Source organism: Dasypus novemcinctus, chromosome 22 (assembly GCF_030445035.2).
Source record: "Dasypus novemcinctus isolate mDasNov1 chromosome 22, mDasNov1.1.hap2, whole genome shotgun sequence".
Taxonomy (NCBI): Eukaryota; Metazoa; Chordata; class Mammalia; order Cingulata; family Dasypodidae; genus Dasypus; species Dasypus novemcinctus.
The window spans coordinates 36,141,108-36,717,823 of record NC_080694.1 but is presented as its reverse complement, the minus strand read 5'-3'; the positions used below and the strand labels follow the sequence as shown (position 1 = coordinate 36,717,823).

At 42.8% G+C, this 576,716-nt stretch overlaps 2 protein-coding genes and 3 pseudogenes across 6 annotated transcripts; 2 read left to right on the top strand and 3 right to left on the bottom strand.

The window, feature by feature from the left end:
• The first annotated feature begins 8,572 nt into the window (after positions 1-8,572).
• On the top strand, positions 8,573-22,083 carry RPP40 (ribonuclease P/MRP subunit p40). 4 transcript variants are annotated; one of them, XM_058285187.2, is made up of 9 exons: positions 8,630-8,750; positions 9,351-9,434; positions 10,269-10,413; positions 15,980-16,048; positions 16,733-16,828; positions 18,283-18,408; positions 20,320-20,518; positions 20,653-20,787; positions 21,864-22,083. In XM_058285187.2, exons 3-9 carry the CDS (start codon positions 10,326-10,328, stop codon positions 22,060-22,062), a joined length of 912 nt encoding a protein of 303 aa, XP_058141170.1. In that variant the 5' UTR covers positions 8,630-8,750; positions 9,351-9,434; positions 10,269-10,325; the 3' UTR covers positions 22,063-22,083. The 4 variants fall into 4 exon arrangements, with proteins under 4 accessions (XP_004449721.2, XP_058141170.1, XP_071067057.1 ...); XM_071210956.1 differs by lacking the exon at positions 9,351-9,434 and adding an exon at positions 9,131-9,350 and having other exon boundaries at positions 8,688-8,750; XM_071210955.1 differs by having other exon boundaries at positions 8,688-8,750; positions 9,131-9,434.
• Positions 22,084-113,918: 91,835 nt separating this feature from the next.
• On the bottom strand, positions 113,919-384,071 carry CDYL (chromodomain Y like). 2 transcript variants are annotated; one of them, XM_058285185.2, is made up of 9 exons: positions 383,958-384,071; positions 377,066-377,213; positions 363,958-364,047; positions 198,107-198,773; positions 135,881-136,137; positions 134,405-134,577; positions 128,103-128,313; positions 116,851-116,994; positions 113,919-115,559 (listed from the first exon to the last, which is right to left on the bottom strand). In XM_058285185.2, exons 2-9 carry the CDS (start codon positions 377,066-377,068, stop codon positions 115,401-115,403), a joined length of 1,704 nt encoding a protein of 567 aa, XP_058141168.1. In that variant the 5' UTR covers positions 377,069-377,213; positions 383,958-384,071; the 3' UTR covers positions 113,919-115,400. The 2 variants fall into 2 exon arrangements, with proteins under 2 accessions (XP_058141168.1, XP_058141169.1); XM_058285186.2 differs by lacking the exons at positions 363,958-364,047; positions 377,066-377,213; positions 383,958-384,071 and adding an exon at positions 308,132-308,456.
• Positions 333,715-334,201, bottom strand: LOC105747621 (thioredoxin-like protein 4A pseudogene; annotated as a pseudogene).
• A 59,523-nt stretch (positions 384,072-443,594) lies between the features above and the next one.
• LOC101432673 (multifunctional methyltransferase subunit TRM112-like protein pseudogene) lies at positions 443,595-444,172 on the bottom strand (annotated as a pseudogene).
• Positions 444,173-461,182: 17,010 nt separating this feature from the next.
• On the top strand, positions 461,183-465,747 carry LOC139437346 (ferritin light chain pseudogene; annotated as a pseudogene).
• Positions 465,748-576,716: the final 110,969 nt, after the last annotated feature.

Here is a 576,716-nt window from a genome sequence, read left to right as displayed (position 1 = left end):
CCATCGTTTCAGATGAGAAATCAGCACTTAATCTTATGGAGTTTCCCTTGTATGTGATGGTTTTCTTTTCTCTTGCTGCTTTTAGAATTTTTTCTTTGTCCTGAGCATTGGATAATTTGACAAGTATATGTCTTGGGGTGGGCCTGTTGGGGTTTATGACCAGTGGAGTGCGCTGTGCTTCTTGGATATGTACATCTGTCTCTTTCAGTAGATTTGGGAAGTTTTCATTCATTATTTCCTGCAACACTCCTTCTGACCCCTTTCCCTTCTCTTCTCCTTCTGGAATGCCTATAATACGTATGTTTGAGCGTTTTGCGTTATCATTCAGGTCCCTAAGTCCTATCTGGATTTTTTCTACCTTTTTATTGACCACTTCTACTATCTGTTTGATTTCCAATGCACTGTCTTCCACATCACTAATTCTCTGCTCTGCCTCTTCTAGTCTGCTGATATTTGCTGCAAGTGTATTTTTGATTTCTTGAATTGTGGTGTTCATTTCCATCATATCTGTTTTTTTTTTTTTTGCGCATGTCTGCAATTTCCCCTCCAAGTGTTGTCTTCACGCTGTTAACCTCTTTCATTACTTCATCAAATTTGTCGGTGATAAATGTTCTGAGATCTTTCATTGCTTGTGCAAAGTCCTGCCCCCCTTCCTGATTTTCAGTTTGTTGATTGGATTCAGCCATGTTTTCCTGATTACTGGTTTGGTTTTAGATTTTTGTTGCTGTCTTGTCAACATTTTTTCTTGACGGGTTTAATCAGTTCCTTAGCTTCTTTGTCTAGTCTTGGAGATTAATTAGCTGTTGTTTTTGCGTAAGTGTTATATCTTCTCTTTGTCACTTTGTTCTTCTTATTCCAATTTCTTATTGCTAGTTAAGCTCACTTTAAAGGAAAGTATTAGTGCTGGGGAAAGTCAATTGTGTAAGGAAGGAAAAAGTGTGAAGTAGTATTGGTGATATATGTTTACAAAGCAACAATATGAGTTCTGGGAGGATGGAGGTTAGATCATGTAAATTGTGTAGAGTTATAGTAGTAGGAAAGTACCTATAATGAGGTAGACGACTGAATGGGAGGAATGTGGTACGTACTAAGAGGCTATTGTTTTCGTGAGAGAGGGAAAGAGAAAAGAAAGGTAATAGTTTCAGGGACGAATACCAGATGGAAAACTAAACAAAGGTATTAGAAATTAAGAGTTAGACACTTTGTGGATCAAAGAAAGGGAGATGGAATATAGGAGAGATAGCAGATGGTGGAGGATATCAAGTTGTAGGGGAAAGGGGATAGTGTAGATAGGCTAAATCTATTCACAGAGAAATGCGGCAGTGGAGGGTGAGGAAACCCAGCAAATGTGAGGTATTTCCTGTAGGACCTATTGTATTGTTAAGGTAAAATAGTATAAGAAGAATATTGGGGACAAGAAAGAGAGGATTGAAAAAAAAAAAAAAAAGAACAACAAGAACAACAACAACAACAAAAAATAAAAATAAAAAAAAAAAAAAAAACAAAGAACAGAAACCCCGCCGCCAGGCTCGGCTGGGCTCAGCTGGGCTCAGCTGGGCTCCGGTCCCCCGCCCGCCGCCCGCCGAGGCTCGGCTGGGCTCAGCTGGGCTCAGCTGGGCTCGGCCCCCCCGCCCGCCGCGGCTCACCTGGGCTCGGCCGGACTCGGCTTCCCCGCCCACTGCCCGCCGCCGCGGCGCAGCGCGGCTCGGCTCTCCCGCCCGCCGCCCGCCGCGGCACGGCTAGGCTCGGCTGGGCTTGTCTCCTTCGCCCGCCGCCCGCCGCGGCACAGCGCGGCTCGGCTCTCCCGCCCGCCACCCGCCGCAGTGCTAGCTGCCTCAGCTCCGCCTACCCAAGGAGGGAGTCCTCCACACGTAGCTGGGATCTCCGTGTATATTTCACAGATGGATCCTCTCTGTTACCTTCCCTCCAAATCGATGTCCAGACACCTCCGGACCAGGAAAAATCCTGAAACAGCCGGTCCCAAAGAGTCTCCGACGCCTCCCAGCCGATTCCCCCCAGGAGCTAGTAACCGGGAAGTTCACTCAGCCGCCATCTTGCCTCCCCCTCCTGAAAAGTCCCAAATTATATCTTATAGAACAGTCCTTTCCGTTACCTTCCCACCAAATCGATGTCCAGACACTTCCTGCCCTGAAAAAATCCTGAAAAAGCCTGGTCCCGGAGAACCTCCAGCGGTGCCCAGCTGCCTCTTCCCAGGAGAGACGGCAAGGCAAGCTCACTCAGCCACCATCTTGCCAGAAGTCTATCTGGGAATATTTTAATCTCTCCATGAATTTTGGTAAGCAGTTCAGCTAGAGATAGAATTCTTTTGTCTTTTTTTTTCTTTCAGTTTTACCACTTGATTTATGTCATCACATTGCCTTCTTGGTCCATAGTTTCTGATGAGATACTTTTATTGAGAATCACTTGTATGTGATGAGTCATTCCTCTCTTGTAGGTTTCATGATTTTCTCTTTAACTTCGACATTTGACAGTTTGATTATAACGTGTCAGTGTGAATCTCTTTTATTTAATCTCTTTGAAATTCATTGAGTTTCTTGGATGTATATTGTTCATGTCTTTCATCAAAGTTGAGAAGTTTTCAACCATTATTTTTTTCAAATATTCTTTCTGCCTTTTTCTCATTTTTCCTTCTCAGACTCTTTTAATGCATATGTTGGTATGCCTGATGGTGTCCCACAGACACTTTCGTTTCTATTCACTTTTTAAAATTCCCTTTTCTTTCTACTTCTCAGACTGGGTGATTTCAACTGCCCTACTTCTCATTCTCTAATTCTTTTTTGTGTACGTTCAGATCTGCTGTTGAATCTCTCATGATTTTTTCCCCCCAATTATTGTAGTTTTCACATCCAGGTGTTTTGTTCCTGAGCTTGGCTTCTTTTTATAATTTTTATCTCTTTATTGAAATTCTCCTTTTATTCATATATCATTTTTCCTGATACCTTTTAGTTCTTTTTCTATGTTTTCCTTTAGTTCATTGAACATATTTAGGACAGTTGACTTAACATCTTTGATTCATATTCCAATGGGTGAGCTTCAATAGTCATGGTTTCTGTTAGTTTATTTTGTTACTTTAACACAGCCATCTTTTCCTGTTTCTTTATATGTCTTGTGGTTTTATGGTTGAAATCTCGTTACTCAAATATTTTGATTCGTTAACTCTGTTAACTCTGGAGGTCACTTTCTCCTTTCCCAGAATTTGCTTTTTTGTTTTGTCTTTAGGTTTGTGGTTTTTTCCAATGATTTTTTTTCCCCACAAAGACAGTACTCCTTGTTGTATGCAGTCACTGAAATCTGTTTCTTTAGCATGCATTCAGCTCGTGTTACAAGAGAAATTTCCTTGAAAGCCAGGCTCTTAAAAAAAAAAAAGTCAAATCAATCAAGAAATAAATACCTCTTCCAGTCTTTGAAGCCTGGTCCTGTACTGGGGCTCTCTTTCATAGCTTAGCCAGTCTTACTCTGAGCCTGATAATCAGCCCACAATGAAAGCTTAGGGTCTCAGTTCTCTTCTGAGCACAAATCTTTCCCTGCTCTACATTCCCCCTTATATATGGGCTCTCCTAATGCCCTCCTATTCCAAGAAAATCTCCAAAACCTTTCCTCCCAGGGTCCAGGTGTTTTAGCATTTGTCTCAACCTGTAATCTTTCACCCCACAAGGCTACAGTTTGGTTTTTTCCCTTGCAGTGTTTTCGTAGCCATGCCTGCTGCTTTCCACCTAGAGTTGTGGGGTAGCTGAGTCAGAGATGAACTTCCTGAGTCAGTCCTTCAGGTATCCATCATGAGACAAGGTGGAGAAGACACACATACAATCCATTTTGCAAACAAGTTGTGCTCTGTTCCCTCTGGAATCAGGGACCAGGGACCTGCCCTGGGAACACAACTGGGAACACTGCTACTCCAAGCAAGGATGGGATGGGGGAAAGCTAGTAAAAAGGATTGCCTACCATTCTTAAGGTGCCCTTTCCTTGATTCACTCTTTACCTGTTTACTGTAAACCTTTGACTATTTTCCAGAGTTCTGAGAATGTTGATTCTAACAGTTTCTACTTGTTTTTCAATGTTTCTATAGGGGGAGTAGAATTTTGGAGCTTCCTATTCTGCTTACTTGATGGATGAATTTTAAAAAAATCCATTTTATTGTCACATCGAGGTATAGAAATACAGATCAGTTCTATTTTCGCTCTCATGTGCTCATTTCTGACCATTCTCTCTTAGGCTGTTCCTTCTATACTCAATGTTCTAGGTTCTATGATCTAATATCTATCTGTCTGTTAAGACGGTGGCTTTCAGCTCTACATACCAGAAAACGTGACACACAATAGTGTGAATAAGCAAGGGTTTGCTTTAGTCTCATCCAAAAAGGATTCTGGGGATTGATGTTCCAAGGTTTGTGTATTGGGTCAACATTGCCATCAACATACCCAGATCCTTTCAAGTTTCTGCTCCATCATTTGTACCAAAGGGTACACACATACTGTTTCAGGTATTCCAGAAAGGAAGAAAGATGGAGTTGGGAGAAGCAGACTTGACCAACTTCTCCTTTCCTTTCACTGGCCAGAATGGAGTCACCTGACTACCCCTTGCTGCAAGGGAAGCTAGGAAATTGAGTACTTTAGATTTTTTATCCTCAATCATAGGGGAAGACAAAGGGCTTGGTATGAAAGTTTAGTGTGTGAAATTATATTTTTTGCTTCACCATGATTTTTTCATATTTTAATTTACACCATCTCCTCACTTACAATCTTTTCCCTTTTGGCTTTAAATGTATTTCTTACAGATAGGAAGTTTTTTTAAAACCAGAGTTTTAGAATTCTTTTTTAAACCGGCCCTTGGGTATTATTTTTCAGAAAGAAAGCTTGTATCATTTAAATTCAATGTTATAATTACACATTGTGTCATTGACCTGTAAGATTAATTTTCCTCCCATTGTTTTTATATTTGCTCCTAATTTCTATGTAGTACTGTTAACCTAGTGCTCCCTTAAAGTATTCTGTAAAATAGCCTCCTCTAATCTACCCATTTTCCAAAAATGTGTCCCAAGAAAGCAATGAGGAAGCCCCTGACATTTTTATGATCTACTCAGAAGTCATAAAGTGTCACCTATACTATATTCTGTTCATCATGAGAGTCACACAGATCTGCCCAGTTTCACGTGGAGAGAATATAGATCCAACCACTCAATAAGAAAGATATAAAAGGAGCATGTAAGACGGGAGATATCACCACTGCTATCTTTGGAAAAAGCCAATCTACCACAGGCATAGACTTTGTGACATTTATTTTGGCTTTTGGGGGGACTATTTTGCTAGACTTTTTTCTGGATGGGTGGCTCAGCCAAAGAGCGAAAGTCTAAATAAACCAGCTGTTATTATACCATTTATATTATTGTGTCTTTGGGAAAATGCAGTCTTTTTTCCAAATAAAAAAAACGAAACTAAAATATTGGGAATGTGATCTGTTGTAAAAAAGATTTAGAAACATGAGAGAGGACCTTTCTACTGAGCCCTAGCTCTATTCCGCCATACTATGCTATAAACAGATGTTTACCTAGTAATTTTTATGTGCCAGACACTACCTTCCTTTATGAGGAAAAGTCATGGCCCGTGTGAAGCTTACATTCTAATAGGGGGATGGGGGAGATAACAAATGCATAATTAAATAAATACACTCAAATTGTGACAAATTCCCTAAAGGAGCAAATGTGACAGAGCCAGGTGGGACTAATGGTTGAGGAAGTAGAGAGGCTCTCAGAGGAGGTGACCTGGGGGAAAATAAAGGCAAAGACCCTGAGGAAAGAATCAGCTGGTGCCTCTGAGGAATTTGGAGCACTGGAGAAGTAGAATGGAATGATAGATGATGCCACAGAGGTAGGTGGTTGGCCAGGTTATCTGAGCTTTTGTTCTATTACAATGGGAAGTTAGTTGCAGGGTTTAAACAGGGCAGATGGTGTGATAAAAAGTATGTGTGGTGGCTTGGAGCTACAGATCCCAGGGAAAACACGTTCTGAATCTTAATCCATCCCTGTAGATGTGACTCCATGGTAAACAGGACCTTTTGATGGGGTTACTTCAGTTAAAGTGTGGCCCAAATGAATCAGAATGGGCCTTGAACCTATTACAGGGGCTTTATGAGAAGGCCACAGAGAGAAGCCACAGGGAGCAGCTAGAAGCTGGAAGCCGAGAGAACCCGGAAAGAGAGGAGAAGACACCACAACTTGCATTGGCATGTGATAGAAAAACCAAGGAAGCCCAAAGATTGTCGGCCAGCCAGAAGATTCTGACCCCAAGTGGAAACAAGCCTTCCAACTTCTGAAACCCCGAGCCAATAAATCCCTGGTGTTAAGCCAGTCCATTGTATGATATTTGTTCTAGCAGCCAGAAAACGAAAACAGCAAGTTTTCAAAACAGCACTGAGGATGCTGAGTTGGCAGCAAGAAAGCAAGCAGGGAATCAAGTTAGACGCTGCCTTTGAAGTGAGACCACTAAGAGATGAAAGTAGCCGAAATGCAAGGGAAATGGAGATAGGGAGGAGAGGTTGTGACCAAGATGAATTTTGCAGGTAGAGCCAACAGGGCCTGTTTTGTGGATTACACAATGCGGTAGGAAGGAAAGAAGAGTCAAGGGTGAGTTCTGGGTCCTCCCCACCAGGAGAGGGGCCTCAGCATCTTGGGGGAGTTTATCAGCATAAGGATGGCATTCTAAGCTGTGGGATTGTGAGGGGTCACTCTGAGAAAAGAGGTGGAGAGAAAAGAAAAGAGGGCTGAGATAACTGGAAATCTGGTGAAGCAGGAAGGACAAGAGGAAGGAGAGAGGGGGAAGTGGTGGGTGTGCAGGAGAGAGGGGTCACTTGAAAATACAGAGCAAAGTGTTTCAGAAGGAGGAACTGTGACAATTGTATTAGAGACAAGAATGAAAACTTGACCAAGGATTTGGCAAAATGGAGGTCATTGGTGACCTCGATAAAAACCATTTCAGTGAAGTGGCATAGGGGAAAGCTGGAACAGAATCAGTTCAGGAGAGAAAGTGAGAGGTAGCTTTAGTAGAGCAGAGAAAGTATGGTAAATGGAGAGGGATTTGGTGTCAAAGGAGGTCTGCTTCTTTTAATGCGCAACATTCAATGCACACCAATAAGCTGATGGAAAGATCTGGTCTGGTAGGGAGGGAGAAATTATTTTGGAAAGGGATTATTACAGACACAGAACTATAGAATTTAAGAGATATAGCCTGAAAGCAGTCCTCAGCCCAAAGTTTAACACTTTAAAATAAATGGGATTTCCCCTTCTACTTTAGAATACAGGCATAACCCACAGAACATATCCCCAAAATTCCTAGAAGGGTACCTCTTGGTTTTTAGCACTCCAAATGCATGCATTCCAAATACAATTGACAGTACATGTGAATCATGCCAGTCATTTTCCAAAACTTTGGAGTATCAACAAGAAGATGTACATCTCTGATGTTGCTAGTTTAAATGAGACCACTGAGGCCACATACTACACACAAAGCAAGTGCATATTAAAAAACATATTATGAGGTGACCAGGAAGCAATGTTTTAAGCATCTCCCTGTGCACAGTCTGGGCTGCGCATGCTCTGGTTGGAGAAGGGCGTGGAACCTGTACTCAGGTAGAACTTGGAGTTAATCAGAAAAATGAAACAGAGAATGACAGAATTATCAGTGTAATCCTCCACAGTAACAAATTACTGCAAGTGGTTAGGAAGGGTAAGACAAGAATCGTGCAAGAGGGAAATGCAGAAAGGGTGCATTACAATATATAGTTCAAACTAGAGTGGGTGTCCCTAACATTTTTGTAAGGACCAACAGGAACCCTTGATCCTGTTGACCTGTGCTATTATGGCCAAGAGATCCACAATAGGATGACGTGGGAACCTGACTGTGTCAGAAACGTGCCACGAGTGTGGTCACCCAAAGACGTGTGGAGGCCACTCAATTGTGCAGCGTTTCATGCACTGGACAATTAAATTGGACTTTCCATACTTTTTATGGCAGTGGCACCGAGCTGCCCCTCTAAGCAGGCAGACTAGGCTATGGGTTGTTTTGCCAGCCCATTCAGCCTGCAGCCAGCCACACGTCCCGGACACCCAGAGAGATCTGTGCCCAGACACAGCAGCCCGGAGGGATGGAGGGGACAGCGGGAAAGGTGGCTTATAATAGGCAAGTCCCGGTTCCCATGTACCGCCCATTTAAGGCAGTGAATTTACGCTTTCATAAACCCACCAGGCAGATTACACGTGGGTTCTTACGAAACACAAAGGCCTCTGGGAAAGATCCCAGGAGCAGCACGCCCTCGAGACGCACCCACCAGGGGACTCCGGCCGCCACGCGCACCGCGGCACCGCCCAGCGCGGGGCGGCGAGGGGGCGGGGCGGCGAGGGGGCGGGGCGGCGAGGGGGCGGGGCGGCGAGGGGGCGGGGCGGCGAGGGGGCGGGGCGGCGAGGGGGCGGGGCGGCGAGGGGGCGGGGCGGCGAGGGGGCGGGGCGGCGAGGGGGCGGGGCGGCGAGGGGGCGGGGCGGCGAGGGGGCGGGGCGGCGAGGGGGCGGGGCGGCGAGGGGGAGCCTGCACAGTCGGGTTCTCGGCATTGCGGCGAGCATGACCACCCTGCGCAGGATGCGAGAAGTGCCCCGGCACTTGCTAGTCTGCGAAAAATCCCACTTCGGCCACGAAAAGTCGCGCCACCGGCACCTCGTGGAGACGCATTACCACAATTACAGGGTGAGTCGGCCGGCCTGGGCCTGTGGGAGCCCCTGGGGTCCCCGCCGGCATAGAGGCCTGAGGAGAGCCGGGCGGGGCGGGGCGGGCTACTCCTCGTGGGGCATGCTGGGAACTGTAGTTTTCCGCCCTCTCCGAGCCGTGCCTTGCGGGCCTGGGAGGACTACGGCTTCCAGGGCGCACCGCGCGCTGGGGCGGGAGGCGGGTGGCGTGCGCGCCTCGCCCTCCAGCTTGTAGCTCGGGTCCCCACCGGCCCATGTGGAGTTGTGATCCCCGGCGGTGCGAGACCCGGCCCGGGAGTCGCGGTTAGGCGGGTGTGGCGCGTTCCGCGTGCCCTCCCCACCTCCGCGCGCAACTCGCTTCCTTCTCTACCTGAACGTCAGGGGCTCTGTCCAGAACCCTGTGATTAACGCGGGCCCAGGAAGCAGCCTCTTTTCTAAGCCCCTTACGGGAACCGGATTGAGAGCCGAGATCGAGTCTTGCCTGCCGCCCTCTGCTTCCTCCAGCCACGATGCGCGGTTTCGGCAGCCCTGGGGAGACGGGCGCCGTCGTGGCCCCGCGAGCGCCACGAAATGTCATCCTTACCGGGCGCCTTGTCTGCAGGTGTGGAAACTGAGGCATCAGTGAGGTTAATTTTGGCTTACCCAGGATCTGCTGAGAGTAGAGGAGAGCAACCCAAATTTCCAGGCGAGTGTCTGATGGGCCCGTTCCGCCAACCCAGTCGAGTGGACAGACGTCCAAAAAAAACCCTTACAGATGATGACGGTTTAAGGCTTTTGCGCTTCAGATTGATCAGCCCAATCTCACTTGAGGGCCTGGCTGGCTACTGTCGCAGAGACACAAGTGATGACCCTGGTTCTACAGAAACAGACTGGCGTTAGAGCTTTGGGAAGGGGGTTTTCACGTTGTCGAGCTCTTGGATGATACTTAAACCTGTCAGGTTTTAACCTGTTGGAAAGTTCATCAAAAACAGCAGTCACCGGCGTATACTTTAGCAGGTGGGGTCTGACTTGCTGAATTTTTCTATTTGTAGAAAATGGAATTGGGGGACACCGCTGCTTCCATGTAGCTCTTTAATCATTGGCCAGCTCCAAATCTTTATCCCCTAAGGGACATTTTCTTTGATTCCAGGATGGTACCAGGGTAAACAAATCGAGGGATGTTCAGTTGTACTATATTTCCTTGAAAATGAATTAAAATAATAAAAGGAACATGACACAAACCATAGTGCTTATTTGCAAAAGATAAAATGCAAGCCATACCCTTCCATTAAAAAAATTCTCTGCCCATTCTTAATCCTGTACTGTTAGGTCTGAAAATAGAAACAAAAAACCACAAGGGCTAAATGTCTCTTTTTCCCTGAGATTGCTAATTTGAAAGTTTTGTTGCCCGTGTTTATATGTTGGAGTGAAACCTGTGGAGAAATAGCTAGCAGCTTTCATGATGAGATTTTTTCTCATAAGAACCTGAGTGTTAATCTGCATGAAAATAAGACCTTGTTTATATTGCCTGTTCTAACAGGTTTCATTTCTAATTCCTGAATGTGGGGTACTGTCAAAAGAACTGAAAGACCTGGTCATGGAGATTGGACCTTATTACCTTGTGAAGAATTTACCTCTTCATGAATTAATTACACTTGATTTCATCAACACCTTTGTGAAGAAAGGTAAGAAAACCCGGTAATGTCTGAGAGCCTGACAAGATGAGGAACTACAGGCAGAACACCCCACAATACTTGGGTTCTTCTTTTGTTTGAATTCAGGCCCCTGGTGAGAATCTTTGCAGCCAAGGGCAGGCATCACCCCCCACACCCCTGTATTTTCATCCTGTTAGAGAAATTGTGGGTTTACAGAACAACCATGTATAAAATACAGGATTCCCATATACCATTCTGTTATTAACACCTTGTGTTGATGTGGTACATTTGTTACAATTGATGGAAAGCACATTTTATAACTGTACTATTAATTGTGGTCCATGATTTATCTTAGGGTTCACTGTGTAGTGTAGTTTCATTAATTTTTAAAAAATTTTTATTCTAGTACCATTCATAAAATCTAACCATTCTCGCTTTAACCACATTCAAATATGTATTTCAGTGCTGTTAATTATGTTCACGAGTTGTGCTACCATCACCACCATCCATTACCAAAACATTTCCATCATTTCAAATTGGAAGGCTGTACATTTTAAGCCTTAACTACTGTGGGGTTTAGAAGAACAGAAAAGATGTTCTTAAATGCAATCCATTCCTGTGGTTATAAACCCATTGTAAATAGGACCTTTTGATGAGGTTACTTCCAACTCATTGTATGGAATTTGTTCTAGCAGCTGGGAAACTAAATGAGCGTGCCACTGCTGCAGTTCACTCAGTAACCTAAAATCTGCCAAGGATGATGGGAAGGCCAAGCTCCAGCTAGGTCAGTCCCGTCCCCTCCTGTCTGCCCACCCCCACTCCCCGCCTTCAAAGGCCTATATGAGCAAGCTGGCTATCAGCAAGTAGCATATGGACTCAGAAAGGACTGCATATAATTGGGGATGCTGGTTGACAGGCCCAAGGTACAATACCAGGTAAGTGGACACACCTTAGGGGCAGAGTTCTGGGTTGATTCAAAATCCACCAGGAACTTGGGTGCAGTTAAAGCTACTCAACCTCTCCAAGTCTCAGTTTTCTCATCTGCAAAATGAGGATCATAATGCCTACTTCTTTATATATTCTGGGTATTAATCCTATTTCTGGAGCCTTTTATAAGTGGAATGAATTCAGACATGAGAGAGAAAGCAAGAAGCTGAAATCAGCAGAACTCGGAATAGAAGGGAGAAACCAGCAGATGCCACCATGTTTCTTGACATGTGATAAGCTCAGGACCAAAGATGACTGGCAGCCAGCCTCAGAATACCACAGTCTTGAGGCAAAAGCATCTCCTTAATGATGCCTTGATTTTGACATTTTCCTGACCTCACAACTAAACTAATAAATTCCCATTGTTTAAGCTGAACCATTTCATAGTATTTGCTTAAGCAACTTAGAAACTACAACTATTTTCTATTACCACCCCATCCCTGGTAACCTATATTCTAGATTCTGACTCTCTGAGTTTGCCAACTGTAATTATTTCCTATCAGTGAGATCATGTGATATTTGTCCTTTTGTGTCTGGCTTATTTTACTCACCATAATGTCTTGAAGATTCATCCATGTTGTCACATGTATCAGAACTTCATTATTTTTTGTGGCTGAATAATATTACTTTGTATGTGTAGACCACATTTTGTTTATCCATTTATTGGTTGATGGACACTTGGGTTGCTTCCTTCTTTTGGCAAATTGCGAATAATGCTGCTCTGAACATTGGTGTGCAAATATCTGTTCAAGAACCTACTTTTCCTTGTTTCCTTGTGCCTTCTTTAGGTGGTATGGTTTTTTTGTTTTCTTTTAAAATTATTCTTGTCCACAAGCGATGGATGAGGATGTTATAACATGAGGGAATTGGTCATCTTAAAACAAGAACAAGAGTCATTATATATATATTTTTAATGTAACATTAAAAAATAATAGAGAAAAAAATGCAAAAAACCAAAAACAATAAATAAAACAAGAATTAATGGAGAAAGAAAGTGTTGCAATCTCTGTGTTCAGATAGGCTGCTGTTGTGTGTGTGGCTGGAAAAACCACCATGCTTTCCACAGCTCCCTTGACACTGTCTGAGAAGGTTGATCTCCTAGTGCAGGGGTTCTTAACCTATTTTGTTCCATGGACCCTTTTGCCAGTTAGGTGAAAACCATGGGCCCCATACTAAGTCCACATTATTCTGTGTATTATTTAATAAATATATCACACCCACACCAACAATCCCCACAAGAATAATGGTTTTTTAAAAAAATTTGCATTCAAGCTCATGGACCGACCCCTTGTAAGAACCCCTGTCCTAGTGTGACCACAGCTGCTGTTCACAAAGCCAGGTGTTCCTTGTGAGTTGGAGTCTTGTGCTTGCATTTTGTGGCTTTCACCCTCCACTTCTCACACTTTCCTAGTCATATCTGTTCAGTTGGTTGGTTTGCTCTGCTTGTTTCCTAGGAACCCTCGCTCTGCCATTTGTTTGAAAACTATTTCAGGGTGTCTTTTAGAGATTCTGCCCTCACTACATAAAGGATGCCATTTCAGTTCCTGGTACAATAGCCACTTAAGTAAGTCTTGCTGTTAGCCCCCATGTTTGTTCTTTGCAGGGGAGCTGAGATGAACTCTAGTTCTGCGTGGTAGCTGCTCTCCTGCTGATGCTGCTGGTCTCTCAGACATTATTCCTTTCATCTGTTTTGAAGTCTGGTGCTACTTTGTTAGTAATGAGGACGCTTCCCGGATGAGGCACTTTTCTATGTCTTGCTGAATGTAACCTTCCCAACAACTCTATGAAGTAGGCATAGCCTCATTTTGCAGATGAGGAAACTGAGGCTTGGAGAGGCTGAGTAGCTTTACTGCACCCAAGTTCCTGGTGGATTGTGAATCAACCTGGAACTCTGCCCCTAAGGTGTGTCCACTTACCTGGTATTGCACCTTGGGCCTCTCAACCAGTATCCCCAATTATATGCAGTCCTTTCTGAGTCCATATGCTACTTGCTGATAGCCAGCTTGCTCATATAGGCCTTTGAAGGCGGGGAGTGGGTGTGGGGGGCAGACAGGAGGGGACGGGACTGACCTAGCTGGAGCTTGGCCTTCCCATCATCCTTGGCAGATTTTAGGTTACTGAGTGAGCTGCAGCAGTGGCATGCCCATTTAGTTTCCCCGCTGCTAGAACAAATTCCATACAATGAGTTGAGCTCAACTGTGGGAATTTATTGGCTGGCATTTGCGGAGGCTGGAAGGCTCTCTTCTGCCTGGAGTTGCATCTACTGGTGACTAGCAATCTGTGGAGTTCCTTGGCTTTTCCGTCACATTGCAGTGCACATGGCAGTAACTTTTCTTTTCTTTTCTTTTATGCAATCCATTGACTTCCAGCCTCTGGCTGCTCCCTGTGGCTTCTTTTTCGGTGTCCAGTTTCCTTTGCTTATAAGGACTTCAGTCCTATTGGATTTTGTCCCACCCTCCTTCATCTTGGACACACTTCAAACATCTTCAAAGGTCCTGTTTACAAATGCGTGCATACCCACAGGACCAGGGGTTGGGACCAGAAAATGCCATTTGTGGAAAATCAATCCCCAACATTCTGCCCTCTGGACTCCCAAAAAGACATATTTTTCCCACATGCAAAGTACATTTATTCCATCACAACATCCCCAAAGCCTTAAACCATTTTAGAATAATGAAAAGTACAAAGTATCATCAAAATCCATTTTGCAGGGAACAGTTGTAGCTCAGTGGTTGAACACCTGCCTCCCACATATGGGCTCCTGAGTTCAGTCTCCAGGAACTCCTTAAAAAAAAAAATCCATTATGGGAATGGTCCATCTTGGGGCAAAATTTCTTTTCAGGGAACTCAGTGCAATGTAGAAAACAAGCAATCTGCTTCCAATATACAGTGTTGGTACAGGCACAGGATAAACATTCCCTTTCCAGAAAGGAGAAAGTGGAGGGAAAACAGGGATCACAGGTCCCCAGACAAGTCCAAAACCTAGCAAGGCGAATGCCTTTAGTCTCAAGGTCTGAGAGCCATGTGTGACTTGATGCTCTGTCCTCTAGTCCTAATGGAGTGGCAGCCCCAGTCTCTCTAAGCGCTTGCACAGCAGCCATGCTCTCCCCAAACACCATGCCCCACACTCTCAAGTTCCAGAGTGGCAGCACTCTCCCTGAACATTGGGGCACAAGGCCAGCCCCCACAAAGCACGGGTGGACCCGTCCTTTCCACACACTTGCTTGGGCCTGCTCTCTTGGCCCAAGGTGATCTTTAGACCCTTGCTTCCTTTGTTCTGCCCTTGAAGTCATTCTGCCCTTGAACACATTCAGTTCATCCCATCCCTGTGCCTCTCAGTCCAGGCTGGCAGTGGTTCTGCTCATACAGATTTTGCAAAAAATCTTGGAATTTTCATGTGCAATTCCAGGGGTTCCAAACCATGAGGCAGTAGAATTTTCTACATATCCTTTCTGGATAACTGCATTTCCAATTCTGACTTCCTCTGAGATGCCAGACTGGATTCGTGGTGAGGCACAGCTTCTTTAGCAGAGGGCTGTCCACTTAAACCCTCTCACGGAGTCCTGTTCTCTGGGGACTCACTTCCTGAAAGTGCAGGAAGGTCCCTGAGAGAGCTGCTTCTGGCCCTACTCTGAGCACACTCTCTGGGTAGGCTCAGAATTTTCCAAGCCATCAGTTTCGGTTTCTTGGTGCTTAAGAATTTAGTTCCCAGCTAATCCCTTTCCTCTCACCTTTTACTCTTAAGTGTCAAGGAGAAACCAGGCTGTACTTTCTACAGTTAGCTTGGAAATCTCAGCGAAATACCCAAGTTCATCTCTTTCAAGTTCTGTCTTCCACAATTTTGCCAAGTTCTCTGCCACTTTATAACGAGGATTACCTTTCCTCCAGTTTCCAATAACACATTCATCATTTCCTTCTCAGGCCTTCCTGGAAGTTCCTTTCACATCCGTATTTCCACCAAAAGTCTCTTCAGAGCAATCTAGGCTTTTTGTATCAAGCACTTCCCAGTTCTTCCAGCCTTCTACCCATTACCCAGCTCCATTTTTCAGAGAAGTACTCTACTTTCCAATATAAAAAAAATTCTTAGTTGCCAGTTACTGACAACTACCACACAATAAATTGGTGTGAAAACAGGAATTTCTTGGATCACAGTTTCAAAGGCTGGAAGGCTGGCTTCCTTCTGGGATTGGTATCTTCTGACTGGCCAGCGGTGTTTGGGGCTTCTTGGCTTTCCCAGCATGTGGGAGGGCACGTGGCAGCATCTTCTTTCTCTTCCGGGTTCTGTTGACGCAGCTTCTGGGTGCTCCCAGTGGCTGCTGCTTCCATATCCTGTTTCCTTTGCTTATCAGGACTTCAGGCATAATAGATGAAGGCCCCGCTCCTCCAGTCTAGGCACACCGTAATCCATAACATCTTCAAAAGTCCTATTACAAATGGGTTCACACCCTAGGACCAGGGATTGGGATCTACAGGTGCCCCTTTGTGGGGGATGTGATTCATTTTCCAATATACACGTGGACTGTTACCTGAAAGATTTATCATATGAAATGATCTAACTTTTCAGGTATATTTCTTTGTCTTTATTTCTCCTCTGGACTTTGTCTTACAGGCTCATGCTGTGCACTAACATACAATACAAGTATTGATGAAGATAATACCGTTGCTCTACTACCAAATGGTATTGACACTAAGGTTTTCTTCTTTTTCTAATTAAAAGATAAATATGTACTATTAAAAAACTCAAATCATACAGATGTATAGAGTAAAGGGCAAGCCTTCCCTTTACCCCCTTCCCTCCAATCCCACTCCCATTCCTATAAGTAACTGTTGTTAACAGATTGGTGTTTATTCTTCCAGATATTTTCTTATGTGGCTATAATCACAAGTGTTTTGTTTTGTTTTGCTTTAACATGAATGACATCATACCTCATTGTTTTGCAGTTTGCTTTTTTCTGAGGTATATATCATAGACTTAAACTTCCTGATAAAAGAAAGCAAGGCAAATTGAGCAGTTGGATCAGTGCAATAAATTACATACAAGAATCTTCCTGCAGCATACTTATAACAGTGAAATTAGAAATACTCTCAATTTCTATCGAAAGAGGAATAAACATAATATGGTATAGATGTTACTTGTTTGGAATACCTTCTAGCTGTTCAAAACATTCTAGGACTATATGCACTGATATGGAAAGATAAGTCCTGTTTTGGGGGGTTTTGTTTTGTTTTGTTTTTTAATGGAGGTACGGGGGGTTAAACCCGAGATCTCATAAATGCAAAGCAGGTGCTCAACTACTGAGCCATACCTGCTCCACTATCCTGTTTTTTAACCTCTCTTATATGGGCATTATTTGATTTACAGGGAAATTAATTTTATCACTGGATAAAGACACTTATGAGGAAATTGGACTTCAAGGTCATCCATCTCAGTATTCTAGCAGAAAAATCATGAAATTTAGTAAGTATTAGTATATTCCATTAGTTTCTAACAAGTCATTGATCTTCCCACAGCTATTTAAATCGAAATGTTTGAATTGCCTCTACTCTTTTTCAGCCACTGTGTATGACTTTTTCTTGTCTTTAAAACCTCTGATTCAAGGAACTTTGTTTGGGCTTCAGAGAGAAAGTTGTATCTCTTTATTACCAGCTGTAGGCTACATCTTATAAAGATCATTGAATTGGACATGACCTATTATATATTTCTGTATGTTTATGTTTTAGGTCAAAAATTTGAAGACCCCAAGATAAGGGTCCACAACTTGTTTTTTGTTTTAATTATAATGAAGTATATCATTCATACATAAACATACATAAACAATAAGTACATATAGTAAAAGTTGTGAACTTAAAAACAAACATGCATCTCATCATCCAGGGCTCTCATACATCACCCCACCACCAACACTTTATAATATTGCGAAACGTGTTACAAACTATGAAAAAGCGTCCTCAGAATAGTACTACTAATGATAGCCCATATTTTGCATTTTGTATATTTTCCCCCCAACCTACCCAATTAATAATATTCTCTATTAGTATTATATATTTGTTACAGTTCATGAGAAAACTTTCTCATATTTTTTCTGTTAACCACAGTCCATCTTCCACATATACCTTGCTCTTAATAAAGAATTTTCTTTGCTTTCTCCAAGTCTTCATGATTACCAGTAAATGAGGGGAAGAGTGTGTAATATAATGATTTTTCTCTCTGAAAAATCCCATGAGTAAAGGGGTGACAATTGGGGACAGTGTCTGGCTTGAACACCAGTAGTTAAGGCTACCACATTCACAGGTAGATTAGAGGTGACCTCCGAAGGATCACTGTCCTTAGTCTTTGGCCTATGAAAATATGAATTAAAAGCATCTGTTGGGAAACGGACTTTGGCCCAGTGGTTAGGGCGTCCGTCTACCATATGGGAGGTCCGTGGTTCAAACCCCGGGCCTCCTTGACCCGTGTGGAGCTGGCCGTGCGCAGTGCTGATGCGCGCAAGGAGTGCCGTGCCACGCAAGGGTGACCCCCGCGTGGGGGAGCCCCACGCGCAAGGAGTGCGCCCGTGAGGAAAGCCGCCCAGCGTGAAAAGAAAGAGCAGCCTGCCCAGGAATGGCGCCGCCCACACTTCCCGTGCCGCTGACAACAACAGAAGCGGACAAAGAAACAAGACGCAGCAAATAGACACCAAGAACAGACAACCAGGGGAGGGGGGGGAATTAAATAAATAAATAAATCTTTTAAAAAAAAAAAAAAAAAAAAAAAAAGCATCTGTTGTTATTAGTTCTCGATATTAGAAATGCCCATTAAAGGGAGACTTAGATTTAGTAAACCCAAGGTAGTATAGGAAGAGCAAAATATTTAATACTACCTATGAAATTTCAAAAACTTCTGATTTTTTTAATATAACACTTTTTCCACAGTTGTTTCCATTGATTTGATGGATTTATCCTTTCACCCGGATTCCAAGAAGTATCAAAGAATATCTTGGTCTTTCAAAGAAAAGAAGCCATTGAAATTTGATTTTCTTTTGGCTTGGCATCATGCAGGTATGAACAATAAACTATTAAAGGGGAGTAATGGAAGATTAAATCATGATTCATCTGTGTGGTTAAAGGATAACACATATAATACATACAAATATTACTGAGGAAGCCACTTTGGCCCTTTCTGCCATCCCTGAGATCCATTGTTAGGATAATCTAGGCATGCAGGCCAGCTCCCTGAATCTCTTTGGGTTCCATGTAGGTCCAGAGATCTTTAGAGTGATTTCAGTGCAGCCAACTTTGATCTCTTTCCCCTTTTCCTCCAGTTTACTTTATCACAGCCTTGCCTACAATATTTTAAAATAGCACCAAGTATAGTTATTTATACAAACTGCTTATTCATGATTGTGGGATGATAACTCGGATAAATCATTAAATGTCAGATTCAATTTGTTGTATTGTTGAATTGATTATAGCCCTAAATTTAGTTCAGAGTTGGGTGTTCACCAAATATTTTAATCTGCTTATAGTTGCCACGCATTTGCTCTTTTAGAAGTGTGTCTTTGGCCCATCCCAAAATGACGATGAATCACATCATCAAGAATTATGATGGTGCAGTGCTCTCTATTAGAAGATGGGGAAGCACAGAGGGTCCTTTTTGGAAATACAGCCATCTGCCTGTTCCTCATGGGAAGTTTCTGGCCACTTTGTGTCCCAGATTGCTTCCAAAAGTCCTACATCTGTACCTCTGGCTTCTCTCCCTCTACTGATGGTAGAGGTAAAAGAGGCCAAGGAGACATTCCAGTTTTCAGTCTTCTCATTATGTGCCTTGACTAAAAACTACCTCTCATGAATCCCATCCATGCACTGTGTTCTGGATAGCTGTCTGTTCCAAAGACTCCAAATTATTTTAAGGGCTTGTCAAGAACTGTGAAGGGTTTGAAATCTTACCCCACTGGCAAGCTAACCAGTTAGCCTGATGTAGCTCCTTGGGTGCTGGCAGATGACAAGATATTCCTCATCAGAGAAAAAGTGTTTTATTCCTTACAGCAACAGCAGTAGCCAGATGATCAGCACTTTCTTGCATTTGATACCCATGCTCCAAATCCCACAGGGAGATATAAGGAGGGCCAGGTGACAACTGCTCACACAGTTAATTGCATTAGAGGAGAGGACCCAGAGCTTAAGGAGCCTGAATCTTTTATCATTGGCAGTAAGCCTATCTGACCTTTGCCCCGGAAGAGGAAGGAGAGGTTATTTTTATTGTACTGGAGAGCACATAAGCCTCCCTTTTGCTCCAGAGGGGCCACCATTTCTCTTTTCCAAGGCTGTTAGCGCTACACACGTCTTTTGAAAGATAGACTTCTGAGCATCATTGGCTTCTCAAGGCAAGCTGGAATGAGACTATCATTCAGTTCCTCCTCTGTTTCCTTTATAGAGATTGCACAAATATGTTCCTTTCTCCTAGAGTTCACTAATTTTACTTAAATTCAAGGAATGCTTTAGGTTTTATTTAATAAGTTGAAATTTTCCTATTAAAGCAGTTGATGACACTAGTGTGGATCTAAAACTTAGGCTTTTCCCAGGAAAAATGTGAAAGACGATGATTACAGAACTTTGGCACAAGGAGCTGAAAGCAACTTAAATAATTTTAAATCTGAAAAAAGCTTTGTATAACTTCCTTCCCTTTCCATTTTACTTAATCTTACCCTCTCTCCATAACTTTCAAGTGGGAATAGGATCGTTTCAGGGGTTTTCTCAACTTGCTTACAGTATTTTTTTTTTTTTTAATTTTTTAATTTTTTATTGACTTTGTAATAATATTACATTAAAAATATATATGTGAAGTCCCATTCAACCCCACCCCCCCACCCCCCCTCTCCCCCCCCCCCAACAACACTCGTTCCCATCATCATGACATATCCATTGGATTTGCTTACAGTATTTAAATGACCATATATGGTACATTTTAAGGTTCAGAAGACTCAGCGATGATGTCATACTTTTCCAATTACCGAATTCAGGAGCATCAGCCGAAAATAGCACTGAGCACACTGGCAGATCTGCAGTGTCCAGTGCTGCAGAGCGGTCAGCTCCAGGGGATGTCCGAGGTGGCCTGCACTGCCCAGGAACTCTTTGATTGGCTCGGAGCTGTCTACAGTAACGTCGAATTGTGCGTATCTGAGCTCACTGGGATCTTTTATGGGCCTGGCTTTCTCTTTTGAAAAAAAAAAAAATTTGAATTTAATACACAAAGTAATTATGGGGTGGATATGAATGTATTTTCTTTTTATCTTTTTTTGAAAGAAATAATGAACCCACTAATTTCATATCAACATATTGCTGTCCTCAACCAAGTACGGTGGTGGCAAAAGCTTGTTTGTGTACACTCACTGGCTTCATACTCCCAGAGAAGATATGTCTCTTATTGGAACAGCTGTGGTGAGAACGCTTTTTGCCTTTTGTCTTGCTTGTCTGTGCCAGGGGGATGTTTTAATGACAGCACTGGGGTCCTAAATTGCAGGGTCCCCTCCCACACATTTCCTTTTCTTGGCCTCAAAGTGTAGTAACAGGATCATCTTAAACGGTGTTATTCTCTTTGCCGATAGAAAGGTTCCATTCCAAGTACTTGTCCTCATGAAAAGAAGAGAGCAGAGCTTAAAATATGCTTCTTAAAAACAAACTGCTCCTATTTCTTGTTCTCTCCTTTCCCATTTGGGTGCAGTAGAAGTTATTCTGTTGCAAAGGAAACACCAGTACCCTGTGGAACCAGTTATGGTCTATTTTAAATATTGGGGTTCTACAAAATACTTCATTTTGGAAAGGGGTGGCAAAAAAATGAGTTTAACAATCTCTGAATCCAACCATATCTAACATGCCAAGTATTGTATCAAGTAGTATTTTTTTTTTCTTTTTGGGGGAAAGATATAAAATATGTACATTGTATCTAATTTTGAAAAACTCATCCTTTATTGACAAGACTATAAATTAAATTAAATAATCCTATTTAGTATGCATGTGCTCTCAATGTTCAATTTTAAAATGTCTGAGGTTTAAATTTAGAGGGTTTTCCTTTTTACACCCATGATTCTTTTTCATTTACTAGCTTAGCACATTTTCTTCAATAGGAAAGTCAGATTTCTTAAAATCCAGTTAATTCTGCAGTGTTTTAGTTAGGAGAGACTCTGAAAACAGCCACTGTTAAAGGTAGGGGAATTATTCCTACGTTTTATGAGTTTTTTTCTTTATCATAATTTTTTCATTTTTAAATTTTAAATGATCTCCTAGAATAAGGGTGGGACAGCTGAAATTTGTTTTGTGTGTGACCTGTTAGTTAACCTTTACTGGATTTACAATCTAGCATCAGAAATTTAATCCACATCTCCTAATTTTTATAAATTAAAGCTAAGTTTTAAACTTTGTTAGAACATCAGAAATACCACTTATCCTGGATGAATGTAAAAAAGAAATGTGAACATTCCCAACTCTCCCTGTTTGTTGAAATTCATCTTTTTCAGTCGCTACTTTGATGAGCCAAAATTAGCTCCTTGGGTTACCTTGTCTGTTCAAGGCTTTGCAGACAGCCCTGTGTCTTGGAAAGAAAATGAACATGGTTTTCGAAAAGGAGGAGAACATCTATACAACTTTGTGATTTTTAATAATTGGGACTATTGGCTTCAGATGGCCGTTGGGGCAAATGATGACTGTCCACCATAAAAAATAAAAAAATTTTAAATAGTTTGTTTATTTTTATGCTTGTTTCCAGATTTCTTAATGGTGAAAGGGGCTGTATATTCATTCAGTCTTGTGTGATGCTCATTTTGGTATCAGCATTCTGCTCCAGACTTTGGGCCTATTTGGGACTACAGCTGGGCTGGTCATCCAGTGAATAGCTCATAGTTGCTTTTTCTCTGTCAGCGTACGCACAGGGCTATGGGTTACTATGTGATAGACTGGCCAGGATGGCCAGAGGACAAGGTGTTATTGGACTATGGGGCAAGATATATGTTGTTAGAAAATCTTTATATTCTACTCACCAGTACCAGGCTCTGGTTTTGGTTCTGTTTTTTAACTCAATTCATTAATTCATTTAATTTTCACACCAGCTTTATAAGGACACTGAGACACAGAGTGGATAGAAGCTACCCAAGGTCCCTCTGCTAATGGATCAGAGATTTAGTTTTAGGCTAACTGGGTATTTAAATGTGTATGCTCACTCTACTGCCTCTGGATACTGTAAGTTGTTAAAAAAATTTTTTTTAAGCTTTTATTCCATCTATATGGTTAATTAGGTATAAGGGAAAGCTGAAAATAACTGGAAATTCTGGAATACATATCAAGAACTATTTTTCAAATGTATCAGTAAGCTGCAAAATAAGAATTCTGAAAGGGGGAAAAAAAATTTAAGTAATGGTAGTGGAAAGCCCAGAAAAGTAATTAGGGCACAGATGCCACTTTTCAGCCTTAGGACATTTGCCAAATGGGAAATTGAACTTTGCTTTTCATAGCCTGGGGTGGAAGAGGGATATTAGAACAGCAGACAAGGGCCTGCTCAAAGTAAGCAGGCTACTAAAAGACCACATGAATTTGGGATCCTGAAAGGATCAACAATGTATGGGTGAACTATGGAAATTGATTTTAAGGTGAAACCAGGTTTTTAGTGCCTTCTGCCAGGGGACAGGTGGAAGCAAGACGTGTTCTCTTTGAAGAACTTTTAGTTTCAAGGAATATGAGTTCACAGTAAAAAATCACAAGCACATAAAATAGGCACCACAAGCAAAAGCCAAGAGAAGCAATGGACAGAAGAAGCAGACCTCCAAAGATTTAAGATATGAATGTTACCAGACACAATGTAAAGTACGTTTTATATTAGAAATAAAAAGGAACTTTAAAAAGAAAGAGTATAAAAATGATCCAGAAGACTGGAAGAACCAAATAGAAATCTGGGAATGAAAAATCATAATTGAAGTTAAAAGTTCAGTGGATTGGTTTAACAGTGGGTTAGACACTGAAAAGAATTAGTAATAAAGATGAAGAAATTAAGATATTTTATTATCATCAGAAGATGAAAGACTTTATTGCCAGTGATCTGTACTACAATAAAAGTTAAAGGAAATCCTTCAGGCAGAAGGAATGTGATAGCACATGGAAATCTGGATCTATGTAGAGGGAAAAAAGCACTGGAAATGGTAATAACATGGTAAAGATTTATTATTTAAACCTCTTTAAAAGAATTGTTTAGGGAAACGGACTTTGGCCCAGTGGTTAGGGCGTCCGTCTACCACATGGGAGGCCCGCGGTTCAAGCCCCGGGCCTCCTTGACCCGTGTGGAGCTGGCCCATGCGCAGTGCTGATGCGCGCAAGGAGTGCCGTGCCCCACAGGGGTGTCCCCTGCGTGGGACTCCCCCACGCGCAAGGAGTGCACCCATGAGGAGAGCCGCCCAGCGCAAAGGAGGGAGCAGCCTGCCGAGGAATGGCGCCGCCCACACTTCCCGTGCAGCTGACGACAACAGAGGCGGACAAAGAAACAAGACGCAGCAAAAAGACACAGAAAACAGACAGCCGGGGGAGGGGAGGGGAATTAAATAAATAAATAATAAATCTTTTAAAAAAAAAAAAGAATTGTTTAAACAGCAATAGAATAGTTAGGATGAATGACATACATAAAAGTAAAGTGGATGGCAATAATAGCATAAAAGCCAGGAGGGGAGAAATGGAAGAACACTATTGTAAAGTTCTTATACTGTTTGTGAAGTGACATAATTTATATAATATCACTTGAAGGCAGACTGTGGTAAATTGAAGATGTATACTATAAACCTTAAAGCAACCACTAAAATAATCCAAAAAAATTTAGCTAATAATCCAACAAAGGGAAGAGAATGGATTTATAAAGACTTGATTAATCCAAAAGAAGGTAGAAAAAGGGAACCGAGAACAAACTGGATGAGTAGAAAACATGCAGCAAAATGATACTCAAATCTAACCATATCAATAATCACATTAAATGTGAATGATGTAAATACCCAAATACCAAAATACCAAAATTTGTTAGATTGGGTAAATTAAACTACAGCTATTATAGTCTGCCTTCAGAAAAGGTAAAGCAACTAAAAGTGAAAGGATGAAAAAAGATACACCATTCTAATACAGTCAAAAGAATGTTGGAGGGGAAGCAGATAGAGCTCAAGCTATTGGGTTTCCGCCTACCACATGGGAGGTCCCAGGTTCAGTTCCCAGTGCCTTCTGGAGAAGGCAAGCTGGCGTGGCAGTCAGGTGTGGCAAGCTGATATATTAAGATGATGCAACAAACAGACACAAAGAGGAAAGACAGTAAGAGTCAACAAACCAGGGAGCTGAGGTGGCTGAAGCGATTGAGCCACTCTGTTCCACATGAGGGAATCTGGGAAGTCCCAGATTCAGTTCCTGGTGTCTCCTAAAAAGAAATGCAGACAGTGACCACAAACAAATAAATAAAATCTTTAAATTAAACAAAAGGTGCAGTGACTCTGTTACTATCAAAGTAGAGTTCAGAGTAAAGAGTATTACTAGGGAATACAGAAGGTGATTCCATAATGTTAAAGTGGCCAGTTAATGAAAAAGACGTAATAATCCCAAATGTTTTTATTTCAAAATACATGAAGCTAGAACTACAAGGAGAAATAGACAAATTTGCAATTATAAACATTTTAATGTTCCTCAATAATTTATATAGCAAGTAAGCAGAAAATCAGCAAGGATACATAGATTTGAACACCACTAGTAACCAACTTGGCTGATGTGTATAGAATACTCTGCCCTACAACAGCAGACTAAATTTCTTGAAGTGCACATGGAATGTTATGAAATAGAGTACATTATTGCTCACTAAACAAGTCTTGATAAATTCAAGAGTATTCTTGATTCCAAGTATTTTCTCTGATCACGGTGGAATTAAGATAGAAAGCAGTGTTAGAAAGATTGAAAATCCTCAGATATTTGGCAATTAAGTTACACACTTCTAAATAACCCATGGGTCAACAAAGTAATCAAAAGGGAAATTAGAGAGTAATTTGAAATAGTTAGAAAACAAAAAATATCAATTTGTGGATTGCCATAAAGCAGTACTGAGAGGGGAAATTTTAACATTAAATACTTTTTTTTTTTTACTCCAAGTCTTTTTTTTTTTTTTTTTTTTTTAATTTTTTTATTTTTTATTGACTTTGTAATAATATTACATTAAAAATATATATGTGAGGTCCCATTCAACCCCACCCCCCCCACCCCCCCTCTCCCCCCCCCCCCCAACAACACTCGTTCCCATCATCATGACACATCCATTGGATTTGGTAAGTACATCTTTGGGCACCTCTGCACCTCATATACATTGGTTCACATCATGGCCCATACTCTCCTCTATTCCATCATGTAGGCCCTGTGAGGATTTACAATGTCCGGTGATTACCTCTGAAGCACCATCCAGGGCAGCTCCATGTCCCGAAGACGCCTCCACCTCTCATCTCTTCCTGCCTTTCCCCATACCCTTTGTCCATTATGTCCACTTTTCCCAATCCAATGCCACCTCTTCTATGTGGACACTGGATTGGTTGTGTCCATTGCACCTTTATGTCAAGAGGAGGCTCAGATTCCACCTGGATGCTGGATGCAATCCTCCCATTTTCAGTTGTAATCACTCTAGGCTCCATGGTGTGGTGGTTGTCCTTCTTCACCTCCATCTTAGCTGAGTGTGGTAAGTCCAATAAATCAGATTGTAGGTGCTGGAGTCTGTTGAGGCTCAGGATCTGGCTATCACATTGTCAGTCCAGAGATTCAAATCCCCTAAATATATCTTAAACCCCAACATTAACTGCACCTCCAGCACATTAGCATGAAAGTCTTATGAAGGGAGATCCCATCTGAGTCCAGATTCATCACACATAAACACCATTTCCAAAGAGGGGCCATCTGCCCTGGTAGTTAACCCCATCGGCCATGACCATAACTCCCATGGGTCTCTTTAGCCCTCAAAGGAACCAATATCTGGGGGTTGTATCTGCTTTATCTGTCTCTCTGACTCTGCTCAGTTGTGCATGAGGGCAAACCTTCTGCCAGCCTCCAGACTCTTTTTTAGAAACTCGTAGCCATATAAACTCATTTCTCCTTTCCATTTCCCCCTTACTATTAAATACTTTTATTAGAAAAGAAAGGCCTCAAATCAGTGACCTTTCCACCTTAAACGAGAAAAAGAGGAGTAAATTAAATCCAAGGTAAGGAGGAAAAAAAAGAACAGTAAGAGCAAAGTGGAAATCAATGAAATAACAAAATAATCCAAAAACTCTACTTTGGGAAGATCAATAAAATTGATAAACCTCCCGTTGGATTATTCAAGAGAAAAGGGAAGGCTCAAAGTACCAATATTGGGAATAAGAAAAGTCACTTCCCTACAGATCTTACAATAGCAAAACAGTAGTAGAGGAACATTAGGAACACCTTATGCCAATAAATTTGGCAGCATAAAAGAGAGCTCACTCAAGAAGAAAAACTTGAAAAACCATGTCTGTTAAATTGTAGTTAAAAACCTTCCCATGCAGAAAATCCAGTTCCAGATGGTTTCAGTGGTGAATATTACCAAATATTTCAAGAAAAAAAAGAATACAATTCTATACAAATTCTTCTAAAAAATTGAAGATGAGGGAGTACTTCCCAGCTTATTCTATGAGACCAGCATTACCCTGATACCAAAATCAGGGTACAATGTTACAAAGAAAGAAAATTACCAATATTCCTCATCTACATAAATGAAAACATTTTAAACAAAATTTTAACAAACCAAATCCTAATATAATGTGAGGATAATATATAGTGACCAAATAGGGTTTGTCCTAGGAATTGGGGTTGATTTAATTTAATCAAACAATTCACTATATTAAACAAAAAAATTTTTTATGATCATCTCAATTAGTACTGAAAAAACGTTTGACAAACTCCAACAGCCATTTCTGATTTAAAAAGAAACAAACTCTTAAGCAAACTAGGACTAGAAAGGAACTTCCTCATTTGATAAAGGGTATCTACAAAACCCTGTAGTTAATATACTGAATTGTGAAAGAATGAATACTTTCTTCCTAAAATTAGGAACAAACTAGAGATGGCTGCTCTGTTCAACATTGTACTAGCTATTATAGACAGTGAAATCAGGCAAGAAAAAAGCCATCAAATTTGGAAAAATAAGTCTTTTTCATGGATGAAGTCATTGTTTATATGGAAAATCTGAGGGCATCTACAAAAACTAGGAAAAGTGAGTTTATCAAAGTTGAAGGATTGAAATCAATGTACAAAAATCAATTGTGTTCCTATATACTAGCAATGAACGACTGGAAATTGAAATTGTATTAGGGTTTTCTAGGGAAACAGAATCAACAAGAGATGTCTGTCAATAGTACGTGATGTTATGAGTCTCTCATGTGACTGTGGGGATGCACAAGTCCAGGTTCCTTAGGCAGGCTGCAACCAGGGGCTCCGATGAAAGTCCAGTGAAGGTTCTTGATGAGTTCTGGGAGACATTGGCTGTCCAAAGACGAGCTGGGAAATTCTCACTCAGTGCTGGAATCATTTCTCCTCTCAAGGCATTCAACTGATTGGATAAAGCATTACCCATTTGCTGATGGCAATCTCCCTGATTGATGTAATTTTAATCAACTATCTATGGTTTACCACTGCGGTAAAATCAATAGTGACTAAAGTCCATAAATGACCTTGTATTACAGTTAGCCCAGTGCTTGCTTGACCAAAGAACTGGGCACAGTTACCTGGCTGAGCTGACACAATAGCCTAACCATCACAGGAATTAAAAATCAACATCTACAATAGCATAAAAATATGACTTAGGGATAAATCTGATAAAATGTGAAAGACCTGTACACTGAAAACTACAATATTGCTATGTGAAATTATAGAACACCTAAATAAGAGAGATACCTTGTTAATGACCAGAAGACTCACTACTGTTAAGATGTTGATTCTTCCAAAATTGGTCTATAGACTGAGTGCAATCCCAATCAAAATCTCCAAAGACTATTCTGTGGAGATTGACAAGCTGTATCTAAAATTTATGTAGAACTGCAAAGGATCTAGAATAACCAAAAACTACTCTGAAAAAGAACAAAGTTGGAGACTAACATTTCCTGATTTCCAGAATTATTCTAAAGCTATAGTAATCAAGACAGTGTGGTACTGGCATTGCAATAGACCCATCGGTCATTGATAAAGGACTTGTACCCAGAATATATAAAGAACTCTCAAAAGTCATCAATAAGAAAACAATCCAATTAGAAAATGGGAAAAAGATATGAACAGACATTTCATATCTTTAGGGTAAGCTGATTATAGATGACAAGCTAATGAAATGTTCATTATCATTAGCCATTAGAGAAGTGCAAATTAAAACTTCAATGGTATATAACTATACACTTATTAGAACAGCTAAAATAAATTATTAGTGATAACACCAAATTCTGGAAGGATGCCTAGATACGCATTCTTTCATAAATTGCTGTCAGGAATGTGAAATGTTACAGCCACTCTAGAAAATAGTTTAGCAGGGCTTTTTTTGTTTTGTTTAAACAAAACTGAAGATGTGCAAACACAGTAATTTCATTCTTGGGTATTTATCCCAGAGAAATGAATTTATGTTCACACAGAAACCTGTATATGAATGTTCATAGCAACTTTATTTGTAATAGAAAAAACAAAACAAAACTTGGAAATTACCCAAATGGTCTTCAACAGGTGAATGGTTAAAGAAATTGTGGTACATGCATACTGTGGAATACTACTCAGAAATAAAAAGGATTGTTATAGATACACACAATGCATGGATCACAGAGGAATTATGCTGAGTGAAGAAAGCCAGTCCCAAAAGCTTACATATTTATATAACAATTTTGAAATCACACAATTATAGAAATGGAGAACGGATTAGTGGTTGCCAGGAGTTAGGGATTGGGGTGGGGGGATGGAGGGAGGTGATGGACTGTTCTGTATCTTGACTGTAGTGGTGGATAAATGAATCTCTAGATGGTAACAGTCACCTGGAACTAACCACACACACACGCTTGAGGACAAATAAAACTGGAAATCTTAAGATCTGTGGATTGTACTGCTGTCAGTTTCCTGGTTTTGATGTTTTAGTATGTTTACATATATTACCTGGAACTTCTCTGTACTCTTTGCAATTTCCTGTGAATCGATAATTATTACAAAATAAAACAAAAACTTCTAAAACCAAAACATATAAATAAAACTACAATGAGGAAAGAAGGGAAAGATAATCATGAATTTGAGAGAGGCAAGGGGATGGGATGGGGAAGAACCGTAAGGGTAGATGAAAACGACTGTTGTGATTCAAACTTCCTTGTTAAGTAGATAATTCGTAGGAGTTTATTATATTACTCAAATAAAAGGCCAAGCATGGAAATGTGTATCATGATAATTATGGCCATTCCATTTCTGTGCACCTGAGACTGGGAGGAAGAGTTTGTAGGGAGTGTAAAGGAGGGGAGGCCATGGGTGTCATTAATAGACTAGAATTAGTCATGAATTTCCAGAAGGCAGGAAGCAACCAGGAGCATTTTGACAAGCAAAACAGAAAGGCAGCAGTTATAGGCTCAGAATGTGCCCAAGAAAGTCAGCAGCAAGGACTGACCCCGGGGGGCTGGCTGGAGATGCCAAGGCAAGTTCCATCCTTGGGTTCCTTTGCAGCTCTTTGGGTACCCATCCTCTCCTGGGAAAGAAGATGTGGGCCAGTACCTTGTGGTGGGGGGAATGGAGAAGGATGCACAGATGGGGGAGAAGGAGGAGTGGATGAGAATTGCATTGAGCTTCCTAAGAAAGGTCTCCTCCTAGTCATCCTTCCAAGTCTGTTTTATCTCCACCCTCCCCTCCCCCAATAACAGCTCTTATCCCGCTGGAGTTGGAGCATCCTTGCTTAGTGATACTGAGACGTACTTTGCATTTTATTCTTACATTTATTTGTATGTAATTTGACTTCATACTGCCAGCCTGGGTATCTTGTCTGAGCCTGGAAGCTTTCTTTGCAAAGCCCATCTCTGGTAATTACATTCAATGATAACATGGACGGTATCTCTCTGGAAGCACCTGCCACCTTCTCCTCTCCACTAGCCTTTTACTGTCCCACTCAGCCACAACCATCTTTACGGCCAAGTAGTTTGCTATTATATTACTAACAGACTATTTTTTTAGAACAGCTTTAGATTTGCAGAAAAATAACAGATAGTATAGAGAGCCCCCATAACCTCCCCACAAAGTTTCCCCTATTGTTAACATGTTACACTAGTCTGGTACCTTTGTTATACTTAATGAATATTGATACATTATTATCAACAAGTCCATACTGTATTCAGATTTCCTTAGTTTTCTGTTCCAGGATCGCACATTGCATTGGGTCTTCATGTCTCCTTGGGATCCTCTTGGCTGTGACAGTTTCTCAGACTTGAGTTGTTTTTGATGACCTTGACAGTTTTAAAGAAGACTGGTCAGGTATATTGTAGAATGCCCTTCTACTAGAATTTTCCTGAAGTTCTTATGATCAGACTGGAGTTAATGGGTTATTGGGAGGAAAACCCCAGGGTCAAGAGTCTTTCTTAACGCACACAGCTATCAACATGACTGTTGATGTTGACCTTGATCACCTGGCTGAAGCAGTGTTTGTCAGGTTTCTCCACAGCAAAGGTACTCTTCCCCCCTATCCATTATGGACAACTCTTCTCTTTGCAGCCCACACTTACAGAATGGGGAGTTAGGGCCAGGAGGGTGGTGTGTCTACATCATTCATTTGGAATGCTTCTGACTGGGTGATTTGACTCTTCTCCCCCATTTATTAATTTTTTCTATCATTTATTAATTCCAGTAAAGACTCATTGATACTTACTTTATACTTTATTTTGCTCAAATTGTTCCAGCTTTGGCTATTGGGGACTCTTTCAGTTGGCTTCTGTGCCGCAGTGACATCCCCCTATCTGTGAGTGTGTGTGTGTGTGTGTGTGCTTAGGCGTTTTCCTACTTTCTGGCACTACAAGATGCTCCAGGCTCATCTTGAGTATTTCCTGCCCCAGTGCTACTCAGCCATTCCTCAAAGGAGCCCTGATTCCTCTTCCTGGAGAACAGTGTTAGAAATCAAAATCCGGATTCTAGGTGTGCCTAGTGCCCTGAGGTCTGCCAAGTGGTGTCTATTTTGAGATATAATCTGCATGCTACACAGCTCACCCTGCCCCAAGTGGGTTTTTTTGTTTGTTTCAGGAGGTACAGGGGATTGAACCCAGGGCCTTGTACATGGGAAGCAGGTGCTCAACCACTGAACTACATTCTCTCCCCCAAAGTGTTTTTAACACATTATTCTCCAAAATAAACTCCACTCCAAGCAAACTCTTCTTGCTTTTTCTGGCATGTGACCTGGCTCTCCCATCTCTGTCTCCTTCACCTCCAACCCAAGCCCGTCTCTACCTCCCCATTTGTCAGATCCCATGTTGGTTGTCACGGGCATGGTGACCCCAGCCAGCAGTAGCCTCTCTAGTCTCTGCTCTCCCAGAGCCCTTTGCACTCTTTTGCACCTCCCACACATTTGCTTTGACTTTCTGTCCCCTTCTTCACTCTCCGTGGGGCTAGTCTTGAGGGCATGGTCATACCCTTGATGGCTAACTTGCCCAAAGTTCCTAGCATGGTGATGCAGGGATCCATGTTTTGGAACCTGACAATCTTTCACCACCCTGGGGAAACCTATCCCAGGAAAATAAAAAAGCTGTCCAGCAGCTTCATTCCTCATCCTTCAACCTGATGTAACCAGTAGTCCAAGCAGGAAGCCATGAGGTGTGTTTGTTTCAATATGTTTCTCTACAAGACACATGCCAGCTGTGAGGAAATGATGTAGTGAAATAAGGTTTGATTAAGGAGGTGTTAACTCATGAATTAAGATTTATAGCCAGAATTGGCAAGTTTTTAATCAAGCTATCTATATCTGCCAGTTAAAGACTTTCCACTTCAAATTAAAATTGAATTTGGGATACAAGTTACTAGAATAAAAGCTTAAAGAAAACCACAGGACTCTACAAAACAAACAGCGAACTCTACTGTAAATGATGGATTATAGTTAATAGTACTATTATAAAAATCATCTTCCAGGAATTGCACCACACTAATACAGGAATACAGTATAGTAGGGTGGACCATTACTTATAGGATGGTATATAGGAACTCCATATTTTACGCATGATTTTTCTGCAAACGTACAACTCCTCTAATAAAAAAAAATACAGAGATTTTAAAAGGTTCAATTGAGGAATTTATATGAATAGGAAACTAGACTTGTAGATCTGCTAGGAACAAATGTCAAGAGGTTTCAGGAAAAACAAAACAAAACAAAACTACCAAGGCAGTAGCATAGCAACTGGTTCTCAGACCTACATTAGACCAAAAAGCTATGCCAGAAGCTTCCCTTTTAAGGAGTTCAGACTGTGCTCCAATTCTGTCAGCCTTACTTGCTGGGACTTGGCAAGCAGAGGGACCATTGCAAGCATATTCTTCAGAACCTAGACTAGGGAAAAAAGTATCTCCTTTGGGAGCAAAGTTATATTATTAATGAATCTATCAAAACAAAGTGTTTATCAGGAAGCCAAGTGTGGCCCACTCATTTCTGAGGAAATGACCAGAGGTCAAAAATGATTATTTTCATCTCCTATACTGGAGAAATATTTGCCTTGTTTTCCTATTACCCAAAGTTGGGATTTTCCTCATCATTCTGGTGTGTTGCGTCTAAATCCATTTTTAGAATCACTATACATATTGTGATTCTAGCAATGGAAGAACTTTTACCATTGATGTGGAGGCAGTGGCTACTAGAGGTTTTGAGGGAAGGGAGAGGGAAAAATAGTAGTTATATGGGGGCATTTTCAGGACTTGGGAATTGTCCTCAATGACATTGCAATGACAGATACAGGCCATTTTATGTCCTTTTTTTTTTTTAAGATTTATTTTGTTTATTTCTACCCCCTCCTGTTTGCACTGTCTGCTCTTTGTGTCTGTTCATTGTGTGCTTGTCTTCTTTTTAGGAGGCACCAGAAACCAAACCCATTAGCTACCATGTGGAAGGGAGGCACCCACTCGCTTGAGCCACCTCCACTCCCCAATACATATCTGTCATAACTTACAAAATTGTGTGGGAGAGAGTTTAAACTACAATGTAAACTATAATCCACACTTAGTGGCAATGCCCCAGAATGTGTTCATCAATTGTAACAAATGGACCACACTAATGAAGGATGTTGTTAATGTGGGAAAGTGTGGGAGGGTTAGGGAGCGGGGTACATGGGAATCCCCCATATTTTTTTTATGTAATCTAAGTATATTTAAAAAAAATAAAAAGTATATTTAAAAAAAATTTACAAAAGCAGGAAGAAAAAAAAAGACTCTCATGGTTTACTTCAGCCTATTGTCACATTATTGAACATCTGGTTTGTAACTCATACAGTTGCTATGCAGACAGTGAGGCAAAACGAATCCCTGTCAATGATTTTTCCCTTTGAGGAAAAGATGTTTAAGAAGGCCTGCAAGGTGTTAAAAATATGGTGATACATGGAAAAATACAACTAATATTGCTTATAGACTATAGATAACAGTAACATTGTAATATATTTGTAGCAAAGGCAAAGAAGGTAGTATATCAATACTAAAGGTCTAAAAAAGAATATGGGATTTACTTTTATGAGATGTGAATATGCTAACTTTTTTTTCATTTCCTTCATTAACAAGAAGACCTTGGACATGTCATTTAACTAATCTGTGCTCACTTATTCATCTTTTGGAACACTGGAGTTTTATTTTCAGGATTAAATAAGATAAATGTGCCTGGACAGGATTTTTTAAAGTAAGGCTTCCATGCTTTGTTAAGCTGCCTTTTGTTTGTTATTTTATTTTTTGAAGTAGAAGTTTGTTTTGCTTTGGGTTTTTTTGTTTTTGTTTTTGTTTTGCTTTTTTAAAGAAAGGACAGCTATCCCTACACTGACCTCATTAGCTCTTGGCTCTTGCTAAGTGGTGGATGATTTTCAGCCAAAGGAGCTGGAAAGGATGTGGAAAGGATGGGGTCCTAGGTCAGCTGGGAACTTTCCCCTGGGGAGGAAAGTCCCTTAGTAACTTTCTGGACCTGGAGCTACTCCCCCTCCCCCTCCTCTCACTCACCTCTGGACCCCAATATATCAGTTTGGGAAGGCACAGCTCAACAGGACACCAGCTTTCTTTGGTTAGAGCTGGAGTGAGCCATTTTCCTATAATGATGAATGGAAAACTTTTTTTTCAGAATTTGTTACTTGATAGAAAATCATTTTTCTTAAATATAACCCTGTGTACCATTGATGGAGTAGTAGTTAATGCATTGCTTCTATAGGGTGATTTTCCTTATTTTAGTAAAGAGAGAGTCATGGAAAATGTGGTAGGACTGAATTTGTTCTTACTCTTTTTATATATACACATATTTTTTCATTAGAGAAGTTGTGGGTTTATAGAACAGTCATGCATAAAATACAATATTACATATATCAGCAACCACCAAGACATAGCATTGGTGTGGAACATTTGATAATAGCACCTTTTTTCATTGTACTATTTTTTTTGTTTGCTTATTTTTTCTTGAGGTACCAGGCTGGGGATTGAACGCAGAACCTCTTATGTGGGTGGGAAGCCAGCACGCAAACACTGAGCCATATTGGCTCCCCTCATTTTATTTTCTCAATAGTTTTGATGGTTTGTTTTGTATTTAGGAGGCACTGGGAATCAAACCCAGGACCCCCATGTGGGAAGTGGGCACTCAACTGCTTGAGCCACATCTGCTCCCCTCATTGACTATTAATTAAAGTCAATGGTTTTATTTTAGGGTTCACTGTGTAGTTTGAATTTTTTTAAAAAAATTATACTCTTATCCTATACACACTCTAATATTTCTCCTTTTAATCATATTCAGAAATATATTTCAGTGTTGTTAATTTTTTTTTTTTTAAATAAGAATTCAATTGAAGAGCACGCTTCATAGATAGTTTTACATGGTCACATGTTGAAGTTTGCACATTTTTTTTTAAAGATTTATTTTTATTTTTATTTATTTAATTCCCCTCCCCTCCCCTGGTTGTCTGTTTTCTGTGTCTTTTTGCTGTGTCTTGTTTCTTTGTCCGCTTCTGTTGTTGTCAGCGGTGCCAGAAGTGTGGGCGGCGCCATTCCTCAGGCAGGCTGCTCCCTCCTTCGCGCTGGGCGGCTCTCCTTATGGGTGCACTCCTTGCGCGTGGGGCTCCCCTACGCGGGGGACACCCCTGTGTAGCACGGCACTCCTTGCGCGCATCAGCACTGCGCATGGGCCAGCTCCACACGGGTCAAGGAGGCCCGGGGCTTGAACCGCGAACCTCCCATGTGGTAGAGGGACGCCCTAACCACTGGGCCAAAGTCCGTTTCCCAACAGTGCTGTTAATTTCATTCACAATATTGTGCTGCCACCATCACCACCATCACCACCATCATCGAAACATTTCCATTTTTCCAAATAGGAACCCTATACATTTAAAAAAATTTTTAAGTTTTATTGAAGTATATCATTCATACATGAATAGTAAAAGTTGTGATCTTATAAAACAAACATGTATAACATCATACAGGGGTCCCATACATCACCCCACGACCAACACTTTGTATTGTGAGACATTTGTTATGAATTATGAAAGAATATTGTCAAAATCTTACTATTAACTATAGTCCATATCTTTTGGTGTATTTCCCCCCAACCTACCCTATTACTATTTTTAAAAAAATATTTTCATTACAGAACTTGTGCACCTACAACATGATCATGCACATGTGTAGAATTCCCATAGAACACCCCTTCACCAACACACCACACTGTGGTGGAATATTTGTTACAGATTGAGATAATATCACCAGACTAATACCACCAACCATGGTCCATAGCATACATTTGACACACTTCCCAGACTCCCACATTATCAGCACAGTACATCTTTGTCATAGATGCATGAATATTACAATATTGCTGTTAACCACAGTCTGTAGGCCAAACCAATTGTATTCTTTCCATGCTTCTCCATATTCTCACCACTCTGCAGTAGTGATGTACATCTGCTCTAGCTCACAGAAGGACACTCTTGCATCTGTACCATCAAACTACAATTCTCATCTAACTCTGGGTTCACTGTGTTATTCAGTCCCTAGATTATTCTCTAAATTTCTTACAATTGGCATTTACACTCCTAGACTACGCTTTTCAGCCACAATTCCATTTAAAAACAGTTACTACTCACTAGTAATGTACTAGTATCATCTCTAGCCATTTCCACACTTTTACAGTAAAGTTAATTAAAACTTCTACATACATACATTAAGCATCAGCCCTCCTCCTATCTCCTAATAACCTATACTCTAGGTTGCTGCATTCAGCTCACAATAGGTTGGCTCAAAGGAAAGGCAACACAGAAATAAAGGTAGAGACACAAGAGGGGAGACAAACCTGGGAACGGGACTCACAGCTTCTGGAACTGAGAGCCTCTCCCCTATTTTTCCCATCACATTTATTGGGAAACTACCAAGCAGCTGTTTGCTATTAGAACTGCAACATCATTTACAATAACAGGGAATGACTGCAACATCTAACAACTGCTACATTTAACAGATAAGCCAGTTTCCCACAATATTACCCCCTTTTTGTTTTTACAAAGTCTACACAAATGACGTTTTACTGATTAATAAAGCCTTTACAATAAACAATAAGACTTCTAACTAGCAGAATAGACTTTCATTTTTCATAGGCTTAACATTTCCAACCGGCAAGGCTGTATAAGCCAGTACTCGATATTAATACTGGCCACATCCAATTTACAGGCTAAATTAATACAAACTCTTACCCAGCCAAACAGCATTTAATAATTTGATAGAGTAGCAGGGAACTTACAGCTTGTCCCAATTATTTGCCTATTTCAGGCCCTTAAAATACCATTGTCTCTGATGTTTCTTAGTAGGGTCACTGCCACAGGTTTCTTCTATGCAGCCAGATTCATTGCTGTCAGGCCAGGGCAGAAAGCCTTGAAGAACTGCAAGAGTCCATTGTTGACCTTTTCACACAGTTTTTGCACTTTTTGTATTAATTCAGGCCTGTTTTGCTTTTACAAAATATATTAACTCACTGAATGCTACCACAGTACTTTTACAATTGGTATGTGCATACTAGTTCTGTCCCACATATCTCCATATTAACCTTTTTTAAAGATTTTATTTTATTTTTTTCTCCCCCCCACCCCCACCCCACTTGTCTGCTCTCTGTGTCCATTTGCTGTGTGTTCTTCTGTGACTGCTTCTATCCTTATCAGCGGCACCGGGAATCTGTGCCTCTTTTTGTTTCATCATCTTGCTGTGTCAGCTCTCCGTGTGTGCAGCGTCGTTCCTGGGCAGGCTGCACTTTCTTTCGCGCTGGGCGGCTCTCCTTACGGGGTGCCCTCCTTGCACGTGGGGCTCCCCTGCACAGGGGACACCCCTGCGTGGCACGGCACTTCCTGCGTGCATCAGCACTGCACAAGGACCAGCTCCACACAGGTCAAGGAGGCCCAGGGTTTGAACCGCGGGCCTCCCATGTGGTAGGCGGATGCCCTAACCACTGGGCCAAGTCCCCTTTCCATATTAACCATTTTATTTTAGGACAAAATATACCTTCAATTTCAGTTAGCATTCCCAGAAACCATTTACCTTTTTCAATATTCACTGAACTTTTACATTTTTCCTTTTATCCTATGAAGCAATTTAAGCAAGAATTCTATTAATCAAGAAACTTAGATAATGTTAGTACTTATTTAATTTTTTGGCCAATTGAATAGAGCTCTTTTAGATCACATTATATCACTATCCAGCAAAATATCACAAAAGTCATTACAACACACACTGACATTGAACAAATACCTCTCTGGGCACCTGCCCTCCTTGGGGCACCTGCCCTTCTCTTTTTCTCTTTCTTTTTCCTTCTGGGCTTCCGCCCTCTTGGGGTGCCTGCCCCCCCCCCCTTTTTTTTTTGTCCACACACACTAACATTATACAAACACCCTTTTGGGCCTCTTGGGACCCTGGGCTCCCCCGCCTCTTGGGTCACCTGCCCTTTTTTCACACACACGAACATTGAACAACCAGACAAACCCAAAAGCAGTTTCACAAACACCTTTCTAACATTGAACAATCATACAAACACAAAAGCAGTTTTAAATTTACTGATCTAGAATTTCTTCATCGCTTCAACATTTCTTTTCCAGGTCTCCTCCTCTCAATTTCTTTCTTACTCTCTTTCTGTCCCCAAGTCATACTTGCTTTCTGATGCCATGCTTGAACAAGTTCTGTAAAGATACTTTGATGTCTTTGGAATGAGACCCAGCCAGTCAGTTTCCAGCGTGCGTCTCTTCATCTGCATGACCGGAGGTTCTGGGTCCCACAGGAACTTTTGTTGTCTCTTGGCGTTCATGGCGTTCACGGTATGGTTTTATCCGATGAGCTGTACCCACACAGGATGTTGTTTCATTTCTCAGAATAGCTCTGGAAGTCCTTTTCATAGCATCCCTGCGCGGAAACACTCCCGAGCTGTGGCATGCGCACTGGGCGGCCCCCAGCTTCCCCGCCGCCGCTGGTCTGGAAAGATTGTCCCCACAGTCCTGCAGCCACTGCTACCAGCCAGAAAGGTCGATTCCACTCTACGTCTCCTGGGGAAATACAAGAAACCCTCAAGGACTTCGAAGGCTTTCCAAACCACTCAGGGCTCTGCACTTTTACACCAACTTTAGTTTCGCTAGAGGCGATCCTTCTCTTTGTGTCCCTGTTCCAGCACCAGTTGCTGTGAGCCTTCTTTCCTTCAAGCTCCTGTTCGCTTCAAGCCCCTCGTAGGGCACCACTTGCTGTGAGCCTTCTTTCCTTCGTGCCCCATGTAGGGCACCACTTGCTGCATTCAGCTCACAATAGGTCGACTCGAAGGGAAGGCAATGCAGAAATAAAGGTAAAGACACAAGAGGGGAGACAAACCTGGGACCAGGGGGCTCACAGCTTCTGGAACTGAGAGCCTCTCCCCTTGTTTTCCCATCGCATTTATTGGGAAACTACCAAGCAGCTGTTTGCTATTAGAACTGCAACATCATTTACAATAACAGGGAACGACTGCAACATCTAACAACTGCTACATTTAACAGATAAGCCAGTTTCCCACAACACTAGGTTTTAATTTATTCTTTGTATTTAGTTCATATTAATGAGACCATGTGATATTTGTCCTTTTGTGTCTGCCTTATTTTACGTAGCATAATGTATTTAAGATTCTTCCATGTTATCATATGTATCCAAATATCATTTCTTCTTACTGCAGCATTGTATTCTATCATATGTATATACCACATTTTGTTTATCCGTTCAATGGTTGAGGGATGCTTGGGTTGTTTCCATCTTTTGGCAAATGTGAATAATGCTGCTATGAACATCAGTGTGTAGACGTCTATTCATGTCACAGTTTTCAGTTCTTCTGGATATATTCCTAGTACAGGAACTGCTGGATCATATGGCAGTCTATATTTAGCTTCCTGAGGAACTGCCAAACTGTTTTCCACAGAGGCTGCACCATTTTACAATCTCATCAACAGTGAAGGAGTGTTCCTATTTCTCCGCCTCCTTTTGAGCACTTATTGTTGTGTTTTGTTCTTTTTTTAATAATGGTCATTCTATGTGGTGTGAGATGATGATATCTCATTGTTGTTTTGATTTGCATTTCCCTAATTGCTAGTGATATTGAGCATTTTTTCATGTGCTTTTTGGCTATTTGTATTTTCTCTTTGGAAAAATGTCTATTTAAATCTTTTGTCCATTTTTTAATCGGATTGCTTGCTCTTTTATTGTTGAGTTGTATGATCTCTTTATATAGAATGGAATCAAACTCTTAATGGATATGTGTTTTGCAATATTTTCTCCCACTGAGTTTGCTGCCTTTTTACCTTTTTGATGAAGTCCTTTGAATCACAGAAGTGTTTAAGTTTGAGGAGGTCCTGCTTATCCATGTTTTCTTTCATGGCTTGCACTTTTGGTGAAAGGTTTAAGAACCCACTAACCACCATCAGGTCTTGAAGATGTTTTCCTACATTTTCTTCTAATAGCATTATGGTTCTAGCTTTTATATTTTAGTCTTTGATCCATTGTGAGTTAATTTTTGTATAAGGTGTGAGATAAGGGTACTCTTTCTTTCTTTTGGACATGGATATCCAGTTCTCCCAGCACCATTTGTTGAATAGACTGTTCTGCCAAAGCTGGGTGGGTTTGACAGACTTGTCAAAAATCACTTAGCCATAGATGTAAGGGTCTGTTTCTGAACCATCAATTCAGAACCATTAGTCTATGTGTCTGTCTTTATGCCAGCAACATGCTGTCTTTACTCCTGTAGCTAGGTAATATGATTTAAAGTCTGGAAGTGAGAGTCCTCCAATTTCACTTTTCCTTTTTCAGATATTTCTGGCTATTTGGACCCCTTATCCTTCCAAATAAATTTGATAATTGTGTTTTCCATTTGTTTGAAAAATGCTGGGAAATTTTTATTGGGATTGTGTTGAATCTGTATATTAATTTGGGTAGAATTGAAATCTTAATGATATTTTGTCTTCCAATTTATGTGCATGGAATGTTCTTACAATTATTTAGGTCTTTTAAAATTTCTTTTAGCAATGCATTGTAGTTTTCTGAATACAAGTACTTTACATCCTTGGTTAAGTTTATTCCTACATATTTGATTCTTTTATTTGCTATTGTAAATAGAACTTTTTCCTGACTTCCTACTCAGCGCATTACTAGTGTTTAGAAACACCACTGATTTTTGTGTACTGTTCTTATACCCCGCCACTACTGAAATCATTAGCTCTAGCAGCTTTGTGGTTGATTTTTCAGGACTTTCTGGATATAGGATCATATCATATGCAATAGTGAAAGTTTTAATGCCTTTTATTTCTTTTTCTTGCCTAATTGCTCTAGCTAGAATATTTAGCACAATATTGAACAACAGTGGTAACAGTGGGCATCTTTGTCTTGTTCCCAATCTCAACAGGAAAGCTTTCTGTCTTTCATAATTGAGTAAAATGTTAGCTGTGGGTTTTTCATATAGGACCTTTATTGTTTTGAGAAAATTTCCTTCAATTCCTATCTTTTGTAGTATTTTTACTAAGAAAGGATGCTGTATTTTGTCAAACACTTTTTCTTCACCAATCAATAGAATCATGTGCTTTTCTTCTTTAATTTATTAATGTGGTGTATTACACTGATTGATTTTCTTGTGTTGAACCACCCTGGCATGCCTGGTATAAAACCCACTTGATCATGATGAATAATTCTTTTGATGTGTTATTGGATTTGATTAGCAAGCATTTTGTTGAGAATTTTTGCTTCTGTGTTCATTAGGGAAATGGGTCTGTAATTTTCTTTTTTTGTAATATCTTTATCTGGCTTTGTTATTAAGGTGATATTGGCTTTATAGAATGAGTATGGTAGCGTTCCTTCATGTTCAGTTTTTTGGAAGAGCTTGAGTAAGATTGGTATTAAATCTTCTTTGAATGCTTATTAGAACTCGTGAAACCATGTGGTCCTGGGTTTTTCATTTTGGGTGCTGTTTGATTACTGTTTCAATTTCTTTACTTATGATTGGTTTGTTGAGATGTTCAATTTCTTCTAGGGTCAGTGTGGGTTGTTTGTATGTTCCTAGGAATTTTTCCATTTTGTCTACATTGTCTAGTTTTTTCACATAAAGTTGTTCATAGTATATCCTCTTATGAGCTCTCTTATTATTTCTGTGGGTTCAGTAATAATGTTCCCATTTTTATTTATTTTATTTTATTTATTTGCATCTTCTCTCTTTCTTTCTTAGACTAGTTAATAAGGGTTTGTCAATTTTGTTAATCTTCTTGAAGAACCAACTTTTGGTTTTGTTATGTCTCTCTATTGTTTTTTGTTCCCAATTAATTTATTTCTGCTTTGATCTTTGTTATTTCATTCCTTCTACTTGCTTTGGGATTAGTTTGCTGTTCTTTTTCTAGTTCCTCCAGCTATGTAATTAGGTCATTGATTTTAGCTCTTCTTTTTCATCTTAAAAATATTTATTTATTTATTTCTCCCCACTCTCTTGTTGTTTGCACCTACTTTGTCTGTTCGTCTTCCTTTCTTGTTTCTTTAGGAGGCACCAGGAGCCAAACCCAGGACCTCTGATCTGGGATGGAGGTGTCTAATCACCTGAGCTACTTGTTCCCTGCTTTGCTGTTTCTCTTATAATGTTTTCCTCCCTGCATCTCTTGTTGTGTCAGCTTGTTGTGTCAGCTTGCTGTACCTGCCCATCATGCCAACTTGCTGTTTTCTTTAGGAGGCACTGGGATTTGAACCAGTGACTTCCAATGCGGTATGTGGGGACCAGTTGTCTGAGCCACATTCTCTTCCCAGATTCTTTTTTAATGTAAGTATTGAGGGCTATAAATTTCCCTCTCAGCACTGCCTTCACTGCATCTCATACATTCTGATATATTGTATTCTCATTGCCATTCATCTCAAGATATTTATTGATTTTTCTCAAAATTTCTTCTTGATCCACTGAAAAGAGTGTGCTGCTTAATCTCCTTATATTTATGAATTTACTCCCTTTTCTACTTCTTGTTGATTTCTAACTTTATTCCATTTATGATGAGAGAAAGTGCTTTGTATAATTTTGATCTTGTTGAATTTATTGAGCTCTGCTTTGTTACCCAACCTATGGTCTATCTAGGAGAATGATCCATGAGCACTTGAGAAGAATGTATATCCTGCTCTTTTGGGGTGCACTGTAATGACTATGTCTATTAGGTTTAGTCCATTTATCATTTTATTCAAGCACTCTGTTTCTTTATTGATCCTCTGCCCAGATGTTCTATCCAGTATTGAGAGTGGTGTATTGAATTCCTCAACTATTATTGTAGAGATATCTATTTCTCCCTTCAGTTTTGCTAGTGTTTGCCTCATGAATCTTAGGACATCCTGGTTAGGTGCATATACTTTTTTGATTCTTATTTCTTCCTGGTGAATTACCCCTTTTATTAAAATATAATATCTTTCCTTTTCTCTAATAACAGTTTTGCTTTTAAAGACTATTTCACCTGATATAAATATACCTACTCTGGTTGATTTTTGTTTTTGTTTTGTTATAGCATGCATGGAATATCTTTTTCCAACCTTTCATTTTCAATCTATTGTTATCCTTGTGTTTAGGGTGAGTTTCTTGTAGACAGCATATAGTTGGCTCATATTTTCTTATTCATTCCACCAGTCTGTGTCTTTTGATTGGGGAGTTTAATCCATTAACATTCAATGTTATTAATATTACTGTAAAGGCTGTTCTTATTTCACCCATTTTGACCTTTGGGTTTTATCTGTCATATTTTATTTTTTCCACTGTATTGACACTTTTAATTACTTTCATTGATATATTCACTTCTAGATTCCCTTCCAAGCTTCTCTTTCCTGTCTTCTTTTCAGGCTGTGACACTCCCTTTAGTATTTCCTGCAAAGCCAGTCTCTTTGTTGCAAGCTCTTTCAGTTTCTGTTTATCTGTGAATATTCTAAACTCACCCTCATTTTTGAAAGACATTCTTGCCGGATATTAGATTTTTGGCTGGCAACTTTTCTCTTGCAGTATCTTAAATTTATCATACCACTACCTTCTTGCCTCTGTGGTTTCTGATGGGAAATCATCATTTAATTTATTTCGTATACCTTATGGGTTATGCCTCACTTTTTTTTTGCTGCTCTCAGAATTCTCTGTGTCTTTGGCATTTGACATTCTGATTAGTATGTGTCTTGGAGTTGGTGTATTTTGACTTATTTGGACAGGAATAAGTTGTGCTTCTTGGACATGGATATCTGTGTTTCAATAGGGTTGGGAAATTGTCTGCCATTATTTGTTCATATATTTCTTCTGCCCTTTTCCTTTCTCTTTTCTTTCTAGGACTCCCATTACATGTGTGTTTGCATGTCTCTTGCTGTCATTTAGTTCCCTAAAACCCTGTTCAACTTTTTCCATTTTTCATCTGTTCTTTTGTTTGTTCACTTTGGGAAGCCATGTCTTCAAGCTTATCAATCCTTCCCCCTGCCTCCTCAAATATGCTGTTATACACCTCCAGTGTATTTTAAATTTCATTTATTGTGCCTTTCATTCCTATAAGATCTGCTATTTTACTATGTAGGTTTCAAATTCTTCTTTGTGCTCATCCAGTGTCTTCTTAATATCTTAATCTCTTAAACCATCTCATTTAATTTATTAAGATTTGTTTGAACATCTATGATGAGCTTTCTCAACTCCTTTATGTCATTTGGAGCCTTATCTTTTTCCTATGACTGTGCAATATCTTCCTTTTTCTTGATATAGATTGTAATTTTTTGTTGGTGTTTTGGCATCTGGTTTACTTGATCTATTTATTCTGGGTTCAGTTTCTCTCTTTAGTTTAAGGTTTTCTTAAACTTTTTTCCTTGCTGGCTGTGTAGCAGGAGCCAAGGATTTAGTTGGTGCTGTAAGCTGTGGAGGCTGAAGCTGTCTGTATTGCCCTAGGGACCGATGAAGCTTCTCCTACCTTTCTCCTTTGCCAGGGGTAGGGAGAGAGCTCCAGCTGTGTGTAATAATCCACATTGTGCAGGGCAAGACCATCTGTACTTGCCAGACAGACTGGTGAAGCTTCACACTCCTTTCCCCCTTGCCTGGGGTGGAGTTGAAGCTGTAGATGTGGGCAGCAATCTATGCCGTGTGGGTCCAAAATGACCATAGTTGCCCAGGTAGGTTGATGTAGCACCAGCACTCTCCCTGCCAGGGGTGGGGATGGACCCTCTGGAGTGCCCAGCAATCTAATTGGTGTAGGCTGAATGTGCCTGCAGTTGTCCTGAGAGGCTGAGGGTATACTGTCCCTTCTGCCCTTTAGGGGGATGAAATAGAATCCCAAAGCCCAGGGGTTCCGTTAGTGTAGGCTGAAAGTGCTTGCCATTGCCCAGAGAGGCTTAGGAAACACCAGTCCCCCCTATCTTATTAGGGGATGGACCTACAGGCACCCAACAGTCCAGTCTGTGCAGGCCCAAAGTGCCTGCCATTGCCTAGAAAGGTTGAAGACACACAGGTCCCCTCTTATCCTATTGGGAGTTGGGGACAGAGCTACAGGTGCCTGAGTATCTAGTATGTGCAGGCTGAAAGTGCCTGCAGTTTCCCAGACAGGTTGAAGAAACACCAGCCCCTCCTATCCTATAGGGTTAGAGGGGTAGAGATGGAATCAAAGGCACCCAACAAACCAGCTCATATGGGCTAATAATGCCTGCAGTTGCCCAGAGAGGCTGAGGAAACACAGCCCTTCTATCCTATTGGGTTGCAGGGATGGAGCCCCAAGTACCCACCTATTCATTCTGTGCCAGCTGAATAGGCCTGCAGTTACCTGGAGAGGCTGGTGCAGGTCCCACCAACTTCTTCCCTGCCAGAGTGGAGCTGGAGCCTAGCATAGGACTGCAATCCCATCTGGGTATAAAGAAGTCAGTCCCTACCATCATTGTGATTTTCAGTCTGTCCTGCTTCCCTTCATGCCTGGGGTGGAGTTAAAGTGGTGGCAACCTGCCTCTTTCTGACTTGGACAGGTTCAAACTTTAGCTGTTCATAGGATTATACTTTAGCTCACTGAAATTACTCATCGGTAGCTGAAGTTGGTGCCCAGCCATCTCTTCTTCCATTTTTGGGAAATGGAGCTTCCAATTCCAGCCACGGTATAGCTCCTGAGGTGGCTTGTGCCTCCAGTGGAGGATGAGCACTGGCCTCCATGGTGTGGAGTGCTCTACTTACGAATCTTCTCTGCAGATGGGCAGTCTCCTCCTTCCATTCTTTCAAGGATGTTGCAGGGTGCTCTTCTGGTCTTCTGGAGCCCCCAAACACATGTTTTAGATAGCTCTGCATGATTACTAACTGCCCTGTGAGATTAGCTGACTCTAGGAGCTCCTTATTCTGCCACCATCTTGCCCCTCCTATCTTGGAACCCTGTACATTTTAGGCTTACCTTTCCATTCCCTAGCCCCACTCCATCCCCTGATAACCTATATTCTAGTTCCTGATTCCATGAATTTGCTTATTCTAATTGTTTCAAATTAGTTAGATCATACAATATTTGTCATTTTGTGTCTACCTTATTTCATTCAACATGTCTTCAGGTTCATCCATGTTGCATGTGTCAGAACTTCATTCCTTCTTATGGCTGAATAAAAGTGCATGGCATGTATATACCATGTTTTATTTATCCATTCATCTGTTGAAGGACACTTGGGTTGTTTCCATCTTTTGGCAATCATGAATAATGCTGCTATGAATATCAGTGTGCAAATATCTGTTCCAATTCCTGCTTTCTGTTCTTTTGGGTATATACCTAGGAGTAGGTTTGGTGGGTCATATGGTAGTTCTATATTTAGCTTTCTTTAGAAGCACCAAACCATTTTCCATAGCAGCTGCACCATTTTTTCATTGCTACAAGTAATGAATGAGAGTTCCTATTTCTCCATATCCTCTGCAACATTTGTTATTTTCAGTTTTTTAATATCACTCATATGTAATGTATGGTAGCATTGTGGTTTTTATTTGCATTTTCCTGATGTCTAATGATGTTGAGCATCTTTTCATGTCCTTTCTACCCTTTTGTATACCTTCTTGAAGAGATGTCTATTCAAGTCATTTGCTCAATTAAAAAATTTTTTTGTCTTTTTATTGTTAAGTTGAAGGATTTCTTAATATATTTTGGATATTAAACCCTTATTGGATATGTGGTTTCCAAATATTTTCTCCTATTGCACAGATTGTCATTTTACTTTCATGATAAGGTCCTTGGAGGCACAATTTTTAAAAATTTTGAGGAGATCTGATTTATCCATTTTTTTCTTTTCATACTTGTGTTTTGATGTAAAGTCTAAGAAACCATTGCCTAACACAAGGTCCTGGAGATGTTTCCCTACATTTTCTTCTAGGATTTTGATAGTTCTAACTCTTACATATTTTTTTTGCAAATGTAGATCTAATTTTCCTAACACCATTTGTTGAAGAGCCTATTCTTTCTGAATTGAGTAGCCTTTACACCCTTTTCAAAAATCAGTTGGTCTTAAATGTGAGGGTTGATGTCTAAGTTCTCAATTCAATTCCATTAGTGCCAATGCCATGCTGTTTTGACTACTGTGGCTTTGTAATAAGTTTTAAAGATCTGGAAGTATGAGCCCTCCAACTTCATTCTATTTTTACAAAGGAGCTATTTGGGGTTCCTTACCTTTCATATAAATTGGTGTTTGGCTTTTCTATTTCTTCAAAGAAGGTTGTTGTACTTTTTTTTGAGATTACATTGAATCAATAAATTTCTTTGGGTAGGATTAACAATGATAGTTAGTCTTCCAGTCCATGAACACAGAATGTCCTTCCATTTATTTAGGTCTTCTTTGATTTCTTTAGGCAATGCTTTGTAGTTTTCTGTACACAAATCATTTATATCCTTGGCTAGATTTATTCCTAGATATTTGGTTATTTTAGTTGATATTGTGAATGGGAGTTTTATTTTGATTTTTTCTTCTGATTTTTCATTGCTTGTGTATGGAAATACTACTGATTTTTTTTTTTTTTAGATCAAACAATGCTTATGTTGCTTTTGTACCCCACCACTTAGTTGAATTCACCGATTAGCTGAGGAGCTTTCTTGTAGAATTTTCAGGATTTTCTGTATATAAGGTTATATCATCAGCCAATAGGGAAAGTTTCAATTCTTCTTTTCTAATTTGGAGGCCTTTTATTTCTCAGTCTTGCCTGATTTCTCTGGCAAGACCTTCCAGTAAAATGTTGAATAACAGTAATGAAAGTGGGCATCCTTGTCTTCTTCCTGCTCTTATTTAGAGGTAAAGCTTTCAGAAAGTCTTCCACCATTAAGTAGGATGTTAGCTGTGGGTTTTTCATATATGCCCTTTATTATGTTGAGGAAGTTTCCTTCTATTCCTAGTGTTCTAAATGTTTTTGTCAAGAACGGGTGCTGGATTTTGCCAAATGCCTTTTTCTACATTCATTGAGATGATCATATGAATCTTTTAACTCTTCATTCTCTTATGTGGTGCACTATATTAATTGATTTTCTTATATTGAATCACCCTTGCATACCAGGGATAAACCCCACTTGATCATGGTGTACAATTCTTTTAATATGTTGTTGGATTCAGTTTACTGGTATTTTGTTGAGGATTTTTATGTATATATTTGTAAGAGATATAACTTTCATCACTGTTATTCAACATTTTACTGAAGTTCTCTTCTTGTAATATATTTGTCTGGCTTTGGTATGAGGGTGATGTTGGCTTTGTAGAATGAATTAGGGAGTGTACCCTCCTCTTCAAATTTTTGGAAGCGTTTGAGCATAATTGGAATTAAGTTTTCTTGGAATGTGAAGCCATCTGTTCCTGAGCTTTACTTTGTTGTGAAGTTTTTTATTACAGATTCAGAGCTTTGATTACTGATTCAAAGGTTTGCTAAGGTCTTCTATTTCTTCTTGAGTCAGTGTAAGTAATTTGTGTTTCTAGGAATTTGTCCATTTCATATAGGTTATCTAATTTATTGGCATATAAGTGTTCATAATATCCTCTTACCGTCCTTTCCCCTCCCCCGCACTGGGATCATTAGTAATGTCCTCCTTTTCATTTCTGATTTTAGTTATTTTTTTCCCTCTCTTTTTTTTCTGTTTTAGCCTAGTTAATGGTTTGTCGATTTTATTGATCTTTTGCTTGATCCTCCCTATTGTTCTTTTTTTTCCCTATTTCATTCATCTCTGCTTTAATCTTTGTTATTTCCTTCTTTCTGCCCTCTTTGGATTTAGTTTGCTCTTCTTTTTCTAATTCTTCCTGTTTTGAGTTTACGTCTCTGATTTGAAGACTTTCTTCTTTTTAAAAATTACCATGTAGAGCTATAAATTTTCCTCTTAACACTGCCTTTGCTACATCCCTTAACTTTTGGTTGTATTTTCATTTTTATTAGCCTCAAGATATTTCCTAATTTTACTTTTGATTTCTTTTTTAATCCATTGGTTTAATTTCCACATATTTGTAAATTTTCCATTTCTTCCTCTGTTATTGATGTCTAGCTTTATTCTATTGTGGTTGGAGAGTATACAATGTATAATTTCAATATTTTTTATTTATTTTTTGAGACTTGTTATGTGATCCAACATATTGTCTATCCTGGTGAATGGTCCATGTGCACTCAAGAAGAATGTGTTGGTGCACCTCATAATCTCTCCTGCAAAGAAGTAGCTGAGTAGGGTTGGAGTCCTGCTGGACTGGGCTGTTTCGGGTGCTTGCAGGGCCAGAGGTGTCTGGACGTTGATTTAGTGGGACGGTGACAGAGGAGATTCTTGCAGGAGGTAGAATTTTGGGTCTCTTTCATAGAGGTCGGGGTTGTGGGCAGGATCCTTCCCCCTGGGGCTGGTGGCATGGCAGCAGTGATTCCTGAAGGCTTTGCTGTGTGGAGGAGTTCCCAAGCCCTGAGTGGGCTGTTTCAGGGACCTGCAGGGAGGGAGGTGTCTGGAAGTCGATTTGGTGAGACAGTGACAGAGGAGATTCTTGTGAGAGGTGGGATTTTGGGTTTCTGACACGGAGGTCAGAGGTTCTGGCTGGAGCCCCTTCCCCTAGGGCTGGTGGCCAGGCCATGGCGATCCCTGGGATCTTTGTTGTGTGGGGTGTTCTCAAACCCTGAGCGGGCTGTTTCAGGGGCTTGCAAAGCAGGAGGAGTCTGGATGTCAATTTGGTGAGACAGTGACAGAAGAGATTTTTGCAAGAGGTGGAACTTTCAGTTTCTGACACAGAGGTCAGAAGTTCTAGGTGGAACCCCTCCCCCTAGGGCTGGTGGCCCATCCACGGCAGTCCCTGAAATCTTTGTAGTGCAGCGGCACCCCCAGCAGGCTGTTTCAGGGGCTTGCAGGGCAGGAGGTATCTGGATGTCTATTTGGTGAGACAGTAACAGAAGAGACTCTTGTGAGAGTTGGAATTCTGGGTTTCTGATATGGAGGTCAGAGGGTGGGCGGGACACCTCCCCTTAGGGCTGGTGCCCAGCTGTGGGGATCCCTGAAGGCTGTGTTGTGCTATGGTTCTCCCAGGCCCCCTGTTAACTGGATACGTGGTTCCCAGGTCTGAGTCCCCTAAACCCTGGTGGCCCACCCTTCAGAGACTCACACACCTTGAGTTTGCGGTGTCACAGACTTCCCATCCCTGAATCCACCATGCCCTGAGGTCCATCTGAGGTCCTTGATTACCCTAACCTTCAGCATTTGTGGGTTTTTTTTCCTTTTTCCTTTTTTTTTTCTTGTCTTGGTTGCTAATATTGCATTGTCTCCTGGTCTTTTCTCCTATTTTATCCCCCAAGGTCCTTCTTCATTTATTTAGTTTTTTTTTCTCCTTTTCTTTTTCTTGCTTGTTTCCTCCCCTTTTCTTTGCCCACTGCATTTTTCTCTTCTCTTTTTTTTCTTCTTATTTTATTTTCTTTTTATAATAGGTGCTGCAGGGAGCGCTTCACACTTGCTGTGTTTCCTCATCCTCCATTTCCTCTTTTCTGTGTGAATTGATTTTGACCACCTACACTATCCCCTTTCCCTGACATCTTGCCATCATCCATCATCTACTGTTTCTCTTACATTCCACCTCCCTTTCTTTGGTCCCCGAATTGTCTGACTTTTAATTTCTAATACCTTTGTTCTGTTTTCTATCTTTTATCCACTCTTGATATTTGTCTTTCTTTTCTCTTTCTCTCTCTCATGAAAACACTGGCTTTTTAATTCATAATATATTCCTCCCCATATTCAGTTGACTGTCTCATTATAGGTACTCTACTTACTGCTATAACCCTACACAACTTACATGAGCCTAATACTCATTCTCCCAGATCTCACATTGTTGCTCTGTTAACATTTATTACCAATACTACTTTACACATTTGCTTTTCTTACTCATTTCGCTTTCCCTGGCCCTAATATTTTCCTTCAAAGTGAACTTATCCAGCAACAAGAAAATAGAGTAAGAAGAACAAAGTGACAAAGAGAAGACATAACACTTATGCATGAACAACTAATTAATCCCCAAGACTAGACAAAGAAGCTAAGGAACTGATTAAACCTGTCAAGATAAAATGATGACCAGACAGCAACAAAAAACTACAAACCAAACTAATAATCAGGGAAACATGGCTAAATCCAATGAACAAACTAAAAACCAGGAAGGGGAGCAGAACATCGGACAAGTAATTAAAGATCTCAAAATATGTATTAGAGACCAACTTAATGAAGTAAAGGAAGAGATTAACAATATGAAGAAAACAGTTGGAGAGGAAATTGCAGACATACGCAAAAAGATAACAGATATGATGGGGATGAACACCACAGTTCAAGAAATAAAAAATACACTCTCAGCAAATAGCAGATTAGAAGAGGCAGAGGAGAGAATTAGCTACATGGAAGACAGTACATCTGAAATCAAATGGATAGTAGAACTAATCGATAAAAAGATAGAAAAAATCCAGCTGGGACTTAGGGACCTGAATGACAATGCAAAACGCACAAACATACCTATTATAGGCATCCCAGAAGGAGAAGAGAAGGGAAAGGGGACAGAAGGGGTGTTGGAGGAAATAATGGCTGAAAACTTCCCAAATCTACTGAGAGAGATGGATGTACATGTCCAGGAAGCACAATGCACCCCAAACACCATTAATCCCAAAAGGCCCACCCCAAGATATATACTTGTCAAATTACCCAATGCTCAAGACAAAGAGAAAATTCTAAAAGCAGAGAGAAAAGAAAACCATCACATACAAGGGAGGCTCCATAAGATTAAGTGCTGATTTCTCATCTGAAACCATGGAGGCAAGAAGGCAGTGGTATGATATAGTCAAGGTACCAAAAGAAAAGTATTTCCAACCAAAAATACACTACCCAGTTGAACTAGCATTCAAAAATATTCACAGATAAACAGGAATTGAAAGAGTATGCCAACAAGAACCCTGTCCTTCAAGAAATACTAAAGGGAGTTCTGCAGGAAGAAAGAAAAAAACCAGGAGAGGCAGAGTTGGAGAAGAGTGTAAGAGCAACAAAAAGACAAAAAGTGAAGGGAAAAAAACAAAACAAAACAAAAAATGACAAACACAAGTCCAAACAAAATATGGCTAACATAAATAATTTCTTGAAAGTAATAACACTGAATGTCCATGGATTAAACTCACCTGTCAAAAGATTCAGACTGGGAGATTGGATAAGGAAATGTGACCCATCTATATGCTGTCTACAAGAAACACATCTTAGACCCAGGGATTCATGGAGGTTGAAAGTGAATGGCTGGAAAACAATCTTACAAGCAAACAATAACCAAAGAAAGGCAGGAGTAGCTATATTAATATCAGACAAAATAGACTTTAAATGCAAAACAATTGTGAGAGACAAAGAAGGATACTACATATTAGTGAAAGGGACAATCTTTCAAGAAGAATGAACAATCAAATATTTATGCTCCTAACAAGGGCACCTCCAAATACGTGAGGCAAACACTGGAAAAACTAAGTGAAGGAATAGATGCCTCTACAATTACAGTGGGAGACTTTAATACACCTCTATCAACTTTGGACAGAACATCTCAAAAGAGAATCAATAAAGAAACAAAAACTTTGAACAGTATATTAGAGGAGCTGGATCTAATAGACATATACAGATCATTACACCTGAATACAGCAGGATATACATTTTTCTCAAGTGCACATGGATCATTCTCCAAGATAGACCATATGTTAGGTCACAAAGAAAGGCTCAATGAATTCAGAAAGATCAAAATCATACAAAATAATATCTCTGATCACAGTGGAGTGAAGCTGGAAATCTGCAAGGGCCAGAGGCCAAGATTTCACACCAAGATATGGAAATTAAACAGCACACTCTTAGAAAAACAGTGGGTCAAAGAGGAAATCTCAAAAGAAATTAATAACTACCTTGAAACTAATGAAAATGATAACACAACATACCAAAAATTATGGGATGCAGCAAAAGCAGTACTGAGAGGGAAATTTATAACTGTAAATTCATACATCAAAAAAGAAGAAAGAGCAAAAATTGAAGAACTAACTGCACATTTGGAGGAATTAGTAAAAACAACAAAGTAACCCCACAGGAAGAAGAAAGAAAGAACAAAGATAAGAACAGAACTAAATGAAATAGAAAATAAGAAAGCACTTGAAAAGATAAACAAAACCAAGAGCTGGTTCTCTGAGAAGATCAATAAAATTGACAAAGCCTTAGTGAGACTAACAAAGAAAAAAAGAGAGAAGATGCAAATACACAAAAAAAGAAATGAGAAAGGAGATATCACCACTGACCCCACAGAAATAAAGACTATCATAAGAGGATACTTCAAAAAACTATATTCCAACAAAAATGACAATTCAGAGGAAATGGACAAATTCCTAGAAACACATAAGCAGCCTATATTGATGAAAGAAGAAATTAACGATCTCAACAAACCAATCACAAGTAAAGAGATAGAATCAGTCATTAAAAACCTTCCAAATAAAAAGAGCCCAGGGCCAGATGGAGTCACAGGTGAATTCTACAAAACATTCCAGAAAGAACTAACACCAATCCTGCTGAAACTCTTCCAAAAAATTGAAACAGAAGGAAATTACCTAACTCATTCTATGATGTCAACATTACCCTAGTACCAAAGCCAAACAAAGACACCACAAGAAAGGAAAATTACAGACCAATTTCTCTAATGAACCTAGACGCAAAAATCCTCAACAAAATATTTGCTAACCATATTCAACAACACATTAAACAAATTATACATCATGACCAAATGGGATTCATTCTGAGTGCACAGGATGGTTCAACATAAGAAAATCAATGTAATACACCATATAAACAGATTGAAGGGGAAAAAATCACATGATTATATTTATAGATGCAGAAAAAGCATTCGACAAAATACAACACCCTTTCTTGATAAAAACACTGCAAAAGATTGGAATACAAGGAAATTTTCTGAACATGATAAAGAGTATATATGAAAAACCCACAGCCAACATCATTTACAATAGTGAAATCCTAAAATCCTTCCCTCTAAGATCAGGAACAAGACAAGGATGCCCACTCTCACCTCTTCTATTTAACATTGTCTTAGAAGTACTTGCTCGAGCACTGAGGCAAGAACCAGATATAAAAGGCATTCAAAATGGAAAGGAAGAAGTCAAAATTTCATTATTTGTAGATGACATGATCCTATACATAGAAAAACCTGAGAAGTCTACAACAAAGCTTCTAGAACACATAAATGAGTTTAGAAAAGTTGCAGGTATAAGATCAATGTGTAAAAATCAGTAGCATTTCTGTACACCAATAATGAGCAAGCTCAGGAGGAAATCAAGAAACAAATACCATTTACAATAGTCAATAAAAAACTCAAATACCTAGGAATAAATTTAACTAAAGATGTAAAAACCTTATACACAGAGAACTACACAACACTGTTCAAGGAAATCAAAGAAGACCTAAATAAATGGAAGAATATTCCCTGTTCATGGCTAGGAAGACTAAATATTATTAAGATGTCTATCCTTCCAAAACTGATCTACACTTTCAATGCAATCCCAATAAAAGTCAACACAGCATTCCTTAAGGAACTAGAAAAACTAGCTATGAAATTTATTTGGAAAGGAAAGAGGCCCTGAATAGCCAAAGACATATTGAAAAAGAAAAACGAAATTGGAGGAATCATACTACCTGACTTCAAAACATACTACAAAGCTAAAGTAGTGAAAACAGCATGGTATTGGCATAAGGAGAGACACACAGACCAATGGAACCGAATTGAGAGTTCTGATAAAGATCCTCATATAAATAGTCATATAATATTCGATAAAGCCACCAAACCCTCTCAACTGGGAGAGAATGTCCTATTCAACAAATGGTGCCTGGAGAACTGGATATCCATATGTAAAAGAATGAAAGAGGATTACCATCTCACACCTTATACAAAATCAAGATAGATCAAAGACCTAAATATAAGTGCCAAGACCAATTCCACTGCTGGGTATATACCCAGTAGAACTGAAAACAAGGACACAAACCAATATAGGTACACCAATGTTCATAGCAGCATTGTTCACTATTGCCAAAAGTTGGAATCAACCCAAATGCCCATCAACAGATGAATGGATAAATAAAATGTGGTATATACATACAATGGAATACTATTCAGCTTTAAGAACAAATACACTACAAACACACATGATAACATGGATGAACCTTGAGAACCTTATGTTGAGTGAAGCAACCCAGGCATTGAAGGACAAATACTACATGACCTCAATGATATGAAATAAGTAAACCAAGCTGCCTCAGAGAGCTAGTGACTAGATGATAGGCTTACAGGAAATTGGGGGGTAGAGGAAGGATGTAAGCTGATGCCTACATGTGTGAAATCTATGATAAGCTGGAGGTAAGTATTTGTACAAGGAAGGGATAAAATGGGGGCATAGGGTTACCTTTGGGTGGGGCTTTGTGGGTTTGAGGAGGGCTAGGGATGGGAGGATGGGTAATATTGCCCAAGAAATTGGGGGGAGGGTGGGGCAACATATGAACATAGGAGATTGTCAGGTATTTGGTTGAGAGTATAATGCTGAGAAAACTTTTTCAAAAATATAAGAAGAAAGGTTATCTGTTAAGATGCTTAAAGGGGATAATCTGACGCAGGACAGGCTCCTAGGGAATATGTGAATGCTCATTTTGCCAAAGTGAGTTATATCATTGGATAGAGACCCATATAATGAGAGTGAAGGTATACCCACATCCTGGGGAGGACTGATGCCCTCAAATAGAAGGAATTGTATCTCTCGAGAGAAATGGTGGCTCCCAGTGCATTAGGGCAGTTGAGCATGTCAAGCCATTGACACTGTTGCAAGTATCTCTGAACATGGTCCTTCAAGCAATGAAGATTGACTGTCACTGTGGGCCCTAAAGGGAGGGGGAAAGAGGTATTGAGTAGATGGAACCAATGTAACTGTGTGGGTAATAGAAGTGTTCCACAAGAGTACTCAAGGATGGATATAACACATGTAAAATTACACCAAAAATATATACGGGCTGATAGGCTAAAATGTAAATCATAATGTAAAACATAAGATAACTAAAAATTTAGAAAATCGTATAGTATAAAATATAAACCACAATGTAAACGCAAATGTTCCCTTGTTTGAAAGCTATTGTCTCAATATCTGTACCTCAGTTTCAGTAAATATAGTATGAATACGTAAAAAAAATTATTGCTGTGGAAGGGAAAAGGTTTTATGTTGGATATGTGGGAGTACTGTATATTGTGTATATGAACTACTGTGATCTAAAACTCTTGTGAAGATAAGCTTAATAATTAGAAAAAAGAAAAGAAAAAGATAGGACATAGAAACTGAAGAAAAGACGTAAGTATTTGCCTTGCCAATTTGCATACAGGGCAACACTTATTGCAGTGATGGAGGGCAAAACATCAAAAACAAAGCTTTTGCATTTTTAAATTTGTTGATACCCCAATTTATTTTTACCTTAATTTTTCCAAATTAATATGCATTCCATATCTAACCTTTCAACTCATCGCTATATTCCATTTTACTATTAATGGAACCTGGCAATATATTAGGCTTCACTTTTCAGGAAGTTTTGGATCACTGAGAGGTTCAACAATGGCAGGGAAGGAATACTGGTGTGGAATGTTATTGACAGGGGACACATGGTTGGCAGGGAGTTCTACAGGGCATATATCCAGGGTACATAAAAATATTTGGATATTTTCATAGTGGATACAATTAAAAACAACAACTGAGGGGGTGCTGAGTTCCTAGCCAGGGGAGCTCTATCACAGTCCCTAAAGGAACAGCAACAATCCCCCAAGTGCAACAGCAAAGACCAAAAAAGAAGGAAGACCCAACAGTGAGCCCTTGATACTAATGACTATGCTTGTGAGCCTGTGCACCTGAAATAAGAACAAGGCCTAGAGCTGTAGGATGCCTAAGAGTTCCCTCCCGAGAGCCTCCGTATTGCTCAAATGTGGACAGTCTCGAAGCCAAACTCAGCATGTAAATGCGTTGCCTTCCCCCCAGCATGGGACATGACTCCTGGGGATGAGCCTCCCTGGTGCCGAGGGATTACTACCAAGTACCAGCTGATGATGTAACTAGAAAATGACCTTGAATAAAAGGGTCAACTCGGACCAGCAGAATATCTCAATCTACATATAATACCAGGAGTTAAAAATGCTTTTTGACCTGAATCAAGGGGGAAATGGAAAGGACAAATGAGTTTATATGGCTATGAGTCTCCAAAAAGAGCCAGGAGGATATCAGATGGGTTGCCCTTATGCACACCTCAGCAGAGTCCCAGAGACAGATAAAGTATATACAACCCCAGGTATTGTTTCTTCTGAGGGTAACAGAGACCCACAGGTTCTATGGTCATGGCAGATGGAGTTCAGTGCCATGTCAGTTGGCCCTACTTTGAAGTTTGTGTTTTGTGTGATGGAGCTGGACTCAGATGTGATCTTTGTTCACAAACTTCTCCTTTTACTTTTAACGGAACTGTAGTTGGTGCTGGGGTTTAATATATACCCAGGGGATCTGAATCTCTGGACTGACCATGTGATAGCCAGGCCCTGAGCCTCAACAGACTTCAGCTCCTACGCTCTGGTTTATTGGACTTACCCCACCCAGCTAACATGGAGTTGAAGAAGGTCAACCACCACACCAGGGAGCCAACAGTACCTACAACTGAAAGCAGGAGGATTGCATCCAGCATCCATGTGGAATCTAAGCCCCTCTTGTTACAGATGTGGAGTGGACACAACCAATCCAAGGTCCACAGGATGGAGGAATAGAGTATGGATTAGAGTGGACTTACTGATAATCTATTCATGAACTATTGTGATTAGTAATCGAAGAAAATATGGCATTGGTGTGGAGAAAGTGGCCATGGTGGCTGCTGGAGGTAGGGAATGGGAGGAAGAGATGAGATGTGGAGGCGTTTTTGGGACTTGGAGTTGTCCTGGATGATGCTGTAGGGACAGTTACCAGACATTGTATGTCCCATGGCCCACTGGGTGGAACATGGTAGAGTGTGGGCTATGATGTGGACCATTGACCATGAGGTGCAGCAGTGCTCTGAGATGTATTCACCAAATGCAATGAATGTCTCATGATGATGGAGGACATTGTTGTTACAGGGGGAGGAGTGGGGTGAGGGGGGTGGAGGCTATATGGGGACCTCATTTTTTGAATGTAATATAAAAAAAAAATAAAGACAAAAAAAAGAGAAGAATCTATTTTCCATTTTTCTTGGATGAGGTGTTCTAAATGTCTGTTGATCTAGTTTGTGTAGACTGTCATTCAAGCCTTGTACATCCTTACTGACCTTCTGACCAGATGATCTATCCATTATTGAAAGTGGTATATTAAAGTCTCCTACTACTAATGTAGAACCATTAATTTCAACCTTCAAATCTGTCAGTATTAGCTTCATATATCTTGTGGGTTTGGGTTCTGCTGTTAGGTATATGTATTTACAGTTATTACATCTTCCTGTTGAATTGTACCCTTTATCAGTAAATAATGACTTCTTTGCCTCTCATAACTGTTTTTGACTTAAAGTCTATTTTATCCTATATTTATATAGTCACCCAGCTCTTCTTTTGCTTACTTCTTGCCTGGTATATATTTTTTTCCATCCTTTCATCCTTCAGCCTACTTGTATCTTTGAATTTAAGATGAGACTCTTGTCAACAGCATATAGTAGGGTCATGCTTTGTTATCCATTCTGCCAATCTCTATCTTTTGACTGGAAAGTTTAATCCATTTACATTTAAAGTCATTACTGATAATGGAGGACTTTTCTTCTGTCATTGTGCTATTTAGCCTTTGTCAGTCTTACACCTTTTTTGTCCCTCATTTCTGTTAATGTTTACTTTTATTTGATTTTTTGTGTTGTACCAAATTGAGTTCTTCTCATTTCTATTTGGAACTTAACAAAAAACTTAACAAAAGACATGAATATGCACATCCAAGAAGTCCAGAGAACACCAAACAGGATAAAAATGAAGATCAATACACCCCATCATATACTGATCACACTATTGAATGCAAAGCATAAGGAGTTCTGAAAACTGCAAGAGAAAAGCAACATTTTACATTAAGGGAGTCCCATTAAGATTGAGTGCTACCTGACTTCAAAACATACTATAAAGCTACGGTGGTGAAAACAGCATGGTATTGGCATAAGGAAAGACACATAGACCAATGGAATCGAATTGAAAGCTCTGATATAGAACCTCATATATATAGCCACATAATATTTGATAAAGCCACCAAACCCTCTCAATTGGGAGACAGTGGCCTATTCAACAAATGGTGTCTGGAGAACTGGATAGCCATATGTAGAAAAATGAAAGAGGATTACCATCTCACACCTTATACAAAGATCAACTCAAGATGGATCAAAGACCTAAATATAAGAGCCAAGACCATAAAAACCTTAGAAAGCAGTGTAGGGAAACATCTACAGGACCTTGTAATAGGAAATGGATTTATGAATATCTCACCAAAAGCACGAGCAGCAAAAGAACTAATAGATAAATGGGACTTCCTCAAAATTAAAGCCTTCTGCACCTCAAAGGAGTTTGTCAAGAAAGTAAAAAGGGAGCCCACACAGTGGGAGAAAATATTTGGCAATCATATATCTGATAAGAAACTTATAACTTGCATATATAAAGAACTCCTATATCTTGAAAATAAAAAGATAAACAACCCATTTAAAAAATGGGAAAAAGACTTAAACAGACACTTCTCCGAAGAAGAAATACAAATGGCAAGAAAGCACATGAAAAAATGTTCCAAATCTCTAGCTATCAGGGAAATGCAAATCAAAACTACAATGAGATACCATCTTACACCCATAAGATTGGCAGCTATGAAAAAAACAGAAGAATACAAGTGCTGGAGAGGATGTGAAGAAAGGGGAACACTCATCCACTGCTGGTGGGAATGCAGAAGGATCCAACCATTCTGGAGGACAGTATGGCGGTTTCTCAAAAAACTAGCCATAGATTTGCCATATGACCCAGCAATACCACTGCTGGGTATATACCCAGCAGAACTGAAAACAAGGACACAAACCGATATATGTACACCAATGTTCATAGCAGCATTGTTCACTATTGCCAAAAGTTGGAATCAACCCAAATGCCCATCAACAGATGAGTGGATCAATAAAATGTGGTATATACACACAATGGAATACTACTCGGCTGTAAGAACAAACACACTACAAACACATGTGATAACATGGATGAATCTTGAGAACCTTATGTTGAGTGAAGCAACCCAGACATTGAAGGACAAATACTACATGACCTCAATGATATGAAATAAACAAGCTGCCCTAGATAGCAAGAGACTGAACGATAGGCTTACAGGAAATCGGAGGGTGGAGGAAGGATATGAGCCGATGTCTGCAGGGGTGGAACTTAAGACAAGATGGTGGTAAGTATGAACACAAAGAAGAGATAAAATGGGGGCAAGGGGTTGCCTTTGGTTGGGGCTTTACGGGTTTGAGGGTGGCTGGGGAGGGACGGTTGGGTAATGTTGCCCAAAAGTGGGGGGAGGGAGGGGTAGCATACGAACACAGGAGAGGGTTAGGAGGTGGTGGAGAGTAAAATGCCGAGAAAATAATATCAAAATATAATAAAGAGGGTTACCTGTTTAGAATGCTCGGAGGGGAGGGTCTGATGCAGGACGGGCTCCTGGGGAATGTCTAAATGCTCATTCTGCCAGAGTGGGTGACACCATGGGGTAGAATCCCAAGTAGTGAGAGTGGGGGTGGACCCACATCCTGGGGAGGACTAATGCCACCAAATAGAGGGAACTCTATCCCTCGAGAGAAAGGGTGGCTCCCAGGGCATTGGGGCAGATGAGCAAGTTAGGCCCTAAACACTATTCCATCTATCTCTGGAAGTGGCTCCTCAGGAAACGGAGGTTGACTGTCACTGTGGGCACCAAGGTGGAAGGGAAAATGGACGTTAAATGTGTGGAACCAAAGTAAATGGGGGGCAAGGGAGGAGTTTCTTGAGAGTACACAAGGATGGATATAAAACATGTAATATTACACCATAACATATAGGAGACGACAGACTGATAATGTAAACCATAATGTAAAACATAGGAGAACTAAAAATGTAAAGAACTGTGTATCCTAAAGTATGCACCATAATGTAAGCACAGATATTACCATGTTAGAAAGCTAATATCTCAGACTCTGTACATCACCTTAAGTAAATATGATGTGAATAGGGTGTAAGAGTATCGCTGTGGAAGGAAAAAGGTGTTGTGGTGAATGTATGGGAGTGTTGTATATTATATATATGCATTGCTGTGGTCTAGGACTCCTACGAAGAAACGCTGAATAATTGGGGGGGGGGGGGGGGAAAGGATAGGATGTGGAATTTTTTCAAGTCAACATTCTTTATCTAAGTTCTTTATCTAACTTTATCCAAGTTCTTTATCTATCCTTTAAACCCATCGCTATATGCCATTCCCTAGTAAGGGACCATGACATTATATTGGGCTTCAAATTTCGGGGAGTTCTGGATCACAGAGTGTTTCAACAATGGCAATGGAGGGATACTGGTATGGGATACCAATGACAGGTGATATATGGCTGACAGGGAGCTATACAGAACATATGTCCAGGGTGCATGGTAATGATTGGATATACTCATAGTGGCAACAATTAAAAACCCAGCAGGGGGGGTACTGGGTTCCTGGCCAGTGGTGCTCTGTCGTGGTCCCTAGGGGAGCAGCGATAGTCTCCCAGGTACAGCGGCGGGGACCGGGAGGGAGTGAGGGTTCAACAGTGAGCCCCTGATGCTAATGACTATGCTTGTGAGCTGATAAACCTAAAATAAGAACAAGGCCTAGAGCAACATTGTGCCTGGGAATTTCCTCCTGTCAGCCTTCATGTTACTCAAATGTGGCCAGTCTCGAAGCCAAACTCAGCATGTAAATGCAATGCCTTCCCTCCAGCGTGGGACATGACACCCGGGGATGAGCCTCCCTGGCAACGAGGGACCACTATCAAATACCAACTGATGATGCAACTGGAAAAGGACCTTATATGGAAGGTTCAATGCGGATCAGCAGAATATCCATGTCTACATAAAACAACATGACTTTAAAATGCTGTTTGACCTAAAGTAAGGGGGAAATGGAAAGGAGAAATGAGTCTATATGGCTACGAGTTTCTAAAAAAGAGTCTGGAGGCTGGCAGAAGGATTGCCCTCATGCACAACTGAGCAGAGTCAGAGAGACAGATAAAGCAGATACAACCCCCAGATATTGGTTCCTATGAAGGCTAAAGAGACCCATGAGAGTTATGGTCATGGCTGATGGGGTTTACTACCAGGGCAGATGGCCCCTCTCTGGAAATGGTGTTTATGTGTGATGAATCTGGACTCAGATGGGATCTCCCTTCATAAGACTTTCATACTAATCTGCTGGATGTGCAGTTAACGTTGGGGTTTAAGATATAGTTAGGGGATTTGAATCTCTGGACTGATAATGTGATAGCCAGGTCCTGAGCCTCAACAGACTCCAGCACCTACAATCTGATTTATTGGACTTACCACACTCAGCTAAGATGGAGTTGAAGAAGGACAATCACCACACCATGGAGCCTAGAGTGATTACAACTGAAAATGGGAGGATGGCAGCCAGCATCCATGTGGAATCTGAGCCTCCTCTTGACATAGAGGTGCAATGGACACAACCAATCCAATGTCCACATAGAAGAGGTGGCATTGGATTGGGAAAAGTGGACATGGTGGACGATGGGTATGGGGAAGGGCAGGAAGAGATGAGAGGTGGGGGCGTATTTGGGACGTGGAGCTGCCCTGGATGGCGCCTTGGGGGTGATCACCGGACATCGTGGATCCTCACAGGGCCCACTGGATGGAATGGGGGAGAGTATGGGCCATGATGTGGACCATTGTCTATGAGGTGCAGAGGTGCCCAAAGATGTACTTACCAAATCCAATGGATGTGTCATGATGATGGGAACGAGTGTTGTTGGGGGGGGGGGAGAGGGGGGGTGGGGGGGTGGGGTTGAATGGGACCTCACATATATATTTTTAATGTAATATTATTACAAAGTCAATAAAAAATAAAAAAATAAAAAAAATAAAAAAAGATTGAGTGCTGATTTCTCATTAAAAAATCATGGAAGAAGAAGGCAGTGAGTTGAAATGCTTAAGTGCTAAAAGAAAACTGCCAGCCAAGAATTTTATATCCTGCAAGACTTTCTTTCAAAAATGAGGGAGAGATTAAGACATTCTCAGATAAATAAAAGCTGAGGGAATTCATCACCACTAGACCTGAGAATGGAGCATGCAGGACAGAACTTTTCCAAGTCAGTATTTCCCAGTCAAAATAGGGCCAGGGATGCATGAAAGGAGCACAAAACATATTTTTTAAAAAAATGAATAAATAAAATTAAATAAAAAAAAAAAAGAAAAGAGCACAAAACAGTTCCAAAGTGCCCCTGGGAGGGCATCAGGAAGGGCACCAAGAGCTTCTTTGATGACTCCCCAAAGGTGAGCATTCCTGGCCGGCCCAGCAAACGCAGCCCTTCTGCTAACCCCCATAGCCCTGAGGAAGTACAGTATATTTAAGTCTCCACTTCTGGCTGTCCCTGTCTGTGGAGGGTTGAAACAATGGCTGCTGCTGCCTCTGTCCAGTACGGGTTGAAACAATAGCTGCTTTTAGAGCCAAGTCCCCAGTGAGCCAATGCTGCTATCAAAAGCTATGATCAGTGATTGGCCATGCCCACCTGTTTTTATGTTCCTTTCTGTCACCAGCAAGCTAGCCAGGGGATGGACCTTTCTGCTGCCTGCCACAAGAGTGGGGAATGAGCACTGGGAGCCACCACGTGGAGAGAGCAATTTACTTTCCTTTACTGTAATTTATCAACTTTTTCCTCCTGCTCTTCCTTGAATGCTGTACAGTGTTATTCTGGCCTCTGGCATTTCAAAATAGTTGTTTCAGACAGTTCCTGCCTGTTTAATAGTTGTTTTGGTGGTAGGAATGAGTCCAGAAGCTCCCTATGCCACCATCTTTCCACCTTATTGCCTGTTCTTTATCTTTAATATCCATATTAAGTGGGTCGAAGTAGGGTGTGGCAGGAGAAAGCTGAATGTGTAGAGCTGGAGAAATCCAATGCAGTCACTTGAATGCCAAGAGCACAGAAAACCTTTTTGTGCAAGGAGAACATGCAAGCACATTCAAGAACCAGAACTCTGGGTTACCACTCCGTGAGCATCTGTGAGTTCTTCCTTTAAGAGAAAGCAGGCACAAAAATAAGTATATTCCTACAGTCCCTGTTCCCCTCAACTAATGAGAAGAGTTGGAGACCTTTTCTTTCATATACAAAAAGTTCACATCTGGCTCTCATTTCAGACAATAATTGGCAGCCTTGAGGCAGCAAGTTCTGTAAATCTGAGTGATTCTCTTGCTCTTAGACCTGTCTGCCTAATGGAGTCCACTGAGTGAGAAACCCAAGTAAGATCTGAGGAGTTTGAGAATGTAGGGCCTTTCTCGTAGATCTGTGAATAGCTAGAATGTTTTGTTTCTCATAGGCCTTGCTCTCCAGCAGGCCTCAACCTTTTAGCTTCTGAGGGAAAGTTGTGGTCTCTTTTACTCAACTGACAAATGTTCCTTCCTGTTTCATTTTGAGTCTCTTCTAAAATTCTCAGAAAAAGATACCAGCCACTAGATTTGATTTCATAATGGCTATAGATACTGGGCACTTGCCAGATGTTCAGGTGGTAAGCTACACATTTTATTTAAGTTCCATCAGTTAATGCCCACTCAAACCTCTTGAAGCAGGGGTTACTCATACTTTACAGATATGATTGGAGAAATTAAATAATCTTCCCAAGACCACATGACTAAGCAAGTACAGAAACCAGAATTAGAAAGGAAATTTGATTCATAGCTAGAGGTTTTAGAAACATCAAGTTATGCTTACTATTTCTCATAAATTTCCTTATTCATGTTTTAAAATTTGAGATAAAATTCACATAATCTTATACTTACCATATTATCCAATGTGTACAATTCAATGGGATTGATTTTTTACATTGAAATGACATTCATATAACATAAAATTAACCATTTTGAAGTGACTAATTCAGTGGAGTTTAGTATATTCAAACTGTTGTACAACCACTACCTCTCTCGTTCCAAATTTTTATCACCCCAAAAGGAAACTCTGTACCTACTAAGCAGTTGCTTCTCATTCCCCCTTTGCCCCACCCTTTCAACCGCTGGCAGCTACACTCTGCATTCTTTCTACAGATTTCCCTACTCAGGATATTTCATATATATGGAGTCATGCAATATGTGACCTTTTGTGTCTGGCTTATCTCACTTAGCATGTTTTTAAGATTCCTCTATGTTGTAGCATGTATTAGAACTGTGTTCTTTTTTATGGCTGAGTAATATCCCATTATATCCAAAAGCCATGATCAGTGATTAGCCATGCCCATCTCTGTTCTTGGGGAAGAGGATTTTTATGTCCCTTTCTGTCACCTGTGAGCTAGCCAGGGGCTGGACCCCTCTGTGGCCTGTGGGTTTTGCTTATCCCTTTATCAGTTGATGGATATTTGGGTTGTTTCCACTTTTTGGCTATTATGAATAATGTTGCTATGAGCATTTGTATATAAGGTTTGTGTAAGCATGTGTTTGCATTTCTCTTGGATATATACTTACGAGTAGGATTGCTGGGTTTTAGGATAAGTCCATGCTTAATTTTTTTGAGGAACTGCCACATTATTTTCCATAGCAGCTGTACCATTTTATATTCACACCAGCAATGGGTGCTGATACAAAGTACAAAGCAATGGGTGTTGGCTTTTATGAAGGTTATTTATTTGGGGTAAAAGCTTACAGTTACAAGGCCCTAAAGAATCTACCTCAAGGTTGCTTTCTCACCAAAGTCAGTTGCCACATATTGAAGCAAGATGGATGCTGATCTCTGCGAGGGTTCAGCCTTTCCCCCCTGGGCTTCTTTTCTCTCAGCTGCGGCCTGGCACAGAGCTTGTCTCTCACGGCTTCTCTCTCCTGGCATTGGGTTCATTTCCTTCTGGGCTTTTCTCTATCAGTCTTGGCTCTCTTCCCAAGGTCAGCTGTAAGCCATCTGGCTACTGGCTTATCTCTCCCAGGGCCTTAGCTGTTTGAGTCTTCTATCTGTCACATGGCAGATTAAAATGACAAAGTTCTCTCGTCTTTCCAGTGTCTTCTTGCGTGAGTGTCCATTTTATTTTTTTAAAGATTTATTTATTTATTTATTTAATTCCCCCCCTCCCCTGGTTGTCTGTTCTCTGTGTCTATTTGCTGCGTCTTGTTTCTTTGTCCGCTTCTGTTGTTGTCAGCAGCATGGGAAGTGTGGGCGGCACCATTCCTGGGCAGGCTGCACTTTCTTTCGTGCTGGGGGCTCTCCTTATGGGGTGCACTCCTTGTGCGTGGGGGTCCCTTACGCGGGGGACACCCCTGCGTGGCGAGGCACTCCTTGCGCGCATCAGCACTGCGCATGGGCCAGCTTCACACGGGTCAAGGAGGCCCGGGGTTTGAACCGCGGACCTCCCATGTGGTAGACGGACGCCCTAACCACTGGGCCAAGTCCGTTTCCCAGTGTCCATTTATATCAGCCCACCAAGGGGGTGGGGACCCAACCTGAGTCATGCCTTACTGATATAGCCCAATCAGAAGCCCTAAATTGATTTTATCAAGTAAACTTAATCAGGGACCCCCTCACTGAATTTAATATAATCACAGGGTATCTCACCCAGAAGAATAAGTTATTTACAAGCATAATTGCTTCTCTTTTTGGAATTTGCAAAAATAATCTCAAACTGTCACAGGTGCCAATTATTCATGTTGTATTATGAACGTGAGATTGGGAAGATGAAAAGGAATTGTTTCATTTATCCATTGCTGCATAACAAACCACCCCAAAACAGTGGCTTAAAACAACTATTATTTTTCATGATACTACTTGACCAGGTTTCATCTGATGTCAGCTATGGTACTGGGTTGGCTAAAAGTTCAAAACTGGTCTTACTCCCATGGCTGGCAATTGGTGCTGGCTACTGGTTTGGATGTCAACTGGGACTGTCATCTGGGAGTTTCAGTTCTCTTCCACATGGACCTCTCCACATGGCTGCTTGAGCTTCCTCACAGCATGGTGGCTAGGCTCTAAGAAAGAACATCACAAAAAGCCAAGCTCCATTGTGAAAGTGCTTATCTGGCTTCCACTTTAGCTCATGGCATTGGCCAAAGTTAGTCTTATGGCCAAGCCCTGAGTCAGTGTGGGAAACTATACATGGACTTGAATCTTGGGAGGGATGGTTCATTGAGGGCCAACAAAGTAACAGTCTACCATAGTAATTAAGTGATAATATTTTGTTTGGCTGAGAAGCTTCTTTCTTTTCCTTTCAGGCTAATAGCAGAACTGATCAATCAGAATTTCAATTGCATTTATGACCCTTCAAATATAATAGGCTTATACTGACACTTCTATTGGTGGTGTTCAGGCTACTTACCTAATCAATAATTGGCTGATTCATTTATTAATTCACTATTTTCAGTTTTCATGGTCTAGTGAGAGGGATGGATCAGTAAACAGATGGGTACCATACAGTGCAGTTATCCAGGTGAAGGAAGGTGAAGAAAGGTGGCTGTCCAGGAAGCCAGTGTGCCCCACACCATAAGGACAAATGCCTCTGCTAGGTTCACAGGGCTCTAGTGGTCTGGTCTCTACTCACCTCAGCACCTCTTCCTCCTCCCCTATCATAGTATTTTCTCCAGGCAAAAGCAGCTATTTGAAGTTCCTCAAGTGCTAAGCTTTCTTGCTTTGGGCCTTCACACTCACTGCGCTCCTTGATGTTCGCCCTCTGCCTCAGTTCCTGGCGTTGGGCATACACACTTGCCCTGGCTAATCCCTCGGAAGCCAGCTCAGGCTCAGCACTCTGGGATCCCTTCCCGGCGCCCTCCCTTAGGATTTAGGTGCCACATCTCTGGGCTCCATACACCCCGGGCTCTCCTTTATGCAGTTTCCACATGGCATAGAAACGATCGGTTTAGCCCTTACTTCTTCTCTCTGGAGTGTGACTTCGCAAGCAGGCAAGGACTACACCTTGCAAGTCTTCACATTTATTCCCAGGCCTAGCTCAGCCTTCGGCAGGCACTCAAGAAACGTTTCTTGAATGAATGGCTGATCTGTACTAGAAAGGCTGTGGTGGGTCTGAGTGTTGAAGTCACTCAGTTGAGTACAGTTGCCCAGTTACCAACCTGTGACTGCATTAAGGGTGACCCACACTTCCAGATTTTTAATTTTCACAATGAGGAAAATCTACATGATCCCCCTGTCATCAATAGCATAAAAGAAATCAGATCTCAAAAACAAGGCTGAAACAACAAAAGGATATCTGTGAAATTTTTCCTCAGATGCCTGAGCTTGAATTTACCCCTCATTGGAAAACCCAGAGGAAATGGCTCACATCTCCATCTATGACAACTCTTTTTCCATATTTTTACATCCCCAATTTTTCTTATATCCTTGTTTTTAACTACTGTGGCTGGCTGAATCAAAGCAGCTGAACCAGATCCAAGTTCAATGCCATTCCCTTCATGTATTAACTCATCTTTCTGGGCTTGAGATACTGAATACCTGGCCTCATCTGACCCCAGTGGATGTATTTTTCACCTAAGAAATTTCAGATCTCAACCAGAGTCTCACTGTCCTGAAGGACAACATGATGGGGAAGTGAGCAGACACGACCTCATCTTGTTCTTCAAGTCATTTAGGGCTCTCTCAGGGTTTTCACATACCCTGTGTCTTTACTTCGACATAACAGGTTTCATCTGTTTTTTTTAAATATATTTTTTATTGAAGTATATCATTCATACATGAACATTGTAAACAATGAGTGTATAGTAAAGGTTGTGAACTTCAAAATAAACTTGCATAGCATCATACAGGGGTCCCAAATATCACCCCTCCACCAACACCTTGCACTGTTGAAAAACATTTGTTATGAACTATGCAAGAGTATCCTCTAAATATTATTACAAACTATAGCCCTTATCTTAAATTTGGTGTATTTTCCCCCAAACCCATTTTATTTTTTTAGAAATAAACTTACAACACAATCATGCACAGGTGCAGAATTCTCATACAACACCCCTTCACCAACACACCACACAGTGTGGAATATTTGTTACAGATTATGAGATAATATCATCAGACATATTACCACCATCCATGGTTCATATCATACATTTTGCATACTTTTTCCATACCTCTCATTATCAACATAGTACTTCTTTGGTATAGATGCAAGAAAATTGTAGTATTGCTGTTAACCATAGTCCATAGGTCATACCAATTGTATTTTTCCCATGTTTCTCCACATTCCCACCACTCTGCAATAGTGATGTATATCCACTGTAGCTCACAGAATGACACTCTTATATCTGTACCATCAACCACAATTCTCATCCACCTCTGGGTTCGTTGTGTTATTCGGCCCCTAGATTATTCTCTAGCTTTCTTTCAATTGATATTTACTTCCCCAGGCTATCCTTTCCAGCCACAATCCCATTTATAAACCAGCTGCTACTCACTATAAAGTGTTACTATCAACTCTATCCATTTCCACACTTTTACAGTCAAGTTAATTAAAACTTTGACATATATTAACCATCAGTATTTCTTCTCAACCCTCCTCTTAGTTCCTAATAACCTGTACTCTAGGTTTTAACTCCCTGCTTTATTTTCCATATTTAGTTCATATTAATGAGACCATGAAATATTTGTCCTTTCGTGTCTGACTTACTCTGCTTAGCATAATGTCTTCAAGGTTCATCCATGTTATCATAAATGTCCCAATTTCATTCTTCTTACTGCAGCATAGTATTCTATCATATGTATATACCACATTTTGTTTATCTATTCAATAGTTGAGGGGCACTTGGGTTGTTTCCATCTTGTGACAATTGTGAACCACGCCGCTATGAACATCAGTGTGCAGATGTCTGTTCGTGTCATAGTTTTTAGTTCTTCTGGATATATTCCTGGTAGAGGAATTGCTGGATCAAATGGCAGTTCAGTATTTAGCTTCCTGAGGAACCACCAAACTGTCTTCCACAGCGACTTTACCATTTTACAATCCCACCAACAGTGAAGGAGTGTTCCTATTTCTTCACCTCCTCTCCAGCACTTATTGTTGTCTGTTTTTTTAAATAATGGCCATTCTATGTGGTGTTAAATGTTAGCTCATTGTTTTGATTTGCATTTCCCTAATAGCTAGTGATATGAAACATTTTTTTCATGTGCTTTTTGGCCATTTGTATTTTTTCTTTGGAGAAGTATCTAAATCTTTCATGACAGCTGGGCCCTGAATCTCAATGCAGTTGCAACACCTACTCTCCAGTTCATTGGTCTCACCCAGAACAACTAACATGGAGGTGAAGATGGACAACTACCATACCAAGGAACTCAGAGAATATACAACTACAAACAAGAGAGTCCCATCCATTGGCCCTATGAGATCACAGCCCCCTCTCAATAAGAAGTGGAGTGGACATCACCATCCCAGAATCCTCAGGATTGGGGAATGAACTACGGACTAAAGTAGACTTACTGGTATTGTACTATAGATTTATTGTGATTCTAGTAATGGAAGAAATTATATTATTGATGTGGATGCAGTGGCCACTGGAGCTTCTGAGGGCAGGAAGATGGAAAAAGAGGTGTAATATGGGGCATTTTTGGAACTTGGGAATTGTCTTGATGACATTGCAATGACAGATGCAGGCCATTATAAATATTGCCATAACCTACAGAATTGGGTGGGAGAGAGTGTAAACTACAATGTAAACTTTAATCCAAGCTTAGTGGCAATGCTCCAAAGTGTGTTCATCAATTGCAATGAATATACCTCACTAATGAAGGATGTTGTTAATACGCAAAAATGTGGGAGGTTTGGGGAGCCGGGCTTATGGGAATCCCCTATATTTTTTTATGTGACATTTGTATAATCTAAGTATCTTTAAAAATAATAAATAAATATATCTTTTGCCCATTTTTAAATTGGATTGCTTGCTCTTTTATTGTTGAGTTGTATAATCTCTTTATATAGAATGGTAACCAAACCCTTATCGGATATGTGGTTTCTAAATATTTTCTCCCATTGAGTGGACTGCCTTTTCACTGAAGTCCTTTGAATCACAGAAGTGCTTAAGTTTGAGGAGGTCCCATTTATCCATGCTTTCTTCTGTGGGTCATGCTTTTGGTGAAAGGTTTAAGAATCCATCACCTACCACCAGGTCTTGAAGATGTTTCCCTACGTTTTCTTCTAGGAGCTTTATGGTTCTTGCTTTTATATTTAGCTCTTTGATCCATTTTGAGTTAATTTTTGTATAAGGTGTGAGATATGGGTCTTCTTTCTTTCTTTTGGCTATGGATATCCAGTTCTCCCAGCATCATTTGTTGAATAGACTGTTCTGCCCCAGCTGAGTGGGTTTGACAGCCTATCAAAAATCACTTGGCCATAGATGTGAGGGTCTGTGTTTGAACCATCAGTTCAGGCATTGGCTATGTGTCTATCTTTATGCCAGTACCATGCTGGTTTTACTATTGTAGTAAGTAATATGATTTAGAGTCTGGAAGTGAGAATTCTCCAACCTTACTTTTCATTTTTAAGATGTTTCTGGCTATTTGGGGCCTCTTACCCTTCCAGATAAATTTGATAATTTGATTTCCATTTGTTTAAAAAATGCTTTTGGAATTTTTATTGGAATTTCATTGAATCTGTATATCAATTTGGGTAGAATTGACATCTTAATGATATTTAGTCTTCCAATCCATGAGCATGGAATGCTCTTCCAATTATTTTGGTCTTTTTTTCAAATTATTATTTCTTTTAACAATGCATTGCAGTTTTCTGAATGCAAGTGCTTTACATCCTTGGTTAAGTTTATTCCTAAATATTCGATTCTTTTATTTGCTATTGTAAATGGAATTTTTTTCCTGACTTCCTCCTCAGATTGCACATAACAATTGGATAGAAACACCACTGATTTTTGCATATTGATCTTGTATCCTGACACTCTACTGAAGTTATTAGCTCTAGCAACTTTGTTGTAGATTTTTTGGGACTTTCTAGATATAGGATCATATCATCTGCAAATAGTGAAAGTTTTACTTCTTCCTTTCTGATTTGGATGCCTTGTATTTCTTTTTCTGGCCTGATTGCTCTAGCTAGCATGTCTAGCACTATATTGAACAACTGTGGTAAAAGTGGGCATCCTTGTCTTGCCCCTGATCTCACAGGAAAACTTTCAGTCTTTCACTGTTGAGCACAATTTTAGCTGTGGGTTTTTCATATATGGCCTTTGTCATGTTAAGAAAGTTTCCTTCAATTCCTATCTTTGGAAGTATTTTTTATCAAGAAAGGATGCTGTATTTTGTCAAATGCCTTTTTTGCATCAATTGATATGATCATGTGGTTTTTCTTATTTGATTTATTAATGTGGTGTATTTTGCTGATTGATTTTCTTGTGTTGAACCACCCTTGCATGCCTGGTATAAACTCACTTGATCATGATGAATAATTCCTTTAATGTGTGTTGGATTCAATTAGAAGTATTTTATTGAGGATTTTTGCATCCATATTCATTAGAGAAATGGATCTATAATTTTCTTTTTTTGTAGTATCTTTATCTGTCTTTGCAATTAAGGTGATATCGGCCTCATAGAATGAGTGTAGTAGCATTCCTTTTTGTTCAATTTTTCAGAAGAGCTTGACTAAGACTGGTATTAAATCTTTGGATGTTTGGTAGAACTTATCTGTGAAACTGTCTGGTCCTGGGCTTTTTATTTTGGGTAGTTGTTTGATGACTATTTCAGTCTCTTTACTTGTGATTGGTTAGTTGAGGTCTTCAATTTCTTCTAGGGTCAGTGTAGGTTGTTTGTATGTTCCTGGGAATTTTTCCATTTTGTCTACATTGTCTAGTATTTTGGCATAAAGTTGTTCATAGTATCTTCTTTTGATCTCTCTTATTACTGTGGGTTCAGAAGTAATGTTTCCATTTTCATTTTTTATTTCATTTATTTGCATCTTCTCTCTTTCTTTCTTAGACTAACCAAGAGTTTGTCAATTTTGTTAATCTTCTCAAAGAACCAACTTCTGGTTTTGCTAATTGTCTCTATTGTTTTTCTGTCCTGAATTTCACTTATTTTTGCTCTGATCTTTGTTTCTTTATTCCTTCTTCTTGCTTTGGGATTAGTTTGTTGTTCTTTTTCTAGTTCCTCCAGTTGTGTAGTTAGGTCATTGATTTTGTCTTTCTTCTTTTTTAAATGAAAGCACTGAGGGCTTTAAATTTCCCTCTCAACACTGCCTTTGCTGCATCCCATAAGTTCTGATATGTTGTGTTCTCATTGTCATTTTTCTCAAGATATTTATAAATTTCTCTTGAAATTTCCACTTTGACTTACTATTTAACAGTGTATTGTTTAATTTCCATATATGTGTGAATTTTCCATTTTTCTGCCTCTCGTTGATTTCCAACTTTATTCCATTATGGTTCAGAGAAAGTGCTTTGTATAATTTTGATCTTGTTGAATTTACTGAGATCAGCTTAGTGATCCAACATATGGTCTATCCTGGAGAAAGATCCATGAGCACCTGAAAAGAATATATATCCTGCTGTTCTGGGGTGCAATATTCTGTATATGTCTATTAGGTTTAGTCCATTTATCCTATTATTCAAGCTGTTTCTTTATTCATCTTCTGCCCAAATGTTCTATCCAATGATGAGAGTGTTGTATTGAAGTCTCCAATTATTATTTTAGAGATGTCTATTTCTCCCTTCAGTTTTGTCAGTGTTTGCCTCATGTATCTTGGGGCATCCTGGTTAGGTACATATACATTTAGGCTTGTTAGGCTTCCTACTGAATTGCCCTTTTTATTAATACATAGTGTCCTTCTTTGTCTCTGATAACAATTCTGCTTTTTAAAGTTTATTTCATCTAAGTGTAGCTACCCCAGCTTTTTTTTTGTTGTTGTTGTTACTGTATGCATGGAATATTTTTTGTACTTTTCACTTTCCATCTATTGGTATCCTTGGATCTAAGGTGAGTCTCTTGCAGACAGCATATAGATGGCTCATCTTTTCTTATCCATTCCCCCAGTCTGTGTCTTTTGATTGGGGAGCTTAATCCATTAACATTCAATGTTATCACTTTAGATTCCACCTGAATGCTGGATGCAATTTTCCTGCTTTCAGTTGTAGGCACTCTTGGCTCCCTGGTGTGGTGGTTGACCTTCTTCAACTCCATGTTAGCTGAGTGGGGTAAGTCCAATAAACCAGAGTGTAGGAGTTGCAAGTCTGTTGAGGCTCAGGCCTGGCTATCACATGGTCAGTCCAGAGATTCAGGTCCCCTGGGTATACAGTAAACCCCAGCACCAACTACAGTTCTTGTGAAAGTAACAGGAGAGGCTTGTGAACAAAGATCACATCTGAGTCCAGCTCCATCACAAAGAAACACAAACTCCAGAGTAGGGCCAACTGACATGGCACTGAACTCCATCTGCCATGACCATAGAACCTGTGGGTCTCTGTAGCCCTCAGAAGAACCAATACCTGAGGTTGTATATACTTTATCTGTCTCTGGGACTCTGCTGAGGTGTGCATAAGGGCAACCCTTCTGATAACCTCCTGGCTCTTTTTGGAGACTCATAGCCATATAAACTCATTTGTCCTTTTTCATTTCCCCCTTTTATTCAGGTCAAAAAGCATTTTTAACTCCTGGTATTATATGTAGATTGAGATATTCTCCTGGTCTGAGTTGACCCTTTTATTCAAGGTCTTTCTCTAGTTACATCATCAGCTGGTACTTGGTAGTAATCCCTCGGCACCAGGGAGGCTCATCCCTGGGAGTCATGTCCCATGCTGGGGGGAAGGCAAAGCATTTACATGCTGAGTTTGGCTTTGAGACTGGCCACATTTGAGCAACACGGAGGCTCTCAGGAGGGAACTGTTAGACACCCTGCAGCTCTAGGCCTTGTTCTTATTTCAGGTGCACAGGCTCACAAGCATAGTCATTAATATCAAGGGCTCACTGTTGGACCTTCCTTCTTTTTTGGTCTTTGCCGTTGCACTTGGGAGATTGTTGCTGTTCCTTTAGGGACTGTGATAGAGCTCCCATGGCTAGGAACTCAGCACTCCCTCAGTTGTTGTTTTTAATTGTATCCACTATGAAAATATCCAAACATTTTTATGTACCCTGGATATATGCCCTGTAGAACTCCGTGCTAACCATGTGTCCCCTGTCAATAACATCCCACACCATTATTCCTCCCCTGCCATTGTTGAGTTCTTATTTCACCATTTTGACCTTTGAGTTTTATCTGTCATTTTATTTTCACCACACTTTTGACACCTTTAGTTACTGTTACTGATATAGTCATCATTTCTAGACTCTCTTTCTAGCCTCTTTTCTGTCTTTTCTTTTCAGGCTATAATACTCCCTTTAGCATTTCCTGCAAAGCTGGTCTTTTTTGTTACAAACTCTCGGTTTCTGTTTATCCGTGAATATTTTAAATTCGCCCTTGTTTTTGAAAGATAATCTTGCTGGATATAAAATTCTTGGCTGACATTTTTTTCTTGCAGTATCTTAAATATATCCTACCACTGCCCTCTTGCCTACATGGTTTCTGATGAGAAATCAGCACTTAATTTTAGTGGGTATACCTTATATGTTTTGCATTGCGTTTCTCTTGCTAATCCTAGAATTCTTTGTCTTTGGCATTTGACATTCTGATTAGTATGTGTCTTGGAGTTGGTCTATTCAGACTTATTCAGATGGGAGTACAATATTCTTCTTGGACATGATTATCTATGTCCTTCAATAGGGTTAGGAAATTTTCTACCCTTATTTCTTTCATTATTCCTTCTGCCCCTTTTCCCTTCTCTTCTCCTTCTGGGACACCTATGACATGTGTGTTTGCATGTTTCTTGCTGTCATTTAGTTCCCTAAGGCCCTGTTCAATTTTTTCCATTCTTTTCTTCATCCGTTCTTTTGTATGTTCACTTTCAGAGGTCATGTCTTTAAGCTCACTGATTCTTTCTTCTGCTTCCTCAAATCTGCTGCTATATGCCTCCTGCATATATTTAATTTCAATTATTGCACCTTTCATTACCATAAGATCTGTTATTTTATAATGTATGCTTTCAAATTCTTCTTTGTGCTCACCTAGTGTCTTCTTAATAGCCTTAATCTCTTTAGCCATCTCAATGAATGTATTAAGGAAATTTGTTTGAACATCTACGATTAGTTGTCTTAATTCCTTTATGTCATCTAGAGGCTTATCTTTTTCCTTTAACTGGGCCATATCTTCCAGTTTCTTGATATGGATTGTAATTTTTTGTTGGTCTTTTCACATCTGGCTTATTAGATGTATTTATTCTAGGTGCAATTTCTCCCTTTAGTTTAGGGTTTTCTTGTATTTTCTTCCTTGCTGGTTGTAGAGTAGAGCCAAGGATTTAGTTGATGCTGTAAGCTATGGAGGCTGAAGCTGCCCACATTGCCCCAGGAATTGAAGAGGCTTCTCCCACTTTTTTCCTCTGCCAGGGGTAGGAACAGAACTGCAGCCAGGTGTAGTAACCAAAGTTATGCAGGACAACACTGTCTGTAGTTGCCCAGAGAGACTGATGAAGCTTTACAACCCTTTGTCTCCTAACTAGGACAGAAATGGAGCTGCAGTTGTGGGCAGAAATCTATTCCATGTGGCCCAAAATGACCACAGTTGCCCACTTAAGCTGACATAGCACCCACCCCCCTCCCTGTTGAGGGTGTGGATGGACTCTCTGGAGTTACCAACAATCTAATCTGATGTGGAAGGAAAGAATCTAATTGCTTGAGCCACCTCCACTCCCTCACTGTGATTTTCAGTCAATCCCATTTCCCCTCATGCCAGGGGAGGAGCTGAAATGCTGGCTATCAGGCTCTTTCTCATTTGCCCAGGTTTAAACTTTAGCTGTTCTTAGGATTATACTTTAGCCACTGTATTTACTAATCAGTAGCTGAAGTCAGTGCCATACCACCTTTTCTTCTTCCCCTGATTTTGGGAAATAGAGCTTCCAATTCCAGCCACAGAATAGCTCCTGAGGTGGCTTGTACCACGGGCACCAGTCTCCACAGTGTAGAGTGCTCTACACATGAATCCTCTCTGCAGATGGGCAGTCTCCTCCTTCTACACTCTCGAGGATGTTGCAGGATGCTCTTCTCACCTCCTGGGTCCCCCGAACAGATGCTTTATAGTGCTCTGGGTGATTCCTCACTGCCCTGTTGCAGGAGCTGACTCTAGAAGCTCCTTACTCTGCCACTATCTTGCTTCCCTCCCACCTGCTTTTTAAAAAATCTTTCTGCCCCAATTCTCAGACCCATCAGTGAAATCCCAAGTTCTGGTGTTGCTGTCACTACCAAGTTCCCAGGTATGCAGGAATCTCATAATTTTAAAAACACAGCTTACTACCCCTATCCTTTGTGATCACGAAGGAATATTTTCCCACATAGTACATTTGCTGTCATTCAAAAGGCCAGGGTGTGATTTCAAACCTTGACTCAGACCAGGCAGGCTATGGATTTCTGGGAGGGGCCAACTCTAGACACAGCAGTCTCCTGTGACCTCCTGGATATGAGGTAAACAGAGGAGCACCTGTCAGCTTAGGACATATTTGGAATATCCAGACACAGACACTGAAGAGAACACCCTGTGAAGATGGAAGCAGAGATTTCAGTGATGCATCTACAAGCCAATGAACCCCAAAGATTGCCAGCAAATGCAGGAAACTGGAAGAGCCTTTGGAGGGAGTACAGCCCTGGTGCACTTGGTTTGGGACTGCTAGCCTCCAGAACCATGAAAGAATAAATTTCTATTTTTTTGCTTTGTTTTGTTTTGTTTTGCTTCTTGAGGTGCCAGGGCTGGGGATTGAACCCTGGACTTTGTAAGTGGGAAGCTGGCACTTAAGCATTGAGCCACATCAGCTCCTCTGAGTTGGTTTTTTCATTTGTTTGCTTGTCTTTTGTTGTTTTTAGGAAGCAACAGGGACTGAACCCAGGACATCCCATATGGGAAGCAGGTGCTCAAATGCTGGAGCTACATCCACTCCCCCCTATTGTTTTGATGATGATGATGATGATAACAACAACAACAACAATAAGGTGAGGATCCCTGATCAAGCATTGGATGGTGAGAACAACACGGATTAACAGAATATCATAAATGCTCATTTATTTTTCAGCACTTTGTGTAAGACCCTCACCTGCTTCTAAATGCACAAAAAGCAACAGGGATAGACTCAAGGGGAATGAAACTCCCAGTCACACTTGGCATCCTGTGGACTAGTCACAAAACCTGAGAGGCGGGTGTGATTGTCCTTCTCTTACAGCTGAGAAGATGAGGTAACTCACTCGTGTCCTGCAGCTGGTTCTCAGCAGCTCTGGATTCCAGCCGCCAGTTGACTCTAAAGCCATGCTCCTCCTGCCTCCCCAAGCTCCCTCTGGTGCTGAATGCAAATCTGGAAAGCTGAGGAGTAAGCAACATGGGCACGTCAAGGTTTGGAAGGAAGGGTGAAGTCTTTCATTGTTTTTTTAAAGTGAATTGCAATCAAGTAAAGGATGGATTTAGGGGAGCCAATGTAGCTCAGTGGTTGAGCACTGGCTTCCCACATAAGAGGTCCCAGCTTCAATCCCTGACCCTGGTACCTAAAAAAAAAAAAAAAAAGCAAACAAAACAAAAAAACCTGCAGCATCAACTCCTGCCCGAAGTTCTGACTTGCTGATCTGCCCTATAGATTTCAGACTTGCCAGCCCCCCAATCAAGTGAGCCAATTCCTTAAAATAAATCTATATATAGAGAGAGATTTATATAAGATATATATTTAAATATATATCCTATTGGTTCTGTTTCTCTGGAGAACTCTGACTGATACAGTCTTTGGTACTGAGAGGTACTAGAAGAACAGTATCTTAAGATGAGTTTTTCGAGTTTTTCCTGGGATTTCTGGAATTGTTTCTCTAAGCTGGTTAGATTTAAGGACACTAATGACTCTTTTTCCAGTGGTTGAGAGGGCATTGTTAGTCCATGGTATGATGTGGCAACAGAGAAATGCAAAATATCACCACTGAATACCACAACTCAGACCCTTAAAAGAGGCGAGGCTCTGGGTGATTGTGCATTTCATATCTTATAATATTTTTGTCAAATGAATGGGTTTATTTGACAAATATACCTCAGTTGTATCTAACTGCTAGGCAAAGGGCAGAGAAAAGGACGAACACAAAAGTGAACTGAAAGTATCTATGTGTGTCCTGAAAGTAACCCTTATCTTCTGTAGCCACAGAGCTGAGATTTCTGTAAACCAAACTAAGAGTCTCATCCTGAGAGTGGCTGAATTACAACAAAAATTGAATTCTGAATCTCACAGGTTGTCTGCTGTTAAAGTGAGGACATTGATTGGGAAGGAGCGAGATCCTGAAAATTGGAATGATGCTATTTGAGCAGAACTGATGAAGTGGGGGACATTTAACCTCTAAATTCTGCTGAGTCTTGTTTGCCAGTAAAAGAAGTCCCTACACCCCTGTTTTAGGATGTTAACCCTGCTTTGTCTGAGAAAACTGTTATGGCCTTTTCTGAGATAATTGCCTTGTAAGACCCTGCAGATTCTCCTGAGGACCCACCACCACCATCCACCTCTTCTTCTAGACCCATGACCAGTCTCAATTCCCAGGAAGCCCCAAAAGGTGAGGTACAAAATGTGACCTTTGAAGAGGTAATTTTTCCAATTTATACAGACAGAAATCTGGGGAATATTTGTGGGAGTGGACAATAATGGTGAAAGGAACAAAATATGGACCAAGTTGAATTTATTGACAGCTGCTCACTAAGCAGAAATCCTGGCTTCAATGTTATATCCTGAGGAGTTAGACAGAACTCTACCAGCCTGGCTAGTTTGTTGAAATATGGACCAAAGGGGCCTACACTAAGTGCAGCTGAAGCACCACAGAGGCCCTGATATAATGTAGATGGAAGTATCAAAGGCTTAGAGAAGGAGTGGGTGTAGCTCAATGGCTGAGTGCCTGCTTCCCATGTATGAGGTCCCAGGTTCAATCCCCAGTGGCAGGAAGAAGATGTGCCTCAAACTGTTGGGTGCCTGCCTACCACACAGGAGGTCCTAGGTTAAGTTCCTTGTGCCTCCTAAAGAAGATGAGCAAGACAGTGAGCTGATGTGATCAGCTGGTGCAGTGAGCTAATACAACAAGATGACGCGGCGAGATGATGTGGCAAGATGATGCAATGAGGAGACACAGTGAAGAAATACAATGAGAGAAACAACAAGCAGGGAGCAGAGGTGGCTCAAGTGATTGGGTGCCTCCCTCCCACATGGGAGGTCCTGGGATCAGCCTCCTAAAAAGAAGACGAACAAACAGCAGACAGCAAGTGTGATCAATGATGGGGGCTGGGGGCGGGGCAGCAAGAAAGAAATAAATAAAATAAATCTTAAAAAAAAATCCTAGGTACCTCCAAAAAAAAAAAAAAGGCTTGGGGAGATTAGAATGTTAGAGTGAAATTATCATGTAAGAACTGTTCACACACTTTTCATCCTGCTTATGAGAAATAAATCTGTGGAGGGGTACCATCATCCCTGACAAGATCTGTAGTCACTCTTCTCTGTAGATTCACTGTTACTGTGGGAGCTGCTGCCACTGAATGTGTATCCTTAAATGCAGTGGGGATAATTGGCACAGGCAAGCAGCAGCACTTAATCACCAAAGCAAAGTGTGTGTGGTTACTGAATAGCCATAAAAGAAAAAACAGGAATCAGGGTAGTTTGACTCGCAGAGACCTATGGAGTTGGCTAGTTGACCATGGAGAACTTAGAAGTGCAATAGATAGGTGGTCTGCTAAATTCTTACTTGATCTGTTTGAGCAGAAGAGTTCTGGGTCAAGTGATCAGAAATCTAACTTGAATTACCAAAGCAGAAAGTCGTGGCCTCAGTCATTTCCCAGCCTTGAGCCATAGACACAGAAAGAGCCTGTTGCATTGTCCAAAATTTATATTGTTAGTCTTCTTCCCAGCCTTCCCCAAAGAGATCTGGGGCCTTTTACTAGGGTGGCAGTGCATTGGGGTAAAAGAAATGATCAGACATTTTGGAGATTATCAGACACTGACTCTGAACTAACACTAATTCCAGGAGACCCAAAATGTCACTGTGGTCCACCAGTCAGAGTTGGGGCTCTTGGAGGTCAGGTGAGCAATGGAATTTTAGCTCAGGCCTGTCTTACAGTGTGTCCAGTTCTGGAATGCATAATTAGAATGGACATACCCAGCAACTAGAAGAATCCCCACATTGGTTCCTTGACCTGTGGAGTGAGGGCTATTATGGTAGGAAAGGCCAAGTAGAAACCAATAGAATGGTCTCTGCCTAGAAAAATAATAAACCAAAAGCAATATCACATTCTTGGAGGGATTACTGAGTTTAGTGCCCAATAAGGACTTGAAGGATGCAGGGTTGGTGATTCCCACCACAATCTCCATTCCAAATGCCAGTTGACCTGTGCAGAAAACAGTTGTATCTTGGAGGATGATAGTAGATTATAGTAAACTTTACCAGGTAGTAACTGTAAGTGTAGCTGTTGTTCCAGAAGGGGTTTCTTACTTGAGCAAACCAGCTGGTGACTGGTCTGCAGCTGTAGATCTGGCATATACTTTTTTCCCAGGACCTGTTAGTAAAGACCAATAGAGGTTGCTTTCAGCCGGTAATGTCAGCAGTGCACCTTCACTGTCTTACTCCAGGGGTATATCAATTCTCTAGCCCTATGACATAATTTAGTCTACAAGGACCCTTGGTCATCTTTCCCTTCCACAGCACCCTGGTCTGCTATATTGATAACATTATGCTGCGTGGACCTAGTGAGTAATAAGTAACAACTACTCGAGAGTTACTGATAAGACATTTGCATGTCAGAGGGTGGGATATAAATCTGACAAAAATTCAGGGGTCTTCCATCTCAGTAAAAATTCTAGTGGCTAGTGGTGTAAGGCATGTACAGATGTCCCTTCTAAGGTGAAGGATGAGTTGTTGCATATGGCCTATCTTATGACCAAACAAGAGGCACAGTGCCTGGTTAGCTTCTTTGGACTTTGGAGACAACATATTTCTCATTTGGGTATCATACTTTGGCCCATTTCCCAGACTGACCTTAAAACTGCTAGTTTTGAGTGGAACCCAGAACAAGAGAAGGTTCTGCAACAGGTCCAAGCTGCAGTGCAAGCTGTTCTGCCATTTGGCCCACATGCGCCAATAGTGCTTAAAGTGTCTGCAGATAGAGATGCTGTCTGGAGCTATTGGCAGGCCCCTGTAGGAGAATCACAGTGCAGACCCTTAGGGTTTTGGGTCAAAATCCTGCCATCCACTGTGGATAAGTACTCCTTTTGGGAAACAGCTTTTAGCCTGCTACTGGGCCTTAATAGAACTCAAATGCTTAACCAATGGCCACCAAGTTACCATGCGACCTGGGCTGCCCAACATGAATTAGGTATTGTCTGATCCACTAAACCATAAAGTTGGGTGTGCACAGTGCTTCCCCATCAACAGAAAGAACTGGCATATATGAGATCAAGCAGGCCCTGAAGGCATAAGTAAATTAAGCAAGGAAATGGCTCAAATGCCCCTGGCCCCTCTCCTGCCACATTACCTTCTCTCTCCAAACGCACTGCTATGGCATCTTGGAGAGCTCCCTATGATCAATGGACTGAGGAAGAAAAATTCAAGTCTTATTTGTAGATGGTTCTGCATGACATACAGGCACTGTCCAAAAGTAGACAGCTGCAGCACTACAGCCCCTTTCTGGGACATCCCTGAAGGATAGTGGTAAAGTTCTCTCAAGAACTTTTACATAGAAGGAGAGAGGTAAGAATGTATATTGATTCATGGGCTTTGGCCAATGGTTTGGCTGGATGGTCAGGGGCTTGGAAAGAACATGATTGGAAAATTGGTGACAAGGAGGTCTATGGTAGAGGAAAGTAGAGTGACCCTTCTGAAGGGGCAAAAACCTTTAAGATATTTGTGTTCCACATGAATGCTCACCAAAGGAGGGCCTCAGCAGAGGAAGATTTTAATAATCAAGTGCATAAGATGATCCATTCTTTGGATACCAGTAGGCCTCTTTCTCCAGCCACTCCTGTCGTTGCCCAATGGGCTCATTAGCAAAGTGACCACAGTGGACAGTGGTAGGGATGGAAGTTATTCATGGGCTCAGGAACATGGACTTCCACTCACCAAGGCCAACCTGACTACAGTCACTGCTGAGTGTCCCATCTGCCAGCAGCAGAGACCCACACTGAGTTCCTCCTATGGCCCCATTTCCTGAGGTGACCAGCCTGCTACCTGGAGGCAGGTTGATCACACTGGACCACTTCCATCATGGAAAGGGCGGTGCTTTGTTCTTACTGAAGAGACTCAGACTCTGGATACAGATTTGCCTTCTCTGCACCAATGCTTTTGCTAAAATTACCATCTATATATCTGTATCCATATCCATATCCATTTCCAATCTATATCTATGTATCTATATCTGTATATGTATATATCTATACCTTTACATCTGCGTCATCATCATCATCTACATCTACATCTATATTTCTCTCTAGTTAAAGGTTTAAGTTAAAACTTCCTCCATGGGAACTGTGGGTGCACATCAACGCGTTTGCCTCTCTCAAACCAGGAACACTGCACTGAGGAGCCTGACCGAGCTGTGTGCATGGGCTGTACTGAGGCGGGAACCTTTACTGTAGTCATAAGCAAGGTTTTATTCCTTGGCCTGAGAGTTAGTGGATGATCACAAAGCCCTGGATGCACTCCAGGCAGTTTCCACCCAAACAGCAGAACAGAAGTAAATGTGACACTGATGTTATGTATTCCTGGAAATACTTTTATTTTATGCAAAGTGTGAGTGGTCACTGAAACACATGACTCTGCACCCTGCACAGTGGGTGGAAGGATGGAAGGACAAATAAACATGTTGAGAGCAAGGGAACCTGCTATCAGGTAGCTGGCAGGGCTGACAGGCTGGGCCTGGCTGCTGTAGGCAGGGGCTTCTGGCGGCAAAGAGAATAAAGGAGCAGAAGCCACCTGGATGGCTGGACAGAGCCCTGAAAGAAAGTGTCCCCCTACTCTTTCACTGTGGTGCAGTGGGGCTTACCCAGTTTCCTTTGGTTTTGGTGGGAGCTAAGGTCCAAACTCCTGCACTTCTTGGACATATACTGGTGACTGCCACCTGTGTTCACATCGTCAGGGTTATTAGTGCTAGATATTCAGTTGCTTCAGATCTCAGGGCAAGTTTGAAGGGGAAACATGTGAAATATCTAGATTTATCTGAGGTAAATTTATGGGTAAAAATCCCTTTTATGAAATTGCTGGTTGTTGTTTTCTTAAGGAATCATTAGATGGCTGTTTCACAGCACTCTGGGATGTTCATAAACTACTTGCTTTCATTTAGCCCAGGAATCTGAAAAAGAGACTGAACCAAGTGACTTTGCTTTACTTCTTTCCTAAAAGACAATAGACAGCAAGTTGCTGCTTGGCCTAAACCCAAACCTTGTGCAAATAATAAATAGAACCACATGGAGGCAGTGGGCAAATGAATTGGTCCATTAGCAAGTGTTTGTTCAGCCAAGAGGGTTAGCTGAAGTCTCTTAGCCATATAAACTCATCTGTCTTTACCATTTCCTTCTTTTATTCAGGGTCTTTTTCTAGTTGCATCACCAGCTGGTGCTTGGTAGTAATCCCTCTCTGTCAGGGAGGCTCATCTCCAGGAGTCATGTCCCACTCTGGGGGAAGGGTAATGCATTTACATGCTGAGTTTGGCTTAGAGAGTGGCCACATTTGAGCAACATGAAGGCTCTCAGGAGGTAACTCTTAGGCACCCTGCAGCTCTAGGCCTAGTTGAAATTTCAAGCACATAGGCTCATAAGCATAGTCATCAGTATCAAGGGCCCATCATTGGACCATCCTTCTTCGCTGGTCTTTGTCCTTGCACTTGGGGGATTGTTGCTGCTCCACTGGGGAGTGCAACAGAGTTCACTGGAATGGGAACTCAGCACTCAGTTCTTGTGTGACATAGTTTCCCACTATGTCAATACCCAAAGAATATCCGAACATATCTCTATACCTTATATGCATGCCCTGGAGAACTCCCTCTCACCCATGCATCTCCCATCAATGACACCAATCATAAATGCTCCTCCCCTGCCATAGTTGAACCCCTCTGTTATCCAAAACTTCTTCAAAAATGAAGTCTAGTATATTGCCAAATTCAATTAATAGGAAAATGAAATAGTAATGATAGGTTTAAAGATTAGAAATAGAATACATAATAATTTAGAAAAGCTAAAATAAAGTAAAAAATTAATTGGGGTATTAAAAAAGAAAAATATCATAAAATTTTTTTTTGATGTTTTTCCTTTCATCACTGTGATTGGTGTTGCCCTATATGTACAGTGGCAAGGCAACCTTTTCCATTTTTCCTCAGTGTCTACATCTTTTTTTTTTTATGTCTTCAAAAAAGTTTTAGGGGATTCCCATATACCCAACATCATGTGGACTAGAGTGGACTTACTGATGTCCTACTATAGAATTATTGTGAGTCTAGCAATGGAAGAAACGGTATCATTAATGTGGAGACAGTGGCCACGGGAGCTGCTGAAGGCAGGGAGAGGGAAGAAGAGATAGATGGGGGGCATTTTTGGGACTTGGAGTTGTCCTAAATGATATTGCAGGGACAGATGTAGGGCATTATATATCCTGCCATAACCCACCGAATGGACTGGGGGAGAGTGTAAACTACAATGTAAACTATAATCTGTGCTGTGCAGCAGTGCTCCAAAATGCATTCATCAAATACAATGAATGTGCCACAATGATGAAAGAGGTTGTTGATGTGGGAGGAGTGGAAATGGGTGGGGAGTGGGGGTATATGGGAACCTCTTATATTTTTTAATGTAACATTTTGTGTGGTCGATGTATCTTTTTTTTAAAAAAAGAGAGTTAGCTGAGGTGGCCCTCTCCCCTTTTCTTGAGCCTAACTGGTACACTCAGGGTATTCAAATATAGCCACTTTCTGCCCCAGGAATAATCAAAAGGAAGGGGAAAAATGCATATTTAAATGAACCCAAATCTTATGCAAAAACAAATCGACAGGACCAGGCTGGAACAGACCTGCCAAAGAGGAAGATTTAAATATCGGATTTGTATCCAAAAATCCATCCGTCAAAATCTTGGCAGCTCTGACAGTCTGCTGACCCATTTGAGAACTAACATAGGCATTTCTGGTGTGCCTGAGCAGCAGCCTCAGCTCCCCAAGCCTCCCAAGCCCAAAGCCATAACTGGCTCAAAGTATCGGGCATCAGATTACACAGCCTTAGGATAACACACTGTCAAGTCCAACAGAAACCAGAGCCACCCCAGACGGCTGCTTTATATCCTCAGATACAGCCGAGGAGGGCCCAAGCCAGAGAGACCCCGAGGGGCTCAGAAGGGAAGCAGGGGCCAGCCGCGCATGCCAGCCCTTCTCCACCTCTTCTCCTGCTCCTTTTGGATTTTTGAGCTGCAGAGTTTTGAGTGATCCTGCCAAAACCCAAGATAGCCAGGGAGCTAGTGAATAATCAGCTGCAGTTTGCAAAACCACTCTGTTTTGCAAGGGCTGTCTTCATTCAGAATTTTCTGGAATCCAGAGTGGCCAGTCGCGACTAGTTTTGTGTGTGTGTGTGTTTTCTTAAGTCTTCAGACTTGCATTTACTTGGTCCCCTGAGGCAAGGTCATGGGAATGCCTCTAGTCTGCTGCCCGGGATTGGAACCAGACACAAGATATCAAGGGGCCAGAGGGCGAGCAAGCTGGGACATTCCCAGCTTCTCCCCCGCAAGGGCCTGACTGTGTATCAGAGAGCAAGAGGCGCCCCAAATTATAACACCTTCGAACACTCAGCCACCTTTTCGAAGCAGGATATTTTTTGTGAAAAAGCAAATCATGATAAAAATGAAAACAAATCTCCTCCTTCCTTTCCGTGCCTGGGACATAATAGCTGCCCAATGAATGTCAGTTGAATTGAGTTGTTTGTTGAAAAGAACGCCTTCCTGACGCACAAACGCCCTAACTCTCTTTTCGTGGTTTGGAGAGGTCAATTTACTTGTAGACTTAGCTCAAAACAAGTCTCCTACCTGACACTTCTTAAAAAGACACTTTTATAAAAAACAACATTTAGCTCATCAAGAATATTAGAGACATTTTGTCTCAATATTCAGATAAGCATCAAAACCATGGTGCCTTGTCACCATCAAGCCACCAGCAACATCCTTATGAGCAATTACTGCGTCTCCGGCATCTTGGCTGACATGTTGGGTCTCATTTCATCTCCCCAACACCCTGTGAGGTAGGGTCTATCTTTATGCCCAGATGAGGAAATTGAGGCACAGAGAGGCTAAGCAACTTGCCCAGGGTGATAGTCTATTTATAGCACCACCCCCTTGTATTATAAACTCCCGTCTGTACAGCTTTCTGATCTTGAGCAGGGGCGCCATGTCTGATTTATTTCTGCATCTCCAGGGCGTAGCCAAGCTTCTGATAAGGAGGAATTGCCCTGTAGAACTGAGCAGAATTGATGGGAACCTCAGCCTCCTGACTCAAGTCAAAGTGGAGGTTCAGGAAGAGTGGGCACAGATGCTACCAGTTCTGGCTCTCAGGAAGCAACCTTCCAGCACAAAAAATACTTCTCCTCTCTGCTCTACCAAGACGGTAAAGATTCAAAAGTAAACACAGCCAGTCCCCACTTCCACTGCTAGGCATTGCTCAATTTTGGTCACTGTTAAATTTGTTGACTTGCTGACTTTTCTTCTCTGGTTATCTATTTTTTTTTAATTAAAGATTTATTTTTTATTTATTTCTTTCCCCTCCCCCACCCCCCCCCCCAGTTGTCTACTCTCTGTGTCCATTCGCTGTGTGTTCTTCTGTGTCTGCTTGCATTCTTGTCAGCAGCACCGGGAATCTGTGTCTCTTTTTGTTGCGTCATCTTGCTGCGTCAGCTCTACGTGTGTGCGGTGCCACTCCTGGACTCCTGGGCAGGCTGCACTTTCTTTCGCGCTGGGCGTCTCTCCTTATGGGGTGCACTCCTTGCATGTGGGGCTCCCCTACGTGGGGGACACCCCTACGTGGCAGGGCACTCCTTGCGTGCATCAGCACTGCGTGTGAGTCAGCTCACCACATGGGTCAGGAGGCCCAGGGTTTGAACCCTGGACCTCCCATGTGGTAGACATATTCTCTATCCATTGAGCCAAATCCACTTCCCATCTGGTTAGTTATTAATTCCAGAGTCCATAGTGCTCCTTATTTTTGAGAAATATATAGTCACAAAATAGAGCTATTACATAGAAATCAATCTGCTAAAAATTTTCCTGCTTGTTAGTATTTTATATGAGGCATGATGAACAAGTAAGGACGGTAGGAGATTCCTTTTCAATAAAATATAGGGCTTCTTAGTAGGAGTTTTTTAAAAATAACGTTTCTAAAATTGAAGTTTAATATACAAACATAAAAGCCACCAATCCAGGAGTATAGCTTGAAGAATTATCACAAAGTGAACATTTCTGGGACACCAGTTTCCAGATCAAGAAGTAGAATGTCACTGATATTGCAGAGGTTCCCCTCTTTCCCCAGAACCCACCCTCCCAACCACTGAGATCATCACTATTCTGACTTTTAATATCACAGTCTGGTTTTGCCTGTTTTTGAACTTCATACAAAGGGAATCATAAAGTATGCGTTCCTTAGTATCCGGCTTCCTTCACTCAACAGTAGGTTGGTGAGAGTCCTCAACCACACAGAGCAGTTGTTAGTTTTCATTGCTGTAAGAAATCCATAGTATACATAAACTACAATGTATCCATTCTCCTCTTTTTTCTTCTCCCCCCTCCCCTCCACCCTGCTGTTTTTGCTGTCTGTGTCCATGCACTGTGTGATCTCCTGTGTCTATTTCTCTTTTTCTGTCTTCTCTTTTTGTTTTTTCTCCTCTAGGGTTCACTGGGATTCAGTCCTGGGGACCTCCGATGTGGAGAGAGGTTCCCTGTCACTTGCACCATCTCTGTTCCTGGTTTCTGTTGCGTCTCACCTTGACTCTCCCCTTCGTCTCTCTTTTGCATCATCATCTTGCTGCATGGCTTGCTGCATGGGCACTGGCTCGCCACGCGGGCACTGGCTCATCACGTGGGCACTCAGTTCGCCACACAGGCACTCATGTGGGCACTTGGCTCACCGCGTGAGCACTGGCTCGCCACACGGGCACCGGATCACCACGCGGACACTCACATGGGAACTTGCCTCGCTACTTGGGCACGCACGTGGGTACTTGGTTCACCACATGGGCACTCACATGAGCACGTGGCTCACCATGTGGGCACTCGGCTCATCATGTGGGCACCCACATGGGCACTCGGCTGGCCACGTGGGCACTCGGCTCCACGTGTGGGCACTTGGTTCACCATGTGGTCACTGGCTCACTACGCAGGCACTCTTCTTCTTTTTCATCAGGAGGCCCCGGGAATTGAACCTGGGTCCTCCTGTATAGTAGGTGGAGGCCTTATCACTTGAGCCACATCCACTTCCCTCTTGCTTATTTTTTGTTTTTTGTTTTTTTAGGAGGTACTGAGGACCAAACCTGGGACCTCCCATGTGGGAAGCAGGTGCTCAAGTGCTCGAGCCACATCCTCTTCCCATCTGTTTGTTTCTATTGCTATTTTTCTATTAAGTTGTCAACATTTTCCTAATGAAGTAGGAATTCATTATCTGTTTTCAGTATGAATCCTTTGCCTGTTATACAAATTACAAATATACGTGCACATTCTGTTGCTTACCTTTTCATTCTCTTGATGAAACTAATTCATTTTTACTATTGTTCAGTGTACCAATCTTTTCCTTTTGGGTTAGTATATTTTGTGTCCTGTTTAAGAAATCTTTACCTATCTCCTAAGGAGCTTTGAAAATCTACAATTCTACGAAGTCCTGCTCTGGGTTAGCTGCCGTTGGTGGCCACTGATCTGATGCCCATTTGTTGCCAAAAATGAACTAAGCCCTTTCACAGATATTATCTCCTATTTTGTAGGAAAACACTATCTTCATCATTGTCCCCAACCAGGACACATTATGTATGCTGGACCATCTTCACGCCTGCCCAATGTCTTTTTTTTTTTTTTAAAGGAGGTACCAGGAATTGAACCCAGGACCTCACATGGGAAGCAGGTGCTCAACCACCCAGCTACATCCACTCCCCTGCTGCCCAACATCTGACAGCAGCAGGGGCCAGGTGGCTGCCCACACCTCCCGCCCCCACCCCCGGCCCCCATGGCTGTGGGGCTTGGAGAATGGGATGATGTGTGATGTGCTTAGAGCAGATCCAAGTTCAGAGATACAGGCATACCAAGGGCGTGAGGGTACAGAGAGTCATTTCTCTTTACCCAAGCCTCCCAGGGCTGCCCAGAGCTGCAGTGGGGTTAGGAGAGCAGCAGACCAAGGAGGAGCAGAGCAGTGAGGGGTGAAGCAACGGGGAAGGCGAAAGAAGTGCCTTCTGCTTAGCGAGTACTGGGGGCGAAGGGGTGAGGTCGCAGCCGCTGGTTTCCAACATCCTGGCGTGCATTGTTTTCGTGGCAGACGGGCTGAGGGTCCCAGACTGTGTGGAGCCCGCCTGGGAAAGCAATGAGGGTCCTGCAGAGCCAGTAGAGGGGTGGGGCGCTGTTTTCTAGGAGGGGCTCCGGAGTGTAGCTGAGGCCGTGGTCAGGGCCAGGTCCCCAAGAGGCGGCCCCATACCAGTCTTTGCTCTCTCCCTCTCTTTCCCTTGGAATTTGGCATCTGAAACCCTCAACGAAAGGCCCAGCCAACAAAAGGAGAGCATTTGCCTGCTGGGCTCACAAATGGTGTTGTAAGTATTTGCAAATCTTTTTATTTATGCAAACCAGTGATTGCTTTGGGGCGGGGTGTGGCGGGAGAGGGTTCGAGGGAGGGATTTACAAAGAAGCACAGAAAACTTTCGGGGGTGATAGACATGCTCACCATCTTCATAAAGGTTGATGATGGTTTCAGGGGTGTCTTCATTTATGAAAATTTATCAAGTTGCACACTTTATTTTATTTTTAAACTGGGCATATTGCTGTTTATTTTTATTTTTATTTTTCTCCACCTTGCTTTCTTTTATTTCTTTTAAAAATATTTTTTTAATCAAAGTTAATAGATCACAAGGAATGTTACATTAAAAACATAAAAAAACAAAAGACATAAGAGGTTCCCATATAACCCATTCCCCACCCCCACCACATCATTTTTGTAAATTGTATTTTTTTGAAGATGCATACATCACACAAAAAAATGTTACACTAAAAAAAAATAAGAGGCGGTGGACTTGGCCCAGTGGTTAGGGCGTCCGTCTACCACATGGGAGGTCCACGGTTCAAACCCCGGGCCTCCTTGACCCGTGTGGAGCTGGCCCATGTGCAGTGCTGATGTGCGCAAGGAGTGCCCTGCCACGCAGGGGTGTCCCCCGTGTAGGGGAGCCCCACGTGTGCCCCGTAAGGAGAGCCGCCCAGCGCGAAAGAAAGTGCAGCCTGCCCAGGAACAGTGCTGCACACACGGAGAGCTGACACAACAAGATGACGTAACAAAGAGACACAGATTCCCATGCCGCTGACAACAACAGAAGTGGACAAAGAAGACGCAGCAAATAGACACAGAGAACAGACAACTGGGCGGGGGGAGGGGAGAGAAATAAATAAATAAATAAATAAATCTTTAAAAAAAAAAGAGGTTCCCGTATACCCCCCACCCCCCACCCCACTCCTACACCGACAACCTCCCCCATCATCGCGGCACACTCATCGCGCTCGGTGAACACATTTTGGGGCACTGCTGCGCTACACAGATAATAGTTTACCCTGTAGTTCAAGTTGCGCACTTTAAAAAGGCGTTTCGTTGTATGACGGTTACACTTCAATAAAGAAAAAAGTAAAAAAAAAAAAAAAAAAGTACTCCCACCACACACAAGACACACACATACACAAAGTAGTTTGCAGTGAAGCTGTTAAGCTGCGCTCTAATCACTCAAAGGAAACTACGCCTCCAAACCTGCCCGCTGGCTGGAGCCGTGTGCCTTGAACTTGTCCTGGCCGTCAGAGAAGGCTGGGTTTAGATGGCCCAGCTCTGGAGCTTCAAGGTCTCAGGACTCAGGGAGAGGCCCAGCCGGGGACCTTGGCAGGCACACAGGAGCAAGAGCCCGATCCAGCCCCCGCCTAGCCCACAGTCGGCCAGGCGGACAACTTGAACTTCCACGTTGGGAGGCCTGCGGCAGCAGCCCCTCTTTCTCCTGGCAGGCAGCGGGATATTCTCTGCCTCCTCCTTCATGGAAAAGTCGGAAACTGACAGTTGGGAGGAAGAGGGCGTGTCAAACACTACAAGAGGCACATTAGAGAGTCCCAAGATCCAGTTGTTGTAATGATTTGCGGGCAATCATCTTCTTCTCTCCAAACAGCATGCTCTGTAATAGTTTTCTCACTCCGAGTCTCTCTAGTAATAAAGGAAAATCAACAACAGCCACAACAAGCCACGGTAACTGTCACAACGAACAGATGGCTGCGAGCTTTAAAAATTTGCAGCAAGGTGTAACAACCGGCAGCTCATTTTTCCTTTGGTCAGAATGACGCCTGCTGTCAAGGAAGAGGTGCTGTGGGGGGTGGATGGGGATGACTGCTGGCCACGCACGGTGCTGCCTCTTCCTGGAGTTGTGAGCTGGCCCTGGTCCCCTGGAGCTTCCTCTCCCAGTCCTTCTGGTGACCAATGGCTTTGCCAAGGTCTCTGGCAAAGGTACCAGAGGCTGGCAAATGGGTCCCCTCGCCAGGAGCAGTGTCTCCTGAGCCTGGTGCACTATCTGCCTGAAAAGAAGAAATATAGTTGAGCCCCAAAACAACATGCTAAAAAGCACTCTTCTTCCATACCACCCCCCAAAATTCCCAACGATGGACAGCGGGCGACTGAGTGCCAGGAAGAGGGAATTGTTTGTCTCATAGTCAAATCTAAGTGGTTCACGCAGTGCCAGCGCAGGCCTGAGAACTTTAAATGGGAGCGAGGGGGCCAAGGCTGACTTTCATACCTCTGAGGGCATTTCGATTCCCAAATATTTGAGGCAGGTCCCTTCTGGGAATCTGGGCTGTGGTTCGGGAAACAAGAGGCATTCCAGTAACAAGTCCCTTTTATGGAAATTAGTTATGTCAACTTGCTTGCAGAAAATTGAAATATTTCAACCGTTTGCTCCTTCCAAAGTTTCTTATCATCACACCCACTAGAAATAACCAATGAGGGAGTGGATGTGCTCAAGCAGGCGGGTGCCCACCTCCCAGTGGGAGGTCCCAGGTTTCGTCCCGGTGCCTCCTAAAGAAGATGAGCAGACACCAAGCAGACACAGAGAGCAGACAATGATCAGACACAGCGAGCAGACACAGAGAGCAGACAATGATCAGACACAGCGAGCAGACACAGAGAGCAGACAATGATCAGACACAGCGAGCAGACACAGAGAGCAGACAATGATCAGACACAGCGAGCAGACACAGAGAGCAGACAATGATCAGACACAGCGAGCAGACACAGAGAGCAGACACCGAGCAGACACAGCGAGCAGACACAGAGAGCAGACAATGATCAGACACAGCGAGCAGACACAGAGAGCAGACACCGAGCAGACACAGCGAGCAGATAACGAGCAGACAGACAAGGGAGCCACCTTGGGGGGCGGGGGGAGAAATAACCAATGATAGCAGTTTGGTTTCTTTTCTGTGCCCACCTCAATGTCCCTCGCCATCCAAATCCGTTTGGTTCTTGATTATTGATAATCAGAGTCAGAAACCAAGTTTAAATCAGGAGGTAGAGCATATTATCCAAATGAATTTGGCTCCTGAGTTTAAGATAGTGAGTAGCAGGAGTTTATATAGCAAGGGATCTATCTAAAAATCTGAGTTTATTTGATTCCTGAGATAGATAGTGGAAGTTCAGAGAGCAAGGGATAACTATAAAAACACGCAAGTAACAAGTCATACAAATTGCTTCCAACATTCAAGGGGCAATAAACGTCACATTTATTTCTGTTTCTAAACAAAATCAGGTCTAGACCTCAGTTGCTCATTTTCAGAGGATAAAAAGTCAAGAGCTCCTGGTTCCTTCCCTTTGCTGGATTATCTGTATCTGGTCTCAGAGCCCAGGGGACAAGGAAGAACGCTCTTCTTGGGCACGATTTGTTTGCTATCTAGTCCCTGCTCCAACACCTACTTAGCAGGCGACCATTGTAAAGTTATATGACATCTCTAAATCTTGGTTTTCTCATCAGAAAAATGGAGCTGATGATAATAATTGCCATCTAATAGAACGGTAAATGGTCATCATTATCACCACCTTCATCACTGCATTCTTTTTAAGTGTTGCACAGAATTCCATTGTATGTGTATAAAATCATTTATTTATTGACCATTCTGTGTGTATTAGTTATTAGCTGTTGCATAACCAATTACCCCAAAATCTAGTGGCTTAGAATAACAACGTTTATTATCTCAGCTTCTGGGACAATAATCCAAGCACAGCTCAGCTGGGTTCCCCGGGGTAGGGTCTCTCACAGGGCTGCAGTTAAGGCTTCAGTCATCTGAAGGCTCAAATGGGGAAGGAGTCTCTTCCAGGCTCATCCTCATGGGCTCTGGCAGGATTAAGTCCCTTGTGGATTGTTGGACTGAGGGCCTCTGTTCCTCACTGGCTGTTGGCAGGAGACCCCACTCAATTCCTGGCCACATGGGCCCCTCCATAGAGCAGCTTACAACATGGTAGCTGGCTTCCCTGAGTGAGCAAGCAAGAGGCAGAAAGAGATCAAGTGCATGTAAAATGGAAGCCCCAGTCTTTTAAAGCCAGATTTCAGAAGTGACATCACATTACTTTTGCTATTTTAATTTGTTAGTAACAAGTCACTCATTCCAGCATACACTAAAGGAGGGAGGATACCCAACGGTGTGAATGCCAGGAGGCAGAAATCCCTGTGAGCCAATTTAGAAGTTGTCTACTCTCCATATTAGACGCTTACAAAAATAACTCAAACCCTCATCTGTCCTGAAAGTATGAGGGTCAGATTCTATCAATATGTCAAGATCTTCCTTTGTGTTATTATACCTGCCTTTTTCCTCTAATAGATCTGTGCATTTTGTTCTCTATATTTGGAAGGTTAGTTATTAGGTGCAGGCAAATTTGGAATTGTACATCTTTCTCTAGAACCAACCTGTTGTCAGTATGAAGTAATTCTTTTTCACTAGTATGCTTTTGGCTTTAAAAGATACTGCATTTGATATTAGTAGGTCTACCCTAGATTTGTTTGGTTAGTATTTGCACAGTATGTATTTTCTACCCTTGTACTTTCAACTTTCCAGGTTTAGATGTGTGTTTTCATAAACAGATAATATCTATACCTATCTAGAACTGGACCTGTGGCTATATATCATCTATTTATTTTTATTAATTTTTTTTCTACCTAGTTGTCATTGTCTTTTGGTGCATCACTTCGCTGTACTGTGGCCTGTGCCTCACTATGCAGGTATGTGACACATTTTTTCTTTTTTTATCAGGAGGTCCTGGGCATTGAACCCAGGTCTTCTATATGGTAAATGGGAGCTCAATTCTTGAGCCACAGCTGCTTCCCTATTTGTATATATACTTAATGTAGCCTAGCAATCTTTGCCTTTTCACAGGAGCATTTAGTCCATTTTTAGTTAATGTATTTATTGGTATTTGAGCTAAATAATCTGTATCAACTATGTACTTACTATTTTTCTTGTCAATCAATATTCTTTTTTTGCTCCTTTCTTGCCTTATTTTGGATAAGTTCATTCTTATTCCACTCTATTCCTATGTTAGTTTGGAGGATATATGCTTTCATTTTCTTAAAATTGAGATCTAATTCATATACTGTTATGGATTAAATCGTGTCCCTCCAAAAAGACAAGTTCAAGTCCTAACCTCTGGTCTTGTGAATGTGATTCTCTTTGGATACAGGATCTTTGAAGATGCTATTAGTTAAGAAGAGGCCAAACGGGATTAGGGTGGGCCCTAAACCAGTGTAACTGGTGTCTTCACAAGATGAGAAAAATTTGGACACAGAAAAACAGAGACAGGAGACAGCTACAAGGCAGGGGAAGAGATGGAATCATGCTACAAGCCAAAGAAGGCCATAGATTGCTGGCAAAGACCATGGAGCATGGCTCTGCCAACACCTTGATTTGGACTTCTAGCCTACAGATCTGTGGGACAATAAGTTTCTGTTGTTTTAAACCATCCTGGTTTGTGGCATTTTGTTGTAGCAGCTCCAGGAAGCTAAGACAACTACCATAAAATTCACCATTTCAAGTGTACACAATTCACAAGACTGTACAACCATCACAGGAGATTTTCTAACTCCAGGAGATTTTCATCACCCCCAAAAGAAACCACGTACCTGCTAGCTATCACTTAACCTTAACTCCTGGCAACCACTCATCTGTCTCTATGGATTTATCTATCACGGACATTTCATGTAAATGGAATCATACAGTATCTAGGCTTTTGTATCAGGCTTCTTTCACTTGCCATAATGTTTTTTGAGGTTCATCCACATTGCAGAAAATATCTGTATTTCATTTTTATTGCCAAATAATATTACATTATATGACTGCATAACATTTTGTTCATTCATCAGTTTATAAACATTTGAGTTGTTTCCACTTTTTGGCTAATACGAATAATGCTGCAATGAATATGCATGTACAAGTTTTTGTGTGGACACATGTTTTCAATTCTCTTGAATATATTCTCTTGGGTCATATGGTAATCCTATGTAAAACTTTTTGAGGAACTGCCAAACTGTTTTTCACAGTGGCTGCACCAATTTCACATTTCTATGTGAATGTAGGAAGGGTCCAATTTCTCCACATCCTCGTCAACTCTTGTCATTGTCTATCTTTGTTAAATCATAGCTATCAGAGTCTGCGTGACATGGTATTTCATTGTGGTTTTTTTTACTGAGACTTTTATTTTATTTTTTAAAATTTTTATTGTCTTTTTTAAAAAAGGTAAATAGATCACACAAAACGTTACATTAAAAAACATGAGGTCCCCATATGCCCCACTCCCCACCTCCCCACCCCTGCTCCTTCCACATCAACATCCCCTTTCATCAGTGAGGCACATTCATTGCATTTGGTGAACACACCCTGGAGCACTGCCACACTGCATGGACCATAGTTTACATTGTAGTTCACACTCTCCCCCAGTCCATCCAGTGGATTATGGCAAGATATACAATGTTCTTCATCTGTCCCTGCAATATCATTCAGGACAACTCCAAGTCCCAAAAATGCCCCATATCACACCTCTTCCTCCTTCTCCCAGCCCTCAGCAACTCCCATGGCCACTGTCTCCATATCAATGATACGTTTCTTCTATTACTAGAGTCACAACAGTTCTATAGTAGAATACCAGCAAGTCCACTCCAATCCATATTATATTCCTCCATCTTGTGGCCCCTGGGGTGGTGATATCCACTCCATCTCTAAATCGGGAGGGGGCTTAGATCCCACATGGCTGATGGATGCAATTCTTCTGCTTGCAGCTTTAGACACTTTCAATTCACTGGTGTGGTGGTTGACCATTTTCATCTCCCCATCAGCTGACCTGGGTATGTCCAATGAACAGGAGAGTGGGTGTTGCAACTCTGCTGAAGCTCAGGGCCCAGATGGCACATGGACATCCCAGAGATTCAAGTTTCCTGAGCATAGACAAATCTGAGTGCCAATCACAAGTTCAGTAGAAGTGATAGAAGAGGCATGTGTAAAGAGGGCACATCTGAGTCCAACTCCATCACAATCAGGAGCACAAATTCCAAAGTAGGGCACACTGACAGGGCAATGAACTCCAAAGCCATCTGTCATGACCATAGAACCTGTGTGTTTCTGTACCCTCAGGAGCACCAGCACTGGGTTGCATCTACTTTGACTGTCTCTGGGATCCTGCTGAGACGTGCATAAGCATGACCTCTCTGATGACCTCCTGGCTCATTTTGAAGTCTCTTAGCCATATAAACTCATTTGTCTTTATCATTTCCCTCTTTTATTCATGGTCTTTTTCTAGTTGCATCACCAGCTGGTGATGGTAATAATCCCTCGGCACCAGGGAGGCTCACCCCCAGGAGTCATGTCCCACATTGGCAGGAGGGTAATGCATTTACATGCTGAGTTTGGCTTAGAGAGTGGCCACATTTGAGCAACATGGAGGTCTCAGGAGGTAACTCTTAAGCACCCTGCAGCTCTACGCCTAGTTCCTATTTCAGGCACATAGGGTCATAAGCATGGTCATCAGTAGCAAAGGCCCATCCCTGGACCATCCTTTTTCACTGGTCTTTGCCCTTGCACTTGGGGGATTGTTGCTGTTCCTTTGGGGAATGTGACAGAGCTCCCCAGGATGGGAACTCAGCATTCCCTTAGTTGTCATGTGTATGACACTATGACAATACCCAATGAACATCCGAACATATATATATATATACCCTATATGCACGCCTTTGTAAACTCCCTCCCACTTATGCATCTCCCATCAATGACACCCCACACCAGTGCTCCTCCCCTGCCATAGTTGAAGCCCTCTGTAATCCCAAACTTCTTCAAAAACAAAGCCTAATATATTGCCAAATTAAATTAGTAGGAAAATGAAATAGTATTGACAGGTTTAAAAAGATTAGACATAGAATACATAATAATTTTGAAAAACTAAAATAAAGTAAAAAATAAATTGGCATATTAAAAAATGAAAAATTTTATAAAGCTTCGTTTTTGATGTTTTGCCTTTCATCACAGTAATAGGTGTTGCCCTGCATGTACAGTGGCAAGGCGATCTCCTCCATTCCTTCCTCAGTGTCTACATCCTTTTTTTAATTGTTAATTTTGTCTTCTAAAAAGTTTTAGATCACAGTATACAATATAGGGGATTCTCATACACCCATCATCAAACCCTTTTCCCACTTCCCCAGCAATGATCTTTTTACATGTGGATGTTATATTTGCTACAGCTGCTGTACAGATATTGAAACATAGCTACCAACCACGGTTTCATTATGATTTACATCATGGTTTATATTTTAGACTGTACACTTTTTGAAATATTTTGTTACATTATGGTTTACATTTTAGACTATACACTTATATAAATTTTTGGTGAAATTTAACATGGCTTATATCCATCATAGCATGAACTTGTGGAACACTTCCATTGCCCCCCAGTTACCCTCACTTCTATCCATTCTCTTCCTCTCTCCCCCACAGAGAGACAGGGCCCACAGTGACAACCAAGCCTCACTGCTTGAAGGACAAGATTCACAGATACTTAGAACAATGCTGAGGGCTTGACACTCTAGTCTGTCCTCCCCCATTGGGAGCCACCCATGCTCTTAAGAGACACCTTCTTCTTTGTTTGAGAACATCAGTCCACCCCAGGATGGGGTACAACACCTTCCCACTCATTGTATGTGTCTCCACCCACTGATATAACACACTAGGACAAGATGATCACTCACACACTCACACAGCCTGCTCCAGGTGTACCCTGTGCCAGATGCCCCCCCATCAAACACCCCAAAAAGGTAACCCTTCCTTATTATATTTTCTGAAGACTTTTCTCAACATTATAGTTTCAACCACATACCTGACACTCTCCCATGTTCACCCGCTCACCCCAAACCCTCCCCCCTAATCCATGGCCCATCTGACCCAATCCTAGTCACCCTCAAGCCTGCAAAGCCCCACCCAATAGCATCCCTATGTTCCTATCTTATCCCTTCACTGCACAACTACTTACCTCTACTTTATCATAGATTTTGCCTATGTTGGCATCAGCTCACAACCTTCCTTTCTCCGCCCCCCCCCCCCCATTTCCTGTAAGCCCATCGTCCAGTCTCTAGCTCTCTGAGACAGCTTGATTTGCTTAATTCGTATCAGAGAGGTCATGTAGTATTTGTCCTTCAATGCCTGGCTTGCTTCACTCAATATAAGGTTCTCAAGATTCATCCATGTTACCCCATGTGTTAGTACTAAATTCCCTCTTACAGCAAAGTAATATTCCATTGTGTGTATATACCACATTTTGTTTATCCATTTATCTGTTGATGGGCATTTGGGTTGATTCCAACTTTTGGCCATAGTAAATAATGCCGCTATGAACATTGGTGTGCATATATCAGTTCGTGTCCTTGTTTTCAGTTCTTCTGGGTATATACCCAGTTGTGGAATTGCTGGGTCATATGACAAATCCATAGCTAGTTTTTTTAGGAACCGCCAAACTGCCCTCCAGAATGGCTGGATCCTTCTGCATTCCCACCAGCAGTGGATGAAGGTTCCCATTCCTCCGCATCCTCTCCAGCACTTGTAGTCCTCTGTTTTTTTAATAGCCGCCAGTCTAATGGGTGTAAGATGGCATCTCATTGTAGTTTTTAATTTCATTTCCCTAATAGCTAGTGATGTTGAGCATTTTTTTCATGTGCTTTTTAGCCATTTGTTTTTCTTCTTTGGAGAAGCATCTGTTCAAATCTCTTGCTCATTTTTTGAATGGGTTGTTTGTCTTTATTTTAGAGATACAGGATTTCTTTATATATACTGGATATTAGACTCCTATCAGATATATGGTTACCAAATATTTTCTCCCATTGGGTAGGCCGTCTTTTCACTTTCTTGATAAACTCCTTTGAGGTGCAAAAGGCTTTAATTTTGAGGAGGTCCCATTTATCTTTTTTTTTTTTTTTTGCTGCTCGTGCTTTTGGTGTGAAGTTCATGAAGCCATTTCCTATTACAAGGTCCGGTAGATGTTTTCCCACATTGTCTTCCCAATCCTCTCTCATTCTTTTCTTTTTTTAAGATTTATTTATTTATTTATTTCTCTCCCCTCCCCCCCCCACCCCAGTTGTCTGTTCTCTGTGTCTATTTGCTGCGTCTTCTTTGTCCACTTCTGTTGTTGTCAGCGGCATGGGAATCTGTGTTTCTTTTTGTTGCATCATCTTGTTGTGTTGGCTCTCCGTGTGTGTGGCACCATTCCTGGGCAGGCTGCACTTTCTTTCATGCTGGGCGGCTCTCCTTATGGGGCACACTCCTTGCGCATGGGGCTACCCTACACGGGGGACACGCCTGCATGGGACGGCACTCCTTGTGCGCATCAGCACTGCACATGGGCCAGATCCACACGGGTCAAGGAGGCCTGGGGTTTGAATCACGGACCTCCCATGTTGTAGACGGATGCCCTAACCACTGGTCTAAGTCTGCTGCCCTCTCTCATTCTTTTGCATATGGAGATCCAGTTTTCCAAGCACCATCTGTCGAAGAGGCCATTCTTTCCCAGCTGAGAGGGCTTTGTGGCCTTGTGAAATATTAGATGACTGTATATGCGAGGATCTATATCCAAATTCTCAGTTTGGTTCCATTGGTCAGTGTGTCTATCTTTGTGTCAAAACCGTGCTGTTTTGACCACTATAGCTTTGTAGTATGTTTTAAAGTCAGGTACAATGAGTACTCCTACTCCTATTTCATTTTTCTTTTTCAATATATCTTTGGCTATTCAGGGCCACTTTCCCTTCCAAATAAATTTCATGGTAAGTTTTTCCAGATCAGTAAAAAATGCTGTGTTGATTTTTATTGGTATTGCATTAAATCTGTAGATCATTTTAGGAGGGATAGCCATCTTAATGATATTTAGTCTTTTTTTCCATGAACAGGGAATATTATTCCATTTATTTAAGCCTTCTTTGACTTCCTTTAACAGTGTTGTGTAGTTTTCTGTGTATAATTCTTTTACATCTTTAGTTAAATTTATTCCTAGATATTTGATTTTTAAATTTACTATTGTAAATGAAATTCTTTTCTTTTCTTTTTTTAAAAGACTTATTTATTTCTCTCCCCTTCCCTCCTACCCTGGTTGTCTGTTCTCTGTGTCTATTTGCTGCATCTTCTTTGTCCGCTTCTGTTGTTGCCAGTGGCACGGGAATCTGTGTTTCTTTTTGTTGCATCATCTTGTTGTGTCAGCTCTCTGTGTGTGCAGCACCATTCCTGGGCAGGCTGCACTTTCTTTCCCGCTAGGTGGCTCTCCTTATGGGGCGTACTCCTTGCACATGGGGCTCCCCTATGTGGGGGACACCCCTGCGTGGCACAGCACTCCTTGCATGCATCAGCACTGTGCATGGGCCAGTTCCACATGGGTCAAGGAGGCCTGGGGTTTGAACCACGGACCTCCCATGTGGTAGACGTATGCTCTAACCACTGGGCCAAGTCCACTGCTGGCATTCTTTTCTTGATTTCCTCCTTGGATTGCTCATTATTGGTGTGCAGACATGCTACTGATTTTTGTGCATTGATCTTATAATCTGCAACTTTACTGAGCTCATTTATAAGTTCTAGAAGCTTTGTTGTAGATTTCTCAGGGCTTTCTATGTATAGGATCATGTCATCTGCGAATAGTGAAATTTTTACTCCTTCCTTTTTGATTTGGATGTCTTTTATAACTGTTTCTTGCCTCAGTGCTTGAGGAAGTACTTCTAACACAATGTTAAATAGGAGGGGTGATAGTGAGCATCTCCTTATTCCTGACCTTAGAGGGAAGGATCTTAGGATTTCACCATTGCAAATGGGGTTTTTCATATATACAATTGATTATGTTCAGAAAGTTTCCTTCTATTCCTATCTTTTGCATTGCTTTTATCAGGAAAGCATGACATATTTTGTCAAATGCTTTTTCCACATCTGTAGATATGATCATGTGATTTTTTTCTTTCCTTCTGTTTATGTGGTGTATTACATTGATTGGTTTTCTTATGTTAAACCATCCTTGCATACCAGGGTTGAAACCCACTTGGTCATGGTGTATAATTCATCAGATGTGTTGTTGAATATGATTAGCAAGTATTCTGTTGAGGATTTTAGCATCTAGATTCCTTAGAGAGATTGGTCTGTAATTTTCCTTTCTTGTGTTGTCTTTGTTTGGTTTGGTATTACGGTAATGTTGGCATCATAGAGAGAGTTAGGCAATGTTCCTTCTATTTCAATTTTTTGGAAGGGTTTATGCAAGATTGGTGTTTGTTCTTTCCAGAATGCTTTGTGGAATTCATCTGTGACTCTGTCTGGCCTAGGGCTCTTCTTAGTTGGGAGGTTTTTAATGATTGTTTCTATCTCTTTACTTGTGATTGGTTTGTTGAGATCATCAATTTCTTCTTTCATTAATATAGGCTGCTTATGTGTTTCTAGGAATCTGTCCATTTCCTCTAAATTGTCCTTGTTGTTGGCATATAGTTTTTCAAAGTATTCTCTAATGATAGTCTTTATTTCTGTGGGGTCAGTGGTGATATCCTCATTCTCATTTCTTATTTTGTGTATTTATATCTTCTCTCTTTTTTTCTTTATTAGTCTAGCTAAGGGTTTGTCAATTTTATTGATCCTCTCAAGGAACCAGCTCTTTGTTTTGTTTATTTTTTCTAGTGTTTTCTTATTTTCTATTTCATTTAATTCTGCTCTGATCTTTGTTCTTTCTTTCTTTCTTCTTCCTTTGGGGTTATTTTGTTGTTGTTTTTTTTACTAATTCCTCCAAGCATGCAGTTAGATCTTCAATTTTAGCTCTTTCTTCTTTTTTGATGTGTGAATTTATGACTATGAATTTCCCTCTCAGTACAGCTTTTGCTGCATCCCATAAGTTTTGATATGTTGTGTTGTCATTTTCATTAGTTTCAAGGTAGTTACTGATTTCTTTTGAGATTTCCTCCCTGACCCACTGTTTGTCTAAGAGTGTGTTGCTTAACTTCCATATCTTGGTGCCTAATCTGGGTCTCTGGCTCTTACAGATTTCCGGTTTCATTCCACTGTGGTCAGAGAAATTATTTTATATGATTTCAATCTTTCTGAGTCCACTGAGACTTTCTCTGTGGCCTAGCATGTGGTCTGTCTTAGAGAATGATCCATGTGTTCTTGAGAAGAATATGTATCCTGCTGTATTTGGATGTAGTTTTCTGTATATGTCTTTTAGGTCCAGATCCTCTCATATATTATTCAAAGTCTTTGTTTCTTTTTTTTTTAAGATTTATTTATTTTTATTTCTCTCCCCTTCCCCTCCCCACTCTCCATTGTCTCTTCTCTGTGTTCATTCACTGTGTGTTCTTCTCTGTCCGCTTGCATTCTTTTTTTTTTTTTTTTTGAAAATAATGGCAAATTTTATTGGCATAAATCACAGGAGTTGACATGGAAAAAGCCAGGTTAGAAGTTTACAGGGAAAACAAAATCAGAAATCATCAAATAACCACCAGCCCAGAGGCTGGACCCCAGAACCCCCGTCCGTCTTGGGGAGGGTTCCCGGGCGGGTCACTGTAAACAGAGCAGTAAGGCCTATGGGTGCAAGTGGAGACAGCAGGCCTCTGGAGGGGCCCAGCCGACCGCCCAGCCCCACCACGGCGGGGGCCCTTCCCAGACCCCCGCGCAGCAGTTTCTGCTTTTAGGCTGGTGCAGTGTCTGGCTCGCCCTCATTCAGACCCCTTGGGGGCTGCCGCCTCCTCACCAGGACCCCCAGGGCTGCCTGCACCCAGTTCATCCCTGGGAAGAGAGCTCCCTGGGAAGAGAGCTCCGGGGGTTTCCCTTTGCTTCGGTCCAGGACCCTATCCCTCTGCCCCAAATCCCATCAGGCCTTCCCTTGCAACAACCTGGGCCCTTCTCCCCAGACCTCCTGAGTGGCCACCCCCTGTAAAAGTGGAAGAACCGGTACCCAGCCTCCAAGGAGAGCAGGGAATTTAGGATGGAATCAACATGCTCGATGGAATCAACAAGAACCTAAGAGATCTTGATGGTTTCTCGGTCAAAATCTGACACCAGCTTTCCTGAGAAGGCAGGAGAAAGAGCTCCAGGGAAGCAGTGAAGGGCTGAGAATGTTCAGTGGGCTTTCTTTGCTGCCAGACAGTTCAGAGGGGGACAGAAGGCCCTAATGGCTTACCTGGGCAGGAAACAGCACCCTCAAAGTACACTTCCCCGTCTCCTGCCCCCAGGAACGGGGCAGATGGGGTTCTGAATTCTAGGCCCAAAAGGGCAAAACACCCTGCGGCCAGGGTTTCCGCTTGCATTCTTGTCAGGCAGCACCAGAAATCTGTGGCTTTTTTATTGTGTCATTTTGATGTGTCAGCTCTCTGTGTGTGTAGCATCACTCCTGGGTGGGCTGCACTTTTTGTGTGGGGTGGCTCTTCTTGTGGGGTGCACTCCTTGCATGTGGGGTACCCCTACATAGGGGGCACTCTGTGTGTCAGGGCACTCCTTGTGTGTGGCAGCACTGCACATGGGACAGCTCATCACATGGACCAGGAGGCCCTGGGTATTGAACCTCCTATATGGTAGGCAGACAAGGCACCCTTGTCAAAGATCATTTGACCATAAATGTATGGGTCTATTTCTGGACTTTCAGTTTATTCCATTTTTCTTTAGGTCTATCCATATGTCCAGACCCCATTGTCTGGATTCCTGTACTTTTGTAGTAAATTTAGAAATTGGGAAGTGTGAGTGTTCCAACTTCCTTCCTGTCTTTCAGGGTTGTTTTAACTATTCTGGTCCCTTGAATTTCCATATAAATTTTATGATCATTTTGTCCACTGATGTTAATGTTTCTTGAAACATTTGGTAGAATGTTTTCTTGAACATTTGGTAGATGGCCAATGAGGCCATCTGGTTCTGAGCTTTTCTTTATGGCAAGTTTTTAGATTATTTATTCAATATCTTTACTTTTTTTTTGAGGTACTGGGGTATGGGGGTGACACTGGAAATTGAACCCAGGACCTCATATGTGGGAAGCTGGTGCTCAACCACTGAGCCCTATTGGCTTCCCTGCTTTCCTAAGTTGTAGTTTTCATTTGTTTTGCTTGTTGTTTGTTTTTATTTTTGTTTTAGGAGGCATCGGGGACAGAACCTGGGATTTCCCATGTGGGAGGCAGGCATTCAACTGCTTGAGCCACATCCATTCCCAATATCTTTAATTTTTATAGGCCTATTGAGGTTTTCTATTTCTTTCTGAGTTAGTCTTGGTACTTTGTGGTTTCCTGGAAATTTGAACATTTCATCTAGCTTATCCAATTTGTTGACACAGAAGTATTCATAGTATTCCCTTATAATTTTTTTTATTTCTGTAAAATCAGTGGTAATTACCCTTTTTCATTCCTAATTTTAGTAATTCTTCTTTTTTTGTTGTTGTTAATCTTGCTTAAGATCTGTCACTATTTCCAAAGAATCAACTTTTGGTTTTGTGGAATTTCTCTACTTTTCTATTCTCTACTTCATTTATTTCCACTCTAATCTTTATTATTTTCTTCCATCTGCTTTGAGTACAGTTTGGTCTTTTCCTAGTATCTTAAGGTGGAAGATTAGGTAATTGATTTGAGGTCTTTTTTCTTTTTTTAAGGTAGAAACTTACAGTTGTAAATTTGCCTCTGAGCACTGCTTTTGCTATGTCAAATAAGATCTGGTAGGTTGTGCTTTAATTTTCATTCATCTAAAGGAAATCATAATTTCCTTTATGATTTCTTCTTTGCTCCATTGGTTGCTTAAGAGTGTGTTGCTTAATTTCCACTATTTGTGAGTTTTTCACTTTTCTTTCTCTTATTGATTTCTAATTCCATTCCATATTGGTCAGGGAATATATTTTGTATGATTTCAAGGTTTTAAAATTTACTGAAACTTGTTTTGTGTAATAACATATGGTCTATCCTGGAGAATGATCATTTACTTTTGAGAAGAATGCAAATTCTGTTGTTGTGTGCTTAATATAGGTTTTATATATGTCTTTTAGGTTTAGTTGGTTCACAATGTTGTTCAAGTCTTCTACTTCCTTATTACATCTTCTATCTGTGAAATGGTATACTTAAGTCACTGACTAATATTGTAGAACTGGCTATTTCTCCCTTCAATTAAGTCAATGTTTGTTTCATGTATTTTGGGGTTATATTATTAGATGTATATATATTTATATTTTCCTTTAGCTTTTTAGACATAGTTTTCTTTGGCCTTTGAACATATTTAAAATAACCAATTTAAAGTCTCTGTCTAGTAAGCCCAAAGTTTGGCTTTGGAGCCTCAGAGATAGTTTTTATTGACTGTTTCTTTTCCCTGTGTATGAGCCATACTTTCTCTTTTATATGCATGTGAAAACTGGATATCTTACATAATATAATGTGGCAACTCTGAAAATCAGATTCTCCTTTTCCCCCAGAATTTGTTGTTGTTGCTGCTTATTGTGGTCATTGCTGTTTGTTTAGTAACTTTTTTGAAATAATTCTGTAAATTCTGTATTCTTCATCACTGACATATCTATTTGGTTAACTTAGTGGTCAGCTTATGATTGGACAGATATTCCCTTAAGTGGATACAACCAATAAATCACCCAGATATTGCCAAACACTGGCTCACCACATGGGCACTGGCTCACCATGTGGGCACTCATGCAGGCACAGGCTTGCCACACAGGGATGCTTTCTCTTCTTTTTTTTTCACCAGGAGGCCCCAGGGATCAAATCCAGGTCCTCCCATATGGCAGGTGGAAGTTCTATCACTTGAGCCACATCTGCTTCCCTATTGCTGTTCCTTTAAACCCTAATTCTTTTCTCTGGTTACTTTCAAGACTTGTCTTTGGGTTTATGAAATTTCCCCACAATGTGTCAAGTTGTGGATTTGTTTTTTTTATCCTCCTTGGGGTTCATTGGGATTCTTGAATCTGTAAATTGATGTTTTCCATCAGTTTTGGAATATTCTCAGCCTGTAGCCTCTGCCCCATTTTCTCCTCTTCCTCCAAGACTCCAATTAAGTATGTTTTAGGCATTCTCACAATATAGTCTGGTCTCTTACCTCCTCTTTTGTATTTTTGTTTTGAATCTCTTTGCTTCAATCTACTTTTTCTTCTCTATATTCAAATTCACTAATTTTCTCTTCAGCTGTGTCTACATTTGTTGTTAAGCTTATTTAATCAACTTTAAATTTTGGTTATTAACTTTTCATTTCTAAAATCCATATTTGTTTTATTTTCAAATCTGCTCTATTTAATGATTTCTAGCCTCTAAATCAAAAGTTTAAGTTGGATTTAATTCCTTGAATATATAAGCAAAATGATGTAGTCTCTTTTATGTCTGAGCTGTAACAACAGTGACTGTGATCCTGTGGCTCTGTTTCTGATGTTTCCCACTCTGGTTGTTTTGCCTTCTTGTGGGCCTGGTTATTTTTGATTAGGTACTTACCCTGATTTTGAAAAAAAAAAAGTTTATTTTCAGAAACAATTTGAGCCCTAGGATGAAATTATCTCCCTCCAGAGGTGTTTTTTGTTTGTTTTTAAATTTGTTTCAGGCATGTGCCTGAGTGAACTAGCACTCTGAGGTCACCTAATCCAATTTCAGGACAGAAATTTCTGAGTCATTCACATTACTGAAGTGGAGCTGCAGCACCTGCAGCAAGTATGGGGGCTGGTTTATATTTAATTAATTCTTACTTCTACAAGGGTAGGTTTTCAAGGTCCTTTCCCAAAGCATGCAGTGATTTCCCTCAGTCCCCACAGCTGGCAGATTCTGGACTTCAAATTCGTTCCCTTAGCTCTCTGATGCTGTCAAAAGTGCAATGTAACCTCTCAGCTGCCTATTTCTGATTGACACATAACCCCAAAGTAAAAGTGGTCTTGCCTTGAATTGTTCTTCTCTCCTGGACCTTGGCACAGTAATTTTTAAAGCATTTTATTACCTTTTTAATGTTTTAAAGATTTTAAACATTTACTCTATCTTTACTCTACCTTTACTTATCTTCAGTGGGAGGGTTGGTCTCATTGTCTAGTTCATAATTACTACAAACTGAATTCTCTGATAATTGTTTTGTGGTTACAAAAATACCTGATTGTTATGACAGACATAAAGTGGCAGGTCAAAAAAAGATAAAATCTAGATCCATTAAAGTACTTTGGGGGAGATTTGAAGAATATGCTTAATTGATTTGGTGGCCTTTAGTATGGAACAAGATTTAGCAGTAAAATATCTGATGGACGGTAGTGGCTGCAGGTGGTCTAGGAGAGGGCAGCCTGGGACACTGAGCTCAGGAGCCTCAGTTTCACCTGAGTCCCCCAAATCTCACTCTACCCAGCCCATTTGGTGGTCTCTGTTACTGACCTTTCTATCCTCTGGTAACTGCCTGTTGGGTATTGAATTATGTACCCTGTAAAAGACATGTCCTTAGTCTTGGTCCATGTTCCTGTGAGTGTGGACCCATTTGTAAATAGGCCCATTTGAGGATATTAAGGTGAATCAGGGTGGGTTTTAATCTGTATGATTAGAGGCCTTATAGAAATTTGAAGGTAGTTTAGAGAAAGTCACAAGAAGCAGCCAGAAGTCAGTGAAAACCAGAAGAGCAGACACAAGGAAAGGGAGCGCCATATGATGGAAGGCAGATGTGGCAGTTTGAACTTATTTTATGAACCCCCCAAAAAGAGAAATATTATGTTTTAAACAAATCCATTCCTGTGGGTATGAGACCCATTTGACTGGATTACATTAGTGGGTGTGATTCATGTTGAGTCTCTGCCCTCTTGCTGGGTCTGATATAAAGGGAGATACTGAGACTCGGGCAGGTGGAAGAAAAAGGGAGTTGGGATATTCAACTTGGCAATGTGAGAGGGGGGATGGCTTGAGCACGAAGCGCCCAAGAGCTGGGCCCACAGAGCAGCTCAAAAGGAGACCTCCAGCCCTGCTATACGCCTGGCAGCTCACTGCTGAACTTGGGAAGAGAGAGGACAGCCCAGACTGATAGAGGAGGCCTGGAAAGAGACAAGACCTGTGCTTGGTTGCTCAAAGCCTAACTCCACGAGACGGTAGATTCTGGAGGGGAAGGCAGAGACCTCTGCAGAGATTGGCGGCCATCTTGCTTCACCATGTGGCAACAACGCCAGGACCAACAGTAGCTGACTTTTGTGAGAAAGCACCTCTTATGGTGCTTTGAGCTGGATTTTGGAACTGTGAGGTTTTATTTCAAATAACTATCCTTTATAAGGGTCAACACATTTCTGGTACTTTGTCTTGACAGCCCTTTGGCAAACTAAAATTGCAGAGGTGCCAGCCAAGGAACCCCAAGAATTGGCAGCTCCAGAATGGTACAGAATTTGGTGAGAAAGTATGGAATAGCTGATGCCTTTTTATTTCCTAAGAATAGTTCTTCTTTCTTTTATTGTTACTTTTTAAAAGCCCCTTCCCCAGCTCCCACTTTGAAGTGGGGTAGGTTCCAGCCTGATCAGAAGGCCTGAGCACTAGCCTTGGATGCATGCTGCGGGAGAGAGGGGCAGAGTCTCCCCAGGGGCTGATGTGGGGAGAAAGCCCAAGCTGGCCAATGTAGGAGGAAGGGGAGGGAAAGGAAAGAGGCAGAAAATTTGAGCTTCCAGACTCCGAAACTGTGACAGTGAATTCCTGTTAAGTCAAGTGGTATGAAGTGCTTGTCATAGCAGCCTGGGCAAACTAATACACCAGCATTCCCCAGCCCGTGTCCTCCTGAGAGCATGGAGAGGCTTCTGAGACTCTTCTGACACATGAATCCCAGGCTGAAAGGTACTTCATTAGGGTTTTACAAAGTGTCTCCGGAACATGCCAGGGGGGACCCAGATCTTCCAGGGAGAAGTTTGGAGGCAGGTGAGCAGCCACCCCGAGGGCCTCTGTGCCTGGAGGAAAGCCCAGAACCTGAGAGCAGGAGGTGCCTTGACTCATCACAGCCACCTGTTAGATTTCACAGGAGAGGAAACTGAGGCCCTGAGGAGTCAAATGATCTGCCCTTGCGTGGCCTGCATGCAGGAAGAGCTAGTGCTTTTCAACTTTGCAGCTCCGTGCTCCTGCCTTCCTCAACATCTTTACCTGCTAAAATCCATCACACGCGAACTGGCGGAAGGTGGTGGAGAGTTTTATTGCACATTTTGCAGTCCGCTCAAATCACCTATAGAGCTTTTAAAGCTCTCTATGCCCAGGCTGCACATCAGGCCAGTTAAATCCCAAACTCTCAGGAGAGACCGAGGCCCTGGGGTCTCACCTGACTCCTCCCTGCCTGGCCATGGGGAAGGGTAGGAAGGACTTGGAGAGTCCACGGCCGTCGGGCAACCCATGGCCTGTGATCCTGTGACGGGCAGAGGGGCAGGGGGACGGATGGAGGCTGCAGGGTGGCTGGGCACTCAGGGCAGATGACCAGGCACGGCTGGACCTGCCAGAGATTTCTGATGAGCTATGAACCACTTCTGCACGTGAAGGAGCTGGACCCATGCCCCATGCTCTCAGTACGAGCACTTCAGCTCAGGTCCCACCAATTTTAACGTTAATTTCTATTTTCCTAAATCCTACGTTGTCGTATAAAATGGAGGCACAACTCTATGTGTGTACACAAATATTCTATATCATAGGAAAGGCCCTCACAGCTTACGACCAAGAGGCGCGTCACTTCTTGGTGGGTGATGCTTCTCCTTTTGGAGGAGCTGAAACACATAGAAGGTGCCAGCCAAGAAGTTATACCCAACTAGGCTCGAGCCCGTGATGTGGCCAAGCGAGAGGTGAGGGTTGACCGGGGAAGGTGTCCCCCGGCCTCCTGCCTCGCCCGGAGCCTCAGGTCCACCCCACTTACGTTTTGAGCAGCCAAAAGGGGCCCAAGGAGCCGTGCCCACGGCTGCGCGTCCTCCACGCACTTCTCCCCCTTTACAGCCGGGCCGTGGGGTTCCCTGAAAGATCCCCCCCCAGTTCTGGGGCCTCCTGGTTTCTTTGGCCATCACCGGTCTCTGTGCCAGGGGTGGGAGGAACGCAATCAGCCGACCCAAGGATTTTGGAAGCTCTCATTTTATAAATGCAACAACAGGAGATACTCCTCTTTGTGAGACGAGCACCCAGATGAGCTGGTACTCGCGGTGCTGAGCGCAGGCCAGCGTGGGCCGAGGACATGCAGGCCCACAACCACTGGGGAACCTGACTTCACATGCCCTCCTGGACCTTGAAAAGCTTTGGACAGAAGCTGTTCCAGACCTGCTTTTTCCACCTAAGACTTTATCCCATTCTTTTTCAACAGCTGTGTAGCCCACTGGGTGGTCGTTGCCTAAGGACTTATCCAAAGTGCTACTGATGGATGTGCATTGGCGTTTCCAATTTTTCACCTCTAGGAACACCTCTGAGGTGAATCCAACTGCCTATCTTTACCCTTGTATTTCCTATTAGGTTTCATTCCTTAAGATGAATCTTTATAAATGGAGTTAGGGGGTCAAGGTTATTTATTCTTTAGATACCGTGAAACCGTCCTCTCGAGTTGAACGGATTTCGACCCCATCCAAGGGATCGCGTTTCCCTTCACCTGCACAGCGCTGGGCACACAGGGAGCATGTTAAGCCTCCTCCGGGCTTGGGCTTGGTTCTCCTGCCCAGGGCAAGCGGAGCTCAGTGGAAGGGGTACCTCAGTGAAGCGGGGCTCGGGCCTGCTGAGCGAGGGGGCCAGCAGGGTCTGGAGGACGCACGGTCCTGGATGACGGCACTGGAGCTTCTCATGAGGGGAACCTACTCCGTAAGTGCCCGATGTGTACATTCTAGAAGCACACCCACCCAGTGGCTGGGCTGGGGACGTGGCCGCTGAGTGGGCGGGCGACCTGAGTGACGGGCGCTGCGGCTGATGCCTCAGGTTACTCATCTGGAAGGTTTGGGCGGAGAAGGAACAAGACACAACGGTGACACACAAAATCTCAAACCTAACACTGGATTATAGAAACCACAGAAGTTTTTATGTGATGTGAGAAGAAGTTTAAAAACTGGCAAAACTAAAGCATATTTTAGGAATGTCCTCAGTGGCAGTAATAAAATTGACACAACATTCAGGTAATGGACTTGGGCGAGGGGCAAGGTGGACAGGACTTGAGAGGTTGCTGTGATATCCCACTACTCCGTTCTACTTACCTAGGTGACAGCCACACGTGAATGTGTTCCATGGTTTCAACTGTACAGATGTTTTATCCATATATATATATTTGACAGAAAACGAGAGAGAGAGAGAGAGAGAGAGAGAGAGAGAGAGAGAGAGAGAGAGAGAACCTCCTTTGAAAACCCTCAGAAGTAAAGAATTATCAGGGAAACATATCAAATGTGTTAAGAAATATTAGTTTTATTTAACCAGTTTTCACAGCTGAATATTTAATTCTATAAAAACTTTACAGATTGTACAGTTTATATATAGTTCAAACTACTGAACAAAAAAGTAGGTCCCACAGATGCAAAAATACTGTACCAATCGATCCAAGGCAGAGGGAGATTTACACTGTACAGCTCTCCGCGCGGCCGGGGAGGCGGTCAGTTCTAAGTATAAACTTCAAAACTGTACAAAAATAAGGTTTTGATTTTATTTCATTCTTCATACATTCAATATGATTGCAAGCTCAGAAGCCTAACTAAATAATAGGCATCTGGAGTCAGGAATCAGTCACCAGTCCTGAAAGGAATGCAAAATGGCTATTTACACAGGGCACTCTCGGACACTGTTTGTCTCCAGTATATTGTAGACATAAAAGCACGAAGAACATTAGATGTCTAATAGAAGGTAGTTTTTTTCTTTTTTGAAGGGAGTTTCTGCATTTAATAGTGTGCCAAAAGAATTTTAACTTATTAAATAAAATATATTCTAAGTGAACCTAAAAATTACACTTTATAAACATAAAAAATACTTTTTTTGGTGTAATACAATTGTATCTGCAAATAGAAAACCAAAACTGTGTAGAAAGTAGTATTTCTCACCCAGCAACAAGAAGCACTTATGTAGTTATTTTTTCAAAAGGGTCAGAAAAACTATTTATTTAAAACCCCTCTAAGACTATATCATAACTTAGATATTCATACGTAAGCTATTCAGTGATTCACTAATACTGCAAAACAAGCTTTCTTCTAGAGAGACAGTGGTTTCTTCATGTCAACTGGGTAAGAACTGGGCATATGAGAAAAAGAAAGGGTGGAAACAATGGGTTTCTCAGCATGAATCCCAAGCATACATTTTGTCTGGGGGTATGTTTGTTGGTGGATTTTTCATGAGAAATATTTATCCTAAAAGATGTCTTACTTCTGACTTAGAATTTATCTCTGAGGTATCTGTACCTTTTTACAGACAAAGGCAATCTCCTCTCAGATCTTTCTATCAACACTTGGGGCAGAGGAGGTGGAGGCTGGCTAATACCCCTTTAGATTTTGTGTTCCAGAATGAAAAAAACATGAAAAACAAACATTATTCCAGACTTCCCTGCCAACCCTGAAACAGCAAAACACAATTCTTTTCCTTTTTATACAGTACTAGCCAAAGAGAACAAAAATTGGAGCTTCAAAGAGCAGTCTAGAGCTCACCATTATACCTGCAGACTTGTGGGTAAATTAAGTATAAAATAATGATGTTTGGACAAGGGAGCTTGGTAGTTATTTATTTTAAAGTTACAGTACTTAAAAACTCCTTGATAATAAATAGCTTGGATGGTTCCAGTCCTGGTTCCAAGCATGAGCTATGGGAAAACTTGTTTCAGGCTGTGAGGGTGGATTTGGGCAGCAGGAGCCACAGTTCCAGTGTCATCCGGGATGCGGCCTGCCGATCAGAACTCATCGATTTTCCTCTGCAGGTATTTCAGCATGGAGTCCATCCCCTGGGCCGAGCCCCAGATTTTCTTCAGCACCTCGCACTCCCTCTCGTTGGCCTGCTCCAACTCCATCTTCATGTTACAGCGCACGAGGGCTTTGGATTCCTCAAGCACCTGGACCAGAGAGGGGGCCGTTAGCAAGGGCGGCATGTGCAAGCACTGCCTCCATGCCTAGCCCATGTCCAACCCATGCCCAACCATGTCCGACCATGCCCAACCACACCCAACGCATGTCCAACCCATGCCCAACCACGTCCAACCATGCCCAACCACATCCAACCCAAGCCCAACCACACCCAACCACATCCAACCATGCCCAACCACGTCCAACCTACGCCCAAACACGTCCAACCACGCCCAACCCATGCCCAACCACACCCATGGAGGAGCTGTCAGGTACTGATGGAGCAACTGCCAAAGCCGAGGAACCACCTGTTAAAAAAGGTTACTAGAGGGGAGCAGATGGGGCTCAAGGGGTTGAGTGCCTGCTTCCTACACGGAAGTTCCCAGGTTTGGTTCCTGGTGCCTCCTAAAAAAAACCAAAAACAAACGAAAAAACCAACTCAGGGGATCCGATGTGGCTCAGCGGTTTAGCACCATTTTCCCACATGAGGTCCTGGGTTCAATGTCTGGCAGCACCTGGTACCTCAAAAAAAAAAAAAAAAGGATTCCCAGATCTTTTCCCCACACTACGTTCCCAGTTTAATAGAGGCATAAAGTACATTTCAGTTTCAAAATGGCCGTTAAGCTATTTCAAACAAGAGTTGGCGCCGTCGGCAGCCCCGACCTTGAGTGGGAACTGCAGCCCCTGCCCTGGTGCTACTGCTGAGCCCGTGTGGAACCCTGAGCAGATACCAGATCTCCTGAGGGAAACTCCCAGGAGGACTGTTGTGGGGGTTTCCCAACCAAAATTTAATTTAAATACTAGGAGGGTTTTCATGTGTCTGCTAATATTCAACGTTTCACCCTGTAATTTGCTAAATGCAATTCTGTTAGCAGAAGATAACATATTTTATCCAGTCCATTTATTAAACAAAAATGTAGGTCCACTGTGTGTGTGTGTGTGTGTGAATGAAATGTTGAGTATGTGAAAGGGCTTTGAAAACAGGACAGAACTATGTAAAGGTTTGTTTTTGTGGACATCTATAGGACATTTTAAGTTACAGACCGAAATGCCCGATTAATACCCATTCCTTTAGCTCCTGGTTAACTGCAAAGGGAGAACAAGATAAGCAAATGTGATGGAGGGGTTATCAGGTATGGCTTGTACCAGCATTTCCCACCAAGCTGTCTCTGTAGAGAGCAAATGAGAAGTATTTAGGAAGTACTGTCATCTGTGTGTGCTCTCTGGAGGAAAATGCCACGGTAGTCAAAACGAGAATATGTGCAAGAAAACCAGACTCACAACTGGGTTGCACGAGGCGAGTTCCTTAATTCGAACCATGACTTCCTGTGTGAACGTCCCTGGCCAAAACACCTGGGAGACCAGTCCCTTGCCACAGGCCTCCTGCGCGGTCAGCTTCCGTCCGCTGAGCAACATTTCGTTTGCCTGCCGGAAAGAAGAATGCACGTGCTGTGAGACGGGACGGCGAGCAGGGGGAGCCCGGCTGAGAGGCAGCCCTCAGGAGCCCGCACCGGCAACCCACGCGAACAGTCCGGCCGTGGGCCTCGGCTCTGCACCCTCCCGTTGGCTCTGACGTGCTGGTTCTCAAGGCACCCCCTCATCCAAGGTGGCAGTCATGTAAGCAGATGTAAAAATAACCTACCGAGCCAGTGATTTTCAAAAACAGAATGGAAATGGCTTTAGGATTGGACACAGAATCACAAGGACTTAACCAAAAAATCTAAACGAGAGATTTGCTATTAATTTGAAGATTTACACGCATATCCAGCTCCTCCACCTCCCAATGCCAGCCCCTCCCATGCATTAACTCATTAAATGCCCAGACGGCCCTGTAGTTTTAGGGATTTGAACAGAATTGCTACAAGGTATTTTCTGTATCTGAGAGAGGCCACTGATGGTGACTTGTTCTCATCTGGAGATAATGTTCTTGCAGTAGTGGACTGACTCTGATGGGGGCATGCTCTGGACACCACGCTCTGTCACTTATGTGTTAACTAAGAAACTACCCAGGCCTGGAATAGGTCCGGGGACACTTGCAATCTGCTCAAGGTGGTAAGACCACGGTTCCTTCAGGCCACTCCATGGAGAAGGCTGACATCTGTTTCAGTTTTTTAAAAAAAATTAAGTTTGTCCTAGATTCTCGATTACTTTCAACGTCCCAGCATGGTATGGATGGAGTTTACATCATTGAAGTGGTGGGATGAGATGCGGAGAGGAGAGAAGGGGAGACTACACATCTGCCAGCATTCTGACCCGGCAATTTCCCTCCAAACTTGATTGTATTGGCTGAACCTTTCTTGAGTTTTATGCAAACAGAGCCCACAGCTCAACCCGCCCCTCTGAGGAAAGAAACGGCAAGGCCGGCTGCGATCCATCGCCCTCTTGGGCATCAGAAAGACTCGTCTGCCCTAAATCTTGGGCACATGTGGGAGTGCTGAAGTACCTGCAGATGCTCTGCGGAGCCCTAAGGTGAACCGTGGAAAGGAGGCCCATGAACCAACACTGGATTTAGAAACCCGCCCCGTCAAGACAGCTCTTCTGAAGGCAGGAGGTCCCCGGCCATGCAGGAGCAGCTGACAAGAGGCCAGGCCCCAGGGCCCCGGGCACCTTTGCCTCCTGGCTTTGTTTATGGCCCCTCTACACACAGAGAAGACGGCATCCCCGACGACCTGAGTGCAGGGTGAAGTGCGTTCTCCAGCCCGTGTGAACGGCACGTCGAGGGCAGCCCCCCGGCCTGCCCAGGTCCTGCCCCAGCACCACGCCTGCCACGTGCAGGTCAAGGTGAATCTCCCGCCGTCCTTGTCCCTTCCTCCCTCTCGCAGGCCTGGGGCCCACCAGGCCAGGGACTGAGCTCACCGAGAGCCCACAGAACAGGCTCCTCCCCCTGCGGTCCACAACCTGTGTCGTGGTGGCAGCCCGTCCTTTCAGAGCCCGGCCTGCCCCCGGGGCTCCGCCCCTACTTCTGGGATTCTCTCCAGTCCAGGCGGTGGGATGCATGGGACACAGAAGGGCACTTCTGAATTCACCCAGCCTCATGAACGACACAACCAGCTCGAGCCTTTTAATGCTTTTTTACTGCAGCTCAGCCAGTTAAAATGAGACTTTAAACTATAGGCATTGTGCAAAATAAGAAAAACATCCCCCTGGTAAGAATTAGCAGGATTATATGCAGTCACAAATCTGAGCGAGCATATTCTCAGACACTCATGTTTCAGCAGTTTTAAAATGAGGTCTTTGGAAGTGGAGGAGGCTTGAGCAGTTGGGCGCCTGCCTACCACAGGAGGTTCCAGGTTCAGTTTCCAGTGCCTCCTAAAGAAGATGAGCAAGACAGCAAGCTGAACACAATGAGGAAACACAATGAGGGACACAACAAGCAGGGAACAGAGGTGGCTCAAGCAACTGGGTGCCTCCCTCCTGCACAGGAGGTCCCAGATTCGGCTCCCATTACCTCCTAAAAAACGAAGACGAGGAAGTGGACGTTGGCCCAATAGATAGGGCATCCGCCTACCACATGGGAGGTCCACGGTTCAAACCCCGGGTCTCCTTGACCCATGTACAGCTGGCCCATGTGCAGTGCTGATGCACACAAGGAGTGCTGTGCCACGCAGTGGTGTCCTCCACACAGGGGAGCCCCACGCGCAAGGAGTACGCCCGTAAGGAGAGCTGCCCAGCACGAAAGAAAGTGCAGCCTGCCCAGGAATGGTGCTACCCACACGGAGAGCTGACACAGCAAGAAATTTGGAGAGAGAAGTGACTATAGAAAAGAAAATCAGGGAAGCGGACTTGGCCCAGTGGTTAGGGCGTCCGTCTACCACATAGGGGGGTCTGCGGTTCAAACCCCGGGTCTCCTTGACCCGTGTGGAGCTGGCCCATGCACAGTGCTGACGCGCACAAGGAGTGCCCTGCCACGCAGGGGTGTCCCCGCGTAGGGGAGCCCCATGTGCAAGGAGTGTGCCCCGTAAGGAGAGCTGCTCAGCGTGAAAGAAAGTGCAGCCTGCCCAGGAATGGCGCCGCACACACAGAGAACTGACTCAAAAGATGATGCAACAACAAGAAACACAGATTCCCGTGCTGCTAAGGATAGAAGGCGTCACAGAAGAACACACAGCGAATGGACACAGAGAGCAGACAACTGGGGGGGGAAGGGGAGAGAAATAAATTAAAAATAAATCTTAAAAAAAAATAAAAAAACGAAGATAAGCACACAGTGAACAGGCACAATGAGCACAAATTGGGAGGGGTGGGGTGGTGATAAATCAATAAAATAAATCTTAAAAAAAAATTAGGTCTTAAACTCCTACCCACGGAACAGACTGCAAAGCAGCAGTCATTTGAGAAAGTGCTGGTGGCCGTTTTGTTTTGAGACGGCAAGCTGAGCGAAGGACTGGGATATAGACAAGCTGCCATAATACCCCATTCGGGCAAAATGACCTGACCACGTAAACAGTTCCTGTGCGAGAATCTGGACAAACACTGAGGGGCAGAGTGAAATGGAGACCTCTCTGGTTCAGCCAAAACTCTTAGCCCAAGCAATATGGCAGGGAACCACGGCCGGCCTGCGTCGGCGAAGACTGGGGAGTCTCACCCTCAGGGAGGCAGTGGCGGCGACGGCTCAGGCCGCGAGGAGATGCCGGCCGATCGCTGGCCGTCTTCTAGCCTCCTGCCCTGCAGGACTCGGAGGGCGGCAGTGCTCGCCAAGGGGAGGCTCGTTTGTCAGACGGCCGTCCTTCTTGTGCCCCTCCAGCCCACCACGCTCTAAAGCCCTGGAGGGCGGGGAGGGGCCGCGTCTCTGCCGCGCCCAAGGCCCAGCAGAGCGCCTGCCACTCCGCAGGCCCTCGAAAATGTTTACCGAGGGGCTCCAGGGCTGGACAAGGAGCTCCGAACTGCGGACAAAATGCCCTCTAAGCATTACCTTCATTCTGGCATTCTGCCTAAGGTGCCACCTCCAAAATGCCCTTGCCCACATCATGCCTAAATGCCAAGGCTGTGCAAAGTTTCCCCAGATCTGCCGGCCAGCGCGTTTTATCAGCATCCTAGGACGACCGGGATCATGCGACCAGTACCAGCGTTTCCAGCCACAGTGCAGTTATAAATCAAAATGCGCTGAAGATGATGTTTTCTCATCTTTATAAACTGATTTACATTTATATCTGATATAACTCGAGTCATACAATAGGTTACACAATCTATTTAGTTCATAGTAGTGCAATCATACAGTATTTGTCCTTTTATATCTGGCTTGCTTTGCTCAACATAATGTCCTCCAGGTTCATCCATGTTGTCATATGCTTCACAACTTCATTTCTTTTTACTGCTGCATAATATTCCATTGTGCGAATACACCTCAGTTAATTTATCCATTCCTCAGTTGATGGACACCTGGGTTGTTTCCAACTTTTGACAATTGTGAATAATGCCTCTATGAACATCAGTGTGCAGATGTCTATTTGTGTCACTGCTCTCAGTTTTTACGGGTATATACCAAGGAGTGGTATTGCAGGGTCACACAGAAAATCTATATTCACCTTCTTAAGGAACTGCCAAATAGTTCCTTCACAGTGGAACAGTCTACATTCCCACCAACAGTGAAAAAGTGTTCCTATCTCTCCACAACAACTCCAACACTTGTAATTCTATGTCTTTTTAATAGTGACCATTCTAATAGGTGTGAAATGATAGTTCATTGTAGTTTTGATTTGCATTTCCCTAATAGCCAGTGATGTTGAAAGTTTTTTCAAGTATTTCTGCCATTTGTATTTCTTCTTTGGACAAATGTCTAAGTCTTGCCCATTTTTAAATCATGTCATTTGTCTTTTTATTGTTGAGTTGTAACATCTCTATATATCATGGATATTAATCCTTTGTCGGACATGTGATTTCCAAATATTTTCTCCCATTGAGTTGGCTGCCTTTTACAAAGCACTGTGAGGTGCAAAAGTGTTTAATTTTAAGGAGGCCCCGTTTATCTATTTTTCTTTCATTGCATGTGCTTTCGGTGTAAGGATCAAGAAACTACCACCTACCACACAAGGTCTTACATTTTCTTCTAGTAGTTTTATGGTCCTGGCTTTTGTATGTAGGCCTTTGATCCATTTTGAATGGATTCTTGTATGGGGAGTGAGATTAGGGGTTGTCTTTCATTCTTTTGATTATAGATAAACAGTTCTTCCAGCACTGTCGGTTGAAGAGACTGTTTTGTCCCGATAACATGGATTTGGTAGGTTTGTCAAAAAACAGTTGACTGTAGAGGTGAGGGTTTATTTCTGGACTATCAAATTCTATCCCACTGATCAATGTCTGTCCTTATGCCAGTACCATGCTGCTTGACCACTGTAGCTTTGAAATATGATTCAAGGTCAGGAAATGAAATTTCTTCCATGGCGCTCTTCTTTTTTGGAATGCGTTTGGCTATTTGGGTGCAATTTCCCTTCCAAATTAGGTAATTGCCTTTTCTATTTCTGTAAAGTAGGCTGTTGAAATTTTGATTGGTATTGCACTGAATTTCTAAGTTAGTCTGGGAAGAATTGACATCTTCACAATATTTAGTCTTCCAGTCCATGAACACAGAATGTCCTTCATTTCGTTTGGGTTTTCGTTGACTTCTCTTAGCACTGTTTTGTAGTTTTTGGCATATAGCATTGTTTTGTATTTCTTTGGTTTCAAATTGATTCCTAGGTATTTGAGTGTTCTTGTTGCTACTGTAAATGGATTCCCCCATCCCCCCGATTTCCTCCTCAGATTGTTCAATACTAGTGTACACAAACATTGCTGATTTTTGCGTGTTGATCTTGTACCCTGCCACTTTGCTGAACTCATTTATTAGCTCAAGTAGCTTTGTCATAGACATTTCCTAAATATAAGATCATGTCATCTGCAAATTGTGAGAATTTTACTTCCTCTTTTCCTATTTAGATGCCTTTAATTTTTTTCTTGTCTAATTGATCTAGCTATAACTTCTAATACAATGTTGAATAACAATGGAGAGAGTGGTCATCCTTGCCTTGTTCCTGATCTCAGAGGGAAGCTTTCGATCTTTCCGCATTGAGTAAGATGTTGACTGCGTTTCTGTATATGTCTTTTATCAGATTGAGGACTTTTCCTTCTATTCCTATCTTTTGAAGTATCTTTATCAAGAATGAATGCTGGATTCTGTCTAATGCCTTTTTGGCATTGATTGAGATGATCATGTGGATTTTTTTCCCTTTAGTTTTCTAATGTGGTATAGTACATGTTCATTGATATTCTTAGACTGAACAAGTCTTGCATACCAGGAAAAAAATCCCACTTGGTTGTGATGTATAAGCCTTTTGATATGCTGTTGGATTTGACTTAAAAGTATTTTGTTGAAAAATTTTGCATCTATGTTCATTAGAGAGATTGGCCTGTAATTCTCTTCTCTTGTAGTATCTTTATCTGGCTTTTGTATTAGGGTGATGTGACTTCATAAAATGTGTTCGGTAATTTTTCCTCTTCTTCAATTTTTGGAATTGTTGCTAATTCATTTTGAACTGGCCGGTAGAATTTTACCTGTGAAGACATCTGGTCCTGGACTTTTGTTTTTTTGGGTGATTTTTGATGACAGATTTGATCTCTTTCAATGTGATTGGCCTGTTAAATTCTTGTATTTCTTGTAGCATTGGTATAGGTTGCTTGTGCTTTTCTAGGAATTTGTCTATTTCATCTAGGCTGTCTAGTTTATTGGCATACAATTTCTCATAATATCCTCTTGTGATCCTTTTTATTTCTGTGTGTTCTGTTTTAACTTCCCCCCTTTCAATTCTGATTGTATTTATTTGCATCTTCTTTTTGTCTTTTTTAGGCTGGCTAGGGGTTTTGTCAATTATATTGATCTTCTCAGAGAACCTTTGATTTTGTAGATTTTCTCTATTGCTTTTTGTTTTCAATTTCAGTTATTTTTGCTCTAATCTTTATTATTTCTTTCCTACTGCTAGCTTTGGAATTGGTTTGCTATTCTTCTTCTAGTTTCTCCAGTTGTTCAGTTAAATCTTTGAGTTTAGCTCTTTCCCCTTTTTTAATATAAGCATTTAGTGCTATAAATTTCCTTCAAGACTGCTGTATCCCGTAAGTTTTCGTAAGTTGTGTTATCATTTTCATTTGTCTCAACATGTTTATTTATTTCACTTGCAATGTCTTCTTTGACCCAATGCTTGTTTAGGAATGTGTTGTTTACCCTCCACACGTTTGCAAATTTACCTCTTTCCTAGTATTAATTTCCACTTTCATTCCATTATGATCTGAGATGATGCTCTGTATAATTTCAATCTTTTTATATTTATTGAGAGCTGTGTTGTGCCCTAACATGGGGTCTATCATGGAGAAAGATGGGCCTTGAGAACAATGTATAACCCGTGGAGTTTGGGTGTAACTTTCTGTATTTATAAGTCTGTTAGGTCTAACTCGTTTATCATATTGTTTAAGTACTCTGTTTCCTTCATCTTCTGTCTAGTTGTTCTATCTAATGATGTAATCGGTGTGTTGAAACCTCCCACAATTATTGTAAAGATGTCTATTTCTCCCTTCCGTTTTGTCAGAGTTTGTCTCATGTATTTTGGGGCACCCTGGTTAGGTGCACTGATATTTATGACTGTTTTATTCTCTGGTGGATATATATTGCTCTTTTGCATCTCTTAGAAATTTTTTGTACTTAAAATCTGTTTTGTCCAATAGTAATACAGCCATCCCTGCTCTTTTTTGGTTATTATTAACATGGAGTATATTTTTCCAACCTTTCACTTTCAGCCGGTTTATATCCCTGGGTCTAAGGTGAGTCTCTTGTAAGCAGCATATGGATGGCTCATGTATTTTTATCCATTCTGTCAGCCTATGTCTTTTATTGGGAAGTTTAACCCATTCACATTCAATGATATTACTGTAAATGCATTATTTACTTCTACCATTTTATTCTTTGGTTTTCATGTCTTATCATATTTTTGTCTGTATTTTCACTCTTGTGGTTAGCCTTTTTGCTATTCTTTCTTCTATACTCTCCTCCAAGCCCCTCTCTCCTGTCTTCTTCTTTCAGGCTCTAAGGCTTCCTTCCATATTTCGCACAAAAGTGGATTCTTTTTTATGAACTCTCTTAATTTGTTTGTTTGTGAATATTTTGTACTCACCTTCATATCTGAAGGACAATTTTGCTGGATAAAGAATTCTTGGCTTGCAGTTTTTTTCTTTTGGTATCCTTCCTGGATCACACCACTCTCTTCCCACTCCCATGGTTTGCTACTTTCAGAATTTTCTCTTTATCTTTTACATTTGTCATTCTGAGTAGTTGTGTCTTGGAGTTGGTCTATTCAGAGGTATTTTGATTGGGGTACGGTGTACTTCTTGGACATGTAAGTTCATTTCTATTGTGAGAGTAGGGTGATTTCCAGCTATTATTTCCTCAAATACTCTTCCTGCCCTCTTTCCCTTTTCTTCTCCTCCTGGAACTGCCATGACACATATGCTATTGTGCTTTCATTCACCTTCCTCAGCCCCTGTCAATTTTTTCCATTCCTTTCTCTCTTCAATTTCAGCTGTTCTATCTTCGGTATCACTTATTCTTTCTTCTATTATTTCAAATCTGCTGTTGTATGCCTCTAATGTGTTTCTGATCTCACCTATTGTGTCTTTCTTTCCCATGAGCTCTGTTACTTTTCTATTCAGGTTTTCAAATTCTTCTCTGTGCTCAGTCAATGTCTTCTTGATATCATTTATCTCTGTAGTCATCTTGTCTTTCAACTCATTAATTTGTTTTTGGAAATTTGTGTGTATCTCATTAATTAACTCAAATCCTGTGTCTCTTCCGGGACTTTGACATTTCCATTTTCTTAGTATGGCTCATAATTTTTTGCTGATGTCTAGGCAATCTGATTTTACTCAGGATGGTGATTTTACTCAGATGCTCAATTTTCTTCATAGGGATTTCATGGCAGAAGTGTGTATGTTTCTGCTGTTCTCTGATTCTTGGTTCAAGCTGGGTCTTCATTAATTGTCTGTTAGTTGCTCAAAATCAAGGTCCAGACACAGGAATGGGTTGCAGAACCACTCCCTAGGGCTTTGGAGAGGGAGGCTGTAGAGGCTTTAAAAAGTCTCTCTTACTTTTAATTTTCTCACGAGTACTTCCTTGGTCTGCCAGCAGATGGCACTCTTTGGCAACCTTCTCAGTTCAATGCCTGGTTGAAGTGTGTTTGAGTTTTGCTGTTGTGATTCTTTTTCTTTGCTCCTCTCCCTTCTGGGTGGTGTTCAGGTTTTGCCTGGTGTCCTAAACCCCAGAAGATTTTTTCAGGGCTGTTTCAGCCTGTCCTCTAGCGATTTTTCTCTTAAGATGATTTCTCCTCCCGCCCCCACCCCGAGATGGCTCCCTTATCTGTTTGCTCAATGTTTGTGCTCACTGTTTTTGCTCATTTTAAGCTTTTTCTTTGGGAGGCACCAGAAACCGAACCTGGGAGACCTCCCACGTGGGAGGTGGGCACTCAACTGCTTCAGCTACACCCGTTCCCTTCTCGTTTTTGGTTTTGCTCATTGTCTTGTTTTGTTTTTTTAAAGATTTATTTATTTCTCTCCTCTTCCCTCTGTTGTCTGCTCTCTGTGTCCATTTGCTGTGTGTTCTTCTGCATCTGCTTGCATTATCAGGCGGAACTGGGAATCTGTGTCTCTTTTTGTTGCGTTATCTTGCTGTGTCAGTTCTCTGTGTGTGTGGTGCCACTCCTGGGCAGGCTACGCTTTTTTCATGCAGGGTGGCTCTATTTGCGGGGGCATGCTCCTTGCACATGGGGCACCCTATGCGGGGGCACCCGTGTGGCCATGGGGACCAGACCACCAGGGTGGCAGGGGTGGCAGCTGGGTGAGCAGGTCTAGAATGGGGAAGGGAGGGTGAAACCAGTGGGACCCTGTGACCACACGTGCCCTGGGCATCATGGTTTGCCCTCCTAACCATCTTCCTCTTTTACATTTAAAAAAAATCTTTAACATTTTGGTTTTGAATAAATACATACATTTATTACACAAGTAGCAGAGAGAGTTCCCGTATACTCTTCGCCTGGCTTTCCCTAAGATTGTGAACATTTTACAGTGCTCAATGTAGAACATTAACGAGCAAACTACTACTCGTTAACTACAAACTGTAATCAAGTGGCAAGCTTTCCCATGATGTGCCCTGTCTGGTCCAGCCTGTGTGGAGTTGCCAGGTCTGCCTGGCCTCCTCCACCCTGGAGTCTTTCCTTGCCTCTCGTGACCTCGATACTTCTGAAGCACACTCCTCGGGATTTCGTAAAATGATCCATGATGTGGGGCTGCCTGATGCTTTCTCAGTGGTGAGAACAAGGTTGTGCATCTGTCAAGGTCGCCCAGGAGGGAGGCTGTGCCCCTCCGGCATCAGGGAGAATCGGAGGTCCAGCTGCCCTGCTTCTGGCTAACTATGACCACTTGGTAAGGTGGTGTCTGCCAGGTTTCTCCACAATAAAGTGATTACTTTTTTCTTTGTGAGTAATGGAAGATGCAAATACCCATTTTCTCATCATACCTCTGCCCACCAATGCTAACACCCACTGATGGATCTTGCCTGCAACAATGATTTCTCCTCTGAGTTTCCCCAGGAGGAGAGGCCCAGTGGAATCCTAGAAGAACCACCCCAAACATGCACAAAGAGTGAACCCCAAAGGGCCAAGGGGTGGACTGTGGTGAGCAGGGGGACACCAGATCTCAAGGTCAGTCTCAGGGTACAGCCGCAGGGAGTGCCGTCGTGAGAGCCGCCACCTCTTCGGAGGGCACAATGCCCTTCCCGGGCGGCCCACCTCCACCAGATGATGGACAGAGGCCCAGCCCCGAGCCCCCGGGGGTGACTCTGAGTCCTGCATCACATTTGCCATCTCTCTCTGTCCCTTTCCTTGCCCTCCCTCCGCTGACACTTCATAATTTCCCTCTACACCCAGCAATGTCTTAGTATCTGCATCTGGAGGACCCGGCCGTGATGCCACTTGCCCGTTGTCAAGGGCTAAGGAGTGACTATGTGTAACTGCTCGACAATTCTCAAGCTACACCACATACTACTGTTATGGATAGATTCGTTTAAAAGTCACGTGGGATAAACTTCTTATCCTAAGCAACTTTGTGTCCTTACTCCTTTCCCTTTAAAAGTGCAGCTTTTCAGGCTATTAGGTAAAAGACCTTTTGTTTGCAAAACCAGTTGTTTGTCAAGTGGGTATTTATTAATAGCAGAGAACGGTTAACAATGCACAGCTACAGATTCTTCATTGAATGAGGGCCTTCCCTAGGAATGATGAAAAACAGAGCCAGGAAACATTCTACGATCCAAGATACGAAATGCTATGATTTCATGAATCAAGAATATGAATGAATAAACAAGGAAAGAAATGCCAGTGCCCTTGATGGGAAGTTCCCACAGGAGGACACCATGTACATGCTTAGAGAAAGAATAACCAAATGCTCAGAGAAAGAATAACCAAGCTCGACGCCTTCTGGAAGGTTTCCAGAACGGTTTGGCTTTGTTTTTTGTAGAAGGTACTCACAGATGCTCCTCCCATAATCTTGGGGAACATAACCGTAGAACAGCCGTCTGGACTCTGCCCGAAGGTGGTGTATGGTGTCTGAAACCAGGCCTTCTCGTTGGCCCAAACCACGTCGCAAAGAGGCAAGATGGAGGCACCCAGCCCGATTGCGGGGCCATTCACAGCTACGATGATTGGCTTCTTGAACTGAATGAAAGTATTCACGAAGTTTCTAAAATAAAAGGAAACAGAGAATTACTCAAAACCTTGTATATTTGAGCAACAGGAAAGTTCTACCATTATTAATTAATACTTATTATATTATTTATTAATACAGTATTATAAATTATATATATTACATACATAATATATTATATACAAAATTATTATATATATTGATAATAATAATTAATCTGCAGAGATAAAACCTCGTGGAAATCGTTGAAGAGCTGAGGCTCGTTCAGGCCTTCCTCCCAGAAGCTGTGGATGGTGGATTTATCTGCTGTGCACTGTCAGGCTGTCGGGGCAATGTGGTGCCACCCCACAGGTGGGGTGGCCGTCCCTGCAGCACCTACGTGATGGTCATGGCTAAAACCGCTGCGTCTGTGTCTGCAGGCTGGCTCTTGGCTCTCTAACCGATTCGTCCTGCTCTTCAATCTTCCTGCCCTCCACGACATGGGGGCCCAATCAACATTAAGGGCGGACCGAGAAGCTGCCCAAGAGAACACCTGGCCAGGAACATACTAAGGCCGCCTGGCGCTAGGGAAAACCAGGGGATTAGGGGTCAAGGCACAGGGCGTGAGCCTGGACTTGTTATGTCATCTTGGCTAGCGCACTGATTGTTGGGGAACAAGAGACATTTCCCTGGTTTATACCCAACTAAACCACGTAACACGTGGGATGAGGGATGCAGACCCAAGAGGCTCACAGGTTGCTTTGATACACGAGTGCGATAAAGGACAGCGGCAGACATGGGGAGACCTGCGCCCGTCATCTGGTATTCTACGGTATGGAGGGGGCACAGCTGTGCAGGGCCCAGAGCAGAGGGAGGCCAGGGGCAGACGCCTTCACCGAGGATGTGGACGTGTACAAGACAGAGCCGATGCTACTTTTTGGAATGGGTCTTAAGATCAGGCTGGAAAAGTAGGCTGCTTTTCAGTGCAGGGTAGGCTTGGAGCCAAACCGTATTGGGAATGTGTGTTATCTTCTTCCCACTAACAGAGTCTGAAATGTTGGGAGGCTGTTTCTTTTTATGGTTTAACACAACGGAGAAGAGGACCAACATACACCAAAATAAATACCGAGATAATTAAAAATAAACACAATTGCAAGATAATCAGAATGATAAGCTCTTCACAGGCTGGATTCTAAACCCACATCCCCCCATCGTTAGCACTGAAAAGAATAAGGATGCTCTCTACAGTTCAGCAACTTAGAAGCTTGAGTAGTCTGTTCTGAATCCTGACTCGGCATTTTAAAGAGTCTTCCCAAATGACGGCCTGGTGGGTCATGTATGTTTTTGGAGTGGGGTAGGTTGGCGAGACGGGGAGAGGTGTGTGTACGTGTGTGTTTGTGTGTGTGTGTGTGTAACCAACAGGGGAGGGTTGGTGACTATGGCAACTGCACACGAGTTCCAGCTATGGGCACCCCGTGGGACGGGGAGAGGTGTGTGTGTGTGTGTGTGTGTGTGTGTGTGTAGGTAACCAACAGGGGCGGGTTGGTGACTATGGCAATTGCACACGAGTTCCAGCTATGGGCACCCCGTGGGACGGGGAGGTGTGTGTGTGTGTGTGTGTGTGTGTGTAACCAACAGGGGAGGGTTGGTGACTATGGCAACTGCACACGAGTTCCAGCTATGGGCACCCCGTGGCCAGCTCGGCAGACCCTGGCGGGCTCCCCCAAGGTTTGCAGGATCTTTTCACTGAGCAGGAATTAACTCATTCCGTGAATGAGGTGTGGGAAGACTTTCTAAGGGAGAGCACCGGAGGAGGCACTGTTAGAAAGATCACGGGGGATTTCAATGAATCAGAGAAACCAGACAACCCTTTAAACACATTCTTGAAATAAGTGCAGGCAACCTTCACTGAGGTACTTCGGTTCTGCTGCCTTTCAAGGATTCTGGGTCAATGCCACATGGCAACACAGTTCCCGGCTCAGTTACGATTGCTCGTGAAAAGATAACTGCTGAAGCGGCCTCTATGACACAGAGCAGACGTTTTCGGGGGCTCCAGAGAAGCTCTACTTTTATCTGCTTCATATAAACAGGCCACAAACTAGAAATTGCTCCAGTGCCAAAAACATCTGGAAACCGCTGATGGGGTGGAACATTAAAGCGAAAGGCATTCTCAAAACTAGGGTGAGAAGAGTAATGTTAACAGCAAATACTCCAGGTAGCAGTACCCACCCCCCGCCCCACACCCAATGTTACATGTTCCTATGAAAGACAAAACACATGCTTCTACAATAGATATTACAAAATGAAAACCTGGATTTTAACAGGCTGGAAGAGAATTAAAATTAAAGAGATAAATTTTATTTTGCCCAGAGAAGGCTAGGCTGCACATCTACTTCTATTTACTGAATTTGGACTCCCTCCCCCCCCAAAAAAAATTGAATCTGAAACAGGGGGCTACTCTGAGAGGGGCCGGATTAGCCAGCAGCCTATTGCCCCTTCACCCTGGCCACACGGTGGCTACTCATTAAGCTCTGAGATGCCTTCAATGAGAAAGACATTTTCTTTAGGAGGAAAATAAACTTTTTGGGAAATGCTTTTCCATTTAGAAACTTGCCAGAGCTACAAACCAAGCCACGCTGAGGTGGGAACCCTTCTGCTTTCACCGGGCTATGGAAAGCAAGCGTATTTTAAGACGTACACTCAACACGCACGAAAGAAAAGATGAAATGTGCACAATGCCACACTGAATTTAAACGTCCTTGGAATTCTTTGTGAGTTGAGCCAAGGGCTGGCTGGGCTGGGAAAGCCAGGGAGGGAAAGAGATTATTATAGCCACAATGTAGCTAGAAAAGAATTGTGAGTGAACAAAAGCAGAATTCTCTTCCACCCTTTGAAGAGCATTTACTAATGCACAGACATCGTCAGTCATCAAAAAGGAAATCGCACCAGAGCAGCAGCCTGGAATTGCTTGGGAAGGCGAGGCAACAAGCGCCTCAAGCTGGACCAGCAGTCCACTGTCACTTCTCAGCGCTCTCCCTTCTCTGGGAATGTCTAGAACTGACTCCACTAGGACCAAACGGGGACGAGTGCACGCCCCGCTGCACGGCGTCTCCCGCTTTCTGGTCTTTCCCCAGACTCTCTGGCCTGCCTGGGGAGTCCTGGTCCATCCTGCTGGGGAAGGAGGCCCTTCACCCTCCAGGCACAACGTGGCGGGCTGCAGAGGCCCCCGCACCTTCGAGAAGCAGGGTGCTTTCAACTGATGGTCTTTATCACCACTGCCCTGCACTGCGTTATCATCCTCAGCCCGCCAACAGCACCAGCACTCCTGCTAAGGGAGCACCGTAGGAGGTTCCTGAACCCGCACGTTTAACTCCGTCTTCCCAGGGCCCTTTTCTTGGGGAAACTTGCTGCCATCACATTCTTTGCCTCTCTGAGTTTTAAGAAATTTGAAACAAGACTGGGATATGTTGAAACACCATGGAAACAAAAAGCAGGCAACTTTAAAAGCTTTATGTGGGGAAACGGACTTTGGCCCAGTGGTTAGGGCGTCCGTCTACCATATGGGAGGTCCGCGGTTCAAACCCCGGGCTTCCTTGACCTGTGTGGAGCTGGCCATGCGCAGTGCTGATGCGCACAAGGAGTGCCGTGCCACGCAAGGGTGTCCCCCGCGTGGGGGAGCCCCACGCGCAAGGAGTGCGCCCGTGAGGAAAGCCACCCAGCGTGAAAAGAAAGAGCAGCCTGCCCAGGAATGGCGCCGCCCACACTTCCCGTGCCGCTGACGACAACAGAAGCGGACAAAGAAACAAGACGCAGCAAATAGACACCAAGAACAGACAACCAGGGGAGGGGGGGAAATTAAATAAATAAATCTTAAAAAAAAAAAAAAGCTTTATGTGCATTAGCCAATCTTACACATAGAGAAATTAATTTAAATGCAAATGAGCAAGAGTGAAGGTAAAGTGAATCTAGTGTAACTAATTATTTTTCTGATCCTGCTCGAGTATTTTAAAATAAATTTACGACTGACAAAAACATATTCATTTAAAAAAGTGGGCCTCCCTAAAGCATCCTTTGGCTTTTCACTAGAATGCCAATTTGGCCGGTTTTGTTGGGGGGAAGGGGTGTGGGTAAGGGTGGGTGAAGCAGCAGGCATGGAAGCTGAAGAAAACAAACGTTCAAAGCTACCTGAGAGTTTAACAAACGAGCCCTGTTTAAATTCGTCTTGATCTCTCTTTCCTCTGCTTTCTCTAATCCTGACAATACAAGCCGTGTCCACAGCTACTGAGCACTGTGAGAGCGAGCAGGGCTAGGGCTGAGGTGGGGGGACCGAGGAGAGGGGCGTGGGGCAAGGTCTAGAGGGAGAAGCCAGCGGACTCTGCGCATCGGCTGGGAGATGTCATCGCAGCAGAGCACCGAGAATGCGCGTTTAGCGGCATCTTACGGGAATACAGTCACCGCGTGAGGGTGAGGGTTAGGGCATCCCAAGTCGGACAACTGAAAAGTAAATTCACGTCATTCATCCAGGAAGGATGGGGAGAGTTACTCCTAAGGGATATCTACAAGTTGTCTTAGAGACCGTCAGTCCTTCACAAAAGTAGGAATATTGGTTAGCAATTTAGCTTTAAACTAAATGAAAAGATGGAGTCAGAAATTTGAAATTATTTTGGAGACCAGAAAAAAAAAAAAAAGACCCTGATTATAAAGTTTTGCAGGAGAAAAAAGGGGGGCGGTGTGTGTGTATGGCTTAAAAAATGATGATGTTCCATGTGCCCAGGGATCAAAGACTAGAAAACCCCCTAAATGCATGTGTACGTAGTTGGAGAAAATAAGATTAATTTTGCAAATAATAAAGGCCCCGTAAGCCCCAGGTGTGGGGGCAAGGACTCCTCCAGTGGGCTGTTTAGGGTACACCCGGGGAGACCTGCCAAGAGGGGTGCGGGCTCCAGGGCAGAGCTGCCGGTCCTGACGCACGTCTGTCCAGCGGCTCAGCGCCCAGGCGCCCGAGCTTCCGATGCCAGCACTGAGGGGCTCAGCCAGGAGGGCCCATCGACCATCAAAGAGGCTCCACTTCAGCTCCAACGAGCTGGAGGATTTGGGGAAGTCAACCCTTTCTACTGCCATTTTGCAAGTCTGCACCTCTTTGAGTTTTCTTCCTTCTGTAAACACCAAAGGCACCAGGGGTCTCTTGGAGCTTTCTGTTAGGGAGCTGAGTAGGGAGACAGCTCCTGGTTGGTGACTGGGCTTCATTCACTTTAAAATAAAATTCACCTCTGAAAAATGAGACACTTTGAATTGTGCAGGTAGTGGTCAGTGTAAGTGAGGACCTATATAAACAAGGTATGTGTCTGGATATGCTTATAAAGTTAGGGTTAAGCCTTTCTGCACTGGTACGCTACTGCAGTAGAAAATCCAGCAACAGAGAAAATGGAAATATTTCAGGCATACTGCTAAATTAAAAAAGCAAGGTGCAAAACAACACAGTATAATTGCATTATTTGGCTGAACTAAAATAAACCTATTATTGTTTGTATGGAAAATGTTTAGAAAAAGGGTGGGGAAGACACACACATACTAACAGTGGATACCTTTAGATGAGAGTAAGAGAAGGGGAACTTCTACTTTTTACCCCACATTATCTCATTTTCTGTGTAGTTGGAACTTAAGATGAACTTGAACGACAATCTGCATACTTACATTAAAAAAATCTTCTAATACAATGTTATGTGATTAGCTTGTCATGAAGCCTAGTCAATTTATTTCAGAGTCAAGTAATGTTTAAGTTCTTATTTGGGAAAGAATGAATCTTGGTTTCAGGTTGAGACAGAATGAACTCATAGAACAGATGGCAAACCCTGGCTATACATTACAGCACTCTCTTATCACTGTGACATTCTCTCAGCACTCCCTGGGTTTAGGGCAGCCGTGAAATCAGGTATCTGTCCACGGCGAGCCATAATTTATGCCAGCCCACAGAAAAGACAGATGATTTAATTAATTCTGCCACTACTGTCCCCTGGGTGGAAGGCGATGTCCATTGCATTCATGAGACTAGCTTGGGCCTGTTCTACCAGGGATTGGGGCACTTAAAAAAAAAAAAAACCAAACCCCAAACACCCGCGTCGACCTTTCACACACCCTGCCGGCATACCTGATGGCTTCCGCCATTTTAGTGCTCTCTCTTTTTCTGTCATCTGTCAAACGCCGGATAAAATAAATAAAATCGAGCCCGCAGCAGAAGACGCTGCCGACGGCGCTGAGCAGCACCAGCTTGCTGTCGTCTGCCGCCGCCGTGTGCAACGCGCTCTGCACTTCTTTCATCACCTGGAAGGCACCGGAAGGTAAAGTGGCAAAGGATATTTTGCATACAGAATCTCAAAACATTTCTTGCTGCATGATCTGGAGCCATGGGAAACGCGTTTATAGCCTGTTAATGCTCCCTACATTTACCCTGATTTGAAGGTAATTTGCCAATTGCTTATTTCCTGTGTGCAGTGATGGGGAGGGCCTGGGGCAGACTGTAAGTACAATTAAGTTTGTAACTAACCCAAGTAGAAGATCATTAGAAAGAGGTAGAGTTAAGTTACCTCAATATTCCTGCTTTTGAGGCTCTCAGTAGACAAGGGGAGCTACGTACTAGAGTACTTGGTGCTTCTACAGTTTGGACAGCAGGTGGCACATTCAGCCACTTCTAAGAAACCACTTTTCTTCCCTGTTTGTTTCCTTTTTAGCCAGCCTACCACGCTTAGGGGACAGAAGCCCAGACAGTCTTGTGCGTGTAGTGCATGAAGTACAAGCACATCAGCGTGGAGGGTCGGTTTTAGCAGGGCACGAAACCATTTGTAGATGATCTGTATGAAGCTTTTCAAGAAATAACCTGCCAAGCAGGGAAGCAAAGGGATGATGCAGTCTACACCCCCCTGGGTACCAGCCTTCAGCGTGTTTGTTGCACGATGCTGGGAGACGCACATATTCTGTCATCTGGTTTTCTTTTCCGGAAGAAACTTGACTTGCGCGTTGACAAGTGGAAAACAACTACTAGAACGTGAAATTTTGGTAGGGCACAGTCGAACACTCCCGGTTCTAGATCCTTCACGGAACTGGTTTCCAAGCCTTCGGGACCCCCCATCTCCCGTGGCCCCTGCAGCTCCTTGTGCAGGTGCCTCAGCAATCGCTGAGATGCATCCGCCACAGAGGGAACTTCTGCCACAACGCTGAGGAATACCTAATGCCTAAGAATCACGTACGTGTGCGGTGTGGAAGTCCGCGCAAGGGCCCAGGGCGCGTCCCCGCGTTTGAGCGAAGAACCTTCAGGAACCCGAGGGGTGCGGAGGAGAAGCACAGCCCACACACGTTACCACAAATGCAGGGAGCTGGCAGCACAGCGCGCCCGGGAGGTCGAAGACACAGCTACCGCCTGGCAGTTCAGAGCCCCCGGGAGGGAAAACCCCAGCCGCCCCCCGAGAATGGAGGTGGACGCTTAACCCACACATCGGGCAAAACCCACGAGCTTCGCCTCCGTGCCCCCAGCTCTGGGGCGCGCTGTCAGTCAGAAGGTCCAGGAGGAGCCCGAGAAGACGCCCGCTCGGCGCAGCCCCCACGAGCCACCCCGGGGAAGGGGCCTCACCTCTGGGTTCAGGGAGTTGTTCTCCGACGACTTGGTGGATAACAAGATGTGGGTGAAGCCGTCCTGCTTCCTGACGACGATATCCCTGTACCGGTAGGCGCTCTCGGTCTGCCTCACGCTGAAACGCAACCGCTTGTCGAAAGGCTGGTCTCTCCGGTCATCGATGAATTTCCTCTTCCCGGCCGACACTCCGGTAACAGGCGCCTGGATGCTGCTTGTCCCGTTGGCTGTTAGCGCGTCCATAAACGGAGACGTGCCTGTCAAGAGTGGGGAACCACAGGGCCTGTGAGGAGCTGCCCCCGTTCACTCCCCAGGGCCTCCTATGAACTACGGAGGGAGCATCTCTTAAAATCCAGCATTTAATCGTAGCAGGAATGTTAAAAACGAGAACCTTTGAAACCATCTTTAAAGGCATTTGTTTCCTTCAAAGTCTGACTGAGAAACCACCCTCCTGCTTACATCTTGCCAAACAAGATAAAGGTGGAAAGGAACTTACTGAAAAGAAACTACAGAAATTAGAGACGTGTAAAGAATGCAATTAAAAAGAATGGGCCTCAGGCAGAGTACCTATTCTAGGCTGAGAAATTGAAAGAAAAAAGGAAACTGATTCAAGAAAAGACTTCATTTTTAGAGCCAATGCCACCTGCCATCTTGTCAGCATTTCTTTTTCTGACTGTGGGATGGACTTGGGTCAGCGCACCTGAGGAGCCTGTGCTGTGTCTGCTGGCTACAGAGCGCCGGGGGCAGCCACGTCCCACCCCCCGTGGACGTCCTAAACACAGCGGGGCTCTCAACCTTTTCTGTTCCACGGATCCCTCTGCCCGTCAGGTGGAAACCACGGACCCGTCCTCAGAACGTAACAGCAGATAGTTTTATGACACTCAATGTTGGCGTGCCTTTTAAAATTTAGGATTATTCAAAATTACGTGACAACTTTCCCATAATTTCAATACCTGATAACCTAACACGGTTCGACGGTCATTTCTGGCAAACGCTGAGGAACTTGAGGTTTCCCACGGCATCATAAAACCACCTCCTCCAGCCTTACCAACCTTTTTGTGGGCAGTCATCCACTGCACTCAGAACACTACATCAAAATAAAAAGCACACTGAGCCCACACCCTACTGTGTATTATTTAGTAGATACACCACACTCGCACCAACACATCCCTACAAGAATGTGATGTTTTTTTAAAATTTTCAACTCAAGCTCATGGACTCCCTGAAATCCGCGGGCCCACTTAAGAACCCCTGACATAAGGGACCTTCCTGGGTGGCCGGGGCTGTGACTCTTCACAAGACCCCTCCAAGCACCTCGGCCCTAACGCAGCGCTTCTAGCACCTGAAGCCAGCGAGCCTTCCCCACCGCGCGGACCATTCTGCTAACTTTCGCTCCCGTGCCACTGCTCCTCAGTGTCAGCATGGAGGCTGTTTCTAAACCCGTCTTCACTAAGATGCAGACCCCTGCACTCAGTATTTCTTATTAAAGACAAAACAAAACAAGCACTTCATTTAATACTTTCCTGGAGTCACCAAGATATGTCAGGGTAAAAATCCAAGTCTTAAGGCAAGTATTTATCCTCCTGTCCATAAGAACTGTGTATATATCATCTAACCTGGCAAAAACTGTACAGTCATTACATGACAAAAGAAAGGGAAAGAAAAATAAACTAGATGAGACGTTAGCAATACTGTAAGTACTCTGAAGGGAAGAGGAATGAATCAGAAAAATTTTCTGCGAAGTGAAAGAAAATAAGCCAAAGCCAGAAAGGGCTCATGAATGGAAATGTAACCAGATGACAAATCATATCCTTTGTTAAAGAAGCTGGACTGCCATTCAACTGGTAGAAATACTACCATGAATTTTAATCTTTGGAGATTTTAAAATTCATTTTTTGGGAAAAATTTGAAGAGATTATAATGTATGTAGCATGGTTCAAGAATTTAAAACCATAAAATGATACATGGTGAAAAGTTTCCTGGTCCCTTCCCCGAGTGTCCCAGAGTTCCCCTGTCCCCGTCATTCACTGTGGTGGGTTAACTTGTATTCTTCCAGAGTGGATGTATAGTACATCTATACAAGCAAATATGAATATCTATTTCTTCCTCATCATCCCCTTTTAAAATATTTATTTTTTATTAGAGAAGTTGCGAGCTAATGAAACTAACATGCTTAATGTGCCGATTCCCATACATCACCCCTCTACCAACACCTCACATTACTGTGGACCAGTTGTTACAGATCAGGAAAGAACATAATCAAAACATTACCGCTAATTGCAGTGCAGAGCTTACACTTGGTGTATTTTTTCCCCCATAACCCCCCCTACTTTAAACACCATGTATTATTAGCACTGTACACTTGTAGTTCATGAGAGAATGGTCTCATGTTGTACTCTTAACCACAGTCCACCTTCCACCACATGGTTTATATAGTCCTATACCTTGTACAGTTCTTCCAAAGTGGTCACTCAGTGGCTCTCAGTTTCTTCACAGGGTTGTGCTGTCACCACCTCAGTAAATTTTAGAACGTTTTCCTTAGCCCAAAAGAAAAAATCCCATAGCCCCCCCTCCCCGTAGCAGTTTGATAAGGTTATGAATTCCAAAAATGGATACTGGATTATGTTTGCAATCTGGTCTGTATCTGGGCGTGACTGAGTTATGATTAGGGCTTTGACCAGGCGACGTCATTAGGGCATTGAGTCCCCGCCCCTTGGTGGGTAGAGACTCACAGATAAAAGGCATGGCAAAGGACAGAGTTGGGGTTCTTAATGTTGGAGTCTGATGCTGAGGTATTAAGCTGGAGTCCCGAGGAAGGAGACAGAGCCGTTCGCCTGATAGTCTACAGCTGACCTTGTGGAGAAAAGAGAGGAGCTGAGCCCAGAGGAACCCAGGAAGCCTGAACCCCGGCAGATGTCGGCAGCCATCTTGCTCCAACACGTGGAAATAGACTTTGGCGAAGGAAGTAACTTATGGTTTACGGCCTGGTATCTGTAAGTTCCTACCCCAAATAAATACCCTTTATAAAAACCAACCAATTTCTAGTATTTTGCATCAGCACTCCTTTGGTGGACTAACAGCCTCCATTATTGACCCTCAGCATTAATATAGTACCTCCTTTGACACTGATGTGAAGATATTACAGTATTGCTGGTAATTATAGCTCATAAGCTACATAAACTGTATCTTCCCATGCACCACCATATTCTTATCACCTTGTAATAGTGACCTACATTTGTTCTAGTTCATAGAACATTCCTGTATTGTACATATTAACCACAATCCTCATCAACCTGCATGTTCACTGTTATTTTGTCCCTAAATTATTCTCTAGCTTTCTTTCAATTGACATTTATGTACCTAAACTACACTCTTTTAGACACAATCCCATTTATAAATCAGCTGTGTTATACTCACTATATGTTCAACTCAATCCATTTCGGTCAAGCTAATTAAAAATTCTACATACATTAAGCATCAGTACCCCTTCTCGGTCCTCATCCTATCTCCTAGCAACCTACCCTCTAGATTTCAACTCTATGTGTTTATCCTCCATATTTAGTTCTTACTAGAGAAACCACACAATATTTGTTGTTTAGTATCTGGCTTATCTCACTCAGGATAATGTTTTCAAGGTTCATCCACGTTGTCACCTAATTTCATTTCTATTTACAGCAGCAGAGTAGTCCATCATATGTATACACCGCACTTTATTCACTCATCAATTGACACTTGGGTTGTTTCCATCTTTGGACAATTGTGAATAATGCCGCTGTGAACATTGGTGTGCAATATCTGTTTGCATCCCTGACCTGGTATGGGGATTACCAGATCATACTGCAGCTATGTGCTTAGTTTCCTGAGGAACTTCCAAATTGTTCTCCACAACGGCCGTACCATTCTACAATCCCACCCACAGTGAAGGAGTGCTCCTATTTCTCCACATCCTCTCCAGCACTTTGAGTTTTATTTTTTTAATAACTGCCATTCTATGAGGTGTGAAACGTTATCTCACTGTAGTTTTGATTTGCTTTTTCTAATAGCCGTGGAATATGGAACATCTTTTTCATGTGTTTTTTGGCTGTTTGTATTTCCTCTTTGGAGAAATGTCTATTTAAGTCTTTTGCTCATTTTTAAATTGGACTGCTTCCACTTTTACAGTTGAGTTGTATGATCTCTTTATATAGCATGGACGTCAAACCCTTATTGGGTTTGTGGTTTTCAAATGTTTTCCCCCATTGAGTAGGCTGCCTTTTCACCTTCTTAAAGAAGTCCTTTGAAGTGTTCAAGTTTGAGGAGGTCCCATTTATCCATTTCTCCTTTTATTGCTTGCACTTTCAGTGTAAGATTTAAGAAACCATCACCTCCCACCAGTTCTTTAAGATGTTTCCCTACATTTTCTTCTAGGGGTTTTATGGTTCCAGCTTTTATATTTAGGTCTTTGGTCCATTTTGAATTAATTTTTGTAGAAGGTGTGAGATAAGGATCCTCTTTCTTTCTTTTGAATGTGGATATCCAGTTCTCCCAGCATCATCAGTTGAATAGACTCTTCTGCCCCAGCTGGGTGAATTTGACAGCCTTGTCAAAAACCACTTGACCAGAGAGACAGGGCCTGTTTCTGAACCATCAGTTTGGTTCTACTGATCTATCTATCTTTATGCCTGTTCCACACTGACTTTACCACTGTAGCTTGGTAATAATGATTTAAAGTCAGAAAGCAAGAGTCCTCCAACATTGGTCTTTCTTTTAAAGCAGCTTTTGGCTATTTGGGGCTTCTTACCCTTCCAAATAAATCTGATAATTGGGTTTTCCATTTCTTTAAAAGGCTCTTGGAATTTTGTTAGGATTGCACTGAATGTGTAAATCAATTTGGGTAGAATTGACATCTTAATGATATTCAGTCTTCTAATCCATGAACATGGAATGCCCTTCCATTTATTTAGGTCATCTTTTATTCTTTTAGCAATGCAGTGTAGTTTCCTGAATACAGGTCTCTTAAATCCTTGGTTAAGTTTATTTCTAAATATTTGGTTCTTATAGTCGCTATTATAAATGGGTTTTTTCCCCGAATTCCTCCTCAGATCGCTCATTTCTAGTGTATAGAAACACTACAGGTTTTTGTGTATTAACCTTGTAGCCTGCCAACTCTGCTGAACTTGTTTCTTCTGGTAGCTTTGGGTAGGTTTTTCAGGACTTTCTTCCTTTCCACCACCCCCCTTTTAAACACAAACAATAGCATACTATCCATAGTGCTTTATTATATTTTGCTTTCATTCAGTTGTCAGTATCCTGGAATTCTTATTTTGGTCAGGACATAGTTTCTGTATTCATTTTTTGTTTTTAATATTTTATTTTATTTTTAAATTTTTATCTATTTATTTATTTATTTACTCTCCCCTTCCAACCCCCCTCCACCCCGGTTGTCTGTTCTCTGTGTCTATTTGCTGCGTCTTCTTTGCCCACTTCTGTTGTCAGCAGCAAAGGAATCTGTGTTTCTTTTGGTTGCGTCATCTTGTGTCATTTCTCTGTGTGTGTGGTGCTACTCCTGGGCAGGCTGCACCTTCTTTCGCGCTGGGCGGCTCTCCTTGCAAGGTGCACTCCTTGCGCATGGCGCTCCCCTACACGGGGGACACCCCTGTGTGGCACGGCACTCCTTGTGCGCATCAGCACTGCGCATGGGCCAGCTCCACACGGGTCAAGGAGGCCCGGGGTTTGAACCACGGACCTCCCATGTGGTAGACGGACGCCCTAACCACTGGGCCAAGTCCGCCGCCTCTTTATTCATTTTAAAGGTTGCACAGTAGCCCATGGTACAGATGGAGTGTAATTCATTTTTACTGATCTACGTTAGAATAAATGGTAACATTCATTCATCTTTTGTTGCAAAATCTTGATCTAATTCTGACAAATCTACAAATAAATATATCTATACAACATCAATGTACATGATACTGTGGCAGTTTGATATGGTTTATGAATTCCAAAAATAGGTATTGGATTGTGTTTGTAAACTGGTCTGTCTCTCCAAGCATAGTAGATTATATTGGATTCAGAGGTTTCACTTTTACTTGATTAAATAATGATTAAGGCTTTAATTGGGCACGTCAGTAGGATATTGCATCCCTGCCCCCTTGGTGGGTGGGGACTCAGAGAAATCACACCTCAGAGAAGGGAGTTTGGAGTTTTAATGCTGGAGCACGGGAAGTAAGCACACAGAGGAGCAGTGAGAAGGCTCAATTAGGCACGGCAGAGGCCCCAGGAAGAGAGAAGAGTCACTCACCTGATAGTCTACAGCTGGCCTTGTGGAGAGGGCAGAGCAGCTGAGCCGAGAGGGAAGCCCTGGAAAGAGAGGAACCCAGGAAGCCTGAACCCTGGCAGACATTGGCAGCCATCTTGCTCTAACATGTGGCAAAAGACTTCAGTGAGGGAAGTAACTTATACTTTAAGGCCTGGTAACCATAAGCTTCTACCCCAAATAAATACCCTTTATGAAATCCAACAGGTATTTTGCATCAGCACCCCTTTGGTTGACCAGTACAGATAAGTTCCCAGAAACTGATGGAAGATGATACATCTTTGGAAGAAACTGCTGGACTGTCCTCTAAAGGATTTGCAACCTGGAGTATTTAATAGAAAGAACATTTGGTAGGGTGCTACCAGCAAGACAGGGTGTTGCCTAGTCCCACCTTGTGAGGGGCCTAGCAATGAGCCTTCTTCTTTCAACCTGTGACTTTGCTCCTTCTCTACCAGAGCCTTCCCATCTATGTTATAAATAACAACTGGAGAAAAATCTCACCTACCCCCAGCAACACTTTCATTCGCTTCTTGTCTCACCCCCACCATAGCTCACCTGATCTATAGTTTCTGCCTCCATTTTTCCATCAATCCACCATTCTTCCAAATTGGAGATAAAATCTAGCTGGCCTGATAGCTTCTAGAGCATAGAGGAATAGATCACAGGTGATTCTGGGTGATCAAGAGGAAGGGCCAAGCCTAGAGACAAAGGCTTGTGCTGGGAGAGCCACCCGCAGGTCCTACAGGCCAGTCTCAGGCTCCCCCAGAAGGAGAGGATGCTGTGGTGGTGAGTGTGTATCACAGGCTGCAGAGAGGTAAGGGGACCCGGAAAGGGGAATGGAGGGGAGACTGGCGGCCATCCGTAACCCTGGCAAGTACTTCACTAGAAAGCTAAGGGCAGAAGCCAGGCTACAGAACATAATGAAAGAGAAACGAAACATAAATTAAGGGAAAAGAAAAAAAAAACATGTTGAAACCAAGAATTTGTTAAAAACGCTGTTTTTTAAGGAAGGTAGAGAGACCATTGCAGGTGAGAGGACACAGATACTTAGATGATGCCTGACAATAATGATTTTCCACTCTAAAGAGAGGTCAAATAAAAAATAATTCTGTGCAGAAGCAAGTAGGGAGGTCACCTGATGTGCTGTACTTAAAAGGATAGATGTGGGGACAGGTTGGGGGCCTTCTTGGGAGCAGACTGCCCAGCTGCAGAGAAGATTCGTGAGCAGAGCACTCCACGCCACGGGGGCCGCCCTCCACTAGCCACGCAAGCCGCCCCGGGAGATATTCCGTGGCTGGAGCTGGAAACTCCATTTCCCAAAAATGGAAGAGGAGACAGCTGGGCACTGACTTCACCTATTGATGAGTAAACTGGGATGGCTAAAGTATAATCCTAAGAACAGCTCAAGTTTGAACCTGTCCAAGTCGGAAAGAGGCTGGTAGCTGCCACTTTAACTCCACCCCCAGCATGAAGGGAAGTGGGTGGACTGGAAATCACAGAGAAGGTAAGGACCGGCTTCTTTCCACCCAGACTGGACTGCAGCCCTAGCCTAGGCTCCAGCCCCACCTCCTGCAGGAGGAAGCTGGGGGCACCTGCACCAGCCTCTCCAGGTAAGTGCGGGCACTTTCAGCGGGCACAGACTGACTGGGTGGACACCTGGGGCTCCGTCCCTGCATGCTGAAGGACTGTGACGGCTTTAGGCCCACAAGACTCAATAGTCGGACACCTGGAACCCCATTCCTGCTCACAAGCAGGATAGGAGGGGGATGGTGTTTGCTCAGCCTTTCGGGTCAAAGGCAGGCACTTTTGGCCTGCGTGGCCTGGGCTGGTGAGTACCTGTGGGTCCACCCCCCAGGCCCGACTAGGCTAGGAGGGGGCTGTTTTCACAGCCTCTCTGAGTCACCAGGCATGTTGAGCCTACATGGACTAAACTGCTGGCTATCAGTGGTTCCATTCCCACCCCCGAAAGGGCAGAAGGGACAGCACTCCCTCAGCCTCTCAGGGCAACTGCAGGCGTATGCAGCCCACAGGGATGGCGTGTTGGGCACTCTGAGGGTCCTTCCCCACCCCTAGCAGGGGGTGGGGCGGTGCTACGTCGGTCTACCTGGACAACTGCTGTCATTTTGGACCTCCATGGCATAGGATGCTGCCCACACCTGCAGCTCCATCCCTGCCCCAGGGAGAGGGGAAGGGCCATGACATGTCTCTGGGCAACTACATACAGATGGTCTTGACCTGCACAACTTGGATTATTACGCACGACTGCGGCTCTCTCCCTACCACTGGCAGAGCAGAAAGATGGGAGAAGCTTCGTTGGTTGCTGTGGCAATGACAACAGCTTCCGCCTCCACAGCTTACAACACCAACTACATCCTCAACTCCTACTATACAACCAGCAAGGGAGTAAAGGCAAGAAAGCCCAAAACTAAAGCGAGAGACTGCACCAGAATAAATACACCTAGTAAGCCAGATGCCAAGACACCAACAAACAATTAAAATTCATACTGAGAAACAGGAAGATATGGCTCAGTAAAAGGAACAAGATAAGCCTCCAGATGCTATAAAGGAATTGAGACAATTAATCACAGAAGTTCAAACAAATCTCCTTAATAAATTCAATGAGATGGCTAAAGAGATTAAGGATACTGAGAAGACACTGGGTGGGCACAAAGAAGAATTTGAAAGCATACATAGAAAAATAGATCTTATAAGGAATGAAAGGCACAATAAATGAAATAAAAAATACAATGGAGGTATATAACAGCAGATTTGAGGAGACAGAAGAAAAGACTGGTAAGCTTGAAGACTTGGCCTATGAAAGCAAACAGACAGAAGAAAAGAAGAAGAATGGAGAAAAATTGACAGGGTCTCAGGGGATTAAATAATGGCAAGAGACACAGAAACATACGTGTCATGGGAGTCCCAGAAGGAGAAAAGAAGGAAAAGGGCAAAAGGAATATTTGAAGAAATAATGGTAGAAAATTTCCCAACCCTATTGAAGGACATCGATATCCGTGTTCAAAAAGCACAACATACTCCTATCTGAATAAATCCGAATAGACCAATTTCAAGACACATACTAATCAGAATGCCAGAAGCCAAAGATAAAGAGAATTCTGACAGCAGCAAGAGAAGAGGGATGCATAACATATAAGGGATACCCAATAAGATTAAGTGCCAATTTCTCATCAGAAACCATGAAGGCAAGAAGGCAGTGGTAGGACATATTTAAGACACCACAAGATAAAAATGCCAGCCAAGAATCTTACTATCTGGTAAGAGTATCTTTCAAAAATGAGGGTGAATTTAGAAAATGCAAAGATAAACAGAAACTGTGAGAGTTTGTAACCAAGAGACTGGCTTTCCAGGAAATATTAAAGGAAGTGCTACAGCCTGAAAAGACAGGAGATAGAGGCTTGGAAGAGAGTCTAGAAATTAAGATTATAGCAGGAAAAGTAAATAAAGTGTCAAAACAGTGGTAAAAATAAAAATATGACAGATAAAATCCAAAGGTCAAAATGGGTGAAATAAGAACTGCTTCTAAAGCAATAATCTTGAATGTCAATGGATTAAACCCCCCAATCAAAAGACACAGACTGGCAGAATGGATAAGAATATATGAGCTACCTATATGCTGTTTACAAGAGACCACCTTAAAACCAAGGACACCAATAGAATGAAAGTGAAAGATTGGAAAAAGATATTCCATGTATGCAGTAACCAAAAAAAAGCTGGAGTAGCTATACTATTAACAGATTAAACAGACTTTAAAAACAAAACTGTCATCATAGATAAGGAAAGACATTGTAAACTAATAAAAGGGGTAATTCACCAGGAAAAAATAACAATCCTAAATGTACGTGCATCAAACCAGGATGCTCTAAGATACATGAGGCAAACAAGGGCAAACCTGACGGGAGAAACAGATATCTCTGCAATAGCTGGAGACTTCAATATACCACTCTCAGCACTGGAAAGAACATTTGGGGGGAGGATTAATAAAGAAAACAAGAGCTTGAATAATATAGTAACTGGACTAAACCTAACGGACATATACAGCAAGATATACATTCTTCTCAAGTGCTCATAGATCTTTCTCTAGAATACGTCCAATCACAAAGTAGATCTCAATAAATTCACCAAGACTGAAATTATACAAAGCACTGTCTCTGATGATAATGGAATAAAGTTGGAAAACAACAAGAGGTGGAAAAAGGGAAAATTCACAAATATATGGAGACTTTTTTATAATATATTTTTATTTTTAAAAGATACATAGATCATACAAAATGTTACATTAAAAAATATAGAAGGTTCCCATATGCCCCATTCCCCATGCCCTCTACTTTTCCCACATCAACAGCTTTCATTAGTGTGGTTATGTTCACTGCATTTGATGAATACATTTTGGAGCAGTGCTACACAGCATGGATTATAGTTTACATTGTAGTTTACACTCTCCTGGTCCATTCAGTGGGTTATGGCAGAATATATAATGTCCTGAATCTGTCTGTGCAATATCATTCTGGACAATTCTAAGCCTCAAAATAGCCCCATATCACCCCTCCTTTTCCCTCTCCCTGCCTTCAGCAACTCCCATGGCCACTGTCTCCACATCAATGATATAATTTCTTCCATTGTTAGAGTCACAATAATTCTATAGTAGAATACCAGTAAGTCCACTCCAATCCATATTTTATCCCTCCATCCTGACGACAATGGGATGGTGATGCCCACTCCACCTCTCAGTGGAGACGGGGCTTCAATCCCACATGGCTGGTGGATGGGACTCTCGTGCCTGCAGCTGTAGACTCTCAGTTCCTTGGTGTGGTGGTTGTCCATCCTCACCTCCCTGTCAGCTGACCTGGGTAACTCCAATGAATTGGAGAGTAGGTACTCCAACACTGCTAAGGCTCAGGGCCCAGCAGGCACATGGAGAGCCCAGAGTTTCAAATCTCCTGGGCATACACCAACCCCAGCACCAACCACAGGTTTCAATAAAAGGGACACAAGAAGCATGTGTAGAGAGGTCACATCAGAGTCCAACTCCATCACACTCAGGAGCACAAATTCCAAAGTAGGACCCATTGGCAAGGCACTGAACTCCGGAGCCATCTGCCATGACTGTAGGACCTGGGTGTCTCTGTAGCCCTCAGGAGCACCAAGACCTGGTGTTGTATCTACTTTTGTTGTCTTATGAGATCCTGCTGAGATGCGTATAAGCGCAACCCCTCTGATGACCTCCCGACTGATTTTGAAGTCTCTTAGCCATATAAACTCATTTGTCTTTACCATTTCCCCTTTTTATTCAAGGTCTTTTCCCAGTTGCATTACCAGCTGGTGCTTGGAAGAAATCCCTTGGCATGAGGGAGGCTCATTCCCAGGAGTCATGTCCCACGCTGTGGGGACTGTAATGCATCTACATGCTGAGTTTGGCTTAGAGAGTGGCCACTTTTAAGCAAAACGGAGGCTCTCAGGAGGAAACTATTAGGCACCCTGCAGCTCTAGGCCAAGTAGAGACTTCAAGTGCAACAGGCTCATAAGAATAGTCATCAGTATCAAGGGCCCATCGTTGGACCATCCTTCTTCACTGGTCATTGCCCTTGCACTTGGGATTGTTGCTGTTCCACTGGGGAATGCAGCAGAACTCTCCAGGATGGGAACCCAGGATTTCCTCAGTTGTCTTGTGAATCTCTATCCACTGTGTAAATACCCAACAAACACCCATACATATCTATATACCCTATATGCATGCCCAGGCGAACTCCTTCCTATGCATCCCTCATCAATGACACCCCACACCAAAGCTCCTTCCTTGCCATAGTTGAACCTCTGTGATCCAAAACTTCTTAAAAAATGAAGCCCAATATACTGTCAAAATCAATTAATAGGAAAATGAAATAGTAATGATAGGTTTAAACATTAGAAATAAAATACATAATAATTTATAAAAACTAAAAGCAAAACAACTGGCATATTGAAATAATGAAAAATATTTTAAGAAAAAAACTTATTTTGATGTTTTGCCTTTCATCACTATAATGGGTGTTGTCTTGTAGCAGCAAGGTAATCTCTTCCATTTCTTCCTCAGTGTCTTACCTCTTTATATTTTATTATTTTACATTACATTTCCTACAACTGATGTACAAACATTGAAACATAGCTCCTAACCATGGTCAGTAGTTTACATTATGGCTTACATTTTAAACCATACATTTTTATAAGTTTTTGATGAAATTTAACATGGAGATATTTAACACACTCAAATAATCAGTGGTTCAAAGAAGAAAAGGGAAGAAAATCAAATTTCTAAGAGCTCATAAGAGGTTATTATGAATAACTGTACATAAGCATGAAAACTAGACAATGTAGACGAAATGGAAAAAATTGCTACAACGAGAAGACCTAAACAAACCAACTACAAGTCCACAAGTAAAGTGACTGAAACAGTCATCAAACAACTCCCCAAAATGAAAAGCCCAGGACCAGATGGTTTCACAGGTGAGTTCTACTAAGCATTCAAAGATGATTTAATACCAATCTTACTCAAGCTCTTCTAAAAAATTGAACAAGAAGGAATGCTACCAAATTCACTCTATGAAGCCAATACCATACTAATATCAAAGTCAGATAAAGATATGAAAAAATTAGACCCATTTTCCTAATGAACACGGATGCAAAAATCCTCAACAAAATACTTGCTAATTAAGTCCAACAACATATTAAAATAATTATTCATCATGATCAAGTGGGTTTACACCAGGCATGCAACAGTTCAACACAAGAAAATTAATCAGCGTAATACACCACATAAATAAAAAAAGAAAATCCAAGTGATCTTATTGATTGATAGTGAAAAGGCATTTGACAAAATGCAGCATCCTTTCTTGATAAAAATACTACAAAAGATAGGAATTGAAGGAAACTTTTTCAACATGATAAAGGCCATATATGGAAACCTCACAGCAAACATTGACTCAGTGTTAAAAAACGGAAAGTTTTCTTGTTCAGATCAAGAACAAGACAAGGATGCCCACTAATCACTACTGTTGTTCAATATAGTGCTAGAGGTTCTTGTTAGAACAATTAGACAAGAAAAAGAAATAAAAGGCATCCAAACTGAAAAGGAAGAAGTAAAATTTTTGCTATTTGCAGATACAATCCTATATCTAAAAAGTCCTGAAAAACTGACAACAAATCTGCTAGGGCTAATAAGCATTTTCAGTAGAGTGTCAGGATAAAAGATCAATCTGAAAAAATTAGTAGTGTTTCTATACACTAGTAATGTGCAATCTGAGGAAGTTAGGAAAGAATTCCATTTATAGTATCAACTAAAGGAACCAAATATTTAGGAAGATACCTTTCAACCAAGGATGTAAAGCACTTATATTTAGAAAACTAAAATGCACTGCTAAAAGAAATTTTAAAAAGACCAAAATAATCAGAAGGACATACTACAATCTTGGATTGGAAGAGCAAATATCATTAAGATGTTAATTCTACCCAAATTGATATACAGATTCAATGCAATCCCAATAAAAATCCCACCAGCATTTTTTAGATAAATGGAAAATACAAATTTACAAATTGATTTGAAGGAGTAAGGGGCCCTAAATAGTCAGAAACATTTTAAAAAGGAAAAGCAAGGTTGAATGACTCTCACTTTCAGACTTTAAATCATATTACTTAGATACAGTGGTAAAAAGAGCATGGCACTGACGTAACAATAGATGCACAAACCAATGAAACCGAATTGATGGTTCAGAAACAGACATTTATGGCCAAGTGATTTTTTTAACAAGCCTGTCAAACCCACCCAGCTGGGGAAGAACAGTCTATTCAATAAATGGTGCTGGGAGAACTGGATAGCCATATCTGAAAGGAGGAGCACCCCTATATTATACCTTATACAAAAATTAATTTAAAATGGATAAAAGACCTAATATAAAAACAAGAACCATAACTTTCCAAGAAGAAAATGTAAAAAAACATCGACAAGATCTGGTGGTAGGTGATGGTTTCTTAAACCTTTCCTTCAAGGAAAGAAAACATGGGTAAATGGAACTCAACAATAAAAGAGCAAGCAATCCAATTAAAAACTGGGCCAAAGACTTAAAGAGAGATTTCTCCAGAGGAATTAAAAATGGCCAAAAAGCACATGAAAAATTATTCCGTATCATTGGCTATGAGGGAAATGTAAATCAAAACAACGAGCTATCATTTCACACCACATAGAAGAGCCATTATTAAAAAAGAGAAAATAATAAGTGCTGGCGAAGATGTGGAGAAATAAGAACACTCCTTCCCTTTTGGTAGGATTGTAAAATGGTGCAGCCTCTGTGGAAGACAGTTTGGCATTTTCTCAGGAAGCTAAATAGAGAACTGCCCTATCATTCAGTAATTTCTCTACTAGGAATATACCCAGAAGAACTGAAAACTGTGACATGAACAGACATCTGAACCACGATGTTTAGAGTGGCGTTATTCTTAATTGACAAAAGATGGAAATAACCCAAGTACCCATCAACCAATGATTGGATAAACAAAATGTGCTATATACATATGATGGAATACTATGCTGCAGTGAGAAGAAATGAAATTGGGACACAAAGGTTAACATGGATGAGTCCTGAAGACATTATGCTAAGTGAAGTAAGCCAGACACAAAGGACAAGTATGGTATGGGCTCATTAATATGAACTAAATATGAAGAATAAATTCATGGATTTAAGACCTAGAGTATAGGTTATTAGGAGATAAGAGGAGGACTGAGAAGGACTGACGCTTAATGTACTTAGAAGTTTTAATTAACTTGACTGTAAAAGTGTGGAAATGGATAGAGTTGATGGTAACACATAGTGAATAGCAGCTGGTTTACAAATGGGCTTGTGACGGAAAAGGGTAGCGTGGGGATATAAAGGTGAATTGAAAGAAAGCTAGAGGGTATTCTAGGGACTGAGTAATAGTGAACCCAGAGGTGGATGAGAATTGTGGGTGATGGTACAGATGCAAGAGTGTCCTTCTGTGAGCTAGAGCGGATGTATATCGCTATTCCACGGGAATGTGGAGAAGCATGGGAAAATACGATTGGTGTTACCTGTGGACTGTGGTTAACAACAATATTGTAATATTCTTGCATCAATGCCAAACATGTACTGTGTTGATAATGGTGGAGTTTGGAATAAGTGTGCCAAATGTACACTATAGACTATAGCTGGTAGTTATAGGCTGATGATATTATCTCATAATCTGTAACAAATGTTCCACCACAATGTGGTGTGTTGGTGAAGGGATGTTGTATGGGAATTCTACACATGTGCATGATTATTTTCTAAGTTCCCAATTACTATAGTAAACATATATTAAAAAATAATAATGGGGTGGGTAGGGGGAAAATACACCAAATGTGAGATATGAACTATAGTTAGTAGTAATATTTTGATGATATCCTTCCATAATTTGTAACAAATATTTCACAACAATGCAAGGTGTTGGTGGTGGGGTGACGGATGGGATCCCTGTGTGACGTGATACGTGTTTGTTTTGTAAGTTCACAACTTTTACTATACACTTATTATGTATGTTCATGAATGACTACTTCAATAAAATTTAAAATCCCAAAAGCCAAAAAAAGAAAAGGAAAGGAAAAAAATTTTCTAAAAGTGTAGGTCTCCTGAAAGAGAAACATGACTTAAACTTCCAATCGTAAGGGTATTAAGTGTCTGGACTTCTTTGCCTGCCCGATAGCTAGAAAACGGAACAAAATACATGAAACTATTGTTTTCAGACAGTGGCTAGCAGGGGGCAGTGCAGGACTCTGTTCCCAGAGTGAAGGAGACAAGCTGTGTCCCACAGCAGGCCTGGCCTTCCGCCTGGAGGCAACTTTCACAGTGCAGGTGTAGGGAGAAGGGTAAAGGCGGCCCAGCAGAGCTGCTGGGCTGGCAGCACAGGCTGGCCCTGCGGAGGCCCAGCAGGCCATTCTTTTTGGCGCAGGGGTCAGAGAGGAGGGAGCTACAGAAGAGTTCCCAAACTGCGTATGATCGCCTCAGTAGGTAGGCGTGGAGTTCCACAATGCTGGGCTATGAACAACTTTTGAGGAAAGAACAATTACTGGAGACCTATAAACTGAGCAATTCCCAGAGTTTAATTTACATGGGGTCAGGAGGCCAGGGCGAGTGGAGATACTTAACTGAATACATGCGGTATTCATCAGAGACCCCAGAAGAGGCATACAACTCAATTCATTTTATTTTTAATAATTTTTGTCTTTAAGTTCTGTCTCAAGTATTTATTAATTGTCCCCATTCCCTTTATAAGTTGATTGGCAAGGTTTTGGTTTTTTAACTTTTTTTCCTAACACATATAATATGTATTCATTTCAGAATAATTAGAAAAAACAGATAATTAAGAAAAAACTAAAGAAAATAAAATGCACCAACAACTCTATTACATAGAAATAAACACATTCTGGTTTTTATATTATCATAACTTTTTCTATTCCTACATATACTATGAATATGCATACTTTAACGTGAGATTATATTATCTATAGTCTGCTTTTTAAACTGCTTTATTAACTCAACAATATGTAATAAACATCTTCTCATGCAAATTGATAAAACTCCCTTACTGACAGGAAAACCTACAGACCAGTTTGAAAGGAAATCTCAAATCAGAAAAAGACAAAACACAAAAAGATTCACAGTAGAGTGTATGTCAAGAAAACGCAGCTTTGGAAAGCAGCGTGGGTTACAATGATCAATCTTAGAATTCAAGGCATAAGGCAAAACTCATCGTGATGGTCACGGTGAGGGGGGGTTCCCTATAAGGACTCGCAGACTGAACCTCAGCTGCAGCCCCCTCATTTTCCTTCTTAGCTCTCTCGTTTCCTCCATGAACCGCTCCATATCATCTGCATCTCCATCTATCATATCAATGTCATTAGCAAATCTATTGGGCCCATCCCCTCCAAAATCCTGGGCGGTGGGGCTCAACCCCCTCTAGTATTCCTCCAGGTTCTTGGCTGTCACCACCTCTTACAGGGTGGGCTTCCTCTCCACTCTGCACGGGAACCTGCTCTACTCCTTCGTTTTCCTGGGGGACATTTTCCATTTTTTCTTCTTCCTTCGGGGATCAGAAGGAGTATTCCTCTCTTAGCCTTGATACCCTCCATGCCAATGGAGCTAAAGCCCTGCCACGATCAGCAGGGTTAGCCTCTACAACTTCCTCCTTCCCTGTACTACAGGTTTGCCCGCCTTCCCGAAACTCACCTTAGAGTAGAGGATACTCTAGTGCTGAACTATCAGGTTAAAAATAAATGTTGAGGGAAACGGACTTTGGCCCAGTGGTTAGGGCTTCCGTCTACAACATGGGAGGTCCGCGGTTCAAGCCCCGGGCCTCCCTGACCCGTGTGGAGCTGGCCTAAGTGCAGTGCTGATGCGCGCAAGGAGTGCCGTGCCACGCAAGGGTGTCCCCCGCGTAGGGGAGCCCCACGCGCAAGGAGTGCACCCATAAGGAGAGCCGCCCAGCGCGAAGGAGGGAGCAGCCTGCCGAGGAATGGCGCCGCCCACACTTCCCGTGCCGCTGACGACAACAGAAGCGGACAAAGAAACAAGATGCAGCAAAAAGACACAGAAAACAGACAACCGGGGTAGGGGAGGGGAATTAAATAAATAAAAATAAATCTTTAAAAAAAATAAATGTTGAAAGTATCCAACTGAACTGCAATTAACTATTTCCTGCTAGAATAAATCTAACACTCTCAAAGTATACCAAAAAACCCTGCAACCTAAAATGGAGAAAACCAAAAAGGTAGAAAACCAATCAGAAGTACTAGACTTCCAAAGAAGCATGAAAATGGGACACATCAACAAGATAAGGATAAGTTACCAGGAAGGGATACAGAAATGAGATGATGGAATTAGCAGAAGAAGATCCGTTTCAATCAGTTATAAAGCAATGTGCTCAATGATTTAAAGGACAAATTGAGGGAATCGGATGTGGCTCAACTGTTAGAGCGTCCACCTACGACGAGGTCCAAGGTTCAAACTCAGAGCCTCCTGACCCGTGTGTAGCTGGCCCATGCGCAGAGCTGCCACACGCAAGGAGCGCCATATCACGCAGGGGTGTCTCTCATGTAGGAGAGCCACACACGCAAGGAGTGCACCCCACAAGGAGAGCCACCCCACGTGAAAAGCGCAGCCTGCCCAGGAGTGGGGCGCCCACATGGAGAGCTGACGCAGCAAGATGACACAACAAAAAGAAACACAGATTCTTGGTGCCACCTGACAAGAATACAAGTGGACACAGAACACACAGTGGATGGACACAAAGAGCGGACAATGGGAGGCATGGGAAAGAGGAGAGAAATAAAATATCTTTAAAAAAAAAAAAAGACAAGTTGAACAAAATAAATAAGAAGGTGTTAGAAGGAAAATTTTCACTGGTTAGATTTACCAAATTAGATACTAAAGGAAAAAGTCAGAGAATATAAAGACAAAGCAATAGACCCCACCCAAAATGAAGCCTAGAGAGAAATGAGACAGGGAAAAAAAACAAAACAAAAAACAGAGTCTGAATGCCCTGCTAGAGAGCATCAAGTGCACATGTGTAATTTGAATTCCAGAAAGGGACAGGATGCATAAAAGTATTTGTAGGAATAATGGCTGAAAGTTTTCCCAATTTGATGAAAATTATGAGAAACTTGTGACAAATTTTAAGATCCAAGAAACTTAACAATTTCCAATCAGGATAAACACAAAGAACACCAGATTAAGGCCTATGATAGTCTGCTGAAAAGCAGTGATAAACAGAAAATCTTTAAGGCTGGTAGAGGTAAAAAAAAAAAAAAAAAAAAAAGACATTACAAATAGGACAAGAATGACCGTGTACTTCTTTTCAGCACCTATATGCAAGCAAGACAAAAAGACAATAGAATGACATTTTAAAAACTATTATCTATGTAGTGCAGTAGTGCCCCAAAATGTGTTCACTGAGTGTGATGAGTATGCCACAATGATGGGGGAGGTGGTTGGTGTGAGAGAAGGGGGTTGGGGGGGTGGGTATATACAGGGACCTCTTATATTTTTTAATGTAACATTTTTATGTGATGTATATATCTTCAAAAAAATACAATTTACAAAGGGAGTGGGGAGTGGGTTATATGGGAAAAAATAAAGAGAAAAAAACTAAAAAAAAAAAGTTAAAAAAATACAATTTACAAAAATGATGTGGGAGGTGGGGAGTGGGTTATATGGGAAAAAATAAAGAGAAAAAAAAACCTAAAAAAAAAAAAGTTAAATAAAAGTCAACCTATATATATAGCATAAATGTCCTTCAAAATCTGAGGTGATTAAAAACTTTGCCAGAAGCTGACAGAATTTGTCCCCAAGCAGACCTGCCCTACAAGAAACGTTAATGGCATTTCTTTTAACAGAAGGAAAGTGTTATAAGAAATGTGGATCTACAAAGGAATGGAGAGCATCAAACTGGTAAATATATGGGCAAATAATGAAAGAGCACAGACTGCATATTAGTTTAACTAGAAGCAACAAGTAGTAATTGATCAGTCAAACCACAGGAAAACATCTCTTCCCAGTTTCATACCAGCCTAACTACCATGTAATCTCCCTAAATAACTTCCCAAACACATTTAACTAACTGCTTCATTCCAATAGGTAATCAAAAACAGCATGCAAATCAGAAAAAAATTTTTAACAGGACAAAATTCAATGTGTAGGCTAGTCTGGCAGTACAAATTCATTACTACAAATGCTTTCTTTAAATATGAATGAAAATAAACTAAGAATCCTGAATAAAGTCAGGAGAAAAATAAAAATATGCCTAAAGAGTGCAAAGAAGACAGGAATAAAGATAGAAAGTCCAAACACATAAAGTTTTATATACAACTCTGGAATCTAGTTTTTTGAAAACAACAAACTACTGCTATCGCTACCCAGTGAAAAATAAGAGATCTGTGACAATTTCAATAAAGTAAAACTGGAGAATACACAAATGAAACAAACTGGTAGAAATAGAGATGAAGGATTAAAAAGGAATAAAACCAGGGAAGCGGCTGTGGCTCAATCAGCTGGGCTCCCGTCTACCATATGGGAGGCCCTGGGTTCACGTCCCAGGCCTCCCTGTGAAGGCAGGCTTGCCCACAAGTGCCGCGGACTGCTGCCTGTCCCGCAAGCACCGTGGAGAGCCAACTCAGAAAGGTGATGCAGCAAAAAGGGAGGCAAAGGGAAAGCACAGAAGAGCGCACAGCGAATGGACAGAGAGAGCGAACTAGCAAGCTGTAAGCAGGGGAGGGAAATAATAAAAAAATACAGACACAGAAGAACACACAGCGAATGTACAAAGAGCAGACAGCAAGCAAAAAAAAAGCCGCAGGGGGGAGGGAAAGGAATAAAACCTATTTTATATTACACTATGCAAACATACTAGAATATCTTAAAGAAACTGATTACTTTCTGGAAAAATAAAAATTCTAAAGGATGATCTCTGATGTAGCAGGAATGAGAAAATACACAAAGGAAAGATGAAAATTTATTAAAGAATTACTTGTAAAAACTTTTTGGACTAGGCAATTTAAGAACAGCTGACTATAAGAATAACAAAGTTTTAGAGCACTGAGAAAAGAAAGACATCCACTCTATTCATTTCATTAAGATAATTTAACTCTAATGTCATGACTTGACATAGACAACACAAAACAAAACCACACACCAATTTCACTTTTCTGTGGCATCCAAAATCCTATTTTATTAAAATGCTAATAACAATATATTAATAGTCAAATGCCAAGAGCATTTTGAGGAATTATGAGTTATCTCAACGGTCAATGAAAAGTTACTAAAGCTCTTAAAAATATAAAAGTTCAAAGAGCAAGAATCACAAAAACACACAAAACAGTGACTTTCCTACATTCTAGGAATGGAAAGTCTACCTTTCCCAATTTTAACTCTAATAGACTTCTAATCAAAACCCTAGTGGCTCTATGGTTAAGAAAGTGATTCAGATTTACCAGGAGGACACATTAAGAAATTTCCGAAAAGAATAAAGGGTGAAATGTACCCTTTTAGTTATGTATATGAACAATATGGGCCCCGTATAGGAGCAAATGATAGACTAGAATTAACCTGGAAATAGGCCCTGGGATAACATAAATAAGAGGCACTGCAAATTCATACAAACCATTAGAAACCATTCAATAAGTGGTGATGTAAATCTGGGTAGCAATCAAATAAAAACAGGACGGGCTCCTGGGGAATGTCTGAATGCTCATTTTGCCAGAGTGGGTTGTACCATTGGGTAGAGACCCAAGTAGTGAGAGTGGGGGTGGACCCACATCCTGGGGAGGACTAATGCCATCAAATAGAGGGAACTGTATCTCTCGAGAGAAAGGGTGGCTCCCAGGGCATTAGGGCAGTTGAGCAAGTCAGGCCCTGAACACTGTTGCAAGTATCTCTGGACGTGGCTCCTCGGGAAATGGAGATTGGCTGTCGCTGTGGCCCCAAGGGGAGGGGAAAATGGATGCTGAATGGATGGAACCAAGGTAAATGTGGGGGCAAGAGAGGAGTTTCGCGAGAGTACACGAGGATGAATATAAACCGTAATATTACACCAAAAACATATAGGGGACGACAGACTAATAATGTAAACCATAATGTAAAACATAGGATAACTAAAAATTTAGAAAACTGTATATCCTAAAGTATGGACCACAATGTAAGCACAGATGTCACCTTGTTTGAAAGCTATTGTCTCAGAGTCTATACATCAGTTTAAGTAAATATGATATGAATAAGTTATAAGAATATCGCTGTGGAAGGGAAAAGGTTTTATGGTAGATGTGTGGGAGTACTTTATATTGTATATATGAATTACTGTGGTTTAGGGCTCTTGTGAAGAGAAGTTCAATAATTAGGAAAAAAGAAAAGAAAAAGATAGGATGTAGAATTTTTCCAAATCAACACGTATTCTATATCTAACCTTTAAACCCATCGCTATATTCCATTTTACTAGTAAGGGATCCTGACATTATATTGGGCTTTACTTTTCAGGAAGTTTTGGATCACAGAGTGGTTCAACAATGGCAGTGGAGGAATACTGGTATAGGATACTATTGACAGGTGATATATGGCTGACAGGGAGCTATATAGGGCATATGTCCAGGGTGCATGGTAATGTTTGGATATACTCATAGTGGCAACAATTAAAAACTACAGCCGGGGGAGTACTGGTTTCCTGGCCGGGGGTGCTCTGTCATGGTCCCTAGGGGAGCAGCGGCAGTCCCCCAGGTGCAACGGTAAGGACCAGGAAGGAATGAGGGTCCAACAGTGAGACCATGATACTAATGACTATGCTTGTGAGCCTATATGCCTGAAATAAGAACAAGGCCTACAGCAGCACTGTGCCTAGGAATTTCCTCCTGACAGCCTTCATGTTACTCAAATGTGGCCAGTCTCGAAGCCAAACTCAGCATGGGACATGACACCCGGGGATGAGCCTCCCTGGCACCGAGGGATCACTACCAAGTACCAGCTGATGATGCAACTAGATAATGACCTTGAATCAAAGGTTCAATGCGGATCAGCAGAATATCCCTGTCTACATATAATAACATGACTTTAAAATGCTGTTTGACCTAATGTAAGGGGGAAATGGAAAGGAGAAATAAGTTTATATGGCTACGAGTCTCTAAAAAAGAGTCTGGAGGTTGTCAGAAGGATTGCCCTTATGCACAACTGAGCAGAGTCTAAGAGACAGATAAAGTAGATACAACCCCAGGTATTGGTTCCTTTGAGGGCTAAAGAGACCCACGGGTTCTATGGTCATGGCAGATGGGGTTCACTGCCATGTCAGATGGCCCTTCTTTGGAGCTGGTGTTTCTGTGTGATGGAACTGGACTCAGATGGGATCTCTTTTCACAAGACTTTCATGCTACTTTTCTGGAATTGTAGTTGGTGTTGGGGTTTAAGATACAATTTAGGGGATTTGAATCTCTGGACTGACAATAGGATAGCCAGGCCCTGAGCCTCAACAGACTTCAGCTCCTACACTCTGATTTATTGGACTCACCCCACTCAGCTAAGATGGAGTTGAAGAAGGACAACCACCACACCATGGAGCCTAGAGTGCCTACAACTGAAAGTAGGAGGATTGCATCCAGTATCCATGTGGAATCTGAGCCTCCTCTTGACATAGAAGTGCAACGGACACAACCAATCCAAGGTCCACAGAGAAATGGTGGCATTGGTGTGGGAAAAGAGGCCATGGTGGCTGATGGGTATGGGGAATGGGAGGAAGAGATGAGATGTGGAGGCATTTTTGGGACTTGGAGTTGCCCTGGATGGTGCTTCAGGGGCAATCACCAGACATTGTAAACCCTCCCAGGGCCCACTGGATGGAACGTGGGAGAGTATGGGCTATGATGTGGACCACTGACCATGAGGTGCAGAGATGCCCAGAGATGTACTTACCAAATGCAATGGATGTGTCATGATGATGGGAGTGAGTGTTGCTGGGGGGGAGTGGTGGGGTGGGGGTGGTGGGGTTGAATGAGACCTCATATATTTTGAATGTAATATTTTTACAAAATGAATAAAAAACAACCAACAACAACAAAAAAAACACCACAACACACATACGAAAACACACACACACACACAAAAAGAAAAAGGAAAAAGTCTATTTAAATTTTTACTCAGCACCATACATACACCAGAATTAAACTGATAGAAGCTGAATGTTGTTTAATGTAATGTACCATACTAAAGCCAAGTATTAATCATAGGTGGGGTGGGTGTATTTTCTGCAAACCTCTAACCTCTGTAATTAAAAAAAAAAAAAAAAAAAAAGATGTTTTTGAAACAACCGGGAAATGTGATTCTGGACTGTGTTTAGAAGATATTGAGGAGTGGTTGTTAAGTCTGTTAGGTAAGCAATGGAATTGTGAAATGTAAGTAAGTCTTATTAATTAGAAATACAAAAGGAAATATTTTCAGGTGAAACAAGAAAGGTAAATGCTGTTCAATAAAAAGCGTGACAGAACATATAGGAAGATATATATCTGGTTTCCAGATGGGGAAGATCTTAAAAGGCCTAGAAGAAAAATTAAAGAAAATGTCAATTACATACAAATTGAAAACTTCAGGAAATGTGATGAAAAGCTAATACTTTTTAAACATGAAACCATTAATATAAACTGATTCAAAGATAAGGAATAAAACACAGAGTAAAACAGACCTAAACCCACACAAACACACAGGATTGCAAAGAAAATTTGTAAGATGAAATAAAAACACCAAAACACATAACTTATTCAGGGAAGTAAAAACCTTTAAAATAGGGTATGTAAATGGATACATTTCTATGAAGCACCTTTATCAGATGTTGTTTGACCTTCTAATTCTACTTTAAGAATTCAATACCTAAAAAAAGGGAAAAATGATATGAAGACACGCACATGTTTTTAAATACAAAAAACATTCAAACAGCTTTACTTTCAAACTGAAAACTGTAAAAGAGCCCTAAATTTAGTGCCTAATAGTAAGGAAACAGTTGGATTACTTACTGGTGCACATCGACCTGACACAGTATTCTGCAACAATCCTTAGGATGCTTATGCAGGTTTCGAAATACAGGTCAACAAGGCTGGTCAATGTGCACCATTTTACATTCAATGACATCTACCTGAGGGCTTAACAGAAATGTAAATATGCACAAATACTAATAGTGGCTTTCTTGGCAAGAGAGATATGGGTAAAATTTTTTTTCGAATTTTGCAAATTTCTACAATGTATCACTGACATAATTGGGGGAAAAACACTTAAAAAATAGACTACAGCATCCAAAATTCTGATGAAAACATCTGGGGTGTGATTTTTCTTTCTTTCTTTTTTAATTTTTAATTTTTTAAATCCCCGCTTTGCAGCTTTTTACGTGCTGTCTGTTCTATGTCCCTCCGCTGTGCATTCTTCTGTCTGTATTTTTTAAAAATTTATTTCCTCTCCCCTCCTTGCGGCTTGCCCGCTGTCTGCTCTACATCCATTTGCTGCGTGCTCTTCTGCGTTTCTTTTGCTTGTCTCCCTTTTTATTGCGTCACCTTGCTGAGTCGGCTCTCTGTGGTTCTTGAGGGCCGGGCGGCACTTTGCAGCGCTTGCAGGCGAGCCTGCCTGCACAAAGAGGAGCCGGGACGCAAACCAGGGCCTCCCCTATGGTAGACAGGAGCCCAACTGATTGAGCCACAGCCGCTTCCCTGGGATGTGATTTTTAATTAAGATTTACTGGCTTTTCTCTGAGTGCCTTTTAGTTTAGGACTGTTTAATCAAAAGCCAATAAGGTCCGGAAGCAGATGTGGCTCAAGCATTTGGGTGCCCACCTACCACATGGGTGGTCTTGGGTTCGGTTCCAGGTGCCTCCTAAAGACAATGAGCAAGACAGCGACTGACCCCGCAGGCTGGCGCAGTGAGCTGACACAAGATGACGCAATGAGGAGAAACAAAGAGGAAACACAACAAAGCGGGAGCAAAGGTGGCTCAAGCGACCTCCCACGTGGGAGGTCCCAGGTTCAATTCCTGGGGACTCTTAAAGAGAAGACCAGCAGACACAGGGAGCAAATGGCAAACGGACACAGAGGGCAGAGAGTGAGTGTAAACAACAAGGGGAGCAGGCGGGGAATAAATACATTAAGCTTAAAAAAAACAAAGCCAATAAGGGCGATATGTTCTCAAGGCAATATGTGACTCAAGCAAAAAGAAAAGTAAAAGAAAAAAGAAAAAAAAAGTTCTAACCATTTCAGATAGCCATGGCCATTACTGTCTTTAGTCTAATGTTAGAAAGGAAGGACTACAGGATACACAATTACTCATCCTCCTTTAGTCTCCAAGATTCCAAAATAATGCTATTCACACTTGTTGAACCGAATTCTATTTAAACTCTACAAAAGCCTCCGATTTCATTCAGATGATGTAATCTGTAAACGGAATTCATCAAGGGAAAACGTTTCACGTAGGGCATTTAATACCCAAATGAATGTGGAAGTAAAGACAGGCTTTGAACATTAGCTGCCCCTGTTCTCCACAACGTGGTAAGTGAATCCCGTGTAAATTAGCATAAAGCCCCTTTGCAGCGCGCCCCATCTCCTTCAGTTTTAGTTCCCAGTCTGCAGGGGTCTCTGAGTTCTGGCAGCGTTTGCTCATTCGTCATCTTCAACGAAACCAGAGACACAGAGCCAGCTCTGTGGCAGCGATTTGCTTTAACGCCGCCGGTGCACCAGAACCACCTGAGCGGAGCCCGAACGCCCCTGCAGCCTGGCCGGGTGGGGTGGCACGCACGGTCCCACACCGCCCCCACCCACGTGGGGGGCACAGCGTGCTGTCCCATTTCAGGAGCCCTTCCTGCCACCAGCGCACGATGACCCTCAAGCTGCAGCCTTCCGACTCCCACAAGCAAACCTCTGGGTCTTTTCTGCCAAGGTTAAGCGCCTAATTTATTGTAGTACTTAGGTTTCTTTTCTTAATCCTTTTTAACCCGTGTAAATCCATGCTACAGATTTTATGAGATCCCTATCGTTAATCAGTGTTGACGATGAAGTCTTTGGGTGCCATGCCCCTAACCCCATCTCTGTGGGTTCTATGCCCAAATTAATGCCGTCCCGTGATTTTTAGGAAAGCGTTTGCCACATGAGAACATGCCTGCCTCTACGTTTTCTTTCCAATGCTCAGTATCAGAGTTAGTATTTTTGTGCAATTCAAGAAATAATGTATTCACAGCCAAAGTTTAGATCTGGCCTTAAATTTGTTTTTTACTTTATTATTTAAAAAAATTGTTTTCCTTTTACCTCCCCCTCCCTGGATGGTTCTCTCGTCTGTCTGCTCCTTGTTTGCTCGCCTTCTCCAGGAGGCATTGGGAACTGAACCTGGGACCTCCCACGTGGGAGGCGAGTGCCCAACAGCCTGAGCCACATCCTCTCCCCATGGGCTGCAGTGTCTGCAGCAGGTGTGGGCGTCTGCTTATCTTCTTTAGGAGGCACTGGGACCTGAACCCGGGGCCCCTCCCTCCCTCCCTGTGGCAGGCAGGTGCCCAACTGGTTGAGCCCATCCGCTTCCCCCAGCTGCATCTTGAACCTCTCCCTTCCCTGGCTCATGGCCCCCCTGGCGAGGTAGGAGCCGGCCACTGGCCTAGCCCTCTGTCCTCGCTGGGCACAAGACGGGCTGCTCTGCGTGCCAGTCAGGTCTAAAGCTGCCCTCCGCATGCTTCTCCTGATTCACCTAATGCTCATGGTCATTTTCCCACATTTCGGCTCCTCTGGCTGCCCCACAGCTTCTCAGGCTTCCAGTTTTGTCCCTGCACATGGTCACTGGCCAAGTCCCTGCCAAAGGAACTTTCCTCAAACCTTTTAATCAAGTTCTCAGCCCTACAGAAAAAGAACTGCAAAGGAGCTGGGCCTCTTCTCTGTAATTCAGCAAAAGTTCTGGTAAGGAGGAGAGCAGCCCAGAGCTGGGCGAATGGGCCTAGAACATCCCCAGGGCACACAGAATTAGCACTTGGAAAACATCCTGTAAGAGAAAGTCTAAGGACTGAGGCCGCATAAAAGGCATTTCAGTGCTGAAACATACAAATAATGACTTGAAACCATTAAATACCTCAGGGCTACTAGGACTACACTGAAGGCAGATGAACGGAAAACTGTGGAATGAAGTTAAGTTAAAAACCTGAGCGTACCTACAAGGAGGGAGCATTTTGAAGACCAACAGCAAAAATCACGTAAGCTTAGGCTCGTTTTTTTCTTCTTCAATTTAAAGCATTGTGTTTAATAGGAAATTTTTCAGAGAGAACCAATCTAAAAATATTTGGTATGAGAAGCAAGAGGCTTAAAAAGAAAAATATTTTGTATTTGAGACAAAAGTCTCATTTATAGAGACTGTGTAGCTTTAAATCAACTCTAGATAATTAATTATATTTTCCTATCACCTAAGTAAGATCAGCCTGATAAAAGCACAGAATCACCCTTGATATGGCTAGCGCACTCCCTGGTCTCCAGGGCAGAGGTTCTCAGCCCCGACTGCACAACTCAGTTATGGGGGGCTCTTTAAAATGGCCCCATTTTGTCCATTCCCCGCCACCCGAATGAGTTTTGGGGGCACAGCACAGGCACCTGATTCTCTCATTATTTTAAAAAGTCCTTCCTATGATTCTGGTGCCCACAGAGGGTAGAGAAACCCTGTTTTAGTGCAGCTACGCCTTGTATCACTGACGCAGCACACTGTGAACCGAAACAGGCTATTCCGGGCAGCCCAAAACAAAAAGCTTGGGCCAAAAGACTGAGATTAGAGGAAGGATCATTAAAGTCCAAACAATTACATGAGAGAAATAAGGAACTGAGGAAAAACAGAATATGGGGTACTTACAAGAGGTAAAGAACACTGGAAAAATATTAAGTGCTGGAACAAATAAAAAAGCCTATTGGAGATGCTCAGAGATGTTCACCATCGTTATTTCTCGTGAAGAAAGTAAATCAAAGAAGCTGGCGGAAATAAAAGAATGAAACTGGAAGGGAGCACACGGCATCTGGGGGCAGGATCCCACTGCTTTCCTCCTTAAAAACTGTTGTGAGCACATTGCCGTGAACATTTCATAGTTAAATACTCTCAGATTGGAATTAGTTTAACAGTGGGTTCTTATAAGGATCATATTTGCAATTTTTCACAGTTGGGAAAGTTCAAATTTTCACGTTCTGATCAATCGTCTTCCCTCAGAACTCACTACCCATTTCTTGACAAATCTCCCCCAACTTCTTTTCTCATCCTTCACCAAAAGGAATCCTGGCACCTGATCATACTGGGTTTCACTGAGCAAGGCAATCCGAGGCGGTCAGACTCGTCGAGGCTGAGGGGTCCACACTGGCCCCCGTGGTGCCACCGAGGCCGGCAGGTCCTCACTGAACCCCCCTCCTGCACGCTGGGCGGCTGAGGTCTGGCGAGCCGATGGCCTTGCCCAGGTCACCGAGGGCACGTCACACTCAGACCCCACCCAGCACCGCGCAGCACCCACCCCACCACGCACGCTGGCACACGGGTGCTGACATCCGCCGCGGCGCTGTAAGGCTCTACATCACGTGAAAGAGTGAACGACGTGAAACGTGGGTGATGAATGACAGGGAACGTTTGCAGGCGCTTAGGACCATTCTAGGTAACACTGGTTAAACTTCTTAGAGTTGGGATTTTAAGTGGTTCCCGGGGCCTCCGCAAACGGGCAGGGCTCAGTAAATACCTGCTAACATGGTAAGAAAGAGAACGTGCTACCTCGGGCCCTGTGCCCCCAGTAGAGAAATGGAGGTGGAAGTTCAGGGAGCTACGGTGACCCCTGCCATGCAGGGACCAAGATGGAAAGGAACAGGCTGAAGGCGGCCTTTTAAGGGTTTTATACCAAGTTAAAAAGAACCTGGACTTACAGCTGGAGGCAATGGAGAGAAATGCAAGGATCAACAGCTCACCTGCCTGTTAGTCACAACCAAAAATTGAGCCTAGGAGAAGAGCGTAAAATATCTTCCAGAGGCCACAAAATCTGTTCTGAACCATTAAGTATGTATAGATATGAACACATCAAGGGCAATTACAAGTCCCCACGCACAACTAATCGCTTATGGAATTTTAAGGGCTGCAACCAGAGTCCTCGCGTTTCTTCCGGCATCTGCCTGGGTGGCTACCAGCCCTGCGTGCAGTTACCAGGACAGAGAGACGAGTTAGTACTTAGCTGCCTGCACAGGGAAGAAATACAGCAGAAGCACGTGGAAACACTATGTTCTCCTTGCGGTACTCAAAGTGCATTCATTTGTTGCTTGATCCTTAAAGCTGTATTTGGGACTCTCTACTAGCTTTGCCCACAGGCAGGATCGAAGGCTCCCACTTTTCAGATGAACTGCTGCGGTATTACTGTGTCGCTGCTGTTGTTAAGTGCACACACAATTTAAAACAGACGCGCCACCACAATACCACAGTGGCTGACACCCCCTCGGCCACTCCTGCTGACACGACCCCGCCCCCGCTCAGGGGTGCCGGGGGAGTAAGGCTTTTCCTGTTTACCTGCTCACCTGCTCTCGGGGAGTACCTGCGAGGCCTGGGGCAGCCCCCTGTCTTGCTGGGGAAGTGTGTGGTCTCTGTCCTTTTATAAGAGCCCGTAAGGGGAACCCTAGCAGCAGGCCAGTGGCCATAGTGCTGACCTGCCTGTCACAGGAGAGAGAAAACCCCTATTCATGCCCCTGTGCCACGCCGAGACTCCCCCACCAAGCCAAGTTCTATTATCTCAGACCCGGCACAATCTTAATTTAGTTAAACAAGATACTCGCCTAAATTAGGTAGAATAAGCTCAATAATTATAATTGAACTCTTGGTGAAGATCTGCTTAAAGGACTATGAATACTTCCACTTCCCGGCTAAATTTCTCTGGGATGGGCAAGCGGGGAGTCAAGAAGGACAACTCCAGAGGGGGTAAGAGAATCAAAGGTAAACCGCACAAGAAACTGCAGCCTATGCTGGGGCTTTCGTGGTCCAGAGACAAAACCCTCAGGAAATGTGACTGGCTTCTCTTCTGACGACCAGCTTCACAGCTCTAACGTGCAAACGCGGGGCGGCCGCTGCCCGCACTGCCCGCTCCTGGCAGGTCCAGGCCCCCTGGGCTGGGCACGGCCCTCCCGACGGGTCTGACAGCAGGAGAATAAAAAGCACTGGAAGATTCTGTTCTTCAGGGAACAGGAACACGCCAACTAGTGGCGCCACCACGAACTATGCAGACACTCGCAATCTGCAGTACCCGAGACGGGCACCCGTCCTTGCTGGGTCACAGGTCGACACTCAGAATTACGGCGTGCGGGAGAAGGCTCTTGGTTTTAATCTCCATTTTTGAGTTGGCCGAGACCCTTTGAGGGCATTAATCTCTAAGGAGATTTGGATTTCTAAGTCCTTACTTAGCAGACCAAAGGAAATCTAAGGGTCTGTTTTCAGTTAGTCCTTCAAAACACATGGCAATAGAGCAGCACAAAGCTATTGGCTACGGCCAGCATTCAGAGTCGAAGTTAAGGGCCTAAGGAAATTGGCATGCTTAGAAGTGAAGAGCATTATTTGGAGGAGTTACTGGAAAGCTTTTTCAAAGCATGATCAGTCTTTAATTACAGATGCAAAGCTATGAGGTTTAGTAAAACTTATGACAAACAAAAACAAACAAAAACTTACTAGTAATATGAATCCCACCATTCCAACTAAACATACATGATGAGTTCCTGTGGTACATTTGGTGAGACAGTCAATGCTGTTATTTCCTAATTTGTATTTTTGAAAATTAGACAAATACTGGAGAGAAAATTAATGAACTGATCGACAGTCTGTAGGCTACGATGTCACTCCAAAGGACCAAAAACGGAACAAGACAACCAGAACCACCCTCCCTCAGTGCTGAAAGGATTAATGAGAAAAACAAAGACTACCTAGAACATAGGAAAAATGACAATAACTCTCTATGTGGAAAAATTTTGCAGTGGAATCTTTTTACTGATCATACCTACAAAAATTTTACTTCCCGTGAAATGATTCTATCTTATTTGACATAGGATGAATTCTCTCGATACTTTTCTTCCTAATGCTAACACTTTTCTTCATAATACTTAAGTGAACTTTTCATCTTTTTTCAAAAAAGGATTTTAATTATTAAAAATTTAAAAGATTTTGCATATCTATTTCTTTACTAGATAACGATTCAGCCGACTACAATCTAATTCCCCTATTTTGCTAATGGCACGTGGCCCTTAGCTTCAAATCCTATGTATTAAAGGAAGGCATTCTCTTGGTTATTTACGTGTTGAGTTGCTAAAACCAAACTTCTACACCAAAGGAGAAGTCACTATCTGTGTTACTGTAGCTAGTATATTCCAGGCTAAAACCAAACTTCTACCCCAAAGGAGAGGAAGTCACAATCTACATAGCTAGGCTATTCCTGGCGAAAGGGTCAAGGCTACTTGTCCACCATCGTGGCAAAGGCGTGCCCCAGAGGAGGGAGTCCAGGCCGCAAACCCCTCCTGGGAGCACGTCATCGCCACCCAGAGAGAGAGCAGGCTCCAGGCGCTGCCCGTCCCCACAGCAAGCCCCGCCCCAGCCTGTCCACCTGCAGCGTCGATGCCAGCAGGCGAAGAATAGACACCTGCTTGCCTGCACCCTTCACCTCCACCAACGGCTGCCGTTTCTGCCATCAGCACCAACCACAGAGCACTCCAGAGAAGATGCTAGCTTAGAGGGGTGGCCCTCCTCTCTAGCAGCACCTCCCCCTGCGTCCTCACTCCGGGGTGGCCCTCCTCTCTAGCAGCACCTCCCCCTTCATCGTCACCCCGGGGTGGCCCTCCTCTCTAGCAGCACCTCACCCCTGCGCTGTCACCCCAGGGTGGCCCTCCTCTCTAGCAGCACCTCCCCCTGCGTCCTCACTCCGGGGTGGCCCTCCTCTTTAGCAGCACCTCCCCCTTCATCATCACCCCGGGGTGGCCCTCCTCTCTAGCACCACCTCCCCCTGCATCGCCACCCTGGGATGGCCCTTCTCTCTAGCAGCACCTCCCCCTGCGTCCTCACTCCAGGGTGGCCCTCCTCTCTAGCAGCACCTCACCCCTGCGCTGTCACCCCAGGATGGCCCTCCTCTCTAGTAGCACCTCACCCCTGGATCGTCACCCCGGGGTGGCCCTCCTCTCTAGCAGCACCTCCCCCTGCGTTGTCACCCCGGGGTGGCCCTCCTCTCTAGCAGCACCTCCCCCTGTGTCGTCACCCCGGGGTGGCCCTCCTCTCTAGCAGCACCTTCCCCTTCATCGTCACCCCGGGGTGGCCCTCCTCTCTAGCACCACCTCCCCCTGCATCGCCACCCTGGGATGGCCCTCCTCTCTAGCAGCACCTCCCCCTGCGTCCTCACTCCAGGGTGGCCCTCCTCTCTAGCAGCACCTCCCCCTGCGCTGTCACCCCGGGGTGGCCCTCCTCTCTAGCAGCACCTCCCCCTGCGTCGTCACCCCGGGGTGGCCCTCCTCTCTAGCAGCACCTCCCCCTGCGTCCTCACTCCAGGGTGGCCCTCCTCTCTAGCAGCACCTCACCTCTGCGCTTTCACCCCAGGGTGGCCCTCCTCTCTAGCAGCACCTCCCCCTGCGTCGTCACCCCGGGGTGGCCCTCCTCTCTAGCAGCACCTCGCCCCTGCGTCGTCACCCCGGGGTGGCCCTCCTCTCTAGCAGCACCTCCCCCTGTGTCCTCACTCCGGGGAGGCCCTCCTCTCTAGCAGCACCTCACCCCTGCGCTGTCACCCCAGGGTGGCCCTCCTCTCTAGTAGCACCTCCCCCTGCGTCGTCACCCCGGGGTGGCCCTCCTCTCTAGCAGCACCTCCCCCTGCGTTGTCACCCCGGGGTGGCCCTCCTCTCTAGCAGCACCTCCCCCTGCGTTGTCACCCTGGGGTGGCCCTCCTCTCTAGCAGAGCCTCACCCCTGCGTTGACACCCCGGGGGGCCCTCCTCTCTAGCAGCACCTCACCCCTGCGTCGTCACCCCGGGGTGGCCCTCCTCTCTAACAGCCCCTCTCCCCTCTCTTAGGGATGGCTCAAACAGCAGGATGACCCAGTAGCCCTAACGCTGGCCCAGCCGTCCTCCAGTCTAGCGTACTATCCTGTTACCTACAGACCCCAGGCGGCAGAAGGGCCCTCCAGCGCCCCAAAAGGCGGAGGCTGGGAGGGACGGGAGCTCTGGCTGGAGGGAACCACCCAGGAGAGCGCGGGGCAGGCCGAGAAGCCACTCAGCTCTGGGCGTATGGAGCCCAAGAACAAAAAGACAGGAGATAAAAACAAACCTCTCACGCAGGAAGACCACCTGGTACTTCCAAGACCCAGGAGAAATTCCTCTCTGGGAGTATTTACAAAAAAACAAGAAGCCAACACGCTGAGACAGGCTGCAGCCCCAGCCCGGGAGGGACGGAAAGCGAGCTGTGGGCAAGGACCCTGCCGGGCGAGGGACAGCGCACCTGCCACGGGACCCCGAACAGAGAAGCCGAGGCTGCCCTCTGTGCAGAGCTGCTCGTTCCCCCAAAACAAAACTGTTCTCAGAGGGAGTGGGTGCAGCTCGAGTGCCTGAGTACTTGCTTCCCATGGACACGGCCCTGGGTGTCTCCTAAAAACGAGCTAACAAATGGAAAAACCAACTCTCACTGGGGAGCAGATGGAGCTCCGTGGTTGAGCACCTGCTTCCCGTGTACGAGGTCCTGGGTTCAGTCCCTGGTGCCTCCTAAAACTTTAAAAATAAATAAATAAAATAAAATAAACTTTAAAAAATTATAGATGGAGCCTCAAAAACAAACAGGAGCGGAGGTGCTCTGGGGGAAGGAGTGGGCACCTCTTGGTCTCTCCTCCCAACCTGTCAGAGAAGTGACAGAGCGTGCAGGTGGCGGGGAGTGGGTGGGAGCAGGGGCATGGAGAGAGAAGCCCCTGTGGCTCAGGCCTAAGGGACAGCAGAGCACAGCACGCCTGCAGCAACCAAAGACCCTGCCCTGAGACAAAGCACCCCGAGAGGAATCTGAACATCGCGGCTCGCAATACTCCGAGCTGAGAATTTAGGACATATGTACTTTCCTTTATGTGTGTACTATACACTCCTAAGTTTAAAAAACTAAGGGAGGTTTACCATAAAATGATTTTAAACATCCTGTTTATACAGATGAACGACTGCACTAAAAATGCAGAAAGGGCTGTGTGGGGTATTTTCAAGACCCTTAGAGGTGAGTGCTAAGGTCTCTGAGCTCAAATGTTAGTTCCAAAGGTGTAGTCTGTAAGGAACATGGGTAGCTAGCCCAGGGACTGGGAAACTAGCGCCCAGAGGCCAAATCGCCGTTCCTTCTGTTTTGTAAAAGTTTTACTGAGGGGAGTGGTTGAGCGCTTGCTTCCCACATGGGAGGTCCCAGGGTAGATCCCCGGTGCCTCCTAAAAACAAACAACAAGCAAACAAACGAAAAAACCAACTCAGGGGAGCTGATGTGACTCAGCAGTTGAGTTCCGGCTTCCCACCTATGAGGTCCCAAGTTCAACCCCTGGCCCTGGTACCTCAAAAAAGTCGTACTGGAACACAGGTATGCCAAATTGTGGATGCGTTACCTGTGGGTGCTTTCACGCCACAACCACAGAGTAGAGTAGCTATAACAGAGACTGCACGGCCCGGGAAGCTTGAAGTATATATTACCTGGTTCTTTACACAAAGTTTGCTGACCCTGACGGCTATCTGGCGCTCTTATGTCCAGTATCAACAACCCCCCAAGCAAGGAACTGGACAAAGAGAGAGAATTCCCTCGAAGAACGGGAAGAGACAGTTATGAGGACTGCTTTAAAGCCAAGATTTTTTACAAGTCTCAATTTGTTAACTGTGCAACCAGACTCTGTTGTCTTTTAAAAGCAAAAAGTGTGGCGAGGGCATTAGAATCAGCAAAGCCAACAACTTAAGACCGAATCATGGCTCGTGTTTTAATACTCCTCATGTAAAAAGTGATTATAGGACTGGAGGGAAATGCTGATATTTTTTCAAAGCAGAAAATAGGGTATTTCCCATATTCAAAGAAACCACATTCTTGGTCTCTCTACCAAGGCAAGTGAAAGCAGGTTCCAGTGGGTGCTGAGGGCAGTGAGCCAGTGATGTGCTAAGGGCAATGAGCCAGTGGGTGCCGAGGGCAGCGAGCCAGTGGGTGCCGAGGGCGGCGAGCCGTCCAGGTCTAGAGGCTGACCAGCACCTGACACTGTGCTACCTGCACCTGCACCTGCACATGCCCACCTTGGGGGCAGGAGCCAGGCCCTTTGGGAAAAAAGATGCCCGTCTCCTTCACAGCCCAAAGACCAGGCTCCCTCCCAGCTGCACCCTCGTTATTTAAATCTGAAATTTCAAAGTGACTCTCGTGGTATGCTGAGTCTGCCTGCTTTCCACAAACTTAAAGAAAAAAAAAAAAAGCCCGGCTCACAGAGCTAATTTTCACAGCCCCTCCAAACCTGCCAGGACCAGACTCAAAGGAAGTGTTTACAGAGGAGCCGACTTCTCATTCATAAACGAGCATAAACCAGCAGTACAGTCAACCTTTCGTTCCCCAGGGCATCAGGGGTTGGGCATGTTTAAGAGCCTGAAAAAAGGGGAAAGGAAGCTCCTGCCTCACGCTCCTCCTCGTTATCCAGTCACTGGTTTTATTCAGGTGCCAACGCAGGACGGAGCTCGGCAGTGAAAAAACACGCTGCCTCTTGGGGTGCCCCTTTTAAAAAAACTACTGTATTTTGCATGTTTCTGTTTGGCCCGGGGAGGCAGAAACGGGTCCATTGCTTGTGTTTCTCGCACGGGGCCTTCCATTTCAAGGCCTGCCCTGCCAGGACGGCCCTGCGGAGCCCCCGCTTTCTGGCCTCCCCGTCCCACCGCCCCCAGTGAACCTGCTGCTTGGAGGCGGGGTCTCACCCCCAGGGCGGGCTCCCTCTGGAGACCCCCAGGCCCGGCCCCGCTCTCCAGGAGCCTCCTCCCCGCGCTGTGGGCTGGCCCTGGCGTCCACGGCAGGGGCTTCCTCTCTGCCCCTGGACCAGGACCCTCCAGTGTGGGTGTGCGGGGTGGGCTGGGGTGGGGGCAGGCTTTCCCCTTCAAGAGCGTGCACTCTGCTAGGGTGTGGCCGAGAACAGCCTCTGAGGCTGCCGAAGGGCTCCCCGCAGCTCCCCTGGAAGCCAGGGCTCGGGGTGCAGCCTCGCTTGTAGCTCTGCTAAGAAACTAGCCTCTCCCTACAGAGGGGCGCCGTCCAGCACTGCTGGAGCTCCTACGTGCGGGGGAGAGGTGGTGGGTCAAGCCAGCACCCTTACACTCCACTGCTAGGAAGAGGGGCAGGACACCCGGGGTTTTGGGTTCTCCCTGGTAGCTGTCCTGCCTCGTCGGGGGAAGGTTCTCTGTACTGAACCTGCAGGTGGGCTCCGGTGGCCCATCCCGGCACCCCCTGAGCTCTGCGGACCCTGACCCACTGCTGTCCTTCCACCCTCCTGCTTGGAGACTGGCCTTGGGGTCGGAGCCTGCAGTGAGCCCCAGCTCTGCCATTTACTGGCTCTGTGACCTGAGGCAATTTGTGGTACCTTCTCTGTAAACAAAGGACAATGACATTTGCACGGCCTGACTCACTGGGTAACCGTAAGAATTTAAACGACCAAGGATGCAGAAATGACTCTAACCACACAAATGCCAGCTACTACTGCTGGTATTACTGATCTATTTTCTTTAGCAGACTGGGGCAGAGACTTGACTCTTCCACTCCAGACCTCTCTGAGGAGGTGGTCAACTGGTCAGCACCCAACTTCAGTCCAGCAGCCTACCCCGGCCCTGCTGTGCACACACTGTTACATTCCTGGGGCCACAGGTGATTCTCCTCCACGCTTCTTTCTCTGTTCAATGCAAAAACACGATCAATCAAACCACGAACTTAATGCACATACAAATATTACAATGAGCCGAAAGGCATTTATTTAGTACCTCCTCTTTAAGAACAAAAGCAACAACAAAAAGTCAAACAAAACCTGACATCTTGCCAAGCTTTACCTGCGGTTAGTTTCAGAGCCAACTGCTGCATTTCTTTCGCTACTTTGGGAAACTGCTCTGGTCAGGCCTTAAGTGCCTGGTTCTTTCTTACAGACTGAATTTATGTTATCCGTGAAGAAACTAGCTGCAGCTGTTGCTTGGTTTTTCTTTCTTTTTTTCTTCTTTATTTTCTTTTAAATGTTACATTCCAAAAATATGAGGTCCCCATATACCCCCTACCCCCCTCACCCCATTCCTCCCCCCATAACAACAACCTCCTCCATCATCATGAGACATTCATTGCATTTGGTGAATACGTCTCTGAGCACCGCTGCACCTCATGGTCAACGGTCCACATCATAGTCCACACTCTCCCACGTTCTACCCAGTGGGCCATGGGAGGACACACAATGTCCGGTAACTGTCCCCGCAGCACCACCCAGGACAACTCCAAGTCCCGAAAACGCCCCCACACCTCATCTCTTCCTCCCATTCCCTACCTCCAGCAGCCACCATGGCCACTTTCTCCACACCAATGCCACTTTTTCTTCGATCACAACAGTTCATGAATAGAATATCAGTAAGTCCACTCTAATCCTCCATCCTGTGGACCTTGGAATGGTTGTGTCCACTCCACATCTATATCAAGAGGGGCTGAGATTCCACATGGATGCTGGATGCAATTTTTCTGCTTTCAGTTGTAGGCACTCTTGTCTCCCTGGTGTGGTGGTTGACCTTCTTCACCTCCATGTTAGCTGAGTGGGGTAAGTCCAATAAACCAGAGTGTAGGAGCTGAAGTCTGTTGAGGCTCAGGGCCTGGCTATCACATGGTCAGTCCAGAGATTATTTTAAATGTTACATTCCAAAAATATGAGGTCTCCATATACCCCCCACCCCCCTCACCCCACTCGTCCCACATCAACAACCTCTTTCATCATTGTGGCATATTCACTGCATTTGGTGAATACATTCTGGAGCACTGCTGCACCACATGGATAGTGGTTTACATTGCAGTTTACACTCTCCCCCAGTCCACCCAGTGGGCCATGGCAGAACACACAATGTCCAGCATCTGTCCCTGCAGTACCACCCAGGACAACTCCAAGTTCTGAAAATGCCCCACATCATATCTCTTCTTCCCTCACACTATCCTCAGCAGCTACCGTGGCCACTTTCTCCACATCAATGCTACAGTTTCCTCCATTACTAATCACAACAGTTCCCCAGCAGAACACCAGGAAGTCCACTCTAATCCATACTCTATTCCTCCATCCTGCGGACCCTGGGATGGTGATGTCCAGTCCCCCTCTACATCAAGAAGGGGCTTAGATCCCACATGAATGATAGATGCAATTCCTCTGCTTGCAGTTGTAGGCACTCTTGACTCCCTGGTGTGGTGGCTGACCTTCTTCACCTCCCTGTTAGCTGGCCGGGGTTAAGTCCAATAAACCAGAGGGTAGGAGCTGCAAGTCAGCTGTTGCTTGGTTTTTCAAAATGGGTATGAACAAAACAGGACAGGCTGGGCATGGCCTCACTGCCGCCAGCCCGTCCTCCAGCTCCTGGTCAACGCAGTGCCGAGGGCTCCTAGACCCTCCTGGGACAGGCGGGGACAGGTGCTGCCGGTGGTGAAGCCTAGGTCCTGAGCCCATCTGCAGGTGATGCTTCACGTGGTGACTGGCCTGACCTGCTGCCAGAGGCCACTGGAGCCCTCGGCACACCCGTCCTTTAGTCCTTGCCCTCAGGGGTCCCACCTTCGAGAACCCCCACATTTGGACGCACTCACAGAACAGGGGCTGCTCTTCCCAGACAGCAGATGGCCCCCCTTGGGGCTCCTGACGAGACTGGATGTTGAGTGTCTTTTCCCATTGCTTGTATAATAAATACACCATACATCTGTACATCAAGCTGTGAAAATGGGCACTTTTCCAGACAGAAAGCTTTAGAAAGTGGCACTTAAAAACACCTCCCAAATTCATTAAATAAGGAAGAATGTCAATGAAATTAACCACGCTCAGGGAGTTTTCTTTTGTTTACTCAAAGAAATTTTGGGCCACTGGGAACAGAACTCTGACGACGTATAAGCTCTCTGCCAAGTCAGTCTGCTGACGAGGAAACAGGTTTCCTTTCAGGGTGCCCTAACGAGGCGTCTCTGTCTCCCAGCCGCTGCCCTCGAGGGCCGGGCCTGGAGGCGCCTCTGAGCACCTCTGCTCATCGGCTTCCCCTGCGCTCACTCTCGGGGCAGGTGGCGAGCAGAAGCCAAAGCAGAAAGCAGTTCGCCTCCACTGTCCACGGAGGAATCCCACCGCCCCCACAAAGCGGCACCAGCCCACCCGTGCCCGTCGGCGCCCAAACCGACCCTAACCCCTTGGGCCCTTCCTGAGATGAGCAGGGCGATGCTGGAGAAGGCAGCGGGACCCTCCCGGCAGGAAGCGGGTGACGGCGACGGGGGCTGTTCTCCCAAAGGAGCACCGCGCTACCCAGTTACCCACAGAGAGCGGTCACCAAACCTCAAGTGACCGTTGTTACTTATACTCAGGGGAAAATCCCAAAGTCGGAGGTGGGCAGAAAGGATGAGAGTACAGCATTTCAGCGCTGCTCTGTGCTACGCCCTGCTGACCGCGTCCATTACGTGCTGCACCTTCATCCGGCTACTGAGCAGTACTTACAGGATACTGGAACATTCTGTAAGGCAGATGTTGGTTTTAGAAAACTGGGCAGGGCTGTAATGGAACAGTTTTGCTTAGATGCAGATGACACCTGTTTAGAAGATAATATCAAAGTTTAGTTCTACTCTACTGTATGACCCATCGGTGTTGTAACAAGCATTCTCTCAAGGTCTATAGATATTCAGTCTCTTGAATTTTCTTTCAGCCAACTTTATCATCCTTCTGATTCCTCTGATTTAAATAAATCTTTGACATGTATTTTCTGTGTATTTATAGGAGTCATGTTTTTGCTTTTTGACCCAAGTGTCCTGAAACACCTACAGGTTTAAGCTAACACCACCTTAAGTCAGTTTGGAAGGCAGTCAACTCAACTGGGAAGTTTATTACAGTTGAACAGCTTTATAGAGTTAAGGAGAACCGGGGAGACTGCGACCAGAAAACACCAGACTCTCTGTCCCAGAAAAATAGCTGGAGGACAGGCAAAAACGGCTTGAAACAACTTTTTCTAGCATTTACTACACCAGGGTAAAGCTGGACACCGCCCAGAAGAGAGAGGGACAAAGGAAAAGAATCACAATGACAAAGTGTGAGTTGAAAGTGGCAGCTGCTAGTGCCGGAACCCTCCCCCACACTAAAGACACTTTTACTTCTCAGACCCTGGGCCAGCGGCTACAGACAAAGGGGGCCAGGGATCCACCCCCGGGGAAGGGGTGAGAGGGACACAGCCTAAGGATGACTCCAGCTTCTGACCCACAATTTTGGTCTGCTGTGTCCCAGGAGCCCTTCTGGGCTGGGTAGGGCTGTGCCATTGTTTGCCTTGGAGCCCGCAAGGGACTAAAAAAATTCTACCCTCTCAATCTCCCTCTCTCCTGACCAGGACTGGTTGTTGAGGACACAGAGTGGAGTGGAATTATTTCCTACAGGTAAAAGGGAGGAGGCTGCCAACAAAAGTTGGAGAACTGCCTCTGAGAAAGTTTGAATTACAAGGTCCTCAGCCTCCAGGCTAGGACTGAGAGGGCTGCCAAAGCGCACCATCTGTTGGCAGACCAAAGAAGTGCAGGTGAGGAAAGTAAGAGTAAACGAGAGAGGCTTTCTCTAGCCTGCACAGCCTCCCTCCCCAGGCCCCAGGAAGCGTGTCTGAAACCACTACTGGGTCCAGAGCCCAGTTTTGAGCAATGAACAGAGACAATCCTAAAGACCCAGACTGAACCAAGACTCAAAGAACAGCAATAACATACAAGACTCTTACCACTAAATCCCTATAAAAGAGACAGAAATTGAGCATCTGAGTAAACTACCATCCTACTAGGATGCCTAGACATCAGCAAAATTTACAAACCATACTAAGAAAATGGAAGACAGGGCCCAAGAAAGGGAATGGATCAAAGCCCCAAGAAGAGATGCAGGATTTGAGACAACTAAATAACGAGATGCACACAGATTTCCAAAATCAAATTAATGAGCTGAAAAGACAAGCTAAAGAGATAAATGGCATCAAAAAGACATTGAGTGAGCAAGAAGATTAATTAAAAAACCCGAATAGAAAGGTAACAGAGCTCATGGGAATGAAAGATAGGATAGGTGAAACCAGAAACACATTTAGGCATACAACAGGAGACTTGAAATGACAGAAGAAAGTGATACCAAGACAGAACAGTTGAAATCAAAGAGGGAAAACAATGGGGAAGAATGGATAAAACTGAACAGGGGCTTAGGGAGTTGAATGATAACACAAAAGACAATAATGTATACGCCATGGGAATTCTAGAAGAAGAAGAAAAGGGAAAAGGGACAGAAAGAGTATTTGGGGAAATAATAGCTGAAAATTTCCCAACTCTCAGGAAAGAAATGAACTTACATTTCAGGGCACCACAATCAGAATAAATGTGAAAAGATCTACTCCAAGACACATACTACTCAGAATTTCAAATGTCAAAGATAAAGAGAAAATTCTAAGAGCTGCAAGGGAGAAGCAAACCATCACACACAAGGGATGCCCAGTAAGACTTTGTGAAGATTTCTAATCAGAAACCAAAGAGGTGAGAAGACAGTGGTATGATATAATTAGGATACTGAAAGAGAACAAACGCCAGGTGAGAATTCTTTATCCAGTAAAACTATCTTTCACATACGAAGGAGAGTATAAAATATTCACAAACAAACAGAAACTAAGAGAGTTCATAAAAAAGAATCCACTTTGCAGGAAATATTAGAGGAAGCCCAAGAGCGTAAGAGAAAAAGACAGGAGAGAAAGAGTTGCAGGAGAGTATAGAAAAAAGAAGAGCAAAAAGGATAAGCAAAAGAGTAAAAAGACAAAAATAAGATACGACATATGACAATCAAAGAATAAAATTGTGGAAGTAAATAATACATTTACAGTAATATCATAAAAAATCTCCCAGCAAAGAAAAGTCCAGGACTAGGTGGCTTTACAGGTGAATTCTTCCAAGCATGTCGAGAAGAATGAACACCAATCCTGTTTAAACTATTCCCAAACACTGAAGAGGAGGGAAAATTACTCAACTCATTTTATGAAGCCAACATCACCCTAATATCAAAGCTACATAAAGACACTACAAAGAAAAGGAAAATATAGACCAATCTCTTATGAACACAGATACAAAAATTCTCAACAAAATACTTGCAAACTGAATTCAACAGCATATCAAAAGAGTTTTACATCTGACCAAGTGGAATTTATTCCTGGTATGCAAGGCTGGTTCAACATAAGAAAAATCAATGGAATACACCACATTAACAAACTGAAGGGGGAAAAAACCCTCACAATCATCTCAATGGATGAAGAAAAGGGATTCAACAAAATCCAGCATCCTTTCTTGATAAAAATTCTTCAAAAGATAGGAACAGAAGGAAAGATAGGATAAAGGCATATATGAAAGACCCATAGCCAACATTGTGCTCAAACTGGGAAAGGTTGAAAGCTTTCCCTCTAAGATCAGGAACAAGACAAGGATGCCCACACAATACTGTATTAATAGTTTTAGCTAGAGCAATTACACAAGAAAATAAAATTAGAGGCATCCGAATAGGAAAAGGGGAAGTAAAACTGTCACTATGTGCAGATGACATGAACCTGTATTTAGAAAACTCTCACATGTCTACAACAAGGCTACTTAAGCTAATAAATGAGTTGCACAAAGTGGCAGGATAAAAGATCAATACACAAAAATCAGTAATGTTTATGTACGCTAGTACTGAACAATCTGAATTGGAAATCAGGGGGGAAATTCCATTTACAATAGCAACAAAAAGACTCAAATACCTAGGAACCAATTTAACTAAACAAGTACAAGAACTGCATGAAAAAAACTACAAAATAATGACAAATGAAATCAATGAAGACCTAAACAAATAGAAAGACATTCCATGTTTTTAAGTATTGTTTAGATGTCAATCCTAACCAAACTGAATTACAGATTCAATGCAATATCAATCAAAATTCCAAAAGCCTCTTTTACAGAAATAGAAAAGGCAATTGCCAAATTCATCTGAGAGGGAAAGTGCACTCAAATAGTCAAAAGCAGAGCCATGGGAGAAATTTCACTGCCTGACCTTGAAACATATTACAAAGCTACCGTGGTCAAAACAGCATGGTACTGGCCTCAAGATAGACACATCAATCAGTGGAATAGAATTGCTAGTCAAGAAATAAACCCTCACCTCTACAGTCAACTGGTTTTTGACAAACCTACCAAGTCCATGTTATAGGGCCAAGACAGTCTCTTAAACAAATGGTGTTGGGAAAACTAGATAGCCATAACCAAAAGAATGAAAAGGAACTGCTACCTCACCTCAAAATGGATCAAAGACCTACATATAAAAGCCAGGAACATAAAACTACTAGAAGAAAATGTGGGAAAACATCTTAAAGACCATAATGGTAGTTGGTGATGTCTTGGACCTTATACCCAAACCACATGTAAAAAGAGAAAAAATAGAAAATGGGACCCCCTCAAAACTGAACACTTTTGCTCCTCAAAGGACTATCAAAAAGTGAAAAGGCAGCTGACTCAATGGAAGAAAATATTTGGAAATCACATGTCAGATAAGGGTTTAATATCCATGATATATAACAAGACGATACAATTCAACAATAAGAGACAAATAACCCAATTTAAAAAATTAGCGAAAAGACTTGAACAGGTATTTGCCCACAGAAGAAATACAAATAGCAAAAAAACACATGAAAAAATGTCCAACATCACTAATGATCAGGTAATGCAAATCCAACTGCAAGGAGTTATCATTTCACATCTATCAGAACGGCCACTATTAAAAAGATGAAACTACAAGTTCTGGAGAGGATGTGGAGAAACAGGAACACTTATTCACTGTTGGTGGGAATCTAGAATGGTACAGTCACTGTGGAGGACTGTTTGGCAGTTCCTAAAGAAGTTGAAGGTAGACTTGCTACATGATCCTGCAGTACCACTACTGGGTATATACCCAGAAGAGCAGTGACATGAGCAGACATCTGCACACTGAAGTTCACAGAAGCATTATTCACGATTGCCAAAAGGTGGGAACAACCCAGGTGTCCATCAACCAGTGAATGGATAAACAAACTGCGACGTAGTCACACAATGGAATTATTATGCTGCTATAAGAAGAAATGAAGTTGTAAAGCATATGACAACATAGATGAACCTGGAGGATGTTGAGTGAAGCAAGCCGGATACAAAAGGACAAATACTGTATGACTGCGCTACTATGAACTAAATATACTGTGTGACATATTGTAGGATTCCGTTTATATAAAATGCAAATATAAATCCATTTATAAAAATAAAATTAGACTAGTGGCTATGTGGGGCTTGGGAAGACAAGCTAAGGGGTGTACAGTTTTTCTTTTTGGAGTAATGAAATGGTTCTAAATACAGTGATGAATGCAAATCATTGTGATTATACTAAAAGCCAATAATTATGCACTTTGGATAGATCGTATGGTATGTGAATATATCTCAATAAAACTGCTTAATTAAAAAAAAAAAGGGACGGATTCTTTCCTGAAATGTCACTGATGGCTAAGGCGGGTTTTTAGGAACACCATGCTCCCTGACATGGAACTTTTGGGGCCCTGAGCTATCATTTTCCCCTGGAATGGGTATGACAGCAGCCACAAACAAAAAACGAAGGAGGTGTTGGCAGTACATATTGTTCACAAAACCAGGCCAAACCTTCTCGGTGAGGATGCAGGGAGAATCTTTTGTCAGGCTTTACCGCCATGAAGTTGTCTCTTTTCTGAGCAACCACTGAGCGCGCATGTGCACACACGATCCACCTGCTATGGGACAGCAGGAAGTTAAACCTGAGGCCCGCCTGCACTACCCCCATCTCTGCAGCGTATTTTGTTTATTAATCCTACTCTTGGCTTCATTGTATTTAGTTTCCATTTGCCTTGATGGCTTTACTTGGAAAAAACACATCCTGTAGCTGCAAACCGTGACCTGATTTACATTCTTTTCCCAGGAAGGCCTCGTAGGGGATTACATCAGCACTTGCGCTCCGCTCTCCCACTTTGGGCGTCTGCTCTTGCCATTCCACTCAGAACGTCTCTCTTAATACATCGCCTAGCAAAACCCCACGCCCCTTCCAGGCCTGCCGAGACCCTCTTCCCTCCCACGAGGGGTTTGCAGATCCCAACCAGAGTCGCTGGGAGGCAGGCACATGCGGTCCTAGGGCGGCTTCCTGGGTAACTGGCTTCCTGCTGGGTGACCCTGCAGGCTGAGGACATAGAGCCCCTCACTCACGTGTGCCAGCTGACGTCATGACACCTGGCCCAGAGGGGCAGGTGCTTAACTGAGGGGAGAGAGCAGCCAGTACAGAAGGAGCATCTCCTCTAGCCAAGAACTCTGATAGAAAATGGGGGAGCTTGCCCTCAAAGAACTTAGGCTGGCAGGAAGCAAAAGACAAGAAAAGCAGGACAACCCAGTGCATCCAATAACCACATGCCCGGCACTGTTCCAATCTGAATCTATACATAATATTTAACAAATATAAATATATATATATGGGGCCTGACCTCAGGGAGCTTAAGATGAACAAGCAAACACACTAGTCTGCAGCTAGAACTGTGGACCACGAAGCACGGAGACGGTCTACTTCAGCTGGTGGGGGAAGGTCCTGGGAAGGCTTCCTCGATGAAGGTCATCTGAACAGAGACCAAGAAGATGAGGAGTCGCAAGAGCGCACAGAGCCGAGAGGGAGGTCTGGGCGAATTCTGGAAACGGGAGCGAGCCGAGTACACGGGAAGCAGAGCACGCGAGGAAGAGCCGGCTGGGTCTGTGGACCATGGAAAGCTGAGAAGGAGAATTAGGGCAACCACCAGAAAAGGTATACCTATAAAAGGACCCTTCAGGTGGCAAGATGGAAACTGGATTTAAAAAAAGGCAACAAAACAAGATGGTTGTGTGGACCAGGGCGGGGGCAGTGGAGCGAGGTGGGGAAAACAAACGGCCGCAGGGTCCACTCCAAAAGAGGCAGGCGGTGGGCGCGTGCCAGCCAGGTGTTGAGGGTGGCCCTGTGGTTTCTGATGAAATGGGAAAGACCCTCTCCTGTACCCAGGATGGGGGGGGGGGGGTCCATAGTGAATTTGTTTTTAAATTTCTCCCCCCCCCCCAGTTGTCTCTTCTCTGTATCTATTTGCTACATGTTCTTTTTGTCTGCTTCTGTTGTTGTCAGTGGCACGGGAATCTGTGTCTCTTTTTGTTGTGTCATCTTGCTGTGTCAGCTCTCTGTGTAGGCGGCGCCATTCCTGGGCAGGCTGCACTTTCTTTCGCGCTGGACAGCTCTCCTTGTGGGGTGCATTCCTTGTGCGTGGGGCTCCCCTACGCGGGGGACACCCCCGCGTGGCAGGGCACTCCTTGCGCGCATCAGCACTGCGCATGGGCCAGCTGCACACGGGTCAGGGAGGCCCGGGGTTTGAACTGGGGACGTCCCATGTGGTAGATGGACGCCCTAACCACTGGGCCAAGTCGCTTCCCCATAATGAATTTTATCATTGCAATGCTCATTCTGAATGAGTTTACCGAGAACACAAGTAATGACACGCCCAGCACATCCTCTCCCCCCCCACCCAGCACATCCTCTCCCCCCCCACCCAGCACATCCTCTCCCGCCCAGCACACTTGCTCCCCTTGCTTTCTCGATGGCGCCATGTTCTGACGATTGCTCCCATCCTCATGGAGCAAAAATCGTTTTCCAGTGAAACACCGAGGGCTCGGCCTCATGACCTGAGGCCCTGAGGAACTACTTGCGCGTGCATGCCAGAGCTCTCCTGAACACAGGTGTGAAAGTTTTAAAACCCAGGTCTGGCCTGAACACAGAAACCTTGGTGGGTGACTCATGTGAGCAGAACTCCTCAAAGACGGAGCATCCGGACAATCTGGAATGTGACCGTGTCGAGAAAGCTGACCTCGGGTCAGTAAGCGTCAGTGTTAACTCAAGAGGCCCAGAATACCCGTATGTGGGTCTAAAAAGCTGCTGGTTGGGGGACTTACAGTGGGGCCAAATGACAAGGTGTGGGCGGCAGGTGTCCCGAGCAGAAAGTTTCCTAAGGCCGGAGGGGAGCGACCGAGGAAAGACACTGCGACGTTGACAGGCCGGATGTTGCCTTTTAAGCGGTTCTCAAAAGCAACAGAAGGCTTTATGCCTAAGAAAGCCCTGGAGACCCACAACTCCAGGGAGTGCCGCCCCCACAGGGCCCGCCGCGAACCACACCCCACGACGCTGGGCCACACCAGAGGACGTCACCGGAGCTGCTCCGGGACATTCCGCGTCTGCTCTTTCACTAAGCAGCCTGACCTGAAACGGAGCATTTCCTAACGCAAACATGTGAGCAACGACTAGCGTTAGTCTGGGTGAATGTTTTACAAACTAGGGTCCAAGGACACAGCCAGGTGTGCACCAGTCTTTAAGCCTGTGCTTCTACTCTAGTGGCCTGCGATGACTGAAGGGGTCACTCCAGGGTGCAATGGGCTTAGATGGCCTCGTACCCTCCCCAAATGATTTTGCTCCAAGTTATTATTTTTTTCAACTACGCATTTGCTCTTAAAGACAAATGGGTTTGCCAGTCCTTCTCTGCACAGGAAGCTGTGTCTCCCCATCCCCTGCCATTTGGGGAAGATGATACTTTATCATAATCAGGTTGATGGGAACATCTGGTCTACCTCCCGACTTCACCATTTAAGAATTGTTTGTGCTTAAGAGTTTAAAACACATTTTTAAGAGAACATTCTAAGTTCTCACCCCCTTCCTACCCAATTACCTGGATCACAGTCTCTCTGATTTCTCTCTGCAGTTTAAGTTCTTATGTTATACAGGGTAGGGGAAGTGGGGGTATAAGGGAGAGAGCGCATTGCCGTGCTGCCAGGAGGTGAAAATTTAAAATGGTTTCTTAATATTTTATATTCTGCATGTCCAGGTGGATCCTCTGCACTGGAGAGATGGGTGTTTACTGTATTAAGATAATTCCCTTTTTTAGGGCTATTTCCTCTTATGGACGTCACTCTCCTGCACGAGCAGCTGGGAAGAAGGATTAGTTTTACCATCTCCTTGTCAGCGGCCTGGAGCACGGCCCTCGCTCAGAGCTTGCCGCCTGGAGGCCCGGGGCTTGCTCTCCAAGCCCCGGGGTGGCTCGCCCCGGCGTTCGGTCCTTCTGGAGCGCTTCGCCCGACTCCGGCCTGGCGGCGGTTCTTCTCACTGCGCGACTTTCTGTCACCTACACCACCAATCAAGTCAACCTCTGCTCTTCCTCCCACTTCTCTCCTACCCTGGCAGGAGCCGCTAGGAGTCACGGGCTGTGTTTTATTGCTAATTCTCAGCATCTAGCAGAGCCTGGCACACAGGAAATGTCTGATAAATGTACGAGGAAGGGGCCCGCGTGTCCAGAAACTCCCTGGAGAAAAGGCGCTGGGTTGTCAGGGGAAACCTTCAGTCAGAATCAAAGGCAAGGTCTACAAACGGACTCAGCACTGGCTCAGAAACTTAAAAGTCGTGAAAGATAGTCCACCAGGCGTCAACAACTGTGCCTGAAGCCAAAATGAATCAAAACAGGAGATTCCAGACGCAAGGGCCAAAGGTACCAGAAGGGTGAGAAGTAAAGTTAGCCGAGGGCTCTGCTGGTACCAGATCCTCATGAGAAGGAAAAGAGAAACCTTCTCTGCTTAGCACCCTAGCACCCGGAGAACGGCAGGAGTGTCTGCAGTTTACAGTTCAGTAAGTGTTCACTGTAATTTAATTTGAAGTTCAGTGGAAAGTTTTGCCAGATGAAATAGAAAACAGTATTAATTATCTACAAAATAGGAATGATGAAAAGACTTACATTAAAATGAATGATAAAAAGAAGGGAATGCCCTCATCCACTTTTTTAGGAGGTACTAGGGATTGAACCCAGGACCTCGTCCATGGGAAGCAGGCGCTCAAACACTGAGCGACATCCACTCTCTAACGGGAGTTGGTTTTTCCATTTGTCTTTAGGAGGTACCAGGGATGGAACGTGGGACCTCGCCCATGGGAAGCAGGCGCTCAACCACTGAGCTACATGTGCTCCCGCTCTCATACATTCTACCTGCTAGGTGGCAGGCAGGGGGAGCAGGGTGAAACGCTTTGGGTCTTCCCCTCGTACACTGGGGAAACACATGCAAGGGCAGCGCGTGACCCCGGCTTAGGAGAACGGTTTGCAAACCTGGGTCTGTACTCAGGGCGGAGGGCGGGGGCCTGGGGCAGCGGGAGCCCCGAGGGGAGGGCCCCTGGCCCCAGCAGCTGCCCAATGCACGGGACAAACACCCTTCTGTGAGGGGAGCTGCTCCAGGGCCTCAGGGCAACGAGGAGACATGGCCGGAGAGGCAACGGGGACCAGGAGAGGTCAGGGCTCCAGGAACAAGCATTGTAAACATGAGGAGGCGGGGACCGCGGCACTCGGGGGCGAGAGCAGCCTGCTCTGTCGGTGCCATGTGGGGTGAGTGGTCCACGGCCCTGCCGGTATCAGCAGAACAGGAGGAGGGGCTGCCCAGGGCTGACCGCCATGGACTCAACTCTACATGTGTGTGCCTGAGAGGAAAGCCAGGTCCAGCATGGGAGCAGGGCTTTCATTTATTTTTTAAGATTTATTTTATTTATCTCTCTCCCTTTCTGTCCCATTGTCTGCTCTGTGTCCATGTGCTGTGTGTTCTTCTGCGTCCACCTGCATTATCAGGTGGCACCGGGAATCTGTGTTTCTTTTGGTTGAGTCATCTTGCTGTGTTAGCTCTGTGTGTGCATCACCTCGCCTGGGCAGGCTGCGCTTTTTTCACACAGGGCAGCTCTTCTCACGGCACGCACTCCTTGTGCGTGGGGTTCCCCTACATGCCCCTGTGTGGCACAGCACTCCTTGTGCGCAGCAGCACTGCGCGTGGGCCAGCTCCACCCGGGTCAGGAGGCCCTGGGGATTGAACCCTGGACTCTCCATACGGTAGGCGGACGCTCTACCAGTTGAGCCACGTCTGCTTCCCAAAGCAGGGGCTTTTAAAAAGGTAGACACTCGAGGGAGGTAGCGGGAACCCTGGAGGCCGTGGAGGCTGAGGGAGCAGGAGGACTAGCTGACCGAGAGGCAGGGGAGGCCTCCAGAGCCTGGGGCTTGCTGGAGGCGGTGGGGACAGGGGAGGCCGCCAGGGCCTGGGGCTTGCTGGAGGCGGCGGGGACAGGGGAGGCCACCAGAGCCTGGGGCTTGCTGGAGGCGGCGGGGACAGGGGAGGCCACCAGAGCCTGGGGCTTGCTGGAGGTGGCCGGGACAGGGGAGGCCGCCAGAGCCTGGGGCTTGCTGGAGGCAGTGGGGACAGGGGAGGCCGCCAGAGCCTGGGGCTTGCTGGAGGTGGCCAGGACAGGGGAGGCCGCCAGGGCCTGGGGCTTGCTGGAGGTGGCCAGGACAGGGGAGGCCGCCAGGGCCTGAGGCTTGCTGGAGGCGGCGGGGACAGGGGAGGCCGCCAGGGCCTGGGGCTTGCTGGAGGCGGCAGGGACAGGGGAGGCCGCCAGGGCCTGGGGCTTGCTGGAGGCGTGGGGCCTCTGCTTTGTTGTGTGCAGAGGAGGAGGGAGCCATGGAAGGCGCTTGGTCAGAGCTGGCCTGGACGGGGTCTAAACTGAGAGGAGGGTGTGTGGTCCCGACAAGTTCACCAGGGGCCTGGGCTCGCCCTTCCAGGCCCGGCTGCGGCGACGGGTCCCGTCCTGGCCCACGGGGGGTTCTCGGTACCGGCAGCCGCAGCTGACAGCGGGGTTGGAGAGGAGAGCGTCGAGTGGGGATGAGGGCTGTGGTCCCAACGCCCAAGCAGGGAGGAACGCTGCTCCACCACCAGGAGTCCGGTCAGTTAAAGAGCAACGAGGAGGGAGGCAGCCTTCAAGTGGGCGCAAAGAGGACCTGCAAGCAGGCACCCGAAGTCGGGCGCCCTCTGCTCCAAGGAGGCAGGAGGGCAAGGGTGCCCCTTGCCAAGGAGGTCGAGAACTCGGGGGAGTTTGATGAAGACACGGAACCGGACGGGAGGGGGAGGAAACCAGTTCTGCTGGGAAGACGGAGGGCTTCCCAGAGCTGCAGCGGGAGGCGACAATGACGACGTGCTCGAGTCTGGAGACGCCAAGGAGACCGCGGTCTCAAAAGGACCCAGAGCCTGAGCCGCGGGGAGGCTCCCTGCTGGGACCCTGGGATTCTGGGAGGGCATGAATCTGCTGAGGGTTCCTGTGAAGGGGCTTCCTGGGTGTTATCGCAGCAATCTAAGTTATCCATCAGCATTTTTAAAAAAGCTTCTCTACCACAAGTCTACAGGTGTTTCTTCAACTTTTCCCAGCTGAAGAATCTCAGATCGTTCCATATTTACACTCAGGCTTGAAACCTGCCCTGCCTCTCAATTCCTTGGTAATTTCTTCCCTCTACTCCCGTCAATCTTCTCAGTTTCTTTTTCACTTATTTTTTTTTAGAAGATAAACACTAAGGGTGGAAGTACAAGAAACAAAAATTCCTCTGACGAAAGTCAACCACCACACCAGGGAGCCAAGAGTGCCAACAACTGCAAGCGGGAGAATTGCATCCAGCACCCATGTGGGATCTAAGCCCCTCTCGACATAGAGGGGCAGTGGACATAGCCATCCCAGGGTCCACAGGCTGGAGGAACAGAGCATGGATTAGAGTGGGCTTACTGGTGTTCGGCTGGGGAGCTACTGTGATTAGTAATGGGAGAAATTGTAGCATGGATGTGGAGAAAGTATCCACGGTAGCTGCTGAGAGTAGGGAGAGGGAAGAAGAGATATGATGTGGGGGCATTTTCAGGACCTGGGGTTGTCCTGGGTGGTGCTGCAGGGACAGATGCCGGACATTTTATGTCCTGCCATGGCCCACGGGGTGGACTGGGGGAAAGTGTAAACATTATGTAATGTAAACTATAATCCATGTGGTGCAGCAGTGCTCCAAAATGTATTCACCAAATGCAGCGAATGTCCTACGATGATGAAAGAGGTTGCTGACGTGGGAGGAGTGGGGTGAGGGGGGTGGGGGATATATGGGGACCTCATATTTTTTTAATGTAACATTTAAAAAAAAATAAAGAAGGAAAATAAATTCCTCTGACAACCCATTCATCTCATTCATTCCCACACAAATGCCAATGAAGCAGTTACCGTGTACAAACAACTGGACTAGACAGCGTAGGATTCCTGAGCGGAGAAGATTAAACTATTTGCCACCATTCTATTTCCCATCCTACCATCTGAAGCTTTCTTGATCAGACTCTTCCATCAGTTCAGGATCTTCCCCGTTAAACTGTATTCTCCCAGAGACTCCCCTGTGGAATCTCCTCTCGTGCGTCCAATCCAGGCCACCTGCACTAAGACTTCACCCAAGGCCAAGGCCACGAGAACTGGCCGCCTCGGCGTGGGTCAGGAGGTTCCTGTCGTGTTAACTGGTCTTTCTTCATTCGCGATTGGTTTGTATTAATAAAAGGCGACACTGAACTCGGCGGGGACGGATGCAGTGCCTGGACCAGAAGACAGGACTTGGCAAAACAGAAGCGCGCCCACCTGACAGGCGGAAAGAGAAAGGGAGCAGCGAGGCAGGAGTGTGGCACCGCGGGAAGAAGGCGCCCCAAGGCGGGAGTCTGGCTAGCGGCACCCCGTTGTTCCCGCCCTCCGCGGCCGCGTGGCTCCGTGGACCCCCCTCTCTCAGGCTGAGTCTCCTCACCTACCAACAAGGACTCTCTGGAGACCGCAGCAGCATGTCGCTGGAACTTAAGACAAAGGCAGCAGGGAAACCGGCCCGCGCAGGAATGTGTACCCAGCAAGCGCTCGTCCTCAGGGCGCAAGATGGCATTAGAGCACCGACTGGGAAGGCCCGCGCTGGGCTGCAGGTGCCCGCATAGAAACCGGACCTTGGCGGCCAGGCTGTGCTTGTCACGGGGGTGAGGCGGCGCCGAGAGCAAGCCCTAAAGGGAATTTAACCTGAGAATGTGACTCTTCCCCCGTACAGTCAATGTTCAAAGGAGCAGGAACTACCGTGAGGAATATCATTCTTAGGCATCTGGCCTAAGGAATCCAAACTCCCTTTCAGCGACACACTGAGAAACTCTAAATTAATGACATGCACGTTGGTCCACCAAAAACTGAGCAGGATCCAAACAATTAATGCAAATTAATGTGAGGTTTCACCATAAAATTACTGTAAAACTCTACGGCAGAGACCAGCATGCCCATTGGTTTAACCCGGCCAGGGACAGCTTGGTCTCCTGAGCAGCAGCCGGGACGGGGGAGCTGCTGGAGAATTACAAGTCATGACCTTGTTTCAAAATCAGAGGGAACTTCCTTCAGCAGCGGCAAGTTTGAAGCCAAACAACACCGCGGAGCCGACTGCGCCCCGGGCAACGACGCACACGGCCAGAAGGCCTCTCACGGGCTGAAGAGGGCGAGCCCGAGAGAGAAGGCAGGGGCCCACGGAGGGAATTAACAGAAATACAAACGCAAACAGCCAATTAACCCGAGTCAACAGGATTTCCACAAATTAAAATGAAAACGGGATTCCATTTTCCACCTTCCATCTGGTAGAAATTGAAAAGTTGATTAAGATGTTGGTTCAGAGCATTATACTCTTACAGCTTTTTTATTTTTTATTTTTTATTTTTTTTTTAAATTTTTTTATTTTTTATTGACTTTGTAATAATATTACATTAAAAATATATATGTGAGGTCCCATTCAACCCCACCCCCCCACCCCCCCTCTCCCCCCCCCCCAACAACACTCGTTCCCATCATCATGACACATCCATTGGATTTGGTAAGTACATCTTTGGGCACCTCTGCACCTCATATACATTGGTTCACATCATGGCCCATACTCTCCTCTATTCCATCATGTAGGCCCTGTGAGGATTTACAATGTCCGGTGATTACCTCTGAAGCACCATCCAGGGCAGCTCCATGTCCCGAAGACGCCTCCACCTCTCATCTCTTCCTGCCTTTCCCCATACCCTTTGTCCATTATGTCCACTTTTCCCAATCCAATGCCACCTCTTCTATGTGGACACTGGATTGGTTGCCTTACAGCTTTTTTAGAGAGCTACTTGGCAGCACCTATCGAAATCTTACATCGATTCCAGCCAGTGCGCCTAACTGCGGTTTACAACAGCAAAAAGCTCTATCTACCTCAAATGGGTCAGGAAAGAAGCAGACGCCTAAATGTGTGAATGTATACACACGGCGGGGAGGGAGAGAGGAAGAAAAGAGAAAGTAAATGAGGCAAAATGCCAACGACAGGTGAGCCTGGGTAGAGTATGTGGGTATTTCCTACATGGGTCTCGCTACTTCTCCATATGTTTGAAAATCATATTTAAAGAAAAAAAAAATCAAGTTTAAAACTTCAAAGGAAATGAGGGAGAGATTTATGAATCTTACGATAGAAAGTTCTCCAAGACATGACAGTAAGTGGAAAAAAAAGCAAATGCCAGAACAACATAAACAAAGGGAAACAGTATTCAGAGAAGGGGAGGTAAAGACGCTGCGCACATTTTACTCAGTGTAGTTATAAACGACTCGTGTACAAATCCCAAGCGTTTACGCGTGGCTTACGTTTAAAAGTGTTAACACTTCTGCAGTTGTAACAGATTCGGCGTCTGTGGGGCGGGGACGGGCTCAATACCTGCAGCTGAGAGTCTCACCCACGGGTGCGCCCAGAGCTGCAACCCCTGGGGGGCGTGGGATGAGGAGGTGAGGAACCCTGGGGACTCGGCTTTGTCACAGGGCCTGAGACAAGGACTAGCAACTTCCAGGCAGGGGCAGAGATCTAATGTGGGGAAGGGTGGAGCGCCCCCTGCTGAGAAACACGGGTATAGCGCTACCGTGTACTGATGCTGTGCTTAGCAGCAGAAACCACAGGGAACTCTCAGGAGAAGAGAGGAGAGGCACTTGTTTGGCTATGAAAACACACCTGAGGGCTATCATAAAATGAAAGACACAAACTGTAGGGCCACACGACTAGGACGAGCCCACTGAAGTTGTGAAGAGAGTGCATTTTTGTACCATCTCTGGGAGGAAAAAACTGTTGGTGGCTATCTCCGAGTGGATGGAGGCCGTGAGGTGCTGGGGGTTTCTGCTTGTATTCTTTGCAAATAAATGCTTTAATTATTGCAAAATGTTTTACTATCATTTAAATTTTGAATTCATACTTATTAAAAACAAATTATGGAGGAGTGGATCTGGCTCCAGCAGTTGAGCGCCTGTTTCCCACAAGGCAGGTCCTGGGTTCAAACTCTGGTGCTTCCTAAAAACAAAACTAAAAAACAAGCAAGCAAAACAAATGGAAAAACCAACTCAGGGGAGCTGGTATGGCTCAGTGGCTGAGCGCTGGCTTCCCACACACGAGGTCCAATGTTGAATCCCTGGCCCTAGTACCTCAAAACCCACACCCACTCCCACAATAAAGGGAGCAGATGCAGCTCAAGTGGTTGAGCACCTGCCTCCCACATACGAGGTCTCAGGTCTGATCCCCGGTACCTCCTAAAAACAGAACAAACAAACAAAAAGATCCAATTTGGGAGAGCTGATGTAGCTCAGTGCTTGAGCGCCGGCTTCCCACACAGAGGTCCCGGGTTCAATCCCCCATCCCAGGACCTAAAAAAGCCTAAAGATAATTTCAAATCAAGCTAAACAACCTTAACACAGAAAAGGCACTGAATACATGTAACTATAAGACTAAAATATATAAACTATAAACAGAAGAATTTAGGAATATATTTTTGTATTTTGTACTATAAAAAACCAAATTCATAATGAAACCTAGGAAAGGACAGTCGTTCTTAAATTTGGGCATGTATCACCATGCCCTGGTGGCCTTCTTAAATGCAGGTTGCTGGGCTCCAGCCCCGGTTTCTGTTTCAGTGGGGGAAGGGGCACTGAAAATGCGCCTTTCTAACTAGTTCTTGGGTGATGCTGAAGCTGGTTAAAATGACGCGAGAAAACAACTGTCCCATCACGTCCAAGCTGGCTCCTAAGGTGGGAGTACGGCTCTCAAGTTGCCAGGGTCCTAATCATCCTTGAAAATTTCATGGAGTGTGGACACCCCCACTGCAACACGGAGCCCACACGGCACCCGCACCCCCGGGGAGACACGTGCTTGTCCAGAGCTGGCCGGGTTGATTCCCTACACTTCCTCACCAGCTGAGGTGCGGCTCTTGCACTTAATTTGTTTTCATATAAATCATATTTCAGTATGATTCCCAAAGGGGAGCGTATGCCTCAATGAAAGCCACGTGGAAGGCTTTTCCAAAGGCCCTAAGGTTAAAAATAATTGTCCAACCAGGTGTAAACAAGAAAAGGGAGAAAACGGGAAAAAAGCAAAAACAAAACTCAAAAACCCTCTAGAACCAAGTAAGTCCTTGCTCCATTTTAAAGAAACCCAAACCAGAAGTGGCAGGTGCCGCGCTGTGTGCGCACGTCCCACAGAACAGAGCTCGGAGAGGGTGCGGTGCCTCCAACCGGCAGCCAGCGGCCGCGCCCCTTTCCAAGGGCCCTGACACTGCATCAGTGGGTGGCAATAACCGCACATTCCCAGGTTTCGAAATGAAGTGTTCACTGTTTGTATGATATTAAGGATTTCCTTTGGGCTGGATAAGAGCCTCCTTTCCCTCCGCGGGGGTTTGGGGTCCACCTCAAGAAGGAACCAAGGAAAGCATGTGCAGATGCCTGCCCACACCCTGCCTTGAGGATACCCTGCAAATGCTGAAAAGGGGGTGGTGGGATCTAGCACACCTGCTTGCTTCATTCATTCCACCCACCTGGGTTCAATTTCTGGGGCTGACATCTTCACATTACCTACAGAAGGAGCTTTGCTCCCAGGGAGGAACCATTGAGATAACAGATGTGACAGATCCTAGCTCCCGGGGCTTACAGGAGGTGCGCCAAAAAAAGGCGGTTTTGAACTAAATCCCTTTTGATAAAACCTTCACAGCCGCCTCTGGACTATCCGTCTTGGCTTTAAACTTCCTCTCTTCGAGCTGACGTTTCCAGGCGGTCTGCCTTCGCAGCTACTGCCTGCCGCCCAGGCCTCCAGACCGAACTCTCCCTGGGGTTAGTTTCTAATTTCAGCTCCTAAATAACAGATGGCCTGGAGGGCCAGGGGGGCCTTTCTAGAGCGAGCCTGGCGCTCTGGCACTTAACCTTAACCGATAATCACAGAGAAAACGGAGAGGGAGCATCTGTTTTATATTCTTATTGTCGAGGAAATTCCAGGCCAGCTTCTCGGCAATTCCAAGTTTTCCTGAAGGACTTTCTCCCGCGCTTCCTTTGCAGGAATGCTCTCTGGGTGCACGGCCGGTAGCGCCATGTGCTGGTGAAGGCGTTTCCCCAGCCACTTTCTTACTACATCTCTCCAGGAATGGTAAGCTACAACGGAGGATTTTGAGTCCCCTGGCTATTCCTAGAATATCCAGGGGCCATCCCTACATGGTAACATGGAAGAGGTCTGATTTTTTTTTTTTCAGCTTGCTAATGCACTTTCTCAAATGCTGTACGTGTGGAATGGAGATCAACTGTAAATCTGAATTCAGGGAAGAACAAAATAACGACAATCCAGCTTTTAAAAGCACGGGCTCCTTTTATAAGATTCATTTTCATTAGGCAATTTTAAAAGCAAAGGAAAAATCATTAATTTATTGAAAAAGAGGAGTGGAAAGAAGATAGTGGCACTGCCTCATTTTTTTTTTTTAAGTTTCCCACATTTCTGACTGAAGCAATATATATATATAGTCAACTTTTAAACCTGCTTCATAAGTAAAAGAGTTTACATTTAAATACACATGTGGTTATTCTGTAAGAGTATCATGTCTTAAAACACTCCAGAAACATTCACTCTTTTGGTTAACAGATATTTAAAGTCAAGGTGGCAAAAACACCCCTCAATCCCAAATGATCAGTGGCTGCAGTGGGAGATGGTTCATTTCCCAATGGCTCTGGGAGTATCTGCTTCAATTAGTTTTAGGAAAACAAAGCAGTTTTCTCATGTGGCTCTAAAAGTAAAAACAAACAACTGCTTTAAAACTTAGGCGTGTTTGTACCAAGCACCCAGCAGAACACAGATCCTCGTCCTTCCCATAGGGGGTGAACAGTGGCTTTCTGGAATTTGGGTGTTTCCAGCCCACACCCCCCTGTGGTTCTGACCGCATTTCTTCCCTCTCTCCCCACAGCCCAGGCCGGCTCCGGCGCCCACGCTCCTGGAGCACCGCCTCCACGTACTGGCAGAGCACTGGCTGTGCGGCACTGGCGGTCCTGGACTTATTAGCCCCGCAAAGCACCTGACATTCCAGTGCAGGGACAGAGGCCCTCCCTGCAGAGGGAAAGGGTGAGGGGAGCAGAAGGCAGCGCCGTCACTCGATGCCACTGGATGCAAGACGCGGAGGGTGGTCCGGGCGTCTTCCCCGGGCCATCGGGGTCCTTCCAAGAGCCAACTCCACCAGGGGCTCCCGCGGGAGAAAGCACCGCTCTGTTTCCTGTTAACCTGCAGGCCTGCTTTGAAATCACGGCCACCAGGATGTCCTGCACCACGGTCCTAAAGGCTTCCCCGAGTCCTGGCGTCTAAGTGGAAAGTACTAGCAGTGTACGTGTCCAAGGTCAAGGTCAAAGCGAGCAGCCGGTCTGGGAAGGGATGGTTACAAGGGTCTGGGAAATACCCGTATGCCAAGCCACCAGCTTTACAACACAAGATCGAACAATTTAAGGTTCTGTGTGTTCCTTTCCGTTCTAAACAAAGCTACCCTCGTGTACATCAAAAATTTTTAAAACAGGAATAATAAAAAAAGGAAGTCACCAACTCTAAATAGAAGCCATTACCCCCCTTATGTAGAAAATAGAGGAATGAAGGCTTTTGTGGTGAAAGCAGAATGCAGAAATGTATGAGAGGCATGGCGAATTTTGAAAGAACGTCCAGTGAAGAGGAGCTGGACATGGTGGACAATCAAAGCCCGGACTTTCTGGTTCACAGTCAAAGACCATGGTTCTTAACTTTGCGGGGTTGGGAAAGTCTGGGAGTCCAACTTTGGGTTCAGCCCCTCATAAATATATGAATACACAACTTCTGTGGACAATAGAAGAGGGACCATGTATTTCCTGAAGCCTTTTGCTTAGGGAAATTAAAAAAATATATACACACACACACACACATACGCACACCTGTGCATGCACCCCAGGACCACAACTCCCTAGAGCAGGAGTTGGCAAGCTTTTTCTGTAAATTTTCTTGGCTTTGCAGGCTGTCACAATGTCCCCGTAGACAGAAAGCAGTCACAGACAGTGAGTAAATGAATGAGTATGGCTATGTGCCAGCGCCACCTTATTTATGGGCAGTGAAATGTGAATTTCTTATATTTTCAATTCCTCTTGATATTTCCCCCAAACACTATAAATGTGAAAACCGTACTTAGCTGCGAGCCTTACAAAAACGGGGGGTGGGCCCATGCACGGTGGTCTACAACCCCAGTCCCAGAGGCACAGGCGTGGCCGGGTCGTACGTGCGCAGGGCGCGGTCGTGGGCGCAGTGCAGAGCCCAGCCCGGTGCCCGGCCCGAAGGGCTCGATAGAGAGAGACGCGCGCCTGTCTGGCGGAAGCGGCAGGCAGTACCCGCGGTGGGACGGGCTGGGACGGGCACCAACGCACGCGCTCGTGCGCCACCTTGGCCCCCAGGTCTTCGTCCCTCACCCATCCCTGGACCTGACAGCTCGTCTGTAACGCGGGGCCCCGCCACGTGGTCTCCAGGGCCCTGCTGTTCCCGAGCTTCTAAGATCCTTCATTTACCAACAGGCTGCCGAAAACCACACACGAGCAGGGGAACGGCCAACACCACCGGCCGGCAAAGCCTCCAGGGCCGGGAAGAGAAGCAGTGCCAGGTGAGACGTGTGCATCGGAGAACATCAGCTCGGCGGCAGCTCGCTGTCCAGAGGGAAGCCCCAGACGTCAGCGCCTGTTCCCTCTTCATCGCTCCGCGAGTGTCAGCCACGCCTGACTGCGGAGTGCACCAAAGCAAGACGGCTGAAGCACAGGCTTAGGCGGGCAGTTCTCTTTACAGGACAACATCTGCCTGTGCTAACAAAACCCTTACTTTGCTCTTGTTTTTTACCAAGCTTGGGCTGGGGTGACACATGCAGACAGAGACAGGGACGGAGGTGCACTGGAGGGGGTGGCCGTGGCCTGGAAAGAGGACTCGGTCACCCAGCGGAGTAAAGGGAGAGCGGGGTGCTGGAGGAGGGCAGGTGCTGACACAGAGGTGCGGCAGGAGGAGCAGGCCAGCGCTGCCCGACGCGCAGGTGCATCTGTGCGGCACCTGACCCAGGCCCACCACCCTCTACCCATCCAAGAGTGACAGAAAACGGGTGAAACCGTCAAAAGGGACAGGCAGGGAGACCCATTAGAAAGCTATAGCAGGTTGAGACGTTATCAGGGCTTGAGCTCAGCAGGGGCAGAGGGAGGGGATACGAGACATGTAGGTGAATTCTGTAAAACCTGGTGGGCGGCAGTCCCCAGGGGGCCCTGGCTTAGGAGCCGGGGCAGCACAACCAACTGGGATGCAGACCTCTGGGGGAGGAGCAGGTGGGAGTGAAACGGAAGGCACCCCCCCACGTTCAGCAGGCTACTACTCCGAAAGAACAAGCACGGGCTCTGGCCAGCAGCGAGACAAACCCAAACCCTGGCGGCTCTATTAGGTGAACGAAAGGCATTTCTGGTTATTCAAATGGGATGGAGCACAATTTCTAATGCAAAACCTATCACACTTAGAAAACTTTAGTGGATCTTCGGTATCATGTTCAGAGTCTACGAGATAAAGGCATATGGTTTTGGAAGGAAACTTGCTGCAAAAAAACGACCAAGCATGACCTTTTTGGAGCGAGACGTGGTTGTAAAGCAAGGTAAATAGAGGGCAAGGTAAATAGAGGTGGCCGACGGAAAAGCACACGCGCCACAGGCGCAAGGTGAAGCCAGGAGGAGCCGCCGGAATCTCTCGAAGGCTCCGGCAGACGCCTGTGGGTGACGGTCTGCGGAAAGCTCCAGAAGAGCATCAGCAGGGGCCCGCTCTCGAGAGGGCCACCCGTAAGGACTGACACCCACCCCTCGGACATAATCACAATGCGCGCCGCGTATACCCACCACCGCCCGCGGAGGGCGCTCCGTGCTCACCTTTCCCGTTGACGGCCAGTCCCGTGGCCATGGCTGCGGTCACTGGGCCGGCCGCCGGAGACCCCAGCGGGTGGATCCGCGGCCTGCTGCCCATCCTCGCCCGCTCGGCGCCAGGGCCCAGCAGTGCGCCGACCGGCTTCTCCGCGGCCACCTCGGGCGCCACCGTGTCCTCCGGGGCCTGCTCCACGAGCTCGAGCTTCTCGGGGCTCTCGCTGGGAAAGCCGTCGACGGCCGTCCTGCTTTTAATGGGGCTTTTAGGCACGAGGATCTTTATTCCCGACTTGGCGAGGTCCATGTTCTTCCGGCTGGAGAGGGATGGGGCGGCGTTCTTCCGGAACTTGGGGCTGGCGGCCAAGAGCTGGCTGCTTTTCGGTTCGTGGTCTTTGCCCATCACTAGCGACTTAGGGGAGGTCTTAGAGAAGCTGCTGTTGGTGGACCTGGAGATCTGCTTCCGGGCATTGTTGGGCGAGGTCCTGCTTGTCCTGGTGAAGGCAACTTCCTTCTGCTTCTCCGAGTGGCGCCGGTTGAAGTCGTGGATGTACTCCTCGCAGTTCACCAGGTGCTGCTCCGGCTCCCATGTGTCGTCCTCGCTGTCGTAGCCTTTCCACCGGACCAAGTACTCCGTCTTCCCTTTTTTGTTTTTCCTTTTGTCAACAATCTTTTCAACCTGTGTGCAGAGGAAAAGTTTTAGAACTCAAATTCACTAAGTGAAAAAAGTGCAAGCTTAATCACAAAACGTCACAGGTAATAAAAACCACAATAGACAATGAATAGGAACGTTGTGGTGACTCTCCCAATCACCTGGAAATAAAATCACAATCAAGGACTCCTACCACTCAACCACGGAAAGACAAAAGACTTCATTGAAAACTGAGCCAAGGACCTGAACAGACATTTCTCTGAAGAGGACATACAAATGGCCAGTAAGTACCTGCAAAGAGGCTCGACCTCATTAGCTAGTAGGGAAATGCAAATCGAATTGCAATGAGATACCACCTCACACCCATTAGAATGGCTACAGTTAAAAGAAAAAGGCGGGGGGGATATAACAAGTGCTAGAGAGGATGCAGAGAAATAGGAATCCTCATGCACTGCTAGTGGGAATGTAAAATGCTGTAGAAAAGTTTGGTGGTGCCTCAAAAAGTCACACAGGTTTACCACATGACATGGTAATTCCACTTCTAGATATACACCCCCCAAAACTGAAAGCAGGGACTCCGACAGGTATTTGTATACTGATGTTCTTAGCAGCATTTTTCACAATAGTCAAAAGACGGAAACAAGCCAAGTGTCCCTCAGCCGAAGCATGGATAAAGGAACCATGGTGTATCCACTCAATGGAATACTCAGCCCCAAGAAGAAATCAAGTTCTGATGCAGGCGACCAACATGGATGAACCTCGAAGACAAGACGTTAGGTGAAAAACCAGACACAAAAGGCCGATGTTGTATGGCTTTACTTACATGAAACACCCAGAGTAAGCAAGTTTATAGACAGAAAGGGGTCAGAATGTGGGGGTGAGAGGGAGGAGGGGGAGTTCCTGCTTAATGAGGAAGAGTTTCTCTTTGGGGTGACGAAAAAGTTTGGGTAATAGATGGTAGTGATGGTAGCACAATATTGTGAATGTAATTACTGCCAGTGAACATGAAAATGGTTAAAATGGGAAATTTTGTGTTGTATATATATTACCACAATAAAAAAATAAAATACTTGCCATTTTGGCAATTTCCTTAGAATTAAATTAAGCAAAATGCTAACACTTTATATTCAGGAAAGGTGGCCATACACTTGGCAGGCTTGGGGGGGGGGGGGGCGGGGATTTTGAGGGCTATTTTTAACATCTACACTAAACCCTGGACAAATGAACTGGTTTTCACAGTAACAATTGGATCAGTATTCATCACCTGTCACCTTGTGCCAAACTGTCCTTAGACGACCAGCTGCAGGCACCTAAGCAATCACTCGGCGACAAGCTACAAGGGACTGAGAATCTTCTGTTACATGGAACTGGCTCCTTCAGGGCATGTATGTTCCATCTTACAAATATCATTCTGAAACAGTGAAAACTGAAAAGGGTCAAGAGAAAACAACACTGCGTTATAATAAAATGGTCTAGAAAGTCTTCTAGTTGTCTATGCCCAAATCTTAGTTTTAATTAATTTTATTCTAAGCTTTTTCTAGAAGATGCTCTTACTCACTGAATGTGATGAGTAATATGTCCTGTGTCCAATCTGTAATAAATTCACACAGCATTGCTACGTAAGCATATGACGTGACAGATTCTATGTCTGGACCTTCCTAAGCGTCAATGGAAGGGTGTCACCTCTCTGACTTACATGAACGCAAAGTATTTGACGTTCTGTCTCCATGTATTATCGGAGAAATTTCTAGAATCTGCTGTTGCTACATCAGTCTGCTGCTACACTAGACTGTTTCCCTGGTGGCAGCATGCAGCTCTGAACCTCCAGGTGGAGAGGTCTACTACTGCCACATAGCAGCTCCCTAAGGAAGAGAAGTCTAAGCACATCAATTATCAAGAGCACGGGTAAATTTCTGGCAAAGTTACACAGTAGGACAGGTGATGGTTAGATAGTTCTCTAACAACCCAAAATGCAAGACTAAGTGAGCATAATGATAGAAAATTTTGGACAATGAGAGAATATCCCTTTCACCGGACAATTTCCCCAACTTTCCAAAAAAAAATAAAAGTCACCAATGTATCTACCTGGGATATGGAAAATTAATACGCTAAACTATAGAACAAACTAAAACTAAATACACATTACTGCTGCCATGCAAAAAGGATTAAGAGAATAAGGAAAGACCTTGTTAAACCAGAAGGCAGATTTCATGCCTAACAGATCTCCAGAGGTTCAATAATTAATGTCAGATCTGCATATGGGAGTTCACACAGACCATAACATAGAGAAACAATATTTTAAAGTGATTTTTTTCCATGATCCTTCGCCTGTGAGTAGTTATTTGTAAGGGCCTAAGTATTTCCATTTAAGTAAAAGATGTATTTCTAGAAAATTCCATGTAAATCAATTTCATGGCAGGAACAGTTTTAAATGTAAGGGATAAAGAGATTATCTCTCAAGGGAAAACTATGTTTTATACTTCTTTCTAAGCCAATTTCCATTCTAAAAGCATTAAGTAGGCCCTTTTCCTTCCCTCTATTTCCTTAAAGCTGAAGCAAGGGGCTGATGAATAGAGCAGCTATCTTTTAAGAGATCCCTTCTCCTTCCTTTACCTTATCAGTAATTTCCCCCTCTAGGGACAATATCCCACTGGAACCTTACTTTCCAGCATCCCACCAGGCTCAAACTTCTCAATATTTATACAAAAGTCAACTGCATTTCTCTACACTAGAAAAATATAAAAAGTGAAATTAAGAAAAATTCCATTCAATAGCATCAAAGAAAATAAAATATTTAGGGATAAATTTAGCAAAAGTAGTATAAGAGGGATACACTGAAAACTGCAAAGCATCACTGAAAGAATTAAAGAAGACCTAAATAAATGGAAACACATCTATGTTCATGGATTGAAGACAATAGTTATTGCTAAAATCGCAATACTCTCCCAAGTTGATCTAAACAGTCAATGCAATCTCTACTTAAATCCCAGATGATTTCTCTGTAGAAACTGACAAGCTCATCCTAAAATCCATATGAAATGGTAAAGGACCCAGAACATAAGGTTCATCTTGAAAAAGGAGAAGTTGGAGAACTCATGCATCCCAATTTCAAAATTTACAAAATTGTAATAATCAAGACATAAGGTACTATCATATAAGGACAGACATACAGGTCAATGGATGAGAATTGAGAATTCATAAATAAACCCCAACATTTATGGTTAATTGATTTTTGATACGGGTGCCAAGACAATCCACTGGAGGAAAAAACTGCTCAACAAATGCTTTTAGGACAACTGGAGTCCCACATGCAAAACAATGGAGTTGGATCCCTACTCTACATCATGTACAAAAATTTAAAACAGGGCAAAGGTACCCATGCGAGAGCTAAAACTATAAAACTCTCAGAATATATAGTGTAAACCTTTGTGATCTTGGATTAGTCAATAGTTTCATAGACATGACATCAAAAATACAAGCAACCAAAGACCAACTAGATAAACTAGACATCTTCAAAATCACAAACTCTTGTTCCTCATAGGATACCATCAAAAAAGTAAAAAGACAATGTACAGGATGGGAAAAGCATTTCATATCATGTATCTGATAAGGGACTTGCATCCAGAATACAGAGTTATAACTCAGTAATAAAGAGATAAATCACCTAGTTAAAAAATGGGCAAAGGATCCAAATAGGCATTTCTTCAAAAAAAGATATACGAATGGCCAAAAAGCACATGAAAACATGCTCAGTCATTAGGGAAATGCACATTAAAAGACATGAGATCACACTAGGATGGCTATATAACTAAACTATATATATATGACAAATATTATAATAAATGTTGGTGAGGATGTGGTGAAACAAGAATCCTCATATGCTGCTGGTGGGAATGTAAAATGATGTAGCCACATTGGGAAAACACTCTGGCAGTTCCTCTAACGGCTCAACACAGGATCTAGGAATTTCATTCCTAAGCATCTAATCAAGAGAAAGAAAAGACATGCCCAACAAAGCCTGGTACACAAATGTTTATAGCAGCAACATTCATAATAGCCCATGGTAGAAACAACTAAAATGCCCATCGACTGATGAGTGGTAAAAACAAAACAAAGTACATCCATACCATGGAATAGTATCTGACTAAACAAAACAAAAAAACACAAAAAGATAATACATGCTACAGCATGGATAAAACCTGGAAACATCTAGCAAAGCAAAAGGAGCCAGGCACAGAAGACCACATACAGTGTGATTATTTGGATGTAATGACCAGGACAGGCCACTCTAAAGAGCCAATAGAGTAATGGTTGCTTAGAGATGAGCGTGGAGGTTGGGGTGGGATGGAGAGAGCAGGAGAGTGATAACTAAAAGTGATGAAAATGGTCCACATTTGAGTGTGGTGATGGATGCAAAACTCGGTATATACTAAAAGCCACAGAACGGGACTTAAATGGATGAGCTGTATGGTATGCAAATTAATCTCAAGAAAGAGTTTTTTTTTTTTAACAGGTAGAGACAAATAAAGACATTTTCAGATGAATAAAAGTGAAAAAACAAGAACTGAAAGACCTGGGATTTTTACTATTTGCAAGCCACCAAGTAAGCTTCTGACATTTTCCTGGGTGCCAAGAGAGGAAAAACGACTCATCAGAGACAAAGTACTTTATCACCCACATTAATAACAGTTATCAGAGGAAAAGCATGTTTCTTGTACAAGTTACCTGAGCCCCAATTCCCACAGGGTGATACAGAGAGGGCTGGAGGACACCTGCCGGTGAAGCAGGCTGTGTTACAGGTAAGGACCCGTGAGCCGGGGGAAGCCAAGTCTTTTATAACGGGCAGTCAGCCTGCCTCTCTTGTCCCAGGAAGTGAGCAAACCTGTCCTCCGTCTCCAAGGCTGCGTGCTACACCAACGCCACTGAACAGCTGGTCAGCCGAGGCAGTGCCTCTGCTTCCATGGCACGGAGAAATACAAGAGGCACTCAGAGTTGTCTTTCTACACCACGTCGTGCCCTGGAAACTGTCTCCACCCCATCAGCTACTCTGACCAACAGAGGCTGGGCTCAAGCCCATTCACCTGTCCCCGACAACATTTAGCTAAAGCTATCAACAGGACTCCGAGCAGCAGCACCAGGCAACTTGCAAAACCGACCTTAATCTCGCTTCCCGGCGCCCTAAACCGCGAGCCATGCAAATCCCAGAGGCGAGCAGCATTGAGCTCAGAGGGCAAGCGGGTTTCCGGCCTGATGCTTCCCCTCCGCCGGGGGCACGAGCACATGTACTACAGGAAGCAGGGGTGACTGTGGACCCCGTCTTGCCTGGACGACCCTGCCCTCCCGTAATGACCCCAGCCGGTGGGCTGAGGCTGGCGCGACCGTCTTCCAAGCACTGAGGTGATGGAATCGAGCACTTCAGACAAGCCAGGGACACGCTTCCTTCCACCTCTTTTCTAAGGCGCTCAAAGGAGGGAAAACGTTCTGAGAACGTATCTAAACATCCCGCTAGGGAGCTCCGCCTAGCAATCGAGGGTACTTGTTTTGGACAGAAGCCCAGGTTTGGAGAAGGGCTGTGACGTTGGCTTTCCCTCCCAGCTGAAGGTCTCTTGCACTCTAAGGTGGGAAGATGAGGCAGTACTGGGTTTTCATACAAGACACACAATCCGGGTGGTACACGGACTGTGGGTCCTGGAAAGCGTGCTTTACATGACGGGGGCTCCTCGTGGGATGTTCACACGAGGGCACAGGCTACGCCTCCAGTGAGGCTCCCAGCGGGCTGACAGATCTCAGGCCCCGGTTCAGTTCAAATCACTGGGGCATCCTTCTTTTTGGAGGGACTGCCTGGAGGCAGCTCACCCAAGTGTCCTTTTTGTCCACCCAACCAGCCGGATGTCAAAGCCTGTCCCCACGGAATGAGTGACCAGTGGCTATGAAAACGGGGTGGTGAGGACAGCTGGAGGTGTGAACGGTTTTTGTGCGCAGGTGCAGGAGTGCCAGCCATCCCCTGGTGCTTCTGACACATTTCTCAGCATAGTGTCAGACTGCTGTCAGCTGGATGTCCAGGGACTGCAGAGCCAGAAGTTCAATTGACCCTCCTTGAAAAAATCTGGGGGAAGCTACACCACTGCGGCAAAGCTCACGAACACCCCTCCCTCCCCAGGTACCAGAGTCGTCGTTCTCCCTCCACTGTTCCAGTAGCTATTTTCACTGTTTTAACACTCATACCCTACTCTCACCCCGACCTTTGGTGAAGAAGGGTCAGGTGCAAGAGGAGTTAGTGCATTTGTGCAGAGCTTTAGAGACCTATGACGCCCCCCACCTGAGCCCACGGGGCCGCGACAGGGACCCAGTGGACAGTCATATTAAACTAGGTTGGAGTGAACCTTATGCTTGGCACGGTATCAGTCCAACAGAGAGAATCTAGGTGGCTGAAACGGAATTGAGTTTGAATTCCCTATACCCGTTTGGCCAAGCTGCCAGTATTGGTGCTGCTGTTAGGGAAAAAAAAGACGTCCAGGAATGCTAGGGACAGAACGCACAATTTTCAAAATAGGGGTATTTAACCCCCCAGAACTTCTGTCCCAATCATGACCCAGGAAGCAGCTGAAAGGAAATGATCCTTTCTGGGGACAGCTGCATTTTGTGACCCAAATGCCTCACTAATAAGTGTGGACGGGGACGAAGTGAGAGAGGTTGTCAGAAGCCACTGTTAATCTATTTGTGAGGAAGCCCCATAATACCAGGTGCCTGGGGGGGGGGGCGCAGTCAGCTGCGAGAGAGCATCTGGGGAAGGTGGAAGGGGGGTCAGCCTGGCAGGGAGCACCTGGGGGAGGTGGGGGGTCAGCCTGGCAGGGAGCACCTCAGGGAGGTGGGGGGTCAGCCTGGCAGGGAGCACCTGGGGGAGGTGGGGGGTCAGCCTGGCAGGGAGCACCTGGGGAAGGTGGGTGGTCAGCTGCCAGGGAGCACCTGGGGGAGGTGGGGGGGTCAGCCTGGCAGGGAGCACCTGGGGAAGGTGGGGGGTCAGCCTGGCAGGGAGCACCTGGGGGAGGTGGGGGGTCAGCCTGGCAGGGAGCACCTGGGGAAGGTGGGGGGTCAGCCTGGCAGGGAGCACTGGGGGAGGTGGGCGGTCAGCCTGGCAGGGAGCACCTGGGGGAGGTGGGGGGTCAGCTGCCAGGGAGCACCTGGGGGAGGTGGGGGGTCAGCCTGGCAGGGAGCACCTGGGGAAGGTGGGGGGTCAGCCTGGCAGGGAGCACTGGGGGAGGTGGGCGGTCAGCCTGGCAGGGAGCACCTGGGGGAGGTGGGGGGGGGGTCAGCCTGGCAGGGAGCACCTGGGGGAGGTGGGGGGGGGTCAGCCTGGCAGGAAGCACCTGGGGGAGGTGGGGGGTCAGCCTGGCAGGGAGCACCTGGGGGAGGTGGGGGGTCAGCCTGGCAGGAAGCACCTGGGGAAGGTGGGTGGTCAGCTGCCAGGGAGCACCTGGGGGAGGTGGGGGGTCAGCCTGGCAGGGAGCACCTGGGGAAGGTGGGGGGTCAGCCTGGCAGGGAGCACCTGGGGGAGGTGGGGGGTCAGCCTGGCAGGGAGCACCTGGGGGAGGTGGGGGGTCAGCCTGGCAGGGAGCACCTGGGGGAGGTGGGGGGTCAGCTGCCAGGGAGCACCTGGGGGAGGTGGGGGGTCAGCCTGGCAGGGAGCACCTGGGGAAGGTGGGGGGTCAGCCTGGCAGGGAGCACTGGGGGAAGTGGGCGGTCAGCCTGGCAGGAGCAGATGGAGGCAGCACTCCCTGAGATGTGGCCTCCACCTGTCCGTCAGCCAGGTAAGTGTTCAGCGGGAATCACAAGGCCGGCATGGAGTGGGAGGCTGTGCTCTGGAACAACGCCCTTTACTTTGTGCCCATCTTGGTACCACGATGGATCCAGGTGGTTTGCGGGTGGGGCAGGGTGGGAGTGTGCAGACTCAATCGGCAGCTGAGTGCGCTGGTCTCCTGAGCGCCCCTCCTACGGGTACCTAAGCGTCCCAGACAGACCATCAGCGGCCGAGCTTTCCCCAGGTCACAGCCCTGAGGAGGGGTGGTCTTGACTCTACCAGGCTGTAGTTTCCCAAACCCTAGGTGGCGACTCAGGGGCCGGTACAAATGTAACTTTGTTCAGTTACAACTGAAACAGCCCAGAAAAAGATCTTCTAGGGTTCAGGTCACCAGGTGAAGGCTGGACACTGCCCAGAGGAGAGAGGGACAAAGGAGGGGAATTACGACAACAGAACTGTGAGCTGAAACGAGCAGCTGCTGATGCCAGCACCACCCCCCACCCTAAGAAACTGGCCTGTGGCTACAAAGGAGGCTCCAGGGGTCAAAGGGGGGAGAGAGGGACACAGCCTAAGGCTGACTCTGCTACTGACACACACATTTGGTCTGCTGTGTCCTAGGAGCCCTTCCAGGCTAGGTAAGCCTGTGCCATTGTTCACCTTGGAGCCAGCAAAGGGCTAAAGATAGGCAACCCTCCCAATCTCCTCCTCTACTAACAGGGACTGATTGTTGAGGACCCAGAGGGGAGTGGAAATATTAAAAAGGCTGGATAACTGTCTCAGAGAGAGTTTGAATTACAAGGCTCACAGCCTCCAAAGAGGAAGCTCAATCACACTGATCCCATCTGTGTCCAACCAGCCTTTGAACTGAGAGCTGCCAAAGAGCGACACCTGCTGGCAGACCAAGGAAATGCAAGCAAGAAAATGAAAAATAAGAAGAGGCTTTTTCAAGTCTCTAGAGTCTCCCTCCCCAAGGCCCTAGCGCGTGACTCTACAACCAATGACTGAGTCCAGTGCCCTGGTTTTGAGCAACCAGCAGGACAAACTTACAATCTAGGTTGAGCCAAGAATCAAAGAGCAGTGGTAATATACAGCATCCTGCCACTAAATCTCTACAAGGAGAAAGAAAGCGAGCATCGGAGTAAACTACATCCTAATCAGATGCCTAGATAGCAGCAAAAAATCACAACCCATACTAAGAAAACAGAAGACATGGCAAGAAAAGGAATCTATCAAAGCACCGGACGAGATGCAGAATTTGAGAGGGCTAATCAGCTAGAGGAGCACAAATTCCCAAAATCAAATTAATGAATTGAAAGACAATATGGTCTGAGAGAGAAATGACATCAAGAAGATACTGAGTGAGCACAAAGAATATGAAATCTTGAACAGAAAAGTAACAGCTCATGTGAATGAAAGACACAATAGGTGAGATCAAAAACACATTTGAGGCATACAAGAGCAGACTTGAAATGACAGAAGAAAATAATAAGTAATACCAAAGAGAAAAAGGAACAGAGAGAGAAAAGAATGGGAAAAAATTGAGCAGAGGCTCAGAGAGTGGAATGACAAGACAAAAGACAACAATATACGTGTCATGGAAATGCTAGACAGAGAAGAGAAGGAAAAAGAGTCAGAAAGAGTATTTGGGAAAATAGCTGAAAACTCCCCAACTCACATGAAAGAAATGAAATTACATGTTCGAGAAGCATACTGTACCCCAGTCAGAATAAATTCAAATTGACCTAATACCAAGACACATACAACTCAGGATGTCAAATGTCAAAGATAAAGAAAAAATTCTCAGAGCAGCAGGGGAGAAGCAAGTAAGACTTAGTGTACATTTCTCTTCAGAAACCATAGAGGCAAGAAGATGGCAGTATAAAACAATTAGGATACTGAAAGAGAGAAACTGCCAGCCGAGAACTCTTTATCCAGCAAAACTGTCCTTCAAATATGAAGGTGAGTATAAAATATTCAGAAACCAACAGAAACTAAGAGTTTTCAAAAAAGAATCCACCTTTGCAGGAAATATTAAAGGAAAGCTTATAGCCTGAAAGAACATAGGAGAGAGAGGCTTGGAAGAGAGTATAGAAGAAAGAATGGCAGAAAGGGTAACCAAAAGAGTAAAAAGACAGGCAAAAATAAGATATGACACATGAAAACCAAAGAATAAAATGGAAGGAGAAAACAGTGCATTTATAGTAATATCACTGAATGTGAATGGATTAAACTGCCCAATCAAAAGATACAGGCTGACAGAATGGATAAAAAACACGAGCCATCCACACGCTGTTTACAAAAACTCACCTTAGACCCAGGGATATAAACCAGCTGAAAGTGAAAGGCTGAAAAAAGATACTACATGTGAATAGTAATGGCCATTAAATATTAATAAAAGGGACAATCTGCCAGGAAGAAGAACAGTCATAAATATCTATGTACCTAACCAGGGTGCCCCAAAATACATGAGACAAACTCAGGGAAAACTGACAGGAGAAATAGCATCATTACAATAATCATGGCAGACTTCAACACCCCACTCACATAATTAGATAGAACAACTAGACAGAAGATCAACGAGGAAACAGAGAACGTGAACAATATGATAAACAAGTTAGACCTCACAGACATATAGAGAACACTGCATCCAAACTCAGTGGGCTATAACATTCTTCTCAAGTGCCCATGCATCCTTCTCCAGAACAGACATGTTGGGGCACAATGCAGCTCTCGATAAATATAAAAAGATCGAAATTATACAAAGCACCTTTTCAGATCATAATAGAATGAAACTGGAAATCAATAATAGGAAAAAATTAAATTCACAAATGTGTGGAGGATGAACAACACACCCCTAAATAATCCATGGGTCAACAACATTACATATAAAATCAATAAATATATCGAGTCAAATGAAAACCAAAACACAACATATCGAAACTTACGGGATACAGCGAAAGCAGTCTCTAGAGGGAAATTTATAGCCCCAAATGCCTATATTAAATAAAGACGAGCTAAACTCAAAGGTTTAACTTAACTAGAGAAACTAGAAAAAGAATAGCAAACACCATTCCCAAAGCAAGCAGGCAGAAGGAAAGAAATAATAAAGATTAGAGCATAAATATATGAAGCTGAGAACAACAACAAATAATAAAGAGAGAGAAAATTAACAAAACCAAAAGCTGGTTCTTTGAGAAGATAATTAAAATTTCCTAATGAAGGAAAAAAGGGGTAAGTTGCAAATAAATACAATCAGAAATGAAAAGGGGGAAGTTATGACTGGCCCCACAGAAATAAAAAGAATCATAAGAGGATATTACAAGAAACTATATGCCAGCAAACAAGACAACCTAGATGAATTCTACAAATTCCTAGAAATGCACAACCAACCTACACTGATGCTACAAGAAATACAAGAACTTATTAACAAACCAATCACATTGAATCCATCATCAAAAATCTTCCAGCAAAGAAATGTCCAGGACCAGATGGCATCACAAGTGAATTCTATCAAGCATTTCAAAAATAATTAACACCAATCCTGTTCAAACTCTTCCAAAAAATTGAAGAGAAAATTACCCAACACATTTTATGAAGTCAACATCACCCTAATACCAAAGCAGATAAAGAAAAACTACAAGAAGAGAAAATTACAAAACAATCTCTCTAATGAACATAGATACAAAACTTCTCAACAAAATACTTGCAAATTGAATCCCACAGCTTGTCAAAAGACTTAGACACCATGACCAAGTGGGATTTATTCCTGGTATGCAAGGCTGGTTCAACATAAGAAAAGCAACTGATGTAATTTACCACATATTAACAAATTGAAGAAGAAAAAAACACACATGATAATCTCAATTAATGCAGAAAAGGAATTCAACAAAATCCAGAGTCCTTTTTTGATAAAAACACAAAAAAAGATAGGAGTAGAAGGAAACTTCCTCAATCACATAAAAGGCATATATGGAAAAACCCACAGCAACATCGTACTCAATGGGAAAGGTTGAAAGCTTTCCCTCTAAGACCAGGAACAGACAAGGATGCCCACTGTCACCAATATTAATCAATATTGTACTAAAAGTTCTAGCTAGAGCAACTAGACAAGAAAAAAAAATTAAAGGCATCCAAATAGGAAAAGAGGAAGTAAAATCCTCACTGTTTGCAGATGACATGATCCTGTACTTAGAAAATCCTAAAGTATCCATGACAAAGTTACTTGAGCTAATAAATGAGTTCAGCAAAGTGGCAGGATACAAGATCAACATGCAAAAATCAGTAAGGTTTTTGTACACTAGGACTGAACAATCTGAGGAAGAAATCGGGGAAAATTCTATTTTCAGTAGCAACAAAAAGACTCAAATACCTAGGAATTAATTTAACCAAAGAAGTACAGGACCTATATACAGAAAACTATGAAACAACGCTAAAAGAAATTTTAAAAGACCTAAATAAGTGGAAAGACAGTCCATGTTCATGGATAAAAGAATAAATATTGTGAAGATATTGATCTTATGCAAACTGATTTATAGATTCAATGCAATACCAATCAAAATCCCAACAGCTTATTTTACAGAACTAGAAAAGGTAATTACCAAATTCATTTGGAAGGGAAAGCGCACCCAAATAGCCAAAAGCATTCTGAAAAAGAAGAGTGACATATTACAAAGCTACAGTGGTCAAAACAGCATAGTACTGGCATGAAGGTAGACACATCAGTCAGTGGGACAGAACTGAGAAACCAGAAATAAACCCTCACCTATACAGTCAACTGGTTTTTTACAAACCTACCATGCTAATTTTAACGGGACAAAACAGTCTCTTTAACAAACGGTGCTGGGACAACTGGATATCCATAACCAAAAGAATGAAAGAGGATCCCTATCTCACTCCCTATACAAGAACCAACTCAAAATGGATCAAAAACCTAAATATAAAAAGCCAGGACCATAAAACTACTAGAAGAAAATGTAGGGAAACATAAGACTTGTAGTAGGTGGTAGTTTCTTGGACCTTATACTTAAAGCATGCGCAACAAAAGAAAAAACAGATAAATGGAACCTCCTCAAAATTAAACACTTTTCTATCTCACAGGACTATGTCAATAAGATGAAAAGGCAGTCAACTCAATGGGAGAAAATATAAGGAAATCACATATACAATAAGAATTTAATATCTAGGATATATAAAGAAATGTTACAACTCAACAATGAAATGACAAACAACTCAATTAAAAAATGGGCAAAAGACTTGAATAGACATTTGTCCAAAGAAGGAATATAAATGACAAAAAAAAAAAAAAAAAACACATGAAGAAATGCTCGACATCACTAATGATTAGGGAAATGCAAATCAAAACTACAATGAGATATTATTTCACACCTATCAGAATGGCCACTATTAAAAAGACAGAGAACTACAAGCGCTGGAGAGGACTGGAGAGATAGGAACACTTACTGTTGGTGGGAATGTGGAATGGTACAGCCACTGTGGAGGATTGTCTGGCAGTTCCTAAAGAAGGCAGTTCCTAAAGAAGAGTTTCATGTGACCCTGCAGTACCACTACTGGGAACTGAGAGCAGTGACACAAACAGACATCCACACACCGATGTTCACAGCAAACTTATTCATAACTGCCAAAGTTGGAAACAACCCACGTGTCCATCAACAGAGGGATAAACAAATTGGTCTATTCACATGATGGAATACTATGCAGGTGCAAGAAGAAATGAAGTCATAAAGCATAAGACAACATGGGTGAACCTGGAGGACATTATGTTGAGCGAAGCAAGCCAGACACAAAAGGACAAATGTGGTATGATTGCATTACTATGAACCAAATATATTGTCTAACATACTGTATGATTCAAAAAAATTTTTTATATATCCAGTACATTTAATAGAGAAATGTATGTTTTTATTCAACTGTGTTTTTTCGTTTTTAATTGTTTATATTTTCAATTATTAAATGTACAAAATTAAATAAATAAATAAATAAATAAATAAAACAAGCAGAATGCCTGTATGAGGCACAAAATGTCTCAATAACCCAGAGCCCAGTGAGGTGTGGGCCAGGCCTTCTTTCCTGCGGTGGGGTCCAAAGAGACAGAAGTTATTGATGCCGAAGGGTCTGACCAGTGTGAATTTGCCTACGGGGGCATCAAGAGTTCCATGGTAGACAGACCTCTCAGTTTTGCTGGGGTGCATCAACCACCCCTGCTGGTGGAGGTGCAACCACACTGCGGGTAGGACTTTTGGGGCTGCGGCTTCTGACTCGGCAACCAGGAGGGCACTGTAGAGAGTGAAAGCTTTGGACATCAGAGGGCAAATGCACTCAGGGTAAGCCCTAACCCACCTGCCACTGGCAAGAGGTAGGGCAGTTCACAGCCCCCCAAGGAAGTTGCTAGAATTTACAGGTAGCTCTTCCCTATTAGGAGAATCCTCCTTGGCACTTAAGGGGCAGGCAAGTCCAAGCATATAACGTATCAATTCCTACTATATACTCAGATATACAAGCAACAAAAGTGCACTGAACTGACCCAAGAGGTCTTCTCCACAAGTTCACGTCAACTTTGTTCCCCACTGGACAAAAGCCTGGCTAAACCCCATCAGAGGAATTCAGACACTACCTACTACCCACAACACTGGGGAAAGATGGTTGTATCCAACCGAGCGGAAAATGTTTGCCTTCCTTTCTCTCAAGTTCCCTAGCATGTTTGGAAGGCTGTGTTGCCTTCAGTCCCCTTTGGGGACAGTGTGGCCTTGACACAGCACCTAGTCATTCTTTTGAAAAGCTGGTGGGGTTGAAGGATAGGCGGAGAGCAGGACTGGGGGTGTGGAGGGGGGAAGTGGCACCTCACCAGTAAACAAAGCGCATGTATGTTCTTAAGTGGTACAGTGGCTGCTCCCGGCACGGCTCAACCCGACTTCCGAAGTTCTTGGTATCAAGCGGTAAGATCATCAAGAGAGATACCATTGATGTCAGTTTTTCTGAGTGGGCACTCAGATTGGCACATTTTGACTGATTCAGGCTTGCTTTGGACAGAGGCAACTTTGATAAGTCTCAACTTACTTGTGGGCATCTGCTGCCCACGATGTCGTGATGTCCTCTCTTAGGCCACCATCGACTGGAGTGGAGACCCAATCTAGGGAAATAAGAGCCTGAATCAGTGTCTCATCAATGTCTTCCCTCCGGTGTGTATCCAGGGAAATCTCCCCGAGAGAGCCAATCTTCCTTACAGCAGGCAGGTTCGCTGCAAAAATGAGACCCTTCCCCTGTCGCCGCCCACTGGACCTGAGGTTGGCACGGCAGGCTGCTGGAGATGAGCCACAGCAGCCCCACTGCCCTCGTCTCCCAGTAAAGCAGCTGAAGCCCTAAATTTGCCTGTTTTTTGCCCGCAGTGGTCGTGAATATCCCTCATTCCACATTTGGCATAGGTGGGTGCCTCGAACTGTTTGAAAAGGATCAGAATCATCTGCCCACTGGGCTGGTGCGGGTGTTCTCCCACACAGAAAAGGGCTGGCAACAACCAAGGCATTGTTTGGGCAGCTGTGTTTACAAATCCACTTCCCAAGAGTCAGTCTGCAATCATCTCCCAACTTCTCCTAATTAGGCAGCAAAGTGGAGGACCGTTTATCTTCCACGTTGACAATTTGGTCAACATGTTAGCTACCGATTCCCATGGACCTCACTAAAATCCTGACAACTACCCATGAGGTCCCCACCCTTTCCCCTTGGAGAAAACCACATCCTTGTAGCATCCCACCCTCACTGCCAAAACTGTCGAGCAGTGTCACAGGTCTGAGATTTTTAACCTACTTTTAAGTGAACAAATTAGTCGGCTGGCATTTCATGGATGCTGGCAAAAGACATAAAACTCCTAAGTCAGAGATAAAAGGACTTCTACTCACACCAAGAGCAGTAGCCAGAGGAGCGGCAGTTTCTTGCTCCAGTTTCCTGAGCCCCAATTTCCACAGGATGATGCAAAGAGGGCCAGGTGTGGCCTGCCCGTGTGGGGGGCTATGTTAGAAGGGACCTGGGGGTTCAAAGACTGAATCTTTTAGAACAAATGTGCCCACCCTTTGCTCTGGCAGGAGAAACTACCTCTGCCTTCTACATAGTCTTGAAAAGACAGTCCAGAATGAAAGCAGTCAGTAACTCTCATAGCAAAATCTGTAGAAATACAAGAGAGCAAAAGACCAATGGAAAAATTGCTTCTCAGTAATGTATAAAAAATGCTAATGGATATTATTGGGTTAAAGCAAAATGATACCAGATGAAACCTCAAGAGAACCAGAAATGATAAATATGTGAATAAATATAAATAACGAACCCCTTGTGCTTTCTCGTAGGATAAAGTTGCATGCAAAATTTTAAACACAGTATAGTGAAGTTTAACATATACAGATGTAAAATATTTAATAACAAAGAAGAGAGGTCAATTGTACCATTACAAGGTTCTTGCATTTTACACATAGTGATACATCAGATTTTATGATGCATTATAATCATCTGTTTGTGTTAAACCATGGCATGCTGAGCCTCACTGCAGCATTTTAATTATAAAATTAAAATGGAACAGCAAATCTTAAAAATATTAAACTAAAGAAAGCAAGAACAGAAAAAAAAAAAAAAAAACCTGAAGGGACAACTAGAAAAAGAGGAACAAAATACTAGACCTAAACCCAACCTTATCAAGAAGTACATTAAATGTAAATGAACTAAGTATGCCACTTAAAAGGCAGAAATGATCAAACTGGATTTAAAAAACAAGACCCAAGTATATACTACCTACAAGTAATGCATGGTAAATACAAAAAATACAGATAGGTCAAAAGTAAAAGAATGCAAACAATAATTTAAAAGCTGGTGTGGCTCTACCAAAGTAAACTTCAAGAAAAGGAGCACAGACATAAAGAGGGGACATTTCTTTATGATAAAAGGGTCAATTCATCAGAGGTTATAACACTCTGAAATGTATATTCAGCATGTTATATATATTCTATATATATATTCTAAATATATGGAGGGAAACTGACAGAAGAGAGTAATTCACAGTCTCAGTTGGAAATTTTAACAGCCCTCTTTCAGAAATTGACAGAATAATACATTAAAAATTTTAACAACACTGTTAATCACCTGCACCTAACTGGTATTATTTATAGAACATTACACCCACTGACCTTAGAATACACGTTTTAAATGCACTTGGAAAAGTCACCATACAAGTCTCAATAAAATTTTAAAAGATTGAATAGCATATAGACAAAGTAGGGTAATTAAAGTAGAAACCAGTAACAATAACATTTTAAAAGTGTCCAAGTATTTGGAAATTTCTCTTAAGAAACCATGGATCAAAGGAAAAAATCACAAAAGAAATGAGAAAATATGGGTGGAATCCAGCTAAAGCTCTATGTTTAGAGGAAAATGTATGGCTTTAACTGCTTACATTAGAAAAAAGCAAAAACCAATTTTGTGTCCACCTGAAAAAGTAGAAAAGGAACAAATTTAACCCAAAGTAGAAGGAAGGAAATAAGGAACAAAAATAAGTTAGAAAACAAACAATAGAGGAAAGGTCAAAAGAAGGTCCTTTGACAATATTAAAATTGATAAACCCCTAGTTAGAATGAACAATGTAGAGAAAACACATATTAAAATAATAAGTAATTATGAACAAAAATATGCCAATAAGTTCATTAACCTGATGAAACTGACATATGTCCTGAAAAACACAACCTACCAAAACGGACACAAAATGAAATAAAAATATGAATAGTTAAATATCTGTAAAAAATAAATTTCTTAAAAACCTCTACACACACATAATAAATTTCAGGCTCCAAATGGCTTCACTGATGAATTCTATCAAAGTTAAGGAAATTCAAATTTTTTACAAGCTCTTTCAGAAAATGTAGAACACATTCTAATTGGTTTTATGGGGCCAGCATAATCCTGAAAGGAAAATTAGACAAAAACATTAAATTATGGATCAATATCCTTCATGAAATGGATGTTAAATCCATATTAAAATACTAGCAAACTGAGTCTGAAGGCATATAAAATGGATAATATATCATGATGAAATGTGGTTTATCTCAAGAATGCAAGGTTAGTTTAACCTAAGAAAACCTATTAATATAATCCTCTATATTAGAGAATAATGGAAGAAAGCTGTAGGATATTTCAATAGATTCATTAAAACACTACTGAGAGAAATTAAAGAAAACCTAAATGAATGTAGAGATACTCCATGTTCATGAATTAAAAGAGCAAACATTGTTAAAATATAACTTTTCCCAAACACATGTAATGATGGAACACAATTCCAATCATAATCCTAACAGGCTTTTATAAAGAAATTGACAAGATGATTTTGAACATTAATATGGAAAAGCAACAAACCTGAAATACGTCCTTGAATTAAAAGAAATCTTGAGAAAGAAATAACTCGAGGAATCACCCAAACTAACTTCAAGACTGATCTCAAGCAACATATTTAAAGAGTGTGGAATTTGCTTAAGTATCTACAAGTAGAGCAATGGCATGGAAGAAGGGGAGAGAGCCTAGAAGCAGACTGTCATTTATATGGCCATTAAGTTTTTTGTTTTTTTTTTCTGAGTCAAATCCTACTATAATACTGGATATGCATAAGGAAAAAAGTGAAACCACAAACGCTGTCTCACACCACACACAAATTAATTCAAGATGTATCACAGGTCCAAATATAAATGCAAAAACTATGACACTTCTAGAGCAAAACAAAGGACATTATCTTCATCGTGTGGGATTAAGCAAAGGCTTCTTAGGTCCAAAAGGCAATAACCATGAAAAAAAAGACAAACAAAAAAACCATAGAAAGCATCCTAATAACACAAATTTCTTCAAAATGTAAAAAATTTCTCATTAAAAGACAATTTTATAAAAATGTTTAAGACATGGACAATTAACATGTCAATTAATTATTATTAAATGATAATTAATTATTATTAAATGATAATACCCATAAAACATTTATCTCAAAGGACAGGTACCCAAGACATATAAAGAGTTCCTAGAACTCAATAATGAAAAGACCAAAATACAATTTAAAAGTGAGCACAAGATTTGAATATACACTTCAAAAAAGAAGATATAGCGGCCCATAAGCACACTAAAAACAGTTCAACATCATTGTTCATGAAGGCAATGCAAATTGAAAGCACAAGGAAACTAATGCTCTCCGCAAATTTATTTAGTATTTAAAATTTGTGTGTTTTTGTGAACATTTTATATCAGATGAAAAAAGTTATAAACATAGAACTAGCCAATAAAATGCATACTGAATGAAGTATTTAGGGTGATAATGTCTAATACATACTTTAAAATGGGTCAACAAATAAGATGGATTGAAGGATGAACAGCAGGATGGAGAAAGAAGTGAAAAATAAGTACATTAAAATGATCATGAGGGAAGTGGATGTGGCTCAGGTGACTGAGCTCCCACCTACCACACGGAGGTCCGGGGTTTGGTTCCTGATGCCTCCTGGAGAAGACGAGCAAAACAGCAAGCTGGCCCAATAGGCAGGTGCAGCAAGCTGATATTACAAGATGGAGTAACAAAGAGACACAAAGAGGAAACAAAATGAGAGACACAACAAAGCAGGAAGAAGAAGGGGTTCAAGCAACTGAGTGCCTCTCTTCCACACAGGAGGTCCCAGGTTCGGTTCTAGGTGCCTCCTAAAAAGAAGATGAGAACATGGTGAATGGCCAAAGAAAGTGCAAACAAGGTAGGAGGGCATAAATAAAATAAAACTTAAAAGAAAAAATGATAATCAAGGACTTCTGGGAAGATGTGGGCTAGAAAGACATGAGACTCTCTGTTCTTCCAGAAAAACAGCTAGAAGACAAGCTGAAACAGCCTGGAGAAATATCACCTAGGGTTTAGGTCACCAGGGGAAGGATGGACACCGCCCAGAAAAGAGAGAAACAAAGGAAAAGAATCACAGCATCAAAACACTGACTTAAGAGCGGCAGCTGCTACTGCTGGAAACCTCCCCTACAATATAGACACTTTTAAATTCTCAGGGCCTGGGAACTGCAGCTACAAAAGGGGCTCCAGGGATCCAGGCTGTCCCTACACAGCCTAAGGCTGAATCAACAACTGACCCACAAAATGGGTCTGCTGTGTCCCAGGAGGCCTTCTGGGCCTGGTGGGGTTACACACCATCGTTTGCCTTGGAAGCTCGCAAGGGAATAAAGATCTCAGACCCTCTCAATCTCCCTCTCTATACTTATCGGGCCTGGTTGTTGATGATGCAGAGGGGAGCAGGTTTAAATCCTACGTGGGAAAATGGAGGGGGCTGCCAGCAAAGGTTGGAGAACTGCCTCTGAGAAAGTGTGAATTACAAGGCATCACAATGACCTATCCGGGCCACTGCAAACACACTCCGACCAGGCACTGAACTGAGAGGGCTACCAAAGCACGCATCAGACCCAGGAGATGCACGTGAGGAAAGTTTAAGTAAGTAAGAGAAGCTTTCTCTGGCCTGCACAGCCTCCCTCCCCAAGGCCCTAGGAAGCGTGTCTGAAACACATTACTGGGTCCAAAGCCCAATTTTGAGCAACTAACAGAGACAATCCGAAAGACCCAGGCTGAATCAAGAATCAAAGAACAGCAGTAACATACAAGACTCCCACCACTAAATCCCTACAAAAGAGATAGAAATAGAAAATCTGAGTAAACTACCATCCTAACAGAATGCCTAAACATCAGCAAAAAATTACAAACCATACTAAGAAAATGGAAGACATAGCCCAAGAAAAGGAACGTATCAAAGTCCCAGGAGAGATGCAGGATTTGAGACAACTAATTAACGAGGTGCACACAAATTTCCAAAATCAAATTAATGAGTTGAAAGACTCTATGGCTAAAGAGATAAGTGATGTCAAGAAGACACTGCACGAACACAAAGAAGAATTTGAAAATCTGAATAGAAAAGTAACAGAGCTCATGGGAATGAATAACACAATAGGTGAGATCAAAAACACATTAGGCATACAACAGGAGACTTGAAGTGATAGAAAAAAGAATAAGTGATAATGAAGACAGAACAGTTGACATTGAGGAGAGAAAAGAATGAAAAAACTTGAGCAGGGCCTCAAGGAGATTAATGACAAACACAAAAGTGCAACAACATGTGTCATGGGAGTTCCAGAAGAAGAGAAGGGAAAAGGGGCAGAAAGAGTATTTGAGGAAATAATAGCTGAAAATTTCCCAGCTCTCATGAAAGAAATGAACTTACATGTCCAAGAAGCACAGGGAAGCCCAATCATGAATAAACCCAACAGTCCTACTTGAAGACACATACTACTCAATGTAAAACATCAAGGATAAAAAGAAAATTCTGAAAGCATCAAGAGAGAAGCAAACCATCACATACAAGGGAGGCCCAGTAAGACTTAGTGCAGATTTCTCATCAGAAACCATGGAGGCAAGACACTGGTATGATAAAATTAGGATACTGAAAGAGAAAAACTGCTAGCCGAGAATTCTTTATCCAGTGAAACTGCCCTTCAAATATGAAGGTGAATATAAAATATTCAGAAACAAACAGAAACTAAGAGAGTGTGTAAAAAAGAATCCACCTTCGCAGGAAATATTAAAGGGAGACTTAAAGCCTTAAAGAGACAGGAGAGAGAGGCTTACAGAAGAGTACAGAAAAAAAGAATAGCAGAAAGGATGACCCACAAGAGTAAAAAGACAGACAAAAATAATACATATGAAAACCAAAGAATAAAATGTTGGAAGTAAATAATGCATTTACAGGGAAGCGGACTTGGCCCAATGCATAGGGCGTCTGCCTACCACATGGGAGGTCCACGGTTCAAACCCCAGGGCTCCTTGACCCATGTGGAGCTGGCCCATGCGCAGTGCTGATGCGCGCAAGGAGTGCTGTGCCACGCAGGGGCAGCCCATAAGGAGAGCCGCCCAGCGCAAAGAAAGTGCAGCCCCCCAGGAATGGCGCTGCACACACGGAGAGCTGACACAACAAGATGACGCAACAAAAAGAAGCACAGATTCCTGGTGCCACTGATAGGGATAGAAGTGGCCATAGAAGAGCACATGGCGAATGGACACAGAGAACAGACAACTGTGGGGAGGGAAAGGGAGGGAAGGGGAGAGAAATTAATGAAAAAATAAAAAATAAAATGATGCATTTACAGTAATATCACTGAATGTGAATGGAGTAAGCTCTGCAATCAAAAGATATTGGCTGACAGAAGGGGTACAAAAACATGAGCCATCCATATGCTTCCTACAAGAGACTCATCTTAATACCAGCTGAAAGTGAAAGGTCGCTAAAAAGATATTCCATGCAAATAACCAAATAAAAGCAGGAGGAGCTATATAAATATCGGACAAAACAGACTTTAAAAGCAAAAGAGCTGTAAGCTACAGAAGGTCATTTATATCAATAAAAGGGACAATCCACCAGGAAGAAATAATAGTCAAATATCTATACACCTAATCAGGATGCCCCAAAATACATTAGGCAAAGTCTGGCAAAACTGAAGGGAAAAACAAGACACCTCTACAATAATCTCTGGAGACTTCACACCACTCACATCATTAGGCAGAACAAGGAGACAGATCAACAAGGAAAAAAACTTGACTAATATGATAAATGAGCAAGACCTAACAGACATACATAGAATGCTGTACCCAAACTAGGCATGTTATAGATTCTTCTCAAATGCTCATGGATCTTTCTCCAGGATAAATCACTTGTCAGGTCACAAGCCAAGTCTCCAAAAATATAAAGAGATTGAAATTATATAAAGTACTATCCCAGATCACAATGGAATGAACCTGAAAATCAGTAATAGATAGGAAAGAGGTAAATTCGCAAATGTGTGGAGGCTGTACAACACACTCAAATAATCAGTGGGTCAAAGAAGAAATTTAAGTGTAATCAGTAAATATACGAGCTGAATGAAAACAATAACACAACTTATCAAAACTTATGGGATACAGCAAAGGCACTGCTGGCAGGGAAATTTAAAGCTCTAAACACCTACATTAAGAAAGAAAGAACTAAAAGCAAAGATCTAACTGAATGGGGAAACTAAAAAGAGAACAGCAAACCACTCCCAAAGCAAGCAAAAGGAAAGAAATAATAAAGATTAGAGCGAAAATTACTGAAATTGAGGGGAAAAAAAAGATAGAGAATAATCTAGGGACTGAATACAACAGTGAACCCAGAGGTGGATGAGAATTGCGGTTGAAGGTACAGGTGCTAGAGTGTCCTCCTGTGAGCTGGAGTGGGTGTACGTCACTACAGCAGAGTGAAGGGAATGTGGAGAAGCATGAGAAAAAACAATTGGTGTGACCTATGGACTGTGCTTAACAGCAATACTGTAATATTCTTGCATCATTGCCAAAGATATACTGTGTTGATTATGGGGGGCGGGGTATGGAAAAAGTATGCCAAATGTACCCGATGGTCTATGGTTGGTGGTAACAGTCTGATGATATTATCTCATAATGTGTAACAAACATTCCACCAGTGTGGTGTGTTGGTGAAGGGGTGTTGTATGAGAATTCTACACATGTGCATGATTGCTTTGTAAGCTCACAACTTCTGTAATAAAAATATATTTAAAAATAATAATAGGATGGGTTGAGGGGAAAATACACCAAATGTAAGATATGGACTATAGTTAGCAGTAGTATTTTGATGATGCTCTTGCATAGTTTGTAACGAATGTTTCACAACAATGCAAGGTGCTAATGGAAGGGTGATGTAAAGAACCCCTGTACAATGTTTGTTTTGTAAGTTGACAACTTTTACTAAGCTCTTATTGTTTACGTATATGCATACATGAATGGTATACTTCAACTAAAAAATGTTAGAGAGAGAGAGATCTAAAATCAAAGATCTAACTGAACTGAAGAAACTAGAAAAATAGCAAACTACTTCCAAAGTAAGTAGAAGGAAAGAAATAATAAAGATTAGAGCAGAAATAACTGAAACTGAGAACAAAAAAAGACAATCATCAAAACCAAAAGCTGGTTCTCTGACATCAACAAAACTAACAAACCCCTAGCTAGACTAACAAGGGAAAAAATATACAGAAGAGGCAAATAAATAAAATCAGAAATGAAAGGGGTGAAGTTACAATTGGCCCCAGAGAAATACAACCTAGATGAAACAGACACATTCCTAGAAATGCACAGCCTTCACTGAACGCTACAAGAAATACAAAAACTTAACAAACCAATCATACTTAAAGAGATTGACTCTGTCATCAAAAATCTCCCAATGAAGAAAAGTCCAGGACCAGATGGCTTCACAGGTGAATTCTACCAGGCATGTCGAGAAGAATGAGCACCAATCCTATTTAAATTATTTCCAAAAATTGAAGAGGAGGGGAAATTACCCAATAAATTCAATGACGCAAACATCACCCTAATACCAAAGCCAGATAAAGACTCTACAAGAAAAGAAAATTACAGACCAATCTCTCTAATGAATATAGATCCAAAAATTCTAAACAAAATCTTGCAAACCAAATCCAACAACATATCAAAAGACTTCATCACTACTGAGTGGGATTTATTCCTGATATGTAAGGGTGGTTCAACATAAAAAGATCAATTAACATAATACACCATATTAGCAAATTAAAGGGGAAAAAGTACATGGGGGAAACAGATGTGAATGAAGCAGCTGAGCACCTGCTTCCCACACGGGAGGTCGCAGTTTTCAAAAACAAACAAACAAAAAACAACTCTGGGGAGCTGATATGGCTCAGTGGTTGAATCCAGTTTCCCAAATATGAGCTCCCTGGTTCAATCCCCAGCCCTGGCACCTCAAAAACAAACAAACCAATAGAAACCACATGATTATCTTGACAAGTGCTGAAAAGGTATTCGATGAAATCAGCATCCCTTCTTGATAAAAACTTAGAAAGATAGGAATTCAAGGAAAATTCTTCAATATGATAAAAGGCATATGTGAAAATCCCACAGTCGACACTGTACTCAGTGGGGAAATGTTCAAAGCTTTCCCGCTAGAGCAGGAACAAGACATGGAAGCTCACTGTCATGGCTGTTATTCAACATTGTGATAGAAGTTCTAGTTAGAGCAACTGGACAGGAAAAATAAATAAAAGTCATCCAAACAGGAAAAGTAGTAAAACTCTCACCATTTGAGGATGGCATGATCTTACATTTAGAAAATTCTAAAATGTCTCAAACAAAGCTACTTGGGCTAATAAGAGTTCAGCAAAGTGACAGGATACAAGATCAACAAGCAAAAATAAGTAAAGTTTCTGTACACCAGTACTGAATACTCTGAGGAGGAAATCGGGGGGAAAATTCCATTCACAACAGCAACAAAAAGACTCAAATACCTAGGGATCAATTTAACCAAAGTAGTCCAGGACCTATAGGCACAAAAACTATAAAACAATGCTAAAAGCAAGCAATGAAGACCTAAACGAATGAAAAGATATTCCATGTTCATGGACTGGAAGACTAAATATCATTAAGATGTCAATCTTATCCAGAGTTATTTATAGACTCAATACAATATCAATCAAAACTCCAACAGCCTTTACAGAAACAGAAAAGACAATGAACAAATCTATTTGGAAAGGAAAAGGGAACTGAAATAGCCAAAAACATCCTAAAAATGAAGAGCGAGTGCCATGGGAAGAATTTCACTTTCCAACCTTGAAACATATTACAATGCTACTGTGGTCAAAATAGCATGTTATTGGCATAAGGATAGTACATAAATCAGTGGAATATAATTGAGAATCCATAAATAAACCCCTACCTGTAAGGCCAACTGTTTTTTGACAAACCTATCGAGTTCATGTGGACAGGACAAAACAGTCTCTTCAACAAAATGGCGTTGGGAGAACTGGATATCCATAACCAAAAGAATGAAAGAGGACTCCCTATACAAGAGTCAACTCAAAATGGATCAAAGATCTAAATATAAAAGCCAGGACCATAAAACTACTAGACGAAAATGTTGGGAAACATCTTATAGACCTTGTAATAGGTGGTGGTTTCTTGGACCTTAGGCCCAAAGCACTTGAAGCAAAAGAAAAAAATAGATAAATGAGACCTCCTCAAAATTAAGCACTTTTGTACCTCAAAGGACTTTGTCAAAAGGGTAAAAAAAGCAGCCAGCTCAATAGGAGAAAATATTTGGAAATCATATCTCCAATAAGGGTTTAAATATCCATGATATATAGGGAGATACTACAACTCAACAATGAAAAGACAAACGAAAAAGACTTGAATAGACGTTTGTCCAAAGAAGAAACACAAATGGTTAAAAACACATGAAAAAATGTTCAACGTCACCAGCGATTAGGGAAGTGCAAATCAAAACTACAATGAGATATCATTTCACACCTATTAGAATGGCCATTATTAAAAAGACAAAGACTGAGTATTATTAAGTTGCCAATTGTATTAGTCAGCCAAAGAGGTGCTGATGCAAAATACAAGAAATTGGTTGGTTTTTATAAAGGGTATTTATTTGGGGTAGGAGCTTACAGACACCAGGCCATAAAGCGTAAATTACTTCCCTCACCAAAGTCTGTTTGGAGCAAGATGGCTGCCGATGCCTGCCAGGGTTCAGGGCTTCCTGGGTTCCTATGTTCCTGGGGCTTGCTTTTCTCTAGCTTCAAGGTTCCTTCCTTCCTGGGGCTGGCTTCTCTTTCCTCTGCATGCTGACTTCCCAGGGCTCCAGTTTAAGTCTTCAGCATCAAATTCCAAAATCAAAATTCCAACAGTAAAAGCCCCCAACTCTTTTCCTTCACCATGCCTTTTATCTGTGAGTCCCCACCCACCAAGCAGGCAGGGGGGTTGGGGGTGACTAAACACCTTAATCATAACTCAGTCATGCCCAGGTACAGATCAGATTACAAGCATAATTCAATATTTCTTTTTGGAATTCATCAATTATATCAAACTGCTCTACCAATTTTTTCCAAATTGATACACAGGTGCAACACAATATCCATCAAAAATATCCAAGGCTTTTAAAAATAGAAATGGACAAATTAACTCTAAAATTTACACAGCAAAATCAAGAACCTAGAATAGCTGATGCAATCTTGAAAGGGAACCAAGTTGGAGGTCTCACAATTCCTTAATTCAAGGCTATAACGGCTGAAATGAAAAAAGACAACAAAAACACTCATACACTGCAAGACTAATGGAAATGACAAAACCACCTTGAAAAACTTCAGCAGTTTGTCCAAGTTAAACACATGTCTACCCTACGACCCAGCAATTCCACTCCTATGTATTTTACCAAAGAGAAAGGAGACCCTAGGTCCACCAACTGGCCTGTACAAGATGTTTGTAGCATCTTTATTCACACAAGCTTTAAACTGAATCAGCCCTGTAACCACAGGAAGAGTGGAAGTATATGTACACCAGGAATGCTGCTTGGCAATTAAAGAGTACACGGATGATGCTAAAAATCATCATGAGAGCTCTAAAGGAATGAAGCCAGACACAGATGATTCCATTTGCATGAGGCAGAACCAAGCTGTGGGGGAAAAAATCCTAACAGTGGTAGTCTGTGGTGTGGAAGGGAGAGAAGGGGGAACCGGATGGGTGCACAAGGAAGCTTTCAGGGGGGGTGAAGGTGCCCTCTTCCACTACTAAGATGGTAGTTACCCAGACGTGAGCATTTGTCAAAACTCATTTAACTTGAGACTTAAGATGTATGCATTTACTGTATACGTGAAGCATGCTTCCCAACAAACTCATCTGAGATGCCTAGGCCCCTCTTAGACTGAGACGAATCGTGGAATTCTGGTGGATTACATCTAACACGGACCCTGGGCTCCACCAGGGCTCTCCCAGGCTTTCAGAGAGCAGCGGGCTCCTGCTAGGCGGGGCTCCCTGCACCGAGCACAGCACCCATGCTCTTACTGTGGAAGCAGGGGAGAGCGCCTTTAAGCTGAGGATGCCAGGTTTCACCGGAACCATTGAAAATTTGTGGTTATTAAAAAGAAAGAAAGAAAGAAAGAAAGAAAACAGGACCAAAACTGTAAAAATCTGTGTGACATGATATGGAAAAAGTTATTACTCTTTTTGCATAAAATGCTCTTTTCAAATCAGTAGGGTTAAGCAGAGAAGGCAAAGAACTCTGAATAAGCAATTCCTAAAAGAAAACACAAACTTCCAATAAACATAGGAATGATGTTGAACTCACCAAAGTAAGATACCGTTTTGTCTCTAAGGCTTAGGAGGGTGTAAAAAAACCTTTCTTACCTGCTGTGGGTATGGGAGCTGTAGAATTTCATGGGGTGATAATTTAACAATGAACACCAAAACATTTTAAAACACTCTTACTCCATAGGCGAGAATTTAGCTAAGGGAGCAGCCCAAGGAAATGACTGAACAAGTGCTCATAGACAGAGCAATACACACCCTCTAATGGAGAAAGCGCAGGAATAAGCAGGCAGGTGCGGTGACATCAAAGGAGCAGCCCTGAACCCGCTCAGGTGTTTCAAACCAGGCTTCTTAAAGCCTTGTTCTCAGTTAGATATACGGTAGCATAGAGGAAGCTTCATTTTTAAATTCCTTCAGTTATGATAGAACCCTATGCTATTTTATCCTCATTAATTTATTCTTGAGAAAGTTGGTAGAAATAAGGCACAAGGTCCTCCCATGGCCCACTGGGTGGAACGTGGGAGAGTGTGGGCTATGATGTGGACCATTGACCATGAGGTGCAGCAGTGCTCAGAGATGTATTCACCAAGTGCAATGAATGTCTCATGATGATGGGGGAGAGTGTTGCTGTGGGGGGAGTGGGGGATATATGGGGACTCCATATTTTCTGAAAGTAATAAAAAAATTAATTAATTAATTAAAAAAAAAAAAGAAATAAGGCACAGGAATTTTCAATATCCAGAGCTTCCAAATTGTTAAATGGTAAGTCATCTTTATATCCAAAAACAAAGGAGGAATGCTATGACTTCAGTTGTCAACAACTGGGGGTTTCCATCTATTCCCATAAAAAACGCACAGAACAATACCAATATCCCCATTTTCCTTCTCCCATAAGGACAACCAATATTTGATCAATGAAATGCCTCTCTGTATATACATAAGGAATATAGGGACTATATATATTGTTATCCTCTTCCTTTCCAGTATCAGATCAAGAATTCTGTACACCTAAAGATGAAATAGATCCCTTTCTCTAAAAGTCACAATACTCCATCTTATCTAACCAACATTTCTTACATAGCTTACACAAGTGAAAATGGAATAAAAAGTTTTTGTGTTTTTTTTTTTGCGTGTGGGAGGGGTTGCTTTTTTAAGTTAAGTCATTTAAAAATTTTACCAACAAATCGTATTTCTGGTGTTTTGCTCTGAATAAGAGATGGATGGTACTGGTACAAATAAAAACCACTCAGTTCTCAAATACTTAACCAAAGTCACAAACTGAATCAATAATATACATGTGTATGGATAAACAAGGGTGAATCAGATAACTTTCCAGACAGCTGTTACAACTGAAAAAGAAAAACAACCACCATATTTCATAACTGCATTCTTCACATATATTGAAATAGAAAAAAACATTTGTAATTTTTCATTGATAACACAGACCCAAAAGGCTAAATAGAAAGCTTGAAGAAATCATAAAGAAATTCCTGTTCAGAAGCAGAATGCTTGCTGCTCTGCTTTACTGTCTGGCTTTATTAATTGAATACAGACAAAGATGAAATTGTTCAGGAACTAAAAACAGACAAACTAAGATTTCCAATGTTGGACATTTCCTATCTAGTTTTACGTTCACACCACAATAGCAAAGCTAGAAACTAACAGCATTACAGGCAAGGCACCACATATTTTAAATTGTAAAAACCTTCCAAAATTATTCATTTTTAAACCAAAATGTTCCACAAAAAAGCCTAACCCAAACACCACAACATGCCAAAATAAATTTAAGTACAGATTACACCAGGTACCTAGTAGGGACTCATGTAACATTTGTGATGATGGCTGGAAACTGTGCTTATTAAAAGCTGCTTTCCTTAAGCAGCTCTAAAAAATTCAAATACCTTCCCCAGATCCAGCTGAACTGGTTTTCTATTAACCTAAACTTAGTAGTTTCCTCTTTGCTCTTTAGTTCCTAGAAGGATAGTCATCAGAACTTCCCAGTTCTACTTCCAGGAAAATCGGGAATAAGAGAACATCTCAGCAAAATCACAGATTACAGCCCAGGAAAGCAGCAACTTCCCTGAGATAAAAGGCTGTGATGGAGGACATCAGCAGGAGTTCTGCACACAGGAGAGAATACAGGAGACCCTGGAAAAGAATTCCAGAGGCGTGCACACGGCAGGAACGCATCCCACAGCCATCACTTGATCCTCTACTTTATTTCCCCTATAGAAACCCTAGACTCCCTTTCTCACTCTGAACCGGTTTGGAGGAAGATTTCCTCAGTTCCTTGCTTGTGCACTTGCAATAAATCACCTTCTCACTGAGAGTAACCCTTTTCTTTGCAGTGCTGGGATGGGTGGGCCCTTCTATTGGAAATGGCCATGCTTACCGTTAACGGGGTAAGAGCGACAGATTTCACTGATGCAGGTCTGATGGAAACCTTTTTCCTGACTCTAAGCTGACTCATGCAGAGAGCATCCTTGTGGCTAGGTTCCTAAGCTCCCCCAAGCAGGAATGAGCACATCCACCAAGTGCAGCCCACCCTGGGGGATGTGTTGGTCTGAAGGTGTGGACCCCAGAGGAGCATGTGAAAGCTAACCCATTCCTGTGGGTGTGGACCCCAGGCAAGGAAGATCTTCACTGTGACCCACCTCATTCAGAGAGGGCTTAATCCTTTAACTGGAGTCATATAAACTAAAGTCACATGCACAAAAACGCCTGCGAGATGGAGAGGGCTAGGAGGACAGAAGCTGCAATCAGCGAAGCACGGAGGCATGGACAGAGGCACGGGAAGAGGCTTCCGAGGGGTGGGCTTGAGAGGCAGGGCCGGAGGAGGGGGCGACACAAGCACCCGGCGTTCTGCCCTGCCCTGTGCTTGCCGTCAGCAGCACAGCTGGGGAGGAAGCAGCTGCAGCTGCCGTCGCCCACAGCTGCAACAGGTGAGAGCACCTCTGACAGCGCCTCGATGTGGACACAGCCTCAGAACTGGGAGCTTTTACCTAGTACGTTCCCATTCTAAAAGCCAACCCTCTCCCTGGTACATTCGCCAGCTCATACGCGGGAAATGCAGCAAAGCTCCAGGGCACACTGTAAGGATTACCACCACACGTACTCCTACCCACAGCAGACAGACAGAGCTTTCTAAGAACAGAATGTCACTGCCTGGGCCAGGAACCCAAATCTCAACTCCTCTAGAGACCCGCGAAGATGCTCGGGAGCTGCAGCATCTACCATCACCGTGGAGCACACCCTGCAACCCCGGCAGGAAGCCGGCCCGGCACCCAGAACGGCTGGGAGCTTCGCAGCACGTGCAGCAGAGTCGGGGTGGGAGGCAGGTCAGGGGAGCCCCACATCTCCCCCCAACCGTACCCAGGGGAGAATGGCTGAAGGCGGAAGGTCACAGGCCAATTAACTTTTCCATAAAACCCCAACAAGCTAGAGAACCATGGGAGCAAGTATCTGCACTGCGGCTCTAACAGCAGCGCGGGCGACAGAGCTGCGAAGTTCTGGCTGGGGGGGTCCCGCGCTGGGCCTCTGGCTGCACTCAGGCGGCTCGCCCCCGTTCCTGGGCCCCGACCGCCCGGGAGGCCTCTGCTCTGGCTGAGGACTCCGGAGGATGCAGGTAGCACACACCCAGGAGCCTGGTGGCTACCTTCAAGGGAGCAGAGGCAGACTAAATAAACAGTGTGTAGAAGATTAACAGCGTGTCGCTGTAAGGGAGGAAAACACCAGGTTGGAGGGTGGGGTCTCGGTGGAGAGGCTGCTGGGGAGGACAGGGGCCATGGGCACCCAGAGAACAAGCACTCAGGCAGGGGGAACGGCAAGTGCCTGTGCTCCGCACATCTGAGGAACAGCAAGGGGGGCGGTGATGAGCTAGTAAGACAGGGAATCAACAATGGAGCCGGAACCTGGGAGGGAGTCCACGTGGGCATCAGTGACCCCAAGAGGGCTGCTGGAGGACCATCCCCAAGATTCTGACACTCAGAACAAAGACTTTTTCTGGAAGCCAAGAGAAGCCCCGGATATTCCCCAAGGACTTTATCAGTGGGCCCTCCTGGGAGACTGATGGGTGGGGTGATCAATCAAAACAGCAAACAGCTGGAACCCCTCTCCTACCATTAGAAAAGGGTGGAATACTTAATAGTTCAAAGAGCCGGCACACACACAGGGGTGTCCCCTGCGTAGGGGAGCCCCACGTGCAAGGAGTGCGTCCTGTAAGGAGAGCCGCCCAGCGCAAAAGAAAGTGCAGCCTGCCCAGGAATGGCGCTGCACACACGGAGAGCTGACACAGCAAGATGATGCAACAAAAAGACACACAGATTCCCGTGCCACTGAGAATGCAAGCGGACACAGAAGAACACACAGAATGGACACAGAGAGCAGACAACTTGGCTGGGGGGGGGGGGGGAGGGCGGGAAAGGGGAGAGAAATAAATAATTTCTTCTCTCCCAAATAATGATAAAAAAGGATAAAACATTACTCCAGATTTCATTCTGTATGGATTTATCTATTCTGGATATTTCATATAAATGGACTCATACAATGTGACATTTTGTCTTTCATTTAGCATAATGTTTCTGAGGTTCACCCGCACTGGAGCATGTATCAGTCCCGCATTCCTGTTTTATGACGAATAGTCAGTCCATTGTATGGCTATACCATAATTCATGGCATATTTAAGTTGAATGCACCTTTTGGCTATTGTGACTATTGCTGCTATGAACACTGGTGTACAAGGTTTTTGTCTGAGTACCTGCTTTTAGTTTTAGAAGTTACCATGTAACACGGTAACTTTCTGAGGGACTACCAACTGCCCTCCACTGGGGTTGAACCGTTTCATGCTCTTACACCTGCAGGGTATGAAGGTTCTAATTTCTCCATGTCCTCACCAACACTTACTGTTTTCCTTAAAACATTATATCCACCCTTTGTGTTGTATTCAAGATCATGAAAACGACCTGAACTAGACAGAGGCGGTGGTTGTACAACACTGTGAATACACTAAACTCCACTGAATTTTTCACTTTAAAATAGTTAATTTTATGTTACATAAATTCCACATCAATTTTAAAAAGCCCTGAGTAAATAGGGGTATTTAAAAGTCAAAACCACATCTCCTACATAAGGCAAAGTTCTTAAAGGACAAGTTTGCCGATCTCACCTTCATCAAAATAATCTAGTTCCCTGCTAAAATCCATAGCAAAAATATATTTTTTTATGTAACAGTCACATAAAAGGTAACTACCATTAAATAAAGCCTTCTTTGCAAGGAGAACGTAGTATGGTAAAAGGGCAAAAGAGCAAAGCCTTGGGGACAGGCAGGCATCCACCGCCCTGCCCTGTGACCCAGATGACACACAACCCGAACAGAAGCCCTGCAAATAAAGGGCGAGCAGGCGAGAGGCAAGGCCGTCAAGTGAAGCATTTCCACTAAGAGATACACCCGTACAACACACCAGGCAGGAAACCCACGGTGACGTCTGCTGTAGAGACAACAAATGAGGAGCACGTCGCTCACAGGATGGCACTCATTTTTAAATAAAAATCCCCTGCTTTGAGTTGTGATCCAAGGATCGGTTTGTTCTAGAGAACACACCTTTCTACTGTGTGACTCATTTACAATACCACAGAATAGAAATCATGCAGGAAAGCTTAACAAGAGAACTGCCTGGCCACTAAACCAAACAAATAAAAACAAACAAGAAAACCTTACCACAATCAACGGTGAAGAACTTAATGAATCAGTAAAGAGTGTGAGCCATTCGATAGAAATCGACATACTTAATAAAGACAAAGTACGCTAACAAATCAGGCAGCAGCCAAGAATGAACAAAGGACATAATGGTAGTAATTATCATTTACTGAGTGCTTATTTGGCAACCACTCTTTTAAGGTTTTCACGTGTACTGTTAACTCATTTAATCCTAGAACCCTACGAGATGAATAACACCTATCATCCCCATTTTACATGTAAGGAATTGAGGCACTGAGAACCTTTGTCAAGGAAGCAGAAACTGCAAGACCCCAATTTAAACCCATGCAGTCTATTCCAAAGAACGTATTTTGTGCCTTATGCCAACTGCCCGATGTTTTAAGTCAATAGAGAGATAGAATGAAAGATTTCCAACATAGCTTTGTGCTAAAAAGACAGGTTAGGAAAACAACAACAACAAAAAGAAAGAACTACAAAAATAGGCAGATGACAAAAATACGTGTGAAATGTATACACCCGCCGAAAAAGCAGGTGGGGGGTTACACAGGTATTTGAGAGGCACCTGTGGGGCGCAGGCTTGGCGTTCACACCCACGTCCCCTGGTTGTACCTGGGCATGTGACGTACCTGGGCATGTGACGGGGGCTCATAAGCCCCAGTTACCTCATCTGCGTGGGTGAATAATAACAGTCCCTGACCGCAGAGGGTTGTAAAAAGCAACGGATGTCTGTGGGTGTAAAACGTTTCAATGCCTCTACCTAAGACGCTCTGAAATGGTTAGTCATTATTATGTGAGTAAGGAGATAATCTGGAAGAAAGATTAATAAAAAGTGATTTAAGTTCGTTCTGACTCAGATTTTAGGTGAGTTTCCCCATTCTCAATGTAACTTGCTTTACTGCTTGAATTTTCTCGTATGCTTGTTTTTTTTTAACATTTAAAAAAAAAAAGCTATTTTTATTTGAGGGAGGGAGGAAAAGATTCCTCACTGTGGTCAAGAAGTATATTTGGGGATAAAAGGAGTCAGGAAAGTAAGTGAATGTATTATACGAGGTTCCAAGTTTCAAACTCTTGCATTCAAAAATAAGCACACTTTTGATGGGCAAGTAAAATAAGTGAGAGCAGCAAGGCGCCTTGAGTTAGTTAACACATAAGAATAAGCAAATCAGGTGGGACACTCACTGAGGTGGAAAAAGTTTTAGACTGAATGGATATGACCAGACTTTGCAAATCCATGTGACTTTAAGTCATGCTCTTCCAGTGAAGAGGTGGTGTTTCTCCTAACAGGCAGGCGAGAGATAAGAATAAACAAAGGCTGACTTTATTTCTTCAGAAAGAGTTCAAGAGGAAGCAGCAAACATCAAATAATTCCCGGGAAACTTGGGTGAAGTGCTTGGGACAAGTTATATTTCACTTCAGTTCAAGAGAACTTTCTGAGAAGCAAATAGCAAGGAAGAAAAAACTGGAGGGCGAGGACAGATTTTATCCAAATACAAATCAGTGATCAATAAATGGGTGAACCTGTCTTCCCCAGGAGGCCTCGAGGCAGCATTCACACATATCAAACAGGCAACAAAGACTTTCTAAACATCCTACCTCATTTCCAAAGGACCTTCAAAGGTCACCAGTGCCGCAACCAAGGTCTAATGTCTGCTAAAGGGTGAGTTAACCAGAAAAGGTGGAGTTTTTGGTAAAAGTCCACACGCTTCACTTTTGAAGAAGCTTTGGCTAAGTTTAGCCCCAGGTAGAAAAGTCCTCCCCAGAGCAACATGTGTTAAGTTATATATTCATGCTATGTAATGTTCATTGTATATTATGTATGGGATATGAAATATTTCATGTACTCATCATATATATAATATGATATATAATGCCCATGATGAACTTCCATACTTCTGAGATACTTTTGGGAAGAAGGTTGTTTCCTTTCTTTTTTTTTTGAGGTACCCAGGAGCCAGGGAATAAACCTGGGGACCTGGTATGGAGGTAGCCGGCACCTAAGGACTCCGCCTTATCGGCTTCCCTGAGTTGGTTTTATTGTTTGTTTTTGTTTTCTCAGGAGGCACTGGAAATTGAGCCCAGGTCCCCTCCTGTGGTAGGCGGGCACTCAACTGCTTGAGCCACATCTTCTCCCAAACTTCCTTTTTCTAACTGGAAAAGATCAAGCTTTATTACACTGGACCCCCGTGCCTGGTGTGAGGTGGGGCACAGGTGCCTTTCTCTTCGGCTGAATGTTCTCCCTCAACTGAGTACACATCTCCTGGCTGAATAGAAAGAACTTCCGGGAAGGTATCCCACATTAAACTGTATAGGGAAGCCACGGACGAATACATCAGGGCTACACTTGTCAGAAGAGGGCTGGGACTTCTCTTTCAAACTGTGAGGAGGGAATGTCCAAGGGTCCTAACGTCTTCTTTTACTTTTCCACTCTGGGGTGTAAAAGGCATCTCACATTTTTGTGTCCCTCAGACTGGGCTCCTGATGCTCCCCCCAGCCCCCAAACCACCCCACCTGCAGCATCTCAGCCAACTCCTCTTCAGGTGGGCCGGTTACACGTCTCCTTCTCTCACAGGGAGCCACCCTCCTCTACAGCTGCACGCCACCATCCTCATCCTCACCCTCTCACCACCTTCTCCGCATGGAGAGCTTCCTGCTCCTTCCCTGGACACCTTCCAGGTCAGTCCGCAGGGCTCAAGGCTCCTGGGGAGCGTGTGTGGGTCGACCAAGCCCCTCCCCTCACTGACCTCAGCCCCTCGACCCTCCCCCCTACCCCCCCACAGGCAGACCCTCTCCGGGCGAGGCCTTTGCACCCTTGAATTCACTGCTTCTCCATTCTTTCCTCAAATTCCTGCGGGCCAACTCCTCACTTCCTTCAAGTTCTTCCAGAGAGGCTAGCCCCAGCGATCCTAAAGCTTTACCCCTTGCCCCGACACTTCACAGCCCCCTTTGCTGCTGTATGTTTTCTTCTCAGTACTTTCCCATAGTCTGACATTTCGGGTATTTCACTTTTTGTCACGTTTGTTGCCTGTCCCCTCCGCAGCGAATCGTTGGCTCTCTCTCCGGCTCTGGGCCTGTGTTATTGATGCATCTGAGCTTGGAGACACGAAGGTGACACCTGGCCGGGCAGGTGAGGCCTATAACCGACAGGACGGGGTTCATTCTCAGGACTTTTAATCTTCCAGGAATTAAATGGTAGCTCTCTTCTTCTAACTGCCCCAGGTGAGCATTCAGGGGAATCATTCTCCCTCAAAGAGTAAATACTCCTTCACCAAGGCCAACCCATCCTCCCTGACAACAAACGGACAACGAACCCACGAAAGAAGAAGACACGCCAAGGCTGAGCTTGACCAGACTGGGAGGTCCAAAAGCTGGCAGCTTGGGGTGTGTACATTTTCCTAACTACAGACCTACTGGTAGTCATGAGATTATTTTAATCGATGCCTTTTTATAAAACGAACCTACAGAATACCTTGTTTCATACGGTTGGGTTAATGTTCTATGAAACGTGTTTCCATTTTAAATATTTATGTATGCGTTTAGCGGGTTGTGATGTAAAATATTTCTAACTGTGGGTTGCAGGCAAAAGAAGTTTTTTTTAATTGGGTGCATGAATAAGTTTCAGAGGAGTCTGTAACTCCCTTGGCCCTCCAAGAAAAAAGGTCATGCAAAACATTTTGGGGTGTACGTGACCGCTTTTCTAGACTGAGAGCCCATGACTCTTCAGCAAACTCCAGAAGGGAATCATGCACAGCTCAGATAGGTTGAAAACTACTGCTGAGAGGATATGAATGTAGAGAAAAGGGTCGATTCTCTTTCACTTTATTTCAAAAGGTTAAAATGTTGGGCTTCCCCTCGGTTTTCTCTTGAGAATCCTTTATGGGTCTATTAATTTATATAATTGTCCTTCAATCTATCCATCTAACCAATCTCAAAGCCTATGCTTATTATCCCTAAAATAGAATTATTTTCTTCCGTGTTATCCTAAAGCAACTTTGTCTGGACATGGCCCAGGTCTAGAACCCTGCATCTGATAAAGCAGCCCATATTTACCCTATCCACATCCACCAGATGTCATCAAATCCCAATCTTAGCCCTGACTCTCTGGGTTGTGGCTGATGGTTACTGCCTTTCCCTTCATCTCAGGTGCTCTTTCACTGCTGAAGGCCATAACCACAAGAGGATGGGCCAAACGTAAGCAGCATCAGGCTGTTTTGGGCACACCTCCCGCTACGTTCGGAGTGGACAGTCCATCTCCGCAGCACCCTGAGGTTGGAAGCCCCTTGGAACCAAGACATTCTGTGCTGTCACTGATTGATCTAAAGACCTATATTTCTGTTTCTAAAGACTTTATTATTTTTATCCCCACCCTCCCCCAGGTGGTTCTCTCATCTGTCTGTTCACCTTCTCCAGAAAGCGTCAGGAACCGAACCCGGGACCCCCCACGTGGGAGGCGAATGCCCAACGGCCTGAGCCACATCTGCTCCCCGCCAGACTTGTAGCATTTGCTCCTTCAGGCGTCTGCTTGTCTTCTTTGGGAGGCACCAGCTGAAACGGGGGCCTCCCATGTGGTACGTGGGCACCCAATTGGTGGAGCCATATCCGCCTCCCTGAACCTATTTTTAACGTGTGTATATATATATGCTAAATGGGGCATGTTCTCCCCGCTAATCTCGGGTCCCCTTTTCTACTCACACAGATTGATGAGTTCCCTGTTTTACCACCACTTGGGAACATTTACCGTCTTGCCGGCGGTGGGGTAGCTTCTCTCACTCTACACACTACCACAATGAGAACCTACACTTGGGACCCCACGAGAAGGGTCCATGGCGCCTAAACAACTGGAATTGTTCAACTGGAGTGCGCAGCACTGTTCTTTATACTGGGAAGAATCCTCAAAGTGAACTCTGTGACCAGAGGGAGTATGAAATTATATAAATTCACGCAAGCAGGGGAGCCGAAGTGGTTGAGCACCTGCTTCCCATGTACGAGGCCCCGGGTTCAATCCCCAGTGCCTACTGAAAACAAACAAACGGATAAAAAGCAGATGCTATTAAAAAATTTTTTTCACAAAGGATGATCTAGACTGAGGAGGCTGAATGTTTAGGAATATTGGAGTGAAGAGGAAAACGGCTTGAGCACAAGCCCGAGCTGCAGAGTCATGTGACTTGGGTGAAGTAAGAGTCCAGGCAACAGCCCCAGTGAGAAGACCCCGAAAGGAACCTGCCAACTGTGGGTCGTGGCTCCTAAGGGCTGAGCGCCAGAACTGGGCCGCGAAGGCGGGCAGGGCACAGCCTTGCCCCAGCGGCCCGGGGCTCCCCCATGGTCCCTCTAAGCTGGGTGTGGGCTGGGAGGGATGGGGAGGAGCAGTCCCAGGAGAAGAAAAAGGTGTGCCAGGTGAGGGGCGAGCGTGGAGCAGGGGTTCTGAGGCCAGCCAGCCGGTCTCTTGGGCGCGTGTAGACCGCTGAGGCTGAGAGGCCCCTCCAGGGCCAGCGTGCCCCGTGAGAGAGGGCGGGCTTTATCCTGTGAGCGAACATGGTCTATCTGCCTTTAAAGATTAAAAAAAAAAAAAAGATCCTTCTGGCATGAATATGGCTATGGGGAGGGACAAGGCAAGAGGGAGAACCTCACGACAATTGAGAAAGGAATCAGGGCCTGACCTCCGGATTGTGCCTTAAGAGCGATCCCTGGGGAAGTGGACTTGGCCCAGTGGTTGGGGCGTCTGACTACCACACGGGAGGTTCGTGGTTCAAACCCCGGGCCTCCTTGACCCATGTGGAGCTGGCCCATGTGCAGTGCTGATGCACGCAAGGATTGCCGTGCCACGCAGGGGTGTCCCCTGCATAGGGGAGCCCCACGTGCAAGGAGTGCGCCCCGAAAGGGAGCCGCCCAGCATGAAAGAAAACGCAGCCTGCCCAGGAGTGGCGCCGCACACACGGAGAACTGACACAACAAGATGACGCAACGAAAAGAAACACAGATTCCCATGCCACTGGTAAGGATGGAAGCAGTCACGTAAGAGCACACAGCGAATGGACACAGAGAGCAGACAACTGGGTGGGGGTGGGGGGGGAGAGGAATAAATAAAAAATAAATAAACCTTTAAAAAAAAAAGCTATCCCTGCTGCTGGGAATGCACAGGGCTCGAGCCCGTGGCCACCCCCACACTCGGGGTGCTGGGTCAGGGTGGTCCAGGGAAACGCAGCAGATGGGTTGTCAGCCAAAGATGCAGTCACCCTCCCGAGCATGTGAAGACCAAGAAACATCCTCACAGCAACAATCAGGCCAGCGCGCGCCTGATCGAACACTGGACACCGTCGCCCGGCCACGCTGATGTGTGGACTTAACCTTCAGACTGCAGAGACTCCCCTGGCAACTCCAGGGCCCTGCCCACTCTGGGACTCCACAGAGACGAGGGAGAAGGGGGAGAGGGAGAAGAGCCAGCTCCTCACCCCTCCCCAGCCAGTCAGGAAGCACCCCCTCCGCCCCCAGATGGCTCCCTCGTCTGTCTGCTCGTTGTCTGTGCTCGTCGTGTTTTTTTGGGTTTTCTGCTCATTGTCTGTTTGGGTTTTTTTTCTTTAGGAGGCACCGGGAACAGAACCTGGGACCTCCCATGTGGGAGGCAGGTACCCCAACTTCATGAGCCACATCCGCTCCCTGCTCGTTTGCTTTTGCTTGTCGTTTGTTTGCTCAGGTATGCTCGTTGTTTTTGTTCAACGTCTGTTTGTTGTTTGTCTTCTTTAAGCACCAGGAACCAAACCCAGGACCTCCCGTGTGGGAGGCAGGTGCCCGACTGCTTGAGCCACATATGCCCCCACCAACCCACTCTTAATATCTACTGACAAAGACTTTGAGATGGAAGGCCTGGATTCAAATGTGGTCTCTGTCATTTAACAGCTGTATGGACCTGGAGAACCTCCAAACCCCTTCCTAACCTCTGTGCGTTTTGGAGTTTTACAGGGGATAAAGGTGAGGAAGGGCCCACTCAGTTTGTTTTAAGGATTGTAAATAGTAATGCTATTGGTTGTTTTTGTAACTTTTTATTTAGAAAAACTTTCAAACTTATAGGCAAGTTGCAAAAATAATATAAAAACAGCACAGAGAACTCTAAACCCCCTCATACAAAGACACCCAGATTTACCAACTTTTAGCATTTGGTACACCGGTTAGGTCACCCTATCTACCTACCTATACATTTGACAGGAGGGTGCATACATTGTGCTCCTTAAATACTTAATACTTCCATGTATATTTCCTAAGGACAAAGATATTCACTCATAACATTTAGGTATCAAGTTCAAGAAATTTAACATTGATATAAAGCATATACATCTATATTCCAATTTTTTCACTTGTTCCAATAATATCTTTCAGGGCATTTTCTCCTCCATTATTCGATCCAGTACAGGATCATGCATTTCAATTAATTACCAATGACTCTTTGGTCTCTCTTTTTTAATTTTATTAACATATATACAACATAAAATCTCCCATCTCACCCATGCCCAAGCTATTGTGCCATTATTCACACTCACAACATACTATCACACCATCCAGTACCAAAACTTCCCCACCACCCTAAAGAGAAACCTACATCCATCACACACTTACCCCCGGCCCCCCCAACACCCAGTAACTAATCTACTTTTATGTCAGATTTGCATATTCTAGTTATTTCATGTAAGTGGAATCATGCACTGGCTGTTCTTTTCTGTCTGGCATACTTCACTCAACATGAGATCTTCAAGGTTCGTTCACATTGTAGAATACAGCAGATATCAGAATAGCATGTGCTTTTTTTTCTTTAAAACCCCTCCCCCTTGTGACTTTTTGCGTGCTGTCTGCTCTCTGTGTCCACTCGCTGTGCGTTCGTCTGTGTCTGTATTTATTTATTTCCCCTCCCCCCTTGCGGCTTGCTTGCTGTCTGCTGTGTCCATTCGCTGCGGGCTCCACTGTGTTCTCGCTTGTCTCCCTTCTTTTTGTTGCGGCACCTTGCTGAGTCGGCTCTCCGTGGCGTCTGCGGGCCGGTCAGCGCTCCGCAGCATGCAGGCGAGCCTGCCTTCACAAGGAGGCCCCGAGACACGAACCCAGGGCCTCCCAATTGGCAGGCGGGAGCCCAACTGACTGAGCCACAGCCGCTTCCCAGAAAAGCATGTGTTTTAATGGCTGAGTAACATTTTGTTGTATGGGTATATCACATTTAGTTTATCCATTCATCTACTGATGGACATTTAGGTTGCTTTCCCCTTTTGGCTATTGTGAATAATGCTGCTATTTAACACTGGGTGCACAAATAATCTATTTTGAGTCCCTGCTTCCAATTATTTTGAACATATACTCGAGTGAGATTGCAGGGTCAAATGGTAATTCTATATTTAATTTTTTAAGGATCCACAGTGGCTACATCATTTTGCATCCCCACCACCAACACTAGAGTATCTATTTCTCTACATCCTCTCAAACACTTGTTAATTTCCGCATTTTTAATAAGTGCCATCCTTGTGGATATATCATTGTGGTTTCTAGTTCCCTAACAGCTAGTTATGTTGAGTACCTTTTCACATGTTTATTGAGCATGAATTTTTCCTCTTGGAGAAATGTCTAGTTAAGTCCTTTGCTTATTTTTAATTTTTATTATTGCACTGTAAATTTTTTTAATATACTCTGGATATTAAACTCTTATCTGATACATGGTTTCCCTTCTGTAGACTGTCTTTTCACTTTCCTGATAATTTCTTTCAATGCACCAAAGTTTTAAATTTTGATGAAATCAAATGTATCTATTGTTTTTTTTTTTTTAAGTTTATACTTTGGTGTCATTCCTAGAATCCACTGCTGGATCCCAGGTCATGAAGATTTGCTCCTATGTTATCTTCTTAGAATTTTATAGTTTTAGCTCTTATATTTAAGTAATTGGTCCACTTTGAGTTAGTTTTTATATACGGTGTGAGGTAGGGGTACACTTTTATTCTTTTACATGTTGACAGTCAGGTTTTCTAACACCATTTGTTGAAAAGACTATTTTTTTTTTATAATATGCTCTTGTAATTCATTTTATTTCCTAGATTCCATAATAATATCAGCCTTATCATTTCTGATTTTAGTTATCTGTGTCTGCTCCTTCATTTCTTCACTTTTTTTTTATTCATTTAAAAAAAATATTACATTAAAAAAATATGAGGTCCCCATTCACCCCCGCTGCCCCCACCCTACCACTCCCCCCATAGCAACACTCTCCCCCATCATCATGACACATCCATTGCATTTGGTGAGTACATCTCTGGGCATCGCTGCACCTCGTGGTCAATGGTCCACATCATAGCCCATATTCTCCCATGTTCCATACAGCGGGGCCATGGGAGGATCTACAATGTCCGGTAATTGTCCCTGCAGCACCACCCAGGACAACTCCAAGTCCCAAAAATGCCTCCACATCTCATCTCTTCCTCCCATTCCCAGCACCCAGCAGCCACCATGGCCACTTTTTCCACACCAATGCCACTTTTTTTCGATTACTAACCACAATAGTTCATGAATAGAATATCAGTAAGTCCACTCTAATCCTTACTGTATTAGAGTAGATCAGTTGTGTCCATTCCACATCTATGTCAAGAGGGGGCTTAGATTCCAAATGGATACTGGATGCAATCCTTCTGCTTTCAGTTGTAGGCACTCTGGGCTCCATGGTGTGGTGGTTGACATTCTTCAACTCCATGTTAGCTGAGTGGGGTAAGTCCAATAAACCAGAGTGTAGGAGCTGAAGTCTGTTGACGCTCAGGGCCTGGCTATCATATTGTCAGTCCAGAGATTCAGATCCCCTAGATATATCTTAAGCCCCAGCACCAACTACAATTCCAGTAAAGTAACAGGGAAGGCTTGTGAAAAGAGATCACATCTGAGTCCAGCTCCATTACGCAGAAACACCAGCTCCAAAGAAGGGCCAACTGACATGGCAGTGAACTCCATCTGCCATGACCATAAAACCTGTGGGTCTCTGTAGCCCTCAGAAGAACCAATACCTGGGGTTGTATCTACTTTATCTGAAAAGACTATTCTTTCCTCAATGAATGGACTAGGTACCTGTGGCAGTTTGGTATTATTCATAAATTCCAAAAATAGGTATTGGATTGTGTTTGTAAACTGGTCTGTTCCTATGGGCATATTAGATTGTATTAGACTGTATTAGACTCATTATTAGAGGTTTCAATTTTACTTCATTAAATCAAGATTAGGGCTTTTATTTGACTATGTCATTAGGGTGATTCGGTTTTGAGTCCCGGCCTGTAGCTGTGGGCTATATAAATGGAGGCTCAATCAAAGACAGGAAGAACATAGAGAGTTGAGTTTTGACGCTGGAGCCCTGGGGAGAGAGCCAAACTGTTCACCTGGTAGTTTACAGGTGGCCTGTGGACAGAGAAGAACAGCTGAGCCCGGAGAGAGAAGAGACCGGAGATGAGCCTTATGTCAGCCTACAGCTGAGATCAGAAGCTGGGACCACAGAGCCTTAGGAGGAAGAGGGAGCTGAACCCTCGCAGACATCGCCCACCATCTGGCTGATGTCTTCAACACATGGCAAATGACTTGGGGTGAGAAAGCACCTCTCACGGTACCCTGAGTTGGACTCTTTAGGGCCTGGTAACTGTAAACTTCTATCCCAAATAAATACCCTTTATAAAAGCCAACAGAGTGCTGGTACTTCGCATCAGCACCGCTTTGGCTGACTAACAGCACCCGCGTCAAAAATTTTTAAAAAATCAGTTGGCCATAGATGTGTGAATTTATTTCTCTGTTTGATTCTATTGCGCTATATGCCTGCTCTTGTGCCTATACCACACTGCTTTGATTATTCTAGCCCTTGTAATAACTTCTGAAATCAGGCAGTCTGAGTCCTCCGACTTTGTTCTTTTTTTTCAATATGGTTTTGGCTATTTGGGCCCCCTGCTCTTCCATACGAATTTGATTACTGGTTTTTCCATTTCTATTAAGAATGCTCTTGGAATTTTTATTAGGACTGAATTGAATATGTAAATCACTTTGGGCAGTACTGACAATGTTCTTTGGGTAGTTAAGCTTATGTTCAAAAGTATTGAAATGAGAAAAGAAAATAAGAACCTTATTCAAATGACTTCCCCAAATAAACTGGTAACATACCTGTATTGGTCAGCCAAAGGGGTGCTGATGCAAAATACCAGAAACAGGTTGGTTTCTATAAAGGGCATTTATTTGGGGTAGGAGCTTACAGACACAAGGCCAGAAAGCATGAGTTACTTCCCTCACCAAAGTGTATTTCCACGTGTTGGAGCAAGATGGCTGCCGACATCTGTGAGGGTTCAGGCTTCCTGGGTTCCTCCCTTCTCAGGTCTTGCTTCTCTCTGGGCTCACCTCCTCTGTTTTCTCCATGAAGTCAACTGTAGACTTTGAGGCTCTCTAGGCTTTGCCTCTCTCCACAAGGTCAGCTGTAGACCATCAGGTGAACTGCTCTGTCTCTCTTCCTGGGGTTTCTGCTCTATCTAAGGAGCCGTCTCTACTCCTCTGTGTTCTTCTGGCTCAGGTCCTCTCTTCCTGGGGCTGGCTTAAGGCTTCAACAACAAACTCCAACATTAAAAAACCCTTCAACTCTGTCCTTTGCCTTTTATCTGTCCCCATGGTGGGGACTCAATGCCCTAATGACGTGGCCCAATTAAATTCTAATCATAAATTAATCACGCCCAGGTACAGACCAGATTACAAACATAATCCAGTATCTAATTTTGGAATTCATAACCATATCAAACTGCTACAATACCATACAGAGAATATTTATCATTAAGAATCTTTGAAAAAGAATATACTACACATAAGTATCATGCTGCTCAGGATAGACACCTTAGGATCCACTGGAAAAAAGTCCATTTAAAAAGGTATTCTAAAACTTCCTGTTTATAGTGTCACTATTCTCAAAAAGCACTTGTACTTGCCAGATAACCACTGGCGTGTACTTCCATAAAGACTCATTTGGACAAAATGTCAGTATTATGTGTTTTAATAACTGGACTATCACTCACTCCACATTTTTAATTGGCTTCAATACCATTACAAAGCCGTATTTTTTCACTTTCTCCCTCTCCATCAAACTGTGCTTTTCACACCTGTTGGTTTTAAGAAACACTAATATTTGGCTTTGGGAATTTAAGATAATTAAAGGAAGAATGTACGAACTAAGACAAAAGGAGTTGAGCCTAGATGCCACAAAATAATACACTGCTCTCAAAACAAGAGCACTCCTCTAAAACTAAAACTAAAATTTGACCAATAAAAAAGTATCCATCCTACGTGACAGTTTAATGACAACTCCTGGCCTAACATTAATATGTTTACCCCTTGCCTCTATCACCTTCAAAAACGGACAAGCTGAACTGCATCTCTCAGCCAGGTGTCCTACACAGGTAACCAACTCAGGTTCAAGGCACCCACCCCACCCCCACCCTAACACTAAGTTTGTCCTGGAAAACAAGGCTGACACCCCCAGGCAGCTATAGCCAGCCATACAACTAGAATCACCCCGTGCACGCTCGAGGAAGAACTTTTCTAACCAAAATGTTTGCTTTCTTGGGGTGTTATATGGGAAATTTACACATCTGTATGATTGTTTTGCAAGTTCACAACCTCTGTAACAAAAATATATATTTTTTAAAAATAATGTGGACTGGGGGAAAAATCCACCAAATGTAACGATAAGGTCTATAGTTGGTAGTCATATTTTGACCATGCTTTTGCATAGTCGGTAACAAATGCTTCACAACAATGCAAAGTGTTGGTGGAGGGGTGATGTATGAGACTCCTGTGTGATGTTATGTATGTTTATTTTGTAAGTTCACAATCTTTACTATACACTTATTGTTTATGCATGTATGCATTATATACTTCAATAAAAATACATTAAAAAAAGATTTACTTCTCATGGGATTGAACCTGGAGGTCAGTGCTGACAAGGCAGATTCCTTCACTCTGTCACTCTAAACAAGAAGCTGTGCATTGTTCTCAGGTGGTTGCTCCTTGAAGCATTTGTCAGAAGAGAACACTTTCCAAATTGTAAAAGGAGGCATAAGATCTGGCTCAAGGAAATAGAAACAGTTTTCAGAATGTTTGGGAGAGGATATATTGGATAATTTTGACTTTTTAAGAAGTCTTCACAAAACTATTTCCTTAAACATTTGTCACAGGAAAAAATTTAAAGCAACAAATGATCAACTTGCTATACTCAAGCTTTACCAAAAAGTCCAATTGTTCATCCAACATGTATTTTTTGAGTTCCCAGTTATGTATCAGTTACTGTTTTAGAGCTTGGGGTATATAATATAGTAGACTGAAAAAAGGAACATCTGTACTTACAGACCTTATATTTTCTGGAAGAAGGAAAAAAGCCTACCAAATATCAAAGAATGGATAATTAAGGTTAAATTTTATTAAACTTCAATATTTATAAGCAAAAGGATAAACAAGAAACAGAATTTTCCAGTTCCAACATTGCTCATTAACCATACTTCTACCAGATCTCAATTCAAAATGTCTACTAACACAAACCCTAAGAAAAGTTTTAGTATATCTTTTATCGAACTAGCCTTATGGCCATCCCAACACACAGAATCCACTAGGGAACCCAGGCTGACAGTTCTCTACTCTTCTGACCAGAGGGCAGAGGCTTCTAGCACCTTCCAGCCATCATTTACTGAGGCCTCTTATGGGTATACAAAGACATGGCTGCTATTATATTTCAGAATAAAGCAGTCACAGCTAATGTTTAGGGGGTGTAGCAGTTTGATAGAGTTATGAATTCCAAAATAGATACTGGATTGTGTTTGTAATCTGATCTATACCTGGGTGTGATTAAATTATGATTAGGGCTTTGATTGGGCCACATCAGTAGGGTGCTAAGTTGTGGGTGGGGACTCACAGATAAAAGGCATGGCAAAGGACAGAGTTAGAGATTTTGATGCTGGAGTTTTGATTTGGAGTTTGATGCTGGAGTCTTGAGCTGGAGCCCTGGGAAGTCAGCACACAGAGGAAAGAGAAGCAAGTCCCGGGAAGAGAGGACCTGAGCCAGGAGAAGAACACAGAGGAATAGAGACTGCTCCTTAGACAGCAGAAACCCCAGGGAGAGAGACAAAGCTGTTTGACTGATTAGTACAGCTGACCTTGCGGAGAAAACAGGGGTGATGAGCCTGGAGAGAAGCAAGACCTGGGAAGAGAGGAACCCAGGAAGCCTGAACCCTGGCAGATGTCGGCAGCCATCTTGCTCCAAAACGTGGAAATAGACTTTGGTGAGGGAAGTAACTTACGCTTTATGGCCTGGTAGCTGTAGGCTCCTACCCCAAATAAATACCCTTTATAAAAGCCAGCAGATTTTTGGTATTTTGCATCAGCACCCCTTTGGCTAATACAGGGGAAATCTTATTACTATTCCAAAGCATAATTTTTAAAGTCAGAAATTAATTATCACCATTCTGATGGATCTTGGAGAAAACTGAGGTTCTCAAGGTAGACCGTGACGTACACAATGAGCTAAATGAAGGAACTACACATTTAGCTATTTAAATTCATTCTTAATTTTTCGTTCATGGCAGGACAAACAATGAAAAGAATGCTGCTCTGGATTTCACAACCGTCTCTAAACAGTCACCGCATATTTCAGGGGTCAGGTTAAGGATGCAGACGTGAGCTGAGGTCTAGATATATCCTTTATCACAAGATGATCTGTCTAGAGAAAAACTGAATCAAAAGCCAGAAGCTGGAAACAACCTGTGTGTTCATCAACCAATGACCAGATAAACAAAGTGTGGAGTCTACACAGGATAGAATATTATGCAGTGGTAAGAAGAAATGAAGTTGTGAAACCGATGACAACATGGATGGAAGCAAGCCAGACACAAGAGGACAAATACTCTATGACTGCCCTATTATGAACTAAGTATATTACGTGAAATACAAACATATTATGTGAAATATGAATATGGGTAGAATTGCACATGTAAGACCATTTTTCTTTGAAGCTGAACGAATGTAAGTTAATACTACAAAATGTTAATATCAGACAAAAAATTATTCTAAGTGAAGGAGACCAGACAAGGTACTAGATTCCATTTATATAAAATGCAAATCTAAATAAATTTACAAAGATGAAATGAGATTAGTGGTTATGTAGGTCGGAGGAAGGAATCCTACGGGGTGTGGAGCCATCTTTGCACTAAAGCCTCTAACTTATTTTGTATACCTCACTTCTGCCGTATCATCTAGTAGACTGAAAGACACAAAGTGAATGGAACAGAGCAGCTCCCTTTACCATGGGATTAAATCTGAAAGCCGACGAGCAACAAGCTGCCTCTTTCCTTGACCTCTTCCAGACCAAGGTAACTAGTACCTCTCTCTCTCAAGTAAGCAGGGCATTCACTGGTGAAACAAAGTATGCACTGCTGCTTGTGCAAGAAGTATGTGGGAAAGAGTTACATGCATAGAGTAGTCTGGCAGCGCTTACTATAGGGATTTTGTCAATTACTAAATGGTGTAAATCCACAATTATTTTATTTTACAATTTTGCTTATCTTTGCATTGCAATAAGCCATTTTAGCAGCAATGAACTACAAAAAATAGAATGCATACCTAATGAAAAAATTTAATGAAAATACTGAATTATCTGTTCTCAAAGTTAATGATGCAGGAGCCATTTGCACCATTGCCCGCATTTTCCACACACTGTGGGGGCCCAATTCCTATCGGTGTACTCAGGAAAACCAGAAGACTTTTGAGGAACACATATCTGCATCTACTTTTTTTTCTTTTTTTTAAGATGACTGTACTGGCAGAGAGCTAATCACCATGCACAGCTAGACTTTACATTTATACAATTACAGCATTTACATTTCTCTGTGAAGCATGACTTTTTCTTTAGATCAAAAGGCTGTTCTGATCTAATTAATTGTGCTCATATTTCTCCCTAAATTTTCTTCTGTACACACAAAAAGTGAAATGATAGCTGTTAAATTTTGGCTGCTTTAGCTGTAGGACTTTATAAGCAATTAGATGATATTATTATTTTCAAAGAGAAAATCAATTAATTCCAATAACAAGATTTTTTTTTTTCCCCATCCAAATTCATAGAACAAAAGTAAGTAAAACTATGACCTGTGTGTGGGCCAAATGTAGCCTGCCTGTTTTGGTATAGCTTGCAAGTTGAGATCGGTTTTTAAAATTTTAAGTGGTTGGAAAAAAATTTTGAAAAGGAATAATATTCTGTGATACATGAAAATTATATGAAATTAGAATTTCAGTGTCCATAAATAAAGCTTTAGTGTACCACAGTCACACTCTTCCATGCACTGAGGTATTGTCTACAGCTGCTTTTGTACTACAGTGGCAGAGTTGAATAGGTGCAATAGAGCCCTCTGGCCCACAAAGCCTAAAATATTTATCTACTCTGACCCTTTACAGTACAGAATCCTGGCTTCAAAAAATTAAACATCTGGGAAGTGGATGTGGCTCAAGTAGCTAGGCACCCGCCTACCCATGGGAGGTCCCAGGTTCTGGTCCCAGTGTCTCCTAAAGAAGGCGAGCAGACACCTGCGCCTGCTGCCACGAGCTAGATGGCTACACAGAGCAGATGCCGCAAGCCAGCAGGTGCCTGTGGCGAGTGGATGTGGCTCAGGCCGCTGGGCCCTCGCCTCCCACGTGGAGGTCCCAGGTTTGGTTTCCAGTGCCTCCTGGAGGAGGCGAGCACACAGTGAGCAGACAGACAAGAGAACCATCGGAGGGTGAGGGGAGATAAATAAATCAATCTAAAAAAAAACTTTAAAAAAATGAAATATCTAATATCACTGTAAATGATAATGTAAAAGTTCAATGTAGAATGCAAAATCATGTTTTTCTGATTTTCATACAAATTCAGATTTTTATACAGGCACAGTAACTGCAGAACAAATTTCAAAGCTGAAATTGAATTTAAAAATCCTTCAGCATGGCAAATATGCATCTATTTTTCCATGCTAGCTCACCTACGCCTTCAAGAACCTGCCTTGTAAATCAACCCAAGTATCACAAAAAGATTTGAACATTTTTTGGTTAAGTCTCCTAAATTTTGGTTGTATTTTGTTCAGAACCAGTTAGAACTTCCAACAAGTGAAATGTTTTAGAAGTCATCTTTTAAAGCTCTCGGAGAACTACTATTATTGAAATCAAAGCTTGCAAGTAGGAAAACAGTGAACTTACTCCCTACATGTGCCAGAGAGGAATTGGGGGGGGGAAACAAGAGCTTAAAAAATGTAAAGGGGCAATTTCAAAATCCAGTCAATGTGCTTTCGAATATCTTAATTTGCGGAAATAATCTCTTGAAAGAGCTTCTATTTTTAATTGGATAAATTTTCTGTAGCACAAAGGAATGAAATTTAAAAGATTTTACAGCATCTCAATTCAGCAAAACATTCAATAAATCGAAGAGGCAACTTATGAGACTTTTATCTTGTAAAAATATGTACTGAAGAAATCTATTCTGAATGGAATTTTTTTGAAAAAGACAGATCTTATAAAATATTTGAGTTGAAATATTTAACATTTCAATTTAAAAAGTGAAAATATTCTCCCTGCTCTGAACTTTAGATACCTTCACACCTAGAGAGAACTTTTTTCAATTAAAAAATAGTATGGTTTACAGAAAAGAATAAATTCAAAATGTCAACAATCTCAAACTTACTAGCTTTTTATAAAGGCAACATTGAAGAAGTTTGCAGGCAATTTTTTGAGAATTTTAGAAATAAGAACATATCGGGGGAAAGTACTCTTCAAAATTATACCATTAAATTGACAACAGAATAGGTAACTGATGAAAGTATGTGGAAAATAAAGAATATTTACTGTTTTGAAATGTTCAGATCATCAAACCGTTTTACTGTAGAGATAACATTTTAACCTGATTTTATTTTAAAAAATAGTTCCTGGGGAGTGGATGTAGTGCAAGTGGTTGAGCACCGCTTCCCACATCCCAGGTCTGGGGTTCCCTCCCCAACACCATACCTCAAAACAAAAAATAGTTCTTTAAAAATGACTGTTTTGTAGGTTCAATACAGTAAAATGTGTTGGTCAAAAGAGAGTTCATAAGATTATATAACAACGATAGCCCCCTTTTGCTCGTTTCCCACTTCAATGATAAATTACACAGTCACTAGTTATAAAATGCTGAGGAGAGTGTGCAGAGTCCAGCTGGGCAAATAAAACCAATTTCTGCCAACTTCTATCCTGAACTGGCGCTGGCTGCCTCCTCGGCTTGTGCCTAAGAACTGCTCATCCACCCCTGCTGGACATTCACGTCCACCCTACATCGGCGTGTCCACTGCACACCGAGCATTGCACAAGAATACCAGGACACAGCGGGGAGCGCAACGGCGCCATCCTCCCTGTCCCAGCAGGTGAGCAGACACAGGTGCCACTGTGCTTGGCTGAGCCCTGTCCCTGAGCAGGCTCCACAGCAAGGACAGGTCCCCGGGGCAGAGGCGTGTCTCTCCTGGGGAGCCAGAAGCAGGGACAGCAAATGTACCACCGCTGGTAAGCAGGATGATTTTTAGGTGGCACAAAGATGAACATTTATTTCAATATATACTGCCTAGGGAAAACGGATGTGGCTCAACCAATTGGGCTCCCGCCTACCATACAGGAAGGTCCAGGGATCGATGCCCAGGGCCTCCTGGTGAGGGCGAGCTGGTCCACACGGTGAGCTGGCCCATGCGGGAATGTAGCCCTGCACAAGAGTCCCCCCCCACGTGGGAATGCCGCCCAGCGCAGGAAAGCCACTCTGCGCAGGAACGCTGGCTGATGAGGACAGCTGGCGCAGCAAGATGACACAAGAGACACAGAGGAGAAAAAATAAGAAGACACAGAAGAACAGGGAGCTGAGGTGGTGCAAGAGAGTAATCGCCTCTCTCCCACTCTGGAAGGTCCCAGATGGGTTCCTGGAGCCGCCTAATGAGAATACAAGCAGACACAGGAGAACATACAGCAAATGGACACAGAGAGCAGAAAACGGGGGGAACACGGGGGAGAAATAAATAAAATAAACCTTTAAAAAATATGTATATATATTGCCTAGCACCAACTGCTTAAAATGAGGCCAAACAGACAGTCCCTTCACGTGGAACCCTTGGGTGTTTCAAATCTCCAGGAACCGTTCACCACAACTGTTCAGAAGTAGAGGCTATGGACAGAATGCCCAAAGGCTAATCAAGATTCCACAACGCCAAATACCCCATACACGAGTGCACACCTACCAGCAATGCCGACAGTCCTCCTAGAAGGGCGGCGTGTTTTAATTCTGTGAGCAAACATACATGATTGGGAAATGAATTTGGGACCATTCCCTGAATACCTGTTCTTTCTGTTAAACCCATCGTAAAGATTAGTGAAGAGGGATTAAAAAAGAGCCTGAAAGGTAGAGATCATCACGGAAATATGAATACTGGGAGGAACCTAAGAAGTCTACTCCCTGTTGTATACACAGAGCAGCAACCTCAAAACATTAAAATGTATTAAGAAAGCTGCTAATCCTCCATTTTCCCCTCTATTTTCTCAAGAAATGGGCAATGACTCCAACTGCTGTCCCATCCTGAAACTCGAAAGTTTTGAGGGCCCCACAGTGTACCTCAGATTGCCAGGCTCCACAGATGCCCTCTTGGGGTGTACACCCATGCGGGCGAGCCTTCGCCAATCGGCATGTTCTGCACAGATATTGGTTCAATTTCACCTTAAAGACTCATATTCCACCTGCAAGATAAAATGAACTCGTGGGCACAAAACAGGAGTGCTGGGGCTACGCGCTGCTAGTAATAAACTGGGTTCTTTTTGTTAACTGCAGTGATCTAGACAGGGATTCCTGTGAAAAATTCACTGAAAACACTTTGCATGTTAAGAGAACTTGAAAGACATGAACTGTCTTTCCACACTGGCTGACAGCACAGGGTGGTTAAGGGACACCCCTTTACGCCTTCTGAATACCACCCAGTCAACTTAACGCACTCAGAATAGATCCTGGAGAATGGTTTCTGGTGGCTCCTTGAAACCAGCTGGTGAAACAAAAGTCACTTTCATCGCCTCTGTTAGGAATTCTTGGAATTCGACCACATCAAAGGAAACGGTTAAGTAGTTTTTGCTCTTTCCAACCGTGTACATGTGAACTGGCTCATAGTTTAGTTAACAAGAAACTATCAATCAACTGATAGTATTACTGATAGGGAATTTCACTCTTGCCTTCACCAAGCCTTCCCTTTATACATAAACGAGTATATAGCCGGGATGGTTACTGCGATGCGCCAAGTCTGCTGGGGTGACGGTATCCAGCTGTTGGGTTGAACACTGGCTGAGGGGTTGCTCTGGGGGTATTTTTTCGATGTGACTAGCAGTTACAGTCAGTTCACTTTATATTACTCGATAATGGGGGTAGGTCTCACCCAACTGGTTGGAGGCCTTAACAGCTAAGAACTAAGGTTTCCCAAAAAAGAAGAAATTCTTCCTCAAGACTTCACCGTCTACACTTCTCTTGAGTTTCTAGCCTCCTGGCCTCCTCTGAGGAATTTCCACTCAACACTGCAGCATCAGCTCTTACGGGAATAGCTAGCCTGCCAGCATGCCCCATGGATTTCAGACTTGCCCTACCCCACAATCACATAAGTCAGTTCCTTGAAAATAAATCTCTTTATATTTACACACATATACATATAGCCTAGAGTTCTGGTTCTGTGGAGAATCCTAAGACAATTCCCATTAACAAAAATTTTCAGGCGTACATTTTTGTAAATCAAATGGCTATACTATTGTATTGTTTTAGTAAATCACTATTATTGCTTTGTTTTGTTTATTCTTCTATACAAGCAAAATGATACCTCCATTTATGGTAGTGATAAAGTTACTTTTAAAATAAAAAGTTAAAAAGATGACTTTGAGAAGAAATTAATATGGCTATGGCTGGAAACAGTTACTGTAAAAATTCAAGAACAATTCAATCTTGAGAGATTATTATCTGGCTGTGATTAGATAAATGTACCATATGGACACATTTTAATTTATATTAATCACCCAAAATTTGCAAACCAGAAATTTGAAGGACATAAGGAAACCAAAAGAACACTTTTATATAAAGCATTCCTGTCTGATAAGTGTTATCCACTTCCCCTCCGAGTTATATTTCGTACATGTGAAGTTTCACTTGGACCAAAGAGGCATTAAAACTCACTAAAATGAAAAGGTGAAAGAGAGATGAATAGCATTAACATAATGAGAATCTACATTACATCATTAGTAAAATTCATACGGTCAAAAGGAGGATTATGAAATCAAAAGACGCTTCCATAGCTGCTAATTGATGCTGAACACCTATTTTGTGCCAAGACCGAGTATAATGGGAAATGGCTTTGACCATGGACTTCACATTCCGTGTGGGGGCCAAGTCTTCTGGATTTTTTACAGATTTCAAGATGCCTCATTACTGCAGTCTTTTCAGACCTGTCTCTGGATCCTGCATCGAGCAGGCTTTCATTTCACAGTGTCTCAGAAGACGCAGTCACAGAAACTAAGTCCTCTTAGGGACATGGCGCCCAATCGCTTGCCGACGCACTCGCCAGGGAATGAATGGTTTCGTTAGATCTTGTTCTCCTTGACACGGCTCCTGAAAAGCTCCCTGTCCACGCAGCCTCTTCTGATGGCGGAGAATCACGTGCACCCTCTTCATGAAAGGACCTCAGAGACGCTCAAATCACCCCCCCAACCACTGTGGACACCCTCCTAAGGCCCAGTACCTGGACCTCTGGACACTGAAAACCTGAGGTTGCCAGAAAAAAAAGAGCAGAGGAGCTCACGTTCATGCCCTGTGACACAGACTGGGTTTAGAACGTCGACTGGCTAACTAAATGCGGACATGGGATGCGCCCCCCAAAACCAAGCTTTGGTAAGTTTGCCTTTAACATCCTTTTTGTTTGACCCCACAAAGAATAAGTTGGGCATTCTGAGAACTCATTTGCAAGTCATGACCCTGAAAAAACAACTCCCCAAACCTGTTCCTATCTACTCACTGGGGGTACCTATGCACTTGTACAGAAAACCTGGGATTCTCTGTGATTTAGTGTGGTTCTAAGAGATGCCTGTACATCTACAGAGCTTTCAGGGATCAACCACCATGGAGAACCTAAAATGGAGGCGAGCTATGGACCAGTCTACAGTCCCACCTCCAGCATCTCGGGCAGTGCCATTTCCCGCAACTCTGTGCCTACTTGGCTTCTTTAATGGCCCTTCCTACTGGAGTTACCACCAAACCTCCGCTAGCCTGGCACTGACAGGCATTTGGGGGATAATCCTTTTACTAGGGCTGGGGGCTATACTGTTTATCACAGCCTAGCTCCACCCCCAGCCTCTACTCAATAGATGCCAGTAGCACCCCGTAGCAGTTTAATATTACTGATGAATTAAAAAAAGAAATACTGAATTATGTTTGTAAACTGATCTTTTTCTCTGGGCATATTAGATTATACTGGATTCATAGGTATTCTTGATTAAGGAAACCTTGCTGGGTGGGGACTCACAGATAAAAGGCATGGCAAAAGACAGAGTTGAGGGCTTTTGATGTTGGAGTTTGATGCTGAAGCCCCAGGAAGAGGCTGGGTTCTCCCTGAACCCAGAAAGAAAGCAAGACCCTGGAAGGAAGGAACCCAGGAAGCCTGAACCCTCGCAGACGTCAGCAGCCATCTTGCTCCAACACAAGAAAATAGACTTTGGTGAGGGAAGTAACTTATGTTTATAGCCTGGCATCTGTAAGCTCCTACCCCCAGTTGATACCCTTTATAAAAACCAACCAATTTCTGGTATTTTGAATTAGCACCCCTTTGGCAGACTAATTCATACCCCCAGTCTTGACACCCAAAAATGTCTGCAGGCATTGCCAAATGTCCCCTGGGGAGCAACTTCACCCCCCACTTTCAAAAACCACAGCCATAAATACTTGACATCTGATTATTAGGCAAGAGATAAAATAAGACACCAAGATCAAGAAAGACACGGAATCAGACATAGTGCCTGGGACACTGAAGTCCTTATCTACAAATGACAGATCACCTGGAAGTTTTAACAGTGTTGTCATAATAGTCTGTGTGATGAGATGGGCTGAGCCTCACAAACAGCAAATTCCCAACTCAGGGTGGTTATTATTGAACCGGAAAGGAAAAGGGCAGAGCCACCGCTACCTGGCAGACAGGTGACTCTGGGGGGTTAGGGGAGGGGGACAGCAGTAGTCTTGGGTCTGACCAGTAAAAAAGACAGCCGTGTGGCTCTGAGAAGAACCTTCCACCTCTTCCATGAGAAGCACACACTGTCCTCCGGCTTGAACACAGAAGTATCTAAGCTGGCACACCTTAACAAAGGACGCCCTAGACCCAGAAATTGATGAGTGCCAATAATAGTTTTATACTTCTATTAATCAACCATAAACAATGCACTCCTGAATCTCAAAATGATTAATTTTAGACTTTATACCAAGAGGATCAGCAAATTAAAAAAAAATAACATGGGACTTCATCAAAATTAAGATCTTTTGTATATGAAAGGACTTCATCATGAAAGTAAAAGAGACAACCTATGGAAGGGGAGAAAACAGATGCAAACCAAATATCTGGATATGGGTGTAATATTCAGAATATAATTAAAAATTCTTGCAACACAACAATAAAAAAGACAAACCAATTTTCAAAAAAGGACAAAAACCTTGAATAGGCAATTCTCCAAAAAAAAGATATATAAATAGCCAAAAAAACATGTGAAAAAGATGCTCAACATTGTTAGCTATTAGGACAATGTAAATCAAAACCATACTGAGATACCATTTCACACCTACTAGAATTGCTGCTATTAAAAAACAAACAAACAGAAGATAACAAACGTTGGAAATAGGAACACTCCTTTATTGTTGGTGCAAATGCAAAATGGTGCAGCCATTGTGCAAGACAATTTGACATTTCCTCAGAAAGTTAAGTATAGAGTATGACCCAGCAATCCCACTTTGAAAACTGAAAGCAGGGACTTGAGCAGTTAGTTATGTGCACATCAATGTTCACAGTGGCATTATTCACAATTGCCAAAAGATGAAGGCAAAACACACTTCCAAACAAACAGATAAACCAACTTTGGTACATCCTTACAATGGAATTTATTCTGCCTTAAAAAGTAATGAAGTCCTGATAATGTGACAATGTGAATGAACCTTGAAGACATCAAGTTGAATGAAATAAGCCAGACACAAAAGCGCAATTATTGCATCATCTCCCTGACATGAAATAATTATAATATTAAAATTTATAGAGTCAGAAACTAGAATACAACTTACCAGGGACCTAGGAGAGGGAAGAGAAGTCAATGTTTAACTGGTACCCGAGTTTCTGTTTGGGGTGACAGAAAAACTGTGGTGATGGATGGTGGTGAAGGTAACACAACACCGTGAATGTAATTAACAGCACTGAATTACATATTTCTACTACCAGAATAAGATTCTTTAAAAAAAAAACAGGACTGGATCACACAGTGAACCCTAATATAAATGACAAGCTACAGTTAATAGTATAATTATACTGTTTCTTCAATTGTGACAAAAGTACCATGCTAATGAAAAGTGTTAATAACGGAAAACCGCGTGGAAGGGGGTGAATAGGGGAACTTTGTATTTTCTGCATGATATTTTTATATTGTCTGTAAACCTACAACATCTCTAGTAAAATAAATAAATGGATGATTTTACTGTAAAACAAATCCATAACATATTCAGAAAAAATTCTGAACTACACACAAAAAACTCTGAAGAACTGTACACAGAAAACCTAAACACATCTAGAAAACCTAGTGCTTCATCATCAGCTGGGGTATATACAGGTTTATGAACACTCAAACTTTTCAAGGCTAATTTTGGGGGTGGGGGGGTGGGGATGCATTCCCGCCTTCCTGGAACCCCCCCTGTAAATGGGCAGGGACCGAGCACTCACAGCACCTGCATTAACTTTTATAACAGACAAGCAGAAGTCAAGAGGGAGGCGAGGGAGCAATCTCTGGGAAAAAGAAAAAAACAGCTAAAAAACTAAATAATCCACAAACCTCTGTCCCCAGTCACCTAAAGAATGGCACGCAAGTTAACAAGATTTTTAAATCCCGAATGCTAAAATGCCTGTGGCTTCAGAGCTGGCTTTTAAATCTTCCTAAGTTAGTGTTTTTGCTAAGGACTACAGCTGGGCTTCCCTCCTCAAGAAGGGAAGCTGATGTGGTGATAAAAGCCCCAGATAAAGGAGGAAAAGCAAAACATGAGTAGGAAAATAGGGCAGCAATAAAAGATCATGAAGACAGATAAATTACGGCTCAAGGTCAATAGACCAACACATCTCCAATTTCAGACTTACACTAGAACACGAAATTCTAACACCCCTGCTGCCAACATAATCAACTCAGGGGAAAGACTACAGCCTAATTCAGCTGTACACGAAAAAAAGACACTATTATATAATATAAACCTGGAGGACAGCTTCAACGTTCCTTCAAAAGGCTTCAAAAACCTTTCCCTCTCCTAGGAACAAATGCTCTCTCGTGGGAAGGTCTATCAATATCCTTTATACCACCCACTCCTTTTCTTAGAGTTTCCTTTTTATTTTAAATTCTGATATTTAACTACTAGCTTGCTCAAGAATATAAAGACTAATAAAATGTAATTTTAGCATTGGCCATAAAATAAAAATTATTGAGACTTAAATGAATATTTTCAATTTGAAAAGGATATTCTCACAAACTTACGGTGCTTCTCTACAAGGAATTTCTTGCCCCAAGAAATGGGATTAGACAGAAAAAATTGTCTAAGTCTGGTTTAGCAAACCAGTCCAATACTGTATAGATGCAATATGCAAAGAATTTAAGCTTGTGATAAATGAGCAAGATGAGTCATAAATAACAGTGGAAACAATGGGTATTTTAGTATGAGATTAAGACCCTCAAGGCACACATAGAGCAAAGTCAAGTCTGGAAAGGCAAAGTATAGTTTTAAAAATTTAGATGATAAAAACACTAACTGTACATTAGGGCACAGACTAAGTTCAAGATATACAGAGAAGAAAGCGGACGTGGCTCAACTGATAGAGCATCTGCCTACTGTATGGAGGGTCCAGGGTTCGAACCCAGGGCCTCCTGACCTGTGTGATGAGCTGGCCCATGAGCAGTGCTGATGCGTGCAAGAAGTGCTGTGCCACCCAGGGTGTCCCCACAAAGGGGAGCCCCACGCACAAGGAGTGCACCCCGCAAAAAGAGTCGCCCCGTGTGAAAAAATTGCAGCTCGCCCAGGAATGGCGCCACACACACGGAGAGCTGACGCAGCAAGATGACACAACAAAACAAGATGCAGTTTCTCAGTGCCGCCTGATAATGCAAGCAGACACAGAAGAACACACAGTGAATGGACACAGAGAGCAGACAGCTGGGGGGGGGGGGGTGAATAAAAACAAATCTTAAAAAAAAAAGATATAAAGAGAAAGACCAATGGACCTGCTTACATTTTAAAGTAAAAGCCATAAATAAAAAGCATAGAAATATAAAGAAAATAGAGGAAATATATTTGCCACCAAGGGTGAATAAAGAGTTAATACACAGAAATGCGTGTTCAAGGCATGCTTTCCTATCCCATACGCTGCTTTTACTTTATTTTTAAGTATCACACACCCAGCAAATGCTGACATGGCCCTCTCAGGTACAGCGAGGCGGCCAGTAAGCAGCTGGACCAACGAAGGTTTAAAATGCGTGGCTGGCACTTGTGATTTCATGGTTTTTGTTTTTCTAAAACCCTCTCTTAAAGTGGAGTGGGAATCAGAGAGCAGGCCGCAGAATTACCTATAACTGTGAGCCTGTGATTAAAGAACCCACAGGGAGCGGGTACTCAGTTCCACGCAGGGCTCCTGGACAGGCTCTGGGGAAGTCAGGCGGTCCCTCCGCGCTCCTGCTTAGCAGTTGTGTGGCATTTAGCAGAGGCGTGTCATACTCTTTGCCATGTATCACAATTAAAAAGAAAAATAGTACGGAGATAAATAAAACGCCTACCGACAGGGCTCAGCAGATTCTGAAAGGCTGAAATGACCAGTGGGTTTAGTACGCTTATTAGTCACAGTTATAAAAACACCTTAATGATGAGGAAAATGCTCACATTTGTGAGAAGCAGGGCACAAATATATCGCCCCAACCATGTTAACTATGTATGTGGACGTGGAGGGAGGGATACTGGAACCCCAGACCATCTCAGTCCACAGACAAACAAGCTACACGGCCTCTACTACAATACACACAGTTGTCATCGGCTTGTTATTACCATTTCCCCATTACGGTCATGCAATCCAGCTTACTTTTTGCTCTCCTATTAACACTTATATTTTTGCAAAGCACTTTTATTTTTGTCTTTATGAAATATAAAATGGAATCCCTTTGCCACTTAAAAACTCCAAAATAAAACTTAACATGAATCTACATATGTAAGAATAGCCCAGAGAATTTGACAAAAAAGAAGGAGGAGAGGTGGAGAAGACCTGCATACTGCATTATCAGAACGGACTGCATAGCACTGATGTGGAGACAGCGGCCACCGCAGTTGCTGAGGGCAGGGAGAAGGAAGAAGAGACGAGATGTGGGGGCATTTTCGGGACTTGGAGTTGTCCTAAATGATATTACAGGGACAGATGCAGGACATTATATAACCTGCCTGAATGTACTGGGGGAGATTGTAAACTACAAGGTCAACTATAATCCATGTGGTGCAGCAGTGCTCCAAAATGTATTCACTAAATGCAATGAATGTGCCACAATGATGAAAGAGGTTGATGATGTGGGAGGAGTGGGGTGGGGTGGGGCACATGGGAACCTCTTATGTTTTTTAGTGTAACATTTTTTGTGATCTATGTATCTTTAAAAAAAAAGGCAATTAAATGTAAAAAAGACAATAAAAATTTATATATATCCAATAAATTGAATTGAGAAACAGGAAGAAAAAAGAACAAATTATATAAAGCTATTGTAATTACAACTCTGTGATACTGTTGCAGAAGAGATCAAATTGATCAATGGAATATAAACTCCACAAACACATGGAATTTTATTATTTGCTAATTGGTGGCATTTTCAAACAGGAAATTTCGGATGGATCATTCATTCCAGTGAAGTGTTGGGACAGCTCAAACAAGTGACTTCTTCAGATGGGAAAACATGTTTAAGTTCAATCTCTATGTCCCCAAACATAAACATTGGTAAATGTTTATTTACCAATAAACAATATTGGTAACAATAATATTCTCCAATAGGATAAGCTAACTAAAACAAAACAGTAAAAACCTGATGAAAAATAGGAGGGCATTTATAACACTAAAATAGGAAAGGGGTTCTTAACAAAGACACAGAAGCCAGTAGTCATATAGAAAAAGACTGAGCGGACTATCAAAATAAAATTATTCTGGGGAAGCAGGTGTAATTCAGTGGTGGAGCACCTGCCTTATATGTATGAGGTCCCAGATTCATTCCCTGATACCACCAAAAAATAAAAATAAAAATGAAAATAAAAAATGAAAACATTCTGTACAACAAAAGAAAAAGGTATATATACAAAAATTTAAGAAAAGCAACACATTAGGGAAAAAACATTGCCCTAGATATAACAAAAGGATGACTAATACTATTTATATAATGGAGAGTCTACTGAGGGAGTGGAAGCGATTAGCCTCCCCTCCCTCCCAGATGGGAGGTCCAGGGTTCAGTTGCCCTAGGCTCCTAAAAAGAAAACCAGCACACAACAAACAGACGACAACGAGGGGGTGGAGAGAAAGAGAGTCTACTGATTAATATGAACATTAACATGACCAAAATACAAAAATATACTTAATCTCACTATGAGGAAAACCATGTACCAATTTTGTCCATCACGTTAGCAAAACTTAAAGGCTGATAATAGCCAGTGTTGTTAATACAGGAAAACACGCACTCAATTTGTGACTGTGAACAGATAAAAACTGTCTGGAAAGCAATCTAGTGATTTACAAAATTTTTTAAATGTGAATACTTTTTGACCTAGCAAGTTTCTTTGAATAAGTGTAAATAACACCTGAATGTTAACACAGAAAATTTTATCCACACTAAGGGCAAAAAACCAGGAGGCCCTTAAAATGTTTATGGCAGCCTGATATGTATTCTTGACTAAGTAACAATACACAAATTATGTAATTGAGTTCTAAAAGGAAAAGCCACACACCTTTGTTTTATGTGAAAAGGCTACTGCATATTTTTAAATTCCTACCTAAGCATCTACATACATACACATGCACATACATCTACACGTGAATATACACATGCACACAAGCCCTGGAAGGTGAGACAGGCGGGCAGGGGGTGCAAGAGATGTTCTCTTTTATTTATTATTGCCAGCAGGTACTACAAAAACTCGAGTTCTTACTGACAGCCAAACCTGACTCTGGGACAGAAGAGAAGGCAAACTGCAAATGAGGAATAGGAAAACCTGGGAATGGGTGTGGCACGAAGGTGGAAAGACAGGCTAGCTCTTCCACTTCTTCAAACCGTCTCTTCCGGAACGCCAATTCCACATGGCACAGCTGCCAACTCTGCTGACAAGATTAAATCCTTACAGTTAATTTAAGCAGAACTTCCTCCAATTAAAAGTAAGTTCCCTGTTTACTTGGGTAACTCTGTATAAACTCAGCTGGACAGCAAAAATCTCCCTTCTGTTTCCCTTTCTAAGAGATTCACGTCAATTATTTAAAGGCTGTTTTATTCCCTCATAATTTCAACTATAATTTACCAACTATTAAAAACAAAACAGCTGTTTACACTAAGCTTAAGAAAACTTACTACTCTAACATTTTCAGGAAGTATGTTCTGCCCCCAAAACTTTTCCTAAGAATTGTTATAACTAAGTGTGGTAAAGAAAATAATTGGAATACTACCTAGCCCCACCAAAAGTTAATGCGCTCATTGCTAAAAGAAATTTTAAAACTTACTTAAATTGCAGCAGCAACAGTTTGGGACAGAAACTTTAGGTAAATTCCAAAAATACTTCAAGAAACAAATAACAACATCCTAAAATAACTGATACCAAGAAAAAAGCAGAACTGAACAAAGGAAAAAAAAAGTATATGACCCAATCTCACTTAAAGCATAGATATAAATTTCCTACATAGATAATAGCAAACCCAATCTATCAGTGGCCAAGAATAAACAGTGACTAAGTAGCGTTTCTTGAGAAATACCAGGATCATCCTGTATGAGGACATCTATAGAGGGGAAAACATAACATTAATGGATGGTGAAAAAGTAGACCATAAAATTAAAACCCATTCGTGATACTAAAAATAAAGACTTTGTATCCAGCAAATCTGGGTAGAAGACTATCTACTACAAGATTATTTTCAAAATACACCACCCTTAAATGTTGAACTATAAGAAGCATTTCCACCAACACACTACTATCCAGTGCTGTCCTGGAAGTCACCAGCCTACACTAGATGAAGCAGACGTACAAAATACTATGGAGAAAGAGCATAGAACCACAATTAATTACAAGTTATAGTCAGAAAATCCTAGAGATCTGTGATAATTAAAACAAATTAGGGGGAAGGGGACTTGGCCCAGTGGTTAGGGCGTCTGCCTACCACATGAGAGGTCTGTAGTTCAAACCCTGGGCCTCCTTGACCCGTGTGGAGCTGGCCCATGCGCAGCGCTGATGCGCGCAAGGAGTGCCGTGCCATGCAGGGGTGTCCCCGCATAGGGGAGCCCCACGCGCAAGGAGTGCACCCCGTAAGGAGAGCCACCCAGCGCGAAAGAAAGTGCAGCCTGCCCAGGAATGGTGCTGCACACACGGAGAGCTGACATAACAAGACGATGCAACAAAAAGAAGCAGAGATTCCCGTGCTGAAGACGCAGCAAATAGACACAGAGAACAGACAACCGGGGTGGGGGTGGGGGGGACGGGGAAGGGGAGACAATTAATTAACTAAATCTTTAAAAAAATAAAAAAATAAAAAAATTTAGGGTTCAGCAAAGGAACCAAGTACAGGACTAACGTGAAGCATACACGCACCCCTAGTGATTGTCCTACATATTGACAATTAATTAGAAATCACTCTTAAAAAAAAAATCCCATTCGTAACAACTGGAAAAACTGCCTAAGAATAAACCTAACAAAAGACAAAACTATTGCACACAACACACACATATATAAACTGCTTATAAACTGCTTATAAAAGTTCACTGAGGGGGAGGCGGATGTGCTCAGGCGACTGGGCTCCCGTCTCCGGGGTTCGGTTCTCGGGACCTCCTGGGGAAGGACAGCTGGCCTGCCGCTGCAGAGAGCTGACTGCCCTCACCACCACCGTAGAGAGCTGAGAGCAAGCGCAAACGACGGGGGCCAGGGAGGAGACGACAAATAAATAAAACAAATAAATCTTCAAAAAAAAAGTTCACTGAAGGACTTACGTCTCAGATCAATTGAGACCAAAACCCACAATATTAGAAGGTTCAAACATATCCTCCCCAAAATTAATCAGAAATTCAAAACGATCTCAATCCCACGAAAACTCTGAATTTTTTACAGAACTTGACAAGCTGATTTTAAATTTCAAATGGAATGTGAATTTTTTTAAATTAAAAAAACTTACATAATATAGACCATGGTTAGTAGCAACAGTTCAATATTTGCTCATCAATTATAAAAAATGTACCACAATAATGAAAGATGTTATTAATAGGAGAAATGTGAGAGGGGGAGGGGGTGCGGTATATGGGACTCCCCTACGTATTTTTTTTCAAGATTTATTTTATTTATTTCTCTCACCACCACCCCCATTGTCTGCTCTCTGTGTCCATTTGCTGTGTGTTTTTCTGTGTCCACTTACATTATCAGGCGGCACTGGAAAACTGCATCCCTTTTTTGTTGAGTCATCTTGCTGCATCTGTTCTCTGTGTGTGCAGCGCCACTCCTGGGTGGGCTGTGCTTTTCTCATGTGGGGCAGCTCTCCTTGCGGGATGCACTCCTTGAGTGTGGGGCGCCCCTACGTGGCAGGGCACTCCTTGAGCGCAGCAGCACTGCGCATGGGCCAGTTTATCACACAGGTCAGGAGGCCCTGGGTTTGAACTCTGGACCCTCCAAATGGTAGGCGGACGCTCTATCAGTTGAGCCACATCCACTTCCCCCTACATATATTTGATGTAACTTTTCTATAATCTAAAACTTTTTAAAAAATAAAGTTAAAAAAAAAAAGCCAATAGAACTCTGAAGAATTATAACAGACATAGGGATACTGGCCAAATAGACATGAACATTATAAAGCTAAAGTAATTAAAAACTATGTGAAAAAGTATGAAGAACATGCAAATTGATCACTGAAAACAGTCTGAGAACACACCCCTTTACATAAAACATATACAAAATTCATATATATTTATATAGTTTATTAATGATATGTAAGAGGAAACATTTCAAATCAATTGGGAGGTAGAGATGCAATAAATGCTATTGGTGCAAGTGGGAATCCATTCGGGGAAAATAAAGTTAGATCCCAAACCTCACACTACTTACAAAAATAAATTCCAGACCGAGTTAAATATCTAAAAATATTAAACAAAACAGCTGTGTTACAAAAACAAACACCAAAAACAAAATCAAAGAAAATGGGAGAACAAAGAAATATTCATACAACATAAGTTAAAGTATTTGTATTCTGACTTATACAAGTCAAATAACCAACAGAAAAATCACCAAGGTTTATGAGTCAATTTAAAGAAGAATAAATATAAATGGCTAACCATCTTCACTCATGTTTAGGGAAATGCAAGTTAAAATAACGAAGACTCACCTTTTTCCCATCAGATGCACACTACTTTTTAAAAGTTAGATATTAACAAGTCTTAACAGAGTTTATAGACAGACAACATACTCCTCCTACCTGACTTTTGGGAGTGCAAATTAGTCACTTCCGAGGGCAATTTAGCCAGATCTTTCAATTAAAATAAGCCCACACCCTTCCACCTAGCTACTTTCCTGGCACATGTGCACAAGACATACCCTGCCGAGCTCCCTGCCACACTGGATGTCTCCTAAAAAAAAAGCAGTGCCAACAACCTTGCAGTGCCCAAGGAAGGCTAGGAAACTGCTATGACCAATGAGCCCAGTTCTCATGCCCCTTTAGAAGTCTCTAGGACAACTTGATGGGAAAAGTATGCACAGTATTATACGGGTGGTATATATTTTTAAATCCATATTGGCGGCACTTTCTATGTTAATGAACACATGCATACAAAAGTACGTGTGTACAAATCATCTAGGAATCTTAAATTAAGATGAGAATCAGAGTGAGGTGAATTTTCTTCTCTGTTTTTAATTATCATTGTTACAGAAATAATAAATATACTCCAATAATAATGATTGAAGTGATGGATGCACAACTATGTGATTATGTCAAATACCATCGATTGTACACTTTGGATGAGCTGTATGCTTTATTAATATAGATCAATAAAATTTATTTATTTTTTTTAAAAACAAGATGAGATTCTGATTCAACAAGTTTGGGGTGGTGCCCAATATTCTGCATTTCTTATTGGCTCCCAAAAATGCAGGTGTTGCTGGTCCATAAACCACAGAGCATCAAGGGCACAGAAAATGGCCAGTGGGTACCCAAGTGGAAAAGAGGATGGAGACAATAGACAAGACGACTTGGAGAAGTCAAAGGGGGCTTCAGCCTTACTTGTAAAGTCTTTATTTTGCAAGTATAAAATATTTGAGTATTTACATAATTAAAAGTTAGTCTTTAAAAACTTTAATAATCTATTAGAATAGATAGTTGCAAATTCTAGAAACTTCACAGGGCTAAGTACACAAGAGTGGGCTAATTACTGTTGGCCAGTTTTGACCCTCAAATAATCATTAGTAACTGGCCGGAAAAGAACAGAAGCACAGGGAAATCGACTTGATAATCTGGTGGGAAAGTCCATCGCTACCGCAGGGGTACTTTCTAAAACAATTTTAAATTGGGTATTCTGTTTTTATTTCAATGTCTGTTTTTTAATGTCCAGAGTGAGATTATTAAAAATAAGCTACTGCATCTATTTGAAGTAATATCCATACAGCCTAATTTGGGTGTTTCACATGGCCTACCAGGCTTTCTCTCCACCTCATTTTCTTGCTGATTTATCTTTCCAGGGGAAATCCATCTTAGCTACCGAAGAACTAAAGAGCTTCCAAAAATGATCCTTCTGCAACACCGCCCAGAGGTGATCTTTCTAAAATGCCACCTTGTGACAAGCGGCCAGGCCTGGCCGGTACAGGTGCGGACGCCCGGAAACCCAAGCTACTCCAGGTAAGCCGACCGCTTGACAGCCAACCTTCCAGGAGGCGAGCGCTGGTCAGCACCTGGAGTAACTGAATGCACACAAACGCCACTCAGGCGCACGCCGGGACTTGTATTTTCTATTTACATACTTGGATTAAAAGGGTTTGGGTGAAAATGGATTGATGAAATCATCATAAATTCATTGGAATAAGAATTAATGTAGGCGGTGGACTTGGCCCAGTGGTTAGGGAGTCCGTCTACCACATGGGAGGTCCGCGGTTCAAACCCCCGGCCTCCTTGACCCGTGAGGAGCTGGCCCACACTGATGCGCACAAGGAGTGTCGTGCCACGCAGGGGTGTCCCCTGCGTAGGGGAGCCCCACGCTCAAGGAGTATGCCCTGTAAGGAGAGCTGCCCAGCACAAAAGAAAGTGCAGCCTGCCCAGGAATGGTGCCGCACACACGGAGAGCTGACACAGCAAGATGACGCAACAAAAAGAAACACAGATTCCTGTGCCGCTGACAACAACAGAAGCGGACAAAGAAGATACAGCAAATAGACACAGAGAACAGACAACGGGGGGGGAGGGGGAGGCGGGGATAAATAAATAAATCTTAAAAAAAAATAAAGATGAAATGTTGGTTCTTTGGGGGGGAATCAATAAAATTGACAAACCTTTAGCTACACTGACAAAAAAATATAAAAGATGAAAATAAAATTGCAAAGAAAAATGGTGATATCATTATTGACCTTTCAGAAATGGATTGAGAGAATGTTATGAACTCTACATGAATCAACTGGGTAATCTAGAAGAAAAGGAGAAATTTGTAGAAATACATCAGTTACTTCAACTGACTCAAAATGAAACCGGAAACATTGATCTTATAATAAGTAAAGAGATTGACTCAATAATCAAAAACCTTCAACCAAAGAAAATTTCAGGACCAGATGGCCTCACTGGTATATTCTACCAAACATTGAAAAAAGGAATTAAACTCTCCCCAAGAATTCAAGAGAAGGGGACACTTCCTAATTCATTCTATGAAACCACCATTACTCTGACAGCAGGTCCTAGTAAAGACATCGCAAGAAAAGAAAATGACAAACCAATTTCCTTTAGGAATACAGATGCAAAAATCTTAAAATACTATCAAAAGAATCCAAGGGCATATTAAAGGATTATACACCATGACCAAGTGGGATTCAGCCCAGTACTGCAAAAGCGATTGAACAAATGAAAGTCAGATGTAATATAATACATACAGAGAATGAAGGGGAAAACGATAGACAAGGATATTCATCAAAATCCAGCAGCACCCCTTTCTGAATAAAAATTTTCAGAAAAACAGAAATAGATGGGAACTTTCTCAACATGCTAAGGGTAATTTATGAAAAACCCACAGGTAACATCACACTCAGCGGTGAAAAACAAAGCTTTCAAGGAAGCCCGCTTTCACCACTGCTACTCAGTAGTGTACCAGAAGTTCGTGCCATACCAATTAGGCAAGGAGGAAAAAAAAAAAAAAAAAAGAACTAAAAGGTATCCGGATTGGAAAGGAAGAAATAAAACTATCTCTAGTTGTAGACCACATGATCCTATACAGAGAGAGCCTAAAGGGATCCACACAAAAAAACTATGAGAGCTAATAAGTGAATTTTGCAAAAGCGTTAAAGGGTACAAGAACAGCACACATAAAAAATTGTGTTCCTATACACTAGCAATGAGCAATCCAAAGAGGAAATTAAGAAAGCAATTCTATTTACAAGAGCATCTAAAAGAATGAAATATCTAGGAATCAATTTAACTAAGGATACAGCGGGTCTGTACACTGAAAACTACAAACACCGGTGAAAGAAATTAAGACTTAAATAAGTGACAAGACATCCCTTATGTTCATGGATTGGAAGAGCTAGCATTTTTAATACATCAGTATTACCCAATGCAATATACATATTAAATGCAATGCCTATTAAAATCCCAACAGCCTTTTTTGCAGAAATAGAAAAAAACAATCCTCAAATTTATAAGGAAGTGCAAGGGGCCCCAAACGGACAAATCGATTTTGAAGAATAAGAACAGGGCTGGAAGACTTGCACTTCCCAATTTCAAACAAAGCAACAAGAATCAAAATAGTATGATACTGGCACAAAAAATATATAGACACTGAAAGTCTAGAAGCAGACCCACACATCTACAGCCAGTTGGTTTGTGACAAGGGTACTAAGTACAGGCAGCGGTGAAGGATCAGTTTCTTCAACAAATGATGCTAGGGAAACCGGATATCCATATGCAGAAGAACGAAGTTAAACTGCTACGCCATACCACACACAAAAATCACATTAAAATGAATCAACAGCCTAAAGAAAAGCACTAAAGCTATAAAACATTTAGAAGATAATCTTCATAACCTGGGATTTGGCAATGGATTCTTAGGTATGTCACTCGAATCACCACCACCCCCAACAACAACAAAAACAATAAACTTGATGGTGTCAAAATTAGAAACTTCTGTGCATCAAAGGAAATTATCAAGAAATTGCAAATGTAACATTTAAAAGAAAATAAGGGAAAAAAAAGTGCAAAGACAACATAGAGAATGTGAGAAAATAGTTGCAAACCACATAAAAGATAATAGTTAACTATCCAGAATATATAAAGAACTTTTACAACACAGCAACAAAAAGACAAACCCTATTTAAAAATGAGCTAGACAGAGCTGAATGAAACAAATGGTCAACAAATACATGGAAAGATGCTCAATATCATTAGCCATTAGGGGATTGAAAATTAAGCACAGTGAGATGCTATTTTACACTCACAAGGATGACCACTGTTTAAAAAAAAAGCATTGGAGAGGATGTGGAAAAATCAGAACTCTAGTGTATTGTTGGCAGAGATGTAAAATGGGGCAGCCATTGGGAAAGCAATATGGTAGTTTCTTAAAAAATTAAATACAGAATTATCACCAAACCCGACAATTTCACTTCTGGGTAAATACCCAAAGAGAGTGAAAACAGGGTCTCAAACAGATACTTGTGCTATGGGGGTAGAGATAGCGTTTGTAAAAATTTTTAAAAAATGAAAACAATTTTTTAAAAAATTCAATCACAGATGCAGTCAATAACAACATTCATCAGGAGACTTGGAGACTGCTGGCCAGATAAGTGTCAAAAGGAGACATTTGGCTAAAATTCCATTATAATATTTTAAAGTAAATACCTTATTGAAATTTCATTTTCACCTGAGACTCTTCTTTTAAAAAGTGTCAACAGGGAAGCGGATTTGGCTCAATGGATAGAGCATCCCCCTACCACACGGGAGGTCCAGGGTTCAAACCCTGGGCCTCCTGACCCGTGTGGCGCTGGCCCACGCACAGTGCTGATGCCTGCAAGGAGTGCCCTGCCACGCAGGGGTGTCCCCTGCGTAGGGGAGCCCCACGCGCAAGGAGTGCGCCCCATAAGGAGAGCTGCCCAGCTTGAAAAAAGTGCAGCCTGCTCAGAAGTGGGCACCGCACACACGGAGAGCTGATGCAGTAAGATGATGCAACAAGAGAGACACAGATTCCTGGCGCCGCTGACAATAATACAAGTGAACACAGAAGAACACAAAGTGAATAGACACAGAGATCAGACAACGGGGGGTGGGGGGGAGGGGGGAAAAGTGTCAACATAAAAGAAGGTCACATATTGTAGGAGATGAAGACCTGACAAATCCAATGCTGGATGTTGGAAAAGATAAAGATTTACAGGAAAAGTGGTGAAATTTCAATCAAGACTGTGTCACAACGTTAATTTCCTGGTTTTGATAACTGCGCTATGTGTTACGTAAGATGTTAACATTCAGGAAGTTGGAGGAAGGGTATAGAACTCTGCACCATTTTTGCAACTTTTCTGTGAGTCTAAAATTATTACAAAGGAAGAAGTTAAAACAAGTTTTGTCTTTTTTTTTTAAATTTTGAGAGCCCCTGAGAGATTTCAGCAGGGAAGGCCAGGATCAGGTTTTAAATGTTAAGGCCATAGTGGGATCAGCATGGAAGAGGTATTCTTTTCCTGCCTCCCAGCTCTACACTTTTTTTTGGTCCTGCCTTTGGAGCAGACACTGCAGAGGACCCTCCGGGGCCAGCTGGAGCTTAACGTCAGGCTTTGCCAATAGAGGGTGCTAGAGGGACACTCAGGGAAGATGCAGCTTTTCCCTCTGCTGTGTGCTCCTTCCCGGGAGGCCAGCAGGTCGGCTCGTGGGTCCAGGGCTCACCTCAGCTCCGCACGATTCAAACGCGGCCTGCGCCCCCCGGCAGGTCTGTCGCTCCTGGCCACTGGCGGGCGAGGCCGTGGCCGTTTGACCCTCCACACCAGGCGGGCTCCCCCTCGCCCTTCTGAGTCCCTTCGTTTCACCTCTTCTAGTTCTTTCTGCAGTCGTCAGGGCTGTGCCCACTCGTCTCCTGTGGCCCCTTCAAGAACTCGACCCCTTGGCCCTCGCTAACAATTCTTTATACCAGATGCCCCCCATTCAGATGACAAGGGTGGTCTGGCTCGGCTCTACTCCCCCTGAAACAACTTCTCACAGCGCTTTCTGGAATGTTTACACTTGATGACATTCGAGTCTCCTGGAATCAATCGCATACTTTTTTTCCTCCTGTGGGAGCATAACAATATATAGATAATGGCCAAGTTACCTCTATATAGACAGCAGACATAAGGCTTGGCTTTAAAGGTTTCTAACAGAGTCGGTGTAGCTCAGTGCTTGAGCGCCTGCTCCGTAGGTACCAGGGCCCCAGGTTCAATCCCCGGTACCTTCTAAAATAAAAAAATTTCTTTAAGTATTTCTAAAACTGGTCATGGGGTGGGAAACATTGCATAAGGGCACAGCAGACTTTTACTTAACAGCAGTTTTCATGCTACTCAGACTTGAGAAACCTTCTATAATCTGGAGATCAAAAGGAGAACTTTTTCACTGTCTGGCTGAGTGGGGAGAGAGGGGTGGGTAAGTTCCACTAAGAATTACAGAAGGGGGAAACATTTTTAATTTTACTAAAATTCTGAGAAAACAAAGCCACTTGGGTCACTGTCTCCTGGTGGTGGAGGAGGAACGGCAGAGCGGGTGCAGAGGGGAGCAAAGCTGGGTTCTCTCTGGCCTCAGACTGCTGGCCCAGAGGCGGGCATGGGGTGACAAAAAGCCACTGCTATGAGGTCTGAACGGCAAACCCGTTTCGACTCTTTTCCTCGGGCTCTAAAAGGGAGTAATTCACACGTGAGTTTTGTTCTTAGACAGAGACTTGCTCTTTTGTCACATAATTCAAAAATTAGTATTTCTCATATTGTCAGTCCCAGTTTCCCCTCCGGGAAAATTGGAGAGAAGACTGTGGGAGCAAGATGGCAGAGCAAGAAGCTCTGAATGCCGGCCCTCCTACAGAAATACCAAAAACCAAGCAGAAAAGTCAAAAGTCAAAAGCAACTTTATCAGAACTCTGGGAAACAAAGGTTGAGAGCCAACCAAACCCATGACCAAGAGAAAGGCCACCTAATGGCAGCGGAAAAGCTGCGCTGCGCCGTCCCCTCCCTCCCCCCAGCTGTGGGGAGCCCCCGATCCCAGGGGCGGGTCCCCGTCCCTGCTCGCCGAGGAAACTTAGCAGAACCCTCAGATTCGCGTGGTGTGTGGCTGGCGACCGAGCGCTGATCTGGGGCGCAGCGGCGGCGCATTCCCGCGGATGGCACTGGGGACCGAACGGCAGCGCCCGGGCGGCAGATGAGGCTTGAGAACGCCCGGGCCGGGCAGGACCCGAAGCTGAGGAGTTTCCCAGGGAAATGAGCGCTTCCTGGCGCCTTCTTTGATTCTGGGGGATTTTTGAAAGCCACGCACACACCCAGAGCAGGGCTCTTGGAAAGACCACAGGTTGTACACCCCAGGCTCCGGGAAAGTTGGGCGAAGCACTGAGGGAAAGCCCCAGCACTGAAAGGCTCCAGGCGTGCAAGGAAATACCTGTCAAAACACCAGGCAACAAGCTAAAGGAACAGAAACTTCAGGGATCACATATGACAAGGAAAACTGCCTGTGCAAAAAAAAAAAAAGTTTGGGAAATTTCTTCAACATACTGTACAATAGCCTTCAACAACAAAAACAAGCAAAAAGCCACCAAACTGGGGGAGAGGGCAGAATCCAATTTCCAGAATTAGCATCTAATATTCAAATGTTCAGATGGCAACAACAAAGTCAAAAGGCATGAAAAGAAACAGGAAAGGACAGTGCATTCAAAGGAAAAGATACAGCAACAGAAGTCACTCTAAGAAAGCCCAGATATTGGAATTACTAATCAAGAGGCATGAAGCCACCGCTCCCAAACGGTATCAATGAGCCAAAGGAAATTATGGAAAAAGAACTAATAGAATCAGGAAAATCATTCATGAACAAAGGGGGAATTTCAATAAGTAGAGAGAAATTGCAAAAAGTAACCATAAAGAAATTGTGCAGATAAAATCTACAATAACTGAAATTAAAATTTCACTACAGCAGCTTAAACAGTGGACTTGAACAGAAAGAAGAAAAAAATCAGTGAATTTAATAATGAGACAATTGAAGACATGCAGTCTGAAGAAAAAATAAAAGACTGAAGAAAAAATAAAAGACTGAAGAAAAATAAAGAGACTAAGGGACCTGTGGGACACCAAGAAGTGGACCAATATATGCATGATATTATGGGTCCCCAAAGAAGAGAAAAGGGCAGCAAGATTCATTTCCCAAATATGACTTAAAAAAACAAACCATGAATATATACATACACCCAAGAAGCTCAACAAACTCTGAATAGGATAAACTTAAAAGAGATAAACACTGAAACAATAGGCAAACAGAATCCTAACAGCAAAGAGGGGCAAATCACCATGCACAAGGGATCCTCAGGAAGATTTAAGTGCCAATTTCTCGTCAGAAATCATGGAGGTCCGGAGGTACTAGATGGCATAAGGTGCTGAAAGGAAAAAACAAAGAAGAAACACTGACAATCAAGAATGCTGTATCTGGCAAAACTGCCCTTTAAAAATGAGGAAGATTGGATAAATAAAGGAGGAGAAAATGCCCCAAAGGACATTTAATTATGAAATACAGATTGAACACTTTATATCAAAGTTAAATTCCCTGAACTTAATAATTGTACTTAATGAGCTCACATAAGTGAGTATCTTCTTCTTAGGAAATACACATATACATGAAAGTACTAAGTGTTCAAAAAGCATGCAGTCTGTTCTCAAATGTTTAGAAGATGAGAGAGACAATGACACAGTGAATAAATGTGACAAAACGTTTAAAGTTGGTAAACCAGGGTATCTGGGCAGGGGGTATCTGGGAGCTCCACTTACTTATTTGTTATTTTTCTAATTGTCATATACAGAAATGATCTCAAAAGTCTTTTAGAGGGAAGTGGATCCTGACAGAGCATCCGCTTACCACACAGGGGGTCCGGGGTTTGATGCCCAGGGCCTCCTGGCCCATGTGATGAGCTGGTTCACGCACAGTGCTGCCACGCAAGGAGTGCCGTGTCACTCAGGGGTGTCCCCTGCATAGGGGAGCCCCCATGCGCAAGGAGTGCGCCCCACAAGGAGAGTCACCCAGCGCAAAAAGCACAGCCCACCCAGGAGTGGCGCCACACACACAGAGAGCTGACACAGCAACATGATGCACAAAAAAAGAGACACAGATTCCCAGTGCCGCCTGACAAGAATACAAGCGAACACAGAAGAACACACAGTGAATGGACACAAGAGAGCAGATGACAGGAGGGAAGGGCAGAGAAATACATAAAAATAAATCTTTAAAAAAAAAAAGTCATTTTAAGAAATGAGGGAGAATTAAGACATTTACAAATAAATAAAAAAAGCTGAGAAAGTCTGTTACCACTACATCTGTACTACAATAATGCCAAAAGGAATACTGCAGGATGAAAGGAAAGAACAGCAGCTTGAAGACATATGAAGAAATAAATATCTAAAATACAGGTAACTCCTTGGATAAGAACAAATGTCAGTATTATTGTATGACTGGTTTGTAACTACACTTTTGATTTTTTACATAATCTAAAATACAAATGGCATTAAAATATTAATAGATCTAGGATGCTAAATGAAACCTCCAGGGTAATCACAAAAAAAAATCTAAAAAATATACAGTAAAGGAAATAGGAAGTGAACCATAATGGCTCAAAAGACCAACTAAACACAAAAGAAGGCACTAATAAAGGAAATGAGGAACAAAAAGGTATAAGACATTCTAAAAACAAATGCCAAAAGTCCTGCCGTACAACTAACTACTTTAAATGTAAATGGCTTAAACAATCCAATCAAAATGCAGATATTGGCAGAATAATTTTAAAAACATGATCCACTGTTTGAAAAACACTCACCTTAGACAGAAAGACGAAACTGGTTGAAAGAAAAAGGATTGGCAAATACATTCCATGCAAACTATAACCAAAAGAGAGCTGAGGTGGTAATACTCATATCAGATAAAAGTCTTAAGTCAGAGACTGTTACAAGGGACAAAGGACTATAAATATTTATATACAAGAGTGAATCCACGAAAAGATAAAACATTCATAAACATATATGCACCTGAGAGTCCCAACGTATATGAAATAAAAATTGGCAGACCTGAAAACAAAAGTAGACAGTTATATAATACTTGGAGACTTCAATACAGCTTCTTCAATAATGGAAAGAACATCCAGACAGTAGCTCAAAAGGATATTGAGCACTTAACAATATAAAGCAACTAGACCTAATGCATATATATAAAACACTCTATCCAACAACAGAATACACATTCTATACAAGTGCACCTGGATCATTCTCCAGGAAAGGCCATAGTATTTGTATGTGTGTGTATAGATGTACATATACACACACGCATAAAAATCCACAGATTTTCAATACATTTTTAAAGACTGAAGTCATATAAAGAATCTTTTCCAACCACTATGGAATGAAACTAGAAATCAATAACTGAAGGGACAGTGGAATATGAAGAAATTACACAACATACATATTTTTAAAGATTTATTTATTTATCACCCACCCCGCCCCACAGCCCCGTAGTTTTGTGCTGTCTGCTCTCTGTGTGTTTTTCTGTATCCACTTGTTTTCTGTTTAGGCAGCACCAGGAACTAATCCTGGAACCTTCCAGAGTGGGAGAGAGGCACTCAATCTCTTGCACCACCTCAGCTCCCTGGTCAGCTGCCTCTCTTATTGGCACACTCCATGCAGGCCAGCCCTCCTGCACAGGTTAGCTTGCCTTTCACCAAGAGGCCCCAGGAATTGAACCCTGGACCTTCTATATGGTAGACGGGAGCCCAGGTGCTTGAGCTACATCCATTTCCCAACACAACATACTCTTAACCAGTGGGCCAAAGGAAAAACATCACAAGGTAAACTTGAAGCTACTCAGGGACCAGTGAAAATGAAAACATTCTACAAAGAAGCTATGGGAAGCAGGGAGTGCAGTGCTCAGAGAGAAATTTACAGCTATAAACAACTACATGAAAAAAGAAAGACCAAGTCAAAAACTTAATTTCACATTTTGAGGAACTAAAGAGATAAGAGCAAAATAACCCATACTAATAGTAGAGATAAACAAAATCAAGAATAGAAAAACAATTGAGAAGATCAACAAAAGCAAGGTTGGGTCTTTGAAAATATCAGTAAGATGAACAAACCTTTAGCTAGACTGACAGAAAAAGACGACACAAGTAACTGAAATCAGAAATGAAAATAGGGACATTATTATGGATCTTACAGAAATAAAAAGGGTAAGAGAATAGTATGAGCAACTGTATGCCAACAATACAATCTGGATGGACAAATTCCTAGAAAAAACACAAATTACCTGAACTGATTCAAGAAGAAATAGAAAACCTCAAAAGCCCTATAACAAGTAAAGAGATTGAATTAGTAATCAAAAACCTCCCAACAACAAAAAAAGACCACAGTACTGGATAGATTCACTGGTGAATTCTGCCAAACATTCAAAGAAGAATTAACAATTTGTCTCAAACTTTTCCAAAAAAATTGAAGAGGGAACATGTCCTAACTCATTCTATTAGGCTGGTATTACCTTGATACTGAAACCAGAAGGACACTGCAAATAAAAGATACTACAAACCAATATCCTCTATAAATATAAATGTAAAAATCTTCAACAAGTAACCCTGCTGTCAAATGCAACAGCCCATTAAAAGGGTAAAGTCATGACCAAGTGAGCTTTATCACAGGAATGTAAGGGGTAGGTCAACATAAGAAAATTAATCAATGTAATATATCACATTAATAGCACAAAAAAAATAAGTCACATGGTCATCTTAATGCAGAAAAGGTACATGACAAAAGCCAAAAAGCTTTCATGATAAAAACACTCAGAAAATTAGAAATACAAGGGAAATCCTCAACATGATAAAGGGCATGAATGAAACACCCATGGCTAATATTATACTCAACAGTGAAAGACTGAAAGCTTTGCCCTAAGATCAGGAAAAAGATCACACTCATGATATGATCCTATATATAGAAAATTCTAAAGAACAAACAAGAAAACTACTAGAGCTAACAAAAAACCAGCGAAATTGTGGGCTAAAAGATCACCACACAAAAATCAGTGGTGTTTCTGTACCACAACAAAGAAGAGTCTGAAGTGAATTAAGAAGATTCCATTAACAACAGCATCTAAAAGAATTAAACATCTAGAAATAAATTTAACCAAGGAGGTGAAAGACTTATACATTGAAAATTACTAAAAACTAATGAAAGAAATTAAAAGAGAAATAAATGGTAAATCATCCTATGCTCAGGGATTGGAAGACAAAATATTGTTTTCAATACTACCCAAATCTACCAACTTCCCAAAGGCTTTCTTGCAGAAATGGAAAATCCAATCCTTAAATTCATACAGCATCACAAAGGGCCCCAAATAGTCAAATCAATACTGAAAAAAAAAAAAAAAAAACAAAGTTGGAGGTCTCACACTTCTTGATTTCAAAACGTTCTACAATGCTACAGTAATCCAAGCAGTGTTGTATTGGCATAGGGACAGACATAGACTAGTGGAAGAGAGTTGAGAATTTCAGAAACAAACCCACATATTTATGGCAAACTGATTTTCAACAAGGGTATCAAGTCCATTCAATAGGCTAAGTACAGTAATTTCAATGAATGGTGCTGGGAAAACTGATGTCCACATGTAAAAACAAAAAGATGGACCTCAACCTCACACCATGCATAAAATTAACTCAAAATGGATCACTGACTCACAAAGACTCTTTAAAGAAAGCACACAGGGGAAGTCGTTATGACTTTGGACTTGGCAATGATTCATGAAAATGTGGCCTACAAAAGAATATTAGTCAGCTAAGGGAATGAAGTTCTGATATGTGCTACACTGTGGATGAACCTACAAGACATTATGCTTAATGAAATAGGTCAGACACAAAAGTTCAAATACTGTATGATCCTACTTACATGGCATATCCAGAATAAACACATTCATGGAAACAGAAAGTAAGATTACAGGCTACCAGAACCCTGTAGAACAGCAGGCAAGAGGATACCTAGGGCAAGGGATTGCTGGATGTAGGACACACGGGCAATGCCTAAGATGGCAAGAAAACTGTTACCTAGGTAAGAGAGGACATTTGGATCATGTAAACTAGGAGATAATGGCAACTAAACGCAGTACATGATACTAGATGGGATCCATGAATGGAGGAGAAAGGATTCAAGGTAACATAGTTCGACATAAGAAAATATTGGAATATAGAATGTAAGCTTTGTAACAGGGAGGTGAAGGTCAACCACCACACCAGGGAGCCAAGAGTGCCTACAAATGCAAACAGGAGAATTGTATCCATCATCCAAGTGGAATCTAAGCCCCCTCTCGATACAGAGAGGGAGTGGACATAACCATCCCAGGGTCCATAGAAGGGAGGAATAGAGTATCGATTAGAGTGGACTTACTGATATTCTATTCTGGAACTACTGTGATTAGTAATGGAAGTAAATGTAGCATTGAGATGGAGAAAGTGGCCATGGTAGCTGCTGAGGGTGGGGAGTGGGAAGAAGAGATGTGATGTGGGGGCATTTTCAGGACTTGGGAGTTGTCCTGGGTAGTACTGCAGGGACAGTTACTGGACATTGTATGTCCTCCCATGGCCCACTGTGTGGACTGGGAGAGAGTGTAAACTATAATGTGGACTATTGACCATGTGGTGCAGCAGTGCTCAGAGACGTATTCACCAAGTGCAATGAAGGTCCCATGATGATGGAGGAGGTTGTAGTTATGGGAGGAGTGGGGGTGAGGGGGGTGGAGGGGTATATGGGGACCTCATATTTTTTTAATGTAACATTAAAAATAAATAAAAACAAAGAAATTTTTAAAAAATAGAATGTAAGATTTGTATCAATGTTAAATTTCTTGAACTTGATAGGTGTACTCTGGTTGATAACACAAGTGCATATTCTTGTTCGTAGGAAACATACGTGGAAGTAATAAGCTTTCCAGAATTATGATGTCTGCAGTCTGCTCTGAAATGCTCAGAAAATAGGAAGAAAGAGAGATAAGAGATAGGTAGCATATGTAGCAAAGTGTTAACAGTGGTGGATAGGGTATGATGGCAGTATACTAGAGTTCTTTCTATGATGGGATTGCTATTATTTTTGTAACTGTTATATAAGTTTGAAATTATTTCCAAAAAAAGTTAAATAAAAGAGGAAGAGTGTGGGTTGTGGATGTTGGGGATAGTAGCAGTACAATAATGGGAATTTAATTAATAACACTGAGCCCTTCACTTGAAAGTGATGAAAATGGGAAGTTCTGAATTGTGTATTTATTACAATAAAACGTTTTTTTTAAAAAATCAAAAATATTTAAGATTGCAAAGAAAACAGGCACAGAATATGAAACAGGTACGTCACGAAAAAGAGACAAGTTTCAAGGAAAAGGATATTTCCATTTTCAGCAACATGGTGCTCTCTAATAAAACAAACACATACACGCACAAAGCTGAGTAAAATATTTTTAAAATACATCACCAAGGAAGCAAGAAAATAGGGGAAATCTTCAGGAATAGAGATGAAAGTTTAAAAAAAACAGGGAAGGTAAGGAACATCTAAAGTTAGGTAATACCCCAAGGGAATCTCTACTGGTGCCATGTTACCTAGAGGTGAGAGGGAAAAAAAAAAAATTAAGTGAGCTGATGGTGGGTGAGCTAGAGATGGGAGGGGGGAGCCATGGGCTTATGGGAGGTGGAGAATCAGAAGACTGGCATATAAAGGCAAATTCTCAAGCTAACGGGTAACTAGAGGACAGAAACAGTGCTAACTGTGCCTATCTTTGACCTTGGTTCCATGCGGAAGTTTATGAGGAAAGTACAAGGAATTCTCATCCACCTTCCAGCCTTTAAAGTAGGATAAAGGCCCTGCTTCACCTCACGACAAGAGGAATAAGGGAGAAGAAGGTCTAGCAAGGGAAGTTTTGAATTTCCCTGATTCCCCTAAAACCAAAAACCTTTAGATAAGAGCCAAAAGAAACCCAAGTACCCCTACAAACCACAAAATAGTATTGAGGAGGGACAAATCATGAACAGCTACAAAACCAACACAGTATCAGGTTCTGTGCAGGAGGAAGCAGAGGGAAGCAACACAGAATTCCAAGCTTATCAAAAGGTACTTATTGGACAACACAGTGACCCAAAGTGAGAAGAGCAGCCAGAAGGGGTTTTTGCATCTTCCAAATCACAGGTGTGTGCCGGGATCAGACCCAGAGGTCTGAAGGGACCACTGCAGTCTTAGCAGTGCAGGATTTATTAGTTCTCACAATTAAGCAGCCAAAGCACCATTATAATAATAGAGAAAACTACCGAGAATGAGTACAGATGGAGTAGGAGAGGGACAAAAGAGGCAGTGGGAAGAAGGTCTAGATAGAAGGAGAAGGGTAGGGATGGGAGATCAGAGATTTCCGGAAGTACCAGGCCTCATTTTTAAATACTTGATGAAAACAAAGGAAGAGGGAGCTCTAGAGCTGTGGTGTTAGAAAAGCTCTCCTGACCCACCTGCCTTCCTAAAGTGCAGAAAAACTAATGTCAAATAAGAATAAACAGAAAAAGGATAGCAGCTGAATCTCATATAAACTGACTACAAAGAGATGTGAACAGCAAATAGAATAACAATCCTGGTAAGAGCATACCAGAAATATATATGCTTGTGAATAGCTAAACTGTACACTAATATTCCAAAACGAACTAAAAGAGTCAACTTTTTGCAATGGCAGGGAGATTGAGCACACACATATACCCACAGATAACATAGATCAAAGCTGAACTAAAAAAAAACTAAATAAAGTATACAAAAAGCCATGAAAGAGTTAAATCCCACAAACTACAACCCAAAGTAGTCAAGTTTCTGGCTTAAAGAGCACTATGCACCCTCATAGCTATGACTGAAGAAATGATGACTGAAAAAAACCACAGCCTTACCAGCTACTAAAGTTCCAGCTATCAGAGTTCAGAGTTGTGCATACAGCTAGAAAGGAAAGGTTCTGACAGCATGAAGAACTTTAGGAGCTGGGCCACTCAAATTCAGAGTTTAAAATGCTGGAAATCTCTGGCTGACAGCTGAACAGCATGCGTGGAGAAACTGCAACTGACAAAGCAAAAAAAGTGGTCAGGAACTGGGAAAAAAAAAAAAAAACATTTATTGAAAGAGTGATGTGGAGCCAAATCTGTGAACATGATGCTTTTTCCCAAATATGATCCACTGGGATGGCAGAAAGACTGAAATGTCTGAGTACAGCACCTAAAGCTGGCAGAGCAGCTAGAAATTAGGGAAATCCACACAGAGGGAAAGCCCCATCTCTGCCAGATCCTTAAACTACTTCCAAATTTTGCAGGCACATGGAAGATCCACAGTTGCCAGACAAAAAAAAAATCATCAGAGGAACGACATAAGAACAAGCAGAGACACAAACAGCTGCAAATCACAGGGTATCAGTTTGTAATGTGACTGCAAGAAATTTGACTATCTACAACAACAAAAACCCAATTCTCAGAAAGAGCACTAAAGAAACTAGTAATTATAACGTATTATATATAATGCCCAACCTTCCAACTACACAAGAAAAAAAATATGTAAGTATGCCTTTTTACATAAAGGTAAAAAGGCAGTCAATGGAAACTGACTCCAAGTGGGCCCAGATATTAGATTTAACAATGATTCCAATGCAGCTAATATAAGTATTTCAAATAATTTGTACAACCTGTTCAAAGAGTTAAAGGAAAATAAAATATCAATGAATGAAAAGATAGGCAATCTCAGAGAAACTGAAACTAGAAAAATGGAAATCTAACATCTGAATATTTACTAAAATAACTTCACCAGATTGATCCTTTCTTCTATTTAATATCGCCTGCAATGAGCTTGAGTATAAACTAATCTAGAGAAAGGAAAATAGGTGAACAAAACAGAAGTAGAACTTCAAACTCATGTAACTACAGGAAGCAGTCCAACATACATTAGTTAAAATACCAGGAGGAGAGAAAGAGGAAGAAAAAATATTGAACACATAATAGCTGAAAAAGAACTTCAAACTTGGTAGCAAATAATAACTTTACAGATCTAAAAGGCTCACAGAACTACAAGCAGAATAAACACAAGGATAACTACTCCTAGATGCATTTCAATCAAACTACTGAAAGGAAAATATAAAGAAAATCTTAAAAGCAGCCAAAGAATAATATGTTTTGTATAGAACAATAACAACAATGGTAAGAACACAAGGGACTTTTAACTAGAAACTATAGCAGCAAGGAGACACTGGGACTACATGCTCAAATTGTCAAAGGGAAGGGGGGAGAATTAACCAAAAATTCTAGTATTCAGCAAGGCTAACCTTCAAAATTCAAAGTGAAATAAAGACATTGTGAAATAAAAACAGAATCCTATATTGGCAGATCACTACAAGAAACAGTAAAAGTTTGAAAGGAAATTACAGAAGATGACAAATTAAAGAGATAGAAATGAAGAAGAAAATGTAAATGTATGGGTAAATATAAAATATAATTTCATAATTCCTAAAAATTTAATTTCTTTAAAAAGATGATAGTCTTAAAGCAAAAATTTTAACACTATATTGATGGGTTGACAAAGTATATAGACACATATGACATTAATTGTAAGCATAGAAGGGGGGAGGAAAATACACAATTGAAAATTTTTGGGTTTTCCCTGAGGTGATTCAATTTTAATGCAAAATAGAAATACATATTGTAACCCAGAAAGCAACTACTTAAAAAAAAAAAAGGCAAAGAGATATAGCTAGAAAAACAACAAAAGGACTACAGTGGACTTATTTAAAAATTAACACAAAAGGCAACATAAGAGGAATAAAAACAAGTAAGATCCCCCCTGTCCAAAATACAACCATATTAGTAATTACTATAAATGTAAATTTACTATTAGGTTGGTGCAAAAGGAAATGTCATTTCGGATAGTGAATTTTAGATCATTACAACTAGGCTCAAACACATCTTTATTAATCAAAACAGGATCCATACAATCAGCACATTTTTGCCAATGAGAAATGTCTATTTATTCCTATAGCATAAAAATCTGTGCTTTGGGATTTGACGAACTCTTGGAAAGCATTTTTTTCATCCTGCTGGTTGTGGAAATGTTTTCCCTGCAAGAAGTTGTCAAGATGCTTAGAGAAGTGTAGACAGTTGGCAAGAGATCAAGTGAATATGGCAGATGAGGCAAAACTTCCTTGTCCAAATCATTCAACTTTTAAAGTGTTGGTTGTGCGACGTGCGGTAGGGTGTTGTCATAGGAAAGACCTGAGCCTTTCTGTTGACCAATGCAGGCTGCAGGCCTTGCAGTTTTCAGCGCAGCTCACTGATTTGCTAAGCACACTTCTCAGATGTAATGGTTTCACTGGGATTCAGAAAGCTGTAATGATCAGACCAGCCGCAGACCACCCAGCAGTGACCACGACCTTTTTTTGGTGTGAGACTGGCTTTGGGAAGTGCTTTGGGCCTCTTCTTGGCCCAACCACTGAGCTAGTCATTGCCGGTTGTCATATCCAATCCACTTTTCATCACATGTCACAATCTGATCGAGAAATGGTTCATTGTTGCTATGTAGGACGATTTTTTTTTTTACTTCTTGTGTAGTTGTAAGAGGATCGGCTTCGATGATTACTCTCAACTAGTCGTTGTCAACTTCCGATGGCCGGCCACTATGCTCCTCATCTTCAAGGCTCTCGTCTCCTTTGCAGAACTTCTTGAACCACCGATGTATTGTCCGTTCATTAGCAGTTCCTGGCCAAATGCGTTCTTGATATTCCAAGTTGTCTCCGCTGTTTTACGATCCATTTTGACCTCAAAATCACTCGAATGTGCTTTTGTCTAACATCATTTCCATAGTCTAAATAGAGAGCAAGCAATAAGTCATTAGCAAAAACCATAAAGGGAGAAATGCACATTAAAATGACGTATAACATAACCACATTTATTTAAGAATTATTTCAATATCAAATGGCAAATTTTAACAATGTAAAATCACAATTACTTTTTCACCAACCTAACATTCATATCAAAAGGCAAAGATTGTCAAATTGGATAAAATATTTTCAAAAGCAAGAACTATAGTTTCAAAAGAAGCACTTTATTTTTTTAAAGATTTATTTTATGTCTTTTTCTCCCCTTCCCTACCCCGTTGTCTGCTCTCATGTCTATCCGCTGTGTGTTCTTCTGTGTCCGCTTGCATTCTCAGCGGCACCGGGAATCTGTGTGTATGTCTCTCTCTGTTGCGTCATTTTGCTGCGTGAGCTCTCCATGTGTGCAGCACTACTCCGGGGGAGGCTGGACTTTTTTCGCACAGGGCAGCTCTCCTCACAGGGCGTACTCCTTGTGCATGGGGCTCCCCTTCACGGGGGACACCCCAGCATGGCACAGCACTCCTTGCATGTAGCAGCACTGCACGTGGGCCAGCTCCACATGGGTCAGGAGGCCCTGGGTTTGACCCCTGAATCTCCTATATGGTAGTGAACACTCTATCAGTTATAAAGCCACATCTGCTTCCCAGAAGCACTTTAAATATAAAGACACAAACTCAATGTAAAAAGCTAAAGATATTGTACAAACATATGCATAAGAAAGCTGCATTGGATATTTTAATATAAAACAAAATACATTTCAAAACTAAGAGTATTCACTAGAGACAAAAAGGGACATTTCATAATGATTAAAAGGTCAACAAAGAAAATATAGCAATTATAAATCTATGTGCATCTAATTAAGCTTCAAAATATATGAAACAAAAACAGAAGGGAGAAATAGACAAATATGAGGACATAGCTGGAGATTCTAACCACTCAGTAAGAGATAAAAGTAGACCCAAAAAAAGTACAGATATAGGAGATCTAAATGACCTTAATTTAACTGATATTTATCAATTACTCCATCAACACCTAGAGTTTTATCTTTTCAAGTGCAAGTATTCACTAAGATCATATAATGAGCTTTAAAATAAGTCAACAGATTTCAAAAGACTTACAGAATATATGCTTTTGGCTACAACAGAATTAAATAAAAAATCAAAATTAAACCATCTAGAAAAACTTCAAATATCAAAAGAATAACCTAGTTCTAAACAACATACGGATCAATGAAGAAAATCAAAAGGGAAATCAGAAATTAACATGAACTAACATGAAAACATATCAAACTTTTCAGAATACACTAAAGTAGGGTTTAGAAGAAATTTATAGAATATAAAAATTGTAAAAAATAATGATCTTGAACATCTACCTAAGAAATTAAATAATAGAGTGCAAAAACAAATACCAATAAGTGCAACACTTTTCGTGAAGTAAATTGCTTCAAAAACATAACTTACACCAAAACTGCTCAAGTAGAACTGTAAAGTATTTCTATTAAACATAGTCAACTCATAATCTAAAAACTTACCACAAAGAAAATTTTAGTCCTAGAAGGTTTCACTTACAAATATCTAGTAAACATTCATGGAAAAATTAAAACCAACGTAAAATGACGACTTTCAGAAAATAATTGGAAGGAATGCTTCCTAATTCCTTTTACGGGGCCAGAATAACTCTGACATGAAACAAGTGAAAATTACACACCCATATATCTCTCCCTTATGACCACAGACATAAATCTTCAAAGCATTAAACATATTAAAGGACCAAAAATCCTCATATCCTTCATACTCAGATTAAAAGCACACCAAATCTACTCTTAAACCCCCTTTAATGAAACTGTAGAACCATCAAAGATAAGAAATCTTAAGTTGCCAGAAGCTCAGATGACCTACAGTGACAGGTTTTTCATCAGCAATTATAGTAACAATGGCAAAAATCGAAAATATTGTCAACCAACATATTTATACCCAAAAAAAGTCATTAAGAATAATAACGAGATCCTTTTTTGATACAAAGGCCAACTTTACTATTCCCAAATCTTCTGAAATAATTATTAAAAGATGTAATTCCATTGATTCAACCCAGATACATACACAAAAGAATTGAAAATATGTCCATGCAAAAACACATACTAGAATGTTCACAGCAACACTATTCATAACAAACAAAGTAGAAACAATCCAAATACCCATCAACTGATGAATAAACAAATGTGGTGAAGCCACACAATAGAATATTATTCAGCCATAAAAACAAATTAAATATTGATACACACTACAATACGGATGAACCTTAAACACATTACGGTAAGAACAGACAAATCCATCCACACACAATAGATTAATGATCTGGGCTAGGGGAAAGGGAGAATGGCTAAGGGGGTCGTCCTGTGGTCACTGAAAATGTATTGGATTTAGCTGGCTGTAATGGTCATAAGATTTTTGTGAATATACTAAAAACCACTGAAATGTATGCTATTTAAAGGGGGAAATTTTCATTGATATGTGGATCAATTTTTAAAACAAGGAAAAGTAAAAAGATGTAATTCAGAAGGCACAGTCAGCCCATACAGAACAGAAGGGGTAAACAACCAGTAAGCACTCAAATGAAATATTTCAAAGTTTAAATAATATATCTGAACTGCCAGTATATTTTCTGATATTAAAATAAAGTTAGACAATAATCTTAACCTAGTGGGAGTAGGGTTGGAGATTTCAAGGAAGAGTGAAAAGTAAGCTAATTTCCTTGCTTTGTTCTCAAGGAAGAAAGTTTTAACTTATTTAAATATTATGCAATAAAAATAAGTGTATATATGTATCGCCTATTTTTGGTATACTGGAAAGAGTGAAAATTCTGGATGAACATAAGAAGGGGGGAGTGGATATATACGAAAGGTTAAGAATGTCGACATCCTTGTCATACTCAAGAAGATAAATTACTGAATAATTTGATTTTTAAAACAATTAAGCAAGATTTAAAGAAATTAATGACGACCAAAAGCGCAGAAACATAATCTATAAGCTTCCAAACCAGCAAAGAATAATAAACCCATATAAAAAAAATTGTCAACTATGAGCTGAAAAGATAAGCAAAGTATGATAAAGAACAGACAATTACCAGGGCAAGTATTTCAGTAATCACAATAAACATAAATATTTTAAGGTCACCAAAGACATCACAATGAATTTCTTACATATGACTGTGCTACTCACAAGAGACACTTCCAAACAAAACCAAACAAGATTTAAAAGGGGGAAGCGGACTCGGCCCAGCGGTTAGGGCATCCGTCTACCACATGGGAGGTCCGCAGTTCAAACCCCGGGCCTCCTTGACCCGTGTGGAGCTGGCCCATGCGCAGTGCTGATGCGTGCAAGGAGTGCCCTGTCACACACAGGGTGTCCCTGGGTAGGGGAGCCCCATGCACAAGGAGTGCACTCCATAAGGAGAGCCGCCCAGCACAAAAGAAAATTCAGCCTGCCCAGGAATGGCACTGCACACACAGAGAGCTGACACAACAAGATGATACAACAAAAAGAGACACAGATTCCTGTGCCCCTGACAACAAAAGAAGCAGGCAAAGAACAACCAGCAAACAGACACAGAGAACAGACAACTGGGGCTGGGGGGGCAGGGGGCAGGGCGGGGCAGGGTGGAGAAGGGGAGAGAAATAAATAAATCTTAAAAAAAAAAAATTTAAAAGGAAGAGGGCATGACTAGTATATACTCCCAAAAACAATACAGCAACAAATAAAAACAAACAAGTTTTAAGTGGGAAAAAAAGGATTAACAGGTACAAGGAAAGACAGTACATATTTAAAAAACTATAATGAATTTGTACACACCTAAAGCCTAGGCTCAAAAAACATGCACTGACAAGACAAATCCATAGTCTTACGAAATTAACTCACCAGTGTCAGTTAATTGAAATATCAGGCAAAATAAAAGTGTGTGAATCTATACATAAAAATGCTTGATAAAGGAAATAAACAAGTTTGATTTAGACGTATATGTTTGAACCCTGAACCCAAATACTGACCAACATAAAACCATATACAAAACCACAAAAAGAAAGCTCCATGAATCTAAGACTCAAAGACCATGCTCCAAATATAATACAATTCAATTAGAAAATTCCTCTGTAGCAATTATATTAACTTTTTATTTTGAACCCACATAGTTACAAGAACACAAACCCTAGAGGACGCCAACACATCCCTGCCACTCTTCAACATCCACCAGTTTTAACTTTTACCATATTTGCCCTATCATTCATTCCATCCATTTTCTGAACACCTGAATCTAAGCTGTATGCATCATGCTCCTTGAAGACTTAATATTGCCATGTGTATTTCCTAAGAACAAAGATGTTCACTTATGTAACCACCTCAAGTGTCGTTATCAAGTTCCGATAATTTAACATCGACATAAAGCTTACAGTCAATATTCCATTTGTCCCGATTGTATCCCTTAGAGCCTGTGATGGTTTGACACCATATGGACCCCATAAAGCTAATCCACTCCTGTGGCTATAAACCTATCGTCAGTAGGGCCCAGGGTAGGTCTTAATCCTTGTACAGGAGTCCTTTATAAGAGACAGTAATTAAGAGAGAAGAGAAAGCCAGGGAAGCCAGAAGCTGAAAGCAACGAAACCCAGAAGAACAGGAAGAGACCAGCAGATGCTGCCATGTGCCTTGCCATGTGACAGGGTCCAGGATCGCTGGCAGGCAGTCTTCAGGCAGGAAGCATCACTTGATGATGCCTTGACTTGGACATTTTCATGGCCTCAGAACTGTAAGTTTGTAGGCTAATAAACCCCTATTGTAAAAGTCTACGCATGTTTTGGTAATATTAGCAAGCTAAAACCGGGCTTTTTCTCCTCCCTTGCTACATCTCATCCAGGATCATGCATTGTATATAATTCTCATAGTCTCTTTAATTGCTTTTTTCCCCTAAGGAGGTACCAGGGATTGAACCCAGGACCTCATACATGGGAAGCAGGCACTCAACCACTAAGCTACATCTGCTCCCCAATGAGGGTTGTTGTTTTTTTTTTATTCATTTATTTTTAGAAAGTACCAGGGATTGAACCTGGTACCGCATACACGGGAAGCAAGGATTCAGGCACTTGAGCTACATCTCTGCTACCCTTTTTTTACTTTTTTGAGGGAACATATATAATATGAACTCTTCCATTTCAACCACTCCCAAACATACTATTCAATGAGATTAATCACATTCACAAAGCTGTGGTAACTTCACCATATTCTGCTACTAAAACTTTCCAGTCTCACTAAACAGGAACCCCGCGTCCATTATGCGTGGACGCCCTACTCCCCTGCCCTCCACCCTTGACAACCTGTACTCTAATTTCTATTTCTATAAGCCTGCATTTTCTACAATATTTTCTGTATAGTTACAATTGGGCTTAAATTTAACATTCTAAAGCTATACCAATCTTATTTGCTGTGATACGAACTGCACTTCAGTAGATACCAGCCAGGCGCCAGGCACTCCTACAGCTTTGGAGAAGGCTTTTTCTTGACTCAGCGCTCACCATGTCACTGCAGTCCTTTTGGAGTTTTCTAGAGCCTTGAGAAAGATGTTTCTGCCAGTTCTTGCTGTTTGCTCAAAGCTTCTCTGGGGAAACAGAGCCCTAATGAGTCTTACTCTTCTGTCTTGATTCACATGCTCATCAGATAATATTTTTAACAGGTGTTAAGAGTTTGTTTTGCCAGTCCCTCCTTTGTGATATTTGCATAAATCTGCGAATCTCCTGGACACTCCTTATGCCGTATGCTCCAGTCAGGGTTGTCCACTGGGACCAATCTCTTCCTGCAGAACATGCAGAGTCCAGTTCTGAGGCTAGGAAGAGTCCAAAATTAAGCTGTCAGCATGGTGATACTTTCACCCCAAGTGTCTGAACATTCTGGTGCTGGCTGCTGGCAATCCTTGGGGTTCCCCGGGATTCTTTCCTCACATCTCATGTCCATCCTTTCCTTTCTCTTCCAGAATCCACTGACTTCCAGCTTCTGTCTCTTTCTCCCATGCTGTTTCTCTCTATAGCAATTTAAATGTACTCAAAACTAGCACACAGAAATACTTTGTGGTTGTCATTCTTTTTATACTTTTTGGTTTTTGAAACACAGGAATAAAGGTCTTAATCAAAAAACGTTTTAAATAAACAGAAAAAGCTAAAGATACTTAGAACTGAAAAATAAAATCAAACTTGCAAGATACAGTTAAAGCTGTATTTATAAGGTGATTTTATAGACTTCATTAAAGAACAAGATGAGCCAAGTGCTCACCCAAAAAGCTATGAAAAGAATCAAATACCTAAAGCAGATAAAAAGAAACAAAGGGGAAAAAAATAACAAAGTAGAGGACAAATATACAATAGAAGGAATCAAAACCAAAACCTGATTCTTTTTAAAAATTCAAATAAGGGAAAGTACCTAAGAAAAAAGGTGCAAAAACTATGAGGCGTGCCAAAGGTAAATAACTGTAGACCCAGTATAGGTTTTTATATATATTAAGAACCTTCTTCTATTCAACAAAACTTCAAGAAGGTACTGTATCACTGCTAAAGATCAATAATGGGGGGGGGGGACATGGGATTTATTTCTTTTAGACTAAGGCAAATATTCAAAAATTTACTGAGCTAATGACTGAATGTACATTTTGGATAGATTCTGCAGGGTATGGGACTGCATGACAGTCAGCCATGTGGCAGAAGATGGGATGAGAGTAACAGTACAAACGTGAGAGTGTTCTCTCATGAACTGTAACAAATGTACCATATTAATATATGGTGTTAGCAGGGGGTGTATGGAAAAAATATACCAAATGTAAACTATGGACCATAGTTAGTGCTAATAGTCTGATGATGATCTTTCACAATCTGTAACAAATATTCCACAACAATGCAAGGTGCTGGAGGAGAGGGGACATGGGAATTCTGCACAGTATGCATGACTGTTTTGTGAGCTCACAACTTCTCTAATTATATATATGTATATATATAAAAATCTTTAAGGCCAAAGCCAACTTAAAAAATAGAAAACATTAATAAATCTGTAAGGTATGTTTATTTACTAGATAATCAAGTATCTCTCCTCTTAACCCCAATGGCAACAGATGCCCAGACTTTACAGTCAAGTAAGACCAATCTTCAAAAAACAGAAAATGCAAAATTTCTAGAAACTGTTTGAGAATAGGAAAAAAAATTAAGTTGGTTAGCTCTCTTTCATGTGGCTATTATGACATGATTATGAAGAAAGATAAAGACAGTATGCCAAAATTACACACCCAACTCACTTATGCATATTCAAGACGAAAACTCGAGCTAAAGTATAGCCTGCTGTATTTATCAATGTACATAAAATAACATATCATGATTAAGCAGGGATTATCCCAGAAATACAAGGATGGCTCAACATCAGAAAATAATATACCACTTTAACAAATTAAAAGGAAAGATGGAATAAAATGACCATCTCTAATAAATGTAGAGAGCCCATTCAATAAAATTCAATAGCCAATTCATGATTAAAATCTTCTCACAAATAGAACTTTAACCAGAGTACCTAGCACATATCTATAGCTTTTACTTAACAGTAAAATTTTATAGAGCCATTCCCTTTGGAATTATAAATAAAATGGGAATGCTTATTGGTATTGCTAACACTCATCTTTGAACTGGATGGGTCTAGCCAATGCAATTAAAAAAACAAACGTGTTTGAAAAGATAACTGCTGGGTATGCACAAAAGATAGGACACAAATCTAAACCAATCTAAAAAGTTTCAAATAATGCAAATGGCACAAAAAAAGTTGCTAGATATGGAAGAGACAATAAATAGCATTTGTATGTACCAATACCAACCATTAGAAAAATATAAGTTTGAAGAGATCCATTTATAAGAGCAACAGCCACAAAAACTATAGTTTCTAAGAGTAGAGCTAAGAAAGGCTTTGCAAAATTTTCAAGTTAATGACAAAATATTACTGAAAGACATTTTTAAAAAAGGACATCTGAGTAAAGGAACTCTTTGCAACGATATCATTCCTGCAATTGTCATCCACACACACGCCCACCACACCCCCGTTGCCTCTTCTCAATCATTAATTTTCCTTTCCATTAGGTCTTTACCACAACATATTAAATAATTCCCTATCCTAAACTCTAGAGCCCACCTCAGTCCCTCCAACTACCTGCTTCCCTTTTCACAAACCTTGTTCCTAAGAGTTGTCTATAATCGGTTCCTCCAATCCCTCTTTGCCCATTCTCCCACCCTCGCCAAGCTCTAGCCCTCATTACACTCTTGCCAAATGGCCTCTACTCCTCCAAATCTAACAGCCAAACTTCAGTCCTCAGCAGCAGCATTTATCACAGTGGAGCATCCCCTCCTCGGACACCATCACCTCCTGGCTCCCCTACTTTCCTGCCACATTCCAGCTCAATCTCCTTTCATGCAGCTTTATCTAACCACCATCCCCAGCCCTAAAAGAGTCACACATCTCTTCTCCACATACACTTACTCCCTAGATGACTTGATTCTCTCATGGCTCCAAAGGCTATGTATTCACACTAAAAAATCCCATAATTATGTCCAGCCTAAATAAATTCCCAAAGCTTTCAGCTTCCATAACCCACTGACACTCAGCATTTCCAACCTGGACGTCTAACGGGCATCTCAAACTTTGGTCCAAAATCCAGCTCCTAATAACCACCCACCCGCTCCCTCCCTCTCTATACAAACCTGCTCCTTAGGCAGTATCCCTCCATCTCAAGGAACGGCAAGTCCATCCATCTAGTTATTCAGGCTGAACACCCTGAGTTCTTTCCATTTCCTCTCATTCTCTCACATTCAACATCCAACTCAGGAGTAAATCCTGTTCAGCTCGACATTCTAAATAGGTGTGAAATGTGGACACTTCTCACTACCTCCGCCGCACTTCCATTCTGGTCCACACTACCCTCACCTTTAACCTAGATTATTCGGCCAGCCTCCTGATCTGGCTCCCTGTTTCCAGCCCATCCTAGTTACCTTACAGTCTATTCTCCGCGGCCAGCGTCGTCTTTTTACATAGACTGAACCGGATCACACCGTTCCTCCAATGTGAAGTCTCTACCACTCACCATCCCGACCTCACTGCCTTTCAGCCATGCTGGCCTTCCTGCTGCCTGCTCAAACTCCCCAAGAGGACGCCAAACTCGGGGAATTCCTCTGCTTTCAAGTCCCAAGCGTCACACAACGAGGCTTTCCCTGATCATTAAACGTAAAAATAGCGCCCTCCCCAAGCCACGAGCACTCCAGATCCTCATTAGACCTCTGCCCCCACTCACTGAGGACACATCCACTGCTCGGTCTCCACCCCGGGCCACAGATTAATCCAGGAACCCACCGCCGTATCCATCACAGTCCCAACACAGTTTCCTGTCTCATTCAACAAGAGGATTCCAACACGTAAAAGAAGAGTCCACCACCAAGAAAGGCTAAGAAACTTTTCAGGAAAAAAAAAAGGACAAGACGATGCTATCCAGTAGGGCACCTTTCCAAGACTTATATAAAGCCATATGCATTACAAATACAAATCAAACAAGGGAAACTGGCTCCCATATAAAGAAAAAGTTCATATATGGCAGAGGTGGCAAATAAGTGGAAGATGGACTATTTTTTAATTTATTTTTATTAAATAGATGGGCTAAATAAAAAGAAATTAGACCCAACTTTATACCATACACAAATATAAACTGCAGGATGATTAAAAAGTCCATCCTGGGAGAGAAAGGCACTCAAGCAGTTGAGCCCCCACCTCACACACGGGAGGTCCTGGGTTTGGTTCCCAGTGCCTCCTGAAAAATAAATATATAAACAACAAAACAAACAAAAAAACTGACTCAGGGAAGCCAATGTGGTTCAGTGCTTGAGTGCTGGCTTCCCACACAAAAAAGGAAATCTCTGGTTCAATCCCTGTCCCTAGAATCTCAAAAAAAAAAAAAAAAAAAAAAGTTCATTCTGTAACAAGCAAAAATCTTAGATGAAGATATACAAGACAATGGTTTTGGCATAAGGAAGGATTTCTTAAGAAACAAAATGAAGATGATAAATCTGACTACATGAAAATGTAAAGTCTCATTAATTTGGGGGAGGGATGAAACGTAACTATTACCAATTTTAAAGATGTTTTAATGAAGAGTAAAGACATACCATAGGTCAAGCGCAAATATATGCACATATTTAGCAAAGATTAGTATCCATTATATAATAAAGAACTCTAACAAATCGATGAGAGAAGGGCAAAAGAAAAATGGACCAATGATATGAAGAAGTTTCTAAATAAAATTCTACAATTCCTTCATATTAACTTCCACTTCTTTAACTTCTGTTAATACTACATATAATTTTATTTTTATGAGAGAACTGTTATCTCATACACTCATTTTTTTACCTGTATTCATGCACAGAGATGTCTGGCATGACAGGGTCCTCTGTGGTTCATGGTAGTTATTCCAAGGTGGTAGAGTATGGGATAATTATTTCTGCTTTGATGTCTAACTTTGTTCAGTAAATATGCTTAGAGCCTTCACATACACGTCATGACTAAGATGATGAGACTATGTAAATTCTGGAAATTCAAAGGGCGTGCCAAGTGAATGTCAGCTGGTTCAAGGAATGACCTTAGAAGGTCAAACTCTTATTTCAAAGAGCTGGTTGACAAACAGTATGCTCAGAACTTTCTCCTCATAGGCTTGCCCTCGGACAGTTTTGAAAATCTTCCATAATCAAATCGGCACTCCCTTAGGGAGAAATAACTAAAAGTTATTCCGAGCTCTACCTTTAAGAGTTAGGTTGATATACTGTAAACCCAAAGTGGTTTCCTACATACAAAATGAAATGTAAGCCTAATAAATCCATCATTAGGCCTCTGGTTTGTTCTATCTGCATCTCACTGATTCTGAAAACTTCCTAATTTCCATACCTAAATCTATTTGACCTTGTGGAATCAGATATACAATGAACAACGCTACCGATGACAAAAAGCATATGCTGATCTATTTGACACTGGTGTTTTCTGGGTTCTTAGGAGGGTTAATGAACCATTTAACATTGGTATGAGACATGTTACTTCTCATTTCTTGAAAGCACTAAACGTCAAATCACCACTGTCTTCAACGTCTTCGTAAACGCTTCCAAATTTTCCTCCAAGGTGAGAATCTGCTTACTTTCAGTTAACTTTTTCAAACAAATTTAAGTTCTCATCTCTTCTGTTTTCAGTGCTTTGTGCTTCATTCTAGACCCGTTTAACTTGAAATCCTTGTTGACAGTCAAAAATCGCTATCTAGGATGATGCTTGAAAAGTTCATTCTCCTTACAAATTTGCTTACGCTGGTATAGAGGTTATTAATTTTCTATGCTAAAAACAGTCACTCATTTTTTAGGTCCCTGCACAAGATTTCCATGCCGTGGTACACAGGAAGCCTACTTAGCTGACTCTGAAACTACAGGTAGTTAGTGGAGCCTTCCTCTTCTGCCTCCACAAGCCACACGAGAACACGTCATTACTTTTGTCACCTCTGCTGTGCTCTGTTTAATGACCCTCAGTAGGGAGACCACGGAACAAAAGGCAGATTTGGATTTGGACACCTATTAGGATCCTGTGGATCTGGCATAACGCAATGACCATCATTTGGTAACTTACTGGAGTTATACCAGAAAGACTTTTAAGAAACCCTGATTAACTCTAGTCCTTGTCTGTCAAGGAAAACAAGCTTTTTTGGGTTCAGGGTGTGAACACGTATCTCTTCTGGAAAAATAACAGCAATACCTCAGAGCGTAATCACAGAGGTACTGTCTTTTCAGTGCCACGAGCTTTCACATTGCACGCAAATGGTCACTGAAGTCGAGTAGTAAGTCATGTTATTGTTAACTGTTCATTAAAAATTTACAAAGCAAAATGATTTTGAAAAAACTTAAGCAATCTTCACATTGAAAAGGTTTTCATCAGTTATCCTATTGTTTATAGACTCTCTGCAAGAAATATTTCAAATACCACTTTTACAAATCATTTAAGAATGTTTTCTGCAAGAGTAAGTAGCTTCTTGCTGACAATTGTCCAAAACAGATGACAAGGGAGAAAAGTAAATCTTTCTATGTTTGTTGCTCTTTTGCATCATTACTGGTGTCTTCCACATAACTGACCATCAAAAACTTAACTTCACAATCTGTCCTAAACTGAAAATTATGTACAGCAAGATGAGAAACCCATTTTCTACTAAGGTTCACACCACTTACAGGTTAAAGGTGGGGGAAGGTGGCAAATTAATAAATAGCACCTTAGTTTAGTCTGAAAGTTGATTTCTTTTAAAAAGATCCTACTTTTCACCTGTTTTTTTTCATTGAGAACAGGGAAACTACTCTAGTTCAATGGTGTATGGTAGGATGAAAGGGTGGGGGCAGGGAAAGGGCTCTAAAATGTAGAGGGTGGATGAAAAGAGAGACAATGGGGGAGAGTAAGTGGGAAAAGGACAGCAACACTGACCTAGAGTCAGAAAAAGCCAAGAAGGCATGAGAATTAGAGAAACCAAAAGAAATCCAAGTAATATGGAAGCAAATCTTAGTTCAAAAATTAATTCTCCTTAGTCTTAGGAAATACATATGGAAGTATGCATTTCTCATATTTCTCAACTGTTTGGGAAAGAGACTAATGACAGTAGAATGACAGAACAAATGTGGCAAAATGTTAAAAGCTGGTAAATCTGGGTATCTGGGTAGGGGGTGTATTGGAATTCTCTGTATTGGTTTTGCAGTATTTTTGCAACTGCTCTTCATGTCCACTGGGATCCCTGGTGGGGGACAGTCTGCCGGCACTATGGATCACAAATAAAGATTATGGCAGGGAAGGACAATTCAGAGCAGAGCCGGGTGTCTGTCCCTGGATCATTCCCTTTACATAGGGGTACTAATAGAGGGAAGTGCAATGGGAAACCAAAAGAGCTTCCCACTTTGCTATTCCTGGGTAAAGTGTATAGAACAAGGAGCAACAAGGCTACATTCCAGAAGCAGAGCAGGATCTCTTCTCCCCACCTTCCCACCCCAGGTCACATTACAGGATTTAGAGATAGGGTGGGGCGGGCAGGGATCCACCCTGCAGAGGGTGGACGGTCAAGCAATGGTGGAGGAGCTCTCCATCTGATCTTTCCTTTCCAAAGGGCCACTCTTCTTTAAGAGGTATCTGCCCCACTAATGAAAAAAGCTAAATGCTCTTTGGAATTGAGCCATTTAAAGCCTCAAGAAAGGACTTTCCTCCGTGGTTATGACTAAGAAAGACTTGGAATTTAGAACAGTTCTTCCCTGCCTCCACGGGTTTTGATGGCTCAGGACGTCCTACTGACAGAGATGAGGGTGGGGGCACTGCTGTAAAGTTGCCCAGCTCATGACCACAATCCTTTCTCAGTTGGTTTTGATCTGGTTCCTAGATAAGCTGAATGTCTCTGATCTTAACACTTAATTCCTCCAGCCAAGGTATCCACATATTCTTCAATAAAATCTCATTTTCATGATCTTCAAAACCTTGTAAGACATAATAAGAGCAACTTCAACATTTTTAAGCAGTCCCAACCTGGTTTGTTTTCCTGAGGGATACACGTTTAGATATGTATCTATCAATTTAACCAAGACATTCTCAAAAAGCTCATTTCTGAGCAGAACCTAGTGGTGTTGAATGGGATCATGTAAAGTAATTCTGGAGGAAATTTTACCCAGATGTATATACTCTCAAGGAACAGCACTGCAACTCATATTCTAGATAGCAGGTCCCAAACATGTAAACAAACACATACACATACATACCTCTTTGCAGCCTTAAAAACAATCATTCACCTCTTGCTTCAAGCTCAAAAAGCTCACTGCATACAAGACAGGGGTGAGGGGTCTGAGGCAGTTCAGGGACCCACTGTGCTGCTCAGAGCTGGCTCAATTCCACCTCAGCTGCCTAAAACCACAGATAGAATCCCTCTCTGGACAGGAGAGGTAACAAAAATGGGCGGTCAGCTTCATCCCCCCAGCCAGTCAGCACAGAAGCCAGGGTCAAGGGTCAGACAAGATGAATGAAGCTTCTGTTCCAAGAGGACCTGGCTGAGGAATGAACATCAAGTTGACAGTACTAGAACAGGAGCAAGAAAATTCAGAACAGAAGGGATGAAGGGTGGATACTCCCTGGAAGAGTTTTCTCTGCGGGCTCTGGTCTTTAGACAGGGAGGAGTTGGGGGGCAGACAGGCCCCCCTCCCAACGGGGACCCTACAAACGCCTGTAGGACTGATTCCACATCACACAACACAACCACTCTTAGACTGTGAACTACGAGGCAACCTGAGATAAAAACAGCTGAGGCACCTCCTCTTGGACACCCAGCAATAAAATGACCTTGAATAGAAAATAGATGTCTTTAAATTTCATTGGCAAAAATTACTGAAACAAAAACCTCGTTTTGCCTTTTTTTGATTATTCAATTCAAATATTCTCACATATATATATATATATATATCACCAAGTCGCCTAATGCTCCCTTCGCTCCAGCATCCTTATGGAAGACAACTTGTAAGTCCACACTTCTTCAACAGGGGGCACATACCCTGGAGTTACCGCAGGAGATCAGGGTTGTACAACTCCATGAGCTCACAGCTCACCTTCCTCAAACATCAACCCCACTCAAAAGATGTACAGAGAGGAGCTCACTGTTAAGTACTTTTAAGACACTTAACATTAAACTCAAACTTCTCTATGGAGTCTATTGTTAACTTCACAAAGGTTTTAAGATAAAAAAAAAAAAGGTTTTACGATAATGTGAGAATTCATAAGAACACTAGGCCATTTGAGACCCCACGCCCACTCCACAGGAGCTGCTCTCTCCTCTGTTCTGAGAACAGTGAAGGAAACTTTGGAAAGCACCATCATAAAAAGTAGTCACTTAGTCATTTACATACCAAAACTTTTTAGAAACAATTTTTGGTAGCTCTTTTCAAAACATGACCTTTCCTTAAACATCCTCTTCAGGGGTCAGGACCTGTCAAGCCTCTACTGCCCCTGCCCGAGATGCCATCACCAGCTACCCTCAACACCTTCAGCTAATTTCCTCGCTACGTTACCTGCCTTTGGCAGGTCCCTTTCCCTTACCAAATTACTGTTTCTAACATGCCAAGGAGAATCAGGGCAAAAAAACAGGTAAACCATCTGCAAGAGAGACCCAAAGCCATTCAATGGCCTGGAGCACCGCACCTTTTTAGAAGTCATTCTTTGTCCTGGTTCTCACATATTCTAAATGGCAACGTTCTCAGGTTAGTTACGTGCGAAAGTAAGAAATGGTTCTGAAAGCAACTCCATGATGCCCTGCAACCCTAAACAATAAACTACTGATGATTAATGAGTATGTTTTATCCAAAGACATTCATGATGTGCAATCAACACTGTTGGGCTTTACAGACAAAACCTAGGAAACTACCAGCCTCTAGAAAACATCACGCAGTAGATTACAAATGGAAATAAGACAAAAGGTAAAGGAGTTTCCTTAATATACTGAGGCCAATTCTCCAACCAAAAAACACTGTGGTTAGACATTCCCCTACACTTTTCACTAACAAGCTAAACACAAATACTATGACAAATGTTCTTTCTCAGTGAATACAAATTTTCCCCAAATTATCTATTGTATCAAACTTAGAAATAACTTTTCAGGGTTTTTTTTTTCCCCAAACAAAACACTAAAAGGTCTGATTTGTTTATACAGCATAATTTCCAACAATATAACTAAAATCATTGCAATGATATTTAGGCTTTAGCTACCCATCAGCAATTTCTCACTGCCCACCACATTCGTGTCTTCAGATCATGTACTGCAGATTACACCAAAAAAGACAGACACACAGACAAGCCCTCCAGAAGAAAATACCTAGGCAATTACTCGACATTAAGAGAAAATAATGTATAAGCAAGGGTAAATCAATTAAATTAATTTTAGTGCAAAACAAAACAAAACAAAAAAGGGCCACACAGAGGTTGAAGAGGAGGCGTCCCTCGGGCACTGAAATTCTGATGCGCTAAGAAGAGGACTGACCCTGAAGCTCTCAAGTTGGGAGACCCAGCACTTAGTGGAGAAATGGCAATGCAGAGGTGTAGAGGAAGGATGGGATGCCCACTGGTGGACAAGGTGAACCAACAGCCATGGTCTCACTAGGTCAGAGCTACTCCCCAGGCCAACCTCAGTGGGGAAAAGGTTGAGAAGATGCGCTTATCTATCAAGTCAGGCTGAGTAAAGGTGTTGCTTAAGAAACAGTTGTTTTGCAACTACTGTATCCATTTCCTGTATTTGCTATAAACAAGATTATCCAAAAGGTAAACCATGCCCTTGAAATCTACCTTATAATTTCTTTGGGCTTACTGTTGCTATTGTTTTTAAATATCATGAGGTGATTCACACCCTCAATTTCTGTTCATGACACTACAAATTCCAAATCAGTAAGGTTTCTTCAGATTCTGGCAATAAAGCAAACAAGGTATCAAAGTGCCCTTCCACCACAAAATGACTAGATCTTCAGTAAAATATAATTTTTAATATTGTAAGGAGCTTGCAGGAATCAAGGAAAAATCTCCAAGCCCCCATTCACTTTCCCCCAAGCCAACCATAGTAACACTCTCTCTGCATCTGGTCCTGTCCAATATGGCAGCCCCTTGCAACATGGGGCCATTAAGCCCTTGCAATGTGGCTAGTATGAATTGGGACATGCTGACCTATAAAATATACATTGGATTCCAAAGATTTAGTATTAAAAAAAAAAAGACATAAGCTATCTCATTAATATTTTTATATTAATCACATGTTGAAATGACATTTTTGCTATAGGGAGTTAAATATGTTACTACAACAATTAGTTTCACCTATTTCTCTATACTTCTTTACTTTGGCTAATAAAAATATCTTAATTGCCTATGTAGCTTGTGTTACATTAGCATCATTGTGTACTATAAAGGGAAAACAATCAGGCCAAGCCTTGAGCAAATAGAAAGGTAGTGGAGCCCAAGGGCCCTGGAAGGGTGGCTAAAGTGGTTTCTACTGAAACCACAACTAATCGAAAATCATCTCTGAAGGAAAGCATTGCTGTATAGGTTCCCAAAATTCCCACAGATTAAGATCAAACAAATATGAATTTACAATCAAAGGTCATGAATAACATAAGGAATTAAGTCATCATGATTAAGTCTCAACAGAAACAAACAGAATCCATCTTGCCCTAAGGTATTCAGATTGAATTTAATCAACAATGTTTGAGGTGATTGCAAAAATAAATCACAAAAGTGGACAAACATTAAAGACCAAAAAAGGGAGCCATGGACTTGGGGGGAAAAAGAGTAAAGTAAAATATGTAGCTCATTAGAGATCCAGAAGATCTGAGGAAATACCCAGAACTGACACAGAAAAAGGAAGCAAAACAAAACAGGAAGATGGAAAAAGAGAGGGTAAGAGATAAGGAGGAGAGAATAAGAAAGTCTAATAAAAGTGTACATTCCAGAAGAAAAGTATAGAGGAGATATAAAAATATATATATCACTTTTCCCCCTTTAGGAGGTACAGGGGATTGAACCCAGGACCTCATACATGGGAAGCAGGCAATCGACCACTGAGCTACATCTGCTTCCTCAATGAGAGTTGGGTTTTTTTCTGTTTGTTTTTGTTTTTGAACCCGGGACATCGTACATGGGAAGCAGGTGCTCGACCACTTGTGCTACATCCACTCCAGGGAGAACAATATTTGAAGAGAAAATAACCAAGAACTTTTTAGAACTGATGAGGCATAAACTCACAAAGGAAGCACAGTATATATTAAGCTTGATAACAAAAAGAAAGCCACATGAGAACACCAAAGTCAAAGAAATAAGCTCAAAAGCAACAGAGACAGAAGACAGATCTAAAAAATAATATAAGATGGATGATCAAAGAAAATTGCAAAAATATAGGTAATTCTAAGTAAGCAATGTATGTATGAAATAATGCTTGTCTAATTTTATGGCAGTTTTTTTCAAGAGCAATAACAAATTGCTTGAAATAACATTTAAGCTGGGGAGGGCAGTGAATCAAGAGTTAAAGGATTTTAAGGTTCATGTATTATCAAATTAGGGTTAAAAGATAAATTTTAGACTTTAAGTATGTATGATACAATTTCAAGAGTAACCACTTAAACACTGGCAATAGAATATAACTTCCAAACCAAATCAGTAAGGTTTTAATAGGATTTTACTGAGTTTGGCAAAAAAATTGATGTTCAAGTTTTCAGCCAAGGACAGTGAAAGTCAAATCTTAGTTCAAGGATCTCTAGAGCAGTGTTAACACTGCTTCGAGTCACAGATCCCTTTGAGAATCCCACAAAGGCTACTGATTCTCTCCCCAAGCAAAATATATGTGCTTCTACACATGTTCATACAATAGTACTGACCCTTCCTGGAATCTCTCAAGAATAAAGGCCAACTACTCCACCCTAGACTCCGTCCAGCTTAAAATCTGAAGAGAGTTAAGAGAAGCAGTAAAACTCGAAGATATTCCCAACCTAGCACTGAAAGCACGTTAGCAGGTGAAGAACTACGTACAGAAGGAACAGCACAGGGGATAATGTTTGGGAGACGGGAATCTAGCATTAAGGGTACACAGTCAAGTGGTCCACTCTTTCATTAAAGGGTAAGTCCACAATTATGCAACTACTGCAATACTCTGAACTACGGAAAACAGTGAAGAGAAAATAAGTCCTGGCTTTAAAGCACTTACAATCTAGTGGACAAAATATCACACAAGGGGGATAGAAAACAGAAACTCCAATACCCTTAGCGAACTATCTAGCATTCTCAATACTCCCTTCTGGAAATGTCTCAGTTAATAACCAGCAAATGTCAAAGAACCTGCAATAAAGGGTCCCTTTAGTCCACCTAGCACTCAAGGCAGATCCCACCCACTCCACCTGTCATTTAAGTGCAATCCGGAGACTCCTAAATCGGCCAGCATTCCAGAAAGAAGCTGTTTGGGAGTTTTCTGTTTGTTTGAACATTATAATCTCATGGTTTAGGACCAAAAATCTGTATTTTAAGAGGACCCCTAATGACCTGGAAGCACACCAAGCTTAAGAGCAACGAGGTACACACAATGAACTATCACTCCTTATTCAGAAAGACTTGACTCCTACTGGGGCTTGGTTTTGTATACAGATATTCAAAACTCTGAACACTGCAAATATAGTGTTTCCTATATACCATAAAAATAGGATCAATGGCTCAAATTACATAGCACAAGGTAGAAAACATTAAGTGATTTTTAGAAATCACAGGAAGAACATAAAAGACATATGCTAGTACACAAGAACTGAAATCAAAATCAAAGGAAAAGCCAATGTCTCAATTCGGTAGTTTAGGCAAATAAATAAATAATCTCAGCAATTCACAAGGTAAAGAGCATATAAGATAGTCTATTAATTTTAAAACCCACACATGTTTGACTCCACTACTCCACCATCAATTCACTTTTCTTTTCCTTAGTTTGGTGAGCTCAGTCTTTTAAGATCCAGCTATACCACATATAACTGAGGTTGGCTTAGTTGATCAACATTCATGGAAAAAGATCTCTAATCTTTACAACATCCCATTTGAACTACACATTCAGATTTTATTTATAACTGCTTCTTTTGCTCAACGTACATAAAAATTCTTGTGGTATATAGGAGAAAGGAACAATCATCTCAAATAAGAAGGCTTCAAAATCCTTATCTTCCTAAATTAACTAACTTTAAACATTTTTAAAATCAGGTACAATTTCATCCATAAAAGTCCACCTCCATCTCTGATTGATTAGAACAGGGAGGGGCCCTTTTGCCAGTCAGGTGAAAACCACAGACCCCTTACTAAGTCCACACTCTACTGTGTACTATTTAATAAATACATCACACCCACACAAAAGGTCCCCACAAGAATAAGGTTTTATTTTTTTAAATTTCAGTTCAAGCTCATGGACCCCTGGCTAAGAACCCCTGGGCTGAAACATGTATGTGTAGGATAAATATTTTCTCAAAAGGGCAAGACAAGATCACGGAGATTTTACTGAAATTTAAATTAACTATTACAGTAATTGTCAAGGGAAAAACCCCACATCCACCACGGAAAAAAGATTAACATCACAAATAAGGAGATGGCTTCTTCTACTTCATTACAGTATAAACTCCTTGTCTGGTGCCATGGGACCAGTCTTTGCAGTGGTTACGTGACCCTGGGCTAAATTAAAGTCCTGTTAATCTTAGTTTTCACTGGTGATGTAATAAATTTACTTAACACTCTGAAATGCCAGATCCTAAAGAATGAAAACAAGTTTGATTTCAAGGTTTGAGAGTTGGGTGGGATGCTTTTTCTTCAATTAGGAATGGAAGATAAGGATGTTTCATAGAATAACATAATTACTTAATATTGTTTTTATATGCTAATGCCCCACTTAAAGACTCAGGATTCTTTAAGGTAATTATCATCCTGCCCGTTTCCCTAATAAAGAGGCAGTTCAGGAGCGATATCTATTTAACAAATCACACAGTTATTAAATGGAAGGGGGAAACGGAAGCCAGAACTTTGAGCTCTAAATCTAGAACCAGGATTAGCATTCGAAGGCTGTTAGGTATTCCCACACATAACCCTAACCTGGTGTAAACCGCAGTTCAGGACGTGATCACCTAAGACGGGATGGAAACCAAATCTGGCCCACAGTCTCTCTCTGAGGCACCTGCAGGCTAATATTTAAATGACTGAAATTTATATTTTTATATATATATATATATATATATATATTTCATGGCACATAAAAAAGAAACAAAATTCCAAGTTTATTGTCCATGGTTTTACTGGAACACAGCCATGCACATTCGTTTGTGTATCATTTATAGTTGCCTCTGTGCTACAACAGCAGAGCTGAGTAGTTACAACCAGGACGGAATTGGCCCACAGATGCCAAAATATTTACTATCTGACACTTTACTTTAAAAGGTTGTCGACCCTCAATCAAAGGTATGCTTGTCCTTTTTACAAACACTCTGACGTTCTTACCTATTCCGAACCAAAATCTGTCTTCCTAACCCTAGCTGCCGGAGCTGCGGGGAAGAAATCTACTCTGTTGAGCAGCTCTTCAAATTTTGGAAGGCTGATGCTCCACCTACTTCATTTTTCAGTCACTAACCAAGTCAATAACCATTGAGACACTCCCTAAGCACCTATTCCCACACACCAGGCACCAGCCTAGGTTGGAGATCTCCTTTCTTTTTAAGTGAGAAAACAAAGGCCTAGCCATTAGGCAACTCTCTGGAGTTCTCCAAGCTCAGGCAGCCGGGTATTCTCCCCGTACCAGGTCCCTTTCAAAGAGGCAAGACTGCACTTCCTCATTTGTCAATACATCCCTCCAGAAATGTGGAGCTTGAGGCAGAACAGGAAAATTCTCTCTTGATTTTCGCATAAACAGACAAAACAAGGGACCTAATGGTGCCTGGATCTGGCCATTCAAACAAAAGCACCTCACGCGGCCTTCCCCTGCCTGATCAAACACAAACATCGTCATGCCCATTTACAAAATGCATGTTTCTTCTGTCTTGACACCATCCATCCCCATGGTAGATGGGGAAATGGCAATGTCCAAGTTTATAGCCCATGGGACAGAGATGGAACACAGTAACTAGGTTGTCTTGACTCCAAATCCAGACCCAACCACTATACCGCACTTTGAAATACCAACTTTTAATTATAATACAGTCATGGTGTTGCTTACAAGAAGTTAAGAGAACTTACCCTGACAGATACTGACCTTTCCATCATTTATTCTTACTGACTATACTTGCATAAGTTTTTCTAAACTAACTAAAACCAAACCCAGAATGAAAAGTTTGGTGGTGCACATGTACTTACTTCTTTGCAAGCCTTCCCTACTGGATGCTCCCTGCAGGTGTGACCCATTCTCATACCTTCCCTTCTCCCTGTGGAGCCTCCATATGGCAGACACTCAAGACACATGCTAATGGAACACAAACTTGGTACAAAAAGGGTTACTGACAAATTTTGCCAGCAAAGTAGTGAGTAGAAAACCTGAAGTTACAGAATATGTCAAGTAAAAACTGGCCTAAAATTTAGTTCCTCATGCACGAGTGGCAAGTGCCCCATCTTCAGATTCACTCTTCTGTATGTGGGGTACAACTTATGTATAAGGTGCTTCTCTCCTCCAAATTCTGATGGGATGTGTCAAATGACCATGTATTTATAATCACAAGACAAACCCAAGAGTGGATACTCAAGACTAAACTATCAAAGAATAATCCAACCTAGCAATGAAAATGCCCCATACCCTCAATGCCATGTACTGTCCCAGCAACACACCTTTGCGCCGAAACACCCGTGCATCCTAGACTCTCTGTCTAGACCTTCCCCATGCATGGCATTTCCCTTCCAAAAAGGAAGGGCCTCGAAAATAGGAATTTTTTTTCTCTCTTAACATCCCCCAGATGACCTAATAAAGTATCCTGAATACAGAAGGGCACAGTTAATGTGTAAAATTGGTTGACCAGAACGGAACGGAACATTTTCAGTGCCAGCTAAGGTACAATGACCACAGACAATGCAAAGGGAGGCAACAACCATTCCACTACTTCTACAGAAGGCAGCATCCTCCTGAGAACTTTTGCAAACTCTTGCTTTTCAAATGCAACAAGGAGTTGCTGGAGGATTGTCATCAGAACTGCACTGGACATCAAATGCAGGAATACACCCGGAAGAGAAAACACCGCAGGAGCCTCAGCTGGTCTCACCAGGGCCACGGGGCTCTATGTGTTATAGACGCTGACTTAGATCCCTAAACACCGAGGTCCCTAAACGCATCATAAAGGTGAGTCTAGAGAGTACCCAGAAGTTTTAAAGCGCTAATGAAGACGTTTGTATAAATACAGGTGGAACAGAAGAACCATTTATCCAAAGAATGCAAAGCCTTCCAAGCTTTAAGCGTCCTGGAGAACTAGACTCCCAGGAAGTCTACTTTGAAATACGTCAAGAACTTAACACGAGGCAGAAAAATATGGCGAGACGATCCAAACTGATTCCTCCCTAACTTGAAGTTGACGCTGGCAAACCCATCGCCCCTAACTGGTAGTTCAGACGGTGCCCTTCCTTCCTTGCAACGCCGCGGCGCAAATGAATGACGGTGTATCAGCGTTAAATTTAAATTTCCTGGCTCTGGCCACAATGCTAACCTAATTAAAGCATGTGGTCAACATTTAGCATTTTCCGTGCGAGGTTTTGCATCGCTTTTGGCTAGAGGCAGAGTCCAGGGACAGTTGCACTCGTCCCCGGGAGCCCCCTCTCCCCACCTCAGCAGCCAGAGCCACGACAAAATACTTTATTAAATGGACAGGAAAGGCACCCCCCCCCCCCCGCCCGCACCGCCCCCAGCCCTCGCCGAGCTTCACACCCATTCCCCACACCCAAGAACACTCGGGGCAGAGTCGGAGCGAGGCACTTGTGTCAGGACTTCCCCGCGGTCCGGAGCCCCCCCTCCCCTCCCCCCAGAGCCAACAACTCCGCGGAGCTCGGGCCCCCGGCCCCCGCCCCCACCGCGCCGGGTCCCCTCGGGGAGCGGGGCTCGGGCCGACCCCGGCGCTCGGCCGTGCCTCCTCACGCACATTTCCGTCCAGCAAAGTGCGGCCGCGAGGCGGGGGGGGGAGGGGAGCCGGCCGTCGGGCGGGCCGGGGGCGCGGGGCCGGGGTAGGGGGCGTACCTCGTACAGCTCCTCGGAGGCCATGGTGGGCGGCCGCGCGGGCGGCCCCGGGCGGGCGGGCGGCGCGCGGGGCGGGCGGGGCGGGGGTGCGGGCGGCGCGGCGGCCGCCGGGCAGCGACACTTTGTTTCAGTTGGGGCTCGGCGTGGCCTGCGCTTCCTGCTCCCACGGCCGCCCCCGGCGCCGGGGGCCGTGCACGGACGAGGCTCCGGCGCTCCGCGGCCAGGGCGGCGGGCGGGCGGCGGCGGCGCGGCCGGGCTGTGCGCACAGCAGCTGCGCAACGCGCCCTGGCGCCCGGTCACTCCCCGGCCGGCCGGCTCGGGCGCATGGCTCCCCGCCGGGGCCGGGCCGGGCTGGGCGGGCGCGGCGGGCGGCGCGGCGGCTCCGCGGCTCCCCTCTCCGGCGTAGTGCAAAAAGCTTCCTACTTGCGACCGAAAGAGCCTGCCCTGGCGACTGAGCATGCCCAGTGCGGCCGCCGGCCGGCGGAGCCGCGGTCCGCGCTCCGGGTTTTCGGGCCGGCCGGCGGGAGGGGCGGGGGCGCGGGGGGCGGGGGCGGCGGGGAGCGGTGGGTCCCGCTCCCGGCCGGGCGGCGGGCGGCGGGGCGGGCCGGGCAGGAAGGGGAGGAGCCGGCGGGAGGGCGGGGCGCCGGGGCCGCGCTCCCCGCCCGCCCCGGGTCCCGCGCGCCGAGCCCCGACCTGGCGGCCGCACCGGCCCCGACGTGCGCGCCCGCCGCTCCGGCCCGGCTGCGGGGCCGTGCGGGAGGGCGGCGGGGTGCGCGAAGTTAGGCGGGAGGCCCGCGCGGCCCGGGCCCGCCGTCTCCGCCGCCGCCTCTCCGCTCGACGGCAGCGGTCCGCCCGCGGGCTCGGGAGCCGGGGCCGTCCCGTGCGGCGCCTCTCCCGGCGCCGTCCCGCGCCCCAGACGGCGGGATCCCGGCCCCGCGGCCGCGGAGCCCAGGGGCCCGCCGAGCGCCCTGTGGCCCGCCGCGCACTGGGCGTGCTCGCTCGAGGGCGGCCCTCTCCCGCGACGCGGGCGCGGGGTGCCCCGGGGGTCCCTCAGCCGCCCGCGCTCCAGGTCCCCCGGCTCCTCCTCTCCGAGCGTCCGCCTCCTCGGAAGGGGAGCCGGGCGGACCGGGGCGGGAATTTGGGCTCCAGGAAGTCCGAGTTAGAATGGAATGAAGCTATCAATGGTGGTTCTCGGGGAGGGCGCGCTGTTGACAACAGCACGAGGTGCGCTCTCGGCCGGAACATCGTGGGCCCCGGCCTTCCAGAAAGAGGGGAGACCGGCAAAGTAGGGCAGGTCCGCACGGCCACACCTGCCGGTGCCCCCGACGTGTCCCCTTCCGTGCGCAGCGGGACAGGGGCTTCGTGGCCCGATTCCCCCAAGCAGCCGGCAACTCCAATCCTGGCCAGGCTGAGCGTCACTTCCCCAGGGTCCGCTGCAGGGACTTGCTTGCCCTTCTCCCTCAGCCCCTGCACCTGGGGACCACTACCGACTGTTAACCTTTCTCCCTATCCACTCCGTCCCTGGTACTCTATCCAGCTCTAGTTCCTAACCGACCTCCCGGCCACCAGGTTCTGCCCGCCAGTTTCTTGCTAAGTAGATTCGATGGTGCCCCGATCTGCATTGCAATAGCCGTCAGTCCTTTCAAGACTCACGCCCCAGGCGCGAGCAAAGCTCGCGACCGTAAGTCACGACCAACTGAGTGCGGGTGCATCCGTACCTGCTATTCCCACGGCCTGGAAAGCCCCTCTTCCAGCCTTAAACTCCCAGTTCCAGCGCCACTTCCAAAGTTTAGCCTTCCTGACTTCCGGGGCAAATTTAGTTACCACCTCTCCAGGTGCTGCGGACGCCCCTGGGCGCGCTCCGTTGCTGCTCCTGGCGCAGTGTATTCTATTTTAATTGTTTCCCCACTACCAGGACCTTCTCCCAGATCTCACCTCTGTCGACTTGACTCTCTGGCCCCAAGCACCATTCTCTGTGTACGAAATAAGTTTTTAATTAAATGATTTGGAACTCTAATGTCCACAATGAAGCCCACACTCAAACCCCATCTATTTGATCCCATTATCAATGTCTTGCCGACAAGAATCTACCTCTTCTACCTGCCACTCTTCAAAGCTGCGGCTCTACCTTTTTACGTGAGGGCCCAGCCCATTATCCGCGCCCTCCCTCCACCAAATAAGAGCACCTCTTTCCTCTCACTTGGTGCTTCCTCCCTTCGCTGCATTTGATTATTATCTCTCAGACACACAAACATCAGCATAAATTAGCAAGCCCCTTGAAGGCAAGGATTCGGACTTGACACATCTTAGAAGTCTCAAAGCAATGAAAGTACCCGACAGCATGGGCTCAAATATTTGCAAAGGATGGTTAAAAAATCACAAAGCATAACAAAACATAGGAAAAAAAGGACCCCTCAATACATAAAACAAACAGGTATCTCAGAGAAGCCTATACCTAACGACAGACCAACGTATGTAAACATTTCTCTTTCCCATGGCTTTCACCCTAATGACTTCCACCCTCAGAAACAGAATGTGTTTAAGCATTCACAAATAGCGCTGACCATGTGCTCCAGGGCATCTTCATGATAAATACATTGTCTCTTACTAAAGAGTCCAGTGCTACCACTCATACCAAGGAGGGGACGTCACCAAAGAATAGATGGCATCCACAACAGCCATATTCAGATATTGAACGAAAACATGAGATAGACAAGGTCATAGGTAGATAACTATTGGGGGAAAGGGAGAATTGCAGCCTTAAAAATCTACCTCCAAAAAGCCCAGTTACACAGAGCTTTAATCCTGACGGCCTGGATTATTTATGATGCTACGGTTAGCAGTTATTGGGGACTGAATCATGTCTCCCACAAAACATCTGAGTGCTAACCCCTGGTCCTGTGGGTGTGAGCTCATTAATAGATGGGCTCTTCAAGTTCAACCCCCCAGGCCCAATGGGTGCCGTGTCGTTTGTAAATAGGATCCTGTTAAAACGAGACCCAATTGAACCAGAGGGAACCTTAATCCCATATGACTGGGGACCTTAAAAGCAGAGGAAATTTGAACACAGTAGTGGAAGCCACAAGAAGGGACCAAGGAGACATCTCGCGGAGGGACGGAGGTGGAGACTGGTTGTCAGCAAGCTTCCACCAAATGCTGCAGACTTCAGAGAAAGCATGGCCTGCCGAAACCTTGGTTTTGGACATCTAGCCTCCCAATTTGTGAGACAATAAATTCCTGTTAGTTAAGTCAACTCGTCATCGTCTGTAGTATCTGCCATCCCACCCCAGATAAGCTAACACAGTAGGCAACGTCAAAAGAGTTAACAACCCTGCAGATACGGCCTCCGTCATAAAGCAGGAATAAGCCGTTCTGAACTCGGCCCCAGCTACTCCTCTCCTCCAACAATGGGTTGGATTCCATCTTAATTAAGAACATCAGCAGAGGGGACAGAGAAGCGGAGCAAGTTTTCAGTTGCCCGTTTTGTCCCTCTTCTTGCCTGATCTCCTTTCCGCCTTCCACCCCAAAAACCCAGAGCTCGCTGGGTTTGTCGAGCCGTTTTGTTTATGTGTATATTTTACCTCAATTTAATCTGTCTTACTTTTAAGCAAATTCTGCTCTTCCCGTGCTTTTTAATGTAAACACTTTATCAGTTCTCATAATAGATGTAAATATGGCCAAGAACATCCGATGGCTTTGATTTACACCATCTTTTATGAAATAGTGAACTTTTTGCAAGTGTTTCCCAGGACCGCGTGTGTAGATGTAGGGAATGTACTTTCTCAGTGAATGGGGAATAAAAGGGAAATCACATTCTCCAAACACTTCAGGAAGATGTCTGCATTGTACCAAAAATACGAGAGCTTGTACCAGCAAATTATATAAATCTTTGAGACTATAGAAGTGGTCAACAAGGGAGATGGCATACACAAGGGACTAAAATATACATCCACCAGCAATAAACTTCATCCCTTACCTGTGTGAGCCGTGGTGATGAACGTAATCCAACGGACTGCTTTGCCAAATAGACCCGGCCAGTTGATAATGGACAATCAATACACCCAATATAAAGTCTCTTGAGTTCAGGAATTAGAACCATTCCCCGCCTCAGGAGAACAATGACTGAATGCTGAAATCAGAAGTCCTCTCCTACTCCCATTTAGCAGCCAAACCCAGTCACTCCTCCCATTCTCCCAAGAATCTGCATTTGAATCCCAAGGCTGGGGTGAGTGAGTGGGGGATGGGACTGGAAAGACAAAAGAAGCGGACCCACTACTCTCTGCGCTGAAGGCAGTTTAAGGCTGGGTGGCTATGAAAAGCCGCTGATTCTCTTGGTTTTACGTCCCCAAAAGCATAACCCTCCAAAACCCAAAACCTACCCGTGGTCTTATTAAAGATGTGATCTAAGTGTGTAGGTTTAAGCACAGAGAAATTAAATGCCATTCCCATAAAAGAGGACCCACTCCATAAAACTTGGTGGAATTCCCATCTCAATCACCTGCTCAAAGAAAGGTAAGAAAAATTCATGGCTGAGAAAAAAACACCCAACCAATCAGAAGCTGAATTCATATGCTTTTTTCCTAGGGCCCTTTTTCTTAACTGGAGCCACTTACTCTCCTTTCCCCCAAAGCTTAAATTGGATTCCAGGGCCCCTTTCTTTTCTTGCCAACCCTTAACGTCTGATTCCTGGTTTCAGCGGCTGCTTCCTTCTCTGACCGAATAGTTGATTTCCCCCTTTAACTGGCAGCCTAGCCTCGACCATCCTCAGCCCCAGGTATCATTTCTCTCTTTCATGTGGAAGCTAATATCTAATCTAGCTGCCACACTGCTGCTTGCTGGCCAAATGCCACCATTTATTTACCAAGTCTCAGGCTCCACAACATGTAACTGCACCAATTTTCTCTAAGGCTGACGGCCCTCCACTACCCAAAGCTCATCAGTTTACTATTAAGGACCATTTTCTTTCTCAACTAGATTTTAGTGTTTAACTCCAGTTCCCTTTATTTATTTAGCTAACTGTGGTTCTACCAAAAGAATCCTCCTAATGATATGTATTTGGTTGAGGTAATTGATCAAGAGTGAGAAAGTCTTTCATTTATAACTTCATACGTACATTACCCTACCCTACTGGAACCAAAAGACATAAAGAGTAAATGGCTGTGAGGTATCCCCATGATACCTCGCAGCCATTTATATCTTTATACCAAGTCACTCACTCATGGGGAACCCAGAAAAAAAAAACAGCTGCCCCTAGAATAAGCGTGATAGATAATTGCGTCTGTTACCAAGTGAGGCCATCCCAGTAGCCTCTTTACATTCTGGCATTTTCTACAGAGAGAGAGCCACTAGGCAGGAGATGATTGAGCTGATAAAGAAAATAGGAACTTCAGGCCTACCCAAAGCAGCAGAAGCCAGAGTTAGCCAGGGACCAGAGCAGGTCGGGGTTGAATATAAAAAGAAGAGTAAATGAGTTTGAAAATGAAACTGGAGCCAGACAAGCATATGGAAACATGGAGTGGAGCTTAATTTTTTTCAGTCACTGGTATTGTCTAGTGCAGAGGTTCTCCAAGTGTGGTGCCCAGACACATAGCAACTGTATCACCTTGGAACAGGTTAGAAGTGCAAAGTCTCTTCTCACCTTCCTACATGCCTGTCTACCTCCTGGGGCCCTGCAAGCTGCCTAATAAATAGTCCAGGTGATGCTGATGCATGCTAAAGTTGGAGAAGCACACTGGTTTTAGAGCAGTTGTGTTTGTTTGTTTGTTTTAATCAAGGCACTGATTTCAAACCATTGGTAGATTACTGGGCCATTTTCTTGGACGATCTTGACGAGTGTCTTTTATACGAGATAGAATGGAATGGACAGAATGGAATGTGCATGGTTTGGACTTGGAGAAAGTGTCAGAGGGCATCACTCCCCTCAAGGTCAATACTGTATAGAGAAATTATATTTCCATTCACCCACACGTTTATGCATAAATACATACACACATATTATTGTACAATATGTCATAATATCAATACATCATGATGAAAATGTATTTCCTACATTTGATTGAAGTTAAAATTTTTGAAAGCCAGTATTCAGGAAGACGGGTAAACAAAAGCCTTGCAAAGTTGGACTGATAATTATGTATGAATGGTATTTCTGAAGTGCTTTAAAATCGTTTTCTAAAATGGTGTAGTACAAATTATTTTCCTATAAATACTACAAAGCAGTCCAGACCAAATTTCTTTCTGAATTATCACATATTCTAGAGTAATATATTTTGACCTAATAAGGCTTTGTAGTATATACTTCAGACCTTTTATTTTCAAAAATATAGAAGAATTTCCAAAGAACATCCCTGACAGAACAAAATGAATAAAGTTTAATTTGGTCAACAGTAAACCTTTTTTTTTTCATTGTTAGTACACGAACAAGAATCACTCGCCCTGTGCCAAGTCCTATTCAAATAGTACAAATAGCCCTTGACAAATATTAACCTATTTAATTCAACAAGCACCTATTAAAAAATCATAACTAATGAGGAAAATGTAAGATAGGGACGATATGTAAAATGTAAGGAAGGGACTACAGTTAGTAGTAGTTAGTAGTAATACTTTAACAATGCTCTTTCATAATTTGTTACAAAGGTTTCACAACAGCACAAGGTATTTGTCGTGAGGTAATATATAGGAGTCCTGTATAGTGTTAGGCGTGTTTGTTTTGAAAGTTCACAACATTTACTATACCCTTGTTTATGTATGTTCCTGTATGAATGATATACTTCAATAAACTGTTTTTACAATGAAAAAAGGAAAGGAAGACTACAATAATGCAGAAAACTTCCTAAAAAGGAACGACTTGAATCTATGTCCTGAGAGAGCCTGTTGTTACTGGGTCAATTGAATATCCATATGAAAAAGAAAAGAAACTCAATTTTGACCTCATACCATGTGCAAAAATTAATTCGGGATGGATCATAGACCTAAATGTGAAAAGAAAAACAAAATAGCTTCCACAAAAAAGAAAAAACAAAAACAAAAAACAACCACCACATGTCTTTGGGATACATAAACTTACTTTTTACACAGGGTACCAAAAAACACTAACCATAAAAGAAAATATTGCTAAATTAAACCCTGTTGAAATTAAGAACTCATCTTTAGTAAGAAACAATATTAAGAGAATAAAAGGCAAGCCAAAAACCTGGGAGAAATATTTGCAATACATGTTCCCAATAAAGGACTTGTATCCAGAGTATATAGTGAAACCCTACAAACCTATGAGTAAAAGACTTGTTCGTAAAAATGAGCAAAATATTTGAATAAGCTTGCTACGAAGTAAGTCAATATAGAAGTGCAAACATGGCCAATAAGCACATTAAAAGGTCCTCAACATTATTAGTCAGCAGGAAAATAATTATTAAAACAACAATAAAATAGCATCATACTCCTGCAAAACTAAAAGGGTTGAAAATACTCATAAGAATATGCAGCAACTAGAGCTCTCAAACATGGCTGTTAACAGTTTAGATCTGAACAACTGCTTTGGATAGCTGTTTGCCAGCATCTACAAAAACTAAATATATGCCAATCCTGTGACCCAACAATTCTACCTTTAGGTATGAGTGCAAGGGAAACGAATACTTACTTCCACTAAAAGACATGCACAAAAATGTTATAGAACCATTGTTTATAATAGCTCAAAACTGAAGACAGTTCCAAATGCCATCAACATTTGTATAAATAAGTTGTGGTATAGCAAACAATGGAACATTATACAGGAACAAAAAGAACCAGCATCTTCCATGTAGAACAATATAGGTGAATGCCAGAGATATAATGTTAAGCAGAAAAGGTCAGACACAAAAGGGTATATAATGTAAAAGTCCATTTATATGAAGCTCAAAAGAGGCAACACTAACCTACGGTGACAGAGGTCAGAATAACAGCTCCTTTTGGAAACCTCTTAGCTATGAGTACCCATTGGGATCCCAGAAATGTTTATGTTCTGATATATAATGAATATATATATTATGTTGTGTGTAGCTTACTATATGTAAGTTATAACTTAATTTAAACAAAATAAAAAATAAAAATAAAAGGACCTGTTAAGTGCCCAATAAAGTAAATGAAAAGAGGCATGTGGACACACACACACACAAATCATAGCTAACATTTATAGAGGACCCTGGGCAACCACATTCATCCAGAGAATGCCTTTCTGAATAGATACTGTTATTGGTCCCATTTCTAGTAAATGGGGAACTAAAATTCACACTCAAGTATAGGTCGCTCCATAGTCTGAGCATTTAACCAGTAAGTTATAGTCATTCATCATTCAACAAATATATATTAGCCATATATTATGTGCCAAGTCCCTTGTTAATCAATGTAAACAAAATCATCCCTGCTCTCAGGCAGCTAACAATTTATTGGGATAGATAGACATCAAATTGTCAGATAAGAAAAAAGTCTCAATTACAAACCAAGGAAAGTGGCAGGAAGCTGTGAGCACATGTGCCCTGCAGATGTCTGATCTGTGGCTTCCCCAAACTGTCCATCATCCCATGTGTGGTAGCTTGAGACTGTATGTAACCCAGAAGTTCATGTCCTTAGAGCTAACCCATTCCTGTGGGTGTGACGCTATTGCATATGGGAACTTTTGATTAAGTTACTTCAAATGATCATGTCCCAGGGTGTGTCGTTTAGTCCTTTTACTAGAGTCCTTTATAAGTGGGATGGATGTGGAAAGACAGGCACAGAGAAAAAGCCACAGAAGCTTAGAGAGAGAACTGCAGAGCCAAGAAGCCAAAAGCAATGAAACCCAGAAGACAAGGGAGAGACCAGCAGACACTGCCATGTGTTTTGCCATGTGACAGAGGAGTCCAGGATTATGGGCTGCCAGTCTTCAGGAAGAAAGCATTGCCTGAGAATGCCTTGCTTTGGACATTTTTCTCAGCCTCAAAACTGAAAGCTTGTGAGATAGTAAATTCCCATTGTAAAAGCCAACTCATTTCTGGTGTATTGCTTTCAGCAGCTTAGCAAACTGAAAACACTGTGGCATGCTGAATATGCACTTGGTTGCCAGCAAAAAGGGTCGTCGAAAATTAATTTTGAAATAATGTGATTTTTCAAAAAAAAATCATGAGAGAAATCAACATTTGTGCTTCTGTGCAATTATTTTACAGTTTAACATTTTAAAAAATATGAAATATTAGATATCTAAAAATGTGTAAAGAAGAATACAATGAAGTTCTGCATATCCTCTGCCAAGGTTAAGAAACATAGTATTTCCATATTCAGGTCAACCTTGGGCAGATTTTGAATAATGCATTGGTATTTGGGTTTATACCATGCTCTGTTTAGTATTTAGGGCTTCCTAGTTGTTTTGTTTTTTAAATAAACTTGATGTTTTTGAACAGTTTTAGATTTACAGAAAACAACAATATAGAGAGTTGCCATATACACCACAACCAGTTTTTCCCATTAAGATCCTTATATTGGCATGGTACATTTGGCACAATTAATGAACAAATATTGAAATGTTATTATCAAGTCAATACTTTATTCAGCTTTCCTTAGTTTTTGCCTAATATCTGTTTCCTCTACCAAGGTCCCACGCACATTACATTTAGTTGACATGTCTCCTAGCTTTCTCTTGGCTGACAATTTCTCAGAATTTCCTAGGTTTTGATGATCTTGCCATTTTTGAAGAGTACTGGTCAGGAATTTTGCAGAAGGTGCCTCAATTGGGATTTGTCTGATGTTTTTCTCATGGTTAGACTGGGGTTATAAGTTTGGGGAAGAAGTCCACAGAGGTAAAGTGCCCTTCTCATCACATCAGCCAAGACTATGTATAATCAACATGACATTGCAGGTGAGGCTAAGTTTGATCACCTGGCTGAGGTGGTGTATGTCAGGTTTCTCTATAAAGTTACCCCCTTCTTCCTCCTTTCCATGCTATGCTCTTTAGAAGGAAGTCACTACGGGGAGCTCACCTTTAAGTAATGGTCGTTTTCTCCACCTCCTTGAGGGTAGAGTATCTACATCATTTGTCTGGAATTCCTCTGCATGGGAGATTTAGCTCTTCTACTCCATGTATTACTTATTCAGTCATTGTTTATGCCAATATGGACTCATGGATATTTACTTTATGTTTTGGGCTATAATCTCATACTACTTTATTTTATTGCTCACTTGTTCCAGCTTTGACCATTGGGAGCTCTTTCAGTTGTCTCTTGTTTCAATCTGACATATACCCTTCATTGTGGGGTGTGTATGTGTGTGTGTGTATGTAGCACTTCTTTACTTTCTGGTACTACAAGTTGCTCCAAGTTCATCTTGTATATTTTCTACCCCACTCCCAGAATCAGCTACTTTCCCAAAGAGCTCCAGTTCCTTTTACTGAAGATTGGTCTGGGTTGTAGGTGTGCTCTTTGCTACTGGGATGTCTTTAGTTTCTGATTAGATCATCCCTAAACCAGGGAACTACGGTCTGCCGACTAGGTTAAGAGGGTGGTAGAGATGGTCCCAGGCTCAAGGAAGAGCTGGTACAAAGGTCTCTGTGTGGGAAGGAGCATGACACTTTGAGGATCTGAAAGAAGCTGGTGAGGCTTCCTGCACAGATCAGGAAGGAGGACATAAGATGAGATAATGAGGTAGGCAAGGTTTGCAGGCCATGACAATGGCCCAGGTCTCCTAAGCAAGGACTTGATGTAATCTGACCATATTTTTAAAAAGCTTGGCGCTATGAAGAACTGATTAGAGAGGGTCAAGAGTGACTTGGGACAGACCAGTTAGGAAATTGTTGCAGTATTGCAATAGATATGATGTTTTCAAGATATGAAATGTGGCAGTTTGATGTTATTTATGAATTCCAAAAAGAGATATAGATTATGTTTGTAAACTGGTTTGTTCCTCTGAATGTGATACCCTTTGATTGTATTAGATTCAGCTGAGATGGCTTTGATTAAATTATGTTAGGATTAGGGCTTTGATTCAACCACATCTTTAGGGCGACTTGGTTAGAGCCACACTGCATTATTTATAGCCCCCCTTTGTGGGCTATATAAACAGATAGTCAATTAAGAATATGGAGAAGTAGGTATACAGAGAAAAACACAGAAGAAGAGAGACAGCTTGATAGACATGGCAGAGGCCCTGGGAAGAGAGATGAGCCTGATAGTTTGCAGCTAAAGAGAACAGAGTAGCTGAGAAGCCCTGAGAAATGAGCCATATCCCAGCCTAGCACTGAGATGGGAAGAAGCTGAGACCATGGAGCCTTAAGAGGAAGAGGAAGGCTGAACCCTTGCAGACATCGCCTACCATCTTGCTTCAACACATGGCAAATGACTTTGGGTGAGAAAGTACATCTTATGGTACCTGGAGTTGGACTCTTTAGGGCCTTGTGACTGTAAGCTCCTACCCCAAATAAATACCCTTTATAAAAGCCAACTGTTGCTGGTACTTTGCATCAGCACTCCTTTGACTGACTAATATATGAAATTACTTCAAACCCGGTGGCCTTGCCTTGCTGATGTCAAGCACATACTCGGTGTGCCCTTGAATCATGGATACTGCTTTTAGGACCTCCAATGTAGCATTAAATAGAAGTAGCAACAGCGGACATCTTGTCTTGATTTTTGTTACAAAGGGAAGGCTTTCACCATTAGGCATGATATTCGCTGAAGGAATTTTAGATATCTTTAATGAAATTAAGCAAGTTCCCTTCAAACCCTAGTTTTCTAAAAGATTTTTTTTTAAAGATTTATTTATTTATTTCTCCCCCCTCCCTCCATTGTCTGCTCTCTGTGTCCATTCACTGTGTGTTCTCCTGTGTCTGCTTGTGTTCTCATTAGGTGGCTCTGGGAACTGATCCTGGGACCTTCCAGAGGGGGAGAGAGGCGATCATTCTCTTGCATCACCTTAGTTCCCTGGTCTGCTGCATCTCTTATTGTCTCTCTTCTGTGTCTCTTTTTATTGTGTCATCTTGCATGTTAGCCTTCCATGTGGGCCAGCACTCTGCGCAGGGGAGCACTCCTTGCATGGGGCAGCGCTCCTGATAGGCCAGCTCACCACATGGGCCAGCTTGCCCTACCAGGAGGCCCTGGGTATCAAACCCTGGACCTCCCATATGGTAGATGGGAGCCCAATTGCTTGGGCCACATCTGCTTCCCCTAAAAGTTTTTATTCAACCATGAATAGGTATGGAATTTTGTCATCTATTGAAATGTTCATATAATTTCACTACTTCATTTTGAAAAAGAATTATAATAATTGTGGGGTATGGTTTTTTTGGTTTATTTATTAATTAATTTTTATTTTAAATGTTACATTCAAAAAATGTAAGAGGTCCCTATATGCCCCACACCCCCTCACCACACTCCTCCCACATCAACAACCTCTTTCATCATCGTGGAACATTCATTGCATTTGGTGAATACATTTTGGAGCACTGCTGTACCACATGGATAATGGAGTACATTGTAGTTTACACTGTCCCCCAGTCCACCCACTGGGCCATGGCAGGACACAATGTCCAGCATCTGTCCCTGCAGTACCACCCAGGTCAACTCCAACTCCTGAAAATGCCCCCACATCATATCTCTTCTTCCCTCTCCCTACCCTCAGCAGCTACCATGGCCACTTTTGCCACATCAATGCTATAATTTCTTCCATTACTAATCATAATATTTCCATAGTAGTATATCAGTAATAATTGTTTTTAATTGTAAACAAATTTTGATTTTATGGAATAAACCAAATTTTATATTAAAGCATTATCCTTTTTATGTATTACTGAATTTTTTTTTTTAAATAAGAGAAGTTGTGGGGAAGCAGACTTGGCCCAATGGATAGGACATCCACCTACCACATGGGAAGTCCAAGGTTCAAACCCCGGGCCTCCTTGGTCCATGTGGAGCTGGCCCATGCGCAGTGCTGATGCATGCAAGGAGTGCCGAGCCATGCAGGGGTGTCCCGCGTGTAGCAGAGCCCCATGTGCAAGGAGTGCGCCGCGTAAGGAAAGTGCCCAGCACAAAAGGAAGTGCAGCTGCCCAAGAATGGCGCTGCCCACACAGAGAGCTGACACAGCAAGATGACACAACCAAAAGAAACACAGATTCCCGGTGCTGTTGATAAGGATAGAAGTGGTCACAGAAGAACACACAATGAATGGACACAAAGAGCTGACAACTGGGGTGAGAGGAGAGAAATAAATAAAAAATAAAATCTTAAAAAAAAAAAAAAAGAGTAGTTGTAGGTGTAGGGAACAATCATCCATAAAATACAAGATTCCTGTATACCACCATATTATTAACACCTTACATTATTAGTGTGATATATTTATTACAACCGATGAAACACATTTTTATAATTGTACTATTAACACTGTAGTTTAGGGTTTCACTGCATTCTGCAGGTTCAGGAATTTTTAAAATAATTTTTATTATAGTAACATATATACAATCTAACTTTTTCTCTTTTAGCCAATTCAAATATACAATGCAGTGCTTTTAATACATTCATAATGTTGTGCTACCATCACTGTTTTAGTTTGCTAAGGATGCTGGGAGCAGTGTACCAGAAATGTGTTGGCTTTTAAAATGGGAATTTATTAGGTTAGAAGCTTATAGTTCCATTGCTGTGAAAATGACCAAATCAAGGCATCCTCAGAAATGCTGGCTCACTGAAGGTTGGGCGGTGGTGATCCTGGGCTCCTCTCTCACATGGCAATGGAGGCATCTGCTTCTCTTTCAGATCTCATTGCTTCAGCTTCTGGCTGCTTTGTCTGTGGCTTCCTTTCTCCTGGGTTCCTTCTCTCCATCTCTGTGGCTTTTTCTCTGGGTGTCTCTGCTTTCAGTCCCTATTTATAAAGGATTCCAGCGAGAGGGCCGTGTCCCAAACTGGGTCATGCCTCACTGAAACAATACAATCCAAAGACCTCCCAACTGAATCCAGTCCAATCAAAGAGTTCCTGTACCCACAGGGAATGGGTTAGCTCCAAGGATATGATCCTTTCTGGGATCCACAAAATGCCCCAAATTGTCACAATCACCATCATCTATTACCAAAACTTTTCCATCATCCCAAATAGAAACTCTGTACCTTTTAAGCCTTAAATCCCTATTGCCCACCTCCACCCCACCCCCTGGTAGCCTGTATTCTAAATTCTGGCTCTATCTATTTGCTTATTCTAAATATTTCTATGAGTGAGGTCATAAAGTATTTGTCCTTTTGTGTCTGGCTTATTTCACTTATCCATATTATTGCATATATCAAAATCTCATTCTTTTTTAAGGATGAATAATATTCCACTGTGTGTATGTAACACGTTTTGTTTATCCATTCATTGCTTGATGGACCCTGCGTTACTTCCATCTTTTGGCGCTTGTAAATAATATCACTGTGAACATTGGTGTGCAAATATCTGTTCAAGTTATTGCTTTCAATACTTTGGGGTATATACCCCAAAGTAGGATAATTCCTTGCAGTAGCTGTGGGGTTAAAATTTAACTTCCTAAGCTATAACAATCACATTTGATTTGATACCAACTTGACTTCAGAGCATACTACTGTACACTGTTCCTATACCATTCTTCCCCCACTATTTTGTACTTGTTACAAGTGATATCTTTGTATATTGTATGTCCAAAGCCATGGATTCATCATTACTTTTTATGTATTTGCATTTTAGCACCTGTAGGAACTAAGTGGAATTATACATAAAAAACAAGATACAATAGTCCTGGCATTTGTAATTACCCAAATGTTTACCTTTATCAGAGATCTTTTTTTTTTTTTTTAAAGATTTATTTATTTATTTAATTTCCCCCCCTCCCCTGGTTGTCTGTTCTTGGTGTCTATTTGCTGCGTCTTGTTTCTTTGTCCGCTTCCGTTGTTGTCAGCGGCACGGGAAGTGTGGGCGGCGCCATTTCTGGGCAGGCTGCTCTTTCTTTTCACGCTGGGCGGGTTTCCTCACGGGCGCACTCCTTGCGCGTGGGGCTCCCCCACGCAGGGGACACCCTTGCGTGGCACGGCACTCCTTGCGCGCATCAGCACTGCGCCTGGCCAGCTCCACACGGGTCAGGGAGGCCCGGGGCTTGAACCGCGGACCTCCCATATGGTAGACGGATGCCCTAACCACTGGGCCAAAGTCCGTTTCCTGAGATCTTTTTTCTTTACATCACTTTGTACCACTGTCTAGTGTTCTTTCCTTTCAGTCTGAAGCACTCCCTTTTAAGCATTGCTTGCAGGGCAGGTCTAATGGTGATAAACTCCCTTAGCTTTTGTTTATCTGGAAATGTCTTAACTGCTCCCTTATTTTTGAAAGAAAGTCTCAATGCTTATAAATTCTTGGTTGGCAATTGTTTTCTTCCATCACTTTTAGTATTTCAACTCACTGCCTTCTTGCCTCTGGGTTTCTGATGAGAAATCAGCATTTAATCTCATGGAACATCCTTGTACATGATATATTGCTTTTCTCTTTCTGCTCTCTGAATTCTCTTCTTTTCCTTTGCATTCTATGTAATACAGTGTATTTTTCTTCAAGTTTATCCTGTTGGTGTTTTCTAGGCTTCTTGGAATTGCATATTCATGTCTTTGGTAACTTTGTGAAGTTCTCTCTCATTAGTTCTTTGAATATTCCTTCTGCTCCTTTTTCTCTTCTCCTTCTTGGACTCACATAATGCATACATTAGTATGCTTGATGGTGTCCTAGAGTTCTCTTAGGCTATTTTTGCTTTTGCATTAGTTAGCCAAAGGGGTGCTGATGCAAAATACCAGAAATCTGTTGGCTTTTGTAAAGGGTATTTATTTGGGGTAGAAGCTTACAGTTAGTTACCATGCCATAAAGTGTTCAACTCAAGGTACCATAAGTACTTTCTCACCCAAAGCCATTGGTCATGTGTTGGAGCAAGATGGTAGGCAATGTCTGCATGGGTTCAGCCTTCCTTCTTCTTCCCAAGGCTTCATGGTCCCAGCTTCTTCCAATCTCAGCTGTAGGCTGGCATAGGGCTCATCTCTCTTCCCAGGGCTGGTCTCTTTCCAGGTTCAGCTCCTCCAGTATCTCCACAAGGCCAGCTGTAAACTACCAGGCAAATAGCTCATCTCTCTTCCCAGGGCCTCTGCTGTGTCTAATGGAGCCTTCTCTCTTTCCTCATGTATCTATTTCTCTGTGTGTTTACTTCCTGGGGCTCCAGCATCAAAAAAACTCCTACTCTGTGCTCTGCCATGTTGTTTTTTTCTCAATGAGTCTGTGCCCACCAAGGGGACATGACCCAATCAAAATCTTAATCATTATTTAATCAAGTAAAAGTAAAACCTATGAAGTTAATACAATCTAATATGCCCAGAGGAACAGACTGGTTTGTAAACATAATCCAATATTATTTTTGGAATTCATAAACAATGCCAAACTGCTACAGCTTTTTATAATTCTTTTTCCTTTTTGCACCTCAGTGTGACTCATTTCAATTGTATTGTCTTCAAGTTTGTGGATTCTTTCTTCTGCCAGCTCCAATCTGCCATTGAAACCCCCCTGAGACTTTTTCATTTCAGTTTTTGTGGCCTTCAAGTCCAGTAGTTTGATTCCTTTTTAAATTTTCTATCTCTCTTTTAAGATCTTCTTATTGTTCAATCATTGTTTTCCTGATATTCTTTAGTACTTTGTCTATATTTTCCTTCATCTCCTTGAGCATACTGAAGAATTTTTAAAAACCTTTGTCCAGTATGTCCACAAGTCTGGTCTTCTTTCTTGATGTTTTCTGGATTTTTATCCTCTTTCTTTGGATGGGCCATCATTTCCAGTTCCTTTGTCTGTCTTGTAAATTTATTGTGCACTGTACATTTTAATATTTAGCAATGTTAACTCTGGCATTTATTCCCTGAGACATCTGTTCCTAAAGATCGTAATGAGTTACTTGATATGACAGAGATTTTCTTGTGTGTCAGCCCTCCTAACAGGAAGGTCCACCCAAAGCAGGTGTGACACACAGGGTCCTCAATGTCTTCTCTGGACCTCTATCTTGTCCTGAGCTTGTACTTGCTAGTGGCCTTATGAGTTCCTGTGTTTATAGGAATTTGAATGCTGCCTCTACTTTCCAGGAGAACTTCTCCCTCTTCCTAGTGTTCCACTCCTGGACTTAAAGCAGGTAAGCCTTTGCCCAGGCCATCTGCCTCCATCATTTCTTACACTGATCTCTTTGTTTCTAGCTGCTTTTGCCTGGAGGGCAGTTCTGGTAGAGGAGGCAAGCCAGAGAGGAGATTCCCAAGTCAGTCATTCCCAGCCTGAATAATCTCCACTCCAAATTGCCCTGGAGAGAGGGTGAGGGCCTGCCCAGCAAACGCAGCCCTTCAACTGTCCTCTGCAGCTCAGAGGAAACATACTGTCCTTTAGTCTCCTCTGCTGCCTTTGTCTGAGGTGGGTTAGAACACAGAGCAAAGCCCTCAGTAATCCAGAGTCACTAATCAGAAGCTGTGATCAGCGATTGACCTGTGCCAACCCCAGATCTTGGTGAAGTGGATTTTTATGTCCCGTTCTGGCACAAGCAAGCTATGCCAGGTGCTGGACACCACAGCTACAAGAGTGAGGGACATGGTGGTAATCACTGCATAGAGAGCAATTTATTGGTATTTACTATAATCTACCAGGCTCTCCTCCTCTTCCCTGGAAGTTGTTCTATTGGACACCAGAGTTTCAAAATAGTTGATTCAGACAGTTCTGTCCACTTAATAGTTGTTCTGATGGAAGGACTGATTCCTGGAGTTTCCTTCTCCTCCACCTTCCTATAATTCTGTGTCTTATATTATTGAATTTGTTATACTAATAATATGTTTAGAATTTTTGCATCTATGTTCAAGAGGAAGCTTGGCCTGAAATTTCCTTTCTTATGTTCTTATTTGGTTTTGATATAGCAGTTTAAGCAGGCCTCATAAAAGGAGTTGGTGTGTTTCTTCTTTTCCAATTCTTAGTTTTTGTATCAATGACTTTTTTTCTTCCTTAAATATTTGAATGCATTTGCTTGTAAAGCCATCTGGTTCTGGAGCATTCTTTTTCAAAATTTTAAATTATGGATTCAAATTCTTCAATAATGATTTTTTTTCTTTCTTTGTCCTTTTCATCTAAAAGTTCATATTTATTGGCATTTTAAAAAACTGTACAAAATTTTTAGTATTTGTAGGATCTGTAGTAATATCCCATTTCTCATTCTTGATATTATGTATGACTTCTTTAACAGTCTTACCAGAGACATATTAAGATATTAGTCTTTTCAAAATACCAATTTTAAACTCTATTGATTTTCTCTATGTGCTATATATGTCTATTATAATTCATTAATTCATTGTCCTATAATTATTCTTTCTTTCTTTGTTTGGGCTTTATTTATTTTTCCCTAATTTTTAAAGATGACTTTATTCACTGACTTTCAGTCTTTCTTTTCATGTGTATGTATTTAAACCTATAAATTCCCCTTTATACATGGTTTTAGCTGCATCCCATGAACCTTGATATTTTGGATTTTCATTATAACTTAGTTCAAAATATATTCTAATTTCCATTGAGGTTTATTCTTTGACCCATGGGTTATTAGAAATGTATTTTTGTAATTTCAAAATATACAGATTTTCTAGTTTTCTTTTTTTGTCATTTATGTTTAGCTTAATGGTGTTATGGTCAGAGAACATAATCTATAGAATTTCAATCCCTTAACATGTATTGAGATTTATTTTGTGGACCAAAATATGTTCAGTTTTTGTAAATATTCCATATGATACTTCAAAAGACTAGTGTACTTTGCAGTTGTTATGTGCAGTATTGTTCAAATCTTCTATCAGTTACTGGTTTCGGTGTGTTCAAATTTCCTAATACAATGGTGAATTTGTCTAGGGGCTTTAGTTCAGTTAGTTTTTCCTCTAAATATTTTGAAGCTATGCTATTAGGTACCAATACATTTTAAAATGTTTTATCTACCAGGCAAAGGAAAGCATTTTCTCATTACAAATACCCTAAAATTGCTTTGAACTTTAAGCCTATTTTGTCTGATATTAAGGTACTGTCAGCTAACTTTCTTTTACTTTGTATTTATATGATGGATCTTTTTGTCATCTTTGTGTTTTTAACCTTATGGGGCCTTATGTTTTAGATATGACTCTTCCACAGTAATTACTTTTTATATCAATCTGATAATCTTTATCTTTTGAGATATTTAGTCCATTTTCATTTAAGGTAACTACTGATATGTGTAGTTTTGATTATAGCATATTACTCAGGATTTTCTGTTTATCCTAATTGTTACATGATTCTTCTCTCCGTCATTGATCTTTTTCAGATTGATTGAGAATTTTTTTTTAAAGAAATTATTCTTTTCCTCATTATTACCTTGGAAGTCATATGTTCTTTTACATTTTTTATAGTGGTAACTTTAAAAATTACAGCATGTGCCTTTCTGTTAATTAAGAGACATATTAATATTCTTATCTTCCTCTTGGACAGCATAAGAAACTTAGAAACCTAACACCATTTATTCCTTGTCTTAATGGCATATATCCTTACCTTGTTAAGGATTTTCATCCTCTATTTTAAAAGCCAAAATTTGTTGTTGTTATTATTATTTAGATTTACCCATATATTTAACTGTTTCTATTGCTCACCATTTTTTACTTTATCTCCAATCTTCCATCTGGAATCATTTCCCTTCTATTTGAAGAACAACTAATATTTTCTTTAGTGCATATTTTCAATGATGAATTCTCTAATTTTGGCTTGTCTAAAAATGTCTTTATTGACCTTTCTATGAAAGGATAGAGTATGTATAGAAATCCAGGCTTTCAATTTTATTATTTTCTCTTGCCACTTTGGTATATTTCACTTATTTTTTGGCTTTCATTGCGAAATTATCTATATTTTTTTACCCTTAAAGGTAATATTTCTTCTCTTGCTATTTTTAAGATTTTTCTCTTTTTCTTTGATTTTCAGCAATTTTACAATGATGGATCTAGGTGTGTGCTTGATCGTTTGTTTTGTTTTGTGTGTTTATTATGCTTGGGGTTCAAAGGACTTATTGAATCTGTGGATTGCTGTCCTTCACCAATTTGGGAAATTTTCTCAGTCATAACTTTTAATATTGCTGCTGCCCTAGTCTCTTCTTCACTTCTGTGACTCCAATAGCATATTTTAGAGCTTTTCACTGTAGTTATCTATGTCTTACTCTCTTTTCTAAGTTTTCTGTTTCTTTTGTTTTTTCATGCTTCATTTTGGATATTTTCTTCTGACCTATCTTTCAATTCAAAACTATCTCTTAAATTGTGTCTAATCTTCTCCTAACCCTTGAAAAAATTATATTCTTTAATTCCAAAATATCTATTTTATTCTTCATTATTTTTTTGTTCTTAGTTAAAATTATCAATTTGGTTTTTTTTCTTTCATCTCCTTGTACCTAATAATATGGTTATTTTGAAGTTAGTGTCTCAAACTCTGACATATGTAGCCTCTATGGGTCTGTTCAATTATTTGTTGTTTCCCTTGTTTTTACTTCATGCTGGTTTACTTATTATGCATCTGCTTATTTTTTATGTGCCAATTATTTTATTTGAAAAATTGTAGAAATATTTGAGGACTGGGATACTGTTATCTTTCCCCAAAGAGGATTTAAGTTTGTGTCTGTCAGTTACCCAGGTGCTCTACCACTCAAAGTTCACCTAAAACCACTTTATAAAAAAATATTTATTTTATTTCTTTATTACCCTCCTTGTTGTTTGCACTTGCTGTCTGCTTCTGTGTCCATTGGCTGCGTGTTCTCTGTGTCTGCTTGTCTTCTATTGAGGAGGCACTGGGAACTGAACCTGGAACCTCCCATGTGGGAGATTGGTGCTCAATCACTTGAGCCACCTCCACTCTGCTTCACTGTGTCTTTCATTATCTTTCCTCTTTGTGTCTCCTTGTTGTGTCATCTTGTCGCATGAGCTTACCATGCTAACCCATCACTCCAGCTCGCTGTCTTGCTCATCTTCTTCAGGAGGTGCTGGGAACTGAACCTGGGACCTCCCATGTGGAAGGTGAGAGCTCAATCACTTGAGCCACATCCACTTCCCTAAAACTACTTTCAGGGATTAAGATAATTTGACCCTGATCTGCAGCCCCTAAAAGTGTTTACTTTTGAAATATACTTTATTCTAGAGGTCCTATGAAGTCTCAGTTCAGTGTGAGAGGAGTTCACAAGGGTTCCTATCCCCTGATGGACCCTGGACTCCAATCCCTGTCACCTTAGTCCTGGAAGGCTTTCAAAACCAAAACTCAAGGTAAGACTTGAACCCACTAGGATAGCTATTAGATTACTATTATATTTTAATGGAAAATAACAATTGTTAGCAAGGATGTGGCAAAACAGAAACTCTCATGTATTGCTAGAGGGAATGTACAATGATACAGCCACTGTGGAAAATAATTTAGCAGTTCATCAAAATGTTAAACTTGGAATTACCGTATGACTTAGTAATTCCATACCTAGGTATCTATCCAAAAGAATTGAAAACAGGGACTCAAATATATACTTTTATGCCAGCATTCATCGCAGCATTATTTGCAATAGCTCAGTGGTAGAAACCAGCCCCAAGTGTCTATCAACAGATGAATAGATAAATGAAATATGGTATATATACCCAATGGAATATTATTCAGCTGTAAAAAGGAACAACATGAATGAACTCTGCAGATCTTGTGTTAAGTGAAATAAACCAAACACAAATGGTCAAGTATTATGATTCCATTTATGTGAGATAACTAGAATAAGCTTATTCAGAGACAAAAGTAGATTAGAAGTTACCAAGGGCTGAGAGAGTGGAGAAATAGGGAGTTATTGCTTAATGAGTATAGAGTTTCAGTTTTGGGTGTTGAAAAAGTTTTGTTAGTGGATGGTGTGATGGTTGCACAATATTGTGAGTGTAATTAATACCACAGTTGTATACATAAAAGTAGTTAAAATGGAAAATTTTGTGTTGTATCTACATTATCACAATTAAAAAAATTTTAAGACTACAAAGGAAAAGAAAAAAATAGCGCAAATACAAATAACTAGCCATTTGAGGGAAATTAGATGTTAAAAAAACAAAACAACTAATGCAGCACTCCCCCCATCCTACCCCCATGCCCACAACTCAGCCTCTTGGCCTCTTTTAGGAGAATAAGGATCTCCAAACTCCAGGTTCACTTTTTCAAGTCTCCATGCTCCACCTTCCTAGTCCAGCATTTCTTCACTATCTTATTAGTGATTTAATATCTTGAAGCAGATACTTAACAAAATTTTTCCTCCAGCTTTTCTAGTCATCCTCAGTTGGAAGTTTAGTCTGACTTATTTAGTCTGCTATTACCAGAAATTTGATGTAATCTTTACACAATTCTGTAAGGTCGGTATTATCCGATTTTATAGAGGGGAAACTGAAGTTGAAAATGACTAAGGAATTAGCCCATGGTCTTAGATTTACTGAAAGGAGGAGACAAACACTGCTTACTCTGCCAGTTAGAGTAGGTGGTCTCTTGGCACTCACATCAAGTCACATAAGTTTTAACAATTATGGGGAAAGTGCACTTACAGCCAAAAATCCCATGGTATTTTATATGCCCGGATTAAATTACTCTTTGAGGTAAAACTTTGAAAGTATCTATTTACCCCAAATGAAATTGTGGCGTGGTCAACCTGACTCTTTATCTGCCACTAAGAGCTTGTCTCAAAGTAGCTATCGGGTTGGGGAAACAGTTTTTATGGCGTTTAAAAAGTGGTCCAGAGCAAGAAACAATTTTGAGCTCTCCTGCTATAATGAGAAGCCACAGTTGATTTGATCATTTCTACAAAAGAGTCTTAGCTTAATATGATAACATGAAGTTGGAAATACAGTCAGAAAGATGGACTAGTTGCTGCAGTTGGATAACACATTATACCAAATTGGGAAAATGTTAATTTTCCATATCAAAGAATGGGGTAAAGCCAATAGACTTTATTTATTGGGGTTGGGATGGGGCTGGGAGTTGGGCTGGCTGACCGATAATGATGCACAGACAAATCATTGAAGACGGGAAGTCTCCCTGACTTCCCTGCTGCTTTTCTGAAAGTTAGGCTTCTCTTGGGGAGCTTTCTCTACAGTAAGCCCAAATTTCTCCCACTTAACTACAAATATTTAGCTCAAGTGTTTTCCTCTCCTGTCGGGCTTCTTCTTGGTCCTTGTATGCTGATTTCCTCATAACTTAGGTACAGGTTTCTCACTCTGCCAAAATGCCCAGTTTCACATATATCTTCCCTGAGTCCAGACATAGGCAGTCTCCTCTCACTTGGCTGTGGCTTTCTTTTCCTTCCTCTATTCATTGCCAACTCCCTGAGTACTTCTCTCACTGAAGCAAGACTTCTTCTGACCAGTCCATAAAGAACCCAGTCAACACTTTCATCCTTTGACAGCAGCATAAACATTTATTTGGGTTTGCATTCTACTTGGATCATCTATTTTTTTAAAGCAGTTTTATTGAGATATACTCACATACCATACAATCTATCCAAAGTGTACAACCAATGGCTTTTAGTATAATCACAGTGTTGTGCGTTCATCATCACAAAAAATTTTAGAACAATTTTATTACTCCAAAAATAAAAACTCCACACCTCTTTAGCAGTCACATCTCAATCCTCTATCCTTCCCCAGCCCTGCATAACCACTAATCTAATTCCATCTTTATAAATTGATTTATATTTAACATTTATATAAATGGAATCATACAAAATGTAGTACTCCGTGTCTGGTTTCTTTCACTTAGCATAAAGGTGGTTTTAATTTTTTTGGCTTGATAAAAATATCTTTTAACACTAATACACACTTGTTCAGTTTCAAAGAAAAACAGTTATATATTCATATTACCCAATTTCATATTTCAAATGAGGTTTTACTATTCTATACAGTCCCATATTACATTTTTAAACTTTGCTTCTCTTAATATACATGACGCTAGACTTTCCATATCAACCACTATCATACCCATATAACAGCACTGCTAGTTATAAATACTAGTTGTACTTTCACATTTTCTATTCATTTCTAAATACTAACAGAAACTTTTTACCAATTCTGCACAGGTTAACCCTTAGCTTTCCATTCTCTAACCTAATTTTATTTTCTGGTTACCCATATTCTTGTTATTAACTCCATGAGATTGCACAATATATTTAGTTCGTAATAGCACATTCATACAGAATTTGATCCTTTATATTGGACTTGTTTCACTCAACATAATGTCCTCCAGGTTTATCCATGTTGTCATTTGCTTTACGACTTCATTTCTTCTTATAATGCATAATATTCCATTGTGTGTATACACTGCAATTTGTTTATCCATTCATCGTTTGACGGACACCTGGGTTGCTTCCATCTTTTGACAATCATGAATAATGTTGCTATGAATATCAGTGTACAGATGTCCGTTTGTGTCACTGCTCTCAGTATATAGGTATATAAGTAGTAACAGTATTGCTGGGCCACATGGCAAGTCTATATTCAGCTTCCTTAGGAACTGCAGAACAGTCCTCTACAGTGACTGTACCATTCAACTTTCCCACGAACAGTGAACAAGCATTCCTACCTCTCCGAAACAGTTTTCTGTCTTGTTAATACTGTCCATTCGAATAGGTGTAAAGAAATATTTCATTGTAGCTTTGATTTGCATTTCCCTAAACCTTAGTCATGGTTAACATTTTTTTCGTGTGTTTTTTAGTCATTTGTATATCTTCTTTCAACAAATGTCTATTTAAGTCTTTTGCCCATTTTTTTAAAGGGGTCATTTGTCTTTTTATTCTTGAGTTGTAGCATCCTATTATATATTATGGATATTGACGCTTTATTAGATATGTGATTTCCAAATATTTTCTCCCATTGAGTCAGCTGCTTTTTCACCCTATTGACAAAGACCTTCAAGGTGAAAAAGTGTTTAATTTTGAGAAGGTCCTATTTATATATTTTTCCTTTTGTTGCGTAATGTTTTGGGTTTCAGATCCAAAGAAATCATACCTAAACAAGATCTTGAAGTGGTTTCCTTACATTTTTGTCTAGTAGTTTTATGGTCCTGGCTTTTATACTTAGGTCTTTGATCCATTTTGAGTTGATTCTTGTATAGGGATGAGATAGGGGTTCTTTTTCATTCTTTTGGTTATGGATATCCAGTTCTCCCAGCACCATTTGTTGAAGAGACTGTTTTGTCCTGGTAATGTGGACTTGGTAGGTTTGTCAAAAACAAGTTGGCTGTAGAGGTGAGGGTCTATTTCTGGACTCTCAGGTCTATTTCACTGATCAATGTATCTATCTTGATAACAATACCATGCTAGGTTTTTTTGATTTTTTGTTTCAGTTAGGTATTTATGGGTATTTGCTCATATAAAAATATGACTCATAGCCAGGCTGAAAATGTAAGGCTATGCAATCCTTATCCCGAAAACATATTCCAACTCCTTGGTCTTCATTACTTTTCTGAACATTAATTTAAAAATTAGTGTTCCATACGTTCCCACATGGTGCATATATATACAAAGGATAACCACAGTTCTCAGCAAGTAACATAGAGTATGTCAGTATCTGTATTTTGCTGAGTAATCCTTTGGCAACACAACCAGGCCGCACCCTTTCCTGGCTCTTCGGTTCACTGTCTCTATGATGTCTATCATCTCCTGCTTGCCTTCCATTTTCCATTTAATCTTGTGGCTGTTATCAGTACCCAAATCGATCATTATGTGCTTGTTCCTGAAGAAAAACATGACAGTACATGGATCGTATAACTCATACATTTTATTGAAGTCAGGTAATTCTGTAATACCCACAAGATACACAACTATAAACTTTTTAACTTTAAAACAGCTGTGATCTCCAAACAGGGCTCATTAAAGATGAGGAAATTCCCCCATTATCTGCCATTTCTTTTTGGCTGTACTGTACAGCACTTCATCCATTTTCATACAGGTCATGTCCAAAGCAGTTGACGACGACTCAATCTTCCTCGGGAAAGATGACCTGATCCACCTACTAGCCATTGTGTAGATGGGGGAGCATGTATGACATCCTGGCTGCTTGGGGTATCTCAAGGCTACACAAGAGCATCCTGTGCAGTTGCCTTGCATCCAGCCCCAGGCCCTGTGGCCTCCAATACCATGCTGTTTTGACCACTGTAGCTTTATACTCTGTTTCAAGTTCAGGCAGTAAAAGTCCTCCCACATTGCTCTTCTTTTTTAGAATGCTTTTGGCTATTCAGGTACACTTGCCCTGCCTTTTTTATTTCTGTAAAGTAGGCAGTTGGACTTTGATTGGTATTGCATTGAATTTATGAATAAGTTTGGGTAGGAGTGACAACTTCATGATATTTAGTCTTATAATCTATGAACATGACACTTGCCCTGCCTTTTTTATTTCTGTAAAGTAGGCAGTTGGACTTTGATTGGTATTGCATTGAATTTATGAATAAGTTTGGGTAGGAGTGACAACTTCATGATATTTAGTCTTATAATCTATGAACATGGAATGTCTCTCCATTTGTTTGGATCTTCTTTGATTTCTTTTAGCATTATTTTGTAGTTTTCTGAATATGGATTCTGTACTTCTTTGGTGAAATTTATTCCTAGGTATTTGAATCTTTTTGTTGCTATTGTAAATGGAATTTTTTCCCGCTTTTTCCTCTTCAGATTGTTCAATACTAGTGTACAGAGACATTACTGATTTTTATGTGTTTATCTCGTGTCCTGACACTTTGTTGAACTCATTTATTAGCCCAAATAGCTTTGTTGTACATTTCAGGCTTTTCTAAATATAGGATCATGTTATCTGTGAACAGTGAGAGTTTTACTTAATCTTTTCCTATTTGGATGCCTTTTGCTTATTTTTTTCTTGTGTAATTGCTCTAGCTAGAACTTCTAGCACAATATTAAATAACAGTGGTGACAGTGGGCATCCTTGATTTTTTCAATAATAATAATAATAATAATAATAATAATAAATAGAAAACAGAGAAACAAACAAATTCTTCACTGCTTAATCTCTTTATGCTTCCCCTGAGTAATTTGCTTTTCTTGTGGTATCCTTACCTGGCTTTTGTATTAGAGTGACATTGGCTTCATAAAATATGTTGGATAATTTTCTCTCCTCTTCAATATTTTGGAAGAGTTTAATCAGGATAGGTGTTAATTCTTCTCCTAATGCTTGGTAGAATTCACCTGTGAAGTCATCTCTTTGTGGACTTTTCTGTTAGGAGATTCCTTCCTCCCTCCTTCCTTCCCTTCCTTCCTTCCTTCCCTCCCTCCCTCCCTCCCTCCCTCCCTCCCTCCCTCCCTCTCTCCTTCCTTCCTTCCTTCCTTCCTTCCTTCCTTCCTTCCTTCTTCCTTCCATCCCTCCCTCCCTCCCTCCTTCCTTCCTTTCTTCCTTCCTTTCACTATTTCTCTCTTTCTCTCTTTCTTTCATAACCAGGGTCAGAGATGGAATGAGGGACCTCGTATATGGGAAGCTGGCAGCCTACACAGGCTCTCCTGAATTTTTTGTTTATTTGCTTGCTTGTTTTTGTCTTGAGTCCTGTGGACCCTGGGATGACTGGGGAGCTCTCTTGCATTGTACCTGGGACTTTTACATGGGAAACAGAAGCTCAACCACTTGAGCTACATCTGCTCCCCAAGTTGAGAGACTTTTTATGACTGATTCAGTCTCTTTAAATGTGATTGACTTGTTAAGTTCTTATATTTCTTATAAAGTCAATGTATTATATTCCTCCATCCTGTGGGTCCTGGGATGGCGATGTCCACTCCACCTCTAAATGGAGAGGGGACTTAGATCCCACATGTATGATGGATGCGATTCTTGTGCTTGCAGTTGTAGACACCCTCAGTTCTCTGGTGTGATGGCTGACTATTCTCACTTCCATGTCAGCTGACCTGGGCAAGTCTAACGAACCAGAGAGTAGGTGTTGCAGCTCTGTTGAGGCTCAGAGCCCAGCTGGCATATGGACAGTCCAGAGATTCAAGTCTCCTGAGCGTACACAAACCTCAGTGCCAACCACAGGTTCAGTAAAAGTGACAGAAGAGGCATGTGTACAGAAGTCACATCTGAGTCCAACTCCATCACATTCAGGAGCACAAATTCCAAAGTAGGGCTCACTGGCAAGGAACTGAACTTCAGAGCCATCTGTAATGACTGTAGAACCTGTGTGTCTCTGTAGCCTTCAGAAGTACCAGTACTTTGGGTTGTATCTACTTTGGCTGTCTCTAGGGTCCTGCTGAAATGTGTGTAAGCACAACCCTTCTGATGACCTCCCAACACATTTTGAAGTCTCTTAGCCATGTAAACTCATTTGTTGTTACCATTTCCCCCTTTTATTCTAGGTCTTTTCCTGATTGCAACACCAGGTGGTGATGGTAGTAATCCCTCAGTGCCAGGGAGGCTCATGCCTAGGAGTCATGTCCTATGGTGGAGGGAAGGTAATGTATTTACATGTTGAGTTTGGCTTAGAGAGTGGCTACATTTGAGCAACATGGAGGCTCTCAGGAAGTAACTATTAGGTGCTCTGCAGCTCTAGGCCTGATTGAAATTACAAGCACACAGGGTCATGAGCATAGTATCAGTATCAAGGGCCCATCATTGGACCATCCTTCTTCACTGGTCTTTGTTCTTGCACTTAGGGGGTTGTTGCTGTTCCATTGGGGAATGCAACAGAGCCTCCCAGCCATCCCAGGGTCCACAGGATAGAGGAATATAATATGGATTGGAGTAGACTTGCTGGTATTCTATCACAGAACTGTTGTGACTCTAGCAATGGAAGTAATTATATCATTAATGTGGAGACAGTGGCCACGGGAGTTGCTGAAGGCTGGGAGAGGGAGGAAGAGATGTAATATGGGGTATTTTTGGGATTTGGAGTTGTCCTGAATGATATCACAGGGACAGATGCAGGAAGTTTTGTGTGATCTATTTATCTTTTAAAAAAAGACAATAATTACAAAATAATAAAGAAATATTTTTAAAAAGAGAAAACAATTTAACAATTAAAAAAAAAGTCAATGTAGGTTGTGCATTCCTAGGAATTTTCCATTTCATCTAGGTTGTCTAGTTTGTTGGCAGACAGTTTTGCATACTATCCTCTTATAATCCTTTTTATTTTTGTAGCTTTCCCCCTTTCATTTCTGATTTTATTTATTTGCATCTTCTCACTTTTTTTCTTTATTAGTCTACCTAGGGTTTGTCAATTTTATTAATCTTCTCAATGAACCAGCTTTTGGATTTGTTGATATTCTATATTTTCACTTTTATTCTCAATTTCATTTCTTCCGCTCTTATCTTTAGTTCTGTCCTTCTGCTTGCTTTGGGAATGGTTTGCTGTTCTTTTTCTAGTTTCTCCAGGTTTGCAGTTAAATCTTTGATTTAGCACTTTCTTCTTTTTTAAAGATTTATTTTATTTATTTTTCTCCCCTTCCCCCCCACCCCAGTTGTCTGCTCTCCGTGTCCTTTGCTGCATGTTCTTGTTTTTTTGTCCGCTTCTGTTGTTGTCAGTGGCATGGGAATCTGTGTTTCTTTTTGTTGTGTCATCTTGTTGTGTCAGCTCTCCGTGTGTGCAGCACCATTCCTGGGCAGGCTGCGCTTTCTTTTGCCCTGGGCGGCTCTCCTGACGGGGTGCACTCCTTGTGCATGGGGCTCCTCTACGTGGGGACACCCCTGCGTGCACGGCACTTCTTGCGCGCATCAGCACTGCGCATGGGCCAGCTCCACACGGGTCAAGGAGGCCCGGGGTTTGAATCGCGGACCTCCCATGTGGTAGACGGACACCCAAACCACTGGGCCAAGTCCGCTTCCCTCTTCTTTTTTAATATAGGCATTTAGGGCTACAAATATCCCTCTCAACACTGTCTTCACTGTATCCCCTAAGTTTTGATGAGTTATATTCTCATTTTCATTTGTCTCAATATATTTACTAATTTCATTTACAATTTCTTCTTTGACCCACTGATTGTTTAGGAGTGTGTTGTTTAGCCTCTCCTCATTTGTGAATTTTCCCCTTTCCTGTCTATTATTGACTTCCAATTTCATTCCATTATGATCAGAGAAGGTCCTTTGTATAATTTCAATCTTTTTATATTTATTGAGACCTGTCTTGTGACCTAACATGTGGTCTGTCTTGGAGAAAGATCCATGAGCACTTGAGAGGAATGTATAACCCGCTGATTGGGGATGCAGCATTCTGTATCTGTCTGTTAGGTCTATCTAGCTTGGTTATCATATTGTTCAAGTTCTCTGTTTCCTTGTTGATCTTTAGTCTAGTTGTTCTATCTAAGTATGTGAGTGGTGTGTTGAAGACTCCAGTGATTATTGTAGAGATGTTTATTTCTCCCTTCAGTTTTGTCAGAGTTTGCCCCTTGTTTTTTTGGGGCACTTGGGTTAGGTGTATAGATATTTATGACTGTTACTTCTTCATGGTGGATCATCCCTTTCATTAATATATAATGGCCTTCTGTAACTTTCGTAATTTTTTGCATTTAAATTCTGTTTTGGCTGATATCAATATAGCTACACCTGTTCTTTTTTGGTTACTGTTCGTGTGGAGTATCTTTTTTCAAGCTTTTCCTTTAGCTGATTTGTATCCCTAGGTCTAAGGTAAGTCTCTTGTAGATAACATATGGATAGCTCATGTTTTTTTATCCATTCTGTCAGCGCATTTCTTTTGATTGGGGTGTTTAATCCATTTACATTCAATGATGTTACTATAAATGCATATTTAATTCCACCATTTTATTCTTTGGTTTTCGTATGTCACATCTTATTTTCATGTGTCTTTTTACTCTTTTGGTTATCCTTTCTGTTATTCTTGCCTTCTACACTCTCCTCCAAACCTCTCTCTCTCATCTTTTTCTTTCAAGCTTTAAGGCTCCCTTTATTGTGTCTTGTAAAGGCAGATTCTTCTTTACAAATTCTCTTAGTTTCTGTTTATTTGTGAATATTTTAAACTCACCTTCATATTTGAAGGAAAATTTTGCTGGATAAAGAATTCTCAACTGGCATTTGTTTTCTTTCAGTATTCTAATTATATCATACCATTATCTTCCCACCTCCATGGTTTCTGATGAGAAATCTGCACTAAGACTTACTGGGCATTCCTTGTTGATGATGGTTTGCTTCTCCCTTACAGCTCTCAGATTTTGCTCTTCATATTTGACTATTGATATTCTGAGTAGTATGTGTCTTAGAGTAGATCTATTTGAGTTATTCTGATTGGGGTAGGCTGCACTTCTTGGACATGTAAATTCATTTCTTTCATGAGAGTTCAGAAATTTTCAGCCTCAAATACTAATTCTGCCCCTTTTCCCTTTTCTTCTCCTCTTCAACTCCCATGGCATGTATGTTGTTGTGCTTTGTGTTATCCTTCAACTTCCTGAGCCCCTGTTCAATTTTTTCCATTTTTTCTCTCTCTTCAATTTCAGTTGTTTTATCTTCTATCTCTTTTTCTTTATTCTGTCACTTCAAGTCTGCTGTTGTACACCTCTAACACGTTTCTGATCTCACCTATAGTGTCTTTCATTCCCATGAGCTGTTACCTTTCTATTCAAATTCTTCTTTGTGCTTGCTCAGTGTCTTCTTGATGTCCTTTATCTCTTTAGCCATATTTTCTTTTTCTTTTCTTTCCTTTCCTTTCCTTTCTTTCTTTCTTTCTTTCTTTTTTTCTTTTCTTTTCTTTTTTTTTTTTTTTTTGAGGTACTAGGGCTGGGATTGAATGCAGGACCTTGTAGGAAGCCAGTGTTCAACCACTGATCCACACTGGCTCCTCATATATCTTTCAACTCATTAATTTGAATTTGTAAATTTGTATGAATCTCATTGATTAATTGTCTCAAGTCCTGTGTCTCTTCTGGGGCTTCGATTTATTCCTTTGCTTGGGCCATTTCTTCTCTTCTCTTAGTATGGCTTGTAATTTTTTGTTGATATCTAGGCATCTGATTATGATGGTGTTTAGTCTGATGCTCAATTTCTCTCTCTTTTGTAGAGATTTAATGGTGGGAGGCTGTGCATTTACTGCCATTCTTTATGTCTTGGTTCATCCTGTCCTAGGTCTGTAGCATTGTCCCTGTTAGTTGCTTGAATCTGGGCCATGGACCCAGTTAATGGGTTGCAGACTCATTCCAAGGCCTTGGGGAGGAGGTTGTAGGGGCCAGAAAAAGACTTTCTTATTTACTTTTAATTTCCTCACATGCACTTCCTTGGGCTGTCAGCCCAAGACTCTCTTCAGCACCCCTCTCAGTTCAAAGCCTGGTTGGAGTGTGTTTGCTGCCACACCAATGGCAACCACGTGGCAGAGGATCCTGCCTGGAGGCTAAGAGCCTTCTAATTCAAACTTTCTCAGTGGGTTTTCTCCAACCTTTGCTGGCAGCGCCCTCCCTTTTAGTGGGCAGGAAATAATTCCACTCCCCTCTGCATCCTGAAAAACAAGTCCCTGTCAGTAAGGATGGTGTTGGTGAGAGATGGATCTCTTTAGCCCTGTGTCGGCTCCCAGGGCAAACAATGGTGCAGCCCTCTGTGGCCTGGGATTGCTCATGGGACACAGCAGACCAAATTGTTGGCCAAGAGCTGAAGTAGCCTTGGGCTGTGTTCCTCTGTCTCCAGTTTCCTGGGGTGGTGATCCCTATAGCCCCCTATCTCTGTACCCACCAGCCCAAGGCCAGAGAATTCAAAATTTTCTGCTCATAGTGTGGGGGAATGGTGATGTGTCTGCAGCTTCTACTCCTGGTTTTGTCTTTGAGATTTTTTTCCCTTATATTCCTCTCTTCTGGTGGTGTCCAGCCTTCCCCTTGTGCCCTAAACCCTAGAACACCTTTTCCCAGGCCTTTTCTGCCTGACCTATAGCTGTTTTTCTGGGAGAAAAGAGAGTCTCGTGTCTTGGTAATCTGCCATCTTCCTGGAAGTCTGTCTCTCTCTCTCTCCCCCACCCCTTTTTTTTGGTCTTTGTATATGTTTGAACTCATCACCACTTTCTGCTTTTGAGTGTTTTCCAAAAAAGCTTAAGACAATAGCACTTTGAACCCATGAGCTTCCAGTACATGGGATTCAAGAATCATGGTGATGTCAAAATACCATCACTTCTTTACGATAAGGGTTTTTGGAGCACTGAGCAGAAGGATGCTTTTACTTGAATGAAAGAGAAGATGTGACTATCTCTAGCTGAGGGGAACATCTAGGGATAAAAAGTCTTTTCAACCCCAGACAACTGATGAGCTCCAGCAGAGCAAACTAGAGGCTTGCTTTGGGGTATAGAAATAAAATTAAGTGAATCTCTTCAAGGAAAGTTACAGCGAAAATCTTACAATTTCTTAAAAAAAAAATCAATGGACTCTTAGTGTAAGAAGTAGGATGTGCAATGTTACTAAAAATGCAAAACTGGAAACTATTTTAATGCTTAATGTATAAGCATGACTAAATAATGATATAGCTCCACAACAGACTATCATGGAGTCCTTACAAATTATGTTTATAAAAAGTTTAAAAAACGTGGGGGAAATGCATGTGTGATATATTAAATGAAAGAACCTAAATACAATGCATAGAATACCCCCAGAAAAACACACATTACAAAAGTTATGTAAAAACTGGAAACACTAATTTTCTTTAGGGAGGTGAACTGGGTAATTGACAGAGAGGTAGAAGGAGACTTTTCACTCTATACTCATTTGTACTTTCTGAGCTTTGAATTATGGGAATTCATCATTTATATTTGTTAAAATTTAAATAAATAACTAAAAGAACCAGGAAACATGAAAGTATATACAATATGACCCCAAGTATGCAAAAAGTGTATATAGAAAAATATCTAGCAGGAAATACACTAAAATACCAATAGCAATTATCTCTGGAATTCAGTTTTTTTACTCCTTCCTCTTGCATTTAGTTATTTTCAAGGGTTTTTACTGTAAGCAAAGATAGTTTTAATGAAAATAAAATTTATTTGAAATTAGTTGGAAAAAATGAAAATGAAAACTAAAAATATACTTTTAATTTTGTTGCTTATCTATTTAATGACTACATAAAACTCTTTAAAGAGTTATAGATTAAAATCGAGTCTCTTCAGTTTAGTGATGAAAGTCATCTTTTGAGAGGATTAATTTATTATTAATGAATAAAATTTATATAGTGCCTTTTCTTCAAAAGTCATATAGAAAATATAGACTTTTCATTTACAGAAAAAATAAGTTTTCATTTAAAGGATGAGGCAAAGTCCACATTGAGAGTTGCAAGTTGAATTCCCACTTTGGGTATGGTGGTTTTAGTTAAGTGTTCTTGGACACATAATTGAATTTCTACAAGTCAAACAATTCTCAACTATAAAACAAAGAGTTTGTGCTAGATTAAGGTTTCCAAGCATTTTGGGTAATATTTAAAGAAATATTTTGGATAGCAACATCAGTTGGCTAACTTTCTGTTTTTTCAAAGAAAGTCATAACAAAAACCACAACCACTAATGGTGATCTGTCATCACTATTTTTGCATAAAACAAAGAAATTTAAACACAAGAAAAATAGGCAAGTCACAACCTCAAAATAAGGTGGAATCTTTTAAATTTTATTTAGTTTAATGAAAAGTCATCATAATTGTGTGGTTTTTTGGAAAGATTTATTTATTCTCCACCTCCCCCTCCCCTTGCCACTTGCCCTTGCTCTCTGCTCTTTGTGTCCATTTGCTGCACGTTCTTCTGTGTCTGCTTATCTTTTCTTGTCTTCTCTTTAGGAGGCACCAGGAACCAATTCTGGGACTTACCGACGTGGGAGAAAGGCACTCAATTGCTTGAAGCACCTCACTTCCCTGGTTTGTTGTGTCTCTCATGGTCTTTTCCCTGTTTCTCTTTTTTGCTGTGTCATCTTATTGCACCAGCTTTCCACGTGGGCCAGTTCTCCACGCAGGCGTGGGCCAGCTTGCCTTCACCAGGAGGCCCTGGGAATCAAATCCTGGACCTCCTGGAAGGCCCACATCCACCTCCCAAAAACTGTGTTTCTGTCATTTTGTTGCAGATTTATAAATTGGGAATCATTGGATTAGATGAGTGCCCTTTCAAACCTAAAAATTCATGAATCTAAGTATAGAAATATGTAGTAAACTTATTTTAAATAGTCTAAACTTTTATTCTATACATTGTCATGTGTCATTCAGTAACTATTTACTGGTATTCTAAAATGGTGCCCCAAAACAATCTCATATGGACTGGAAAAGAGAGTGAGACCTTTCAGTGATCAAATACTCATAACAGTCTTTGTTGCTGAGTATTTATCAGGTTGGGCAAATTGCTTCATACCTCACTGACCATCATAAAAAGCACTGAGTGAGACAAAAGGAACCTCATGTTATTAAAGAAGAAAAAGACTGAATTCACAGAACTGATTGGACTGGAATTCATGGATTCCTAATTCCAAACTCCACGTTCTTTTCATTATACCCTGTTGCCTCTACCAAAGTAATTTGCTTTCTTGAATATCATATTGTTTATAGATTGAATTACAGGATAATTCATTATAAACATTTGAGGGATATAGAAGATATTTGAAATCCACTCTTCCCGTGCAGGAATTTGAAACCGAACAAGAAAGCAAGGTACACCTAGGCACGTACTTGCATACACACACTCAAGAGAATTTCAGTTACAAGGCACTATGTAACTGTGCTGAATGACTAGTACAAGTCATAAAGGTAGTAGGTAAACCACACAACCAACTCAGACTTGAGTCAGACATTTTAAGGGAAAGAGGTGGGAGAAAGATATTTGTTTCAAGAATGGAAAGACCGTGTGAGCAAAAATTTAGAAGGTGAACAAAATGCTTACTCCAGATACAGAGGAGAGAGCAGAAGATTGGGGTGAGGTAGACACGCTGGGCTGGAGTGGCTGATACAAGTGGAAAAGTAAGTTGGGGTCAAATTGTGGAAAGTCTTGACTCAGGCTAAGGAACTTAAGGCATTTGTCAGCTGAGGGTCTCTGATTAACTAAATGCCTGGGCAACTGCTGCCATCTGGAAGTGTGTGCACAGGCCCTACCTAGAGGCAGAAAGAGAGGACACTAGGTTTATTGGAGACATAATAGAGATATGAAGAGTAAAGTGGGCAAAGGAGGAGGAAAGCAAAATTAGGAAGAGGCACGATTACACAACTTGTAGATGGATTTGATATTGGCTATAAGTGGGGGGAGAACCAAAAAAAAAAAAAAAAATCCAAAGTTCCAAGCTGATATATTTAGGAGAAACATGGACATTAGAACAAAGAGTCTGTTTTGCAGAAAATAAAAATGATTTTAGATATATATATTTTGGGAAGTAGCATGATACTTGAATTCAAATTTTGTTTTTGCAATCTACTCACTGTGAAACCAAGGCAAGTTTCATTACCTCTCATGTTCTCAGTTTCCTAATATGTAAAGGGAGTGTGGGAAACACATCGAAGGGATGGCTCAGAGAGATTTTTTTAACACCTTGTGTAACTATAGGATCAATGAAAGGAAGCTATTATTAGTGTTGCTGCTGTTGTCTTAGGATTCTGCTAATAAAGTCGAACATGATTTTTAACAGCTAACAGTGATTTTGAGGGGGCAGAGGAACAACCTAGTATGTAACGTGAGACAAAGGCTTCAATCGAGTGACCCTTCAGGAGGGCCAATCATTTGTTGGGAGGGACTGTTGATGCTTTAAGAAGGATTGGTTACCCCAACAAGTTTGAAGGGAGAAGCCAAGCTGACTGCTGATCTTGGGAAATGCCCCCACTTAGGGCTGTGAGGAGGACGAGGAGACGCTTGACAAGGCAAAAAAGGCTACATCAGAGAGGTAGGAAGTCACAACAGGGAATGCCATATTAAAGAATTCAAGAGGAGGGTGATTTTAAGAAAGGAGCAGTAGATACCATTTCTAAATGTTGCTGAAAACTCAGCATCTCAACATGGACCCTGTATTATTTAAATTTTAGAGCAATTTCTGGAATTTGGAATGATTTTTCTATTAAGGCCATACAAATCAGCCAATGATCTAATGTAGAGAGTATTTTGCAAGGGTACATATTTATTATCTTCAAGGATAGACTATCTTGGAAATTAGAGTAATCAAACACTAATCTAACAAACAAATAAGTGGTTTATAATCAGCATATTAAAGTACCAGCCAAAGCAGTGCTGGATTACAAAGATAATCTAAGGGCATTTTAATATGCAAATAAGAACAAAAGTTGTTGTAGATAGCTCCTTAATATACAAATAGTCCTTCTTACGATTTATACTCTTCATTTGTTTACTACACCCAGAGAGCAAAAAGTAAACTTTACCTATTCATTGTCCAAATTGTCACAAAATCTACATGATATAATTCAATTTACTGAGATTTTATTGTTGCTGAGTCAAAGAACTAAAAAATGTCAGAGACCAAGTGTCTTGGGAAGTGGATTTGGCTCACCTGATAGAGAGTCCACCTACCACATGGGAGGTCCAGAGTTCAAACCCAGGGCCTCCGGACCCATGTGGAGTTGGCCCATGGCAGTGCTGATGCGCGCAAGGAGTGCCCTGCCACGCAGGGGTGTCCCCTGCAAAGGGGAACCCCACATGCAAGGAGTGCACCCTGTAAGGAGAGCCACCCCATGTAAAAAAAGTGCAGCCTGCCCAGGAATGGTGCCTCACACATGGAGAGCTGATGCAGCAAGATGAAGCAACAAAAAAGAGACACAGATTTCCAGTGCCACTGACAAGAATACAAGTGGACACAGAAAAACACACAGCGAATGGACACAGAGAGCAGACAACAGGGCGGGGGGCGGGGGGGGGGGGGAAGGAGGGGGCAGAGAAGGGGAGAGAAATAAATAAATAATTCATCTTAAAAAAAAAAGAGACCAAGTGTCTTATCTATTCCCCCCAATATCTGGCTATACATTTCAGAGATTTTTTTTCTTTATTTTTTTTTAATATTACATTAAAAAAATATATGAGGTCCCCATATACCCCCCACCCCCTTCACCCCACTCCTCCCCCCATAGCAACAATCTCCTCCATCATCTTGAAACATCCATTGCATTTGGTGAATACATCTCTGAGCACCGCTGCACCTCACGGTCAATGGTCCACATCATAGCCCACACTCTCCCACGTTCCACCCAGTGGGCCATGGGAGGACACACAATGTCCAGTAACTGTCCCTGCAGCACCACCCAGGACAACTCCAAGTCCCGAAAACGCCTCCACATCTCATCTCTTCCTCCCACTCCCCACACCCAGCAGCCACCACAGCCACTTTCTCCACACCAATGCCATATTTTCTTCGATTACTAATCACAATAGTTCATGTATTTCAGAGATTTTATGGAACTAAATACATCTTCTGAAATGAGAATCCGTTAACTTCAAGCAGTTGGAAATGTGACTGGTTTACACTAATGACCTACCTCTGAATAGCACCACCAAGGCTGCTATTCCATACGGACTTGACTTTGAAGCTTCACTGGCATAAATGATGTCATGGTCTCAGTTCAGCTCAACTAAAATTTATGAAGTTACTACAATTGAATTTTTAAAAATGAGCTGGAGAGGAGCAGATGTAGCTCAAGTGGTTGAGCGCCTGCTTCCCATGAACGAGGTCCTGGCTTCAATTCCCGGTACCTCCTAAAACAAAGTTGGTTTACAAAATATAAGCAATAGGAAAAGACATTGCCAATGGGCCTCGGAGGAAAAAAGGGGTAAGAAAATTAGAGTTAAGGTTAAGATGATTACAGACCAATGCATTTCATGGGCTGAGCATTCATTTGCTAAACCAGTTTGGTTTCCCAATGACCAGCTAAGAGGAAAGCACTCCCAGAAATGAGGTTAATGCTGTTAAAAGTTGTTTAGTAGAAGCTCAGTTTCTCCTGAAGTTGTGACCCCAGGGAAATGCCCTCCTGTGAGTCCACACAGAAAGGGGTCTGGGGATGGAGCATACTGGGTTACGGGTGTGATAGTAATATGTCTCTCAGAGTGGCAGTGGGTAGCACCCCCTGTAGTTAGCCCAATTCAGTTAAGTCACTTCTGCAAGGTCTAAATGTGCAGTGCTCCAATGGTCAGGTTTGATCCAAAGGTAAATTTCAAGACATGCAGCAGAATGGATAATTTGTAAATCCTTCTAACAATTCTCCACGAACATTATTTCTCAAAAATCAGTATTCTGCCGGGGATTGTCGAGCAGGAATTCATAGCTGCCTTCTCTGCTGAGAAGCTGGAGGGCAGGTATTCTGGGTTACCTGTTGAGGGCAGGCTCACGGGCTGGGGCCACTGACTTTTAGGACAATTCCCTATTCTAGCTCAGGAAGCCGGGGAACTCACCTCTACAGGTGAGTCACCTCTTGATGCCTCTGAGCCTGTTTCCTTAGTTTAAAACAATGGAAATGATCAAAACATTTTGTTTGTTTGTTTGTTTCCAGACATGTAACTCTTGTCCAGTATACTCTCCCATTTTGACTGGTTTGCTCTTTACTATAATGCTTTGAGGCAAGGCAGATATAAGATTAATCCTCATTTTACAGACAACTGGGCTAATGAAGATGAGATCTTAAATCGTCTATAAAATCTCTCGCCCATCTCATGTCTTAGGATAACAGCTTTGATTGTAGAGGCATCCACCTGTCCTTTTCGGAATAGAAAATCCTAAGAGGCAGGATCATAGTTTAGGTTAGTAAGATCCCGTGAGGGGGATTAATCAATATTATCCTGATTTTCGCCTCAGACTGTGTCCTTAAGTCTTCCCTATTCTAATTCTTCTTCCCCCAAAGTTATGATGAAACCTGTTAAACTGCAAGTTGAGAAATGTCAGTTTTTAAAGTGGTCATGCCCAGCAGGGAAAAGAGACTATGACTGAATGGTTTACAGCTTTAAAAAGCCATAAAAGTGGGAGGCGGACGTGGCTCAATTGGTAGAGCGTCCGCCTACCATATATGAGGTCCAGGGTTCAAACCCAGGGCCTCCTGACCCGTGTGGCGAGCTGGCCCACGTACAGTGCTGGCGTGCTCAAGGAGTGCGCCCCGCAAGGAGAGCCAGCCCGCGCGAAAAAGCATAGCCCGCCAGGAGTGGCGCCACACACATGGAGAGCTGACGGAGCAAGATGACGCAACAAAAAGAGACACAGATTCCCGGTGCCGTGGAGGGTACAAGTGGACACAAAAGAACACAGAGCAAATGGACAGAGAGAGCAGACAACTGGGGGGAGGGGGAAAAAAGTCATAAAAGGCCTTTATCCTGAGGCACTCACATGCCCTCCTTGTCCCTGACAACATGAGTCATAGGAAGGAAGGAAACACCTGCCCAGAAGCTGCAGCTGTCTCCATCCCCATGCTGCCCAGGAAGGAATTCTCAGAAGCGCCCCATGCAGGGTGGGCTGTAAATATTGACGTGGAGCAATTCTGCAAGGGAGGCGCAGTGTCCCCGTCCTCATGGCCCCAGAGTCATCACTGGGTCTTTTATTCTTTTTAAAGATTCTCTATTTATTTATTTTACGAAATACCGTGGGCTGCACTTTTTTCATGCAGGGTGGCTCTCCTTACGGGGTACACTCCTTGAGTGTGGGGCTTCCCTACATGGGGGACACCCCTGCGTGGCACAGCACTCCTTGCATGCATCAGCACTGCCATGGGTCAGCTCACCACCTGGGTCAGGAGACCGTGGGTTTGAACCCTGGACCTCTCATGTGGTAGGCGGATGCTCTACCTGTTGAGCCAAATCCCCTCCCCATTACTACTGGGTCTTAATTAAACAGGGGATGCATTGGGTCAGTGATATATGCTGGAGATTGGAGAAGCACTTTAATAACTGCAAAAATAGATGTGCTTTGAGGTCAGGTTACAGCTGTAGCCTTGCCCAGTATTACTAGCTTCATATGGGGCCCAGAGGCAGCCAAGTGGCTTTTGGAAAGATGAACAAGGCACCCATAGTGTGTTACTGTTTCTTCGTCTTTTAACAGATACAGCCTTGTTTTAAGCGTTTATAGTGAATGGGAGTCAAGATTTCCTGGAATAGTTTGCCTTTCCAGGTCTGGTTTCTTCTTCTATTTTTTTTTTCTTTTTCTCCCTTGGGGAGAAGTTTTAAAACCAAAGTGGTTGGGTAAAGTTAAAAGCTGGTCAATATCAGAATGGAGGGAAACGGACTTTGGCCCAGTGGTTAGGGCGTCCGTCTACCACATGGGAGGTCCGCGGTTCAAACACCGGGCCTCCTTGACCCGTGTGGAGCTGGCCCATGCGCAGTGCTGATGTGCGCAAGGAGTGCCACACAGGGGTGTCCCCCGTGTAGGGGAGCCCCACGCGCAAGGAGTGCACCCATAAGGAGAGCCACCCAGCGCGAAGGAGGGAGCAGCCTGCCCAGGAATGGCGCCACCCACACTTCCCGTGCCGCTGACGACAACAGAAGCGGACAAAGAAACAAGACGCAGCAAAAAGACACAGAAAACAGACAACCGGGGGAGGGGAGGGGAATTAAATAAATAAAAATAAATAAAAATCTTTAAAAAAAAAATATCAGAATGGAGCAGCTTATCATCCTTACCCCCTGAATGGAGAGTGCATTTGGGTGATGTATTAGTTAGCCAAAGGGGTGCTGATGCAAAATACCAGAAATTGGTTGGTTTTTATGAAGGGCATTTATTTGGGGTAGGAGCTTACAGTTACCAGGCCGTAAAGCATAACTTACTTCCTTCACCAAAGTCTATTTCCACATGTTGGAGCAAGATGGCTGGCAACCTTTGTGAGGGTTCAGGCTTCCTGGGTTCCTCTGGGCTCAGCTCCTCTGTTTTCTCCACGAGTTCAACTGTAGACTATGAGGCTCTCTAGACTTTGCCTCTCTCCACAAGGTCAGCTGTAGACTATCAGGTGAACGGCTCTGTCTCTCTCCCTGGGGTTTCTGCTGTGTGTAAGGAGCCGTCTCTATTCCTCTGTGTTCTTCTCCTGCCTCAGGTCCTCTCTCCCCGGGCTCCAGCTAAAGTCCTCAGCATCAAACTCCAACATCAAAACTCCATCATCAAAACCCCTCAACTCTGTCCTTTGCCATGCCTTTTATCTGTGAGTCCCCACCCACCAAGGGGTGGGGGCTCAGTGCTCTAATGAGGTGGCCCAATCAAAGTCCTAATCGTAACTTAATCACACCCAGGACAGATCAGATTACAAACATAATCCAATATCTATTTTTGGAATTCATAACCATATCAAACTGCTACAGGCAACTATAGGGTGTTTCACTCCAATTTTACTATTCTCTTTGTAAACAACAGTCCTTATTATCATCATTAAAGTTCTAGACACTTAAATGACTGAAAAGCAAAAGGAAGCATACCTTGCATGTATTTTATAAAAGGGATCAGGAGCAAAGTCAGAAATTAATATTTAAATCTAAAAAAATTATTAGAGAAGTTGTGAATGTACAAAACAATCATGCATGCTCTACAGGATTCCCATACGTCACCCCACCTATATTTAAATGTTTAAATACATTTTCCTCTTTTGGGAGAATTAATGTGGGTGTAGGGTAAGGCCTGAGATTCTGTAGTTTCAATAGGTTCCCAGGTGATGCTGATGCTGGGTAGCAAGAGTAGAAGTCTGCCTTTATTATGCACCATTTCTTTTTTTAATTCTGGACTACCCTCAATAGACCATTAAAAATGGCACTTTATTAAAAACCTGGGGTTAAAAGCCCTGGAAAGTTGTGCCTGAGAAAAACTCATGTCTACAAACTCACAGCAGATATAAAATCTCCCTTTAATTCTTTTCATACTACCCATTTTTTGTACTTCATACTTACTCATTTTAAGAAGACTGAGTAATAGTTACCCAATTAGGAATCAGGAAACAAGTGTTCCAAGTTGAGGGAAAAGCATATGAAAAGGCCCAAAGGCTCCCCCCACTGCCCTGGGAATATTTGCTCTCTCCTATGAACTCTCATTTACCTACTGGGACCATTTGTCCTAGTTGGTCCCAGTCTCAGTTTATTCCTATTGTCCTAGCAAACTTATTAATGGGGTCTCTTTTATTCTCCATGGTGTCCCACTTTGGAAAACAGTTTATAGAATCACCCTACTTATAGCCCATTATGCATTTATAGTCACTTGGCATTTAATACGTTGTTGATCTACATTGGTAATCATTTCCATTTGTGTCTGTATCTTAGATTCCCAATGAAATTATAACTTATTTGAGAGTAGCAAGAATCTCATGCATTTATTAGATCAACAGTTACTGAGAATTCTTTATAACAGCCTGGTTCACTATCCATATGCATATTCAAAAGTCAGAGTCAAATACCTCTTTCTCAAAGTCAGAAAACATTACAAGTCTATAATAAATGTCTGGGCATCAGTGGCAGTCCAGGAAGAAGACTCATGGATCTGTTCACCCATCCACTCCCCCATACACCCCCCAAAAATTATTGAAAACTATTCTGTGCCAGGTCCTATATTAGGTCCTAGAAATACACCACCAATCAAAGCACAGTCCCTGCTTCCAAGGGCTCTTGTTTGTTCATCAACATAGATAACACTGACTCACCAAAAAAAATAAATAATTTTCATTTTCAGAGTTGGTCATCCTTTTGGAGAAATGGGAGCAGGAAATGAATATTGATTGGAATGAACATGGATTTGGAAATTTGGAGACTGTGATTTTGGTTCAGGCTCCAAAATTATCTAAACATGTGCCTAAGTAACTGTCAGCCCCTGGGGCTCAAACTTCTCATCTGTATAGTGGTGAAGAAGCTTGGTGGTCACTAAGAGTCCTTCCAGTTTTAAGATTCTATGATAGGAGTTAAGATACTTCCTTTCCTTCTAGTCAAGCCTTTTAGGAAGAGAAGAATTATTCGAGTGCTTTGAATAGCAAAGGAAATAAGATTGTGAAGGGGCTTTAGTGAAGGGGAGTTGTAAACCAAGAGACTTGGTTCAGGCTTCCCGGGTTCCTCTGGGCTCAGTTCCTCTGTTTTCCCCACAAGATCAGCTGCAGACTGTGACTCTCTCCAGGCTTTGCCATACTCCACAAGGTCAGCTGTAGACTATCAGGTGAATGGCTCTGTCTCTCTTTCCCCAGGGCTCCAGCTTAAGACTTCAGCATCAAACTCCAACATCAAAACTCCAACATTAAGAACCCTCAACTCTGTCCCTTGCCATGCCTTTTATTTGTGAGTCCCCACCCACCAAGGGGCAGGGACTCAATGCCCTAATGAGGTGGCCCAATTAAAACCCTACCCATAACTTAATCATGCCCAGGTTCAGAACAGTTTACAAACATAATCCACTATCTATTTCTGGAATCCATAACTATGTCAAACTGCTACAGGGAGTAAAAAGATGGGTATGATATTTCTCTTTTTTGGAATTTACAATGTAATGGGAAAGAAAAACTTGTAAACAAAAGAATGGCAGTACAGTGTGTCAAATAATCATTGGGAGTCCCTAATGATTACTGTAGGAAAACTTCCCTAGGGTATCAGCATTTGACTTCCAAAACACAGTTGTTTCTCCTCTGCCACCTACAGGTTGGCGCCCTTGCCTTGGTGGGAAATGGGTGCCAAGTTCCAGTTCTGCTTTGTCTACATCAGGCATTACAGTAGCCACAACTTAATTTTCCATTACTGCAGGTAAGTACAGGCTTTCTAACATGAAAAGAATTAAGGTCTTGGAATGGCAATTTATACCAATCCTATCAAAAGATACATCCAAATCCTTGATTTTTGATAAACACACAGCCGAGGGGGCTTGAGAAGGTTGTTCACTTCTGTGTTAACCACTTACCCCCTGAATACCCAAAACTTCTTACCTGATATTTTTATGATTCTCATCAATTAAAATTTAAAAAAGTTGTGGGTAATAAACTATTGAAGCCTATTAATTAAAAATTTTTTTATTGAAGTATATCATTCATACATGAACATACATAAACGATAAGTATATAGTAAAAGTTGTGAACTTACAAAACAAACATGCATAACATCATACAGAGGTCCCATGCCTCACCCCACTACCACCACCTTGCATTATTGCAATATATTTGTTACAAATTATGAAAGAATATCATCAAAATATTACTACTAACTATAGTCCATATCTTACATTTGGTGTATTTTTCTCCCAACCCAACTTACTATTTTTATTTTTAAAATATATTTTTATTACAGAAATTGTGAACTTACAAAACAATCATGCACATGTGTAGAATTCCCATACAACATCCCTTCACCAACACACCACACTGTGGTGGAACATTTGTTACAGATCATAAGATACTATCATCAGACTAATTACCACCAACCATGGTCCATAGCGTACATCTGGCACATTTTTTCATACCCTCCCATTATCAACACAGTACATCTTCGGCATTAATGCAAGAATATTATGGTATTGCTATTAACCCCAGTCCATAGTTCACACTAATAGTATTTTTCCCATGATTCTCTGCATTCCCACCACCCTGCAATAGTGATGTACATCTGCTCTAGCTCACAGAAAGACACTCTTGTGATGCCTATTAATTTTTGAGCATTAAATCATTTATCAGAGTACCTAAGATAGGCCCTGGGAGAAAGGGATGCAGAATTAATAATGGATAAGGGTCAGGACAACTATCCTAAACATAGGGCAAGGCCACAAAGGATAGGGTGGTTCTGGGCTATGACCATGAGAAGATCCCAGTCAACATGTGTGTAACAGGATGGGAGGAATGCCTACAACAGCAGTGGGGAAAGAGGTCTCCCTACTCCTCCTGGAGGATGTCATCCTTTACCAGCTCAACACATTGTCTAGGCCAGATGTCTCCTATGAACTCTAGACTCCTATGATGTGGCAATCAGTCCAGGAGAACATCAAATCCCACCTCTATTTGATCTCAACCTATCCTTGAATCTGCTACTCCTCCCTGTCCTGGTCCTAGGAATGGCCTAGGACCAAATTTCTCAAGCCAGACAGTTCAACAGTGGACTTGACTCCTCTTGCATTCACCATACCTCAGCACACGCCCAGTTCTGAGAGTCTTCCTCCTCGATAGCATTCCAATCTGCCCATTTCTGTCCATTCCTGTTGCTGTGCCTTAGTTCTGGCCATGACCATCTCAAGACTGAATTCCCTAGACTGGTTTCCTCATATGAAGTCTTTTTTAGACCATATTTTGTTAGAGAAGTTGTGAGTTTTCCACATAGAGTCTTTTTGCAAACCATTCTCTGCTCGGCAACTAGAGTGATCTTTCTATTTGATCCGATCTGCTTGTGTTTAACATTCCATTCCCCTCAGAATAAAGCCCCAAATAGTCAGTGTGCCATACAAGGACTTCCATGATTGGAACCCAGCCTTCAGGCTGACTCTTGCCATGGCCCCATCCGTCACCCCAAAATTCCCTGAACAGATGCTTTCTCTACCTCTGGGCTTCTGGAGATCGTCTCTTCTGCCTTGCCTTCCTGCCTGCCTAGGCTTGGCCAATTTCTTTTTATCTTTTTAGGTCTTGGCCTAGCATTATCTCCTAAAGGAAGCCCTTCCTATACCTCTTCCCCTACAAGACTGAGTTTCACATTTCTCTTCGGTGCTTACACAGCACCTGTGCTTACCTCTACCGACACTTAGCACCCCGTTGTATGAGTGCAAGAGCTTTGTCCCCTGTGATATTTCCAGTCAGAAGGGGAGTAGACTCTGTTAAGTATTTGATGGAAAAAGGAGAAAGGAAGAGAAAGGGAATTTTCTGAAAGGAGGATGAAAGTTCTTCAAAACATACTTACCTAGCATTGAATAAGGCATGTATTTTAGTTAGTTTCCAAACTAATCAAGATTGTGTTTTCACAGTTCAGTGTGTTAATTCTGTGTTTTAACATTGTTTTAAGTCAATATCTATACACAGCAGTGAATAAAGCATGCGTTTTAGTTTTGAAACTAATAAGAATATTGTTTTCACAGTTAAAAAAAAATATTCACCTATTCATTCATTTCTACTAAATTCTAACCTCCCCCCTTTTCTCCCCTGCTCATAAAGGCCATAATATGTGGTCAAAAAATAGCAATTAGAAATATATGCTGGAGTGACTTTCCTCAGAATGAAATCAGGCTGATTATGCAGGTGACAAGGGACTGTCTAGTGCTTCAATAATTAATGTGGCTATGGGTCATTCCTTTGAGAAAAAAAAACAAACAAACCAAAAATCCACCATCATAAACCATGTACCTTAGTGATTAAGAGATTAGCTTTGGTTTCTGAGACCATGTCTTGCCTCTGCTATTTGCTATGGCCTTGGATATATTATTTAACCTCTTTAATTCTTAGTTTCCTTATCAGTAAATTGGTGATAATAGTATTTGCCTCATAAACTTTTTTGCTTTTTTTTGTTTTTAAAGATTTATTTAATTTATTTCTCGCTCCTCCCCACCCCCTCCATTGTCTGCTCTCTGTCCATTCACTGTGTGTTCTTCTGTGTCCGCTTGCATTATCTGGTGGCAGTGGGAAACTGCATCTCTTTTTTGTTGTGTCATCTTGCTGCGTCAGCTCTGTGTACTGTGCCACTCCTGGGCGGGCTGTGCTTTTTCCACATGGGGCTCCTCTCCTTGTGGGGCATGGTCCTTGCACGTGGGGCACCCCTACGTGGGGGAGTCCCTGCATGGCAGGGCACTCCTTGCGTGCAGCAGCACAGCGCGTGGGCCAGCTCACCACATGGGTCAGGAGGCCCTGGGGATCGAACCATGGACCCTCCATATGGTAGATGGATGCTCTATCAGTTGAGCCACGTCTGGTTCCCCTCATTAGCTTTTGAAAGATGTGTTTAAGTAAAGAAATCAGTCCATTGTCTGGAACAGTGTCAAAAATGTTGGGTATTATAATCGGTGGCTGCAGAATGACTCTGGACTCCTCTTGATTTCAGCATCTTTCTTTCTCTTTGCTTCTCAAAATGTCACAGCCTAGAATCAGATTCTGGATTGGTGGGCCCCCACCACCCTTCTTTTGTCTCCAAGTCTTCCTTCTTAACTCTCATCTAACCTTGCTTTTCCTGCTCTGCAGCAATTATTTCCCCCACTCTTCCATTGCCAACTTCTGTTGTTTTTTTTTTTTTTTGAGCCAGGAATTATTCTACATTATCAAGAAATCTTTGAAGTTCTCCTTAGGAGAAACATCAACCCAAATCCTGTTCTAGTTTGTGAAAAGGTTTGGGAAAAGTTGCCATTACCACACTCTCTCGTGGATGTTTTATTTAATCATGAACTGTTAGGTACAAATAGTCACTAGGAACTGTTACAATGAATAAATATTTCTTATCCTATTATATACCTCATAGTCACATCTGTGTGTGTTTAGCACCCTGGTCTATGTTTAAACTATGGTTATTTTACATTTTCTTATTTTACGCAGCTTAACATCATCCTAATTAATAAGGAATTTTACGCATGGGAATTGGGTGCTGTAAGTAATAAAATTCAGTTTTAGTGGAGAGGATAAGGTAAGTGGGAGGTGATGAAATCGGTATTGTTGGTTGGTGATCCTTGTTATACAGTAGTAAAACATTTGATCAAAATCTCCTACCTGCTGAATCACATAAAGTAAACAACATGCAAACTATGGCAAAAAGGGAAGCAAATATGAACATTTTGCATTGGCTGCTTCTTGTGCCTTTTAATCATTGTATTATGATTAAGATGTGAACTCAGACTAGAGCTATCCCACTTGCAAGCAGAGATGGAAGAGAGCAGTTTTACTAAGGGATTGTTTCTGCCTGCAATCTGCAATCTAAGTTGACTATGGGTCTTGTAATCGGGAGTCTTGAGGGGCTGAATAGTCCAACTACTTTTCCCAGATGGAAGCACAATTAAGGGACTGCAAGCCAAACCAGCCTTGGCAGAAGATAAGAATGTGGCCCAGGGAGCAGATTTAGCTCAAACATTTGAGCACCTGCCTCCCACAAGGGAGGCCCCAAGTTTGGTTCCTGGTGCCTCCTAAAGAAAAAACAGCGAGCAGACAACAAGCAAAAAAAAAAAAAAAAAAAAAAAAGTGCAAACAAGGAGCAAAAACAATGAGCCATCAGACAAGGGAGCCATCTCTGGGGTGGGGGGAAGGGGTAGAAATGTGGCCCTGACCCCTTTTCAAGATTTTCTGCAAGATGAACAATGAAAACAAGCCCAGCCACAGAGAACAGATTAAGGGTGTTGCTGTACCACCCAGTTTTTCATTTGTTTATTTCAAGTGGTTTCAAGGTAGCCAGTTTGAGAGGGAAGTATTGGGCAGTGTGTAAAGAGCTAGCAAGAAATATCAGACCCTTTAGGCTTAAAAAGTGTTTGTAGATACATAGTTTAAGGCTGTGATGACTCACACTTGGAACTGACTGGAAGCAAATAGGTTGGAAGCTTACTATGTTTTGGCCAGAAACTTCAAGCGTGATCTGCAAAAACCTCTGATTAAGCAACGCTCAAAAGAATCCACGGGTCCCTGAACCTGCACAAGCAAGAAGGTGGTTGTAAAAACTTTGCAGCTCCAAAGATCATATCATCTAATGCCCATGACGTAGATGTACTTGCAGAGGAAAATGGATAAGGAAGAACCTTCTAGAAGGCAAAACCAGCAGTTGTGGGATACAAGGGACAAGGGAGCTCCTACCAAGGCAGCAGCTGCCAGACGGTCCAAACAAGGAATGCAGTCACTCCCAGGGAAGGAGGCTGGCTATTCCTCAGGAGGATTTGTTCGTTGCTATGAACAGAATGCCTCTGCTGTTTTCCTTTCCCTCAGGAGTTTTTACTATTCTACTCCTATTCCATCACTTATATTGCAGATAACTTATTTTTCCCTTTTATAAATTACCAGACCAAGAATGATAGAGATGGACATGATGGAGAAGACTGCACATAAATCCTGGACGTTGAGAAACAATACCTGGATAAAACTTTGGAGTTGTCTCCTTTGCAGATGGAAGTGCAAGGGTCTGTGTATGGAAAGAGTGTGCATGGATATTTGGGAAGCCAAAGAGGAAGACTATAGCAAAAACTGCTAGCTGCTTTCCAAAATCTACAACATCTACTGCTTCTTTAATAAAAGAATCCTAATTTTTAACTACGCACATGGCTGCCCAGCCAAAAATTTGTAGTTCCCTATCTGCTCACTCTTAGGTATGGCCAAGTAATTGCATTCAGACTGATGAGATGAACTTCCTGGAAGTACGATTAAAAAAGAAGGGGTGGGAAGCGGACTTGGCCCAGTGGTTAGGGCGTCCGTCTACCACACGGGAGGTCCACGGTTCAAATCCAGGGCCTCCTTGACCCGTGTGTAGCTGGCCCACACACAGTGCTGATGTGCGTAAGGAGTGCTGTGCCACACGGGTGCCCCGCGTAGTGGAGTCCCATGTGCAAGAAGTGTGCCCTGTAAGGAGAACCGCCCAGCGCTAAAGAAAGTGCAGCCTGCCCAGGAATGGCACCGCACACACGGAGAGCTGCCATAGCAAGATGACACAACAAAAAGAAACACAGATTCCCAGTGCCGCTGACAACAACAGAAGCGGACAAAGAAGAACGCGCAGCAAATGGACACAGAGGACAGACAACTGGGGCGGGGGGGAAGGGGAAAGAAATAAATACATTAAAAAAAAGAAAAGAGTTTCTGGGTGTAAATACAGATGCAACTTCCAGTTTAAAATAAAAAAAAAGGAAGGGGCATGCCTTTCTCCCTCCACCTGCCACGCTGATTTGAACATGCTGGTTGTAATTTGAGTTGCCATCGTGGTTTATGTGATTGAGAGCCATATCGAGCTGAAGGAGCATGGCTCCCTGAGGACGTCACAGAACTAGCAAACCAGTGCTGGATTGCCTCTCTAGATTTAGCTGAGAGAAATAATAATAATAAACGATCTTATTTATGCCACTGTATTTTTTAATTATATGAAGCTGAATCTAATGATTGATAGACTCTTCATGCATGATTTGACCAAATGAACTCTTTTTTTCAAGGTACTGGGGCCAGAGATTGAACCCCGTACCTCGTATGCGGGAAACCAGCCCTCAACCGTTGAGCCACATTGGCTCCTCTGAGTTGGTTTTGTTGTTTGTTTGCTGGTTGTTTGTTTTTACGACGTAGAGCCCGAGCCACATCCACTCCCACCCATTGAGCTTGAAGAATAAGGCGCAGGGCATTTAGGGTTGTGGGTTTGTGGTCAGGTCCTCCCATCGGCTGAACTGTTTCCTATGTTTCCTTGTTGCTTCCTTTAGCATGGAAACGGCCGGGGCTGCTGATGGAGGATGCACGCCTGATTCATTTCTGGAGGACTGGAAAAGTTCCATAGGGTTTGTCCAATTACCGTGATTACAGGGTGTGGGCCCCCTCTGACAAATGACAACTGTGGATACCAGGAAGAACCAGAGGCTGTGATTTGGGCAGGAGTAGCTCTGTTACTCAAGCGCTTTGGTGTAGCCCAGTGTCCAGTGTCACAAAGAAAAGGAAGGAGTGGTCTTACTTGTCAGATAATTTAGGAAAAAAGACTCATCAGAAAAGTAGTCAAATTTAGTATGTTAAATTCAGTTGAACAGATATTTATTTTGCCTTCCATGGACCTACACAGGAATTTCAACCTTGGGACTGTTGACATTTTGTACCAGATAATTATTTGTCTTGTGCACTGTAGGATGTAGAGCAGCACCCCTGACCTCTACCCATTACTTTTCAGAGGCATCCCCCCCTCCCCCAGTAGTGATAACCAAAATGCCTCCAGACAATGCCAAGTGTTCCCTGGGAGTCAAATTTGTCCCCCTTTGAGAATCCTTGGCTTAAGGTGGGGCTAGACCCTAATTTCATTTGTTCCTCATTACACAGAGCCTGCTGTTAGCTCTTCCCAGCTCTGCCTAGTAGGGAGAAAGTACTGATTTGATGTAGTTAGGACACAACGTGGAACGAAGTATATTTAGTTAATTATACTTGAAAATTTAAATAAAACAGGTATAATTTAATAAATGACTAATACAGATCATGCATTCTCCTTTGTACTTTATACTAAGGCTTATATCTCCTTAATACTTCATACGAAAGTTTTTTAAAAGTATAGGAAAGTACAATATCAGTTGTTTCTATGTTTCTATCTCGATTTTCTTCCCTATGAGAAATTTAGTGTGTATCCAGTCAGGTGTTCATACTTTTACTGCACAGATATGCTTCTGTAAACAATATTTGGTGTGGCTTTGGGTATTTGAAAGCATTTATTTGTTGATGTAGTGGTTACTTCAGCGAATCATTCTTCATATTCTTTGTTCATTTTTCTATTGGGTTTTCTTTTAAAAATGCATTTAAAAGATTTTAGTTGTTCCATATACCAATGCTTTGTTTGTTTTATATATACAAATATCTTCTGTCTGTTTTTAATCTGTCTTTTCACTTCTTGTAACCTGTTTATTGTTGTGTTGGAGTTTTTGACTTAGAGTCCAGTATTTAAATATTTTATTGTTTGTCTTTTTTGGGCTTTCTGTTAGAAATCCTTTCCCACTTCAAGGCCATGAAGATATCCTATATTTCTAAATGTTTTAATACTTTATTTTAATATTTATTTCTTTAAGCCCTCCAAGGTCTTTCGTGTACATGGTGTGAGGTAAGGATCTCAGTATTATCTCTCACCCTCACACACAGCAATTCTATGAGATTGGCATTATTACCATTTGACAGATGGATAAACCAAGATTTTGGGAGATAAGCATCTGGCCCAGGTTGCATATATATAATAGTAAAAGGCAGTAGAACCAGTGTTTGAATCCAAGTTTGTTGTGACTCCAAACCCCATGCTTTCCCAGGTAGCATGATGTGCTCTAGGTACATATAATACTTTACCTCTCAGGAATTTTCTTGCACCCTATTGTGAAGTTATTGCTTCTCATTAGGTGTATCCTGGAATGCAGACTCTGAAGATAATTCATTTCCGTTCCAGGGTAGGACTTCAGGTCCACTTTGGCCCAGGTTTCGCTGAGCCAAGTCTGGTTTGAGTCAGTGGTCAGTAACCAAATCTTGAACTGATCTGGGAACACTCACCCATCTTCCTGGACAAAAGAGATGGAGCTGGGCTGAAGGAGGTAGATATGGTGGAATTAGGGCAGAAAGAAGGGTACCAAATTGTCCAGAACAGCTATTTATAGGGTTTTTAAAAATATTATTGATTTATATGATATTTATAATTATGCCACAATGTAAGACTATTAGTGTCTTTTCTGCAATTTTTGTTGCAAATATTTCTCCATCTTGGGCATGAGTTCCAGAACACAGATATAAACAGAATTCACAGCAAGAGGTCATTTAGTGGGACTTTTCTTGTTTTCACTGAGTTGTGGGTCCCAAAGCTGAGGGCCATTGACTTTAATTTCTCCACGTTAATTCCTTTATATATATGTTACTTTTCCACATTAATTCTGAAGGGAGCTGCTAGGCAGTCGTGCGAGCCTCGCCAGGAGGCCACCAAACCGGCTGTGCAGCCACCTCATCTCCACCCCAGCTGGCCTATATAAACAGGACAGAAAGGAACGCTGCGAGGGGGACTTCCTCTAGCAGGCAGCCTTCCGGCCAGGGCGAGATTCTCAATTCACAGATGTAAGGGGGTTGTGCCTAGAATTCAGGGGGGCCCACGAATGTGCATGGGAAAAATAACCCTACCTCATCCCACTCGAGATCACAGGTATTTTCCCATCACGTATGGCCGCTGCAGGTATCTCAAAATAACATTTATACCCATCGAGGCTGAGAAACGACTGATAGGACGTGTTCCATGATGTTCTAATAAATAAGCATTTATTACTAGAGCAACAGGTTTGAAAACGGTGATGATAACAGCATTTCGATGTACTTGGCTTCCTCTGTAAAATCTGGTATTTGTTATTTTGTAATGTTTTTAAAAACATCATTCTGAGCCACAAGCTACTCCTCTGGGGAAGTGAGTGGCCCGGGACCTCAAAACGGAGGGGGGCTGCTGCCCCGCCTTGCCCGGGTGCTCGCTGAGGTGCAGGCACCTGTGCACGGGCCAGGCGCCGCCTCCGAGCCGGGAGAGCCCCCGGGGGTGCTGCCCTTTGTCCCCAGTCCCCGTGTGAGCAGAGACGGCCCCGCTTTTCCTCTGGGGAGTCTGACGGCACGTCCTGGCCGAAGCGCCCAGGCCAGCAGCGGGGAAGGGGAGCGGGGAGCAGGCGCAGGAGCCTTCCCGGCCTCCCCGCTGGGGAGGGAAGGCGCGCTGGAGGAAGCGCCTGGGCCCGGGGTGCGGCCGACGCGGCAGCTTGTGCTGGCCCTGGCCCGCCCTCCGCCCGGGGAGCACCGCCGGGTGGGAGCCCGCGAGCCGGCTCAGACCCGGGGGCCGCCCGCGCCTCCCCTGGGTGGGGCCGTAGTGCCAGGGGGAGACCCCCGCAGGCTCCCCCAGGACCCGCGGAGCAGGGCCCTGGCGGGGAAGGGCGTTCTGCCCGGGGAACGCGGCAGCGGCTGGAAGGAGCAGCACTGGCCCCTGCTCCCTCCAGGTGGTTCCCGCGCGCCCCGCACCCCGGAGGGCCGGGAAGGAGCAGGAGAGGGGGCAAAAAGAAGGGAAGGCAATCCAGGAGCCAAAGAGCGCTCCTGCCCGGAAGGGCGCTGGGGGCCCAAGGGAAAAGGGATGTGGAATTAATTTTTGATTTTTTTGCCCAGCTGGCCTTTGTCATGTCTGAGATGGAATCTTTTTTTTTTTTTAGGTACCAGAGGCACCGAGAACCGAACCCGGACCTCCTGTGTGGGAAGCAGGCGCTCAACTTCTGAGCCACATCTGCTCCCTGAAATGGAATCTTCATGACAAGAAGACAAGAACAAGGCTGTTCTTAAAAAGGATGCCACTTCACACCCACTCCCATGGCTATGATGAAAGACAGAAATAACAAGTGTAGGCCAGACCACAGAGAAATAAGAATCCTTGGGTATGGCTTGTTGGAATCTAAAACCGCGCAGCTCCTGTGGAAAACAGTTGGGTGGTTTCTCAGACAGCTGAACCTGGAATTACCACAGGACCCGGCAATTCCACTTCTTGATTAGATACTTACACGCCAATGTTGATAGCAGCATTATTCAAGAGAGCCCATGGGGTGAGGGGGTGGGGGGTGTCCGGGAACCTCTTATATTTTTTGAATGTAAATTACAAAAAAATAAAGAAAAAAAAAAAGAGAACCCAAAAGTGGCAACTGAAGTGTCCATCAACAGAGGAGTGGATAGACAATATGTGGTATATACACACAATGGACTACTATTCAGCCATAAAAAGGAACCAAGCTCTGATTCATGCGACGACATGGATGAACCTTGAAAACGTTATGCTGTGTGCAAGAAGCTGGCCACAACAGGTCAAATATGATATAAACCCCCTTATATGGAACATCTAGAATAAGCAAATTAGAGGTTACCAGGGGCACGGAGGAAGGGGGAAGGGGAAGTTCTAGCTAAACAGGTACAGAGTTTCTGTTTGGGGTGATGAAAGCATTTTGGCAATGGTGGCACAATATTGTGAATGCAATTAGTACCACCGAATTGTACACTTAAAAACAGGTGAATGGGAAATTTTGTGGTGCATGGTATAGAGAAATGTTACCACAGTAAACAATACACATAAACAAAACCCAACCCAGAGTGAGAAATGAGCGACGTGTTCAACCCCAGGAATCAAGAAAGAATGGGAAAGGGACATTTGAAAGCAAAGAAACAAAGCCAATTTTCATGTTTGTTGACAGCACAATTGAAACTTCTTTGTGCGGTTTTTTTTTTTTTAAACACAACTCACTTTTTCCCACATGTCATCATCACATAGACTGTAGGGTTTAATCCGGCTGGAGTTATTTTGCCCTCCTGCGAGAGGGGAGCCCCTGCAGGCCTACCTGCCAGCTTTGCTTGCAGAGTGCTTGCCCTTCTTCCTCCGGTTTGTAGGGCTGCTCTTGATGGAGTCTCAGGTGACTACTGCTCAGGCCCTGGAGGACGAGAGGAAGGGGCAGCCCGTGAGACCCGTGGGAGACATGGGCGCTTATCTCACCCTATGTCCGGAGCGCGAGGGAATGCCTTGCCGGCTCAGGACGTCAGCCGGTGCCTCCTGGCTTTGGGCCACCCGGGCTGGACCATGGCAGGAAACCGATCCCTTAGCTGGTGAGGCAGATGACCGGGGGTAGCCCAGATTTGCTGACAGCTCCTGGAGGGTCTGACTCGGCTTTTCATTGCCAGCGTTCCTCTCCCCGTGGCTCTGTAGGCCATGGGCTCTCACCATCCACACTGCATCTCTACAACCCCAGCTCCTTCCTAACCAGAGCAATCCCGCCAACCACAGTCTGCCTTCCAACCTTCCTCGTTCTGCCCGTGTCTATTTTCTTCCATTATTATATCGTATACCTTCTCCATCTTAAATCTAATACTTTTTTCCTTCTTTTCCTTTTGCTCATCAAATGCCTTCTCCCATTTTTTTTCTCCATTAACTTTTTTTTTTTAAACTCAGAATTCAAGGGATGCTGAGAATTTCCTTCTCACTTTAAACCAACTCCACAAGTTCATTTTTAATTCAATCTTTTAAATTTTTATCGTGCAGTACTTCATACACAGAGAGCATATAGAATAAAGCAACTTCCCTTGTGTTAGAAACCCGGAAGAAATAGAGCATATCATCTTCCTTCCTGTTCCCCACAGGTTACCAGTGCCTTGAATTTTCCTACATAGTCATTTTTGCAGGAGGTTATATTCCAAGAATATTTTGTGACTCCGTGATGGGAAGAAGCAGCCAGGAGCAAAAGGCCCCTTCCTTTTACTCACAAAGTATGTGCCTTGGACTGAGGCCCAGGACAGTTCCTGAAATTCTTACCATTTGAATCAGATCATGAAGGTCCTTTTTAAAAAGTAATGCTGTTATTGTAATGATGTTCTTTCATCATCTGTAACAAATGTGTCACAACAATGGAGGGTGCCGGTGGTGGGGAGATGCATGGGAATCCTGCATGGTATGCCTGATTTGCTAACTCACAACCTAGCAGAAAAAACAATTATGATGGTTATACAAGTGGCCTAATATATTAGTACCCATTGACATCACAGGAAGGACTTTAATCTTAAGAGATACTCATAAAGAAGAAAATGGGGGGAAGTGGCCCAGTGGATAGGGCATCCACCTACCACATGGGAGGTCCGCGTTCAAACCCTGGGCCTCCTTGACCCGTGTGGAGCTGGCCCATGCACAGTGCTGATGCGCGCAAGGAGTGCCCTGCCACGCAGGGGTGTCCCCCGCATAGGGGAGCCCCACACGCAAAGAGTGCACCCCGTTAGGAGAGCTGCCCAGTGCAAAAGAAAGTGCAGCCTGCCTAAGTATGGCGCTGCACACACGGAGAGTTGATGCAGCAAGATGACGCAACAAAAAGAAACACAGATTCCTGTGCCGTGGAAAACAACAGAAAACAAAGAAGAAGCCGCAGCAAATAGACACAGAGAACAGACAACTGGGGGGGGGGGGGGAGGAGAGAGAAAGAAATAAAATAAATCTTTAAAAAAAAAAAAAGAAAATGGGGTGGGAAATCCCTGATTTGGCAACATTTCATGTACAAAAGAACTGGGTGGGGGTGGGGGGAGTAAGTTAACGACAGGGTTTACAGGAGTCAAAGGTGTTAAGTAACTTTGAAAAAGACGGAGTCATAGAAAGTATTACTAAACGTGGAGTTCCAAACACAGGAAATACCAGCCATGCTGTGTTCACATGAGAGCCAGAATGGTCTCCTCAACTGTAATGAAATGACCAAAGTAATACTTGTTTAAGGCCCAGACTTTGAAAACACACAACAAAGGTGAACATGGCAAGTCATCAGTATCTCATCAGTCCAGATAACCACTTGTAACATTTTTGGGGAAATAGTTCTCGTGTACATTTGCCAAATAGAAGCTAAAAACATTACGAGGAAGAGTACACAGCTGTATAAAGAGGAAGCCACTGAATGGAGCGGGGAGTGAGGGTGTTTAACCTCAACTGTACGGAAGGTTGTCAAGTGAAGAGGAGAGTCCAATTATTTTGTGCACCTTTAGAGGGACTATGAAAACCAGAGATCTACAGAGAAGATGCCAGAAGGGGAGGGGAGGGTCTTAAATTAATTGGATGGTTTTGCCTAGGGCTATTTCCCTAATAGGCCTCCTCACTTTTTATAGGATATTTACTCCGTTCCAATCATATAATATAGTCTCCCGGTGTTCTCCTAAGTCACAGACTGAATTCTATCACTGTCCCCCCCGCTGAAACACAGTCAGAGACCTTGCTCTCTTCTGAGTAAAGATCCCCCTTCTTAGCCTGTCATTCCACAGGCTAAGAGAACACTCAAGTCTCCCATGACCTGGAGTCACATTTCAATCACAGCAGCCGACTCTCCTCTGCTCCGCAGAGCAGGCATGTCACAGCTCACGAACTTTTCTTGCATCAAATTCGGATGCTAACTGCCTCTGGGGAGCCCTCTTTTCTGATCCTGTGGCTCCATGGGTTGCTCTGAGCAGGCTGTCTTGGATAAAGGTAATTGGATTACTGATGCCTCTAGACTTCAAGCTCCTCGAGGTCAGGCACCCCACATATTGCTTTTGAAGCCTCTCACCTCCATCGCAGAATGGACACATTGAAAATAAACGTTGGCTGATTTGACTGCCAGTTACAAGGGCAATGTCTATAGGAAACCCATCATCTGTGTATTTTGTTGACTCTTCCCTTTTCTTCCCTCTTTAGTCAAATCCAGCTTGGCTCAGGAACAAGGCTTTAGAATTATTGACTTACTGAGCAAGACATTGGTGCCCATACTGAAGTCATTTAGGCTTTGTCTCCCAAAGGATTTCCTTCCCTCCCTGGAGAGCGTGGGAATACTTTATTTGACTATAATATCTCAGAAAAACACATAGTCAAGCCTCAGTGGCCAATTCTGTAGTTTACCTTCCTTTCAGCAGATGCTCCTAATTTTCAGACTGGTTTACTGTGCCACCTGGCACTCACCTTTAATTTTCACTACTGGTGGTTGCTGACACTCTCCTCTCAGTGAAAGTTGACTCAGGCCAGGCTTCCAAGAGCACTGAGTAAGAACTGGCCGTAACCTCTTCCATTCTTGAGCTGGGCTGTGTGCCAGCATTCGGGAGAGTTCAGTTTGGGGAATTCCATGGGCAGTAACCAAGGGATGATGCCGAGGTGGGGTTTGTGTAGAGGAGAGGGAATTTTATCCCAATTCTATTGTTGTAGTCATCAGTCTATGTTGCAATGTATGAGTTTACGTGTGTGACTACTAAACTGGATGGACCAGATACACAGAAGACACCAGAAGCAAGTACTTTGAGTTGACTTGCTATTCAGAGGGAGCCTGGGACCATGGAGGAAAGAAGAGCTATGGAGAGGAGCAAACCTGGGACTGTATCTGGAAACGATAACTGAGACCAGATAAAAGCCCGGGCACTTGTGAATTTGGCCTAAATTAAATTGAATAGAATGAAACCATGCAACGAATTTAAGTCGCCTTAGATTGTAGTCCAAGCTTGCTTTGAATTGCAGAAAAAATAGCTCTCTCCACTTTAAATGGCTCCTGACCTCTTCGCGCTGAAGTGGGGAAGATGGAGAGTAGAGCAAGGAGAGGCCTCTGAAGCCACTGGGTCTCTCTGAAGGAGAAGTATTCTCAGATCTTTTTCCAGTTGGAAGCAGCACTCCATCCAAGTAACCCAAGCCATCTGTCCTGGGGCTTCCTAGCAAGACTTCAGCAACATTTTGCTTTCCTTCTCTCTAATGGGCAAGAGCCCAAGACTTTTCAACAGGCATGGAGTGAAAACTATCTTTTCTCAGGCCTTTTTTTTTTTTTAAAGACCTTAACAAAAAATGAGAGAAGTTGTAGGTTTACAGAAAAATCATGCATCAAATAAAGAGCTCCCATATAAACAGAATCTTTCAATCCGCCTCTGCGTGGCTGGCTCCTGTCATCCTTAAAAAATTAAAAAAATAATTAAGTCAATAGCCTATCAATTGCTCAGAACCCTGGTAGCAGAAAGAACTGGAAATGGCCCACAACGGAGTGGGCTCCACGAGGAAGGCAGTGGAGGGAGAGGGAAGTGAGCGGAGGAAGCTGTGGCTTCTCACTCGCAGAGGCGTGGTCAAGGTCAAGGGAGCGTCCTGGGGGCTGGGAAAGGTAAGGTGGCCCCGGGGGGTGGGGGAGGGACTGAGCCTGCGCAGAGCCGACTAAGCGGCAGAGCTCGCGTTGTGGGACGTCAAAGGTGGCTCATTCAAGTCTAATTGTAATGGGCGTGGTCAGAGGTGGGCGTGGCCAGGGAGAGGCGTGGCCGCCGGGTCCTTTCCTGCGTGGGGACTGATAGTACCCCAAGAGAGCCAAATGGTTTAGCTGGTTGAAGTAAGATCCCAGCCCCACCCCATTAAAAAAAAATAGACATAAATTCTGACGCGTGGACTAGCGCTGTATAATCAGTAGTTGCCAGAAGGCTTAACATATCACCCATCGAACCCATACGTGGCTTCTGTCAACAGTACCAAGTTTGGTGCCAAAGCCGTGGAGAGAAGGCAGCAACGGCCTTTAAAACGTGGAAAATGCTGGTGACGCAGGAGAAAGAACAAGCAAGACTGAAACCTGCTAGTCTTAAACCACAAACACCAGAAACCAGTCAGCGTTCCGTTTGTCTCCACTTCACTACTGACTTGTCTAAATAACCCTCATTGACCGTGAGCCCCCCCCCCCCCCCGCCCCGGGGAGGGGACAGAGGCACTTCTCCAGAACACTGTTCTGTATCCCACCCTAGAGGGCAGCTGGAAGCAGTTTGTCAGAGAAAGTGCAAGAAAGAGAACCGTGTCTCCTCCGGCCTTATGTTACATGCAACAGCAGTACTTGGAAAATACAATATTTCTTTTTTGGTGGGGCTAAAGGTCGACTGGAGAGAGACAGAAGGAGAAAAGAAACACTTGATTTTGAAAAAGCAAATGATACTCGGTTAGAATAGTGCAGAGAGATGATGTGATAATTTTTCTCATTTTTTTCTGTACTACCTCATACTGTTTGCAGCAGGTTGACTGAGTTCATAGGAGGATGTTGTGTTTTACAACTGTACCCCACAGATGGACCAGACCTTTTTTCTGAGTCTAAGAAGAACCCTTAAGTTTCCTCTTCATAAATGAGATCCTTACCTTCCTCCCTCATCTGAATGCATGTTACTTGGAAAAACGTCATTACTTATTGATTTGGATGATATCAAAAGAGTTGAAACAAAGAAAACTCCTAATTCTTTGGAAACCCTTTGTTCATTGGAATGCTTAACTTGCCTCTTACTTCATCCTAATTATTTGCACAATGCCACGGAAGTAGCATTTGGAGATCCTATGGCATTTTCCGGAAAATACATTTCTTAAATTAGAAAAATATAAAGCTACTAAACATAAACTCACTAAAACCATGTGTATGGACTAGGTAAGGTGTGTAGAGCATGAAGATGAGAAAGATTAGTAATTTAGAGCCTACCTAGTGTCAGGTATTTTTTGAAATTAGACTCTTTAAAGGGTGGAGTGGAATCTCAGAATAACCTGTTCAGAATCACTCGAGATAATCAGGATGCTTCACAGAAAAGCTGCTGGTCTTTGAATGGGACATTGGTTGCCAAGATGCTGTGGTTGAAGAATTTAAGCCTTTTGCTATCAGGATGAAATCTAATTTTATGATACATTGGAATTTTAACCTCTAAAAATTGGATTCATGTTGGTTGAGGGGTTAATGCTGTAGAATCTTTTGGGGATTATGTTGGTGATAGATTTCCTGTCATGCTTCTTCTGTAAACTCAAGTTGCCACTTTTAGCGAATCCGAAGTTGTAGACAGTACATTAATACAGTTCAGTGCTGCTTGGTAATTTGCTCAATTTGTTTCTGATTTTGACATGAATGGAGGCACTTTGGAAACGCACAGAGACCTTCACCATCAGTAAGGACAGGCTGCTTCTGAGTGACAGCACTGGCAGGGTAAATGCAACCCTACACATATAAACTCCTGCATGCCACATGAAAAGACCCTTAAATCATTTTATTGGAATTATAAAGGGAGTAGGCACAGCGCTCAAATAGGATAACTAAAATAATTCTGTAAGTATCTTTTAAAAAAGATTTTTTAAAATTAATTTTTAAAATTATCCCCCACCCCCACCCTTGTGGCTTTTTATGTGCTGTCTGCTCTGTGTCCATTTGCTGTGCATTCTTCTGTGTCTGTATTTATTTATATTTATTTATTCTCCCCCCCCCTTGCAGCTTGTTTTTGCCGTCTGCTCTCTGTGTCCATTCGTTGCGTGCTCTTCTGTGTTGCTGCTTGTCTCCCTTTTTCCTTGTGTCAGCTTGCTGAGTCGGCTCTCTGTGGTGCCCAAGCCAGCAGCTCTCTGCAGTGTGTGGGCGAGCCTGCCTTCACAAGGAGGCCCCGGGACACGAACCCAGGGCCTCCCATATGGTAGGCGGGAGCCCAACTGATTGAGCCATAGTCACTTCCCCCATAAGTATCTTTTTAACCCCCAGGTTAAGTTGACTGAAACCAGGCCAGTCAAGGAGGCATGGAGAGTGAATAGCTTGATTTCTGTTTACTTCCGCAAGGACTGGTTAGAGCCGAAAACTCAGATTTGGATACTACCAGGTTGTGTCAGGGAAATGATATATATATGCCTAAAACGATGCCTTAGAATTTCCCTAAAAGTCTAAATGGCTAGGAGCTAGGCGTCAGCCTTTCTTCGGGCACCTCTAGACCTGTTCTGTCCTGCTGTAAAACGGGGATGCTGATGGGTAAGGATTCCAGGGACAGGCTTCGTCCCTCTGCTTCTCGGGGGCTACAGCCTGGACTGGCTGTGGGAGGAGAGTGAGGGCTGCTGGCTCCTTCCCTGCGGGTTGCGGTCACTTGGCCACGGATTCCCGCTTAGGGACTCCCCGCTCATCAGCCGCCTTCTGCAGGTTGTGCTGATCCCGGTTCTCTTCCTGGCCTCTTCAGGCGCTAGTGGCTCCCCACTGTTGCCAGCCCGGGGAGACTGCCCTGGATCTTGTCGCTTCCCCTAATTCTAGCCCACACCTCCATAAATCGTCTCTTTATTGAGCGCTCCTCAATTACTCGGTTTGGCTGTGCCATCTGCCTGCCACCTGGACCCTGACGGAGTCGTGCTCAGCCCAGCAGTATTTACATAGTAGGGCATTCATGAAAGGCCCGTTTCGCTCAATTAGATGGCGCGGTCTAGCCGTTCCGCTGTTTTCGTTCCAAGGCGGCTGGTGCTAGGGTGACCAGTTGCTGCAGTTTGCCAGGATCCGAGGGAGGGTCCCAGGACACAGGCCTTTGAGTTTTAAAACTGGCACAGCTCCAGACCAACCACAGGGAGTTGATCATCCTAGAGCTGATCTTTCTTTTGAACTGGTGTTTGAAGAACATCAGCTTACCTTTTATTTTATTTTTAAAGATTCATTTCCTTATCTATTCCCCCTTCGCCCCCAGTGGTTTGCACTTGCTGTGTGCTCTCTGTGTCTGTTCATTGTGTGCTCGTCTTCTTTTTTTTCTGTTATTTTTTTTATTAAAGTTAATAGATCACAAGGAACGTGACATTAAAAAACATAAAGAAAACAAAAAGCATAAGAAGTTCCCATGGAACCCACTTCCCATCCCCCACCTCATCATTTTTGTAAATTGTATTTTTTTGAAGATATATACATCACACAAAAAATGTTACATTAAAAAATATAAGAGGTTCCGGTATAACTTCCACCCTCCCCCCACCCCACTCCTCCCACACCAAGAACTTCCCCCAGCATTGTGGCACGCTCATTGCCCTCGGCGAACACATTTTGGGGCACTGCTGCACCACATAGATAATAGTTTACCCTGTGGTTCACACTCTCCCCCAGTACATTCAGTGGGTTATGGCAGGATATATAAAGTTCAGCATCTGATCCTGAAATATCATTTAGGACAATTCAAAATCTCAAAAATGCCCCCACATCACATCTCTACTTCCCTCTCCCTGCCCTCAACAAATACTATGGCCATTTTCTACACCTTGATGCTCAAATTTCTTCTATTACTGGTCACAATAGTTTTATAGTAGAATATCAGTAAGTCCACTCTAGTCCATATTTTATTCCTCCATTCTGTGGACCCTGGGATGGTGATGTCCTCGCCACCTCTAGATCAAGAGGGGGCTTAGATTCCACACGGATGATGGATGCAGTTCCTCTGCCTGCAGTTGTAGGCACTCTTGATTCCCTGGTGTGGTGGTTTCGTCTTCTTTTTAGAAGGCACCGGGAACTGAACCTGGGACCTCCCATGTGAGAGGGAGGTGCCCATTTGCTTGAACCACCTCTGCTCCTTGCTTGTGGTATCTCTCGTTATGTTTCCTTGTTGTAATGCAGCAAGCTGACACAATGTTAGCTGATCTCTTAAAAGACTTCTATTATATCGAAGCTAGAACTGTTTTCTCAAACTGTAAGTTTTTCCCACCTAAGATCTGTGTCTGATCCTCTTAGGGCAAATGGGTGTCAAGAGAAGAGAGCAGGCATTGCTGTGTCTGTCCAAATCTGTTCACTCTCCAGGGAAAATCACCTGAGGAACAGGTAAGCCGGCAAGGAGGGAAGTACAGGTATCTTTAGGTAGTTTCAAATGAATAACATAGCAAAGTGTGTCACGGGAAACTGGCGCAGCTCGAATATTGCTCTTCATTTAAAAAAACACATTTAGACATTGTAAATGGCCATTTCTTGTTTCCCTGTCCTTCCTATGTGCTAACCCGAGTACCTAAGAAGGTATTTATGTATTATGAAGAGCACATTTTATTGCTTTGTGTTACTTATTCCATTTATTGGTGTATTTTAATTCCTAAGAGACAGATTAGTTGGAAAGGAAAAGTAGTAATCCCAAATAAATCTAACATTTTGAGAAGAAATCTTTACGTTGGGTTAATAGATGGAGTATAGTTTTATTATTTCCATTTTTTTCCATTAGAAATATGGTTAGTAAATGATTATATTAACAGCTATCATACTGCTTTAGTAAATAGGCTATCAGGGAGGAAGAAATTTAATTGGGTTAGAAATCTACAATGATCTGAATGCTTTTCAATTCAAGATAATATTTTCCAGTAGGAGAGCTCTTGACTATTTGCCACAGGAAACCAGGATTTCAAACTTGCATCCCTTTACCCCTGCCATTTGATATCCATTTCTCTTGATCTGTTTCTGCAATGCTCGCTGCCACGCCCTGCAATCATTGTTGCCTTTTTGAGTTTGGACATGTTATCTAAAACATACTAGTAGTGTTGGTTATAGCAATTAAGTTAGAATTTAAGAACCTTATCTCAGGTGCCTCAGGATAACTCCCTTTGGTATTATCTTTACATTCTTCCAGGGCAAAGAAAATGTTTTTCACCAAAATGGCTATCATTAATGTTATTCATAGTATTTTCCAATGATAAAATACTATAAAGGGATATTGACCTAAATGTACTTAATTGAGCTTAATTGAGCTCATTTTAACAAATATTTATTGAATGCCTACTATCTGTAAGAGGATGACAGAAAATAGAAGGACTAATTCAAACATCACAATACTGGAAAGAGAAAACATCAGTAGCCATTCATTTGGTGGGGTTTGAAAAATTACATGACATATTCAGAGATTCTTTTTCAGACTGATTTTCAAGACCGGACTCCCCTTTTGTTATATTTGTGATAATTGTTATAATTTGACTCCATGCTTATACGTGATAAATTTTTGTTTCTTCCAGAGAAATATGAGGACTTGAAATAAGGTCCTAGAGTAGCACAGTACCCTCTCCCTAGGTTTCATGGCCGGCCTCCATACTTTGTAAGCCTAGTTTGTGATGCTTACGGTTGCTAATGCAATAGAGTTTAAGTTTAATGGGCTTATTAATGATCAGGTCATAACCTGGAGTTGCTATAACCGTTGAAATAGATTGCAAAGCGGAGTACAGAGGAGGAAGGATCTGTGACTCTAATTGAACAAAGTGGGGAGAATTTGGCCCAAATCTTAGTTTTTCTTGGGAGAAGAGACACTCTTCTTTTCCTGTAATGGCAATACAAGTTACACTGGGGAAAGCGGCAAGAGAAACAAAATTCTGGTGACCCTTTCAGGAAGAGGTTGTGCTCCTAAAATGATCAAGAGCCGACCCATTGCAGATGGACAGGTCATCTGACCTCGGAGGACCTCATCTTGGGGAACAGTGGCCTACCTGGGGGCATAGCCTCCAACCCCCATCCCCCATAAAGAGTTCTCTTGTCTTTGTTTTCTCCATTATAGGTTTATATCTGTGGCTCCTGAACGAGTTTTAATCTTCATGAAATGAAACATTGCTTTAAAAGCTAGTAAAGTCCAGTATCGTATTGATTAACGCGATTAGTGGCCAGTCCTGGAGTGGGGGTCAAGATAAGTATATTGATGGGAAAGGGGTACCATGAGATGGATGAGAAGTACTTGAGAGGATATCAGATGAAGCCAAAGTAAACTACTTGATGTTAAATTTTCCCTAAGGACAATATGTGTTGATATAGTTAAAATAAATATCTCTTTTGTTCCTGTAATTCTACTACTACACATTTATAGTAAGAAAAAAAAAAAAAAACCAAACTCCCAGATATATGAACAAGAGTGAATGTCTCTATACTTTATTTTTCTGTAAATGTAAATCTAAACCTTCTCTAAAAATAAAGTTTATCATTACAAAAAACATTTAAAAATTATGAGTTTCAGTAAGGCTAAAGAAGGGAACTAACCTTGTACAACTATTCTGTCAGCATTTAAAATTTTTGATTTAGATATCTTTCATTGTTTATTATTTAGTTAACATTGATTGAGTTAATTTATTTCAAAGCTAGTTATAATTCAAGGAACACAGGTTTCAGTTTATTCCTAAATAATGACTTATTTTCTTCACTTTTAAGGGCTTTCATAATTCATTTGGAGGGGTGTGAGAACCTCGCCAATTTGTGGTGAATTGTTATCCCTGTATCTGTTCATATCTGTATCTGTATTTATGTATGCATAAATGTATCTATAAATTTCTTTGCATCTATGTATTTATCATATTACTTGAGTATGAATGATTTCATTCCGTATTATTTCATGAGACTACTTATATCTGCACAAGTTACTGCATTGTAAAATTAGGCATACACATTCACACAGATACCACAAAAGAGTAAAGTACAAGAATGTTATCACAGTATTATCTAAAAATAGCATACATATACATGGATATTTTAAAGAAAGTCATGACATTATTTAGTGAAAAAGAAAACACCATCAAAAGTTCTACATAGGGAGCGGATGAAGCTCAAGCAGTTGAGTACCTGCTTCCCATGTATGAGATTCTGGGCTCAATCCCTGGTACCTCCTAAAAAACAAAAATCTGTATAACATCATCCAATTTTTGTTTAAAAAATAGAATCAATATGCAAATATGCACAGAAAAGTTTGGAACTATAAGCCATATTTTCTCTGGGTAGGAGAGAATATGGATGATTTTTCACCTTTTTTATACTTTTAAGATTGTGTGTGTGTGTAAGCTATGGACAGGTATTATCTTAAAAATCAGAAAAGCAACAAAAGAAACAAAAGGGGAGCATATATGGCTCAACCAGTTGGGTACCTGTCTCCTACATGGGAGGTCCTGGGTTCGGTTCCCAGTGCCTCCTAAAGAAGACGAGCAGATGCAATGAGATGACACAAAGAGCTGACAGAGCGAGTAGATGCAATGAGCAGTCACAATGAGCAGACATCGAACAGACGCAGCAAGCAGACAACATGTGAAAACAATGAGCAGACAAACAAGGGAGCCATCTCAGTGAGAGGAGGAAGAAAATAAAATGAAAAAACTGAGGTAAAACTTTGCCCGCATTTGACCTTGAGCCTAGAGGTCAAACTGCAGCATGTAGCCCCTTTGCTGGGAAATTTAGAGCGCCAGCTGCTCGTGGAATCTGGAACCACAACAAAGAACACAACTGTCTAAATAGGAAAGTCAGAGGAGTGCTTTCAAACAGGACCGTGGGCTCGAGGTGTCTTGGAAAGCCTTTTCCTCCCACCCATTCCTCTCTTCCTGATTTCCTTTCCTTGTACTTGGACTTAAATGCTTTGTTCTGTTTTCCGACTTATTCCCAAAACTGACTTGGGCCTCCACCAAGGCTCCAGATGGGACATAATCCTGCCCTCATTTGATCTTGCATAGCTCTTTGCTCTGCTCTTAGGGTACCTGTCTCGCTTGATCTGTCTGGGGTTGGCTCGGGCACCCGTCCTAGTCCCTGTGTGGAATAAAATCTCCTTGAAGCCTTGTGTTGGGCTTTGTCACTGCCACACATCCTGAAGCACTCGCCCCATGCCCTCCTGGTGGAAGGCATCCACAGCCATGTACAGCTAATGAACAGGTTAAAGTATAAACAAATGACTTCTTTAGTTGCTCGTTGTCATGATATCTGGACTTGCTCATTATTTCTTAGCAATGCAGAAAACCACTTGCACATTCTACCTTGCCCTGCCAATTATTCAGCCAGCGCTCACTGAAGGTAAGGCCGAAAGAATCAGCGCTACCTTTGCGGATTTTTGTAAACAGGGGTAGAAGCTGTGCTATCGTTTGACTTGGAGGACGTGGAAAATGGAATGCAGCCAGCTGCTTAGAAGGTCATTAAAGTTATTAAAGAGCAATCAGTGCCTTGAAAGTAACTGCTGCAATGATGCAGAAGCTCTGGCGATGGAAAAATTAATTTAGAGAAGCCATATGGGAGAATATTTAAGGAGAATGGAAGGAGAGGAGAGCTCACACGAGAGAAGGCATTGGCAGAACGGCTACGGTATTTTAACTATGGAATTCCAGAATGCTTATGTGGAACCATATCTGAATACGTAATGATAGAATCATTATTTTTAAGTAATGGGGTCCGTCTAAGGATTCTGCACTTCTATGTCAGAACCAGATACGCGACAGGAAGGTCTTACCATTGCTTCTTGTCAAAAAGAACTCTCTGGCAGTCCTCTCTGTATTGCCAGTTCTGCGCCCTGCTTTCCCCTGGGCTGGCCTCCGTCCTGCCCGGAATGCCATACAAAGCTTCGGGGGTCTCTGCTCGCTGCGTCCTCCGACTACCACCTGCAATTACAACCCCGACAAGAGGCATTTACTAAAGGAAATGGAAAACTGAGGCCCGTCGATCCGCATTCCTAAGGTCCACATTGAATCTGAGAGCAAGCCAGAATTTTGTGCTTGTGCAGAGGAAGCAATAAATAATCATTAAGCCCTGCGTCAGAAGCACCAGCGCATTCAAAATGATAACGGGTAACAGGCCATGTTTAGAGTTGTCCAACCTGCTCTTCTTGACCACAATGGATGTCGATATCTCGGTTTCCTGCGATTTATAAGGAAGTCTTGCAATTTAGTAAAAAGTAAATAAGCCACGCTGGTTGCTATTTATCACCGAGGTGTGAAGGCGGCGGCCCATGGTCTTGTGAATGTGTCTAGACCACAGCCTAATGGCCATCTTAGCGCCTCCCCTTTTCTTCCCTTCGGTTCTCTGTTGGTCTTCTCTGCTGCAGAAAGTTTAGTAGTCAGGGAAAGGACGACAGCAGGGCAAGAGATGGCTCTTACCTCTGGGAACCTGCAGTCTAGCAGGGAGACAAACATATACTCATAGTCTTAGGCATTAGGGTCTGACAATGAGGAAAAAGCAACAAGGTGTTCACATGGAGACGAAGAAGTGATTAATTCTAGTCAGGAACAAGGCACGCGGCATGAGAAAGCCCTGCTGTGTTTTCACAGCAGCGAGTGGTTGGGCAGGCCCCGAGTGCAGGGTTCCCAGAAGCACGTTTTCCGGGCGGGGGGTGGTGGTGCTGGTGCTGGAAAGTCTCTACCTCGTGGAATTTGTTTTGGATAAATCCGAGAGCTGAGGTCATTCCCCTGGGTTTTACCAAGGTGACAATGGCACTTATCTTTAAATCCATTTTAACTCATGGCTTACATGGCCAAGCAGAGTCCCGATGCAGAGGGAACATCAAGATGGGGAGGTCTTTAAATTCTGTCACCCCAGGTTACTGGAAGAACCGCGGCGTTTCTCTGTAACCAGCCGGAATGCTGATGGAATTCTGTAATAGGAAGCGCGGCCCAGTTACTCCTGCCTGGTACCGAGATGCGGTTGGGGAATGTGTGACGTGACCTTAAAGGACTGATGTCATCACCCAATTTGTCCATGGGCCCTAACTGGGCTTCACACCAATGGCAGCTGGCCTTTTACTTCCTGGTTTAATTTGGGATCGAATGTGCTCTTCTTGGAAACTGACTTCCTGGTTTAAGGCAGGGAAATGTTCCAGGTCATTGGAAAGCTGAAGAAGCTGGTGGCCAGGACAGTGGGACCCCTCGCCCCAGAGCCAAGCAGCTGCCATGCCATGAGCGGGCTCTGCTGGCCTTCGGCCTCGCAAACAACAGTGATCGCATCTTCTATTTAGTGAGCGCTCATTATGTACCAGGCATTAGCTCTAAGTGTTGCACATGTATTCTCTAACTTAAACACCCCAACAACCTGCGAAGAAGCGTCAATACGAATTCCCACTTTACTGACCAACAACTGCAGATCACAGAGGATAAGTAACTTCCCCAGAGTCATGTAGTAAGTGGTGGAGCTGGAATTTGAACCGTGCAATCTGATGTTCTTGCCCTTTTATCCCCCTTCCTCTGTCAAAACCTGATTTCAGAAAAGATATCTGAAACCTAGCGACACCAGGTATAAATATCCCCCAAGACGAGGCAGGGCCTGGTGGCTAGAAACATGACCATGAGTTTGGTTGGAAACATGACCATGAGTTTGAGTTCTGCCTCTGTAACACCGCGTGACCTGACAAACTAACTCTTCCACCTTCACTTTCCTCAGCGGTATGGTGGTGCTGACAGCGGCCGGGACCTCACCGGCGGTTCCAAGCGTGAAATGAAATGATACACACGGAATACCTGGCCCACAGCGAATGCTCACGAACTGTTAGCTAGTTTTGCATTACCCACAGGCTCGTAGGTGTGAATTCTCCACTGCTGGGGTGTTTCTCTTTTACCAACCCTTAGCTGAATGCTGAAAGAAATGACTCTAACGGTACGATGTTCAGCAGTCTCTTCTCAAGTTTTCATTATTGCAATTTGCTTGAATACGTAAGGAAGTGTGACAAGTTCAAAATAACACAGACAAAGGCAAGTCACCTTGTGTCCCCCACATGGTGGACTTGGACTCATTGCTGATTCTTAGGGGGAGCACTTTTAAAGGACCATCTGAAAGTTACACCTGTCTTGAGGGCCAGCCTTTCCTTTAGTCCAGCCTTTCCTTTAGTGCAAGCTTCCTCCTCTTGCTGCTTCTCTAGAAAGCCTGGTTGGGAATGAGGAGCACGTTCAAGGGTGGGAGAGCCCCAGACTCAGGGAGCTGAATTCCCAGCTTGCCTTGGCCGTGAGCTGGCTGTGTGATATTGACTCTTACTTCCATCCGCGGTAAAATGAGGACTTGAAACTAGAGAACCTTCTGGGCCCGTTTCACCTCACCCCCTCGTTTTGATGTGGGGGATGATGAATGAGAAAATTAAGTGACTTTCCCAAGGTCACACACTCCCTAAGTGGCAGAGCTGAGAGCAGAAAGAAACCCATTTCCTCGTCCCTAGTTCTTGCGGCTTGGATCTCTGTAGCAGATGAGCCGTGAATGTTTTTCTTTGCTCTCGCATCCCATTTCATTTAAGTAGAAGCCCTTTTGAGCTCTAAAATTCTCTAACTCTAAAGCTATAAATCTTCTTACTTTTGGGGACCAGCAGTTTTTCCAGGTGTGAAGGATCATATAGTGAAAGAGGACAAAGCCTCTTTGTGCCCCAGTAAGAAGGGCCCCAGGGAGGCAGGGTGCAGAGGTGAGATAGCTCACTGAGAGCAGCTGTCCCCGTCTCAAGAGCAGGGGCCAAGGAAGGAAGCTGTGCCCTTCATCTCTGCCCTGCAGGTGGTTTTGCCTGCTGGTGCCTTACCTTGGCTTAAAGCTGCCAGCCGCTGGGGAGGAGGCAGCAGCCATCTGTGTGGGTCCAAACCCTTCCGTCTTCTTTACTCCCTGTGACAGTTTGAAGCTTTGTGTGGATCCCAGAAAAGATCGTGTCTTTTGAGCTAATCCATTCCTGTGCATGCAGGTGGGAACTCTTGATTAAATTACTTCTGTTAAGGGTCCTTGAATAGATCGAATGACCCAGGGTAGGTCTTAATCCTCTTACTGGAGTCCTTTATAAATGGAGGACTAAGAGCAGCAAGACAGAAAAAAGCTGTGAAGACAGAGAAATCCCAAGAGGCTGAGAGAGGCTGGAGGCCAGAGGCTGGAATTAGTGGAACACAGTGGCATGGAAAGAGGCCTCTGAAAGACTGAAAGAGACAAGGTCCAGAGGACAGGGGCAAGACGGGCCATATGCCTGATTACCCACAGCTAAGCTCTTGGAGAAAGTAAGCCTGGAGGAGAAGGCAGAGACCCAGACTGGCAGAGCTGCCACTGGGTCTTGTCACAGGGCAGGAGTCCAGGACTGCCAGCAGCTGACCTTCAGCGATGCCTTGATTTGGACATTTTCACAGCTTCAGAGCTGCAAGCTTTTGGCCTAATAAATTTCCTTTGTAAAAGCCAACCCATTTCCGGTATATTGCTCCCAGCAGCTTTTAGCAAACGAAAATACTTCCCTTGCCTCTCTCACTATCTCCACCATCATTTGAGACCCTGCCAATGGCTTTTTCCAGGAAGAAAACTCAGGGTCATTTCTGGCATCTCTCCACACCATAGAAATGGAAATCATTTCCTCATCTGCCAGTGACTTGGAATAACAGACCTGTATTGCTAGAGTACAGAAATCTTAATTCTCTCTGCCATCCCTCCTACCTGCCTGGCAAAGGGAGCAGACTTAGCATCTCTATATGAGATGCTCAGTCTTTTCTAATCCTTGAGCTCCATACAAGCATCAGGAGACAGGACTTTTTCAGGCCACTTCTGTATTCAGAATGATTAACAGTTTGCCTAGCAGAGTCTGTTTCTATTTAACTGTTTGATATTTATTTATATTTATTTTCTTTATTACTCTGCCAGTGGCCTTCCCTCCCTGCCACCTGAGTTGAATCCTCTCACTGGCCAATTTAGATATGTAGTTCCTCAGTCAGACCCATTGCTGGGGTCAGTCTTTGGTGTGTATCCAAGGTGACAAATCCAGAAGTGGAAATGTCACCATTAGAGCTATATGTCAGGATCACGTCTGCAGTAGCCTACCCAGAGCCTGGGAGTCTGGTGCTTGAGAAACCAGAGGGGCTGGAGAGTGGGTTGGAGAGTTGGATTTGGAGGGGGCAATGATGAGTCTGGTTTTAGTCAGTGCTTATTTACTCATCAGTAAGCAAACTTTGGTTCAGCCCCTTCTTTGAAGTGAGCCCTGTATTTCAACATGGAGATAGAAGTGTCCTCACTTCGCTGTGTCTCTTAAGGGAGGACACTTGGAAGTCCTTCTGTGGCCTCTCTGCTTGTCCTCTGTCTGACCGAGTGTTGGTGCTGGTAGCAGTAGTTCAGGGAAGGTCAGGGGCTTTCCAGATTGATGTTGGAGCATGGAGCACTCAGCTCCAGTCATCCATTTGGGTGGGGTGGCCCTTAGTGGATGGCTCCTTGGCTTTGACTTTTCCTTTTGGATACTCCCACATGGGACCCACAACCACTACCTGGTCTAGATCTCATTCTTAATATAAAGCTGTAGATTTAGGTTCTGAGTCTTCTCATTTATAACACCAGGAACTGCCAAGCAGAGTAGGAATGAATGTGGAACCATGAAATCATCCAGCTAACAAGACTGAGTAGCTGTAAAAGTGGCCATCAGCAGGGGCTGAGCAGACTTCAGGGCTCCTTTCTCTGATAGTCTGGTTTCTTTGGACCAAATATGCTACCTCCAAGGTTTATAGTGGCTACCCATCATGTCATCACAGGAGGATCTCTGTTGTCAAACCTTGAGAGAAAGAGCAAAATATCCTTGGCTGGTAGGCAAATAATGGGTTCGAAGATCTTTTGTTCTCAATACATCTATATGCCCTTGTTTTCCCCTGACTTTAGACACATGGTCCCATTAAAGTGATGAATGTGAAGATTAAACCAGGCAGGGAGGTCAAAGAGGGTCCCTGAGGAAGAGTATATTGATGTCAGATTGGAAAGAAGAGTAGAGGCTAATTAGGGGAGGGGTGGCAGGGTCAGAGGTTGGAGCTAGCAGGGGGTGTGGAGAGTATTCTACATGAAGGAACAGCAAGGACAAAAGTCCAGAGCATGGGACAAATCAAAATATAGTAGACGTGGTAGAAGATGAGGTTGGAGAGAGAGATGAGGAATGGACTAGCCCCTTAAGTTCATCTTTATCCTATGATCAGTGGGTTGGCAGTGAAAGGCTTTTAAAGCAGGGAGGTGACATTAATCAGACTTTCACTTTGAAAAAATCATTATGGTTGCTGTGTAAAGATAAGATTAGAGAAAGGTCAGAGGATTTTGGGGAGGAGTTCAAGTGAGAGATGATGATAACTTGGTCTATAGTGATGGTACTAGAGACATAAAGAAATGAACCAAATGCAGAGAGAATTAGGAAGCAGACTTGAAAGTCCATGGCAATGGGATAGAGGTGAGGATGTGAATCAATAGAAGTTATAAGGGTTAACTCCTAGGGTTCCAGGTGGGCGAACTGAATGAATGAGAAGTGCCCTTTACTGCCATGGGAAACTTACAAGAGGACCAATTTGATAGGAAGATGATGAGTTCAGTTTCAGACATCCTGAGTTTGAGGAGCCTTTGAGAGTTCTTAAGAGGCGTTAGCAAGTGATAACTGGATAAATGAACCTGATGTTTAGAAAAGAGATCAGGGCTAGACATATACTTTTGTGAGACTATAGACTGCCATTGGTCTATAGATGGGTCTATAGGACATGGACATCGTGTCCTGCTATCAATTCAACTCCATAGATCTAATATGGAACTTCTCATGTTTTCTCCATGTCAATATCTTTCTTACATTAATGACGAATCATTCTTCCAGGCATTCAGTCTACAATCTGGACATAATTGGGACTTCTACCTTTTCTCTATTCCCAAATCTCATTAGTTATGAAGTCCAGATTTTTCTTCTTTTGACATGTCTCTTGCAGAGTTCTCTTTCCTTTTATTCAAATTATATAAAATACCTGACAATTGGTGCCTACATTTTATCTCCCAACACTGATCTCCATCCTGAACACTGTAGCCAAGTTAGTTTTTCTTTTTTTCAGAGGAGTTATTTCCATCATCCATTCCTACTTCATGGACAGCCAAGATTGCACTGTGGGCAGTACCATGTAAGGTGAAGAGCAAGGTCAGGGGAATTCCCTTTTAAATTTGTTTCTGCTATTAAATTGAACAAAGTACAGACAGACATTTTTTTTTTTTAAGTTGAGATATGAATCAGCCAGGGGTTGAACCTAGAATCTTCTGATCCATGGTCAGACATGTTATCCATTGCCCCACTGGCCTCCTAGACTTTCTTAGACAGTGCATTCACTATTCTATTCCTCAACAGCCTTTCAGTAATTCCCCTATGGCCTCCATGGTGAAAATTTAACTCCTTGGTTTAGAAGGCAAGGGCTTCCATAATTTGTCTTCAATCTATTTTTCAGCTTTCTGCTTCCCTATAAGAATAGTTTTAAAACTCATTTAAAGTTATAGAAACTTTTGTTCAAATGGAGTCTTTTTCAAATACACAGCAGCTCCATACATGGAGCCTATGAAAGTAGAGCTTTTGGTTGAAGTAAGGATAGGAGTCTCAGCTTGATTTCCTCTCTCCCCTCCCATTGCCTCCTTCCCTTTCCCACCTGTTTTGTACCCTGAGATGAGTCTCTTTGGAACGTTGTTTGAAATCCATGGCTTTCCAGAAATGGTCTAGGTTAAGAATAGGTGTTCTCCTTAAGGAAAAAGTGGGTCACTAAACTTAAGTTTCCCTCCTCTGTGCCCCTGGGCTGCCTCTTCTCGGGTTGTTCCCTCATGGGGCAGGGGCCCTGCCTCATAAAAGGCCCCCTCTATGATGTAATGCTAATATCCTCAACCATACTCTGGAATGACTACAGCAGCAGATTTAATTGTATTGCTTCTCGTAACATCCTTCAAAAAAGCTAAGGACATAAATCAAAGCACAACCCAGTACAAGCAGTTTTAAAGATGACCACCTCATGTGGTACATTGATAGATTGCTCTCTTGGTCTGATTTGATCTAGAAAATGTGATATTAAAAGTAGTGGTTTCCAAACCTGGTCAATCCTCAGAAACATCTGGGGAACTTTTAAATATAGGTATAGTCAATTCTTATTTGTGGTAATAATGTCAGCAACTATTCAAAAATTGCTCCTAGGGTTAGGTTTCTGTGAACCTTTGGTCACATATTCATAAACTGATCAATACATATATTTTATGTGTATTTCTGTTCAAAGACAACTTATTTAGTATATATTTTTGATTCATCAATATTGAATTTATGTCCAAAAGCATGCCTGAATGAAGCTTATCTAACATACTTTTTTTCCCCCTTAAGGCCAAGCATAGCCTTCTTGCACTTAGGAACACTAGACAATACTTCAGCACAACACTTGGAGGCATTTTAGACAGTGAAGTCACCAATAAAAGTACAAAAATGTGAAAAACATGGGACTAAATATACTGTGAAGAGGACACTTTTTATACTATGAAAACTGAGACAAGAAGGCAGAGTCTCTCCTTGTTCAACCTCAGCTGGGAACGTGTGTTTGGTGACTAAAATTGTTTGTTGCTTTGCACATGCCTATGAATGACCATAAGTATTGACTTTGGAGTTAACATTAAATTTTTGCAAGTAGGCAAATTTGGAAATGCAGAATCTGTAAATAATGAGGATGTTTTTTACTTGGTCCCCTTCTTAACCTTCCGAATAATCTCCAGGGAATGGGGATCTAGAATATGTGCCTATAAAGAGCCCCCTGATTCAGAGTTTAGAACTAATAGACTTAGCCCTGAATCAATAGACAGTTAAGGAAGACAGAGCTTTTTGAGTCCAAGGGTCTTGGGAGCATGGGGATAATCATATTAGTGATAATAACGTACTTGTGCTCTGTTTGTATATCAGATTATAATTTACTATATATGTTCTCGTCTGAGGGAATAGAAGAGATGGAAGTGCAGAAATAAAACGAGGAGGTTTGCAGGGGCCATCGTTCTCCCAGTTTTTAACAGATGGAGCTTAAAACACAAAGGTGCCAACTAGGCACATATTTCCAGCAGGTACTTGGAAAATTGGGTCTTGGACTGAAGAATGCAGTTAAGGCTGGAGCAATGCAAGTTTGAGGGTTATCTGGGTAGAGGAGAGAATTGAGGTTGTGAAAGGGGAGAGAGAGCCTTGTGAAATGCCTACATTTAGTCTACAGAAGGAAGAAGAGAGAATAAGGAGGCCAACGATGTGGCTGGAAGGGTAGGAGTAAAAGCTCAAGTGCACGTTCACTGGGAAGCAAGGGAAGATCTTTCTGGAAGGAAGGGCTGGGGACAGTGGTGGTCATCAGGATAGACATTAGTGATTGCAGAGCCACTGAAGAGAAGTGGTGAAGAGGCCAGTGACTTTGGAATTCAGGATTACCTTGCAATTTTCTTAGGGGTATGTATGCTGGAGATGGGTGGATAATTGGTTTTGATGGGCTTAAGAAATGAATGGGAAATGAGAGTTCTCCTTTTCCCTCCAGAGACTCCACAGGGATAATTTTGATCTGAAAAGCTTCCCACCCACATCCTTACTCTTGCTTTATTAAAGGAAAAAGTTTTTTTGAAAAAGAATTTCAACTCTCCAACCATTTGATTAAACCCAGAACACTGGTTATGATGAGTGATTCTCAAAGTTGAGGATCTGGAAAAGTAAGACTTAACTCCCTTGCCTTCTGCTTTTTAAAAATTTACCTTAAAGAAGAGATTTTTCAACCTTTTAAACCCTTACATGTAATTGAGTTTCAGAACTCTCCATTGCCAAATTCCTGTCAGAAATTTACTTCTGAATCTTTTAATAGATATATTCAAAGTACCATCTCTTTCAATATATGCCTATCCAAGAAGGAAGTTCTGCAGGGAATTGCTACTAACAACTTAGTAAGACTTGAAACAATGGATTCTAACTGAGATGGTTTTGGGTTGGAGTTTTAGTCAGCCAAAGGGGTGCTGATGCAGGAATCTATTGGCTTTCATAAAGGGTATTTATCTGGGGTAGAAGCTTACAGTTACAGGGCCATCAAGTGTAAGTTACTCCCCTCACCAAAGTCTATTGCCACTTGTTGGGGCAAGATGGCTGCCGATGTCTGTAAGGGTTCAGGCTTCCTGGGTTCTTCTCTTCCTGAGGCTTGCCTCTCTCTGTGATCAGCTGCTCTGTTAGCTCTACAAGGCCAGTTGTTGACTATTAGGAAAATGGCTTGTTTTTCTTCCTGGGGCCTTCTCTCTTTCCTCATCACCAAGTTCCTCTGTGTGCTTGCTTTTCCCAGGGCTCCAGCTCAAGATTCCAGCATCAAGACTCCAACATCAAAACTCCAACTCTGTCCTTTGCCATGTCTTTTATCTGTGAATCCCCACCCACCAAGGGGCAGGGACTCAACTCCCTACTGACGGGGCCTAATCAGAACCCTAAGCATAATTTAATCATGCCCAGGTACAGACCAATTTACAAACATAATCCATTATCTATATTTTGGAATTCATGAACCATATCAAACTGCTACAGTTGGTTAGGAGTCAATGTCATTTTCTAACTGTTGATAACCTAGACTTTATTTTTTGCTTTCTTTATTTGATACACATATCTATATTGAGAACTCTCTTTCCAGGAAAAATTCTATTTTCACTTTGAAAATATTATGCATATGTATATGTCAACAAATATTTGTTGAATCAAACATTTGTTGATTTTATTATTTAACACTGCTTTTTGCATTCTCATCCTTTATTTTTTATTTTGAATTTCAAGTCTTATTATTTAAGAAATACATTTCATAAGGTTAAAATGACCATAGATAGGGATTCTTCTGTTGAATCTGGACAAAGTAAATTGAAAACATTCTGGAAAGGATTCACCATTCTAGTGCCATTAAGGACCTTCTTGATTCATGGGAGGAAGTCAAAATATCAACATTCATAGGAGTTTAGAAGAAGTTGAGTCCAACTCTCATGGATGAACTTTGAGGGGTTCAAGACTTCAGTGGAGGAAGTAACTGCAATTGGGTGGAAATAGCAAGAGAACTAGAATTAAAAGTGGAGCCTGAAGATGTGCCTGAATTGCTGCAATCTCATGAGAAAACTTTAACAGATAAGGAGTTGCTTCTTATGGGCAAACCAAGTGGTTTCTTGAGTTGGAATCGACTCCCAGTGAAGATGCTGTGAACATCGTTGAAATGACAACAAAGGATTTAGAATATTTGTTGAAAAAGAAACATCAGGGTTTGAGAAGATTGACTCCAATTTTGAAAGGTGGTCTACTGTGGGTAAAATGCTATCAAACAACATTGTGTGCTACAGAGAAAGCTCTCATGACAGGAAGCATCGATTGTTACGGCAAACTTCATTTTTGTTTTATTTTAAGAAATTGCCACATTCTCCCCAACCTTCAACAACCACCACCCTGATCAGTCAGCAGCCATCAGCAGTGAGATAAGACTCTCCACAAGCAAGAAGATTGCAACTCACTGAAGGTTCACTGATGGTTAGCATTTTCTAGCAATAAAGTATTTTTAAATTAAGGGATGTACATTGATTTTTTAAGACATAAGGTTATTGCACACTTAAAAGGTGATAGTATATATAAACATAACTTTTCTATGCATTGGGATTCCAAAAATTCATGTGACTCACTTTATTGCAATACTTGCTTTTTCTGTGGTGCTCTGAAACCAAATTTACAATATCTCTGTGGTATGCCTGTATATGTTGCTAGGATAAAAATAAAAATAAATAAAAACACCAAAGGACTGCAAAATACTATTAGTGAACCCTGATTAAACTATGGACTATATATAGTACAATTATAAAACTGTTCTTTCATCAAGTGTAACAAACGTATCACACAAATGCAAGGTGCTAGTAATAGGGTGGCATATGGGAACTCTGTATTATATGCATGATTTTTCTATAAACCCACAACTTCTATAATAAAAATAATAAAAATTTTAAATGTTATGAGTTTACATCGACATTTCCATTTCAAAGTTAACATTGAATTATTTTACTTAACCTCTTTGATTTTATCCTTCTATCTCCTTTCTCTCTATGCTGTTATTCTTGGTTCCTAAATGTGAACATAATTACTAACTTGCTTCATCCTCCAATCAGCCTAAATCATTTCAAAATAACATACCAATATTTTTGCCAGCAAGAGACCTGCTGAATGAGGTTTGAGATTTCTCTGCAGAGGTATCTATTAAGGATGTATAGCCAAAAGTACTGGATTCTGAAGTCTCGTGAAGTGCTTCTTTCCTTCATGTGGTTATTTGCAATCTGGCTAGTTTTATTTATTTTAGTGTGTTACCAATTTCAGGGCTTGCTTTATTTTTTTCTTTTGGATTTTAAATTTATTATTTGACTATGTAGAATATTTTTGCATGGTTCCAAAAAATCAAAACTATCTGAAAAATTTGCTTCCAGTCCTTTTCTTTCAGTTCTTTACCTCCTCTGCTCCCTGGGTAACTGTTTTCATTAGTTTTTGATTTATCCTTTAATGTTCCTTTTTTGTAAGCAAAAGCCATTACATGTGAACATATATTCACTCTCTTACACTATAATATTTCCCCTCATTTTTATACAAAAGGCATATTGTCCACTATGAATTTTTCACTGAACACGAACAGGGTTCACATTCTATACACACTACAACTTACTTCATAATGTTGGATGTACCATAGTTTCCAACTTACAGGTATTTTTATAATTTCTAATCTTTTGCTATTTCAAATAAAGCTGCAGTAAAGAAACTGACATTCTGCCATTTCATTTTTGTGATGGTTTATCTTTAGGACAGAATCGAGGACTTCTAGGAACTTCATTTTTTTCCTGCCTTCTCATTATTTTTCTTTAACATTTAAAATTATCAAATAAAGTATATATACCTAAAAGTGTGTGAAGTTGAATTAATACCATCCAGTGTTCCCACCTTCAGAATAGCCCGTTTTCAAGACCTTCTGTGTGTCCCTTTCCAATAACAAACCCCGATCTCTTCCCACCAGGGGTAACTATTATCCTGAATTGTCAACCACTTCCGCAATTTTCTTGACAGTTTTATCGCATGCCTACGTATCCCCAAATGACACATAAATCAAATCAAATCGAACATGCCTACGTATCCCCAAATGACACATAAATCAAATCAAATCGAACATATTATTTTGTGAATGACTTTCACTCAACATTATTTTTGTGACTTATTAAATTTGATTCATGAAGCTATAGGTCATTTATTAGAGTAGTATTCTCTTGTATGACTAGACCACATCCAACTCTTGTCGGACATTGGGTAGTTTCCACCTTTTCATTATTACAAACAATGCCACAGTCAATATCCTTGTACGTATTTGTGGTCTACATGTCCAAGCATTTCTCTAGGCTGTGCATTTGGGAAGGTAATTGCTGGGAGGTATATAGCACGTGCAACTACAACTTTGCGAGGTGTAGCCAACAATGTTCAGTTACCGAGAACAAAAGTCAGCCTAGTTCAGTTAAGCAAAAAGGAATTTATTTTAGGTTATTGGGAACTGACAGAGTGTTTGGGAGAGCTGAAGAAACAGATTCTAGGCTGAGTATGTAGGAATGATTCCCAAAGCTTCACCACGGCACTAGACCACCAAGAAAGCTACCACTCTTCCCTTCATTGGAAAGCTGTGTTTTGAGTCGGAAGGCTGCCAATCCAATTCTGGCTCCCAAGCCACACGGCCTTAGGTACCATTACTAAGCCACTTCAGCTAAATCAGGAGGCCGCTGTTAGACCTGCTGGCTCTGGAACTAGGCTGCCTCTGCTCAGAAACCACCTCTTAAAACTGGGAAGCCGCCATTTTAATCCTTGCTGGCAAAACACATACCCTGAGCCTGGCCTCTCTCCCCACTTAGGTCGGGTCTCGCTGAGTGTATTGGACTGGTCAAACCTAAATCATTTCCTGAACTCTGGCTTCAGGCGTGTCTTGGAAATGGAGCTTTTAGTTTTCTGACCTTTGAACTATAGGATGGCACACGAGAAGGAGGTTGGCATAAAAGTTGAGCAAACTAGTTCCCAGTATCTGCCACATGAATTCATATCAAATTGCTTTCCAGTGTAGTTGAATCAGTCTCGACTGCTGCCAGTGATGTGTGAGAATAAGAGTACGAGAATGCTTGGTTTCCTTGGATTTTTGTTTGTGAAAATCTATTTATTGCCTTTTAAATGTGCAGTTCCATGAGTAATAATGAAGTTGAGCATGTTTTCATATGTAGATTAACCATTCATGTTTGTTTTTCAGAGATATGCCTGTTTAGATCTTTTATACTTTTCCTGTTTTGTTTTCTTATTTGTTAGGATTCTCCATATATTCTGGATAATGGTTCTTTGTTGGTTATATGTTATAAATATCTTCCCAGATTGAGGTTTATCTTTTCACTTTTGCAGTGGTGATTTTACTGAACAAAATATCTTACTAATTGCTTAATCCAACTTTTTTTCCTGTATGGTTTGTGCTGCACTTGCTTGTTTACAAAACCCTGCCCTACCCATAGATCACTGGAATATTCTTTTTATTTTCTCTAAAGCCTCAAAGTTTGCTTTTTCTGTTTTAGTCCCTGATTCACCTGGAATTGATTTTTATGTAGAGTGGGAGACAGGAATTCATTTTCATTTTTTCTATATGGGCAGCTCCTCTGATCTGCAATGTCAGATCCAGCATATACTATTCTTTGATTTGCATGTGGATCAGTTTCTTGGATCTCTTTTTATGCCATTGGTCTGTAAAATTTTCATCCTTGTACTAACACTGCACGATCCTGATAACTGTTGTTTTGTAATACATTTTGATCTTGGTGGATTCCTTTCATTGCCTTACCTAAGCTTGATCCTTGGCCCTTCTCTTTACAGTTTAAAATTAGACTGGTAAGATCCATGAAACATCTTGTTGGGATTTTTATTGGAATTATTTTGCATCTGGAAGATAGTTTGGGGAGAATTGATGTATTTAAGATATTCAGTCCTTCTATCCATGGAGAAATTATTTAGTTCTGTTTATTTCGGTGTTATTTAATATCTTTCTCCAAAGTATTATCACTTTCTCCCTCAAGGTCTTACACATCTTTTGCTAGACTTATATCTTGTTTCTTTATTTTTGTTGTTGTTTCCTTGCTGTTGTGAATGAGAGTTACTTTTTTTTGTTTTATTTTGTTTTATTTTAGGTGCCAAGGTCTGGGGGTTGAACTCTGGACTTTGTATGTGGGAAGTCGGTGCTCAACCACTGAACCACATTGACTTCCCTGTTTTTTCATTTGTTTTGCTTGTTGTTTGCTTTTGGTTTTTCAGGAGGCACTGGGAACCAAACCCAGAACCTCCTATATGGGAGGCAGGTGCTCAACTGTTTAAGTCACATCTGCTCCCGTTTTTTTTTTTTTAAAGATTTATTTCTTTATTTCGCTCCCCTCCTCCCCCCTGGTTGTCTGTTTTTTGTGTCTTTTTGCTGTGTCTTCTGTTGTTGTCAGTGGCACCAGAATCTGTGTTTCTTTTTGTTGCGTCATCTTGTTATGTCAGTTCTCTGTGTGTGCGGCACCATTCCTGGGCAGGCTGCACTTTCTTTCGCGCTGGGTGGCTCTCCTTACAGGGCGCACTCCTTGCGCGTGGGGCTTCCCTATGCGGGGGACACCCCTGCATGGAACGGCACTCCTTGCGCGCATCAGCACTGCGCATGGCCAGCTCCACACGGGTCAAGGAGGCCCCTGGGGTTTGAACCGCGGACCTCCCATGTGGTAGACGGACGCCCTAACCACTGGGCCAAGTCTGCCGCCACCACGTTTTTGTTTTCTTAATTGCACTTTCTAACTACTTTTTTTTGCTGATGTATAGAACTGTAATTGACTCATATATTGATCTTGTGCTTAGCAAATGTGCTAAACTCTCTTATTAATTCTAACAAATAGTAGGTAATAGGTTGTTTTCTATGTGGAACATAATATTATCTGCAAATAATGACAGTTTAAAGTTTGATTTTTTTTTTCTTTTTTGAATACTCATTCCTTTCCTTACTCTTGTCTTAGTGTAAAAGCTGGGATTCCAATACAGTTATGAGTAGAAGTGGGAATGGTGCATAACATTTTATTATTCCTGGTTTTGAAGAACTTGTGCTTAATGTTTCACAACTGAGGATAAGGTCTGAAGTCTTATAATGTTAAAGACATGCCTTTCTCTTTCAGTTTATAAAGGTTTTCTTTCTGTCTCATGAAAGCTTTAAAATTTTGATCAAATGCTTTTCCTATTGATCAATTTGGATCCTAACATAATTTTCCTTCTTTAGTCTACTAATGTGTTTTACTTTTTTAGCTGCTAAAACAAGTAACATGCAGTAGGTTGGCTTAAAACAACAGAGCTTTATTGGCTCACAGTTTTGGGGTTGATGGAAGTCCAAAGCGGAGGCATCTGTAAGGGGATGCTTTCTCCCTGACAGCGGTGGCGCTCTGAGGCTGGTGCGGGAGATCCTCGGTCCTTGGCTTTGCAGTCACATGGCCGTGCACGTGGCAACGTCTTCTCTTTCGCTTCCGGGGTCTGCTGACGTCTGGCTTCTTGCTCTTCCCGTGTCTTTTTCTCCTTCGGTGCCCAGTTTCTAGTTATGGCAGTCGTCTGAGAAGGACTAAAAAGAAAATGCTTAAAAAGTCTTCTCTCAGGAAGAGAATGGGCTGAGCTGGCTAGAGAAAAAGGAAAACGGACTTCTCATTTGTTTCTCTCATACCACTAAAAATTTTATTACCAGGAGGAGGTATTATTTTTATAAACTAAAACACACAGGCAGGGAGAAGATGTAGCTCAAGTGGTTGAGCATCTGCTTCCCATGTAGTCCTGGGTTCGATCCCCAATACCTCCTAAAAACAGAAACAAAAGCAAACAACAACAACAAAAACCAGGCAAAAATGAACATGCAGTTCAAAATTAAGATCACAAATCCCTACGTATGAGTTAAATATCTTTTTTTGCCAACGTTCACCATTGACCTGATGAACTGTAAGACCTGTCCAGCTCTAACCTTCACTGATTGAGTGACCCAGGCCCTCTAAGGCTCTGAAAGAAAGCCTATAGAATTGACTTTAGAAACTGCCAACACCCTCTCTTCCAGAAGTACATTGCCAGTGCTTCTGACCTCAACTTTGTAAGTGGAGGAAGCCCATGAGGGTAGTGCTGCTCTCTTCACCTGATCTACAAGAAGATAGACTATGCTTTGGAAACAATCCATAGGACAGTATTTTCACCACGGACAGCTTTGGAAGAGATTATCTTTCTTATAAGATTTATATTATACTTGTACATAAAGTATCCCATTTGATTTTCACAGTAATGAAACAGCAATGCAGGGAGAGCACTTATCACTAGTCCCATTTAATGGATGGGGAAACAGAGGCCCAGAGATGGAAGTTGCCAGCCCAAGAGCTCTTAACTATTAAATAATAGTGCTCAGACTTCAAACATGTCTACTGACCCCCAGTGCTGGTCTCCCCATGAAACTGGCTGCCTCTCACATCTTAAAAAAAAAACCCAATAATCTAATCTTACACGAATATAGGGAAAAAAAACCACTTCCCCAATTTATTTCATTTTATGACTTATTACAAGCTTGTTATAAAATATCAGGCAAGTATAGTATTACAAAGGAAATTCACAGATCAATCTCGTTTGTGAACATGGATGCAAATGTCCTGAACAAAATATTAGCAAATTTAATCCAGAAGTTTATAAAATAGTTAAAAACATCATGGCCACTTTCAGTTTATTCCAGGAATTAAAGCTTGGTACAATATTAGAACATATATTAAATGCAATTTATCTCATCATGTTGGGTCTTGAATCACATCCCCCACAGCAGGCATGCTCAGGTCCCAACCCTGGTGCTGTGGGTGTGAACTATTTGTAAATAGGAGCTTTGAAGATGTTACTGGCTAAGGTGTGCCCAGACAGAGGGAGGGTGGGCCTTAAACCAATATGGCTGAAGTCTTTAGAAGTATAGGAAGTGGGACACAGAAAGAGAAGCCTTGGGGAGCAGCCAGAGGCTGGAAGTCAGTGGAACTCGGAAGAGAAAGGAGATTGGCATTTGGTAGGAAATGCTAAGGAACCCTAAGGAGGGTCAGAAGATACCGACCCCATAAGGAAGCAAGCCTACTAGTCTCTGAAACCACGAGCCAATAAATTCCCATTGTTAAGGCAAGCCACTGTGTGGCATTTGTCTTGGCAGCCAGGAAACGAAAGCACACCTATCATTCGCACCACTAGATTTTAGTATCTAGGTTTATAATACATATTTTGTTCTAAAACCATATACACCCTTTATGTTTTGCCTATAGGTTGATTCTAAAAACTGAAGATCAATATCCAGAATTTATACTTTTATGATTATATTAATATTTGTTCAATGATGAAAAGTATAAAGTAATACCTAGAGAAGGAAATGAAATCCTGTTATTAGTCCCAGGTACTTGTTGAAGAAGAAAATTCTCAAATTCCACAATGAAGAGCAAGCAGCTTGCAAGAGAAGGGAAGAGGGAAAACCTATTGCAACTACTTACTTTGATAATTTAAGCATCTGTTTTATAACTCAGATTATCCAACTTTTAAATTGTATTATTTCTTGCAGAGAACCTGTTTTCTCTTTGAAAACATTTTTGTTGTTGTTGTCCTAAGCTGTGTGTTCTTCTGTGTCTGCTTGCATTCTTGTTATGCAGCACTGGGAAACTGTTACTTTTTTGTTGCGCGATCTTGCTGCATCTGCTCTCCACTTGTGTGGTGCCCCTCCTGGGCAGGCTGCACTTTTTTCACCACGTGGGGTGGCTCTCCTTGTGGGGCTTATGCTTGCACATGGGGAACCCCTACGGGGGGACACCCCTGCATGGCACGGCACTCCTTGCGCGCATCAGCACTGTGTGTGGGCCAGCTCACCACACAGGTCAGGAGGCCCTGGGGATCAAACCCTGGGCCCTCCATATGGTAGGTGGACGCTCTATCAGTTGAGCCACAACCGCTTCCCTCATATTCTTTTTAGAAGGCACCGAAAACCAAACCCTGAAACTTCCATGTGGGAGGGAGGCAACCAATTGCTTGATTCACATCTGTTCCCTGATGGTTGTGTCTCTCGTTGTGTCCTCTCATTGTATGTCCTTGTGTCATCTCCTTGCAACATCTGTTGTTTCAGGTTGCAGCACTGGCCTTTCATGTCAGCTTGCTGTCTTGCACATCTTCTTTAGGAGGTGTAGGGACCTGAAATTGGGACCTCCCATGTGGTAGGAGGGTGCCCAACTGCTTGAGCCACATCTGCTTCACAGGACTGGATTTACTTATTTTTTCCTTTTTTTAAAAAATTAAAGTTAATAGATTACCAGGAATGTTACATTAAAAAACGTAAAAAAACAAGAGGTTCCCATAATACCCACTCCCTACCCCCACCTCATCATTTTTGTAAATTGCATTTTTTTGAAGATATATACACCACAAAAAAAAAGTTACACTAAAAAATATAAGAGGTCCACTCCCCACCCCACTCCTCCCACAACAACAACCTCCCTCATCATTGCGGCACACTCATCGTGCTCGGTGAACACATTTTGGGGCACTGCTGCACCACATGGGTAATAGTTTACCCTGTAGTTCACACTCTCCCCCAGTACATTCAGTGGGTTATGGCAGGATATATAGAGTCCAGCATCTGATCCTGCAATATCATTTAGGACAACTTCAAGTCCCCCAAAATGCCCCCACATCACATCTCTTCTTCCCTCTCCCTGCCCTCAGCAACTACTGTGTCCACTTTCTCCACCTCAATGCTAAAACTTCTTCTATTACTCATCCCAATAGCTTTATAGTAGAATATCAGTAAGTCCACTCTAGTCCATATTTTATTCCTCCATTCTGTGGACCCTGGGATGGTGATGTCCCCTCCACCTCTAGATCAAGAGGGGCTTAGATTCCACACGGATGAAGGATGCAATTCCTCTGCTTGCAGTTGTAGGCACTCTTGATTCCCTGGTATGGTGGTTGACCATCTTCACCTCCCTGTTAGGTGACCTGGGTAAGACCAAAGAGTAGGAGTCGCCACTCTGCTGAGGCTCAGGACCCAGCCAGCACATGGGCAGTCCAGAGATTCAAGTCTCCTGAGTATACACCATCCCTAGCGCCAACCACAGGTTCAGTAAGAGTGACAGAAGAGGCATGTATAGAAAAGTCCATCACATTCAGGAGCACAAATTCCAAAGTAGGGTCCCTCTGACATGGCACAGAGCTCCAAACCAGGATTGGATTTAAGAACATGTTCTTATGGGTTACGTATAGCTTCAAACCATCACAGTACCCAACCTATTCTTTCTTTCTAGAAATTTTATATTTGTCATTCTAAAATTTCATGATGATGGCTCTAGGGATGTGTGTATGCATCTTAATTCATCCTTCCCATGACTTGATGCCTGGAGACTTGCATCTTTCTTCTGTTCTGGGAAGTTTTTGTCAGTTGCTTATTTAGTGTCTCTTTCTTGCATGTCCTCTTTTCCTTGAACATCTATTAGATGGATATTGAATTTTCTGAATTGTTCCTCATGTCTCAACTTTTTACATATACTTTTTGCTGAATCTCGGCAGTTTTAATTATAATCTGAGAGGTCAATGTTTTTCTTTTAGCCCTCCTGCTGAATTTCTCATTCTTCAATTCTGTTTTAAAATTTTAATAGGTTTTTCCTGTTATCTGATTTATTGTGAGCACCTTGCATTTCTTTTCTTAAATATATAAAATGTTACTTTTCTCTGAGACACTAATGAGAAAATTTTGAAAGTCTCTTCCATTCTTTATATTATATTTCCGGTAAGGTATTTGTTTTTTATTTCTCTCATTCCTTCTCTCTTGGGATATCTCTCCTCTTATTAATTATTAATTGCTTTAGTTCTTACTCTGAGTCAGACAGTGAGCCAGTCAGACAAGGTTCCTAGCCTCATGGAGCTTACACGGAAGTCACAACACGCACGTAAATAAGTGGATAAACAAAATAAGACTTTCAGTTAGTAGGACGTGTCAGGAAGTAAACAAAGTGGGTGGTGTGAGCATGAGCGAGGGGTAGAGGTCCTTGAGAGCAGTGGGCAGGAGGACCTCTTTTAGAATGTGGCATTGGAGTTGACCCCTGCGAGGCCAGGAGAGCCGGCAATGTGACAATGACATCACTGGGCGGTGGGGGAAGGGGACAGCGACCCAGCAGAGGGGTCAGCAAGCAGGGGAGGGTGAGGGGCAGGAGAAGAAGGCCAGTGGAGTGGAAGTGTGGAGCTTTGGGGGAGAACGCCAGAGAGGAAGGCCGGGCAGATTATCCAGCACCTGTGGGTAGGCCCTGCTGTGAGGAGTCTGTCTTTGGCTTTCATTGCAGCAGGAAACCATCAGAGTGGCTTGAGAGGCATGTGATGATCTGATTGGTTTTTAAAGACCAGCTCAAAAACAGCTTGGCAGTTCCTCAAAACATTAAAACATAAACTTACCACATGGCCTGGAAATTCCACTCTTACGTATAGCCCCAAAGAATTGAAAGCAGGAACAGACACTGTGCACCAATGTTCATAGCAGTTTTATTCACGATAGCTAAAAGGTGGAAACACCCCAGATGTCCATTAGCAGATGAATGGACAAACAAAATGCACACCCATGCAACGGGATATTATGCGACTGTAAGAAGGCATGAGGTTCTGATACATGCCTGGCATGGATGAGCCTTGAAACCATTATGCTGAGGGAGATAGGCCAGACACAAAGGAACAAATAGTGCATGATTGCGCTTATATGAAATATCCAGAATCAGCAAATTCAGATCGACAGAAAGTAGATTAGAGGTTACCACAGACTGGGGGAAGGGGAATAAGGAGTTATTACTTAAACGGTAAAGAGTTTCTCTTCTGGGCGATGAAAAGTTTAGTAATGGAAAGGGGTTATGGTAGTACAACCTGTAAAAGTAATTAATGCCACTGCATGATACACTTAAACACTTACACACTTACACATGGTGGAAATGGCAACTTTTATGCTCTATATATGTTACCACAGTTAAAAAATAAGATCGAGTGGAGAATGAACAGAGAGAGTTAAGACTGAAAACAGGAAATCCAGTTAGAAGGCAGCTGCAGTGGTCTTGGCTAGTGAGTTAGGGTGGCTGGTTGTAGCAGAGAGGATGTTATGGGATGGAAACTAGGAGAACCTTGGTCACAAAGCGAGGAAGTGGTCTGAGAAGGAGAGTCTCTCCACTGCTGCTGTTGGGTCACGGAAGATTAAGACAGAGCAGTGAACATCACGCTTGGCGACTTGACAAGAGCAAGCACAGGAGGGTGTGGAAGAGAGAAAACTCAGCTGGAGCCGAGCATTCAGCCTGTGTCTGGACATAGTAACTGCAGGATAAGTGTGATGGTTCATTTCACGTGTCATCTTGGTTAAGTTAGGTTGTACATTTGCTGGCCAAACATTGGACTAGATGGTGTTGCGAAGGTCTTTCTTTAGTTGGGATTAGCATCTAAAATCAGTTGACTTTAAGTAAAGCAGATGAACCTCAGTGACACGGGTGGGCCTCATCCAATCAGTTGGATGTCCTAAGAGAAGGAGAACTGAGGGTTCCAGGGGTCAGAGTGAATTCTGCCTCAAGGCGACACTCCACTTCTCCCTGGGTTTCCAGCCTGCTGGGCCTTTCCTGAAGATTCGGACTCAAAACTTCAATACCACTCTTACCGGAATTTTCAGCCTCTGGCCTGCCCTATGGTATAGGAACTTGCCAGCCCCCACAATCACGTGAGCCAATTCCTTACAATAAATCTCTTTCTATATTCATTGCCTTGTGTCATGGTTAATTTTGTGTGCCAACTTGGCTAGGTTTTGGTATTCAGTTGTTTGGTCAAACACAAACATATATATCCTGTCTATTCTGTTTCTCTGGAGAACCCTAATACAGTAAGTTATTGGGATGGTGGATTTATCACTTTCTGTTGATTACTTGGAAATGAAAATTCCTTGAATATTTATTCCTAACCCAAAACACTTTGCAGAACTGTCCGTATTTCTTCCTAAGCCCTTCTTTTTTTATTTTTCCCTGATGTTATGATCATATCACAAAGCATCTCCAGCTAGGAACAAATGGTATTTAAAATCCCTCCTTGCCTCCCTTTAATATCTGATTATCTACAACCAGAAAGTGCTTTTGAATTCCATTTCAGTAAGGTGGGGATGTGTGGAGATTGGGGCTTCTTCAGATTACTGGTTTTGAAACCAGGAGAGGGTGAGGCTAGAGCAGGAGCGAGGGAATTGCCAGGAGGTGGATGAAGTTATGAAATGCTGCACGGGTGCATGCAGTCTTTGAAACCAAGACATTAAGCCATGAGCCTGGGGATTTTCCTTAAGCTTAAAAAAAATGGGTTTATTTCCAAAAAGTACCTAACAACCACATAGTTGCTTTTCTCAAATTCCAAACTCTTTGAAAACAGGAACCAGACGTAGTTGGTAAAGGAGTAAGACGAGTTATCAAAGTGGCCAACACTCGCGAGCCGATCTAAATGTATTATCGCATTTAGTTCTCATAACAGTGCTGGACAGTGGATTAATTCCTATTTTACAGATGAGGAAATTGAGGCCTAGAAAGTGACTGGCCAAGGTCACTTCTAGTAACCTATCTGAAGTGCAGCACAGTTCTGATTCTAAAGCCCTTGGTCATCCATTCTTTTTTCTTTCATTTTATTTACTTTTTCCAATTTAGCTTTTTTGTTGTTGTTAAAGCTATATATGCATAGAATGCACAGGACAAAATGATTTTATCTGGCTGATTAGAAAACGTAACAGCTCCCTGTCCAACTCAAGAAGTATCTCCTTGCACTTTTCACCTGGTTCTTTCGACATTCACTTCCATACTTGTAGGAAACATGCTTCTTGGTATTTTTTTTTTAAACTTTAACAATAAATACCTGTTTCACATGTGGAACGCAAGGATTTCTTTCTCTTTTACCCACCTGCCTCCCAATATGTAATTCATCTTCTCTATTCTCCCTATACAGTTAAATGGTAACTTGGGTTGGCTCATTACTGGGTGCTCATTATGACTCTACATGCTGAGTCATGCAGTCCACAATGACTACTCTTCCTTTCTGTTACGACTTTTTGTTTTCCCTAGAGCTAATCATTGCCTTGTTTCATTTGATTAGTTTTCTGTATGCTTGTTACTAATTCAATGCCAGCTCGTCCAGGTGGGCTTTTCTCTCCATATATTCAGTTTCATCTTCTTTAAGAAATCTCTTCTGGATCTTATGATCTGCTTCAAACTGGACAGGTTGATTTTTTTTTATCATTGATGCATCTGCCATTCTAGATTCAGCCTTCACCTAGCATCCTGGGCAATTCCTTCACCTCTCTTCTTATAGGTCTGAAAAAGTCTTTATTCTCTCATTTAACTGAGTTGTCATAGTTTGGCTGAGTATAAAATTCTAGGTTTCAAAACATTTTACTTTGGCAATTTAGAGGCTTTGGTCCTTATCTTCTAGTTTCCTCATGAAACTTTCTTGTTGCTCATCTCTCTGGAATATTTATCTTCTATTGGAAGCTATCTTATATTAATTTCTGATAATTATTAACATGTTCTTTTTCCATAGATTTAAAAAAATGCAATGTTTTCCTTTATCTCTTTAAGGAGATAAATAATGGTTTTGGGGGGGATATTTTTTTCATGCTTGACTAGTTTGTTTTTCCTCTCTGCGTTTTCCAGTTCGTTTTGGTCCCAGCTTTTCATATTACCACATTTTAAAAAATTCTAACACCCCTTCATAATGCCAGCACTTTCTTGATCTTACAAAAAGGTGCCCGTGGAAGTTATTTTGCCCAATTGCATCATGACAGCCTCCTGTGATTGACAACAATTTTACAATATCATCAATTTGTAAAGTGTATCTGCATTTCGGAGATGCTCATTTAGAGAAGTTGAATATTTGTATCTCAGAATCAGTGAAACCAGGTAAATACTTTCTTCAGCTATCTGGGGATCTTTACTATTCTGCTCAGAGTTTTAGAGTGATGGACCAAAGATCTGCTTGAAGCCCTCTCTGTGTGGTGGTGGCAATGGGTGGGCAGAGGGCTTTACTAACAGTGGACTTCATGGAAGGTGATTAGGCTTGGTTGTTACATAAGGAAACCCACTGACAATGATTTTCCCTTGGGCTGGTTGGATTCCCCAAGGAAAAATTTTTGAATCTTCTGCCTGAAGAATATAAGCCTGACTCTGGAAATCAAGAGGGGGCAGACGACTGGGGAACCCAATATTTAGTTTGTACACTTTGATGAGGCCCTCTCTTCAGTAGAATACTTCTACCTTCCCTTATGCCCAGTATCCCTGACCCAGAGATGCTTATTTATACACTGCCAGTGTTAGGCCTCAAAGCAGGGCCTTTATGGATAACCAGAGATGGCATGAAGGAAACTTCAACATGAGAGTTAGGCAAACTCACATTTATTACGTCTGCAGACGTAAGGAGCCAAGGCCAGTCCAAAGTGACTCAGACCCGACTCCCTGTGCTGCAGTTTCATTCTTGTTTAAATACCCAAGTTACTACTTAACATTTGCTTTGATTATGCGTTAGTGCTCATCTATATGGATGAACACACGTAGCTGGTTATATAATTGTATGATTAGTATGTTCAGGAAATCACGCTTGCACATACATTGCATGATCAAGAAAGGGGCGGATAACTCCACCCCTGGGTGGGAATTTTACTATGTTAATTAAGCAAGTTGAAGTGAGGACAGCAAGGGGCTGCTTCTGCGCAGGTCCGGCCAACTGGTTGAAGCTGGTTTTCATACTTTATTGCTTCAACAGGATATTCTTGACCACCAAAAGTGGATTTTGGCCCAAAGAGAGGGTTGCATTTCATTACCTTCTGATTTACATACAATTCTTTTCTTCGTATCCTAGCAACAGGGAGAGAAACAGTTACTTTCAGATATTCAGTCATCCTACATCCATCACCAGTAGAAGAGATCCAGGCCTCTGCCCTTTGGAATTAGAAAGGAGAGCTGGGGGGTCTAATTTCATCTTGAACAGACTTTAAACCAGACCTTCTGATTTCAGTCCTATATTTTCCTCCACTTCCAGAGGAACATGGTGATGTATTTTGAAGGTCTGTGATGTGAGTCAGGTTGCCTGTTGATTCAGGTTTGCTAAACCAGTTATTTCTTCTCCTTTACTTTCCTTCTTCCAAAAATGTTCTTTTCCCATTCTCTTTGTTCTTATGGGTTTATGCCTTAAAATCACTCTGCTGTGACTCTAGTTTGGTTTTGGGAGAAAATGGAAGGAAATGTTAATGTTCAATCTGTCATCTTTAACTGGGATTCCTCATTTATATTTTATTTTTTCAGTCTTTAGGGTATATAAGTTCAATTCAGATACTTGGAAAACAATGAAAAGGACAAAGAGGGAAAAATAACCCATAATCCTATCACCAGAGATGGCATAGCTGGCCATAGCGGATATCTTGTATGTATTTAAATACTTCATTGTGATAATCTCAGTTTTGGAAATGGTGAGTAATTTAACAGGCACCTTTTAGAAGCTTTTGATTTAAATTGCCAAGCTGACCTATGGAAGAGTTTTTCCCATAAACAATACTATGAGAAGTATGGAACACCTAAATGTACATACATATTTTATATAGTCATCAACAGTGGGTGGCATTCTTTTTAAGCCTTTGCCACTCTTGTGGGCAAAAAGCTGGTATATTCTTGGTGTTTTTAATTTGCATTTCTTAAGTCTTAGTGACTTTATATCCTATAATACACATAGTTCTCTAAAATCCAGTGTGTACTGTCAATACGTATTTTTTCTTTGTGAATTACCTTTTTCATTTCCTTTGCCTATTTTCAATTAGTGCTTTCATCTTATTGATTCATAAGAACTCCATATGTTAAAGCTATCGATTCAATACTTCAAAATATTTTCCCCCTTTGCCTTTTAACTTTTTAAAGATCTTTTTCATTTTGTGCTGTCAAGTCATCGATCCTTCACTTTATATCTGTGTCTTTTAGTTTGCTAAGCTGCTTAAGCAGATACACTGAAATGGGTTGGCTTTTAAATTTCTAGGCTTATAAGTTTACTATTCTGAAGCCATGAAAGTGTCCAAATCAAGGCATCACCAAGGTGATACCTTCTTCCTGAAGACCAGCTGCCAGTGATCCTGGACTCCTCAGGCACATGGCAAGGCACATGGTGGTGTCTGCTGGGCTCTCCCTTCTCTTCCAGGTTTCCTTGCTTCCATCTTCTTGCTTCCATCGCTTTCTCTCCCTTCATCTGAATTTCATTCTCTTATAAAGGACTCTGCGTAAGAGGATTAAGACCCACCCTGAATTAGGTGGGTGACATCTTAACCTAAGATCCTACTCACCAAAAGATCCTACTTACCATGGGCCCACACCCACAGGAATGGACTAACTTTAAGAACACACTTTTCTGGGGTCCATACAACTTCAAACCATCACATCTTTGTTATTCTGTTCTTATTCCAACAGAAAGACAATTTTTTAGTTTCATCCTTTGAAGTCAGTGTTTTGATCTTTCTTTTATTTATGTGCTATCTGGCCTGAAATAAGGTTATAATTTAACCTTTTTTTCCTATATTATTTCCCATCACCCCAGCAATATTTATTTAAAATATATTTCCACATTGATTGGAAATGCTGCTTTCATCAGATATTAAATTCTTATACCTATTTGGATCTGTTTTAGAGCAAAGAAAAGGAACTTTCCAGTTCTCCATGCTATCCCTGCAGAACAGGTGAGATTATCTCTCTGAGTCTTTATTCCTTCATCTGTAAGCAACGTCAAGGTGCTGTGTTATTCTGGCTATGGTTAAGTTTTGTAGTCACATGTGTCTGACTCGTTAACTTCATCAACAAAGATGGGTCCTCTCCAATGCCTGTGTCTGTGCAAAACCGTGGAAATACAATGGAAAATAAAGCAACCACTATGTGATGGTCAGTTGAGTAAGCCAAAGGCCATTTTGTCTAAAAGTAATTGCACTGAAGCGTTACAGGTCCTTGGACATTTCTCTTCTATGAAGAAGAATAGGATGCTAAACAAAATGTTCACGGTGGTTGTTTCGGAGGGTGCGATTTTAATTGAGTTCTGATTTCTTCTTTATTCCTTCCTGCATTTCTTCTACAAGCATACATATTATCTTTATTTTTATCACTATCATTTTTTAAAAGGACATTGGTTTCACAGAATTGGCTTAATCGTAATCCCTGGTTTGTAACACTCTCTTGGTTCCTATATTGCCTTTATAAAATGAAAAACAGAAGAAGAAATCTATGGAGGTTGGTGTAGACCCAAGAGAAGGAAGTTTCATAAAGAGTGTGACAAGGGGAGTGCCCGGGGTGGGCACATCAGAAAAGCCAAATCTGGCAGCAGGTGGTGTGAGGGTACAAGATTCAGCAGACTAAGCAATGTGAGTAATCCAGCTCATCAGAAGGTGATGTCATAAAAGGGAAGTGATCATACATTGTCTGGGTGTACAAAGGGCACATATGAAATGGAAAATTTTAAGGCTGTGACCATTTACACGCTGAAGGATCTCCTATATCCACTTAAACCAATCCTATGGGTCCTTTTCTCACAAATGGAAGATTGGATAGTTTTCCTGTTCAAAAAGTTTGACTTTATTCGTACCAGAGAAATAAATAATCTGAGCCAAAGAATCCCTGTGTGAAAGAAACTGTTAAAATAAATGCACATTCACCTGGATTATTAACAAAATGAGAATTTTGAACAACTGTTGCTTTTCTGCCCAGCATTACCAATTTCTCCCTCTGTATTACATTGTTCCCAAGGGTTTACTCAAATGTCCTTGACTCTTGCTTGATCTGCCTTCCATTCTAAGACTCCATTTCTCTGTTCTTCCCAGAGAAACTCCTTCCTAGAGTAGAATAGCCCATGCTGTCTGCTCTACTGTCCCACCTTTTCTTCTCTCCAGAACCTTTCTCAATGAGGCGTCAACCCCACTGCACCACTGAAACTGGTCTGCACCAGTTCTGTGAACACCTCCATCTTGCCAAGCCCCATGGTCCCCTGCTAGACTCTCCTTATTGAATCTTTCAGCAGTGTTTGGCACGAATAACCCCTCCTTCCTTCGGAAACTTTTCTCTGGGCTTCTATTCCAAGCCATTCCTCTGGTTTTCCAGTCTCTCACTGGCTGTTCCTTTCCAGGCTCTTCCACCTCTGTCTGACCTCTAACGCTGGAATATTCTAAGACTCAGCTCCAGGTTCCCTTCTCTTTTCCCAAAGCCAGAGATGCCACAGAAGTCTGATTTCCCCCTAGACCTCTAGATTTCTAGATCCATCTGCCCTACATCCATTTCTACTTCTCCACTTAGATGTTAAGCATCTCAAACTGACATGGTCAAAATAGAGCTCTTGATCTGTCTACCCCCTTAGAGCTTCTTCTCTAGTCTTTTCTGTCTCAGGATATGGCAACATCATCTACCCATTTTCTAGTACCCAAAGCACAGGAATCATTTTAGATGTACTGTTAAATTTGTGTGTGTGTGTGGTATCATATGTACAAGATAAAATTCCCCATTTTAACCACATTCAACTATTTAATGGTATTAATTCCAGTCACAATGATTGTGCTACCATCACCACCATCCGTCACCTTAAACAGAAATTCTGTACCTTTGAAACATTAACTCCCTATTCTTTACCCTCACTCTGGCCCTTGGTAACCTGTATTCTAGTTTCTGGCTGTATGAATTTGCTTATTTGAATTATTTCATATCAACAAATCATACAATATTTGTCCTTTTGTGTCTGGCTTATTTCACTCAATGTGATGCCTTCAGAGTTCATCCATGTTGTCGCATGTATCAGAACTTCATTCCTTTTTAGGGCTGAATACTATCCCCATGTCTGTGTAGACCACACTTTGTTTACATTCATTCCCTGATGGACACTTGGGTTGCTGTACTCCTTTCATTTGCGCCTTCCGTTTGCCCAGTAGCAAGTCCCATTGTTTACATTCATTCCCTGATGGACACTTGGGTTGCTGTACTCCTTTCATTTGCGCCTTCCGTTTGCCCAGTAGCAAGTCCCATTGTTTACATTCATTCCCTGATGGACACTTGGGTTGCTGTACTCCTTTCATTTGCGCCTTCCGTTTGCCCAGTAGCAAGTCCCATTGGACTTATTTTGAGAATGTCTTCTGAATCTGACCACTTCTCCCCTCTCCACTGCTCAAATCCTAATCCAAGTCACTGTCTTCTCTCAGTAGGGCTCCTCCGTCTCCTGGCTGCCCCCACAGCTTCACTCCTTACCCACTCCATCATTTCTCTGCTAAGTGGACAGGGTAATCACGATGAAGTATTAATGGGAATTGGAGCAGCACACGCCCTGCCTACCACCCTCTAATGGCTTTGGATTATAGTAAGAAGGGATCCAAACTCCACCCATGGGCCGTTGGAATTCAGCATGCACATCTGTGCATTCTCTGCCCTAGCCATGCAGTCTTTCATTTTCTGCCTTGGCAACACACCAACGCGGGTGCACCGGTGCACCTGGCGTTTGCTGTCCCTTCTGCCTAAAACCCCGTCCCTAAGGACACCTGGTTGGCTCCTCAGCAGTGAGCTCTCAGTTTCATCACCACCGCCTTGAAGAGACCAATGTAGAGAAGCTACCTAGTCCCTCTATTGCAGGGCATTTTGAAAGCTTCTAGGAATGGAACTCACTACTGTCTGATATTTCCTTTTCGGTGTGATGTGTGTTTTCCCAACCAGAATGCAAGCTCCTAGAGCAGGAGCCCTTGTCTGACGTGCTGGTGGCTGCACCTTTGACTCCTGGAGAAGTGCTTGGCACCCGATAAATGTTTGTTAAATTAAAATACGTGATCCTATTACACCTTCATAAGAGCCATGTGATGAAGATAATTGTGTCCTCAGTCTGTAGGTGGGAAAAACAACTTCAAAGAGGCTAATTAGTCTGACCAAGGTCAAAGGGCTCTTAAGTATTGGGATCAGATTTCTGAGCCTTGATTTTTTTGTTTTTTTTTGGTGGCCTTTTTAAACTTTATATTTTGAAAGAATTAGACTCACTTGAAATTGCAAGAGTAGCACAGAGTACTGTCCCCCAGCTCCCCGCCTAAGTGCTAATATAGCAAAGCTTATATATGTCAGCATATATATCAAAACCAGGAAATTGGCATTTGGAGGCTTTGCTTTTGACCCCACCAATCCTGCCTTCAGAACCTCTCCCTCTGGAATTGAGAACTTATTTTACAGGAATGGGGAGGGATTCCAAAAATATTGGTAAGCAAATGAGTTAACTTTCTATACCTGCTGGAAACTGAGTTTACTAAAGGTGTTAAAAAGCTATTTTTAGCAGCAGGGCTGATGGTGTTTAACCAGTTTTTTTTTTTAAACCTATAATTAGCACATGATGTTATTTACCTAAGAACCTGCAGTTTGAACACGGATCCTATTTAGTGCGCGGAACTCTGGAAGTCTCAAAGGCGCACTGTGCCCCATTTAGTTTGCCTCTCTGGGTAGCTCCCCTTAGCTCCTCCTGCTTGAGGACATGTGCGTGACTGATTTTGCACACACAGCCCTCTACACTTTTCAGAGAAAAGCAGTTTTATATTTGGATTTGCAGATAGCTGCGTGGGCCCTTGTTCATCCCCTTGAAAACCCCGAGAGCCCACCCTAAGCATCCCGCAAGATCCTTGGATCGGGTGTCACCCAGAGCCTGCAGCGCCTGTCGCTGGTTCTCCCACCTCTGGCCCCAGGTGGGATGTGGGAGCAGAAAGGGCCGCTTTTCTGAGGAGGAAGGAGCTCCCGCCAGAGCAGCGGTTGCCAGGGCCACCCCTCCCCAGGCTGTGCCTGCAGGGTTGCGCATCCCGGCCCCAGGAGCACGTTCTCTGGATGCCTGGTCTTCTTAGAGAAGGGTGGTCGGGAGGGAGGGTCTCTGCAGCCAAGACGTCAAGAAGCAAGAACACTTTTGTTTCTGTGCTGTGTTTCTCCAGAAAGTCTGTCCTCTACCGAGTTTCAGTTGCCCACATATAAAGATATTTTTTGAGACGATGGGGGAAAATCTAACATGAACTGGGTTTTAGGTGACTCTGGTAGATTGAATTATGCGCCCCAGGTGTAAGGAGGACCTCTTGAAGAATTTTTTTTAAGTCAAGGTGTGGCCTAACTGAATGAGATTGGGTCTTAATTCAGATTATTAGAATCCTTTTCAATAAGAAGAAATTCAGACATAGTGAGAGAAAGCCACAGGAGGAGCTGGAAGTCAGTGGAACTTGAATGAGAAAGGAGAGGACACTGCATGTGACGGGAGGCAGGGATACAAGCCAAGGAACCCATGGATCGCGGGCAACGGCACCAGAATGCTACAGACTTTGGGAGGACTCATCGCCTTGCTGACGCCTCAATTTTGGGCTTCTCCTAGCTGCAAAACCATGAGCTAATATACTCCTGTTGTTCAAGTCAACCGCTTGTGTGGTGTTTGTCACAGCAGCCTGGTAGACTAAGACAGATAGTGTTAGTTTTATCGGGTGGGACAATGGTGCTGCAGATATATTTAAAGTCTTTTTCTGTTAGGCTCTGTGTTAGTCAGGGTTCTCTAGGGAAACAGAATCAACAAGAGATACCTGTCAATAGTGTGTGATTCTATAAGAGTCTCTTACGCAGCTGTAGGAATGCACGAGTCCAAGTTCCACAGGCAACGCTGCAACCAGGGGCTGCAATGACAGTCCAATGAAGGTTCTTGATGAGTTCTGGGAGATGCTGGCTGTCCAAAGAGGAGCTGGGAAATCCTCTCCCAATGCTGGAATTACTTCCCCCTTTTAAGGCATTCAGCTGATTGGGTTAAGCATCACTCATTGCTGATGGCAATCTCCCTGATTGATATGATTATAACCAGCTATCTATGATTTACCACTGCAGTAAAGTCAATGGTGACTGAAGTCCATAAATTCCCTGGTACTACAGTTAGCCCAGGGCTTGCTTGACCAAAGAACTGGGCACAATTAACTGGGCCGAGTTGACACATCAGCTTAACCATCACAGGGACGCTTATGGAAGTATTCACAGGTAAAATGATAGGATGGCTGAGATTTGGTTTAAGCATGAAAAGAAAGTGTGCTATGAGTGTATAAGTTTGTGTGTATTTGTGGAGAGGGATAGATCAAATAAGTAAGGCAGAAAGCTGATGGTGGTTAAAATTGGATGATGGATATAGAGATATTCTTCATGCTAGTCTCTATTTCTGTACATGCTTCAAATTTCCTTAATAAGACTTAAAAAATTTTAAAATCCATCATTAATATTCATGACTTCTGCTGGTTGTCAGGTTTATAAACTACTTATTTAGTTGCTCTATAGAGCTTAGTGCTGCAATGAATGGGTCATTAATGGAGGTTGCCAATCAAGATTCTAGAGGATGTATACTTTTCTGCACAGAGCTCATGATTAAGCACTTAAAAATAAATTTATTCTAATAATAATGAGTTTTTCATGTTAGTAGACTATATGGGATATGCTGAGTCAAGTTCCAACTCTTTGGTGTAAACCTTTCTTAAGTATAACCTGCATTTTGGTGATTTTGAATAGATTCAACTGACCCTACCTGAAGTTGCATTGGATGCCTCATAGTACTGTTGAGCCTTAGGGACTATTTTAGTTTTTTTTTACATCAGAAATGAGTTGGCTTTTAAAATGGGAATTTATTAGGCTGAAAGCTTATGGTTCTGAGGTTGTGGACATTTCCAAATCAAGGTATCATCAGACATGCTTTCTCACTGAGCTGTAGCTGTGCGCAATCAGGCACATGGTGGTGCCTACTCCTCTCTCCCTTTTCCCCTCTCCTCTGGGCCTCATTGTTTTCCATTGCTGGCTAAAGTGGCTTCCTTGGCTCCTGGGACCTTCTCTCTCAGCTTCTGGGTTCCTCTCTGACTTTGCAGCTTTTATTTATGTGTGTCTGAGGCTCTTTATTCCTCCGTTTATAAAGGATGCAGTAAGAGGATTAAGACCCACCCTGGGTCATGCATCGCTGAAGTGTTCTAGTCCAATGGAAGGTCCCTACATTGGGTTTCCAGGCACAGGAATGGATTGGCTCTAAGAACAGGATTTTCTGTGGTCCACAAAAGACTCAAACTGCCACAGGGACCACAGTTGGAATCTTTATGGAGGATAAGAGCTGCAGGGCCAGGGAAGGCCTGAGCCAATGGGAGCTTGTGCCTTGCATGAGCTGGAACTGCATGACTGAATCATGGTGACTGGACATGGAGGGAGCTTACCAGGCACTCAGTGGGGGTCATTTTTTTTTCCTTCTACAACGACAAGGTTGGCACCTGCTTCAAGAAATAGGCAGGATAGAGAGATTAGATTATGATCCTCTGAAGAGAGATGCTTACAGGTGTCTCTTGACAAGCATGGAGCAGGCAGGCCATGTTTTCCTGGGGGTTTTGAGGGGCTTAAAAACTCCTTTGTGTTTGGAGTGGGGAGTCTGTGGGCTGTAAATGGAGGATAGTGAGTCCAGGTCTGTGAGGTGGCAGACCCTGAGCTGGGTTTCTCTTCAGCCCTCGGGGGCTGTAGGGGACCTGCAAGGGGCACTTATGTTAAAGCAGAGTTCCCCAACCTTGGCTCTATTGACATTTGGGACCAGGTAATCCTTTGTGGTGGGGGCTGTCCTGTGAACTGCAGGTTATTTCACAGCATCTTCGGTGTATTAGTCAGCCAAAGGGGTGCTGATGCAAAATTATCAGAAATTGGTTGGTTTTAATAAAGGATATTTGTTTGGGTTAGGAACTTACAGATACCAGGCCATAAAGCATAAGTTACTTCCCTCACTAAAGTCTATTTGGAGCAAGATGGCTGCTGACATCTGCGAGGGTTCAGGCTTCCTGGGTTCCTACATTCCTGGGACTTGCCTTACTCTAGCTTCAAGGTTCCTTCCTTCCTGGGGCTGGCTTCTCTTTCCTCTGTGTGCTGACTTCCTAGGTTCCAGCTTAACTCTTCAGCATCAAACTCCAGTATCAAAACTCCAACATCAGAAAACCCTCAACTCTGTCCTTTGCCATGCCTTTTATCTGTGAGTCCCCATTCACCAAGGGGCGGGGACTCAATGCCCTAATGACGTGGCCCAATTAAAGCCCTAATCATAACTCAATCAGGCCCAGGTACAGATCAGACTACAAACATAACCCAATATCTATTTTTGGAATTCATCAATTATATCAAACTGCTGCACTTGGCCTCTACCCACAGGATGCCAGTACTATACTCTTCTCCAGTTGTGACAATCAAAAATATTTCCATTCTTTGCCAGGTGTCCCCCTGGGGGTAGGGAAGAGGGAGGTCACCCCCAGTTAAGAACCACTGTGTTGGCCCCTCTCTCTCTGAGCTGCAACCTTCTGAGCTCAGGCAGATTAAGGCCTGAAGCCCAGCATGGGGTCAGGTCTTTCCCCAGAGAACCCAAGAACCCCTTCTAGGGGCTCAGGATTTCAGGGTTCATGGTGGAGGTAGTCAAGGTCTCTACCTTCACACCAGCACTTGGGCTAGACTTTCAGAAACAATTTCACCCATGAGGACTGCATCTTACCTCCCTGATCAGCTTCAAGACCTTGTCAGTGATGCTTGAGTCCACTGTGATGCTGAAACCCCCCACGCCCACCTACCCCGTGCTTCTGTGCAGATCCCTGAGGTCCTGAGCACTGCAGTGCTGCAGACCAGGAGCCTGAATTCACCCCTACCACCTGGTGAGGTTGGGAAGCCTTCTGCTCAGTACAGCACCCAAAGAGTCTTTCACGTCCATGGGAGTTGCCCATCCAACCCACCAAGGTCAGGAGCACAATTTCTGGGACAAGACTAAACAGGCTGGATTCTCACTGCTCACCTTACAGTACTTTCTAGATAGTTCCTGGCTGCACAGTGGCAAGGGTGTTGGAGCCTTTGGACTTGGAGGAACCACTGGGCTTCCTGGGTCTTCCCAGAGTTACTAGAAAGTGGGACTTGAGCATTGCACTTTGAGGACAGATGGGAGCCAGCATTTGAAGAACTAGGTAGTGCAATTCCCCAATTACAAAACGCTTAACTAATCAATCTACTCATGGTCAATTTATGTGGGTCTAGGACATACAATAGAAGTCAGGGTTTTCTTTAAAAAGGCCATAAGGAATAAAACACAAACATTAGTGTTTTAGTTTCCTATCTACTAAAACAAACACTATACAATGGGTTGGCTTCAACCAGGGAAATTTATCAGCTTGTGGTTTTGAGGCGAGGAGAAATCCAAAATCTAGGATTCCTCAAGGGGACGCTTTCTCCCCAGAGACTGGCATTCTGGGACTGGCTGCAGACCACCCTTGGTTCTTGGCTTTTTGTCACTTGACAATGGTAGCTACTTCAAGTTCTGTGTTCTTCCTGTTTCTTGCTGCTCCTGTGGCTTCTCTCTCCACCCGACTTTCCCTCTGCCTATAAAGGACTCCGGTAATTGGATTAAAATCCAACCTGCTCCAGTGAGGCCACACCTTTACTGAAGCACCATCTTGAAGAGATCTTATTTACAAGGGGCCCACATCCATGAGAATGCCGACCACGACCAAGAACAGCCCAAACAGGGCTACACAATTGAATACACCGCAATTAGCTTCCCTGGCTGTGATTTGAATCTTTTTAAGGTGAAATGGAGGTGCTGGGAAACTTCAATTAATTAAGGATTCCAGTTAGTTGGGCTGGATTACTACCAGCTCTACTCTGTTTTCATTTGTTTGCTTTGTTTTGTTTTATGGCAAGGTGGAGGTTTCCCTAGAAGTTGTTTCCTCTGGGTTCTAGCTTGGAGGAATTGGAGCTTGGACATCAGGGTCTTCCGTGCTGACTTTCGAACCAGGACAGTTTCCCATCATCAGCTCCTCTGCCTCTCTGCAGCCCTGGTGAGTCCACACAGTTTTGTGCAGAATCTCCCACTTCTGTCTTCTTGCTTCCCACATGCTCTCTTGGCTAAGTCATTTCCGTCATTTCCCACATCAAACACTGTTCCTGTGTGCATTTTTTTTTTACTGTGTGTACTTTTTTTGATGCTTGTCCAAGGTTTACTTGGCCCCAGAGTTGCTTGATCAGGCATGAAGTCTTCAGCATTAGGGAATAACATACAGTAAAGTCAAAGATTTGGATTGTCATTACCCCAGGAAGGCCTGGCCCACTTCGGGGATGTCTGGTAATGTGGTGTTTTTTTAAGAGATTTATTTATCCTCTTCACCCCTGTTTTTGCACTCACTGTTTGCTCTTTGTGTCTGTTTCTTGTGCGCTCATCTTCTTTTTTTTCAGGATGCACTGGGAACCAAAAGTGGGACCTCCTATGTGGAAGGGAGACACCCTATCTCTTGAGCCACATCTGCTCCCTGCTTGCTGTGTCTTTCGTTATATCTCCTCAATGCATCATCTCAGGGCATCATCTTGGTGTGTCAGCTTGCTGCATCAGCCCCTCATGTCAGCTCACTGTCTTGCTCATCTTCCTTAGGAGGCACTGGGAACTGAACTTGGGGCTTCCATGTGGTAGGTGGATGTCCAACTGCTTGAGTCACATCTGCTTCCAATGTGGTGGATTTTAAAGTATTTCCACAGATTTTTTTTTTTTGCATTTCTCCATCAAAAAGTGGACTTGAATTCCCTTCCCTCTGAACATGGACCAGCTCTAGTGACTCCCAACAAATAGAATGTTTCAGAAATAATGTTGTGTGACTTGTGAAAGTAGGTCATAAAAGACTATCTAGCTTCTGTCATCATCTCTCTCTGTCTCTCTCTTGTTTCTTTCTCAAGATACTTGCCCTGGGTTCCAGCCATCCTGGGGAGGCCCACATGGTTATTCTGGTCATAGCTGCAGCTAGCAACCAGCATCAACTCCTCATATGCAAGTGTTTTCAGTCCCTAGCCTTTGAACCATGTGAAGTAAAGTAGAAAGAGCTGTCCTTGCTTAGACTTGTTTAAATTTCAGGTTTGGGAGCAACATAAGTGCCATTGTTGCTTAAAGCCACTATGTTTTGGGGTTGTTTGTTATGCAGCACTGGATAATTGGAATAGCTAGCAATAACATAATAAGATTAACAGCTACCACTTTTTGATCACTTACTATGCACCAAGCCACTGTAGTAGCTATTTTACAAGGTCATCTCATTTAATCCTCTCAGCATACTAACTTCACTTTAAAAATGAAGATGGCATGGCCCAGAGAGGCTGAGGACCCACCCAAGGTCTTGAGGCTGGGAAGCAGAGTCACAACCAAACCTTGCTGGCTATCCCCATAGACTATGTTCTATGGCAACAATATGGAGAAAGGTTCATGCCACAGAGTATTTTGGTCCCCACCAGATGAGATGGAGTCAGGATGGGTCTCCATGGTAACTACTTACTCAGCTGCCTGGTGGCCTCTGCTGCCTTTTAAGCTCCAGAAGCTCCAGCCTGGCCTTGACATTCTTCTGGTCTCTGGTCAGCCCCTCTCACCCTTCCATCTGCATGGCAGTGTTTCCTAAAGCATGGACCCCAGTGTCTTTTACATACTAACTGAATGAGGGGACACCCAGGAACCTGCATTTGTAAGAAGCTCCCCAGACGATCCTTGTGTAGAAGAAATTAGGGGACCCATGGCTTCACAGGCAATATGCAAAACCTAAGGAAATTCACAGAGGGAAGTTGAGGGCCCCAGGCTCTCCTCCATCCCACCATCCATCCTTCTTTGAGAGATGATCATGGATGCCCCGACCACTGGCAGACATTCCCTACACATGAACGCATGGCTCATGCTTGTCTGTTTCTTATGAGAGAGAGAAACAAAAAAATTTGCTAGAGTTCCATTTTCTGAGGGGCTGGCAGATTTGCAAAGTCATCCCCCCATGGAATTTCAGGGGATAAATGCTTCCCAAGTCCTGGTCATTTTTTTCCTTAGCTCTGACACATTTGTCAACTCAGTGTTCTATGGCTGCAATTACATGTCCTTCAATACAGGGCAGGGGGAGGGGATTAGCTTTAATACTACCTCGTCCCACGTAATTTCTACAGCAGAGTCATTGCAGTGTTGAATCAAAGAGTCAGCTCTCAATGGACAGCCTTTGGTGGCCAGACACTCTTTAATGATAAAGCCTGGCTTCCCAGGGGAGGGCACATGATGAAAACACTGCCAGGTGGGATTCCTGGGGTCCAGACTGCAGGTGAGGACCCCACAGCTTCACCCTACCTCTGCAGTGTACTTTTGTCATGTCATAACTATGTAATTCAAAACTTAAGCACGGTGAGATTCAGCCCCCGTGGCCTGGGGGTGTGTGTTGACAACATGCCAGAGATGCAAAGAAGCAATTGCACAGCATCCTCAACTGCTGAACAGCTGAGTGGTGTACAGGATGGAAAAAGGATGCAGGTGATTGTAATCTGGTGGTAGAGGTAGATGGGTACATACAAGCTGACAACCTAAGAGTGCTATGTGAATGAATCATGTGTGGCTGTGAAAAGGCCTTCGGCGGACTGAACGTGGAGGGCAGCTGGGTCCTCGAGGAAGGCTCTGTGAAGGAGGTGGGTCTTGGGGAGGAGCCCTTGAAGGGTGGGATGGACTAAAGGAACCACTCCAAGGGCTAGTAAGGGTGCTGGACGGACCGCTGGGTGCCATACGGGGTGAGGCAAGGGGGTGCTGTTGCAGTTTGCTAAATGCTCCTGGGAGCAGCATACCAGAAATTGGTTGGGCTTTATAATGGGAATTTATTCGCTTAAAAGCTTACAGTTCTGAGGCTGTGAAAGTGTCCAAATCAAGGCATCATGGGGAAACTGCCTGCCGGAGCTCCTGGAGACTTCTCTCACATGGTAGGGCACATAGAAGCTTTCCTTCTGGGTCTCTTGCTTTAGCTTCTGGCTGCTCTGGTTGTGGCTTCCTCTCTCCTGGGTTCCTCTGAGCATCTCTGTTCCTCTTTCTTGGGTTCTTCTCTATCTCTGTGGCTTTTTCTCTGTGTGCCTCTGCAGATTTCTCCCATTTATAAAGGACCCCTGTAAAAGGATTAAGACCCACTCTGGGCCACACAATCTAATCAAAGGCCATTAACATGAGTAATTTAATCAAGAGTTCCCACCTACAATAGGTTTGCCTGCACCGGAATGGATTAGCTCAAAAGACATGATCTTTTCTGGGATCTGCTCAAAAAGCTTCAAGCTCTCACAGGTGCCCCCAGCACAAATGTAAAAAAAATGCTTTCCCTAGCCTCCAGCAGTGGGAAGGAGCCCTCCTAACAGGCTGGCCATGAGTGCCCCTGTAGCAGTTTGATATGGTTCATGAATTCCAAAAAAGATATTGGATTATATTTGAAACAAGTCTGTACCTGGGCATGATTAAATTATGATTAGGGCTTTGATTGGTTCACAAGAGTAGGGTGTTGAGTCCCTGCCTTTTGGTGGGTGGGGACTCACAGATAAAAGACATGGCAAAGGACAGTGTTGAAGTTTTGATGCTGGAGCCTTGAGCTGGAGCCCCGAGAAGTAAGCAACACAGAGGAGCTTGGTTGTGAGGAAAGAAAGAAGGCCCTGGGAAGAGAAACAAGCTTTTCACCTAATGGTATATAGCTGGCTTTGTGAAGCGAGGCAAAGCCTAGAGAACCCCATAGTCTACAACTGACCTTGTGGAGAAAACAGAGGAGCTGAGCCTGGAGAGAAATGAATCCACGAAAAGAGGAATCCAGGAAGCCTGAACCCTGGAAGACGTTGGCAGCCATCTTGCTCCAACACATGACAAAGGACTTTGGTGAGGGAAGTAACTTATGCTTTATGGCCAGGTAACTGCAAGCTTCCACCCCAAATAAATACCCTTTATAAAAACCAACCTATTTTTTGGTATTTTGCATCATCACCCCTTTGGTGGGCTAATACAGCCTCCTTGCCTAGGAACCTGTTGGAACCCCAGGCTCAGGTGGAGGAGTTTGGAGACACATTGGCATGGGTATCTCCCTCCCCAGGAGAGCTGAAGACCCACCTGGCTGTGGAGTAGCTGAGTCTGCACATGCCACAGGAGGAGGCCAGCTTCAGGTGTGCTCATGGGGCCTCATGGATGATGGATCTGTCAGAAGCTATTGGGGATTGAATCACTTCCCTATAAAGACAGGTTCAAGTCTTCACTTCTGGGGAAATGGACTTGGCCCAGTGGTTAGGGCATCTGTCTACCACATGGGAGGTCTGCGGTTCAAACCCCGGGCATCCTTGACCTGTGTGGAGCTGGCTCATGCACAGTGCTGATGTGCACAAGGAGTGCCGTGCCACGCAGGGGTGCCCCCTGCATAGAGGAGCCCCACACGCAAGGAGTGCGCCCCGTAAGGAGAGCCACCCAGCGTGAAAGAAAGTGCAGCCTGCCCAAGAATGGCACTGCACACACGGAGAGTTGACACAGCAAGATGACACAACAAAAAGAGACAAAGATTCCCATGCTGCTGACAACAGAAGCAGACAAAGAAACAAGACACAGCAAACAGACACAGAGAACAGACAACCGGGGTGGGGAGGGGGGGAGGGGAGAGAAATAAATAAATAAATAAATCTTAAAAAAAAAAAGTCTTCACTTCTGGTCCCATGGGTGTGAACCTATTTGCAAATGGGACCTTTGAAGATGCTATTAAGGTGGAGCCAGACTATGCTTGTGAGCTGATATGCCTGAATTAAGAACAAGGCCTAGAACAGCACTGTGCCTAGGAATTTCCTCCTGACAGCCTTCATGTTACTCAAATGTGGCCAGTCTCGAAGCCTAACTCAGCATCTAAGTGCAATGCCTTCCCCCTAGCGTGGGACATGACACCTGGGGATGAGCCTCCCTGGCACCGAGGGATTACTACCAAGTACCAACTGATGATGCAACTAGAAAATGACCTTGAATTAAAGGTTCAATGCGGATCAGCAGAATATCCCTGTCTACATATAATAACATGACTTTAAAATGCTGTTTGACCTAATGTAAGGGGGAAATGGAAAGGAGAAATGAGTTTATATGGCTACAAGTCTCTAAAAAAGAGTCTGGAGGTTGTCAGAAGGATTGCCCTTATGCACAACTGAGCAGAGTCTAAGAGACAGATAAAGTAGATAAAACCCCAGGTATTGGTTCCTTTGAGGGCTAAAGAGACCCATGGGTTCTATGGTCATGGCAGATGGGGTTCACTGCCATGTCAGATGGTCCTTCTTTGGAGCTGGTGTTTCTGCGTGATGGAACTGGACTCAGATGGGATCTCTTTTCACAAGACTTTCATGCTACTTTACTGGAATTGTAGTTGGTGTTGGGGTTTAAGATATATTTAGGGGATTTGAATCTCTGGACTGACAATAGGATAGCCAGGCCCTGAGCCTCAACAGACTTCAGCTCCTACAATCTGATTTATTGGACTTATCCCACTCAGCTAAGATGGAGTTGAAGAAGGACAACCACCACACCATGGAGCCTAGAGTGCCTACAACTGAAAGCAGGAGGATTGCATCCAGTATCCATGTGGAATCTGAGCCTCCTCTTGACATAGAGGTGCAACGGACACAACCAATCCAAGGTCCACAGAGAAAAAGTGGCATTGGTGTGGGAAAAGTGGCCATGGTGGCTGATGGGTATGGGGAATGGGAGGAAGAGATGAGATGTGGAGGCTTTTTTGGGACTTGGAGTTGCCCTGGATGGTGCTTCAGGGACAATCACTGGTCATTGTAAATCCTCCCAGGGCCCACTGGATGGAACGTGGGAGAGTATGGGCTATGATGTGAACCATTGACCATGAGGTGCAGAGATGCCCAGAGATGTACTTACCAAATGCAATGGATGTGTCATGATGAAGGGAGTGAGTGTTGCTGGGGGGGAGTGGTGGGGTGGGGGTGGTGGGGTTGAATGGGACCTCATATTTTTTGAATGTAATATTTTTACAAAATGAATAAAAAAAAAATTAACCACAAAAAAAAATAATAAAAAAAAATAAGGTGGAGCCAAACTGAATGAAGGTGAGCCTTAGTCCAGTAGCCTGGAATCCTTATAAACAGAAGAAATTGGACATGGACGTAGAAGCCAGAGAAGGAGGCAGAGATGGCCATGTGATGAAGGCAAGCCGAGGAAACTCAAGGACAGTTGACAAGCTAACGTCAGAATGCCTCAGACTCTGGGGGAAAGCCCAGCCTGTCGATACCTTGGTTTTGTACTTCTAGCCTCCGAAATGTGGGACAAATTGCTGTTTAAGCCAACCAGAGTGTGGTATTTGTCATAGCAGCCCCAGCACACTAATACAGAGGCCAAACCTCCACCACAGCAGTTGGTGAGAAAATGAAATCTGCTTTTGACTTTGCCTTTTGGAGAAGGGGGCCTTGCTGGACATTTTTTGTCTTTGGAAAGTTTTTGTCCCCTGCCTTGAACGCCATGCCTCTAGCCAAGGTACAGAATGGACAGGTACATACTCTTCTAGAGACTACCATTCCAAGCTACATTCCAGGACTGTGCAGGGTCTGGAAGTTTGGCTTTAGGGAACCAAAGAGCATTTGTTTAGTCATGTGACAGACCAACACTGTGTATCTAGCATGAATTCTTGCAGCTGGTCATGTCAAAGGGGTGACCCATAGGGTACTTAAGTCCTCTGTGCCTCTCTTTACAACCAACAAACCAACAGCTGCTTTTCAGAACTGATGGAGCAGCTGCAACAGGAAACCACCCACAGCACAAACTTAGTCAACTTGTCAGGCGGCCTGAGCATGAGGCTGCACCTCCCATGGGCTGCTAGACCGAGTGTGGTGGGGACACCCAGGCAGGCCAGTTCTAGGAAGTGTGGGACTCCTGTGTTGGCTAACTTTGGTGCAAAGCCTCTTCAAGTTTTTACATTTTTAAAAATTGTGTTAACATATCTACAACTTTCAAGCATACCATTCAGTGGTGTTACTTACATTTGCAATGTTGTGTCGCCATCATGGCCTTCAAAACTTGACATCACTCCAAGCAGATATTCTGTACCCATTAAGCACTGACTTTGTATTTCCACTCATCCTATCCCCACCGCTGGTACCCTGTAACCTTGCTTTCCATCTCTATGCATTTGCATATTCTAAATATTTCATACAAGTGAGGTCACTGAATTTCTGTCCTGAGTCTGACTCATTTTACTCAACGTGATGCCATCAAGATTCATCCATGGTGCAGTACAGCTCTGAGCTTCATTCTCCAGGACTCCCCAACAGTTTGGCCAAGCCTTCTCCACAGTGTTTCCTCTCATAATCTCCTTACATATTTAATTTCATCTTGGCACAACTTGCTTCACCACCTTGCAAATCTGAGAAGGGCTTCAGAGGATCCGGTCAGGGACGAAGGCAGCAATCAGCTCTTTTAAGATGACCAACCATTTGCATGGGAGCACGGGCCTCCTTGGGGCTCTTGCATTGGGACCAGGGATATTTCTGTCATGTAAGATGTTTGGGGGACAGTTGAGCAAAGCTGTGCTGTGCTACACAGAGGTACAGTGGTACCAAGTCACGGCTATTTTCCTTCCCTCCCTCTTTCCCTTCCTACCTTTTAAAAAATTTTGAGGTCCTGGGAACGGGGATTGAAACTGGGACCTTGTATGTGGGAAGCTGGTGCTCAACCCCTGAGCTACACCGGCTCCCTGGGTTGGTTTTCTCATTTGTTTGTGTGTTTTGTTTTTAGGAGGTCCTGGGGATAGAGCCTGGAACCTCATGCAGGGGAAGCAGGTGCTCAACCCCTGGAGCTACATCTGCTCCCCTCCCTTCCCTCTTGCTTCTCTCTCTCTCCTTCCTCCTTCTTCATGATTTCACTTCCTCAGCTCTGCTTTCTCTCACTTTCCTTTCTTGAGAGTTTTCCATCGAGCCAAGACAAGACAGAAAATCTGCCTTGCATTTTCCTTATTGAAATCACAAGAATGGGCTGGTGGCCAAACACGGAACTGGTAGCTGGCCTAGAGGGCTGACCCTCGGAGCGCCTCCCTCTGAGGTTTTGGCTGGACTTTTCTGGGTTAAAAGATGCCTGGCTTCCCTTCTGGCATTGGGCAGAGCTGGAAAGTCCCACTATGTGTGGCTTATTATGGCAACATCTAGCTTACACCTCCGGGGGAAAAGTGTGACTTGCAAGACGCAAGCACTCCCAGTGGGTCTGCATCACCTCGAGTGAACAGAAATGGCTTCTGCATTTAAAGTGTGCCTGGCAGAACAGGGTCAATCATTGACTAGAGACAGGGGGAAAAGCAGTTTTTGCTAATTTGAGACAATTAAAATGCAATCGAGGCATTGTGTTAGAATTCACTGCCAAGGAAATACAAGAACTATATACCCTGGGTACTGCTTTCTTGTCACTGAACCTGGGTCTCTCACATGCTCTTCTCCCTGGAACATTTTTTTTTTAAAGATTTATTTTATTTATTTCTCTCCCCTGTCCCCCCAGTTGTCTGCTCTCTGTGTCCATTTGCTGTGTGTTCTTCTGTATCCATTTGCATTATCCGGCAGCACCGGGAAACTGCTTCTCTTTTTAGTTGCATCATCTCGCTGCATCTCTCTGTGTGTGCGGTGCCACTCCTGGGTGGGCTGTGTATTTTTCATGCGGGGCAGCTCTCCTTGTGGGGTGCACAGGGCACTCCTTGTGCACATCAGCACTATGTATGGGCCAGCTGCACACGGGCCAGGAGGCCCTGGGGCTTGAACCCTGGACCCTCACATATGGTAGACTGATGCTCTATCAGTTGAGCCACGTCCGCTTCCCCTCCCTGAAACATTGTAATAAGCAGCTCTAAGCAGAAGCCCATGTGTGGAGGTAAGAAGGAGGTAAGAAATTGTGCCCTTTGGCACAATTTAAAGTGACAACATCTCTTTGTGGGAAGAGATTGGGATGTGAGTAAAGAAACTGTAAAAAACAACAACAAGAAAAGACCTTTGGAGCCAGGCGGAGTGAAAGAACCAGGAATTCAAAGTGGAAAGTCTGCTCTGATTGTTTACTGTTGATTTTTCCCTGGTTTTTCAACAGACACGTTTTCCCCCATCAATCGAAGGATATTCTTTCTTTTTCGCACTCTCCCCTCCACCCCCAAAGCCTTTGCTCCTCACTGGGTGACTTATTTTCATAAACCGACTGCCCTTAAAACAGACCCTCTATTCTTAAGCTTTGCCATTAGTCACTGACTTGGAAATAAATTTTGGGAGACGATGGTGGAGGGAGGGAAACCGATTGCTCACAGGGCCCTGTATCTGTGCTGTGTTCTTTGCCAGCCCAGTGGCCAGGAGGCCCATTGCTGGATTGGGGTGGGGCAGGGTCCGTTCCAAATGTGCTTTCACTGCGGGAGAATCAGCAGTAGGAAGAGCGCACCACGCAGAGCAGTGGCCCTGTGGCCTCGGCGTGGAGTTCCTCGGGAAGGCAAGGTCCAGGCAGGCACGGCGAAGCACTTGAATCTCCAGCTTGAGTGCCTTTCGTCAGTGAACAAACTCCTTTGGGCCAGATACCTACAAGCACTGGCAGCTCCTTAGGGAGTCACGAAAAGCTCCTGAGGGTGGGAATCTGCAGCCACACACCTGTGTTCTCAAGCTGTGTGACGCTGGACAAGTAACACAACCTCTCTGTGTCTCAGTTTTCACATCAGTAAAATAGAGTACCATTGAATCTGTCACAAGGATTTAACTAGTGGACGCAGGAAAGCTGCTGCGCCCACAGCAAATGTTAGGTTATTAGGATTGTCATTATTTTTTTCTCCAGGCCTCCTTCTGGGCTGTGGAGCTGGGCAGGGTGTGGGCTGGGTCGGAGAGTCCAGAATCACTGGAACTGGCTCGTCCACAGAAAATCACCTGCAGGGCCAGTCACGATGACTCCCTGCTTGAGCCTCTTCTCCGCATCCGTTGGGATTGAATTATGAAACCCCACAAAGGATATGCTCTTACTCTTACTCCACTGCGGCCGTGAGCCCATTGCAAATAGGACCTTTTGAAGATGTTCGCTTTAGTTAAGGCATGTCAGGGTGGGTCTTACTCCCGATGACTGGAGGCCTTTTAAAGAGAAGTCAGAGAAAGCTACAGGGGGGAGACAGAGTCAGAAATCAGCAGAAACCGGAAGAGCAGATGCAAGGATCGAGAGCGTTGGGGGGTGGCTGAGATGCAAGCCAGCCCTGAGGACTGTGGCAAGCTAGCACCCAGACTGCCACAGACATTGGGGAGAAAGCACAGCCTTTAGGTGACACCTTGATTTAGCACTTCTAGGCTCTGAAACTGTGAGATAATAAATGCTTGCTCTTTAAGTCAACCCGTTGCGTGGTCTTTGTCATAGCAGCTCTGGCAAACTAAGACACCAGTCAAGGCAGTGATACTTTACGCGCTTTCTCTGCAGTCCTTTTAGCAACCCTGTATGGCCAACGGGAGCACCCCCATTTCAGAGATAAAGAAACTGAGGCCCAGGGCAGCTAAGAACCTCACCCCAGTCCCCCAGCTTGCCATGCAGCCCCTGGAACTGGAATTCAAAGACCCCTTCCCTCATCTCATAGTCTCTTTCCTAATCAGTAAACCAGCATCATGCTTGGAGGTCTTAGAGGGCCTCAGCTCTGGGGGTAAAGGGTTTTGCATAGTCAAAAACATTTTCAGGTTCTACAATGCCTTTGCTTTGAAAAAGCCTTACATTTTTATGTACATGGTGCGCATCGGAACTAATTCACCCACAAATGAAGTGTGCCCTCTGGAGTGAAAGGTAGGCCTTGCCTAATAGTGCATAACCACACCAGATGGGTAAGTGGTGGGTGGGTTAAGGTGGAGAGGTTGCAATTTCCCAAGAAATTGAAATGAACATCCTCCTTGAGTTTGAAATAAATGGACTTGCAGAGGCTCTAGCGTGACCCGAAGTCCCTGAGCACCTTTTCCTTCTGGATTCCCAGGCTGACCCCAATTCCCGCAGCCTGAGCTCAGAGCCGCCCTCCCTCCACTTTCCTGGCCTCCCGTGCTCTCTCCCTGCCTTTTCCCTCCTCTTCCTCCAAGCCCCTCCTCCCACCCTGAGGCCCTCCTCACTCCTCACACTGGCTGCCCTGCACGCAGGGGGAGATGGTCTGTGCATGTGTGTGTGTATGTGTGCTTGCACGTGTGTGTATGCACTCGTGTGAGCATTATGTGTGCACATGAATGCATGCATGAGCTTATGAGTGTGCCTGTATATGCATGTGTGAATGTGTGTGCAAGTGTGTGTGTGAGTGGGTGTGTGAGCAGGCGGGGCGCAGATAGTCCCCCAGATAAAGCTGGGCACGTAAAACAAGTATTATTAAAAAGCACTCAAAACGACAGACAACGAGCAAAAAACAACGAGCAGACAACAAGCAAAAAACAAACGAGCAAAAAGCACGCACATGCCAGAGGGCATGCGGCCTTTGCATTTAATCAAAACACCATATTGCCAGTGTCCATTTGTTGCCCTGTGTTATAGTCTAGTACCGAATTGTGTCATTTGAATGGAAGTGCAGGCAGGGACCTGAATTTAACTATTAATAATACAGCGCTGGGCACAGAGGCGCAGCTCTGGTGAATGGATTCCTTGTCTCTCTCTGCAGCACTCTCCACTGCCTCTTGCTTTAGACCAGCTTTTTTTTTTTTTCCTTATAAAGCCTGAGGCCATAACTACCTCTGGACTATGCGATGACACGAGTCCCCAAATGTCCTTCTTTCATCGTACACAGTTGGTGTCTCAGTCTGCCACGGGGCTGCTGATGCAAAGAGTCTGAAATGGGTTGGCTTTTATCATGGAAAATTTATTAGGGTGCAAGCTTACAGTTGCGAGGCTGTGAAATGTCCAAATCAAGGCATTCTTGCCCAAGTCGGCTGCTGGTGATCCTGGAGCCCTGCCACGGGGCGGCCAGGCAAGACAACGGGTCGCCGGCTCCGCGCTGCTTTCTCCCTGACTCGGCCATGGCCCATCGGGCATCTCCGCTCCTTGAGCCTCTCTTCTCTCCTTGAGCTCAGCTGTGGGCGTACTGGGGTCCTTTCCTCTTGCATGGTCCGGTCAAATACGGGGGCTTCCTTTTCCTCTGGGGGCTTCTCTCTGTTTTCATCAGACCCGGCAAGAGGGTAGAGACCCACGCTGGCTCACGCCTCACTGACGTGGTCCAGTCAACAGGACCCCACCCACAGGGATGGATTAGTTCAGAAACGTAATCTTTTTCTTTTGGGGCTTCACAGAAGAACTTCAGACTACCACAGCTGGATTTCGGTTTCTCTCGTGTGCCACCAGAAATGACAGGTACAATGTGGAACGCCAGAGACACCTGCTAATTTTTACAAAATTAAATGAATAACCTTTGCTTAGTACATCATGGTTTGTGATAGCCATAGCAAACCTTTTTGTGGTGTTCACTGAGTCTGTTGTGCCCAACAGACATGAGGTAGATTCTTTTATTTCCCTTTTACGGAAAGGAAGCAGAGGCCCAGAGAGGTTAAGGAACTATACCCAGGTTGCCCAGCCCACCAGGGATGAGTCAAGATTAGAATCCAGGTAGGCTGGGGTCAGAACCCCAGCTCTTAATGATGAAGTCGGACTGCCTCCCAGATGAACAAGAAGGGCAATTATCACGTCCTTTCCATAGTTTATGAGTTTTCAACTCATGATGTGATTTTCTAAAAATTGGGCAGTCAGGGAGTGATGGAGAAGGAACCTGAACCTGATCCTCTGAATGCAAAGTCCTTTGTCTCTTTTTTTCCTCTCTCTTTATTATTTTTTCAAACGTTACATTAAAAAAATATGAGATCCCCATATACCCCACAACCCCCTCCCCACTCCTCCCACATCAATAACCTCTTTCATCATTGTGGCATATTCACTGCATTTGGTGAATACATTCTGGAGCACTGCTGCACCACGTGGATAGTGGTTTACATTGTAGCCTACACTCTCCCCCAGGCCACCCAGTGGGCCGTGGCAGGACACACAATGTCCAGCATCTGTCCCTGCAGTACCACCCAGGACAACTCCAAGTCCTGAAAATGTCCCCACATCACACCTCTTCCTCCCTCTCCCTGCCCTCAGCAGCTACCGTGGCCACTTTCTCCACATCAATGCTACAATTTCTTCCATTACTAATCACAATAGTTCCCCAGCAGAATACCGGCAAGTCCACTCTAATCCATACGCTATTCCTCCAGCCTGTGCACCCTGGGATGGCTATGTCCAGTCCCCCTCTACATCAAGAGGGGGCTTAGATTCCACATGGATGATGGATGCAATCCTCTTGCTTGCAGTTGTAGTCACTCTTGGCTCCCTGGTGTGGTGGCTGACCGTCTTCACCTCCCTGTTAGCTGGCCAGGGTAAGACCAATAAACCAGAGGGTAGGAGTTGCAGGTCTGCTGAGGCTCAGGGCCTGGCTGTCATGTGGACGGTCCAGAGATTCAGGTCCCCTGAGTATACACCAACCCCAGCACCAACCACAGGTCCGGTAAAGGTAACAGAAGAGGCATGTGTAGAAAGATCACATCTGAGTCCAACTCCATCACACTCAGGAGCACAAATGCCAAAGCAGGGCCAGCTGACATGGCCCTGAACTCCAGAGCCATCTGCCATGACCATTCCTCTGTCTTTTTATGGCCTAATTTGTACAGAGTGAAACGCCAGCTGTGGCTGTGGTGGGGTAGGTGCTGCAGAGGTGTCTGAGGGGGCAGGTGGAGCTTGGGTCTGAACCCCAGATCCTTGGCGACACGGCAGAGACAGGACTCTGGAGTCCTGGGGGAATGAGGGCGCGTCCGCCCGGCTCAGAGAGCAGGGGGCAGGGACAGCAGCCAGGGACAGGGCCCTGGAAGCCAGCAGGGAGCGTGCCTGAGAACTGGACTCACACTCGAGCTGGGACTGGAGAAGAGGCGAGGGACGGCAGGTCCCTGAAGAGTTGCTGGAGCAGCAGGCCGAGGAGAGGGGTCCCAGAGGCAGGTGGATGGGCTGCTGAAAATACCAGCCAGGGAAAAGCCTCTCTGGGGGCGTGCGGGGAAGGCTTCCTCTCGGCAGCTCTCCAGGCCCGGCTTCCCAGGGCCTCTGCCCCCCTCACCCCTGTAAAGTGGGAGGATGGGACCAGGGGACTCTCGCCTTTCCCGCTTCCCAAGCCCGTCTCCTGGGCGTGCTCGGGTGTCTTTCTGGACACGTGCTGGTGACTTTGTTACTCAACGCCCCTCCCTTGTTTATTTGTGCTTTCCTGAAAAAGGAAAAAGAAATTAGCCCCCGCTGGGTTATGCCTGTTAAGTGAAGAGCTCCCAGCGTCCAGGACAAGCTGGCCTGTCCAGCGCTGTGCTCGCTCGGCTGGGCCTGGTGGGGCCGAGGCTGGCGCGGTCCCCGGTGGGGAAGGGACACCCCCTGGCGACGGTGAAGACCTCGTGTCTGCAGCTCCCGTGTTCGGGGAGCAACTGTGCCCGTGGCTCCCAGAGACCATCCGGAGAAACTCTCGCGGATGGGATTACACGTCTCTAAAACTTTATTTTAAATTGGAAACATGTATTTTACGATGAGCAGAGAGGGGTTCTCGGAGCCTGGCGGCTGCAGCAGGCTCATTGACATTCTGGTCACACTCGTGCGTCTGAATCGACCACTCTCTGTGCTCCTCAGAGTGCTTTCCATTGAGGGTGTCCATCCAGGACTGGCTTGCTCGCGGTTTTATGACATCATCTCTGTCCCAAGTTTTCGTGAAAGCTCCTACGGTTCCGTGTCTGGCTTTCCACACCAACTCCTCCTGAGTCCTTGGCTGCTTTTTGTTTTCCATAAGCTTATCTTTTTGGGGGACAGGCTGCCCGCTAAGATCCCACGTAGGGAGAGAGGGATGTTGAATACTTCTTGCACGTGTGTCCTGTTTTTTCGGCGTGTCCCCTACAGCGTAAATGGTCCCCCCTGGTCCATTCCTGATAATCTGCTGGAAGGGGAAATCTGCTGAGGGGAGAAAGAGTCTCATTCTTCCAGGCCTGTGGGAAGAGAGAGGAAGAACTGAGCAGGAGTACCTGGAGAGCTGGGAAGGTCTTTTGACTCAAAGCTCCTTTCCTGTGCCTTTCACCAATGAGCTCGGCGGGTCAGCATCCTGGGAGGTTATCTGTTGTCCATCTCCAGATGCAAATCGTACGCCAGTAGGCTCTCCTCCCAAGCACCTGCCTGGGATGAGCCACGCAAGGCTGTGTTCTTTTTAGAGCGTGAACTCAGGATGCTTCTAGGTAAGGGGCCATCACTGGGAATTTGGGGAGCCAGGGACTGTGGACTCTGCGCTTGATGGTGGTCGTTTGAGCAAGAGTAAGTGGGGGGGTCGAGCAGAAAGGGAAGGTAGATGCACAGAACCACAGACAGGGAAACCCGGAAGTGACTGTTGGTTTGTGTCCCCCCTGCAGAGTTCCTGGATTTGAAGTTTCTTCACAGGGTGTGAAAAAGACTCATTTCTCTGGTCTACATTCAAACGGACCACCTGGCCATGGGCAACTGCCCGCCATGTTGAATATGAAGCAGGATGCATTGGGAATGGCAATGGACAGAGGAGGCTGGGTTTACAGGAAGGTGAACATTGCAGAGAGCCGCCCAGCACCCACTCCCATCCTTCAGGTAGTAGACCCCGCTCCCTTGATCCCTGACATGAGTATGTGATCCAGGATGGATCAATTATTACCCACAATCCCCTCATCTGTTTGTTCATTGCTTTTGCTCAATGTTTGTTTGTTATCTGCAAGAACCTGGGACCTCCCATGTGGGAGGCAGGTGCTCAACTAATTATTATTATTATTTTTAAATGAAATATCAAATTATTATTCTCTTTTTTTTTTTTTTTTTTTTTACCACAGTGACTGTTCTAAGACATATAATCAGGTCGAGCCTACCAAGAGCGGATAAGAGTTTTCCTTGAGATCTTTTCAAACTGAAGCTAGTAGAGAAACTCCTTCCTTTCTGGATGAAAGTTTTTTAAGAACATAAGTCAGAGCTGCTGAAGTTATGAATCTGCCCTATGGAAGAGCTGGTGTGTCTGAATGAAGTTGACGTTCAGAGAGAAATTGAGGCCAGAGCAGAGAGGGAGGCCCTGCTGGGGTCTGTGTCCCTGATTCTGTTGTCTGAGAGTCCATCCCCATCCCTACCTACTCGTAGTTTGATATGAGCCAGTACATCCCTTCCTTGCTTGGATTTCTGCCACTTGCAACCAAAAGAGTCCTGACCTTGGTGGATGAAGATGGTGGTTAACAGTATAAATATAAGAATGCTCTTCTTTTGCCAAGTGTTAAGAATATGGTGACACATGGGAAAATTACACCTAATGGAACTTACGGATAATAGTTGACAGTCATGTTGTAATATTTTTATAGCAATGGCAAAGAGGAAACTTTCAATTCTAAGGGACAACCATAGGAAGTCGTAAGGGGATATGGGATTTTTTCTTTTGGAGTAATGAAAATGTTCTAAAATTGACTGAGGCGATGACAGCCCAACTCTGGGATGAAAATGAGAGCCATTTCGAATGGCTAGTGCAAAGCATGGGCCTGGATAACACAGGGAATCGGTGGTGGAAGATGGAATGCGGTCAACAGAACACATATGAGAACGTGCTCTCGCAAGCTATAACAAATACATAATACTAATACAGGGTGTTAATAATCAGGTGGGTTGCGGGAAAATACACCAAATACAAAATATGGGCTAGAGTTAGTGGTAAGATTTTGATGATGCTCTTTCATAGTTTGTAATAAATGTTTCACAACAATGTAAGGTGCTGGTGGTGGGGTGATGGATGGGAGCCTTGTATGATGATAAGTATGTTTGTTTTGTAAGTTCACAACTTTTGCTATGCACTTACTGTTTTTTTAATTTTTAGAAATTAATTTATTGAGATATATCACTCATACATAAACATACATAAATAATAAGTGTATAATAGTAGTTGTGAACTTACAAAACAAACATATGTAACATCATACAGAACTCTCATAACTCACCCTACCACCAATAATTTGCATTGTCGTTAAACCTTTTTAACTAATGATTAAAGAGCATTGTCAAAATATTACTACTAACCAAAGTTTTTCCCCCCAACCAAACCTATTATTACTATCTTTATATCATTTATATATGAACATATGTAAACAATTAAGTGTACAGTAAAAGTTGTGAACTTATAAAGCAAACATGCATAATATCATGCAGGGGTTCCATACATCAACCCTCCACCAACACCTTGCATTGTCCTGAGATGTTTGTTACAAATTGTGAAAGACATAGTCCTTATCTTACATTTGATGTTTTTTACCCCCAACCCACCCTATTATTATTTTTTAAATATATTTTTTTATGACAGAAGTTGTAAACTTATAAAACAGTCATGCACATGTGCAGAATTCCTAAACAACACCCCTCTATCAACACACCACACTGCGGTGTGTCATTTGCTACAGAGAAGAAGATAACATCTGATTGTTACCATGTCCATAGTGTACATTTGGCTCACATTTTCCACACTACCTCAGTATCAACACAGTACATCTTTTGCATAGATGCAAGAATATTATATTATTACTACTAACCACAGTCCATAGGTCACTCCAGCTGTATTTTTCCGATGCTTCTCCACATTCCCAATACCCTGCAATAGTGATGTACATTTGCTCTAGCTCACAAAAGACACTCTTGCATCTGTACCATTCTACAATTCTCATCCACTTCTTGGCTTACTGTGCTATTCAGTTCCTAGATTATTCTCTAGCATTCTGTCAATTGGCATTTAAATACCTTTTCAGTCACATCCCCATTTATAAACTAGCTGTTACTCACTATGTGCTACCATCCACTCTATATATTTCCTCACTTTTACATTAAGTTAATTCAACTTCTACATACACTACACATCAGTAGTCCATCTCAGTCCTCCTCTTATTTCCTTTAAGAAGCCACCACCTACCACCAGGTCTTGAAGATATTTTCCTACAATTTTGTTTAGAAGTTTTATGGTTCTTGCTTTTATTTTAGGTTTTTAATCCATTTTGAGTTAATTTTTGGATAAGGTGTGAGATAGGGGTCCTCTTTCCTTCTTTCAGTTATGGATATCCAATTCTTTCAGCACCATTTGTTGAATGAATTGTTCTGCCCGAGCTGTGTGGGTTTGACAGGCTAGTTAAAAATCACTTGATCATACATGTGAAGGTTTGTTTCTGAACCATAAATTTGGTTCCATTGTTCTATGTGTCTAACTTTAGGCCAGTACCATGCTGTTTTTACCATTATAACTAGGTAATATGATTTAAAGTCTGGAGATGAGGGTTTGCTTTTCCTTTTTATGATGTTTCTGGCTATTCAGGACCCCTTAACCTTCCAAATAGATTTGATGTTCATGCTTTCAAAATTTTTTTTAATGCTGGTGGAATTTTTATTGGGTTTGCATTGAATCTGTATATCAATTTGAGTAGAGTTGACAATTTTAATGATATTTAGTCTTCCAGTCCATGAGCTTGGAATGTTCTTATTCTTCCAGTTATTTAGGCCTTTTTAAATTTCTTTTAACACTGAGTTGCAGTTTTCTGAATACAGTGCTTTATATATTGGTTAGGTTTATTTCTGACTATTTGAGTTTTATCTGTCATATTTTATTTTCACCACTTTTTGACAGATGTAGTTCCTTTTATTGATATAATCTTCATTTCTAGACTCTCTTCCAGACTTCTCTCTCCTGTCCTTTCTTTTCAGACTCTAGCACACCCTTTAGTATTTCTTGAGAATTTGGTCTCTTGCTTAGAAATTCTCTCAGTTTCTGTTTATCTGTGAATATTCTAATCTCACCCACATTTTTGAAAGATAATCTTGCTGGATATAAGATTCTTGGCTGGAAGCTTTTCTCTTGCAGTATCTTAGATATATCATACCACTGTCTTCTTGCCTCCATGGTTTCTGGTGAGAAATCAGCACTTAATTTTATTGGATATCCCTTATACGTTATGCATTGCTTTTCTCTTGCTGCTCTCGGAATTCTCTCTTTGTCTTTGGCATTTAACATTCTGACGAGTATCTCAGAGTTGGTCTACTCAGATTTTTTTTGCATGGGAGTACATTGTGCTTCTTGGACAGGGATATCTATGCCCTTCAATAGGGTTGGGAAAATTTCTACCATTGTTTCTTCAAATATTTCTTCTGCCCCTTTTCCCTTCTCTTCTTCTGGGACAGTCATGACATGTATGTTTGCATGCCTTTTGCTGTCTTTCAGTTCCCTGAGACCTTGTTCAATTTTTTCCATTCTTTTCCTCAAGGTTTCTGTTGTATGTTCACTTTCAGAGACTATTTCTTCAAGCTCACCAACTCTTTCTTCTGCTTCCTCAAATCTGCTATTATATGATTCTAATGTTCTTTAAATTTCATTTATTACACCTTTCATTCCCATAAGATCTGCTGCTTTTCTATGTATGCTTTCAAATTCTTCTTTGTGCTCATCTAGAGTCTTCTTACTATCTTTTTCATTTATTTATTTATTTATTTATTTATTTATTTATTTATTTATTTATTTCCCCTTCCTCCCCACCCCCCTGCCCCGGTTGTCTGTTCTCTGTGTCTATTTGCTGTGTCTTCTTTGTCTGCTTCTGTTGTTGTCAGCGGCATGGGAATCTGTGTTTCTTTTTTGTTGTGTCATCTTGTTGTGTCAGCTTTTAGTGTGGGTGGTGCCATTCTTAGGCAGGCTGCACTTTCTTTCACACTGGGTGGCTCTCCTTATGGGGCACACTCCTTGCACATGGGGCTCCCCTATGCGGGGGATACCCCTGCATGGATGGCACTCCTTGTGCACATCAGCACTGTGCTTGGGCCAGCTCCACACAGGTCAAGGAGGCCGGGGTTTGAACCGCGGACCTCCCATATGGTAGACGGACGCCCTAACCACTGGGCCAAGTCCGCTTCCCATTCTTAATATCCTTAGTATCTTTAGCCTTCTCACTGAATTTAAGGAGATTTGTTTGAATATCTATGATTAGTTGTCTCAGCTTCTTTATGTCATCTGGAGGCTTATCTTGTTCCTTTAACTGGGCCATAGCTTCCTGTTTTTTGGTGGGGTTTGTAATTTTTTGTTGATGTCTTGGCATCTGGCTTACTAGAATATTTATTCTGGGTGTAGATTTTCTCTTTAGTTTAGGGCTTCCTGCCTTTTTCCCTTGCTGGTTGTGTGGTAGGAGCCAAGCATTTAGTTGGTGCTGTAAGCTCTGGAGGCTCAAGCTGCCCTCATTTATGCACTTATTGTTCATGTATGTTCATATATAAATGACATACTTAACTTTTTTTTTTTCAGGTACCAAGGCCGGGGATTGAAACTGGAATCTCATATGTGGGAAGATGGAGCTCAACCACTGAACCACACCAGCTCCCCTGAGTTGTTTTTTTTTTCATTTGTTTGCTTGTTGTTTGCTTTTTTGTTTTTAAGAGGCACCAGGAACGAAACCCAGGACCTTCCATGTGGGAAGCAGGTGCTCAACTGCTTGAGCCACATCCACTCCCAATAATTTAAAAAAATGAATAAAAAAAAGCATCTTGACCAATTCAGGTAGAGCTTGGATTCAATTAAGTTTGGGAGAAAATATAAAGAGAAATAAGAATTTATTAAGAATTAAGGAAGAAGGAGAAAGGGATTGGATCACAAATGAGAGGAAAGGGAATGATGTATTTTAATGATGGAGAAAAAGGAAAGCAGTTCAGATTATCACTGGCTTTTATTTTCTGGAAAAAAAATCATTTTCAGATTAGAAAGGTGCAAACAAACATGGCTAAGAAGAAATTAATACCCAAGACAAATGAGATGATAGTAAGAAAGGGCCATCTACCTTCAAATTAGTCTGTCCCCTAGTCATGCTAGTGTAATGGACACCTTTCTTTGAGATCTTAGAGAGGTGTGCTTTTGTAGGAATCGCGACAGTGGGGCCTTATGCTATAAAATTGGATTAAGCATTATATCAATTTTGAAAAAGTGTTGGAGATCCAGACTGGCATGTTCTTAGATCCATTAAAGGGGAATGCCATACTTTGATTTTAGCAAGGTTTAATCTACAGGGTCCAAGACATGCCTGTGGCTGAACTTCTGGTCTCAGGACCTCAACACTGGATAAGGAATAGCTTTTCTTGGAAGACGACATGTTAGAAGGAGCAGTGACAAGAGAATGACTTCTGGTTTTGGACAGGATGCATTTGAGGCCCTGCAGGAATCTGTGTGGGGCTGTCCAGATGTCAAATCAACAAATTTGGTCAGGAGCTCAGACAAGAAGTCAGGGTTGGTATGAAGCTCTGGGGGTCATGAGCTCGAAGCCAGATGGTGAATAAGGGATTTTGTGCCTAGAGAAACAAGAAGAGCTGGCTTACAGCCAGAATCTCGAGGAGGACAGAAGAGGATTGGATAGAGAAAAGCAAGCAGGAAGGTTCAGAGATGTGAAGGACTAGGAGAGAGTGTCTCAAAAAAGGGATGTGACGATTAACAGTGTCAAGTGCTATAGAATGATGATGCTAATGAAGAAAGAGGATACCTGATATGTGGATGAGGTCAGTGGTGACCTTTGAGAAATTTATTTCAATAAACATGAATATAGAAGTCTAATAGGAAGGAGTAAAGGAGGGGGAGAAAAATCCCCTGTTTCCTTCCTCCCACCGTCATGGCTGTAGCTGACATTCTCATCTTTCACTGGCCTCTCAATCATCTCCTAAGGAGTCATTCTGCCACTGTTTCCTTCCTATATCCTATCAGCTGCCTCCCTGCCACCAGCCTGCTTTCCTCCCATGCAGGTATGAGCAAGTCATTCCATTCTGCCCCAACCCCAGGTAGCTCTCCGTGGCCCAAGCAAGAACGTGCAACTCCCACGCATGGTGTTTTGGTTGGACAAATGCTGACTGCAGAGTTCCTGCATGTGAAACCCTGAAATCCCTGGCTTAACACCATAGAAGTTTAGTTCTCAATTCCAATGGGAGAAGCCCATTTGGAAGCCTGAGAGGGCATGGGAGGTGGTGTGTGCTCCATCTCAGATGGGTGGCTCCAAGGTTGCTGTGGGTACTGACGTCCAAGCCAGTGGAGAGTGTGCGGGATCACAAGTGGATTTCCACAGGCTCAACCTGGAAGAGGGGTGCGCGTGGCTTCAGCTACTTTCTGTTGGCCAGAGCTAAATCTCTTGGTCCTTTTAACTGCAAGAGAGGCCGGGAGATGCAGTACAGCCGAGTCACAGAAGGAAAGGGGAAGATGAGGCGGTCTTTTGTCGTCACGGCAACCAAGGTCTTGCAAAACCAACCCCACCCACTTTTCCAGTCCTGTCTTCCTGGAGTGTGTGGGCAGAGGATTACTTTCTCTTTCCTCACCTATATCATCTACATTCCCTTTTCCCGTTGGTTAAGAATACGCTTTCTCCTAACCTTTCTCTACTTGAAATTCTGCTCATGTTGCCATGAGACATGGAAACTCTTCCATGGAGACTTTTTCTGAGCTGCAGTGATTTCCTCCTTTGTTTGCCCCAGATCACAGCACTTTTTACCTCCTGCTTGTATTCCAGTTATAACAGTTGTATAAATCCCTCTGTCCTTTTGAAGCCCCAGACTACAGTCTCGCTGGGGCAGGGTTAAGTCATAGTTATCTTTGCTCACCCTATAATTTTAGTAACTATACGTTCTACCATCCCAAATCAGAACGTGTGATCTGAGAAGCCTTAGTATTTATTCCAGGATGGTTGGGATGAAATATATTGGAAGTCTTCAGAAAGATCTGGAAGCAGAATCCTGGAGACGTAGTAGAAGCTCAATAAATATTGCTTGTCTGGAATGGAATCAAATTACTTAGGAAACTCTTACTAATATGCAAAGCAAAATACAGTAATCACTTGGTCATATAGAAAGGGAGAATGAACTCACAGGGACTTTTGAAATTGTCGCAGAGCTGGCTTGAGACATTTCCTGGGGCGTTGGCTCACCCAGCACAATTCCTGGCAGGCCGAGTCTCTCTCTGTCAAACTGAAATGCCTAGATACTTGGTTGAAAAATAAAATAAATAACTTAAAACAACTACTTTATGCTCAGCGTTTTGTGCTGGTATCTGACCACTTGAATTCTAGGACTTGGGAAGGCCTCCCCATTTCCTGAGATGCTCTTAAGAAGAGTGGTTGGGTGAGGTGTCTGCTGTGGTTCAGCCACTGGAAGCCTGTCTCCGCCTCTGTGGCTGAAGGCCTGAGACTCGTCTATAAATTATTTTGTCAGCAAGTCAACCAGAGATGGTCAGCTTCCACTCTGCTTATTGTCTGTATTTGACCCACAATTATGAAATACTCCTATAAGGACCATATTCTAATAGTAAAAATGTTTGTGTGTATCTGTCCCATTCATTACAGAGATTTTAATGGCATTAATTGGAGTTGAAGCAAGGAGGAGTAAATGAAAAGAGGGAGTTGGTGCCAAAGTAAAGAAATCTAGGGCCATGGGCTGGACCGACTCCAAGTTGATTTTTAAGGACAGCGGACTGGGCTAGCGATTTCCTGGGTGGGGGGGCCCTGCTCCTCCCAGCTTCTGGGAAGGGAGACCACCTTTCCTGGCTGCCCGCTCTGCAGTTCTCCTCTGCCAGCCATCTGGGAGCACGGTCATGGTGTGTGGGGTGGAGGGGTGACTCACAGAATGGGTCAGAAACTGTTCTGTCACCTGCTTTGGGGTTCCTGGAGAGCCCCAGTGCCTGTGACCCTGGCCTGGTGTGGGCTCAGGCCAGCAAGTGTTCAGTGGGCATTTGTTAAAGGACCCACCCTCCAGTCCATCTCCCAGGTCTTTCCTTTTCCTACTTGTTTGTTCAAAAAGCAGCTGTTCCCATGTCATCTCTACGTGCCGTTGTGCCTTTTGCTTCCTCTTTCTGGAATGCTCTCCTCCCCCAACCTGACTGACCCAGTTGGAATCTAAAATATCCGTGAGGGTCAAATGTAACAGTTCCTCCTCCTCCTTCTTCTTCACTCTGCCCTTCCCCTCCTTCTTCTTCTCTATGTTAGTCAGGGTTCTCCAGAGAAACAGTACCAAGAGGATATACATTTTATATTATATTATAGGGACCAGCTTAAACAACCATGGGATTTGGCAAGTCCACATTCCAAGGAACAGGCCACATGTTGGAAGCTCGACGAAGGTGAGGTTGAATTCCCCAGGAGAAGCTGCAAGTCGGGAACTCCAGTGAAAGTGACAGTGAATTTTCCAGACAGGAGAAGCTGTCTGTCAGTCCTTTTCTGATGATGAAATCCTTGATTCTCCCTTTAAGGCCTTCAAGTGAGTGGATGAGGAGAGTCCTTTCATTGCTGATGGCCATCTCCTTTGTTGATGCATTTAACTGCTGATGATTTTGATCTGCCTATGAAGTACACTCAGAGTAACTACCAGGCCAGAGTTTGCTTGACCAAACAACTGGATACCATAACCCAGCCAAGCTGACATCTGAAATTAACCATCGCATCCACTTCCTACTTTTTTTAACACCCTGAACCAATAATGAGCTCTTGCGTTCTCAGAATTCCAGCTTCTTCTTTTGTACCTGCCCCTCCTGCTGCTGCTTCTTTTACTTCCGGGACTCTCACCAGCTCCATATATACAGCTCTTTCTCCCTGCCAGGCACTTAGCTTTATCCATACTACTCAGTGGTTTGGCTTATGAGCAGGAATTTATTGGCTCATGGTTTTGGAGGCTAGAAGTCCAACATTGAGGTATTGGCAGAGCTTGCTCTCTCTGGGAGTCTATAGCATTTCCGCAGTTCTCTGTCACATGCACTTTCTCTCTCCTTGTGTCTGCTTCTCTGGTTCCCACTGACATCTAACTTCTACTGAATTCTGCACCCGAATTTCCTTTGCTCATAAGGACTTTAGCCATACCTCTCTCTAAGCCAAACTCAGCATATAAAGACATTACTTCCCCCCCAGTGGGACATGACTCTTGGAGATGAGCCTCCCTGGCACTGAGGGATTACTACCAAACACCAACTAGTGATGCAACTGGAAAAAGACCTTGACCAAAATGGGGAACGTGTAAAGGCAAATGAGTTTATATGGCTAAGAGACTTCAAAGTGAGTCGGGAGGTCATTCCGGAGATTATGCTTATGCATGTCTCAACGGGATCTCATTGACTGTCAAAGTAAATATTGCCTCAAATAGTGGAGCTTCTGAGGGCTCTGAAGACATCCAGACACTGTCGGCAAGGCAGAGCACTCAGGAGTTTGGCGCCCTGCCAGTGGGCCCTGCTTTGGAATTTATGCTCCCCAGTGTGACAGAATTGGATTCAGTGGTGGTTTCCCTACACATAGCTCTTCTGCCCCTTCTATGTGAACCTATAGTTAGTTCTAGAGTTTATAAGTGTGTGTCCAAGAGATTTTTTTTTTAAAGATTTAAAATTTTTAAAATTTATTTCTCTTCCCTCCCCCCCCCCCGCCGATTATCCTTATCAGCGGCACCAGGAATCTGTGTCTCTTTCTTTCTTTTTTTTTAAGATTTATTTATTTATAATTTATTTCTCTCCCCTTCCCCCCCACCCCAGTTGTCTGTTCTCTGTGTCTATTTGCTGCATGTTCTTCTTTGTCCACTTCTGTTGTTGTCAGTGGCATGGGAATCTGTGTTTCTTTTTGTTGCATCATCTTGTGTCAGCTCTCCGTGTGTGCAGCGCCATTCTCAGGCAGGCTGCAATTTCAACTTGCGCCAGGTGGCTTTCCTTACAGGGCATACTCCTTGCACATGGGGCTCCCCTACGCAGGGGACACCCCTGCGTGGTGCAACACTCCTTGCACGCATCAACACTGTGCATGGGCCAGCTCCACACAGGTCAAGGAGGCCAGGGGTTTGAACCGCAGACCTCCCATGTGGTAGACGGATGCCTTATCCATTGGGCCAAGTCCGCGTCCCTCCAAGAGATTTTAATCTTTGGGCTGTCCATATACCAGTTGGGCCTTGAATCTCAACAGAGTTGCAACACCTATTCTGCAGTTCATTGGACTCACCCAGGACAACTGACAAGGAGATGATGATGGAAAATGACCATCTCAATGAACAGAGAGAGTCTCCAACTGCAAGCAAGATAGTCCCATCCATCTGTCCCATGGGATCTAAGCTCCCTCTCAATTAGAGGCAGATTGGGCATCACTATCCCAGAATCCTCAGGGTTGGGGAATGAACAATGGACTAGAGTAGACTTACTATTGTTCTACTATAGACTTATTGCAATTCTAGCAATGGAAGAACTTTTATCATTGATGTGGAGGCAGTGGCCACTGGAGGTTGTGAAGGGAGGGGGAGGGAAAAACAGGGGTAATATGGGGACATTTTTGGAACTTGGAAATTGTCTTGAATGACATTGTAATGACAGATACAGACCATTATACATCTTATAACAACTTGCAAAACTGTGCAGGAGAGAGTGTAAACCACAACATAAACTATAATCCACGCTTAGTGGCAAGGCTCCAAAATGTGTTCATCAATTGTAACAATTGTACCACACTAATGAAGGATGTTGTTAATGTGGGAAAGTATGAGAGGGGTTGGGAGCGGGGCATACTGGGAATCCCCTACAATTTTTTATGTAACATTTATGTAATCTAAGTATCTTTAAAAAAGGTGTATGTATATATATATACACACACACAAAGACCTACGTTGATTCAATTTGGCCTCATCTAAGTAAGATCTCGAAGATCCTATTCACAAAAAAGTCCACACCTTAACAAATAACACCTTCAAAGGTCCTATTTACAAACAGGTTCACACCCACAGGAACGCAGCTGAGGACCTGAAAATGCCCTTTTTGGGGGTCATGATTCCATCTCCAACAGGCAGTGAGGGAAAGAACTCAAACAGTGAAGAGCTCAGAACCCCGACTCAAGATGGATGGTCAACGCAGACCAGGGTGCTGGGCCCAGAGGGGCTCAGGGATGCCCGACGGCCGTCCTCCACAGTCTGGGGGCTGCAGGCCAGGGTCGTGGCCATCTTCTGAATCTGAACGCTATGCCTACCGAAAGCCCCGGGCGGAGGTCAGCTGAGGCCTGCGCAGTGGGAGTCACAGTCTTAGAAAGACCTGTCTGGAGGTCAGAGGACTCCACAGGTGGATTGGCCGCTCAAGAAGGCCGTGTGTCACCCATTGCAGAGGTGCCCAGTTAGAGGTTGGTGTCACCACTTCCCCTTGTTAGTGGGCTGTAAGGATGTTTGTGCCTGGTGACAGCTCCGAGCAAATTGGGTACAAGTGTCCTCAATGCTCCACCTGCTGATTGCTGTAAACTTTACCTCCTTCCTTGTACCCTATTTCTCCACTTTTGAAGCGAGTGCGCTCATGCTACCCTGAGCCCAAGCTGCCCTCAAAAAGACTCTAGAGTTATTCATTTACACCGTAGCGTAAACTTAAAGGAGGCAGCCTGAGCCCCAGTAGAGGGGTTGCGGTGGGCCACCATCGAAGACAAAATGGCCGCCTTGCTAGTTCTTGGGCTTGCCCTAAGCCTTGATATTTAAGTTGTACAGTGACATAAAAATATAAATATTATTATAGCATGGGGGTTATTTTTACCTGTAGAAATCATGCCCTCCTCCCTTCTGCCCCCTGAGATGCCTCCCTGGTCTGTTTGCTTGTTGTTTTTGTTTGTTGTTTATGCTTGCTGTCTCCTTATTGATTTTGCTATTTGTCTGCTTGTTGTCTGTTTTTTCTTTAGGAAGCACCAGGAACCGAACCCAGGACCTCTCACGTGGTAGGCAGGCCCTCAATTGCTTGAGCCACGTTCATTCCCCACCGCCTGGGTGTGGTGTTGGAGGAAGATATGAGCCTGCCTTTTTGGAGATAACAATCCAGATGATTGCTTGAGAAAGAGAGGGAAGGAGGGATTGGGAAGGCTGGGAGCCATCTCTTCCTCCCTTTCTCTCCTCACCTGCTACAAGAAGCTTCTTTGGGAAATTTCTGCATCTAGATATCCCTCCTGTATCACACCAGAGAGACCTGGTTGCCTTTCACGCAGCTCTTGTCTGAATCAAGGTGCTGAGGGGCGGAGGTTGCAGGGCTGGGAATCCCATGTGGCAGGATTGCTTTGTGGGGTGGGGTTGGTACAAGGGTCTGTTGCATGGAAAGGAATGAAATAAGGCCACCAGATGGGAGTTGGCAGAAGCTTATTCTGAGAGTCTGTTCCTCTAAGGGACTATTTATAAAGTCGGCAGAGGCATTCAGCTTGGGGAGGGTTCCCTCCCTCCAGGGCACAGTGGGCCCACTGCTCTCGGGACCAGTGATGGCCTGGTGCATGGGCTGGGTCCCCCAGCTCCCTTGATGCATCACGGGAGACCCTGGCCTCACAGGTTGACTCTGAAGTACCACTGTTTTCTGTGGCCGGGTTTATTTTGTGTTTGACTATGTTGGCAGGGGTGGATGGGATGGAGTGAGGTTTGCTTTTTTCCCCCTTTGCCCAGGAAATGATTTGGAACAAAATATGTTTAGAGAGTTGAAAGAGATACATGGAGTAAAGCTGTTTTATTGTCAATGAAATCATAGATCTTGAGGCTAACTCAGGCTGCTCATAAAAGCAACTCTAAAATAGATGGCTTATGAAAATCACCTCAGAAAGATAAAAACGAAAGCGAATCATGACCCGATAGGAAGAAACAGGATAAGGTCTGAGGTTTGAGTCCGATAGACTCAGGGCCAGGCAGCCCAAGGGAGTGGGCAGGGCTGCGGAGGGAGGGCCAGAAGACCAGGGCTTAATCCCAGCTTTAACGTTTACTAGCTGTGTGACCTCAGGTAAGTCACATAACCTCTCTGAGCATCAGTCTTTCCATCTTTAAGTTAGCTTCATTATCCCTGCACTACCTTCCTCACAGAGGTGCTATTTTCGTAAGCAATAAAACGAAGATGCTGGGGAGCCGATGTGGCTCAGTGGTTGAGTGCTAGCTTCCACAAAGGCGTTCCTGGGTTCATTCCCTGCCTCTGGTACCTCAAAAAAAAAAATGTAGATGTTATCGAAATTCACTCCCTTTCTTTCTGACTGTATTTCCAATACCTGCAGTATTTTCTGCAGGTTGGCTTCTTACGTCTCCCTGCATCATGCAGTCTGTATAATGCTCTTTTGATGTCTCCTCAAATGGCCACTTCGGTCTTGCCTCAAGGCCGACTCTGGGGTCCCTCTAAGAGGGACAAGACTGAATCTGTGTGTGTGTGGTTGGAAGGATCACATTCAATATCCCAGTTGCTTGACACAATCTCTGTCCTTCCAGTTCCTCAAGCCCAAAGCTCTGACATCGCCCATGACTCTTTACTGTCTCTCTCACCCAATCCACTCCACTAGCACATCTACAGTGTACCCAGGTTCCCCCCTTCTCCCCACCTCCACTGCACCCCCCCGTTCTGCACCGCCGTCTCCCGCCCAGATAGCTGCAAGAGCCTCCTAATGGATCGGCGTCCGCTCTGGCCCCTTCAGTGTCTTCTCGACACGGCAGGCAGAGGGACCCCGCTGAGGAGCTGGCCAGGGGACGTCATGCCTCTGCTCAAATCCCTCCCACGACCCTCTGAGGCAAAGTCAAGGGCACAAGGGCCTCTTGACCTGAGCCTTCATTTTCCACTCCCACCCTGACCCATCCACTTCCCATTCCTCTTCCCTGTTTCATTTTCTGCTGTAACAGTCATCATCTAACACACTATATATTTTACTCATCTAATTTATTGGGTCCCACCTCCACTTAAGTTCCCTGGGTGGACTTTTTCTCAGTTTTGTTCCTTGCTCATTCTCCTCTAAAGCCTCCAGTTGTTAAACAAGTTGGGGAGTAATCCCTCCTTTTCTAATATGTAGAAGAATTTGTATAAATTTGGGCTGATACATTTGCTGAGAGTTGGTAGACCTCACTTGTAAATCCATCTGGGCCTGGTACTTTTTGTGTGTGAGAGCATAATTTTAACCATGATGTCAGTTTTTTAATAGTGTAGCACTACTTGAATTTTACTTTTTTTCCTCCGAGTCAGTTTTACTAAGTTATGGTTTTGTAGGAATTTATCCAAGTTTTCAAAATTGTTGGCATATCATTTTTATTATATTCTGCTACTATTTTTATGTATATTTCCTGTGTAGTTAGGCTACCCTTTTCATTAATAATATTGTTTTTTGTGACTTTTGTCTTCTTGTCTTGATAAATCTTGAGATGTTTGTCATTATTAGTCTATCAAAGAGCCAACTTTAAGCTTTTTGTTTCTTTATTGTATTTTTTTGTTATTCCTGGTTCTATTCTTTATTATCTCATACCTTCTACTTTCTTTGAGTTTGTTGTGTTTTTTTTTTACGAAATTCTTTTTTTTTTTTTTTTTTTGGTTTTGAACCTTTAATGAGAAAAATATATATATAATATCGAGCTCAAGAACACAGCGTGTTCGGCGTTCACTGGGTCGAGGGTGGGCAATGAATGTGACAGCAACGTAAAGAAACTCAAAGATACACACGGTCAGAGAATGAACAAGTGATGCCTGGCATGGTTAGGTCTCAGTTTCCTCTTCGCTTAGCAGCATGTTGGGGATCCCGCGGCTGATGGGGAACAGACGTCCAGACGCCGGGCATTGCAGAGTGCCCTCCAACACATTCACCTCCAGCAACACGTGGTGCATCTTCCTCAGAAACTTCTCATCCTGCTCATACCCCTCAATCGGTCCCTTGGGCACCTCGACCAGATGCAAGGTATCGGCCGCCTCCAGAAGCGCCGCCCACTCCACCTTGGGGATCATCCGCGCCACAAAGTCGGAGTTGAACTCCACGGGGTTGATGCGGACCTCGGTGGCCTGGGGGCGCAGGGGGAAGCCGCGGGGCCCCACCCCCCGCACGTGGGAGCTCTGCAGGTTGTGGGTGAGCAGCTTCATGTCGTCTCCAAGCATCCTCGGCGCGCCCGCACCGGCACGAAATTCTTAAGAATACCACTTAGCTCACTAATTTTGAGAATTTCTTCTATTCTAATAGAAGTACAGTAGCTAGCTATATATTTCCCTCAAAGTATCTATTAGCTGCATCCCAGGAACTTTGATATATAGATTTTCACTATCCTTTGGTTCTGGATATTTAAAATTTTTCATTCTGATATTTTCCCTTTAGCCAATTCAGGACTGCTGAATATGTGGGCATTTAAAAATTCTAATTTAATTGCATTGTGGTCAGACTTCCTAGTCTGCTTGTTACCCAAGCTATGAAATTTATTGCGGGTTTATAGCCTGTACATGATCAAATTCTTATATATATATAGTCCATGTGTCCTTGAGAGAGATGTATATTCTCTAATACCTGGAAGAGCTCTCTATTTTAGGTATTATGAACTAAATATTTAATAGATATCTTCTAACTGGGTGGTTCATATTTTCTATATCCTTGCTGATTTTTTGTCTTCTTCACCTATTAATATCTGAGAAAGTTATGCTAAGTCACCCTAGTTACACAAAATTTTGCCTCATTAATTTGAAGCTATTTTATTATGTGCATTAATGTTAATGTTGCTTGGTGAATTAAAACTTTCAATATTTTGTAATGACCCTCTCTATCCCTAATGATGCTTTTGTCCTGAAGTTTAGTTTATGTGATAATATGCTATGCAGCTTTCCCTTGGTTCCTGTTTGTCTAATATGCCATTTTTCATCTTATTGCTTTCAGTCTGCATGCCCTTATGCTTTATGATATCTCTTATCAACAGCACATACCTGGATTTTAAAAATCCAACATTAATCTTTTAAATGGTGTTAGTCAAAGTATATTTATTTTAATTATTGACATATTTTAACCTATTTCTACATTATTTGTCTCATATTTTCTATGACTCATTTAAATTTTTTTTTTTTTGCTTTTGAAAAAAACTGATGTAAATATCCCCTCCCAAATAAGACAAGAACTTTAGCTTGACAAACTGTCTCATATCCTGGTTTCTCCTCACCCCTTACCAATCACTACTATGTAGTTAATATATACTAATAACATTTTTTGTTTATTTTTAGAAATTAATATCTACTTTTAAAATCTGGATTATTATTGATATCATTTCCATTTTTCTTTAGTTTTAGCACTTTTTAAAAAAAGACAAATACAAACTTTCCTAAGTTATTTGATCACCTCTGCTTTATATATCTCTTGTACTATCTCCTGGATTTCCTTTTCTGCTTTTTAAAGATGTTTCCAGAAATTATTTCTTCTCTAAATTTAATTTTTTTTCTTTCCCTGGGACTCTTATTATCCATACAAAACTGTTTTTTATGTGAGTCTTTTTATAGCAAAACATCTAAGGGTTTGTATACCTGAAAATTTTTTAAAAAATCATGCCTACATGGTGACAGTTCAACTGGTTTTAAAAAATTTCAGGTTTAAAGTACATTTTCTTTAACACTTTCAAAATATAATTCTTTTGATTTATTGTTTTTGTTGGAAAATCTGAATTTCCATTTGAATTTGTATTTTTCCTCTTGAAACATTTAGAATTTTCTTTTTAGAATGCTTAATTTTCAACAATAATATGTGTTGGTTGGTTTTTTCCTGTCATATCTCTTTTTGCCACCTGGGGACCCTTTTAATCTGTGCCTAATCTTTTTTTTTTTTTTTAAGATTTATTTATTTATTTTTATTCCCACCCCCCCCAATTGTCTGTTCTCTGTGTCTATTTGCTGTATGTTCTTCTTTGTCCGCTTCTGTTGTTGTCAGTGGCTCGGGAATCTGTATTTCTTTTTGTTACGTCATCTTGCTGTGTCAGCTCTCTGTGTGGCACCATTCCTGGGCAGGCTGCACTTTCTTTGGCACTGGGCAGCTCTCCTTATGGGGCACACTCCTTGCGCGTGGGGTTCCCCTACGCGGGGACGCCCCTGCATGGCACAGCACTCCTTGCGCACATCAGCACTGCGCATGGGCCAGCTCCACATGGGCCAAGGAGGCCCGGGGTTTGAACCATGGACCTCCCATGTGGTAGACAGACGCCCTAACCACTGGGCCAAGTCCGCTTCCCCTAATCTTTTTTTAATTCAAGAAAATTTAGCCTATCATATTTTTGAAATTATTTCTCCTGTTATTTTTTTTTAATTTCCTGAGTTTCCTGTTATTTACGCTAGCACTTAGTTTTACTTCCATTCTTCGTGTTCCCTAGTTTTTCTCTTATATTTCCTGGTTTATTTGTTTTTTTTTTTCCTTTTCTTTTCCTTTTGGGAAAGTTGGTCTCCCTGGTCTTTCAATTTGCTAATTTGTTCCTTGGCTGTTTTTTTTTTTTTTTGAAGTACCCAGGGCCAGGGATTGAGCCCGGGACCTCATATGTGGGAAGCCGGCACTAAACCACTGAGCCACATCGGCTTCCCTAAGTTGGCTTTTTTGTTTGTTTTTGTTTTTTTCAGGAGGCACTGGGAACTGAACCTGGGACCTTCCATGTGGGAGGCAGAAGCTCAACTGTTTGAGTCACATCTGTTCCCTCTGGTTTGCTCTTTTTTATTTATTTATTTATATTTTTTATTTATTTTTATTTTATTTTTAAAAATGTATTTCTGTCCCCTTCCTCCCCTTACAGTTGTCTGCTCTCTGTGTCCATTTGCTGTGTGTTCTTCTGTGTCTGTTTGTATTTCTGTCAGCCGCACAGGGAATCTGTGTCTCTTTTTGTTGCATCATCTTGCTGCATCAGCTCTCCGTGTGTGTGGCGCCATTCCTGGGCAGGCTGCAATTTTTTTCGCGCTGGGCGGCTCTCCTTATGGGGCGCACTCCTTGTGCGTGGGGCTCCCCTATGCAGGGGACACCCCTGCGTGGCACAGCACTCCTTGCATGCATCAGCACTGTGCATGGGCCAGCTCCACACAGTTCATGGAGGCCCTGGGTTTGAACCGCGGACCTCCCATGTGGGAGGCGGATGCTCTATCAGTTGAGCCAAATCTGCTTCCCTGGTTTGCTCTTTATGCCAAATAATATGACATTTCAAATATCATATTATTTGTACCTATTTTTTATATTTTGATGGCTTTTGTATGTTTACGTTTCTGTGCTTTATGTTACTAATATTTTCTCTCTTTTTTTCAGTATGCATATTAGGATAACTTTATTTTATTTTATTTTTTTCTTCTTTATTAGAGAAGTTGTGAGTTTCACAGAGCAATCATGCATAAATTTCAGGATTCCCATATACTACCATATTAACACCTTGCATTGGTGTGGAACATTTGTTACAATAGATGAAAGCATGTTTTTATTATTGTACTATTATAGTCCAAGGTTTCACTAGGGTTCACTGTATAGTGTAGTTCCATGAATTTTATTTTTAATTTTTATTCTGTTACCTTATACACAATTTCACATTTCCCCTTTTACTCACATTCAGATATATCTTTCAGTGCTGTTGATTATGTTCACAGTGTTATGGTCCCTGGTAAATTTTTTTTGCTGTGAAATCTACTTTGGTATTTAATATAGACACATGATTAGAGTAAGCATGGTATGTCTTTTTTAAAAAATATATTTTTAATTTATTTTTAAAAGATACATAGATCACACAAAATGTTACATTAAAAAATATAGGAGATTCCCATATGCCCCACTCCCCACACCCCCCACTTTTCCCACATCAACCTCTTTCATCAGTGTGGCACAGTCATTGCATTGGATGAACACATTTTGGAGCACTGCTACACAGCATGGATTATTTACATTGTAGTTCACACTCCCCCCCAGTCCATTCAGTGGGTTATGGCAAGATATACAATGTCCTGCATCTGTCCCTGCAATATCATTCAGGGCAACTCCAGTCCCAAAAATGCCTCCACATCACACCTCTTCTTCCCTCTCCTGCATTCAGCAACTCCTGTGGCCACAGTCTCCACATCAGTGATATCATTTCCTCCATTTCTACAGTCACAATAATCCTATTGTAGAACACCAGCAAATCCACTCTAGCCCATATTTTATTCCTCCGTCCTGAGGACCTTGGGATGGCGATTCCCACTTCACCTCTCAATTGAGAGGGGGCTTTGATTCCACATGGCTGATGATGGGGTTCTCCTGCTTGTAGTTGTAGACACTCTTGGTTCCCTGGTGTGCTGGTCGACCATCCTCACCTCCCTATTAGCTGACCTGGGTGAGTCCAACGAACTGGAGAGTAGGAGTTGCAACTCTGCTGAGGCTCAGGGCCCAGTGGATGGGACTCTCGTGCCCACAGCTGTAGACTCTCTCGGTTCCTTTGTGTGGTGGTTGTGCATGGCTTATCTTTTTCCATCCTTTTACTACTCCATGCAAGCTATTTGTGTATTTATATTTGAGGTACACTTCACGTAGGCTGCTTATAGTTGGTGTTTTAGTTTTGGCTGTGAAAGCTAATACTGTGCAAGGGATTGGCTTAAACAATGGGAATTTACTGGCTACAGTTCTGAGGCTAAGAGAAGTTCAAAATCAAGGTGTCATCCAGGTAATACTTTCTCCCAGAGCTTTGGGGTGTTCTGGGGCTGGCTGCTGGTGAAACTTGGTCATTGGCTTTTCTGTCCCATGGGAATGGACATGGCGACTTCCCTGGCTTCTCAGTTCTGTTGAGTTCCAGCTGCTGACAGCTCCCTGTGGCAAGGGGCTCTCTCTCTCTCTCCCTCTCTCTCTGTCTCTTCTTCCTCCTCTTCTTTCTTCTCCTCCCCTTCTCCCTTTCTCTTTCTCTTTCTTTGTGGATTTCCCAATAAAGCCTTCAGTAATAGGATTAAGGTCCAGCTTAAATAAAACGTGGTGTATACATGTTAGGCTAATTTTAAATTCTTGCCTCTCTGGCCTAATACTCTGATGGGATCTTTAACCCGGTTTGCTGTTTCTCTCTGAGAGTGACTGTGTTCCTCAGTTGTTTTGTCGTTCTGGTTGCTGAGCCTGCTTTCCCTGGGGTAGCAGCTATTCCTCAAGCGGTGCCCTGGGGGAGGTCCGACCCGAGCCTGCATCAGTTCCAGCGAGTTCGGGGAGTCAGGGGTGCATGAGCCCCAGGGAGCAGAGCTTCTCACTCTGAAAAACAACTCCGTAAGTCAAGATTGGACTTTTTTCCTCCAGGGAGAAGCAGAATTAGGAGGAGATGCTTTTTAGAATGTAATTCCCCAGTCCTGGGCATTTGAAGAAGGAAGCTACTGCCTGAGGTTTTGTAGTTTCAACCCATGTGTTTTTCAGCTCTTCACGCCCCTTGAATTTCTGCTAGCCGTCATTGCATTTTTGAAGACAAATGGACCAGAGGTTTGAGGGCCAGAACAGAAACCCAACAGCTCCTTCACTCTTTTTTTAAAAAAAATTTTTTATATTTCTACTTGGCACAGGCCAAAGGCATCGCCTACTCACATACATACACAAGTTCATAAAAGCACCCCCTTTTCATCGCTGGTTTCTTAAAGTATCTTAGCACATTTCTTCTCCAGTTCCCCTGGGTTACCCTAGGGGAAGTTGAGCTTGAAAGTCTCTTGGCACAAATCCCATAAGACAGTTTCTCTATGTTTAATGCTCCCTCTTGGCCACCCTGTACTTTTTATTCCAGCCAAGGTAGACTTCCTAAGGATCTCAGCTGTCGACCCGTAGGCTTCCTCTACCTAAGTCCAGCTGTTTCTTCCCTCGTTAGCTCTTCCTTTATCCAACAAAACCACACTTCACTCAGCTCATGATTTATCCTTTCCAGGGAGCTTTTCCCAAATCACAATTCTTGATCTAATTTATTCCTCCTGGACCCAAATTTCTGCTCAATAGGAGGCAGGGATAAAACTAAAAGGGGAGGGGAGAATGGGAACAATTAATCTATGAATGGAGTTCGTCAGCTCCCTGCCCCTCTAAGATACTTTTCTCGTCCCCACTCATTCAGGTGACAGCCTCTTCAGATTAATGGACATAGGACATAGTGGAAGGCAAGGATGAGACTTGGGCTTAAAATAGAGGCATTAAGAGAATGTTTGAGACATTGATGATGAGCCTCCAACCGCCTGCTTTCCTTGTCCCTGTCCAGAATCCTGGGGCAGCCAGGAAGTTTCTCTTACCCAGAAGGATGGAAAATTCATCCTTGGAGGAACTGTGTAGTTCCCAGAGAAAACACCTTATATGTGGGCATTTTCCCAATGGAAAAGTAAGCTCTCTACTGCCTGATCATTTCCTGAAGCCCACCAGTCAGCAAGCTTCACCCATGCTTACAGAGCTGCCAGGCAGTTTTAGTTTCTTCCTACTAGCTAAATATTAGCCAATGCCCAAGGATCACCACACACTGAAAGAAAATTTTCAGAATGAGAGAGACCAAAACTAGCATTGTTTCCAGAGGAGACACAAACCTGTAAGGTCAGAAGGAAAAAAGTGAATTACAGTTCTGTCCTTAGAGAAAAGGCACAACCTGAGAACAAGAAAGAGCTCTTTGAAATGAAAACTATGAAAGTGGAAACAAAATTTTCATTGTGTTGGATGATAAAATTTCCTAGAAAGTAGAACAAAAAGACAAAGAGAACTGAGAGAAAAGATGAGTAAATCATTGGGTATTTTTAGGAAGTCCAAAATCTTTCTGGAATTCTAGGCAAGGAGAATAGAGAAAATAGAGGGGAAGAATTTTTGAATAAATCATACATTTAAGTTTCCTAGAAATGAGGGACATAATTTTCCACTTTGTAAGTCCCCCAAAAGAATTTTACATAATGACTGAAGAAAAATATCTATATCAAAGCACATTCATCATGACTTTTGAGAATGGTGTGGGTAGAAGCACTCAAGAGATAAGAAAAGGTCCAAATTTAAAAAAAATTGTATTCTATTATTTTTAGAACTATCATTATTATTTTATTTTCTTATTAATAGTAGTTTTTTATATTCTTAACTTCATTTTTCAAATAGTTCTGGATCACAGAAGGGTTAAACTGTGGCAGGGGAGGATCATTGGTGCAGAGTGTCAGAAATGGGGATGCATGGGAGGAGGTTCACCTGGGGCATACCATAAGGCATATGAATGTGTTCAAGTGTTCATGGGGCATTGTCATGATAGTTGGAGACTCACACAATAACTGAAAGAATATCAAATTCCTATCCTGGGGAGGTCTGCCACATTCTTGAATGGGACAGCAAGAATCCCCTGAGTACAGGTGCAGTGACTAGTGAAGGAGGATGGACCATTGATGGACCCTCGATATTGATGACTGTACTTATGAAGCTTTACTTTTGAAATTGAAATTTAGCCTAGTAATATAGGGTACCTAACAGTTATCTCCTGAGTGCCTCCTTGTTGCTCAAATGTGGCCTCTCTGTAAGCTAAACTCAGTATATGAATGCATTGCCTTCTCCACCAGTGTGGGACATGACTCCTGGAGATGAGCCTCCCTGGCACTGAGGGATTACTATCAAGCACCAACTAGCAATGCAACTAGAAAAAGACATTGGCCAAAAGGGGGAAAGTGTAAAGACAAATGAGTTTATATGGCTAAGAGACTTCAAGGCAAGTCAGGAGGTCATCCCAGAGGTTACACTTATGCATGTCTCAGCAGGATCTCATTGATTGCCAAAATAAATATGGCCTCAAATAGTGGAGACACCTAGACACTATAGGTAGGGCAGACAGCTCAGGAGTTTGGTACCCTGCCAGTGGGAACTACTTGGGAATTTATGCTCCTCAGTGTGACTGAGTTGGACTCAGTGTGGTTTTCCTACACATGGCTCTTCTGCCCCTTCTATTTGTACCCAGAGTTAGTACTAGAGTTGATAGGTGTATGTCCAAGAGACTTAAATCTTTGGGCTATCCATGTGTCAGCTGGGCCCTGACAGAGTTGCAACACCTACTCTCCAGTTCACTGGACTCATTCAGGACAGCTAACAAGGAGATGATGCTGGACAACAACCATCCCAAGGAACAGAGAGAGTCTGCAACTGCAAGCAAGATAAATCCACCCATCTGCCCCATGGGATCTAAGCCCCCTGTCATTTAGAGGCAGATTGGGCATCACCATCCCAGAATCCTCAGGGTTGGGGAATGAATGGTGGACTAGAGTAGATTTATTATTATTCTACTATAAACTTATTGTGATTCTAGCAATGGAAGAAATTATCATTGAAGTGGAGGCAGTTGCCACTGGAGGTTCTGAGGGGAGGGAGAGGGAAAAACAGGTGTAATATGGGGATATTCTTAGGACTTGGGAATTGTCCTGAATGACATTACAATGACAGATACAAGTCATTATATATCTTGTTATAACTTACAAAATTGTGTGGGAAAGAGTGTAAACTATAATTTAAAAAACTATAATCCATGCTTAGTGTCAGTGCTCCAAAATGTGTTCATCAGTTGTAACAAATGTACCACACTAATGAAGGATGTTGTTAATGTGGGAAAATGAGGGAGGAGTTGGGAGCTGGGCATATGGGAATATATATATATGTTTTTGGTTTTTTGTTGTTGTTGTTGTTGCATCATCTGGTTATGTCAGCTCTCTGCATGGGCCTGCTTACCTTTACCAGGGGTCCCTGAGAATCGAACCTGGCACTTCCTATATGGTAGATGGGGGCCCAATCTCTTGAGTCACACTTGCTTCCCTTATTTTTAATGTAACATTTATCTAATCTAAGTATCTTTAAAAAATTATATTAAGGGAAGTGGCTGTGGCTCAATCCATTGGGCTCCCCTCTACCATATGGGCCTCCCTATGAAGGCAAGCTGGCCCGTGCCCATGGAGAGCTGGTGGCCCATGCGCCTGTGGAGAGCTGACAGCCTGCACACCTGCAGAGAGCTGGTGCATCAAGATGACACAACAAAGGGAGACAAACAGACATAGAAGAACACGCAGCAAATGGACACAGAGAGTAGACAGGAAGCAGGCCACAATGGGGGGGGGGGGACAAATAAATAAATAATAATTTTTTAAAAAAGTATATTAAAAAAAGGAAAAGGTCATGAAAGATATGGAATCTAAATTGTATCATATTTATTAACAGCAATGCTGACTACTAGACGATAATAGAATACTATTTTTAAAAATCTGCAGAAAAATTATTTCAGTATTTATGGCTACTCAAATAATTACACCGAAGGACATATAAAATGGGCAAAAGTAGATATCGTCTGGGAGCATAATGAATGTAGTTCCAAGCTATTTCTTTAATATTTTAAAGATTACTTTTTATTAGAGAATTTGTGAACTTACAAAACAATCATACACAATGTGCAGAATTCCCATACAACACCCCTCCACCAACACATTACATTGTTGTGGTACATTTGTTACATATTATGAGATACTGTCATCAGACTATTACCCCAACTATGCTCTAGTTGGTATATTTTTTGGTATATTTTTTCTGTATCCCCTATTATTAACACACTACCTTCTTTGAGATTGATGCAAGAATATTATAATAGCACTTTAATTTTAGTCCATAAGTTACATTAATTGTATTTTTACCACGTATATCCATATATATTTTTTAAGGTACTGGGGGCCAGGGTTTGAACCCGGGACCTGGTATGTAGGAAATTGGAGCTCAACTGCTTGAGCCTCATCCACTCCTCCATATTCTTACCACCTCGGAATAGTGACGTACATTTGTTCAAGTTCATGTAAGATCATTCTTGTATTTGTACAATTAACTGCAATCCTCATCCCCTTCCAGGTTCACTCTGTTATTCAGTCCCTAGATTATTCTCTAGCTTTCTTTCAATTGACATTTACATCCCTAGACTGTCCCTTTCAGCCACAATCCCATTTATAAACCAGCTGTATTATACTCACTACAATATGTTACCATCAACACACTTTTACAGTCAACCTATATAAAAATTTCTACATACATTAAGCTTGAGTCCTCCTTCTCAGCCCTCATCCTATCTCCTAATAACCTATAGTCCAGGTTTTAACTTTATATGTTTATTCTTTGTAAGTAGTTCATATTAGTAATACCATAACATATTTGTCCTTTTGGGCCTGCCTTATTTCACTCAGCATAGTGTCTTCAAGGTTCATCCATGTTCTCGTGTGTCCCAATTGCATTTCTTCTCACAGCAGCATAGTATTCCATCATGTGTACATACCACGTTTTATTATCCACTCATTGGTTGATGGACACTTGGGTTGTTTCCATCTTTTGGCAATTGTAAATAAATGCTGCTATGGACACCAATGTGCAAATGTCTGTTTCCAACACTGTTTTCAGGTCTTCTGGATAGAGTCCTAGTAAAGTAATTGACAGATCATTTGGCATTTCTATATTTATCTTCCTGAGGAACTGCCAAACTGTCTCTCACAGAGCCTGCACCATTTCACATTCCCACCAACAGTGAAGGAGTGTTCTTATTTCTCCATGTCCTATCCAGCACTCAATGTTTTCTGTTCTTTGTTGTTGTTTTTTAAAAAAAGTCCATTCTATGAGGTGTGAGATGATATCTCATTGTAGTCTTTTTTCCCCTTTATTTTTAAAAAAGCTTTAGATTACGTAAATGTTACATCGAAAATATAGGGGATTCACATATACCCCACCTGCCACACATTCCCCCATTAACAACATCTTTCATTAGTGTGGAACATTTGTTACACATCGAAGCATTGCTACTAAGCATGGTCTAAGTTTACATTATGATTTACACTCTGCACTGCACAATTTTATAGGTTTTGACAAAATGTGTAATGGCTTATATCCATCATTACACTATCATGAAGAACAGTTCCAATGTCCCCAAAATGCCTCATATTACCCCTATTCTTCCCTCTTTCTCCCCTCAGAACCTCTGATGACTATTGTTTTTATATTAATGTTAAAAGTTCTTCCATTAGTAGAATAATAATAAGTCTACTTTAGTTCACAGTTGCATTCCCACCTTATGTTTGTTCATTCCTCAATCTTGAGGACTTTGGGAAGATGATGCCCACTCTGCTTCCAATTGAGAGGGAGCTTAGGTCCCATGGAGCAGATGCATGGAACTGTCTTGCTTGCAGTTGTAGATCCTCTCTGCTTTTTGGGATGGGCATTGCTCATCATCATCCATTCGTTCATTGTCCTGGGTGAGTCTGATGAACAGGACAATAGGTGTTGGCTGCAAATCTGCTGAGATTCAGGACTCAACTAGCATATGAACAGCTAGAAGACTTAAGTCTCTGGGACATATATTTAATGGGTATAGTGCTAATTATAGGTTCAAATAAAAGGGGCAGAAGGACTATGTGTAGGAAGATTATAAATGAGTCTAATCGTGAAACATTGGGTAGATAGGTTATATATTCCACAGTAAGGCTCATTAATTGGGCTCTGATTCCCTATCATGTCTAGATGTCTCCAGGAGTACCCCCTGCTTGACACAGTGTTTACTGTGGCAGTCAGTGAGATCCTCCTGAGACTTACATATGCGTAACCTCTGGAATGACCTCCTCGCTCATTTTCAAATGTCTTAGCCATAACAACTCATTTGTGTTTAATATTTTCTCATTTTGGTCTAGGTCCTTTTCCAAATTCATTGCTAGTTGATGCTTGGTAATAATCCCTTGGTGCCAGGGAGGCACATCCTTGGGAGTCATAGCCCATGTTGGGGTATGGTAGTGAATTTATATGCTGCATTTGGTTTAGAGAGGGGCCACATTTGAGCAACAAGGAGGCTTTCAGGAGGTAACTCTTAGGGAATATATATTACTAGGCTAAGTTTCAATTTCAGAAGAACAAGGTTCATAAGTACAAGCATCAATATACCTGGCATATTGGTCTCTCCTTTGCTAGGCACTGCCCATATACTCTAGAGATTCTTGCCACTCTATTAGAGAATGTAGCAGAGTTCCCAAGGATGGTAAGTCAATATTCTGTTGGTTATTATGTGGGTCTCCACCCACTGAGATAACACTCCATGACCACTTGATCACATTCATATTCCGCAGAGGCATGCCCCAGGTGCACCCCTCCACACACATCCCCTTGCCACAGTTGCAACTCTTCTGCAATCCAAAAACTCCCACAAAATCATAAAATAAAATAAAAATAAGAAAAAAAATAATTCTTTTTGTATTGTGCCTTTCATCACCATAAGATCTGTTATCTTCTATGTATATTGGCAATTTATTCTGTATGTTCTCCCAGTATCTTTTTTTTTCCACTTTATTTTCCAGGAAGCATCAGGTTACAAAAAAGTCACATAGAAAGTATAGAGGAGACCCATATATCCTCCCACACTTCCCCCGTATATGGACTATATTCCCATATAGCCTTCCCCTCACACCCAATAACATCCTACATGAGTATGGTACATTTGTTACAATTGATGAACAGATATCAGAGCATTGTTACTAACCACAGTCCATTTACATTATGGCTTACATTTGGCACTGTACACTTTTACAGGTTCTGACAAATGTATAATGGCCTGTATCTGTCAATGCAGGTTCATGGAGAACAATTAAATTGTACCCAAATGCCCTATGTTCTACCCAATCTTCCCTCTCCCTTCCCTTGGAACCAGCAGCAACCACTAAATTTCAATTTTTGAAGAATAAGGTTCATAGTTACATGCATTAATATTGAGGGCTTTGCATACTGGTCTGCATTCTTTTATTGGGCACTGCTTATGTACTCCAGAGGTTCATGCTCCTCTATTTGAGAATGTAATAGGACTCCCCAGGATGGGGGTTTAATATTTTCTTGTTTATTGTGTGTGTCTCCACCCACTGTAATGATACCCCATGACAAAATGAACACTTACAGATTGTATAGAAACATGCCCCAGGGACACCCTTTCCCACATAACCTCCCACCACTGACGCCCTGCACCAGTGACCCTCCCCTGCCATATTTGCCAAAAGAACATTCCCACTATAGTAGTTTCAACCACAAAATCCCCTGGATTCACCTCTTCCTTCCTCCAGCCCTCCCCCAGTTCTATGGATAGGCTCACACATCCACTTTCTTCTTCATTTTTATTTTTTAAAAAATCAGTTATATTGAGGTTTATTTTACATACAATAACATTAACTAATTTTAAGCCTACATTTGATGCATTTTAATCAGTGATTCTAAACCAGAGGTGATTTCTGTCTCCAAGGAGACATTCAACAATGTCTGAAGACATTTCTGGTTGTCACGACTTGAGGCGGTGGAGGAGGTGCTACTGATATCCAGTGGCTGAAGGCCAGGGATGCTGCTCACCATCCTACAGTGTTGAGGAGTGTCCACCCTCCCAACCCTGCCCTTGCCTAGCCAATCACCCCCAACAAAGAGTTGTCCAGTCCTAACTGCCGATGGTGTCACGGTTGAGAACCCCTGATTTGGACATAAATAGCCATATAACCACCATCATGGATATTGAACATTACATCTGTAGCAGTTTGATATGGTTATGAATTCCAAAAATAGATATTGGATTATGTTTGTAATCTGGTCTGTACCTGGGTGTGACTGAAATATGATTGGGGCTTAGATTGGGCCACGTCATTAGAGCCTTGAGTTCCCACCCCTTGGTGGGTAAGGACTCACATATAAAAGGCATGGCAAAGGACAGAGTTGAGGGTTTCTGATGTTGGAGTTTGATGCTAAAGGCTTAAGCTGGAGCTCCAGGAAGTAAGCTCACAGAGGAAAGAGAAGCAAGCCCTGGGAAGAGGACCTGAGCCAGGAGAAGAACACAGAGGAATAGAAACAGCTCCTTAGACATGGCAGACACCCCAAGGAAAGAGACAGAGCTCTTTGCCTGATAGTCTACAGCTGACCTTGTGGAGAAAATAGGAGCTGAGCCCAGAGGAACCCAGGAAGCCTGAACCGTCCCAGGCTTTGGCAGCCATCTTGCTCCAACATGTGGAAATAAACTTTGGTGAGGGAAGTAACCTATGCTTTATGACCTGGTATCTGTAAGCTCCTACCCCAAATAAATACCCTTTATAAAAACCAACCAATTTCAGTATTTTGCATCAGCACCCCTTTGGCTGACTAATACACCATCACCAGAAAAAATTTCCTTATGTCCTTTTATAGTCAATCTTCTTTCTCCACATCTTGGCTCCTGAAAATCACTAATCTACTTTCTATCACTAGCTTAGCTTTTATCTAGATTTTCATATAAATGGAATCATGAAGTGTATTAGTCAGTCAAAGTTGTGCCGATGCAAAGTACTAGAAACCCGCTGGCTTTTATAAAGGGTATTTATTTGGGATAAAAGCTTACAGTTACACAACCCTGAAGAGTCCAACTCAAAGTTGCTTTCTTGCCAAAGTTAGTTGCCACATGTTGAAGCAGGACAATCGCTGATCTCTGCCTGTTTTCTCAGGACTTCCTATATAAGTTTCTGGCATAGAGCTTGTTTCTTTCCAGGGCTTATCAGCTGTTCAGCTGCTCTGTTCTCTTCAGTTGCCTACTATTAGGTGAATGGGTCATCTCTCTCCAGGGGTCCAACATGACAGAGCTCCCTCCAGTGTGTCTTCTTGACTGAGTGTCTGTTTATATAAACCCACCAAGGGGGCAGGGACACAACCTGAGTCATGCCTTACTGACATGTTGAATCAAAAGCCCTAAATTGATTTTATTAAGTAAACTTAAAACTTCTGAATTTAATACAATCAGAGTATCACATCCAGAGGAATAGACCAATTTATAAACATAATCTTGCTCTTTTTTGAAGATTCGCAAAAATAATCTCAAACTGCCACATGACATATGTAGTCTTTTTTCTGGCTGCTTTTTCTCAACATAATGTTTTTGTAACTCACTCATGTTATTGCATGTATCAGTAACTCATCTCTTTTTTATGTGTAAGGTTCCATTATAAGAATATATCACAGTTTACTCACCTGTTGAAATAAACTTGGATATCTTCTAGTTCAGGGCTACTATAAATAAAGCTGCTATGGACATTAATGGATATAGTTTTATGTGGACCTATGTTTTATTTCCCTTGGGTAAATACACAGGAGTAGAATTGTTCTGTTATATGATAAGTGTTAATTTAACTTTAGGAGGAACTGCCAAACTGTTCTCTTAAGTTGCTATGCCATTTCACATGTCCACCAACAATTTGTGAGAGTTCCAGTTACTCTACAGCCTTATCAACACTTGGTATTGTCAGTCTTTTAAATTTTAGCCATTCTAGTACCTGTTTTGGTAATCCGTATCCTTCAAGGAATTTGATTGTTTCATCAGGATTGTCAAATTTATTGGTGTATCATTGATCATAATATTTTTTTATTATTTTTTGGACTAATATTCCTGATATTGGTAGTTTGTGTTTTCTCGTTGTCTTCTTGGTCAGTCTAGTTAGAGTCTTATTGATTTTATTGATCTTCTTAATGAACCAGCTTCAAGAACCAGCTTTTAGTTTAATTGCTTTTCTCTATTGTTTGCCATTTCTATTTCATTTTTTTACAAGAAAGGAAATAGTAGGCATAGTTTATCCTTTGTGTCAGCAATTGAACAACATTAAATTGTAAAATTAATGTTAACACTGATTCAAAACCACACAACTAAAAATTATTATGTAACCATATTTGGAGGATGAGGGAGAAATAGGAGGGTATATAGTTTATGAAAACCACATTCATGATAGGAAGTCAACAAAGATTAAAACCGATTAATCAAAAATTGCAGAGCAGGCATAAATTCTGAATTGCAAGAATAAATACTGGAAAGAATAGTGAAAAGAATTAAAAATGGTAATATTTAGGGAGTAAAATGGGGAGTGAGGTCGGAGACTTATTTTTCTTTATAGGTGTTATAGTATTGCATTTTTATTTTTAAAATATGTGCATGTAATACACTAATAAAATAAAATTAATTCACACTGTAATATCAGAATAGGAAAAGGGCATGGCTGGTAACAACAAGGTTGGAAAGATACTTTCCTGAGGCTGCAGTCCTAGGTAAAGTTGAGGAAAAAAATAAATAATCTAGGAAAGGAGTTTGGAGTCCTGGGAGACAGTGCAAACCTTGTATCAGGGGGTATGCTCTTGACTTTGAATATTGCTAAAGGGTACCTTTTATTTGCTCTTATTCTGGTGGAATTATAGAGGTGAAGCTATGAAGCTTGTTGGGACCAAACCTATGTTTGCCACATAAATACGTCCATAACATAATAATGTAAGATAGCTCTTTTACAGTTTATAAAGAGATTATTCATATCCATTGCTTATTTAATCCTCATTTTAGCCCTGGAAGTCCAGTGTTATTTATATTTTCTTATGACTTTATTTTGATAGACTTTCAACCTTATATAAAAAAGTTACAAGAATAATACAAGGAATTCCTTTATACCCTTTACTCAGAAACAACAATTTTTAAGGTTATTATCGATAGTATCTTCACTTTGTAGCTGAGTTTGGGTTAAATGGTTTGTTCAAGTTCACACTGGTGTTAAGTACTGGGGGTGTGAAATCCAAACTTACTGCTTCACTGATGGCTCTACCATATACATAGTCAGACTACAAAACAATTTAAAATGTGTTGATTGATTTATCTGCATATTTTTCTATAATGATAGTCTGATTAGTTGGACAATAGACAGCTAAATAGGTCATACATGGACTTTGGTTTGGACAAGTTTGAACATGTACTGTGTTAAAATTACTTGCTGCATGACCTTGAGGATAGAATTTATTTGGTCCTCATTTTTTCCACTTGAAACTGGGGCTATTACTACCTTCCTCACAGGGCTGTTCTTAGGAGTGGACATATTTAAAGTGTTTACTATAGTACTTGGGAGTTAGCATGGGCTTAATGATTACTTAATAGTATGATCATTTTTATTAACTATATGAATAGCTGTGAGATTATTTAATGATTAATGCCTTCTATTTCTTGAATATGAGACCAGCAATACTCAATCACTACCTGTATTGTTCCACCAAAGGGCTGCTGATGCAAGTTCCAGAAATCTGTTGGCTTTTATAAAGGTTATTTAGTTGGGGGAAAAAGCTTACACCTACAAGTCCATAAAAAGTCCAACCTGAGGTTGCTTTCTCACCAAAGTCAGTTGCCACGTGTTGAAGCAAGATGGCGGCTGTCCCTGGCAGATTCCTGCCTTCCCCTCTGGGCTTCCTCTTCCTCTTGAGATTCTCCTTCTACCTGATTTCCGTGGCAGGTGGCACAGGTCTTGTCTCTCAGGGCTCTCTGTATCAGTTTTCGCTCTCTTCCCAAGGTCAGTGTGAACTATCAGGCAAAATGGTTCATCTCTCCGTGGGGCTTTAGCTTTGGGGTTTCCCCTTTCTGTCACATGGCAGGATCAAAACGAGAGTCCTCTCTTCCATGTGTCTTCCTGAGTGAGTATCCCTTTATATCAGATCCAGCAAGGGGTGGGGACTCAACCTGAGTCCCGCCTAATGACTTAGCAGAGTGGCAAAGCTCTAATCCTAACAAATAAGCTAACCAAAGGCCCCTCAGCTGAATTCAGTACAATGAAAGGGTGCTAATATATGCTTCTTTATGTATTAGATCTGTGCTTTTGAATATATATATATTAGAAACCCATTCACCAAAACAACAGAAATTTAAAGAGGATTAAATTTTTTTAAACTAAAAAAACAAAAAAAGGCAGTGTGCCTGGTGGTCCCGCGGGTCTGTCCCTTGCTTCGACAGTGTTTGAACGGAAGAGATCCTGGGACTATTCCCCCCTCCACTTCAGTGACTACCACCTTCCAATGGCTTCTCCAGTTGCAACCTCTGGAACCGACTTCTTGGCCATCCCCTGCTTCCCAGTCCAGCCAACACCGTTCTTTTGTGGCTAGCTCCTCATAGCTGACCCACCAGGAGCTCTCAGATCTGTCAGAATTATCCCGCCGACGTGGAAGCCTCTGCTAACCGCCTGGGCAACCTGCTGCTGCAGGCCTCCTGCACCTGCCTCTCTCTGGGCTACTGTTTAGACCACGTCGCCATGGCCCTGAAGGGCGGGGACCACTTCTGGGAGTTGGGGAAGAAGAAGCACCAGGGTATTGGGCCTCTCTTGAAGACGCAAAACCAGCGCTGTGGCCGCGCCTTCTCCCAGACCTTGCAGAAGCCTTTCAGAGATGAGTGGGGTAAAACCCTGGGCGCCGTGGGAGCTGCCCTGTGCTGGAGAAGAGCCTGCACCAGGGATCTGTGTGCCCTGGGACCTGCCAACGTGGACCCCCATCTCTGTGACTCCCTGGAGATCCATTTTCTAGAGGAGGACGTGAAGCTGATCAAGAAGGCAGGCCACCACCTGGCCAACCCCCACAGACTGGCCGGCCCAGGCCTGGCTGGGCCAGTAGCACCTGGGAAGGTTCACCCTCAAGCACGACTAGGAGCCTCTGGAGCCCAGAGGCCATGGGTAGGGGACCCCCTCTCTTCCCCCGGCATCCGGCCCCTCCAGCCAGGAGGCAGCTTTCTAACTGCCATCTTGTGACTTCTAACAAGCCCTGAACCAAGCTTTTTGAAGGGAAAAAAATTGCGTATGTGGTGCCCAGAGGGAGAGCTTAGTTTACAAAACATAATCTCATAAAATAATCTCAAAGTGTGGCACCACCTAAATGATAATATTAAGTTTCCCTGGTGAAACGCGTAAGTTTCAAAAAAAAATATTGGGGCATGCATATGTGAACATCAAGGTTAAACTGAAATCACTTAAAAATTAATTTACTTTCTAGTTACAGGAATCACCAAGAACCAGATTACATACTGTATGTGCAAATCCAGTTTTTGTAAAAACTGTCTATATGCTGAGAAAAATGTGGACCCATATATATCAAAGAGTTAGTAGTGCTCATCTCCGAAGGTTGGGATTATGGTTGGTATGGTAGGAATGAGGTTCTATTTGATTTTTTTTCAGCGTGGAAAAAAAAAGAGCAGGCATTACTTTTATATAGTGAAAAGAATGTAATAAAAAATAATTACGTGAAAAATAAGCTTTACTGAAATCGAAGCCTTAACCAAAATTTTGACATGACTTGTTCCATGCTGGTTCTTAGCACTCATTCCTTCCTCTCTTAAATGCTGTGAAATATTCCTTGTGGTTGACATCCAAGTGTTCCATAATTTCTGTAAGCACTGATGAACCACTTGCACCATTGAATTTGTATCTAGTTTTCTTATAGGAGGTATGTTCCTTGGGTCCCTCTAACCTGGTACTCAGATCACACTGGCATTGGAGAAATTTTCTGCACTTAGAGGAGAGAGCTCACTGATCATCTTTCCAGTCATGATACAGGACCTGCTGAGGATATTATTGCCATCACAGTTATTACAATTAAACATACATATATGTAAATAGAGATTAAAAGGAACTGTGGCTCTTATCTCAAACCCCAAGATGGCATTAGAGCTGTGCTGCTCAATTATTCTTTAACTTATTTCTAAAACCAACGCTGCACTCAATTTTAACCTTTCTCTCTCTTCCTTGGCCCATGTGGAGTCTATTCAAACTCCCTTCCCTAACTCCATCGCTCCACGTTTTCCCTTTTCCCCTTTCTTTCTGGAGCTCCTGTTTCTTCTGAGCTGGGAGCGGGGTGAGGGGCAGGCTGGCTCTGGCATCAACAGCTGCACCAGCAGTCTGAGACACCCTGGCTTCTTCCAAGGGCGCTCAAGTTTGGTGTCCAGCAGCTGCCAAGAGAGTCCCGCAGTTTCAAACGCTTTCAGATGGCATATTAATGAGGTCTTAAAAATGTCATCGTTCTCCATCCAGGAGGATGTCTAGAGAATGTTAGTCGTGGGTCTTCTCTTTTATCCACTGGTACTTGTGAGTGGAATTCAAAGAGTGGCCGGGCACCCACTCCTCACAGGTGTATTACCAGAAGCAAACTCTTGCCCTCTGGGAGGCTGTTTGGCTCGTACTTCCTGAAGGACCAGAAGCTGCAGGCTGCTCTGGTGGCTCAGCACCAAACCACCCACGAGATCTGACATCTCCAGAGTAAGCCGAAAGAGCTTTACCATCTGGATTCAAGTTGACAACCTCTACATCACATTTCACTTCCAACGCCTCTACCCTCCCTTGAATATGAAACGTTCAAGGAAATTGCTTCTGAGATGACTCTCCTTGGAAGGGGCCAAAACAGTTAAAAAGGATATCCCTGAATTTGTCACTCAGATAGCTCCCCTGGAACAGAAGGGAAGGCTGATGGGATTATCTGATGCGTCCTCATCTGAGGGAGTATCTGAACTCTTTACTGGTCACCCTAGGTGTAGATGGCCGACAAATCCATTTCCCAAATTCTTCCAAGCCAAGGTGAGAACAAAACTCACGCATGTGCTTATCATTCAACCCTGTTTAAAGGTGCTTTTTGAAAAGTGTAATGTTGGCTGTGTAAAATACTATTGGGCACAGATTCCGTGGTGAGATAAGATGTAGTTTGGCCTCTTTTTTTTTTTTTAACTCAATACATAATCTTTGATTTGATCCTAATTTGTCTTGGAATAATGAACGTTATATTTAGAGCCCTTTTAATTTTACAGAAAAATTGCCCGGGAAGTATAGAGAGGTCCCGTATACGTCCCCCTACATACAAAGTTTTCCCTATTCATTCATTCATTCATTTATTTGTTTGTTTGTTTATTTATTTATTAAAAAGATTTATTTATTTATTTAATCCCCCCCCTCCCCCGGTTGTCTGTTCTCTGTGTCTATTTGCTGCGTCTTGTTTCTTTGTCCGCTTCTGTTGTCGTGCGGCACGGGAAGTGTGGGCGGCGCCGTTCCTGGGCAGGCTGCGCTTTCTTTTGCGCTGGGCGGCTCTCCTTACGGGGCGCACTCCTTGCGCGTGGGGCTCCCCTATGTGGGGGACATGCCTGTGTCGCACGGCACTCCTTGCGTGCATCAGCACTGCGCATGGGCCAGCTCCACACGGGTCAAGGAGGCCTGGGGTTTGAACCGCGGACCTCCCATGTGGTAGACGGACGCCCTAACCACTGGGCCAAGTCCGTTTCCCTGTTTATTTATTTTTATTTAATTTTTTCTTATATCTCCCCCCTTTCCTCCCCTCCCCTCCCCCCCCACCGTTGTCTGCTCTCTGTGTATTCTTCTGTGTCTGCTTGTATTCTCATTAGGTGGAACCCATCCTGGGACCTTCTGGAGTGGGAGAGAGGTGATCATTCTCTTGCACCACCCCAGCTCCCTAGTTTGCTGTGTCTCATGTTGTCTCTTCTCTGTGTCTCTTTTTTGTTGCGTCTTCTTGCTGTGTCAGCTCTCCGTGTAGGTGGCACCACTCCTGGGCGGTCTGTTCTCCTGCGCAGGACTGCACTCCATCGCGTGGAGGCCACTCCTTGCACTGGGGGCACCCTTGTGCAGGGCGACACTCCTTGCATGTGGCAGCACTCCACGTGGGCCAGCTCGCCACGTGGGCCAGGAGGCCCTGGGTATCGAACCCTGGACCTCCTATATGGTAGGCGGAAACTCTGTCAGGTGAGCCAAACCAGCTTCCCACACTTGCTAACATTAATTGGGCACCTCTTGTGTGCTTGGCGCTGCTCAGCCCATTAAGGCATGATTTCATTTAATCCTCCCCACACCCGCAGGTGGAGACTCTCTCTGCATCTCTCTGTGCTCACCCCTCGCCGGGGTGAAGGAGGTGAGCAAGAGGCGAGTTCCAGAGTACAAAGTTCTTCTCAGGCTATGACGGAGCCTTGAGCTCTCAGCCTTTATTGAGGGCCGATGTGAGAACCAGCCCCACAGTAAACATCTCTGAAGTTTTCCTTTCACTCTTCTAGAATACAGGGCGTTTCATTCAAGGTCCATGAGTGACGTGTGATAGATTCCTTTGAGGGCTAGGAAAGAGGCTGTCGTGCTTGACTATTTCTTATGTTTCCGTTTATTAAACAGATGTCTGGGCCTAACTGCCCTGAGGTTCTGATGCAATAGGTTCAGGTATTTTTAAAATGCTCCCTCCCTCTGTGAGTTGGAGGCACAGCCAAGCTTGGGGCCTGCCAGCGTAGCTTAGCTCCCAGGTGTCCTTTTGTTTGGCATCATGGAAACTAAGATTTGTGCTCCTTTTACTTAAGCTTTCCAATAGAATTTTTGTTCCTTTTTCATGGCTTGTCTCTTGTTCTTTTATTTACCTTCTTTTAATATTTGTATGGTTCACATTATCATTTATCATAAAATGCCTTCAATCTGTCTTCCTCATAAAAATAAACGAAAGAATAAGTGTAATTGTCCACCTAAAGTTTCCAACAGGATTTTTCTTAGAACATGTCTTTATTCTTCCTTTCTATCACTTAAAAAATTATTGTGCTAACATATAGATTACATAAAATTTCCCATTTTAACCTCTTTGAAGAATACAGTTCAGTGGTGTTAATTGCGTTTACAATATTGTACTTCCATTACCACCATCTATTACCCAAAGTTTTTCATCATCCTAAACAGAAGCTCTGTACCTGTTAAGCAATAACTCCCCATTGCCCGCCCCCACCCAGCCCCTGGTAAACTGTATAGTATAATTTCTGACTCTGTGAATTTGTACATTGTAATTATTTCATATAAGTGAAATCTGACAATATCTGTCCTTTTGTGTCTGGCTGATTTCCCTCAGCATGATGTCCTCAAGGTTCATCTACGTTGTCCCATAATTCCTTTTTGTGGCTGAATACTATTTATTCCATTGTGTACATAGACCACATTTTGTTTATCCAGTCATCTGTCCGTGGAACTCAGGCTGCTTCCACCTTTTGGCTATTCTGAGTAATGCTGCTGTGAACACTGGTGTACTCTATCCCTCTTTCATCTGCCTTTGCCATTTGTCATTAATTGTGGGACAAACTAACAATTATATTTACTTATTTAGAAAAAGCACTGATTTATTCTTTAGGGAGCCTGGCTCCTTCTCAAATGGCTTGAGGCACCACAATGGTGAAGAAAGGCTGTCCTACGTGAAGGGGTTCAAACTGGAGATAAGCAGACCATCTGGAAAAGACCCTAGCAAGTTCAAAGAAAGGCGCCGGCACAACGGCAGACACAAAGGTTGTTAATGCAAGGCTGCGTTCTGTCTCACCTCATGTTCGCCCACTCAATGATGTCAGGCTAGAAGCATTCCTTGCTATGGTGTGTCAACATGCAGCAATTATTCACGTCGTTAATGTGATAGGACTTTCATGAAGATAAACTTAGCCTAGGTCCCTGGACACCGCATTTACAATCAGCTTTCCTTGCTTAATAGCAACCTGCATGGAATAAAAAGAGGCAATTCCAAAGGCCATTGCACGATTGCAAAATAACAGGTCCTGACAAACTGCCTCTGACTGTGGGAAGATGACTGATTGTGGCCTGCAGGACATGGTACAGCTTCAAGACAGGGCTGAGTCTCGGTGGAGACAGTATTGCGTATCTGACCAGCTGTAGTCATTTGTTTGGTCCTGCGTTGTATATGGGAAAAAGAACATTTCTTCATCGTTTAGAGTGAAAAATACTCCAACACCACCAGATTGTGTTAAAATAACTGGATTGATGGGTTGGCTTTTAAATTAAATCTGGAGCGCTGTTGATAAACCTTAACATTATTTCTCATGCCGTTGATCAGCCTAAATGACTTAGAATTAAGTTTAACCATCCTTTCCATTCCAGAGGCTCATCATGACCCAGCTGTTTAATTCGGGCACCCTTCTCTCCATCTTCCAAGGAGTCCATTGTCAAATTGATACTTTCAAAGCTCCTGCTCTGTGTAAAATCCTGCACTAGAAAAATCTGTGAGATGGAAAAGATCCTGTCACTGTCCTTTAGGAATTTATAATGGAATTGGGTCAATACACTACATATGAAAAAGTGATCAGCAATACAAAGCAGTATAAGTGAACAATAACATTAGGTGGTAGAAACACAAGTTCTCAGGATTTCAGAGGTGGGCATGGGTTAGTGAGATCAGGGGAGGCATTTCCAATATTCAACATATGATCATCTGTACAACTGACACCTGATTGTACAAATTATTTTTATTATTAAAAGCATGTACTGGGGAGAAAATGTAGCTCAAGGGTTGAGCACCTGCTTCCCATGTATGAGGTCCTGGGATCAATCCCCAGTACCTCCTAAAAACAACAACATAAAACAACAAAGAAACATGTACGTAAGTTCTACATATTTATCATCAAACTAAAGTCAAAATAAGCTCTGAGCCAAGATGCCCCAAAAGAAATGTATTATAAGTGTCCAAAACAATGGTTAAAGTTCATCAACAATCTCTCTTCAGCCAAGACTGCTACCTTGTGAAGGGAGAGTCCAGATGGAAGTTTCTGGAGTCCCCTCAGGGTTTTGTCACGGACCCATCTTCCTCCCCCACCTTGACCACACACAGTGCATTTCCTCCAGAGAGAAACAGAACTAGGAAGAATTGTCTAGCCTGGTCACATCTGGGAAGGTAAGAGCTCTTGACATGCCCAAGGAGAAATGAAACAAACTAAAAAGATGACTGTGCTACTTAGCCTGGTTCAGTGGAATAATTTTCCTTAAGTCATTTATTTGGTGTTGCTACATGTACATTTGAACTCAGAATTGTCAGCGTTGCACTGAACATAGCTGTAGAGGCAAAAAAGAGCTGACAATGGGGCATTTTGATGAATGACTTAAACTCCTCCTTTGACTTCATTTTCTGGTCAACATGTTGAAGTTGAATGGATTTACCATTTTAATTTTCCCTTCCCTTGAGATGAATTTTTCCAAGCAAGCGTCTCTTCACTGGGTGTCAGTTGGTCACTTACCAGTGCATCCAGAGCAGGGTTTCTTAGCCTTGGCACTATTAACATTTTGAGCCTGATGGCTCTTTGTTGTGGGGGCTGTGTTGTGAATGGTTGGATGTCTACCAACATCCCTGGCCCCCACCCACAAGATGCAAGGAGCACCCTAAGTTGTGACAACCAACATGTCTCCAGGCACTGCCTTTAGAATCTCAAGTTTAGAGAGATCTTTTAACTTCCTGCCACTGGCTTGGAGTATCTTCTCTGTAGCCTCCTTCTTAGGCAGGGGCTTGGGTGAAATTCATTAATTGATGAATTCATTAACTTCTTGGGTGTTGTACGGAAAAGAACAAATAATAATAAATGTAGTCATAGAAGCAGTTTAGCTCATTCGTTAAGTAAGCAAATATTTGTCAAGGGTTGATTACATGCCAGGCAAAGGAGCTGGCTACAATGATGAGGAGACAGAGGCAGTCTCATCTACAGGGAGCTTCTTAGTCCAGGGAGCAGGGGGAGGTGGCCAAGGAAAAAGATAATTATAATATGGGCACTCAGTGCTATGATAGGACAATTATAGGGTGCTTTGGGAGCACAGTAAGAAGAGGTCCTTCAAGATGAGACCTGAGGCATGAAGGTGAGTAGGAAGTAGCTATACAAAATGTGTGTGTAGGTGGGTGGAGTGGGGGGTGAGATAGGAGTCCACTGAGTAATGAGCATGTACAAAAGTTCACAGTTAAAGAAGAAAGAGAGCAAGAGCGAGCATATGATGTATTTAGTGAACTTTAAGATGCTCAGCAGAGCTCTTTTAAAGGTATAGGCTTAGGATTCAGGAGCATGTAGGTGAAACATTCATTCAAAGGTCGAGAGCCAGGAAGAGGTTTAAGAAAAGGTACTGACTAGGAAACACAGGAGGGGTGCTGGGATGCAGTGAATGCCCAGTTGAGTTTGAAGGCCATGCATGTGGAATAGCAGCCCCCTGTCAGATTGGGTGGCTTTGCTCTAGCTATGCCCAGGGTCCCAGGTGAGCACATGAAGAAAGCACGTAAAGAACCTGAGGAGCAAAGTCTTACCTTTGCTGCCACACTCCAGCTCAAGTATTGAGTTTTCCCTGAAGTTCCTCTCTCCACCCCTAGGTAGGTTGATAGTTCCTTTTTTTTTTTTTTTCGATGTCATCACCAAAATAACAAAAACCATGACTAACATTTGTAACATTGACAGTGGGCCAGAGGCATTGTGCTAAATGGTTCTCATGTATTACTTCATTTTGTCTTTACACCCAACCTGTGGAATTATTATCCCTGTTTGACAAACAAGATTGTACACTAGTCATCACTGGACCAGGATTTGTTTGACTCTAAAGTACCAGGGTATAACCACTACACCACGCCATCCCCTTAGGTGGGCTGTACATACAGAGGGCTCATATCACAGTTGATGGCAATGATGACTTTTCATGGTCTTGTCCCTGCAAGACTGTCAGCTGCTTGAGGGTTCAGCAAAGATGAAAGGATTTTATCTCATCTTTTTGTCTTGGTACCTGCTCAGTAGAATGAATGAATGTTGAGAGATGATGTGGAAACCTTCTGTTGTTTGAACTTCCCTAATTTCCCTGTAGTAGACCATGCCGTGCTCTTAGTCCATATTGCCTGAGATCCCTGCCCAGTTTTACACATGCCTGTTTCCTGTGGTCAGCATCTGTGTCTCTGTCCCAGGCTGCCAGAACCTGCTTTGCCTGCATTCATGATGTGCCAGGAATGCCTGGAATTTTACACCTCCCTTGACCAATGACTGATGGGTATGGGGCTATAAATGGTCCAGTGCCTTTGTCCCTGACCTATGCTCTTTCCCCAACTCCCCATGTGGGATCGAGCCAAAGTAACCCTCTGTTTTAGTTTCCTTGGCTGCTCAAACAAATGCCATGCAACGGGCTGGCTTAAACAATGGGAATTTATTGGCTCATACTTTTGAGGCTAGGAAAAGTCCAAATTAAGGCATCATGGAGGCAATGCTTTCTTTCTGGGACTGGCTGCCGGTGATCCTTAGTCATAGACTCCTCCATCACATGGCAAGGCACATGGTGGCCTCTCTTGGCCTCTCTCTTCTTCTCTAAGTTCCCTTGTCTTTCAGGTTCTTGCTTCTTGTGACTTTTCTCTATCTGCCTGTATTTCATTCTGCTTGCAAAGGACTCCAGTAATAGGATTAAGAGCTATCCCGATTGGGTTGGGTCATCCCTTAACTGAAGTAGCCTCGTCAAAGGTCCTACTTACAATGGATTGTCACCCACAGAAATGGATTAAGTTTAAGAACATGTTTTTCTAGAGAATGTAGCTCCAAACCACTATATCCTCCATGGGACTTTATGTGGGAGAGTGTATTTTCCAAAGATGCCACAGCAATATCTCCCATCTCATTTGCTTTTCTGCAATGTAGTCTTGCCACAGCACTTTCAAGGTCTGGAGCCTCATTTCCTTCCCCTGATTCTGGGCCATCCTGAGTGACTTGGCTGTAGCCAGTAGAATCCAGTAGACTCAGTAGAACTTTACTGCCATTATCTGAAGCTAGGTCAGAAAAAGCCTTGCATCTTCTGCCTTGATCTCTTGGAATCTTCACTTTCCAGATACTCACTCTTGGAATGCAGTTGGCATGCTGCAAGAAGGTCACATCTAGGCTCACTGGTCAACAGTCCCAGTCATGTGAGTAAAGAAACTTCCAGATGATTCCAACCCCAGGAGCTGAATCACCCCAGCCTTTGAGTCTTCCCAGCTGAGATCTCTGCCATGATGAAACAGAAGTCTGTCTTGTCCAAATTCCTGATTCACAGAATCTATAGCCATAATGAAAATGGTTGTTGATTTATGCCATGGGTTGGGATGGTTTGTCATGCAGCAATGGAAAACTGGAACGCTATTTGGCACACCCTTCCTGTCCTCCTTTCTCATGCTCATACCAATATTTCTGGGGAACACATCCTTACAAGTCACTTTCATACTAATCTCTGACTCAGTGTCTGTTTCAGGGGAGCCTTATCTAAGACACACCATTACCCAGAAGTTGGGGCTGGGAAAGGAGCCCTCATGAGGTGGAAAGAAGAGGGAAGACGCAGCTTGTTGTTGCCCCATCATTAATGAGAAAATCTTACATATACTTGATTTTAGGAACCTTGAAGTGAGTCAGTAGTTTAGAGCCCTTCATGGGAATGTGGACATAACTGGTGAAGGAAATGAGGTGAAGAGCTCAAACTGAGAAAGATGGAGGACAGGGCAGGGGGCTGGCAAAGAATGAGACTAGCAAGATCACAGCAGAGCATCTGGATGCAGAAGATCCATTTGGAAAGGGCCCGAGGAAGGGGTTCAGACTATGTAGCCCTTCAGAAAACTGGAGAGCAGAACAGAACAAATACCAGTCCAAGAAAGGCAGGGGACAGTCAAGATAGTAAAAAATCTGACATACATGTTGGGGTTGACAAAGCAGCAGAAAGTCCAACGGGGACCCCATAACACCCAGAGACCTTATTAAACAAGGGGGCATTTCCTCTTCTGAAGCTAAAGCTTCTAGTTGGTTCTGTGGCAGCAGCCGCTAAGGGCAGCCAGCCTGGTCATGATGGAGAGAGAGGACAGTGGGTGGAGCAGCTTCATTAGCTGAGCCAGTGGACCCAGATGCAGCCCCATGGCATCCGAGCACCAAGGAAATACAGCTGAGAAGGTTTGGCCTGTGGGAAGTCGTTGGCAGGCGGGATGCCCTTCAAAATGCCAGCTAAAGTCTTAAAGGCAATGGCTTCCTTAATTTTTCCAGGAAAGGTGAACAAAGATGGACTGAGAAAGAAGGAGAAGTCAAGACGAGGCAAAGCAGATGGGGCCGTACCTCTCGTAGCTCCTTTTAGGGCAGTGCTTCTATCCGGAAGGATTGTGTCTCACCAAAGTGAGTCTCAGGCGCCAGGGCTGGTCACCCCGAGCCAGCAGCTGGGGAGGAGGGGCCTGCTGACTGTGCTTGCTCTCAAGAGCTGTGACCCCAGGAGATGGGCCTTCGGAACCCAGCCCAGGCTGAAGGGTGGCCATGGCAGACCATTCTACCAGCCTTGTTCAGACACTCCAGGGTGGAAAGGAGGCTCAGAAAAAAAAAAAAAGGGTACAACAGTCTACTTTTAAAAAGTAGGCTTCTTTTTTTTTTTTCTTTAAAAATTTATTTTTTTAATTTCTTCCCACTCTCTTGTTGTGTGTGTTTGTGGTGTCTGTTTGTTGTGTGCTGGTCTTCTTCTCTTTTTTTAGGAGGCACTGGACTGAACCTGGGACCTCTGATCTGTGAAAGAAGTGCCTAATCGCTTGACCCACCGCCACTCCCTGCTTTATTATGTTTCTCATTATGTTTTCCTCAAATCTCTTGTTGCATCATCTTGTCACATCAGCTCGCAGTACTGGTCCATTGCGTCAGCTTTCTGTCTTGCTCTTTTTCTTGAGGAGGCACCGGGCACTGAACCTGGGACCTCCCATGTGGTAGGTGGGAACTCAATCACTTGAACCACATCCATTGCCCCCCCAAAAGGGTTTCTACGGGTAATACAGGTGTATGATAAAAATTTCAAACTTTATACAAAAGAATGCGCAGTTAAAAGATGCCTACATCCTCTCCCAACTCCTAGTCTCTCAATTGCCCACCGTAGAAGCAATCATTGTTCTCAATTTCTTGTGTGTCTTCCAATGATATTCCTGTCCATAGAAGCTTCAACCATGCCCTCTCTCATGCTCTTTTACACAATTGATAGCCTTCTCCACCCCAGGGAGAGCTGGAGGTGGTCAGATCAGCTCGCAGGAGCCCATTTGTTCAATATTCAGTGATTTTGTGAGCAGTTTGTGAAACATGGCCATTATGACAAAATAAATTATATGAACTTATGATTGAATGAATTATATTAAAAACAAATCCTCAAAACTCATGCCATCCTAATACTTTTACTACATTTTACTAGGACCTAAGCTTCTGAGGTTATTTACGTCTATTGCTATCTGTACAGAGGAAATATTATTCACATCTCTTTCCCGTTCTGCATTCCAGGAGGACGGGTTTCTGGCTTGAAATGGGTCATGGCGGGAACTGTCATGTCCACACCCTGGAAATGTAGAAAGGCTACAGATCAGAGCTCGATTTATTGTTTTTGGTGACTGTCTAGACCAGGGGTTGGCAAACTCTTTCTGGAAAGAGCCAGAGAGCAAATATTTCAGGCTTTGCGGGCTGTATAGTCTCTATGGCAACTACTCAACTCTGGTGTGGTAGCAAGAAAGGCACCATAGATGTTACACAAATCAATGAGTGTGGCTGGGTTCCAAATTGTATTTCTAAGAACAGTTGACAGGCTGGATTTGGCTGGAGGGCCATCGTTTGCCTTGTCTAGATTTAAGAAAGTGGCGGAGAAAATGTTAATAATGCAGATTGAACTTCAACGTGCTGTGTCTGATTCCACTTTATCAAGAAGAGTACAAAAATATTGGAGGAAATACTCTGCCAAGTGTTGAGAAATGATTATCTGATTTAGCAAAGAAGTTGCTTGCGTCATTGATGAATAAGGGAAGTTCTGGCATTCCCACTTTTGTCTCACTCATCACTGTCAAGGAAATATCAACCAACATTTACATTTGAACTACACTCATTCGCCAAGGATATGAGAGACTTCTTTGCTGATTGATTAGTGACTGAGCTTTATTCACGACCTGATTTTGCAACAGTAATGTTGGCGATAGAATTATAAAACTGACAATGGGTTTTAATGAGAAATAGTAATTCACATGCAGATATTTATAATACAGAGGATTGTGCATTTTATTATTTGTAAATTGTGCATTACATAGCCTTGATATTAGTAAAATTTATAATTAACCTGTATACTTGTATGCATTTTTATCTTTTTTTTTCATTATTAAACATTTATCAGGGCACTCTTGCATGGGACTGCTCAGAATCTTGCTTTTGTTCATGTAATATATTTCGGAAAAGTTTTTGTACATATAGATCCGCCTCATCTTTTCAGCAACCGCATTCATTTTAGCAGCTTGTTTCTGTTTCATGTATGTTCTACATTTGTTTAACGACTCTCCTAGTGAGGGACATCTATGCTGCTGTGAACATGCTTATATATATGCTAATGCACATGGTGCAAATATATCTGCAGCATAAATTCTTATAATTGGAACATTAAATTCTTATAATCAGTTAAACCTATTTACAATCCCACCGAAAATGCAACAGAAGGTCTGTTTCTCTATACTTTTGCCAACATAGTATATTATCACGCCTTTTGATTCTGGAAGATCTGATGGATGAACTAGGTATTAAGGGAAATTTACTTTGTATTTCATTTATTATGAAGGGGACTGAACACTTTTTCATTTTGTTAAAAAGTCATTGTGGGAAGTGGATTTGGCTCAATGGATAGAGCATCTGCCTACCACATGAAAGGACCAAGGTTCAAACCCAGGGCCTCCTGACGCATGGGATGAGCTGGCCCACGTGCAGTGCTAATACGCGCAAGGAGTGCTGTGCCATGCAGGGGTGTCCCCCACATAGGGGAGCCCCACATATAAGGAGTGCGCCCCATAAGGAGAGCCGCCCAGCACAAAAAAAGTGCAGCCTGCCCATGAATGGTGCTGCACACACAGAGAGCTGATTCAGCAAGATGACACAACAAAAAGAGACACAGATTCCTAGTGCTCCTAACAAGAATATAAGCAGACACAGAAGAACACATAGTGAATGGACACAAAGAGCAGACAACTGGGGTGGGGGTGGGGGGTGGGCAGGGAAGGGAAGAGAAATAAATAAATAAAAATCTTGAAAAAAAGTCATTGCATTATCGTAAATATGGGAATTATTTATGTACATTCTTTGTTCATTTTCTATCAGGCTTTTCTGTTAATATGCAAGGTCCACAACAGAATATGTGCTTCATGAGGAGGGGATTTTTCATTGTTTTGAATCCTCAATGCTTAGAATAGTGTCTGGCAAATAATAACTGCTCACTAAATAGTAATTGCTTAATTAATTAAGTCCTTATTAAGGTACTTCACTCTCTGATTTTCATATATGTTGCCATATTCTCTCCTACTTTGTCATTTGCCTTTGTGATACTTATTTTTTTCTTACAGGAACTTAACATTTTTATATAGCTAAATTTACAAATATTTTCTTTTATGGTTTCTGTATTTTTGTGTCTTATGAAAGGCATCCATTTCTTTAAAAAGTTCTTCTGAATTATCTTCTAGGACTTTATGGCTTAATTATTTTTATGTTTAAATCTTTGAAACATCTGGCAAGTATGTTAGAGTAATTTAGAAAAGAAGATAAAGTAGATATCTAACTTATTTTTCTATTTGTCTGCCCAGTTCCCCTGACACTGCTCATTAACTAATCTCTCTTCCTCTCAGTGATTTGAAATGCTACTTTTTATCATACACCAAATTCCCATATACGAGAGGTCTATTTTTCGTCTTTCTGTTGCTCCATCTGTATTTTCATATGCCAGGACTAGGCTGTTTTAATTATTAATGTCTACTCTTTTATATAGTGTTTAGGGCATCTAACTGATCAAACTTGTTTCAATAATTGCAGTGTGGTTAAGTCAACTTTGTTCTTAGATCCAAATGATTAACAAACATGTAACTTTTAAAAAACACTAACATATATCTCTAAAAAAATGTGAATATTTTTGAAGATAGCATCTCATCTGATTTTCACAGGACCTCTGCGAGGGAGATGGTGGAAGTGTTTTCGCCATTGTCCCCTTTTTAAGATGAGGAAACTGAGTCTCAGAGAGTTAGGGGCTTTTGTCCATGATTATGAATAGTTTGTGGAATGGGTATTAAACAAATTCCTACTCTTTCCTGGAACAAAGTGTTGCCTTATGGAAAAATACTTTATTAAGAACCAAGGCAAAAATGACCCCTAATCCCATCACCTAATCAAATCAATGACTTATGTACCCATGTTTTCCTGTTCTTATGTACTTATCTACTCTCTTACTCTGGATCGCTCAGATCTAATCAAGAACCTCATGTAAGTTTGTATCAGAGAACTTTGTGAAAAGCTGTATATTAAAAGATTCTTAGCATAGCTCTTAACACATAGAATGTATTGAATAAGTGATAACTTTTATTATTATTATTTCATATTTGATTAACATCATGGGCTTTGAAGTATGACAGATATGGATTCCAGTCTCCCCTTCCATTTATTAATTGGGTAACCTTGGGAAAGTAATTTAAGCTCTCTGAGCCTTGGTTCCCTCAACTGTAAAGTGAGTATTATAATAAAACCCTTAGGGGTTAAGTGATGATTAAGTGAGATAGCATATGAAACCTATTTTTACTATTGTGCCTGTTATACAGTAAAGCCTCAATAAATGTCAAGACTTTTTTTCATTGATTATTTTGTTTTGAAGACCCTAATCTTATTTCCCCACAAATGGGGACATTTCCATTTTTAAAAAATCAGTTCTAGTTAATTCTTCAGTTTTTCTGTATTCACCGACACACTTATACATACCTGATGACTCTCTGTTGCCTTATCTGTGAAAGTGGAAATAAAAATCAATGCAGGAAGCTTACTTTAATTTAGACTCCATTTATACTTTCTAAGTCTCTCTGGACCTGTTTGCATTATATGCCAAGAAATGGTTTGTGAAATAAATTAATATTATAAATAAGATTTAGGAAGAGTGCTTGTATTTGCTTTCTAGCTACTAGATCAAATGCCATACAGTGGGTTGACTTGACAGCTTATTAGCTCACAGTTCCAGAGGCTAGAAGTCTTGCTTGCTTCTGGGGTGGGTATTTTCTGGCTGGCCAGCGATCTTCGGGGCTCCTTGGCTTCTCCACCACATGACAAAGCACAAGGAGGTATCTCCTTTCTTTCCCTGGTACCACTGACTACCAGCTTCTGTCTGCTCCCCATGGCTTCTTCTCTGTGCCCAATTTCCTCTGCTTACGTGGATTTCAGCCATACTGGGTGAAGGTCCTCCCCCATTCAGTGTGGGCGTGTATTAACTAATAACATCTTCAAATGTCCTGCTCACAAATGGGTTTGCACCCATAGGAGACCTGGGACCTGAACATGCCTTTTGTGTGGGATGTGATTCAGTCCCCAACTGAGCTGAAAACGATTAAGGGAACAGTTTCCAAGTATGTTTAAATACTTGACAAGCACCATTTAAATGCAATTATCTGATCTCTCCAAATCACTTGTATCCATTTCTTAGCTAGTGATCACACCAACCCTGTACCAATCTCTCTGCTCTCCTCAGTGTGGCATGAGGGCAGGTCATACTGCATCCATCTCCATATCTCTTGTGCCTGGTATGGTGTGCCTGACACAGAAGCACAGTGCCTGGCCCATGGTGGATGCGCAGAGAAGGTTTGCGAGAATAACAAATGTGTTTTGAGACTTTTACTTGGAGACACTTGGTTATTCTAGATCGAGTGATTAGTTTATCATTAGCTGCTGATTGGACATTCTCACTCAGATACTTGGTGTCCTCCCTCAAATTCAACTAATTAATTTTCTTTTGGTACCATCATTTTTTCTAGGCTCAAAACTTGGAATCCTATTTTCTTTCCTCCTCCACTTCTTCCTCCACAGTCAATGTCACCAGGTCCACTGTTCCTTCCTCCAGAATATCTTTAATTTCTACCATCTCCTCTTCAAGCCAATGTTATCCTTTAGTCCAGAATCTGAGCACCTCAGTTTTGAAGTACTGAAAGAATTGTAGTGGTTTGAAATTTTATGTACCCCAGAGAAACATGTTCTTAAAGTTAATCCATTCCTGTGGGTGTCCATTCATGGTAAGTAGGACCTTCTGATAAGGCTACTTCTGTTAAACAGGTGCTACTCACTTCATTCAGGATGGGTCTTAATCCCATTACTAGAGTCCTTTATAAACAGAACGAATACAGAGTGAGTGAAAGCCATGGAGGCAAGAAGCCCAAGTCAACAAAACCCCGAAGAAAAGGGAGAGACCAGCAGACACTGCCATGTGCCTTGCCATGTGACAGAGGAAGAAAACATTGCCTCGATGATGCCTTTATATGGACATTTTCCCAACCTCAAAACCATGAGCAAATAAATTCCCATTGTTTAAACCAAGCCATTTCGTGGTATTTGCTAGAGCAGCTTATAAGACTAAAATAATGATCTTGCTTTCATTTGTAGAAATCCTTTCCAATCTTGTATTAATTGTATTTGAGGTGATAATACCTTGTATTTGAAAGATGATAATATTTTAATAAAAAATTTTCTTTTGAAATAATTTCAAACTTAGAGGAAATCTGCAAAGATAATGCAAAAATAATATACCTTTCTTTTCTTTTGAAATTCAAAAGTTGAGCAGATGCAAAATAAAATTATAAGGAAAAGATACTGATTCCCCTCAATTTCTCTTCAATTCCACTTTCTTAAAGATAATTAGTGTTAAAATTTCGGTATGCATTTTTCAATATTTTTCTCTATGTTCATATATCGATATAGTATTTTTTTTTAAAACAAGGTCATACAATACATGCAGTCCAACAGAGAAAGGATAGTTCTTTTAAGAAATGGTGCTGGAAAAACTGGATATTGCATGGAAAAAAATGAACCTCCACCCTCATTCACACCATACATAAAATTTTACTTGAAAGGGATCATAGACCTAATATAAAACTTCAACCTATACAGCTTCTAAGAGAAAAGAGAGGAGGAACTCTTTACAACCTTGGTGTAGACAAACATTCCTTAGGACACAAAAGAAAACACTGCTATAGAAGAAACAATTGAAAATTGGGCTTTATCATCAAAGTTAAAAACTTCTGCTCTTTGATAAACACCATTAAGAAAATGGAGACTCAAACAACTGACTATAAGAAAATATTTTGCGATTCATATACCTGACAAAGGATTTGCATCCAGCATATAAAGAACTCTTACAATTCAATAAGAAGAAGACAACCCAAATAAAAATATAGTCAAAAGACTTCGGCAGTTTGCAAAAGAAGATATACAAAGACATACAACTGGCCAATAAGCACATGAACAGATGCTTAGCATCGTTAGTCTTCAGGAAATGCTAATTAAAGCCACAGTGAGATACCATGACACACCTAATAAAATGATTAAAAGGAAAGACTGACAATTGCAAGTGTTGTCAAGGATATGAAGCAAAAGGAACTATCATACATCACTGGGGGTGGAGGGGACTGTTTGGCAGTTTCTAATAAAGTTAAAGATACTTACTTTATGATTTGGGAATTCCAGTCCTAGTCATTTACTTCCCCAAAATGAAAATATATATTTGCACAAGGACTTGTACACGGATGTTCATAAAAGCTTTCTATGATGGACAAACACTGGAAACAACCCAAACATCCACCACCTGGTGATTGTGGTATATTGATACAGTAGAATAAAACACAGAAATAAAAAGGAGCAAACTTCTGAATACAGAAACAATATGGATCACTTTTCAAAAACATTATGCTAAGCAAAAGAAGCCAGATATGAAAGATTATACACTGCATGATTCTTTTTATATTTGATGCTAAAACAAGCAAAATTATTCTATAAGGACAGAAGTACTGTGAGGTTGCCCAGGACTGGTAGGGAGATTAACTGCAAAGGAGCACAAAGGAACTTTTTAGGATAATGGAAATGCTCTATACCTGAATTAGGGTGGTAGTCAATGGATATATACATCTGTTAAATCTCATCGAATGATTCACTTAGCATGGATGCATTTTTTGGTATGTCAGTTACAAAAATAAAAATGTATATAACAAGAGTATGCTATACATTTTACTCTTTTGTTTTGTTTTGTTTTTTTGTTTTGCTTAGCAATGTGTCATGGAAATTGCTATGGGGGAACATACAGAAACCTAGCCTATTCTCTTTAATAACTGCATACTATTTCAACATATGGGTACGTTCTTTTTGATGGATATTTAGAATGTTTCCATTTTTTATTTTGACAGACATGGTTACTGTAAAGATCTTTGTATATATGTTCTTATATACTAGGGCTTTTATTTCTGCAATGGTGGATTTCCAAAGGTTGCATTGCTGGGTTAAGGGGTGTGGGCATTTAAAATTTTAACACATGCTGTCAATAAAGAAAAGACACTCTAGCTGATAATATATGAGATTATATTATTTTCCCACAGCATCAACAGCACGGTACGTTATCACTGTTCAACTTTTGCCATTCGTTCTGTGGAAAGTGGTACCTTGTTATTTTAATTTGCATTTCTCTTGCTACCAGAGAAGTTGGCCATCCTTTTCTCTTTTTATTCTAGAGGATACTTGGATTTTATCTCTATAAATTGCCTGTTCATGTTCTTTGCCAAATTTTCTACAGTTATTTTTTCTTTTAAAAAATTCAATTCTCCTATCAACAACTTAGCAGAACTCTTAACCTATTGCCTATTTTGTTATTAGAAAATTATTTTTGCCACCTCTCTCTCATATTTGATACATAAAGAACTCAAAATATAGCCACTGGATGAATCTCTCTGAAATAACCCCTAAGGCCTGGCTGTCTTTAAAAGCAAAGCCCTGTGGGGAATTATGAACTGTTCAGGCATATCAGCAGAGGAGTTCTCACTTCTTGATTTTACATTCAGAAGTGCCTTCTCCTACAAATGAAAATATACAAACGGGCTTATAAAAACCAAACATATTCAATGGCACAGTTGGGTTAATGGAGTTTAATGATTTCTTTTAGAATTAAAAAACTAAGAAGATCTTGATGCTAGGTCAATGTCACTCCAATATGACCAGGAAAACATTCTTTTCATTTATAACAGAATGACGTCTCAATTATTTATACTGGATATTTCTCTCCTCTTAATCCTTTTCTGTGTTTGAGTTGGAGGATTAGCAGGCCTTTGAAACTTCCTCGATGAGGTCAATTACGGTTTCTTCAATTTCTGCAAAAGCACTCCAGTCCATTAGGAACCAGCCTGGTTTCTTTTTCAAGAATTATTGTCCATGAAATCTCAATAGGATGCAGATGAATCCCAGGATTAGAAGACGAATGTTTTTGTTGGGTATGCAATGCCTTGAACTAACCCAGGATTTTGAAATTTACTCTCTTCACTGCGAAGAGGGATGGTAGACATTTCCCTGTCCGTTTACTGCATGCCCAGAAAACCCCAGGCCCTGGGCCATCTCGACTGCTGTAGGTCCAGCATTTGGGAGTTGGACAATTGCAACATAATCCCTCCTTTCACCCCCATCCATGGGGGTAGATAGCACTCCCCTCCTCCCAGCCAATGGCATGGCTTCCTAGTACAGAGTCTTTGGTTTCCCTTCCCACTGGATTCTCAGCACTCTGGATGAGGCCAGCCTGGCCCCAACACCGCCTTCCTAGGGTGGCAGTTCTTAGCTATGACTTCCCCAGGGGACACCCTCCAGTCCATTTTGCACATCACTTGCAGGTTGAATTGTGTCTGCCAAAAAGATATGTTGACATTGTAAACCACTGTAACTTTGAATGTGACCCTATTTCAAAACAGCCTCTTTGCAGATGTGGTCTTACTGGTTTAGGGTGAGCCCTAATCCAAGATGACTGGTGTCCTTATAAAAAGTGGGGCATTTGGATGCAGTGCCAGACACAAAGACACAGAGAACAGAATACCATGTGAAAACGGAGGCAGAAATTGGAATGACGCGCCTCCAAGTCAAGAAATGCCAAGGATTGCTGACAACCATCAGGAACCAGGAAGAGCCTTCCAAGGGAGTATGGCCCTGCAGACACCTTGACTTCAGACCTTTAGCCTCCAGAACTGTGAGAGATTAAATTTCTGTTGCTTTCACCCACCCAGTTTGCGGTACTTTGTTATGGCAGCCTTAGGAAACTCAGGCACCATTCCAGACCAATCTTTCTGAAACTCTCCCAAGCCACTTCCCCCCAAAACTGCTGGCACTTTCCCATTGTCTTCTGGATAATGAATAAATGCACTTGGAGGAACTTTATAACCTGGCTCTTAACCAAGCTCCCACTCTGCCCTAGCAGGCAGGGCAGGCGGTCCCTCCCATCCTGCCAAGGCTATTCTTCCCCTCCTGTGTCGGCTGGGCTGGCTTCCCTGCCTGGAGCTCCCTCCACTCTTTTGCATGTAACCCTCATTTCCCTGCCCTTCAAGGTCTAGTTCAGGGTTGAGTTTATTCCCAAAGACTTCCTCCATTCTTCTAGTCTATGTTGAACTTTACTAGAATCTGGGTTAACATTTACCTAGGTTTTACATCACGAGTTGTCTTTTGGACTGTCCTGGTCTACGAGCATTTGTTTTTTCCTCTCTGCATCAGCACAGGGTCTGGCTCATGCTGTGCACTCCATGAATTGCTATTGGATGCTTGTAGGGGATGGAATGGTGTCTGTTCCCTTCTCAGACCTTAGTGCTGTAGCATGACTCTGAGCACGTAGAAGAAGCTCAATAAAGACTTGTGTGCTGGCGGCGGACCTGACCCAGTGGTTAGGGCGTCTGTCTACCACATGGGAGGTCCGTGGTTCAAACCCCGGGCCTCCTTGACCCGTGTGGAGCCATGCGCAAGTGCTGATGCACACAAGGAGTGCCCTGCCATGCAGGGGTGTCCCCGAGTAGGGGAGCCCTGTGTGCAAGGAGTGAGCCCCATAAGGAAAGCCACCCAGTGCGAAAGAAAGTGCAGCCTGCCCAGGAATGGCGCCACACACACGGAGAACTGACACAACAAAAAGGAACACAGATTTCCGTGCCGCTGACAACAGAAGCAGACAAAGAAGACGCAGCAAATAGACACAGAGAACAGACAACCTGGGTCAGGGGGGAAGGGAAGAGAAATAAATAAATAAATCTTTTTTTAAAAAAAAGACTTGTGTGCATGTACTTGTTAGAAAACACTGCATTTCTGTATTAAAATGCTATAATTCTGATAGTTAAGTAATTAAGACTCACTTTCATTTAGGCAGCATTTTTGAGAACTTCCTATCTGCTAGGCAGTGTGCTATGTGCAGGGAGATGTAATGGTAAGCAAAAAAGAGATGCAACCCTCGTTCTCATATGGGTAAAAGTTGTATGGGAAAGACAGACATCAAAGAACCCACACAAAAGTGTACGATTCCCACAGTGGTAAATACCACAGTGAATGGCCTCGTGGCTGTGAGAGCTTAGAATAGGACATTGACTCAATCAGGGAGGTCATGGGGCTTTCCTTAGGAGGCGGTCTTTGCACACTGAACTGAAGGAAGCTAGAAATTAACCAGTGAACGTGGGATGGAGAAGGGAGGGGCCGATCCCAGCCACAGAGGACAGTGCTGGAAGAAACAGATCACAATCAAAGAGCAGGAAGAAGTTCAGTGTGACCCAAGTGCAGAGAGAGGAAAGGCACGGAGAAGGATGGGGCTGCATAGCAGAGTGAGCTTAGACCATCAGGGTTTGGGTTAAGAGCACTGTATGCCAATGGAAGGTTTTAATGGGGGAACTGGAACCATCCTGTTGGCATTGGAGAGAGACCACTCAGGCTGCAGGAAAAACAATGACTGGGAGGGGGCAAAGGTGAAGGCAAGGAGCCCAGATGGGAAGGGGCAAGAAGCCCAGCAGGGAGGCTACTAAAGCTGTCTAGGAGAGAGAGAGAATGGATGTCCGTGCTAGAATGGTGGCAGGGTAGATGGAGAGAAGGGGCTTAGTGACAAATCGGATCTAGAGATGAGGGAAAGAACGAGAGCATATTGTGCCCAGACTTCTGAGGAGCATAGTAGAGTGGAACAGTGGTGCCATTCACTAAGTCTGAAAGAGGGCCAGACTTGGGAGGGAGGCAATCACCAGTGATTTCAAGTAGGTTGAGCGGGACATCCTTTGAGCTATTAGCAGTCGAGCCTGCTAATCTTCTACGAATAGCTATTCGCCCCTTATTCTTTTGATTTGAATTCCTCCTGAATTTAAATGGATGTCAAGGTGCCCATAGAGATGATATTTCCCAGCCTTCATTGTGTCAAAGTGTATTTATGAAACTAACTTTTGGCTAATGGAATGTGCGTGGAAGCAATCAATAAGTGTGCAACGTCCGGTCATGCCCTAAGAGGAGTGAATTTAGGCTTCCTTACTCTTCCCCCTCCTGCTGGTTGGATTGCAGATGGACAGTGGAAACGGAAGGACCACCTGGGACCTCCTACTGAGGAGGGCAGAACCCCTCCATCAGCTCAATCCTGCCTATTGCTGGACGGTGGTTTGAGAGGAAAACAAAATTCTATCTCTTTTAAGGCATTGTATTTCGCAGTCCCTTTGTATCCTAACTAACACAAAATCCAAGTAGGGATGTCAAGTAAGCTCAGAGGAAAAGTCTGCAAAGACACAAAGTTGAGAGTTCTTAAAACATAGGGATAATTAACACCATAGGTGTGGATGAAATTTCTAGAGGGGCAGATTAGAGAAAGAGGATAAGTGGTCTGGGATAGGATAGCTGGAGGGTGCTTGTTAAACCAAGGGCTTGTTTGCTAATGATGATGATGATTGCCAATACAACTTAATAAAAACTGTGCACATCTCTGGCAGGAACCTAGAGAGATCTAATTATTATTTCTTACTCCAATTTCCATGATAAATTATCTAGAACATGCAAAATCATAAAACTCAGCCTTGATGCTTTAATACGCTACCCTAGGCAAATCTGAGTGTTTGGTCTCCTTTCTCCAGATTCCACAAATTCTTTTTCAAAGAATCAGCCTTCCAAAATGCTATTACTCTGGTAATTTTCTTCTGGTTTTGTCTACCTAGAAAGCATGTAGAAGAGACGTAGCAAATTGGCTGCCAAGTTTCATCAAGAAAACTGGCTCTCTAAATCAGGGGCCAGCAAACTTCTTTTTTCAAAGGATAAATAGTAAATATTTTTGTCTTAGAGGGCTATTCAATACATGTCACAATGTTCAACTCTACCCTGGTAATACATGAACCATCATAGACAAAGCATAAATGAACGGGCATGACAGTGTCCCAATAAACTTTAAGTATGACAATGAAAATTGAATTTCATCCACTTTTCATATATCACCAAATATTTTTCTTCTTTTGGTTTTTCTGTCCATTGTAAAATGTAGAAATCATTCTTAGCTTGTGGGCCATATAAAAACAGGTAGAAGGTGGTGGTGGAGATTTTGGCCCATGGGCTATACTTTGCTGATCTGTCTCCAACTCAGTTAGAAAGGATCTAAACCTGAATTCAGACACAGCACATTGAACCATGGCTAAACCTCTGTCCTGTTATAAACAGCATTGCATTCCATAGAACGTCTACCTCTCTCTTGCACTTTTGTAATTAAGTATTTGTTCAATGTCTGTTTTCCCTGCTAGACTGTGAGCCATGAAAGTATGGCTTTCTCTCTCACCCTGAATGAATTTCTAGCAGCCAGCACATTACCAAACACATAGTAAAGACTTAATCTGGGGAAGTGGATGTGGCTCAACAGATAGAGCGTCCTCCTACCATAAATGAGGTCCAAGGGTTCAGTGCCCAGGGCCTCCTGGCTTGTGTGGAGCTGGCCCATGCGCAGTGCTGCTAGGTGCAAGGAGTGCCGGCCCACGCAGGGATGCCCCCGTGTAAGGGTGCCCCACGTGCAAGGAGTGGCCCCATGCAAAACCGCAGCCCACACAGGAGTGGTGCCACACAGGGAGAGCTGACACAGCATGATGACACAACAAAAAGAGACACAGATCCCCAGTGCTGCCTGATGAGAATACAAGCGGACACAGAAGAATACACAGTGAATGGACATGGAGAGCAGACAACGGGGAGGGGGGGGGGCGGAGGGAGGGGGGAGAGAAATAAATAAATAAATCTTTAAAAAAAGACTTAATCTGGAACATATTTTCTTGTGTATCATGTAATCGATGATGTGTCATAAGGAAGGAAATATGGTACTTGACTGACTGGCTAACTTCCTCTTAAGCTAAGGGGGTATATCTTTATGTCAAACACCTTGAGGAGTTAATCCATACATATTGGCTTAGATGACTATGACTATTCATGTAAAATATTAGCATTTATTTTAATCTGGAGGCATTTTCTAAAATAAGTAGTTTTTAGAAGACAGACTCTCAAGGGAATGATGTCAATTATGCTTGGGCCAAAGATAAGAATTTAACACAATTTGATTGCAAAAATATCTCAGGGAGATATAATGACTAATAGCTTAGGAACAGCATTGTATTAGTTGGGGTTCTCCAAGGAAACAGAACCAACAGGATATATATATATAAAATATATATAATATGTTTATATATATAAATATATATATTTATAGAATATATATATTTATATATATATAATATACATATATATAGTAAATATTATATTCATTATAAGAGTCAGCTCACATGACTATGGGTATGGGCAAGTCCAAATTTTGTAGGGCAGTCTGCAAGCTGGGAGTGCCAATGAAGTTTTTTGATTAATTCTCCAGGAAAAGTTGACGGCTCAAGCAGAGATGGAAATTCTCCCTTCTGACTGTGGAAATTATCAGTTCTTTCTCTCTCTCTCCTTTTTTTTTTTAAGGTACGGGGGGGCCAGGGATTGAAGCCAGAACCTTGAATGTGGGAAGCCAGCATTCAACCATTGAGCCTCATTGGCTCCTCTGAGTTGGCTTTTTCATTTGTTTTGCTTGTTGTGTTTTTGTTTTTTCTTTAGGAGGCACCAGAAACTGAACCCAGGACCTCCCATGTGGTTTCTAAACCTTCAACTAATTGGATGGGCCGTCTCTCATTGTTGAAGTCAATCTCAGTTGACCTGACCAAACAACTGGACACTATGAACCTGGCCAAGCTGACACATGTGCTTAACCATCACAAACATGAAAATAAATGTTGTATCCCTCTTCTTTCTATTCCTGCTGTCTTCCTGCCACAGGTGGTGATGCTTGCTAATCCCTGCACCAGGGTGCCGGGCCAAAGGGAACAAGTTGGGGGCTGAAATGTCACCCCCACTCTGCTCTCCAACCATACACCCTAGCATGGACTGCATCTTTTGGAGGGGGCACGTTCTTCCAATTGATACCTGCGCATCTTATGGGATGTCTGACCCCTAATGCTTAGTTCAAAATTGTGTAACTTTTTGTCTGGCTTATATAGTAGTCTCCTATCTGCTCTTTCTGCCTCTGAGGTTTCCCTCATAGTCTCTGCCCCAGCTTCTTCTAGATTAACCTGGTCATTCCTATGCTCCGAAAAAACCATGTCAATGGATACCAAATATATGCTCAAGGAACTACAAACGACCTAGCCTGGGATTCAAGGCCTTTCCCAGATCTGACGTATCCTACTTGTCCTGCCTTATCTGCCTCTGCTTCCCATTGTGCATGCTATACTCAGTCCACCTGAACTGGATACTTGCTGGTTTCCCAACTATGACAGTTTGATGCTGGATGGACCCCAGAAAATCATGTCCTTAGAGCCAATCCATTCCTGTGGGTGTGAAATTATTATAGGTGGGAACTTCTGATTAGATTACCTCAAGAAAGGGTTTTGATTAGATTACTTCAGTTAAGATGTGGCCCAGGGTGAGTCCTAATCTTCTGACTGGAGTCCTTTATAAATGGGATGAATGCAGAGAGAAACACAAAGAGTGGAGAGAGAAACAGGAGTGGAGAGAGACCGCCACGGGGCAGAGAGAAAGCCATGAGAGCAAGTAGCTGAAGTCAATGGAACATGGAAGGGAGGAAGCCAGAAGCTGAAGCAATAAAACCTGGAAGAGAAGAGTGAGACCAGCAGACAACACCAGGTGCCAGTCTTTGGGGAGAAAGCATGGCCTGATGATGTCTTCACTGGAACACTTTCATGGCCTCAGAACTGTAAGCTTGTAACTAATAAATCCCCATTGGAAAAGCCAACCCATTTTTGTTATATTGTTTTTTGGCAGCTTTTAGCAAAGGAAAACACTAGCCCTTCAGTGCTAGTGGTCAGGGCAATGATGACTAACATTTATTGACCCCCAAATATAAGCCGGGCATTATGCAAAAGTGTGCCCTTTCTCATGTCTCAGAACAACCCTCTGAGATGGGTTCTACAAAATTACACCTGTCCAGCCCTAAGCTGCATTGCATCCATTATCTTATTTACTGAGAGCAATCCTATGAAATAGATCCCACAAAGCCATGTCTGATGGGTCCCAGACACGCTTAACATCTACTTTTTAATTTTTCACATGCATTATCTTATGTAACTATCTCAAGGACTATGTGCAATAGGTTTAATTATTCTTGTTTTCCAGCTGAAAAAAAAAAACTGGAACTTTGAGATGATACATAGTTCTCTCACCACAGTTAATTACAGGCAGAGCTGCTTCTCTGACCTCAGCTGGTTTGATGTCAAAAGCTGTCTCTTAAAAGACCGGTGGTTCTCAAACACTCACCTCTAAGAATAACCAATCATTGGGAGCTGGTTTAAAATATAGATTAACCCTGGAGATTCTATTTCCATAGACCTGGGATAAGGCCAAGGAATATTCCTTTTTTTTTTTTTTCATGTAAAATCCAGGTGATTCTGCTGCAGGTGCTTTGTAGAACAGAGGACCCCTGTTTTTAAATGAACATTTATCTCTTCCTTATGACAATATGTGGCCGGTACATTCAGCTGCTTCTGGGTCAAGGTATGTAGTCAGACCAGCAGTGTAGAGCTTCTTATTTTCTGTGGCAAGAAGAAATGTATCCACTTCATCTAAAGGGGCCCTGAAATCTTTGAATGTGGATTTAAGAAGTAGAGTGCTTATCTACTTCATACCATTTTAAAGAGTAATCTAGTTTTTCAGAAAGACAGAGTTTCCCACTCTGATTCTGGAGGTGACATTGCATGGAAAAGCAGTTGAAAGCATTAGTTATACCCTGGGATCCCGCAGCTTGGCCCATGATAGAGCAATGAATGCTTTGAAAAGCTTTACCTTAACCGGTTTCCCTGATGGGTTTAACAAAGTGTGGTAACCGTCTGTGGATGACCAACTGCATCCAAAACTTGACTGTTCCTTCTGCTGGATGTTAGTGACCCAGGCTATAGTTTGCTGGAAAGATTAGGCTGTGTTGAGTGTAGTTTCAATGGACTGTGTTTGGAAAGCCTAGAGAGGAGCCCTTTTAGGACCTTACCTAAGGCATTAATTGAGGGACATAACCTTGCCAAGATGGTGACCAACCACTCAGAGCAGGATTTAAAGCTTCTGGACTCAAAATGTTTTTGCTGGAGTCCATCTCTCTTCCTAGTTCATCAATTAGGGGCTCCATTTTGAGAAAACGCCAAGATCTACAAGATACTGGGAAAATATCATGAAATTGGAGTTTCGTTCCCCAAATGTCAGTGAGGGTGGGTGTCCTCACAAGTCCTCTCACAGAAACCGTGGAAGGGACAACACACGCCAGAACCCGCCCTCCTGAGCGGCTTAGGGCTAAGCATCTCCTAACAAAGCACTTGAATGTGGTGAATTTCTGAGTGTTCTCCTCTGAGCGCCTCTAAGATGCTCTCTTGTTAACTGTGCCAAGATATTTTTGGCTTGCCCTCCTTCTCAGCCAAGCCAGGAGTCAGTGAGGCAAGTCCCCAGCCTCCCAGACCCTGGCATCCAGGGCAGGTTTCAAGCTGCCCACCATCTGTTGCTATCTGATCAGCGAGGGAGCCTCTCCATGAAGACAGCTGGGGCAGAGAGCGGAAAGCTCTTTATGCCAAAGACCGGGGGAAGCTTTCTCTGGGCTTGTATCAGGGGCTGCCACTTAACTCAGTTTCGTCATGGCTAGCGATGAATTTGTTACTGTCCCCTTCTTTGATGAAAAGGGACTGTTTCTACAGGTGTGGCACATGGAGAAAGGACGTGCCCAGACCAGTTATTTTATTTGGAGATTTTATGGAGGTTGTCTTGAATACACTTTCAAACAACTCTTGGGTTGGAACCAGGCTCCTTGACAACGGAAATACAGGCAGGGAGACACATCGGATTTCTCTGAACAGGTTTCCAAATGACATAGGTGGGAATAGGCCCTCACTGTATAATGCCTGGGAAGATGACGTTGTCAGGTGGACTACAGTCTTGGCGATGAGAGAATTTACTCTATAAAATCCAGGGCTCTCAGCGACAGTGCCTGCTAAAGCTCCAAAGGAAGAACACTGGCTGGAGACTTTGAGCTCCGTTCTCCATCCTGCCTCTTCCTGGTGAGGATCCTAGTTGCCATCACGCCCATCCCCAGCCAGCTCTTGTGGACAGACAGGAAGTACAGCCTTTTGTTTTGTGCTTTAGGGCCAGGGTGGGGGGACTAACTTGTCCAGCCAGAGTGAACTCTTCTCTCATGGTGGATCCCTTTCAGGCAGAGAGAGGGTTTGATGGGGATTGGGCGCTACGTGTGAGGGGGCCTGGGGGTCTGGAATAACAGAATGAGGTTAAGGTAGGGATCACACACAGGTGCAAAAAGGTTCTCAGGAGTTTTGGGGGGTCCTAAATGATGAAAGAGGAGGAAGAAGGTGACCACTCTAAGAGTCGGGGTCCAGCCAGGAAACAGAAGTCATTCAAAATGTTTTCAGCAGAGAGAATTAACACAGGGGTTTGGGCACATGGGAAAAGCTGAGAAGGCAAACCAGGAAGTGGAGTGAGGCAAATTGGAGACGAGTAAGAGCAGTAGGGCTCTACCAGCATTGAAGGTGGCCTAGCTAGAGCCCAGAAGCTGGGGCCCTGGATGGAACCTGGGGATGAGGTGTGTTTGGTGGGAACCTGGGACTGTGGAGGGAAGGACTGGCCAGCAGGGATGGAGGGTGTGGTGTGTGTGTGTGTGTGTGTGTGTGTGTGTGTGTGTGAGGCAGGGGACTAAGCCAGTGCCAGAGATGCTGCCTGAGGCAAGACTGAGAAGTACCCCGACTTCCCTCCATCCCCTCCAGTCTCCCGCCAGCGACTTTTGCTGACCCCAAATCCCAGAAAGCCCCTTGGCAAGGGAGGTGTAATACAGGACAGGACAGGACAGGACAGGGCAGGACAGGGAAGGGAAGGGAAGAGAAGGGAAGGGAAGAGAAGGGAAGGGAAGGGAAGGGAAGGGAAGGGAAGGGAAGGGAAGGGAAGGGAAGGGAAGGGAAGGGAAGGGAAGGGAAGGGAAGGGAAGGGAAGGGAAGGGAAGGATACAAACGAATCCAAGAGCAAACAGACAGATCGTAGCACATGCCCTGTGCTAGGTGTTTTAAGTGAGGCATGTATAAGAAGTATCACCGGGTTAAAACTGGGGATCAGGGGGATCAGAGAAGTTCATTAAGTTGTCCAAAGTCACACCAGAGAAGAGCTGGAATTTGAATGAAAAGCTGTCAGGCTCCTAGGTTTCCCTAACTCGAGCTATGGAATAGGATTTAGCCTCCTGTGGGCAGAAAGGATGGAATAAGAAGATCTGGTGGTGAGAGGGGATGAGTGAAGGCTCCAGCCTGAGTTCACAGGCTCTCTAAGTCCAACTGAGGCCAGCTCAGATGACTGCTTTCTCCTGATGAAAGAAGAGCCTGCCCATGTGAGGCCTTTTCCCTCCCTTGGTAGCCGTGTGAGAAATGTGGTCAGAATCAAGGATAAAAAGGTATCTCTTGGTGGGAGGTGGGCACAGAAGGGCTGGAGCTGTGGGAACAATGAGATGGCTGGAGATCGCATCTCACAGTGTGTAGTTCACCTGTTTGGATTCCCAGCATCAGCATTTTAGAAGCAGGCACATGAAAAATGATAAAGCTGGGTTTGGCAATGGTTTGAGGGATGGTGGGAAGAAAGTGAGTGAAACTCACAGGCCATGCCAAGACTTCAAAACAGGAACGACAGCTCTTTGGAGCAAGTTCACTTGCAGCAAAGCTCTCTGCCTGGCAGCCAGCTACGTTCTGGGAGGACAAAGGCCACACCAGCCCCCAAGGGCTTTGTGCTCAGCTCTCTTTGATTCACTGTTTGGATCTCCCCCACTTACAACACTTTGTGGAGGTTTGGAAGGGATGCTTGTGTTGCAACAGTTTTTGCTAGCTGGTTGCCTAACTTTAACTGATGTGTTTGCAGAACGTGCTGGGAGGATTTGAACTCAGATAAGACCACATTTACTACAATGCAGACTAATTTATGTACAGCATCGCACGATAGTCTCAAAGTCCCTGGAAATATTTTATAGCACAACTAACAGGTTAATGCAGGTGCTCATTTCACTCTCTATGTGTTCCCCAAAGTGACGATGCAAAATATTGTCATGAAGTGGTCAAAGCTACCTTCCCTAGCTCTTCTCATTTCCTCTCGTTTTCTGTTAGTTCCTTCTGAAAGGAAGGGAAAGCAACTAAGCACCACCTGTTCATCCTTGCATGGTCTAGAGTCACGCTTTGCAAATACTCAGTCTCCTGTGTATGATTACTAAAGTGGATGGTAAAGAAATGCTGCTTTAAGAATGCTAACCTCGATAAATAGAAAACTTATTAACAATCAAAAGAAAAGAGAAAGTCAGAAACGGCATCTTGACTCATGCTTCTTACTGTCACAGTCTTTGTTCTGGTCATTTTTCTCATGCTGGGGGCAGGAACAAATGTAGCCCTTTCTTTGGCACTGGAAAAAGACCATCCATTTTGAGTCTGAATGACCCAGCCTCGTAGTTTTGGACCTCATTTCTTTGAACACTTTGGCATTTCATTAATTACACTCAGCAAATAATGTGCCCGGAACCTGCCTCTGCTTGGGAAATCATCCCACTTTGTAAACGATATGGTTTATTTAGCCCAGTGTACACGTGGCATGAAAGAAAACACCAGACACTACCGTGGGGGACCCCTCTCCTGGGAGGGGGAGTGAAGTGGGTGGGGTGTGAGAGGAGGGGGAGGGGAAGTGAGCACTCCGCCCAGCTATTGGAAAACAGCAGCCAGGCAGATCTGGTAAGTGCCTGTGCCACTGTCATCCAGGATCACGGAATCCCATGGATGCTACGCTGGTGGCTCCTGGGCCAGCAATCTTTCCCAGGAAAACTCAGCATGCTCACTGCAGTTCCCATGGCCTGCTGACCTCACCTGGTACCAGCTCTCTGAGCTCCTGGTAGACCTTCCCCAAGTCCCTGATTTCATACACTTATTCTGTAAGTATTTGATGACTGTCTCCTCCACATTACCTTCTGTGTAGGGTTCTGGGACATACTAAGAGAGAGCCCTTGTTTGAAAGGAACTTTTAGCCCAGTGATTGTGGGATAAGTGATTGGATGATGGGTGTTTATAGCAGTCTTTGAGAATACAAAGGATGGATATTTACTAAGGTGCTTTGAAGCTGAATGAACCCCCAAAATTCATGTTCTTAAATCTAATCCATTCCTGTGGGTGTAAACCTACTGTAGGTAGGATCTTTTGATGAGGTTACTCCAGTTAATGCATGACCAACAGTGGGTCTTAATCCTCTTACTGGAGTTCTTTATAAGAGAATATAAGACAGAGAGAGAGAGGGGAAAAAAAAGTCATGGAAGCAAGAAGCTGAAAGCAATGAAAGCTGGAAGAGAAGGGAGGGATGAGCAGACATTACTATGTGCCTTGCCATGTGGCAGAGGGGTCCAGGATCACAGGTGGCCAGTCTTCAGGAAGAAAGCATTGCCTTGAGGTGGACTTCTGGAAAGATGAGAGGCTAAAAAGATATGGGTCTTCTCTTCCAGAAAAATAGCTAGAGGATAGGCAGAAATGGCCTGGAAAAAAATCTTCTAGGGTTTAGGACACCAGGGGAAGGCTGCACACCTCCGGGAGGAGAAAGGGACAAAGGAAAAGAATCACAATGGCAAAACTGGGAGTTAATGCCAGGATCCTCTCCCACCCTATAGACACTTTTGAATTCTCAGGCTTTGGAGCTGGTGGCTACAAACAAAGGCGGCCCCAGGGACCCACATCCCCAGGAAATGGGAGAGAGAGGGGCACAGCCTAAGGCTGACAAGTTTTGACCCACAAATTTGGTCTGCTGTGTCCCATGAGTCCTTCCAGTCCTGGTGGAGACACACCACTGTTTGCCTTGGGAGCCAGCAAGGGACTAAAGAGATCCTACCCTCTCAATCTCCCTCTCTACTGACAAGGACTGGTTGTGGAGGATGCAGAGGGGAGTGTGATTATTTTCTACCTGGGAAAAGGGAGGAGGCTGCCAGCAAAGGTTTGAGAACTGACTCTGAGAAAGTTTGAATTACGAGGCTCTTAGCCTTTAGGCAGGAACCTCTGTTACAGGGATCAGATCTGTGTTTCAGCAAACCCACTCTAACCAGACTTTGAATTGGGAATTTTGCCAAAGAGCACCATCTGCTGGCAGACCAAGGAAGTGAATGTGAGGAAATTAAAGTAATGTTCTCAAATAGAGGGGAGGGTATCTCTCAAGAGCGTGGGTAGCTCCTAATGGAGGAGGACAGACTAGTGTGCCAAGCCTTCAGCATCGTTGCAAGTATCTATGAATCTTGTCCTTTAAGCTGTGAAACTTGGTTGTCACTATGGGCCCTGAGGGGAGGGGGATAGAGGAATAGAATAGATGGAAAAGGGGGTAGTTGGGGGACAATGGAAGTGTTCTGCATGATCGTGCAATGATGGATACAGGCCATGTTAAATTTCACCAAAAATTTATAAAAAGGTATGGTCTAGGACAATCAGCAAGAAGGCAGCGGAGTAAGGAGCTCCTAGAGTCAGCTACTGCTACAGGGCAGTTAGTAAACACCCAGAGCTCTCTGAAGCTAGCTGAAGCACCTGTTTGGGCGCTCCAGGAGACCAGAAGAGCATCCTGCCACATCCTTGAAGGAATGGAAGGAGAAGACTGCCCATCTGCAGAGAAGACTTGCCAGTAGAGGTTCCACACCCCGGAGGCTCGTGCCCATCCTCCACTGGAGGCACAAGCCGCCTCGGGAGCTGTTCTGCAGCTGGAATTGAAAGTTTTACTTCCCAAAATGGGGGAGGAAGAGACGGGTGGGCACCAACTTCAGCTACTGATGATAAATTTGGTGGGCTAAAATATAATTCTGAGAACAGATAAAGTTTGAGCCTGTCCAAGTCAAAAAGAGACTAGTATCCACCATTTTGACTCCATGCCTGGCACAAGGGAAAGCAAGACACACTGAAAATCACAGTGCTGGTGGGGACTGGTTTCTTTCTATCCAGATCAGATTGCAGGTCCAGCCTAAGCCCCAGCCCCACCTCTGGGAAAGAGGAAGCAGGGGGGATCTATGCCAGCCTCTCTGGGAAATTACCAACCAAGCCACTGAGGCTGGTGATTATCCTACTTCAGCAGTACAAGCTGCCCCAGGAGCTGTTCTGTGGCTGGAACTGGAAGCTCCATTTCCCAAAAACAGGGGAGGAGGAGAAGGTTGGCCACTGATTTTGGCTATTGATTAGTAGACTTGGCTGGCTAAGGTTTAACCCTAGGAACAGCTAGGGTGTGAATCTGTCCAAGTCAGAAAGAAGCCAGTGGCTGCCATTTTCTCTCCACCCCCAGCCTGAGAGAAAGCCAGGATGAAAATCACAGTGGTCAGTGGTGGTAGGAACTGGTTTCTTTCACCCAGATCAGCCTGCAACTCTAGCTTAGGCTTCAGTTCCACCTCTGGCAGGGAGGACGCTGGCAAGCCCTGTACCTGCCATCCAGGTAACTGCAGCTACCTTTGGCTGGGACAGACTGAATAATTGGAAGTCTACTGGGGCAACTACAGTCATATTGAACCCACACTGCATAGATTGCTGCCCACACCTGCAAATCCATCCCTGCCCCAGGCAGGGGAGAAAGGGATGTGAAGTCTTATCAGTCTCTCCCTGGGCAACTAGAGTCTAGGCCTGCACTACTTGGATTATTCCACAGAGATGTGACTCTGTCCTACCCCTGGCAAAGAAGAAAGTTGGGAGAAGCTTCATCAGCCCCTCGGGCAATGAGGGCAGCTTGAGCCTCCACAGCTTATAGTACCAACTACATCCTTGATTCCTACTGCACAACCAGCAAGGGAGAAAGGGAAGGAAATCCTAAACTAAAGAGAAAAACTGCTTCCAGAATACATACTCCAGAGAGCCAAATGCCAAGACATCAACAAATAATTTCAATCCACACCAAGAAACAGGAAGATATGGCCCAGTTAAAGGAATAAGATAAGCCACCAGATGACATAAAGGAGTTGAGACAATTAATCATAGGTGTTCAAACAAATCTCCTTAATAAATTCAATGAGATGGTTAAAGAGATTAAGGATATTAAGGAGACATTGGATGAGCACAAAGAAGAATTTAAAAGCATACATAGAAAAATAGCAGATCTTATGGGAATGAAAGGCACAGTAAATGAAATTAAAAAAATATTGGACTCAGATAATAGCAGATTTGAGGAGGCAGAAGAAAGGATTGGTGAGCTTGAAGAAATGGCCTCTGAAAGTGAACATACGAAAGAACAAATGAAGAAAAAAAATAGAAAAAATTGAACAAGGTCTCAGGGAACTTAAAGACAGCAAAAGATGTGCAAACATACGTGTCATGGGTGTCCCAGAAGGAGAAGAGAAGGGAAAAGGGGCAGAAGGAATATTTGAAGAAATAATGGTAGAAAATTTCCCAACCTTATTGAAGGACATAGATATCCATATCCAAGAAGCACAATGTACTTCCATTCAAAAAAATCTAAATAGACCAATATCAAGACACATACTCATCAGAATGTCAAAAGACAAAGACAAAGAGAGAATTCTGAGAACAGCAAGAGAAAAGCAATGCATAAAATAAAAGGGATACCGAATAAGATTAAGTGCTGATTTCTCACCAGAAAGCATGGAGGCAAGAAGACAGTGGTATGATATATTTCAGATATGCAAGAGTAAAACTTCCAGCCAAGAATCTTATATCTGGCAAGATTGTCTTTCAAAAATGAAAGTGAGATTAGAATATTCACAGACAAACAGAAACTGAGAGAATTTCTAACCAAGAACCAGATTTTCATAAAATGCTAAAGGGTGTGATAGAGCCTGAAAAGAAAATACAGGAGAGAAAGGCCTGGAAGAGAGTTTAGAAATGAAGGTTATATCAATAAAAGTAACCGAAAGTGTCAAAAGAGTGGAGAAAATAAAATATGACAGATAAAACTCAAATAGGAATAAACTTAATCAATGATGTAAAGCACTTGTATTCAGAAAACTGCAACTCAATGTTAAAAGAAATTTTAAAAAGGTGTAAATAACTGGAAGAAAATTCCATGCTCATGGATTAGAAAACTAAATATCATAAAGACGTCAATTCTACTCAAATTGATATGTAGAGTCAGTGCAATCCCAACAAAAATTCCACCAGCAGTTATTAAAAGAATTGAAAACACAATCATCAAATTTATTTGAAAGGGTAAAGGGTCCTGAATAGCCAGAAACATCTTGAAAAGGAAAAGCAGAAGCAAACTCTCATCTCCAGACTTTAAATTATATTACCTACTATAGTGGTAAAAATAGATAGTACTAAAAGACACATAGTCCAATGGACCCAAAGTGATGGTTCAGAAACAGACCCTCACATGTGTATGGTCAAGTGAGTTTTGACTAACCTGTCAAACCCACACAGTGCAGGCAGAACAGTCCATTCAACAAATGGTGCTGAAATAACTAGAACCCTATCTCACACCTTATCCAAAAATTAACTCAAAATGGATCAAAAATCTAAATATGAAAGCAAGAACCATAAAGCTTGTAGAAGAAATTGTAGGAAAATATCTTCAAGACCTGGTGGTTGGTGGTGGATTCTAAGGAGATAAGAGGAGGACTGTGATGGACTACTGATGTTTAATGTATATAGAAGCTTTAATTAGCTTTACTGTAAAAGTGTGGAAATGTAGAGAGTGGATGGTAACAAATAGTGAGTAACAGCTAGTTTATAAATGGGGATGTGGCTGAAAATGGTAGTCCAGGGATGTAAATGCCAATTGACAGAAGGCCAGAGAATAATCTTGGGACTGAATAACACAGTAAACCCAGAGGTGGATGAGAATTGTGGTTAATTGTACAGATGCAAGAGTGTCCTTTGTGAGCTAGAGCAGATGTACATCACTACTGCAGGATGGTGTGAATGTGGAGAAGCATGGGAAAAATACAACTGGAGTGATCTATGGACCGTGGTTAGCAGTAATTATGTAATATGCTTGCATCTATGCCAAAGATGTACTGTGTTGATAGTGGGGCAGTATAGAGAATGTGTGCCAAATGTACACTATGTACGTGGTAACAATCAGATGGTATTATTTTATCTGTAACAAATGTTCCACCACAGTGTGGTATGTTGATAGATGGATATTATTTGGGAATTCTGCACATGTGCATGATTGTTGTATAAGTTTACTACTTGTGTCATAAAAAATATATTTAAAAAATAATAATAAGGTAGGTTGTGGTAAAAATACACCAAATGTAAGATAAGGACTATAATTAATAGTAAGATTTTGACAATATTCTTTCATAATCTATAACAAACATCTCATGACAATGCAAGGTGTTGGTGGAGGGTTGATGTATGGGACCCCTCTATAATGTTATAAAATGTGAACCATAATGTAAACTACTGACCATGGTTAGTAGCTATGTTTCAATATTTGTCAATCAGTTGTAGCAAATGCAATATCCATATGTAAAAAGATCCTTGCTGGGGAAAGGGGAGAAGGGGTAGGATGTTGGGTATATGGGAATCCCCTATATTCTGTATGTGACTTTACTGTGATTTAAACTTCTTTGAAGACATAATGGAAAAAAAAAAAAAGAGGTAAGACACTGAGGAAGAAATGGAAGAGTTGCCTTGTCACTGTACATACAGGTCAACATCTATTACAGTGGTAAACACAAAATGTCAAAAAAATTTAAATAATATTTTTCAGTTTTTTAATATCCCAATTTTAAACTTTATTTTAGTTTTTCTAAATTATGTATTTTATTTCTAATGTTTAAACCTATCATTACTATTTCATTTTCCTATTAATTGAATTTGGCAATATATCAGGCTTCATTTTTGAAGAAGTTTTGAATCACAGAGGGATTCAGCTATGGCAGGGGAGGAACATTGGTGTGGGGTGTAATTGATGGGGGATGCATGGGAGGGTGTTTGCCTGGGCATGTACATAGGGTATATAGATATGTTTGGATGTTCATTAGGTATTGATACAGTGGGTAGAGATTCACACAACAAATGAGGGAGTGCTGGGTTCCCATCCTGGGGAGCTCTGCCACATTCCACAATGGAACAGCAATAATCCCTCGATTGCAAGGACAATGACCAGTGAAGAAGGATGATCCAGTGATGGGTTTGTGATACTGAGAACTATGCTTATAAGTTTGTTGCACTTGAAATTTCAACTTGGCCTAGTCTTGCAGGGTGCGTAAGAGTTACCTCTTGAAACCTCCATGTTGCTCAAATGTGGTCAATCTCTTGGCCAAACTCAGCATATAAATGCATTACCTTCCCCCCCAGCATGGGACATGACTCCTGGGGATGAGCTTCCATGGTGCCAAGGGATTACTACTAAGCAGCGGCTGGTGATGTAACTGGAAAAAGACCTTGACTAAAAGGGAGAAATGGTAAAGACAAGTGAGTTTATATGGCTAAGAGACTTCAAAATGAGTTGGGAGGTTATCAGAGGGGTCGTGCTGATGCATGCCTCAGCAGGATCCCAGAGCCAGCCAAAGTAGATACAACCCCAGGTAGTGGTGCTCCTGAGGGCTATGGAGACACCTAGGTCCTATGGTCATAGTAGATGGCTCCAGAGTTTGGTGCTTTGTCAGAGGGCCCTACCTTGGAATTTGTGCTCTTGAATGTGACAGAGTTAGACTCAGATGTGAGTTCTTTACACAAGCCTCTTCTGTCTCTTTTATTTAACCCATGGTTGGCACTGGGATTGGTGCATGTCCAGAAGGCTTGACTCTCTGGGCTGTCCATGTGCCAGCTGGGCCCTAAGTCTTTGCAGTATTGCAGTACCTACTTTCCAGTTCATTGAACTTACTCAGATCAGCTGACAGGGAGGAGAGGATGGACAACCACCACACCAAGGAACTAAGAGAGACTATAGCTGTAGGCATGAGAGTTCCATCCACCAACCATGTGGGATCAAAGCCCCTTCTCAATTAAGAGGTTAAGCAGGCATCACCATCCCAGGGTCCTCAGGAGGGGGGAATAAAATATGGACTAGAGTGGACTTACTGGTATTCTACAATAGGATTATTGTGACTCTAGAAATGGAAGAAATTATATCATTGATGTGGAGACAGTTGCCACTGGAGCTGCTGAAGCAGGGAGAGGGAAAAAGAGGTATGACATGGGGGCATTTTTGGGACCTGGAGTAGTCCTGAATGATATTCAGGGACAGATGTAGGACATTATATATCCTGCCATAACCCACTGAATGAACTGGGAGAGAGTATAAACTACAGTGTAAACTATATCCATGCTGTGTAGCAGTGCTCCAAAATGTATTCATCAAATGTGGTGAATATACACACTAATGAAAGAAGTTGATGACATAGAAAATGTGGGGGATATGGGGAATGGGACATATATTATTTTATGTATTTTAAAATATAAAATATAAAATACATTATATTTTAATGTAATGCTTTATGTGATCTATGTATCTTTTAAAAATAGATAATGTATTTTTTAAAAAGTAAATAAAAGAGGCTTTCTGGTCTTTACAGCCTCTCTCCCCAAGGCCCTGGGAAGCAGGTCTGCAACCCATTTCTAGGTTCAGGGCCCAAATTTGAGCAACTACCAGGAACAATCCTCAAAGAACCAGAACAGTTTGAACCAAGAATCAAAGAACACACAGCCTCCTGCCACTAAAACCCACAAAAGAGAGAGAAATTGAGCACCCTAATCAGATTTGTAGACATCAGCAAAAAAATTATAAGCAATACTAAGAAAATGGAAGAATTGGCTCAAGAAAAGGAATATATCAAAGACCCTGAAGAGATGTAGAATTTGAGAAAACTAATCAATGAGATGCATGCAAATTTCCAAAATCAAATTAATGAGTTGAAAGACAACATGGCTAAAGAGAAAAGGACATCAAGAAGCAGCAAGTGAGCACAAAAAACAATTTGAAAACCCAAATAAAAAAGTAAAGAGCTCGTGGGAATGAAAGAAATGATAAGTGAAATAAAAAACACAGAGGAATACAATAGCAGACTCAAAATAATAGACAAAATAATAAGTGATACCAAAGACAGAACAGCTGAAATTGAAGACAGTAAAGAACAAAGAGAGAAAAGAATGGAAAAAAATTGAGCAGGGGAACCGGGAGTTGAATGATAAAATGAAATGCAACAATACACATGTCATGGGAGTTCCAGAAGGAGAAGAGAGGGGAAAAGGGTAGAAAGAGCATTAGCTGAAAATTTCCCATCTCTTATGAAAGAAATGAACTTATATGTCCAAGAAGTGCAGCACACCCTAATCAGAATAAATGTGAATAGCCCTACTCCAAGACACAAACAGAATGTCAAACATCAAAGATAAAGAGAAATTCTGAGAGCAGCAAGGTAGAAGTAAATCATCAGATACAAGGGATGACCAGTAAGGTTTAGTGCAGATTTGTCATCAGAAACCACAGAGGTGAGGAAATAGTGGTATGATATAATTAGAATACTGAAAGAGAAAAAACGCTGGCCTAGAATTCTTTTTTTAGCCTAGAATTCTTTATTCAACAAAATTGTCCTTCCAATACGGGGGTGAACTCAAAATACTCACAAACAAAAAGAAACTAAGTGAGTTTGTGTAAAAGAATCCACCTTTACAGGAAATATTAAAGGAAGACTTAGAACTTGAAAGAAAAAGACAGGAGAGAGAGGCTTGGAGGACAGTATAGAAAAAAGAATAGCAGAAAGCATAACTAAAAGTGTAAAAAGACAGATGAAAATAAGATATGACATATGAAAACCAAAAAATAAAATGATGGAAGGAAATAATTCATTTAAAGAAATATCATTGAATGTGAATGGAATAAACTACCCGCCCCCCCCCGCCCCCCAAAGATATAGAATGACAGAATGGATAAAAAAACCACAAGCCATCCATATGCTGCCTCCCAGAGGCTCACCCTAGACCCAGGGATACAAACCGGCTGAAAGTGAAATGTTGGAAAAATATACTCCATGCAAAGAGTAACCAAATAGTAACAGGGGACGTGATATTAATATCAGACAAAACAGACCTTGAACAAAGTTAGGAGAGATACAGAAGGCCATTATATAGTAATTAAAGAACAATCCACCAGAAGAAATAACTGCCATAAATATCAATGCAACTAACCAAAGTGCCCCAAAATACATGAGGCAAAAACTCTGGCAAAACTGGAGGGAGAAATAGACATCTCTACAATAATAGTTGGAGACTTCAAATTATTAGATAGAACAACTAGACAGAAGATCGACAAGGAAGTAGAGAACTTGAACAATATGAGAAACAAGTTAGATCTAATAGACATATACAGAAGGTTGGACCCAAACTCAGTGGGTTATACATTCTTCTCAAGTGCTCACGGATCGTTCTCCAGGAAGGACCACATGTTAGGTCACAATGCAAGTCTCAATTAATATAAAAAGACTGAAATTATACAAAGCACCTTGTCAGATCATAATGGAACCAAACTGGAAATCAACAATAACAGGAAAGAGGTAAATTTGCAAATGTGTGGAGGCTGAACAACACGCTCCTAAATAATCAGTGGATCAAAGAATAATTGTAGGTGAAATTTGTAAATGTATTGAGAAGAATGAAAATGAGAAGAGAACTTACAAAACTTATGGGATACAGAGAAGGCAGTGCTAAGAGGGAAATTTATAGTTCTAAATGCCTATATTAAAAAAGAAGAAAGAGCTAAAATCAAAGATCTAACTGAAAAACTGGAGAAACTAGTAAAAGAAAAGTAAACCATTCCCAACGTAAGCAGAAGGAAAGAAATACTAAAGATTAGAGCAGAAATAAATGAAATTGAGAACAAAAAAAGAAGAGAAAATCAACAAAATCAAAAGCTGGTTCTCTGAGAAGATCAATAATTTGACAAACCCCTAGCTAGACCAACAAAGACAAAAAAGAGTGAAGATGCAAATAAATAAAATAAGAAATGGAAGGTGGGAAGTTAAGACCGAACTCACAGAAATAGAAAGGATCATAAGAGGATATTATGAGAAACTGTATGCCAATAAACTAGACAACCTAGATGAAATGGACAAATTCCTAGAAATGCACAAACAACCTACACTGACACTAGAAGAAATACAAGAACTTAACAAACCAATCATATATAAAGAGATTGAATCCACCATCAAAAATTTCCCAACAAAGAAAAGCCCAGGACCAGATGGCTTCACAGATGAATTCTACCAAGCATGTCGAGAAGAATTAACACCAATCCTGTTTAAATTCTTCCAAAAAATTGAAGAGGGAAATTTACCTAACACATTTTATGAAGCCAGCATCATCCTAATACCAAAACCAAATAAAGAAACTACAAGAAAAGAAACTAGAGATTAATCTTTCTAATGAACATAGATGCAAACATTTAAAACAAAACACTTGCAAGTAGACTCCAATAGCATATCAAAAGACTTACACATCACAACCAAGTGGGATTTATTCCTGTTATGCAATGGTGGTTCAACATCAATTAACAAAATTGTAGCAGTTTGATATTATTTATGAATTCTGAAAAAAGATATGTTTGTAAATTGGTCTGTTCCTCTGGGCATGAAATCCTTTGATTGTATTAATTTCAAAGGTTTTATGTTTACTTGATTAAATCAATAGTAGTGCTTTGATTCAACCATGGTCAGTAGGGCATGACTCAGGGTTGAGTCTCTGCCCCATTGGTGGGCTATATAAATGAACACTCACTCAAGAAGATGCACAGAAGATACAGGAAGACGAAAGAGAGAACTTTGTTGGTTTTAGACCTGGAGCCCCAGAGAGAGCTGTGCCATTCACCTGATAGTTTGCAGATGAAGAGACTAGAGCGTAGAGTAACTGAGAAGGTCTGGAAAGAAATGAGCCTCCCAGCCTACAGCTGAGGTTGGAAAAAAGCTGGGCCCATGTATTAGTCAGGTTCTCCAGGGAAACAGAATCAACAAGAGATATCTGTTAATAGTGTATAGTTCTGTAAAAGTCTCTCACGCAGCTGTGGGGATGCACAAGTCCAGGTTCCATAGGCAGGCTGCAACCAGAGGCTGAAATGAAAGCCCAATGAAGGTTCTTGATGAATTCTGGGAGATGTTGGCTGTCAAAAGATGAGCTGGGAAATTCTCTCTCTATGCTGGAATCACTTCCCCTTTTAAGGCATTCAACTGATTGGGTTAAGCGGCACTCATTGCTGATGGCAATCTCCCTGATTGATGTAATCATAACCAGCTATCTATGATTTACCACTGAAGTAAAGTCAATGGTGACTAAAGTCCACAAATGCCCTTGTATTACAGTTAGCTCAGGGCTTGCTTGACCAAACAACTGGGGACAATGATCTGGCTGAGTTGACACAATAGCCTAACCATCATAGCCTGTAAAGCCTTAAGAGGAAGAGACAGGCAGCATTCTTGCAAAGATCGGCAACCATTTTGCTTCAACACATGGCAACTGACTTGGCAGAGAAAGAACCTCTTATGGTACCTTGAGTTGGACTCTTTAGGGCCTTGTAACTGTAAGCTTTTACCTCAAATAAATACCCTTTATAAAACCCAACATTTCTGGTACTTTGCATCAGCACCCCTTTTGGCTGGCTAATACAGTAATATAGCAAATTAACAAAGGAAAAAAACATATGATCATCTCAATCGAAGCAGAAAAGGCATTCGACAAAATCCGGCATCCTTTCTTGATTAAAAACACTTCAAAAGACAGGAGTAGAAGGGAGATTCCTCAATAAGATAAAAGGCATATATGAAAAACCCATGGCCAACATTGTACTCAATGGGGAAAGGTTGAACGTTTTCTCTCTAAGATTGGGAAGAAGACAAGGATGCCCACTATTGCCATTGTTATTCAACATTGTGCTAGAAGTTCTAGCTAGTGATCAGACAAGAAAACAAAATGAAAGGTACTGAAATAGGTAAAGGGAAAGTAAAACTCTCACAATTTGTGAATGACATGATCATATATTTAGAAAATTCTGAAATGTCTATGACAAAGCTACTTGAGCTGATAAATGAGTTCAGCAAAGTGGCAGGATACAAGATCAACATGCAAAATTCAGTAATGTTTCTGTACACTAATATTAAACAATATGAGGAAAAAATCAGGGAAAAATTCCATTTATAATACTAATGAAAAAAATATCCAGCAATCAATTTAACCAAAGAAGTACAGGGCCTATATGTGGAAAACTACAAAACAATACTAAAAGAAGTCAATGAAGACCTAAACAAGTGAAAGACATTCCGTGTTCATGGATTGGAAGACTAAATATCATGAAAATGTCAATCCTACCCAAACGGATTCATAGATTCAATGCAATACCAATAAAATTCCCACAGCCTATTTTACAGAAATAGAAAAGGCAATTACCAAATTCAATGGGAAGGGAAGGTGCACCTGAATAGCCCAAAGCATTCTAAAACAGAAGAGTGACATGGGAGAAATTTCTCTGCCTGACCTTGAAGCATATTGCAAAGCTGCAGTGGTCAAAGCAGCATAGTATGGGCATAAAGATAGATACATCAATCAGCGCAATAGAATTGAGAGTTCAGAAATAAGCCCTCATCTATGAGCCCAAATGGTTTTCGACAAACCTACCAAAGTCATGTTAAGGGGAAACACAGTCTCTTTAACAAATGGTGCCGGGAGAACTGGATATCCATAACCAAAAGAATGAAAGAGGCCCCTACTTCATTCCCCATACAAGAATAATGCAAAATGAATCAAAGATCTAAATATGAAAGCCAGGACCATAAAACTACTAGAGAAAATGTAGGGAAACATCTTAAAGACCTTGTGTAGGTGGTAGATTCTTGGACCTTATATCCAAAGCATGTGCAACAAAATTAAAAATAGAAAAATTGGACCTCCTCAAAATTAAACACTTTTGTACCTCACAGGACTTTGTCAAAGAGTGAAAAGGCAGCCAACTGAATGGGAGAAACTATTTGGAAATCACATGTCCAATTAGGGGTTAATATCCATGATATATAAAGAGATGGTACAACTCAACAATAAAAAGACAAACCACCCAATTAAAAAATGGGCAAAAGACTTGACTAGACATTTATTAAAATAAGAAATAGAAATGGCAAAAAAACCAATAACAACACATGAAAAAATATTCAGCATCACTATCAATTAGGGAAATGCTAATCAGAACTACAATGAGCTATCATTTCACACCTGTAAGATAGGCCACTTTTAAAAAGACACAGAACTACAAGTATTGGAGAGAATGTGGAGAGATAGGAACACTTATTCACTGTTGGTGGGAATCTAGAATGGTACAGCCAAACTGTAGAGGACTGTTTGGCAGTTCCTAAAGAAGTTGAATATAGGTTTGCCACATCACCTGGCAATACCACTACTGGGTGTATACCCAGAAGATCTGAGAGCAGTGACACTAACAGATGTCTGCACATGCATGTTGATAAAGGTATTATTCAAGATTGCCAAAAGTTGGACACAACACAGGTGTCCATCAACTGATGAATGGTACACAAACTGTGATGTATTCATATGATGGAATATTATGCAGTTGCTAGAAGAGATGAAGTCATAAAGCATATGACAACAGGTATGATCCTGGAGGACATCATATTGAGTGAAGCATGCTGGACACAAAAGGGCAAATACTGTACAACTGTCATACTATGAACTAAACATATTGTACACTATCATGGAGTTAATAACTTGAATATGGATCACCAGAAAATAGAACAATGTTAGAGAATGGAAAGCTGAAGGTTAACTTATACAGAATTGATGAAAAGAATGTGTGTTAATCTTTGGAAATGAATAGGAAATGTGAAACATAATGTAGTGCTATTATGTGGGTATGACAGGGGTTTAATGGGAATGTCTAAGGTCATGTATATCACTACAAAGACGATAAAAAAAATGTAACATGGAACTGCATAGTACAGTAAAATCACATGTGAAATATGAATGTGTAAAATTTCATATATAAAACTGTTTTCTTTGAATCTGAACAAATATATGTTATTACTACAAGATGTTAATATCAGACAAAAAGCATTATGCTAAGTGAAAGAAAACAGGCACAAAATATTACATATTGCATGAGTCCATTTATATAAAATGTAAATATAAATCAATTTATAAAGATGAAATTAGATAAATGGTTATGTAGGGTTGTGGAAGGACTCTTAAAAAGTGTGGAGTTTTTCTTTTTGGAATAATGAAATTGTTCTAAAATTTTTTATGGTGATGAATGCACAACATTGTGTTATACTAAAAACCATTAATTTATACACTTTGGATACATATATGGTATATGAATATATCTCAATAAAACTGCTAAATAAATAAATAAGTAAATTTGCAAGAATAGCCAGAAACAGCAGCTGTTTACAGCAGAGGAAGTGTAGAGAGATTGAGAGATGGAGAATCTTCTTGCTGGCTTGTCTGCTTTTTTGCTTATTATATTTATTATTGAGAAAATGAAAAAGCTCTAATAATTATTGAAGTGATGAAAGTACAACTATATGATTACACCAAATACCATCAATTGTACACTATGGATGAATTGTATGCTTTATTAATATGTATCAATGAAATTGATTTTTTTTTTAAAGCATTGCCTTGATGAAGCCTTTGTCTGGACATTTTTTTCAGCTTGGAAGCTAATAAATTTCCATTATTAAAAGCCTACGCATTTCACGGTATCTGCTTTGAGCAGCTTAGCAGACTAAAACATTTACCAGGTGGGACTGGAAAGTAGAAGGCTGTGGTTAATTGTTAGTATTCATCTTTGGAAGTCTGTTGGCTGCTATCCTATACTTGCACACAAATTCTAGATTAACCATGAATTTTGGAGAAAACATAATCATGGTGTTTCTCTCTTTCTCTCTATCGCTCATCCCTTCTTTTTCCTTCTCCCCTCTTTCATCATTTTTTTCTGTCTCTACAACTGGAACAATGAACAGTGGTCATTTTTTAAAACTAGTGTTAGAATTGGAACCAGGCCAGTTAGGGCAAGGCGGAGCTTCAAAGGAAGAGTGGAGCTGGGCAACGAGACCCACCAAGTTCGCTCGAGGTCGGCATGGCTGCACATCAAGTCCCAAAAGATAGTTGATGATCAAAAGTTGGTGGAGGAACGTGGAAAGCCGGAGGAACTGAAGGATGGGGAAGAGCAGACACAGGGCAGAGAAATGACCACCCACAAGTACACCTGAATACAACGGCAACCTCCTGGCTTAATCAGGACGCCGCTTACATCCTGCCTTCTGGGCAGGAGCCAGTCCAAGCCCAGAGCTTCACCTGGGACCTGCAGGTGGGCGCTGCATGAGTTCTGTGCAGGAAGAGGTAGGTGTGAACCCTTAAGGAAGGGGGAAAGGCAGGTTTCGACACCTGTTTGGATTCTAATTTGAGCCATTAAAAAAAATCCTAGATGCGTGTGTCTAAACAAGGAAGCCCCATTAACTTCTGAGGGAATTAACTTTTGGAGTCATTTCTGAGAGAGCTCAGAGCATCAAGAAATAACATCTTGTTGGGACGCTGAGTTGTTCACTTGCTTTTATCTCAATTTTCTTCTGCTGATTTCCTTCCACTATTTTTTTTAAAAAAGGATATGCCTGTTAGTTCGGTCACATGGAATTGTAATTACTCACCCGTGGAAGGAGGCCATCCCTCGAGTCTCTGGCAAGAGCAGGGGAAATTCCTTTCAACACTAGCTCCGAGGAATTCTCATGATCTTGGTTTCCATTTTGGTCAGAACCGAGATGAAAGGATCTGATCCAGCATTCAAAAGAACTATGGTTTTAAACCCGAGGGAGGCAAAGCTAAATGAACACCCAGGCTGATCTTTTATCTACTCTATGAATGGATAGGCACATCTTTGTACAAGTGGAACAACTATTGTGACCTGAACTTCTGCTGAGGAGTCCGTCTCTAAATTCAAAGCCTCTTTAGGAGAGAAACAACCATCATGAGAGGGACTTGTTTTTTATTTTCTTTCCTCCATCCAAGTGTTGCTCAATTACATTACTGGATATCTACCTTCTTTTCTGGCTTTGCATTTTTTGGTAATAATTTTATAAATGCAGTTAGGAATAGCAGGCTTCCTAGAGAAAATTTCCAACTGGTAAACATGAGGGAATTTGCTTTAGATGGTCATAGGCATTTCCTCTTTAAAAAAATTTTTTTTATCCCCCCCCTTGTGACTTTGTGTGTATGTGTGTACTGTCTGCTTTCTTTGTCCATTCACTGTGTGTTCTTCTGTGTCTGTGTTTTTATTTATTTTATTTCCCCTCCCCCCTTGCGGCTTGCTTGCTGTCTGCTCTCTGTGTCCATTCACTGCATGCTCTTCTGTGTTTTTGCTTGTCTCCCTTTGTTTTGGTTGTGTCACCTTGCTGAGACGGCTCTCTGCGGCGTGCAGGCGAGCCTGCCTTCACAGGGAGGTCCCGGGACGCGAACCCAGGGCCTCCTGTATGGTAGACGGGAGCCCATCTGATTGAGCCACAGCCGTTTCCTGGCATTTCCTTTTGAAGAGTTCTTTTTGACATCCTCTCAGTCCCTTGACCTCATCACTCTTCCATTTACTGTCTTTTTCTGAAATCTTTAAAATGGTATCTCCTCTGAACTTCTGAGGGCTAACCCATTTAAACTTGAGAACGACCATCTGTAGAATCTAAAAGGCATTCACTAAGCCTGGAGCATTTAAAGGCAAGCATGTTCTAGAAGACACAGCTTTGCTCATAGCAGAGCAGAATGTCTCAGAGGTAGCAATCGCGTGGACTCGCGCTCCCCCGGGTGAAGGGAAGTGCTGGGTGGAGCCAGCTGGAACCCTCCTGCAGGGAGGGGAGCTGCACCCCCAGACAGCAGCCAGGGTCTGGGATGCTCTGCAGATGTGCCCTAGGCGGGGACCCGGTGCCAAGGTCACACAGCCCTCCCAGCGCTGTGGCAGCTGCTGCTGTGCAGCGGGGTTGGCAGTGGCCCTGGAGGAGACATCTGTCTCCCTGTGGCTGGGTGGGAGAGCAGCGAACAGAGCTGCACAGAGCCAAGGGCGAGAGCGGAGGCACTGATGGATGCCCTCCACCCCCTTGCTTCCTCACCCCAAAACACAGGGCCGCAAGCTTGGTTCCCGAGTTTCCCCAGAGCCAGGAAATACGAATGCAGCTGTCAGAGCAGCTGGATTTCCCTCTGCCTGCAGCGCCTGTGCTCTGTTCTTTGATAGTGAGGACTGAAGCCTAGGTAACTTCCAAGCCCGCCACGCAGCACCAACGTGGAAAGGGGCGCTGAGCTGCGACGCCCTGCCACTCATCTCAACGAGTTCCTTGGGATTTTCTTATGTCTTGGCAGCAATGCAAATAATCTCTAAGAACCGTGACACCATCGTTTTCAAAGAGATGACAATTTGCTACTGTCAATAACATGGATTTCCCACCCGAATAAGCCAATGTGTTTTCCTTCTGGTTATCAAATCTCCTACCCTCTGATGACTAATGGAAAATACAATGGCAATTTGTTACTGTGTTGGCACTGTTTGCTATCGCAAATGACACAGGAACAAAAGGTTAATCGGTTACGTTTGCATTCAGAATTTATTCTCTGCCAAGGGAGCACACACGTTCAGATATCAATAGGGACTGATAACAACAGTGTGTGTAGCCTTTATAAATCACCCAGGTAGTAATTTTCAGTTTAAAAAACCATGTTCCCATCCATCAGCTCATTTTGGCATCACAGGCATGTTTATGATATTGCTTCAGTTGAAAAGTATGAGGCTTAAAGGAGAAATGGCTTCTCTAAGGCCATATAGGGAGTCCACTGGGACTAAAATATATAGGTCTGCTCTGTTCTCTGCGCCAGTTCTCTTTTCAGTGAACCATACTTGAGACAAATGTGTCAGAACCATAGGAAAAGACACAAAATGTGGTAGATTAAATTATGTACCCAATTTAGAACTTCCTTAACCTTCACCTGCATACCAGTGGTTGTGAACTCATTGTAAATAGGACCTTTTGGAAGATGTTATTTTTAGTTAAGATGTGGCCAAACTGAATTAGGATGGGTATTGATCCATATTCGAGAAGGCCTTACAAAGAGAACGCTGAAGTCACAGAAGCCAGAGAGGAAAGGACATTGCCATGTGACAAGAGGCAGAGAGGCAAGCCAAGGATCCCCAAAGAATTGTGGCAAGCCGGTCCCAGCATGCTATGAAGTTGGGAGCAAAAGTAAGCCCTGCTAATGCCTTGATTTTGGACTTCTAGGCTTCCCAAGCATGAACCAATGGATTTCTGTGTTTTTGTTTGTTTGTTGTTGTGTTTGTTTGTTTTTTAAAGCCAACCCATTTTGTGGTATTTCTCATAGCAACCCTGGCAAACTGAAACACAAGATTATTTATTATTTCTTCCTACTGATCAGCAGTGCTTTTCTCCCATTCCCAATCCGAACAATCCTAGATACTGATTTCTAAGACTAAGTCAGCAATTCTTTGAAAATCAAGTGGACATAACTATTTGGTTGAACTATGTGAAACCGCCATTTTTAATAATTAAAAGATAAGAGTCAAATATCAATTTTGTATGTTTCAAATTAATAGATCCCCTAAACTTCGCATAGGTTACATTTCCCATGTAGCAACAACTTGGTCATTTTATGGCTCATTTGACCAGTTGCTTTGCTTTCCATTTTGCTGCCCCTTGATCTGAGTTGGCAAGTGGGCTCAGGTCATTATTTCAGGAGCCACAATAACCAAATCCAGCCAGTTGTCAAGGCGGCAGGCCAAACCATGTAATTAGCCCCTAACTAGGCAATTCAAGGTCATGGAAACATGACTCACAAGTGAACAGCCCACAAGAATTTTCAGCAGATCTAACCTGCTCCTTGTTACTACTCATTTTGCCTGAAAAGGAAATCAGTATTCTTTCCTGTTCATCTGGCATAAATTCGTATGTGTTTTGGTGAGTGGAAGACAGCTGACTTCCAAGGCTTCTACAGGGGGATGATTAGAAAACCAGGAGGACAGCTTGGCTGAGTGTCAAGAATGAAGGCAGGGGCTGAGAGTCAAGTGGCCAAGGAGACACACATTAGAGCCATTCATTCTCACCGTTCAGCTGGGCCTGGAAACTTACCCGACCGGCCAGGCTTCCACCATCTGGAGTGAAATCTGAACGCGTCTACTCGCGGTGGGTGGGGTCCAAGGGTGGCAGTCTGGACCTCAGTTGAAGGAAAGGAGCTATCAAATGATAATGCCTGGGGACAGTGGTATACCAGTTGTCTGGGGTGGAAGGTGGGTGGGTGGGGAAAAGCCCCAATTTGTAATATTTGCCAATTTCCATGGCATACAAGTCCTCCCGCGATGGCCAGTTTCAATCTGCCAGGTAGTTTAACAGGCACACAGAGTCCCTGAATGTTAGAAAGAAATCTTCTGGAAGAAAGTAAGGCTCACCTGATTGTGGAGAAGAAAAGAATTTATGCTCAATCTTGCAAGAAGGGGCACACAACCAGAAAACATGGCTGGCGCCCCGAACAAAGAAAAATGACACAGTTTATATGTCTAAGCCTAGCACGCAAGCCCTTCCTCTGTTTCTCCATAGATTGGATACTTCAGAAGTTACAGCCTATCCGAGAAGATCTAACTTACCCGCGCAAAAGTTTGTGATTAACCGCTTCCCCCATCACATTCTAACCATTTTAGTTTTTACCTGCTCTCCTTTGCCAATTAAGGAATGGTATTTACAGCTGAATTGGTATTGACTTAGCTCTTTCTTGGGCATCGTTTTTACTGCCTATAGGATTGGCTTAAGCTGGTTTCCTTTGTTCCTGCTTAACCCGGGAGTGGGAGACTGAGGCGGTAGGCTGCCAGGTTACATTAATCAATATTTTCTTCCTTTAGGTGAAAACTAAACTAATCTTCATTTCTTACATGAATATTGGCCGATCTCTTGTGAGCCTGTGGGAGGCGGCTCCAGCATAGGACTGTCTTGGTAGTGTGAAAACGGAAATTTGGACAAATGCATGAGGGGAGAGTCAAACATAAGAATCCCGGGGCAAGAAGAGAGTGACTCAGGGGAGGCCTCACACCCCATCCTGTTCCCTTCCTTCCTTAGAAACTCTCCTCAGCATCCTCCCTCCATAAATCACCGTGCAGGAATCTCTGCTGCTCACTCAGTAACCACATCCAAAGTCTCCTGTGGTGGCTGGAAGCTGTATGTACCACAGAAAAACATGCTCTTCAATCGAATCCATTCCTGAGGGGCGGACCCACTGTAAGCAGGATCTTTTGATGAGGTGACTTCAGTTAAGGTGTGTGTAGCCCAGCCCAATCAGGACGGGTCTTACTCTTATTACTGGAGTTCTTTGTAAATGGAATGAATTCAGACAAAGGGAGAGAAAGCCACAGGAAGGAAGGTGCTGAAATGGAACCCGGAAGAGAAGGAAGAGCCCAGGATACGCCGCCATGTGCCTTGCCATGTGACAAGCTACGGACCGATGGTCACCAGCCCCAGCCCCAGAATGTAACAGTCTTGGGGAAATACCATCGCTTCGATGATGCCTTGATTTTTTCTGGCCTCAAAACCATGAGCTAATCAATTCCTATTATTTAACCCACCCCATTTCATGGTATCTACTTAAGCAGCCTAGAACACTAAAATATCCCAATCCATTTTTTCCCTGGAACTGCCTTGTACTTTCAGTAGAGTTTGCCGTACTTGCACTCAAAGAGGCTGCCTGTTCCTGAGCAGCTGAGAAGGACACTGTTTGTTGCCCAGAGGAAAGCAGTTGAGGAGCTGTCACTTGGACTGTTCTCAGAAACCTCCTCACTCAAGTGAGCCTCATGCACCATTTAAAATGCCCATCTCCAAGAGTCAAAATGCAGTTACAATGTCAGGGAAGTAGAACCCGGCTTTTAGGAAGGATGGGTTTATAGACTTAAAGATGGGTTTATTCAGAAAGACATATGCATGACTTCCACGGAAAAATTCAGTGTCTAATAATAAATTTGTCTTCAAGTTATGCAAACACTGAGGCGCTGTCTGCATCTGTGTTTTGGCGAGCACGCTTCTGTCAGGGAGTTGGCTGGGACATGTGGCTGTGGGCAGCTGCATCTCAAGGAGGAAGCTGGCATGAACCTGTTGTTGAATAACCTGGGTTGAATCTCGTCCCCACCCTTTTACCCCACAATGACATATTCAAGACCAAACCCCTGGCCTGGGAATGTGATCTGATTTGGAAATAGGATCTTTGAAGATGCTGTTAATAAAGATGAGGCCAGACTGGACTAGGGTGGACCCCAATCTAACATGGCTGGTGTCCTAAAAGAATGGAGATTTGGACACGGACAGGTGAGGGGGAGGGCCATGGATGACTGAGGCAGAGAGTGGAGCCCAAGGACAGCAGGCAAACCACCAGAAGCCGGGAAGAGGCAAGGGTGGGATTCTCCCCTAGGGATTTCCAACTTCTAGCACCTGGAACTGGGAGACAATCGATGACTATTGTGTGAACCCACTTTGTTACGGCAGTCCAAGCAGACAAAGACACCTGTTTTCTTCCCTTGCGCCTACCTTAGTCTCTGAACATTTAATTCTGTTTAATGGAGAGAAGTTTTCAGAACCTGCCCCTCAAATTCTAACTTAATTTAGTGGGGTCCCAGGTTCCTTATATGCTCTCTAAGGCATCTATTGTTCCCATCACTTCATGCTTCTGGAAGTCAGATAGCTGTCAATGAATAATTTCCCCTCACTTTTCTACTTTATAAATTTGTTTTTTAAATTTTTTATGTTTTGGGACTTCTAGTGTTCCACTGGACATTGTTATTTAAGGAGTTCCTTGGCTAAATAAACTGGGAGTGGTGGGGTATACTAAGTTAAACTAGTACTTTATTGCACATCTTCTTTGTCCTTCTGATGTCCTCATGTGCACTGTACATCTCCAGAAAGGAAATTTAATTCTTTTTGGTTCCTCAACTTTTTTTTGGCTCTCTTTTTAAAAATTTATTGAAGTATATGACTCATACATAAACGTACATAAACAGTAAGTGTATAGTAATAATTGTGAACTTACAAAACAAACATATATAGCATTGTACAGGGCTCTGATACCTCACCCTGCCACCAATACCTTACCGTGTTGCGAAATATTTTTAACTAATGATTAAAGACATCCTGAAAATATTACTATAATACTAACCAAAGTATTTTCCCCAACCCACCCTATTATTATTATTTTTATATCATTTATACATGAACATACATAAACAATAAATGTGTAGTAAAAGTTGTGAACTTAAAGCAAACATGCATAACATCAAATAGGGTTCCCATATGTCAACCCACCACCACACCAATGACTTGCATTGTTGTGAGGCATTTGTTACAAATGATGAAAGAATATTGTCAAAATCTTACTATTAATTATAGTCCTCATCAACATTTAGTTTACTTTCCCCCAACCCACCCTATTATTATTTTTAAAATATATTTTATGACAGAAGTTGTAAACTTACAAAACAATCATGCACATATGCACATGTGCTAAATTCCCAAACAACACCCCTCTATTAACACAAAACACCATGATGGAATATTATAGATTATGAGATAATATCATCTGATTATTACCAGGTCCATGGTTTGCATTTGGCACACTTTTCCTTACTCCACCATTATCAATATAGTACGTCTTTGGCATAGATATATGAATATTAGTGTTACTGTTAACCAGTGTCCATAAGCCACTCCAGTTGTATTTTTCCCATGCTTATCTACAGTCCCACCACCCTGCAATAGTGATGTACATCTGCTCTAGCTCATAGAGGACACTTTCGCATCTGTACTATCAACCACAATTCTCATCTACCTCTGGGTTAATTGTGTTATGCAGTCCTGAGAGTATTCTCTAGCTTTCTGTCAATTGGCATTTACATCTGTAGATTACCATTTTCAGCCACATCCCCATTTATAAACTAGCTGTTACTCACTATAATGTGTTACCATTAACTCTGCATATTTCCACACATTTACAGTGAAACTAATTAAAACTTCTATATACATTAAACATCAGTAGTCCATTTTAGTCATCTTATCTCCTTTAAGAATCCACCACCTACCACCAGGTCTTGAAGATATTTTCCTATGTTTTTCTTCTAGAAGTTTTATGGTTCTTGATTTTTTAGGTTTTTGATCCATTTTGAGTTAATTTTTGTATAAGGTGTGAGATATGGGTCCTCTTTTCTTCTTTAGGCTATTTCTCAGCACCATTTATTGAATGGACTGTTCTGCCAAAGCTGGGTGAGTTTTACAGGCTAGTCAAAATTCACTTGACCACAGATATGAGGCTCTGTTTCTGAACCATCAATTTGGTTCCATTGGTCTGTGTGGCTGTCTTTATGCCAATACCATGCTGCCTCTTACCCTTCCAAATAAATTTTTTTTTTTTTTTTGGTATTTTGTCAAATGCCTTTTCTGCATCAATTGAGATGATCATGTGTGTGTGTTTTTTTTTTAAAGATTTATTTATTTAATTTCCCCCCCTCCCCTGGTTGTCTGTTCTTGGTGTCTATTTGCTGCGTCTTGTTTCTTTGTCTGCTTCTGTTGTCGTCAGCGGCACGGGAAGTGTGGGCGGCGCCATTCCTGGGCAGGCTGCTCTTTCTTTTCACGCTGGGCGGCTTTCCTCACGGGTGCACTCCTTGCGCGTGGGGCTCCCCGACGCGGGAGACACCCTTGCGTGGCACGGCACTCCTTGCGCGCATCAGCGCTGCGCAAGGCCAGCTCCACATGGGTCAAGGAGGCCCGGGGTTTGAACCGCGGACCTCCCATATGGTAGACGGACGCCCTAACCACTGGGCCAAAGTCCGTTTCCCTCCAAATAAATTTGATAATTGTGTTTTCCATTTATTTTAAAAATGGTGGTGGAATTTTTATTGGAATTGTGTCGAATCTGTATATCAATTTCAGTAGAATTCACTTCTCAATCATAGTCTTCTAATCCATGAGCATAGAATGTTCTTCCAATATTTAGGTCTTTTTTATTTCTTTTGACAATGAATTGTAGTTTTCTGAATACAAGTGCTTTACATTGTTGGCTAAGCTTATTCCTAAATATTTGGGCTTTATCTGTCATATTTTATTTTCACCACTCTTTTTACATTTTCAGTTACTTTTATTGATATAATTTTCATTTCTAGACTCTTTTCCAGGCCTGTCTTTCCTGTCTTTTCTTTTCAGTCTATAGCAGACCCTTTAGTATTTCCTGCAAAGCTGATCTCTTGGTTACAAACTCTCTCAGTTTCTGTTTATCTGTGAATCTTCTAAATTTGCCCTCATTTTTGAAAGACAGTCTTGCTGGATATAAGATTCTTGACTGGAAGTTTTTCTCTTGCATATCTTACATATGTCATACCACTGTCTTCTTGCCTTCATGATTTCTGGTGAGAAATCAGCACTTAATCATATTGGATATCCCTTATATGTTGTGCATTGCTTTTCTCTTGCTGCTCTCAGAATTCTCTTTGTCTTTGGTATTTGACATTCTAATGAGAAAGTGTCTCGGAGTTGGTCTATTCAGATTTATTCAGATGGGAGGATGTTGTGCTTCCTGGACATGGCTATCTATGCCCTTTGGTAGGATTGGGAAATTTTCTACCATTATTTCTTCAAATATTCCTTCTGCCCCCTTTCCCTTCTCTTCTTCTGGGACACCCATGATACATATATTTGTATGCCTTTTGCTGTCATTTAGTTCCCTGAAACCTTGTTCAATTTTTTCCATTCTTTCCTTCATCTGTTCTTTTGTGTATTTGCTTTCAGAGTCCATTTCTTCAAGCTCACTAATCCTTTCTTCTGCTTCCTCAAATGTACTATTATATTATTCCAGTGTATTTTTAATTTCATTTATTGTGCCTTTCATTCCCATAAGATCTGCCACTTTTCTATGAATGCTTTTAAATTCTTCTTTCTGCTCATCCAATGTCTTCTTAACATCCTTTTTCTCTTTAGCCATCTCATTGAATTTATTAAGGAGACTTGTTTTTGTCTCAACTCCTTTATGTCATCTGGAGGCTTATTTTATTCCTTTACCTGGATCTTATCTTCCTGCTTCTTGGTGTGAATTGTAATTTTTATTGGTGTCTTGGCATTTGGCTTACTGGAATATTTGCTTTGGGTGCAGTTTCTCTCTTTAGTTTAGGACTTTCTTGACCTTTCTTCCTTGCTGGTTGTGTAGTAGGAGCCAAGAATGTAGTTGGTGCTGTAAGCTGTGGAGGCTCAAGCTGCCCACATTAACCCAGGGACTGGTGAAGCTTCTCCTACCTTTCTCCTTTGCCATGGGTAGGGACAAAGCCACAACTACATGTAGTAATCCAAGTCATGCAGGCCCCCCTGTAGTTGCCCAGAGAGACTGATGAAACTTCCAACCCCTTTCTCCCCTGCTTGGGGCAGGGATGGAGCTGCAGGTGTGGGCAGCAATCTAGCTATGTGGGTCCAAGATGACCACAGTCGCCCTCTGGATTTCCAATTATTCAGTCTGTGCCAGCCAAATGTACATGCAGTTACCCAGAGAGGGTGGTGCAGGGCCCCCCAGCTTCCAGCCTGCTAGAGGTGGGGCTGAAGCCTAGGCTATGGCTGCAGGATGATCTGGGTGAAAAAAGCCAGTCTCTACCCTCCTTGTGATATTCAGTCAGCCTGGCATCTCCTTATGTTGGGGGTGGAGTAAAAATGGTGGCTACTGACCTTTTTCCAACTTGGATGGATTCAAACTTTAGCTGTTTCTAGGGTTATATTTAGCCAGCAGAATTTACTGATCAGTAGGTAAAATCAGTGGCCAACCATCTCTTCCTCCCCTGTTTTTGGGAAATGGAGCTTCCAATTCCAGGCACAGCATAGCTCCTGAGGCAGCTTACACTGTCAAAGTAGGATGATCTCCAGCCTCTATGGCATGGCCTGTAGTTTCCCTGAGAGGCTGGTGCAGGTCCCCCAGCTACCTCCCTGCCAGAGGTGGAGCTGAGGCTTATGCTAGAGCTGCAGTCTGATCTGGATTGAAAGAAGCTTGTCCCTACCAACAGTGATTCAGTCCGTCTGCTTCCCTGCACACCAGGGATGGAGTCAAAATGGTCGTTACTGCCTCTTTCTGACTTGGGCAAGTTCAAACTTTAGTTGTTCTTAAGATTATACTTTAACCCACCAAATTAACTAATCAGTAGCTGACATTGATACCCAACCGTCTCTTCTTCTCCTGTTTTTGGAAGTGGAGCTTTCAAATCCAGCGTCAGAATAGCTCCCGAGGCAGTTTGTGCCTCCAGTGGAGGATGGGCAGCCTCGGGGGTGTGCTCCACTTAGGAATCTTCTCTGCAGATGGGCAGTCTCCTCCTTCCATCCCTTCAAGGATGTTGCAGGATGCTCTTCTGGTCTCCTGGAGCCTTCAAACAGGTGCTTTAGATAGCTCTTGGTGATTACTAAGAGCATGAGCTGGTTCTAGGAGCTCCTTACTCTGCCACCATCTTGCTGGTTGTTCCTCAACATTTTTTGACCTCAAATAATTTTTTTCAAAGAACAGTTATTAATATTTCCTAAAACTGATATTCCAGTAAACTCACTTGGGGTAACTCTGCCTTAGGAATATGAATTAGGATTAGGATTCATTAACCAGGTACACAGTCAAACCTTAAAGTTGGTGGTTCATAATCTGATAACAAGGGGTTTGTGTCCTCAGGTTGGAAAAAATTATGTCTTTGCTTTCACAAATGTCTAATTGGAATTTAGCATTTCCTTCATTTGTGAATGTAGACAATAAACCACAGTAATAGTGGTAGTTCCTGTGACTCTGCCACCAATAGAAATCACATATATTTTCATATATCGCCACAATTGTTTCAGGTATCTTAAAACGTCATTTACACCCATCATTATTTCAAAATTATTGTTGTTATTAGAACTGTTATTTAATACATTAACAAACATAACATTATAACACAAACTCATTTTAATATTTTGATAACTGTATTTCAGCATCATTGGTTTCCTTTGTAATTCTTGGTGTTTACTTTCATACACTTAAACACTATTCTGAGAAGTCGTCTTTAGACTTTACCAGACGGCAAAAGGGGTCTAAGGCCCCTAAAATTAAGAATTTCTGCCCCAGCTGGTGGGACCTGGTAGTCCACAATCAGACTTCCCTTGAGAGGAGGTAACCAAGAGAGAAACACAAGCAGAATCATTCTACTTTTTACTTTAAAAAGTAAATTCAGCTAAACACAGAATATAAAAACACTTTATTTGTAAGCAACATACCCAATCAGGGGGAAATATTTGAAAAATAAAACATATAGGTGCAATTAAGTATCTTATACTATAATCCTCAATTGCTGTTACCCTGTATGTATCATAAATATGTCATACTACCACGGAAAGATTGTCTGAATATGTGAGTATCAAAAAATTTTACTTCACTGGAAAACATGTACCTGTGTTCAAATGTGTCAAATAGTTGAAAGTACTTGTTTCGGTGACGGGTTAAATCTAGGGTGATCAACTATTCAGGTTTGCCTAGAACTAAGGGAATTCCTGGAACATGGGCTTTTCCATGCGAAGGTCAGAAAGTCCTGGGTGAACCAGGATGAGTTGGTCACCGCCCCAGGTGTAGCCCAGCTTTGTGCATGAGCCTGGTGAGGTAGAAGCCCAGAGGACTTGGTAGAAATTGCTGTGATTGAAGTGCTATCCTCAGACAGCCTGGCTCTGTTTTTTCACCCTTCGTGAAACCAGGCGTGACATGAATTTTCTGAGCCTCCGTCTAATCATCTATGATAAATACTAATGTGTGTCCTGCGTCCCTCCCTGGGCTGTTGTGAGGACTGATATGAAAGCACTTTGTAAACTGTCCGAGGGCTCTGCGAATATAGAACATGAAACAAAACAATAATTTAATGTGGCAACATCAAAATGGGTATAAATTCTCTTGCATTATAAGAAGAAAATTCATTTCTCCTTTCCTTTCTCTCATGGACACTTAAACCCCAAGATCGCCTTTGTTAAGTCCCGAAAGGCATAGGTCATCCCAGCCAAGCCTCGGGGAAGTGGGCCTGGGACTTCTCCATGGTTTGGTTTTGTTGCCTCTTTCCCCTCATTCTGTGTCCTTTTTGGTCAAAGTCTCCCACTCTTGTGCCCCCCACCACAGAGTCTTTGAGCATGGCTCGTGCTTTCAATCTTTTCTGTCCATCAAATCCTATCCTGTAGGATAGTGGTTCTCAATCTTGGCTGCATCCTAGAAATACCTGGAGAAGCATTTCCATATCCTGATGCTGGGACTTCAGCCCAGACATTAATCAGACTCTCTGGCGGTGGGCCTGGCTATCAGTATTTTTAAAAACACCCCAGATGATTCTAATGCTCAGCTAGAATGAAAAACACTGCTTGGATGTGGCCTGGTGGCTCATCAAATAAATTACTCCCTATTAATGCATCAGCCCAGGAATGGTGTTTGCCCTCACAGAGAGCCTTTTGCTTTAACCCAGGAAACCTACAATGCTTCTAAACAGTCTTTTTCAAGAAATGTCTCTTGAAGGTCACCAGTGTTTCTCACCCCAGGCTCTGTGCTCTGTATTCTGTGCCCGTTGACTCTGTCTACCCTCATGGCTTTCTTCGTTTTTGGTTGAGAAAAGTGTGGCTTAGAGGGGTTCCCTCCCTAGACCAATTCTGCAGTTAGGGAGAAGCTAAGCAGTGATTCAAACATCAAGTCTACGCATACTACGTCATGCTGAGAACTGCAGCTATACTTGGGGGTCCTGCAGGGTGTACCAGATGTCTTACCTCCATATCTGCATTTTACTCTTTAGGAAGATGATTTGTCAAGTTGGGGGGAGAGATGTGACTTCTCCTGCATCCTGACACCTCCTTGTGGCTTCTGCCTCCAGGCGTTTGGATGTTCACAGGAACAGTTGCAGGAGCATGCAATCACAAGAGACTTTTCCTCTGCATCTGGAGGTCTTGTCCTTCCTCAACCTAGGTCCTCACCTAAGTTGTTATAGAAGGACTGGAATCTACCCCGCTCAGGGCCCAGGCTCTCTTCCAAGAGTCTATTGCCCTAGGATAAGGCTCTGACTTCCTGACAGTTTTAGGCAGCTGCCATCCTGTTACAATTTGAAAGGCCTTATAGAATGGACCCTTTTATTGGGTCTTGCTAGCCTTCCCAAGTCTCCGAAATCTCTGGTTTGGAGAGCCATTCCTTTGCTCAACTACTACATCTCACCACTCTTGTGTTGAAATGTTTATGTCCTATTAAGGGCTTATCCATTTATCCACTGCCTAACAGTCCACTCTTAAGAGCGTTGTGATATTGCATGAAGTATCTGAGGCCCTGGGCTCTTAATGATTTGTTCCTAGGCAAATCTCTTACCTTCTTTGAGTACCAGTGTTCTCATCAGTGAAATGAAGGTTTTTTTACTTTTCCACATATATTTCTACAGGACTATGATTGGGATAATTTGAGATAATGGACACAAACTTATTTTTCTAGCAAAGCCCATCTGACAACATGTAAGAGTTTTGTTACAGTTACTGGGAAAAAAATGTATTTCCAACACAACAGCTCACTGAGAGAGAGAGAGACAGGGAACATGCCAGTTTTGAAGGGGCAAGTTTGGAGAAAAAGGGGCTGCAGTCATATTTAGGTTAGATGTGGCAGTGGAGAGCTCCTGTTATCCTGGGGATGGACCTCAGCATCTTGGGAATCTGGAGAAGACAGCCTAAGTGGAGGGAAAAGAAAACTAAGTGGAAATTTTGTTAGGGGCCAGCTCTGTCCATCACTGAGAGTGGTGATGAGGAAAGGACCAACTTACTAGCTATGGTGTGTGTGTTTCAGACATAGCAGGAGATGATCACTAAAAAATAATAACACAGATGAGCAGGTAAGGCAGGTATCACACAAGGAAAAAGGCTTATATGCAGTTGCGTGGACAGGCTGACTGACACCAGGTGACTGAATGTGGAGTCTTGGGCATGATGGCTGAAGGGAGCATTACAGCATCTGCCAAAGCGCAGTGCCCAGGGCTTGGCAATGATAGCCTGTACAGTGCAATAGGACCTTAACTTGACAACTAAGCTAGCTGATGGCATTCTCAGACCACTTCCTCCTTTGGGGCCACCTGTCCCTTGTGCATGGCTTCCTCAGGTGCTTCTTCTGTGGTTCAGTGAGAGTGGTACTGGCCAGAGTCCAGGCTCTTCCCAGGTTCTCTTCCTGATAGACCGTGTGTCCCTAAGCACGTTACATTGTCTCCCTGGCACACCGTGTTCTCTTTCACAAGATGATGAAGTTGACTTAGATGACCTCTGGGATCCTTCCAGCTCAGCATCACATGACTTTATGAGCTAAGGCTAGTTTCTAAGAAATTTGAGACTACAGTATGGTATATGTTGCTGGAGCTGTTGGGACTTTCTGAAGTTATAGAGTATTCACGTTAAAAGCAAATACTGGAATATTTATAAGTATTAACATTTTAAATTTGGGGTATAATTTAATGAGAATAAAGCATAATTTAGGCTGGCTTGTAGCCCGCTTGTCTGCTATGAATGAAACCAATTGTTGAATGATTAACTTTAAAAATCAAAGTGGGGAAGCAGACTTGGCACAATGGATAGGGCGTCCGCCTACCACATGGGAGGTCCGTGGTTCAAACCCCCAGCCTCCTTGACCTGTGTGGAGCTGGCCCACATTCAGTGCTGATGCACGCAAGGATTGCCCTGCCACGCAGGGGTGTCCCCTTGTAGGGGAGCCCCATGCGCAAGGAGTGCGCCCCGTAAGGAGAGCCACCCAGCTCAAGAATGGTGCCGTACACACGGAGAGCTGACACAACAAAAAGAAACACAGATTCCTGGTATTGCTGATAAGGGTAAAAGCAGTCACAGAAGAACACACAGCGAATGGACACAGAGAGCAGACAACTGGGGGGAAGGGGAGAGAAATAAAAAATAAATCTTACAAAAAAAAGAGAACACACACACAAAAAAGTGTGGGATTAGTAAAAGTGATACCTCTGTACTATAGTTTAATTTGAAACATCTAAATGTACATTTATTCACCAATCTTTTGATATAAGGCTAAGTCCTCTTCTTTGCATGTGGGTTTGGTACATCATTTACAAATTCTTGTTTCAGATTCTTTAATAAGCAATGAGATCTTAGAGACACAGGTGAATGCAGAATACTAGATTTTCATGGTCCTTTTCCAATCCCAATTCTTTTATAATTGGGTTGCCCTCCCTGATTCTGTATTTCTCTATATTTCCATATCTACATCATCTGTGTCTATATTGATCTATCATCTCTATCTTTATCATCTTTATCTATGTCATCTCTAATTCCATAGCTATACCCATCTATAACTATCTATATCATACCTATATCTACATCTATCTATCCATTCAACTAACCTTTATAAATTTTTCCCAAAGTGTTCAACTTATTTTTTTTGTGTGTGGAAACGACAATAACAATTACAACCAGCCTAAACAGGATTGGAGACAAAAACATTTTGTGGCTTGTAAGCATAGGACTCAATTAGAAGGAGCAGAAGTGTACAGTAAATCATAGAATGAGTGGAATGACAAGCCACACAGTGGGACAAGATATCTACAACACATAAACTGACAAGGACTAGGGCATCAGATATATAAAGAGCTTTACCAAATCAATAAGAAAAAGAAATAACCTGATAGAAAACTGGACTGATCATCTAAACAGGCCAAAATTAAAGATGCAATCCAGATGACTGATAAACATAAAAAGAGGCTCTACCTCACTAGAAATCAGGGAAATGCAAAACTAAACCACAAGGAAATACTGTTGTATACCAGATAGGCAAAAATTTAAAAATTCTGAAAATACTAATTGTCAGCTAGAATTTGGAGCCAGAGGAGTTCTGGTGAGAGTTATAAATGGGAAATACCTCTTTGGAAAGAAGTTTGCATTGTCTAATAAGACTGTAGATACACATACCCTATAGCACAGCAATTCTACTCTTCAGGACAAACCTAGAGAAACTTACGCAAGTGAGCTACCAATAGATGTACAAGAATGCTCATAGTAGCATTTTGCATCATGAAACAATCCAAATATTCATCACCTATAGAATGGATCCATAACTTGTACTGTGTCCAAACAATGAAATACTACATAGCAATAAAAATGGATAAACTTGCAGCAACACAAAACATTAATGAATCTAATATTGTGTTGAGCGAGAGAAGCAAGACATATGAATATAGTGTGCTTACGTTTATATAAAGTTCAAAAGCAGGTAAACCTAAACTGCATATATCACTTAGCAAAGTATATATAGGCTGTTATCTCTGGCAGGGAAGATGAGTTGCAATTAGAAGGGGCACAAGGGTGGCATCTGGGTGCTGGCAATCAGTCCTCAAGGAGGGTTACAGAGTACACTTTATGATTATTCATTGTGGTCTAAGTATATATTTTATTCATGTAAATTTATATAAATTTCAATGTAAGAATTCACATAAAACATGAAAAATGAAGGCTAAGTATATGGGTGTAGCAGTGGGGACCCTCCTTGCTCCCAAGGTACCTAAGCATCATGGCGAGTTTTATGAAAGGGTTGGAGAGTGGAAGTTAATCAGACAATACAGTCAAATGGACTTGGGTTAAGAGAGCATCTGCTCTATTGGGGTAGAGCAGATGAGGGGGAGCATCTAGAAATATAACAGCATAAAGGAAATTCCAGTATATTAAGATTGCAAATAGAGGTTCTGAGGAGCTAGTAGTCCTCTTTTCTTTTACCTTTGCATTGTTATCTACCCCAATACGACAGATCTAATGCATTTTTCTTTTCTGGGTGACAATTCTGCTCACTCTCTAGCCTAGCTTCTGTATTTGGAAGAAAATGAATGTTTGTTGAGCTATTAATCGGTATGATTTGGATAAGATCAGAGAAAAGAATTTGATTCAGAATTAATATTATCTTGTTATCTAAAACATAAAATAAGGATGCCGGCTCACACAATATCCAAAGCTTACCTGTCCTTCCAAAAGGGTTCTGTAGAACCTTGGCATGCTCCCACAGAACCCTGGAGCGCCTTATAATGGAGCTTGAAAACCCTGCTGTAGGACCGAGGGTCCTAGGACTGAGGCTGTTGCAGGCGAAAAGGCCACTGCTCCCCTTGCAGGGAAGCCAGGTGGCCATATGACCGGGTGGGGCTGGGTGAGGCCAATGGCCTCGGGAGCCCCAGGCAGGCTCCTCATTGGCTCCAACAGAGAAACAGGCAAGGTGGGGCTAAAAGAGAGCAGAGGAGTTTGTTACCATCTAAAACAGCAGCGCCGTTGAAAAACATCTTCCACAGTGAAATGGAGGGACAGAGATGACCCCCTGGGTTCCTTCCCGCTCCGCCGGTCTAAGGAATTTTAAGGGACGAAGGGGCCTGTCTGTGCTGCTTTGTGTGAAGTCATTTGCCTGTCCACGGGTCAATCTTGCCGTGGCCTTAGAGAAGCGCTTCTCAGATCTGACTGCGTGCGAATCGCCATGGGCTTGTGGACTTCCTTGATATAAAGTGCAGGGCTTGATTCTCCGGGTCTGGGGCAGGGCCTGGAATTCCGCATTTCCAGCAAGATTCCAGGGGATGCCGATGCTGTTGGTTAGGGGGCCAGACTCAGCTGCAAAGCTCCTCTCCTGTCCCCCCACTCTCATTGACAGGCAGCTGGCCCTGGCGTTGTCTACGCTGTTTGTAAAGAAGCCATACTCTCCCCTCCTGCCACCCCAAATCGCCTAAGAACAGAAGGGGGCTAATGCTCCTCTGCTTGAGTTCCGTGGATCCCAAATAAAGTCCTGTAGGCAGGAAAAATAGACAGTTTCCTCCTTATAACCCATTTACTCATTGGACCAGGCGTTCCCTGGCTGGCTTGGTTAATGGATGTTAACCATTACGCACAAAACGCATGTTCTTAACCTTAGTCTGCATTCCCGTGGGTGTGAAACTGTTGGCAAATCCGACCTTTCGAAGATGTTATTTTCAGTTAAGGTGTGGCCAACTGAATCGAGATGTGTCTTAATCCACTGGGGTGCGTCTTAATTACTGAGACCTTACAAGGAGGAGAAATTGGAAGCCAGAGTCAGAGAAAGCCACAGGGACAAGCCAGAAGTCGGAAGTCAGCCGGAACCAGGACAGACATACGGAGAGTGGCGCCACAGGACAGGGCGCAGAGATGCAAGCAGGAGGATACGGGCCTTGGAGGGAAAGCACGGCCTTGCTGACACCTAGGTTTTGGACTAACAGCCTCCGAAACTCTGAGCTAATAAGTGCTTGTTGCTTAAGCCAACCTTCTGTTGTTTGTCAAGGTGGAAGACCAACGACATCGATGTCATAGAGGTGTGCCCAGGTCAAAGAGAAGCCTGGTGGTAAGATACAGGCTGGACTGGACAGTATACAGGCTGGAGTTAGGGCAATGAGTTAGGAGAGTGTTACAGGAGGTTTAGGTGGGAGATAAGACGGGCCAGTCATGGAGGGGTGGGAGACCAAATGGAAAGTAAGGGGCAACTAGTAAAAACAAAACAAGAAACAAACTATAAACAATAGGTGTTGACTACAAAAGAGGTTAAAATGTGCAGGAGGGGATGGAGATGATCCAGGTGTTCAAGACCCAGGGATGAGGAGAATGAGGGTGCCGTGAATGAAAAAAGCAGCCAGCTTATAGGGGCAGATAATGAGCTCAGTTTTCCACCTGCTGAGTTTGAGGTGCTGGTGGAACAAGTAGGTGGAAACAACCCACAGCTAGTTGGAAATTTGGAATTGGAGGGAAAGAGTAGGGCTGGAGCAACAGGTTCAAGAGACAAGGGCCTGGATGTGAGCCCTGGAGGTAGACTGGCCCCAGAGCAGGGAAGTGGGTGGAGAAAGAAGAGAGGACAGGAAACGGACTTTGGCCCAGTGGTTAGGGCGTCCGTCTACCATATGGGAGGTCCGCGGTTCAAACCCCGGGCCTCCTTGACCCGTGTGGAGCTGGCCATGCGCAGCGCTGATGCGCGCAAGGAGTGCCGCGTGCCACGCAAGGGTGTCCCCCGCGTGGGGGAGCCCCACGCGCAAGGAGTGCGCCTGTGAGGAGAGCCGCCCAGCGTGAAAAGAAAGTGCAGCCTGCCCAGGAATGGCGCCGCCCACACTTCCCGTGCCGCCTTCGACAACAGAAGCGGACAAAGAAACAAGATGCAGCAAATAGACACCAAGAACAGACAACCAGGGGAGGGGGGGAATTAAATAAATAAATAAATCTTTAAAAAAAAAAAAAAAAAAAAGAGAGGACAGGACTTGGCAAAGGCTCTTACTTAGGAAGAAGGGAAAGAAGATGTCTTGAGCCCAAATCAAAGCATCACAGGAACTTCCATCATTTTGTAGATGAGAAAATGATTTGGCTTTTGGCTCTGTCCATTCAGCCCTCCAATCCCAATAGCCAAGGCCATCTATATCCTTCTTCTGGTTCAGGCCGTTTTTGGCTTCTGTGAGGGACACCCATCATTCCTGGTTTAGGGAGCTCCAGGCTCTTTGTTGGTGTCTGCTACACTGTTTGTGTGTCAGGTTGTAGCTAAAACCTGTAAAATACAGAGGAAAACCATCAGGAAGGATGAATACCTAAAACTCAACATGAGAAAGAATAACAAATGATCAATAAATATGAGCTCTTAGTATGTATCCCTAAGCTAGGCAATTTACAAGCATTATCTCATTCATCTTCATTCCACTTGATCAAGTATTACCATCTTGCCATTCAACTGGTAAGGAAACTGGTGCCCAGAGAGAGTACAGTCACAAAGCTGGTAGGTAGCCAAGGATCAGGACCCAGGCAGTGATCTCTAAAGCCCTAACTTTGAACTTCTACATTATTCCAAGAGGGAAAGAGAACAAACAGGAATTAGAGGGCAGTTGTAAGAAAGATGGGAGAGAGCAATTGAGAAGGTTTATTTAAAATGTCATTTATCAAAGATGTCTTGAACTGACAGTAGGAAAGTCTCTCAAATCCATAGAACCTATAGACTTCCTTCACCTTGAAGATAAAGGAGAGTTTAGTGTCCCCTGGAACTTCCCAGGCTTTGATGGAATCCTCCCCTCTACCGCAGCTAAAGATACATGGATGCTGACTCAGAGGAATACTCTCAACTCAGCAATCTTGCCTGACTCTCAAAGTCCTGAATCCAAAGGTATTTGGATTACCAGAATCCAAAGGTAGCTGGAGGCAGGGTGAGAGCTGGTGGAGCCACCTTCTCCTACCACCTCCAACTTATGAGTCAGCCTTCCTGGAACAGCTAGTATTGTTAGGTTGCAGAATGTGCAAAGTAGATTATAAAGCATTGCCAAGAAGCATAAGCCATCCTTCCTGCCTTAGGCATCTTGTTGGGGTGGTAGGGATCAGAAGGTTAGGGAGAGATGCAACCTTAGAGATGATGGACTCAATTTCCCTATTCTATTTTTAGGGATGAACTGATGTTGTGGAGAAACACGTATGGAGATGGAAGGATTTTCTTGTTATTGCCCAACTGAGGAATCTCTAAAGACTCCTCTATCCACTCTCCTGAGATTCTAAGAGAGAAGAAAAGTAAACATGTGTCTGCACACGTGCAGAATAGAGTGAAATCAGCACATACTCTGGGACCTGGTGGAATAACGGAGATGTTATGGCATGGCTAAGAACTTAAGGAGCTGGTGGGTAAAGAAGGGAGGGGGGATATCGGTGGTATATGTGACTATTTTTAGGAAGTGGAAGAGAATTCCTTTATCATGGCTTGGAATCCCTTCTCAACTGGACAGAGCCTCACCTCCAGTGAAGGGTTTTTCCTTTGCCCTTTATTTGGGTGTGATGGGCAGCCCCTGACAGTCTCAAATACACAGCCTGACCCAAGGGCTCTGCAGAGAAGCCAAGAAACCCTTGTCAATGGCTCCAGTTAAGGGGAAATGGTGAACCCCTGGAAGAAGTAACTCCCTTATTTGACACTAGATTCCAGTGAATAGAGGATTTAATAAGATAAGCATGGAGAGTTTAGCCCAGCACCTGACACACAAGCACCTAATGTGTGACAGCTGCTAATGCTTGCTGCAGAGGCAGGGCTGGGAGCTGCCTCTCTCTTCCTCCACATCATATCCATCTCACCCTGTCCCAGCATATGCCCCACTGCCTCCTCTCCCTCATTTTCTCTGCATCTTTTCTGCATCTTCTCAGCCCTGCCTTCTACCACACAGGGCCTCACATGCCTCCAAAGGGAGATAAATAACAAGGGCAAATCACAGAGCTTGTGGCGTGGCCAAGGGCCTGGGAAGCCCGAGTCTGAGTCCTGAGGCACCATGTGCTCCAGTGTGGGAACACAGCCTGCTGATGGACTTACAGTGGGAGCCTCAGGCCAAGTAGACGTTAGCAAGTTCTAGGCCTGGATTTTCCATCAAGCCCATCCCCCCGACCTACCTTTGGTGTCCTGGCCAATAGGGACACTGACCACAGAGGCAGTGAAGTGGTAAGGAAAGCTGCTGAGCACTGGGGAGACTCCCGGGTCACATCCTACATCACACACTCTGCCTGGGTAACAAAGGCAGGTTACTGAACCTCTTGTCTCCCTAAGATGGGGATAATGATGCTTGCAGAGTGGCATGCAGAAATGAGGCTGCAGAAGCGTCTCAGCCTTTTGGCTAAGATCAAGTGCAGAAATGAGGCAGCTCATGTGGGGTGCCTGGAGCACCGAAGGCTCCTCATGCTAAGGGATGGGGAGGTGTATGAGTGCTCTCCTGGTGCCTCCAGCTGGAGCCCCCTTGGCTAAGAGGATGGAGGACAAGTACTCCTTTCCTGACAAACTGGAACCCAGAAGGCAGAGTATGGAGAAAGCATTGCTTGCAACCATGCTTTTGGCTTATGATGAATGTTTGCAGGTACATGGAAAGGAGGGTTCCTTTATAGCTTCATGAATCAGAAAAAACTCGGTGGAGAAGATAAGACTTGGTCTGTGCTTTGAAGGACAGGTAGGGTTTGGAGGAGAAGGTATTGGAGGGAGAGGGATGTTTGAGCAAATGTTCAGAGAAAGGAAGGGGCTACATTTTCAGTGGTCAATGAGGAAAACAGCCAAGAGGGAATAGTGGGTATACAGGACAAATGTGGGAAGGAATCCTGGTACCCCATCTTTCCTCCTAGATGTCTCATCCCAATTCACAGAAATGATGCATCTGTGTTCCCATTTTCCTGCCAGGCTGTCAGCCCACGAGAGCCTACCCTGTGTCTTACCTAGCTCACCCCTCATCTGTATCTCTAGGGCCTGGTGCATAGTAGGTGTGCAACATATTGAATGGATGAGCAAATGAGAGAATAAGTGGGTATATTGGGAAAAAGTAGATGATGGTCAGGTTGTGGAAGGTTTGGGGTAGGATTGAAAGTTTTGAATGGGGAAATTGGGAAAGAATAATCTGAGGACTATGGGAAGGTGAGTTGAAGGGTAGAGGATTTACAGAGAGCAGATGGCATGGAGGCCAATGAGGACACAGCTGAAGGCATCAGGAGGTGGCACCCCAGACTCATCAATGGATGGGAGATGTGAAGGAAAAGAAAGGGCATTCAGAGGATGAATTAAACACATGCTCCATGGATATTTCCATCCTGTGGCCTCTTCTGATGGGTTTCTGTAATTCTTCAGATTCTACATGCTATTTTTCCAGCCCACGGTAATTGCAAAAGGCCTGAAAAGAGCCCAAACAATTAAAAAGAGGGGAGACAAAGCCACCAGCTCCAGCTATTGTTTTGCCCAACTGTCTTGGCTTTGGAATGGAGAATGGAAGATGAGTCTAGGAAGGAGAGAGCGAGTAAAGGCATGTGTGGGGTCTGGGGTCTGGAAAGGAGGAAAGTATTGGGCTGGAAGGACCATGCTAAAGGCATTGGTGCAGTTGCCACAGAATTCCCTTTTCCAGAAAAGGTGGAAGTTCCTGATTTTATGGGTATGGTGTAAGGGGTAAGGGAGGAGAAAGGGTTAATATTTAAAAATTTTCTGCCCAGTTAAAAACCTTGACTACTTAGGCTTTTTGAAATGGTTGCATGCAGTGTTCTAAAGATTTTATAAATTCTTCTCTAGGGACGAGCCTCCAGGGAGAATATGCCCCAAGGGAATAGTACTGCCAGAAGAAGAGGGTCAGAGAGACAGAGTTGAAAGTTTCTTCAGAAACGCAGTGCTCTACAGATAAAGGGCTCCTGGTATTGGTTTAATTTTTTGCTCTGTTGGAGTTTAAGGTCTTCAAACACAGATCAGTGGTTAGATAAGATCTACCTTCAAGGGTATATGTAGACAACAGAAGCCTGAATTTGCAGTTGCCATCTCAGAAAGGGAATCAAGAACTGGGTTTGGGCTGGGAAGAACATGGTATGCTTTTCTAAGCTGGAAACCTCCACATTTGAGGTTTGATCATGTTTGTTTCTGGTTCAGGTTAGTGGCAAAATCTTGCAGGTGCAATGGGCCTGCCTGTCTTCAGAGCAAGCAGAGGGGTAAGTGGGGAGGGGGCTAGGCTTCTTTCTTTGGCCAGGTTTAGTGGGGACGACCACCAAAAAGAGAGTAAAGCCAGCTGAGTTCCAGGGTCTTTGCTGTGAAGAAAAGGAGAGTGTCCTCATTAAAGGCTTAACCGTTGCCACCCTGAAGGTTCTCTAGTACTTCCATTCCTCCCAGAAAGGAGGAAAAATTTGCCCAAGCAGACACACTTCTCAGAGTTAATGCCCTTTGATGGAACCAATCATCATGACTTTTTTTGCCTTGGATTATCTGTGATACTAGCAGAGCCTGAGTGGGCTCAGACATAGACAATGCTAAAGCAGGCTGAAAGTTCTGGGAAAAGTCTTTGCATTTATCAGGGGATATTTGAATGTTATTTAGAGAAGAAGGGATATGATGATGTCTTTGTTTGCCTGAGCTGCTATCACAAATACCACAAATTGGTTTTGGCATAAACAACAGGAATTTCTTGGCTTATGGTATATTGAGGCTAAAAGAAGTCCAACATCAAGATATTGGCAAGGCTTCCTCTCTTCCCAAAGACTATAATTTTCTGGAGCAAGCTGCTGGCAATCCTTGGGTTCCTTGGCTTTCCCATCACATGACAATGTCCTCTCTTTTCTTGCTTCCGTGACTTCCAGGTTTTCTTTATAAGGTCTCCAATAACCCGGATTGACTCATTCTCATTCAGATGGCCATACCTTAACTATAAATAACATCTTCAAAAGGTCCTATTTACAATGGGTTCACACCCAAAGGGATGAAGAATAAGAATATGTTTAAGTTGGAATACATAATTCAACATGCCACAAAAAATTACTTGTCAAATAATCTTGACTTGATTTTAGAAGACAGGTTTGGAATAAAGGCATAAGATTAGGGCAGCATTTTTCTTTGATAATGAACTTTGTTCTGAAGTAGATAGTTAGCTTCCAAGTATTCTAGGTTATTTTCTCATTTTGTTCCAACAAAGCTTTAGCAAATTTGCTTTCCTAGACTGGTGCCATGCAATGCATAGTTTTATGGTCTGGACCACACTTGTTGAATTAGACTGGTTGTCTTGACAGCCTGATAGTTCAGATTGAGCAGGGACCAATGGCTGGACAGCTCAAATATAGAGTAGACTGCTGAAGGGTAATGATTCAGTGGAGGAAATGAAGCAGATGCTTTTCTGGCTGGAAGCTGAGTCAAAGTAACAGAGGAGTGTGGGCCAGACAGTCTAAGAACCATTTCCAAGCAGACACCCATGAGCCCAAGAACAAGACCAGTCCAAGTGCACCAGGGGCCACCAGAGGGCCAAGAAGTGAGCTGAGCCTCAGCAGACAGGAGTGGGGGCTGGAGGACCAGTCTTGGCTCCAACTCTTGGTCCTGAAAGAAGATGTTGGACTACAAGGTTAATCTTGAATCCTGACATCCCGCAGGCTTGGGTGTAGGGACAGGGAAAAATTTCCAACCCAAATAGAGAAGACAATTTCAGATGTTTCCATTGTAACAACATAGCCTTAAAATGGTTCAAGTGCTAGCAGTGAAAATGAAACCCTGGGCAGTGAGGTTTTAGTGGGGGGGCGGGGCGGGGAAGCTGCCCTCAAATGACATATACCTGGAGTTACTAAACTGCTAGCTAAATTCCTAAAAAAAACACAGATTTTCCCCCCATTTTGGGTTTTGCCGCATCTTTCTAGGAGGCTATCCACCAACCTTGATCTTTATTAGGTATTTATACAGAGCCACTTCTGGAAACCTCTTTTGTTCCTCCTATGTGCTGCCATAGCCCTGCTGTGTAACTCTGAGCAATCCTCATGTAGTAGAGAAATTGCTTCCTCAAACTTATGGTCTTTGAGGGCGAGGAGTGTGACCTGTGCACAGTTATACCACTTGTGCCTGAAACAGAACCTGCCACATGGCAAGTAGCTCTCTTTTCTTCTCCCTAAAATTTTGATCTTGCCTCAGACTCCCTTGGACCTGATTCAATCCCAAATGAGTGAAAACATAAGCAGTTACCTCTTCTTATCCATCCAGTCTCATTGTTGGACTAGCTTTGACCATAGAAACCGACTTCCAATGTTTATTCCTTATTATTTAGTCTCTGCCTGCTACCTCAGTTTTTTTAGAGAATAGCAAAACCATCACCAGATGGGACTTTGGCCTTGCTTACCCTTTCAGTCTGGTTTGGACCTGATTTTTTAGCACATGTCCTTGAGTAACTGACCCTGGATTTGCCGTGTGTTCTAATGCAGGACTCTCACCAGGCCCCTAAGAACTTCTTGGACTCTGGAACCAGGCTCCCCTAGATCTGCCCCTGTTGCCCAGCAGTTTCCAGATGTCAGGGATGGGCTGTGGTTGCAGTTCCCTAAGCCTAAAGATGAACAGTGGCATGCAAATGTGTCTCAGAAGCATGCTCAAAGACTTAGATTTTCTATATTGGGAGATTTAAGGTTCTTTTTTACGTATTGCAAATCAAACACCAGCTGTTCTACTAGGAAAAAACCCAACTGTACTCCTAGCAGGTCCAGCTCTACTCTTGTGACGTGAATATGGATTGAAAAATGGCCCCCTAAAGATGTCCCTGGAACCTGGAAATATGTGGTGTCACATGGTAAAATTAAATTTGAAGGTGTAATTTAGGTTACTGACCTTAAAATAGGGAGAGTATCCTCAATTTTACAGGGGGAAAGGGGCTCAATCTAATCACGTGAGACTTGAAAGCAGAGAAAGTCCTCTGGCTGGAAGCCAGAGAGATGCAGCAGAATGGAAATCAGAGTGATTCTAAAGGTGAAAGCATGCACCATTGATGGTTCTAAGATGTAGGGGACATGTGTAAAGCCCAGAGAAGGTGTCGAGGAGCTCTAAGTGGCCCTCTGGTGACAGCTAGCAAGGATATGGGAGCCACAGTCCTACAACCACAAGGAACTGAACTAGGCCAACAATCTTAAAGAACTTAGCAGCATATTCTTCCCCAGAGCCTTGAGTAAGGAATGCAGCCCTGCTGATACCATGATTTCATTGCGACGAGACTCTAAGAAGAAAATCCAGCCAAGCTGTGCTGTATCAAGACTCCTGACCTCTAGAATTGTGAACTAATAAGCGGAGCTGGTTAAGCCCCTAAATTTGTGGTGATTTATTAATGCAGCAAAAGAAAACTAATTCAGGCCTTCAGTCAAGGTCAGAGTCTTTGGGGGGATTTGCCATTTCTTCCCAATCCCAGTGCAAAGTGTCACTCGGATGCCATTGATGCGTGGTTAGTGAAGAAGCTTCATCAGCCAAAAATGCTGGGATTTCCTGCTCTGTCTCACAATGTTCCTGGTTAGAAGCCTCCCTCGGCACAACGTATTTGGAGTGCTGTGGCTTTCCTTGTGAGCTAGAATGTGGTCATTTCATTACTCTGCCAGGGAATCTGTTCAGCCCAGCCAGATGCCAAGGAAATGGCCATAAAAAGGTAAACATTCATTCCGGGCAGCCACCACCTCCAGCTGGAAAGGTGTGGCTAGGCTTATTTTGCAGCAAAGCTTCAAGTAAAATAAGTCTGAGAAAGACCTGGTCAGCATGTGTGTCACCTCCCTGAAGGCGGCCTATCACCCAGCGTGGTGAAATATCCTTCTACAGAAACAGGGCCAGAGGAAAGGGTCTGGTGGTTTTTTCCTACATTCTCAGAGAAGGGTTGTCTTCCTTGTTTAAATCCCAGTGCCAATCAGGCCAAAGGCAGGGATTAGCTCTGTGGGCAGGCCAACTAGCTTTAGTTTGTTTTGTGGAAACAGAGACTCCATTGGATTCAAAATGCCTTTATTGAGTTCCTAACATTTGCCAGGCCTTGTGCTAGGGGATAGGGCTAGGGATACAAAGAGAAACAAAGAATAAGGGCCTGACCTCAAAATCTCACAGTATAGTGGGGACATGGACATGTAAACAACCTCTCTAAAGCAAAGAAGCATGAGCCAATGTTACATACGGGCATGGGAAAGCTTTTGTGGACGTCTTGAGGTAAGAGATATTAATTCTACCTGCATTTTCCACAGCAGATTTCACAACAGAGATGGCATTTGAGCCAGACTTTGATGGAGAGACAGGAATAAATTATAATTGATGATATCTATTTGGTACTTCACATTTCATTATTTCATGTCAGCATGATGAAGGTGTTTTAATATAGGAAACTGTAGGACATGCAGCTATAGATACAAAGATATAAATGTGCATGGTCTTTCTAGGGATACGTTGTTCTCATTGTTTCTTGGGTACTAGGGCTTTAGGCCTCTCAGTGGATGGAACTGAAGGATATATCCTGGTATACTTACATCTCTATAGATGTCACACCCATGAATTCATACCACTGTCTTCAATTCCAAATAACATCTCAGGGTTCAACTTAGTTTTCTCCTTTACTGTATTTGTAAACTCCCTTCCCCAACAATGGAAGGCAGCCCCATTTGAACATTGTAGCTGGAGAATAAGGCATTTTATTGATTTGTTTATTCTTTGGAAATACTGGGCATGGAATCCAGGACCCAGGACCTCATATGTGGGAAGCAGGTGCTCAGCCACTTGAGCTATAATACTTCTGCTCCCCTAGTAAGGCACACTGAGAGAGAAGAACGTGGGGGAAGGTACTCTGGGATCTGCCTAGGGAAATGTCTTGAATGTCAGGATAGGGAAATCGATTTCATTTTTAGGTATTAGTGAGTTTTCCAAGGTTTCTGATGAGGGAGTAAGAAGAACCATTGAGAATATTAAAAGCAATAAGTTTTTAAGTAGAAAAGGAAGAACTGGGGAAAATTTTCACTGACTTAAAAATTCTCTTGGACTGTGTTCAACTTTTTTGTAAGATTACCCCACACCGTGTCTGCTGCCTTCCTACTAATCACCTCCACTGTGGTAAACTGAGCATATTATTACTTTACTTTCTGTCCTGCCTTTTACTGAAATCTGAAAGTCTGGGTGACTATGCTCCAGAAGATACTCCGTGCATACATTTTCCCACCCTCCCTGTTGTGAACACGATCCATTTTACCTGCCCAGGAGCAAGATTTCTGCTCACTTTTTTTTTTTTTAAATAAATGTATAACATTTGCCATAATGGGCCTGAGATTTGTTATCAGAGGACTCTGGGGTTCCTTTTCAATGATTATGCATAATCAGGATACTTTTGGGGCAAATAATTGAAAATCCACAACAACCAGCTTGAACAACAAGACATTTTAAAGACTCCTGTCGCCAAGTGCCTGGGGGAAGTCTCTCGGTTCAGCTTGGCTTGACCTGAAGCCATTTGACTCTGAAGCCAGGTGGGACACTGTCTCCATTTGCTTGTGATTCTTTTGGCTCTGCTTTTTCTCTCAGGCTAGTAATGAGATGATTGCATAAGCTGGATCTCACCTTAGTGCCTGACATTATCCAGGAGAAAAAGAAAAGTTTCTTCCAGAATTTCTTCAACAGGAGTAGAACTTTTCCAGAAGTTTCCAGGAAAGGCCTCCTGGCATCTAAACCTGCCCCCCCCCCCCAATCATGTTTCTTTTCTTTCTGTTTTTTATTTTTGTAACAATTTAAAATTTATAGAAAAGCTGCAAGAACAAATGTCTTTCTGAATTATTCTAGAGTAAGTTGCCAACACGAGTTTCCATCAATGAGAGTAATGTAGGTGTGCATTTCCAATAAACACATTCTTGGACAAAACCATAGTCCAATCCACAGACTTCATTCAAGTTTTGTCAGTTGTCCTAGTAATGTCTGTTATAGCAAAAGGATCCTTGGCTATCGTGACATTGACATTTTATAAAATGCAGCCTAGTTATTTTATAGAATGTCCTTTAATTTGGGTTTATCTGCCATTTCCTTTTGATGGGATTCAGGTTTTGTGTCTTTGGCAGGAATATAACAGAAGAGATGCTGTGTTTGCCTCATTGCATCCTAATACCTGGCACATGATTTTGATTTGTTTTCATCATTGGTAGTATTAATTTTTTTTAAAATTGCTAAATCATATGCCAGTTCTTTTTTTTAAAAGATTTATTTATTTTTTATTTCTCTCCCTTCCCCCCGCCCCCCCAAGCTGTCTGCTCTCTGTGTCCATTTGTTGTGTGTTCTTCTGTGACTGCTTCTATTCTTATCAGGGGCACTGGGAATCTGTGTCTCTGTGTTGCGTCATCTTGTTGTGTCAGCTCTCCGTGTGTGCGGCACCATTCCTGGGCAGGCTGCACTTTCTTTCATGCTGGGCGGCTCTCCTTACAGGGTGCATTCCTTGAGCGTGGGACTCCCCTACGCGGGGGACACCCCTGCGTGGCAGGGCACTCCTTGTGCGCATCAGCACTGCACATGGGCCAGCTCCACACGGCTCAAGGAGGCCTGGGGTTTGAACCGCGGACCTCCCATGTGGTAGGCAGACACCCTATCCATTGGGCCAAGTCAGCTTCCTGGTAATATTAATTTTGATCATTTGATTAAAGTGGATCTGCCAGACTCCTCCGTGGTAAAGTTACTCTATTTTCCTCTTTGATTAAAAATTATTTTGTAGGGACATACTTTGAGACAATATAAATATACAGTTCTTTATCAAACATTCAGTATATTCATTTATTTATGAGTATGGACTCATGAATTCCTATATTATTTCAATGGTTTCATCCATTTCTGTCGTCATTTATTTTGATGCTCAGATTATCCCTGATTTAACTTGTAGGAGCCCCTTCAAGCTGGCTTCTGTATCCTTTTGAAATGTACTGTAATTCTTTGGGTACTTCCTTACTTTTGGGCACAACAAGCTATTCCAGGCTCATCTTGTCCCTTTCTTGCTCAAATACTGAAAGCAGTCATTGCTCCAAGAAGCCCTGGCTCTATTTATCGGGAATGGTAGTAAGAAATCAGAATTTGGGTGCTAAGGGTTCTCATTTTTACTGGGATGTCACTGCTTCTGGGTTCTCTCAGTAGACAAGACTAGAAAATATATGCTGGTATAAACACCTGCATTTACATCTGTATTTGTTTCTATATTGATCTATGTACATTGAAATCTATAAATTCACACCAATGTAACTAATTCCAAAACGACACTCTGGAGTTCAATTTAATTTCTCTCTTTCCACATGTGTAACTCCAGCAGTGCTCCAACAGTGAGAAACTTGTCTCCCATAATTGTCAATGTATTTAAGTATTTGACCAATTCCCCATGTGTAATCAATTTCCTATTGTTGTAGCCCCTTATCCCCTCTCCCCATGTGGACACCTTCCTCACCTCCATTGGGCTCTTCCTGTATCTTGTTAGCTTAGATCATCATGTCTGAATCCACCCCTGGAAAGGAGGATGGAATAACATTCATTTAGACCAATCCAAACTGGCTCTGGAGCCATTGTGGGGCCATCCTTCACTGGGATACATAGATTGTGTGTGGAAGAGATAGATATCCAAACAAAATTAAAATTCTGCAGGAAGGAAGAAGGGAGAAATGGGGTTGAGGTGGTGGTAACAATGCTAACCAAAGTATAGTAAAATCATATTCTGTTACAGAAAACAAACAATCCTCATCTCAAATCTCCAACCCAGAGATCATGTTGCGCAGAAGATGGGTCACTTGCATCATCTTTCTATGCAGCTGGGAAAAAAATTCCCTAGTTCTAGAGTTAAGCAACAATGTTGTCTGACATTAAGTAAAAGAACCAATTCTGTAAAGAACCAATTATGTAAACAGCCATTTTTACATGAAGAGCAAACTATTTCAGCAAGGGTTTTGGAGTAGAGCCCAGGGCTTAAGAAGGGACAGAATAAATATATTCTGAAATCGCAGCCTGTCTCTCCCATCTCCCAGTCCCTTGCCCTCTTTCCATAATCCCCTACAGCAGAAGGGTCCTTACCCAATCCTGCCTCTTTTCCATATAATTATTTGAGTAAGGGGTATGTCAGCTGAAATGTTGAAGATATTGACAACTTTCTCTATAAGACGGTTTCCCAAATTTTTACTCCCACCAAAATGTTGATGAATGTCTATCTCTACATGTGGGCCACCTAGACCAATGCTGAGTTTATAAATTTTTGTCAATTTGATATGTGAAAATTGGTGCTCATTGTTTTGATTTGCATTTCTTTAATTATGAATAAAAGCAAATTTCTTTTCATATGGTTAAAATATTTTCATTTTTCTGTGAATACTGAGTTATAGCTTCTATTGACTTTTTCCCATTGAACGGATGCTCTTTTTATTACTGATTTGTAAGAGCTCTTCGTATATTAAGAAAATGAACTCTGTGTTATAAATTGCAAATTTTTCTCTACTTTGCCTTTAATTTTTTTTTAAACTTTTTTTTGGTGGTAAATATTTTCCAGACTATATATATATTTGTTTCTATGGTGTAAAATATATTAATCCTTTTCTTCATAATGCACTGATTTTGTGTCATGCTTGCCTAGGGCTTTGATAACCTGAAGAATTTAAATCTAGATAAGTAATGTTACAAGTGACCCCCGCCCCTCCCCTTTCACTGCCCAACCTCCCCTAATCTGGTTTCTACCTTCATCACCTCTGCTTTTCCTTCAGCTGGGCTCACACTCAGTTGAGGCCTTTCATGATCATTTGTCGTCAATGGAGAGCCCGCCATATTCTAGGTGCTCCTCTAGGTTCTGGGAATATAAAGATTCAAGGGTGAATCAGACCAGCTTCTGCCTTCTGGAGCACAGAGTCTGGTCATGAGAACCAACAAGTTGAACAGCATACACAATAAAAATCTGTATTGGCTAAAGAGGGGGACACTGACAACAAGAAAGCCAAGGGTGTTTTAAAAGGTGGTGGCCTTGATTTGAGTCTTGAAAGTAGAGCAGGTTTCTGCCAGGTAAGCCAGGAGTGAGCAGGAGAGGGGAATTCCAGGCAGAGGAGTCCAGAGTCCAGAAGTAGCTGCCACAGTGGGTGTGAGAAGGTACCTCTCCGAGGGAAGGGGGGCCCAGAACGTAGGATGCAGAGTTTGGGCTTTGCTCTTAAGGCTAACAGAAGGATTTTGAGAAGAGAGTGCCATTTGGTTTGTAGAACAAAGGAAAGGGAGGCAGAAGGGATGGCGGACAGAGGAGGAGAACCAGAGAGTAGAGATGAGTCCTTCATTTCAGGGCCAAGGCAATAAATTGTAGAGAGGATGCAAAAGGAGAAGGTCAGCCAAGGTGTGGTCTTGCTGGAAGGTAGAGCGTATGTCTAGGGGAGCAAGGAGTCTGGGGGTGTAGGTAGTGAAGGGTGTGTCTGGGGGGGCTCTGAGGTTTCCCTTGGACGTGGAATAGATGATACTGAGGACTGGAAAGGAACACAGAAAGGAACACAGGAAAGGAGGAGCAGATTTGTGGGGCAAGATGATTTCGTTTTGGACTACTGTGTTGGAGGTGCTGAAGGGATATTGGAATAGAGATGACCGATGGGCAGTTGGAAATAAACAGCTGGGGTCCTGGGGAGGTTCTGGAAAAGAGAGATTTGTCTCAGTCATTGGTAGATGTTGTGGCCCTGACAGTGGATGAAGAGACCAAGTACTGAATTCAAATCCTACCTCCTAGTTATACATTTTTATTTAACACGTATTTCTATAGCACTGGCCATGGACCAGGCACTTCGCAAATATTTACTCATTTAATACAATAAAACTTTTAGGAAGAGACTATCACTAATCCCCTTTTGCAAAATACGTGTTTTGCCACATCTCAGAGGTAGATAACATGTGAAAAGAAAACAACAGATCAGAGCCAGCTTGGAAAAAAGACAAAATCTCCGTGGACCAAAGGTGTAACAGAAACACAAGCCGAGGGCTGTGCTGAAGTCACGGACCTCCTGGGGTCAGCTCCTGAGCAGGCCCCTTGGCTAGGAATTTGTATACGACAAAGTGGTGGGCCTAAAAGCACTTCTCGTGGGGCAGGGGATCCAGCCATTGCATGAGACCAGCCTCCTCTGCAGGGACGGGGGCTGTAAAAAGTTACTACTGGCTGCTGCTTCTGCTCAGGGCCCCTGGCTCGTACAAACATCCAGGGAGGCTGGAGGAAGCAGACTCAGCCTTGGAACAAGGACCTGGGCCAAGCTGCCTGCTGCCTCAACTGCTGAATCTGAGATACCTCGTTCCTGTGACATAAAAGTCCTGAGCGACCAGTATAAGATGTGACTCAAGATTAGGACAACTGAGAGAGGGGCCGATAGGGTTGACACCTGACTGCTAGGCAGGGAGGGCTAAGTGGAGCAGAGGACAGAGAAAGAAAGAGGGAAGGAGAGAGAGAGAAACCTCCCCTCAAGATGAGCGTGCATTGGAAATGATAGAGGTGATGGCAGTGCGTCACAGTGAGTGTAATTAGCACAACTGATCTATGCATGTGATTGTGGCTGAAAGGGTCATGTATGTATATCAATAAAAGGAAAGCTAGAGGAAAGACTTGGGACTGTGTAACATAAGGAACCCAGCTGTGGATGGTGTCCATGGTTAGTCGTACAAATGTAAGAATGTTCTTCCATGAACTAGAACAAATGTGTGCCATTATTACAAGGTGTTAGTACTAGGGTGGTAAATGGGGGAAATGCAACTAATGCAAATGATAGACTATAGTTAACAGTAATACTGTCATTTTTTTTTTTTTCACAAATTGTAACAAAAGTTCCATACCAATGCTAAGGGTCAATAACAGGAGGTAGAAGGGGAATGGGATTTTCCTTTTTAGAGTAATGAAAATGTTCTAAAATTGATTGTGGTGATGAATGCACAATTCTGTGATTATACTGAGAGCCATTGATTGCACACTTTGGATGGATTATATGATGTGTGAGTAAAATTTTTAATAAAGAGTGGCCTACAAACCAAAATTCCTAAACACATAGAAAATGAATGCTAAGGCAGAGGCCATGAACAAAATAAACGATTGGGAGATTAATTGCTCTAGACAAAATGCTAGTAACGGAAGGCTAATTAATCAGTTACAAAATCCATTTCCTCTTCATTTGGTTTCCCTGGAAGCTGCCTTTGGATGGTTAAGGAAGATTTTTCTTGCATGTTTGGAGTCCTAAAAGGAAGAACCCTGAGGTTTGGGTTTTCATGAAATATTTCAATAATATGTGACTATGGGAGATCTTAATTATAGACTTCGCATCTTCCCATTTTCAAGGTGTGATGAATTGAATTGTGTTCCACTGTTTGCACATGTCCTTGGTCTTGATCCAAATTCTGGTGGGTGTGGACCCTTTGTAAATAAGGTTTGGCTCAGCGGCAGCAGGATGGGTTTTAATCCAATTACTGGAGTCCTTTATTAGCAGAGGGAAAGTCAGAAGGAGAGAGAAGCCAGGGAGCAGCCAGAAGCTGGACGTCAAAGGAACCTGTAAGAGAAAGGAGAAGAGGCTGCCATGTGCATTGCCATGTCACAGAAGAGCCAAGGGACCCCAAAGATTGCTGGGGAACCCACCCTGAGAGGAAGCAAGTCTTCTAGATCCTGACATCATGAACCGATGAATTCCTGGGGATAAACCAACCCGTTGTATGGGATTTGTTTTAGCATCTAGGAAACTAACACACTAGGAGTTTTAGTTTCCTTATCCTTCTAACTGGAATTGCAGAAAACAATCAGCAACCCCTACTTCCACCACCTTTAGGTGATCCAGCTGAGCCAACAGGATCACCTTCTCTCCAGTTTAGGCAAGCTGCCTGGTTTTCTCAACAGATACATTCTCTCCATCAAAGCACATGTATACAGCTCATGCACAGGGTCTCTCTTTTAAGTGTTTATTCATTCTGCGCATCCTAAGGCAGAGTTACTCATCCCTGGTGATCTGAAAGTCAAGATCAGCTCATTTCTTTATTTAACAAGTGTCTATTGTGTTTTTACCAGGAGTTATATCTGAATGTCATTAGGAAATGGGTTGAATCACTTCCCAATGAACCATTCTTGTAGAGGCAAATGTATTGGCCTAATGGACAGTTTCTCCCCAGACATATTTAAAGGACAGCAAACATCTTCTGCCCCTTTGTCAGTGCTGACACTCTCATTGTCTTCTATGCATTTGAACACAACATATTTCTTCACCTGGCAACTTCACCCACCTGCCCCTCTGGGTATTCTGTGACAGCTAGTGAAATGCCTTGCAATATTTGTTGAATAAATGAGTATTCCTCACTAAAAGACTTTCTAAAATTGTATTCAAAAGATAAAGCAAAGTAAAATAAAATTGTATTCAGCACTTTCCACCACTTTCTTCTTGGGTTGTGCATCAGCAACATTTCCAAGTGAGATGTCGCATTGGAAAGCCCACTTTCTAGGCCATGAGGGAAGTATGTGAAGGTACCTCTGGCAATTGTTGGAGACTGGAGAAAGGGAAGGAGAGAGGGTGCGTACCTTATTAGCAGGATGGGAAAGCCAGAGAGCAATTTGCTAAAAGAGTGGAAAAGTTAGAGGTTAGTGTGGTGGTGGAGGCTGCTGCCTTGCTGTTACTTTAAAAATCCCATAAACATCCCCGTGTATTAGAGACAGTCACACCCAGCTGCCCTCATGACACCAGGAAGCTGAGTAGCCTTCTTCTAGGGGCTGGGGAAGGCCAGGTTTGGGGTTTCCAGATGCTGCTGCTGCTAGATTGACTGTCTCTCCCACGAGTACACATCATTCAACAGTTCCTCAGCAGGTTGACTCTTGCAGTGATCTGCACCTTTATTCTGCCTTTCTCCTTCTTTCCTTCCTCCCGTCTGTCTAACTTCTGCTCTCAGCCTGAATAGCCATGGAGGAAAGTGGGTGTGGTGGTTTGAGGCTTTTTTGGACCCCTGAAAGTCATGTCCTAACAACTAGTCCATTCCTGTGGGTGTGGACCTATGGTAGATGGGACTTTTAATTAGGTTACTTCAGTAGACCGTGACCCAGCGTGGGTCTTAATCCTTTTACTGGAGTCCTTTATAAATGGAAAGAATACGGAGAGAGGGACAAAAGAAAAGCAACAGAGGAAGCCCCAGAAGGATAGAAAGCTGGAGAAGGTCCAAAGCTGAAAGCAATGAAACCTGGAGGAGAAGGGAGAGCCCAGCAGACACTGCCACGTGCCTTCCACATGACACAGGAGCCCAGGTTCGCTGGTAGCCTGTCTTTGGGGAGAGAGTATTGCCTGATGATACCTTGGTTTGAACATTTTCCTGGCCTCCAAACTGTAAGCTAATAAACTAACAAATTCCCACTGTAAAAACCAACTCATTTCTGGCATATTGCATTTTGGCAGCCCAGCATACTAAAACAGTGGGTGTCTATGATGATCCAGTACTGCTTTTTTGTTTTTTTAAGATTTATTTTTTATTTATTTTTTCCCCCTTCCCCCATTCCCTGGGTCTGCTTGCATTCTAGTCAGCAGCACCGGGAATCTGTGTCTCTTTTTGTTGTGTCATCTTGCTGTGTCATCTCTCCATGTGTGCGGCACCACTCCTGGGCAGGCTATGATTTTTTTGTGCGGGGCGGCTCTCCTTACGGGGGCACTCCTTGCACGTGGGGCACCCCTACACAGGGGACACCCCTGTGTGGCACAGAACTCCCTGTGCACATCAGCACTGCACATGGACCAGCTCACCACATGGGTCAGGAGGCCCTGGGTTTGAACCTGGATCTCCCATGTGATAGGCAGACACCCTATCAGTTGAGCCACATCCACTTCCCCAGTTCTGTTATTTTTTAAGGGTAGCAGTGTGCTGATAAATGTTTAACAACCAGCTCTCCAGGGAAAAAAAGGAAGAAAAAAATACCCTGATTTGTTGGGTTTGCCATTTTCCATGGTGTAAATACTCTCCCACCATGGCAGATTTCAAGCTACCAACCTCCATCATGGAACATGGAGCTGGGAAGGGATATACGCAATTCTTTCATAAGCTGGTTTGGGGCCAGCTGCAGCACCTCACTGTCCATGACATCTCATTTGAAGAGGCCGTGGGAGGTTAGCCTTAACAGCAGAGACTGAGGGTCATAGCAGAGCCATGCAGTGTGGCAGGCAGGGCTCCCCAGAAGCAGGCTCCCAGATGGAATTGTGGAGGAAGCAGCATTGGGCAGAGGGAAAAGCCAAAGTGTGACCCAAGCCCCCCAAGAGCCTGGGAGCCGTCCCGTGCCGGGCCGAGGCCCCTGGGCCCCTACCCCCCTCCCTCTTCCGGTCTCAGGGTGTGGGCTGACAAGTGGAGGTTGTCAGCTGACCACACTCCCCGCAGCTGACAGTCAGTCCTTCTTCAAAGGGAGATCTGGGCGCCACATCAGAGCGTTTCCCACGCCCAGAGACGTCTAGGTTCTCTGAGTCAGTGTTTGGAGACCCTCCCACGGGGTGGGCAGGGGGCCTGCAGAACTGGTCCTCAGAAAGCCGCCGGAGCGCTCTCCCTTCCCTGGTCCCTGCAGCCCGGGGCTCAGCTCTGCCCAAAGGCCCGGCCAAGGTCAATTCTCCTTTGCCTCCCGGCCCAGGCCTGGGCATTTCTGCTTATGTTTCCCTGGGTGCTCGACCCCAGCGGCTTCCCCGGGGTCCAGTGCCCATAGCTCGTGGCCAGCCTGCCCTGCTGGGTGACAAGACGGGCTGCCCCGGGACGGACGTGCCCCCTCCGGCCCCAGGCTCGGTGCCAGATTCCTGCGCCCCGCGAGGAAGCAGGGTCTGCTGTGTGCCCCGGCAGGCAGCCCGAGGCAGCCAGCACCCCTGTGCCAACCGGTGTGGCCATGCCCGGGTTCGGTGCGGCGGTGTAGGAGCTGGAAGTGCCTTTTACTAGGCGTCGATCTATGGGGACACGGTGACAGTGGACAGCCGGCCCCCGGCTCCTTCCTGACGCGCCCTTTTTCCTGTCTCGTTTGTGGACTGAGTGGCAGTCCCCATTTAATCCCCCTCCCCAAGATGGGTTGTGTGTTTAGAAAGGGCCTCACTAGCAGATATTATATTCTTCTCCTCCTTTCAACGTTCTGCCCGGTTCTGGCAGGTGGCCTGTCTGTTTGAACAGGAATTATCCTGCCTGCCAATGGGGAGTTGGGTTTACTTGCTAGCCGGGCCTCAGAGGAATCATCTGGAGCAGCTCGGGGTCCTTGCCAGCAGACTTGGGGTTCACCACCCCATGCAGGGAGGCACCCCCCATCCCTGGGGTGGGCTGCAGCGCCTCTTCTCTGAGGCTCCTGCTCCTTCTCCTGTTTCTCATTTGATCCTCTTTTAGTGTTCTCTTTTCTCAGGCACGGTATCTACAAATTTAAAATAATCCCAGTTGACTCGCTTCCTGGGGCCCTTTAACCTATATTATTTGTTATTCCTTTTTAACTTTCTAGCTTTTATCGCTATTGCTCCTTTGGACCCGCTTGCTGGTATTTGAGAGTATGTTTTTCATCTTTCTACTGTATTCTTTTCAGCTAATTTTTATCTATTTATTTGACCTATTTTTCCCCCTTGGGGGAAGGAGGGCTTGAGTGGGGGGCTCCAGTGGCTGATGCCGCTTACGTCCTCGGCAGGGGCGTTGTGAGCCTTTGGACATCTCGGGGTTGTGTGAGGTCTCCCTGGTCCTCTTTCTTCCGGGTCTCCTTCTCTCCTCAGGGGAACGACTTGACTCTAAACCAGTTGAGCGAAGCAGATGAGGCTCAAGCAATTGGGCTCCCGTCTACCATATAGGAGCTCCAGGGTTCAATGCCCAGGGCCTCCCAGTGAGGACAAGCTGGTCCACGCAGAGAGCTGCCCCGTGCAGGAGTGCTGGCTCACGCAGAGAGCTGGCACAGCAAGATGACACAACAAAAAGAGACACAGAGGAGAGACAATAAGAGATGTAGCAGAACAGGGAACTGCGGTGGCGCAAGAGAATGATCACCTCTCTCCCACTCCGGAAGGTCCCAGGATCGGTTCCCAGAGCCACCTGAAGAGAAGACAAGCAGACGCAGAAGAACACACAGTGAATGGACACAAAGAGCAGACAATGGAGGGAGGGGGGAGAAATAAATAAATCAATAAATAAATCTTTTTAAAAAATTAAAATAAAACAGCCGGCCTGGGGGAGCCAGTGGTTGAGCACCTGCTTCACATGTATGAGGTCCTGGGTTCAAGCCCTCGTAAATCCAAGAAAAACAAAAAACAAAACAAGAAAGCAAACAAACAAAAACAGTTGGCAAGTCTCCTGTAGCCTACACATAGTGGGTATGGTAGTTAAATACTGACGTAGGGGGATGGATGGGCCGAGGAGTGTGACACTGTGAAATGAGAAGTATCACCGAACCCAGGAAGCCTGCGCAATGGCAGGAAATTCTTTTGCAGGTGGTAATAGTACCCAAATGGGAAGTTTCTTTCTTCCCACCAAAGAATCGGTATCATACACTTCCCCTACTCCTGCAAAAATCAGGACAGAGCTCGAGGCAGAGAGGGCAGCTCAGAGCAACAGAGCAAAGAGCATGAACAGAGAGAAACCATTCCCCAGCTAACAAGCAGCAGCTGCTGCAAACCGAGGAGCAGCATCTTGTAGGAAGGAAAATCATTGCGTATTTCAGCACTGTATGGATCTTGCTTTAATCAGAGTCTAGAAATAGAGTTGATGGAAACTCTGCACGTAAAAATGGAACTTTGAAGAATCGCGGACAATGAGATGAAGAGTTCTCTGCAACGGGTATTGAAAATCCCAGTTCGAAGAAGCATGAGACGGAAGGGAAAGATCCATGTATAGGAGCCAAACTAAGACATTACCCCAGCCAGGTCCACTTTCTTAGTAAGGAGTACTTAAAGTTAGTAACAGAACTCCAGAACAGAATTCTGTTAGTAACAGAATTATGCTTATGTTAACTGTTTACTCAATTGCATTTTTTTCATTCTATTATGTATAAGTGCAATCATTTGTAGTGAATTCTTTTGTCAAAGAATTCCTTCCGAGTATTGTTGGGGATGGAGATCTGGTCAGGCTGTATCCAGGTGCAATTTGTACCACTCCTGAGATGGATGAGCAGATAGACCACACTCCCTCAAGGAATGCTGCCTTATCAGAGTTATTCTTTTCAGCATTTAAATCCAGTAAGCTCAATACATGGGTCCAAATTTCTTAAAGGTGGATAATGGTCCTGTCCTAATGATAGTTCAAGGTAACGATTCGTTATGTTTCCCACTATCTAGTACTTTGACAAGGAAATGCATGGTCTAAGTCCATTATCACTACTGTCTTACTTCAAATCCATACTCTGTATGAGAGATGCTTAATCTTTTTTTCGTTCTGCAGATCCCTTTGCCAGTCAGGTAAAAGGAATACTTCTATAATTTATTTATTGTGTACATTCATAAGTGAAGGAAATGCTAGATTTCAGTTACAGGCCAGAGAAAATAAAGATAATCAGTTGATTTTTTTCAATTCAAGCTCACAGACCCCCTGAAACCTTTCCATGGACAGGTCCATGGACCCTTGGTTAAGACCCCTACTCTACATTAATATTTGCCTATTGGATTTAACTATGAAATTCTCTCATCAGAGGCTGGATTTCCTGTGTCTTAAGCTCACTCCTGTGAGTGAGCTGGCACCAGGCAATAAATACTGGGTGAGGGGAGCGCGGTGGCAGATCCTGCTAGATTGGTCTCCAACAACCATTTTCCCTTTGTTTGCTGACCAAATCCCAATTTTATTTGGGGTAGTAATGCACCCAGCTATAAAGCCATGTCCCCCGTTCTCCCCTCCCAGATGAGAATGGTGATGTAATGCAGCTCTGGGCAGTGGGTTATAAATGAAGGTGATCAGGGGCTCTAGGTCCCAGCTCTGCTTAAGAGGGCTGCCTCAGCTGGTGCCTCAGTTTGCCAGGGCTGCTGTAACAAGCATCACAGACTAGATGGCTTAAAAAACAGGGATTTATTGTCTCACAGTTTTGGAGGCCAGAAGTCCAAAATCAAGGTGCTGGCAGGGCTAGGCTTTCTCTGAAGCCAGCAGTGCTCTGGTGGTGGCTTGCCAGCCATCTATAATTCAGGCTCTGCCTCTGTCACAGGGCCATCTCTCTCCCTGCTCTCACCTCTTATGGAGTCCAAAGTACAGAGCACTTGTAAGGACTCCAGTCATGTTGGATTAAGGCCCACCCTGATTCAGCTTGGGCTCATCTTAATAACATCTTGAAAGATCCTATTTCCAAATGAGTTTATATTCACAGGACTGGCAGTTAGGACTTGATCAAGCCTTTGTGGGCATCACAATTCAATCCATAACACGTGGTCTGTTCCTTTTTGCTCTTTGCCCTTCCTCCTCCTTCCTTTCTAGAGTGTGGATAGGAGACCCAGCAGCCATCTTGTAAGCATGAGCATGAAGATGACAGAGTGGACATCTAGAAAGAGCGTGGGCCCCTCATTGTATTGGAGGACTGCCATCCCAGCTCTGGCCAGCATTTCTCTGACCGTGAGAGAAAAATAAACCCCCAGGGCTGGCAGCCACACTCCTTCTGGAGAACGGGGAGGCATAGACCACCTGGGGTCCTGCAAATTCCTCTTCTGTTTATACCATCATTTGGGCATTCCTATTACTTGCACCCAACTGCTATTCCTAACTGGTACAGGTGGGTTGCAATCATTACAAGGATTCCCTTACTCTTCCTGGAAGTAGAAAGAAGCATCTGGGAGAACCTTCTTCTAGCTGTTTCCAAAGCTCTGTGGAATGGGACCAACCAAGGGAGGGCAAGTTGCTTCAAGTTGGGGTTGGACTGAACCCTCTTGGGGCTAACAGACACAATGGTCTGAGAGCTCAAAGCTCCTTGTTTTAGTTTCCTAGACTGCTCAAAGCATATACCATGAAATTGGCTTTTAACGATGGGAATTTATTAACTTACAGTTTAAGGCCATGAGAATGTCCAAATCAAGGCATCATCAAGGCAATGCTTTCTTCCCCAAAAACAGCAGCTGGCAATCCTGGCCTGCTCTGCCAGGTGGCAAGGCACATAGTGGTGTCTCCCTTCTCTTCCGGGTTTTGTTGCTTTCAGCTTCTTGCTTCCATGGCTTTCTCTCTCTTTGTCTGAATTATATTCTCTTATAAAGCACTCCAGTAATAGGATCAAGGCCCACCCTGGGTCATACCGCAACTGAAGTAACCTCATCAAAAGGTCCTGCTTACACTAGGTTTACACCTACAGGAATAGATCAGCGTTAAGAACATGACTTTCTGGGGTCTGTTTATTCCAAACCACCACACCCCTTCTTTACTTCCTCTGCCTACCCCCTGACAGCGGTTAAGGAGAGTCCCTTTGATTTGGGTTTTTGCTCTATAGTGCTCCCACCTGAAGGGGAGGAGACCTGCAGCTCCTCACATCAGAGTGGAGACTTAGGCTCCAGACCAGAGAAGAGAAAACTCATGCAGAATTGGGGAGCTAACCATGTCTCTGCCCAACCAAGGGGGAAAGGGACTTTTCCACTCTTCGGTCTGGACAGTGGGGCTTCCATGCCTTTCTTGGTTGAGTTGGGCTGAACTTCCTCAAGCACGGAGGCAAGGGGCAGTGCAGGGCAGACACAGGGAAGTTGGGCAGCTCTGCACCCCGATGTGCCCACTTGGACCTTCCCTTTGAGCACCTTCCTGTCAGCTGAACTGTAAAGTCACCCCTAATTCAGTGGATGGCAGCTCACACCACAAATAGGAACTTTCTCTCTAAACAGGAACTCAGGGTATGGGTTTTGACTAGTATGTTCTTTAGAACTTCCTGATAACCAACAAAGAGAGCTTGAAAGGCATGGTGTCCAGGGCAGTCTGAGCAGCAGAGCTGGCGCAGGGTGTGGGAGGCGGTGAACTTGTCAGGGCTGTGATGACCACTGGCCTCCAGGGGTCCCCATGGAAAAACACTGACACTCCTTTCTAGACAGAGCAGCCAGCTCACAGAAACTGCTCATGATTCCACCATTTTCTTCTTGAGACTTCACTAAAATCTGTGTGCAAGATTTCCATCCTACAGCTGCTCACGATAGGATCTACTAATTAATGAATTGAATTTGTAAAACTTGGTGTGTGTGCGTGAGCTTATCTGCTGTGGGCCTGTTCATTTCATGCATGTCTTCCTTCCTTCTGCCTGGTGCCATTGACTTTCTTTCTTCTTGAGGACAGCATCCCTGTGTTTTCCCATTAAGGGTAAGCTTGGGGCTGGATGCCTTTACCTGATCCCAAGATTACCAACACATGTGCAAGGAAGTGCTGAGCAGGTGAGCTAGCTTCCCCCGGGCTTCCGTGGCTGCCCTCTGGACTCCGGTGCTGCCCCAGGTGCTCCCCTGAGACAGTTCTTGGAAGGCTCAGCATGATTTGTCCAAGGCCACGGACTTTGTCATTGCACGCCTGCTCCTCAGCAGCATCAGCCTTTCATCTGTAATCTCTTTATCACTTTATCCCCTTGAGTGAAGAGGTTTCACAAAGAATATGCCCTTGTTCTTACTCCCTTCTCTCTCTATACTAGCTCTTCTCAAGCTTTCTAAACCAGTGCTTCTCACAGATATAAAGTTCTAAATAAGGAAAACATTGGTTTAAAAGCACATGAGAGCAATGGCTTTGGTCTCAAACTCTCTAAATCCCACCTCCTCCCCTGCCTCAAAAAAAAAAAAAAATCTGGGGGGTTCTAAGGCATCCCCTAAAGGCGTGTGCACTCTTTCTTCCTCCATGTACAGCTGCCTCTGAGAGTCCCTGCTTGGGGCTCTCACTTAGGGGTGATGGGTGTAGAATGGGGGTACATCTGTGCTCACATTGGCCTCCATCATTTGTTAGCTGTATGATCCTGCACAAAGTGCTTCACCTCTCTGAGCCTTACATTCTTGGGTGCTATCATATGGGGTTGTGGTGAGGATTTAATGAGATAATGTATGCAAAGCCATGGGGCTTAGAGAATGGCCCTCTTATAATTATGACATCAGCTAGTCCCATAGAGGAAGTCTCAACTCCACTTGTCCAGACCATACTTTTCCCTCGTGTTTTCTTCCTGCATCTCTCTCTAGCTGCTTGCATTTGCAGTTGGTTGCCCTGTTTGCCCCTTCTAGTCCAGTCCTCAACCATCCTCTCACTAATGATAATGCTTTCTACCCCATCCTGGTCCTCCTGTCAATCATCTCAACTCACCATGCCACACCACACACCATGCCAAGCCACATACCGTGCCATGACTTCCCCCAAAGTGCTTCCTTTTTAAATTCTTACTTTGTTTTGCTTATTAATTCATTGTGAAATTAATCATTTCTCTCTTGTTAATCATTTTTAAAAATGATTTCCTTGTGTTGTCATGAACCCGAATGTAACGGTTACATTTCCATGTGTATTAATTTAATTATGAGTGTGCAAATGCCTAGAACAAGGATTCTGTACTTATTTATAAGTCCCAGAGCAGAGCTATTCAAACTGGGGAACGCAACCCAGTGTCCATCAGGATCTGGAATGACGTAGATATGGAAATTGAGAGTAAGAGGTAAGGAACTTCCATAGCAAAATGGCATTGCCATTTCATCCCAGCACAAAGTCATCAGCACTGTTTTGTTGAGCAGGGAGTAGATCAGACCGGGTGCTGTTGAATTTTCCTGTTGAATCCCATGAGACACAAGCTGTGCACAAGCCAAGCATAGCAGGGTCACGGATCAGTCCACCGTGGACTGGAAATGTTGCTGGCTTTTCCCCCATCACAGACTTTGCAAAGCACTGCCCTGGGTCAATTGGAATGGAATGTCACACATTCAGGTGTTTACTGGCTGCCAGTAGATTGATAAACACCACAGATCTGGATGCTATAACAACCTTTTTCTATCCCTGTATAAAAATCAGAAGCATGGAAATAAATACAATGCCAATCCAGATCACATTACATATGTCAGCCAGATGTTACGTGAGGGTTCCCTGACTCTTAAGAACTTAACGGGATTGGCTTATTATCCTACAAATTACCGATAGCCCAATGCCCAAGATGTGGGCAAGTTTTTGGAGACTTGCCTGCCCCTTGACACCCCTGGCTTCACATTTCCCCGTGCATGCAACTGCTTCCCATTACCTCCTCCCGGGTGGAGAATTCAGCCTTTAAGTTAATTTTTACAACTCCCTCTGCTGTCAGGTGGGAAAAAGAATTCCCAGGGCTTTGGAGTAGGTAGCAGACTTTGTGTAGGGTAGAAGGTTTGGGAGACAGACAATTTCTGTTCCATAGAGATATCATCGTCAACATTTAATCGCTCCTTGTAACACTCTGGGAAGCTTTCCGAAGGTCTAACTTGCAGACCCTACCCTCTTATCTCGGCCTCCTGTGGACTCTGCTGCTCCTCTAACCTTCTCCCCCAGGCCGTGTTAGCCTCTGAGAGCCTCAGTGGATTCTTTAATTTCTTCCTGGAGCTTGCTGTCGAAGCCTGGCGCGCGTAATCAAGTTCAGGGCTAATTCACTGACCTGGAAGTCTTAAAATCATTCAGCCACTCTTTCCATGGCTTTGCCAGTAGGCCCTGATGATTCACAGGATCTGAGACCCGCTGAGAACCAGGCGGTTCACGCGTCCCACCTCGTGCTCCCTCCGGGTTAACGTTCACTGAGCGCAGTCGTCTAAGGTAAATGCCAGCGTGACTGGTTCCATTGGCCGCCCCCAGAACCCCCTCCTCTGCCCCATTAAATTCAACAGAATTTACAAGAATTGACAAGTGTGGGTAGGGTGAAAATTTCCCCCAGTACACAAATGAAGATCAACTGTCCTAGATGACTGGCTGACTCAACTCCTGCTTCCTGAGGTGGGAAGGTCCCTCGTCACCTTCTCATGGGTGGAGAAATAGCACTGCCTAGGTCGCAGAGAGAAAAGGCAAAAAAGTGGCTTCATTCGGGTCATTCTCTCTCCATCGCTCTGTGTGCTGTGCTCTGGGCAATGAAATTGGGTCAATGGAAATTAAAATGACGGGGCTGACCCGGGTCTTCCCTAATTCTGTAGGGAGCCACTTTTGCTATCCATTTCCCATTGTATCGATTTCTGGCTGCAAGACACTTCCCTCTTATATTTTCAATAGCAAAGAGCAAAGGCTGCAGCTTGTGGCTTGCCAGAGCAGGGAGAGCTCAGGTGTCTTCCAACAATAGGAGAAAAACCCTCAGAACACGTGGTGAGGTCCCGGGAAGGCGGATAAAGGGGAGCTTGGTTGGGGAGGTCTGGACTCAGAAGTCCCCACTGGCTGATTCTCGGGGTGGACGATCGTCCCTTTAGAGCAGCGGTTCTTTTGTTCCACGGACCCCTTTGCCAGTGAAGCGAAAACCACGGATCCCTTTACTACGTCCACACTCTACTGTGTATTATCTAATAAATAGATCACACCTGCACCAACACGTCCCCACGAGAATCATGCGTTTTTGAATTTTAATTCAAGCTCATGGACCCCTTAAGAACCCCAGCTTTAGAGTCCCTGGGTGCAGGGTGCCCCCACCCCAGTCTCCCTGGAGGCCTGCCAGAGGAATCCAGCGAAGGGGGGTGGTGGGGAGGGGGACAGCGGCCTCCCAGGAGCAGGTGGCCAGGCTGCGGTGTGAGAGGACAGGGCCTCACCCGGTGACTGGACCTGCCGGATGGAGAGAGTTAAGGACTGAGGGTGGCGGGGGGAATGGACGGCTGCCAGTGCTAAGGCTTGCTAAGGGCTGGGAACGGGTCCCCTGTGGGCTCCACAGATGCCCCCTAAGCCCAGCCACCTCCCGGCATCCTCAGCCCTCGACAGCTTCTTGGGAAGTGGGTGGCTGCACCTTTGTCCCCTCGAGGTCTAGCAGAAGAGAACAGCGTCGGCCGATTTCCGAGTGTGTGTTTCTCCTGGGTGTGACAAGAACTCCCCTCTCCCACTAGCCCACCTGCAAGTGAGCGAGAACATTCCCTGCCGGCACTGGGATTCCTGCCAGAAGGAGCGTGAGGTAAACTGAGGCTGGGTTGGATTTGGAAGCGAGGGCCAAGCCGGGGCGCACCGGCACGGCATCCACTATCGACGTGCATTTGCTATTTGGTGGGACCTTGAGCCCAGTGTCCTGGGCTGCACTGTTTTGCCAGCGGATTTTGTAGGAACACGCCTGCACGTCAGCCATGGGCTGTGTGCACAGGTTAGTTTTATTGAAATGTGCGTTCTTTGATCCCCGGGATTGGGATGGGTCATGGTTTATCCCAAGCCACCTTGCTTCTGTCCAAAGCTCCTTTGTCCCTCTGCCAGTTGGCCTTCGCGTTGACCCCTGCACCATATCTGCCTGCCTCCAGAAGGCAGTATTCATGGTGTGGGAGCAGGAGGGGCAGGGACAGGCAGGAGTGTGGAAGGGTACAGCAAGGAAGCAGAAAGGAGAAAGGCAGCCAGCTCTCCAAAGCAGCCCTGCTGCCTCTTCCGTCTTGACTCCCAGGGGGCTAGGACAAACGCCCACCCCTGGGCTCCACCCCAGAAGTCCAGGCTCTTTGGAGAGGGACCTGGATGGCAGGATTTTGTAGACGTCCTCCAGGCAGGTGCCAAAGCCCTCCACCTCCCCCTCCCACCAAAGAAGACTGCCAAGGGCTCCCTCTGGAATCACTCGCATCCATTCATTCAACACACAAGGTGAGGCCCCCGGTGGTGGCGGCGGTGGTGGGTGAAACGTGTCTTGGTTTGCTAGGGCTGCTGAACCAAAGCACTGCAAACCGGGTGGTGCAAAATAACAGACACTATTATCTCACAGTTCTGGAGGCTGGAAGTTCCAATTTCCTCCTCTTATGCAGGGTCATATTAGATTAAGAGGTCATCTTATTCCAGTTTGGCCTCTTCTTAACTCTTAGACAAGGTCACATGCGTGAGTCTGGGGGTTAGGACTTGAACATGTCTTCTGGGGAGACACAGACATAACACAACTCTTAGGCACACACACCTGAATGAGATGCCTCTAGGGACCCAGAGCTTGAAGGAGGGGTGCTGGCAACACACTCGTGGGTCCTCCAAAGTGCCCTCTGTAGAGGACATCCGATGACCTACGTTGGATGGGGAGCTGCACGAGGCTTTGCTAGTTAACATGCAGAGACCTCGCAGCTGAGAGGCAAGGGGGCCAGAATTAACTCCTATCTTTATGGTTTGTAGGGTCGTGCTCTGTTCACCCTCTTTGGTTCTCTGGCAAATGCCTTTACGAGGGCTGTGAGGACACTCACTTGGTGCAGCTAAGCCTGGGGTGGGCTGAGAAGTTTTGCAGAAGGTGGTCTCTGAGCCGGGCTAGAAGTCTGTGAGGCGGAAAGGGGAGGGGAGCACATTCTAGGCTCCGGGAGACCTGGGTGGGAAGGCGTGCGGGAGAGCAGACCAGAGCACTGGGTGGGAGAACAGGGACTATCCTAAAGGCATGGGCGTCACGGAAGAGTTTAGTGCAAGGGTGACTGGAATCAGGTCCTAGAAGGTTCCCTGCAGGTACCTTTGCCAGGAGTGTGGGAAATACCCGGGGGATGCTCGAGAAGTCACACTGGCCAGCCGGGGGGTGACAGCCCGAGCCCCCTGTACCCCCTTTCCCCCTGCAGCCTACCAGGACATGAGAACTTAGCTGGTTGTCCTCTAAGAAATGCCAAGTCAGGCTTCCTGCCCGAGTTCAGAGCTGCCCATCTCCATAGCTTTCCCTCTGTGAAGAGTTGCCCCTTCCTTTTCGCCCCTCTACTGAGGGTTTTGCACATTTCCAGCCTTGTCTATGGCTCACCCAGTGTTGTCCTTTTGGAAGTTAATGTGGCTACAATTTCAAATGGTTCTTCAGCTTCTCTATGTCCCAAGAGCAGTTTAGCCAAGCCCCTGTGAACTTCAAGGATAAAATCTCCTCTGCCTGAGCAAAGCCAAACATTCTCCTGCAGCCATGAGAGGACCCCACTGTCACCAGGGCATTCCTGAATTCCCTGCCTTGGGGTCAAGAGGATCGTCTTGGTTTGGTGTCAAGAGGATCTTCCTGGTGTTCTTTATAGAGAGTGTGGTAGAGAGAATTTAAAACTCCCTCAAAAGACATAGTCTTAATTTTAATCCTCATTCCTGTGGGTGTGAACCCATTGTAAATAGGGCCTCCTGAAGATGCTATTTTGAGTTTAGGCATGGCCCAACTGAATGAGGATGGGTCCTAATCCAGATTACAGGAGGCTTAATAAAGAGAACTCAGAAATCACGGAGGCCAGAGAGGAGAGAACATGGCCATGTGGACATGTGGACAAAGATGGCGGCCAAGGAAGCCCAAGGATTGTTGACAGCCAGCACCAGAAGCCTATAAAACCCCAGAGAGCAAGCCTCAGTTTGGTTCTGCTAGTCTCAAAACCACGAGGCAATAACTGCTGCTGTTGTAAGCCAACCCATTGAGTGGTATTTGTCATAGCAGCCCTGACAAACTGAGGCAGGGAGAGAAACATGGAGTGGCAGGTGGCATTTCAGGGATCGGCTCCAAGGACCCCATGAGCCAAGGCCAAGCCTTCATGGACTACCAGCATGGTGAGCACGTCTGCCCTCTTCTTTCTTGCTTCTTCCTGGATGGATTACAGTGATATCACTTCCTTGATTATCCAGCAGTGTTTTCTATAACGTAGCTCCCAAATCTAATTCCCCATAATGCTATGACACATAGCAAATACCCACAAATTTCCAGTGGAAGCCCAAATGGGGAACGAATACAAACAAATCAGTTTAGAGGACAAAGGGTAAAAGCGTGAACTTGGTTCAAAGTGTAATAGCACCTTACACAATTGATGAAATAAAGGGGACTGTGAATTAAAAGTCTGAAAACATAGAATTTAGATAGAGGGAAATGCTACTCAATCTCTGTAAGATCCCTCAGTCAATGCCAGTTGTTTCCTGAGGTCAATGTCTTCCCTCCTCACACTCTCCCCCTCCCCATCCTCACCCTGAATTATTGATTGGAGAGAACCTTAGGACTGGTCTGAATAAATAAGACAGGAATGATTGAAAATTAGCATGCCAGTGACTGGCCTGCCAATAGGTGCAGCTGAAGTGATTGCAAAATTTATTCTCTTAAACATTTAAACCTTTAAACCTTCTCTCACAATCTTGTTTTTGACAGTAAAACAGGGCTTAAGACAATAAAAAAGTGGCAGTTTTTTGCATCTGTTTTTGGTGCCAAGCTCTAGGATCTAATGCTGCCCAATTAGAAATTGGAGTCTCAGGTTTACCTTGAAAATATTCATACAGTATTTTTTACTTCTGATCACGTAAATTATATATGTGCAGTATGGGAAAATTGGAAATAAAGAGAAGTAGAAAAATGAAGATGAAATCACCTGTACTCACATCAATTCATGGGTGATATTTTGGTTTATAACCTTCAGACAAATACATCTACGGACCTCTAGCAGTCTATCTCCCTTCATATTCTGTGCATGTCTATCTCTAGCTATACAATGATTTTTAGCGATTGTGCATGCCTGTTGGACTTACTGAGGCAGGATGGACTAGAGATTAACAAGGAGGGGCAGAACATCCAATAAGCCACGTGGAAGGGAGGCTGAGGCAAGAGCCTGCCAACTTGCACCAACAAATGAACACGCAACGACTGCGTTTCCAGAAGACAGCCACAACACAACATCGTCCCAGAGCGGGAAAGAGGGAAGGGGCTGGAGGGGCACCATCAGCACCCCCCCTCTACTTTCATATTACCTCACGCCTCATGGCCAGTGGCCAGAGGCCAATTATTGCTGGACAACGTGCCCTGCAGCCAGAGCCGATCACCACTGGACAGCAACCCCAAGCCCCTAAGAGAATCAAATCACCCAATGAATTTCCCTTGTTTTGCCTCAAATACCCCAAATCAGTACAAACCCTGGAGCCAATAAAATAGGGATCCCCAGGGCAGAGCTCGAGTCTCTACCTTGAGCATGTTCATCCTCATGTCTGAGCATTTATCTTTATTAAACTCATTTCTAACTTTCTTATACCTGTGGCCTGTCTCTGAATTCTTTTTTAGGACGTAACCAAGAACTTGGACACCAGCTCTGACAACATTACTATTCTGAAATCTGCTTCTTAGAAAAGCAGCCCTATATTAAGAACATTTTTCTATGCCACTACATATTCTTTGATCACATAGTTTTTAAATTAAGGGTAGTAAATTAACATACTTTATTTCATGATGCCCCACGTTTTACATTTAAGTTGTTTCCAATTGTTTGGCATTGTAAACAAATGTCGGTCCTCCTATACACATCCTGGTGGACAGCTATGACTATTTCCAAAGGGGAAATTCCTAGCAAAGGCATTTGCTCCCTCACAGGGGAAGCACATACAGAAGGTTCTTCGCACAGCTCTTCACATTGGCTTCCAGAAAGGTTACTCCAAATTGCACCCCTGCCAGCCTTGCTTTTTTTTTTTACAATTCTGATGACACCACAGTTCAAGTTCAGAAAGTGGTGGCATCTTGGGGAAACTTGGGTCACAAATGGGATACATTCACCTACTTTTTCTTCCCAGCCACAGCTACCTTCCCCTTTAAATCCATTTTCAGAAGCTCCTGTAATTCCCATTCTGTCCTTCTCAGGCCCATCTCTGCTTCTGGATCTGGCAGTACTGCTGGAGGGAGTGTCTACCCACTGCCCTAAGGGCAATTTCCACAGCCCAGAAAGAGTGGAATCACCAGAAGTCAATTTCATCATTAAATACTGGGTCCCACCATAATTATAGGTGCACTCCTTCAAGCACACAAAAATGGGAATTTGCAGAACAGATAAATTAGGGAGTGAATACTTAGATTACAAAAAGATTCTAGCCCTGCTATGTTATTATTTTCAGGAAGAACAGCTACAAATCAATTGCTTTAATATCAAAGTCATTTTCTGTGGAAGGTTTGCCTTGGCTTTAATCTGGATTATAATATGACATCACCAGTCACCAAGAAGTGCATTTTGCAACCTTTTTGTCTTGAAGGACTCACCAGGTAGTTGCCTCACTCTGCGCTAGATATTCTTATGAGCACTCTGTTAAAATTTCTTAAGTGGGAGATAACTATCATTTACAGTTTCCCCAAGTTAAAATGGTGGTGGTTTTCCTGAAGGCATAGAATATGCACATTCTAATGTATATAAGACTTTTTCCTCCCAGGCAAAATCATACTTGAAAGTTATATGAACTGTGAAGCAAGTGCTTTTGTTGCTTTTGCTGAAGAAAGGCTGAAAAGAGAGTTATAGATAGATGGATGGACGGATGGATGAATGGATGAATAGATAGATAGATAGATGATAGATAGATAGATAAATAGACAGATAGATAGATTTGCCTGAGGGTTTCACACCAGAATGTCACCTGTGGATGGATGTGACAACAGATGCTTTTATCTGCATCTTTCCACTTTTCTTTATTTTCCAAAATTTCCATACTACACATATATTATTTATGCTATCAAAAATAAAAAATACTGTATGGATAGTTTCGAGTTAAATCTGAGCCTCATCTGTTTCTAGCTGGGGAACTCTGGGCCTAGGGCTAGGTTGAAATTTCCCCCTTCCCATGGCCCTGAGTCTCCTTTTCTTTTTCCTCTGGACTCAGTGCAGAAACCTTGGGGGTCCCGGAGCACAGTTTTTGACGACCACGTGGACGAATTTCAGTGCAGTCTGGATACCCCTTCAAGGCCAGCAGGAAGCGCAGAGCCAGGCTTAGATGGGGTTTGGGGAAGTAAGGGTCAGCCTGAGAGGAACAAGATGGGCCCATTTCTGTGAGGCATAGATCAAATGGGGGCCAGAGACAGCAATGGCCCTGAGTGAATGCGGCGATTTCCTTGACTGCTTTGCTCAAAGCCTCTCAACCATCTGATGATTGTTCATGCACACAGCTCTGCTCCTGACTGGGAACAGAACACAGCCGAAGCACAGTTGCTTATCTCAAACTCAAAATACATCATTTGTTTTAACAAATATTTATTGAACCATTCCTGAGTGCCAAGCACTGTTCTAGATGTTTGGAACCCATCAGTGAACAAAGTAGACAAGGATTTCTGCCCTTGTGGAGAATACATTCTAGCAGGGGAAGTAAGACAACCAACAGTAAAGATAGTGGGAAAGTCATCACTGTGTTGGAAGGGGATAGGGTTACCTTTCAGGTAGGGTAAGGAGGGCTGGGATGAGGGGTGCAATATTAAATAGAATAGTCAGGGTAGGCCTTGCAGAGAAGGTGGGATTTAAACAAAGACTGGAAGGACACCAGAGAGCCTGGAAAGAGGATTCCAAGTAGAAGGAAGAGCTGGAGCAAAGGTCCCTAGACAGGAGTGTGCCTGGTGCTTTTGAGGAACAACAAGGAGGCCAGAGTGAGTGGGACATGGTGCATGAAAGGGGGATTTGTAGCAAAGAGCAGAAAGGTGGGCCAGGTGAGGACTTAGGTGTTTACCTTGAGTAAAATGGGGAGCCACTGGAGAATTCTAAGAGAGGAGAGACATGACCTGACTTATTTAGCAAGATCACTGATGTTGTGCTGAACAGACCGCGGGGGAACAAGGGCAGAAGCAGAAAGACCTGTCTTGCTCAGGAGGCTATTGTGGCAATTCAGGTGGGAGGGGATGAGCCCTTGGACCAGGAAGCTGGTAAGAAACAGTAGAATGTAGAATTTGTTGTAAAGGTAGAGCTGGCATGATTTCCTGACAGATTGCATGCGAGGTATGAGAGGAATGTAGAAATTAAGGAAGACTAAGCTTTTTGGTTTGAACACCTGGAAGGATGGGCTTGGGATAGTGAAAGCTGCGGGTGTAGCTGGTTTAGGGGAGAAAACCAGAAATTCAGGGTTGGACAGAGGAAGTTTGAGATGTCAATTAGACCTCTAAGCTGAAATGATAAAGGAACTTGGGGTTGGGAAGAGAAGTCTGAGTTGGGTGGATCCATTTGGAAGCCTTCAGGAGATAGATGATATTGCTAGCCATGAGCCTGGCTGAGCTCATCAAGAGAGAGAAGGTGGAGAGGTAAGAGGAGAGGAGTAAGGACTGCCTCTGTGGCACCCTAATATCAAGGCAGGGAAAAGAGGAGGAACCAGCAAATGAGACTGAGAAGGAATGGCCACTGAGGTAGGAGGCATGTCAAGAGGTTGTGATGTCCTGGAAGCCGATGGAAGAGAAGGTGTCAAGGAGCAGGGACATTTCATATAAATGGATCCAGTGTGTCAAATGCTGTTGAGAGGCCAAGACTTCTGATTAAACAAACCTCTTGTTCTAGTGTCTTATTGCTTCTCTAACAAATTACCACCAACTCAATGGCTAAAAACAAAATGAATTTATCATCTTACTTTTCCAGAGGTCAGAAGTCTAAAGTGGTTCTCAAGGGGCTAAAATCAAAGGGTGGTGGTGAGGAAAGTGGATTTGGCTCAACTGATAGAGCATCCGTCTACCACGTAGGAGGTCCAAGGTTCATACCCAAGGCCTCCTGACCCATGTGGTGAGCTGGCCCACGCACAGTGCTGATGCGCACAAGGAGTGTCATGCCATGCAGGGGTGTCCCCCATGTAGGGGAAGGACCACGTGTAAGGAGTACACCCTGCAAGGAGAGCTGCCCTGCATGAAAAAAAGTGCAGCCTGCCTAGGAGTGATGCTGCACACACGGAGAACTGATGCAGCAAGATGATGCAATAAAAAGAGACATAGATTCCTAACAAGAATGAAAGGCAACACAGAAGAACACAAAGCGAATGAACACAGAGAGCAGACAATGGTGGGGAGGGGGAGGGTGAAAAGGGAAGAGAAATAAATAAAAAATAAATCTTTAAAAAAAATCAAAGAGTGGCAAAGCTGTGTTCCTTCTGGAAGCTCTCAGGGTAAAAAATCTGTTCCCTTGCCTTTTCCAGCTTCTGGAAGTTGCTTGCATCCTTTGGCTCGTGGCCTCTTACCCCCTCTTCAAAGCCAGCATGTAGCACCTTCCAATCGCTCTGTGACTCTGACCTCTTCTGTCTCCCTTTTCTACTTTCAAGGGCCTTTGTGATTACATTGACCCACCAGGATAATCCAAGATAATCTCTTTATATAAAGGTCAACTGCTTATATAAAGCAACCTTAATCATTCCTCCTTGCCATGTGATGTAACATATACATAAGTTCTTGGAATTAGGACATGGAGATCTTTTGGGGGGCAGGGCAGGGGGATTCTTTGTTCAGCCCAACACACCTCTCTAAACCATCATAAATGAATTTTTAAAGAAGATATAAACCCACATAAGAAAAGAAATAAGATGGAAACTTGAGCAGATGGGGAATTCTGACATTTATATAACAGGTAGAAAGCAGATGGAGGAGTGATAACTCATGAAACAGATGCAGGAAGCAGCAACCTAGACTACACCTGTAAAGAGTTATGGGGCAGATTCTGTACTCAGCAGAATCACAGAGGCTTGGGATTAAGACATGCCAAGTATTATTGTGTTTGTGAGATTCATCCATTTTGTACTTATCTAGTTGCGGTTTGTTCCTTTGATGGCTGGATAGATATTCCAATGAATGAACAAACCAACCTTTATTTATCCATTCTCAGGTTAGTGAACACCTCAGTTGTTTCCAGTTTGGGGCTGGCATAACATATAATGTTACTGTATATATTTTTCATGCATGTCTTTTGGTGTTCATGTGCACACATTTCTAAAATATTTATCTAGGTATAGAATTATTTTATCTTAGAATATATTTTAAAAGATGGAGTTGTCGAGGTGTAATTTACATACCATAAAATTCATTCATTATAAGTGCACAAGTTCAGTGATATTTAGTAGATCTACAGAGTTGTGCCACCACCACCAAAATCTAGTTTTAGAACATTTCCATTGTCCCCAAAAGGTCCTTCAAGTCTGTTCACAATCAATCCCATTCCTCGACAATTCCTGTCAGCTTTTGTGTCTATATAGTTGCCTTTTCTGGACATTTCATATAAATGGAATTACATAATATGAAGTCATGTGTGGTTTCTTTCACTCAACATAAAGTTTCTGAAGTTCATCCATGACTGCATTTTGTCTGTCCATTCAGTTGACAGACATTGGGTTGTTTCCAGTTTGGGGCTATTATGACTAAAGCTGTTATAAACATCCTTGTAAAATCTTAGTACAGACAAATGTTTTCATTTCTCTTGAATAAATGCCTAGGAGTGGGATTGCTGTCAAATAAATGTAAATTTTCAAGAAATTGCCAAACCATTTTTCAAAGTGGCTGCGCCATTTTGTTTTCCCACCAACAAAGTATGAAGATTCTAGTTTCTTCATATCCTCACCAATACTTAGTAATGTCAGTTTTTTGGATTTTGGTCATTCTAGTGGGTTTGTAGTGGTAGCTTATAGTTATAATTTGCATTTCTGTAATAACTAATGATGCTAAACATTATTTAATATGTTTATTAGCATTCATATATCTTTTATCCAGTTTAAAAGTTTAATTTTAAATTTACAGAGTAGTTGCAAACATAATACAGAGAGTTTTCCTAACACTGTCACAGCTTCTCCAAATGTTAACATCTTTCCCAATGATGGTTTAACTGTCAAATCTAAGACATTAACATTGATACCATTCTATTAACTAAATGTCAGATTTAATCTGGATTTTTCCAGTTTTTGTATTAATATCCTTTTTCTGATCCAGGGTCCGTTCCAGAAATGGTTGTGTCTTTGTGGTCTCCTCCAATATGTGATAATTTCTCCTTTTCCCTTGTCTTATGACCTTGACACTTTTGGATAGTATTGACCAATTATTTTGTAGAATCTCCTTCAATATGAGTTTCCTATTGTTTTAGTTTGCTGGGCTGTTGAAGTGCAATACACCAGAAATGGGTTGGCTTTTATAATGGGGATTTATTTCCTTGCAAGCTTACAGTTCTGAGGCCATGAAAATGTCCAAACCAAGGCATCATCTGGCAATGCTTTTGCCTCAAAGACCAGTTACCAGTGATCCTCCTCCGATATATGGCAAGGGACATGGCGGTGTCTGCTGATCTAGCCCTTTTCTTCCAGGTTTTGTTGCACAGTATTTTTTCATGATTAAATTGAAGTTCTGCACTTTTGGCAAGAATACCACAGAAACGATGTTTCTTTCTCAGTGGATCATAGTAGGAGTTACATGATATCAGTGTCTTATTTTTGGTGGTCACTATTGGTGTTCTTATTGTTGATCATTTGTTAAGATTGTGTATGCTGGATTTTTCCACTGTAAAGTTATTATTTTCTCCATTGTGATTGATGAATATCTTAGAGAAGATACTTTGAGACTATGCAAATATCTCATTTCTCCTGAAAATTTTGCCCATTAATTTTAGCATCCATTGGCAGATTTGCTTACAACATTTATTACTGTGGTGTTCTAATGGTGATTTGGTACTTCCCTCGTTTCTTTTGCATTTATCAATTGGAATTCTTCTGTAAGGAAAACAAAACTTTTCCTTCTTTCATTTATTTATTCAGTTATTTATTTATATCAGTATGGACCCGTGGATATTTATTTTCATTTATGAATTACAATCCAGTAGTATAGTCAAACCTTTAAGTTCATACTCATATTTCTGACTCCAATTCAACACCACAGGGTTTATTTTAACCTTCTCCCCTTCCTTATTTAACTTCTTTTTCTGACAATGACAGAGTTGGTTTTCAATAACTAAAATTTATTTACTTCTTTGTTCAACTCTCCTATACATATAATGTAGCCTTAGAATTGCTAACCCATACCACTATCAGAAGTAAATTTATTAACTAGCATACAGGATTCCGTGTACAGTTCTTTTTGTCTTTAACCTTACAAAACAGATTCAAAATGTTATTTTCTGAAGTCACTTAGGTTGGTTCTTTTCTTTCCCCACTTCCTTCAGGTGGTTGTATGTTCCTTTGTAATAGCGTTAAGAACATTTACTACAGTTTATAGTAAATTTTGGGTTTCTCCCACATCAGGGTTGATTTATTTTAAATTTACAGTAAATTTACAGTAAAATTCACTTTTTTTGTGGTGTAGAGTTTTATGGGATTTGACACATAGATCGTCATATATCTACCACTACATCATGACTTAGAATGGTCCTGCCACTCCAAAAATTCCCTTATATTGCCCCCCCTTTAAAATTAATCTCACTCTGCCCCCAGGCCCTGCCTCTGGAACTCAGATTTGTTTTCTATCCATATAGTTTTGGCCTTTCCAGAGGGTCATATTAATAGAATAATGTTATATGTAGCCTTATGGGCCTGGCTTCTTTCACTTACAAAATATATTTAGACGTTGTCCATTCTGGTGCATCTAACAGTTTCTTTCTTTATATTTCTGTATAGTAGTCCATTGAATGGGTTTACCACAGAGTTTTAATCCATTCACCAATGGAAAGACATGTAGATTTTTTCCAGGTTTTGATGATATAAATAAAACTTCTACAAACACATGCATATAGGTCTTTGTGTGAATATGTGTTTTCATTTTTCTTGGGTAAATACCTATGATGGGATTGCTGGATCATGTGTTATATGCATGTTTAACTTTATAAGATACTGCCAAATTGTTTCCCAGCGTGGCTCTGCCATTTCCCACATATATAAGAGATCTAGTTGTTTCACATCCTCATCTCTACTTGATATTATCAGTATTTTTATTTAGTTACTCTAATAGGTGTGTAATGGTATTTCATTGAAGTTTTCATTGCATTCCCCTAATGATGAGTGATTTTAAACATCATTTCATATGCTTATTTGCCATCTTTGATGAAGTGCTGCTTAGACCTTTTGCCCATTTTTAAATTGGGTGTTTTATCTTCTTAATTTTGAGTTGAAAGGGCTTGTTATGTATTCTGGATACTATTTCTTTGTCAGATGTATGATCTGTAAACATTTTCTCCCAGGCAGTGGCTTATGTTTTCATTTTTTTGATGATCTCTTTCCAAGAGCAAAAGTTTTTAAATTTTCTCCTCTATAGAGGGTGCTTTTGATGTATCAAAGCAATCTTTGTCTACCCTAAGGTCACAAATATTTTATCCTATGTTTTCTTTGAAGAGTTTTCGTTTTAGCTCATATATTTTTGTCAGTTATCCATTTTAGGTAATTTCTTTGTATGGCATGAGATAAGAGTTTAGTGTTTAAAGTTTGTTTCTGTTTGCATGTGGACATCCAATTTTCCTAGAAGTATTTGTTGAAAAAACTCTACCTTTCCCATTCAGTTGCCTTGGCCGCTGTGCAAAAATCGATTGACCATAAATGTAAGAACTTATTTATAGATTCTCCTCTGTATCTCCATCCTTATGCCAGTACTACACTGTCTTGACTATTGTAGTTTTATAGTTAATTTTTAAATTAGGTGTAAGTACTCCAGCTTTTTTCCTTTTCAAAATTGTTTTGAGTCTTTTTCATTTCCAAATTAAGCTTAGAATTAACCTGTCAACTTCTGCAAAAAGGTCAGGTGGGATTTTGACAGGGATTGTACTGAATCTCGAGCTCAATTTGGGGAGTGTTGCCATCTTAATAATACTGGATCTTCCAATCCATGTGAATGAAATGTCTCTCCATTTACTTAGAGCATCCTTAATTTCTCTCAGCAATGTTTTGTAGTTTTAATGTATCGGTCTTACACTTCTTTTATTAAGTATATTCCCTAAGGATTTTATTCTTTTGGATGTTATTATAAATGGAATTGTTTTCTTAATTTCATTTTTGTATGGTTTGTTGGTAGGATAAAGACATACAATTGGTTTTTTATATTGATTTTCTATGCTGCGAATTGTTAAACTCATTTATTAGTTCTAATAGATTCTTTTTTTTTTTGTACACTCTTTGGGGTTTTCTACATACAGGGTCATGTCATGTGTGAATAAACTTTTGCTGCTTCTTTTCTTTTCTATAGGCCTCTAAATTTTATTTATTGCCTTATTACCCTGACCAACTGACCAGACCTACATTAAAATATTGAGTAGAAGGCGTGAGACAACATCCTTTTCTTGTCCAGATTTTAGGGGGAATAATCAGACTTTTGCCATTAATTGTTATATTAGCTGTAGGATTTTCCACAGATATGATCTATGAGGTTGAATAAGTTATCTATTTCTACCTTTTTTTTTGGTCAGGAATAGGCATTGGATTTTGTCACGTTTTATCTGTTTCTATTGATAAGATTGTGTTGTTTTGGGCCTTTATTTTATTAATACATCATATTTATTGAGTTTTGGATGTTAAACCAACTTTGCATTCTTGGGGTAAAGCTCACTTCCCCATGGTGCATAATCCTTTTTTAGAAGTTGGTAGATATGGTTTGCTAATATTTTGTTAAGTTTTATACTTAACATTGATTGATGTTGGTTTGTAACATTCTTTTCTTGTGATGTCTTTGTCTGGTTTTTGGTATCAGGGCAATATTGGCCTCACAGAATGAGATGGGTAATTTTCTTCCTCCTCTGTTTTCTGGAAGATATTTTGTATTATTTCTCTTATTTATTATTTAAATATTTGATAAAATTCACCAGTGAAATTATTTTCAATGGACTCAGCTGTTCTTTATGGGAAAATTTTAATTAATAATTCAATTTCTTACTTTTTATAGGTCTATTTAGATTTTCTCTTTCTTAACTTAGTTTTGGTAAACTGAGTCTTTCAAGGAATATGTCCATTTCCTCTAAACTGTCTAATTTGTTGGCATAAAGTTGGTTATAATACGCCTTTACAAGCCTTTTAATTTCTGCAGGCTTGGTAGTGATTTCCAGTTTTCATTCCTCATGTTGGTTATTTATGCCTTCTCTCTCCATTTCTTGATTGGTATACATACACACACACACACATATATTAGTGTTTCATTTTAATTTTCTGCTGACTTTTTTCTTTTTAAAAAAATTGATACAGAATTCATTTACCATTTATTTGTGTGCTTTAATTTTAAAAGAGTTATTTTTTACAGGACTTGAATCTCTTCTCAATTTTACTTGCATGTATTCTATTCTTTTTGATGCTGTTGTAAACAGAATTGGTTTCCTAATTCAATTTTTGTTTGGTTTGTTGATAGAATATAGAGATACAATTCATCTTGTACCCTGCAACCTTACTGAAACTTTCTTAGTTCAAATAAAATTTTTTATTAGATAGGATTTTCTATACAAAAGATTATGTCATATGTGACTAGAGATAGATTCACTTCCTCTTTTCTAATGTTAATATCTTTTATTTTTTTTTCTTGTCTAATTGCCTGACTTGAATCCCCACTACTATGTTGATTAGAAATGGCAAGATCAGATACGCTTATCTTGTCCTGATCTTAGAATGTAAGCTTTTAGTCTTTCACGTTAGGTGTGATATTAGCTGTGGAATTTTTGTGGATGCTTGTCTATCGAGTTGAGGCAGTTGCCTTTTATTTCTTAGTTTTTTGTGTTTTTTTTCACGAAAGGGTATTGGAACCTGTCACATAGCTTTTGGCATTTCTTGAAATTAAATTATCATGTGGTTTTTGTGGTTTGTTCTTTTAATACGGTATATTACACTGCTTGATTTTTTTTAATTTTTTATGTTGAGCTAACTGCACTCCTAAGATAAATTCCACTTGGTCACAATGTTTAATCCTTTTTATATGTACTGTATTCTGTTTGATAATATTTTGAACAGGAATTTTGCATATACATTCATAAATACTATTGGTCTGTAGCTTTCTTTCCTTGTGATGTCTTTGTGTGGTACTGGCATATGGTACAAGCAATACAAACCTTATAGAATATGTTGAGAAGTGTTCATTCCCACCCCATCCCACCCCCTTTTTTTTTGCAGAGTTCAGGAAATATTGGTATTACTTTTTTAAATATTTGGTAAAATTCATCAGTGACATCTTGTCCTGGGGTATTTTTTGTGGAAAGAGTTTTGTAACTAATTCAATCTCTTTACTAGTAATAGGTCTATTCAGATTTTCTTCTTCTTGAGTCAGTTTTGGTAGTTTGTATTTTTTCTAGGAATTTTTCCATTTCATGTAGGTTATCTAGTTAATTGGAATAAAGTTGTTAATAGCATTCCCTAAACTTTTTTTATTTCTAAAAGGCTGGCAGCAATGTTGCCCCTTTCATTCCTGATTTTAGTAATCTGTATCTTCTTTGTTTTTTTCTTGTCAGTCTGGTTAAAGGTTTGTCATTTAAAAAAAATATTTTCCAAGAACCTACTTTGGGTTCATTGATTTTCTAGTCTCTATTTTATGTGTTTCTTTTATAGTCTTTATTATTTCCTTCCTTCTGCTTGCTTTGAATTTAGTTTGCTCTACTGTTTCTAGTTCCTTAAGGTGTAGAGTTTGGTTATTGATTTGAAAACTTTCTTCTTTTTTAATGTAAGCATTTACAGCTAATAAAATTTCCTTTGGGCTTTGCTTTTCCTGCTTTTCATAAGTGTTTTTTTTTTACTTTTTTTATTGTCTTTTTAAAAAAAAAATAGATCACACAAAACATTACGTTAAAAAACATAAAAGATTCCCATACCCCAATCCCCAACCCCCCTCGCTCCTCCCACATCAACACCCTCTTTCATCAGTAAGGCACAATCATTCCCTTTGGTGACTACACCCTGGAGCACTGCCGCTCCACGTGCACCATAGTTTACATTGTAGTTCACACCCTCCCCCAGTCCATCCAGTGGGTTATGGCAGGATATGCAATGTCCTAATCTGTCTCTGCAATATCATTCAGGACAATTCCAAATCTCAAAAATACCCCATATCACCCATATCACACCTCTTCCTCCCTCTCCCTGCCCTCAGCAACTCCCGTGGCCACTGTCTCCATATCAATGATACAATTTCTTCCATTGCTAGAGTCACACTGTTCTATAGTAGTATATCAGCAAGTCGACTCCAATCCATATTATAGTCCTCCATCCTTTGGACCCTGGGATGGTGATGTCCACTCCACCTCTAAATCGAGAGTGGGCTTAGATCCCACATGGCTGATGGATGTGATTCTCCTGCTTGTAGTTGTAGACACTCTTGGTTCCCTCGTATGGTGGTTGACCATTCTCACCTCCCTGTTAGCTGACCTGGGTAAGTCCAACGAACTGGAGAGTAGGTGTTGGAACTCTGCTGAGGCTCAGGGCACAGCTGGCATTGGAGCTGGGAATTGAATCTGGGACCTCATATATGGGAAGCTGGTGCTCAACCACTGAGCTGTATTAGCTCTCCTTAGTTGGTTTTTTCATTTGTTTGCTTGTTGTTTGTTTTGTTTTTGGTTGTTGTTGCTTTTAGGAGGCACCAGCAACTGAACCTGGGACATCCCGTGTGGGAAGCAGGTGTTGAACCTCTGGAGCCACATCTGCTCCCCCTCCCATAAGTTTTGATATGTTGTGTTTTTGATTCTATTTATCTCAAAAGTGTTTTCTAATTTCTATTGTGATTTCTTCTTTGACTACATGCCTGTTTGGTAATGTTTTGTTTAAATTTCCACATATTTGTGAATTTTCCAATTTTCTTTCTACCTATTTCTAATTTCATTCCGTTGTGTTTGGAGCACATACATTGCATGATTTCAACCCTTTTAAAATTTATTTCAGTCCTTTAAAATTTATAGACATACTGTCTATCCTGAAGAATATTCCATGGGAACGTTAGAAGAAATGTATTCTGCTGTTGTTGGTTGGAGTGTTCCATATATGTCCATTAGGTCTAAATCTAAGGAGGGAAAATCAAAATTTCCCTCACCCCTAAGGTTTTTGTTGTCATTGCTACCGTTTGTTTGTTTAGTGCCTCCCTTGTACTAATTCTGTAATTCTGTATACTTTGTCATGTGTGGTCACTGATGCCACTGCCTGGTTTGCCTACTGGTCAACAAATGATTGGACATTGTAGCAGTTTGATATTGTTTATGAATTCCAAAAACAGATATGGGATTATTTTTGTGAACTGGGCATATTAGATTGGATTGGATTCAGAGGTTTTACGTTTACTTGATTAAATAATGATTAAGGCTTCGATTGGGCCATGTCAGCAGGATGTTGAGTCCCTGCCCCCTTGGTGGGCAGAGACTCACAGAGAAAAAGACAAGGCAGAAGAGAACGTTAGAGTGTTGGTCCTGGAGCCTGGGAAGTAAGCACAAAGAGCAGCAGATACGTGAGGAAGGAAAGAAGGCTCCATTAAACTCAGCAGAGGCCCTGGGAAGAGAGACAAGCCATTCGCCTGACAGTTACAGCGGGCCTTGTGGAGAGAGCAGAGCAGCTGAACCCAGAGAGGAATGAGCCCTGGGAGAGAGACAAGACTTGTCCCAGCCTGCCGCTGAGATCAGAAGGAGCTGGGACCACTGAGCCTTAAGAGGAAGAGGAAGCCTGAGCCCTGGCAGACATCAGCAGCCATCTTGCTCCTACACGTGGCAACAGACTTTAGTGAGGGAAGTAACTTACGCTTTATGGCCTGGTAACTGTAAGCACCTATGCCAAATAAATACCCTTTATAAATGCCAACAGATTTCTGGTGCTTTGCATCAGCACCCCTTTGGCTGCCTAATACAGACAGGGAGTACCTTAAATAACTGGAACCGTTAAGTCTCCCAGTTTTGCCATGGGGCTGTGTGCATGTTGGGACATACTATCAGTGAATGCTCAGCCAGGCAGTTTACAGCTCTGCCTTAGCCTTTGCTTCCTGCACATGCAGAGCTTCAGTGTCATCCAGAGGTGAGAGCCTGGGGCCTTCTTGGATCTTCCCTGAGCATGCACACAGCCTGGCTTCTGCACATGTGGTCTTCTAGAATCCTAGGAGCATATTAGAGCTTTTCAAAGTCTCCTATGAACAATCGATGCTCCAGCTTTCTTTTAAAGGCTTTGGTTAGTTTGTTGTTTGCCCCAACTCTTATTGTTGTCTCAGAAAGTTGCAATGTTAATTGCCCTGATTTTTTTTTTTTCAACAAATGACTCAGGGGAAATGGCTGCTTGTGCTGGGTGTGCCTCTGACTCAGGTCAAATAAAGACAAACCTTGCAAGTGGGATCTTCCAGGAAATCACCAGACAGAACAAATAGTGACAATTTTCTGGGAATGAGAATTTCTGGGAAAGAGCTACAGCTTTCCCAGTGACTTTCAGGATCCTGGATTTCATTGTGATTGCAGGCTGTTGGTTTTCAAGTCTACCATGGGACTGGGAAGAGGGGAATGGCAATAGGACAGGTCAAAATGCCAGAGAGAGCCTTGTTCTTGCTGACTTTCAGCTGTTTCCTTGCATAATTGTTCCTGGATTGTTGCAAGCCTTTGGCTAATTTCTATAGCTTTAAAAAAATTTATTTTGATAACTTTTGTCTTTGTTCTTATTGATTTTATGGAGGAGATGGTTTTTTGGACGTCGTTATTTATCATTCCCATTGATGTCACTTCGGTTGAATTTTTAACTATGTTTTTTTTACTTATTTTCTTATTTAGTTATTCTAGCAATTACAATATGCACCTTAACTTATCACTGTCTTAATTCTGGTTAATATTGATAATTCCAGGAAAATATAGCAACTTTGCTCCAGTATAAACTCATTTCCTCTTCTCACCTTTGTGCTTTTATTCTCATGTGTATCTAAACATGTTTTAAGCCCATCCGTAGTTGGCAGCAAATCTGCTTTTCATTCCTCATAAAACCACCTTGCTGACCGTGCTGGAAGGTGGACGGGAGCTTGCCCCGGCAAGAAGTTGCAGGCTCCTATAGCTTCAGCAGCTTTCCATGACTAAATACTGCTTCATTTGTGGTTTGCCTTTGTTTAATTTCTAGAGCCATACAATTGAGATTTTAACAATTTTGTCCAGTTTTCTATGGAGAGGATTTTCTGACCTCTTTACTCTGCTATAGCCAGAAGCCCCACTTCCTCATTGGTACCTTATTTTCATCTTTTTAAGATAATGCCAGACTGTTTTCCAAAGTGTTTTGTTTTTTTTTTATCAATTTACCATTCTACCAGCAGTATTTGAAAATTCCCATTGCTCTATATCTTTGTCAGTTCTTGGTATATCAGTTTTTAAATAATATTTTAGCCATTACTGTGGCTACTTACTTACTGGTACCTCATTTTGGTTTTAACGTGCATTTCCCTGTTTTCCTGATTATTAATGAAGTTGAACACTTTTTCTTATGTCTGATTTCCATTTGCATTTTCCCCTTGGGGACGTGCCTGTGAAAGTCTCTTACCAATTTTTGCATCATCTCTCTGTTTCTGATTATTTTATGGCAATTCTCTATATGTGGATAGGAGTCCTTTATCAGTTTTATATGTTGCAAATTCTGTCTCTCACTCTGGCTTCCCTTTTTGCTTATTTAATAAGATCTTTAGAAGAACAGATTTTAATTTAATGAAGTCAAATGAATCGATCTTTTCCTTTGCATTTAGTGATTTCAGATCCAAAGTCATGAAGATATTCTCTGAGGTTATCCTCCAAAACATGTCTTGTTTTACTTACCACTCTAGGCGGTCAAGCCACCTGAAATTGATTTTTATGTATGGCATAAAATAAGTGTGAAATTCTTTCTTTTTCTACAGGGATATCCAGGTAATTTAGCATCATTTATTGAAAAAATTGTCCTTTCTCTACTGCTCTTCAAGGCCAATTTTTGTTATAAATCAAGTGACCTTAATGCATGATGTATTTATGGATCACTGTTCTATTCCATTAATC

Excerpts from the sequence above, each read along its gene's own strand:
- RPP40 (XM_004449664.2), top strand. The coding sequence starts at position 8,628 with ATGACCACCCTGCGCAGGATGCGAGAAGTGCCCCGGCACTTGCTAGTC. Across the intron at positions 16,049-16,732 it reads CGTTGCTCTACTACCAAATG|GGAAATTAATTTTATCACTG; the intron begins GTATTGACACTA and ends TTTGATTTACAG. Across the intron at positions 18,409-20,319 it reads TTTGGCTTGGCATCATGCAG|GTTCAGAAGACTCAGCGATG; the intron begins GTATGAACAATA and ends GTACATTTTAAG.
- CDYL (XM_058285185.2), bottom strand. Across the intron at positions 134,578-135,880 it reads ACAACTCCCTGAACCCAGAG|GTGATGAAAGAAGTGCAGAG; the intron begins GTGAGGCCCCTT and ends GGTGCCTTCCAG. Across the intron at positions 116,995-128,102 it reads AGATTATGGGAGGAGCATCT|GCAAACGAAATGTTGCTCAG; the intron begins GTGAGTACCTTC and ends TCTTTCCGGCAG.